This window comes from Erpetoichthys calabaricus, chromosome 2 (assembly GCF_900747795.2).
Source record: "Erpetoichthys calabaricus chromosome 2, fErpCal1.3, whole genome shotgun sequence".
In the NCBI taxonomy this organism is placed as follows: Eukaryota; Metazoa; Chordata; class Cladistia; order Polypteriformes; family Polypteridae; genus Erpetoichthys; species Erpetoichthys calabaricus.
The window spans coordinates 285,203,211-285,737,521 of record NC_041395.2 but is presented as its reverse complement, the minus strand read 5'-3'; the positions used below and the strand labels follow the sequence as shown (position 1 = coordinate 285,737,521).

General features: G+C 37.1%; 3 protein-coding genes across 4 annotated transcripts; 1 reads left to right on the top strand and 2 right to left on the bottom strand.

Annotated features, from left to right (window-relative positions):
• Positions 1-47,351: 47,351 nt before the first annotated feature.
• On the bottom strand, positions 47,352-353,907 carry hpse2 (heparanase 2). Its single transcript, XM_028795686.2, has 12 exons — positions 353,526-353,907; positions 344,188-344,345; positions 332,387-332,548; positions 217,851-218,024; positions 217,358-217,529; positions 190,704-190,751; positions 173,013-173,106; positions 131,456-131,562; positions 109,179-109,293; positions 66,692-66,837; positions 62,247-62,393; positions 47,352-48,628 (listed from the first exon to the last, which is right to left on the bottom strand). The coding sequence occupies exons 1-12, from the start codon at positions 353,783-353,785 to the stop codon at positions 48,463-48,465; spliced, it is 1,749 nt and encodes a 582-aa protein (XP_028651519.1). The 5' UTR covers positions 353,786-353,907; the 3' UTR covers positions 47,352-48,462.
• Positions 353,908-382,485: 28,578 nt separating this feature from the next.
• Positions 382,486-453,254, top strand: LOC114644886 (metal transporter CNNM1). 2 transcript variants are annotated; one of them, XM_051924000.1, is made up of 10 exons: positions 382,486-383,941; positions 414,559-414,702; positions 418,232-418,372; positions 424,327-424,496; positions 428,008-428,107; positions 431,281-431,426; positions 444,582-444,837; positions 447,847-447,960; positions 448,042-448,158; positions 451,751-453,254. In XM_051924000.1, the coding sequence occupies exons 1-10, from the start codon at positions 382,486-382,488 to the stop codon at positions 451,828-451,830; spliced, it is 2,724 nt and encodes a 907-aa protein (XP_051779960.1). In that variant the 3' UTR covers positions 451,831-453,254. The 2 variants fall into 2 exon arrangements, with proteins under 2 accessions (XP_051779960.1, XP_051779959.1); XM_051923999.1 differs by having other exon boundaries at positions 447,847-448,158.
• A 19,090-nt stretch (positions 453,255-472,344) lies between these two features.
• On the bottom strand, positions 472,345-497,187 carry got1 (glutamic-oxaloacetic transaminase 1, soluble). The gene is made up of 9 exons (XM_028795685.2): positions 496,970-497,187; positions 486,164-486,345; positions 485,937-486,060; positions 478,417-478,529; positions 476,895-476,999; positions 476,460-476,610; positions 475,023-475,188; positions 473,865-474,007; positions 472,345-473,058 (listed from the first exon to the last, which is right to left on the bottom strand). Exons 1-9 carry the CDS (start codon positions 497,076-497,078, stop codon positions 472,919-472,921), a joined length of 1,233 nt encoding a protein of 410 aa, XP_028651518.1. The 5' UTR covers positions 497,079-497,187; the 3' UTR covers positions 472,345-472,918.
• Positions 497,188-534,311: the final 37,124 nt, after the last annotated feature.

Below are 534,311 nucleotides of genomic sequence, written 5' to 3'. Positions count from 1 at the left end.
TGTTCTCATTAAACTTTTATCTCGCGAATATGTTATTGCAATCCGCAGTGGGAGCGTTTCTATAAACTTAATTTAAACTTACGTTTTACACCGTGCTTTCTTTCCCTTATGAACATGCTTGTATGCTTAACTCGCTCCGTTCTCAATTGTTTAATTAATTTTTTGCTCTTAGCTGTTCGCGGCTCTTCCTCCATTTCCCCCTACTTCGTTCTTTTATCTCGCGAATATGTTATTGCAATCCTTAATGGGAGCGTTTCAATAAACTGATTGAAAATAGTTTTGCATTTACCTTTTTAGTAAAAGGCGAGCTTTTAAGCCTGAGAAATCACCCCGTAAATGCACACGTTTAATTGCACATGTGTTAATATGTATGGTTACACAGTATTAAAAGACAGTGAACAACGTCAGTTACCTTTGTTCCCGCGTTTGATAAAAGGTGAGCTTTTAAGCCTGAGAAATCACCCCGTAAATGCACACGTTTAATTGCACATGTGTTAATATGTATGCTTACACAGTATTAAAAGACAGTCAAAAATTAACGTCATTTACCTTCGTTCCCACGTGTGACTCATGCTGTAAATCTCTTCCTTGTTTTTAGTTCACGTGATTAGGTAGGAGGCGTGATGACGCGATACGTGACTCCGCCTCCTCCATTACAGTGTATGGACAAAAAATATGTTCCAGTTATGACCATTACGCTTTGAATTTCGAAATGAAACCTGCCTAACTTTTGTAAGTAAGCTGTAAGGAATGAGCCTGCCAAATTTCAGCCTTCCACCTACACGGGAAGTTGGAGAATTAGTGATGAGTGAGTGAGTCAGTCAGTGAGTCAGTCAGTCAGTCAGTGAGGGCTTTGCCTTTTATTATTATAGATATATATATATATATATATACACACATATATACATATATATATCAAAATACCCGCGCTTCGCAGCGGCGAAGTACTGCTTTAAAATTTTTATTAAGAAGAAAAGTAAACCTTTTTAAATTGAGGTAAAATATACCACTAACAATTTGTTAAGGATCTGTTTTTTTGTGTAGCTGACTTCACACAGCCTGTCCGCTGTTTTATAAACGTCATATAAGGTCTTCCTTTTTCGTTGCTTCGCCAACGGAAGCAGCCTTTTTATTTAATCCTGTTTTTACGATTATTCTGTTTGTATACCAGTTTGTCAGTTCAGCACTCCAGTTGTAATATGACCAAGCCGTGCAAGCACACTGTTGAGAATGCAACATATAGTTGTACAGAAGAAAAGCAATCTTGCCTCAAATGAATGGCAACCTTTTGTAGGTCTATGAACTTAATTTAAACTTTAGGTTTACACGGTGCTTTCTTTCCGAAGTACCTGCACTCATGAATATGTCTGTATGTGTCAGTCGCTCAAATCCCCGTGGTTCGCACCGGCGAAGTTCTGCTTTTAAATTTTTATTAAGAAGAAAAGAAAATCTTTTAAAATTGAGGTAAAATATACAAATAACAGTTTGTTAAGGATCTGTTTTTTGTGAAGCTGCCTTCACTCGAGTGATCACTTCGAGCTTTAAGCCTGAGAAATCACCCCATAAATGCACACGTTTAATTGCACATCTGTTAATATGTATGCTTACACAGTATTAAAAGACACTCAACAATTGCACTCATGAATATATCTGTATGTGTCAGTCGCTGAAATCCCCGCGCTTAGCACCGGCGAAGTACTGCTTTTAAACTTTTATTAAGAAGAAAAGGTGTCATTTTGCTTGGCTTTTCTCTACATTAAGAAGAAAAGAAAACCTTTTTAAATTGAGGTAAAATATACCACTAACAATTTGTTAAGGATCTGTTTTTTTGTGTAGCTGACTTCACACAGCCTGTCCGCTGTTTTATAAACGAACGTCATATAAGGTCTTCCTTTTTCGTTGCTTTGCCAACGGAAGCGGCCTTTTTATTTAATCCTGTTTTTACGATTGTTGTTTGTATACCAGTTTGTCAGTTCAGCACTCCGGTTGTAATATGACGAATCCGTGCAAGCACACTCTTGAGAATGCAACGTATAGTTGTACAGGAGAAAAGCAATCTTGCCTGAAATCAATGGCAACCTTTTGTAGGTCTATGAACTTAATTTAAACTTTAGGTTTACACGGTGCTTTGTTTCCAAAGTACCTGCACTCATGAATGTCTGTATGCGTCAGTCGCTCAAATCCCCGCGGTTCACACCGGCGAAGTTCTGCTTTTAAATTTTTATTAAGAAGAAAAGAAAAACTTTTAAAATTGAGGTAAAATATACCAATAACAGTTTGTTAAGGATCTGTTTTTTTGTGAAGCTGCCTTCACTCGAGTGATCACTTCGAGCTTTAAGCCTGAGAAATCACCCCGTAAATGCACACGTTTAATTGCACATCTGTTAATATGTATGCTTACACAGTATTAAAAGACACTCAACAATTACAAAGTATTACAAGACAGTCAACAATTAACGTCATTTACCTTTGTTCCCGCGTTTGACTCGTGCTGTAAATCTCTTCCTTGTTTTCACTTCACGTGATTACGTAGGAGGCGTAATACGTGATGACGCGATACGTGACTCCGCCTCCTCCATTAGAGTATATGGACAAAAAACAGGTTCCAGTTATGACCATTACGCGTAGAATTTCGAAATGAAACCTGCCTAACTTTTGTAAGTAAGCTGTAAGGAATGAGCCTGCCAAATTTCAGCCTTCCACCTACACGGGAAGTTGGAGAATTAGTGGTGAGTGAGTGAGTCAGTCAGTCAGTCAGTCAGTGAGTCAGTGAGGGCTTTGCCTTTTATTAATTAGTATAGATACACACACACACACACACATAAACATATATATACATATACATATATATACATATCTACATATACACATATCTACATATATATATATACATATACACATCCACATATATATACATATATATATAGACATATCAACATATATATACACACATACATAAACACACACATATACATATACACATACATACATACACACATACATACACACACACATATATATATATATATATATATATATATATATATATATATATACATATATATATATATATATACATATATATATATATATATATATATATACATATATATATATACATATATATATATATATATATATATATATATATATATATATACACAGACACATATATATACACAGACACATATATATACATAAATATTTACATATCTACATATATACACATCTACATATATATACATATCTACATATATATATATATATATATATATAGACATACATACATAGATAGATTGACACATATATATATACATATCTACATATATATATATGTAATTGTGTTGTCATTGTTATGAGTGTTGCTGTCATATATATATATATATATATATATATATATATATATATATATATATATATATAGCAAAATACCCGCGCTTCGCAGCGGAGAAGTAGTGTGTTAAAGAGGTTATGTAACCATATATATACATAAACATATATACATATATATACATATCTACATATACATATATATACATATACACATCTACATATACATATATATATACATATACAAATTTACATATCTACATATATATATATATATATATATATATATATATATATATAGATATAAATATAGACATACATATATACATACACACATTCACATATATATATACATACAGTACATACATTCACATATATATATATATATATATACTGTATATATACATATCTACTTATTGGCTCCTGTATTTAGGATATAGTGGGTTGGATAATGGATGGATGGACATCTGTATGCATAGCCCTATTTGCCCGTTTTCGTTTTTTTTCTTTCTTCAGTAATATTTCAGTAAACCCGGAGCTTGTCAGTTCAAATCCTGGTACTGACACCAGTGTGTGACCCTGAGGAAGTCACTTCACCTGCCTGTGCTGCAAAAAACAAAAGTAATGTAACAAATTGTACCTCAGATGTTGCAAGTTGCTGGAATAAAGGCATAATTAAAATAGATAAATATGTATTATACACATAGGAACTATTCATTTATTTTCAGTTAAGTCATCTGCAGCAAACTTTTATAAATGAGGGTTTCTCATTTTTAGATAGTGCAAACTGTTTCTTCTTCATTGACGTTTTCTCTTGGAGAGGTTTTTTCATTTCATTGAAAATTATAGCAGCAGCTGCCAAAATATGTAGCTTCCTTATTAATTTTTCAACATTGTGTAAAATAAATGTATAAAGTAACATAAAAGGTTTAAATACTGGTTATCCTTTTACACTAAAATATTACTAAAGAGATACAAAAAAAGTAAAATGGATATGTTCTTTTTCTTTAAGGAGATTAAATATTACTGAAGAAAGAAAAAAAAAATAAAACAGCCAAATGGGGCTATGCATACGAACTTAAAAGGTTTAAATAAAACAGAAATATATATTTTATTTTTACTTGCTTAACTTGTGGAGGGTGTATCCTGTAGCAAAGCCCTAACTTTTTTCGTGAAAGCCCGTTTCAGTCAATAAGTCTTAAAAAAATGTGTAAAGATATTGACAATAAGCTAAGCAAACCCAGGAAGACATGGAATCGTTTAAATCAAGTATCATTACATCTTCCTTTCTTAAAGAGAAGTAAGGCAGTACTTATAAGCTTACATATTTATATATAGACATACATACATATATATATATATCTATATCCGAAGCCGTGCAAGCACACTCTTGAGAATGCAACATATAGTTGTACAGAAGAAAAGCAATCTTGCCTCAAATGAATGGCAACCTTTTGTAGGTCTATGAACTTAATTTAGACTTTAGGTTTACACGGTGCTTTCTTTCCGAAGTACCTGCACTCATGAATATGTCTGTATGTGTCAGTCGGTCAAATCCACGCGCTTCGCACCGGCGAAGTACCGCTTTTAAATTTTTATTAAGAAGAAAAGAAAACCTTTTTAAATTGAGGGAAAATATACTAATAACAGTTTGTTAAAGATCTGTTTTTTTGTGAAGCTGCCTTCACTCGAGTGATCACTTCGACCTGACTTGCTGGCCAACTATAAGCATTACCTGGTAGGTAACCACCCATACAATCAGATTGTGAATCAGACTACGAATGCCGTGAATGTAATTACCCCGATCTACATGTTGTCAAATAAACGAACCACACGCCGTGGCGCGGAATGTAATTACCCCGATCTACATGTTGTCAAATTAACGAACCACACGCCGTGGCGCAATTTTAGGGGCTTTGCCTGTAGCGCTGACGTCCGAGGTTCGATTCCCGTAAGGGAGTGAAGTGAGTGGCTGGTTACCTGCCAGGTAACGCTTATGGTTGGCCAGCAAGTGAGGTAACATCAGCCACGGTGCCTTCAGTTGTGAGAAGCAGATCATAGAATGATTGAAAATAGTTTACTGTCAAATAATGCAAAGAGTACGCGACACGTCTTTCCCCCTTATTCTTGGCTCATCAGGCGTACACACTCACTGCACTCGCTTACGGTAATCGAACCTCGGACGTCAGCGCTAGAGGGGCTTCGCAGCGGTGAAGTATTGCTTTTAAATTAAATTAATAAGAAAAGAAAACCTTTTTAAATTAAGTCTTAAAAAGAGGTGTAAAGATATTGACAATAAGCTACGCAAACCCACCAAGAAATGCAATCGTTTAAATCAAGGCGCGAGTCGAAAAACACCATCCCATAATATTAGTTAACGATTAACACATTTCTATATGTATTGTAAGCATACAATACAACTGATAATATGTTGCGCTTATTTATCTGGTGTACCGACATTTTTGCGCGTTTAACGTCTGAAATCTAACGTGGTTTGTGCCCTTCAGAATGAAAACAGTTTGCATTTACCTTTTTTAGTAAAAGGCGAGCTTTTAAGCCTGAGAAATCACCCCGTAAATGCACACGTTTAATTGCACATGTGTTAATATGTATGCTTACACAGTATTAAAATACAGTGAACAACGTTATTTACCTTTGTTCCCGCGTTTGATAAAAGGCGAGCTTTTAAGCCTGAGAAATCACCCCGTAAATGCACACGTTTAATTGTACATGTGTTAATATGTATGCTTACACAGTATTAAAAGACACTCAAAAATTAACATCATTTACCTTCGTTCCCGCGTTTGACTCGTGCTGTAAATCTCTTCCTTGTTTTTAGTTCACGTGATTACGTAGAAGGCGTGATGACGCGATACGTGACTCCGCCTCCTCCATTAGAGTATATGGACAAAAAACAGGTTCCAGTTATGACCATTATGCGTAGAATTTCGAAATGAAACCTGCCTAACTTTTGTAAGTAAGCTGTAAGGAATGAGCCTGCCAAATTTCAGCCTTCCACCTACACGGGAAGTTGGAGAATTAGTGATGAGTGAGTCAGTCAGTCAGTCAGTCAGTGAGTCAGTGAGGGCTTTGCCTTTTATTAATATGTATAGATACAGCCGTGGCTTGATTTTTTAGACGTCTCAAACGGACTATAAAAGGTCCCTGTTGCCTATTATGTATTTGTGTATGTTTTTAAAATCCTTTAACTGTGTACAACCTTTACATATCAGGGGCTTATATCGATCTATATTTAAAAGGGTATGAAAAAAGGTTTTAGATCGATTTTTATACAAATTAGAAAGCCGAGGATATATTTTTATACGTCTCAAACGGATATAAAAGATCCCTGATGTCTATTATTTAATTGCGTATGATTTTTAAAATCCTTTAACTGTGTACATATCATGGGGAACGAGGTGTGAGATTGCAAGCGAACTCGCAAGGGAATCCCCCAGCAGGACGCCCGATATCACAGCTGTAGGACATTTTGCGCCTGCGCAGAACTCAGCCCCTAAACATTACGTACTCAAGTGCGCGCGCACAACACAGCAGGGAGGGGTTAGGGGTTGTCAGTTTCCCAGCCTGTGACTGTATCTAGTGGTGCTCCGGGTTCATAGTGTTTGCAGCTATGCCCAGCTGCTGATAAGGATGCTTGCTCAGAACACAGCAGGAGGGGATTCCAGCTGTTACACGTGCCTGCTAGCAGGGACGCAGAGACTGTCAGCTTTTTAGAGACCCAGGTACTCTGCTGTGTAGACAGAGAGCAACCAGCTCGTATTTCGAACTACACGCTTGGAGCTTCGACCCCCTGGGGCATCACACAGAGGCTGCCTGCCTGCTGACAGCAGGGACAGCGCAAAGACTGTCTGGGATCTTTCTCTGCTTGACTTAGATAAAACAAAAAATGGTTTACAAGTGCTAAACCAAAGTTTAGATATTTAAAGTAATAGATATTTTAAATAATAGAGTTCTTATCAAAACAGTAGAGGCAGGAAAGGCTATAAGGTAGATGGCTCTGGCTGGAACCTGCTCTGAGCCTGTCATCGAGAGAAGTGAGCAAGAAAGTGGAAGGGGCCAGTCATCAGGGCCTGCCTGACCGGGAGGCAAGGCAGAGGCAGTTCCTTCATACCTGGGCCCATGTCGACTGCCCTGACATGCCTAGACTTGTCCTCGGGCGAGGGGTATGGGGTGGGGTGAAGGAAGGGGCAGACATCCGTCAAGTCTGCTCTTGACAGAAAGGAGAACCAAGCAGGTGGGTGGGGCCGGGTTCAAGGAAGGGGTGCACATCCATCAAAAGGCCCCTGACAGATCCCTGGGTAAACAGGGGTGAGGGCAGGTTCAAGGAAGGGGCACCCATCCATCAAAACCCCCCTTGACAGGTCCCTGGGTAAACAAGGGTGGGGGCGGGTTCAAGGAAGGGTCACACATCCATCAAAACCCCCAACCCACACCTTGACAGGTCCCTAGGGAGGGTTAGGGTCACACATCCATCAAAAAGGTACGGGGCTTAATGACAGCCCAAAGGGGGCGTGGCTCAAAGGTCATAAATCATTTTGACAGAAAGTCCATGGCTTATACTACTTATGTGTGTGCTTGTCTTCACCTTGCGATAAGCTTCCTGTCCAGGGATTTTGTTTCTGTCTTGCGCCAATGCTTGCTGGAATGGACACATCCCCGAATTGATGGATGTAATCATTAAACATCTTTTTCAGAGATATTGTGGCAAGGTGTCCTTGGAATTTAATGGATGTTTCAAGCACACGTGTCGCATCATGTGAAGTATAAACCTGGCCTTAGGTGCCTTACTTTTCAGCTGATGATCTTGACTAGGGCTTATTTTTGGGGTAGGGCTTATATTACAGGGGTGGCATGGTGGTGCAGTGGGTAGCGCTGCTGCCTCGCAGTTGGGAGACCTGGGGACCTGGGTTCACTTCCCGGGTCCTCCCTGCGTGGAGTTTGTATGTTCTCCCCGTGTCTGCGTGGGTTTCCTCCGGGCACTCCGGTTTCCTCCCACAGTCCAAAGACATGCAGGTTAGGTGGATTGGTGATTCTAAATTGGCCCTAGTGTGTGCTTGGTGTGTGGGTGTGTTTGTGTGTGTGTGTCCTGCGGTGGGTTGGCACCCTGCCCGGGATTGGTTCCTGCCTTTTGCCCTGTGTTGGCTGGGATTGGCTCCAGCAGACCCCCGTGACCCTGTGTTCGGATTCAGCGGGTTGGATAATGGATGGCTGGATGGATGGCTTATATTACAGAGCAGCTTGAAAATCATCCTAGGGCTTATTTTTGGAGTACGTCTTATTTTCGGGGAAACACAGTATTTTTGTGAAATTGGGTTTTCTTTTGCTCACTGAACTTCTGTCGTTTCTTAACTTCGATATTGGCTGATTTTTTAAAATTTTTGACAATTGCATTTCTGACTTGTACAGTACCTACTTTACGTTGTCCCCTATGTTTTTTTTCTTATTCAATTCAACTTCTGGGGCCTCATGTATAACGCAGTGCTTAGAATTCACACTAAAACATGGTGTGCGGACAAAAGCGGAAATGGGCTTACGCACAAAAAAATCCAGATGCATAAATCTGCGTGAACGCCAACTTCCACGTTCTTCCGCTACATAAATCCCGGTCAGCGTGAAAAGTAACGCACGTGCATGCACCTGCTATCCCGCCCCAACTCCTCCCAGAATTACGCCTCTTTGAATATGCAAATCAATATAAATAGCCCTTAAGCTCAGCCTTCTGTGAAAAGAAAATGGCAAAAGCACGGGGGAAAATAGAAGAATTTCAGTGAATACCAAGTGGAGTCAAGGAAAAACTTATTTTTTGTTGGTTTAAACAGTGATATAATCAACAAAAGGAATTTGGTCTAGTGACATAGAGAGTCGAACAGTGCCCGAAATAAAAAAGAAGCGGTCAGATATCAAAGTCGCTGTGAAAAGGTGAGTCATAGCCCACCGTCTGAGTGTCATATGAAAGCTTATTAGGGTACAGAGAAAAAAAAATAGGCACACAGTGGGAAAAAAGCACGAAATGTCAACTTTAATCTCGAAATTTCCACTTTAATCACGTAGTTTATTTTGTAATTAAAGTAGAACATCATAAACTTCATCTTAAAATCGTTTAATTTAGTAGTTTCTCAAATCCCATCATAACTAAAGTAGCACGTTAAATGCTTTGTTTTGTATTTGATCTTCTATGTTCTCTATGTGTGTGAATCACTATGTGCTTCTTAAACGGGCTTTCTCTTCCTCAGACAGGACACAGAATCCATTACATTTGTAATATTACAGCTCTCTGAATAATTTAAATACTGAGATGTATACTTGGTATCATTTTCATGATGATAGGAGTTAAAGCATGTATTAAACATGGGAACACGGTGGCACAGTGATAGTGACGAGCTGGCATCACGTCCAGAGATTGTTCCTGCCTCCTGCAAGATGCTTGCTGCGCCGTGCGCGACCTTCGATGAAATAATTTTTTGCATCAGTACTGTCTCTTTCAAACGTATTAACCCCCAATTCCTGTCCTTCCTTTTCTTTCTACAAGTAACCAATCAACACACAATCAGCTCTGTAATAGATGTTAAGCCATCTGTAAGCTTAGAACACCAATTCTTCAAAACTTTTAAGGAACATTGAAATATCTTCATAGTACATGTTTAATTATTCTATCCATCTGTTTTTCTGCAGTGACGCACCAGCCCCAGCAAGAATACAGCGCGAGGCAGGAATAATTGGGGCGCCAGCTTGTCCCTAGCACTGCGACACTGTGTCCTCACATGTTTAATTATTCACAATATAGATTATTTAAATGACATTACCATTTTATCTGTATAATGTAATAAACATATTTTGCTGCATTTCGTTTTAAAAATGATATCGTCATCATATGTAAATACGCACTTTATAAAGTGGCTCAGGTTGTGCAATATTATAACTGTATCGCAAGTTTACAGTGAGGTAATTGTACTAATAGGTACAAACAGTTCTACAAGGAGCACTTGATGGACTGATTGAATGCGTTTAGAGTTCTTGGGATGAAACTGTTTCTGAACCGCGAGGTCCATACAGGAAAGGCTCTGAAGCGTTTGTCATATGAGAGCAGTTCAAATAGTTGGCTGAGGCAGTGTGTGCTTGATTCTGTGTACCGGTATTTCTCCTTCCAATCAGATGCTCCGAGTGGTGCAATGAGAGTAACAACGCTAAAGCAGCTATAGTATTTGGAATAGTTTGGCCATTCCGTGGGCCATTATATTGTTACAAGTTAATTACAATCAGATGCCTTAAACTAATAAACAATATGCGGTTAATTTCAGAGTATTTATAAAGCCACGTCAGGGATGTGGATCTAAAAAACAAAGGGAAACCACACTGGAACAGTAGCACTTCTTTGACGCTGGGTGCTGCCAGTTTTCAAAACCGAGCGGAGAACTTGCGTATGCCAGAGTTGGAGCTACTGTGAAAGTGTGCATGGCTTTACGCCAAGTTTAGATTTTATACAGTATATCGCAGTTTGAGCATGGAAATGGTCTTATGCAACATTTTTGTGCGTATGAACCGTTATGAATGAATTATTAATATTATTATTATACATGAGGCCCCTGGTCTGTGGAGTTCAACTTTTCCCCTCAGTAGTTGCTGTGCTTATGTAAAGTTCTTACAGAGACAATGAGAATACCGTTGTGAATTAGTGTGTGATGTCACGCACAAAGAAAGTTTAAAAAATATAATGTTAACTGTTGTAATTGTCTTTTATTTTTTGTTTTGGTTGTTAAAGCTGAAAATTGTGTTTTTGCACATTGGGTTTTGGTTATTTTTTCAGTCTAATGTGTAGTGTTTGGTCCTAATTAGAAACTAGTAGCAGGTATTCACCCCAACTCAATAAAGTTAGTTTGATGATGTATGCTCTTTGCTTGACTGAAACACAGTTGACTTTAGCTTTTTGTCATCAGGATAATGTTAGTGCCTGCTAATAATTTTTTTCTGTTTCTGTCGACTGTCTGTAACTGCTGAAACCCAGGCAGCTCAGTGACACATCCAGTTTGTCTTGGGTATATACAGTCGAGCTCACACAAATGTCCCGGGACACCTACAACAGTAATACAACTGATCATTTCAGGCAAGCCTCCTATCAGTTTATTCAGTTGTTACTTAGGCATTTTGCTAGAAAAGTGAGATTACTTTTGATTAGCATTATTTCATTTCTTTATTTGTCTGAAAATGAAAAGAAACGCTAACAAGCTTTATCCTGGAGCTCAAACAAAAAACAACAATTGCGGCAATGGACTTCTCTGCTGATACAAAAAATGTACTTCTTTAGCCACAATATTCAGTTTTGTTACAATTTTTTTTAACACAGTGTTTCAATAAAAAGCTCCACTGTTAGACAATAAATAAGCAGGGCACATTTAATTCTGTCTGTCAGGGAAATGTACTATCATAAATAAGCAATGGTCAAGATCACTATTACAAATACCTCCTGTCCTTGTCTGCTACACTATCACAAAATGGAATAGCAGTCTCCTGGAGTTTCAACTTTGTGATGTGGGAGAAGAATTTGTACCTGAAGTATAATCCAGACAGAGAGAAAAAGAAAGAACAAACTCCACAAATGGCAGTGACCAGGTTTATTCATTGATATAAGACTGTAGCCAAGTCAACAGCAAACATTACAAAATGCACCCAAAATGGAATATTTTTTAAAACCTTAAAATTAGTTTCCTTCTTCATTTAAGATATCTTATAATCTATTTCAATTTGAATCTGAAATGTATGGTAAGGTATCAGTAGATTGTGTGGAAATATGTGAATATCTATTTCAGATGTCTAAAATGCATTCAAAATATCTTAAAACAATTAAAATAATTGAATTTAGCCAAGAAGTCCTATTAAAAATTGAATTTTTAAAGGAAATGATTTTGAGACAGCTTGAAATGCAATTGTTGATATCTTAAAATGCACAGGACATCAGTGTAAGAAACTGCAAAAAGAATTTGAGAGATCTTCAAATGTATAGAGTGACGTGCTGGTAAATTGGTTAGTGCCACAGCCATGTAGGCAAACAATCATCAGTGTTATGTGTTCACTGAATTTCCGCTCATTTTTTTAAATTCTTATTTTTTGTGAAAGCCAGATATTATATTTTCATCTCATTTTTTCCTCTTCGTCATCTGTAGTTTGCCAAACATTTCACAGATGCCAATGAAGACAATGGCCATGAGTGATGGTGTTGCTTTTCTTATGAAAGTTGCAGGTGATCTTCAGCAGCAGTCGAGTAGTGAGAGCACCACAGGAGCAACTGAAGTCAGCAGAGTCTCCACGACAGCCATCACTACTGATGGAGCAAGCCGGCCGGTTTCCTCTTATCAAGAGCCAGTCTCTTTGATAGGTAATGGGTAATATTTACTTGTCTTAGATAATACAAAATATTTTACATCATGTAAAATAAGTAAATACTTTAAGATTTACTTCTTTTGTTTTAATGATTACAAGGAGTTAAATATCAAAGAAAACAAATAAGATACTAAGTTAGATTTATAAGGTACCTCTAAACGAATACGCAAAATTAAGAAGGGTGAATGGAAGACAGCTTTAACATCTCAGATGAACATTTTGAATATATCACATCATGCATTGTAGATTGGGTAACACTGCAGCAGTTTTTCAATTTTTTGTGAACAATATTTTTTGTGATATTCGGTGTGTTTTTGTATTGATGTATATTGATGATATTCTTACTTTTTTAAGGACATTCAAACTCACATGTGACGTGTATGAGGAGTATTACAAAGGTTGAGAGTTAATCTTCTTTCTGTTAAATTGGAGAGATTTACAGTTCATACAGATTAAGTAATGTTAGCTATAAAATTTCTCACTCAGGGTTATCAATGGAGTGGTGGCTCTGAGGCTAAGGATCTGCGCTGGTATCTGGAAGTTTGCCGGTTCGAATTCTGCTACTGCCAAAAGGGATCCTACTCTGCTGAGCCCTTGAGCAAGGCCCTTAACCTGCTCTACAATGGCTGTCTCTGTGCTCTGACCCCAAGACGTATGTGAACAATAACAAATTCCTAATACAAGATATTGTATAAGGTGAATAAATAATAACAAAAAAATAAACAATCATACTTAATTTGGAAAAAAGGTAAATATTTGTCATATTTTAAAATTCTCATAGATGACTAGTAACGAGCAGCATGCTTAAACATAGCAAAAATACTAAATACAAGACAAGCAACATTGTCTCTCTTTTATAGCAAATTCAATTGTATATTGTATATAGAGCAAGGAATAAAACCAGCAAAGTTGCTACCCTTTCTAGATTGTATGATTCTGATGAAACTTCTGTGGAACCCAAGTATTATGAGCACACTAAATACTCAGGTACTATTGTGAAAAAGAATCAGTGGGAAATACCAATTATGTAAATACAGTGATCCCCCGCTCTATCATGGTTCAGCTATTGTGCGGAAAAATTCAATAAGTACATCCTACCTGTAGTGTACTTTGCAGCCAATTCATAACAAAGCATATGGTTTTCAGCAGTCACTACGGTAGACAAAGAGTTTTGCGCTATAGTACCCAGATGATTTCTTACAAGGCCCATTATTGGCTGAAAGAAGAGACTAATCAGAGAGGGATTTTCATTCTCTTGGGCTCTGATTGGCTGCTGCTAACGTGGTGTAGTCTCGCAAGAACAGTGAGCGTGGGTCCCTGACGCATCTCAGTTCTCTGCGTATTGCATACCTTGCTTGTGATCCGATTGTTGTGAGCAAACTTTTTGTGAACTTTTTGTTTTGTTTTAAGCCCTACGATGGCTCCCAAGCATCCTGCATCTTCTAAGAAGGGAAGGAAAGCGTTACACGGACGTCGCTCGCCATTACGGCTTGAATGAATCGACGGTATGCTACATTATGATTCTTACTACTGTACATTATTATTATTATGTTACTCATATCCTTAGCCCACCATCCACATATCATATGTGTTTACAAAGTGTGTTTTAATAAGTTTACATGTGTTTAAAGTGTGTGGGATGGGTATTTTAAGGCTTAAACTATAATAAAATGTATTTACTGTATATGGTCTTTCTATATCGCGGATTTTCACCTATCGCTGATGGGTCTGGAACTTAACTTCCGCAACAGGCGGGGGATCACTGTATAATGAAACGCAGAGCCTCACTCAAAGGTAAATGAATTGAAAAAGGAACCAAAGTCATAAAGCAAACACAAGCCTTATTGCTTGAAAATTGTAGTCAAAAGTACCATTAGACCACAAGAAAGCCTTTCTTATCCACTGATCGGTAGTACTATGTGTCAGCAGTGCCATATTTAAACACAACCAAACATTATGCTATTGTCATGATAATCGTGCTCAGCAGATGTCTAGAGACCACTTCATAAACAAAATGCAAAAATTAATGAATAATACCTTATAATAAAGACTACTAAAAGAAAAACAATAATAAAGACAGGCAAAAAATAAAATAAAGTAACACATAAATTCTGCTTGAACAAATGATTGAAGAAAAATAACACAAGGCAACAAAAAAAAATTTTGTTTTGCTCCTGGCAAGACAATGTTATTTTCGTGTTGCTTGGGTCAAAAGCAACTAGTAACAATCATCCATTGAGTCAAAACATTGGTTTTGTCACTTCTGTCCAACATTTTGTATACAGTCATGGCCATAAGTTTAGCATCACTGCAGCAAAACCTTGTTTGAGTCACTGCTAATAATTCTGTCGTTCAATGGCATTAAGTTATGGTGCCAAGCTGTTGTATATATAAAGTCTAAACATACACCAATGTAATTGCTGTAACATCAGTTGGATATATCACTAGATGTCGTTGACATGGCTGCCAGATGGCAGCACCTGTATAGCAGCAGCAATTTGCTGTTTACCAAACCCGAAGTACGTAACACCTTATGGGGACTGCTGCTGCGGCACGTTGATTCCTGACATGGTATTTACTTAACGGATTACTGTGCAGAAAGTTTAGAGTATTTGGATGACTTTTCCCACTGATGCTGCTGCTGTTTAAGGGTATACAGCAGCTCACCCTCTAGTTGCAGGACAGGTACAAGGCATATCACTACTGAGAATCGAGCTACCATTGTCAAGATTGGCCAGAGATGAGCAACTTCACCGTCGGAATTAACAACGTCAAATGGGAGCCTCTGGTGGATCCTAAGAAGGTTCTTATGCCGCCCTTGCACATCAAGTTGGGGCTAATGAAACAATTTGTCACAGCTCTCGGTAAAGAGTCTGCAGCCATGAAATACCTAGAAGAATTCTTTCCCAAGCTGTCTGAGGCTAAAGTAAAAGCTGGTATCTTTGTTGGACCACAGATAAAGAAATTCACGGAGTGTCAACAATTTCCCAGCACTCTCACAGAGGTCCAAAAGGCAGCTTGGAGCAGCTTCATCGCAGTAGTATGGGAATTCCTTGGAAATCATAAGGCCGAGAATTATGTGGATCTGGTAGAGACACTAGTAAGGAACTATCAGGCTATGGGGTGTAGGATGTCGCTAAAGGTGCGCATCCTGGATGCTCATCTACAAACTTTTAAGGAGAACATGGGAGCGTACTCAGAGGAACAAGGAGAAAGATTCCACCAAGATCTCAAGGAATTCGAGCGTTGATACCAAGGACAATACAATGAGAATATGATGGGGGACTACATCTGGGGTCTTGTTCGTGACAGTAACTTAGTTTACAATCGTCAGTCTAAAAGGACATGTAATTTTTAAGTTTAATTGGACTATATGGACACAAGTCAGAAGATTTTGTAAAAAATTTGAAATCTCTTGCCAAGGCTGTTAATGTTATCTAATGCGTGTTCTGAACTATTGATGTCCTGACCACAAAATCAAAGTTATTTTGAAATGAAAGTTATTTTCTATCATTTGGATATATAAGCTAACAGGAACTAATAATTATTTCACAGACACAAAAACTGTGTTACATGGTGTAATAAAAAACATATACAGTAAATGATCAGGAAAAATATTTTAAAAAGTATAGAATCATAACACCAAGAATATTATATTTTACCTCCAGAAAAATGTCATAATCTTGTAATTGTTGATAGCCTGGACTGTTTAATAAATAATATTCAAATCACACAGTCCTGAACCTGAAAAAACACCAACTGGGAAATATGCTACACCTGAATTAAGCCCCAGAGTACTGGAATTAGCAGACCTGTCTAACATGTTTGGACATTCTAGTATCAACCAATCATTAGAGTTAACACCTCCTGGGTTATTAGAGCCAGTCGCTTCTAGGAGGCAATTTCTATAGATTTTGTTACAGACTTGCCTATTTTCTAATGTAATACAACAATTTTGGAGACAGCTAATCATTTTTCAGAATATGTTTATTTTGTTAAAATTAAAAAAATGACCTTCAGTCAGACAGACAGCTGATATACTCATTACAGAAGTAGGTCACCTAACTGGTTACCCATCATTGGTACTCTAAGTTCAAGGTGGCCAGTTTATGTCTCGCTTTTGTAAATTATTTTGGGCTAAAATGTAATCATTAATGAAAATGCCTCTGTTTGAATGTCTTACTGTTGCTTCATTCATGTTGGGGTACTAGCCGAGGTACCCCATTTAATTGGCAGAATGAAAAATAACAAAAAAGAATATGCCCACAACACAAAATAAAGTTGGCTTTGCACAGCTTGTCATTGAGTTAAACAAAATCAATAATGGCAGGTCAGTCCTTGCTGATTGTCTGGACAAAATGTGATGCCACCTTCTAAGGACTGTAGTTTTTATGGTGTCTGGGCTGGAAGAGGCAGAGCTAGACATCCGCCTTGGGTGTCTTCTCAAAGTTATGGAGGAAAGAGAAGATACAATTAGTGACAGCGCCTTCTCTCGACCCAGAGTGGTATTGCTTACCTTATCAGAGCCTGAAAGCAGGTCCCCAAGCTAACATGTGTGACGTAATATATATGTGTTTTATATAAAAGCTTACATACAGTGCATCCAGAAAGTATTCACAACGCATCACTTTTTCCACATTTTGTTATGTTACAGCCTTATTCCAAAATGGATTAAATTAATTTTTTTCCTCAGAATTCTGCACACAACACCCCATAATGACAACGTGAAAAAAGTTTACTTGAGGTTTTTGCAAATTTATTAAAAATAAAAAAACTGAGAAATCACATGTACATAAGTATTCACAGCCTTTGCTCAATACTTTGTCGATGCACCTTTGACAGCAATTGCAGCCTCAAGTCTTTTTGAATATGATGCCACAAGCTTGGCACACCTATCCTTGGCCAGTTTCGCCCATTCCTCTTTGCAGCACCTCTCAAGCTCCATCAGGTTGGATGGGAAGCGTCGGTGCACAGCCATTTTAAGATCTCTCCAGAGATGTTCAATTGGATTCAAGTCTGGGCTCTGGCTGAGCCACTCAAGGACATTCACAGAGTTGTCCTGAAGCCACTCCTTTGATATCTTGGCTGTGTGCTTAGGGTCGTTGTCCTGCTGAAAGATGAACCATCGCCCCAGTCTGAGGTCAAGAGCGCTCTGGAGCAGGTTTTCATCCAGGATGTCTCTGTACATTGCTGCAGTCATCTTTCCCTTTATCTTGACTAGTCTCCCAGTTCCTGCTGCTGAAAAACATCCCCACAGCATGATGCTGCCACCACCATGCTTCACTGTAGGGATGGTATTGGCCTGGTGATGAGCGGTGCCTGGTTTCCTCCAAACGTGACGCCTGGCATTCACACCAAAGAGTTCAATCTTTGTCTCATCAGACCAGCGAATTTTCTTTCTCATGGTCTGAGAGTCCTTCAGGTGCCTTTTGGCAAACTCCAGGAGGGCTGCCATGTGCCTTTTACTAAGGAGTGGCTTCCGTCTGGCCACTCTACCATACAGGCCTGATTGGTGGATTGCTGCAGAGATGGTTGTCCTTCTGGATGGTTCTTCTCTTTCCACAGAGGACCTCTGGAGCTCTGACAGAGTGACCATCGGGTTCTTGGTCACCTCCCTGACTAAGGCCCTTCTCCCCTGATTGCTCAGTTTAGATGGCCGGCCAGCTCTAGGAAGAATCCTGGTGGTTTCGAACTTCTTCCACTTACGAATGATGGAGGCCACTGTGCTCATTGGGACCTTCAAAGCAGCAGAAATTTTTCTGTAATCTTCCCCAGATTTGTGCCTCGAGACAATCCTGTCTCGGAGGTCAACAGACAATTCCTTTGACTTCATGCTTGGTTTGTGCTCTGACATGAACTGTCAACTGTGGGACCTTATATAGACAGGTGTGTGCCTTTCCAAATCATGTCCAATCAACTGAATTTACCACAGGTGGACTCCAATTAAGCAGCAGAAACATCTCAAGGAGGATCAGGGGAAACAGGATGCACCTGAGTTCAATTTCGAGCTTCACGGCAAAGGCTGTGAATACTTATGTACATGTGCTTTCTCAATTTTTTTATTTTTAATAAATTTGCAAAAACCTCAAGTAAACTTTTTTCACGTTGTCATTATGGGGTGTTGTGTGTAGAATTGTGAGGAAAAAAATGAATTTAATCCATTTTGGAATAAGGCTGTAACATAACAAAATGTGGAAAAAGTGATGTGCTATGAATACTTTCCGGATGCACTGTATACTGTAAATATACATTAAAAAACATATACGTATTGTAAGATGCTAGGGATCGCTGTTGCCCCTTTCAACCCAACTGACAGACACACTGAACACAGGGTAAAATCACCAAGAAGGTTTTTACTTGTTTTTGTTCTTCTTGTAGTGCCCTGAAGCACCTCCACCACCATACACAGGCAATACAATAACAATAAGAATCACAATAAAGCACAAATCTCTCCTCAACACCTCCCAGCAAGCTCTGTCCTCTACCTCCCAACTCTGGTTCGCTTGCTGGGTCTTCAGTAGTCCTTTATAATGTCTTTGACCCGGAAGTGCTTCTATTCTTCTTCTGACTTGCCAGCACTTCTGAGTCAAATGAAGGACTTGAGGTTTTCTTCAGCCTGAAAGTACTTTTGGGCTTCTGACCCCGTGACTTGGGAGAACTTCTGGGATACAGTAATCCCTCCTCGATCGCGGGGGTTGCGTTCCAGAACCCCCCGCAAAAGGTGAAAATCCGCAAAGTACAGTTTACAATACAATACAGTTTATTTTTGTATAGCCCAAAATCACACAGGAAGTGCCGCAATGGGCTTTAACAGACCCTGCCTCTTGAAAGCCCCCCAGCCTTGACTCTCTAAGAAGACAAGGAAAAACTCCCAAAAAAAACCTTGTAGGGAAAAAATGGAAGAAACCTTGGGAAAGGCAGTTCAAAGAGAGACCCCTTTCCAGGTAGGTTGGGCGTGCAGTGGGTGTCAAAAGAAGGGGGTCAATACAATACAATGCAGTACACAGAACAGAACAATTTCTCAATATAGTAAGAAATAAAAAATATAAATTTTAGAAGTACAGAGCAGAATTTAACAGTAGATGATATATCCCATAATAAGATTTGGATTTGTGTAGAGTCCTGGAGACCTCATCCTTCAAGCTGCCTCCCCCATTTGGCTATTCCACAGCTGAAACAGTGCTGGGCCAGCCAATCCGATGAAAGGACCCCTCTTTCCCAAGATTCCTGCGATCCTCCATCTGGGATGACTTTCCCTTAGGCAGGCAAAACAATTTGGCAGGTGGGCCATGGCACCAAGTGCCACATTTGAGTACCGAGAAGAAAAACAGAATAAGTGAGGGTTAGTATACAATTCTAACTGTCATGTTACTTATGTTTTAGTGCTAATGACTAACAACAGAGATGCAGTCTGTACAGTTAATCAGCAGCTCTAGTCAGGATATGCTAAACTGAAGTAGTGAGTCTTCAGCCGGGATTTAAAAGCTGAGACTGAAGGGGCATCTCTTATAGTAGCAGGCAGACCATTCCACAGTTTAGGGGCCCTGTAACTAAAAGCTCGACCTCCCACTGTTATTTTATTAATCCTTGGAATCAGAAGTAGAAACCATATGTTTATATGGTTATTTTTATATTGTCATGCTTGGGTCACTGATTTGCACAGAAACACAGGAGGTTGTAGAGAGACAGGAACTTTTTTCAAACACTGCAAACAAACATTTGTCTCTTTTTGAAAAGTTTAAACGTGCTCTATGACAAGACAGAGATGACAGTTCCGTCTCACAATTAAAAGAATGCAAACATATCTTCCTCTTCAAAGGAGTGTACATCAGGAGCAGAGAATGTCAGAGAGAGAGAGAGAAAAGCAATCAATCAAAAACCAATAGGTGCCGTTTGAGCTTTTAAGTATGCGAAGCACCGTGTGGGAAGCATGTCACTTGACCAAGCAGCTGCAAGGAAGCCCAGCAAGGAAGGGAGCAATGAGAAGGTAATCTTTCAGCATTTTTAGACGAGCGTCCGTATCGTCTAGGGGTGTGAACAGCCCCCCTGCTCACACCCCCTCCGTCAGGAGCAGAGAATGTCAGAGCAAGAGAGAGAGAGAGAGAGAGAGAGAGAGAGAGAGAGAGAGAGAGAGAGAGTAGAAAACAATCAAAAATCAATACGTGCTGTTTGATCTTTTAAGTATGCAAAGCACCGTGCGGGAAGCATGTCGCTTGACAAAGCAGCCACAAGTAAGCCCAGCAAGGAAGGGAGCAATGTGAAAGTAATCTTTCAGCGTTTTTTGAGGAGCGGTCGTATTCTCTAGGGGTGCGAACAGCCCCCCTGTTCACAATATATTTGAGGAGTTTTATTTAATACATAATACGCGCTCTGGTTGGGTAGCTTCTCAGCCATCTGCCAATAGCATCCCTTGTATGAAATCAACTGAGCAAACCAACTGAGGAAGCATGTTCCAGAAATTAAAAGACCCATTGTCCACTGAAACCCACAAACCAGTGAAAAATCCGCAATAAATATTTAAATATGCTTACATATAAAATCCGCGATAGAGTGAAGCCACGAAAGGCGAAGCGCGATATAGCGAAGGATTACTGTATATGGAAAATAAAAATCCCCAGATCTTCCTGCAGCGTCTGTTGGCAACACCCACAGTACCCAGCAGGGCTGTGATGCTGAACTACAAATTCCGTGATGCCCTGTGGGAATCTGGGGCACCGTTATGCTGTAGGGAACTCGCCATCTGGCATCTTGGGGGAGACAGTGTCCAACAGTAGCTGCCTTCCCCCATCCTTCTCTTCTTTGGTCGTCTTGGTCGGGTTGAGCAGCTGGCAGACCACCACAATATATATATATATTTACTGTAACAAGATGACACTTCAGACATGAGATAGGTTTGGGTAAGCCACCCGTATGATATGTTCCTGGCTGCAAAAGTAAAGAATTGTAAGACCAGAGTAATTTACAAGACTGAGTCCAAAACAGAACTGAATTCCAGAGGAAGGGTGTGAGGATTTATAGGAGGTCTGTGGGAAGTGATGTCATCATTGGGCCTGGGACCGGAAGTGACGTGTCCTGAGTTGAGGCAGTGGTTTCTGGTGGGATTTCCCGGGAAAGGTCTGCAGGGGACTTTGAAAGAGAGTTAATGTACCCCACCACCCCCTGGGCAGATGTGTTACCATTATTCTTTAAGCCCTTCAGCTGCCTCCTATTCGCACGGTGTGACAATACATAAATAATAGATTAATAAAATGATTTTGCTAGATTGTCATTTGCTTTTGTTCTTTAAAGTTACTCTTCCCAAACATATTTCTTATGTGTTACTTACCTCATGTGGTTTGTGGTAATGGAAGAAAAATCTTGTGTTACTTGTGCCACATAATCTAAACTGCTATGTCAGTCAGCCATATGCTTACAACATCCCAAACACGTGTATTTTTACCAAAATATTCTTAAATAAACTACTTGCAGAAAACACTCTTATGAACTAAAAAAGAAAGTTTTGCTCTTGGATCCAGCCCAGCTTATTCATTGGCCAGCATTGTGCTTCACATTGTTGTGTGGTAGAGTCACGGATATAAGCAGCAGAACTGAGTTCCTTCACAGGGATATAAACGAAACATGTCACTTATTGTTGAAATGAACACAGTGACATTTACTGCCTATGCTGAAATTAGATATGACCTCATCTGCCAAGAATTCACATCAGCACAATTAAAAAATGAATAAATCACTAATACAATAGATTGCCATACTTGTGTTTTAATTTTCGGACATAAATTGTGTCCTATTTTGAGAGATTTATAGTTTGCCGCATGGCAGAAGAATGAAACAAACAATACAATCTCTACACAAGCATTAGCTCTTGAAACTTCGACAGAATGGCTCACATGGCATTATGTCTTTAAATCTCTGCAAGGCTGTATATATTTAATTACATGATTAAGTATTAACAACATCCCAAAATATTTTAATAAAGAATCAGATGCATTTTTAATAAGTGACTACAAAAATATTACAAAGGATAAAATTGTTAAAGTCTTGTGAGCAAAAAAGAATTCTATCATATGCGCAGTTCTTTTAAAAATACTACTGCAATGTCAGAAAAATTGTGAACTTAGTATTAGCACATTGGTTACTGACAAACCGCCTTATGTAATACAGGAAAAGAGCAGATGACTCACGCCAAAAGAACGCAACATACCCTAAAGGTGTCTAAATCAAAGCGGTTTTTCTTTGTACATTACATGTTCTGAAGTGCGGCAATTACAGGAGTTTAAAGGAAAATGTACCTTGAAGTAGTAGCTAAAAGCACAGCAATAGAGGAGCATTTTGTTATCTTTAATGTTACGATGATATAATGCCGTCAGAATATTTTGGAACTAGATTATCCTGTGGTCCCTGATTATTAACGTCTGTGTGACTGAACTCCAATTACCAGCCCACCATATACTGTAAGAACAAGCGAGAGGCCATTCAGCCTGCCTGACTCTTTGGTTTGCTAATAACTGAGTTGTCACCAGCTCACAGCCAAACCTTTACAAAAGCACTCAGGGTTGATTTGCTTTTCCCTGGAAGAATTTATTGATGCTTTTTCAAATTCCGAAGACACAAATGAGGGGCACATGTAGTCTCCTTTGTTCAAGTCTGTAAGCCCAGGGGATGCACTTTGTTCTTTTCTAACCTTTTCACTGAGATTTTCTAAAGCAATGTAATAACTCTTTATACCATTTATATAACACACTGTGTGAAACACATTTGCATCAGAGTGTGTCACGGTGACTGATTTAGAGGATCACAAGGGGACCTTCCACCTTCCATATTAGCAGTTTTTGTTTTTTCCAATAGAGTCCAGCTACAGACTTCCACAGCTGTGCTCCGTTGATAAGCCAGTCAAATCGCACACATCCCATAATGTTTAGCACCACCCAGTCATTTGAGTCTTTGTTTACCTCCTGGGTCCTTCTCATAAAATATCCTTACACTATGGTTAGGATTAGGGTTGTACGAGGGTTATCTGACTAAGGAGTAGGCTGGTGAGGTCTCATCTGGAGTACTGCGTGCAGTTTTGGTCTCCAGGTTGCAAAAAGGAAAAAGCAGCACTAGAAAAAGTCCAGAGAAGAGCAACTAGGCTGATTCCAGGACTGCAGGGGATGAGCTATGAGGAAAGATTTAAAGAGCTGAGCCTATACAGTTTAAGGAAAATAAGACTAAGAGGTGACATGGTTGAAGTGTTTAAAATTATGAAGGGAATTAGTACAGTGGATCGAGATTGTTATTTTAAAATGAGTTCAGCAAGAGCACAGGTGACGTTGGAAACTTGCTAAGGGTAAATTTCGCACAAACATTAGGAGGTTTTTCTTTACACAGAGAACCACAAACACTTGGAAGAAGCAACCAAATAGTAGATGTTATTTTACAATGATTAAGTGGAATGGCGAGCTTTGTTGGGTTGAATGGCTTATTCTCGTCTAGATTGTTCTAATGAAGACCAAGTAGGTGGGCTGTGTAGTAGGAGTATCGTATAGTGCTGCACTTTTCGGAGTTTTCAATGTGTAAATCATGTGATAAAAACATGCAATCCTATTGGTCTGCAGCTGGATCCCTCTGTTTGTTTCTCCTTGCTGCACCCCTTCCTCTGTGCTGAAGATAAAACTGGACAACTAGAGGAAGTCAGCAACATCTGGCCAGCAGTCACCTAAAGGAGCATTATTTTGTTAAACCTTGCACTGCTACTACATGAGAAAAACCACCCTAACTATTCTCCAAGTTCTTTTTCCAGTCAGGACTGTTGATTTGTTTTGCATCAACTCAAGTTTCCCTGACTGTGTCCCCAACAATTTAAATGCCTCTTTTGTCTATTTTTACAATTGTTTGATAAAATATTTATTTGATATTCAGAACACTTCCTTTTTTCTCATCACCAAGTAATATAAACAAATTTAAATCGAAAGTAATAATATAATATAAACTAGAAAAGTAATGATCCTAGCACAGTTCCCTGTTGGACTCCATTAGTGACCTGATCCCAAGAAGCGCATTCACCTCTGTCTGCACTTTGTCTCCTGTCCAATAATCAGATCACAGCCCAATATGAGAGTTATGAGTTATCTGTAAGGCTGCCATCACATGGTCATACCCCGGACATGCAGACAAGGTCACCCTCCTGTTTCTGGGACATCAATAGTCATGACCGTGATCAACTGGGGTGAGTGAGGAAGACAAACAAGAGTTCAATAAAATCATGAGATTTTAAGTAAATAAATAAATTTCCACACACATGCACTTAAGAGACAGTTTATGGGCTCACAAATGAACGTTTCTCAGCCAAGCCAAGGGGTGGCGCTGTACTGTAATACTCTCTCCTTCTTTACCTCTTTGGACCCTTAATAGAATTTGTGTCCCTCCTAAAGATGTAATTTCCACCAACTAAAATCCCTTCTTCTGATGACATTACTTCTCATTCCAGTTTCACAAGCTCCCTCCTCTTCCTGTCTCCAGCATATATATCCACCATCTTTATAACATGTATCAGCTCCGTTTTTAACTCTGTCTGTAAAGACGTTTTCTGTTTATTTTTCATCTTTTTTCAAGTACACGGGGTACAAATGCCCAAACCTTTAAGCTTGTGCCTGAGTCTTATTACAAAACATACTTCAATAAATTGTTGTATCCACAAATCATCTTTAAAACTGTGCCATAAAAACCATACTGTGTCTTAAAGTGTGATCAAGATTTTAAAATTCAACAGAAGGTACTCCTGAGACTTTCCCCTCACCTGGACATCACTCTGCAGTCACACCTGGCACAGTTCCCGAGATGCCACCTCCCTCAGTGTCCAGAGATACTCCAGGGCTTTGCCCTCACACTAGATGTTGCCATGCTTCAACAACAATAGCAACAACATTGTTTATTTCTATAGCACATTTTCATACAACTGATGAAGCTCAAAGTGTTTTACAAGATGTCAAAGAAGTACAGTACTTACAGTATATGCAAAGAAAAACAAATAAAAATGAGATAAGAATAATAATGCATAAATAGTATATAAAGAATTGGCTCCAGCAGACCCCCGTGACCCTGTAGTTAGGATTTAGCGGGCTGGATAATGGATGGATAGTATATAAAAAATAAAAAATGCACACTCAGTAAGATAGATACATAATTATTTGCATCTACCTGTCTCCATGAAAAGTCCCAGTAGCCTTTCTCTGTTCTTGTCTGCTCTCCTGTATTTGCTTAACAGACTTAAACCTGACGCTTCCTGGAACTTCTGGACCAGCCATTGGCACTGCTCCTTTTCAACTGCTCTCCAGAGCAGACGCCACACATCCTCTCCTCTCATCTCTACCCAAAGTCTCCTTACAAGCAATCGTCCACTCCTGTTGTCTCACTTGTCCTTGCTTGATCTTCCTTCTGCACTAATCATCCCCCTTTTTATCCACATTGTCTTGCAGCTCCTTATTTCCGCACCCCTGTGTACACTTGCATGTGTGCATGACTTACAAGTGCAGGCCTCACAGACAGGTTTTTTTAAACTCTATTAAAACCATTCAACAAACTGTAAACACCCTCAACCTTCAGCGCACAGTACACAGTATACAATTTTTCTTATGATTTTCAGTTGTAGCTTTCATTTACATCATTTTAAGAAAATCACAACAAGATGTAGACAGGTGCTGGGTGCAGCCGTTACCGCCAGTGGTGTAGTGGTGTAGTTTGACACCCCCGAGACTCGAAAGAGGTTAGGCTGACTGATGGCTTTAAATTAATCCCTTAAGAAGATGGATTTGTACCCTGTTTTGTGTCTGATGCTTCCAGAACCATCTCTCACACTGACAACACTGCCTTGGACTAGATGTGTTTAATAAATGATTAATTGAATGACTGTGTCTTATGATAAAGTCCAAAGCTATATTGTAATGCCTGCCTGTTAGTGATGTGCATGATTATTTCATTAGAAGTTTACATATTCACAGTACAGTATGTCCTACTTTGTGATATAAAATAAATGTCCTTTAAAGCTAATTTGCTTTTGCTCCAGAACATTTTTGATGACACTCTGTACTGTTAAGATTGCTAGTTATTTTGAGCTGCTTTTGGCAATTTCTTCTTCTTCTTCTAAAGCTTTTCTCTCCATTCTCATCTCTTGCACACTTCCTCATCTGATATCCCTTTCTGCCTTATATCCCGTTCACACAGTCCATCCACTTTCTCTTTGACCGACCTCTTCTCCTCCATCCCAACACCTTCATATCCACGATTCTTCTCCCCACATTGTTTTATCTCTTCTCATTACATGCCTCAGAACATTTTATTTAACCTACCTTCCTGTGTTTTCATAGAGAGAGATTTCCTCAACTTTCTCTATACCTCTGATTCTCTCATTCCTGATCTTATTAAGCTTTGTTACTCCACACATCTAGTTCAACATCATCATTTCTGTAGCATCCAGTTTCCTTCATACACCTTTTTAACTGCCCAGGTTTGTGATCCATACAACAATGGCCATTGTCTTAGATATTTTACTTATTCACTTCTGCACTGACTGCGGTGGGTTGGCACCCTGCCTGGGATTGGTTCCTGCCTTGTGCCCTGTGTTGGCTGGGATTGGCTCCAGCAGACCCCCGTGACCCTGTGTTTGGATTCAGCAGGTTGGAAAATGGATGGATGGATGGACTTCTGCACTGATTTGTCAGTCACATAGCAGTCCTGCCTGTTTCCAGTTTTTCCAACATGATTGCTTTCTGCAGTTTAGTTCCGAATCTAGCTCCTCATCTGTGTATTCTGTGTTTTCCTACTAATTATAAGGCTTCCACACTCCATAGCTCTTCTCGACTCCTCCAGTTTTCTTTCCACAATGTTCTTAGAGGTATTACATTCCACTCTGCCATCCACAAATAGCATGCACCATGGGGCCTGATCTATTATTTCACTAGCCATAAATCTATACCTAGAGTAACAAGATATGGGCTCCATGGTGATCCCTAATGTAACCCAACAGTAAGTTCAAACCTATCTGATATTCTTTCACTACTTCTCACTTGTGTGTAGGCACCCTCATACATAGCCGTAATAATACATACTCCTCAGGTACTCCCATCTCTCTGATAGATCGCCACATTTTTGGCTGGGTGACTATCATATGCCTTCTCTAAATGTTTAAATACAATGTGCAATGCTTTCTGTTTCTTTCTCAATTTTTCCATAATCTGTCTTAAGGTGAAAATCACAGTTGCACCATTTTCTGACACAAGTCCAAATTGTTCTTTCCCTGTCATCATCTCTCATCTCAGCTTTTTGTCCAGTGTCCTTTCCCAGATCTTGCTTGTATGTGGCATCAGCTTTATACTCTTATAATTTTCCTATTCCTGGATGTCTCTCTTCTCCTTTTATATTGGTACAATCACACTATTTCTCCACTGACCTGGCATTTGTTGCTGTAAGTTATCCATTCTTTCCTCCCCAAGACTTTCCATGCTTCAGCCGTTTGGTCTGGTTACCTTTTCATTCTTCATTCTTTCCAATGTCTGTTTGACTTCTTCCTTACTTATTCCTACTGTTACACCCTCATGTGATATTTTGGACAACTTTTAGGAACTGATTTTTATTTACTGTGTACATTTTTTTTGTTATTGTGTTGGTTACATTTTTCAGTGTTCCTTAAGCTTTGCGTCTCTGGATGGTTTCCTGGTACTGAGACATTGTTACTCATTTGTCAAAAAATGATGTGTTAGACGGTGTTATTCAAGACTGTGGACTTTATTTCTCCAAACCTAAATGGTAAAAGAAAGACCCACTTATAAAGATGAATAAAAACAGTTTTTGCTTTGCGCCCTACCCCACCATAACCTATTGTCTATGAAGGAGGAGTGAAAGCTTTAGATTGGTCAAAAATATCGATCGCCGGTTTTTGATGGATTTCATTGTTTTAGGGTCCCCTGATACAGAAAACATTGATATCTCAATGATGGATGTGTGTCTGTGTCTGTCTGTGTGTGTCTGTGTGTCACAGTTTCTTGAGGATGGTCTAGAGCTAAAACGGCTGGATGGGAAAAAAAATATATATAAAAAATATGTAAAAAAAACTTGAAACTTAAGCCTGTTATGAGATGACAATGTGCTGATTAGTTTTTGAGTCAAAATATTGCAAGAGAAAGAGGCACTCAAAAAACCCTCAAATACCATAATTCTTCTCCTCAATTGCTATCATAATGACCTATTTTATGATAACAATTTCAGCATCAAAACGGTAAATAATTACTGAATAGTAACTTAGTTTCAAGGACAAAATTTTTTTTTTTTTTTTGAATTACTGGTTCACTACCCAGATCTCTAAACTCTGATTTTTGTTTTTGCCAGATTCTACAAATCCACCCAATTGATCAACTCTGGCTTGTGTTATAGTTATTTTTTCAATAATTTGAGCTTAAAAGGTGAGTAAAAAGTAAAACACGAATAGCTCTTGTTGTTTTTGTGTACATTCTAGCACCAATGGTTCCTATTCAACTGATTGTCTTTACTGTTCTGATTCTGCCTGCTTACAAAACCTATGTTGAGGCTAGTCTCCAAAATTTAGGCTTAGGCTTAAAAATGGGCCTAGAAATCAAAATGAACCTCACTCTCAAACTCTAGAAGCAGGCTTCTGTCTTGCACAGGCCAAACATGGGGTCGTTTTCTTAGAGCTACAAAAGTCATAAAAGCACCAAGAGGGAGAGAAGAACCCATTAAAAAAACTCTGGCCCACAAAACCAAAAGCAATATTTCTTAATAAGTAAAGATTTCATTTGTGAAAAAGGAAGATTTCAGAGCAACAGTGAAAGAAGCAAAAATGCATATCTAAAACAGAAAAAAACAACCAATGCCAGCCCAGTATTCAGCAATCAAAGTCAAAACAAAATCAAAAAGGAGTCCTTGAGAGATGAGCCTCTTGCTGAGCACTAACACTTATCCGGACTGATGCCAACCTATCAAGTGTTGTGTTTTCATTACCAACTAGAAAGCAGAAAGTAGCAAAGTAAACAAAACACGACAACACCTGCTGTCCTCCTGGACCTGCCTGCCCATTTCTCACCAGCTTGTCTCTGTGGTGTGGCGTCTCTCCCACACTTGTCACACACAAACGCCAACCTGCTATCAGCGCATGCTCCCAACCTCCTCCTCCTCCTCTTCCTCCTGCCAGTTGGTGTTAGTTGGATGACATTTTGTAGTGTATCTTTTTCTTTGGGCAGACTCCATGCTATATATGGTAATGGTAGCTGTGATTCAGATGTGATGCTGCTATACAAGGTGGTGGTGCTTTTAACTCACCAGTCAAACTTTATTTATCAAACCTTTAATCACAGCTTCATTTCATTTTCTGCTATTCTGATTAAAACTTAATCATTCGTCACTCAATATTCACACACTTCCCCTAATAATAAAAGACAGACATTTATCTTTCAGAATTAGTTATGTTGTACACATATGTTTCAGCAGAATAAGCTGCAAAATGTTGTAGCATTTATGCCAAAAAAAAACAGCTTTGAATGTTATTCTTATTTCCGGTAGGGTTGGAATAAGTTTCAAAACACTATAAAAGTGTCAGTGAATGTTCACACCCAGAACAAGTTGTTATTAAATATTACAAGTAATATGTCTAGTTTTACTGTTTTGAAGCAGCACAAAAAAAGCAGGATACTTTTTCTTTGCTTTTACTTTTTCTTAGAAGTATCCATGTGTAATGGGCTAGAATTCAGTATTCTAAAGAAAATTACATTTCTGTGTGTTACTTATTGTAATGGGCTATAAACCTGTGTTTTAAAGAAAAGGCAGAATTTCTGGAAAATTCTGCTACAGGTTATTGCTGATGGCTATCTACAGGACATAAATATTTACCTGTCTTGCTAAAGAGTCACCTGCTTTGAACAGTCAGACTGCTTTGATTTAGTATTCTGGAGACATTGGTTTCTAATCAAGTACTCAAAGTAAATGTGTTTACAATGTTTGTTATGCAGAGGAAATTGGCTTGCACCATTGTGTTCACTGATTGCCATGTTGATCTATGCAGAAATTGAAGCATATATATATTTCTGGGAAAAGGAGAATAAAGAAAACAGAGAAGTATGGTCTGAGACTCGGGACTGCTGCCTGTTTCTTTTATGCTTTTCACCATATCACTGTGGCTACACCCTGTAGTAACAGTGGCTTGTACCTGGCCCAGGTTCCCCTAGACCGTGAGGCCGGTAACACGTGGCACAGATTTCAATTATTGAAAACTGATGGCCTACGTATCGTTTTGAAGGGCAGGTCTTACTATATTAGTACATAAAGTATATACAGTAGTTGGTAAAGAAATTATACTGAGTATCCAAATGACAACAGCAATAGTTGTAAGATTTAAAAACATCTTTCCAAAAAAAAAAAAAAAAAAATTCTGAAATATAGAAAGTGGAAAATGTCGAGAGTGGAAGGTGGTGTCACTGACCAGCTAATAGTCTGTCTGTCAAATTGTACACATCTGAATCAGGACATTGAAGGAAGCTACAGGTGTTGCAGGAGTTGCTCTGATACAGAAATCTTTGAGGGAAGAAAGAAAAACATCACTATTGGGGTATTCAAAACGGCATTTTAATGGCAAAATACGGCAATTTAATTGTAGTAAAGAGAAAATAAATAGTTTTATGTACTTTTTAAAATATTGGCACTATTGTTTGCTCCCGTTGGCATGTCCAAAACAATGGGTCTGAGTTTAAAGGGTTAAAGGAAAGAACTTTGAACTTAACTTCTGCAGAATCTGACTTCTGGTTTTTGTTCTGGTGACACATATTACTAACCTTTGTTTCACTGACAGTTCTAAAGCTAGTTGGCATCTCTTCCACTCTGTAAAGATTCTAATGATCAGGGCCACCAAACCACCATGCTCTCTGGCTTCCCAAACACCACCACACCCCTGTGCCTTCCATATGTTTTAAAAGTCTCTCAAGAACTTTCTATGTTGCCTCACTTTAAAGCCCGCACTATCCCACTCATGGACTGTGCTGCCACCTGATGGGCTGGATGCAAACAGTGGGATTCTAGACAGTCTTCCCAGGCCTTATCTGTCAAAGGTCAACATGATCCCAAATAGTAGTCTCTAATCTCTATCAGTCAGGTGGTACTCTGCTCTCCAGCCCATCTCTGGTGGACTTCCATTTTTTCTCTGATGAGGGTCAGACATACCTTTTATCTGGGTGGGCTTCTACCATCCAGCCTCTGGTGGAGGATTACTAAACTCCTCTCAAATCAAAATTCTCCCTCTCTTCCGTAACTGAGCTCATGACATGTGTCACTTCTCTTGGGGGTATGCTGTCCTCTGTTTCTGTTCTGGGACAGCCGTTTTTCCTGGCAATCCCTTGCCCACTGGGGAAAACCTTCACAACATATAATGTATGTGTATAATTATATACCATACACTAATGGCATGATGGGGCAACAGTTGCAAAAATATTGCTATCTCAGAGCTTGAACCTCAATTCCATTCCTTGCCCTGATGTGGACTGGCACCTTGACCACTGCTACTTGCTGCCTTGCTTGAGTTGTTTGCTTTTGGGCCTCCATGATCCTGATCGGACACTGAACATGGATACATGGGTGGTTATGCAGAGAGATGATATGCTAATGCTCATCGGACCTTTGGGAGTTATGATGGCCAGTCCCGCCATTTAAAGTCTTCAGATCCAGTCTGCCAGCCCACAGTCTGTTTTATAGTTAGACTTGGTGATCCACCTTGACAAGCAGCTCACTGCTGATGAAAGAGCCCAGCATGCGTTTACACTAACATTTGGACTTCATGTTTCTCCATCAGCCACTTGGTTATCGGACTTGTTATGAAGAGCACCGCAAGCAGCACATTCAAGTGTTTTGTTCCACAGAAACATAAAAAAATGTACTTGGAAGAGGCTTGGACCAAAATCCTGACAGAGCCATTAAAAGGCATTAGAATAACAAGAATAATGGAAACCTTTAATATGTGCAGCTGTCTTTTTACAGCACATTGTGGAAATTAGGGAAGAACAATAAAGAATGTATTGTCAAAGCAAATGAGGACAACCACAAAGTGAATGTTGCAATTTCAAGCAGATTTAATCCTCTGCATTTGGTTTCTGTTATGCCTCAACACAAAGCAAACTGTTACCTTGTTATGAACTAAATAACGATTGCTACACAGCAGCCAGGCAGATCAGATGCCGCAACCAAGAGTTTTCAAAATTGGCTGTCTAGCAGACATCTGCTGGGCTCACTCCTGCTCTGACATTTCCCAAATGTTTTCCAATTAGAGTTCTCATTTCTGCAAATCGAGTGATCTGGATGGACCGCACAAATCATAAAGTGAAACATTCTCCAAGTGACTTTAGGACAGGTGCCATCCTGGTGACGTCATGTTGTTAATTGGTCCAAGTCCCCTTGTCATTAGATATTTAAACAGGCTGTTATTTACTGTCAGTGTGTCCATCTTGTTTTTCTTCTCTTACAGATTCAGATTTTCTTCTTGTTTTTTTATCCATGGGAACAGATTTATTTTCCTGCAACCTGCTTCTTAATATATTTGCTCTTACTTCCCTAAAGTTACCCCATGTTTAAGACTTAAATTCAAATGCCAGCCACTGTGCAAGGTGCCAGTCCTAACCAGGTCTTGCATGGATTTTGGTGGCCATTCAAGTTTTCCTCTGAAAAGATCAAGTAAAATGAATGTCAACTGAGATGAACTGTCAAGAGAATTTTCAACCCTGGCAGTCAACTTGCACGCAGTGCTGGCTTTATAGCCGCTGTCTTCCTAAGGCCATAAAAAATAGGCTAAACTGTAAAAATGGATGGATAGATGGGAGTCTTTTGTTATTGATGGAGAACAGAATAGCTCTGAGAAACGTCTTGTAATTTTCACTGCTGCTGACTGTTTTTTTTATTGGAATTATAAAAGGACACTGCAAAAAATTTTGAGAGAACAAACTGCTTTTAAATTTGAAAATTAAAAAATAAGTTCTTTGTGCTGAACCCTAAGACAATTATTGTTATTGTTACTTTTCATTGTTATTCTTTCTTAGGTCTTCCATCATAAATTTTGCCTGGATTTTTGATAATTGCTTTTTTGTAAAGAAAATCAGTTTCTGTTTTCATTTCTAACTCTTCTTTTTATTTTGATCCAATTACTATTTTCTCACATCTTCTTATGCTTATTGTCATTTTGTCTTTTGTGCTGCCTTTTTATGGAGTTTTGTTTATGGTTTCCATTCTGGTTGCTATGCAACGTGTGATGTCACTACCTCAACAGTATAAAAGGTAGTGTCGGTTTCCAAAATTGTGCATAGTTTCAAAACCTTCTTGCTGCACTCTATTTAGATTTCTCAGTTAAAAAAATTCCTTTTGGTCACACATTTTTTTACTTCGGTCTTTCTTTTGTGATTTTTGGTTTTGTTTTTTTAGATTTATTTACTAAAGACTACTTGGTAACACCCATGATGTTGATTTTTGTTCGCTATTTTGTTTTGACATGATATTCAGTCTCTCCGGTTTTGACACCAGTCTGGTCTTTTGGCCATGTCGTGTTGGCTACTTCTTTTACCTCCTTAATTTATTCATGTTGCTTTGCATCAGTATAATATTTTGGTATTCTGTTAATTTATATTTCTTTCGTTTGAATCAGAGTGGGGAGACAAGAACACAAACAATTTTGAATAAGTTATTTTTTTTTTCTTAGAGGTTATTCTTTGCTCAGACATTTGACTTTGGGTGGTGAGGACTTGGGTAGTGGTACGGTGGTGGTACTGATTTTCAGTTGTGTTCTTTGGCTCCCTTTTGTGCTGTTCTTCGTCTTTACAGTTTGTGGCCTTTTGACCATTTAAGATTGAGGATTTTCTGTTTCTGATTATAGCTTCAGAATTTTAGATTTTGAAATATTGGATTAATAGTTAATTTTATTAACTATTATATATGTTAACTGATCGTCATTTCTTTTTTTCTCATTTTCTTTTGTTTTGACAATCTTCCTATTTCTTCCTTTTCAGTTTTTCTGCTATTTTCTCTTGTTTAACGCTTCTTAAGTATGTACTGTATTTTCTAGTTTTCCTTTTATTTTCACAGTATATTTAATTTTTATTCAAACCTTTGATATTTTGATTTATTATTATATATTTTCTTTAAAAAAATTGACCCAGGTTTACCATGTGCTCCCTAAAATTATTCATCAGAAGAATAGCATCTTGGACAACAAAATAAAGAGCCAAATAATCAAATGTACCAAAAAGCATAAAAAAACTGGTGATTGAAAAGCATGCAATGTCCTGACTTCCTAAACAGATTTTTGCTCCCGTTGACATCGTGGAAAGATTTGTTTAGAGAATCCGTAATCTTGGACACCACAGATCTGTACCTTTATTACAGTACGTTTTTATGGGATTACCTGGATGGATTTACATAATCTATACATTGATCTAGGACTTTAGGATCCAAGGTTTACTATTTTCTCATTAGTTTTTGTGTTTAGTAAAAAACTGAGAAATGTTTAGATTTTTCCCATTATGCCACAAAGCCATCTTTGTTTCCATTGCACAGCTTTTTCAGTGTTTTTGGAATTTCCTGTTGTCATAACATTTCTCCCACAATTCCACAGTATGTGATCTGCTTGAGGTACCATTAGAATGTCACTCCAGTCATCTCCATAGTATCCAAGATTTACAGATAGATCATGCGCTTAAATCTTTCAAAACTCTTTGTTCCATAAGATAAGTCAAACAAATTCAAAAGCAAATTTTTTCACCACTCCAGTAATGTCTCAATCAGGGTCTAAACTTCCAACAGAAGAGGACGGAATGTCCTTTTCAGTTTGAGATGCCAGTCCACATATGCACAGATGGACATACAACGATAACTCACTGCAGGTCTGTTTATATTTGGATTTGCTTTTGGTTTTGGACTGTGGTTGGAAACTGGGATTTTAGGAGGAAATCTACACAGACGCAGGGAATATAGTTTAAGAAAATATGTTTAATTATGATTATTTATTATTACAGTAAACCTCACCAGATTATGAGAGGCACAGTCAACACTAATATGATCATAGCACTATGCATTTGTGTCACTGGTACTACATTGGCACCTGCTGTTGCTGTGAGACAAGGGTGGCCAGGACTTGAGACAAGAGGCTGAAATTTTAGTCAGGAGCATGCCAAGGTCAAAACCAGTAAAGTCAAAAATTGATTGAGGTGACAAAAGCAGAGGGCAAAGATGAATTCATAAGATAGAAATCAGGACCTGGGAAAGAATAAAGAAAAAATCCTCACGCTAGACCTACTTGAATTCAAAGCTAACTACTGCTGATGAAAAGTATATCCAGATAGGGAGAGTGAACCGTCCATATGCTGCCATATTTTTATTGGAACCACCGGTGACAACGTGTGGCCAACATGGTGTAGTGCAAAATGGTAACTAAAAACAACACCCTTAAAATTAAAACAAAAGTAAAAGTCAGAAATGAAATACCCAGATATAAAACCCCAAAATAAGACATAAAATAAGTATAACAGCGGTTGAGTGCTACAATTAGGACTTTAAAGAACTGCATTTGTTTTGTAACAGTAGCAAGAGGCATATCCCAAAGTGACAAAGATGATTGAGTGAGCTAGAGGCATTAAAACACAACCTGCATAGGTCACTTTGATCAGGTTTCCTTTTCAGAGTGAATTACTATGCATTGGAATTATTCCAAATTTTTGCTTAGGAACAGCTGCTCGAGCTAATCAAGTCCTTCTTGCTGGGTCACTTGAGCATCTGCTCTGTAGAGGAGCTGAGAACACAAGAGACACTGCACTGAGCAAACCTGACTTCATTTAAAATATTTTGTACTGTCATTGAACGGAGACAGAGAGTGATAGGCCCCTGGATCAGCAATGGCGGGCAGATTCATTGCTGTACTGAGAAGACAACAAGTCACTTTGTTCCATAAGCACATTCATTTAATGGTCTTTTAAAATCCTGTCAGCCTCAATGCTTGTTCATAGCAGGCAATTACATTTATCAATGTGACAAAACAGACATTTTTGCATTGCAGAAACATCTTCTAAATGTGTATACCTCATGAAAATTGACTGTTCTGAGTGATGCTGGTCAGAAGTACAAGGTGGCGTGGCTTTTGTTTGCAGATTGTGTTTTTATGTCTAATTAAGATTTTTTTTACAATTATTCATGCTATTAATTAATAATTTATAATTTGGCCTCTCACTAGTTACTATAAGTTACTATAATTTATTTTTAAGTGGATTTTTAAATTAAAAATGTGCTGCTGTCTTCACAGACCCAGACTTCGGCCTATCTCAACTGCCTTTTGGACAAGCTGTGAATCTGAGTGATGTCATACGGTGAACATGGAGAATCTAAAGAGTGTCTTACATCCACAACATCTGAGAATGTAAGAGACACTGTAGTGGAAAATCTTTGTGTAAGAATTTTTATCCATTAAGCTTTTCATTCACATTGCCTTTTGACTAACTGTTCTCAGTATGATGAGCTAATCTTTAGTATGCAGCCCATAGCTAGTCCTTGACCTTCAGCATGAAGGAGCAGGTATCTTTCTTTGCAACCTAATATAGGATTATCTCATGTCCCATATAGGGACCTATTTGTAACATGCTATATGCTAAACATTCTCTTGTATATTCATACTCTATAAGCTCTTTGCCTAACAAAGGACTGTCAGCATAACCAGATTTGTATTACAAGAGTAACCTTGTGTTGGTGTGCTCCAAAGTTATCCTTGTTGAATTAAATTTCTTATATATCTCTAGAGTCTGAAGAACCTTTTTATGTAAATTGAACCTGGGTCAAGAAACTTTCCCTATCAACACAGAGGAACGTAAAGTAGGATATATTAAATATTCCCATACTCAGTTGGTAGCACTGTGATCACTACTGCCAAGCCAGTTAGGCTTCCGATTTGCAGAGGGAGGAAGGGAGAATGCATTAAAACAGAACAGCAACTCCAAGTTCAGTAGATTATATGGAATTTTTAATTAAATTAAAATGTATGTATACAGTAATTTACAAATTATTACAGTATATACTTAGATGATGCCCTTGCCTTTTCGATTATTTATTCAATTAAAAATATCAATAGATGTATTCGTCTACTGGGGAAAAAGTAAATACACCCTTGACCTCAGAAGCTGGTATTTCCCCCTTTTGCAGAAATGTCTTCTTGTAGCCATTTTGCATAACTGCCCACCAGTCTCAGAGCACTCCTACATGCAAAATTGCATGTTTTCTTGCATGCCCAGCCTGTTTCAAATTCCCCTGTAACATTGCAATGGGATTCAATCAGGGCTTTGACTGGGCCAGTCCACAGCCTTCCATTTCTCGTTTTTTCCTTGGTGGATTTGCTAGTGTACTTTGAATCACTATCATGTTGAAAGGTCCATTTCCAGTCCAATTTCAACTTTAGGACAGGTGGCTTTACATTCTCCTCAAGCACACTTTGATATGATACAAAATTCATAATTGCACTGATGACTGCAAACTGCCTAGAACTTAAGGCAGCAAAGCAAACCCAGACAATAACAATTCGACCACCAGTCTTCACAGTCAGTGTGAGGTTCTTCTCCTGAAATGCTCCCTTCAGTTTGCGACAAACATGTCTACTGTTACTGTGGCCAAATAACTCTATCTTCGATTCAACAGTCCAGTGCACATTGTTCCAGAAGGCATGCCTGGTCTTTGCCTAGATGTTCAATGGCAAACTGTAGCCTTGCTCTAATGTTATTTTTCAAGTCAAGTAGATTTTATTGACATTTGAACCATATACAGTAAGCAGAGTACATTGTGAAATGAAACAATGTTCTTCCAGCACCATGGTGCTACATAGAACATAGGACTACAGAAAAAGCTACACATTACAATGCAAGCATGTGTGAACATTACAGGACATTGCAAAGACAGACAGTGGTGCAAACGAAGACAGTGCAGTGTCAACCATTACACGTTTATGATGTCTAAAGGTACAAAAAAAAATAGCAGGTTGTGCCAAAATGTGACAATATCTTAATAGAAGGAACAGATGTAAACATGATACTGGAAGTAGGAAGACGTTAACAGTATAATAATAAATATAAAGAGATCTATTTGAGTGGGAAGGTGTGTATGTGTGTTATCAGTCTAGTCCCTGAGTGTTTAGGAGTCTTATGGCTTGGGGGAAGAAAATATTACACATTCTGGTGGTAAAGGGCCAAATGCTTCGGTGCCTTTTTCCAAATGGCAGGAGGGTGAACAGTTTATGTCAGGGGTGCGTTGGGTCCTCCATGATGCTGGTGGCTTTGCGGATGCAGCATGTGGTGTATATGTCCATGATGGAGAGGAGAGAGATTCCGATGATCTTCTGAACTGTCCTCACTATCCTCTGCAGGGTCTTCTGATCAATGACAGTGCAATTCCCAAACCAGACAGTGATGTAGCTGCTCAGGTGGTTCTTAATAGTCTCTCAGTAGAAGGTGGTGGGCATGGGTGGTGAAAGATGGGCTTTCATAGGCCTTTGCAAGAGGCGACAATGCTACTGGGCTTTCTTGGCTATGGTGCTGATGTTGAGGGACCAGGAGAGGTTCTCTGCCTGGTGAACACCAAGGAATTTGATGCTCTTGATGATCTTCACACTTGAGCTATTGATGTACAGCAGAGAGTGGTCGCTTCTACTTCTTCTGAAATCAGCAATCATCTCCTTTATTTTGTCTACATTCAGACAGGTTGTTGACTTTGCACCAGTCCGCTAACCGTTGCACTTCCTTTTGGTATGCTGACTTGTCGTTCTTGCTGATGAGACCCACCATAGTTGTGTCGTCAGTGAGCTTGATGATGTAGTTCAAGATGTGCATTGCTGGACAGTCGTGAATGAATAAAGTGAACAACAGAAGACTAAGCACTCAGCCCTGAGGAGCAGCAGTGCTCAGTGTGGTGGTGCAATTGCCTGACTGTCTGAGGTCTCTCAGTCAAGAAGTCTAACATCCAGTTACAGGTGGAGGTGTTCAAGCCCAGCAGTCTTAGCTTTCTAGTCATGTGCAGAGTAATAATTGTGTTGAATGCTGAACTAAAGTGTATTAACAGCATTCATATGTACGTGTTCTTGTCCAGTTGAGAGAGGGCCAGATGGAGGGTGGTGGCTATGGCATCATCCATTGAATGGTTTTGTTGGTTTTTTAACTGCAGGGTGTCCAGTGAAGGGGGCAGAAGGGTCTTGATGTGCCTCATGATGAGCCTCTTGAAACACTTAATGAGTATGGGTGCATTAGAACAATGCCGTTGCTCAGGAGATGTTAAAGATGTCTGTGAGAACATCTGCCAGGTGGTGTTAGACACAGTACTTGGTTGTTGGGAGGAGGAGTGGTCTTCCTCATCACCATGTCATTGTACGTCTCAAACCATACACAGAAGTTGTTCAGCGCATCTGGGAGGGAGGCATTACCATCACAGGCCAGTGGTGTTATCCTGTAACTAGTGTTAACCTGCATGGCGTGTTACATGCATTGTGCGTCACCACTGCCTTGGAAGTGGTTGTGAATTCTCTCGGTGTGTGTGCGCTTTGCTACTCTGATGGCCTGGAATAGTTTTTCCCTTGCTTTTCTCAAGGCCGCCTTGTCACCTGCTCTAAAAGCAGAGTCCCAGGCCCTCAGCAGAGCACACACCACCGCAGTAATCCACGGCTTCTGGATAGGGCATGCGGTGACGAACTTAGAGACAGTAACATCATCAATGCACTTGCTGATGTAGCTGGTCACTGATGCTATGTACACCTTCAAGATGGTGCAGTCACCATTGGTAACAGCATCCCTGAACATGTCCCTGTCAGTGAGCTCAGAATAGTCTTGAAGAGCTAAGATTGGTCCTGCTAGCCAGATTTTCACCTGCCTCAGAACTGGTCTGAATCGCATGACATGTGGTCTGTATGCTGGAATTAGCATAACAGAGAGGTGGTCTGAATAGCCCAGGTGGGGGCGGGGCTCTACCCAATATGTTTCATGAATGTTTGTGTAAACAAGATCCAACATGTTCTCCCCTCTCATTTGCAAAGTCCACATATTGATGGAAGTTAGGGAGTACTGACTTGAGATTTGCATGGTTGAAATCTCCAGCGACAATAAACAGTCCATCTGGGTGAGCATTTTGCAGTTTGCTGATAGCGCTGTATAGCTCACAGAGAGCTTCATTAGTATTACGCTAGGGGAATGTAAACTTTGACTATAATGACAGGGGGGTATTTTCCGTACGTCACTTAAATCATCCGAGATCAAATGCCTCATCTTGGATAAGTTAATGCCAGTGAAACTCATCCGGGATAAGTTGGTTTTTCAAACGCAGCCATGTAGTAGATTAGTCTAGCCGGATCTAATCATCCGAGATGAATGCGCGCGCCCGCGCTGATTGAAAAGCTCATACATATTGAGTCTAGAAAACATGATCGGCAAGTCTTTGATAGGCTGTAACAAAATGACGAAAGAACGGGTGCATTATTTTCCACACAAGCGGAGTAGGACCTTTTATTCGAAGGACATGAAGAATTCCAAGATTTAATATGCACAAGGGGTAACACTGCAAAAGCAGCCGAAACCAGAAAAGACGGCTGGCAAAAAGTGGTCAACAAATTAAACGCTAAGTAGTGTGCATTGTACTTACTGAATGCAGTGTTTCATTTCCTATATGTCAGATTAATTATTATTTAATATGTCATAATTCCAGATCAAACGTGAGCACAAGGAGAACATAGGAACAGGTTAAAGTGAAGTACAAGAATATACTTCAAACTGGTAAATATTGGTATACAGTAATCCCTCGCTATATCGCGCTTCGCCTTTCGCGGCTTCACTCCATCGCGGATTTTATATGTAAGCATATTTAAATATATATCGCGGATTTTTCGCTGCTTCGCGGGTTTCTGCGGACAATGGGTCTTTTAATTTCTGGTACATGCTTCCTCAGTTGGTTTGCCCAGTTGATTTCATACAAGGGACGCTATTGGCAGATGGCTGAGAAGCTACCCAGCTTACTTTTCTTTCTTTTGCGCTGACTTTCTCTGATCCTGACGTAGGGGGATTGAGCAGGGGGGCTGTTCGCACACCTAGACGATACGGACGCTCGTCTAAAAATGCTGAAAGATTATTTTCACGTTGTGATCTGTTGTGCAGCTGCTTCCTGAAACGACATGCTGCACGGAGCTTCGCATACTTAAAAGCTCGAAGGGCACGTATTGATTTTTGATTGAAAAACAAACTCTGTCTCACTTTGTCTGCTCCTGACGGAGGGGGTGTGAACTGCCACCTTTAACAGCTTTGTGCCGCGGTGCTTCACATACTTAAAAAAAAAAACAGCCCTATTGATCTGTTTGCTTTTCTCTCTATCTCTGTGACAGTCACTGCTCCTGACAAGCACTCCTTTGAAGAGGAAGATATGTTTGCATTCTTTTAATTGTGAGACGGAACTGTCATCTCTGTCTTGTCATGGAGCACAGTTTAAACTTTTGAAAAAGAGACAAATGTTTGTTTGCAGTGTTTGAATAAAGTTCATGTCTCTCTACAACCTCCTTTGTTTCTGCGCAAATCTGTGACCCAAGCATGACAATATAAAAATAACCATATAAACATATGGTTTCTACTTCGCGGATTTTCTTATTTCGCGGGTGGCTCTGGAACGCAACCCCCGCGATGGAGGAGGGATTACTGTATACAGTAACTATTTAAAGAATTGTTGACATAAATAATCATATATAATATAAAAAAACATTAATTTTAAAGCTAATAAGAAGGCAGACAAACAAAAAACAGGTGGAGGTCCACACTGTCCAGACCTAACCCCTGCAGAAGAGTTGGCTATCCAGCAAAATGCCCATCGCCCTGTTTCTGAGGGCATTCCAGGGGGAAGCTCCTCCCCAGAACCAGTGGCAGGATGCAGTGGTCACTTCATTTCAGGTAAAGGATGGTCATTGCATATACTGTATTTGTCCTCAATGTGTGCCATAGGTATGTTCCATATAGCCCTCTTTTTTTGTTGGGTCAGTTGCAGGGAATGTCATATCCCTAGAACTTGTGTCTGACCAACGAGATATTGACGAAGGTCAAATATTTGATGAAGACACTGTGTCTGATTATTCATCATGAGAGGTACATTTTCCAAATAATGTTTAATTGAACTCCACTCTGATCAGTCCCATGTGCCCCAATCACATTTGGAAATCCTGGGTAATGAGAATATTAGGCTGATTGTGAGATTCTTTATGGAACTGTGGGTGTTTTAGCCTGTGTATTACCTACCTGCAATGGCATGAAACGCCTCTTTTATTGTCTGCACACACAGGTGTCCAGGAAACACTATGAAAACCTGAAGGAAATATTTCAGAGCCAAACAGACTTTACGAATCGCCTGGCAAACTGCACTTTTAGATAGATTTTCTGCATCGCCTACAGTATATAAAAAAAGTGCCGCTTGCAAAAATCCTCAAAGCAATGCATACTGTCTGTGTGGTTGTGAGAGCCCAACTTCGCCGAGTTTGACTTTGAATGTAAGGTGCTAATAAATCTTTGAGGTACAATATTCCCCCCTGGCTAAAGCGGTATCTTTCGAAAAGAATTTCCTCCGGGAGTAATAAAGGATCTTGCCGATCACACAAAACTCTCTCTATATGAAATTCTCTTCTTATAATTTGCGCACCGATATCAATTGGTCACTCATTCATGAATGGTGAAGCCATGACTAAATGAATTACATGCACAGACACTGATTGAGTGTGTGAGCTAATCCTTGCTTACATAGATTTTGAGGATTTGGATGTGCTGCTATGACAACACATCCAGCAAGAGTTTCGAAAAACCGACAGATCCAGGATCATGCCAAATCGTCAACAATTACATCTGGCTAAACAAGTAATCCACGTACGAAAAGTACACCTCAGTAGTGAATTCCCAAGGTAAATAAAGTCTGCATCTAATAGTCACAAACTCCCCCAGCGGTGAGCAGTAACTAGACAATAGCACCAAGTTCTTGCACCATTCCTTGTTGATGCAAACACAAGCCGCAAAAGACTCTAAACTCACACTGGGTAGTCTGCCAAAGTCAGATATAGTTAATTTTATTATACAGGGAGCAGACATTTGAGAGTAGAATGGACAGGAGAGCCTGCCTGCTATGGCTTGCTGTTAGCCTCACATGGACTCCCGCCCACTTTCTGCACTTCCACATCCTTGCACACTACTTTCATGTGCACCTCCTACAGCCATTGTATCAGGTGACGCTGAGAACTGAAGGCCTGGTCCTCACAGCAGTCCAAGGTTGCATAGATTCTCCAGCAGATCGTCCTTTGGGCTGAATTTTGGACTATTTCTGCACAGCAAAAATGGCTGGTGATGGTAGACATGAACACTGGTTGTTCTGATGTCCATTTACCATAGAAGGTTAGGCTAAGAGACGAAATAGGATGAAATAGCACCATTTTGGGTCCAGAGAGGCCTCTGCGAGCTTCTGCTGAACCACCATCAATAACTGCTGCGCCATCATCAGTAAACTGCAAAGCTGCAATCAGCTAAGGTTTTTTCCTGGCACACCTCACATGTAGGTCAATCTGTGCAGTATCTTTCTGATTGTAGATACTGTACATTGACTTTAAAACCAGATTTTGCAAATTACCTGCAGAGCCTGTAATGGAATTTTATAGTTCTTGGATACATCTTTAAATATCAAATGTTCAGCTCTGGGCAGGACCCTGATCAAGAAACTCCAATTTTCATTATAAATACATGAGTGGTAGGTTAATTAGAGCAATTAGTGAATAAGACTTTGCCCTGTGAGAGTCTGGTACCCTACCTTATGGTGACTGAACCTGAAAATGTCAAGATAAATTCTGGGTCCTTGTAATTCTAAAATTGTTTTAATCATATTCAGTAAATGGAATGATTATATATATATATATATATATATATACAGTATATATATATACACATCCATTTTCCAACCCGCTGAATCCGAACACAGGGTCATGGGGGTCTGCTAAAGCCAATCCCAGCCAACACAAGGCACAAGGCAGGAACCAATCCTGGGCAGGGTGCCAACCCACCGCAGGACACACACACACCAAGCACACACTAGGGCCAATTTAGAATCGCCAATCCACCTAGCCTGCATGTCTTTGGACTGTGGGAGGAAACCGGAGTGCCCGGAGGAAACCCACGCAGACACGGGGAGAACATGCAAACTCCATGCAGGGAGGACCCGGGAAGCAAACCCGGGTCTCCTAACTGCGAGGCAGCAGCGCCACCGTGCCGCCCTATATATATATATATATATAGTTATTTAAATAAAACTTTAATCAAGCAACAGTAGAAGTTGTTTTGTTAAGTGTTTTAGTAACAACCTTTGTCATCAGAAAAAAAAAATATCGATGAATAGCTTGTGCTCTACGACTAGAAGCCCCTAGCTAACAGGCTCAATAAGCAGCAGCCACCAGGAAGTCTACTCTCCAGGCAAATGCTGCTATGCAGCCTGTCTCCTAATCACCCGCTGCAGCTCTTTCCGGGAAATCTGGTTGCCAGGTTCTAAAAACCGGTCATTTTATGGAGTTCTCACCGTTAAATGAGCACATGATGAACAGCATGCAGACATTTTCCTCGGCACTTCATATAAATCAAAAAACAGTTGTGGTTATGTTGCCAAAGAGGCACAGCGTCTTTTTGCTGTTTGGCTGCATTTTATCACTTCCCCTGCAGGCTGTGTACTGCTTCAAAAATACACACAACCCTTTTGTCTGTCTGAGGACTACAATAAATGCGACCAAAAGTCATGTAATCTGTGCCAGATCACTCCTAGTATCTTAGCTAAGCTGTTTGAGGCCTTCCGCTTCAGCCTATGAGCTATTTATTTGTTATTGCTCATCAGGTGTTCCTTGTGTAAAACAACTTCATTTTAAAACCAAAGCACCATCTTCCTCAATACTTTCTCTCCTTCATAGAACTAAAAAAACAGGCATGTAGACTATTACTTGCAAATCCTTAATAACAGCAAAAAAAAGAAAAGTCTTATTGCAAGTCAAAACAGTTTTGAACGTTCAATATTGAAATTCCTTAAGTTTCCATCAGTAAAGGTATTAAAAGATTTATCATTTGAGAGATGGCCCAGCTGAGTGAGCCAGCAGAGGCTCAGAACTTTAAACTGCAATGTTGCTGGTTCAGTTCCCACCTCAGGCTCACAGGCAGAGTCTTGTAAAAATTAATTATGTAATACTGTAATAGTATTATGTTCCCACATATAAAGGCATCAGCCAAATATAAATTATAATTATTATTACAGACAATGGAGTATGAAGGCACAAGCTGAGCTGGTGTCAGTCCTAGCTGCTCCTTATTTCCAATGCATATCAAGCCTCTGTATTTAAAATGTGAAGTCTTCATAAACAAAGTTTTAGAAAAAATTAAAATTTTGAATATGGGATGCCATTTTAACTATTGTGTGAAAATATAAACCTTAAATGTGCAACAAGGTCTGCTGGGGGTGAAAGATGGTGCCTTCAGACAAATCAGATGGCAATAGATGGGATGAACAAAACTAAGTGGCTCACTGTGATGTTCACCTGCTGGTGGCAGGGTGACATTTGGATTTTCATTAGCCTTTTGCTGTCAACAGGTTTTTACTTTTCTTTAATTTTCCATTCACTACCCTTATCATTTAAAGAAAAAAAAAACTATTTCATGATCAAGAACAAAAAAAACATGTTGGAAATGCAGTGTTTGCTATATTTTTTAAAAATAATCTGCAAAGATAGAAATGTACATACATTTTAAAATGAAGGACTTATTATTATTTCAGGTCTAATAAAGTGCTTATTATTTAAATTAAAATGATTTCTAAATTGTTTTTCAACAGGGCGGCACGGTGGGTAGCGCTGTTGCCTCGCAGTTAGGAGGCCCGGGTGCGCTTCTCGGGTCTTCCCTGCGTGGAGTTTGCATGTTCTCCCCGCATCTGTAGGGGTTTCCTCCTACAGTCCAAAGACATGCAGGTTAGTTGCATTGGCGATTCTAAATTGTCCCGAGTGTGTGCTTGGTGTGTATGTGTGTGTGCACACCCTGCAGTGGGCTGGCGCCCTGCCTGGGGTTTGTTTCCTGCATTATGCCCTGTGTTGGCTGGGATTGGCTCCTGTGACCCTGTAGTTAGGATATAGCGGGTTGGATAATGGATGGATGGATAGTTTTTCAACATTCATATGGATAATTTCTCCATCCCTTGATTGTTCAGACGGCAATAAAATGATAGGAACTACAGGCATTCCACCTATAGTAGTTACTCGGAAAAGAAGCATGTTAAACATGGCAACAATTTGTGATTTAATGAGCACAATATGTTAATCTTTTATTAAAGTCTTTATTATAAAAACTGTTTTTGGATGCTTTAAAAATAATACCTGATACACAAATAAAGAATACAATCTTGCTAAAGACATAGAAATATGTACACATACTATTGATAAAAGAAAGCAGCCAGGTTTGTCTGTCAGGAACAATAAAAAAAACCCTCTGCATTGAAAAAAGTGAATTGAGAAACCATTAAATGATATTGAATATTATGTAATGGCTCTTTTATATCTGTAATCTCTTTATTAAATATATTCAACTTTTCTGTTTTGTGTTTTCAAAAAATATTTCTTTCAGTGCATTCGACAGTAGCAGTGATGTTTAGCCGAAGAGCCACAAGTCTTCAGACAGCTGTTTGGCTTGAGTAGCACAGCAGTGGAGTAGCTTATGTCCTAAGAGAATGAATCTTCAGACTATCAAAGACCAGATTTTGCACATGCTACAGTTGTACTGTCTGCAAAATATATAGCTTTCGTTTACATTTCATTTTAAATATATGGTTGAACTTTGAGTTTTTTATGGGACATCTGGCAAACGTACATATTAAGTACATAAAGCACAAGACAAGAATGTGTAGCACATTAGCTTTATAACCTGAGTGATGAATTACATATAAATTATACAGAAGAAATATTTTCTTTCTATGTAGGGAGTCTAAGAAAGCAAGTGTGGATTTAAATAGACGTGTTTATGATTAATGGGCAGAAAAGCAAATCACAAAGCAGCCCCACATCTTTAATCGGAATGCTGGACAGAAAAAAATTTCAGTCACACAATAAAATTTACAGCATGGCTCCCTTAGGTGAAAAGAATTTTTTAAGAAAGACATTACTGAGCAACAAGCTGATTTGATAGACAGTCTGTTACATGTACCACAATGAGAACAACATAATACTGAATCACTGCCACTATGAGACCTCTGCATTCTCCTAACTTTGAAATCTGCATATTTCACACCTTGTAAAATGTCACTTTTAAACTTGCTTCTAGAGTGAACATATTTAAAACTGAGAGTTGTATGAGGGGTAGTTTCAGCTACGCACAATTTGCTGTACAAATTAGAGTTCATGGCATTATCCTGCCAAATGTTTTAGTAATCTGTTTATAGACAATTCAACCACTTTCTTGAAAGATAATACACATAATAAATTAAAATGGGAAAAATAAGAAGTTTTTACATCATTTGTTGTATACTTTAAAGAGGCAAAAACAACAGATTATGTTCCTTCCTCCACTCTTTTTTTAACCAGATCCAGAAAAGAAACCTTGCCCAACAAACAAAGACATATCTCTCTTGTAAAGTTGGCTCCTTTGGCTTGTTAGAGCAACTGACTCTGTGGCAAGATATGAAGAGGCACAGCTATCTGTACCGGCAGGCATATGCATTGACATTTTTAACCACATAGAAACCAATAGCCATTGGTGGCATAACTATTGTTCTTCCAGCTCGAAGTGTCTTGGGCTTCAGGTCTGGAAAGGTTTCATCATCCACCATGACTAATGGCTCTCCATTAAGCTGCACAGACCTAGGAGAGATATAAAAGAGTCAGGCTTATGTGAGAAAATGCTGAACAAGTTATAGTAGAATTGGGCTATAAAACTTGATTTATCTGAATTTCAGCTTGTCTGTAGAGCATGAATGAGCTCAATGAAGCAAATTGAGTCTCAAAATTAGGCATTCTAATCTAGTTTAATCACTCACATTACTTGTATTACAGTTTGCTTTTGTGAGTCACCATGAAAAATGAGCTTGTTAAACAAAGTAAAATAATCAAATAAAACAGTAAACCAGATTTCATGATAACTTCAAAGGATTACACATACTGTAGTGCCTTCACAATTACAGAACTGATGTAATTCATACATGTTTCACTAGAGGGCACCAATGACTAATATAATGAGGCCACACGCTGCTGAGCTGTAAGGCACATTGCCTACTGTATGATCAGTTTTAACACTTCTGGACAGTGTTAATATATGGCTTCTGTATGTCCTGTCACAACAGCTTTTCACCACTTGCATCACAAAGATACAGAAACTGATGAACAGCACAGCCCAACGATCCAAAGACATATATTACAGCATACTTTACTGTTCCCACAATAATGCTCAGTTTCCAATGGTGAAGTGCCATGTGGCCTGTTTCACTGTTGTTTCAATTGCTGAAGTGTCTGCTTGCACCGACCTGAAAGCTTGTGAAAATGGCTTCTACTTACTAAAATGAAACATAAATGAGAAGTACATAGCACATGGTCACACAAAACATTACAAATGTTTTATTAAACTGGTAGGAAAGATGCTTCCTTATTTCAGGGTGTATCTAATTTCCTATCATTTTTCAAATGGGTAATCTTGGAAAACTGTGCTTGTATAACAGAGCTCTCAAAGAGCTCACACAGCTATATATGTTATCACCTGAGTTTCTTATGATTGACTGTAAAGCTGTCAGGATATTTTGTCTTCTAGAATGGGACATTTTAATGTGTGATAAGAATGGCAGGAATGGCCTTTTTGGAAGGCCTCTCCATGAAGAAAAATACAAATCAAACAAAAGGTTAACTAATATGGCACCTTTATTACACAAAATAAACATAAGGAAATGAATACAAAAAGGGAGTCATCTAATCTGCAAACAAACAGAGGAAAACAACAACGCCTGCTGCGGTTGAGGGTTGGACTGCTCACTTAACCAACAAAATACCACCAGAAAGCACTTTTTTGCCTTCTGTTCTTCTCTTTGACCCTGGCTTCTTTTCCTGTGACCAGCTGAGTTTTTACCTACTGTCCTCCAAACTCTGCACTTAAATTGTCTCTGGGGTATGGATCAGTTCTGAGCAAGCCCTAGTCAGTCAGCCATCCATTACCTTCATGGACACCACACTAAGTCTTCTGTTGACTTTAAAGCACCAGATCTCTGAGGCAGCACCCCTACTGCCTGCACTATTTGAGGAACAGCATGGTCCCATACGTTCCTTTCTAGGACTATGTGCCCTCTAATGGCTAGAAGGTGCTGCCATTTGTGGCATTTTCTCCTTGGCCTCACTCTGTCTAAGATCAGGCATTTCTGCCAGTAACTTCCCAGAATTTCCCTAAGTCCCTCCAGGCTGCTTATCTCTCTGTCTGTCATGCTGATAGCCTTGCCTACTGTCATTCTAGAACACACAGTACACAAAGGACATCCCATCCCCTTCCATTCCATTCTATGTTTAAACACACTCATTTGCAAGAATTCTTCTGCCATGACTCTCTCATTTGCTTTCTTTTGCCTCAAACCTTTTGTTGGACTTGGCTCTGCCCTGTGTTTTTCTAGTTATGCACTTACCTATTGCATCTTTTTGACCGCTGGGCATCCCCTCACAATAGCTTCCTTCACCTGCTATATAAATAAAGGTAGTACATTTTTCCCCCAAGAACAATGGTGCAGTTCCCCATTTACACAAGAGAACTAGAAAAGGATAACCTCTGCCACAATGACATCGATTTCCTGTTGATTAATTCATTCACGGCTCAGTATAATTCAGTTTATTTTTGTATGGCTCTCTTTACAGCTTGTTGGCTCAGAATTCTGCATACATATTCAGGCTACAGAGCATCATTTAACTCAGAAGCTGTTACAAAACAAAAATTTAAAGTATGTTAAATGCTATGAGACAATGATGGAGGGGCAAGGAAAGGGGGCACATAGACACCTGCCAAACTCAAAATTAAAGGAAATAAATCTCTGGAATATGAGACTCCCCGAGAAAATAAATCTACAACTTTACTTTATTTTGTATTGTTTGGAAAAATAATGGTGCAATATTAAACAAAACTGGTCACTAGTACCAATAAATTACTACAACAATGTGACACAGGTTAACGTGACACAGGTTTTCCTCAGTAGTCACTGCTTATGCACATATGTCATAGCAGCTTATTAGCCTGCTAAGATATGAAACACTCCTAGAGGGAACCTGGGGTGTCTTCTACACCAGTTGTTTTTAATCTATGATATGCATACCACCGGTGGTATATGAGGGGTTACAGGGTAGTGAGACAGGGGGCACACAAAAAAAAAAAACCACGAGCTGCAAACACTACTGAAGGTACAGGGAGAAGGAGAGAACTTCACTGTGCAAGAGACGTTTTACTGGAACGCAACCAACTCGAGTGTGACATTACTCCCAGCATTAGCCTCTGTTGGGGAATATTTTGATGTCTTAAGCAGACAATGAGAATTGATGTTGCATTCCATTTGAAGCGGGAAGTTGCAAAGTTTCTAGTTGGAATTTTCAATTTGGATTTCCAACTCAGATACTTGGGGCTGGTCTGTCAACACCAAGTTTATCCGACATCAGATTATGACATCAACCCAACATGGTGACATACACCACAAACTTTAGTGACAGCTGTATTATTATACTGGATATTAGCACTTCTGTCTATTTGTGTCTTATTAAATCAGTCATACACACTGTACTGTCCAACTTCTATCCATGGACATGTTGCTGCCGTGTTTGGATGTACAAAATATTGCATAATGCATCATTATCAACTGTTATTTATTCAGCTGGAGCAATCACAACAAAGGCTTTCCAGGACACGTCCATATTGCTTTTCTGAATGTTTTACTAGAACTTGATCAACTCGGGTGTGACATCATTCCCGGCTTTGATATCAGAGGTAAATGGAGCACAGCATAAGACTTGAGATTTACGTGTACTGACACAATGAGGACTGTATAGATTTAACCATGTGAAGTTGTCACTACCCACTTGGACAGCGAGAGCACACACCGAAGTTCATGCACATTCAAGAATGATGCCCATTTCAAGAAAGCTAGTTAGTGTCTCACATGCTCTTCAAACTTGTGAACAGCGTTCGAAAAAGAGCTCTCAGTGTTGTCTGCATGGCCATAGACAAATTTATTACATTCAGTATGCCAGTTGCTGGATGGCCCGTGGATTCAGTTTGCATTTTTTTGATTAGTGTTTTAGGTGTTGGTACTTCTGGTTTTCTGAACTTTTAGCTTTGAAAGTTGATAACTCTAAACAATCTACACATTTTCTTTCTCATTTGAAAGTCCTGCCAAATGTATCTAACTGACTTTCCCTGTCACAGTACATCATGAAACTGCATATAGGAGTTAATTACAGTCTACTTTAATCTTTATACCATATTTTCCCTTATAGAAATGGAAAGAATGTAAGAATATTTTTTATTTTTTATGCTGGTGACATGTGTGCACAAAAATACTGTTATAGGAGACTAAAATAATATTATTTAAATTGTTTGCCAAAAACAACTCCCTTTTCTCTCTAACTAAAGACAAATCAGCTGTGTATTCTTTATATAGAAAAGAGGTGCACATGTGTATTCCTAAATGGTTCAATTTAAAAAGTTTTAGATGGCACATATACATTCTAATGAGTTCAATAAAAGACCAAAATATTATGTTGTGAGTCAAGATCTTTTCCATGACAGAAACATTGAGAGAGAAAGAAACTTTTATACAGGAATTTTATACTAATTTACACACACAGTGCTGGATCACATAGAATAGTAGAATATTAGTAAAATATGGTTTTATTAATTTTTAGTCAGTTTAATGTAGTTTCAATAGTAACTATAATATGATAAAGCAATGCCTACACAGTGCTTTGAAAGTCATTTGGAGAGGATAAGATCCAAACAGAATGAATTAAGTTGTAATTATTATTTCGTTGCCAGGAAAATCAAAGTCTTTCTGTTGACCTTCGGAAGAAGGCTTAGTCAAGGCCAAATAACAATCACAAAAAAATGTGAATTTTTAAACAAAAATAGAATTCTAAGTGGGGCGGCACGGTGTCGCAGTGGGTAGCGCTGCTGCCTCACAGTTGGGAGACCAGGGGACCTGGGTTCGCTTCCCGGGTCCTCCCTGCGTGGAGTTTGCATGTTCTCCCCGTGTCTGCGTGGGTTTCCTCCGGGCGCTCCGGTTTCCTCCCACAGTCCAAAGACATGCAGGTTAGGTGGATTGGCGATTCTAAATTGGCCCTAATGTGTGCTTGGTGTGTGGGTGTGTTTGTGTGTGTCCTGCGGTGGGTTGGCACCCTGCCTGGGATTGGTTCCTGCCTTGTGCCCTGTGTTGGCTGGGATTGGCTCCACCAGACCCCCGTGACCCTGCGTTCGGATTCAGCAGGTTGGAAAATGGATGGATGGATAGAATTCTAAGTCAAAGTCTTGTTTTCTCATTTTTTTGGATTGAATCACTGTTTATATGTCAGTCAACATTTAATTGTGTGATTGCAATGGATATTATTATTATCAACAATATAGTGAAAATAATGTTGAAAGAGAAAACAAACCACAAAGTGGTGATGGGATGACATCACAAAATAACTATAAAAATAAATAAAAAGTGGAAAAACAAACCAGCCTCTTTTTTAAAATTGTATGTAGCAGTACTGTAACTTTGTTGCTTGATGTTACAGGCCTTTTCATTTTTTAGGAGGATTGGTTATTTCTGACAGATCGTACAGCCAAAAGATTACAAAGTAAGACACATTCAATTTGTGACTCCATGTGCTTAAAAGCATTGTACAGAATTGAGTCCATCATTATGAGAGGATTCAGTGTTTTTAAAAAGTTATTCAAAATGCAGACTAAGAAAGCAATGTGAGAATAGAGAGTGGACAAGGACAGTAAAACAGATAGGAGAGAAAAAAAAGTAAAGCCAATATGATAGAAAGAAAGTGAGGACTCCAAAATTACCACTACTGGCTTTGGAGGGCTGGTTCTCTCTGAAACAGTGAATAACAAAACAGTAAGAAACCTACAGTAAGAAAAGATGTCGACCTGCCACACAGGTGGCATAAACAGGTAGTTAGCTGAATTCACCAGTTAATGGCAGAAATGTACCAGTAGCAAAATATGATTAGTTCCAATGAGGGACCTCAGCAGGTTTGCTGCAGTTGAGACTTCTTTCCACATATTTACCTAAAATAAGTCAAAGGCTGCATTGAAAAAAAATTGGGTGCAAACATAGCAGTTAAGACATTACCTCTCTTAATGAGTAAACTGCTATAAAAGAAAGGCTACAGGTACCAGAAAGAAAAACATTTTCAAGGTAATCCCCTTGATGTGCTTATTTAGTTGTATTTATGGTTACATTCATACAGTAAAGTCAGTCCCACAAAGCATCATTGATTATATTCATATGATGTTCTTTCAAGGTGCACTATATTTTTAATAACAACATATTTTTGTTTCACTTTGTGTATTATACTTGTACACCTACAGCACTAAACACTCTCTTGCCATAAGTTAGATCACACCATCAAATCCCTAAATTATAGATAAACACATAGTGGACATTAAAAATTATTGAAGTAGCTTTATTTATTTGTTATCTGTCATGCATATTTTCAACACACAAATACTGTACACAAAATACAGTAAATGTTTAAAGAAATAACCTGAAAAATAATATTAATAAAGATACGTTGGATTACACATGGTGGAATAAGTAGCATTTGTTATTAGTGGATCCATTGTTGTTGGATTTCTGTTGGATTGGAGGCTATGCATGTTAGGGTAACTGGTAATTCTGAATTGGGTGTAATTGTTGCCTTGGGTTCAGTTGTGGAGGGACAGATTTCAGCCCCAGCCTGAATTTGGATTAAATGGGTTTTGAATGTGTTATATTATGAAGAATATAATGTATAATTATAGTGCATTCCTCCCTTAAATAGATGCATAAAAAGAAATACACCCTTTAAAGGTACATTACCTCCATTATTCAAAATGCAATAAAGATAAAAGCATCAGTCAAATTTTATTATTATTCATTTTGGCAGAAGTGTGTGTGTTTAGTTCATACTGTACATGGTTATGTACTTTCATTGTTGTTTAATTATAAAGCTGTGTATGTGCTCTGGCTGTCTTGAATGTAAAGGTTAAGTGAATTTAACTGGAAGTACTGTAATTTGCACACTTATTTTTAGGCTTTCTACATATTTCTTAATAACTAAAAAGGAACAATGAACAATTTATGCTTTATAAACAATGTTTTATTTCCGATAGTTGTTTGTTATATATTTGCTAATGTAATAAACATGATCTTGGCACAAGTGGTCCATATTTACATAAAAAATGGGTAGCTGAAATTACGTAGTATCAGGATTCTGGTGTTCACCATTTTCCAAATTATGGTTAAATTTCAAGATTTTGTGGTAGTTTTATGTAGTATCATTGTTTTCCTACAAAGTGATTTAAAACTTCTTATGGTTTATTTTTGTGCTTGTCATTTTACCTTATTATATTTTAGAGCAGCAAAATAATACACAGTGCTCTGAATGACCCTGCATAGTTTTCTAATTGTACATAAGCTTTTTTGTGAATTAAAGGAAATTATCTCCCAAACAGACTGCTATATCCTATGCACATGGTGCAATTGTTTCCGTATTACTACAGTGCAAGCATTAGCAAGTTAAAGGATTTGTAGCTGGAGGCTTCAGCCACTTAGCAATGCTGTCTACATTATTATTTTAACTACAACTATCCTTACGTATTTTACTTGAAAAAACTTTATGTAAAACACCTTGAAAAATGCACACTATATAAAGCAGAATCTATACTGTATTTGAAACTTCATTCTTCATCCTTAAGACTAGTGCCTTTGTGTCTGTCATAGAGTCAACACAAGTGAATGTTCTGACTTACATTTTCCTATGTAGTCATGTGCTGATTTTACTTCCAAATAAATACTGTGACGTTATACATAAAAACTGAATAGCAACGTATTTGCAATTACAACCTTTGTAGTTTTAGCCAGTACTAAATTCACTACATGTGCATAGCATCAGACTTGAATTTGCCCTGCAGGCTTTGTTGACAACCACCCATTGACGACCTTTAATACAGGATTTACTTTTGTTGTAATTTAATTTTAGTTTTTCTCTCTCTCTTTTATAAGCACCAGCCCATGGCATGTTCCACAACTACTACATGGGTGTTCCAGTTCACAGTGTCTTCACAGCAGCTTGATAAATGCAGGATTTTTAATAAAACATGAAAAATCAGGAATTTATTTATTTTTATTAAATGTGCAGTCATTTTTTTCTCTATGACAATATTAATGCTTCATGACTTAATTCATCTTGAGCAACAATGATAGTTGTTACTCTAAAATGGAATTCTGAGGGGACATCACTTTATCAGAAATAAAAAGAAACACCTCTGCCCCATGCTTTAAGATGATAAAAAGGAAGTCTTGTTAGAGAGTTCCTGGTACTCTGCTTCATTTGGAGGATGTCAATGGGTGCTTAGCCAATTATATATGAACCAGGGAATACACATTTTTGGTTTTGACTTTGCCTTTTTCTCTGAGGTACCATTATGCTAGGTGAACTAACATGAATAATGATGGAATAACTGAAAGAAAAGAGTAAAGTCTAAACCAAAATATTAGTGGAAGACTGAGAAGTCAACTACACTATTATTATGGCCAAATCATGACACAAAATTAAAGTAAAAAACCTGAGCGAGGTCATAATCCAGAGAATAGCAAAAGAAGAATAGAATTTAAAATCACAAAATGGGTTGTTTTTGATCCACAAAGTCAGGTAATGAAGTGCTTCCAAGTATGAACTTTAATGAAATACGACCATTACACTGTAAATTGGAGGCCACAACCTCTTAGGACATGCCGCTAATAACACAAACAACTCCTCTAATGACAGGAAGTCAAAATGGTGATTGTGATTGTGAATAAACAATGACAGAAAATACATAAAAATACAAAAGTAAGCATTAATTAAAAATAATGCCAAATTCAGATTTTAGAACTCAAGAAACCCCTAATATAAGTGCTAGATCTTGTAAAAAGATGGAGAATAACTTGCAAAAATTGAAATAATAAACCCACTCAGAAGAGTCATTTTCCTCTGACTGGCACACAGTGGTGTTTCCAAGAGGACATGTTAGTGTGTGTCTACTACAGTGGAATGGGTTCCATCTTAAGTCTCCTTCCTCCTTTGATACCTACTGCTGTCTAGATGTATTCAGCACCCTTATGATCAGTAAAGTGCAGCTTTTAAACTAATAGCTAAACATATTAACAAAATAATATATACAACAGAAAAACAACCCTGAACATCCATAATATGAATTAAAAGGCCATAAATTTAAAAAATGCTATGACCTCTACCTGTCCTGACTGTTCTCCTGACAGTTCAGCTGTTCAGACTGCTGGTGACAGATATTGCAACCTGAACACTTCAGCCTGTTATCACTGTACTTCATTATGCATTTTGTATTGTATTCTAAATGTTCCTGGCATGTACTGTTAAAAAGTATTTGGTCAGTTCCCTATCACAATATGAAAGTTCCAGATATTTCTACCATATGCACATTGGCCACCACTGGAAGATCATTTGTGTATGTGGGATTGTGTCAGACACAACAAGCCTGCCGGTAGTTTCAAGGCCATGTCCATAGGAAAGAGACACAAAAGCACAATGCAGTAGTTAAACACATATGGATGTTCTGAGTTAGTTTTACAAATGTAGTTTGGTACACAAGAAGTGCGTCGATTGCTGTAGACTTCTTATAATCAATCCCTTTGCAAGAAAACATAAAGCTAGACAATTTTTTAAAGTGTCGCTTTAACATTTGTGGTGTTTTTATATAATGACAAGATGACTGATGGCAATTTTAATGTCAAAATAGCTGATGGCATTTTTTTCTGTCCTCCTGGCCACTGGAACTTTCTTTATTCTTTGTTAGTTAATATTGCCTAATCTTAGTTTTATATATTTTTCTTTTTTACTTTCTCGTATATGAAGTACTAGCTGTGTCCCGCGGCTCTGCCCGCGTATTAGTGAAAAAGGACAGTGAGGAGGGCCCTGCCCGGCTCCCCACTCCTGACGTCACGCTTCCCCCTCCACTCAGCCTGCAGCCTCTGTCTCAGATTAGCGCAAATATATCCTGCGAGTGAACTATGATTCTTACCGCAATAAGTGAAGTCGCAAAATTAACCGGAATGTTCAAGCAAATTATAGAAAAAAACCCAATTTAAATCCATTAAGTAGTTCTCTTGTGAAATGCGGGCAGACATACAGACAGACAGACGTTGGATTTTATATAGAGAGAGATATGGAAAGATTTGGTATGGAGATTTTGATGAATTTCGACGTTTTAGACCTCCCTGACTTTATCATATATGAAGTATAGAAAAAGTATGGGAATCCTCCAAAAATTCCATTTTGAGATTTTGATGAATCTCAACGCTTTAGAACTCCCTGAGTCTGAAAATACCATTTTTGGAATTATGTCTGTTTGTTGATGTGTGTGTATGTAAACACAATAACTTTAGTATGCTTTCACCAAGGTCAACCAAGTTTTGCATACAAGTATTAGGTACAAAACGTAGATTTCTACCAACTTTCGGGCTATTTCCGTTAACCGGAAGTGGAACTTTACCTTTTATGCATGCAGCTGCAGAGCGCGATTTATTCAACTTTACTTTTATAATAATTGTTCAATATATTATTAATTTGATTTGATTTGTTGTTGATAGTTCTTTAATGTACATAATATAAAAATATAATCATTGTCTTGCGGTTTACTTCTCAAATATTCATCCCCATATCTGAATATACGAGAAAGTCTAGGGGAGACCACTTTGGATTTTTCTTTCTTCATCTTGTAAAGCACTTTGAGCTACATCATTTGTATGAAAATATGATATATAAATAAATGGTGTTATTGCTGTTGACTGTTGCCAGTCCTGTAGACTGTTACTTTCAACCCAGGGGAGATCAACCATCAGGACATTCTTGGTGCTTGTCTAGGGGCCTTTGACAAGGGTCCTTTTTACCAATACACTCAACTTATGAAATGGGTATCTGCGAGTTGAAATGTCCAAGATTTCCTCCCCCTCTCAATGGAATGATCGAGTATGTGCATGCCAAAATAATTAGGAGGACCCACACTGGATGAAGCAATCGAGTCTCATGCCATAATCAAGTGTGAAAAATACCACTCTAGACCTGTTGTATGTGCGATACATTATTAAAAGTATGATTAAATCTGTTAAGGAGTTAAGTCACCCAGGGACCTGTGTGGGTGGGGTGGTGGGTGGTCTTAATCCGGCCTTCCTTTCAATTGTAATCAGTGCATTAATGTGAAATTGGTGCAACTTGCTGTGGCTCCTTAAAGAATTTCTTTCATTGTCTATGCTGTGAATGTGATATCAGGGTCAATGATACTTCTGAATTTTTCCCTACACAGTCTCTTCACAAAGCTACCACCGATGCGCACATGCCCAGTGTAGACAAAGGTCTATGTTATACGCATTTTTGTGTGTTTCAGTATGGACAGGAATAGATTTAAAAATGGTGCTGAAACTTTAGTGTCAATGGAAACTCAGTTTTTTAAAGGAAAACATGGTAGCTTGGGTGTATCCTTTGACAGAATATAGGAATTTCCTTTACTGATAAGACATTTTCTGTATAAGGTAAACAATATTTGGGTGCTCTCATTGTGCACTTGAATCCAGAATAATGGATAGAGGTTCAAAAGCAAATTCTAGAAGTCTGTCCATCCATCCATCCATCCATCCATCCTCTTCCGCTTATCTGAGGTCGGGTCGCAGGAGCAGCAGCTTGAGCAGAGATACCCAGACGTCCCTCTCCCCGGCCACTTCTTCTAGCTCTTCCAGGAGAATCCTGAGGCGTTCCCAGGCTAGCCGGGAGACATAGTCCCTCCAGCGTGTCCTGGGTCTTCCCTGGGGCCTCCTCCCGGTTGGAAGTGCCCAGAACACCTCACCAGGGAGGCGTCCAGGAGGCATCCTGATCAGATGCCCGAGCCACCTCATCTGACTCCTCTGGATGTGGTGGGGGACATTGAGTCTAGAAGTCTGTATTAATATAAATAAAATTAAAATTAACAATAAGCAAAGTGGGTCAAAAACATAGTAGGAATTGGATTCTGTCCAGCCATGACTTTACCTCTCCCATTTATTTCTTCTTTCTGTCATTTTCTCAAGGTGACCATATTTCCTGGGATACGAAAATTCATAAAACAAAAGCTTTGCTCATATTCAGATTCATGGTACTCTGGAGAAAACTACAAAATCATGTAACTGAAGTGGGGACTCTGCTTACTTTTAAAAAATCACTTGAAGGAGGATATTGAGATAACTTGACTAAAAGGTATTGTAAGCAAAGATGTATTTGTTATTAGATAAGTAAAATATGTTATTCATATCCTTTTATCAAGTACTATACAATAATGGATGTATGTTAAGAAATGTATTGTACACAGTTAAACTTCTTTCTGCTCATTGAAGTATTAATTAGCTTATTAATTAGTACAATGTGCATTTTCAGAAGCACAAAAATCAGAATGATGTAGTAAACATTAAACCAATTAGTAATTGAGTATTTTATCTATTTTTACTTGAATGAACTTATGGAATACTATTAAAATTTGTTTTTTTCCACAACGCATTCATTCATTCGTTCATTTTCCACTCTCCTGCCCATTCTGCAAAGAAAGCTCATTTTGGTGGCTTGTACCTGCAATCTCTTTCTTTTAGTTATTACCCAAAGCTCATGAATATAGGTGAGGGTAGAGACACTGATTGACTGGTAAATCGAGAGCTTCACCTTCTGACTCAGCTCCTTCTTCCACACTTCAGTTTGGTATAGTGACTGCAATACTGTGCTTGCTGCCCCAATCCATCTGTGAATCTCATCATCCCCTTTTCCCTCCACTTTTGAACAAGACCCTGAGGTATTTAAACTCCTCCATTTGAGGCAGTAACTCGCCTACTACTTGGAGAGGACAACCCACATTTTTCATACTGAGACCTTGCTCTCAGATTTGGAGGTGCTGATCCTCATACCTGCCACTTCACACTCGGTCACAAACCTTCCCAATATGTGCTGGGGTTTGCAGACTGATGATGCCAATAAGACGACATCTTCTGCCAATATCAGCGATACGATTATAAATTCACCAAACTGGACCCCCTCCCCTGCCTGATTGTGCCTTGATTGTGCCTGTCCATGAAAACCACAAACATGATAGGATCCCTATTGGTCTTGATAGCTTTCCTAATTGTACATTGCACACGCTCATGATTTAGTTCACAACAGATGTACATACGGCTAGCTGACTAAATGGCTGATAATATAATTATTGTCGACAAAAACAGTCTGTGCCTTTTTTTCTCATTGTTGGTAGCAATTGGTGTTACTTTTGAAATATTTTTCAGATGGTGTTGCCCTCTACCTAGGTTTACAGACTCATGTTGGCAGCTCAAGTGATGTAGCAGAAACATGAACATGCTTCTGACTTTATAATGTAATGTTCTGTCTAGTTCAAAGTTAGTTATTTTTGTTCAGAAGAAGGAAACGAATAATCATGGAAGTGAACATATTTTGATATTGTGTAAGTTCTTTCTGGGTGAGGAATCGATCTGGAGTAGCTGGAAAATCTTTGTTTCTTTTGTGTTTTATCCACATCATTTTTAATAGTCTAGAGCATTATTATAATTCTTCTATTTTAAATTGCATGTTATCATTCTGAGGATGAAGCTCTTTGTGCACTATGCCCTTCAGTTTTTATAGATTTGTTTCTGTTGTTTTTGTTAATGTTTACTGTACTTATAACAGTAGTTTGCCACTGCAATCGAACATCTTTTTTGACCAATTCAGCAAGTCATGTATTTATGTAAGTGGTTACTAAGAGAACTTTTTGAAGCTTAACACTAAAGGGGAACATTTTTTATTACATGGAAATAATCACCTTATAAGTAATTCCATGAACCTGATCAGATAGCACACTCAAGTAACACCCTATTTACTTCTAAGACAGTAGAGAGTTTAGTATGCCTTCCATAATAATGATTTAAAATCATTAAAAATCACAATAGCCAGTTATATATTTTGAACATACCTTTGTGACTTTTAAAATATGCCTGAGTGGATAAAGAGATTGACTGGGATTTTCATCCTTTTCTTGAGAGGATTTTGTTTCAGATAAATTAGGCTTTAACAGCAAGTATCCTAAGTTGATTTGAATAATCACAGGTTGAAGTATTTGGGAAGGTCAGAACTGTTGTCTTTGACATAGAAAAACACATCTAGTACCAATTTTCATTTCAAAGTCCGCACTTACTTTGCCTGAAGACCTTCAATTCCATGTGGCTGTAACAAATACTGATGCACTGTTTTGTTCCGGAGAGTCCCTGCAAGTTTGATTTTCTTCCGTGACCGGTGTAGATTAATGATGTAGAGAGTTATTGATCCTCGCACATAGTTGTGACTGGAATGGCAAAGAATAATGAGAATATGTGGGATCTGTAATCTTTGAAATTCTTCACAATTTTTTTAAAGAAAATAAAATGCCAGTAAATGTTATGGAGCATTAAAACATGACGGGCATAGCTAATTTTGAACATAACTCTAAAAAAGCTAAACTTTATTTTTTTTTACATCCCAGATTATAACTTTTCTGTTTTCCAAAACGTTCCCCTACAATTTGAATAAGATCTAAGGATTGTAAAGGGATCATAGACTATAAAGATCCTATGTGAGTTCAGCTCAGGAGATACAAATAAAATATACTGTAGATTTTTAAGATGTAAATGTCAGGGTATATTACTTATAAAACAACTTTCTTATAATAATAAGCACAAAATATAACGCAGATTTGTGCAGATATTTGCAAATAAGCAAGTAATGTGATTATGATTTATGATAGCAATGACATTTATATTTAATTAACTAAAAAGACGGCATATTAGTATGAAGGCACCTATAAATTGTACTCAAAATTGTTTCCAGTTTTTGAAGGCATCCATTAAAAGCTGCTATGTATTATGAATTAGCACAGGTGCAGCCTGTTAATATGAATTGCCTCATTGCAATAAAAGTCATACTGCACTCACAGAAAGATTAAGCATGCATAACGTATACATGATTATTTCCATCAGTAATTGGTAGTTTTCATAAATAAAATTATTTGCATCAGAAAAATATATAAACTATTGTGCTATTCATAATAAAGTATTTTATATGTTCTGTATGATTTTTGAAGTGTGGCACATTTCAAAGCATACAGAATTACTTTCTTTATGTTATCAGCTTTGCTTTTTACAGCTCTTAATAGTCTAGCTGCCAGGGAAGAGTGCAGCTGTAAAACAGTAGCATTGCTATCCGGCAAACAAACTGGCCTGCTTTTCAAAGTTATTTAATAAAGTATGCTGGGTTTCTGATTGCTGTTTTTAACATTTAAGATACTATGGTTATTTTTCATTGGTGATGATAATTCAGTAATTTATTGAAGAAGCTAAAGAGATAAAATAAAAATTAATAAGAAACATTATTTCATGTCCCTTTCTGTATCTCAGCATACCACTACTTGGAAATGAGAACTGAAATATAAGTTGTGTTTTTAATTGTACAACAGTGCAACATTTTATGGTGGGCTGAGGTTGATGCAGTTTTTCATTAATGTAAAACATCTATTTAGGTTAGGTTCAATGAGCATATACATATTAATTATTTTATTTATTTAAAGGAATACTCCAAAATTATATTTTTTATGTTACTTACCTCATGCACTTTGTAATGTTGCCCTACCCCCCACAAAAATAATCTTATGTTTTCATGCAAAATGGAGAGAAAGAAGTTCAAAAGAGAACTCAATGGTGGACAGTGCTGTATAACAGTAAACAATGTGAAAAATTACCATAGAAAAAAGAAAAATATATCTCATGTTACTCGTGTTACATAATCCACGTCTGCTATCCACTCAAAACATGCAAAACAATTTTTTTTGGTAAAATATTGTTAAAATTATTTCCAGTATTACTGGCGCATACATAATCACTAAACCTAAAGCCTCATGGGATTGACTTTTTGAACTGAAGACCCACCTCTCCTTATCATTCACTATTCAAGAGTCCTGTCTTCAATTCAAAAACTTCTTTCCATGTGTTTGAGTTTTCTGTGTATATGTGCCAAAAATTCCAGAAGTAACTGTTTAGCAATAATAATAAAAAAAAAATTCGTTTTACATGTTTTGAGCAAACAATGAGATAACAAGTATTTGGATTATACAACATGATTAATGTGAAATTATTTTCTTTTTCTTTTTTATACAGATACTCTTTCCACCTTTGATTTCTGCGATGTCTTAAACTTGAAAATATCAAATTAAAAAAACTTTGTTTGCCACTATAAAGTACAAGGGGTAAGAAATATATTAAAAAATATAATTTTTGGGTGGAGTATTTCTTTAAGTAACAGAACATACCAACAAAACATAACTTAATGAAATAAAAGAATGTGGAAAATACAAAAATAGCTTCCAAATACATTCCAAAAAACTCAGTACTCTGTTTTATTAATTTTATTTCTATAAAGTAACATAGTATACAATCAAACAGATATGAAGAAGGGGCCTGAGTTGCCTCGAAAGCTTGCATATTGTAATCTTTCTAGTTAGCCAATAAAAGGTGTCATTTTGCTTGGCTTTTCTCTACATTCATAATGGCTAACACGGTACAACACCCTAGTACTACAGAACTTATACAACAAATTACTTCAAACTCGATCTAAAAACAATAACAGAGAAATAAAAAAAAACCCATAAAAGATAAAACCTAACAACACAAGAATTTGATCCGCAGCTAAGAAAACTCAGAACTAAACAAGTGGCTACAAACCCCCAGTGACTGCAGGTTTTTGTTCCAGCCAATTTACCAATCAGTGTGTTACTTTCTATCCTATTGATCTTAAGCGACCTTGGGTTTGTGAAAGGCGCTCAATAAATGTAAATTATTATTATTATTATCTCATTCTTTAATGAACTGGTCTTTTTTCTCTTTTCTTAGGCGGAGTGATGGCTCTGTGGCTAGGGTTCGAATCCTGTAAAATGCCAGAAGTGACTCTACTCCATTGGACCCTTGAGCAAGGCCCTTAACCTGCAACCTTAACCTGCATTCCTGGGTATGACATGAATCTGCATCCAGCCCTGCAAGCAGGTCCTCCAACTTCTAGGGAAAACCTGGGAGGTTGGTGGCAGGATTGGCACTCCAGCCATTGTAAAAAACCTCACATTCTTCAGTGTGGTACTGAAGTGTCACCCATTGCACAGCTGCTCATGTAGTGTCACTTTCTCCCTGTCTACTTCAGTCATTGTTAAATGCCATTATTACAATACAGTTAAGTGAGTAAATGCCACAGAAAAAATGTGAACTAAAATAATGATGGAAGAGAATTAACAACTTAAAATTATGTCAAAAATATGAATATTTCTATAGTTTTTTATGAATGTAATTTTTTTTTTCTAAATGCAGAATAAGAGAAGAAAAAGGGAGAATCTAATTAAATAATGAAATCAATTAAAGGAAAAATTGGAAAAGTGGATGGAACAAAACCTGCAGCCACAGGGGTCCCAAAGACTCACGTCGTGTTGTCCATGACATGATCTTGTGTTTTTTTTTTTCTTTTTCAGCTAGCAGAATTTACTTTTTCCAGACTGATCCTGGGGAACACTATGTTTACTTGTCTAGTATGCTTTCTTTTCAGATCAAAGAACTGTTGTTATTGGCTTTATTGTGTTTCTGGTACTTTATTGTAACAGTGTGAAATAATTTTGGAAGAAATATGAAGAAGAACTAAAAAAGAAGGCTCTTTTCTAGACAATTACTTGATTAATAGATGCTGAAGAGTGTAACAGGAACACAGCAGAAATGTCAGGATTTTCAGTCCATTTAAAATTCCATACCATTTGTTTACATTATAAAATACCAATTCTATATTACATATTATATATATATATATATATATATATATATATATATATATATATATATATATATATTACTTATGTAGCAGCGAAAAAATTGAAAACAGGCACAGATATAAAATATTAAAAATAATTGCTAGTGAAAATGAACTCAGTGAAAAACAGCAACTGAAGAATTTTATCAGGGCAGCATGCATGGAGTAAATCTATTCTGGTGCTGACAACCCTGAGATCTGGTAAACATAATTGTAGTTATATAATAGCCTTCTTCAAAGGAGATGATGGCACTTTTAATCTTGTCACAAGACAGACCAATCTATTGTTCATCCAGCCGCCCAGAGGTATCAGAGAGGAGATGAAGATCCTGGGCACCTTTCAACAACTCTCTGACATAAAAAAGGACCCCCTCATGTTTGATAATTGATACTAGTTAACTTTTATAACTCTATTCTGTTAAAGACTGAGTGTCTGAAGTCTATTATTTATGTATCTTCATGATCAACAGATAAGGCCTTCTATATTTACCATTTGCTTGTGCGATTTTCATTCCACATACCCTTAAACCAGATGTCAAAAGCAATTTATTCTATGTGACCAAGACAATGGACAGTAGCTCTTCCTCTCTTAAATATCCTCAGCAAAAATGAACTAATTAACACAAAATCTGCAAATAGCTGCTTAATCAAACAGTTATTCATTATTTACATAGTGTCTTTCATGGTCAGCACAGCATTATTAAAGAAACTGTTTTTCTGGTTGTACAGTATTTGCTTTACAGACAGGGAACTATTAAGATATTCACTTACTTTTGGAAATTGGTACAGTGTGCATAGATTCTCAGTTTGTCTCGGATCACTCTGCCTGGATGTGGTTTTCTTTGTAAACCAGCCACATGTACTGCCAGCACTCGGGGACCCACAAGCTTTTTGAAAAGCAATGATAGCCAATAATCCTGCAAAAAAGAGCCCAGAGAAAGTTTTGCACAAAAATGTGTAAGTCCTTTACTTTCTTAGGGTCTGCTTAATACTATATTTTGTATTATGTCTCTGACTTTAAGCTATAGTTTCTTATGCATATTGAAAAACTGGTGTTATGTCTTTTGTCTGAGGTTCTACTTACTGTATTTTCTTCAACTACCTAATTAACAGTAATGCTTTATTTAACACTTCAGTTAGTCCAGTGGATTTATAAGCTATACAAAGTAAAGTCCACACTACTCATATGGTTCTCTGACAATATCTTCAAGAATTTCTAAATATTTCATTAGATAAATCTAAAATAAATGTCTCACTCTGTTTGTTACAACCTCAACAGATAAACACAGTTATAGATTTGTTTTGATTTTTTGCCTATTGTTAAATCTCAGAACTCTATTACAATGAGGTTACAATATGTACATAATGTATCAGCTTATCCAAAAATAAAATTTAAATATTCATTTGTTAGTAATTTACAAAACATTGTAGTAATGCATCTGGAAAAAGGGTGCAATAGCCCCCTTTTAAGTATGCAATATTAAAAATAGCCCAGCATGTCATACTGTAATTATGCAAAAATATTAACTTTAAACACTGAAACAGAAAGCACAATAATTTGTTTAGCACAGTAACTTGTCTAAATATTATTAGACATATTGAAAATTATTCAGTTAATGATTAACTATAGAAAGAATGTAATTCGTGTGCATTTAATTAAACTAGATTGCTGTGAAAATGAAGATCCTGAAAATTGTAAGGAATGTGCGCTGTTCATTTGCAATTTTATTTTGAAACAGTGGGGTCTTCAATGAAAAAACAGAAATCAGCTACTATGTTGTTTTAAACTGTGCATTCACTGCAAGCATTCTATACTTGTTAATCCAATTATCATCAGATATACTAAACAACTTGATCCTGTGTAAATCATCTGAAGTGCACACTTTGACACCCATAGACATTGGAATTTGTATGAAAGCTACTAGTCAAGTCAAGTCAAGTCAACTTTATTTATAAAGCACTTTACATACAACAGCCGCTGACCAAAGTGCTGTATTCAGAAAACAAAATGTATGTGAAATAAGTTAACATTGTGAGCAACAGAATATTTTCCTTAATTATTATGATTGAAAAAAAAAAAGTTTGTTGATAAAGGTGGCTATGTGTTGAAGTATGGAGTCATGCTGGTATCATATTTTATTGTGTGACCATAACCCACCACAGAATCAATACTGTGTGGAGGATCATGGGTGCACTGCACCTGCCAAATCCCAAATGTAATCTGTGTTAAAAATTCAATGGTGTAAATACCACACAGGCATTTCTTGAGGATGGCACCAGTATATGTCTGTTTTATGTCTAGTTTTGGTAAGAAGAAGGCCTGTTTTGAAAGCTCTTGCTGTATGAAATGTAACAGAAACTACAGGATTTAATGTTGCATGGTCAATGTATACCTCTAACAAGCAGCAGAGGCAACTGGCTACCGTAAGTATTACACACTAAGACACTTGCTGTTTTGGTGGTAGTTCATTTGAGACTAATGTTCAAACTGCATATTTGTCTGCATCATCTTCATGTGTAAATCCAGTGGTCGTCAACCTTTGTGCTGTCATTGAAATCCTACTCCCCTAACTCTTCTGTACACAGACTGGGACATTACCCAGAAATCTACTGAGGGCTTTACATCTTTGTGGATCATAGCAATTGCTGCATGCTGGTGTTGCACACACTGTTCCAATGCTGTTGTTTTTCAGAGCCAGCCAGGTCTCTCCTAGTGGGTATGAGATGTTTCCTGCAACCTTTATTTCCAATAACACCTCACTATCACAATCATATGTGCAGAATATTTTGGCTTGACCATTCAGCCTCAAAAAGAAAACAATTTGTCCCCTATCAAAATTATTCAGTTGTACGTATAACTCATTGCCATATCAAGGAGAGATTCTTTGTGTGCTGTACTGACTGTGCAACATCAGCATCATTAGCTCCTGTTTGGTTCATGTCTTTAAATGTCAAGTTCATTACACAAATATGTTATTAAATCCCTTTGCTGTTAATTTCTATTGGAGAAATACATAAGAAATGCTTAGCCTACCTACTAACATTGATTTTACATGCCTGTTTTTATACAAATTGTCTATTGGTATAACTATTACTGTAAATGAAAAAACTTTGGAAAGTACTTTTATTTCCTTACACATCCCATTTTTAGAGGGTTTAGAAGCTGTAAATGAGTATGGGGTGTTTTGTGTGTGGTTACGTTACCCCTTAGATGGACTGGGATCATATCCAGGGCTGTTTCCAACCAAACACATACAGTATCTGGGAGTTTTACCCCTATTATGAAATTTATTTTTAAAGTGATGCCTTCAAGACCTAGTCATATTACCTTCTAAACAATTTAGTCTTAAAGGATAACATATCCGGTTACATATAATTTATAATGAACCATGCTTAATACAAAATTGAATCTGATGTGACATAACATTCATAAAATGTCACTATTCAGAGATTTTTCATTAAAATAAAACTTGAAAATTATAAACTGACTTTGATCATTAACAAATATATTTATGTTACAGTCCAGGTTCCTTCTAAATACCTTCTAGTTGAACCTAATCATAGACAAAAATGTAACAAGAACTCACAGGTATTTATATTTAATTTATTATAAGCTTTAATTTTTCTAAAATCTATTTTCTAATACAGGGGAGTCAGAAACTCTTATGAAGGCATCAGGTGTAAGTCAGGTATACCAACAATTAACGTACAAAATTTAACACAAGGCATACTCACACACAGACCCACAGATCTATCACTTATTTATTTTTTTAATGCCATAAGTTTTACTATAGACAATGGCAGTGACAGAGTAATTTAATGTGTAAGCACCACCACAGGCTACCTCTTTAATGGAATGGATGTATTTGCCCTGTGACAGACTGGCACCCTGCCCAGATGTTGTTCCTGTCTTGCCGCTGATGATCACTAGGATAGGCTCCAGCTGCCCCTCCCCTGGATAAGAAGGTTAAGAAAATGGATGGATGTTTCTTTACTTTAGAAAAGTAATGTGCTGGTCAATAAGGCCCAAAAACTGAGTCATCATTGGGGCTTCACTGACAGTGGGATTTTTGTTTTGTAACAGTTTAAAGGTCTAAAACAAATTTATTTTTTGTTAAAGGCTTATGAAAATCAACATTCCATGTTTTTCTGTTTTTTATAATTATATTAAACTTTTGAAATACATAATATTAGAATAACCATACAGAATATTTCATTATTTATGAACCATAAAGTAATAAACACTTTATATATTTTTTCCTACAGAAAAAATAGAAAGTACATTAACCAGATATTCTTTTCTCCATAACTGGACCAGCACTACATACAAAGGGGGTTAAATAATGTATAAAAATACATCTGTTAAACTAGGGGATAAATATCATAATCAAATATAGCTTTGGAACTAGTAAGACTAAATTCTATTTACTTATTTATTTTTATTTAAGTGCCACTGGTTCATTTTAGCTCAAGTAATTAGATTACCTGTATGACAGCAACAGATGGCTTAGAAGACTATTCCATATTAAAAATTATAAAAAAACTAGGGGGCTTTGCCCCATTCTCATTTTGCTCGCTCACCCCCGGGTTTGGTTTCCCGGATATACAATTTAAAGAGATTGTTATTTTCATGGGAATTGATACATGTGCATTATTTTCACTTTTACTTTAAAACTTTTGTAAAAACAATATTTGGAATTAACTTTTCTTCAAGATCACATTGAATTTTGATTCCGTGTTTAGACTTACAGTACATCGTGACAACGCAACTTATAACTGCCTTTAAGTGAATATCGTTTCTTTCTCTCTAATAAATAGAACGACTTTCTCGAATGTTTGTCCATGGTCTTTCTTCCTCGCTTTGTCGTTGACGTATCATCTTAAACATATAAAATTATTGTCCTGATAAAATTTATAAGAGTTGAGAGTGCAAGAAGCGTGTCTGACAAAAGCATTCACACGACTGAGGTTAGATGATCATGGTCTTGTTTGTAAATAGTTGAAAAAAGGGCGTGACTTGAAAGAATCTCATTTTAAAAGTCTTCGTCTGACAGGGACTTCTTACTGTAACAACGTTTTTGGAATCTTTTAATTCTCGCTGGCAACACGAATTTGACGATCTACAAGTCTCTGACTTAAAGTTTAAATCCAAACAATATATTCAATCTCTTTTTTCTGTTCCGTTATTTCACCAAGTAATTATTTCTGTTTGTTTGCACTAATGCGATCTTTCCTATCATTTTTTTGAGACTTTTGAATTTTCGTACTTCCATTATCTCTAACCTGCTGTGTATGTGTACCGTGCCAATATTTTTAAATTCTTTACGATGTTCTAGTTTGTCCTCTACTCTTTGTCCTTTATTTCCGGCCCCGGGCATGGTTAAATCTCTTTCTCGCAGGTCGCATTACGCTGCTCGTGTTGTGATTGAACGCACGCTAAGGAGATACGGTCAGATCATCTGCTGTCTTTCTACTGCTGCCTGCGAGCTGCATTTTCTTTTTTTGGCACTGCGCGTCGATCATTTAAAAGTCTGCACAGCAGCTGTCCTTTTGTCTCGCGGGATGTCAAAGTGTCTTCCGAGAAGATCACGTCTCGTCTCCCTCCCAAGATTATTTTTTATAATAGAGAGACAGAATCCCTACATCTAAATATTTTAAAACTTACATTTTTCTTGATTCTCTATATGGCAGCCACTCTTGTTTTGTCTATTTTGGACAGTAACTGAGAAACACTTCTTTTTCTTCCATTAATGTAATATTTGTGATATTTTCATTTTACTTTGTGTAATTTATTAAATTAAATTTATAGGGAAATGACCAAACCATTAACACATTCCTTATTTGTGAGGAACTTTACTGAAGGGTGCACATGAAAATGTTTTTAAAAAAATAATTATCTTGGCACAGATGGCCTGTTAAAAAAATAAAACAAATGTTGCCAAGGTGTTACATGGAGCAGCATAGTTAGCTCTGAACAGGGTTGCGGTGGGTACCAGAGTCTATCCCAGGTAGTATTGGGTGCAAGGTGGGAAGAAACCCTGGACAGCATTTCTCTACTTTAATAAGAATGAATGGATAATTTGGACAACTTATTCTGAAATTGAATTAAAATGTTCATCTTACTATATTGCTTAATACTGGAACAATTAATTTCCTAGTGCATGTTTAGTTGGCTGCGGTGGGTTGGCACCCTGCCCGGGATTGTTTCCTGCCTTGTGCCCTGTGTTGGCTGGGATTGGCTCCAGCAGACCCCCGTGACCCTGTGTTCGGATTCAGCGGGTTGGAAAATGGATGGATGGATGTTTAGTTGGCGATCAAAGTGTTGTGGAACTGCTATTTTAAAATCTTAGTCATAAACCTATCCAGAAGTCAAGAAATACAGAGTGATTCACTAGAAATGCACACACATGTTTTAATTATGTTTATGCACGATCCTGGATGTCTGGGAATTGTGGCCATAGTAATGGAGCATTGCATTGTGGTAGTACAGCCTGAAAAGGGTGGCATCCATGATAAACAAAATGGTGACGTGGAAACAACAAAAATAAATTTAATAAAAATCAACCTTGTTTTAGAAGAAAGATACAATGAAAATGAGCAGAAAATCAGATTTGTTTGTATTTAACACTACAAAATATTTCTTGAGGTACTGCACAAATTTGCAAGTTAGAATAAATGAATAAAGTCACCTAAATAGTAACAGCATAAGCTCAACTGCATCTAGTATGAACTTTTTAATTCATTTTTGTCAGTGCAACTTTCTGTAGCATTGCTATAGGATTGGGAAGAAAATGACTTAGTGCCCCTGTAGTAGGTGCCTGTGTATACTGATGAACATATGTAAGAGGATTGATGGATTATGACCAGAAAGCTTGCAACTGAGCTCTCGGTATCAAAGGGTAGTTACAATACAACAATAATGTTGATGCCTTAGGATATTAGAAAGTGTGAGCACATTGGGTTCTACAAAGCCTAGCCTTCAATCATACAGCTGTATGAAAGCAGATGTGTTCAGATTTGCTCTCCAGATATGGTGAGTTCAAGAGGATTTTGACACAGATCATCACTGGGTATTAAATACAGATCCATCACTTTGAATTTGGAGACAAAAGGCAGTTAATGAAATGGAAAGTTACCCTTGTAAGTAGGACTAGGGTGTTGTACCGTGTTAGCCATTATGAATGTAGAGAAAAGCCAAGCAAAATGACACCTTTTATTGGCTAACTAAAAAGATTACAATATGCAAGCTTTTGAGGCAACTCAGGCCCCTTCTTCAGGCAAGATGTAAGTAGGGAAAGTTACAACCACTGTTTTTTTGAATTACAGAAGAAGTAATTTTGGTACACATTCATGTCAATACAGTTAACTCAGATCTGTATATAAGTTGTGTTGGAAGAAGCACTCACAAAAATCGGGTGTTCTGTTCTTCCTCATCCAACCTACAGCCTAGATCTGACTCCCTTACATTTTCACGTATTTGTATCCCGCAAAGTTGCCATGATGATGCATTAATTGAAGATGTGAAAATGTGGCTGTGACTGGAGGGTTCAGACTTTTGCAAGAGGAGGATATGGTGTCATAATTTCTTGCTGGCTCAAGGCTGAAGAAGTTGATGGAGATTATGTGAAAAAATGTGGAGCATGATAAACACATATATTGATCCTGTAAGCATGTTCAAGTAATTCTAAAAGAAAATACTACTAATAAAAAATATGTTGCAAATGTTTCTGTGAAAATAATCTCTTATTGTCCTTATGTTAATCTAGGAAAGCTACTCCTTAACCACTACTTTTAATTTTCTGTTTGATCTTTTGAAATGTAGTATTACACCTCCATACATTAGACTATTACAATATTATAGAGTTTTTAAAATAGCTTGTTTTACATGGTTATAAAACAGGTGTTTGTGCATTTCTGAAAACAGACTAAATTCTACATTATGGCTAATTATACTCTTTTACTCTTACAAGGCATGAATGGTAAAGCCCTCCTTGTACATTGTATTATGATCTCTGGGCTGAATGAAAAAAAAATTCTCTGTAAGGTGAAATCATATGCTAAAACTTGTATAACAGAATGCTTCTAGACAGTGACATACCTCAGCTATGATAGGTAACAACTGTCATATTAAGATACCTACTCTGTTAGATATTGTACCTGGTTAGGCCTGGGTTGGCAGAAGATTAACCTGGAAGCAATCTGAACAGCTCACCTTAATCAAAATTTTTCATATATAGGCACACTTTTATGTTTTTGTATCTTTGGAAAAAATTACTTTTTTTCTTTAATTCCAAAACAATATGAAAAAAAACATAAAAATTTTAGGAAAATCACTTTTCAACTAAGATTCTCAAAAGTTCTATACAGGTGATTTAGCCAGGAGGCAGAGGGGTCTACTTATAAAAATGATAGTTGATAATTTGCTACTGTGGGAATTCTGAACAAGATGTAAAACAACAAAGCTGTTTATGTCTATTTTTAGCAACATTACAGGACTGGATGGAAAACACTGTCACTCTTTTGGGGTAAAGGAGTGTGTATTTGGCTTCAATCAATATGTGAAGGTATACATTTTGAACGGTGATTAAATTGTAGTGGTACACCACTGGATAAAAAATTCCTAGTGCACATGCTTGACTCCTCTGCTTAAAGGATCTCTCAGCTTTTAACTGAGCAGGAAAACAAGCTATTTTGATGCAATAATACAAATTGTGCCACATTTCTTTCTAGGAACAGTGGATAAAACATCTTGATTATAGGTTAAATCGCATGCAGCTGGTGTAGACCTCATGTGTCTAGTGCCTGGGGTCTAAATCCTGTTACCTTGTTTGTGTGAAGTTTACATGTTCTCCATGCCCGTGTGGGTTTTCCTCCAGGTACTCTGGTTTTGCTACTTCAGTATTATGCCTTTTATGAGTGTGGATATGAGTGATCGTTGAATTGCAACGGACTGACTCTCTGTCTTGGGAAGTTTTCTGCTTTGCACTCCTGTTGCCAGGATAGGCTCGGGCCTCCCTTGACCATAAACTGGATTAAGCAAGTTTGAGAATGTTATGTTATAAAACAGACACTTCACTAAAATGGAAACCACCTTTATGACTGATGTCAATTTTCTTATAATACAGAACTGAGATAAATGTAAATGGTAGCTCACAGTTCTTTTGCTTTCTTTAGGTTTTCCTGGGCTGATTTTGCTTGCTTGACATTTCACGCTCAACTGTCTTCACTGTTCTCAGCTTCAACACTTAATTTAGTTGTTCAGATAAACACATTTCCATCAGGAAGTTCCCATGCAATCCTCCATATGGCAGCATTTATGAGCCTTTTTTAATAGACTTTTTTTTAAGTAAATTTACAGCCTAATAGTGTTTATGGATTGTGGAATAAAACAGACATAGTGGCTTGGCATAACAGAGACCTAGCAACCCAGAGTTAGTAGTTGCACATCATAACTAGCAAGATTTAGTTAGAAAACTTACTGAGCAATCCAAAACTTTGCAGTTCTACAGCTGGAGTGCTTGAAAGGTGCCCAGACAAAGAGGCCAGCCTGTAATACTATCTCAGTATACACTGTGCATCTCTCTCTCTCCTTGTCTCACTTTTCATATCATTCCCTTTGTACAGCAAACAGCTCAGGGTCTGCTTTTAATTGTCTCTCTCTTTTTTCTGTTTCTCACTTCCCCCATTCAGCAGACCCATAAAAATGGCAAAAAAGAAATACCACTAACAGCAAAACACAAAGCACTATCAAAACCAACAAAGGAAAAACAGCGCAACAGGTCCCAAACAAAACTTACTGGTGAAAAGGGATTGGTAACCCTGAGACAGCTGATGGATTTCTTCCTGAAGTACTATCTATTTTGCTTTTACTTTACATGAATGAGAAGAGCATTAAATAGCTATTACAAATTTCTGCCAGTGATGATGATTACCAGCCTCACATATGGGCTTAATGGCATCTGGAAGGTATAAGGCTCCAGATGTCTAATGGTTATTGGCAAAGTACACCAATTTCAGTTGTAACCACGTTTGGAAGCCAGAAAAGCAGGTATGAAGAAGTAGGGGGTTAATTCTGAACAGTCAAGAATTTCCTAATTTTAATCTTCCATCACTACATAACAACAGAACATCTAATTGCAGCATTTGAATAACACTGCTCTCTAGAAAAGAAAAGACAGTTTCAATAATATTTATCCATTATTATAACTGATTTTTGCTATAGGGGATCAAACAAGCATGTCAGAAGAATCTGCAGCATAGATGTGACAGTTTAAGCCAAATTCTGAATGGAATGCCATTATTACATCAAGAGGTCTATGTACACCAGCTGACATAAAATCTTAAGCCTCCTCAATCCAATTCAGGCTCATGGTTGTTCAGAGTCTATTTTTATTACTGCCACTCCTACTATTACTACTATGGTAGTATCTGGCAAAAGAAATCAATTGGCTACAAATAAGACATCACTCCATTGTCTGACGAAATAAGAATTACCTATTTCCATGACAGGCATGTCTTTGGGATATGAAGGGAAAATGAAAAAGCAAACAAACAAACAAAAAAATTCCTGAGAGGAAGACAATGTGGAACTCCTAGTCAGTGACCAGGCTTGGAATTTAAGTCCATGGCATTGGAATCATTCATAAACTGTAGGAGGTTTTGTGAATTGAGATATACAGTATTAAACAGTAACTTTATGCAGGTACCATTTATTCCCATTCTACTTCAGCTTTATTTTTTATGTTAAAGTGATGGAAAATTATAAACCTTTCATTCTAGTAAAAGGTTGGAAGTTGTAAACTATACCCAGAAGCTAAATTTCTTCAGTGCAAGAGATACTTGCAAATATGTACTGACATTTATTCTAAGCAGGTCAATCAAGAGGTGCCACTAATAAACCATGCTGACTCCATATAAAGGAGACTACTGCTTGGGAATTCAACTAGGCCTTAAGTTCTGCAGTATGGCAATACTACTCATGTACTGTAGCTCTTTGTTTTTTGCTTAAATAATAAATGCATCCGTGACAGTTTTAAAACAAAGACAATATAACCAAAGCACCTCTCCAGTAATTCAGTATTTTACTATTACAAACTTTTCTGAGAAGGCATACTGCACAAGTAAGAATTTCAGTGTACTAGAGAAATAGGCTAGATCAATTTTTCAACACTGTAAAATAATTTCCAGACAATTTACATACTGGTATGGTGAATAAATCACATTTATACTAGATTAAACTCAATTAAAGGACACAAACAGTTCTATATGTGGCCCCTAGGCATTATACAGTGAACACCCACAAAGGTAAAGTAAGACCATGAAACCTAAAGGTATAAAGCTTTCCAGATCATAGACCATGGAAACCATCTGTAGTATGGAGACTGCAGTGAGCAAGGTCTAAAGATTCCATATTATTAGACAGCAGCAGTATTCCATAATGTTATAAAGATGATTCAAAGTTGATTTAAAATTGCTACAAATCATGTTGTAGATCAATGCCTAAAATTATACCTACCTTAGCATAAAATTAACTTGAATAAATGTCTACCAACAAGAAAGGTAAAAGTTAGTAATGTCATCGTCTGTCTTTCTCTTTGTCATATTCTGAACATTATGTGCAAAAAAATTGTACTTCATTCTGTTTCATCGTGGCTTTGCTCTACTGCAGTTAATAATGATATATAGATTTACAACTGTGTTGGCTTTTTCTTAAATGTAGGGCTTTGCTTTGATAAAAAATGTGGTGTCATCAGTTCATTTCAGTTATTGTCATGTTCACCCAGTGCAATAAAATTCTTACCTGTGCCTTTACCAAAATGTATCATGCTGCCACCATCCTTGTTTTGAATCTTACAATTCAGGTTATATAAAATACAGCTGAAGTCAGAAATTTACAGTGGTTATCAGAAGCTAATTATCTAATTGCCTTAAGACTTGACATTATTTTCTGGAATTTTCTAGGATCCCAGCACACTCCTGGAATTGCAGTCTTTGCTTGGTCACTGCCATAAGGTTTCTGATGACAGATATGAAAATATGGGGGGAAAAGGGTTTTTATATATGCCATACTAAACAAACTGTTTTTCCTCAGCCAATGGCAGAAATTTTACTGGTTATTAAACAGAACAATTTCACTTTTTTTTTGTTTACAAAACAAACCTCAGAAATTTTGCTTCAAATTGAATTTTGCTCAAATTGCAGGATAGTTATCAACATTAGGCTAAAAGTAGCCTGGTTCCATGCTCTACACTCCAGATTAGAATCAATCAAGAGTCAAAGTGCTTTAAGGCAGAAATTATATCCAATGCAGCACTGTGCCTCTAAAAATGTAGTTGAATTTAATTATTTTATAAAATTCTCAGTGCAATATCTTCTATATTAAAATACAAGAACTGGAAATTGGCTTGGATCTCTGCCATTACCATGAAAACCATTTTAAGAGTTTAATTTTGTGTATCCAGAAATCCTTCAATATATTTATTTCAGTTGAGTCAGGCTACATTTCTCCATGTCTTTAACCAGTAGGTGCAGAAATAACCCTGGGCCTATGTACATCTCACAATAACAATATTACATGAATCAGTGAGGCATTTTTTATTAGCTGAAACCATTCAACAGATCTATTAACAAATCGTTTATATTCAGATACAAAAATTAAAGGTAAAGACATTTTGAATATCAGCTCATTTTAATAATTTTCTGTGAAGGGATGGTGTCTTCTATAGGATGTTTTCTATATTTAGTATGGGACTCTTGGAGTTAGGAGGCCATAATGTAAGTTTTGTCAAGCTTAACTGCTTCTGATTAAACTTGTGTCTTTCTATTTACAGTATGGGATGCCCCTGAATTTTTCCATGCAAGATATTGAATATCTACTTTTTCCACTGTAGATACACACGTTTCTTATGTAACTTTGACCCAATGAATTATCTTGTCCTCACTGTAATGAGAAGCTGTTGCTTCTGGGGCCTGTGACTCATCTTAGTACAAGAATAAGAAATGCATTGATTTTAGCATGTGCTGCTACAGCATCAGCCAGATTTGCACATGTTTCAACAGGACATGTAGAGAAATTGAAATGCCATTAAAAATATATTATGCAAGAAATCCTTTTTTTATAAGTTCTCAGTTTATATTTTTGTGCCATTATTGCATTGCAATTACATGTCTACAAATTAATTTATTTTCAGTATTGCCATTTAATGTGATGCTATTTTGTTTTGTTTATGGGCATCAGCATTTTGGGACTCCCATTGTCAAGATGGAAGTCCCAGCTGCTTTGTAGGGGAAGTTGTGCTTTGTTAAATCACATCCACGGCACTTTATAAACTGAGGACACAGATGTAGAATCATCCAAAGCTGTAGATAAAACTAAAGATTACTGTGCATGCTATTATATTGAATTATGTTCTTTAAAACATATAGCAATGTCTTTAAAGCAATAGTTTCTTTGACTCTCTGGTTTTTGACACATTTCTGGCTAAAGGGGATTCAAGTCCCAGTTTATTTATAATATTCAATCCCACTCAGTTTGCACTGACAGAACAGAAATGTAGTGAAATTTGCCCCTAACCTCACTCAATTATGCATCTATGACATGGATGATTTTTGTGTCACTTCTGAGCCTTAGTGTACTTGAACCAAGTTGAGAACACTTTGACCTTCCTTATTCTGAAAGAATGTGCAAGTTCTATTTCTCTATGAATGTTTTTAATTGATGCTTTTATTTACTTTACCTCATTGCATTACTGCATTTACTTGTATATGTGCAAATGTTTCATGGGTTTTGCTCTGGTCCATTCATTTTTATATGTGTAAATCTGTATAACCACTTGGAGCCTGTCTTCAGAGAACAAATCTCTATAAAAATATATTAAATCAAATATGGTCTGAAATACCAGTGTCTTATGAAATAGTCTTTATTTCCTCTGAATGGATTACCTAGTAAATGTAAATTCCTTAGTGGGCTGTTGTCAAGTGACTGCAAAATTTATATACTGAAAAGCTAATAAAATGTCAATTTGATTATATATCCATTTCTTAAAATGATGACTTGTCAAGGAGAGCTACAGTCTTACTGACTCTAAAAACAACAAATTTCATTTTATTTCAAGAAAATATATTTTTTTACCATCAGATACCTAGAAGTGATTAACATTTGTGACTTATAAGACGTTAGCCTGCTGACAGTTCCACTATATATATCATATTTTATTGGTTTAGTATCATTCTGAGTTAATGCTCACATGTATTTTTTTATTTTGAGCTTCATTTTATTGTCTTAACATACACCTTAAGATCAGGAACATTTGGCATAATTATCAGCAAAGCATTAAAACTATTGGTGACAGCCAGCAAAAGAAGTGTTCTTATTAAATGGAACCAGCAGGATGGTACACATTAACACTGAGCCACCTTTATGTAGAAGGAAATACCAGGAAGTAGGATCATGCTCTCTCAGTTGAGAATTCAGAATACTGTATTGTAAAGTTCATCTTAAACCAGAAGCAATTGTTTTCAATTACAAACCTTAGTATTTATTCAAGAACCTGTTCAGTTTTAATGCTACATATCCATCCATTTTCCAACCCGCTGAATCCGAACACAGGGTCACGGGGGTCTGCTGGAGCCAATCCCAGCCAACACAGGGCACAAGGCAGGAAACAATCCTGGGCAGGGTGCCAACCCACCGCAGATGCTACATATTTATTTGCTTAATTCTTTTAACATGAATATGAATACCTTTTGCTAGGACTCTTGGTTTTATGTTAGTGTATTAATCACATTTGAAATATGAAGTGACAAATCGTACCTTTTTCACCTTGAAATTTGAAGTGAAGTCATTTACATTTTTAGGATATTGTGTTAGTATTACAGTATGAATATTTAATACTGAAAACATTTGCAGATAATTATTTACCAACTATGAAATACATTTATAATAGAAATGAAATACATTTCCACTTTTTAGGCACGAGTTCTCTAATGAAGATACACAAAACTGAGATGGCATAGAATGATGACTGTTATCTTTAGGAATTTAACTTCTCTCAGTTAAATACCATATATCACTTCCAAAATCATAAAACCCTTTACAACTTAATTAGGTTCAATAAAACATTGTAATGGGATAATTAAAAACCACACAAGCCTCCTACATGTTTTGGACTATCAAATATATTATGAATGGTCTAATTAATTTCTTACGTGAATGTATCCAAAGAATCCGAACACACTCACAACATGCCTAAAAACAAAGGAAAAACAAAATTGCATATAAGAAGCTTATGCTTAGTCCTTTATTCCCCAGTAATGGAATTTCCACATATTTTCACTGAGGGCAAAGACATAAAGCTGTATAATATGATTAAGCTGCAACACACTATCAGGCTTTTTTAGTCTTTCTAGGTGTTAGCAAAACCACCTAACTAAAAATGGCAGAGAGTGGACGTCTCAGTCCCAGTGTCAGAGAATATGTTTTAAGGCTTCTTTGCTGCATAGATTGCATCGGTTAAGTGGTTTTGTTTTGCAAGATGTGCTGTACTTTGCAAAACTATAACATATATGCATTAATGTTTCATATATAACATTTATGAAAACATAACTCAAATACATAACATCTTCTTGATAATCTTTTCACATTATATTATTTGAAAAAAGATTTTTAGTAAAAAGAATATTTTTGTTTGACTGCAGGAGCTGCAAGAATTAGTTACCATAATGTGGGCTCAGAACTGTTCTGTGAAACCGAGCCCTCGTGCAGACACCAGCTTCGCCTGACTGGTACAGATTACAAGCAGGAGTTGGGTTACAGGCCAAGGCAGGGCAGTGAGGCGGTGATGCTTTGTTCCATTTTCTGTGGTTTACAGTGCTCGCTAATTTCCCAACTAGAGCAAGGAGAGCTCTTGTTATTCCCAGATCAAAGTGAATTACAAAAAAAAAATTAGCCTTTCTTAAATAAAGGTTTATGTTTAACAGGCTTCCGCAACTGGAGGCATACATTAAAGAGATGTAAAAATACAAAGTGAATACTTTATTGGATGAACCAACTTCTGTAACTTGAAATTTTTATGGCTGAGAATTTTTTTACACTTGTGAAAAAGAAGGAAGATATTTTCTGATATAGTAAAGAAAATTTTCTCCAAGGAACCTTTTCTGAAAGAAATATTACACAATAGGGATATTTCAAGGGATGATGTTATTGCATAACACGTTTAGAATAAACATCTGTACTATTAAGGGGTGATATTACCTCCCTAATAGAACAAGACAAAATAAACCTTAAGAGCTGCAGGTCTCAGCCTCTGTTACAGCAGTATGAGTTTCATCATGATATGAATCTGATCTATCACACAATTTTACGGTTGCCGTAAAAATATGAAATATGATATTTACTCAACATACTTATTTACTTAATGTGAACAAATTAAATAGACAAATCCTGCAAGTAGAATTGAGTGGCCCATCTTTAAGTCTAATGGGCTACACACTTTTTGAAGAAAAACATTAATAGGGTCAGACTAACAGCCCAGGTGATACAGAAGTGGCATTATATCCCCTACAAATAAAATGTCATGGCTGGGTCTACCATTTAGGCGAAACAGGTGGTTGCCTAGGGTGGCAAAAAATGTAAGGGCAAATCGGCACATTTTTTAAAACGTTACAGAACCTGTCTCATAAACACATGGACTCAATAATGTATAAGGTTTGGAAGTGCTGTTAAGAGCTTTGCCTAGGGTAGCAAAAATGCCCTGTGTACAGTATATACACTTTCACATAGAAATTCAAGATGATCTTTAAGACTTCACAAGTCTGATGCCACTTGGATGAAGAAGTAATACTTGATAATATAAGCAATGAAACCAGCAAAAACATACTTAAATAATAATTAGTAGTACCACCTGGTCACATGCAGCTGAGTATATAAACAGGAAAAATGCTGCAGATGTATCTTTCAGCTGTTGTGATTGTTCTGATCTAGAGTGGCGGAAGGACCAAGGCTGTAGTCTACTGTCCACAGGGTAAGGTGATGTGTAAACTAAAACTTCAACAAACAACAAGATGATTCAGTAGTCTCAACCCCGCCAATTATATACTTAGTGAGCAAGTGCTTTGCGTGTATTACCATAGTAAAAAGTGAATTAACCATACATATATACTGTAAATATGGGGTTGATAATAGAACAAAACATAATTAAACATTTTAATGGAACTTTTTTTTTTCAAATGCAGAATAAATATCACAGCCCCAAAGTCCAGACATGAAGTCTGGCATCCAAACTTAGAAATAAATGGTAGAGATCTTATTTCTTTGAAAGCCTGAGGTACTTCACAGATCAGTTCTGGTTTTCTTTCTGTTTACATTCCCAGACAAGGGGTTTAATATGTTTTGAAAGATCTGCAGTCGAGCACAAGATAATCACTATGGTTTACGCTTGGTTAAAATATACAATATTTATAACACAGAAAGAAGATAAACTCACTTCTTGAGAATTATAGTGACTGCAGTTTATATTTCCATTCCTGCATTTAAAAGTACCAGAAAAACATTAGGCATTAAGTGAAAACTTCAAGTATTCTAGTGTGCATAAGCTTGCTCCATTACATTTAAAATACAGAAAGATTATATAGAAAAAATGCAAAGTTGCAAATAGTACAAGGTTTGCAACAGGATGGTCAATCATTATACCTGTATCCTTATGATTGTGTATGACTAATAAGTTTATAAAATGACATGTCCACCTGTTATTTAATTGCTAAGGATCTAGAAGCAATGCACATTCACTACTAAAGTATACCTTTTCCCCATTATAGCTAAATACTATACAGTTTCCTCATAAATGTACATATTAAACTTGGTAAATCAATAATCAAATGCATTTGTTATTTGTAAATTTTAAAAAATACTCAGATTTTCATACTTGAATGTGATGTTTTAGATTAATGCCCCACAAAATAATTCATATGCCACAGAAATTAACCATTAAAAACATTAATATTCTACAGTACAGTGCATACAGGGGTGCATCAACTGCTTATTTGCCATATCATACTAATTTTTTATGTACAGTACTAGATTGTGAATCATGTAAGTACTATATTTAATAATCAAATTATTGTCAGCATTACCTTCACTCCTTCATACATTAAAAGTATTAGTTTACTTGATCAGTTGATTACTCTCAATGTCCTTTTTTTAAACATTGAGTTAAATACACCAAATATTATATTTATACTAGGGGGTTCAGCTCCTGCTCGCTTCACTCACCAACCCATCACGGCCTGTGCTACACGCCGGCCACTTCGCGTCTCTGCCACTCGCATTGTGAAGAGGGGTGCTAAATGCACCCCAAGGAGACGAGGTCGCTCCACAGAAACCCCCTTTTAAACGGTGATACAATGGGAAACAAATAGTTTTTTTAACCCCTTTTGGATTGACCAGCTGCTGGCTTGCTGCTGCTGCCATGCTGCATGATCTACATCTCATGTGGCGCTTTGAACATTTAAAAGTCTGTACAGCAGCTGCCCTACTCTTTGTCTTTTATTTCCGGCCACAGGCATGATTAAATCTCTTGGCACAAAATCTCGTCTCGCGGTATATGAGTTCTTGATATTTTTTAGTTTAGAATTTAAAAACGGAATAAGAATCTGAAAATCTAACAACATCACATTAAACTTCTGAAAAGAATGATACCAAACATATGTATGTAGGTTTTAAAATAAGCCCAATTTAAAGCGTGGCAAAAAACGTGACATAAAATTGTGCACTTTTAGTTTTAGGATTTTATATACAGTATATAGCTGTAGATAGCTGTGGATTGGATTTACTGTAATTTTCAATTTTTCATCAAATTTTTGGAGAGTTATAAAAATAATTTTAAAATGTGATACAGTATATTTACTGTGCTATTAATAGTGCATTGAGTGTCACTATTATATTTCCAAAAATAAAGTTTAAACTGATTATAAAAATATTTTACATTCACAAAAGGATGAAGAAGAAATCAACTTTTACTTCCATTGTTCGAGACTGGAAAAATGATTCAGAGTGCTAGAGTGCATTTTTACAAGTTTGCCAATTTCTGATAGAATATTGATATTAGAAGTCGCATATTGCTGTTCTGCTGCTTCCTACATTTCAAAATATGAACATTAAAATAAAATGTAAACAATTTTGAATGGTTAAAATGATGAAAAAATAATGCCTACACTCAATTTATGACAATTGTTGGAGCCACTTAAATGGAGCCTTTTGTTTGTATGTTTGATGGGTTTCTGATGAGAGTGGGATTGTACGTCTGAAGGTTAGTAAAGTGCAAAAGAATTTAATTGTGCTCTGTATGTGTGAGAATACTATTACTACTACTACTGTACTTTATCATGAGTAGCAGATACCTCAAAAAGAATTAACATCTCTTTAAAAGTTGTGTGAAATTTGTTTAAGTGCATTTTACAATTTTACAGTACCCTCAAAATTTCACTTCAATTTCTCATCTGAAGTACCATTTATAAATCTTCACTGTATGCCACATTAACACTTGGTGTGCATTTCTCCTCTTTTCCATTACATGCATCACCTACCATACCCTTAAGTGTTAAAACTGAATTAATCTGTGTGTTTTAATATTTGCTTAATATTACTGAACTGATACTGAACAAAATCCCTTGTTTCTAAGTTTATGAGATAAATTGTTTGCTACTGTGAGAATAGGGTTGGGGGTGGTTAGCCATACAAATATGACACTGAAAACAGTACACATACTGTTATGATGATGGAGGGAAAGCTGTTATTCATGTTAGGAATGATCTGACTGGCTCTGGAAAATATCAATACAGAAAGACCGGCAACATTTTTCAACAAACTTGAAAACCATCCATGAATTGCCTTGTGTCAAAATCATGCTCTCAAAAACATGATGAGGTTGAACTCCATTCTCAGCATTAAGCTCTTGCTACTGGTATGTATAGATTTTGTTTGGCTCAAACAGCTGTGATTTCCATGAACTGGCACTGTGTCAACTTCAACAATAAGCAGAGTCCATTAGGTCTAAAGATGGTTGAATTTTTCCATGGAAATAACACAGACAACATTAACTGGTCGACTCCGCTACTTGTTAGGGATATTTTAATGGAATCACAAAAAACAGAGGCATTATTATTTTACCGATTTTTCCTGGTGCCATTTCACAAAAGAGCAATGTTCAAAAACACATGACTGCCATGACCTGCAAATACCCACTTGTTGTCACCTCACCACCCTGCTCTAGCAGTGTAGGCTCATTCTGGACTAATAAATCTTTTCTTTGGTCTTCTTATGAAATAACTCCATTGTAATATAAATTTAACCACTGCTTCTGCTTGAAGATAATTTTTTTCCCCAAGACAGTTTATTTATGCAAGGCTGAAGAAATAAATCATTTTAACCCTTACTTTTTCTCTTTCATCATTGATTTAACTCCTTCTGTTTCTTCTTATATGCACTATATATTCATGTGTATTCATATACACATGTTCAAGTGAGTTTTTTTTAAGTGTTTTTAAATTTTTTCATTTTTAGAACTCTCACACTGTAGAGAAAGAAATTAAAGTTTTGGAGTTAAAATTCCTTTTTCACCTAAAAAAACCCCAGCTGTTTTAAACCATTACTTATTAGGAGAAGAGAGAGACACCATGTGAGTGTCTATGCTTGTTCACTTAGACCGTGGAGATGTAATAAGTACAACCAGCCTCATCTCTCTCTCCTTCTTCACCGGGATTAAAGGGATGTATCTGGGTTATAAATTGCTCAGCAAGTTGACAGATAGAGGCTGTTGCGAATTCACACAGTGGGTTGCTTGGCTTTTCACACAGGCATCCAACCATGTTAAAAGCATTGCAATCTCAGTCGGGGGTGATTGTTTAGCAAAAAATATCAGGCTTGCCAACCACTGAACTATAGGATGTCAGACCAAAGAATATATATATTATATTTCACTGCATTTTCAGTTATATCGGTTTACATATTTTGATTACATACTGTATCTCTTTAACACAAACAAAATTAGAAACACACAGTTCTATTTCACACTATAATATTTTGTATTAACATCTACAAATGCATCTGTGCTTTTAAGTTGAAACTCATCTTTCGTACACTTTGCATACAATTGAATCTACATAACATTTAACTGTTAATATTTAATTTATATTTTAGGCTAACATATGTAATCTATTGTAAATATTGGGATAGATCAGCTTCCTTCTCATCTCATCCATCCATCCATCCATTTCCCAACCCGCTGAATCCGAACACAGGGTCACGGGGGTCTGCTGGAGCCAATCCCAGCCAACACAGGGCACAAGGCAGGAAACAATCCTGGGCAGGGTGCCAACCCACCGCAGGACACACACAAACACACCCACACACCAAGCACACACTAGGGCCAATTTAGAATCACCAATCCACCTAACCTGCATGTCTTTGGAATGTGGGAGGAAACCGGAGCGCCCGGAGGAAACCCACGCAGACACGGGGAGAACATGCAAACTCCACGCAGGGAGGACCCGGGAATCGAACCCAGGTCCCCAGATCTCCCAACTGCGAGGCAGCAGCGCTACCCACTGCGCCACCGTGCCGCCCCCTTCTCATCTCATTCTCAGCATATTTAAAATGTTTGTATTCTATAGTAGTCAGCATATTTGTCCATGACAGCCAAATAAAGTGTATAAAGGAAAATCTAGTACATTAATAGTTTAAATTCATGAGTTAGCACAGTACTTGTTCTTATGAGAAATAGTGCTGAAAATTTAAGTTCAGGTTCAGTTGCAATAATATTACTTAAAAATATTATTTATCCACAATCCACAAGAGATGTGCTGCATAAGTGTGAAAGAGTATTTCCATTATCACGGGTGGCTGGGTGCCTTACCCAACCAGGGACACCTGGAAGGACCGGGAGAGGGATTATACCTCGTCTGGGCCACGAGAGGACAGCCACCCTGGGTGCTATGGGGGTCACAGGAACTGAGCTGGGAAGCTCAACCCTATAGGGGCCACCGCCAGGGGATGTTTACTGGATCCTAGAGCCCTGGAAGCTAGCACTTCCGAAACACCAAGAGGTGCCGGCAGAAGGAATTCCAGGGTCACCCGGAGTGCATCTGGGTGCTCATGTGGCACTTCCGCCACACCAGGAAGTGCTGGCGGAAGTTCATAAAGGGGCACCTACAGCATATCCAGGGAAGTATAAAAGGGGCCACCTTCCAACAGTCGGGGAGCTGGTGTCGGGAGGAAGCAGACAAGGCTTCGGAGAGTGGAGAGAAGGCAGCCCGAGAGAGTGGTGTTTGGTGCTGGAGCACAGTGTACTATGGTGAACATTGTAAATATTGTAAATAAATCGTGTGTGGTGGACTTAAGAATGGTGTCTGTCTGTCTGTCTGTGGTCGGGCTGGTTTTCACACCGTTCATCTGTGGAATTCTACTCCACTTTCGATTAAGCTCATTTATGTTACATGGTTTAAATTACATGGAAACATACAATACATCCATCCATTTTCTAAACTGTTCACAGTCAGGGCAGCCAACGTGTACACAGGGAGAATATACAGGCTACCACAGGGAGAACCCTGGGGCGTGAACTCTGGTTACCTTGCTGTGAGAAAAGCAATGCTACCACTGTGCCACTGTGCCATCCCAGCACCCGTCTTATCAAAAAGAAAATTTGTGTTCTAGTTTTTTTTTTTTTTTTTACTAATCACACTAGATGAATAATGTAAAAAATACTTTTCAAAAACAAAATAATGATGAAATTCCAATAATCTACTGAATATACCCAGATATTCTTATCAGTGATGGACTTTGCTTGTAAGACTTTGATTAATAAAACATAAACTTGTACTATCATATACCACATAAAGGAGTTCAGATTTACTAAAAGTCTATAGAGCATGGGTTCTTATAATTATGCAGTACAAAACGTGAATTTTTCATTTTTACTGCCCATAAATGTATGCAAACCAGACAGATTAAAATGTTTAGATGACTATCTAAAAAAACTATTAAGGGTAACATGTTAATTAAAACTGTACATGAAAAACACACACTCCCTCTCAGCTAGCCACATCCAAGTCTGGATATTTTTTATATATTACTAGCCGACCTGCGGCGTAGCATACGCCGCTTACTTATGTATTGATGGGTGAACACTTCCTGAACAACACAGTTGTCCAAATGGGGTGGGTTTGTAGATACCACTGTGAGTGAATGAAAAAATAGACCTCTGGAGAGAGCAACATATAATTGTCTGTGACTGAAACCGGGATCGTCTGTGACGAAGAAGGCCATGCTGGTGAAAGTTACTTCGTCGGTAGGGATAAGTGTCAGTACTTGTAGATTAAGGTGTAGCGAATCTTCGTTGTTGACGCTTAATATAGCTTGCGTACTGAGATGTTCCGGAGTCACAGTTGAGAAACACTTTGTTAATGTCTTTTAACCACAGGGGAAAAAATGAACATGTGAAACATCCGTATAATGTAATAAGCCACCAAGAAAAGTAACATTGCAACAATGCTATCTACGACCCGATCTCTGTAAACAGAAGTGATAAGAAAATCGAGCCTGGTGTATTCTTTAACTGCCTTGTGGCGCTATAGTAGTTCTGCTGCTTTGCAGTAAAGAGACTGTGGAAGATTGTGGTTTTGCTTCCCCGTTCCTCCCTGTGTGGATAGTGCTTTGAATACTGAGAACACCGCTATATCAATGTGACGAAGTATTAACAGGAAATTGTCTTTGTGTAATAGTAAAAGGCAAATTATCCGCAACAAACAAACTGTTTTACACGCTGCATACCAACCCGCGGCGTAGTATACGGCGCATAATCACGCCGCTTTTTAAATGTTTTTTAAGCAGAGGGAAAAAAATGAACATTTGCAAAATCCGTAACGCTGCTTTCAGTAAGTACAATGCACATGCGTTTAATTTGTCGGCCACTTTTTGCCAGCCATCTTTTCTGGTTTGGGCTGCTTTTGCAGTGTTACCGCTTGTGCATAATAAATCTTGAAATCCTTCGAGTAACTAATTAACTAACTAACACCCACGCACCCACCCACACAGCTTGTGTGAAAAAATGCACCTGTACTTTCATAATTTTGTTGCAGCCTATAGTGGAGTCAGGCACAGAGAAGGTCAGCTGCTGAGAGAGCATCTCGACTGTTGCAGGGCCTGCATCGGTGAAGCAGGTGAGATGCTAATGAAACAGAGGCACAGCGCTTATTGATTTTTAAAGACTGCTTCCTTCATTGTGTTTTAACCTCAGTTTTAAAGGATTGTTTTAAGGATCCCATGGGATACCCCTCGCAAACTGTTTTAGATGCTGCATTCAGCAATTCACATCCGCAACAAACATGCCTCTTCTTACATGGTTCTGCCGCATCCACCCTCGTTCTCAAAGCATACACACCACCTGGTCATGTGCCCGCTCGCAAGAGCAACTCACGGAGACCCGCCCACCAACTCTAAGACCATGGCGTGTAAAACAGTTTGTGATGGTGGTGCGTGCGTCATAACCGAAAAGAATAATGAAAAGTCAACGTGGCTCAGAGGTGCATGTGGACTCCTAGCACAGATGAAAGCGACTTACGGGGTGGTCGGCGAGTTGTTATTAATGCAACAGTATACAGGCTCTTCTGTAGTTACCATGTAGACAGAATGCTAACAAACATCTACACATCCACTCCTTTTCAGAGCCTGTTTAATTAATTTCCAGTTTTGTTATTAGATCAGATGCAGGGATCTCGCTTATTTCATAATTCATTCAATGTTTTTTGCCTAGATAAACTCACAAAGCAAGAAAAATCCCATGTTTATCATTGTGAAAACTTTTGAACTATTTATTAATTACTACATGCTGTATGTTATCTTCTGATTCTCTTAAGACTGGGTCACTTGTATTCATTCAAGAGCATTTTATACATTGTTACTATAAGGATTTATTTTCTTGACAAGACAGTTTTTCTGCCTCTTTATCAAAATACTACATAGGGAAAAGTGTGAAAGGACTAATGTAAAAGATCACACACTATTACAAAAAGAATAGTACTGGATGTAGCTGATGAATGATGATCAGTGCCATAGTTCGTGCTTTAGCTTCTCGGATTATAGACGTTATGAAAGCAAACTTCCTGCGTTTGTACTTCTTTGGGAAAACTAATAGGCAGTGCAAATGGATCTTGTCTAGATCTCAATTAAAGCCATGCACAAAGCAGCATTGCAACCTAGTGTATTTTTTTTTGTTTTCATTACAAACACTCTTTACACTGTCATTACAGTTATAGTTTTTCAAATAATTAAAGGAACATTTTGAGGAGTCATCAGATCTCAATGGGAAAAAATCATGCTGGATATCTATACTGATATGGACTGGGTAATGTGTTAAGAATGAAAGGATGCCACATTGTTTGAATGAAATGAAAATTATCAAACTACAGAGGGCTGAATTCAACGACACCTCGAAAATCAAAGTGAAAAAAAGATGCGGCAGGCTAGCCCATTTTACTGAAACTTCATTGTAGCAACTCAAAATAGTACTCAGTGGTTTGTTAGGCCCCCACGTGCTTGCATGCATGCCTGACAACGTCAGGGCATGCTCTAATGAGACGATGGATGGTGTGCTGGGGGATCTCCTCCCAGATCTGGACCAAGGCATCACTGAGCTCCTGGACAGTCTGAGTTGCAATCTGGTGGCGTCGGATGGACCAAAACATAACGTCCCAGAGGTGTTCTATTGGATTTAGGTCAGGCGAGCGTGGGGGCCAGTCAATGGTATATCAATTCCTTCATTCTCCAGGAACTACCTGCATACTCTCGCCACATGAGGTCGGGCATTGTTGTGCACCGGGAGGAACCCAGGACCCACTGCACCAGCATAGGGTCTGACAATGGGTCCAAAGATGTCATCCCGATAACTAATGGCACTCAAAGTGCCGTTGTCTAGACTGTAGAGTTCTATGCACCCCTCCATGGATATGCCTTTCCAGACCATCACTGACCCACCACCAAACCGGTCATGCTGAACGATGTTACAGGCAGCATAACTTTCTCCACGACTTCTCCAGACTCTTTCATGTCTGTCACATGTGCTTAGGGTGAACCTGCTCTCATCTATGAAAAGCATAGGGCACCAGTGGTGGACCTGCCAATTCTGGTATTCTATGGGAAATGCCAATCGAGCTCCACGGTACCGGGCAGTAAGCACAGAGCCCACTAGAGGACGTCGGGCCCTCAGGCCACCTTCATGAAATCTGTTTCTGATTGTCTGGTCAGAGACATTCACACCAGTGGCCTCCTGGATTTCATTTTGTAGGGCTCTGGCAGTGCTCATCCTGTTCCTCCTTGCCCAAAGGAGCAGATACCGGTCCTGCTGATGGGTTAAGGACCTTCTACGGCCCTGTCCACCTCTCCTAGAGTAACTGCCTGTCTCCTGAAATCTCCTCCATGCCCTTGAGACTGTGCTGGGAGACACAGCAAACCTTCTGGCAATGGCGCATATTGATGTGTCATCCTGGAGAAGATGGACTACCTGTGTAACCTCTGTAGGGTCCAGGTATTGCTTCATGCTACTAGTAGTGACACTGACCATAGCCAAATTCAAAACTAGTGAAAAAACAGTCAGAAAAGATGAGGAGGGAAAATGTCAGTGGCCTCAACCTGTCAAACCACTCCTGCTTTGGGAGTTGTCTCATTGTTGCCCCTCTAGTGCACCTGTTGGTAATTTCGTTAACACCAAAGCAGCGGAAACTGATTAACAACCCCCTCTGCTATTTAACTGAACAGATCAATATCCCAGAAGTTTCATTGACTTGATGCTATACTCTGGTTAAAAAGTGTTCCATTAATTTTTTGAGCAGTATATAAACAAATGTTGAACTTTCACAAATAATGCAAGTTTTGAGTATTGCAACATGTACAGAGTAAGGTAGAATTGTAGGCTTATCTGACATACATACAACATGTTATCTAACAACACTGATAAAAAGGAATATATTAAAATATAGTAATTAAGGACAAAATTAATAAAATTTTCTAATGGTTTGGTACTTTTAAAATAAAAGTTATTTTTTTCACAATCATGGTATATTTTAATTTGCCACAGGAAATTATTTTATATATTAAAATACTTATGTGTTCTTGCAGTTCTTAGAGGTGCAAACATGGAAAAAAGCATTAAAATTTATCAAATACAGTAAGTTCATTTTAAGGGAAAAATGTTGTTTGTTATTGATCAGTATCTTGAGATTTTAAAACAGCATATCATTTTTATTTTAGAAAAAATAACACATTTATATTTTTGTGAGATTCTGAATTTTTAAATGATGTCTGGCTGTGTTCTTCGCCTCATTGTAAGCAATCTTTTACCAAGCCCCAGGTTGTTGTTTATTTTCTTAGAACTATAATATTTCTACTGAAAGTGATTTGAACATGTATATACAATTTGAATGTCTGTTTAAGTGCATAACAAAAAACTGATTAAAAATCAAATAATTAAAAATGACTATATAGAGAAAAATATAAAATCTGACAGTTTTTCTGAACAGCAGTGGATTACAATTTTCATAAAGACTTCTACTGTTAAGTTCAGTGGTTTAACATCTGCGTTTGTATATGTGTGGTTCTTGCCCTGCAGTATGATGCAACAGTCTTAGAGTAGATTTTCTTTAATCCACTGTGAAGTGTTTTGCTAGATAAATATTAAGTCAACAGTTCATCAACAGCATTTTTATAATGATCGGTTATGTATGGAGCTTCTTTTTATTTTTCTTTGGATTTCCCTGAAGCTGGTATGTTAATCTTGGCATTGTTTTGTGGGTTTTGGCAGCACAGGAATCAAATTTTGATGTCAGAATTTAGTTTAGAGCTTCAGTTTAGAAGTTATATATTTTTACAGTCCTTTCTGTTGTGGAGATCACTCTGCTATTTAGTGGGTTGTGGTGTTCATTTACATGAAGATTTCCCATGAAGCACAGAGGATGCACCACTTGTGACATCATCAACATGCTGGTATAAAAATCACCCTAAAATATCAATTAGTATCAGAGATTTGACCACATTTAGTGTACTACTTACTTTGAACTTTGATTACTGGTATTCTGAAGCAAACCTCTGCACTTTGACTATGATTTTTGGTTTATGATTTGCTTTGATGCTTTTCTGTTTTTGGTTTTGACCCTTGCTTAGCCCTTTGACTAGTTTTTTCCCCTGTTTCTCACTCTTTTATTATTCAGACTAACTGTCCTTTTTAAATGTTTAACTATTTTAGTAGTTAAGCTATTGAAGTTACATTCTTGAATTTGCATGCATTTGTTTAGTTTTTATTTTATGTTTAGGAGCTTGTGAAAGGTTACTTCACCTGCAGACTGTGGTACACCTGAGCACTCTCCTACTCATCTCCCTCCTAAATGATTGTTTGAATACGGAAATGCTGAAAAATAAACTAGAAAAGGCAACAGGCTAAAACAAAGAAAAAGCAGGTGCACCAAACAGCAAAATGGACTCAGAAATACCAGGAAAAACAATGTGCACAGCACAGGCACAGAAAGCAAAAGTGCTGAGAGAAATCTCAGAATATTTTAACTGATGACTGAAATGTTTTTGAAAAATAACCAAAATGTTTCCATTTAAATGAAAGCTTTCGTATTTTTCAAATCTGAAACCTTTTTGCAATCAATCAGTTAAAATCAATCAATCCTTATGTAAAACAGATTGTCTTAGCAACACCGGAAAGTAAATTAAACTTAACTAAACTGAATAACTGAGTAAGAAAATTATCAATGTATAAGTGGGCTTGATATTACAAGTTTTATTCTGCAGAATTTACAGCTATTATGTTCATAAAAAGTTGCTTCCAAAAGTTTAAAGTTGTGGTAACTTCCTAGTATGGAATAAAAAGAATTCTAAATATACAGTATAATACCTTGAAAGCATACAAAATTATATAACATGAAATCAAATGAAAAGCACATTCTAAGTAAAGAAAGGAAATTTATTATCACATACAATACATAGCTATTAAATGCTATTTGAAAACTTGATAAGCCAAATTATAAATAAACCTGGTAACATTAATAATTTCTGTACAGTACACACTGTATAAACATTTTGTTTGCTTTATCTGAGTGGTTACTTTTTCCACTATATATATACAGTATAGTCATGTTTGACAATAATTTCAAGTTATTTTTTTTTGCTAACTGCAATAAATTTTCTAATATCTTGCCTGAAGAAGGGGCCTGAGTTGCCTCGAAATCTTGCATATTGTAATCTTTTTAGTTAGCCAATAAAAGGTGTCATTTTGCTTGGCTTTTCTCTAATAATCCCAAAGGTGTTTATTTTATGAATTAGAAAAAATTAAATACTACAAAAGATAACAATGTCTGTCTTTGGTTATTTCTGAAAAAAAATCACTGATTCATTGACAAAGTTAAAAAATAATTAAAATATAATGTTGTAGCTGTTACAGTAGAAAATCAAGCAAGAAATATGGTGCAGGGCTAGATTATGGCCAGCAGAGTGCAGACCAGGTTAAATTTCACACAGTTCTTAAGGGGGAATTGGTAATTTCCATACCATAGTGTGATTAGATTAAATTACATGAAGCTAATTGTACAGTACATTAAATTCAGACTAATCCAGGTCTTCAGCAACTGTAATTGTAACATTTTACAGTATATAAAACTGAAAAGAAAATTACAATTTATTACAGATCACAATCTTGCTGACACATAGAGAGCTTTGTATCTAAATTTCAGAGTATATTTCTTCTTCTTTATGTACATCATAGTTACTCAAAAATGTATTATTTTTATTGACAATAATTTAATACTCTCTATTAAATTCTGCATATACAATGCTATTGTCATCTCTGGAGCATCATTATACCCTACAAGCACAACTTACAACTGTTATGTTAACCCTTGAGCAGATGAGCACTTTATAAATTAATTTCCAAACCGGTATTTCTGTAGAGACAAATGATCTACAAGAGCTTTCTGCAGGAACACTGTGAAATAATAAATAAAGTTTAATTTGTCAGGCCATGTTGTATGTTTTGCATAAAAATAATTTGAAGAGTGGAAGAGCATTGTTCCAGAACAAAAATAGCATTAAAGATTGCAGGCCACAAATGTAACAAAAACCAGACCAGTGCTCAAATAGGCCCAGCCCTCACCCCAACTCAAAAGACAGACCTTCTGGCCTCAACAGGAGCAAAATGTGGCTCAGGCTTTTAGAGTTCAAAATACTCAAAAAAAATACCCTTTAGAGGAGAAAGCAACCATAAATCACTTATCTTTAGGAAAACAAACAAAATTATTTAATATTTGCAGAATTTATTATATGATGAATATGGGCAAGACAGACAAAAAATGGAGCAAAAGAACAGGGTTTACCTAAAAGGCAACCCAAGACTAACAAATCCATTCTGTAATCCAAAAACAGAATGCAATTAAACAGAGCAAAGAAAATCTCTAGGATATGTCAGGTGTAGCCACCCAAGGTGAATCCTTATGATATGTCCAAACCACCTCAGCTTACTCCTCTCAGTCTGAAGGAGAAGAAACTCTGCTTTAAGGCTATCCTGAATTGTCGAACTTCCCACCCTATGTGTAACCCAGAGTGTAATCCCTTGCAGCCCTGCAAAGAAAACATATTTCTGCTAATTGTACTCACAATCTCATTCTTTCTTCATTACCCATAGCCCATGACCATAGTTGAGGACAGAAATGTAGATTAGCTGGTAAACTGAGAGTTTTATCATTATACTCATATCCCACTTCACCACCATGGTCCAGTACTGTGCCTGCAGAATAGCTACCGCCACTCCAATCTGCTGCTTATTTCTTGTTCCCTTCCTTTATTACTCATAAACAAGATAATGAGATACTTAGACTCCTCCACTAAGGGCAGTTGGCACCACCTGACCTGGAGAAAGCAAACCACAGTATACCAAGAGAAAATATTACCTCAGACTTAGAGGTGCTCGTCCTCATACTTTCTACTTCACACCCAGTAGAAAATCGCTTGAATACATGCCCGAAGTCACAGTCAGGTGAGGCAAAGAGGACAATATCATCTGCATAAAGCAACAATACTTACTACCCTTAGCCTCCCTAAGTAGACACACTCACATCTTTGGCTACATTTTGATATTATGTCTATGTACACCACAAAAAGGAGTGCTGAGAAGAAACAGCTTTGACGGTGTCCTATACTCACAGTAAAAGAATCTGACGTAACACCAAGTTTTCAGACACAGCTCTCACTGCATTCATACAGGGAACAAATACTACGCAAGAACGGTCCTATTTCCCCATATTTCTGAAGCCACCTTTAACAACATATGCCGATGAGCATGGTCATATGCTTTTTCCAGATCTACAGAACACATGTAGGCTGGGCAATCATACTCCTATGCACCCCCTAGCAGCCATCAGATGACGCTTCCCCACCAGTACCCTTGTATATGCTTTACCTGGAAGGCTGAGGAGTGTGATCCCTGTGTAGTTGGAAAACACCCTCCAGACCCCTTTCTTAAAAATGCGGACCACCACACACCATCCTGCCAATTCAAGAGTACATAACCTGTCTTCCTTGCAACACTGAATTGATGCATTAAGCATGCTATCCCAGCAATATCCAGTTATAAGTATATACAGTATATTCCATTGTTCATTGTCTGAAAGTCCTTTCAAAGAAACTTATTCCAAATGTCAAAAGTAACTTTATCAGTTGCTGTAGTTTTGGTCCTGAAGTTCTTTTCTTGATTGGTTCCCTACTTTGTCTCTCTTTGTCTTCTTTCTTTGTTCTGCTACCTGCATGTCAGTTCAAAGAGGATTCAATGAATGTGACAGTTTCATTTGATATCTATCAACAAAGAAAGGTAACTTTGTGACTCCTTAGGACTCTTTTTTAATGTTTGGTGGACTGCACAAACCAATGTTGTTTAATATAGACATAATACATACTGTACAATATATGCCTAAACTTTATATACACTATATTTATATCTATGATTAGTCAGTTGGAACTGCCCTAATATATTTCGGGTTGGAGTTCAAACCCAAACAAACCTCCATCAACAGCTATGCCTGAGCTACTATTAGTTTGCAACCTGAAAAGAAAATTAGATGGTCAACCCTCCATCTTACACTAGCTGGGAGAATTAGTATAGTCAAATGAACATCTTCCCAAAGCTCCTATATCTTTTACAGAGCATCCTTATCAACAAATCCTTCTTTAAGACATTGGACTCAATTGTAACATCATTTATATGGAACTCAAAATGACCATGTATCAAAAAGCAATATTACAGAGATCTAAACCACAAAGCAGCATGGCACTACCTTTCCATTTTACTACTGGGTGGTAAATAGTCACCCAATAAAATATTGGAAATTGGCAGAAATAAACAAATATGCACCAGTTTGGCCTGCAATGGAAAACAAATCCCATTTTAAATCTTCTCTGTATTCTCTTTTCTGTGTTTCCGTCAACACTAATTATAGTTAATTTACTAGTAACCCAGACTTGCTAAGAATACTGAACCAATGCAGGACACATTTTAAGGCAAAGAAGTTGTTACTATATCATAATTACCTTTCTAAACCTTCGTTAAGCTATGCAATATTAACCCTATGGAAAAATGTTGGGATTGCTACATTTAGAGGTTTCTGTATTGATAATGTATTCAGACTGTTTGAACAATTCTGATCTAAATTTGATCTTCCAGCTACATACTTTTTTCTCTATTTAAGTTATAAACTTTGTTAAAAGCAACTTACCCAATATCCTATACTGTATGTCTTAACCATATCTATCACTGGGGTGAAATTGGCTAGTTTAGGTGAAGATTCAGACAGTATCTCTACAGCATATATAATATTTCAGGGGATTTACTCTTTAATGATTCTAGACAACAATGTCAATGTCGATTTATTTATAGAACACATTTAAAACAACATCAGTAATGCTGTAGCCAAAGTGCTTTGCAATAAAATACAATAAAAACACAATACAAACCAACAATAAATTGAAACAATCAAATGACTAAATTTTAAAATCAGTTCTGAAACTAACAGATAGCCAGTGTAAAGAGGCTAAAATTGGAGAAACGGAGTCAACCTGCGTATCAGGGATTTGCTGATCCCAGAATACAATGAGTTGCTGTAATCAAGGTGAGAAAAGATGAAAGCATGAGTAACATTTTCAAGATCCCTAGGAGATAAAAAAAAAGGCTTAACCTTGGCTAAACGACAATCCTGGAAAAAGCAACTATTGACCACAGAATGTATCTGTTTTTCAAAAGAGAGTACTATCAAAAATAACCCCAAGATTCTGAAAATGGGGTTTACAAAAGTCTGCGAAAGAGCCAAGGAGTTCAAAACCAGTTTGAGCTTTAGCAGGAGGACCAGCTTTAAGCAATTTCATTTTATTTTGATTAAGATTGAGAAAATTGTCAGTCATCCAGGATCTTAGTTCTACAAGAAACTTGTGCAGCTGAATCATTGCAGAGTTATACACAGGAATATAGACTTTGGTGTCATCAGCATAACAATGAAAAGAAACATTAAACATTGGAAAAAATAGCTCCTATAGGATGAACATGAATAGAAAATAAAATAGGACCCAGAATGAACCCCTGAGGAATACCACATTTAACAGAAAAAGTAGATGAAAAAGAGAAATTTAAAGTCACTAAAAAGTGTCTAACACTAAATATGACCTGGACCAATTGAGAGCAGCCCTTTTAAGACCCACCCAGATGCTCAAGCCGCATTAGCAAGATCTCATGGTCAATAGTGTCAAAAGCTGCAGAAATATCAAGGAGGAAAAGGACTGCTACCCCACCTGAGTTGGTAATAAGAAAGATGTCATTAAACACTTTCTAGGAGGGCAGACTCAACACCATTAAAATGCCTAATGCCAGATTGGTTGATAAATACATTATTGGAGTTAACATGATCAATCAATTGATTATAAATAATTCTTTCCAATATTTTAGCCAAAAATGGCAATTAGGAAATTGGGCAAAAATTAGCTAACACACCAGGATCTACTTTTACGTTTTAAGACAGGGTCGCACCACTGCATGTTTAAAAAATGAGGGCACAACCACTTCACTAATAGATCCATTTATAACAGAAACAATGCTGGACCCAAGATATCAAAAGCTTCCAGTAAGAAGCATGGTGGAACAACATCAAGAGGACAAAAAGTATGTCCATGTGTATCAATAGTACAGTACTTTTTAAGTGAAACCACATCAAAGGGTTCCAAAACAATGCTGTGATTAACAACAGGAAGTATGTAACCTGTTGAAACAATGCCAGAGCGGATAGTATCGGTTTTGCTGACAAAGAATGAAAGAATGACAACAATGGCAAAGGGATCTCTCAAATAAAATTTCTAAAAAGTAATGGACTATGCCATTAATGGAATACATTCTAGTTTAATATCTATCAAGCATGCCACATTTTTCATCAATCACTTGAATCTCATTTTAATCTGTCTAAAATGTAACCAGGCAAGATCCAACTTGTGAATGTTGTGATTATGTGCCTGTCTTGCTTGGCCATATCTTTGAGGACATTTTTTTTATCTTTTAGACAGCCTTGGATATAGAGTTACAATTAAAACATTATTGGCAGAATTTAGAGTGCTACCAGATGAAATTAAAGTGTGTTATGAGAAATCGGTTGTAATATCCTACACAACAAGAACATAGACTTTATTTGGTTCATCGAAGAAATCCAAGCCATCTTCTACAAATTTGTGGGAAAATGATATACAGTAATCCCTCGCTATATCGCGCTTCACCTTTCGCGGCTTCACTCCATCGCGGATTTTATATGTAAGCATATTTAAATATATATCGCGGATTTTTCGCTGCTTCGCGGGTTTCTGCGGACAATGGGTCTTTTAATTTCTGGTACATGCTTCCTCAGTTGGTTTGCCTAGTTGATTTCATACAAGGGACGCTATTGGCAGATGGCTGAGAAGCTACCCAGCTTACTTTTCTCTGTCTCTCTTGCACTGACTTTCTCTGATCCTGACGTAGGGGGTGTGAGCAGGGGGGCTGTTCGCACACCTAGACGATACGGACGCTCGTCTAAAAATGCTGAAAGATTATCTTCACGTTGCTATCTTTTGTGCAGCTGCTTCCTGAAACACATGCTGCATGGTGCTTCGCATACTTATAAGCTCGAAGGGCACGTATTGATTCTTGATTGAAAAACAAACTCTGTCTCTCTCTCTCTTTGTCTGCTCCTGACGGAGGGGGTGTGAGCTGCCGCCTTCAACAGCTTTGTGAGACGGAACTGTCATCTCTGTCTTGTCATGGAGCACAGTTTAAACTTTTGAAAAAGAGACAAATGTTTGTTTGCAGTGTTTGAATAACGTTCCTGTCTCTCTACAACCTCCTGTGTTTCTGTGCAAATCTGTGACCCAAGCATGACAATATAAAAATAACTATATAAACATATGGTTTCTACTTCGCGGATTTTCTTATTTCGCGGGTGGCTCTGGAACGCAACCCCCGCGATGGAGGAGGGATTACTGTACTGTATTATTTCAAACTGGAAAATATCAAATTCTTAAAACTATTCCAAATGTGGCAAAAACTTTATATCATTCTACAATAAGCACATTTATCATGTGCTAAACTTCACTACCATACTTGCTGTTTTATTATATATGAAGAATAATTTTAGATAGGGAACTATATTATAATTTATTTTTGCAGTTTTTTTTTTGATTGGTTATGAACCATGTTTTGTATTTACTATGTTAATTGTATTTGTTTGATTGAGCTGTATTCTGCTGTAATGTTTTGTTTTCAAATAAAGGGGAATAATTGTGATATAAACAATAAATAGTAAATTTTCATGGTGCTCTTATAGTTAAGGAAAGGATTATTGAGTGTTCAAGACATTTAGCTTGGTTTTGTTTTGTTAGAGACAGATATATGCTTTATTCAGTGCTTTCCTTTATGTTTCCCTGACTGCTACCAAAGATGAACAGCTATCGTTCAATAACAATTGCAAGCATTGCTGATAGTTTTACATTTTAACATAAAACAGAGGCTTCTGGACTAAAGCTTAGTAAGTACGAGGGATGTTCAAAAAGTTTCCACACTTTTTTTTTTTTGTTGGAAACTGCGAAGGTGGAAGGAGTAGTAATTGGTCCTTAAAATGTTGGTATGACGCTGGCTAAACTGCATCGCAACCGAAGGTGACTACGTAGAAAAGTGATGTGATTTGTTTTTGAAATTATCAATAGAGTTAAAAAAATGTTTTGACTGTCCCTTGTAAATTGGTCCAAACACATATGTTGGGTCCCAACTAAAATTTGCTTAGTACAGTAAACAAATATCCTCATTCCACTCTATTACAAGATTTTTCTGCGCACACAGTAGAGCCTCTTGAAGTTAATATACAAAAGTGAAAGAACACTTTGATTCAACTTTGTGGTGCCCACTTTTAATATCATGCTCTAAATTATCTCCAGCTAAAAGTACTATACCCAAGTATTAACCAGTCACAATTTCTGTACTATTTGCATTTGCTAGTTTTTTCTATTCATTTGTATCTCATAATTGATTTCTACGAATCTCAAAATTGTTCCTAATACGTTTTATGACAGAAGTGAATTTCTTTGTGATGCTATTAAAGTGCTTTTTTGTGACCAGGTACTACTTAAAGAAATCTATATATATAAAATTCTTTTTGCGTTTGAAACGGAAATTACGTATGAGCGTTTGAAACGGAAATTACGTATGACCACAGAGGAACAGGAAAAACATTCTTAATAAACCTGATTTTTGCCGAGAGAGCAAATGGTGACATAGCTCTGGCTGTACCGTCATCAGGAATCACTTCTACATTATTAGATGGAGGCTGTACAGCACATTCGGCATTGCAATTACCATTAAACTTCGCTCACGACGAAAATCCAATTTGCAACATACGCAAGGGCTCTGGAAAGGCAAAAGTCTTGCAACATTCAAAGATAATAGTTTGGGATGAGTGCACCATGGCACATAAAAGAGCTTATGAAGCCTTGAACCGAACAATGCAAGATCTCAGCGATCCTACCAAAATAATGGGAGGTACTGTCATTTTACTCGCAGGAGATTTTCGTCAAACATCACCAGTTATTCCACGAGGGACACCAGTGGATGAACTCAAGGCGTGTTTAAAATCCATGCTTCTCCCATGGTCAGTTATATGTTGTGTGTTCTCGGGTAGGTACACCAAAAAATGTGTACATTTATGCATGTAATGGGCAAACAAAAAATGTAGTATAACCGAAAGCACTGCAGTAGTACTCAATGTATCTTTACTTCTTAAATGCTAATGTTTTACTGTTTAATAATTTATATGCTTCTTATATGTTGTTCAAATTCTTTTATCAAAATATTTTACTGTTTAATAATTTATGTTTATATGCAATGTGCTTCTTATATATTACTTCATATTCTCATATGATAATGATGTTAATAATGTTGTTTATATTGATTTCTACTGTATGTTATTGTAAATGCTCTTTATTTGTTGAAGAATAATATTGGCAATTAACAAACTTATTTTATAAATACTACATTTTATTTTTTCCTTTGCACTCAGTGAGCGAAGCCACTGGGCAATCAGCTAGTATGTACATAAAATAAGCATAATACATAATACAAACAAAAAAGGGAGTGTCAGTATGCTTTGCGCCCTAGGAACCAAGTTACCCAAACTATTCTATAACATTTCAGCAATTATTTACTGCTCTGATGCTGATCTCTCTGATCATAAAATAGGTCATCACGATAGCAATTGATGAGAAGAATTCATAATTAATTGCAGAATAGCGGTATTTGAGGGTTCCTCTTGAGTGACTCTCTTGCATGATTTGGCTCAAAAACTAATCAACACATCGTCATCTCATAACAGTTTGCTATTTTTCCGTCAAGCCATTTTAGCTCTAGATCTTCCTCAAGAAACTGTGACATACAGACACATACACACAGACAGATACACACCTATCAGTAAGACATCAATGTTTTCGGTATCAGGGACCCCTAAAACATCAAGATCCGTCAAAAACTGGAGATCGAAATTTTTGATGAATCTGAAGCATTCGCTCCTCCCCCATAGATGGTAGGTTATGGTGGGGGAGGGCGCAAGGCAAAAAAAATCAGGAAGGAAACCAAATCTCACCATGTAAAACAGAGTGAGTAAATTGGATGAACAAAAGGAAGTTCCCTGCAAAACTGAGCTTTAAGAACCAGAGTGTGAAATAAACAAATGACTTTCAGACTTGATGCACAACCCAAGACAGTGGTCAAACAAAAGCAAAGTAGCAAAAGCCCAACATAAGTAAGAGCTCATAAATTAAATATACAATAATTTCTTCACCTTTCACCAATAAGTTTACAGAGATGCTTTTTGATTTACTTATGTATGCATCATATAATAAAAAGGCATAAGTCAGAACTGAGAAAGATCTACATACTTTCATCTGGAGTCAGTTTAACTGTCATTGCACCAAAAAAAACTGTAGTGATAGAGTAAAGAAGACATTTAGAAACATGCAATTAAATAAACAATTCAGTATCATTTTAATTTTTTGCAGGCTAAAACAAAACACATCAGACAACTAAAATACAGAACAGAAGGTGGTTTTTTTGTAAATAACTTATGCTAGTTGCTTTTCCGGAAGCTTATAGAAATATACAAGGAAGACTGATCACAATAGAATTTGAAGGCACTATAATATGTAGTGAAGGACAGAAAGGGCACTGACATACAGAAGAAGAATGGCTACGATTAAAATTGGTCATTTGTGAAAATTGAGTAATCTAAAGTTTTACAAAATTCTCTGGAGCAAGTGGATAGCAAAGTATGCAACACATCAGAGGAGGAAAAACACCAACAGTCACATTAGCATGAGAGGGAGGTAAATCAGAATAGTCAGCTGCAGGTGAAATAGAAATGAATGTGAATTAATTTCTGTTGCCAACTGAGGACTACTGACTAAGTCGCATGTCGTAATGAAGTCAATAACACAAGGCGCTTATTGTATCAATACAAAAAAGGGCATTTATTTGGGTATGTCTAACACTTGAAAGGATCATTTATTCACCTGTCAAAAGATAAAATGGTGTAGAGGTTGGTAACTGATTGTATAGTTCATGTGAAGATTGTACTGAAAATCTGACTTTTGCAGTCTTAATGTGACACTTAGTTTATGTATCTTTACAACCCATTTCTCCATCTATACCTCCCTTGTATTATTCATGTACTTACACTTAATTATTTCGATGAATTTTGTCTGGGCCATTTGCTTACATTTCATTCCATCCATCTAATTATCCAACCATCCACCCACTGAACCAGCTTAATTAATTCAATTTTACAGTAGCAGGGAATTGGAGCCAAACCCACCACCATCAGGCATAAAATAGGAAGCAGTCCTTGACAGTTTACCAGTCTATCTCAAAGGACCATTTGAATTCTTTGGGAAGGCTAATTGTTAAACTCTCAGTTCTTGAAAAATGTTTCAGATTCGAGAGTCTTTTATTAAGTTTGCATGTTCTCTGTCTGACAGACTGTCTGTCTGTTTGTTTGCATTTTCTTCTGAATTATTCATTCCTCCTGTACTCCAAAAATTGTAATGAAGTGGTTTGTAAATGAGCATGCTCAACAATGGACTGGGGTTCTTATTTTGTTTGTACTCTTTGCTGCTGAAATGGACTCTGACATCCCATGATCATATGTGAACTTGAAAACAAATTCCAACAAATTGATGTACAATTTCTAACATGCTGTCATACTGTGCATGTTAAAACAGTATAGAAATGACTGAAATAAGACACCATTAACATTCTCCAGGGTTCACCTCAGAGCACTAAATAATAAACATTTCATGCCAAATGGCTAGCATCCCAGTTTAACAGTTTTTTTTTTGCACTTCTTACTATATGGTCAATTATATTTTTAAAATGTATACATATAACACATTGCATTCTTGTCAGAGTACACAAACAAATATTTTTTTACTGTATATATAGTGAAAATAGTGTTACTACCAAGAATACCCCAGGAAAAGTCTCATTATTTCAAAATATCACTTTCCAGCAGTTTCAAGAGGTGCCTTCAACTCTTTAGTACTGGAATGGATGCCACCTGAGCGTGCTAGTGGCTTGTGTTGCATATCTCTCAACAACTGGCTACTGCACACAAGGGTGCATGGTAAGTTACTGGGGGAGGAAACTGTTCAGGGCCACAGAAATAGAGATAATGTTTCATTCCATAGTTCTCCAGTGTGCCCGTTCAACTCAACACTATTCAATGCTTTCATCTTTTCTAATATCTCCCACGGGAAAAATCTCATTGTGCCAGAGTTACACACTAGTACAGGCCATACCTTGCATTCATGTACATCTGTCAGGTTTTTAATTTTACCTATTTTTTCTTTTCACATTGAGTATCTGTAAATCCATCCAAAGAAGCAGCCAATTATTCTTCCTACAAAATTTACATCTTTTAATGGAGAAAACAGTGTATGCAACAACAGGAGGGGTAACTTTTTTCTTATATGTATTTTCAGTCTGTCAGCACAAACAGTCAATGATAGCATTATTTTAAATTTACAACTAATAATAAGTTTACCAATTGCTATAGCAATAAGAGAAAATTGATGGTGATATTTATATTTATTGACAGTAATGAAATGTTAAACTCAGTTGTGTTACTTAATGCATTCACCCTTGTATAACTGTACCTCAAGGTGCCTGACAAGTAGATATACTCTGGAATTTCATTTGAATCAGATAAATTCCCATAAACTATATTCTTCTCTCATTTCCTAACCATCTTGCAAACTTTGTTCAAGCTCTACGTCATATTAATTTCAATGTTAGTCTCCAGATATGTGGGTGTCTGTCAACATATTATGGCTAACCAATTGTTACCATGTGAAACTCATTATAGAAGATAGAAGTGTCTAGGTCTGCTACTTGGATGAGCCTCTGTCTTTCCCAGCTAACTATAAGCAAGATAACTATTTTCTGGAAAAAAAAAACACCATCGTGTATGCAGTGATATGATACAAATAGTTATTCATATACTATTTTAACCTAGAAAATGTCAGATGGCATCATATAATATTTGTAGTTAATAGACTAAAAGCTGTAATGTCCCTAGGCTATCATATCACCTATAGTTTGGAAACTTTAGGATTTGCAATTTGATTTTCTGCTTTGGTTGTCATACTATCACCTATGCTGCTGTATCTAAAGACTTAACATTTCAATAGTTTTCTACATGAATGTTTTTTTAGTTTTCTTCATGAATGTTACAGGAATCAAGGTATGCACCCACCAAATTCTTCTAACTTTTTAATTGCTAACCTATCATCCATGTGTTTTATAGTTATTGTATTAGAATAACAATGTAAACATGAAAGGGAAGAGTTATTGTGATTCTTTTACATTCCTGGTTATTCTTCCCTTCTTAGTCATGAGCAGAATTTGAGAATACAAGAGCTGTGTTAGAATATGTTCTGTGAAACAGCTAGCTGACTGACACTTTATTGACAAGGCACATAATGTTTTCCATTTAAAATGTGATGTGAAACATTGAACTCTCCTACAGTACATATGGAACTGGTTACAAATTATATTACTATTATGGAGAAAAAGACAACATAGTTATACCCACTGGGCTCAGTAAAGCCAACATTTCTTTCTCTTATTTATAGAAGCTGTCTGTAGTGACTCTTCTTCAAAACGAAGCTTCAACATCAGCTGTTTACGATAAAGACTTAAAAGTATATAATGGAAATTTCTCTCCCTGGATACTGGAAATAAGACTTTGTAATTTGATAGCATTTATCTATATTTGTAATGCTGAGAATGGTATATATATTAATAGTGAATAATCTGTGTGTTCATTTAATCTAAAGTAATACTTTCTAGAATTTAATTGTGGGAAGCAAAATAGATCATTATTTTATACTGTGCATCCTCTAAATGACACTTATTAGAGCATTGTTTTACAAGAAGTGCTCCAGATTAACAGAAGAATTTTCCTCACTTTACAGCTTCAATTATGAAAAAAAATTATTACCGGTACATCTGTTCTCCATGAAAACATGGCAATAAAAATATTTCTTGACTATCTCTACAAACAATACTGGCTGAATAAAATACAAGAAAGTGTCATTTTTTGGAGGAGTATACCTTTAGCTTCATTGTTTAGTAGTAAAAATTCTATGTAAGATGATCATTGCTGTACAAGTATATTAAAACTAAAACTATATCTGATAAAAACATACTAATCTTTATTAGTATGTGTACAATATAGGATACAGTAATTCAAAATTATACAATAATGAACACAATAAGTGAATAAAAGTGTATATAGTATTAAATTCAATAGTAGGTAAACATTTCTAAAATTATTATGTTCTTTTCCTAGTAAAAATATATTTAATCTGAACAATAATGTGCCCTAGTTATTAGACTAGCTCAAAACCCTATACAAATGTTCATACTTAATCACCCCAGCTGATAATGTAAAAACATTACAATTTCAAAATTGTTTATTAGACATATACTGTATGTATATCAAGACACAATAATAATAAAACAGTTATAACTGTTAAATAATACCATAAGAGTGCAAGAACTGTCCAGCTTAGGAGTATGATGCAAGCCTTTGAGGTTTTAAGGATCAGAATAAAGCACTTAATGCACTAATGAAAAACGTATTGGTAGGCTGAAGAGATCCTAAATTCCAGCAAAAGTAGAGGCACATTGTGACCTTCAAGATTGAAGGACAATCTAGAAGTAGTTTATAGGAGCCTTGGCAAATTAAACTGCAATGAAATGTAGTGTTTAAAGAACTATAGCCTTTACTGGAAAGTAAAATATAAAATAAGAAGACAGAAAAAGTCAAATTAGAAGGATGAAAGAAATAGTGTTGGACAGAGGTGTGGCACAGATTCTAAAGTGCAAAACCTTTTCATGTACACCCACTTTTGTTTCACACAATTTTCCATTTTTTAGGTTTTATTTGGGTTACCCACATTTGTGTTTGTTCTAGTCAGCCATAAAAAAATAGTTTTGTCATTATTTTGAATGTTATGAGTTTGATGTCTAGTTTAAAATTTATAGAATGTACAGAAATAATGAAAATTATGCAATGATAATGAATATTTGCTATTTAAAATGGTATAACTTACAGGCAAAGGATTAAAGTTCTGATCCACCAAATGGTTATATCCATAGTCAAAAAATGAATGACGAATGACAACATCAATTCCCTGCATGGCTGACATACCAAGGGTATTCAGCCACCTGTAAAAACATATAAAGAGAGCAGTAACAGTGTTATTCTATTTCATGTGCAACACACAGAAAAATTACTAGTACTTACATAAGGTTCACAGTCAGAAAGCTAAAGGATTTTATATCTTCTTGATACACAGATACACAACTGTCCAATTGTAGCACAGACTAGTGACTCACATAAAATCAGAACATCTAAGCGTGTTATTTTGCAAGCAAATGTGTGAAACTTCAGTGAGAAGCAAATAAGTCTGTAAATGCTCAATATTTTTACATGAATGTTCAATCTGAGTATGTTGATTTTTGTGTGAAATGAAAGTTCTATTAATTAGCAAGAAAAGAAAAAAGAATGCCCAAGTCCAGATATTTAATCTCCATGGACTGCAGAAAATCAGATGCAAACCATTTAAACTTAGATCTTATTATCTATGAACAAGAACTCAGAGGGTAAAATAAAGTGACTAACTATGAGCTTGGAAAGGAAGATTGTAAAAACTATGGAAAACGTATTTTGGTGGATAAACAGCCAAATAGTGAGGTTATAACAATACCAAATTTCTTTCAAGAAATGGTCTTTTAATTATAATTATAATAATTTCAAGCAGGGTCAGCATTTTAGATAAATCTGTAAATGACACCTCACCAAACAATGGCCAATCATATGACCCTTTCTATGATATAAAGTTTCATAAATTTAGCATTATATGTATTTTACTTTTTTATATAGTATATCATTTTACCTCTAATCTTGCATTATGAAATGATGTATATATTTAGATTAATGCATGCATTTTAAGTGGACTATATGTAGAGGTTTGTTTTAATTAATTTCAGAACTCTTGGTAAATAATGTGAAAGAAAACATTCAGTTTCCTACAGATATTAGGTAAATAAATGTAAATTTGAATCTGCATTTTAAAATGGAGTATATTTTATTTACAAACTAAATAAAAAAAGATAACAATATAAAAAAACAATATAACAATAATAAATAGGTTATTGCTTGATGGCAGTTTCATTAACTGAATATAATACCTGTTTGAAAAAGCAAATAATAATATGTTTAACTAATTACAAATCACTGGAATTAAAAACTATTTTTTTCTTGACTTCATCTTTGCAAACTAATCGTTTGAGGTAGTTCACCGAACATCTGTAAAGAACAACAGTTAACACTGAAATCATTCAGTGTGAATTTCCCCCTGGGATTAATAAAGTATCTATCTATCTATCTATCTATCTATCTATCTATCTATCTATCTATCTATCTATCTATCTATCTATCTATCTATCTATCTATCTATCTATCTATCTATCTATCTATCTATTCACATAAAACAACATTAGTAAAAAAAATTCTCAACAATGCTGAAGGCACATTTACAAAATTCCAATTGATCATCACCCTGAATTCCTAAGGATGTAAAGTCAGTGAGTCACTCAAGAATCTCTCCATGTGTCTGAGTAAGTTGGTCCACTGTCATTTTCTTCCTGAAGGCTATGACCATTTCAGTTTACTTCAACAAACTTTAACTATATTTATTACAATTTATTTATTTAGTGTATTATTTTTTATAGTTTTTGTATTTTTGTGGATTATTAAAAATGTAAACATTTAAGATATCATTAATTCACTTCCCAATGGTTTGTGCTTATTTGTATAAGCTTAAGCCTACTTCACTTCTTTCCATTCCATTTAAAGAATGTTTACACTTGCAGCAAGTTTGTCATGAAGGGTGCTAGTGCGCTGTCCCCCAAATATTTTAAAAACTCTACTTAATTAGGTAATGTGAAATGATAATGAAATAAATCTGTTTATTTGCACAAAGTACCTAATGTCAGTACATGTCAACATCCATTAAAAATTGTTTCCGACTTGTATTTCTTAAATTTATATGTGAATAAATAAAAAAAAAAAATCAGTGTGAATACTTAGATTTAGTTCACATCCACCTTTAATGTTACATAACTACAGATGAGCGAGCGTGACTTTGATGGCAACTTCAAGAACTTCAGAAATGAAAGAAAATTTGGTTATTTCATTAACGAAACATCCCTTCATAAATTGTTCACTTGATGAAAAAAAAAAGATAAATGAGTTTGGAAAGGACCAACCTGACTTAAGAATTCGAGGATGACCTTACACACTGACTTTTTCCAGGTCTTGTTATGACAAATGGAGTTGGCTAACTGGCCATGGTGTAGCTAATGTTTTTTTTTTCTTTCCTATTTGCTATTTCAAAGTGTTGGTACCAAAGTGTTCTAGACAACGAGATCTAAAACATCTTTCTAAAAAATGCAAGCAGCATGAAAGTTGCCACAGTCATCTAGACCATAACATGAGACTAAAAATTTTTGTCAGGCTTAGTATTGCTGAACAGCTAGATGGAGGCTACAGGACTGGCATTAAAAGGCACAATGAAGAGGTGATCAAAATCAACACATCCTATACAGAATAATAGATGAGATATATATGTGTTTGTGCTTAGTAGGATAAAGGTGTGCCTTGGGATAATTTTGATTAGAAAAAATTTGCCACTATAGAAAAAAAAAAGGCTGGGAAACACTGCTCTAGACAATAGTATTCAGCTAATTTTCTGGCAGGCTTAATGAAATGACTCAATTTAATTGGAAAGTAATTGAGAAATTTTCAGGCCTGAAGGAAAGAAGGCCAAAATTTATGTTCAAGGACATACAGGTATCCTGATCATAAAGGCAGAATAATATTTAGGTCGGACTTGTGATGTACAGTAGGTGTAGTACAAGACAGGTTGGGTGTGAAATATGTTTAAAGACAGGGTCTATGGATCTTACAGTGTGAATTTGTGCCCAGGTGAGGTAAGCCTCACATATTTACACAGAAATGGGCAGACTGGCAGCAAGCGCAGTATAAAATTAGGGAAGGAATGACTCTGAGATACACTGGGATGCAAAACTTGAGAAAAATCAAAGGACTAGTGATTGTATGATATGGATTTATGGAATACAGTGGAAATGGCTAAGGACTGGGCACTCTATTAGCAAATGCAGAATAAAATTTGGATTGGACTTATGCTATGGATGTGGACAATCAGAAGTCCATGTTATTGGAAGATTGCAGAGGCGGGGTTGTGGACATTATGGTGTGGGTTTTCACAGAGTGAGGAACTAGACAAGTTAGCGGAGGACTGGGCAATTTAGAGACAGGTGTAGTATAAAATTTGGGTTGCAGGTGCACCTGTTCCTTTCCATGTCTATAGGGAAAGTTATGAGAAGAAATAGGGACTGTGGATGTCACGGATTGAAGTTTTGGAGCACAGCGGGAATAGGAAAGCTGACATCAAGTTGGGCAGCATAGTGGAAAGGGTATAATTCATGTTAGCCTGGATTTGTCCTATGGGTCTGGCACTGGACAGGCCAAGATGTGCATTGACACTATGACGAGGACCATGAGAGCCTGTGGAATGACCAGGCTGGCACATAGATATGAAAGGTACTATATAATACATAGATGTGAAAGGCTCTATATAATACATAAGTGCTGCTTCAGTTTGCCACTGGTCCTCAACATAACACAAAGTTTTTCCTGGACACAGTAAGAATTTCTGAAAAATCTGTATGTTTTTAAGGTGTGGCGGATGGCTGGGACGCCCCTTTGTCACTGGATCCGGGGGAGCAGCCATGGGAGCCACGCTACGTCCCTCGGAACCTTTGTTGGCAGCCCCCCTTGGTTGCGTCTCACGTGTTAGCATATTAGGCTCACTGCTTACTTACACAAGCTTCTCTAAACAAAGGCCCAGCACAAATGATTGTTTAGGATTTGTGCACTTTCTTTTGCTAATAACATGACACATAGCAAAAGGTTAAATGGTGAAAATGCTGAAAGGACAAACAACAACACTCACCCAAATATGAAAAAATCTAGGCTGTCAAGTGAACAACCACTCCTAAAATGTCTCCTAAAATACTCCTGGAGAAGCCTGATATGGTAAAAAGTGTTCTAGTTTTTTACAAAAATTGAAATCAATTGTAATACACCGAGAAGCATTCTTGTACTACAGAAAAAAATGGCTGGTTAAAAAAATGGGCAAGAAAATGAAAATAACGTACAAATTTTCTTTTTGATGGCCATTAACATTAAACATATTAATTGATTGTTTTAACTCTTGGTCTAATCTGTTTAGATTTAATGCTGAAATATTTGTCTTACAGGAAAGCAACATACAGACAGGCTGAACTTACAAAGCCCCAAGGCAGAGCAATTAGTTAAAGTAAAATGACTTGGATGACTTCCAGACCACTTTTAAAAATTCTAATAGTCAAACAAGCAAGTAAAATATTTTTTCGTTTACATTTCAGATTTCAAGAGAATTCCGGAGCAGTAAGACTAGAAGAGATATTGTCTCTACATTGCTCATCTCTGAAATTATGCCAAGATTCCCAAGAAACTTGACAAGCTGATCTGTTTTTTTTTAAATTACTGTTGACCACTCTGTTGTGATGAATGTTTAAATGAAAATACAACTGAGTAATGTATCAGACAATAACATATTTTGCATTTTAATTACTTCTGTTTTTTTGGGAAAACTGTGGTCATATAGTACTGTATATAATTAACATGCACAATTTGAGGAAACACTTTCGATAAAATAATACAGTATGCAATGACAACTTGTAAAAAAATCAAAATTATATTGCTTTGTCCAAATCATCAAACTTTGAATCTATGACTTCTCTTTTCAGAGAAATCTCTAATTCTAATGCAAACATCCACAAAGAGAGAAAAATGTCCTTAATGTAAATATATGTAGAATTCCACAGGGTAACTCACTGAGGCAGCTTAACCCAATACAAAGCTCCCAGGCCTCAAATATAAATCAAAGTCAAATAATAAAGATCACACAGTGAGTGCCTACCTGGATTCTGCACTTGCGAAAACACTAAGCAAGATCAATTAAGTGAACTAAATAATTTTGTTCTTAAGTTAATGCTTTTACTTAATGATTTAAAGCTTTAATGTAGTACATCAGTGAATCATGCTGTCAATCTTATCTGTTGTGGGTTGCTATGGCTTTCTTATTGAGTAGTTGACTGCTTCTGAATTGTAACTGACATACAACGATGTACATTATTTCCTTGTCCTTAGATGATTAATAATTACTGCAATAACAGTAATGGATTTTCTCATTTTTGAAAGTAGCAGGCAAATTTTGACTTAATAGAAAGCATAACATTACATGGATTTTTCAACTTCAGACAAGGAAATAAAAGAGTCAATTATTATACATTTTGGGGGGTAAATAATGTTTATTTGACATATTTTGAAAATCCTTTGAAATGTCAATAGTTCATACAGATCACGAAAGATATAATAATTAATAAACCTAATAGGATGGCATGGTGGTGCTGTGGTGCCACAGAATTCTGGAACTATGTGATGGTCTGTAAATCATTTACAGATATTTCTAAACGTCACATTTTTTATTTAAATAAAATATTCTAGGTTGTTACTGAAAAATGTATGACTTTTTATGCAATTTATAGATACTTTTAAATGAGTGCTTATGTATTTAAAGATATCATTAAAAGATTTATAGATACCAATTTATTTAAATATATCTTTATTTATTATTTTTTTAATTTTATTGATTTTATTAAAATCAAGTAACATTCCATACACATAACTCATGTTTCAAAAAAAAAAAAAAAGGTTACAAACAAATCAACCCCCACCCCTGAGAAAGAGAGCTAGGCCAACAGTGTAAAACTTTATGCTAGTAAAAATAAGTAAATAGATAAATTAATAAATGAATAAAGATAAATGGAATATAAGAGGGGAGAGAACCTGCTTCCTCAATTTAAATGCTTATTCTAAAATGTTATTGATTAGATCCTGGGAGGTTTTGAAAAAGTTTTGTACAGATCCTCTAAGTGAGAATTAGATTTTTTCCAGTTTCAAATAGTATATAACATCTGTTACCCACTGACTTAGAATAGGTGAGTTAGGATTCTTCCAATACTGCAAGTTAAGTCTACGTGCCAGTAGTGTAGTAAAGGCAATTAAAGTTTGTTTGTCCTTCACCACTTTAAGCCCATCTGGAAGTACACCAAACATAGCTGTTGGTGGATTACGAAGGATTGTGACACCTAGGCTGTCTGAAAGGCATTTAAAGATTTTGGTCCAAAATGATGTTAATTTGGTGCAGGCCCAAAACATGTGGCTCAGTGAGGCCGGAACTTGATTCACAGGTTGGATCTTACCCTGGAAACATTCTGGACAATTTTAAATGAGAGAGATGCGCTCGATATATAATTTTGAGTTGAATAATTCTACGCTTTGCGCATATGGAGCTCAAGTGAATTTTGTGCACTGCTACTTTCCACTCCTTTTCTGAAATGTTGAGAGAGAGATCCTTTTTCCACTGTTCTTTTGGATCTTTGAAACGGAGGGACTGTAAAATGCTGTCTAAGTCCTTGAGACTGAGCAATATTTTTTCCGGCATAGAGGTAGGTGGGAGTTGAGGAAAATTGGGCAGGTTCTGTTTAATAGTTTCAAATTTGAAGGTAGTGAGAGAAATGTGTTGCTGGAAAATTAAATTTGGAGTGTAACTATTTGTATGATGTAAAGACGTTGTCTATGTACAGATCTCTATGTGATTTAATATTGAATGTTTTCTAGGCATTTTCTAGATTTGAGAGGGTGGAAAAAGGTGGTTCTCGTGCAGAGGTGCCACACATAAAAACTTATCTATCTTAAAATACTTCCTACATTGGTTCCATATTCTGACTGAGTGAAGCACAATTGGATTGTTAGTATATTGGCGATAACTCGTATTTTGTGGGGTGCAAAGCAAGGAATATAAAGAAGTACCGCAGGATTTTATTTCTATTGCGGACCAAGCCTGTGTATGTTCGTCTATTTCTGTCCATGTCCATGTTTTTATAGTTTGTATGTTTGCTGCCCAGTAATAAAATTGAAATTTAGGTAGAGCTATGCCACCTTCTGCCTTAGGTCTTTGTAGGGTCACCCTTTGGATACGTGGATGATTTGAATTCCAAATAAATGAGGTTATGGTTGAATCCATCCATCCATCCATTTTCCAACCCGCTGAATCCGAACACAGGGTCACGGGGGTCTGCTGGAGCCAATCCCAGCTAACACAGGGCACAAGGCAGGAACCAATCCCGGGCAGGTTGCCAACCTACCGCAGATGGTTGAATCTAATTTCTTAAAAAATGATCTACTGATGTATACTGGAATGATTTTTAATAAAAAGAGAAGCTTAGGAAGGATATTCATCTTAACAATCTTAATTCTTCCAGCTAAAGTGAGATGAAGGGTTGACCATCTATGCAAGTCTTGCTTAATTTTTCCATACAGATGGCAAAACTTTGTTGATACAGAACTTTATGTTTACTTGTGATGTTTACCCCTAGGTATTTAAACTGATCTGTGATGATAAAAGTGAAAGTGTCCAATTTAATATTGTATTCTTGAGAATTCACTGGGAAGAGCACACTTTTATTCAAATTGATTCTGAGACTAGAAATCTTTTGAAATTCTGTTAGTGCTGTTAGGACTGCAGGCACGGTATTTTGTGGATCTGATATATACAGTACCATATCATCTGCATATAGAGAAACTTTCTGTTCCAGTCCTTCTCTGATAATTCCCTTTTTCTCAAAAGCATTTCGACAATGAATTGCCAGTGGCTCAATGGCGATTGCAAAAAGCAGTGGTGACAAGGGGCATCTTTGTCTGGTACCACGCTTAGTTTAAAGTAGTCTGAATTAATGTTGTTAACACAAACTGAAGCTTCGGGATTGGTATACAGTAGTTTGATCCATGCACAAATGTTTGGGCCAAAACCAAATTTCTCCAATGTGGTGAAAAGCTAGTTCCATTCAACCATGTCAAATGCTTTTCTGTATCCAACGATAATATCATCTCCGGGGTGTTTGACTTTGTAGGAATATATTACATTAAACAGGCGTCGAAGGTTGGAAGCTAAGTCTCTGCCTTGAATAAATCCAGTTTGGTCTTATGATATTACCGAAGGCAGCACCATCCTTCTAGCTAGGACTTTGGAGAGTATCTTAATATCATTATTCAGAAGTGAAATCGGTCTGTACGATGCACATTTTAATAAGTCCTTATTTTGTTTAGGAAAGACAGTAATTAATGCTTGGTGAAAAGTTGGAGGTAGAATTTTATTTTCTATAGCTTCTGTAAATGTTGCTAACAGAAGGGGAGCTAGCTGAGTTGAGAATTTCTTATACAATTTGGCAGGGTAGCCATCAGGGCCTGCTGCTTTCCCACTCTGAAGTGACTTTATAGCATCTAGTAATTCTGATAGTGCCAGAGGTTTATCCAATTCCTCTGCACTAAGAGTATCTATTTGTGGTATCTGTAATGCATCCAGAAATGCAGATTAGATTTTGCCTTGTCTTCTTTAATCTCAGTAGAATATAAGGATTTATAGTAGTCTCTAAATGTGTGCATTATAATTTTATGGTCAATTTCTGGGATTGCATTGTGAAGTTCTTGCTTGTGGATTTGTTGAGCTAAGATCTTATTAGCTTTCTGTCCATGTTCATAATAATGATGTCTTGATTTAAGTATGACTTGTTCAGTTTCTTTAGTTGTTATTGTTAAGAGGTTGAGCTCTGAATGCAGAGCCTGCCCTTTCCTATGAAGCTCCTCACTTGGACACATGGCATATTCTTGACCTATTCTAGTAATTTCGTTGATTATCTCTGATACCTTCTTGGTTTCCAATTTATTTCTGTGGGAAAGATATGAGATAATCTGACCTCTTCAGAGTTTCCCAGGGTGTTCCTGCAGAAACCTCTGAGGATGTATTTGTCTCTAAGAAAATTGATTTCCTTGGATATAAATTCTGTACAGTTCTCGTCTGCTAATAAAAGTGGATTATGATGCCATCTTTGAGATGAGTATGTGGGGCATAGTGATTTTACCTCCAAAATCAAGGGGCATGGTCAGAAATAACAATAGTGTCGTACTTACAAGATTTAATCGTAGGCAAGAAGTTGTTATCTACAAAGAAATAATCAATTCTTGAGTAACAATGATGCACTGGTGAGTAGACGGAATATGCTCTTGAGTTTGGGTTTAGAAATCTCCAGGGGTCTGATAAGTTGGGGTCAGTTACAAACAGTGTAATTGTCTTTGCAGTGTTAGATGTCATCACCCCTGAGGCAGGAGACCTATCTAGGTCTGGATTTAAAACAATTAAAGTCCCCAGCCATTACAATTTTATGAGTATTCACATTGGGAATGGATGCAAATACATTTTGCATGAATTCCCTTTCATCAACATTGGATGCATAAATATTTATCAAAATCACTTTACAGTTAAACAAATTACCTATGAGAATCACATATCTCCCTTTGGGATCAGATACTACATCTGATACTACAAATGAGACTGTTCTATGTATAAGAATTCCCACACCTCTAGTTTTCTTTGTATAGCTGGATTGGAACATTTGGCCAGTCCAGTCTTTGTGCAGCTGGAACTGACCCTTGCTTTATAAGTGGGTCTCCTGTAAAAAATACTATTTTAGCATTTAGACCTGTTCTCTTTAATTCGTGATTCAGGCCTTTAACATTCCAGCTCACAAAGTTAACTTCTGAACATTTGTTGTCATTTTTTAGTGTTAAATGAAAATAAGACAGCTTTGACCTTAATTTCCAATTTTTCCAGGAGTTATTGCCATGAAGGCTATTGTTACGTTGGCACTTATAATTATAAGGATTAAAAGGATAGATTAGAGATAGCTTGCTTTCTTTCTTCTCCCCCTAGTCCCCCCACCCCCCAATTTTGCCTCCCCGTGTGAGGCTGTACCCCATTTCCCAAAGTCCCAGTCCTATGACATACATAGAGACAGAGCATGTCCAAAACAAAACAAGCCCCAAACCCCCAGCAATGGCTTTTTGAGGAATAAAATTGAGATATCTATCGCCAATACAGTCCAATTACTATAAGCATAAAATATCTTCAACAATCTCGAGATAGTAAAAAAGTAAACCCTATGGAATGGTGTTAAAAAGTGGCCCTGGATAAGCATAGTAAACCCTAATACAATAATAGCAATAACAATACACCAAGGGTATGATGTTGAACAATCTCCTTTAGAAGAGAAAAAACAATATTAATTTCTTACACACATTCATACATATATGCATATAATTGTAATTAATGCATAAACAAAAAGTGGCCAAGAAGGGAAAAGGATGTATCATTACAGTACCAGTATCATAGCAAGTGGATCAAACAGCCGGCAAGATCTTCTTTGCCATGCCATGACAGGATGCGACTCACAATTTTATTTCAAAAAAGTGTCAGGATCATAGTATATTTATAGTATTTATATATAGTATATAAAATGACAATTTCTGTAGATTCTGGTACAAATGTATTTGTATATACTTTTCAAAAGGAAATGTTTTCCTGTTTGCTTGAATTGACAGTAGTGCATTTTCTTTCTCACTCACACCAATAATGAGTAATCACAGGGTGCTTTCTTATCCTCTTTCTTTGTTTCAAATTGTAAGAATTGAAAAAGACATTCATTGTCAAAGCTGTATAATTTTGTGTAGAGTATCAGGACACTAGACCCAGCAATGACTCACAAATCAGGCTGAACAAGACATCACTCTAAGAGATACTCTTATAAGTGTAGGTCTAGTGTGTGCTTGGTGTGTGGGTGTGTTTGTATGTGTTCCGCGGTGGGTTGGCACCCTGCCCGGGATTGGTTCCTGCCTTGTGCCCTGTGTTGGCTGGGATTGGCTCCAGCAGACCCCCATGACCCTGTGTTCGGAATCAGCGGGTTGGAAAATGGATGGATGGATGGATGGATTTATTGTACAGAATTCACATACAAGTCTGTTGTTCTGCCAGTGAGATGTTACGAGTGAAGGTGAGATAAACGGACCAGAAGGGGTACCCAAATCAATCAAAGCAAATCTCATAACTGGGAAGTCTAAATTATCTGTTGTCCAGCCCAAAGCAAAAACCCTAACTCAGTGACATTGTGTACTTCCTGTCCATTTCCCTAGTAAAATTCAAAATTCATAGCATATAAACATAAAGACATTAATTTTAATTCAATAATGCATATACATAAAACTACATTTCCTGGTTCTTATGTCATGCACAAATTTGCATATTTTGTAATTGGATTTATTTAATGTTTAAGTGGGTTCACATAGCAGTAAAATGTCTTTTCTAAATCCATACAGCAAGAAATAATTCAGTTCATTGCATCTTATTAAATATCAATTTCAGTTTTCCTCAAGAAAACACCAAAAAAAAAAAATACAATGGTCATCTTACCTAGAATTTTTACTACTAAACAATGAAGCTAAAGGGATACTCCTCCAAAAAAATGACACTTTCTTGTATTTTATTCAGCCAGTGTTGTTTGTAGTGATATCCAAGAAATATTTTTATTGCCATGTTTTCATGGAGAACAGAGATAATAAACTTTCTGATACAATAGGTTTGAAAGGTGAGCTAACTTTGACCACAGTAAAGAATATCAACATTTTCATGAAAAAATCTCAATTTACTCATGATGCACAAATCAAATGTGATGTATACAATTTTGTACTCTTAATTTCCCAAATGTGTATTTTTGCTGAAATACTGTTAATAAATTGCTCTTGACACAGGGCCATATGGTAACTAGTTTCATCATGTCCCACCTATAAAAGATGGCAACAAACAGGTCCCAGTGTTCAGTGTATTGGAAGGAAGAAACAAACCTTTTTTCTCACGAGTATTTTTTGCTATAGAAGTGAAGTAAAGCAGTCACCAACTGAATATTATTTTTTTTTTTCAGACCTACTTTGGTAATTTGATTTCTATTCATTATGGCCTAGCTTTATCCAAATCTTATCCTTTTCTCTTGTTTCAAACTTCAGAATTCTCTGACAGTTTAAATACCTTATAAGATTCGTATCTATCCATTAATGAAGAACCTCTCATAACAGCTGACTAAAGAGGTCCAATAGCTCCTGGTTTAGATAAACCAGCAGTAGACTTCCATTCCAACGACTGCTATCGATAATTTAAGTAGGGAACCTGCTGTACTACTTGCTGCTCATGTTTAATGTCTTTAGCCTCATTACATCTGGCTTGAATGGAACACTGCGAACATTGTAAAACTCTAAGAATATATACAACATTTTTAATAACAGAATGTGCCACCTGATGTCCAAAAGTTACTCTGCTCTGCTTAGCAACTTCCAAAACCGTGGCAAGAAAAGGTTTGTTTCTTATCCCCTACTGCATCATAGTCATTTCAATAAAAATCCTTCCCTTTGAGAAAAGAACATGTGGGTGTTGCTTAATGATACAATCATGTACAGATTGCAGCTGGAAGATAGTGTGTTAAGCTTTTGGTCCCTAGCTTATTATGAAAGGCTCAAGCACACTGTGTGGCAGTTTGAAAGATTTGCAGCTGCATATGACATTACCACTTGCAAGGTCAGGAGCTCTCTTGGCAGCTGGGTGAGAGATTTGTTAAAAGAGGTTATGTCTAATCCAGCTGTACTGACTCTGCTGGGTTGCCAGCAGTATGCAAATATGAAAGGAGTCAGGAGATACGTCATGGTTTTATTAACAGGGAAAGGCTGATAATGGGAAGACAATAACCTATGAGATACTAAACAAGTCCAAGACATGAAACCAAACACATAATTCAAACAGGAGAGGAGAAGTCAAGATGAAAAATAATTTCACATAACCAAAGCCAAAATGTAAGATGAAAGTCATAGTTAATTAAAAAAAAAATCTGTTGCCAAAAATCAGATTGAAACATTATTGAAAACAGTAAGTCTTTTCTTTTATGTATCCACAAACATGTACAACCAGAAAGTTTATGATGTTGTTGATGTTTAAAATATTTTAGAGGCCAAAGATTAGTAGCAAAAAATTCACAAACAAAAGCCAGATCATGACATGAACAATCATCTGAGAGAGTGACTCTTTAGATTTGAGATTTATGCTTTGTGTAATATTTTAGCAGAAGCTTTCTGTCTCTGATTTCTGTGAACATATTCAGATTTAAAGTAACCAATTTAACTGAGAGTTTTATAAGTTTTGTAGAAGCATTCTGATTTTCTGCTTTGTAGAGGTTTAACAGAATCCACAGTTTTGAAGAGTTTTCTGTTTAATCAAAGAAATATTTTTTAGTGCATCATTTTCATTATTGTCAATAATAGGCTGGATTCTGCAACTCTTCCTTCAGTTCACCTGCCTTTTGCACCAAGGCCTCTACTAGTTCTGTTGCTTGCTAATATTTATTGTGCAGAATTCTCATGGATATCTCTGTATATATGTTAGGTTCAACAAAGACAAAGAAAAAAAAAAAAAAAAAAAAGAAAAGATTTTTGTGAACATACATTTAATAAAATCTTCATCTACTTCTTCATCTATAAACAATCTATTAATTCACTAATTACTATTTGAAGTTGTGGTGCTTAATATATTACATTTTATTGTTATAGGTAGAATGAAATACATTTCCAACCAATTTGTTTTTTTAACCTAGGTTAATATTTATTATTTAAATGGGTCTCCTGTTATAGGAAAAAATCTGACTTGTTGACCTAAAATATGGTAACACTTTTTTTTCCTTTTCAGTTCATAGATAAGACCTTTGACATTCCAACTAATTGATCTTATTAAATACTCACACTTATTTCATCCTTGATTTTTACACTTGAAGAATCTTAATTACTTTCTTGTTCTACAAGTTTTGTGTTTCCCTTAAAAGGCTGTATTTTGTCCGGTTTACTTATACATATTGAGGAAAAAAATTAATTGACTAAGCTAGCAAGAAAGAAAGAAAGAAAGAAATTTTGGATAGCTATTCTATTTTAAGTCTTGCCTCTCAAAATATTCCTGAAAACCTACATTTCAATCTCAATTCTCTGTCATGCCATACAACAAGGTACACAAGAAACAAACAGAGCTGCACTTTACGAAAACAACAATCTTAGCGATTAATGAGCAACTTTAAAATGCATGTACATAAAATACAACCTACTTTTTGTGCATTTCTCACATTCCTTCTTAAGTAGCCAATTTACAAACAAGCATAAAATACTATTTAGTTTACCACTCTGCCAAAGTCACCTATAAAAGCGCATCATATATCAATTGAAAAGCAGTCAATCGATAATAATATCATTATTTATTTTTGTCATTGGTCCTTCAATGGAATTAAATAAGTCTGTGGAATATAATATAAAGATGACATTATAATTTCATAACAAAATATAATACAGCGTATGAATAAGCATTACATTGGTGACGTATTGTTTCTAAGATGAATGCAAAAGAAATGACAGGAATGCCATTAAAGAAAAGCACACTTTCCTAAGAATGAACATGTTCTTCCTTTAGATGACAATGCAGCATCATTGTTTTCTTAGGCACACAGCAGCCTTTCCAACGGCTAGAAAAACAAATGTTGGACGACACAATGAAGTGAATAAGTCTGCACATCATAACCTATTTTACTCTCTTTTAGAAATACAGACGCCACCTAGACAGCATGGTATATATTTCATTTATATAATCTGTTATTTTTCCATACTCATTGAATGAAGTAAAATTCCATTATGCATTAAAAATTAATATACAGTAGATCCCTCCTCTATCGCCGGGGTCGCGTTCCAGGGCCACCCGCGAAATAAGAAAATCCGCGAAGTAGAAACCATATGTTTATATGGTTATTTTTATATTGTCATGCTTGGGTCACAGATTTGCGCAGAAACACAGGAGGTTGTGGAGAGACAGGAACGTTATTCAAACACTGCAAACAAACATTTGTCTCTTTTTCAAAAGTTTAAACTGTGCTCCATGACAAGAGAGAGATGACAGTTCTGTCTCACAATTAAAAGAATGCAAACATATCTTCCTCTTCAAAGGAGTGCGCGTCAGGAGCACAGACTGTCAGAAAGAGAGAGGATCTTGCCTGAAGAAGGGGCTTGAGTTGCCTCGAAAGCTTGCATATTGTAATCTTTTTAGTTAGCCAATAAAAGGTGTCATTTTGCATGGCTTTTCTCTACAGAGGAAAGCAAACAAATCAATAGGGCTGTTTGGCTTTTAAGAATGCGAAGCACCGCCGGTACAAAGCTGTTGAAGGCGGCAGCTCACACCCCCTCCGTCAGGAGCAGGGAGAGAGGGAGAGACAAAGAAAAACAAACAGTGAAAAATCAATACGTGCCCTTTGAGCTTTTAAGTATGCAAAGCACCGTGCAGCATGTCGCTTCACGAAGCAGCTGCACACCGAAGGTAGCAACGTGAAGATAATCTTTCAGCATTTTTAGACGAGCGTCCCTATCGTCTATGTGTGTGAACAGCCCCCCTGCTCACACCCCCTATGTCAGGATCAGAGAAAGTCAGCGCAAGAGAGAGAGAGAAAAGTAAGTTGGGTAGCTTCTCAGCCATTTGCCAATAGCGTCCCTTGTATGAAATCAACTGGGCAAACCAAATGAGGAAGCATGTACCAGAAATTAAAAGACCCATTGTCCTCAGAAATCCGCGAACCAGCAAAAAATCTGCGATATATATTTAAATATGCTTACATATAAAATCCGCGATAGAGTGAAGCCGCGAAAGGCGAAGCGCGATATAGCGAGGGATCACTGTACTCTTTGAGATGGTGGATGGTGTGTTTACCTCTCAAATACATTTTATATTGAAATCATTTGAAGACAGCGTAAGCACATTTTCCAAATTACTATGACTATAACCTGCTTTCCAGGTTGTATTGTGCTGGGTTGTATTGTTCGTTGGCTGTTGTTTGTTAGTTAGTTAGTCAACAGGTTTTCACAAAAGAGGTACCCACTACCACCCAGTAGCTTCCACCACTAAATTAATCATTTCTTCCCTTATGACACACTCCGGAATTGGCTCTGTTAAAACACGGTGGCTGCTCCCAGAGCACCATGCCACAGTATCCGAAAAAATCCTTAGTGATTGCAAGATCACCTGTATGTTAAATGCAGAGAAACTTTAACAAGGCTCCAAGAGGATGGATGTATGAACAGGTATTAGTTATATATCACTTGTTTAATTTAAATAACATGTAAATGTTGGGTTCAGAGACACAGTGCAATGGATATTGATTTAGGGTGGCTTTGTTCATTTCAGTCGAAATGAATAAACTCCCAGGTCCTATTTTTTAATTTTCTTTCTTTCTGCTTCTTCACATAAACAAATGCAATACAGAAAACGACTCTGTAAAAGTAAAGTGAGCTGCAACCTTGCAATGCTGATTCTTCAAAACCTTTAAAGAAACTAAAAATGTTAATTTATAAATATGTAATTATTAACAGTCTAAATTATTCAAATGAATTTAACATTATAATTTCAATATAAATTTTATTATTCTTAATGTTCATAGAGCTGTCATAATGTGAATTTAACTAATTTTGTGTACAGACCGCTGCCTGTGGCTACAATCTCACAAGAGAAAGCCCATTTATGAAACACTAAGTGATTGAGGACTGGGTCCAATAACTTCCATTTGCAGACCCACAGCACCACACTTCACCACAGGTCTAGGCCAGCAGTTTGGCCAGCAGTTGAAAAGCTTTACTATTCTTGAAAACACGATAGAGTTTGGTTTCAATATTTGCTTTTTACATTTTAGGTTAGGTTATTCTCATAAAACTAAAGTTCTAAAACATAGTGATTAAAAATAAACTACACTGTTTTTACACTACTGCGTTTCTGAAGGTTAGATGTGGAATGGTATAAAAATGTCTTTATGTGTATCTGAGTAATATGTTTACTGACATGTAAAACACAGTTTTCTTCACAGTTTCCAACTCAATCTCATATTTCTGAGTATGTAGCAAAATAAATCATCTGCCCTCTAACAAAAACATCAAAAATGCTGAATTGTTTTCAAAATAAGTTATTTCTGTTAGTTTACCTATGTTTACTCATTACATAGCATTTTAAAAATACTTTTAAAAAAGCTTTATGATAGCAGTTAGTTTTCAAAATATTAACTAGGTCAGGAAGCACGTATATTATAAAGGCTTTAACATTCTACTTTTATTATGATAGGGCTTACAAAACACTTGTGTATAAATGAATGATCAATGTTAAGATGAATTTTACAATTATAGTTCTGATGCTTTTGGGAAATGCTTAGATTTCACAATAAAAAATGTGTTTACACTTGAAAGGTAAAAATAGCATAAAAAAATAAGATTTATAAAAATGTACATATGCCATACCAAGTTTCTTTATTAATTTAAAAACAATTTAAAACTATGTGAGTGGAAAAACTTTTAGCTTCTCCTCATTACCTCCAATTGGTAACCATGTATAGCTTAAAAAAAAGTATTTTTTGAAAATTTATGATCTAATCACCACATAAATTTGGCCAAGTGTCTGAGTCACATCTTTACTTAAAACCATGGGAGAATAAAGAAAATGAAACCAGTGAATGTGAACTTTGAGGTATTACTGACTGAAGTAGAGAACCACAAAAATATTCTTTTTATTGATCTCTCTGCGGGAGTCATATATAAAACATAAAAAACAACAGTGGGAGAAAGTGACAGCAGCTGAGCAGAGAGAGTAATAGCAATGTGCCATCATGCAGCAGACACAAAAGCAAACATAATGTGAATCGATTCAATTGACAGTATGCATTAGAATGTGATACAATAAGAACACTATTATTGTACTTGTAAAAAAATAAAAACATTTTGGCAAGTAAATATCAATGTTTGAAAACATTTAAGTACACTTGACATACAACATCCAAACATCTTTGACTTGCCATTGTGTTGATGTCCTGAGTGGCAGGGTGTGGGTCATTGATGGGCTCATTTTGTCCCATCTCAGGTGGTAGAAGGAGTCCATGTTTTTGTGCTATGTTGAGCACCACTTCACATGTCATCACATTGCGGCAAAACTTTGTGGGGCTGTACATCTACCTTTTAATGAACCAATGGTGCATTCCACCACTGATTATGTTTGGGAGTACCATGTTTTTATATCTCTCTTTATATCTTAGTGTTTGGGGGTTGGTGGGTGGTGTAAGTAGAGAGGCTCTAAAGGGAATATTCAATTGTCAACTGAAGGAAAGGTCATGTAAGTTGTGCTATGTGTTGTATGACATAATTGGCAATGGCAGCATTACCTCTTCTTGAAGGATATCACCAATGGCAGGATATGCAAGGATAAAGTTTTCATGGATTAGGATTGTTTGGCTCATGGTGATGACTGGTCTACAAGCCGATTTAGACTTCCTTCCCGAGTTGTGTTGTCAATTGGATCCTACATAACTGAGACCCTCGCAAAGAAATCATGCAATCTCTGTTCTATAACAGGTTTTCACAACAGGCACTTTTCAAAGTGAAGAGGCTGACTGGTTCCATCTGTATGGGCTAGTTAAGATGCTAATCAGATACATTCAGTTTCATTCCATTCAGGGTGAGCAAACCGAGATCAAAAGGCAATTTGCAGTGATTGGCAATTTTTCCAAATGTATTCGGTGCAAATAACTGCACAAATGTTGCTATAAAAGCACCAACAAAGAATGAATTTGCATGAAAGCACTTTTACTCAATTAATATGCAACTAATATGTGATGTGCAAATACGTGTAGCTAAAGCTGTTGCAAAGTGATCTTGCTGAACCTATGATTTCGTCATTTTATCAAAAAGCAGTGTGGAAAGCAGACTTCAGGGTCATGCTGTGTGTAATGGTTGGCTTCTAAGTAATGGTGCGATTGCCACTTATATCAAACAAACACACAGCACACCCTTTTTATAGACAAAATAGAGAGGCTAGACACTAAGGCAATTAACATTGTATGAATTATGCATTATTACCAATGTTGAAGACAGTTGTAATCGAGAGGACATGTCAGTTAACTGCGATATAATTCATTCAAGAACATTGGAATTTGACTTATGTATCACTGAAATGTACAATGAAATGTGATTTTCTGCTCACTTCATTGTCCTGTGGTCTAGATTTGCTAAAATGCTAACACCAAAAAAGTCTACTTAGGATTCAAAGGCAGATGAAAAAACAGACACGAGCATTCATATAGGAAATATGGCGACAATTTTATTAACAAAGATAAGCAGAAAGAGCGGGGTATAACAGAAGGAGTGAACACAATACAAAAAAAGAAAGAAGAAATTAAATAATGAAGGCCTGTCTATGTCACAAATGTCACTAACCAAATATGATTATTTCTCTTCATCTTCCTATCCTTCAGTCTTTTTCTTTCACAATAAACTGCCACTCTTTTCCTACCTGCTAGATATGTCTTCTATTCCTAATCCAGGGTTTATTACTGAGGATTTGGAAGCCCTTATAAGGCCAGTACAGTTAGTACAGTATCCCAGTCGTACTACTCTACTCTTCTCCCCAACTACCTGTTTACATTCATAAAGTTAATCATTTCTACTAGTGACGCTAAATGCTAACAGATATTCTAGCAACTCAATAATACTAATTTGTTATATTTTTTTATCACCTTACATATATAATGACACTCAAACACAGATACAGAATAAGGTTGATAGTGTAATATAGGAGCCATATTGTAACACTTTTGACTAAAGGTGCATTTTCAAGAAATAAAATGAAAATTCATTAAACAACTCATCGCAAATATTACTCTCAGTTGCTTGTTTTCTTCAAAATAACTTGGTGGTAAAAATCATTTACGGAATAACGTTATTTCCTTAAAAAAAAAAGGTATTGTACAAGGTTTACCTTATCTAAGAAACAAATATTTGATTGGAGTGTTTCCATCCTGATTTGTATGTATATCACAAATTATGTACCTTTTGCTTCCCTGACATTTCCATACCCTACTGATATTGGTGACAAAAACAAAATTGACAGGATATACAGGAAACTAATAAATACTGCCCAGTTTCTAATAATTATTATGTCTCATCTACAGTAATAGGCCACAGTTGATAATATTCATAGACAATGGTGGTAAAGCAGCTGCTCAAATGATATGCCTGCAAAAAACTATCTTTTATTTTGCACTATAAACCAGATGTTGGGGAAAGACCGTGCATCAGAAAATTCTGGGAGGTTGTAGATGAGAACTGTTTAAAGAAAGCCACTGGTTATATTTTAGAATATCAAAATTAACATTTGAAATGTTGTCTAGTTGCATAAGACCATTTGTTGGACGACTAGGTAGCCATTGACCACTAGTTCCTACCCAAAAGGATGCTGCCATAATTCTGTACAAATGGCCCACTTACACTTAAAGTAGAGCTGTGAAAGAGACACTAGAGGGTCAGTAAGAACATTGTTCATTAAAGCTAATGCTTCAGTGGAAAAACCACTCCAGGTTGATGGGCATTAGTTTTTTAGGATTACTTTTTTTACTGCAAGTTTCCAGAACATTTTTCTACTATAATTTTGCAGCTTTTTACGTAACATACAGTATATCTATTTCAATTGAATGACAAACAGCCCAGTTGCACCTATCTATCAATTTTAGGCAGACAGATGCAGTTTTGTGTTGCATAATCAGTCTAAAACATTACAAAAGTACTATTAAAGCAATTTTACAACGATTTACATTAATTGATAGATGGCTAAAATTATATAATACATATTTTTATTTTCTATATTTACACATACAGTGGAACCTCGGTTTCTCGACCATAATTCGTTCCAAAACTCTGGTCGCAAACCGAGTTGGTCGTGAACCGAAGCAATTTGCCCCACAGGATTGTATGTAAATACAATTAATCTGTTCCAGACCGTACGAACTGTATGTATATATATTTTTTTTTTTAGTTTTTAAGCACAAATATAGTTAATTATACCATAGAATGCACAGCGTAATAGTAAACTAAATGTAAAAACATTGAATAACACTGAGAAAACCTTGAACAACAGAGAAAACTAACACTGCAATAGTTTGCGTTATAGTGCTAGGAACCACTCGCTAAAAACACTTTTTTTTAATGAGTTTTAAGCACAGGGGAAAAAATGAACATTTGAAAAATCCGTAATTTAATAAACCACCAAGAAAAGTAACATTGTAACAATGCAGGCTACGAACCGATCACTGTAAACAGAACTGAAAACAAAAACAAGCCTTCTCTACCTTATGCGTCCCTCTCTCTCTCACGCCTGTGTGTGTGCGTGCGTGTCTCTCTTTTGTGAGCCTGGAGCGCCTGTGTGTGTGTCTCTCTAGCGCGCTGCTGTGTGTGTGCGCGCCTCTCTCGACCGCTCCTGTGTGTGTGCACGTCTGTCTCTCTCGCGCTCCTGTGTGTGTGTGCAGCTCTCTCTGTCTTGCGCTGCCTGTGTGTGTGCCTCTGTCTCCCGCGCTGCCTGTGTGTGTGTGTGTGTCGCGCTCTCTCGCTCTCTCTCTTGCTCGCTGCACAGGAAATGCACAGGGAGAGACTGAACATGTACAAACCGAAAGGGAAACTGGCTTGTTCGTATACCAAATGTGTGGTCGTGAACCGAGCCAAAAGTTTGGCGAACTTTTTGGTCGTAAACCAATTTGTACATGTACCGAGACGTTCGTGAACCGAGGTTCCACTGTATCTGCATTTGTATAGCTGTTTTATACTTTAATTATTAGTATATAAATAGTATTTCAGTTAAAAAAGTGAATATTTATATATGTACTGCACTATACCGCCTTGGAGCAGCCACCATATTATAACTGAATGTTATCATGTTTTATGTTCTATACTTGCACCTAAATGTTACTACTGCCAAAAGCAGGTGTTTGAAAATGATTTTTCTAACTTTTCTTTAAGCAGCCCATAGTGGTAACAAATATTACAATTAACTAAACATTGCACTGCCTACATCAATTATTCTTAAGTATGACCTCTGATTCTTGAATTAATCTTTTACTATGCAAAGGGTGGATGCAGTGGACAAGGAAAACTGGGCAGCTTTACATTTGGTGAATTTAAGAAGTCATGTGGCTTCATACAAGAACAGAAAGCATGAAAAATATTTCTAAATGTTGACCCATTTGAGTGCATCTAAAATAAGCAAAGAAATTCAATAGGTGTAACTGAAAAACAATTACTGATCTCTATAGGGAATGAAAATGAATGCAATATAAATTAGTCTTTACATAAGTACAATGCCGAAAACAAGGAAAATATACTCACAAGAAGCCAGCTGCATAGGTGTCTGATAGGTTGTTTGTTCCCCCAGCCCAAGCAGGCCCTACTCCTCCAAGCCACACTTTTTTACCTGGAGCATAGGTCTTCACAACCTAAGCATATGAGTGGCAGTACCACACATAAAAATAAAAATGAACAGAACATAGTTAAAACCAGAAGCTGTCCAGCCTTCACTGAAAATCTGGACAGGTATATGGTAAATTTAATATAAATAAATGTAAATTATTACAGATAGGAAATGCAAATATTGTTTATAATTAAAAAGTGTGACTGCAGTTGGAAAATACCATTCATACATCTCTTTTTTTTAAGACACTTATTTACTCCAGTATGGACCCAGTGACTATTTTAGCAGCAATGACCACAAAGTACAAAACAATCCTGAATAGGATGCCAGTTTAACACAGGCCTTTCTGACACAACCCTCCACAATCTCATCAAGTCAATTAATCTCCAAATTCCAGGTCTTCAGTTAATAAAGTATGCTAATCTTTTGGATGCGACAGGACATCTGTGTACATATAGAAAACTTACAGAGATACAGAAAAAATGTGCAGACTCAAAAGAGACAGTAGACAGGCCACTATAATTCATCTGAGGTCTCTTGAATAGTGAGGGGGTGCTAGAAAGTACTTCTTAAGACAAACCCTTCGTAAAACTAATGGACTAATCATTTTCCATAATCAGACAGTGTATAGAAGCAATCTGACTGAGCACTTAAAAGGTAACAGGTCAAACTGTAAAATGATCTGTTAAGTCAATACTTCAAGTTTTTTGTTTAGTATTGGTCTCTGTATTACAAGGAAAGAATCTGCAAATGAAAATACAAAGAACAGCTAAAAGTCTTACTTAAGAACTGCAGTGCATGAAGCAATAATTAAAAATTTGAAAGTGGTAGAAGAGAAGAAAGGAAAAGATAAAAAAAAAGAAGAGACATCAGTCCAGATACAGAAGAATAGCCCTTTCTTAGAACATATAAGATAGAGAGCCAAATATCAGAACAAAAACATACAAACAATAATTTTAATAAAATAAAAAACAACTGCTATCCTTCAAAAAAAGCCAAGACAAGATAAAACATTTCCCAAAGTAGGGGAGCTAGGGTCTAATATATTTACATGAAAAAGCGGAAGCTTGTTTAAGTATTTAAAGAAAAGATTGAACTTGGAAAAGGGAAACCAGGTACAAGTAAATTAGGGAAAATGGATATTGGGAACATTTGAAATGACAGGTAAGAAATTAAGGAGGAATGGTTAGATGGGCAGAAATACCACCTTTTATTTCTGTTATACTAAAACATTAGTACAGGAATTATTAGCAGACAATTCTGATTTGGATCAAGTACCTACAGAAAAGGGTAAAACAAATCAAATAGAAGGACCTGAAACTGTATGTGAAAATCAGTGTGTAAGAATTTAAAACACAAGAGTATATGAAGATTTATTTCCCTATTCTGAGTATGAAGATGAAAACGGGAAAAACCTAAGGAGATGTGCGTCAGTAAAACAAAATGTATCCCTGGTATAAGCAGAGTCAAAAGGTGGGTTAAATATTTATTTTTTACTTAATAATAAGTACTGGCAATAATAGACTTAAATTGATATTGTGATTATTTATTTTGATCCCAATACAATATTCAATATTTCTCAATATATTTGCAAAACACCTTAAAGACTAACATGCTCCTCAAATATATATATATATACAAATATTTATACAAAGTCCAAAACTTGCTATTTTTTCACAATAATATAGTAGAACCCTGATTATCCACAACCCTGATTAACTGAGGTTCCATATTAATCGAGGCAAACTTGTAAGTTTAATACACTTATTTTCTTATAATTCATAAAAGCTTTGCTAAGAATGGTGTAGCAAGCATGTAAACACTATACTTTAAAACCTTGACTGTACTGAGCAAGCAGTTGAGGAACTTGTGACTGGAAATATGGACATGATTCACTCAAAATTCAGCTGCTGTCAGTGTATCACCAGCATTGACTGTGTACACATACTCTACTGTTTCGTTCAATTAGTATTTTTGTGTTCATACATTTCTGTAGTACATTGTCTTCATCTTGACTATCACAATAAACAGGAAAAGTAAGCGTGTTGCGGTATTCTCAGAAGTGAAACTGGAAGTTATGAAATGGTTGGATTGTACTGGAGATTTTGCCAATTTAATATTGAGAAGAAGTTGGAGAAAATCAAACAGAACTGCTGAATGTGATTATACTGCTGTGATATTGGCTTTTGCATACTGAGTTTTCTTAAATATTGAATAGAATCAAAAATTCAATATATTGCTCAGCACTAATGTGAATCACTAGAACATATTTAAAAACAGAAACAGAAAAAATGAGAAACCTAAAAATTATGAAGAGTACCACAGTAATTATGAGGTAAATATTCTTTTACTTCTAGCAAACATCATTAACGAACATAATTTGTTTAGAATAAGTCAGCATCTCCTGTGGGGAATATGAGATACTTATGTGAAAAGAACAAGAAGCATTTTTGGACACTGATTAAAAAAGAAATGCAGGGAAAGTGATACAAATAATAAATATAAAAATTAAGATTACACAGACAGAAAAGTTCACACTGGCATTAACCGATTAAGCTAAATACAGGTAATTAATTTAGTGAAAGTGAATTTACTTGCCCACATTCAAAACTGTTGGTTTTAAACAGAAAAAAGTAACAGCTGCAGAGTACAAATGATCACAGAAAATAAAAGATAGGAATGAAATAAAAATATCACAAAGTCTTCAAAGTTAACATAAAACACTTCATGGCTAATTAGATTAAGACTGATAAAAAAACCAAAATATTTACATAATTGGGAGCAGGTGAAAAAACCTGCCTCAGAGCATATTTTATATTTGCACATGAAAAGTGAAGGACACTTAAAACTGTGATGAATATTATAAAAAGTTTTGAAGTGTTCTTCATAAAGTCATTGTAACTTTTTCTAATTTTGAATAAAATAGGACATTTTTTCTTTAATTATAAATGGGTGAAAATTCCACCAGAGTAAGAATAATACAATATGCTAGTATAAGTTATCATATTAGAATGTCCATTAACTAGAATACTAATTAAAATATTGTCTCTGAATATTATGAATCTTAGAAATTAACAAGCAAATTTAGAATGTATGTATGCAACGTACAAACTACTTTTTTGTACATTTCCCAAAATCACTCTAATTGGCCATTGTATAAGCGAGTTTAAAGGGCTATTTTGTTAATCCTGTGCATGAAGTCGGCTTTAACTAGACATCATATGTTAATTATTTAATAACCAGCTAAGAAAAAACATATAAATAGTCCAATCGGGTGCCTATTAGTTCTAAGCAAAATGCAAATGAAACAATGGGCATGCTGCTTAAAACAAACCAGACTTTCTAAGCAAGGATTTGTTTATCTTTTAGAATACTAGCTAGTGTTGTTAGTCACTAGCAGCCTTTCCAACACCAACAAAAAAGCAAAAGTGGGATAAGATAGTGAACAGATTAAGTACATACTCATCACAACCTGACATCACTGTGTTTCAGACACACAGACACCCACCCGGACAGCAACTGTTTATATGTAATTTATGTTATGTTTTTTACAATCCTTAGGGGGAACAGTCACATTTTTCTATATTTTAATAGCAGCAAAGTACTCTTTCATGTGTGTTGAAAAAACCCCTTAATGAAAACATGTAGCCAGCCATTTTCCTATAAATTGGCATCACTGGTCTATTAATGAGCTAGGGAAGAATGCAAATCCCAAGAATCAATGTGAACTAAGCCGTAGTGGGACATGGGATGGGGACAGAAGAGGGTGGGGGTTGGATGTCCAAGTTTTACTAAATATGGAAGCCATGATGTAAGATGTGTACTGACCCACTGGCCGTATTGAATGTCATCACGGGCTGTATGCAGCAGCCACTGTAAGTTGTTCATCTGTGATTTAGGGTGTTCCTTACATCGATGGTCCACTAAATTGGTATGTGCAAACATTTTTATGCTTCTTTCATCCATCCATCCATTTTCCAATCCGCTATATCCTAACACAGGGTCACGGGGGTCTGCTGGAGCCAATCCCAGCCAACACAGGGTGCAAGGCAGGAACCAATCCCAGGCAGGGCACCAACCCACCGCAGGACACACACACCCACACACCAAGCACATACTAGGGCCAATTTAGAATCGCCAATCCACCTAAACTGCATGTCTTGGGACTGTGGGAGGAAACCGGAGCACCCGGAGGAAACCCACGTAAACACGGGAAGTGAACCCGGGTCGGGTCTCCTTACTGCGAGGCAGCAGCGCTACCAGTTCGCCACCGTGCTGCCTGCTTCTTTCATAATTATTTTAAAATAATAATTATATTTTTTAGATTACATACAAGTCTGAAGATGCTAAATTCAGCAACAGGTTTCAAAGATACTGAAAGGATTGGTAGTTTCACCAATATCAAAAAACACATTCAAAAGGCAAATACTGAATATTTGTGGATCTTTGTGCATTCCTATAACTCTCAGCCAATCAAAGAATCTCACTTCAGTTGGACTGAAAGCCAAATACAGTTTGTTACACCTCATGTACTTTTCCAATTCCTGGTTCACCATTTAGGTCTAATTAGAGGCCTAAGAATGATATGCAACAGTCTATTTTAATTAGACATCTAAAGTGTCAGAATTACACAAACAAAATAATATTTATGATTATGTTGTTTGATTATTTATTTTACTATTATTTTGGTGATGTCACTTCATTATGATTTTGTGTGTTTGTTTTTTCTTGGGTACTGCCATTTGTTTATTTGCTTTGGATGCATCTATTTCGTGCGTCTGGTCGCTATAATGTGGTTACAAGGCACTGTTATATTTTAGCTAGTGTTCTGACTAGTCTTCAAAATAATTTTTTTATAACTATGTTTGAGTCATTTGAGTTAATATTGTTATTCAAGTTAATTTATTGCATTATTCCGTGTTCTTATTAGTTTATGTATTATTTAATTTCTATGTGTCATTGTTTGATCCATTATTTTCCTTTTATTTTGTGGGTAGTTCCCCAAGGGGCGGTATTGCTTGTCCATCTCCATCAAGGGATTACCCTCAACTTTTTAAAGGCTAAAGAAACAACAAGTCCTTTTTAGTTCATTGAATGCACTTTGTGGTGTTGGTTAGTTCTGCGTTACTGTGCAATTAAGTCTTTGTGTGACCTTTTTGTTCTGTTTCTGACCATTCTTTTGGATTTATTTTTTGGACTTTTTTGCTACTGGATTACAGGGAACTCCTTCTGTGCCTTTTGTACTCCTCATCGCTTCCTTGGTTTAGAAATTTTATTTATAAAGGTTCTTTTTCTGCCCCTTTAGCTTTTTAGCTTTAGGCCAAAAGCTGATGGATTCTTCCAGTTGTAGGGCTTCTGCTGTAGGTTTTGGGACTTGGTGCTTAGGAACTCTCTAGTTCATCACAGGCATGTGATGCACATACATTAAGATGAAATAAAGGACAGACTTAGTGAAAAAGCTTTGATGTTGAACAATCTTCTGGTGAGTTTTCAGGTTTAGCACATAGTTTTGTTAATGATTTAAAATGTATTCTTTTACTATGACCTGCAATTTCTTAACTGTAAATTTTATTGATTTTCGTGTGTTGTACTTCCACTCTTTAATGTCCCTAACAATCTCTGCCACTCAATAAATAAATTCAGTCCATGTGGACTTTTATTTTAGCTCCTGACTTTCACAACATAAGTTCAGACCAGGAATAGTGAGTGTCTTAGAACCTCAGAGGATAAACACTAAAACAGCAGTCATGAGAAAAAAAGTAGGCAAACTACAAGCACAGGTCCAACAGCTTCATCCACTGACCAACACTTAGTGACTGAATTGTGCACTTCGCACAAACTGCAGCAGCTTCAGCTACTACCACTATACAATAATGGTAGCACCAAACACTAAAATAGCAGTTTTGGAAAACAATGAAGGCAATCTGCAGACTCAGGTCTCAAAATTGATAACCAATGTCTAACAACTAGAGGCTGAATTGGGTGCTTTGCAGCAGACTTTATGAGGTGCTGCTCCTTCCACTACACAATCACCAGTACCAGTTTTTAATACATTTCAGGTACTATTCCAAGATTGTTAATTGAAGAGTTTCTTAATCAATGCCAAATAATATTCATTAGGCCATTCTGTACAGAGGAGTCCAAAATAACATGTATAATTCACTACAGTAAAATCTTTTGTATGGGCAATTGTTGTATATGGAGCTCATTCACTTCATCATCTATTACTGCTCAAAAAGCACAGAGGAGATTTCAAAATTGTTGACTGAGTACCAGTGATTGAAGTTTGAAGCCAATTGAATGCATGGTGTATTATTGGATAGCTTGAAAACATTTGGAGTTTTAATTAATTGTTGTGTAAAAGCAGGGCCAATTCAGCTTCTAATGAGACTGGTGAAGCTGTTATTTGCAAATGAGTGCCTGTGACAAGCATGTGCGCAATGGTCAGATTTTGGATGCAGTGAGTTAACTTCACAATATATGGCTTCAACTAATTGCATATACAGTTGTTTTTTGAAAATTTGTTGTTCTCAAGAAATGCCAAGGGGTTTGTGTTTTATAACAATATTTTTTACGAATAATGTGAATCTCTCATTCATCGGGTTTTCAAGGAATGGGCACTCCATGGGTAACCCTACAGGGTGGCTGAAAGCAAGCTGACTTTTTGTGTGTGGTGTAATCACAAACATCCATCCATCCAATCTTCCAAACCCGCCAATCCACAGCAGGTTCACAGGGAAGCTTCAACCTGCTTCAGCAAGCATTGGGCACAAGGTAGGAACAATTCCTGGAACCTACACAGATACTGGGAAAAAATGTAAACTCCATGCAGGAAGCGCATGAATGCTGGTCACCTTGTTGCAGCAGCACTACTATTGCACCACTATGCTGCCAAACCATAAATATCTGTATGAAAATTTTAAGTACAAAGATCATAGTTGGCTCCAAAAGTTCTTGCCATTTTTTCTTGTACATTACATTGCTATAAAAATCTCTCTGCTTCTTAGTGTTACAGGTTTACTGACTTAGAAATAGATACTTTTCTATAATTAACAAATTTTAACTTTATGGAGCACACCTTTATAACTGTGCCTTTTCCTTTTGCATCTCAGTCCCAGTGCAATGGGGGCAAATGGTCCATCCATCCATCCTCTTCCGCTTATCCGAGGTCGGGTCGCGGGGGCAGCAGCTTGAGCTGAGATGCCCAGACTTCTTCTATCTCTTCCGGGAGAATCCCGAGGCGTTCCCAGGCCAGCCAGGAGACATAGACCCTCCAGCGTGTCCTGGGTCTTCCCCGGGGCCTCCTCCCGGTTGGACGTGCCCAGAACACCTCACCAGGGTGGCGTCCAGGAGGCATCCTGATCAGATGCCCGAGCCACCTCATCTGACTCCTCTCGATGCGGAGGAGCAGCGGCTCAACTCTGAGCCCCTCCCGGATGACTGAGCTTCTCACCCTATCTTTAAGGGAGATCCCAGACACCCTGCGGAGGAAACTCATTTCAGCTGCTTGTATTCGCGATCTCGTTCTTTCGGTCACTACCCATAGCTCATGACCATAGGTGAGGGTAGGAACATAGATTGACTGGTAAATTGAGAGCTTTGCCTTACAGCTCAGCTCCTTTTTCACCACGACAGACCGATGCAGAGCCCGCATCACTGTGGACGCCGCACCGATCCACCTGTTGATCTCACGCTCCATTCTTCCCTCACTCGTGAACAAGACCCAGAGATACTTGAACTCCTCCACTTGAGGCAGGATCAAATGGTATAGTAATTAAACGTGATATATTATTCATTGTTGTCATTTTTAATGGAGAGTATATCTTATAATGTACAATCATTTTGTTACTAAATTATCAGATTAATATAATTGATAGTGTAATGCAGGAAATAAAATGATGGTGACAACTGACATAATTTAAATGTCATATATTAATAATTCTTGGCATTTTCAATTGGTGGTTTACCTTATACTTTTTAACAATTTTGTTATTAACATATAAGATTAATTTAAACAACAATACAGCAACATTAGATATGCTAAAAATAACTCAGAAGTTTTTTTTTCTCATTATAAATGAGGTTAATCAACTTTTAATCCACAACACTCCACTAAATTTCATCTTTAGCCAGGTATAGAGCAGCTTTGTTGCCATAGTTACCAAGTGTGACTTACCCTAAGCCTTTTTGGTAGAATCCAAACCAGCTGAAATAAGCCTGGCTTGTTGAATTATGTGATTCTTAGTCTCTAAACATGCTTCATGGAATACCCCTCTGGGATGAAAAAATGTTCTGTTTAAAATGGACAGTAAGTTGCAAGGACTTAGATATGAAAATAAAGAGCTAACCAAAACATTTGTTGTTAGGTCAAAACCAGTAAGTGAACATAACTAGAAAACAAAACCAAAACCGTGAGAAAAACACATTCAGAAATAGGATTTCAATGCATTTTGGGAAAAACTCCACAAAAGAAAGAATATCTCCTTAATTGGTTACATTAAAAGCTGACATATCCTCCAAATCTTGATTTATTTACTTGGATTATCCAATAATTCCTGGGAGAGATAAACAAGTTAGGATACACCTTTATTCCAACTCTGTAACAATGATTTCACTAGAGATGACAACAAAAAGGTACCCTTCATCAATTTATGCATACAAATTAAATATATCCTGTCATAGATGGCCGGCAGCTCAATCCGGTCGGAACGTCCCAGGAAGGGAGGAATGGAGAAGGGCAACCTTTTCAGGATACTGCCTCTCCCAGGACGCTAGGTGGCAGCTCCCCTGGACAGTAAATGTACCCTGGATTCCCGCAGGGCATCATGGGACGTGGAGTCCATTTTTGTAGCCCTGTTGGGTGCCGTGGGTGCCGCCAGGGGGAGCTCCTAAAGGAACTGGGGACTCTTATGTTTCCTACAACCTGGAAGTACTTTGGAGTCACAAGGACGGAAGCCCACAGTACTTCCGGGATATTTGAGGACTGATGATGTGGTGTTTGACCTGGAAAAAGAGAAGGAGCACTTCCGGGTCAAGGAATATAAAAAGGACTGTTGAAGACCCAGCAAAACAGAGCCGGAGTTGGGAGGTTGGGTGACGAAGCTGCTGGGAGTGAAGGATTGTTGAATAGCAATTATTGATTTATTGTTAATTGTGGCGTGTGTGGTGCTTTGTGCACTGTATTTAAGAAAAATATTAAATATTATACTTGGTGCTTTTTACAAGTGTGTCTTGGACGTCTGTCTGTTGGGTTTCACGGGGCAACAGCGACTCCTAGCATCCACAATCCATAATACAAATGTTTTCTAATTCATTTGAAGTGTATAGTTTCTTCAATGGAATGAAATATATCCCACTTTAAAAATCCAACCCCAATTACTAAAATTACTGTATTACCTGAATGAGGTGAAAAGGCCAGTCATAAAATTAATTGAATTATGCCTAAAGGTTTAGCAAAGGTCTATTAGCTATTGCTAATTGTTGAGATTAAATGGATAATTATTAATGATTTGGCTCAGGTTGATCAACTTTAACAGACCAATATGACTACAAATATATGTTGATCAAATCCTTGGTGTCAAATGTGCCAGCATAGTTCACAATATAGGTATCATCACTCTACTTTAATTTAATTTCACATAATGTAACATTACAAAAAAAACAAAACATATTTTTGATGACTAGTTGTGCAGATGGTGTTAATTAATTACATATGAGCTAATAACATTTTCTACAGCTCAAGAATTAACTAGAATATTATGAAATTTTTTTTCTCGTTCATTGCCTATACAGCAAGGCTATTATTTCTTTGTTGTTGTGAACAACAAATGCTTGTTGCTCTGTAGCTTTGTGCAATGAATACACAAGTGGTAAGAACCTACAATACCTCTTAAAGAAATCTCTTGTGTTCTTAATAAGTAAGAATTGTTGCATGCTGTCTTTTTCAACATTGGAAGTTTTACTTATTCTAACTTTGGTACATGGGCGGCACGGTGGCGCAGTGGTTAGAGCTGCTGCCTTGCAGTTAGGGGACCCGGGTTCACTTCCCGGGTCCTCCCTGCGTGGAGTTTCCATGTTCTCCCTGTGTCTGTGGTTTCCTCCGGGTGCTCCGGTTTTCTAATACAGTCCAAAGACATGCAGCTTAGGTGCATTGGTGATCATAAATTGTCCCTAGTGTGTGCTTGGTGTGTATGTGTGTGTGCCCTGAGGTGGGCTGGCGCCCTGCCCGGGGTTTGTTTCCTGCCTTGCACCCTGTGTTGGCTGGGATTGGCTCCCCATGACCCTGTGGTTAGGATATAGCGGGTTGGATAATGGATGGATGGATAACTTTGGTACGTTGTTTGTTATATTTCATTTCTTTAATATTTGTTACAGGTTTAAAAGATATGTATTACTCTGAATTCATGCAAAAAAAAAATCAAAATTATTAAAGAAGAAGTTTGGTATTTTTCAGATCAAACCTAATTTTTTAAAATCAAGCCATGGGACATTGTGTTCTAAAGTGAAACATTACTTATGGATTAAAACAAATTCAGTGTCTGTGTTTGCAGTTTAAAATGGGGTCCATAGGGTCTAAAAGTAGAACAAAGCCTTAAAATGTACTGAATATGTACATTTTACAAAAGTCTTAAAACTTTCTACATACATGCATTTTGAAGTAGTAAAAGTTTTGATTTCAGAAAACACGTTTTCTGCATTTCTGAGTATGTTTAGAACAATGAAAGAATATTAGATATAACATACTACCATAGATTCCTGGCATTATTTTTCTTGAGGTAAGTATACCGTCTTTTCACTTGTCTGTTCAAAAATGACTGTCATCATAGGATTTTCAGGAATTTAAAGGAAGTAAATGGTACAAAACCAGGCACTTGTATCAAGCTATTTATTGCAACATTGCCTTTCTGCCATACTTAGAAAATGTGTTCAAGATGTGAAAATGAAATTTAAAAATATTTTTTGAAGTTTCCATCGACCCTCTTATAGTAATCATGATTATTTGAAGTTACCTCACAAGATATCTGAAGCTTCAAGTTGCATATTTTTCCTTTTGTCGCTCAAATTCTGACTCTTATCTTCAATCTGTTAGAGCTTCTTATTGCTTTATTCTTGTTTATAGAGATGCATGCTTTGATCTCAGGAAAATTGAAGGAGATAGTGTGATCAGGAGACCGCACCAAATGTGACTTAAACAGGCAGGGGTCTTCTACCAGAACACACAGGAAAAAACAAACAGATTATCCAGAAACAAATACTAAAATCACAGTAAATGAAGCATTTAAACATCCTAGCACTAAAGTCTTATTGAATAAGTTAGCTTCTTCTAACACTAAAGACTAAGCAGAAGCGAGCTCAAGGATAGGCAAAAATATCAAAATACCAGAGAGAATACTAAGGTTTTGATCATCAGAAGCCAAATGAACAGAAGTTAAAAGTGAATAAGCAAGAATAGTCCTTGTATTATCTAACTAAACCTCAAAAGATGCTCTTTTTGTTTTTCTAATCCCTGGATAAAGTACTTGCCGCACCACAATTTCATAATAAGCAGTACATGATGAAGCATGTATAATTTTGACTGGCAATGAAAATAGTTTGAACAAACATAATGGCATTAGCCACTCAAAAACAGAAGAAAATATCAGTGCCCACAAAAAACATACACATTTCGTAAATCTGCAAGTGCAAAAACAGTCAACTGGGATCCCAAAACATGGCAAAAAACAATACACTTCAGTGAGTATGCTAAATGTATCCTTGTCTTAATACTTAAACATATTACTGGTATAAAATGACAGATATTAAGATGGCTAACCATATTAGGTTCACTAACACCCATACTTCCTGAGATGTTTGATCTTTCTGTCTGTTCTCGCTAACTTTTACAAGTACACAGCAGAGTTCATGCTTACTGGATGAATAACATTCTGGTATACTGTAAAGCACCTATTCAGCTCAAAATCATATAGTACTGCAGGAGCCACAGATCAAATACAGGACAAAGGGGCCTTCTGTTCTGAACAGCTATATTGTACACTGTGTTAGAAATGCCAATTTGATTATTAAAGACATCAGCCATTCCACACAATGGCCTTTCTCACTTTCACCTTTTGACATATAGTATAGGACAATTCAAACCTACACTGGTAATTTCAAAGACACCTGCTCTTTTATTTCTATACTGTGTAGAATTTTGTCTGTATATACAGTATATATATATATATATATATATATATATATATATATATATATATATATATATATATATATATAATATACATCTTTTCTTGGAGTTGCATTACTGACAGTATTCTAAACAGACCTGCAAGTAAAAAAAAATATTGTACATATGACAATAAACTTGGACTTAAAGAAAAATGTTGCTGTAACTCAAAATATCAATTCAGTTGTAGGAAACAATGCCCCAAGGGATAAAAGGTTGCTAAGGAAGGAGACAGGCAATAATGTGAAGAGTTCTGCTGGACTTCATTTAAAATGGCACAAAATGGCATCCTGTTTTACTAAATTTGTGCAATGTGAAGACAAGGATCAACACTTCAGAGAATTCTTGGCTTGAAAAAAATTGACACTGTCAAGTTTTAAGGCTTTTGTTTTACGTTTGGGCCCATGCCCTTTGAATTCCATTTTGAAGTGCAAGTACAGGTGCTTTTTTTTTTTTAATTTGTCAAATATGCTTCACTGAAGAACAAGTTTGCTGGCTTGAAAAATACCAAACTTATTCTTTACAAAATTATTATTTACTTTCTGATAATGCAGTGGCCCATTTAGTAGGATTCCTACTCAATGAGACAATTATAAAAGTAATTCTACATTTCTGTTCTAAACAAGCTAGGGTATCAAATATCATTTTGCCATGATTAAAAAATCCCTATGAACACTCTTCTACATTGCTCAGGATGTGTTATGTGTAGCTCTTTTAACAGAAGACCTTGTGCAAACCATGAATCTCCTTTATGAGTTGCTGTACCATAGATGCAGATATTTAGGGATTCTAGATTGCTCACTTTTGCTTGAAACATAAACGACTTAGAAGCAAACCCTAGTGCCTCCAGATAACTCTTTTTCATATGCTGCACTTTTGGCATGCTTATTCAAATAACTAGACTAAAATTTTAGTTATTTTTTTAAGTCATCAGAGGCTTTCAGTAGTAAAAGGATAGTCAGACAAAGTCAGCTAACGCTAAAGTCAGTAAAACAACAAAAATCAAAAGGGGTAAGCAGAAAAAATATACCTTTAAGCAAGTGTAACAGTATTCGCTTTCCATGGGTACTGGCTATGTTGTAAGCTGTTCCCACTGGTTTCCTGGAACATGAACTTAGGTCTTCACTACATATGGAAATTAACCATCTTAGCTTTTTGAGGCTTAAATGCCTAATTTGACTTCTGATTTCAAGGATTTCACTTGAGCTCTGTTGACTCAACTTTCAAAAAACTTCTTGTTTCAAGGCAAGTCAAGGTACATCTCTTTGGCTAATTCAGGCAATTCCATGTCACGATGCCAGTGCAACCAGGTTCTCCTCCCACTGACTGTACTCCCATTGTGGGCTATCATCACTAGACATTTAGCACACAAATTCAAGTTCTTACCCTCACCTGGGTGCGTAGAATTCACACTAAAACATGGAACATTAGAAATGTGCATACACACAAAAAATTCAGATGCATAAAACTGTGTATACACCAAGCTCCACGAACCTCCCATTTATATATCCCAATGAACATAAAATGTAACACACGTGCAAGCACCTACAGCCCCACTAAGACTCCTCCCAGAATTTGACATATTTTAAAATGCAAATCGATATAAATAGCCCATTCCATTCAGTGTTTGTGCAAAAGACAATGGGAAAAGCATGTGGGGGAAAAAGAAGAATTTCAACAAATGTGAAGTGAAAGCATGGAAAAATGTACTATTTGTTAGAGTAAGCAGTGGTATAAACAATAAAAGGAAGTTATGGACTGATACAGTGTGGCAGAGACACTCAAATGTTCAAGTTCAGAAAGTTGCACAGTGCAAATGAAAAAGAAGTGGTCAGATATCAAAATCAACGTGAAAAGAAGAATCTCAACCTTTGGTCTGTTATTACAATATTACAAAAGATGACCCCCGTGCCGAAGATGCTTACACACCTCTACGAACACAACTTGCAAAGGAGCAGGGTACAGCACAATTCCTCAAAGTCTCCCTCTGTAAAGCTGGCGCCAGTTCAGCACACATCTCTAACAGGATAGCTGTTAGAAACAGAAATCGACTTAGCCTAAAGCCTAAACAGGCCTCAAATTCAAGTTCAAGGTATGGCCTACCAGAGACTGACCTGGAACAGACAGACAAAAGAACAGATCTCCTGGATCAGCATCGACTTCAGTGGAGAACCAAAGTGGAAACAAAACTGCAAGTGAGTAGGTCTAGGACAATTTTTCGATTCCAGGAGGTTCATTGGAACTTTATGTCAACTGTCAACTATACCCCGGAAGTCAGTGGCACCAACTCCAACTGGGCTTGCTACTCTGCCCGCGAACCGCGGAGAAGACCGAAATGAACAGTCCGAGCTGAAGGTAACGATCACTGCAATGATTACTGTAATAACTACTGCACACTGTGGGGGACATAATTGAGATAAAGTGTAATATAAAAAATGTTAGAAAGGCTATAAGGAAAGACATAACAAACAAGAAGCTGCTTTGGAATATTAAAAACCAGGAGAAACGTTTAAATAATTGCTTTGAGGCAACCTTTAAAGTCATGACAGAAAAAATTGAGGAAAAAATACAAGAAAATGTGAGTAAGGCTGAGAATAAAATTAGACCACTTGATGCTCAGCGTGAAGACTTTAAACAAATGTTCACAACTTGTATTGAAATAGCTGAACAATTGGCATCCGCCGCTGAAGAAAAGCAATAGCTACAAATTCCAAATGCAAAGTGCTTGGAGACAAGAGATTATTTTTGAAAATAACCACATTTGTATTTTCCTTGATTTCTCACCTTTAACAGCTGCTAAATGTGCCACATTTTACAACATTAAACACATGCAAAGCTGAAATCACATACATCACATGTATCCTGCTAAATTGACATGGATAAGGCAAGTTCTACTTTTTTAATACTCTAGATTATCTAAACAGAAAATGAGCTAATAAAACTGATCTTGACACTCTTTGAAATATGATCGTGAGTCACATCATGTCCTGGCAAGGCAAAGAAGATTCTACCTGCAATTTGGTCCTTGAGACTTTTGCTATAATTATACATTCAGTTTCGTTCTTGGCTACTTTGAGGTTATAATTACAATTATAATTATAATCATAATATTGCACTCTCTTCCACTGAATATATGCTCATTTTCGTTATCATAAAGTAACAAGTCTTTTTTTTTTTCTTTTTTTCCAATAGGGTACTGTTTCACATCATACCATTGGTTTACTGCATTAGGATTGTATTATCATATGTTATCTGCTTCTCCAATAAATACGGTTTAACATCATTTCCTGGTTTTAGTTTTTAAGGACCATTTTAAGACTATATTCTATGTTTATAGTATATATCACTGTATTACCAATAGATATCTCTACTTTAATCTTTTCTACACCATTACTCTGTGGCTTTTTTGTTTTGGAAGGTGCTCTATCTATAGACAAGTTAGAGGACTGGGGCTTTGTGAAGTGTGGTCTAGCCTCACTTGGGGAGGCAAAATGGGGGGTGGGGGACTTGTGGGAGAAAGACAGAGAGCAAGCAAGCTATTTCTTATCTATCCTTTTTACCCCCACATTTGTAAGTGCCAACACAGCAATAGGCTTCGTAGCCTTAACTCCTGGCAAAACTGGAAATTAAGGTTGAAGCTATCTTAGGTAATAATGTACTACCTTAATTTAAGACTATAAAATTTCAACACAAATTCAAAAGCAGTGTCTCTATGACCAAACAGTCAACTTTGTGAGCTGGAATGTCAATGTCTCAATCACGAATTACAGAGAAAAAAAGTATTCTCTCACCTAATAGGTCTAAACGCCAGGATAGCATTTTTACAGGAAACTCACTTAATAACCAAGGACCAGTTTCGGTTGCAAAGAGATTGAACTGGCCAAATATTCTACTCCAGCTAAACAAAGAAAACTATTAAGTGTGGGAATCTTAATACATAGAACAATTTCATTTGTAGTATCAGATGTAATATCTCATCCTGAATAGTGATATGTTACTATTTAATAGTAAAATGATTGTGATAAACATCTACGCACCCAATGTGGATGATAGAGACTTCATCCAAAACATATTTCCATCCATTCCTAATGTGAACACTCATAAAATTACAATGGCCAGAGACTTAAATTGTGTTTTAAATCCAGACCTGGGGCCTCGTGCATAACACAGTGCGTAGAATTCACACTAAAACATGGTTTATGGACAAAAGTGGAAATATGTGGTGACTAGCAAAATACCCGCGCTTCGCAGTGGAGAAGTAGTGTGTTAAAGAGGTTATGAAAAAGTAAAGGAAACATTTTAAAAATAACGTAACATGATTGTCAATGTAATTGTGTTGTCATTGTTATGAGTGTTGCTGTCATATGTATATATATATACACATATTATATATATATATATATATATATATATATATATATATATATATATATATATATATATATATATATATATACACATACATATACACATATATTTTATATATATATATACATACATACATATACACACATACATGCACTTACAATAACATGGAAATGAATTTAAACAACATTAACATCATTATCATATGAGAATATGAAGTAATATATAAGAAGCACATTTCATATAAATATAAATATAAATTATTAAACAGTAAAATCTTCTTCTATAATTTGCTACCATGGCTATTCGTTTGTCTGTCCAGGATTTTAAATCACCTGTAGCTCGCAAACCGTTTCACCTATTGAGTTGAAATCTGGTACACATATAGTACGTCACGTCTGCTATCCACTTTATGGGTGATGATTGTATTACTCTTTTTATGTTTATTTTATTTTATTGTAGAATCAACTCCTATCTGCGCACACCAGGGCGGCCGTGGGCGGATACTTATGGTGTATTCACTCCATGTTATCATGCATTGCGCTGTCACTGGTATTTTGATAAAAGAATTTGAACAACATATAAGAGCGTATAAATTATTAAACAGTAAAACATTAACATTTAAGAAGTAAAATTACATTGAGTACTACTGCAGTGCCTTCGGGTATACCTCATTTTTTCTTTGCCCATTACATGCTTAAATGTATACATTTTTTGGTGTACCTACCCGAGAACACGCGACATATAACCGACCGTGGGAGAAGCATGGATTTTAAACACGCGTTGAGTTCATCTGCTGGTCTCCCTCGTGGAATAACTGGTAATGTTTGACTAAAATCTACAGCGAGTAAAACGACATTACCTCCTTTTTTTTTTTACGATCTCTGAGATCTTGCTTTTTTCGGTTCAAGGCTTCATAAGCTCTTTTATGTTCCATGGTGTACTTATCCCAAACCATGATCTTTGAATGTTGCAAGACTTTCGCCTTGTATGTAGATTGGGGTAATTACATTCATTGCATTCCTAGTCTGAATCACAATCTGATTGTATGGGTGGTTACCTGGTAGGTAACGCTTATGCTTGGTCATCAAGTCGTCTAACATCCGCTACGTGCCCTCTTTTAATTGCGAGAAGCAGATATATATAGCTAAATTCTCGCGCTTCGTTGCGGCAAAGTACTGCTTTTAATTTTTTATTAAGAAGAAAAGAAAACCTTTTTAAACAGATCGAAAATATACCAATAACAATTTGTTAAGGATCTGTTTCTTTGTGAAGCTCCCTTTTCACAGCTGTCGCGCTACGGCGTGTGTTTCGTTTATTTGACAGTATGTAGATCGTGGTAATTACATTCATGGCATTCGTTTTCTGAATCACAATCTGATTGTATGGGTGGTTACCTGCCAGGTCACGCTTGTGGTTTGTCAGCAAGTCGCCTTACGTCTGCCACATGCCCTCTTTCTGTTCCCAGAAGCAGATCATAGAATGGTTTTAATAGTTTACTTTCAAATAATGCAAAGAGTATGCGACACGTGTTTCTCCCTAATTCTGGGCTCATCAGGCGTACACACTCACTGTATCCCCTCTCGGGAATTGAATCTCTATCGTCAGCGCCAGAGGTGAAGCCCCTAACGTTGCGCTACGGCGTGTGGTTCGTTTATACCTTGTGTCTTCTCATTAAACTTTTATCTCGCGAATATGTTTTTGCAATCCGCAGCGGGAGCGTTTCTATAAACTTAATTTAAACTTACGTTTTACACCGTGCTTTTTTCCCTTATGAAGATGCTTGTATGCTTCACTCGCTCGCTTCTTATTGTTTCGCTCCCTTCTCAATTGTTTAATGAATTTTTTGTTCTTCGCGGTTTGCGGCTCTTCCTTCATTTCTCCCTACTGCGTTCTTTTATCTCGCGAATATGTTATTGCAATCCGCAGCGGGAGCGTTTCTATAAACTTAATTTAAACTTACGTTTTACACCGTGCTTTGTTTCCCTTATGAAGATGCTTGTATGCTTCACTCGCTCGCTTCTTATTGTTTCGCTCCCTTCTCAATTGTTTAATGAATTTTTTGTTCTTTGCTGTTTGCGGTGTCAGAGTTGAAGCCCCTAACGTTGCGGTCAGCAAGTCGGCTAACATCCGCCGAATCTCGAACGTCAGCGCCAGAGGTGAAGCCCCTAACGTTGCGCTACGGCGTGTGGTTCGTTTATACCTCGTGTCTTCTCATTAAACTTTTATCTCGCGAATATGTTATTGCAATCCGCAGCGGGAGCATTTCTATAAACTTAATTTAAACTTACGTTTTACACCGTGCTTTTTTCCCTTATGAAGATGCTTGTATGCTTCACTCGCTCGCTTCTTATTGTTTCGCTCCTTTCTCAATTGTTTAATGAATTTTTTGTTCTTCGCTGTTTGCGGCTCATCCTTCATTTCTCCCTACTGCGTTCTTTTATCTCGCGAATATGTTATTGCAATCCGCAGCGGGAGCGTTTCTATAAACTTAATTTAAACTTACGTTTTACACTGTGCTTTGTTTCCCTTATGAAGATGCTTGTATGCTTTACTCGCTCGCTTCTTATTGTTTCGCTCCCTTCTCAATTGTTTAATGAATTTTTTGTTCTTCGCGGTTTGCGGCTCTTCCTTCATTTCTCCCTACTGCGTTCTTTTATCTCGCAAATATGTTATTGCAATCCGCAGCGGGAGCGTTTCTATAAACTTAATTTAAACTTACGTTTTACACCGTGCTTTGTTTCCCTTATGAAGATGCTTGTATGCTTCACTCGCTCGCTTCTTATTGTTTCGCTCCCTTCTCAATTGTTTAATGAATTTTTTGTTCTTCGCTGTTTGCGGTGTCAGAGTTGAAGCCCCTAACGTTGCGGTCAGCAAGTCGGCTAACATCTGCCGAATCTCGAACGTCAGCGCCAGAGGTGAAGCCCCTAACGTTGCGCTACGGCGTGTGGTTCGTTTATACCTCGTGTCTTCTCATTAAACTTTTATCTCGCGAATATGTTATTGCAATCCGCAGCGGGAGCATTTCTATAAACTTAATTTAAACTTACGTTTTACACCGTGCTTTTTTCCCTTATGAAGATGCTTGTATGCTTCACTCGCTCGCTTCTTATTGTTTCGCTCCTTTCTCAATTGTTTAATGAATTTTTTGTTCTTCGCTGTTTGCGGCTCATCCTTCATTTCTCCCTACTGCGTTCTTTTATGTCGCGAATATGTTATTGCAATCCGCAGCGGGAGCGTTTCTATAAACTTAATTTAAACTTACATTTTACACTGTGCTTTGTTTCCCTTATGAAGATGCTTGTATGCTTTACTCGCTCGCTTCTTATTGTTTCGCTCCCTTCTCAATTGTTTAATGAATTTTTTGTTCTTCGCTGTTTGCGGCTCCTCCTTCATTTCTCCCTACTGCGTTCACAGTCTTTTCACGTGATTACGTGGGAGGCGTGATGACGTGACACTCAACTCCTCCTCCCACGGCCATCAAGCTGCCGTCCATTACAGTATATTGTGAAAAAAGAGGTTCCAGTTATGACCATTACGCGTTGAATTTCGAAATGAAACCTGCCTAACTTTTGTAAGTAAGCTGTAAGGAATCAGCCTGCCAAATTTCAGCCTTCCACCTACACGGGAAGTTGCAGAATTAGTGATGAGTCAGTCAGTCAGTCAGTGAGTCAGTGAGGGCTTTGCCTTTTATTAATTAGTATAGAAAATAATTAGACAAAGACCTCATAAAGATTTGGGGCAGCCACCCGTATATTGTTGTCCTGGCTGCAAAAGTTGAATTTTAGTAGCACGATGTGCATAGAACACAGTCCAAAACAGAACTGATTATCATATACAAAGATTGAGGCTTTAAAGGCCCATAAAGGAAGTGACATCAGCAAAAGAGCTGGAATCGGAAGTGATGTCTTCTGGATCAGATGTGACGTCAGCAAAGGGGCCGTCACCAGAAGTGATGTCTTCTGGATTGGAAGTGATGTCAGCAAAGGGGTTGGCACCAGAAGTGATGTCTTCTGAGGTGCTGGAACATTGCAGGATTTCCCGAGAAAGGTCTGTAGGGAACTGAGAAAGACAGTCAGCGTACTCCACTGCCCCCTGGTCAGATGTTTTATTACAATTACTCAGGCCCTTTAGCTGCTTCCTACTCACACGTGTGTGACAAGCTCCCACACCCCCCCCCCAGCCCAGAACCATCAGGTTGGGCATCCTGCACTGAGAGGTCGTGGGCACGAGAAAAGGCATCAGTGTTGGCATGGAGAGAGCCCTTACAATTAGTGAAAACTTATAAGTCTGAAGGTCAAGAAACCACCTAGTGACCCGTGGATTCGACTCTTTGTGAAGGGCCATCCACTGTAATGGAGCATGATCCGTCACCAGAGTGAACTCCCGGCCCAAGAGATAGAACCTCAGCTGCGTAATCGCCCATTAATCGCGTGCGCCTGGAGAATAAAAGGGAGAGAAAAATTAGGAGCTTTTAATATTGGTGCTGAAGTAAGAGCCTGTTTTTAGTCACAGAATGCAGCTTCCGTCTTATCAGTCCATACCACATGATTAGGAGCCCTCTTCTTTGCTAGATCAATCAAGGGAGCCGCTCTCTCCGAAAACTGAGGTACGAACTGGTGGTAGTACCCGGCCAATCCAAGAAATGCTTGGACTTGCCGCTTGGTTCGCGGACTGGACCATTTTAATATGGCATCTATTTTAGAACACTGTGGTTTCACAGTACCCCAACCCACCAGGTACCCCAAATATTTAGCCTCTTTCAGTCCAAAGAAACATTTCTTTGGACTGATACGAAGCCCCGCTTCTCCTAGTGTCCACAATACCGTTGTGACCTGCTGTATGTGTTCCTTCCATGTGCTGGAATAGATGACGACGTCATCCACATAGGCAGCACTATACGCATTATGGGGGTGGAGCACTTTGTCCACCAGACGCTGGAAGGTCGTAGGAGCCCCGTGTAACCCAAATGGAAGGACACGATACTCTCAGTGTCTGCTAGGGATGCTAAACGCAGTCTTGACCTTCGCAGAGTCCGTTAAAGGAATCTGCCAGTACCCCTTTGTCATGTCAAAGTGTGGTCAAAAATTTTGCTTGGCCAAGCGTTTCGAGGAGGTGGTCCACGTGAGGCATGGGATAAGCATCAAATAGTGAGACCTGGTTAACACTAGAATTACCAGAGCATACAAGAAAACTCGTAAATCTGGCCCACCTTAAATCCGTTCGCACCTCTCCGTCAGCGTCTTTTGTCCTGTAAATGTGCCGATTAAGACAAGCAGCCTGTTATTCCATCCCCCCACTGTCGCAGAACGTGCACAATGTTCTCCCAGCTCATGCCTTGATTGATTATCTGGGAGTGAAGGGCTGGAGTTTTAGAGTGGAAATAATAGATCGTTATTTGGAATACATGCATTTCATTTGTGTTTCTTTTTTACAATAATCTGTGTAAACATATTGTTAAAACAGAATCTTTTTCATATTTTAGTAATAAATGTTACAAAATGTAGGCATAAACTATAGAATGTGTGAAGCCTGAAGTCCAATGATCAAATAAACACTTTCACAAAAGGTTCAAGCACGATACAACAGCTTCCGTGGTGTAGCAGTAAGATTTGCTGACTTGTAATCAAGAGTCCTCAGTTCGATCCTGACTGCCTCCTATATTTGCCATTTTCAGTAGTGAGCTGCTCTTATTGTTAATATTATACAGTAAACACATACATTTGGTTTGTGTTTGTAACAGCCGCTGTACATTTATAGGGCTTGTAAAAGTTACCGTTTTTTTTTCACTTATTCTCTCAGTCATACTACCTGTATACTACCGCCCCCCAGTATCACCCCCCCCACACCACTCAGAGATCTGACGCTGTTACATTTTATCTGAAACTGGGAATGGTGTTTTGAGGCAATGGAACTGGACATTCTCTGATCTGGATGGATAAAAGACATAGGTATATATGATATTTGGAATAACTCATTTTATGACCTGTATAGTACATCTTGGAAAACATCGTGCAACGGATACAACATTATTCATATTCATTTGCATAACATCTTGTGGTAGTAATCACTGACCGCTTGTTTCGCATGTTTTTATTTTTTCCCCCAATCTTACCAGTCTCCACGTTGTTGTATGGTGTTGTTTCTTTTGTACTCCAGGACATGCAGAGGAAAGAATAGTACAGAGGTCAGTTCAGCGCTATATGCAATCATCAGATTCAAATGTTAACAGTTTACACACACGCAAGAACCATCCTTCCTACATTTACGACATGTGTACCTGTTGCAATGTGCATACTTCTCTCAGTGCTGTGGTTTCTATTACACACCTGAAAGAAAGAGACAATATATGTGACATTTTGAAGAAATCATTTTATGACCTGAATAGTACCAATCAGAAAACATCATCGCACTAATGCAATATTATTTGAAAATGAACAGTGTCAGATCGGGTGTGAATTTATGCTGGCGCTGTTACTTACAGTCAGATCAGGATAGGTGGGGGTGGGGGCTGGTGTTAGAGTGTGATCGTGATTGAGAGAATAAAACTGAAAAAAGCTAACTTTTACAAGTACCATAAATTTATACCCAAAGTCCCATATATTTGTCTCTTTCTTTTTTTTCTCCGTGCTGCAAGAACCGACCTTCCTACATTTACGACATGTGTACCTGTTGCAATGTGCACACTTCTCTCTATGCTGTGGTTTCTATTACATTGAAAGGGCACTTGATACTGAGTCAGTTTACTTTCCTGGGGAAGCAGCTGTTTTGGAACAGAAGCTTGTCGATGTTGCATCCTCCTTTTCTTTTTCCATCGCCTTTTCTAGTAAGATGCTACAACGAAGTTCCTCTGCAAGATGAGCCATGAACACTCTTCTTTTCTCAGTGGCCCCCGTGTATGCCTTGCATGGTCCCTCCTAGGAATTTGCCGTAATTGACATTCCAGACAAGAAATACAAAAATGGCGAACCTCCTCATTAATTCCCAGCCAATAAAATCAAAGCTTGATCCGCTCTAAAGTTTTTTCATAGCCTAAATGGCTTCCAAGGAGGTGGGCGTGTGCTAACTCACAAACCTGCCACTGGTAGGTTTGTGGGATTAACAACAGTTTCCGGACCTCCCCCCTATGTTCCACAACCCGCTATAATATAGATCATTTTCGATCACAAAGTGAGGTCCTTGTGGCATGGGCTGATGTGTGCATTGGCCATTGACGAGAGCTAATGCATTTTTTGCAAATTTTAGGGAGTCATCATTCCACTGCTCCCTTTTAAAATAAGCCGGCGTTTTTCTAAATTGAAAGTGTATGCTGGAGAGAGGGTCTGGTCTGACCTTAAAGGGCAGAGATTCCTCCAGACTTGTTGAGGCATGGATGGATGACGTATGCGCCTGCGACGGTCCAGGAATCTCCCCGTCCTCCTCGTGGGAGTCAGTATCTCTCTCCGTCAGCTGTGTACACACTGTGGAGACAGCTTGAGACAAGTTTTCCCCATCTATAACGAGGCCTAAGTTTTTATCGGGAGTAGTCAATAGTTTACCGCATTTATATTATCAGACCAGACCCGCCGCAGAATCATTGGGAAAGGTGGATTATGGTGGACTGTCATGGGAAATTTTTTTAGCGATCCACCCTGACTAACGAAACATAGGGTGTCTCCGTGTATACATTTAATACTGGTCTTTTCTTTAATCCTTTGTCGCGGTAAGACATATCGGCAATCAACAATGGAAAAGTTGCTGCCGGAATCAAACAAGGCTTTGATTTTGTAATCATTAAAGACTGCGGGTCCTGTATTTGATAATGTCAGGGGGTTGGCAAGAGCGCAGAAACCATCTCCCCGCCTCCAACTACACCCCGCCTTGTCTCAGAAACTCAGAAACAGGCTCCAATTTATGTGGAAGACACTTAATTTGTAGGACATAATCTGTAGGAAATCCACTAGAGGACTGTTCTGCTCTCCCAGATTTCGAGCTGGGCAAAGTTTTTGGGAAGGCCCTGAAGAAAAATAAAGCAGGCTACCTGCTGCACTGTTTGGCAGGTGGTCAGTTCAAATGGCCTTAGCCATAAGGCCACCTGCTCCCAGAGGGTCACAGCCTGCCCCTGGATCGATCTCTCTGGATCGAACTCCCATTTTTTTTTTTATTATTCTTGCCTGCTGGACTGGGGATAGCCCATATTTAACTGGGACCTCAGTCCCAATGGGAGGCTCAGCTCTCTCCTCCAAGAGAGCATAATAAGACCTTTCCATTTCATCCCCAGAAACCAGCCTACGTCTGTGAGTCCCTTTCACACTCTCCACTTGGTAGGTTACAAGCCCGGTATTGTATTTTGGGAGCGGAGCCTGTACTGAGTCCTTCCTGACCCCCAAATGCACTCCCATCCCAGAAACTCGGCCCCTGTACTTTCCTACCTGGGTTGTTATAAGTTTGTGTCCCGGTTTCTTCTTCTGCCGGCTACGCCACTGTGATAATAATTCGACAAAGACATCATAAAAATTTGGAGCAGCCACCCGTATATTGTTTTCCCAGCTGCAAAAGTTGAATTTTACTAGCACAATGTGCATAGAACAGAGTCCAAAACAGAATTGATTATCAGAGACAACGATGGAGTCTTTAAAGGCCCAGAAAGGAAGTGACGTCAGCAAAAGGGCCAGAATCAGAAGTGATGTCTTCTGGACTGGATGTGACGTAAGCAAAAGGGCCAGAATCAGAAGTGATTTCTTCTGGACCGGAAGTGACATCAGTAAAGGGGTCCGCACCGGAAGTGATGTCTTCTGAGGTGTCAGAACCTTGCAGGATTTCCCGGGAAAGGTCTGTAGGGAACTAAGAAAGGCAGTCAGCGCACTCCACCGCCCCCTGGTAGTATGTTTTATTACAATTACTCAGGCCCTTTAGCTGCCTCTTACTCGCACGTGTGTGACAATGTGTATGCACAAAAAATTCAGATGTACAAAACTGTGCGTAAGCCAACTTCCACACACTTACACCGCTGCATAAATCCTGGTCAGCGTGAAATCCTCCCCGACTCCTCCCAGAATTACTCCCCTATGAATATGTAATTTAATATAAATAGCTCCTTACATTCAGCGTTTTGTGAAAAGACAAAAGGACAGAAAAAAGAAAACTAGAGCGAATGCGAAGTGAGGGTCCTATTTAGTGAAGTGGAGGCAAGAAAAAACACAGGTAAAACTTACAAAAAACATACTTTTTGGTGGCTTAGGCAGTGGTATTAGCAAGAAAAGGGAACTGATCGAATAACACTCAAAAATTCAAATATAGAAAGTTGCACAGTGCCCAAAATAAAAAAGAAGTGGTCAGATGTCAAAGTTGAGGTGAAAAGGTGAGTCGTAGCCCATCGTCAGAGTATCATACAGAAGCATATTAGGGCACAGAGAGAACAAAAAAAAAATTAGGGACACAGTGAAGGAAAAAAAAGGTTGAAATGTCGAGTTTAATCTTGAAATTTCCATTTCAATCTTGTAGTTTATTTTGTCATTAAAGCAGAATGTTGTAAACATTGTCTTAAAATTGATATTTAATTTAGTAGAGTTTCTAAAATCCCATCATAACTAAAATAGCATGTTATTAAATGCTTCATATTCTATGTGTTCTATGTGTATGAATCATTATGTGCTTCTTAAACAGGCTTTTACTTTTGTACCCAGGAGGGCGTTGGCACTGATCTCCACACAGAATATATTACATTCATGATATTACAGCTCTCTGAACATTTTAGAATACTAAGAGGTATCCTTGATATTATTTTCATGATGAAATGCATTAAAGCATGTATTAAACATGTGGGGGCATGGTGGTGCAAAAGTAGCAATGAGCTGGCACCCCTTCCAGGGATTGTTCATGCCTCCCTTGTCCAGGGCTTGTTCCTGCTTCCCATAAGATGCTTGCTAGGACACACGTGATCTAAATGGAATAATTTAATGCAGCAGTACTGTCTCTGTCAAACATACCAACCCGTAATTCACCACACAATGAGATCTGTAATAAATGTAAAACCAGTGGTAAGCTTAGAATGCCGATTCTTAAAAACTTTTATGGAATGGAACATTGAAAAATCTTCATCATACATGTTTAATTATTCCATCCATAAAGGGTTACACCAGTCCCAGCAAGCATCAAGCACAAGCCAAGAACAATCCCTGGACGGGGCATTAATTATGAACAGTATATATTGTTTAAATGAAGTTAATGATTTATCTGTAAAATGTAATATGCATACTTTATCGATTTCATCATTAAAATGATACTATGTATACATACTAATATTCTAACAGCACACAGTGTAAATCGACTTAGAAGCCAGTCATCATCATCTGTAAATGCGCTCTCTCTTTAATTGAATTGAATCAAATTCCTTTATTGTCATTGTATGGAACAATGAGATTTAATATATAAATCCTCCATAAACTTATTTTCCTATAAAATACTATAAAAAAATAATGAAAAATATACAGTATGAAAGTATAAGTACAATAAAGATGTACATACAGTGCAGATCGTGCAAATGGTTCATAAAGTGACTCAGGTTTGTGCAGTGTTACAGTTGTTGTGCAAGTTTACAGTGAGGTAATTGTAATTATAAGTATAAGCAGTTCTACCGGGAGCAACTGAGTGGTGCATGGATAGTAACAACGCTAAAGCAGCTATGGTATTTGGAACAGTTTGTTCATTCCGTGCACTATTATATTGTTAGAGAATTATTACAATCAAGTGAATTAAATTTGTAAACAATATGCAGTTAATTTCAGTGTATTTGATAAATCCAACATCACTGATGCAAATCTGAAAAAAGGGAGGCCACACAGAAACAGCAGCACTGCTTTGACACTGGGTGCTGCCAGTGTGCAAAACCAAGTAAAAAAGTGCATATGTCCATGAGAATGTGCATGGCTTAATGCCAAGTTTAGTTTCTATACATTGCGATGTGAGCATGAAAAACAGGCATATACAACATTTTTGTTTGTATGCATCGTTTATACATGAGGCCCCTGGATAGGACTTCAGCTACAGTGGAAATCACATCTAACGCTGCAAAAAACTATTACTCAGTTGGTAATCATTCATAACTTATTTTTATTTATTATAATTATAATTTCTAACAGCATATTCTTTCTTCTCACCAGTACATCAATGTTACTCAAGAATTGATTATTTCTTTATAGATAACTAGGGGGCTTTACCCCCTGCTCACCACGCTCCGTGTTTGGAATTACATCGTGACAACACAACGTATCACTGCCCATGAGTGAATATCGTTTCTTTCTCTCTACAAGAAATGTGTCTGACAATAGCATTCATACGAATGAGAAATTATTTCTCTCATGGGATTTCACTTTCACCAAACAACAAATCTTTTAATTCTCGCGGATACACCTCTTCATTGGGAAGAAACACTACTTTTTTTTTCCCGATGGCAACATGAATTAGATGATCTGCAAGTCTAAATCCAAACAATATATTCAATCTCTTTTCGCTGTTCCGTTATTTCACCGAGTAATAATTTCTGTTTGTTTGCGCTAATGTGATCTTTACTATCCTTTTTTTGAGACTTTCGAATTTTTGTACTTCCATTATCTCTAACCTGCTCTGAATGTGTACCGCACCAACGTTTTTGGAATCTTTTAATTTTCGCGGATACGCCTCTTCATTGGGAAGAAACACTAGTTTTTTTCCCCTGATGGCAACAAAAATTAGATGATCTACAAGTCTAAATCCGAACAATATATTCAATCTCATTTCGCTGTTCCGTTATTTCACAGAGTAATAATTTACGTTTGTTTGCGCTAATGCGATCTTTACTATTCTTTTTTTGAGACTTTCGAATTTTCGTACTTCCATTATCTCTAACCTGCTCTGCATGTGTGCCATGCCAACATTTTTGAATTCTTTACAACATTCTACTTTGCCATCTACTCTTTGTTTTATTTCCAGCCAAGGGCGTGGTTACATCTCTTGGCACAAAGACTCGTCTTATGGGACGTGAAAGTGTCTCTCTGAGAAAATCATGTCTCGTCTCCTTCCAACCTTCCAAGAATTTTTTTTATAATAGAAACACATAATTTTTTGCCCATTATCAAACCTTGCAAGTATGATGCTATTGTTATCTCTGACCTCACCCCTCTGATCATAGAGCTCAAATCACTATGCCCCACAAACTCATCTTTCAGCTGGTGTCTTAATCCACTATTATTGGCTGACAAGAACTGTACAAAATTATATCCAGGCAAATGGATTATTTTTTAGAGGCAAATGCATCCTCAGAAGTATCCACAGGCAATGAAGGCATTGTTAAGTGGACAGATTATTTCATATCTCTCCCACAAAAATAAATTAGAAACCAAGAAGGCATCTGAGTTAATCAATGAAATTATCAGAAAAGATCAAGAACACGCCAGGTGTCCAAATGAGGCACTTCATAGGAAAAGAGAGTCTTTGCAATGAGGATTCAACCTTTTGACATAAAAAAAAACATAAGAACTTAGTTTTTAATTGTCATATCATTACTATGAACATGGAAAGAAGGCTAATGAGATCTTAGCTCAACAAATTCACAAGCAGGAAGTTCTAAATGCAATATCAGTAATTACCAACACAGATGGAAATAAAATCATTGAGCATAAAAATTTAATGCACACATTTAGAGGATACTATACATCCTAATATTCTACTCAGTTTAAAGAACACAAGACACAATCTAATGGGTTTTGTGATGTATAACAGATACAGTAGCCAGGGACAATACAATTCTACCTCAAACTTTTAGCAAAGCATTAATTACCGTCTTTAATAAGAAAAATAAGGACATATTACAAAGGGTCTGAATACTTAGGACCATGTGATATTTCAGTTTTTCTTTTTTAAGAAATCTGCAACAATTTCAAAAATTCTTTTTTTTGTCTGTCAATATGGGGTGCTGTGTGTACATTAATGAGGAAAAAAATTAATTTAAATGATTTTAGCAAATGGCTGCAATATAACAAAGAGTGAAAGATTGAAGGGGGTCTGAATACTTTCCGTACCCTGTATAAGTAATTATGCATGAGAAATAAATTACAAATGAAAAAGGATATTTGCTTGAATACACTTATAAGGATGTATAACATCCTGTAGGCTGAAGTTGATTGTAATTATACAGTAATGATCACATAGACCACTTTGGTTTTGATTCTGACATTTAAGGCAGTACTATTCATAATTTACAGATGGACTACTTAAAACATAAAGATTTCATATCAATAAAAATTCTACTGTATGTAATTAGTACCAAAAGAACACTGGTGCATTCATTGACTTTGACTCATTTTACATTCAACAACTAGCGTAACTGTATATCTTTAGATCAGTGGTTCCCTACCTTTTTTATATCGAGACCCATAGCTTTAATTATCAAAAACCATAAGAAATCAACATGTTTCCTTGAAAACGTCACTACATATTAGTCTTACACACTAAACAGAATGTACATATTTACATGATAATAAAAGAAATACTTAATAGTTTTTTTTTAAAAAACACTAAAGAAGAACAGTACCAAACACAGAGGTATTACAACATCTATTTTACAAATAGTGAGAACAAAACCAACCCCCAAACTCTTTTTCCTTTATTAACAATTAAAAATACCCTCTATCAACTGCCTATAATTGTGAGCTTTCTGATGTTGTCTAGAGGAGATTAATTCTTTAGGAAACAGGTGAGAGAAAACACAGTGAAATTGTCTTTGCAGATCAATGTTCATGAGATATGCCAAAAAGCACATTGGAGTATAAGTGTATTCACATGTAAAGAGATCTACCTGAAACAGTGTCGTAAAATATGAGGAATGGCAGCAAACTAAATTGTTATCTCCATACCATTAACACTTATTATGTGCAGCTTCCGTCACCACTTATTTTACTGACTCTCGTATTTGGAATGAATTTTGTTTTTGGTTGCCACCTGCTGTTTTGCATGTTCCATTTATTAATTGTGTGATATTTGCATTTTCTGGTCATGGTTTGTAAGGCTTTACAAATTCACAATTAGAAACAATCAGGAAGCTTCATAAATGTTCTAATTCATCAATTTGACAGACATACAAATTACAAGAGGATTATAAACCTTTACATATTTTAGCAATATGTGGTGCTTGCTAATGCTGACCTAATGTTTTTTGCAGATTGTATTGCTGTTTTAGGTAGCTCACTATCCTTAGAAGGACCACTTGTTTCAGCTACACTAATTAGTGATTGCATTACTATAGCAGGCTAACCCTTTTTATGGGCTCACCTGTAGCTGGTGCTGAAGCTGTTCATTTGAATAATAGAATGACTGCTCATAGTGCTGATGACTTAGCCCTGAAGTCATCCCAAACTGGCACAAGAGTCAGTCCCATAACAGTATAATATGCCTTTAAAACAATCCTAATCATAAACGTGCAGAGTGGTGTGAATTAGGTAATATGTTATACTTTAACTATAGAAAGCAATGGCATTATTCAAATTGATACACATAACAGACAAACTTGACAGATAATAAATCAGACTTTACAGTGTAATCAACCACTGCCAAATTTTCACATTTTGCTCATCTAAAGCCAATTTGATAAGTTAAGTTACTCTTGCAGTTAGTTAGTGTATATGTAACACAAGGAGATGCAACTATTGATAACATAACAATATTTTGTCCTTATAGGTAAAGTATATTTTTAGTCATACACAATCTCATCATATTTTAGCTACAACCAATGTGAATCTGGCTATTGTGTGAGAGGAAAATCTCAAAATCTCTCACATGATTTTGACTACAAGATTTGCAGGAACAAAATGGATATGTGAGGGCTGGATGGACGCTCATTTCTTCACTGCATTTAAACTGGCAGAGAATCGACAAAGCTCATTAAAAGACCTATTTTAGAGATTTGTAAAAGCTGATTAAGACAGGGATAAAGTTCATAAATAGCAACCAGAGAGAGAGAAAATGAATGGTTATGGTATTCACACTCTAGCTGTGCTTTTTAATTGAACAAGAAAACCAGTCTGTAATATAAGAATTACATTTGATTAGGAAATGAATGACAAAATAAGTTAATAAATTGTGTTACTATAATTAAATACAAAAAATATCTAAGAAACAAACAACAGAAAATAGATCTGTATGAAATTATTCTGTCTCCCATCCATGATACTACCCATGGTGTGTGAAGCCTATTCTTTTCTTATGCTTCTCATTTACAGCTTGTACTGTACAGTATGTTCAACTATCATCCTAGGAAATAATGTTGCAGAGATTCTTTTAGCGATGTAGTTTGTTGTTAGGAGCTTTATCTTCCTCATAAGGCTATGCTTAACACACCGCTGTTAAGAAGGAATAAGCAAAGAAAACAACATAAGTAAAATACAAACAGTGGGGTTAGAGAACCTCAATTTGAAAAGTGAACTAAGGGCCCAAACTTCCAAGTACGTGGTGACCAAGTGACCCACGTAGCCCAGTTTGGGTCACCTGAAACCTGCTTTGTGAAGCTGTTGCAATAGTTCATTATATTCAATGTGAAAAATGGTGGTTCAGGTGGAGTAACTCATAGGTATGGGCAGATCCGGATGGACTAGAGTCTAGTGGTGCGGTGCTTGCTAATGCTGACCTAATGTTTTTTGCAGATTGTATTGCTGTTTTAGGTAGCTCACTATCCTTAGAAGGACCACTTGTTTCAGCTACACTAATTAGTGATTGCATTACTATAGCAGGCTAACCCTTTTTATGGGCTCACCAGTCTAGTCACTAGACTTTGTCAATAGAAATTAGAAATGACATGCTACTGCAGTTCACTGTCAAAGGAGAAGGAGCTTGTGCAGCAAGCTGAAAAGTACTTTTTATTTATAGTATTCCTCATCACTACATACAAATTTTGCTCCAGAACCTGGTTTCTTGATAAGGCTGTCAGTCTCCATCACATGAGAGAGGGCTGAGTCAGATGGACGGTGACAATTACAAGCCTCTGCCTGGGTCCTTTACTTTTCAGTTTTGTACAGTGGAAAGCAGGGTTATCTCAACGTGACTTTGGGTTATGGACACAAAAATGAGGACAATTGTTGGCATTGACAACTGGAACAGTTTAGAGCAGGAATGACCACACTTCTTCGGCTTGTGAACTACTTTTAAAATGACCAGGTCAAATGATCTACCTACATTACAAATGCTATATATATATATATATATATGGAGTTAATAATCTTCATGTGTGAAAAGGCTGACTTGCATAAATAAGTAGAGCTGAATAATGCAGCTAAGGAGGTAGCACATTTCCTCATGTTTGGGTACTTTTCCACTGTGAGTAAATTCCAAAACTGTCCAAGAACCCCAGACTTCAGCTGAATGTCATCCTGTAGTGTCAAAATCTCATCCTCCACTGTAGAGGAGTTTTAGGTGAAACAGTGTTGCAATTTTTGATGCGAGTGAATCACCCTCAACATCTTCCCTAAATGGATAGCACATAAATGTAGCTATTGGCTCAAGTAAAGCAAAGTCTTGAAACCGTCTGACAGACAATTTTCAATCTGCTCGGTGTAGCGTATGCTGTCAAGTTGCGCACGCACCTTCCATTATGTCTCCACCTCTAACGCGAGGTTTTGGATGTTCCCCAAATCATGGCGCTGCAGCTTTGAGGAAAGATGTTGCATTTTTCGTTTGAAAGCATTAACATAGCTAATCATATTGATCATAGTTTTGTCTTTTCCTTGCAGCTATAAATTAAGCTCATTCAACATGTTGGTCAGATCGGTAAAAGAATGCCAAGTCTAGCAGCCATTGATGGTCATTAAGTTGCTTGTATTTTGCATGTTTACTGACAAGGAGAAACTCCTTTATCTCCAGCCAGGGGTCTCGAAATATCAGTAAGAATTTTCCCCTAGCCATCTGCCTCAACGAAAGCCACTTTTATCATCTCTTCATCTTGGAAGGACTTCTTATGCTTAATGATTGAGTGACTCACCCGGAATGATGCTTCAGTGTCTGCCTTTGCTTTTGAATTCAGTCGAGTGAAAAATGACGGCTGTCCGATAAACTGCGATTTTAGTTCTCTCATCTTTATCTTTCTCAGATTGCTTTTCGGAAGGAAGTCAGTTTCGTAATTTTTATGAACAGTTCGAAAGTGCCTTTCCACATTTTCCTTCTTTGGAATAGCAATGATAGATTGACAGATCAGACAAACACACTTCGATTGTGACATTGTGAGAAAAAAATTCCTCTTCCAATTCCACAAGTCCAGCACCCCCCACCAATTTTTTTTTCGTATTCCTTCTTTAGTCCATATAAATTGGAAGGCTAACTAGATAGCCAGAGTTTTGCAGTAGCTTGTGCGTTTGATCATGCGTGCGGGATGACCCGTGTGTTAGAAGAAAAGAGATCTCAGACTGGCCTGCCCTGTATGTCAATCAAGTGGCAAATGCCATAGGGAGGATATATGATAAACTAACATTTAAAAAAATTTTTTTTGAATACAACGTGATCTATTTGCACTACCTTTATGATCTACCGGTCGATCGCAATCTACATATTGGGCACCCCTGGTTTATAGTTTTTGACCATCTTATAAATGATTGATGCAGTACTGTAATGGTCACCTATTAATAACTCCATTGTTTTATTGATAGATTGTGTATGCTGACAATGAGAATGATAGTAACAAGCTGGTACTAAGATAAACAGTTCATATTATCCAAATTATTATTGGTTTTCTGTGCAGTTTGGTGACTGTCCATAACAAAAATGACTGTTGATCACACCTGATGTGATGCAAAATATTCTGCAAAACCATGCTGGTAGATGGAAACACACGGAAATGGGTAGTATTCTGCAGTCAGCATCTCCTATGGATCAGGAAGGTGGCGTATGAAAGAAGCCTGTTGAGGATAGTAATGTGAAGGCCACATCCAGCTATGCCTGAAACATGTTTGATGCCTGCCATGGCAGCACCTAGATGATACACAGTAAAATTCAATGCTGAGGATAGCTGTCAAATTATAGAAGGGGGCTTCAAAGCAATTTTAGCAGCAAGTTCTTCAGATTTGAGCTGAAGACAGGAAGGCAGCATCTTCATCAATGGCCAAAGACAAATGAAGGAAGAGTTTGGTGAAGCTATAGAGAAGAACCTTTCAGTTGTCTGAAGAAGATCACTGGATGCAATTTTGCAACTTAACAGGAGGTAGGGGGAATTTCCTTTGACTCTTTTTAGCACTTTAGGTAAAGTGTCCCTGAATGAGGATGTTATTTCAAAGCAAAACGTATTTGAGGATAAAATTAAATCATAAGTCATACCCTCTGTAGAAGAGACAGTTTAAGATGCAATTTGTTGAGTTGGGTCCATTTCTGTGACTAATGCATGCGGTTTGTTGCTTTTTATACTCAATATCTGCTGACATTTTGGATTTATTTGTTGTGTCCCAAAATAAATATTGAAACATTTTTGTGGAGAAAAGGCCATCCAGCTCAACTGGATTGTTTTCATAAGCTTTACTTGAGCTAAAAGGCAACCTTATCTGAAATTACAATGAAATACAGTATAATGCATTGTTTTAAAATAAGTAGGATTAATTTTTTATTTTCTTATGGTTCTAGCTACAGGGCTGAGGACTCCGGTTTCATTTTATTTTCCTTCTATGTGCAGTAGGGCTGTAAACATTTACCTGTAGTATGACTAACTTGCATTAACAGCTTAACCCAGGGGTAGGCAACGTCGGTCCTGGTGAGCCGCAGTATGTGCAGGTTTTTGTTCCAACCCAGTTCCTTAACGAGAACTCAATTATTGCTGATGAAGCACATATTGCTTAAGTGACATTTTGATGCTTCATTTTAGTGGTCTCGCTTGTTAAGGTTCTCCAACCTTAATTGCTTATTTCAATCTTAAACTGCTGCATTCAGTGTTTTAATTGCTCCTTATTAGCAATAAGATGTCAAAGACAAAGCAGCCAGCAGTTCTCCAGCTAGCTTTTTTCCAATTACATCTGTGTGTGTTCATCATGCACGGTTTGATTTAATAAAACACTTAATAGAAAAATGTGACAGACTGAAAATGATCTGTTTTAGGCTTCATATCATGTGGATGATATCCTTGGAAAGGAAAAAAATCTACTATATAAGAGCCTTACATTGCACAGACTAACAAGCCATAAAATTAAATAAGGTCTGAGATTGGCAATGATTGGTTTCTAATTAAGCAATTGGGTTGGAATGAAAACCTGTAGCCACTGCGGCTCACCAGGACCGACGTTGCCTACCCCTGGCTTAACCTAAACTAAACAATTGTATTGATTATACAATTAATTTAAACTTGCATTGGAAAATTTATACCTTGATACACTGCAGCACTTGATATAATCTTACTCTGAAACACATTGTTCATTTAAATAGATACAAGAACATTATTTAAGTTGCACATCAGTCTTCACTAAAAAGGAATCATGCTCAACATCTGGGTCATTCCACATCAAATCAACCATTTTTCCAGAAATCCCACACACTTTAGTCTCAAAATATTCTCAAAAAATATCAGGGGTACCCATGTTATCCAGGAGACACCCTGTAAAATTACTTTGATGTAAGATCAATACTTTCCAAGATAAAGTCAGTTTTGTGAGGGGAGAGGGGTGTAAAATTTGACACGGCTTTATTTTTTCATCAACTTCATAAGACCATATCTCAAGAGCTAAACTACTTAGCAGGCTCAAATTTTGCATACTGATACCTTTGTAGGTATAGTATGTAATGAAATCAAAATGTTTGATCCAGATAACACCACTTGATAAGAGCAAACATTCAAAAATTTTCAAAAATGAAAACAAAAATATTTTGCGTCTTTGGCTTTGCCATGTTTTGGCTTTCAGAAGGCAAACTTCTAACTGATACAGCCTGCTGAAAATTTTTCCATGTTACACGGGGCTTTTCAAAAGGTTAGAAACAAACAAGAAACTGCACCAGGGTTTAACCAGTAAACCTCTCAAATCTGAAAAAAAAAATTTTGGGCCTAATTTTCAGACCAGCTTAATGCACTGTGGGAATGTTCAGACATTTTAAAAATAATTTTTCCTGTATCCTTCATGGCTAGCGCATGCTCCCAGCCTCCTCCTCCTCCTCCTACATGGTCCATCCCTTCTCAAAAAACAAGTCAAATTTTCTTATGTGAATCTTTCATTTTATTTTCCATTCAAAATATGGGTTAAATTCTCCATTTGTCAGTAATGATAATCATGAAGTTCTTCATCACTAACTTGGATATAGGATTAATGGAAAAAAGTAACTCACTAAAGGAACATTAAGCACAACAGATGAACAGCAGCTGCTTGTTTTATCATTAAATATAATACTAGTTATAATGAAATGGGTTCGCTTCCCGGGTCCTCCCTGCGTGGAGTTTGCATGTTCTCCCCATGTCTGCGTGGGTTTCCTCCGGGCGCTCCGGTTTCCTCCCACAGTCCAAAGACATGCAGGTTAGGTGGATTGGCGATTCTAAATTGGCCCTAGTGTGTGCTTGGTGTGTTTGTGTGTGTCCTGCAGTGGGTTGGCACCCTGCCTGGGATTGGTTCCTGCCTTGTGCCCTGTGTTGGCTGGGATTGGCTCCAGCAGACCCCCGTGACCCTGTGTTTGGATTCAGCGGGTTGGAAAATGGATGGATGGATGGATAATGAAATGTTAACATCTTGGTATTGCAGCAGCTGGAATGTGACTGCCTCCCACTGACCGTTGTATAAAGCAGTGTAATGACACTCCACAAATATTGTCTCTAAGTGGCCAACGGAAAGACTGTGCAGGATAGTTTGTATGCATGAAACATATCAGGATGTTCTGATTCCACTTCACTCTTGTCATGAATCACACCAACATTTTTCATTATACATGCAACCAGCATAGCCTCCAATAGGACACTAGTCTAATTGTAACGGATGCATCTGATCCATTAGGAGTGTGATTGTGAGAGGGCAGGATCTCAGCTGTTGCTTCAGTAGTGAATATTTGGACACCTGGCTGACTCTGAGTTTACCATCTTCTGTAGGAATGTAACAGTGGTGTTCTTGAGTACCAGGTACTCTTTTGGCCATGGTGAATTGCATTCTCTGTTCAGCAACATGAGATAAGACTGTCATTTGATATGAAAAAAGTTTGACATTTTTGATAACTTACTGATTGAAAACTCAATGATTATCATTATTGACACATGGCACATTCAATATATGTTTAGGATGGAAATTAAACACGAAAGATTTGAAAAACAAAAGTAAGGTTTGTGTTTGTGTTAGAATAAATTGAAAAAAAATTAAAAATTATCTGCACATTCACAAATGCCATTAGAGTGCTCTGAAAGTTGGAGTTGAGAGGTCTGCTGTTCAAACCCTGAAACAGTTACCTTTCTGTTTATTGCTTTTTCAGAAAGCCTATATAGCTATCTGAATAAGGAAAAAAATCAAAAGTCTGTGTTGGTTACAAGTATGTGTTTCTTAGGCCTAAATGTAACTAAGCAAAAAGCACAAATTAAATTTGGTCAATTTCAAGGGGCTGCTTTGACCATGCAGAGTCATCTATGGAATTTAATGAAAAAATGAGGCTGGATAAAATCGACACCCTCCTCCCCTCGGTAAACTGGAAAGTACTGATCTTACATCATAAAAATTTTAAGATGCTCTTTTTAAAACCTTTTTATCTGAAACTGTGTATGAAAGTGTCAGAATTGTATTATTATTAATATTATTATTATATTAATTATAATTGTAATCAGAACTTAATGACACATAATGACACTTCAACAAGTCAAGGACAGGTTGTATTGCTAAAACACATTTAAGATAGCACCAGTAATAACTCAAGCTCATGGACACATAAAACTAACATACCCACAAAATTTCAGTTCACAACAGCTATACCTTAGAGTGCATATACAATAGATTACAGAAAACAGAACTTCATTTTGTACATTGCAAAGTGGCTCTGGTAGATATTGTACTTCATTTGTTTTCCAGTATTTCTTGATTTATGGAATGAATTCCTAACTGGCATAACCAATAGTAAATACTTTAATGAGTTTCATTTTGAGTTGCATTGTCTGGTCATATTTTTGATGATGTTTTGTGAAACTTGACCACAGGTACTGTTGTACTGAAGAGATTGTTGCAGTGAGAAACTTTCACTGGGTTAACATTTGTAGCTCACTATTGGAACATTCTGAAGGAAAGGGCAACAAAGTCCATTGCAAAATACAATGCTCAAATATTTAAGCAGCACATCTGTAATGCAATCTGATGAAATCACACAGAAGGTGTGTACAATGATAGAACAAGACCTGCTGCCAATCAGTGAGGTCAATATCAAATACTTCCAGCAGCTAATCAGTTATCTGTCATCTCCTTACACTCACATCTGACGTTTGGACTGCACTAACAAATGAAACTTACAGAAAATCACAATAATGTGCTACTACATGGATGAAGACTGACAGATAAAATCGGTGTTACTATATACTGAACATTTTCCAGACAGACTTACAGTTGACAGCCTTGCTATTTAGATATGGGGATACTTTCTTAACCGCTGCCGTGGGATTTTCCAGTCTGCAGATTCAGCTGACCCCTGTGCATGTCAGTATAGAATGCTTAAATATATTTGTAGTAATATAAAGAGGCAGACTGAGACAAGTATTCACTTTAATTTTGATTATTAAACACATGATGCATAAATATAACCTTGTCTGGGAAATGCATCCTTGCATTTTTTTGTTTTATTAAGTTGGTGCATCTATTTAATGAGGAAAGGTAATTAATCAATTAATCAAAGGGGTTCAACTGTCATTTATGAAATGTAAAAGAAATTTTCATTCCTAGAAATGCTCATGTTCTCCTTATATTTGTGTTGCTCTTAACCCAGAACTTTCTGTTTAGCTCTCATAGTCCAAAACAAGTCAAAAATAATTGTAAGTTAATAAACAAGTAAAATATATAATCTGTTTGGGTTAGATGTGATATTGTGACCTCTAATTACCTACAATCTTGTCTGGAATGGACAGATTAAAATGGATTTTTGAACAGCAATGTGAATACAGACAATAATAAAACTGCTAAATTTTCTTCTGGATAATTTACGTACTCTAATAATCAAACAGAAATCGAATTGTTAGTTCTTTACAGCTTGATTTCTAGAATACTGGAGCTGAATTACAACTTACAATTTTACACTAGAGCAGTGGGTCACATTGGTTAGTGCTGTTTACTCAGACTCTTAAAGTTCTGGGTTCACACACTGTCTTAGACACTTCTCATACAGAGTTTACACATTCTTCCTGTGTCCACATAGCTTTATGTCCCTTATATGCTTAAAAATGAGGCTCTGATATACTGTGCAGTTTCCAGTTGCAGTTTGCTTTACCTGTGGAAAGCTGTATATTAAATAAAGAACAATTCTAGTGGGATTAAGTTGTATAATATTTAGGAAAGAAATACTAAATTGAGGAGAAATACCTGCCTCGGAATATATAGACATCTTGAAAAAAAGCTGAAGAATTAGTGTGAAGGGAATTTCATATGGTTTAAGAAATGATTTAACAACTTAAGGGAACAAGAGGAAATGAGTAATTAACAGGTAATGGTAGCATCCAGCATTTCTCTAAGGAGTCAGCACTCTCCTTAAATGGCCAATTCTGAAAAAAAAACTATTATATTCTTGCCAAACATGTGTATCATATTTCATTCAACTACTGAATGTAACATTTGCACCAAGCCTAGACTATGCTGTTCCTAGCTCTTTTATATGTTACTAAATTTATTTCTGTAATTGGCAACTGTCTATGAAAAACATATTTATCCTATTACTTAGTTCTTAAACATGTTAAGTAAACCATTTTCCCGATGTCTAACACATGACTATACAGGTCTTAAAACTATAAAATCATTTTCTGCTGAATATTTTTAGAATAGGTAGAGTAGTCACTAAATACTACCTTTAATTGCAAGTGTTTTACAACTTACTTATTAGGTAATATTAGGCAAATTTCATACGTTATGACACTCTGTATCTATGATTTCTCAATCAGTTAAGTGGTAAACATACCACTGAATGGTTCATGAAGAGATAGGAAATGCAGAAGTAAATAAACATATCCCAGCAGTCAGGAGGTAGTATCATGTGGGAAAATTATTTTTTTTCCAGATTCACTGAAGTTTGGTAAAATAATGTTTTTTAATGGGCAGCACGGTGGCGCAGTGGTAGCGCTGCTGCCTCGCAGTTAGGAGACCCAGGTTCGCTTCCTGGGTCCTCCCTGCGTGGAGTTTGCATGTTCTCCCCGTGTCTGCGTGGGTTTCCCCCAGGCGCTCCGGTTTCCTCCCACAGTCCGAAGACATGCAGGTTAGGTGGATTGGCGATTCTAAATTGGCCCTAGTGTGTGCTTGGTGTGTTTGTGTGTGTCCTGCGGTGGGTTGGCACCCTGCCCAGGATTGTTTCCTGCCTTGTGCCCTGTGTTGGCTGGGATTGGCTCCAGCAGACCCCCATGACCCTGTGTTCAGATTCAGCGGGTTGGGAAATGGATGGATGGATGGATGTTTTTTAATTAGTTGCAGCATTTTTGCTGAAAGCTAATGTATCATTACTTGCATTTTAAGTTACTCGACAAACACATCTGAAAAAATTCACAAGCATAATTAATATTTAATTCAATTTTCACATTGAACAAGCAGTGAAGCCATAAGTATAATATATAAGTATATTTTAGATGAAACAGTACTGAAATGAGTACTCACAATGCTATAATGATTGCATGAAATATTATAGTAAATAAATTAACTAGATATAATCTGATATGTTTCAACTCAATATGCTCAAAACAAAATGCAGATTGATATATTAATGTATACCACTCTCACCTTGAGAACTTTAGAGATCTGTTCAGTCAATGTATCTAATAAACGAGTCTTCATGAAGTCTGCAACCTTGGCAACACGGCCATCGATGTAGTAGCTGCAGAGAAGAGGAACAGCTTTCATGAAAACTTCTGAAAAATATTAAAAAAAGGAAGAAAAGGAACACCTTGCAGGAAAGAAAAATTAAGTGTATTTGGTAAATCAGTAAACAAAGAAAGCATCCAAGCATGCAGATGTTTATTTCCATCAACATGGAAAAGAAAAAATAATACAAAAACATTGCACAAAATAAAACGACAGAATCTAGAAACAGCCTGAAACTATAAAACAATGTTTTAAGAGTCCCCATGGATTGGTAAAGGGGTGTGCTCTCTTCTGGTATTGAGAAAAAAAAGTAATTTTGTAACCCTCCTTTCTAATGGAAGAAACAGTAGCTCACCCTTGGTAGTTGCAATTGATTACAAACACCATACAACTTTTCCTGGTCATCATCAATATGATTAATCTGTGCAGCCTATATATACTCTAAAATGGTGTTGGGTTTTGCACAATTATAAAGGAAAGAGCACTTGTTGGCTTGTCTGGCAGGTCTTGACCCTATAATTAGCTAGCAATATGGGAATTAGTGGACCAAAGAATCTTGAGGATGTGCTGTTTATTGAGGGTATCCCTAATAATGGCAACATGTACTACACTTTGGATTTATAAGATTGACATTTTCCAATAATCCCAAGAATTTAGTTTTCATAAGTAAAAAAAGAATGCTTTTTCAAAAAGTATGAGTAGTGGTAAGGTTTTGATTTACATTTGTGACATGGTTTTGAGCCTTTGTACTAGTTTTGTTCTGCATTCCTCAATTGCCAATACCTGACTGTTTACATGGGTTGCATTACTTGTTGGGCCTCCTATTCTAATAAAAATTCAAGCATTGATTTTTTGACAATCCTGCACCATACATCCATAACATTAAAAAATGTAGGTTTGGCAAACCTTATTTTTGTAGCATAATTTATTTTACTGCAGTTAACAAATCAGCAGTAAGGTTAAAAATATAACTACCTTTAAAATTATCCATTTTAACCTACTTATCACAACGCAAAAACAGATTAAGACCTTCCTAAACCAGATGCTTTGGATGAATAGAGAGGTACGCGCAAAAACTTCATGACGCCACTTTCAGATCCACTGAGCAGTGCTGATCAGTGAATTTCACTAAAACATTACTCAGAGTGAATTTCCTACATTCTTGTTCGACTTTGTTTGTCGAATTATGTACTGATAATTCGGCCAGTTTAGGAGGACTTTTTTTATTTTTAATACCAGCGCTCCATAATGCTTTGCGAGGCCAGTGATATTATTGGTGGCTGTAACAGCAAACATTGATGGGACCGTCCCAACGGGTATAACATCATAAGCATATGCATTTGGTTCATTTGCATCACAGACTCCGTGGGACGAGTATTCTGTGCTTTGTAGCCAAAAGTACTGGATGATCTTCGAGTTCCATGTTAACTTAAGAGAAGAAAGCACATGCTCTATGCATGCATAATAATTAAATACGTGGCGCAGCAAGAGTGAAATCAAACCTTGAAGGAGCCTGATTCCCCACACCAACAGAGGAGCCTATATGAAATAATAATAATAATTAAAGATTTATTACTATTTACAAGATGTTTCTATCTTTTTGATAGAATAATAAATGCAAAGCATTAGCACAGTTTAGAAAGTCTTCAGCGTGACTTCAAAAAAAGAGAATGAGCCAGTGGTTTCAATCATGACACGTCACTTTGAACATTCTGCCTTTAAAAGACATACATATTTTTTCTGACTTTTGACTTTTTCATTTACGCTTTGTTTTTATGAAATAAATGATTGCGCGTCTCTGGCTGAGCTCTTACTTCTTTGGTCTTATGAAGGCACGGTGGTGAAGTGGTTAGCACTGCTGCAGCACAGCTCATGTCACCTTTTTGAGCGCAATAATGAAACATATACAGCATAAATAACGAGTTATCTCTGCTTGTGAAGTTGTAATGTATTATAATAAACATGATTTTAAAGTGTTCATTTTGTCAAATGCAAGTATCCAAAGTGCTTGGCTGGACCACTGCATAGTGTAGGTCCACCTACTCTTTTAGCAACTATGAAGATGTTTTTTTTCCAACATTTCGACATTTTCAAATACTAGACAGTAAAACTGTCTGACTGATAAATGTTAAAAGCCATTAAGCAAATACAGGTTGTTACTAGAACCAAGATGCTAAAAACACAACTTAAGTTGATAAATAGAATGCTAGGAGTCATTAACCAGAAAGTTTGTTCCAGGTTTTACACTAATGTGCAAATCGATTTTTGAGTGCCACGGCAGTATAAGAGAAGGAGGTATGTGCCCTATGTATGCATAATAATTAGTCACATACAGATAAAGAAAAAACAAACTTTGAAGGAACTTGACACAAAATACAGGAGACTCTCTGAAACAATAATAACAAAAGGTTTATTAGTATTTATAACATGTTTCTATCTTTTTGATAGAAGAAAAAATGCAAATCATCAGCACAGAGAGTTTAGAGAGTCTTCAGCATGACACTTTGAATTTTCTGCCTTCAGAGGACCTACACATTTTTTCTTACTTTTGACTACGATTTCGGAATTCCCGCTTTGTTTTGAGGAAATCTATTATTGCATATCACTAACTGCGTACTTTCTTCTTCGATATCACAGAGGCACGATGGTGCAGTGGTTGGCACTGCTGGCCCACAGCTCAGGTCACCTTTTTGGCCACAATAATTGATCCAGTGTAGTTAGCAGACGTTTCCCTAGCCCTCAGGGACAATTTAAAGATGACTGAACCTTTATAATCCAGACAAATCTAGTTCAGTTAGTCCTTCCCCATTTACCTTGATGCAGTTCGCCAAGTTCTGTGAATTTCACGAACACTTCCATGATTTCGGGGAGCTCAGAACTCGTCAATGTTTGCTCATCACTACTGGTGATGCTGAGAACTACAGCATATCCACCAGCCAACCTGAAAAAGGGCATCAGGAGAGCCAAACAGAAATACAAGCAACAAATTGATGATCATTTGAAAAACTATGACCCCAGGAGTATGTGGCAAGGCATAAAGACCATTACAGAACACAAGAAGGTAAATACAACTTCATCATCAAGTAATGTCTACCTTCCTCACTAGCTAAACAGCTTTTATGCTAATTTGATTGGGACAATAAAACACTTGTAACCAAAACTGCCCCTCCCCGAGGTGACCAGCCCCTCAGACTTACTACCTCCGCTGTACAATTTGCACTAAGCAAAGTGAATGCATGCAAGGCTGCTGGTCATGATGGTATACATGGGCATGTTCTTAAGGCCTGCACTGGGCACCTGTAATGAGATCTTCAGAAACATCTTCAATCAGGCTGTTGTCCCTAGTGCTGGGCGGTATGACCAAAATTTTATATCACAGTATTTTTCAAAATTATACCCGTTTCATGGTATTCGATGGTATTTCTTTCCCTATGCATGAATGGATGTTAACCACATTTTCCACTGCAATTACTGCAGTAGACTGGCTAAAAGTAACCTATTCCACTGTCATGAGAATTGTACATTGTACAAAAAAAAAACATTTAAATGTGCGCACAAGTACTAATACAGGTTTGCATGGCCCCATAAAGTGATAGTTTTCAAGCGGGTGGCACTAATGAAGAGAAGAAATCACATTGCATGACAGATGCAGTCAAAATATAGAGCCTTTTTATTGAACAAATTTTGCAAACAACTTCAACTAAAATTTGACAACATATTTTCAAGCATCCAAAGAGGCATTTAGACTTAGTAAAATATCCAGAGGTGATTGTCAAAAGTTTTATTGCACTGAACATGTCTGAGAAATGGAATAAATGGTAAATATTTTTTGTAAACTAACTACACTTTCTGTTAATGTTAACAATCTCTGTCCACTGACAAGCTACAGTGACTTTTTAAACAACTTTACCATCATTAAACTGCATAATATTTAAACTAATAAATAATAACAATTAAATAAATAATAGTGCAACTTCCAGTAATAATACTATTACTTCAAGACTTCAAGCCCAGGTGCATTACACAGTATTCACCAAATAAAAATAAAATAAAATAAAACAAGTGCAACTTGGTGATGACATCTTTACCAACTGAACCATCATTAAGGCAAACTGCATTAATATGGACCTTGCTTCAAGCTAAGCTATATACATAAATAATAAAACTGCAACTTTCATTTATAATGCTATTTGTGGTATAGCCCTACGGAAGCGTATTAGGGCCACGGTAAAGAAAAAAAAATACGGACACAGTGGAAAAAAAAACAAACTATACGTCAAGAATAAAGTCGACATGTTGACTTTATTCACGACATTTCCACTTTAATCTCGACATAAGTGTCGAGATTAAAGTTGACATTTCCACTTTATTTTGTCATTAAAGTAGAATGTCGTAAACTAAACTTCATCCTAAAATCAGTGTTTAATTTACTACATTTTCTCAAACCCCATCATAAGTTAATGTAGCACATTAAATGATTTGTGTTAAGTGTTCCCCGACCCAATTGTTAATCGCTACGCACTTCTTAAATTGACTTCCTCTTGCACTAAGAGGAGGTGCAGGCAGAGTTTGCCGCACAGAATACATTCACTTCATGATATTCCTGCTCTCTGAAAATTTAGAATGCTAAGATAAATACTTGATATCATTTTCATGATGAAATGCATTAAAGCAGATATCAAACATGCATAGTAGTGTGGTGGTAGAGATGCTCCATCGCAGTAAGGGGTCCCCAGGTGTACGTTCAGTGTAGAGAACTTTATGGCAGGTGTGACGAGGCTCCAAAAAACTGGATGTATGAATTTGTATTGCACAGGTTTAACTTAAATATTATGTAAATGATGGGTTTGTGATCTGGTGATCGGAGACACGAACACAGAATTCAATGGATATTCTTCTGAGCAGGCTTTCTTTATTGTATACGTGCTGTCTCTGTCTGACGTACCAAACCCAGAGCTCCTATCCTTCCTTTTTCTTTCTCCACATAACCAATCACCACACAATAAACGTCTTTGTGAAATTAAAACTAGTTGTAAACTTAGACCACGGAGTGTTCAGACCTTTAAAAAAATCTTCGTTATACATATTTAATTATGCCATCCATTCATGTTTGCACCCAACCCAGCAAGCATTGTGTGCGAGGCAGGAGGAAATCCTGAACGGGGTGCCAGCACATCGCAGGGTGAATATGAGCAATACATACACTAGCAGGGTCAAAATACTGTAGCAGAACAAAACCCCACATCCTACATGATGTTGAAAGGAAACTGAAGCACGCCAAGTAAGCCCACCAGAAAAACATGCAAATTCAAGGCAGGGAACACCCAGGACCCCCTTGCTGCGAGGCAGCAGTGCAACCTCCACGCCACCGTGCCCCCACATGATTAATACATGCTTTAATGCATTTCATCATGAAAATGATATCAAGTATTTATCTTGGAATTCTAAATGTTCAAGGAGCAAGAATATCATGAAATTAATGTATTCTATGTGGTGATCGCTGCCTGCGCCTCCTCTTTGTGCAAGAGGAAGTCAGTTTAAGTAGCACGTAGCGAGTAACATGGCTCGGGGAACAGTTAACACAAAGCATTTAATGTGCTACATAACTTATGACGGGGTTTGAGAAAATCTAGTAAATTAAATATTTATTTTAAGATGAAGTTTAGTTTACGATGTTCTACTTTAATGACAAATTATGAGAATAAAGTCAACATGTCGACTTTATTCTCGTCATAAGCGTCGAGATTAAAATGGAAATGTCGTGAATAAATTCAACATGTTGTTACACTATTACACAGTACTGAAAAAAAATAAAACAAGTACAACTTGGCTTGCAGTATTATCCAGTAGTATAGAAACAGTATTCACACATTTGAATATAATGGTACACATCCGACCTTTTAAAACCAAAGTATCTCCAGACAACAGATACGGCTCCTTTTTTCGGCAAAAGTTCTTTTGTGTCATCGTGTTCAACTTTATCATCCGCTACAGCTCCAGTTTCGGAATGTCTGTCCATTTTCACTGTTCAATACCTCCACTAATGCATGTACTCTGTTGCATGTGTGTTTAGCGGTGCAGTAGTGAAAAAGGTCCCCCCTTAAACAGTTTCCCACTGCGCCACGTTCCGAACGTTGTTTATTGGTATGAACCGGTTTACCGCCCAGCATTAGTTGTCCCTGCCTATCTTAAGTTCATGATTGCCCCATTACCTAAACTACCCTATCCAGGGAGCCTGAAATACTATTGTCCTGTTCCATTTACCTTCATCATCACAGGGTGCTTTGAGAGACTGGTTCTGGCCCACCTCAGTCTACCACCCATACTAGAACCCTTACCAATTTGCCTATCTTCCTAATAGGTGAACGGAGGATACCATATCCTCGGCTCTTCACTCTACCCTGACACACCTGGATAGCAATAACCCCTAATTCAGGATGTTATTTGTTGATTTTAGATCTGCATTTAACACCATCATTCCCTCCAATCTGGTAACTAAAATCAGCAAGCTCAGCATCAGCAGCTCTCTTTTTAAATGTACACTGGTCTTTCTAACCAACAGACCCCTGTCTGTCAGGCTAAACAACCAGATATCCTCTACCTTGATCCACAATACTTGTGTTCCACAGAGCTTTGTACTCAGCTCACTCCTTTACTCCCTCATCACCCATGATTACGTCCCTTTATGTGGCCCTAACTCCATCATAAAGTTTGCAGACAACACCACGGTATTAGGACTGATCAGTGACAATGACGAATCAGCCTACAGAGAGAAGGTTCAGCACCTGGCAACATGGTGTGCTGACAATAACCTCGCCATCAACACCAATAAAACTAAGGAGCTCATTGTGGATTACCAGAAAACTAAAGCAGCAGACACACTCCGCTCCATATAAACGGGACTCTAGTGGAGTCTGTTTCCAGCTTCAAATTCCAGGGTATCCACATCTCTGTGGATCTTTCTTGGACAATAAACACTTCCAGTCTAGTTAAAAAAAGTGCAACAATGACTTTGCTTTCTGAGGTGGCTAAAGAAAGCCTGATGTCTCCTCAGATTCTGTTGAGCTTTTACCGCTGCACTGTCAAGAGTATATTGACAAACTGCATTACAGTGTGGTATAGCATCTGCTCCATAGCTGACAGGAAGGCCCTGCAATGGGTGGTGAAAACTGCCCAGCACATCATTGGCAAACCACTGCCAAATAAAATACTTTTTTATCTATTATTTGTCAATATCCCAAAAAAGGTTATCCTAATGCAGTATGTGAAAAAAAGTAAAAAAAACATTTTGAGAAAAGCAGTGAGCAGTGCACTAGATTCAAAGATTGCAACAACATTTCTTCTATATCATAAAATTAACATATTATGTTGATAAAGATAAAGGCTTTAGCAGAGTTTGATTTAACTGGGTGAGAGGGGTCAATTATGTATAGTGTGATAAATCTGCTGATTCAATAATCTACATTAATAAGGGTATTATTTTTCACTCAGATGCTCTTTATCTAAAATTACAGTAAATTTAGGTAAAAATCATTCAGTGTTAAAAACGTGCAGTAACAGAAGAAATGAGGAAGGGGAAATACATTTTCATGATACAGTATAGTAGAAAAAGATGCTCTATAATATAATTGTAAAGCATGCTGAAATGATGCAGAAAACTTCTGAAGTAAATCAGCATGTTTTTATTTTGCATGTTTTTTATCTTTATACCAAAGTGTAACCTTCCATGTTAAAATGTTTAAATACAGTACATTTTTGTATCTGTTTAATATAGTGATATAAATAGCGCTTTCATATTCACCCACATAATCTGCTGTTTGTTTAGTGTATATGTGTGTGAATTAGCACACGTAGCACAATAAACTTCATTATGTTATTCTTAGGATTAAATTAGTTAACAGCATCAAATGGAAGTATTTTCAAAGAGAAAACTTTAAATGTAATGACTCCTGACTGTCTCCAAAAACTGGTTGGTGCAGGTTTCCCGATGAGGGTAAATTACGCTTTACCTTTAATTACTGACCTATTCCCAACCACCACTTTATTGTGATTCAAAACCTGGGGGCTTTGATGCATTTTTAAAGATTTTTAGCAGCTACATGAAAATCAATTTTTGAGCATTTGGTATGATATGCTTACAAGTATTGTCAAAGCTAGTATGATTAAAGAAAAACAGAAGCATATTGCACAAGTAAGGGGATAATAAATGTAATAGTTTGCATTTACATAAAATAACCTATACCATTAAAATAAATAAAAAAATGTCAAAAAGTGCCATCTTTAGTAAGAGGAAAAAAGAAACTTTTATTATTTATATATTTTACCGACTTGAGCTGTAGTTGCCCAGCTTTAATGAAATCAGTGGAAAGAAAATACTGTAACATGGGTGGGGTACGAGGGATGCTAATCTATTACAAAAATCATTATAGTGAATGTAGCTCTTTACTTGTAAGCTCCTTGTTAGTTTTATAATACTGGTATCATACAGTATGTTTACCTATTGAAGAATACCTGAGCAAACCAGGCTGTCACTAGACACTCATAATGATACACTCAATACAATATGTTTCTACAATTAGACAAATAATTCAAAATGAAATGTATTGTGATTTCAGTAACACTTAATAAACACACTCTAATAAAATATATGCATATAGGTTTGTGGGCAGCACGGTGGCGCAGTGGGTAGCGCTGCTGCCTCGCAGTTGGGAGATTTGGGTATCCTGGGTTCGCTTCCCGGGTCCTCCCTGCGTGGAGTTTGCATGTTCTCCCCGTGTCTGCGTGGGTTTCCTCCGGGCGCTCCGGTTTCCTCCCACAGTCCAAAGACATGCAGGTTAGGTGGATTGGCGATTCTAAATTGGCCCTAGTGTGTGCTTGGTGTGTTTGTGTGTGTCCTGCAGTGGGTTGGCACCCTGCCCGGGATTGGTTCCTGCCTTGTGCACTGTGTTGGCTGGGATTGGCTCCAGCGGACCCCCGTGACCCTGTGTTCGGATTCAGCAGGTTGGAAAATGGATGGATGGATATAGGTTTGTGTATGTATACTGTATATATATATATATATATATATATATATATATATACAGTATATATATATATATATATATAAATATATATATATATATATATACACAGTATGTATGTATATATACTAGGGGGCTCTGCTCGCTTTGGTTGCCACAATGCTAGCCATTTTGGGTGCTACATGCTAGCCACTTCCAGCTCTGCCGCTCGCGTATGGGGAAGCGGATGTACAATTTAAACAGATTGTCATTTTCATGGGAATTGTTATATGCATAATAGACCTATTTTACATTACAGCGAGTAATTAACCATAGTAAAAAATAGTAAAACGTAATAAATTGAAAGAAAATTATGTTTCATGTTGCGTTAGAGGGTATTCGTTGCGTTATACGTTTTTGTTCTGTTTGGCTTTGAAATTAACACGCAAATACTTTTTAAACTTACACTTTACTGTAAAACTTCAGTAAAAACAATATTTGGAATTAACTTTTCGTCAATATCATTTTGAATTTTGATTCAGTGTTTGGAGTTACAATGTGACAACTCAATGTATAACTGCCCATGAGTGAATATTGTTTCTTTCTCTCTAATAAATAAACCGACTTTTTCAAATGTTTGTTCCTATGATTTGTTGTCATAGCAAAAGCTATCCTAATGGGAAACTGTAAACGTTTTAATACAAATGGCATATCAAGATCTCCTTTGGTGTCTAATCTTATCCGTGGATGATGTACTACATTACCTTTCTTGTCTCCTGTTAAAATTTTACATGTCAGAATTGTTCAACCAATTTTGAATACAACTAATCTTGTCCTATTGCATAGTCCATCACTCATACATAAATTACGCAATAACATTACGCTACATCCTTCTTTCAACAGTAATTCGGTCGGTGGAAGACCGGACGGTGTTAACGGTTGTCGATATTCTATAGGATATTGTAAGCTGATGTTTTAATCTTCCGCAAAGTCACCACCAACTGTTTCAGCATAGTCAATTGATATGTATTTAACCAATTTGCCATGTAACTGATCGACAATTTTCACATTAATTCGTTTGACTTCATAGTTTCTTGGTGCTAGGGTTGCCTGTTTACTCATTTCTTCTATTGACAACCCTTTAGGATGAAATTCTTCAATAAGATTTGGACATAATAAATCTTTAATTGGGAACTAAAAGTGAGGAAGATGTAAAAATCCATAAGGGCTGACAGCGCAGGAACTGTGTCTGACAAAAGCATTCACACGAACGAGAGGTGAAAGGACCATGGGCCGTTAGCCGTAAATGGTTCAGAGGAGGGCGGGACTTGAGAAAATCTCTTGGCAATAGTCCCATTACAAGATCTTCTTTTATTTTTATATATATATATATATATATATATATATATATATATATATATATATATATATATATATATATATATATAAGTGGAATAGAATATAGTAGAACAGAATGCAATAAAATAAAATATATGTAGAATGTATGTGTATGTGACAGATAAAACTTGTGAATGTTAAGTACATGCCACTGTTGCTCAAGGCGGAGCCACAGTGATATGGTGTCAAAAGCCTAAAAGAAGCAGGCAGCAGTCAGAAATCTCTATATTTTATTCTCATTTACCTAAAAATATATAACTGGTTCAATATCAACATGATCGTTTAAACAATGGAACATACCAATTTCCTATGGTTAAACAATGGTATTATTGCTTACTATCTAGATGACCATATGCTAATTAGAGACCAATGTCCCCAGAACTTGTTAATTTTCAAAGTAGGTAAATGCAAACATTTTATAAGGATGCAGGCAGTTCATATTATCAGAACACTGTACAGTATGATGATGAGATACTAATCAAAGTAGCCTGATCTTCAAACCTGTCCTTTGTGAGACTGGTAAATATCTATGTTCTGTAGATAGCTACTAACAATAACCTGTAACAGGATTACTCAGGAAACTTGCCTTTTCACTTATACCAGTCTCAAACAAAGGGAGCCTATTGTCCCTTCGTCTATTGGCTTTTCTATTTATTATTGACATGTAATATCCTTTTCTTTAAAACAGCAATTTCTAGTCCATTACAAATGTCCTTTTCTTTAAAAAAACATTTTCTGGCCCATTACATCAGCATAGGGAAAAACATACTGAAACAAAGAGGAAACTCAAAGTATGTTCTCTTGTTTTTTAGGAGAAAGCCAGATGTGTGTACTAGAGATTGCATCCCAAAAAAAACCCAGATGTCTTTCAGCAAAGACCCAGTCCAGTAGGGAACTATAAGAAAGGTACACCTCTTCCTGTTATGTGACAGAAGGTGACTAAAAGGTAGAACTTCAACTATGTGTTTTGCTAATTGTGTTACCACAGAACTGATGAGAGGGTTCCTATACTGCAAACTGGGAAACAGACAACCGCAAAGCCTGGCAAGCAACTTTAAGCCTCAGAGGCCAAAAACTATATTTAAAATGAGTCCTGCTCTGGTAAATAGGATAAAGCTGGAGAATGCCTTGATTTAAACTTTTTTTTTTTTGCATTTTATTTTGAATAAATGCAACTTCTTATCCACGGATGAAAAATTTACCATCAACCAATCCATGCGCTGATTAGTTGAGTACCCGAGTGTTCACAATTAAACCCTTAAATGCTCAAAATGGGTATACTGTAAATGGGGAGAGCACTTAATAAGGTTTTTTGCAAGCTTTAATAAATTCATACATTTTGTGCTTAATGAAACAATTCTTTCTTAGAAACAATCTTTTCAAAAATATATTCAGGACTTCCACAAAACTGAATTTCACCTTAACATATGCTGTTGATAAAATAAAAAAGTAAAATTATTGAATAAAAACTTTGAAAAATAAATTCATTATTGTTACTTTTTCTGGAATCCTCATTTTCAATCCCGGACAAAAAGTAGACAGATTAGGATTATCACTAAATTTTATCTTCACAAGATTTGCTGGGCATAATCCAATTAGTATAAACTAGCTTCTGAAAAACAAGGGGAAAAAATACTTCACTTTGGGAATGGGCCAGTAAGATGGTCCCTTAATTCACACATGGAAGAATGAAGAAGTGGGATGGGTACCCAAAATAACCATACTGCCAAGGGCCATAAAAATTCTAGAAATGCTCCTGTTTAAATCTAACTGGATGTGTCCTATGCATAGTTTGCATATTCTCCCTATACTCAATTTAGTTTCCTCAAGAATTGTCAGTTTTTTGCCACATCCCCAAACCTGGAGTTATGTGAACAGTAACAGTAAACATGCCTAAAGTGAATGATCCTGAAATGATTGATGCCTTATACTGTTTACATAAAGTCTCCTTCCATGCAAACCGTGTATAGGATAAGAAAATTCAGGAAATGAATAGATGGATGGATAGACTTTAACTAATGACGATGATGATAATGATGATGATTTTGCTGTCTCTCAGAAGGAAACTTGACACCATTAGGTAAAATAAAGAAAATCTTGATTCAGTCCTTAATGGTGACCAGTGTCTTCATTATAAATACTACAACCAAGGCTGCTGACAAGCAAATAAAGGTAAATTTTAACCATGATTTCTTCCAGTGTGCTATATGATACAGTACAGAATACAGCTCAAAACACTTAGCCGTTCATCTTTATGTCTCTGTTTTTCAAACAAAATCTAAAGGTAGCAATGAATGAATAATTTTATTAGTCACAAAGTCATGAGTAACAAATCTCTCTTTTACTGTAAACTGACATATTCTCTAAGCACAATTTAAGGATACCTTATATTATAAAGTCTTTAGGAATCAGTGTTGGGGTGCTGCTCCCTCCAAATATTTAAAAAACATACTTAGATTAATTAGGTAACGGGAAATAATAAATTAAATTAAAATAAAGTTGTTTATTTGCAGAATGTGCCTGGTATTAATGCATGTCAACATCCACTAAAAATTGGTTGTGACTTGTACTTGTTTAATTTCTGAGTGAATAAAAAACAAATCTGTGTGAATACCTATATTTCCGGAGTGAAGGACACCAGCCAATAAGTCCTTGATCTTTTGGCAATCAGGTGACCTGAGGCTGCTCTTTAATTGGTTGCTTTCAGATTTTTCCCGGAACACAGCTCTGTATATTGTTTATTATTTTTTACACTAATATGGCTGGACAATAGAAACGCAATATTTCAATTTCATGTTAGTGGTTCACAGTTCACACCCACCATTAACGTAACTGCAGATGAGCGAGTGTGATTTTAAGGAGATGGCAACTTCAAATGGAACTTTAAAAAGTTAAAGAAAATTTGTTTTTTTCTTTAATGAAATACCCATTCGCAAATCACTCATTTGACGAAAATAAGAAGATAAAGGAGCTTGGACCAGACCGACTTGACTTAAGAATTCAGCAGAAGGCAAGTGATTGACGACGATCTTACACATGGACTTTTTTCCATCCTTGTCATGACAAATGGAGTTGTCTACATGGATGTAGTGTAAGTGATGCTTTCATTTGCTTTCCCTGTTTGCTGTTTCAAAGTGTTGAAGCATTGTGGACAATGACAGGGGTATAAGACCTAAAACATCTTTCTTAAAAACTCAAGTGGCATGAAAGTAGCCCAAGTCATCTACAGCAGTGTTTTTCAACCAGTGTGCCACTGCACAGTGGTGTGCCGTGACAGCTATCCAGATGTGCCACGGAAATAATAGTGTAGAGTCCCTGGGTCTGATCCTGAGAGGGATAAACTCCTTGGGTGGTCGAGAATTATTTAAATAACTTTAAAATAAACAATTGTACTCTAACTTCATATTTTGCGGCAGCGCATTAAGTTAGTTTGAGTGTCTTGCTCTAGGTGAAGCACAAAACCCACGATATTATTGTTTACATTCTCATTTTCCTCTAAAATACAGTAGTTGTGCTTTTGGCTGTATCTCTGTTCCTATTTACATTGAGTTAGCACGCTTTATTTCAAGCCCAAGATGTCTGGAATCAAGTGTGTTCAACAAGAACATGGGACATGGGGAAACTCGTTAGGGGTAAGTTAAGGGTAAATTCTTCTTCACTCAGAGAACCACATTAACATGCAATACAAAACCAAGTAGTGTGGTGGAGAGCAGACGCAACAGCTTGTTCTCTTCAATTTGTCCTAATCAACTCTAATGTATGATCTTCAGATATGAGCATCCCATCAGGAGTATCGCAGGTTTAATAAGGGCTTTTATTTTGAGACACCCAAACTGGAGTTTGTGCCGGAATAACTTTTCTGTGATGTTTTTTTTTTGTCCTTGCTTCAAAACCTTTCATGAATCTTCAACGCAAACACTTACCAGGCATCAATATTAAGTGATGGGCAATAGGTGTCGAGTGATGATGCCATCCGATTGCTCACTTTGTGTGTGGTGGCTGGAATTGGATTTGAAGAAAATCACGTGGGCTCGTTTGCTAGCGGTAAGCAAGTCTACTGTACCGAGATCAGCTGATGGAAAACAATGGGAATAAAAAATAACTTTCAGTTGTTTGTTGTAAAAAATGCACTACAAATCTGTAACAAAAAATACAAATATTAATTTTTAAAAGCACTTTCTTGTGTACTGTACAGTACAAAAATGTTTTTGATAGGAGCTGATGAGAGGTAGATTAGGTCTGCATATGTAGACAAACAGTGATTTCAGCTGACAGAAAAAAACGGAAACAAAAATTAACTTTCTGTTATTTATTGTTAAAATACACAAGAGATCTGTAACAAAATACAAATTTTAAAAGCATTTCTTATGTGCAAATAGCTATACATGTACATGTTTACTATAGGAGTTGTGGGTTGGGGGTTGCATTGTGTTCGCTGGGTGCCTAGCAGGGCTATCTTAACAGCATTATAGGCCCCCGGGCAAAGCAGTGCACTCCTACCTACACAACCACTCAGCAAGTCACTGTATACATAGATTAGCATTGGGCCCCTATGCTCGTGGGACCCCTGGGCAACTGCCCAGCGTGCCCATATGTTATGACGACCCTGGTGCCTAAGCTGACTTTGGTGGACTTACACACAGAGTGGACTTGCGATCGTGCTCTTGGAACTTAACTGTAGTGGACTTACTGTAATTGAAAAATTTTCTGGCCTGAAACAAAGGAGGAGAAAATTTATGTTCAAGGAACACTTGGTATGCTGATCATAAAGGAAGACTAATATTTAGGTTGGACTTGTCTTGTGGGTGTAGTACAAGACAAGTTGGTTGGTAAGTTATGTTTTAAGATGTGGTGGCCTGTGAAACTTACAATGTGAATTTGCGCCTAGGTGAGGTAAGCTTGGCAAACTTGAATAAAATTAGGGTAGGAATGACTCTATGGGTGTGGTAAATGATAAACTGGGATGCAAGATTGAGAAAAATCAGAGGACTAGTGATTAATGATGTGGATTAATGGAATACAGTGGACATGGCCAAGGACCGGGCACTATGTTAGCAGAGGCAGAATAAGATTTGTATTGGACTTATGCTATGGAAGTGTTATAGGACAGACAGAAGTGCATGTTATTGGAAGATTACAGACATTATGGTGTGCGTCTTGGCTAGGGTTGCCAGACGTCCCTTATATACGGGACATGTTCCATATTTGATCATTTTGTTCCCTGTCCCATACTGACCTTTCAGGTATACCCAAATGTTCCGTATTTAGTTCATTTTCAAATTTTGTAATAAAAATATATTTTTACTATCTACTTACGGTACTTAGTTGTAATTTTATAAGAAATTTAATTTTCTTTTCTCAGATTCTCTTGATGAAAATAACCCAAATGAAACGAGGAAACTAGTGTTTGTTGCCTATTTGCAACTTGTTCGTTTGCTATGGTTGGCTGAGTACAGCAACACTGCTACCGTTTTGCTTTCCAGCCACGCTGCTGAGCAGTTCTGTATAAGCATTGCAACATACAGTGTCAACAAAGTGTGTTGTTACTACTTGCCACGGACCTACTGCATGTATTAAATAATAATAATATTTCTCTGTTGTCTGTATTAAATAAATATTTTCAAATGATTTCACTTTTACAGAATTTTTTTGGCTTGTATTAAATAATTTTCAAATGACTTTACTTTTGTTTTCCTCATAACCCATTAAAATCCTTGCTTTATGTTATTAACTTATGTCTCTACTTTTATATAATATATTGGTCTGTGTGTGTAGGAGGCATGTATAAATTTATATATATAGTAATATTGAAAGAGATTTTAAGAGTGTCCCGTATTTCTAATTTTCTAATCTGGCAACCCTAGTCTTGGCAGAATGGGGAACTGGGTAAGTTGGCAAAGTTCTGGGCAATTGAGACAGGTGTAGTATAAATTTTGGGTGGCAGGTGCACCTGTTCCTTTCCACATTTATACGGCAAGTTTTGGGAAGAATAAGGGGACTGTAGATGTCACTGACTTAAGTTTTGGAGTGCAGTAGAAACGCGAAAGCTGGCATCAGATTGTGCAACATGGTGGAAAGTCACTAGTTGCCACTCTTAGGAAGTGAGTATAAGTTCAAATTTGGAGGCATGGTGGGCACAGCTGTTAACTAATCAGGGCACAAGATATAGGCCAAATTTGGTCAACTAGCTGTGACTTTGGGTGCTTCAGGTTGCATTTATTGTGAAGTTCAGGAAACCAGTTTGTATTATTTACAAGCTATGTGATGTTAGTGTAGGATACCTGCAGGTGATTGGGTACTTGGAAATAGCTTTTGAGGAATTAACTGTTGCCATAAATTCAGACTATGTATTTTTTATGCTGAAGGCTTCTACATTATAACCTAATTTATATTTCTTGTGCTAAGTAGCACATGCATTAGGGTGCATCTCTAAATTTTGGAAACTCCACAGATGTATTTGTAAAGAAAGTTTCTAATGTCATACTAATGTACTTTGTTTTGCTTGCAGCTTATGTCTCAACTCTCAAATACTGCATATATCTATCATATATGTCTGATGTAGAGAACTCTTTATAATATTTTTAACTGACTTTTTTTAACTGTCAGTAGAAGATCAAAATTTCCAGTACGTTATGATAAAATTATATGTTTTGGAATACAATATATTAATTATTTTGATGTCATATATACACATATTTACTTCTCAATCATATATGATAAGCTTCTCTTTGATCATGTCACATGAAAATGTATGTATACTATGTACATGCTAGATCTCATGAGCACTGTGGGAGCATTAAATAAATGGCAAGGGATTTTCAGTAATTTATTTGTAATAACTTTTTTGCAAAGGCAGCTAGTCCTTTCAATCCCTGGAAGAATGCAGATTTAGATGTGAGCAGGCTCTGCTTTTACCACTCACCCTTAGCTCTTTAGTATTTAAGAACTGGGAGATGGGGGTGATTTCAGATATTGCAAACAAAAACACTGCTCTGCAAAGCTGGCTTTAACTGCATCTGGAAAACATGTGACTTAGCTAAGTCGACACAGCATGCACTCTAAGATTATGTGAGGCCTGAAAAATGTTATTTAACTCTTTAACAGAAACTCTATTTTGTTGTTCTTTGAATTAAATTCTGTTTATAGTAACATCCTCTGACAGCCTAGTCAAAGCAAAATAAATATAAAAAAATGCTGAAATGAAGGCACCTACTGTTGCCACGTCACTGCATCAACAGCAGATCCTGCAGTCTTCATGAACCTACAAATGGAAAGAACAGTGGGATGTGTAGATTAAACAGCAGTACAAATCTCTTACTATAAGCAATTACTGTGGCAGGTTGTGGTTTCAAATAAGGAGAACTTACTGTGGTACTCAGTACACAAAGCCCCACCATACAATTTAACTTTCTTCTAAGTTTCTTTTAACTAGTTAGACTAAGTTATTTAAATGGAAAACTGTCTACCAATGTCTACCCTTTTCTGAATTTAACTCCAAACAATCACACTCTAAATCTTTTCTTTTGTCTGAGGGTTTAGTCTTTCTTCTTCATAGATTTATATCTCTCTCCCATGTTGTATAAACCTTAGTATGTGTGTGAGAGTGTTTGATGGCAGAGATATTATTTTCTGAAGCACTTGGATCATAATGGATTCCTTCAACTAGGAAAACTTCCTTATTTGGAAAAGTATTCCCTGAAAAACAGAGGAGATACAATCTGTCATCCCATTCTCCAGGGTAAAGCAAGCAGTGTCGTTTGCCTGTATTTAAACACTTTTTGACATCTCCCCTCATCACTGCTTGGTTGTATCAACAATATACTACTTTCCATCTATACCCATGCTCCCCCTCTCATTAGAGGAGGCATCACACTTCCCTGATGCTGTTAATCACAGACATCTGCATTAAAGCTGGCAAGTAGCTGCAAAGGGGTTATGCTTGCCCCTGATGATGATCAATAGTGCATAATATTCAGGGTTGTCTAGGTGAGATAGAATATCCACCTCTATTGCAAAAATGTCACTTTCTAGGGAGGATTAGAAGGGCAGGATGAATTGCCACATAACTACAAGGATTTCCATGTATACCAGACAAGTACTTTTAGAGGAAAAGGGGCTGGGTTATATTTAGGAGAACAAGCATCCAACTAGCATATAATAAGTTAATTACAGAATTCGCATCTACATACTTCTTCAATCAGTGTGGGGGATAACATGAACTGACAGGGTTAATCCATAGTAATAGTATTGTGTAATATATGCATAAATACATAAACACTCTTTCTTATTCCTAACAAATATAATACATTGAGATAAAAATAGAATTAAACAAAATCACTTGAAAGCAACATTTTCCTTAATAACTGAACTCTGCTGAATCAAATTCCTCGACTGGTTTATAACAAATTAAAGATATTGGTCATTCCACTGTCATACATCACAAAATATTAATACAGTAACTATCTAATAATTCTAATAGCTGTCTTATTGAAAAATTAAAAACAAAATAGGGTTATATAGTATTTAACTTAATAATATCAACAGACTAGGGAGGGATGTGCAACATGATTAAGTGACTAAGAGTTGCATGCCAATCAACAAAATTGCAGATTTAGAGCCAACATATGATTTACTCTTGCTTGGCCAGCAAGTTATTACTTCATATTTAATGTGGTATACACTAGAGGTATAAAATACCAATACAGCAGTGATTATATAGTCTATAAAAATAGTATTTTGTAGAGGGAAGGGGGTGTTTTTTTGGTTAAATGTAATTCCTCAAATTATTCCTGAGTATGCAAATCATTCCCCTGGTCGGCATCTGAAATGGTTTTCCATGCTAGAAGCCGAACACCAAAATATATTTCACTAGTGCTTTTAGCCATACCTCCCCAAGTTGTTCAGTTAGTTTAAATGTTTCATCCTGGTGTTCACCAACCATGAAATCAACCTTTATTATTGTTACAAAGTAAAAATGGCACATTATATAAAAAATAGCCATTCAAATTCATAATTTTGTTCTTTTTTATGATCTATTTACAGCTACAGCAGAATGAAGCTAATCAAAACATGCTCTGAAGAAAGTTATCACCTTGCCTAATTTTACATTATCCATTCAACAGAAATTTAGAATTTCCGGGCACAGAGCCTATTTTGAGAGCATCAGAAGGAGGACAGAAATCAGCCCATTAGAGGGCATACTTAGGCACTACCCACATTGACTTACATCAGCCTAATTTAAAGTCATCAGTTAATTTAACCAGTGCATCTACTGAATATAGAAGGTTATCTTATTTTACCATTTATGAAAACATACAAAAAACATATTATATTGTGTGAATAGTATCAAATACAGTCAAATACAAAGGACCCTTTATATATAGAGGATAGGCAAGATTTGACACATGAAGCTGTTATAACCGGCAAAGCAATGGTTAAAGTAAGGAAGAAAAACACAAATTGTTTAAAAAAGCAGGCGAAGGGTGAAACCCTAGAAAACAGAATGCAAATTTAAAACATGGAATTTGAAGAATATCAAAGAATAAGTGAACCACTTTCCCTAATGCTCAAATTATTCATATCTGCCATGATCATGGGAAAGGTGCTATATAAATAAAATTGAAAAGACTAGAGGGTCATTTACACTTCTGTATTTTCCTGTGTTACTTCCATAGCTGCAAAATGCATGTAATATGTAAAACATCAGTAAAATATTCAAATAAAAATCCTTTCCCACCATCCACATTACTGTGGAGTGTTTTTTTAATGTGACATGCTGCATATTACTTGCACGTTGATGCACAAAAATGTACCATAAAATGCATAGTACAGGAAGCCAACGCTTTGCCATTCCCTAGTAACTGTACTTCAGTATTTTCTGTGTTTCTTTTTTAGTTGAGGCTGAGCACATGCACAATCCATGTGCCATAGAGGATATACACAATATCATCTGTCTCTGATACAGCTTTAGGATTGCCCTAACAATAATTGAAAAAGCAGGCATTGCACTATAAGAACATCCCAGTACATATCACATAGTTCAACAAGATGTTTGTAACTGTAAGACATAAATATTGCATTAGAAAGGCACACATTATTTTTAAAGACCTCAGCCATTGTAAATAGCAATTTTTCTCTCTCCTCCATTCTGGAAAATGGTGCAGACTCAATAGCACTTCCATCAGTAGATGATCATAAGGATACTCTGCAGCAACAATGGTGTATATATATGTATATGTGCAGTATATTAGGGCTGGGAATCGATTAAAAAATAATTAATTGCATAGATGCTTGGAATTAATTGTGATTAATCACATCTAACATTAAAACATGCAATCATAAAATGTATACATAAATCATGTAGTAAATATAAACTGAATCACAAAATTAATGTAGAATCAGCACAAACTTTTAAAAATTTAATGGCATAGTTTAAACTTAAACAATGACTTGAAACCTGACCTTTTAAAAAATATTACTTGAGCAAGTACAACCTGAATTGGAATGCTTTCCTAAAAGGAAAGTTGAAAATAAGGCAATAAGAAAACAAGCCCAATGTATTAATTCTGAAATTGCTATGACATTACAGACACAGTCACGTCACAGTAAAATTAAACGATTGAAACAACTGTAGACTTTGAATACACAGCTAAAGACTGACTTAATTGAAATAAGCATCTCTGAAAAAGGGAGTAATTTAAAATTTGTGTTAAAATGCCATCCTCAACGACTTGATAATTATGCTCTAAACAAATGTTTTTCAACTGGTGCGCAATGAGAGATACCCAGGTGTGCCAAATAGGACCGCCCTTATCAGCGGTCAAAGGGATGAAGCAGCTGGGAAAATGCATCCTAAGTGTTGTGGCTGAGAATGCCTACCTAAAAGCTACTTTTTTTCCAGAAGTCTCTGATTGTCCCACCCCTTCGGACAGTTTAGAAAGTGTATAGATTGATTTAGTGATTATGTAGCTATTGGAAATGTGGTGTGCTTTGGGATTTTTGGGTTACAAAAAACGTACAACCACATTAAAATGGCTGGAAAACACTGCTCTACCAACACCATTGCTCCTGGCACATTGAAAAAAATATCTCCGTAGCTGTTGTCTCGCTTAATAACAGACACCATGCATTACTTGAGTGGTTCCATGTTGCATTATTTGCATACATTTGCCAAGATACTGCAAACTGAAATAATGGGTAGGGATAATTGCACTTCTGTTTCATAGAATTGTGTCATTATATTAGGGCAGTAAGCACTGTAAGCTGGCTGTCAGGCTGGAGAGTTAAATACTAAGTTACTTATTTTGGTTTTAGTGCCATTCAAAGAAAACGTATTGTACATGTATGTGATATGACATTGATTTGATCTTCTTACAGAAACATGACATGAAAAAAGAGCGTAATTTTTACCTTTGCTACTTTTCTTTAGTATTGCTCCAGGACTACCATAAAGCCCCCTTCCTCCCACCACTCCCCTGCACCTCACTTATGTTGGAATATATAAATCAAGAAAATGAATACCAGTACCACGTACTGACATGTGGCAAGCCGTTGTGAATCATGTGATTTGAATATTTTAAATACAATTTTATTTCTCAAAACTCTTTAAAGGTAGTATATACTGTAAATACAGTACTGGATTTGTATGTAATTCTTTAGGTTCACACTTAACTTCTTTGTGTTATTACTCTGTAATGTAAAAAAAAAAAAAAGAAAAGAAAAAAAAATACATGAAAATGCTGCTCTGACCAATGCACTGCCTGAAGAAATCCCCTAGTGAACAATCGCCTACCGGCCCTGGATGTGACAGTATTTTTTAACGCGTTAAAATGGCCACATCAATTGCAAGCTGATAGCACCAACCCTTCACCTTGTCCAAATTTCTAAATAAAGTAATATTAGTCTATACAATATAATAAAACACATTTTTTTACCTAAACGCATCACAGAACAGAATAATGGCATTTAGAGTAATAAATTACCTGCATTTTTTATTTAATTTCTAATGACAGCTAAGCAAAGTGAAAATTTTTCTTTCAATAAACTGATTGTGAACTAAAGAAAAGACAAGCTGCTATATGTTTACGGAAAGGTAAGTGATACTCTTTGCAAGTATGTGATTTTCTCTTCTCAGTCTGACGCCCACCCTTGTTTTCAGTTTAATCAGGTCTCTTTTGCAATGTCAGAAATTAACAATTGAGAATTTTGACTCTTTAAACGTTAGAAAGACGCTTAGTACTGCCATGTTCTGTAGTGTACAGGAATCTTCTCAGTAACTAGGTTTTTTGCTTCCTTTTAAATTTGCTTACTATAATTTTTTAAATACGTTACAACAATTTCTTTTTAACGCTCAGGCAACTGACAGTGAAACACAAAAAGTAAAATCATTAATAACTAACCATGCAGCCTACAGCCAAATTTGTGTTATTAATATGTTCATTTTTCAGTAACTTTTAAAAATAAAACATTTTATTGTAAAATATATTAAATAAAATTCATTTTGATTTATTTTTGATTTTCCTGATGTTATTAGAAACGTAAAAAATGTAATTTTTAAAGATTTCAGATTCAACTGAGTAATATTTTCAACTTGAGTCAGCATTTTTCATCATTTCAGTGCTTTCTATAGCATTGTCTTATGTTTCTTTTCTATCCCATTAACCAATTTTACCCGCCACTTAAGGCCAGGAAACAACATGTCTCGATATTTGACCATGCAGTTCTTTGTGGTTTTCACCCCACATTCCTAAATATGTGCAAGTTAAATGAATTTGAGACTGTAAATTGGTCCCTATCTAAATGTGAGTGAGTCCTGTGATTGACTGTTGCCCTCATTAGGGCTGTTTCTTGGCTTGCACCCAGTGCTGCCGGGATAAGTGCTGGCACTCTGCAACACTAAAATGAGACAGCTCCAGACAGAGCATCAGACAAAGTGTAGCAGGACTCGGTCAGGCAAACAACCATAGTAAATCATGACAAATTTAGAATTGTGAATTAACCTAACCTGCCTGGTGTTATATAAATTTAAAGGCCGATTGAATCAACATTATTTACTAGTGGTCATTCCAAGTGGATATTATTAAACCAGTATGGCCGGGGTGAATATCCTTTACATCATCTAGTGGGGATTTCTGTACTGCACATTTTGCTGACAGGAAAGTCTCCACTTACCTGTATTCCTGACAGTTTAATTTTTTTTTATAAACAGCTTATCCTTCCCTTGACATCTAATTCCTTTAGATTGCTTTATCACACTTAATTTTAGGTATTTTAGCAATCTATAAATATTTTGTTAAATATGTGATTAACAATAAATAATTATTAAAATAATAAGACCCTTGATTTAGATTGCTGTAATATTTGAAAATTTTATATCATGGTTAAAAGTCTTATAACATGTTTAATAATATGCGGACTGTTAACTAAACTTACCGTACTAAACATTATTATTATTTTTTTTTAAACAAAATCTGTATTTGACCTCATTTAAACATTTTGGTGTCTCTGTTTACAGCACTCTATGACAATCAATTTTTTGACTGGTTTCGCCTCTTCACAACAGTTGTGCTAAACTAAAGACCAATAAAGGAAATTAGGTCACAGTGCCCTTGTCTCACTCAGTTTATAACAAAGCAGAAACATATTCGGTTTGGAACTAAAATACCAAGAAATACCAAGTTTGATTTCCTCATACAATAATGAAAACACATTTCCCAAATCCATTGCATTTCTCTCAGTTCTGTATTATAGTATTGATTTAGAATTTACCCAGATGTTCATTTTATTCAGTTATCAATCTGTCAACACATCTGTTTACATTTACTAAACTTGTTAAATTGTCCTCTTTCAGCTTGCCTGGACAAGCCTCAAAAAGTCTATAGGATACAGTTCAGGAAATACCAAATTTATATGACATTGTTAATTTGTAAATATCACATTTACTGCTCTAGTAATAAATTTATATCTCCAGTTACTTTACTGACAGAAACACCAATTCCTACAAATCTAAACATGTCAAGTTATTTATTTAACTACAGTAGGATAAATGGCTAAGGATTTTAACTAAAAAATCATAAAACTTAGGCTACTTCTATTGCAAACAGAATATTTACTGAAATATCATTGTTTTGTCACTATATAAGTATGTGACATAATATTTGCGGTTGCTTCAGCTTGGGTAAAACAAGGACAAAAGTGCATAAATAAAGGTTTGTTCAATAAAAAACAAAAGGTGAGGAGGATGAAATAAAGGACAACAAAAAGTACATGTAAATCAAGCTGCTAACCCTCTACTGTCCCAACAGAGCTGAGTGTATAAACAGTTCAACTTACTTTTTTAGTGAACTAGCAGTACCAATTTCTGACCTCAGAAAATCACAAGAAAGTTCTCCCTTATACCTGCCATTCTTTGTATTTTTCTCTCTATACCCATTTTTAATTTTATTTCACAGTTTCTGTGTCTCAACCACATTACATGTTTGACTACCTTAATCCCTACCCATACTAAGGCTCTAATGCACCATTATACAGTGGAAGGGAGTAGACTTTAAACTACACCATCTGGATTATTTGTTGGGTCAGTTTTAGAATCGCATATGGGACTCAGGGGTAGCCTACAAAATACCGGGACCCCTTGTTCACAATGGCCTTTAGTAACACTTAAATGAAGTAAACTACTGTGCCCTTCTGTATATAAAGAAAGAGTAACTCATAGCTGAGTTGCAGCTGAGATCCTGTTGTTATTAGCTGCTCCCACCTAATGACAGCAGGGACTTGTTACTCCTGTTTACTGTGATACAGTGCTGGCTTATTCCAAGCTCAATACAGCCTTTCTGTCATTGTGAAGCTCCTAGACCTCCTGGCAGCTCCTTTCTAATCCTAGTGACATGGTGTAGTAATCCCAAAACTTCTAATTTGGTCACATGATCCCCATCTTGTCCCTCCCTTGCTCAATGCTGTCCTTGTGTCCTCTTCATGCCACTGACCACCCTTGTTACATATTGACTACAATTACTAAATAACAATTATACTTTATATTTTAACATTGCTGTGGCTTTATTTGCAATGTATGATTACCTTTATAAGATCTTTGTTGTAAAATAGAAAACAAATTTAATCTCTTTCATCCTACTTTCAAAGAACTAAACTTTCACTGTTAGTTTTTCTACCTTCACTCATATTGGAGGCAACTTTTATTATGTCTGAAGAGTCATGTGATTGATGTTCATAGACATCACCAAGAACGGTCCTGCCACCTAGTGGCCTTCAAATGCTACTTGAAGGAATAAACAAAAAATATTAATTGTTGGAATTAAATGTTTTACAGGGCTAAATTAGGAACATTTGTCTAACATATGAAGTCACAAGCAATCAGTAGCAATTAGAGAGAGTAATTACAATTGATTGGTAAAAATAGTGATTTGTCATTGGAACAATGTGTGATAATCCGTTCAATAATAAACAGCATGTGAGAGTTTTAAAATATAGCAAATAGAGGCCATTGCATTAAAGACATAAGGAACAGAAGCAGAAGTACACAAAATAATAAATAATATGAACATCAAATTAATTTTTATAATGCCTTAAGAAAGAGTATACTTTCCATTTCAGAGAGTATGACTTTTTTGACAAAATATATATATCACATATATATATATATACAGTATATATATATTCTAAGGTTTAACTTATAATTATTAGGACAAAATAAAGAGGCCGAATTTCTTCAGTATTACCAAAGGAACACTCAGGTGGCTTGATATTAAAATGCAATATTTGTGTGAAAAGAAAAAAGAACAAAATTAAACAGAAGCTTATTTGGATAATAATTCTTATCACAAAGCACAATATTTTAAGAAGTATATATTGGAAACGCTTCAACACATTAAAAGTGTGCTCCAAATAGCAAAGCAGAAAATTTTCAGACACAATTGACTATGAGCTGGAGCTACGATTGGTTATTATTGTTTTGATGGGCAAGTGCATGGCATCCAGAAAAGGCTGACTTGAGAAAGAATCCAATGTTGACATGCTTGTGTCATGAAAAAAGGCAACATTAAGTGGTAGTTAACCGTGAAAATGCACTGGTTGCCCTAAAAAGGAAATAGGTAGGTGCACCAATGAAAGATAAAGAGAACATCAACCTCTGTCAATGTGACAGTTTCATCCCTGAAGCTAGTGTTGCCTTTAAAAACCCTTTAAAGTCTATTAATGACTCAAATCTTTAACAAGACCCTGCTCTAAGTATATTGCTACTTTCTTCTGTCACACAGACCAGTCAAATATGGTTGATTTTTTATGCGCTACTCACTGGCTTCATTCAGGTGTGCTTTGCTAATTTCAATACTGTGCTCACTGGAAAAACAAATGTCCTGTTTGAGTAAATTATTTTTTCATTGGCTGCTGCATATCAAGCAGGAGTTATTTTACTCATATGCCAACTCTCAATGGCTATAAATTGGGTCACTCAGCTGAGGACATCAGAGGGGATTTATATGCAACAGAGGACGAACTGAATCTTGAGTTGTGAGATGGTTTATGGTAAGGGCTCCCAAACAGAGCACTCACTGAATAACCCCAGCTTTTGCAAATGGAAAAACCAATGACATTTCACTATAATACATGTATATTATACTACAGTATATTCTTCTCTCCGTGTGTTGGGGAAAAGGATTTGAATATAAATGACAGATGGAGTTACTGACATAACTGTAGTTGGTTTACTGAATTGTAAGATTAAGATTTATTAAGATTTGTTTTGTAGACCAGTCAGCTTGATGTGTATTGCAGAGAAATTAATGGAAGCATCAAAACAATTTTGAACTACTCATATTAATTATAGATGTACTAGCAGACATCCAAGTATTTAGTTGGGCAAGACTTTAGTATAATTTGTAAATTTTGTGAGAAAGGACTTTCATCATAGTTGTCATACAACATAATTTATCATGACTTTCAAAAAGCTTTTCATATGGTGCAGCTCAAAGCAATAGGTCATGGTGTGAAGAACTTTTTCTAAATTAGGTGATATTGAAAGTAGGGTCTCTCAAAGATAAGCTCCGTGGCCACTAGTGATTTTAATTTAAGCAAATTATTTACATAAAATGCAAATAACAAGCTACTGAGTCTTTAGAAGTCATTTAATAGAATTGATGGATACTCTTGCTTGGAATGATCATTATTCAAAAAGAATTCTGATGTGGACAGATATGTGAAAAATGAATGTAAACAAATATATGGTTTACAAGCTTACAATACATTATAACTTTTACACAAGAGTGTCTGAAACATGAAAGTGCTTCTTACAACAAACATTTATAAGTACTTTGTGGTCTTATCACTGGTCACAGCCAGACAGTGTGCAAAAGCAATTAAGAAGGCTAGCTGGACATTCAATTACTTAGTACACTTTATAGAATAAAAGTCAAGGGAGGTTATTCTAAAGCAGTACAATGTGATTCTGTCTTTGCCCAAAATAAGAATTACAAAATCCCTGTGCTTGAGAATGTCAGGAAAAGTGCAGCTTGACTTATTCAAGTACTGTAGGAAATGAGCTATGACAAAAGATTGAAGTAAAATCTTTCCAGTTTATGCAAATGGAAAATAAGAGGTGACATGATAGAAGCTTTTACAATTATGGAAATGGTGGATGCCAGGTGTTACTTTCAATAACAACATGGGGGCACAGCTGGCTGTTGAAAGAGAGAGAGGGAGAGGTTAGGAGAGGTGCACCCACCACATGACAAACCAACTCAGGGTCCCAGATTAGGGCCAGAGTGCAGCCATGCCTTAGGTGACACCTCAGCACCACACCAGTTCAGATGGAGTGGAACAGTGTGAAGTTTTTGTGGTGGCTGGAGTGCCAATCCTGCCACCAACCCCAGGTTTTTCACTGCAGGTTGGAGGGCCGACTTGCAGAGATGGATGCAGATTAACGTCATACCCAGGACGGAGCAATTGCAGGTTAAGGGCCTTGCTCAAGGGCCCAACGAAGTAGAGTCAATTTTGGCATTTATTGGATTCAAACAGGCAACCTTCCGATTGCCAGTGCAGATCCCTACACTCAGAGCCATCACTCTGGCTGTTGGTTGATGGTAAATTTTGCACAAATAATAGAAAGTGTTTCTTCACACAAAGAAGAAACATTGATGGTACATCAAAAAGTCAACAAGCAGTAAACTTCATATCTTGACTTGATAATAGTTTGATAATGGTCAGGTGACTAGAAATTGACGAGTTACAATATGAACATCTCAATGGCTTGTTTTGCACTTCTTCTTACATTCTTTGTGTACACTCTACCCTCAACATTAAGTGTAAACCTGGACTATGCCATAACAAAACTAAGGCAGAATTATCAAATGAAGATCATCACGAACAAAAAAAATGCTGAGCATCGCAGGATGTACTCCAGGAGGTAAACAAATACAAAAGATTTATTAGATATTAAAAATGGTAATGATTTCTTTGTGCTTATGTAAATTGCAGGCTATGGCTATACAAAGTTTTTATTAACTTGCTAAATAATTTACTGATTAATTGGGCTACATGTGGAACATACTTGTAGCACACACAAACAAATTAGCTCACGCTTCAATACATTAGGACAAATGCACATTTGTAACAGGAAGCACTTGAATCTCAGTTTCAGCCTCACATGACAGCCCTACCACTATAGGTGCTCTTCTTGGCCATCAAGGTCCTTATGAATGCCTTTAATGAGAACCTAGCTGAATCATTACAACCATGGTGAAGCAGGCCAAGGAGATGACTCAGAGAAAGCATTTACAGTAGATGTTTTTAAAAACCAGACTAGGTATGACGTGTGAGAGGCACAGTACTGAGAACACTTTTAAGAGGACTTTGTTCTAGCAAATATTTTGAACAGATAAAGCAGAATGCACCATATTTCAATACAGAAAAGAGTATGAGCTTTTTTAATAAGTCCAAAAGAATAAAATCTATTTTCTCAACCCGTTTTATCCAAGGTAGAGATCTAGAGGAGTTGAAAGCCATTATAGTAGAAATAAGTACATAACAGAATTCATTCCGGACAACATTCCAGGGAAAAAAATCACAATAATGGAAACTGTTTCTTTTAAGTTCCTGTGAAATCTGCAGCTTTTATGACATAAGGAAAATAAATCGTTCATCTCTACCTGCTAAAAAATCTGCACATTGGCTCAGCTTCTGGGCTTTCATTTTGGTGGTGCAGGTGGAACATACTTATTTCACATAATTATTCACGTAACACTTTATGGAGTTGACAGAATGTTTAATGGTTGTAGACCTTTGTAGATTAACAGAGATAAACATCTCATGTCTGGCAGTCTAAAGCAGGAAGTAGTAAGTGTAAGGAACCACATAGCACAAGAAAGATATTTTAAAAATATGGGGTTCAGAAAGACAGAGCAACAAGGACACTTGTTCTTCCAGTGAACAGAATAATGAATCCAGCAGTGTGCAACTGCATTAAGCTAGTAACATGCATGATATGAGAACAATAGATGAATCAAACATAACTGACTACTCTGTGTGACAAAGAAAACAATAGCAAGAGTATAGGTTTGCTTTTAATTTCTACATTGAATATTAGTCCACCCAAACAAGAGATGCTACATAGAATCTGGGAGAACAATCAGAACTGGCATTATCCTATGCACATGGAAAGAAAAATTAGTTTGGTATGTACATAGTAGTGTCATGTTGTAACTAATAGATTCCACTTAACACATAGTTTTGTAAGTACAATTGTACCAGGTAACTAGATTATGAAATGGTTGATGCTGCTCTGTCTGACCAACACAACTGCATGCACTTCTGGTTGTTATATGAACTTCTGGTATTCGGGGACCAGTTACAGAACTTACTTGGAAATCTCCTAGTTATAAATCTTATGGGTCTTGTTCTTTCTCTATGATTATTTAGCATCTGAGCCACACAAGTAGTAAAAAGAATCAGAAGATGCTGACAGCAGTAAACCATAAAGTTATCTTACAATAATCCTTTTTTCCTTAAGCCACAGCTTTGTTACCTTAAGTCTTGTAAATCACTTCATCATTGTAGTAATAAATCAACCATTTATTTCTTAAAACCACTTTATGCTAAGCTGTGGTAAACTGGACCTTATACAGCCAACAAAAGTAGACAACAAAAACTAGAGTTGTACAGATTGCTCGAGCACTTCCAGAGTCCAAACAACCTCACTTCAGGGTGTTGGATTGAAACACAAAACCAATGATCCTAGGTAGAATAAAGTTTTACTCAAATAAAAGTACACTTTAATAATGTGAACACCTGCTTCCAAAGAAAATCAATCCATTACTTAAGCATTATCTGATATAGTTAGTACCTTTCATAGAACACCCCCATCTTAAAGCATTTTACAAAGAACAGAAAATATAATTCATGGCATCAAAAATTATAAGTGAAGTAACAACATGTTAAACAACAAGTTAAATATTACAGTGAACACACTAAAACCAAGTCTCAAATGAGACAATAAAAGTGAAAAACATCAGATTTTATTAAGATACCAGTAATGGAGTACTGCACAATAACGTGTAGTGAATACACTTGACTTGAGCATTCATAGTTTTCATACTCATTCTCTGTACGTTTAGCATTCATTTGCTCAGAGGCTGATGCTATCAAGTAAAGCAAAACAATAATGAAAAGAGTATTGCTTATTGTACAAAGACAAAACTAGAGGTTTTTGGCAAATCTCATCAGCTCCATGAACACAAATGAAAAAATGAAGCTTTTTAAAAAAAGAACTCCATACCTGCTGTGAAACGTTGAGGAGGTTCCGCTATGTTTTGGGGCTGCTTTGCTGCATCTAACATGGGGTGCCTTGAATCTAGACTATCAAGACATTCTGGAGCAAAAAGTACTACCCAGTTTCAGAATGCTCTGTCTCAGTTGTAGGTCATGGATTCTCGATAGCATAATGACCCAAAACACACAGCTTAGAGCACCCATGATTAGCTAAAAACAAAAGACTGGACTACTCTGAAGTGGACCTCGACGAGCCCTGATTTGAATCCCATCAAAAGTCTATGGAAAGAACAGAAGCATGCAGTCTGGAGTAAGCATCCTTCAAACCTGACACAGTTGGAGCAGTTACTCAGGAAGAGTGGGCCAAACTACCTGTTGACAGGTGCAGAAGTCTCACCGCGAGCTTCAGGAATCACTTGTTTGCAGTGATTGCCTCTAAAGGTTGTGCAACAAAATATTAAGGTTAAAGGTCCAATCATTTTTGTCCGTGGCATTTTCATTTGTTTCATTATTTGTTGAATCAAAAATCTTGAAGCAAAGTCTCATTTCTTTTTGAATACAGAATAAACAGTGACAGATGCTAGTGACTTTTGTCAGTATCAGGTTATTTCAGTGACAGTTGTGGGTTCTTTATTGTCATGAAGGGTTACCAAAAATGTGTCTGCATCTGTGTTATCTTCAACTAGAGAACTGCAGAAGCCTCACTGACGGCACAAGTTGCTTCTTCTGTAATTTTAAAGTTATGCAGTATTGTATGGATTGTGGATCTCTTAAGCTACAAATGGCTTGTCTTGAATTACAGATCCTTTGCCCCACTGTCTCACTCTGTCTTATTCTTCAGGTCCTTGAATACAGTGATGGCCTTTGGTTGAAAGCACTGTACATAAAGGAACACCTCGATCTGTATGACTTCTTCATACACTGAACCAAATGCTTTATCCAATTTTTCCAAACACTTCATGACAATTTTTTGTGACAAAAAAAAGCATTCTGCCACCCGCTTCAGTTGACTCATAGTTTTGTCTTATTTTCCATTGCACAGCTGATTTAGCAAGATTCAAAGAGATACCTTTCTCTCTCCTGTCTCAGTGGTTCTAATTACTACCATTTCTCTCTTGATTGCAAAAGCTTTTCTTCTTCTCTTAGATGCTCTTTCAACTATTTTTTTCACTGTCATTTGAACTTGCTTCTGGCACATGGTATTATTTTAGCTCAAAATGCACTTTAAAAAAATTGAATACAGTTATTCAGCAAATCACATCTACACAGCACAAGTGCAGAGCAATGAATTACTACAAGGCATGGGTCATATCACCCATAAGAAGTTCACCACACACTCTACAATGCATCTTGCATCATTTTCGCTATTATATAGAGGAAACTAATTTGGTAATCAAAAACTCTATATAAAAATCATAAAGCATTTTAATAAAACTTCATGAATTGGGAGGAAACCTGTTTCATTATCACCAATGGAAATAAATAAATAAAGTACTTTTGGTTTTGGAAGTGGGGAGAAAACTAGTTGGCACTGCTACATTAGAGTTTAAGTGTCCTGGTTTGGAATTTGTTCCTTGGCACCATCTCCATATATTTTCCCCAAAATCCAGCCATTTCAGTGTGATAATGTTAAAGTACTGTTACTGCACAAGTATAAATGAAGCTGGAGTTTAATCTACCGAAATAAATGATAATATCTGCTGTTTACACTTTAACTTCAACTTTGGTTACATTGTTATGAAAAGTTAAAAAACACAATTCATAAGCTGTGTGAAAATTTAAGTTAAACTGGCAGATTTGCTTTGGTAATTTTTGGATTACCTTTTGTTTTGCTGATTTTGTATTAAGCATTGTTTGTTTTTATGTTTGGTCTTAATTGAGTATTTAATTATTTTTGTTTTGGGATTTGTTATTATTTTAAAGTTATTGTACTTATTGGATTTTTTCATTCTTATGCTGCATTTTGTATTTGTAATAAATTAAATTATTGTTTATTTGGCCAAGGGGTTTTGGCAGTACCCTTCTCCCCTGTTTTTGAGCGCCTGGTCTCTGTCATACTGTCAATGTTTAGTAATACAGCATGTGCTCTAACTGTTTTACTTAGGTTTCTTTGAGTGGTTAGTCCTTTTGCACTTTTGAGCATTTTAGACCTGAATCACAACATATATTTCATACTGACACGAAAAATAGTCATGGGAAGTATGTTTCTAAACTAAAATATATATTTTACACACTGTCAAATTAAAAAAAAATGTTAAGAGAGTCCAGACTATTGGGCAACCAGGCATACTGACCTTTATACCATTGGAGCAGTGATAGCACATGTTATGATTTTTGTTTGCAATGGGGACGACATCCATAAAATGCAAAATAGTAGCATGCCATTTTATATAATATTTTGAAGTTCTTAAAAACAGCATTATATTAAAAAACTAATTAAAGAATTGGATTCTACATATTCTTTAACCATCTGGCTTATAAGGATAATGAGAGTGAAATGATGGTAATGGCCTTGGGGCAGGAATAATGATTGCTACCCACCCAGGTGCTATCCTCTGGTCCCTAACCCTTATCGTCAACAAAATGATAAACCTAAGAACCATAACGGCAAGAGACCAAAATGTTCTGCAGTTCAAATTCCTCACCTAAATTTTAGACAACAATCCCCTTTTAAATAAGGAAAGTAATGAATTTTCTTCCCATACTACATCAGCAGCTACTGTTTGAAATGTGACCATATAATCATTTATACTCAGCAGTTTAAATTACAGTAAACAATCTGCTGCCACATACAAATGTATATTGATATCAAAACATTTTTTAAACTCCTTCATAAAATATACAAAGGAAAAATAACAGAGATGGTTTGAATTGTGTCAAGTGGATATCAGTTCAAAGGTCCTATCATTTATGGAGAAATAATAAAAGCTATCTTTGCCCTATAATTAGATAAGTTGGCACTGATGCAGAAACACTAGCCATGGACACAAAAAAATGAACATACACAGGCTTGGCTCGCAATAGAAGTAAAATCCTGTAGTACTTCTTTATACTCCCTGCTCTGCGCTCCACTAAATGCAAGTTATCTCAAATATACTAATAACCCAATTGTGCTTTACTCAACCAACCAACTTAGAAAGCATTTTAAGATGGAAAATCTTTTATCCGCGGCACCTCTGCAAGAGAACCACCTCTTCCAACCCTCGCAAACATATCCAGTTTTTAATACCTGGAAAAGTTTTGGGATTAAAATGCTCAGAGATCTATATACAGTATAGACAACATATTTGCATCTTTTGAACAATTACGTTACAAATTCAACCTCCCAGCTACACATTTCTTTCACTATCTTCAGATTACAAATTTAGAAATTAGAAATTTTGTTAAACAGAAAACTGCCCGATTTTCCTCACCTCGTACCCTCCACCATGCTGGAAAAAATACTGCTCAATTTCGAGGAATTTCCGCATTATATAAAATCTTATTAGAGTCCCTACCTTTCAAAGACCCAAGAGTACATTGGGAAGAAGATCTCTTAATCAATATATCAGAAAAGGAGTGGAAGGTAGCAAAGCAGAGAATTCACTCGAGCTCCATATGCGCAAAGCATAGAATTATTCAACTAAAAATTATATATCGAGCACATCTGTCTCGCTTAAAACTGTCCAAAATGTTTCCAGGGCAAGATCCAACGCTGCAACCAAGCTCCTGCCTCACTGGGTCACATGTTTTGGGCCTGCACCAAACTAACATCATTTTGGACCAAAATTTTTAAGTGCCTTTCAGACAGCCTTGGGGTCACAATCCCTCCTAACCCACTAACAGCTGTGTTCGGTGTTCTTCCAGACGGACTTGAAGTTGAGAAGGACAAGCAAACGGTGATTGCATTCACTACACTTTTGGCACGCAGACTTATTTTGTTAAATTGGAAGAATCCTAACTCTCCTCTGATAAGTCAGTGGGAAACCTATGTTTTATATTTATATTATATAATTGGAAAAAATCAAATTCTCAGTTAGAGGATCTGTACAGAATTTTTTCAAAACCTGGCAGGATCTAATCAATATTATTTTAGAATAAGAGAAATAACTATTACCGCATTTATTTTCCTTCTCCATTTTTTATTTACCTATAAATACTGTATTTCTTCCTTTCTTTTGTTTATTGTTGCCTTATTAAAAAGCCCTAAGCAATTCTCCTTTGGCTAAGCTCTCCTTCTCAGGGGTGGGGTTTGATTTGTCTTCAATTTTTTTTTTTGTTATAAATTGATCTATTTGTATGGAATGATTACAATAAAATTAATAAATAAAATTAAAAAAAAAAAAAAAGAAACACTGGCCATTTTTTCAAATCCTCAGAGATGTGTGAGGCATGAAGATTACCTGGCTGCTTATAACAGTTATTGCTTTCCTGAGGAGGTGTTTCTTTTAGTCTATCTATTTGCTGTTGTTGGTTATTAAAATTATTAGCTAGCTTTTGAAAATGCTAACCAAAATAAATACAGAGGAGACATGCCAAAGTTTCTAAATTAATAGATGTTTGGCAGTTTAACTATCACCACCACTGAATCTTGGACAAACAGAAATCTGTATTCAGTTATAACAGTGACACACATGCCACCACTTCTGGTTGTCACATGGTAGCAGTGGGATGGCAGTCATGCACAAAGGCTACCCAAAACGGCCATCTATAAGAAAAACAAAATGGGAACATGTAGTACTTAAAAACTGTTGTTATATTTCAGCCTTTCCTTACTGGCGTTCAAATTTGTTTTTTTTATGTCTTTTTTGTGCATTACAAGAAATTAAAGGAATCTATTTGACGTATTCTAAAATTTCTAAACAGGCAAAAAGGAAAAAAATATGTCAAATACATGTACTGTATTTAGTATTTTAGTTTTTCAAAATAAAAACTTCAAGCTGTAATACTTTCTAAACACCATTAACATTGAACTAGATTAGGCTGGTTTGTGAATGTTATTTAATTGCTTTCACAATGCACCTAAATAAAACTATAATATGAATTGAGAAAACTGAATATACTGTATACTAACCAGTTAATTTAAGATTTAGATCTGTAGAGCTACTTTTCAGACCATTGTTTTATTTCTGAGGGAAATTAGAGCTTTTTTTTTAAAGCTGACTTATTCTCATGATGTGCAGGTAAGTCATTTTTAAGTGATGGCTGTTCACTAATCATCACTCATTCCATTTCAGTTTTTACTTGAAGGCATCTTCTATTTTTTACTGATTAGGCAATTCAATGGGATATTTCTGTCTTTCAGTCTGACCTTCTTTCTACATCTTCTTTCTACACCATCAGGCTGTATTCTTTCATCTCATTTGTCTACTTCACATTACAAGCTTTGACACAAAACAACAATATACACGTATAAAAACTGGCATCTATGTCGGGCTCTTCACAGTCCGATTGTTCTCCTAAGATTAAAGTTAGTCAGTCAGTCAGTCATCGTCCAACCCGCTATATCCGAACACAGGGTCACGGGGGTCTGCTGGAGCCAATCCCCAGGCAGGGCGCAAGCCCACCACAGGGCACATGCACACACACACCCACACACTAAGCACACACTAGGGACAATTTAGGATCGCCAATGCACCTAACCTGCATGTCTTTGGACTGTGGGAGGAAACCGGAGCACCCGGAGGAAACCCACGCAGACACAGGGAGAACATGCAAACTCCACGCAGGGAGGACACAGGAAGCAAACCCAGGACTCCTTACTGCGAGGCAGCAATGCTACCACTGCGCCACCAAGATTAAAGTGGCAGATCAAAAGACAAAAATGGGAATGACTAGGAGATGAAAGGAGAAAACTCATAAATCAGGAAAGGAACACAGGTCTAAAGCCACAAGGTCAATAAGATTTGTTCATAAAAAATAATAAAACTCAACAAAAATCCTAACTTCCTAGAGAGAGATTATTCCACCTACTGGGCACAAAGATTTTCAGTTTTATCCACAAACTTGGCCAGCCTGAGTAGCATGCTGCAAACTTGAAAAGGATTGGTCTGTGACATCACTCATGATCACTGCTCTAAAAACACCAAATTGCAATGATCTCAGTTAAAAAATAATACACAGATTAGTGGAATGGATAAATCAAAAACATAACCTTAAAATATTTTGTACAACAAATTCAAAAACATATAATATGCATAAAATGCATTCTATAGTATGCAAAACCCCAAAACCATGACAGTTGTATTTTAGGATGACTTTGGTTGTGAGTTTCATGCATATGCAGAAAAAATGGAAAATTCAAATCAGTTGTTGTGACGCACTGAGTGCAGTGGATTATTGTGAGCACAAAATAACCAGGAAATGACTGATTAATGATAAATCATAATCAAAATAATAAGCCAGGGTCAGAATACCAGAGAAGACAAAACTAAAATGAGAAACTGGAATCATAGGAATAAACAAAAATTGAAAGTCAGATTCAGAAGAGGGTTGTAACCAAAACACAAAATCCTAACACTACGGCATACTTGGAAATAAGCTAACTATTGCTATCAAGATCATTTTGTTTATCCACCTAGGGATCACATAAAGTACAAATGCTACCATATTTATATTAGACCTACGATTATGTTCTCACTGTAACAATTACGGTCATTTGACCTTCAAAATAGTGTAGCATAAAAAAAGAAACCTAAGATGTTATTGAAAACTAACATTTAAATTACAAAGCAATGCATGAGAATAATAACAGAAATGGAATTCTCATGATTAAAAAACCCAAAATTGACAAAAGTATAAACAAATGTTAATAGTACACCAGTGCACAAGGTGAAGCCAAGAATTGGCTAAGATGGGTTTTTACCAGTTTAGAATCCTAAACGTAATTTAATTTGATTAACAGGAAAGTTTGAAAGTGATAGTAAGCATCTACCAAATGCCAAAAATAAGTAAAATCAAGCGATGACTGATATACAGTACAAACACCTGAATGATTCTCAAACCTTGTCCATATGATGTACTATAAGCTGCAGCAGTTTTGGCAACAGCTGCTTGAATGAAGGATGATCATGAATAATATAAGGAAAAGATAAGAATATACAAGGGTCCAAAGAAAAGATGAACAAACATAAAGCAACATCCCCTTGTTGTACTTATTTTATCAATTTAAATGCATAAATGGTGCAAAATAAAATACATTTTGAGACTGTCTATATAGGGTAGCCAAGACATCAGTGGTTGAATATTTAGTACAAAGATGTAAACTTGAATTCTCTTTCTGACATGTAAGTGATCAAATTCACCATCCTCAAAGATATCAGTGTTGTTCTATTAATGTCTAAAACGTCTTAAATAATAAGCCCATCAAATATGGAATTCATAAATAAAAAAATTAAATTTAATAAAAAAATTGTCTAAAATAAAATTGAAACAGCGGCACCGGTTAGTTTTTTGTTCTACACTGCAAAATAGAATTGATCTAATTTATATATTGATTTAATTTCATTCAACATGTTTTAAATCATAAAAGGCAGCAGACAATTCATTTTATTTTTCGGACCCAAAACACATCAGACATACACAGCTGTAATCTAGCTTGTCAGGATTGTGCAGTTTAAGAAACGATTACTGGGAGGCTGAGGACTGAGAGGGGGTCATGGTCAAAAGGAATAAGGTAAAGGGTGCACACTTTCCGGGGGCATCAATCCTAGAACTGAGAGTGTCAGACTGCTTTTAGGTCTTTGAGGAGCTGGACGGCATTTCTGAAGATTCTGAGGTGGTAGGTAGACATAAGGATTCAGAAAAGAGAGGTCATATTTTACCAACATGATGGAATTCTATTAAGAAGCAACAAAAGGATATGATCAAAGTGGAGTATGTAATACTATTTATCTTGACTTTCAGAAAGCATTTAATAAAGTGCTACATAAAAGGTTGATCATCAGACTAAAAGAATTGGGAGTCCAGGGTGTTTGTAATTGGATGCTATTTTTCATTATATATATATATATATATATATATATATATATATATATATATATATATATATATATATATATATACAGTATATATATATATATACAATTTGCATAGGAATATAAGTAACAAGCTGGTTAAATTTGCAGATAATATCAAGACAGGTGGATTGGCAGATAATCTGGAATCAGCTGAATCATTACAGAGGGACATGAACAGCATATATAGGCTTGGGCAGATTTGTGGCAGATGAAATTTAATGTCAGTATTGTAGATAGATAGATAGATAGATAGATAGATAGATAGATAGATAGATAGATAGATAGATAGATAGATAGATAGATAGAAAAACGTAAAGTATTACATTTAGGTTTGAATACACAATGGGAGGTCTGAAAATTGAAAGTACACATTATTAGAAGGATTTAGGAGTTGTAGTGGATTCTACACTCTCATCTGCAAGACAGTGCTCAGAAGCCATTAAGAAAGTTGACAGAATGTTAGGTTACAGTATACAGCATGATGTGTAGAGTAGAATTCCAAGAAGGATATGGTCATGCTTTATAATGCCCCGATGATGGGCCTGATCTAGACTACCGAGTACAGTTTTGGTCTCCAGGCTACAAAAAGGACATAGCAGCACCAGAAAAAAATCCATAGAAAAGTGACTAGGCTCATTCCAGAGCTACAGGGGATGAATCTGAAGAAAGACTGAAAGAGCCGAGCCTTTTCACTTTAAGCAAAAGAAGATTGCGAGGAGACATGCTTAAAGTGTTTAAACTTATGAAGGAAATAAGTACAGTGGATCAAGACTGTTATTTTAAAATTAGTTCATCAAGATCACGGAGACATAGTTGGAAACTTGTTAAGGGTAAATTTTGTACAAACATTAGGAAGTTTTTCTTTACACAGAGAACCACAGACACTTAGAATAAGCTACCAAGTAGAGTGGTGGACAGTACGACTTTTAAAACTAGACTTGATATTTTTTTAGAAGAATTAAGTGGATAAAACTGGCAAGCTTTGTTGGGCTGTATGACCTGTTCTCTTCTAGATTGTCCTAAAGTTCCAATGTTTACTTAGCTAAATTTGGTAATTTACAGTTAGGTCCATAAATATTAGGACAGAGACAACTTTTTTCTAATTTTGGTTCTGTACATTACCACAATGAATTTTAAATGAAACAACTCAGACACAGTTGAAGAGCAGACTTTCAGCTTTAATTCAGTGGGCTGAACAAAAATGTGAGGCCACTAAAGCATTTTTTTAACACAATCCCTTCTTTTCAGGGGCTCAAAAGTAATTGGACAAATTAAATAACTGGAAATAAAATGTTCATTTGTAATACTTGGTTGAAAACCCTTTGCTGGCAATGACAGCCTGAAGTCTTGAACTCATGGACATCACCAGATGCTAGGTTTTCTCCTTTTTAATGCTCTGCCAGGCCTTTACTGCAGCGGCTTTCAGTTGCTGTTTGTTTGTGGGCCTTTCTGTCTGAAGTTTAGTCTTCAACAAGTGAAACGCATGCTCAGTTGGGTTAAGATCAGGTGACTGACTTGGCCATTCAAGAATTTTCCACTTCTTTGCTTTGATAAACTCCTGGGTTGCTTTGGCTGTATGTTTTGGGTCATTGTCCATCTGTATCATGAAACGCTGCCCAATCAATTTGACTGCATTTAGCTGGATTTGAGCAGACAGTATATCTCTGAACACCTCAGAATTCATTCGGCTGGTTCTGTCCTGTGTCACATCATCAATAAACACTTGTGTCCCAGTGCCACTGGCAGCCATGCACGCCCAAGTCATCACACTGCCTCCACCGTGTTTTACAGATGATGTGGTATGTTTTGGATAATGAGCTGTTCCATGCCTTCTCCATACTTTTTTCTTTCCATCATTCTGGTAGAGGTTGATCTTGGTTTCATCTGTCCAAAGAATGTTTTTCCAGAACTGTGCTGGCTTTTTTAGATGTTCTTTAGCAAAGTCCAATCTAGCCTTTCTATTCTTGAGGCTTTTGAGTGGCTTGCACCTTGCAGTGCACCCTCTGTATTTACTTTCATGCAGTCTTCTCTTTATGGTAGACTTGGATATCGATACACCTACCCCCTGGAGAGTGTTGTTCACTTGGTTGGCTGTTGTGAAGGGGTTTCTCTTCACCATGGAAATGATTCTGCGATCATCCACCACTGTTGTCTTCTGTGGACGTCCAGGTCTTTTTGCGTTGCTGAGTTCACCAGTGCTTGCTTTCTTTCTCAGGATGTACCAAATTGTAGATTTTGCCACTCGTAATATTGTAGCAATTTCTCGGATGGGTTTTTTCTGTTTTCGCAGCTTAAGGAAGGCTTCTTTCACCTGCATGGAGAGCTCCTTTGACCGCATGTTGTCTGTTCACAGCAAAATCTTCCACATGCAAGCACCACACCTCAAATCAACTCCAGGCCTTTTATCTGCTTAATTGATAATGACATAACGACGGACTTGCCCACACCTGCCCATGAAATAGCCTTTGAGTCAATTGTCCAATTACTTTTGAGCCCCTGAAATGAAGGGATTGTGTTAAAAAATGCTTTAGTTGCCTCACATTTTTATGCAATCGTTTTGTTCACCCCACTGAATTAAAGCTGAAAGGCTGCACTTCAACTGCATCTGAGTTGTTTAATTTAAAATTCATTATGGTAATGTACAGAACCAAAATTAGAAAAAAAGTTGTCTCTGTCCAAATATTTATGGACCTAACTGTAAATAGACATATCATAGAGCCATTTCAAAAATTTAAAAAGAAAGCTGAACTCTTTAAGATGTCCCTTAGACACCTGTGTTAGTAGTGTAATGTGCAGGAAATTAACCCAAGATAACAAATGACAAAAAGACCAAGTGAGTTTTGTGATTATTTTCCAAAGCTCTTTGTTATCTGAAATTTAACAAAACAAATTTAAATTGCTTCCTTGTTGGCCCCACCCTAGCGTCCACATCCAAAAAACACAATGTTGACAACAGGAACATCGTTCCCATGTACTGTATTTCAGTGTTTAAATATATCTAATATTGTCACATCAGACATCTGCAAATATAAAAAATAAATCCATGTAATAATAAAATCAATAAAAATACACAAAAAAGCACAAAATAAATAAATTAAACTTTCAACTAAAAGGAAAAATTAATTTACCCTACTAGTTGAAAATCTATAAATGGGCTCAAAATGTGATGTGACTTTCTTGGAAAAAAGAACAACAGCAAACCGCAGTAGGCAAAAGAAGTTCACAAAAAAGGAGTTGAAACAACTAGAAGAGGAGGAAGCAAAAATTAACAAGTGGTTTGGTTAACTTGTTAATTTCCAAATGAGATTAAGCACTACTTTAGGTATGACGGGTTTCGGGAAACACTCACTTATTAATGAAATGAAGTAACGAAGTGCTTAGAATTATGAAACTTTCGGAAAAAGTAGATAAAGTTCTGCAGTAGAGCTAACCATTTCCTTCTTTTCATAACCATACTATTTATGGTATAAAATGAGAGCTTATTTGTCTAGCTCCTTAGAAAATTCAAATTTCATCTGAAAAATGTGTAGCCTTAATATCCAAATCTTTATCTAAGTATGAATGTAACTTTACTATTTATGAAACAATCTACAAGAAACTATCCCTAATAGCGATGAAAGGTTGCTGTTTTAACAGAAAGAGAATGAAGTGCAGAGGACAGTGTGGTTTCTTTAAAAATATTGTAATGTCACAAAAATTTTGTGACATCAACATATATATGTACTTTTTTTGATATGTGTGCAACCTTGAGACATGAATACTCAGGAATGTTCTTAGTTGCAAAACGGATGTACTGTATTCAGTAAGTTTTAAGGCTTTTGTTTCATTTTTACTGTGGTGTCCCATAGATTGTTATTGTATGCCACTGGAGGAAACACACTTTTTCAATTTATAAATAATACTTCACAAGTATGGGGCAAATGAATGTACACCATGATTATGAAAAAAATAATTCCAACTTTCAATTACAAGAATGCCAAGCTAATCATTTTTAAGCACAGCATCTGCACAATTGAACAAAGAAACATTGGAACTCAGAAGTGCAGATGGATCAGTTCTGAGAACACCACACAGTAATATGGCCAAAAGTGTTGGTGGCTAGATGGCAGAACAGCAATTTGAACTGCATGGGGATGGACAGGAATGAGATGAATGAATTTTGGAATTGGCTTATCAAGGCCATTGGTGGAATGGTCTTGCTGAATGTAACTGAAACTTAGGAGTTGCTTCAGCAAAAAAAGACTGTAAAGTCTATGCTTGTACATAAAGTAGAAGACAGCTCGCTGGTTACCAGCGTCTGGGTAAATGAAGACTGCCTCTTTCCCTTTAACTACTTTCTATTTCTGTTACCAATGCTTGTTTTTCTTTTTTGGAAGTACCAAACAAGGACAGAGGGACAAGTGAACACTAACAAGAAAGAAGAGCTAAAAATGAGCTGTCACCCATTACCTAGATGTTTTGCTTTCCATTAACAGAAGGAAACATATAATTTAGTTCTTTTTATTCCTGTGACTTTAGTTAAGTAAAATGGAATTAAACAGAAATTGATTGTAGCAATAAGTGGAAAAACACTGCAGAGAGCAGCACATATATATACCTGTTCTTTTTTTTTGTACTGTACATGCCACAATTATGTCATATTGTTTAATCTTCTCTATCTAAACATATGACATTTTTGAAGTGGTTCACTATAAATTCTTCATCTCTGTATATCTGACACATTAAACAGCGGATGTTCTTCTACCACAAGAAACACAGAATTTTCAGTTTGGCAAGAATTACATATTACAGTAAATTATGAAGAATAACTGGCAGAAATGTAGTGAGATAAGATTTTTTACTTCAGCAAAAAGATGTAAATAATTCACTATGAACACAAATGAGCAGTCATTTTTGAATCAGTGAAGTACCTTAAAAATTGGGGGGTTGACTTTATATAGTGGGGAGTACATGTTCCCAACCTCCATAGCTCTAATTCACAAATTCATATCGCATTTACTTTAAGTGTGAGGTTCTCTGCTGCAAAAACGTTCACTAAATTCAATCTTTCTATTGCAGCATTGCCCACATACTACTCTCCAAACAAGCTTCTCACCCGTCTAAGAGCAGGACAGCATTCTTGCGCGGCCGACCGATGTTGGGGCCGTAGAGATTGGCGCGGTTGTAATAGCGTACCGACTGTAGCTGTGTTCGCAGCTTCAGGTAGTCTTGAGCCAGCTGACTGCCATTCAGTGTGCGGCCTACCATTGCACGATAGCTGTTTGGCTCTGTAAGTAGATGAACATTAATACATTTACTATGATAAAAGCAGCAAAAGGCATTTAACAAAAAAACTTGAAGTAATAACTCACAAGGAGTTTGGAAGGAGACTATGTTAGCATTTACATCAGACAACACCAAGAAGACAATTTAGGACTTATAGACACCAGTTATTCTGTTAATATTTTACATAAATAGAATCACATTTGCTAACAGCAAAAATTACTTTCTTTTATGTCTCTTAAAATGTTCATTATGGTGTAGTCCTTTGAATCTCAAATCTTCACACCGATAAATATTACCTTATTCACTCTGCAACTGACACTCACCATTGCCCAGTTCCCAGGAGATGTTATACTTCTTGCCAGCACTGTATTTGAGAAGACTGAGAGCACTGGAGCCATTCCATGAGTTATCTGGGTTCCGATGGAGGGCATTGAGACCAAAAACCAAGTGTAGGCCAGCACAGTCTGCAAAGTTGTACAGTTTATCTAGAGACCTGGCTGGGAGAAAGCGAACTGCAGTTGTAAATTTGCACTTGCTCACAAATAATCCATTTAATTTACAAATATTGTTAAAATAGGAGTATTCTACTTTGTGTACATGTAAATGATAAATGGGAAGGTGAGATTTAACTTCGGCATTCAAAAAGTACCTGAAGGAGAAGAATATGCTTTTTTAGCTTAAAATGAAAAAGTCTGGGAGGCATGGTCACACAACATATAACATTCTGTGTGACAGCTCATGAGCCTCTGTTTTGATTCCAGTCTGGTTGTTTTTCATATAGAGCTTGAATGTGCATTTTGTGTTCTCATTGGTTGTAACTGATGCTCTTGAAAAGATCCTAAAAAAGCAATATAGCTTATTCTTCAATGAAAGATAAAACTAGCGAAATTGAATTAGCACACTGTATGAAGTAAAAGGTGAAAGAAGGCCAAATAAGGGATTTAATTCCATGCATAGCATATAGAAGTTAAATTAGAACAATTTTGAGGAGAACAAGCCATTCAGCTAAAGAAGTCTGCAAATCCTAATCATATAGATTCTATAAAAATAACATTGAGCCAAGATTTGAAGGTCCTAAAGTCCTATTTTCTTCCACAATCTTTTGTAAATTGTTCTGTCTCTGTGATCTGTCTGGGAAGAAGCACTTTCTAATATTTGTTGTTAACTGTGTTGCTGTTGAAAAATTTGGTTTTAAATAACACCAATAATACACTGTATTAACTCCCTTCATAATTTAAAACACTTCAATTGTGTCACCTGTTAACCTTTATTGCTTAAACTAAAATGGTTCATCTCCTCCAATCTTTCCTCATAGCTCATACCTCTACATCCCAAAATCAGCCTAGTCAATATTCTCTGAACTTTCTCTAGTACCTCTCTATCTTTCTTGTAATATAGAAACCAAAACTTTACATACTGTAGCACTGCAGCTGAAGCTTCACTAGTACGTTATGTAGCTCAGGCATATCCTGCGTTGACTTGTACTGTAAATGTTATGTTATATACTGTAACTTAACATCCTGTTAGCCATTTTGATGCTTGTTTACACTGTCATGATACAGCTAGTGTCAACTTCACTTGGGTTCTTAGGTCCTACCTATGAGGTGCAACGTCAAGTTTCATACCTCTCATTGTGCGCTGTGATATAACATTTTTACTTCCTGCATGTAACAATATTAGTGAAGCATAATCTTCTCCATCTGAACACATGACTATTTGTTAATACACATTTTCTTGATGCGATGCTTGAGTTTGTCCTTAATAATTGCTTAGTTTAAACATGATACATATTAAACTTACTAGCTTATAGTTACAGTATGTGGAACAGCCCAATCACATTTTTTATATAATGGGATAATATTTGCTACTCTCCACTGCTTAGAAATTTAGATTTCTGAAAAAAAAAGCAAATTATAATGTACCTCCTTTAGTAGTTCCTGTAGGTGTTGGAAGGCTATTGGCTTACATGTAAGCATCAGAAAAATGTAAATTAAAAGTATTCACTAATTCATTGTTTGTGTATTTTACTGCTCCTAATATAACTCTTCCACCATGACCCTTTTCTTTATTACTAAGAATCTCTTTGGGTTTTCTTTCACTTTATCTGCAATATTTATCTCTAACTGCATTTTAGTTAGTTCATATTATCTTTCATAAGCATTGCTCTCATGCTGCAATAAGCCCTATGGTTAACACAGGAGTTATTTGTTTTACACTATATGCCTTATTTAGCATTTTTCCCTTTGCAAATCACTTTTAAGCTCTTAATTTGTCCACTGTGGAGTTTTCCTAATTCCCCGCTCTTTCTAAATTTTGATATAAACTTGTCCTGAGTTTTATGTAAAACACTTTTAAGCCTGGAGCAGATCTCCTCAACTATCTCCTTGCTTTAAACCTTATCCCACTTTATCTTATTTAAGCTTTGCCACATCTGCTCAAAATTTTCTCTGCTAAAATTAAACTCAATAGTTTTAGTATCTGCATAAGCACTATGCCAAAACACAGTAAAATGTATTATATCACTAGATGTTAATGGTTTAATCACATCTATCCTGTGTGCTGTCCTGATTATTACAATATATTAAGTCTAGAAATTGGTGCTTTAACATACAGTATTAAAAAACGTTAATTGATTATATCAAAAGATACCTGTTCTTATGCTCCAGTTTTTGTAAGGCTAGCCTAGTTAATGTGTTGATAATTAAAGTCCCCATGACTACAATATTGCCCACTGGACTTTTTTCTTTTAACATCATTAAAAGATGCATATTGAAACTATTGTCTTAATATTTATAGCACACTCCTCATATAAGATCTTTATCCCCCATGCTTTCTGCTTGAATCAACACTAAGATATGCCTCATTATCTAAATATAAAAACATTCAAATTGTATAAACAATGCATAAATGGCAACTCCCTCACTTTTTTGGGTTTGCCAATCTTTCCTGAATAATGTGTACCTGTTTATATTATATTCATCCTCATCTCTATTACCTAGCCAGATTTTTGCTATCAAGTCTAGTCAAGTCAGGTTTATTGTCATATGTACATAAAAAGATGAGATTCTTACTTGAATAATACATTACCAACAAAAGACACACACAAAAACATATATAGCATACAACAAGCACAGTACATATTTGTAAGAATTTGTTTATACATACATAAGTACATATATACACTATTTGTTATGTTACAGTATTAGTGTTATTATAACATAATTATGTAATGCTATATTTAAGCAACAACCAGCATATTTTATTCTTAATACTCCTAGCAGTCAAGCAACCATTTCTTAATGTAATACTAACTTTAGTTTTTTACCGTCTAACAGTGGACTGGACCTTTCAAAGTTACCTTGTAAATTTGAATTTATTCTACTGCCTGTCCTGATCTTTGAAGTTCAAAGCCCAGCCTGTCCTAAAGTTTCTGCTCTCCCCAATCCTAAGATTTAACATTCCTAAACCAACCCATTCATATGTCTCCCCAGTACATTGCTGCCCCTCTGGATCATAGCAGGACAAGTCAAATCTCTTCCATATGGAGTCCCAATGTCCCATAAATCTTTGGCCCTCTATCTCCAGCAGTCAAGCCACATGCTAAAATTTCTAATGTCCTCAATCCTACCTGGACTCTCTCATAGCAAAGGCAACATTTCAGATATGACAATCTTGTCAGTTTGGCTATTCAGCTTTGTACTTTACTCCTTAAATTTGGATTGCAGAACTGACAGCCTGTCCTTATATATGTTATTTGTAATTTCACTCACATTGACAAAACTGCTGTTATGTGTCTCATTTGTTTTAAATTATTCATAGTTCTTTCAGAAACAGAAACAAAGAGTTGCTTATTAATATCTTGTGTAAATTTCTATCACGTTGTAAAGACCGACATTAAACTTTTATGAGTCATGGATTAAAGGTTTTATTTCTATTATTATTTACTCTTTTGTTGGTGACATCAAAATTTTCTTTTGGTTTCCATTGATGCTGCATGTTAGGGTCCATTCATGCATGCATGTGGTTGCTTCATGTACGCACATCTCAATTAAGCCAGCTGACATCTCATTTATGTTAGTTATAAAAGGCCAAGACATGTTTACATTACCATCTCCACTTTGTTTACAAAGAAAAGGCTTGTCAGCCAAATAATACTATTTTTTAAAGCAATTTTATTGATTAGGTTTTTTCTGTGTTTTCATTAGTGCCTGTTAAAGATTACGATATCTAGTCAATCCCTTTCATTGCTTAGAGATTTAGCATGCACTTATGTTTATGCGCTGACTTCTGCCTTGCAAATTCCCTTAGAAATGCTACTCACCACTCTCTCTGGTTTATTCAGGTTTGCACTACAAAATTACTCCATTCAGGCAATCATACAAGTATGAAATTAAGGATAAAATGAACAACACAGAGGACAGGTACATAGGTATAGTGTAAATGCTGACAGAATTGTACTATAAACACTGATAGTAAACAGATTAAGTTAATTCATTCTTGCGATAACTGTGGAACCCTATGCACCTTTAGACATAAGTGCAGTAATCCTTGAAAGTGAGTACAGTCTGACAGGTTACTTTCTCATTTGTAGTTTAGTCCTCCTCATGTCTATTTGCAATCATCAAACCATTTAATTATAAAATAACACAGTTTAATTTCTTAAACAAAATAAGATATAATGATGACAGTTTAAATAAGGTTATCCTTCTTTGCTCAAAAGTAACATAAGTTACTGTACATTTATAATAAAATGCTGCTAGAATGGTCATAAAATAACAACTCTAGGATTTGAGTGGAAAACCAGAGTACCAAAAATAAAAACCCTAAAGAGAAATATCCAAACTCTGTACAGACAATGTCTGGAATGAAATTCAAACCCAGAACAGTGTTGCTGTGAGCCAGCACCACTTAGAACTGTACCACTGTACCTACCGCAAAGTAACAAGTGGAAAAATACAAATATGTTTTGCTGTTAAATCTTTAAGTTAATTATAAACAACAGAAGGTCACTTGTCTCATATTGACAAGTTAGGGTTGACAATAACTAAATGTTTTGTATGTGGTTCATAGAAATACTATACAGTCCTAACAATGTAAAAAAGAACAATGTAATTAATGCAAACAGTACATTAGTCTTTACTGAAATAAATAATTCCACAACAAATCACAAATTAAATTGGCTATTGAGTGGTTGATAGATCAAAAGATGGATAGATAGTACAACTGAAGGGAGAAACTGACATGAAAATGTAATTGCATTAATCCATGATACATGCTGTACTTTTTAATTTAAATCTTTTTAAAATGAAACATTGCTTTTTAATATAAGAAAATGTAATCCATATGTTTAGGATATTGAAGTCTTATCAAGGAGTAATTTAAAATAAAATTTTAGCAAAGTGGTTATACAAAAATTTGAATTTATAATAATACATAATTATTTTATAGATTTTTTCATATGTACTTTTTAATCTTTCTATTGCAAGCTTTTTCTGTTTTATAACTGTAATAGACTGGATTATCACATTTTTAACTATAGCTAATGTTTTTCTTCTTTAGATTGTCTATTATTGACTCTTTTAATATTGTAAGATTGTAGCATTGCAGCACACACACTCAATTATTCAATGACTTGTCACTTTCCACTAGTTGTGTAGGTGATGATTTTTAAATATTTTCATTAAAGATTTCAAAAATGATTTTCCATGTCATATTTGGTAATTTGTTGTATGTTGAGATCCAAATACTTCCTTTTGAGTGTATTAGTCTATCTTTGTATACTTAACTTTCTACCATGCTCCGAAGGCTAGGTTACTTTAAGGAAAGCTAAAGGGGACTGTAGCATCCCTAAATAGGAAACTAATTTATCATGAGTATTACAGCTGAAGAAAGTTTACTACTATAAGCTAAAAAAGAAAAAGTAGAGTTAAAAAATGTGTTACACTTTATTCTCACCTCCTGTCAATAAATACTCAAAGTACTGTATTATGTTGTTTTTTTCTGCATTATGTTGCTTGTCAAAAGGCTAAAACAGAATTTAATTTTGAAGAGAACTGATAGGATCATAAAAGATTTGACTGAGAATGTAAGGTCTGGATACAGACAATTCACAAATGTTTAATCACTGATTTTCTTTTCTAGGTTTCAAAAGTTAAACAGCACATTTCCAAAATTGTTAAAATAAGATAAAGGGACTTAAATTGTAAATTCTAAAAATAAACTGAACTTTAAGATGACCTATGTGGGCATTTATGTTCTATAATATACTTGGACCCCATCCAGGGTCACTTCCTGCCATGTATTTGATGTTATCAAGATATGGTCTGCCTTCTACCAACTCATAAAATTGTATTAAGTGGGTTCTGAAAATGGATGGATGGGTGAAGTGATATTGTATATCTTTGGACTATGAGCATGACAAATATTTAAAGAAATTAATCATTATTTCCTAAGAATAAATAGTCATGTATCAAAGAAAATGATCCAACATAGAAAAATAAGTAAAAAATAAAGAAGGTAATTCTCACAAAAAATAAAGAAATACACATTGTATTAAAAAAATATTGAGAAGTCTGTGTAGACATTCAAACATACTGCAATAGCAAATAAAAAAGGAAAAATACATCATTTACAGAAGAGATTCCATCATTATATAAGGGGAAACATATGCCTCATTGCTCAGCCAGATACAGCTATTATCTATTAGCTAAAGACGATAATTTCTTGGAAATTTACCACAGATGATTCAAGTTGAACCCATTTTCTGTAATTCCTAGCCCACATTCTTTTAATGTTTGAATTCAGAAATACATGTGGGACTGCCTACTTGTAATCATTTATGCTGACTTTATTGCAAGTGATAAATATAACATATGCTAATATTAAAGTAGATTAATATAATTTAGATAACAATTTACATAATAATGTGAGTAAAGTCAGTTTCACTATATATAATGTATCATTAAATTCACTTACAGTAATGATGGCAGGTAAAAAAATGTAAAGAATTTGTAAAAAAAAAACCAAATAAAGTTAGCAATAATCCAGTACAATGTTACCTGTCTTATCTATAACTTAAATGATAGTTTTAACAATGTGCTTGCAAATTAAATCATATTCTTTTAAGATCTTTATCATAATTACCATATGGTTAATTTACAGTTATGAGATGTAAAACACCACATTTATAAAATGTGCATCTATTTATATTAACACTCTGCTCTCTATTAATCCCCCTGAAGTAGCAGACATCTTATCTTTCCTATCACACATGCATCTGACTTTACAAAGGGTATAGTGATACAACCTATTTTTTTTGTAAAGAAATATTTTTAAACAGAAAATTGTTTTTTAAAGAGTGATACTCTAAGCTTTATTTGTCAATTAATGTAATGATTTGTTTTTAATGATTTAATTTATTAAGTACCTTAGTGAGGTAAAACTCTTCCCTTAGCAGCTAGTCATTTTGCAAATTTCAAAGCAATACAGAAAACTCTTAATATAAAACATAGGAACTTTAGTTTAGCTTATTACTCATTAAATGTAGGCATTACTTTTGATACACTATATGGCCAAATACTTGAAGACACATGATCATCACAACTATATGAGCTTGTTGGAATATCATTAATATGGGGTTGTCCCCACTTTGCAGCTATAACAGCCTCCACTCTTCTGGGCTGACTTTCCACAAGACCTTGGAATGTGTCTGTGGGAATATGTGCCCAGTCGACCAATAGAGCATTTGTGAGGTCAGGTACTGATATTGGATGAAAAGACCAGGCTTGCAATCAGTGTATCAATTCATCCCAAAGGTGTTCAGTATGGTTGAGGTTAGAGTTCTGTGCAGATCACTCGAGTCCCTCTTACCAAACTCAAACTACGAGATGTGATTAAAAAGTACGGTGAATGTTGATGCAAAGCACCATCCAAGAGCAACACAAAACATTTCAATGCAGGTTCTGACATGTCCATCCTAGAGCCTAGTTTGTGACACGTTTCAACTTGCTTGATACTGTCAGTCATTTGTGACTCACTGTTGAGTTCAAGTGTGTTTTTCAGGTTTGTAGTTAATAATGGATATCGAGGAACGCATTAATGTGAAATTTTGTTTCAAATTGCAAAAAGCTCAGGAAACCCATCAGATGTTAAAAATGGTTTATGGTGACATTGCACCGACAATTAAGACTGTTTACAAATGGTTTGATTGATTTCGTAAAGGATCTGACTCAGTTGAAGACAAGAAAAGATCAGGACGTCATTCAACATCAATAACCGAGGAACATGTTGAAATGGTTTCATTCTTCATCATGACAATGCTCCTTGTCACTCATCCCTTCTAGTACGACAATTTCTGTCGAATAAAAACATTACACTGTGTCTGTATCCACCTTATGCACCGGATCTGGCACAGTGTGACTTCTGGCTGTTCCGTAAATTGAAAATGACCACGAAAGGCAAACAATTTCAATCCATTGATGACATCCTGGCAGCCACGACAGCCCAACTGAAGACACGCTCGAAAGAAAACTTCCAGAACTGCTTCGCAAAGTGGCAGGAGTGTTGTGCTAAGTGCATTCAAATCCTCACGGGTGGCACAGTGGTAGTGCTGCTGCTTTGCAGTAAGGAGATTGTGGGTTTGCTTCCCGGGTCCTCCCTGTGTGGAGAGCGCTTTGAGTAGTGAGAAAAGCGCTATATAAATGTAAAGAATTATTATTATTACTCAAAGTAGATGACAGTATTTTGTGGGTGACTAGTAGTAAATCTTTTACTGCAATAAACATTTCTTTTTTAAAACATTCACCGTATTTTTTGATTATACCTCGTATGTCTTTATAGATCTGGTCATGCTGAAACAGAATGAAACAATGAGAATTCGATCCAGAGGGGTCGATCCAGGGGCAAGCTATGGACCTCTGGGAACAGGTGACATTATGGCTACGGCCGTCAGAGCTAACCACCTATCAGATAGTGCAGCAGGTAGCCTGCTACTTATTTTTTTACAGTGCCTCCCCAAGATCTTTGCCAGGCTGGTCTGGGGAACTTTCCATTCTATCAATGAGCTGATAAGACACATAACAAAGCCTAAGCCAGCCATGAAATCTGGGAGAGCAGAACGGACCTCTAGTGGATTCTCTAGAGATTATGTCCTACAACATAAACTGAAGCCTGTTCCGATGTCCCCGGGCCACTTGCCATGCAACCTGCCCTGGAGCGAGGTGGAATGGGAGAGGCAGTTTATGCACACTTACCAACCCCCTGACGGTGTCGAATACGGGACTTGTAGTCATTAATGGTTATAAACTTGAAGCACTGTTTGACTCCGGCAGCAACATTTCCATTGCCGATATTTTACCGCGACAATGGATTAAAATAAAGACCAGTATTACATGTATACCCAGAGACATCCGTAAATACAAAACTGCCCTATGTTTCGTAAGTCAGGGAGGACTGCTTAAAAAATTTCCTATGGCGGTCCTCCCCAATCCACCTTTTCTAGTAATTCTGGGGTGGGCCTGGTCTGATAATAAATGTGGTAGACTATTGACTACTCCCGTTCAAAGCTTAGGCCTAGTTAAAGATGGGGATGACCCGTCTCAAGCTGTTTCCACGCCGTGTAATCAGCCGGCGGAGAAAGGTATGGAAGCCCTCGAGGAGGACGGGGAGACTCCTGGACCATTGCAGGCGGACACGTTGTAGCGGCCGACCCCTTACCCAGCCGGCAGCTACACCTCCAAGACCTGTGGCCTGGATAATTTACTGAGAATGAATCTAACTATCAAGCCGTACCTCTAACAAAGTACACTTTTCCCCACAATCGACAGTGTAAATATAAACTCACAAAAGCAGGTACGTAAAATTAAACTGATTAAATGAAACAAGACAAATGCAAAAATAGAAAGATAAACATATATAAATATAAATCTCCCTCCACCACATCAACAACGAGACACCACTATATATAAATACAACAAAACCCTCCCTTGCCCCTGTAACATATAACAAACAACACGAATAACAAAAAATGAGCGATATATGGAATGATTGTGAACTTGAGTCCGGTTATAAAAACTGTCCTGAATACGGATGACTGAACTAGAGAAAAATGTGTTGTTTGATTTTCCCGGCAAATGGAGCAACCTCACCGTGATTCCTCGGCGTATGGTGGATGACGAATCGACCCCGGGGTCTCAGCAGATGAAGGATGAAAGGCAGTCCGACAAAATGAAAAACAAACTGGTGCAAAGGCGCAATGAGAAAAAACAGCAAGTAAGTTGATTCGTGGTTGAAAACAAATGGTCTCCCTTCTCCTCTCTTCCCTCCTTCCTCTCTCCTCTCTGATTACTTAAATAGTCCTGTGATGGCTGTAATTGATTAATAAAGAACAGGTGTTTTCCAGGTTAGAGGCTGTGGTCTTCTTCCATCATCATTTACTGATACACACACATAAACAGCAAACGGGACAATGGAAACGAGACGCACACAGTACTGACATTTGACAACACTAACTATGTAGCCCCGCTACAACGTCATCCACCCGCGGCTCGACGAGTCGGGAGGAATTCCCACCTCTTGAGGTCAGACCGGACCCTCTCTCCAAAATACACTTTCAATTTAGAGAAACACCAGCTTCTTTCAAAAGGGAGCAATGGAATGATGACTCCCCAAAATTTGCAGGTTTGTGAGTTAGCACATGCTCACCTCCTTGGAGGCCATTTAGGCTCAGACAAAACTTAAGAGCAGATCAAGCTCCGATCTTATTGGCCGGGAATTAACGAAGAGGTTCGCTGTTTATGTATTTCTTGTTTGGAATGTCAATTATTGAAAATTCCTAGGAGGGAACATGCTCCTCTCATTCCCCTTCCCTTAATTGATGTTCTCTTCGAAAGAAACGGGATCGATATAGTAGGAGCCTTAGAGCCCTCAGCCCGAGGATACACATATATATCAGTCCTCGTGGATTCTGCGACCCGATACCCGGAAGCTGTTCCTTTACGCCCAGCTACATCTAAGGCAATCGCACGGGAATTGGTAGGGGTCTTTGCATGAGTTAGCATCCCAAAAGAAGTCCTAACAGACCAAGGGATGCCTTTTACCTTGGAGATGTTCAGGGAAACGGCCAAGTTATTGAAGCACCTAAAGACCGTGGTGTATCATCCTCAAACTGATGGTCAAGTGAAGAGGTTTAATCAGACTCTCAAGCAGATGCTTCGCAAGGTGGTCAGCGGGAATGGGAGGAATTGGGACCAACTCCTCCCCCTCATTCTCTTTGCATATAAGTCCCACAAGCCTCTACGGGGTTCTCACCTTTTGAATTATTATATGGACGACAGCCGTGGGGTATGTTAGATATTTTGAAAGAAGGCTGGGAAAGAGAGGCTCTTCCCTCTACAAATATATTGGAATAAATTGTGCAGTTATGCGATAGATTTGGAAAAATCTGACCTACTCTATCCTAAGTCATATGGAAGAAGCACAAACAGCACAGGCCTGTGACTGTGGTATGACGCTCCGTGAATTCCATCAGGGGATCGCGTCATGGTATTGGTTTCCACCTCCCATTTCAAATTACTTGCCCATTGGCAAGGCCCTTATGAAATTAAGGAGAGGAAAGGGCTTGTCGACTATTTGGTGAAACAGCCCAATTGCCGACCAAGCAAGCAGATTTATCTTGTGAACTTGCTGAAGCCGTGGAAGGAAAGGGATCCAGATCCCTCCTCCGATCAGCCCCGCTCATTCTTTACTCACACAGACACTCTTAATTTTGGCGAGGAATTAACTTCCAGACAAAGGCAGGAGCTGGAATCAGCTATCCTGTTCTGTTTCAGAGGTGGTGAGTGAAAAACCTGGAAGGACCTTTCTGATTGCAGACGACAGTGACTGAGCCAGGGGTTATAGTCCTACAGCGCCCCTATAGACTTCCTGAGGCAAAGAAAATAGAAGTGGAGCTGGAAATCAAGCAACTGCTGGAACTAGGAGTGATAGAGGAAAGTTATTGTCCCTGGTCCAGTCCGATTGTCTTGGTTAGTAAGCCTGATAGAAGTTGTAGGTTTTGCAATGACTTCTGTTGGCTTAACCAGGTCTCCCAATTTGACACTTATCCCATGCCTCGCATGGACGACCTCCTCGAAAGGCTTGGCCAAGCGAAAGCATCGATGGTGTTGAACACCCCGTCATGTACCAGAGCCGGAAACTGTTGGATCGGAAGACCAGGTATGCGGTGGTGGAAAGGGAAGCCCTCACGATTAAATGGCCGATAACGCAGTTGAGATACTACCTCTTGGGACAGGAGTTCACTCGGGTGACGGATCATGCTCCTTTACAGTGGATGGCCTCACAAGGAGTTAAATTCATGGGTCACTAGGTGGTTTCTTGACCTCCAACCTTACAAGCTGATGCCCTCTATTGTGCTCACGACCTCTCGGTGCAGAACGCCTGACCCAATGGGTTTGGGCCGGGGGGGATTAGTAATTGTAATACCACCCACGACCAGGGGGTAGCAGAGTGTGCTGACTGTCTTTCTCAGTTACTTGCAGACCGTTCCCGGGAAATCCCGCCAGGTTCCGGCACCCTCGATGACATCACTTTCAGGTCTGGCCCCAGACATGACGTCACTTCTGGTCCCGAAAACACCACTTCCCGTTCTAGCCCTAAAGATGATGTCACTTCCTGAACGGACCTTTAAAGCCGCCATCTTTCTTGTCTCTGATCAGTTCTGTTTTGGTCTCAGTCTTGTGAACATCTCTGTTCAATCATTTCAATTTTAGCAGCTAGGATACATTATATGGGAGGCTGCCCCAAACCTTTATCATGTCTTTTGGCATTATTTATCACAATAGTAAACTCATCTTTAGATACAGGAGTCTTCCCAGACTGTCTTAAGACTGCTGTTGTTAAACCCCTGCTCAAGAAATGTAATCTTGACTCTTCTGTTCAATTTTAGACTTATTTCTAACCTACCTTTCTTAAGTAAAATTCTAGAAAAGACAGAAATTACGGAACTAAATGATCACTTGAATAAACATGCAATTCTTGACAAGTGTCAATCAGGTTTTAGGACAAATCACAGTACAGAAACTGCACTACAAAGTTAAATTAGTAATTGACTTGCAGGTTAATGTGAATAAAGGCCGTTTATCTGTTCTCATCCTCTTAGATCTGAGTGCAGCATTTAATACCATTGATCACAATATTCTTATAAATCACCTTATTCAGTGGGTGGGCCTCTCTGGCAATGTCTTAAATTGGTTTGAGTCTTACTTAACAGGTAGAAAATTCTTTGTTAGTTGCGGTAATTATACTTCGAAGATGTATGTTGTTGTGCTGAAGACACACAACCATATTTATCAATAGCGCCTGATGACCCAGACTCTCTTGATTCACTGACCCAATCTATTACTTGTGTTTCTGAATGGATGAGTAATAATTTTCTCAAACTAAATAAGGAGAAAACAGAAATCTTAGTTATTGGCAAAAACAGATATAGTGAGAGTATTAGAAATATAAACTTGATCCAGTAGACTTAAACGTCATCAAGGAAGTAAAGAATTTAGTGGTAATTATTGACTCTGACCAAAATTTTAAAACACATATTAAACAGGTTACAAAGACAGCCTTTTTTCACTTAAGGAATACAGCAAAAGTTAGATCTCTTATAACTTTGCAAGATGCTAAAAAATGAGTTCACGCCAAGGTTATTATAGCTTTGCCTTTTTATATTAGTTTTTATTTCTATATTTTTTCTGACCTTACTTGGAAATTCAGTTTAGTTTTAGTTTTCCTTCATCGTGTATTTTTAGTTTTAGTTTAGTTTTTATTTTACAAAGACATTTCTATTTTATTTTTATATATATTAGTTTCAGTTTTAGTTTTAGTAATTATAGTATGGTTAAAGTGCTACTATGGAATTAACTATACACTTAACAGGTTTGAATATAATATGAATTTAATGTTAGTGGAAGCTTGCTACAATACACAACACACTTTACTGTTTGGCTTTGTTTTTGTCTGAGAAAAACAAGCATAATCAAAACCAGATATTGAAAATGAACAATTCTACACAATTTTATAATTTTTAAATATTTTCTACGTCATTTGTGCTGAACAAATCTGCGGTGACTGCTGGCACTTTATTTCTTTTCCTTTTATTGCCCAGAATGGGCCAGTTTGTAATGAACTTTAGGTGAATTTTAAGGTGTGAGGGTTTTTTACTCTAAATGTCTACAACACACAACATATCCTGCTTCAACAACAATGTGCTTATAATGAATGCCTTCAATATTTCATTCAAAAATCTCAAACACTGGTCTTTGTTATTTTCTACCAGCCATATTGATCTCTGATTCCATCTCAGGCACAAACAATTTGCATCTGCAGGCCCGGAAAGATATAAAAAAATAAGAAAAGAGATTCTACTGTGTCCTGACAGGTGTGATCATGAAAATCACGGGGGTTAAGGAAGAACTGGGGTCTTAGGCTTGAATGAGTGTGCAGACCCCACCTAGCTGTATTGAGGGAAACAAAGAAAAACAAGCATGTAGTGTGAAGGTTAGGGACAGTGAGACTTGAATAGCCCACCATAAGAACAGTAAACCCATAATGAGCAGAGCAAGAGCAGGTAATAAGAGTGTGGACAGGCACAAAATGACAGAGACAGCATCTGAGATTAAGAACAATATATATATTATCTAAACCGGTTTATCCAGAACAGGACCACAGGAAACCTGGAGCCTATCCCAGCAGGTATGGATGCAAGGCAGGAAAAATACCTGGTATGCAATATGTATGATATGGCTGATATTGAGAACAAAAAGAATATTACATTTCAACTATCTGATTTGAGACAGAGAGAAACATTGAAAAAACAGATATTTTAAAGCATAATTCTGCTACTGGATTATTTTCACAGTATCAGGTATTTTGAGCTGTGAATATGAACTAAAAAAGATAAATTAATAAATACAGCATACATACAAAAACAAATTAGTATGCTTAGCTTTTCACCACTTGGCAGACTCTCTTCTCCCACCTACCTGTAGTTCAGTAGAGACATTGCCAACTCAGGAATTTTAAAAGGTTTGTATCGCTTTGTTGTTAAATGACGTTTTAAAAGGAAAAGTGATTGGTCAGCCGATCTTGTATGATGACCTAGTCAGTCTCTTGATCACTGCCGTTTTATTTTCAAAAATTGGGAGTGGTGTCCCCTAGACTTTCTCATGTACTCAGATATGGGGATGGATATTTGAGGAGTAAACTGCAAGACAATGATTATATTACCCTAAGTTCTTGTCAATAAGCCGCGGCTTATCTAAGGAAAAAAGTTGTGAAAATGAAAAAATAGAATATCGGCTTATACATAAGTCCGGCTTATACATCCATCGCGGGGGTTGCGTTCCAGAGCCACCCGCGAAATAAGAATATCCGCGAAGTAGAAACCATATGTTTATATGGTTATTTTTATATTGTCATGCTTGGGTCACAGATTTGCGCAGAAACACAGGAGGTTGTAGAGAGACAGGAACGTTATTCAAACACTGCAAACAAACATTTGTCTCTTTTTCAAAAGTTTAAACTGTGCTCCATGACAAGACAGAGATGACAGTTCCGTCTCACAATTAAAAGAATGCAAACATATCTTCCTCTTCAAAGGAGTGAAGCAAACAAATCAATATGTCTGTTTGGCTTTTAAGTATGCGAAGCACCGCGGCACAAAGCTGTTGAAGGCGGCAGCTCACACCATCCCCCCCCCCCCCCCCCCCGTCAGGAGCAGACAAAGAGAGAGAGAGGGAGAGTTTGTTTTTCAGTCAAAAATCAATACGTGCCCTTCGAGCTTTTAAGTATGCGAAGCACTGAGCAGCATGTCTTTTCAGGAATCAGCTTTACAAAAGATAGCAACGTGAAGATAATCTTTCAGCATTTTTAGACGAGCGTCCGTATCGTCTAGGTGTGCAAACAGCCCCCCTGCTCAATCCCCATACGTCAGGATCACAGATAGTCAGCGCAAGAGGGAGAGAACAGTAAGCCGGGTAGCTTCTCAGCCATCTGCCAATAGCGTCCCTTGTATGAAATCAACTGGGCAAACCAACTGAGGAAGCATGTACCAGAAATTAAAAGACCCATTGTCCGCAGAAATCCGCGATATATATTTAAATATGCTTACATATAAAATCACAATTTAAATGACCGCTACGCGCTCGTGTTGACTCGGCGACGCCCAGAGCAGAAAGAACGCGCTCCGGCCGCTCCAACCGCGCCATGCGGGGAGTGAGAGAGACGGCAATATCTCACACTCTCTCCCCCCTTAAAGAAATTAAATGGGCGCGAGTGAGACCACTGACCTCCCTCCCTTCTATTAGTTATAGGTTATAGTACGTTCGGCTTATCCATGAGTCCGGCTTATCTATGATACGATTTTATTTTAAAAATTCGTATGATTTTTGGTCTCCGGCTAATACATGAGTCCGGCTTATAGACAAGAACTTAGGGTATGTACATTAAAGAACCATCAACAACAAATCAAATCAAATTAATAATATATTGAACAATTATTATAAAAGTAAAGTTGAATAAATCGGACTCTGCATCTGCATGAATAAAAAAAAAATCGAGTATGTGTTCGGATAAAGTATCACTTCCGGTTAATGGATTTCGCCCAAAAGTTAATACAGATCTACAGTTTTGGTGTAACAACCACATGCCAAATTTCATCCATCTATCTAGTTGCGTTTTTGAGATATCCTGTTTATACACACACACACAGACATCATTCCAAAAAACGGTATTTTCGGACTCAGGGTGTTTTAAAATATCAGGATTCATCAAAATGTTGAGGTCAACTTTTTTTTAATGATTACTATACTTTCTCTATACTTTGTATACTTCGAGTGTGAAGTGGCAGGTGAATTAATGCCAACAAAAAACAGGCACCTGAGAAATAAACTGAAACGTTAGTCACTCGTGATTTTTCTGTCCATACGGTAAGGTTTTTGTTGAGCAACACATTCTGATTTCAGGCGTCTGAATTATATCTTGATATACAATAAGTGCAAAGAAAGGCGGCACTTTCTATTTCACACGCTTTCCGCGCCCGTATTCAGCTTGCTCAGTCACTGCAAATGCTGTGTGAACAGCCGCCCTCCATCACCAGCTGCTGATCACTGGATGAATACGTGCGGGCGGCTCGTGGTGGATGGCTTTCAGTTATAGAGTTAAATGTTATAAGGGTTAAAAACTAACAGCAAGAAAATTAATTCAAAAACGAAAACTAAAATTATGTTTAGTAAATTATTATTTTATTTCAGTTAGTCTTTCCAGCTACTTTAATAGTTTTGTTTAGTTTTAGTTTTTCATTTCAGTTTTGTTAAATATTTAATTTCAGTTTACGAAAATGTTTTTTTAATAATAGTTTCAGTTCGGATTTTAGTTTTCGTTAACTATAATAACCTTGGTTCACGCTTTTGTTTTTATTTGAGAAGATTGCTTTAATGCATTCCTTTCAGGACTACCCAAGAAAGATATCACTTGGTTGCAACTAGTGCAAAATGCAGCTGCCAGAATCTTAACTAGGAAAAGAAAATCTGGGCACATCTCTCCAGTTTTGATGTCATTAAGAATTGACTTTAAAACACTGCTAATGGTTTACAAAGCCTTAAATAATCTCGCTCTGTCCTATATTTTGGAGTGCCTGTCACCTTACACTCCAACTCGTAACCTTAGATTTCTCTGTGGTAATGACCTGTGCCACCACCATCTGATCAAGGCACATTGATGGATTGAAGGCAGTACCTCAGATCTCCACATGTCCATCATCATCAAATTCTTTTATATGAAGCCTGAAAACCATGAGGACTGATTTGGATCATTTATGTTAGGTAGGATGCCCAATGGGGCTGGGTAGTCTCTTGGCCTTGGAACCCCTGCAGATTTTGTTTTTTTTTCTGTAGCCCATCTGGAGTTTTTTTTGTGTTTTGTTTTTTCTCTCCTCTTGGCCATCTGACCTTACTTTATTCTTTGTTACTTAGTATTGCCTAATCTTATTTTAGTTTTATATAAACTTTTGTTTCTTCATCTTGTAAAGCACTTTGAGCTACATCATTTGTATGAAAATGTGCTATATAAATAAACATTGTTGTTGTTTAACTAATGACTTTAACTTTTCTGTAAAACTTAGCTAAAGAAAGTAGGATTTGCAAGTACAGCAACATATATACTAAAAGATAAATATGTGCCAAGGGTAATGCCTAAACTCAGTGCTGTTTCGATAAAGGTAATATTCTTGTTACTGTCTCTGCATTTCCACAATGACATTATATCCTCTGTCCCTAATGTGTTACTGATTGCCTAGTTAAGAAAAACATCCTGATCTAGCAAATTTCTACATAATAAAAGTTAAGTTTAGCTTCTTGAGAATTTTAAGTGCTCCTTACTATTCATGATTGGACTTTTCATAGATGAAGCATATACAGAGAGAATAATTTATTCTCAAATTATCTTTCACCTTTGAACCCACCGGACATTCCTTCAGCCACTACTACCTTGCCTATAAACTGCAAATAACCTATCAGAGAGGAGATCAGGGAAGCAGTAAAGCTGCGTCACACACATGCAATTAGGAGGCAGTTAATGGGCTTGAGTAATTGTAATACTACATCAGACCAGGGAGTGGTGGAGTGTGCTGACTGTCTTTCTCAGTTTCTTGCAGACCATTCACGGGAAATCCTGCCAGGTTCCGGTGCCTCTGATGACGTCACTTCCAGTCCCGGTGCATCTGATGACGTCACTTCCGATTCCGAAGATGTCACTTCCAGTTCTGGCATAGATGACATCCTTTCCTCCACCAGCCCTTAAAACCGCCATCACACCTCCACGTATTCAATTCTGTTTAGGACTCAGTCGTGTAAACTACTTAATCATTTTCAACCTTTTGCCAGCCAGGATCATAATATACGGGTGGTTGCCCCAAACCTTTTTGACTGTCTGGAGTCTTTTTGTGACAACTGCTAAAAAAATAATAGTAAAGCAGCTGGACCAGATAACATTTCTGGAGTAGCTCTCAAAAGAGACCCGTATACCACAGTGGAAATGCTGTACCCTCTCTTTTAGAAGATAAAAACAGCAAGTACCAACAGACTGGAGAGAAGGTTATCTTACGAAGGTGCAAAAGAAATGAGATCTCAGTGACTGTTCCAGCTATGGAAGTATCACACTCTTATTTGTCACAGACTAATCAAGAACTCATAGAAACAAATATTCTATAGAATAGAAGTTAGCAGTTTATAGGTGAAATGAAGAGTCAGACAAGGAGGGTGTGTGATATCCCCTTTTCTTTTTCTTCAGGTCATAGACTGGACCATGAATATATTTACAACACTGTAAAGGAATGGGATCAAGTGGATTCCATAGAAATAATCCATACCCACAAACAAATACTTGAAAAAAGCAGAGCTGATAAACACATTACTGTAAACTGGTCTCAATGTCCACAAAGAGGAAACTAAAAGCCTCAGGTTCAACACAAATTGTCAATCCAAGTGCTAAAGAGATATACCAGGGAAGGTAGGAGATAGGCTGGCAAAAGAACACTTAGAGACCTTGATGCTGGCCCCAAGAGAATGAGCTTCGCCTGGGTATACTTTGAAAAACTGTCCTAGGACTTTGGCGTGTTGCTGTTGGTTGCCTATGCCACAGGAGGAGTGATGGGCCAAAGTAAGAAATTCTCAATCTAATTTATTTAATTAGTGACTGCAGGAATATTGACAGCACTGGATGAGGTACCATTCCCTCACATGGCACACTCACTCACACACAGACATTTTTACTCACACCAGGCCAATTTTGATTTACATTTAACTTAAACTGCATGTCTATGACATGTGGGAAGAAAACCAGAGGACCTGGAGAAAAATGCATGCAAGCACATGGAGAATGTGTAAATGCCCCAAAGGCAGAGTCAATTGTGAAATAAGGTTATTTTTATTATATCAAAAAGCTAGAAGCCACTTGGTCAATTGTGTGGTAGTATTTTGTTTTCATTACAATCTACTGTCTTTCTAAAAGAATTCTATATTTACTCGAGCCAATCCAAATAATGTACAAAGTTTATAGCTTGTTTATTTACTTTTGTAGTTTTTGACAACATCTGTGCTTGTCATTCTAATATACATTTTTAAATGTGTTTTTGTATGTCAATATTTCATCAAAAATGTTTATGTATAAATTATGATTAAGAAACATTATTTTTTTTAAAAAGATTTCTGACCGAGACTGATTCACATATGCAGCACATATAACCTAGTGTAAGTGTACCAAATTTTTTTCATAGAGCTTTGCAAACATCATTTTTTGCTGCATATCTAACAGAAATGTTACATTATTCTATTTAATTTTATAGATCTTCCTTTGAAAATCCCATTGTGTCAAAAATAAATGGTATGCAGATTTTCTATTGTATGTTATTTTTTATAAGTCCTGAATGTTTCACTCCAAAGATTATGAATTTGTCAAACACCTTGTAAAATAGTCTGCAACACTTAGTAAAATGGCACTTGCTATTCTCAAACACTTTATAAAATGGTAAAATGCTTGTACAGACTGGAATGTCTCTGGGAAAGACTGCCAACTGGTAAAACCTGTATACAGTTAGGTCCATAAATATTTGGACAGAGACAACTTTTTTCTAATTTTGGTTCTGTACATTACCACAATGAATTTTAAATGAAACAACTCAGATGCTGTTGAAGTGCAGACTTTCAGCTTTAATTCAGTGGGGTGAACAAAACGATTGCATAAAAATGTGAGGCAACTAAAGCATTTTTTAACATAATCCCTTCATTTCAGGGGCTCAAAAGTAATTGGACAAATTAAATAACTGGAAATAAAATGTTCATTTGTAATACTTGGTTGAAAACCCTTTGCTGGGAATGACAGCCTAAAGTCTTGAACTCATGGACATCACCAGATGCTGGGTTTCCTCCTTTTTAATGCTCTGCCAGGCCTTTACTGCAGCGGCTTTCAGTTGCTGTTTGTTTGTGGGCCTTTCTGTCTGAAGTTTAGTCTTCAACAAGTGAAATGCATGCTCAATTGGGTTAAGATCAGATGACTGACTTGGCCATTCAAGAATTGTCCACTTCTTTGTTTTAATAAACTCCTGGGTTGCTTTGGCTGTATGTTTTGGGTCATTGTCCATCTGTATCATGAAACGCCGCCCAATCAATTTGACTGCATTTAGCTGGATTTGAGCAGACAGTATGTCTCTGAACACCTCACAATTTATTCGGCTGCTTCTGTCCTGTGTCACATCATCAATAAACACTAGTGTCCCAGTGCCACTGGCAGCCATGCACGCCCAAGCCATCACACTGCCTCCACTGTGTTTTACAGACGATGTGGTATGCATTGGATAATAAGCTGTTCCACGCCTTCTCCATGCTTTTTTCTTTCCATCATTCTGGTAGAGGTTAATCTTGGTTTCATCTTTCCAAAGAATGTTTTTCCAGAACTGTGCTGACGTTTTTAGATATTCTTATGCAAAGTCCAATCTAGCCTTTCTATTCTTGAGGCTTTTGAGTGGCTTGCACCTTGCAGTACACCCTCTGTATTTACTTTCATGCAGTCTTCTCTTTATGGTAGACTTGGATATCGATACGCCGACTCCCTGGAGAGTGTTGTTCACTTGGTTGGCTGTTGTGAAGGGGTTTCTCTTCACCATGGAAATGATACTGCAATCATCCACCACTGTTGTCTTTTGTGGACGTCCAGGTCTTTTTGCGTTGCTGAGTTCACCAGTGCTTGCTTTCTTTCTCAGGATGTACCAAACTGTAGATTTTGCCACTCGTAATATTGTAGCAATTTCTCGGATGGGTTTTTTCTGTTTTTGCAGCTTAAGGATGGCTTCTGTCACCTGCATGGAGAGCTCCTTTGACCGCATGCTGTCTGTTCACAGCAAAATCTTCCACATGCAAGCACCACACCTCAAATCAACTCCAGGCCTTTTATCTGCTTAATTGATAATGACATAACGACGGACTTGCCCACACTTGCCCATAAAATAGCCTTTGAGTCAATTGTCCAATTACTTTTGAACCCCTGAAATGAAGGGATTGTGTTAAAAAAATGCTTTAGTTGCCTCACATTTTTATGCAATCGTTTTATTCACCCCACTGAATTAAAGCTGAAAGTCTGCACTTCAACTGCATCTGAGTTGTTTCATTTAAAATTCATTGTGGTAATGTACAGAACCAAAATTAGAAAAAAGTTGTCTCTGTCCAAATATTTATGGACCTAACTGTATATAACTTATTATGCAAAAACAAAAGTTTTCCTGTTACTGGAAAATATTGTATGTCCAAGTATTTTACAAAAGCTGTTGGTCTGTCCAATACTTAGAAATGAATGCATATTTTGTTATTCCGCAATTCCTTAACTCCTCACTTGGCATAAAAACTGCATAGTTGACACTGATGCAATTATAAAAATGAATATTAATTTAAATAGTCTTAAGGATCATGAGTGAGAAATGTTTCAAAGTATAAACAGATTGGATAGAAACTGTTGTACACAGTGTACAAAAATTAATTAAAAATGAAGTTTTTCCAGTCTATCAGCCGTACACAATGGCATCAAATCTATATACATTAGTCTGATGTTTTTCAGCCATAGAATTAAACTGAGGGTTTCAGAGATTATCAAAAGTTAATGATTTTGGACTAATGATATTTACTGCATACCAGATATAATCCATGATATCACTTGAAAAGACTAATACCCTACAATGGAACAAAGAACAAAAATAAGCAATGCACTTTGACCCATTTCTTCCTGCTGTTTCTTCCTGCCTCGAGAATGTTTGGCATCCTTCTAAACAAAACTCTGAGAAATTATGCAAGTCAAAAAACTGAAGAAAATACTGAACACACATCCTCATTCTTTTTAAATTTAATGCTGTTTGTAAGTTCACAGAATCACTCAATGTTTGATTAATTAAGAACAGATTTGTTTTTGGTTTGGTGCAGACATAAATGTATGTGTTTTCTAGGAGTTGGCTGCTTCTTAGCACAGGTCTTTTTCAAAACAGCAAGAAATCTATTTATACATTCTACCAGTCAAACACTCCTGATAGTAACCTTGAAAAAAATCATGAGCCAGGGTCATGTCAAGTATAACGCTGATTACTCAGTAGTTGTTCCGTATTTTGATGACATATCTTTTGGAGTCTTAAAGAAGATTGCATTATATGTGGTTATTTTTAATGTCTCTTGAAAAAATTAGCCATACTGTAGGTTATATTTCTTGTCTGACAAATTTATCTGTTTATATGGATTCATGTTAATGGTAAGTATAGTGTATTTTATTTTGGAATGACATGGTAAACTTAAATGGATTCTTGATACCTCCTACCTCTTTCATACAGTCAAATCAGTTTGCACTGAATAGTGTCAAGCATCTTGAAAAAACAGATCTATTATATAATGGTACAGTTGCACCTGAGTTATAAGATCTTACATTCACTCTGGGCTGAGTGCTTAATAGAAGATTGCTCATACAAAAAATGGCAAAAAAGATGCAACATTATGACATTCAATGCTACTTTAGCTGTGATACTTGTCCTTTCACCATTTGTGTTTAAGCTTCAAAGAATAGAAAAAATCTTTGAACACTAGCCAACCCGCAGCGTAGCATACCCCGCATAATTATGTATTGATGGGTGAACACTTCCTGAAAGACACAGTTGTCCGAATGGGGTGGGTTTGAGGATACGACTGTGAGTGAATGAAAAGAGTGAATGGAGAGAGCAACATACAATTGTCTGTGACTGAAAACTGGGTTTGGCAGATACAGGCATATCGTTTTGAAGGTTTGTCCCTGTGCCTTATTAATTGTCATTGCAAAGGCCAATCTAACAGGAGATTGTCTGCGTATAAACGTAAAAGGCAAATTTTAATCTGATGGGGTCAGGGATTCTCTCTCTCGCGCGCCTGTGTGTGTCTCTCTCTCTCGCGCGCTTGTGTGTGTGTGTGTCTCTTTGACTTTATGTGGAGGCATGCCAGTGGGAGTAATGGCTGCCCGACGGGTCATGGGAATAACGCTGCCGGATTGCCAGTCGGCATCGTTTATGGTCGGAACTACGACGGTATGTGATCTTCTTCGAACCTCCGACTTTCGTTCTTGTTTAATGAAAACATTCTTGGCAAATGCTTTCACTCTCGCGTGAATTGTTGGCTCTGTAGTGCATGTACCATGGTCGGCCGCTTAGTGAATTGTTGGTGGGCGGGGCTCGGTCTTGCGTGCGTCTTGCTTGCCATGGACTTAATGATTTATATATATAGATTATTCAAACATTCTATTTCATTCATAACAGCAAAAATGAAAGTATGAGTTGGAGAAATCAATCTACCTTAATCATAATCAGAGAGAGTGAGGTTGGGAACATGCACTTGATAGGATGTTGCCGCACCTACCACATGCCGAACCACCTGGATTGGGACCCAAGTGTATCTGGTGACACCAGAATCACTGGAACAGTGTGACTTTTTTATAGTAGCTGGAGTGCCAATCATACCACCAACCCCCAAGTTTTTCCTGCAAATTCGAAATCCTGCTTGTAGGGCTGGATGCAGATTAATGTCATACCCAGGACAAAGCAATTGCTGGTTAAGGGCCTTGCTTCAAGTGCCCAACAGAGTAAAGTCTCATCTTGCGTTTACAGGATTCGAACTGGCAACCTTCTGATTGGTGGCACAGATCCCTAGCCTCAGAGCCACCACTCCACCTATCATAATCAACACTAGTTTAAAATTTCATTGAAACAATGTCAAGAGCAAGTTGTAAACCTAGGTATAGTCATGAGAACTGGCAATGGGTCAAAAACAGATTTCTTTCTGACAGTAAAATATACTGGATTTATGCTGCAAAACTGTATTTATCTGACCTCAAGTGGCCACTTGACTGATCATACTCAGCACAGTATGTCTAGATGTCCTATCCTATCTGATGAATGCAAAGTATCCTTCCAGCTACTTCTGCTTAAGTGTTCAATGTACCATAAACTCAGTAGCATGTGGGAGAATTTTCTGACTTTAGTTCCCTTCTGTTCTCGTTAACTAATGGAAGGATTTTGTCAGCATTATCAAACTTGATTAAGCAATTTGTCACAAAAAAATAAAGTTTTATAATTAATCCTGTAACAGTGTAGACTCTAGCATTGGTTGGAGAGGAGCAAGAAATAAGAACAGCAGAAATGTGAAACCAGAAGACCATTATTCAAATGAGCAACTTCAGTGCTAGCTGCAGAGGTACCACAAGCAAGCCCACGACAGCCACACTGTCACCATCCTAGTTTGGTAAAGTGAGAAGTCTTCCTAAGAACAGCACGCAAATTAAAACAGAGACAAAGTTGCACATTAGTTCAACTGGGTCAGCACTGGCTAGCACTATGCAACACTACATTCATTTATGAATTACCTAAAATAGGGTAAATCTTAGGCATCCAGTTTTCCATCTTTGCTTAGATTAGACTCTGTTAATGTGTGTCAACATCAGAATGTGCAGTATAAAAAATAGCCTAGTGAACTCAGCAAAATGTGAATAAAGTCAAAAGGTATTAAACTTTAGTATTTAATTTTAAGAAAACACAAGGGAGCAGTTATTCTAGAGAGAAATAAGTAGCAAAGGAATATAGAAAACTGGGAAAAGAACCCTAAATGAGCATGTTATGTTATGTCTCTTCCACTTTTCCTTTGTTGCTGTGTCAACAAAGCACTCCTTCATACCTCCTCTCTCTTGTTCTCTCTTAGTATCGCATTGTTTAGCTCTTTACACATCTTGCTGTCCAGCTTCAAACTTAGTGTTCCACTCTCAAGGCTGGCCTTTAAAAGTTTATCTCTGAGTTTCTTCCAGGGCACACCCTGAAATTATTGCTAAAGTCGGGTGTGCCCTGTATGACTACAGTTCCACAAGCAGACAATGGCATGTATGTAGTAGACTGTGGTGGAACTCTGGTGGAGTTTTAAGTGACTTTTATGAAGATCAAGTGTACAAGTCAGGTTCTTGAATGCTTACTCTTTGTTTTGGGCAACAAAAGTAGGATCTCTCCTCTACCACCTGTGGTCCAAAAGAGTTTTGCTGGTCTCCTACCATCCCTTTATAATGTTACTATGTCAGTCAGAGTTTCAGGTATCTGAGAGTACTAGGGGGCTCCGCCCCCTGCTCGCTTCACTCGCCAACCCCTGGTGTTGTGAATTTACAAAGAGCGTAATGTATGAATGAGATATAGCATAGTGTGAAGGTGTAGATGACGCATATAGGAAGCAAATAAAGTTGTCTATGTCCAAAAACGGGCTCAGAGAGGTAGATGCCAACTTTGTCTATGGTTTGCCCTTGTGATTTGTTGATGGTCATGGTCAAGGCAGGTCTAATGGGGAACTGTCGCCGTTTAAGTGTAAAAGGTAATTCCAGGTCAGAAGTTGTAAGGTAATTGTAGGAATTAGAACAGTATTGTTAGCATGTGATCCTGTAAGAAGTTTTGCTTCAATAACATTGTGTGGCATGGTGTTGACGACTAAACGTGTACCATTGCATAAACCCTGTTTAGTGTTAAGGTTTCTTAATAGCATGATTATTGTTCCATTTTTAAGGCTAAGATTGTGTTGTGGTAATCCGGCTGGGTTAATAGTGTTCAAATATTCTAAGGGGAAATTAAGATGGTCATTGTCGTCATCAGAGTCAACTTTGTCAGAGCTTAGAAAGAGCTGTGCCACTCCAGGAAGTAATGAAATGACCTGGTTACTAATGTGATCAACAATAATATTTTTTGGACATAATATAGTTTGTTGTGTTAAAAGGGGTATTTGGTGTAATGAGATTGTTGTTCCAAATATCTCCGTAACTCTTTTGAAAGCAATGCCAATTGTCAGCGTATTTTAAGGTGGATTGAAGAATAGCCGAGTCCATGGCATGTGGAACAATAGCTAAGCACTGTGTAAAATCTCCTCCTAATAAAAGTACCTTTCTTCCAAAGGGAATATCATTATTCATGAACGTTTGTAGAAGTTTATGAATGGTGTTGAGTAAGTGACTGGATGCCATTAGATGCAAAAGCAAATGAACTATTGTAGGATCTAATGCAGTTTATAAAGTTTTTACTTTCAGGTACTGCGTTAGTTAGAAGCTTCTGTAGATATGCAGGAAATGAATGTAAAGGAGGCAGTCAAATTTGACCCTTTTGATAATAACGTGTAAATTCATTACTTGTATTGCCAGTTGTTTCTTTAGGGAAGTTAAGTGAATGACAATGATTGCAAATGACATTCATTAATTCCAATGAATTTTAATGAATAGTGGACTCATTATTGAACGCGTTGTGAGCTAACTGGCGCAATCGTTTAGCAGGTGTCTGTCGTTTATGTCCTTGACGTGTATGTTTTGTGTGTGCCGTTTGAGAGGTGCGTCGTTGTATGTGCAGGATTTGGGACGTGCTATTCTGGACCTGTAATCGATTTGCCTGTGCTGTGTGAGAAGCCCGTTGCAGTTTACGGCGTTAATTGTTTGTATTGAGCCTTGCCCGTTTTTGTATGTCGTTTAGTCGTCCGACATGTATTTTTTTTTTCCATGCGGGTTCGTGTGTTTGGTACCGTCACTCGAGCCGTATCGTTTTGTACCCATGAGCGTGAATTCATGACTTGTTTGTTCTTCAGCGTTAGAAATATGGATAAGTAATAAGGAGGATCGTACTCACTGTTAATATGGAGCCTTTTCTGTGGTTGAACGGTTAATAGTGCATCAGTGTAATGAGATCGACCTATGCTGCATAATTTGAATGTGTTCAGATGATGTATATTTAATACAGACGGTTCGTTCAGTAATGGGGCTTTGTGTCTCATTTCTTATGGATGTTAGTGTGGTCGTGGGTCCGAGCTGTGCCACTCCAGGAAGTAATGAAATGACCTGGTTATTAATGTGCTCAACATTAATATTTTTTGGACAGAATATAGTTCGTTGTGTTAAAAGGGGTATTTGGTGTAATGAGATTGTTGTTCCAAATATCTCCGTAACTCTTTTGAAAGCAATGCCAATTGTCTGCGTATTTTAAGGTGGACTGAAGAATAGCCGAGCGAATGACATGTGAAACAATAGCTAAGCACTGTGTCAAATCTCCTCCTAATAAAAGTACCTTTCCTCCAAAGGGAATATTATTAATCATCAACGTTTGTAGAAGTTTATCAATGGTGTTGAGTAAGTGAGTGGATGCCATTAGATGCAAAAGTAAAAGAAGTATTGGATGTAATGCAGTTCATAAAGTTTTTACTTTCAGGTACTTCGTCAGTTAGAGGTTAATAGTGCATCAGTGTAATGAGAGCGACCTATGCTGCATAATTTGAATGTGTTCAGATGACGTATATTTAATACGGACGGTTCGTTTAGTAATGGTGCTTTGTGTCTCATTTGTTATTTATGTTAGCGTGGTTGTGGGTCCGAATCCTGCTTTTTGTATATGTTTCGTGTGCTATGTCCGTAGTCTGTCCTGTTTTGTGTCCAATGGGTTTGTGTGGCGCTCGCGTCTGACTTCTTTTTTTTTTTTTTTGTGCTAGGGGGCGTTGCCTCATTTGTGTGTCGTGGGTCTCAATTCTCTTCTTTGTGTGTGTTCCGTTTCGCGTCTGACTCCTTTTTTCTGTGTGCCATGGGCGCCTCATTTCTTTTTTTACGTTGCTTTGCATCCGGTTTCCGTTGCTTGGAAGGGGGGTTTTGTGGGGGCGCTTGCGCAGTACGTCTTTTGCGGCTACGGCCCATGGCCGGATGTCCCTGCGTCCATCCGGTTTACCATTCTCGGTTAGTAATATGGATGTGGAGTTGCATGCATTCTAGAGTCCTCACAATATGTCGTAACATTTTTTTTTTGTCTTTTTGTGGGGTGCTCCCAGAGCGTTATCTGACATAACACATCCTAAAATAAAAGAGCCACCTGCTTCCTACTGGTTTTCTTATGCCTCTGCGGCTTTTGATCTCTGGCCATTTTCCATATAAAGTGGCAATCTTATACCACCTCTGCCCCTCTGAGACATTTCTGATTTTACGTTTATTTTTTTTTTCTGAACTTTTCTCATGACTACTAAGGTTTGGCTCTGCCAATAACTAAGGTGTTGCTGCCACATAAATCCACAGCATGCAATCCAAAAAATGTGAACAAAAAAAAAAAAAGAATAACTCTTTACAGGAAAGTATAAGCTGTCTGTTTATCATCCCCAGTGGGACCTATTTATATCAATTCCTCCACTTCTATATTCTAGTCTGCAATGTTACAAAGTAAAAGCTTTCAATACATTGCCACTTATTTCCTCCAGATGTCATCAGGCCTTGATGCATACTTACAAAGGAGAGAAGGCCAACTGTGTTTTTGATTACCACAAATCTTCCCAAATTCTGTGCTCCCACTTCTCAGTGCTAATATGTTAGTCTTTCATTTCAGCAGAGTGTTCTCCTAGCTGTGCTAAATAACCACATAATGCTTTCACAAGATATCTTGATGGGAAGCAGTGCCTACAATTCCAGAGACGTTGACAAAAGACGGAGCATATACAGCTTAGACATAAGTGTTTCCATATTTTATATATGCACACACACCTGATTTCTCTGTCTCAGGAGTCTTTCCACACTTGACCTCCCAGCAGCTACTGTCAGAGTGCACACCTGTGTAGCAGACTACTAGAGCTTGGCTTAAAGAGACACAACTGTCTTTACTTTTTTTGTATAATTATTCTGTGTATAAAAAATAGAAAGGCCTGAATGTTAAATTTTAATCCAATAAGAATACTGATTATGTTATACTCTGAAATTCTAGCACAAATATAATGCCAGTCTTAACATGAAATATAAGAAACTGGTTGCTTTTGTATGTGCAACTATACTAGACATGAAATGTACCTTTGATCATGCTGTCTGGATTTTAAAGATCAAGTATAAAAGCATGCTACTTTTGGTTTGCCAGTGTCACCCTGGAAAGTACTTTCAGCTTACTACTGTCTGTTGCCATATATTAGCACTGTCAGGTGTGGGCCAGGTGTGGTCATTACAAAAGCTGCAGGAAGTCTTTCACAAAGGATCAGTTCCACTAGAAACATTAATACACTAAGCTATGAAGTGCTGTAATACTTCCCTTATTAATCTCTCTACAACTTAGAATACAACTAGAGATAATAATTTTCCAGTCAAAATGAACTATGCTGTGCTCTACTATAAAACTTTCTTGATTAATCCCCCTAGAACTTAATATATCATGTGGTGAAAAGATTTACATATATAGACTTCCTTTTGATTCAGGCAAGAGAAGTGGTTGGGTCCAAAGTGATCAACTCCTGTTCTACAGTATCTCTGCTATTTAACCTGCTTATGTTTCCATGGAATGGTGATGAAAATTCTCATTAGATTATTCAGGCAAAATGTTCCATCATTCACCATTAGCACACTTTCTAAAACAGACTGTTTGTTACATGGAAAGAATAAGAATTGTTAGCTTTGTAGTGCCTTTGATGTGGAACATACAAAACTTTTAACAATATTGTTTGCTATGGAGGGTGGAATCATTATTTCAACTAAGATGAGATAACTAGAGAGCAGTTTACTGTAAGGTATCACAACAGATCTTTCCTGACAGGATTTAGTCCACCTGGTGTTAAGAAAACATTGTTATCAGAGCATCAGAAGTAATTGTAAATATGAAACGTCTGGACAAATAGGTGATGATTCTAGCCAATATAATTTTAGTGTAGAGCATTTTATAATCATATGCCTCCAGTTGAGGCAGGCATTTGATGACACAATTCACAATCTGTGCGAGATATAATTTAGATAAACTTAGCTGAGATATGTGTTTATGTGTGTCCTGCGGTGGGTTGGCATTCTGCCCGGGATTGGTTCCTGCCTTGTGCCCTGTGTTGGCTGGGATTGGCTCCAGCAGACCCCCGTTACCCTGTGTTCGGATTCAGCGGGTTGGAAAATGGATGGATGGATAGTTGAGATATGTGCATGCAGTTCAAAAGTTTTATCTGAATTGCACCATGTTTTGCAAAAATTGATGATTGGTGTATCCTGTAAAAGGCAAGATTCCATTCATTATCATAGAAACAAATTCAAGGTATTGTTCACAGCATTGCTTTAGATCTTCTAGAATTAATGGGTTTTTAATGTCTTCATGATTTTAGTGAAGTACTCAGATATTAATTTAGTAAGATTACTAGATTATACCACTTCCATAATTACAAGAATTCTAACATTTTTTTATCTTTTGAGTCTACTTATTTCAAAGAACTTAAAAAATTTAAGATGGCCACCTTGTCATTTGTTTCCAACTGTTCATTTGTTTCATGTTATTGAATTGAGGTCTAACTGTATTTATTTTACTTTACCTTTTTCATTTCATCTTTTACTCATAATGTTTACCTAAGCAGTTTGCTTCTTCCTTCATGTTATTTATGCAACTTTTCTCTACTTTTATATTCACACCCAGCTTATAAAATTCCACACATCATTCAGTTTGGAAGCACTGTCTTTATAATATTTCCTGGTGGTGCCTTGAAATTGGTTTGTTGTTGATAATCGACTTGGTGATGAAGATGGCTAATTAATCTTTTGTTTTTGTAGTGTGAGGTGAATTCAAGGACTCTGCTCTATCTTGCTAATGGCTGAGCTATTAGCTTGGAAATTGCTGGATGCACAGTACACTGGCGGGGTCACTTTCACAGCTATGCTATGCTATGTCTCTTTCATGCCTATATCCCCTTATAACAAGTCATATTGTGTCACACTTCTTGGCTTTAGGGTGTCTTCAGGAGGACATATTTTATTCAGTGCTGTAGGAAACCTTACTAAGTATATCACAATATTGAATATCATAAATACTTAAAACAAATAGCAAAATGAAAATACTTTTTCAGAGGAGAGTTGTCTCAAGTGTCCATGACCGACAAATGGATGAGACCAATCACAGACTGCTTAAGAGTGCAGTTTTAAATTTTTTTATTTTAGAATTACAGCTTCAGTCTTATAGATCCTTTGAAACAAAAGGTATTTTAATTAAAAATAAACCTTCATAAAATGATAATGATATCTGTAAAAGGTAATGCTTTACAAAAACCAAATCCATCTGTTTAAATCTATGATTAACATAATACCTTTTATATTTTAAATAACTTATTTTCTCTTGCTGCAATAAAACATTGGGAGAAAGGGAAACTATACAGTTACAAACAGGAGGTTGCTTTCAATTAATTTGGACATTCTCCAAACTGTCCCCATACTTTCTGTGAAAGTAATAAAATGGTGAGATCAGAAAAATGTTGTAATTATCAGATAGCTAATACTGATTTGATGAAACCAAAAGGACTGGTCCATAACATTACTTCTCATTTATTCTGCAGTATTTCTGGTTTCTAACTAAAATAAAGTCATACAATATCTTGTAAAACAAAAAGCCTAACCATTTTCTAGTTGTTTCCTAAAAATCTTTTACAATTAAGTAATGTTTAAGTATAACTAAAAAAGAGTAATCTTAAACTTAGGTTGAGATTTTTGATATAATTATCCCTTTGACTTATTTATATCATGTTTCTGGAAAAAATACTGTAGATTGAAATATAAAAATGATGTTGAGGCAAGTCAAAGTTACAACAGCAATAAGCACAGTCAAATTGTTTTATAATAATAAAGACTAACAATATTGAAATGGCACAAACTGAGTAAACAAAGCAAGGCTCAGTCTGATACAATAACCTCTACTATTGCACTGCCTGTTTTTCTGTAATGTTTAGAACAGCAGGTGACTTAAGAAATGGAAATTTTGAACTGCCATGCAAAATCCCTACAAACATTAGTGGTGCAGATATTATGACCATCTTTAATTCTAAAACGTTTATTATCCCAGATTTCAAAGTTGTTTTGCAAACTCAGCTTTGCATCGTTAAGCCCCATCTTCCCTTTTCCACACCATCTTAGTAATTTTACTGTTATAACAGAAGAGGAAATCAGAACTTTAATTTACCTGTGCCTGAGACCAGACCCCAAAAACTACTAAAAAACTCAACCATTGTTGTGGCAGCACCCATTCCTTATTAGCTAGTACAATGTCTAATGCAGTAAAAAGGTCAGTTGTTAGACCATTTTTAAAAAAAATCACAACTAGAACCAAATATACTTAATACTTAAGGATATATTTAAAATTTACCTTTCCTCTCTAAAGTACTTGAAACAGTAGTTTGTATGTAGTCTAAGTCTCAAATTTTCCTTCAGAAGTTTCATTCTAGCTTTTGCACCAGTCATATTGCAGAAATGTTACTGACTCATGAGTTTTATATTCCTTTGATGAAGGTAATGCTACAGTTGATATGTTGGTATCTTTTGACACCAATTTGACCAGTCTTTTCTGTCACATAAGGTTGAAAATTATTTTGGGCTCTCAAATTCAGAATGTATAGAAATGATACTCAGCTATATACTATATTTCCTTTAGTCCAAATAACATTTCTGCTACTGTACTTATAGTAATTATGTCAGTCACAGTTACCAAAACAGTCCAGTTGCTTTTTTATTGTACATGCTTAAAAATTACTTTTATTGAATTTGCAAATAATTCTAAGAGTTATTGTTGACACCAGTCTGTCCCTTAAAACACATTACATTATACATATAAAAAACTGTTTTTTGAGGATAAAAATGGATTATTTAGGGAATTCTGACAGTCCCCAAATGTGGAGGATGCAAAGATGATAATTCATTTGTTTATTTCTCGTAAAAATTGAGTAGTACAATGCATTTTTCACAGGCTCTTCAAATCATTCCGTTTGAAGCTTTCAGCATATATTCAAATAGAGCTGCAAGAAAGTAGGAGGTATTACTATATAACTTCTCTTCTTAAGTTTTTACACTGGATTTCCAGTTAAATTTTAGGATGATTTCAAAATCCTTCTTCTTATACTGTATATAAATCTTTAAATAGCCTAGGCCTTACATGCTCATTTGAACTTATCAATACTGTACACACATAGCAATGTGTATATTATGATCTCAAGATACCAGTCTTTTTTTTCATTATGAGGATCAATAAGTGAGGGCAAGCCTACCTGCCCGTTTCTACATCTCAGGTATTAAATTTAGGCTCAAGACCCTTTACTTTATTCTAGTATTCCCTGATTATAGCTTTTGATTACTGCTTATATTGCATCTCTGATTGTTAAGATATTTGCACAAAAATATTAAGCACGATAAATATCATGAGCTGTTAATTATCCTTCTATAATCTGTTTCTCTTCTTGATATCCACTTGGTGCCACTACTGTATTGGCAAACTGCTACTCTTACCCATGGGAAAGAACATCTGAGATATTGGGAACTTTAAAATCCAAGGATCAAAGGGTCTTAACTTCTTACTAGACAGCCTACAGTGTTCTCCCCAGAAATTTTTTCCAGCCAGGTGGCATGAAAAAGTAGACAGGTGGGGCAGGACTGGGAAATTTGGTGGTGGAGAAAATTAAATGTGCACTATTTTTATTAGTTAATTATTATTACTTATTTTCCAATGCTCAATATGTCTTCCTTTTTTAAGGTTTGACACAATATTTTACTAAATTTAAGAAGTATCCAATTCAGGATCCTGCAACCCTAACAAAAATTTTAAATAACAATTGTTATAACATAAACCAAGAGTTTAAAAAAAAGTGAAAACAATGAAAAAAGTATGGGAAACCTAATGAAGAAAAATTTAAAAATATTCTTCAAAGCCAGCTTGCATATGCAGGTGTCTTCAGTTAAATACTTATTCTTCTTTTATTCCTAGAGGCCCAGTTGTCTGCAGCTTTCCCATAATCAAAGTCCCCAGGATCTGGGCCTTCCAAGGAGATCAGCATGGGATTATTAGGCGTGCTTTGATTCATGCGATTTCTCAAACATGTCTTGATCCTTTTAAGAGCAGAAAACCCCCTTTCACATTCAGCTGTGCTCACTGGGATCACTAGCCCAATATGAGCTAGTCTGGATAAATTTGGAAACGACTTTTTGAACTCTGATGTCGTTGCCATTTTTAGTAAAATCTGTTTTGGACTGAAGTCTTTGTATGATTAACTTCTGATCATTTTTGACACAACTGTCCATTCTTGCCTGCTACTTTCAAATTTTAAAATTGGAGGGCTACCATTTTTGGAGTAACGATCGAAAGAAGAATTTCAGCAGACTTGCTTGAATCGTGAGTTTCTGCATTGAAAACTTTTGAAAAGCTGGAAATAATTGGCATGTCAGGGAATCTTGCATCTAGGTGCTTGATAACTGTCTCTATGTATTTATCATATAGGCTATTGCAGTTTTGAATGACATTACATCACTCTGTGTATAAACAATGTGGAGATCTGACCAGACAATAATGAAGGCTTTGAAAATATCTCCCAGGAGTGTCTTTCAACTCCATGATGGGCAATTTTGTGGCGAGCAAAATTGGCTCAATTTCGGTAAGATTGACATCTTGCCTTTGCCAAGTCTTAGATAAGTTGGACAACAAAGGTAATATGTCTGAATGCATCATCAGAGAGGAAACAAAATTGTACGTTTTAATACATCTGTTTAATCCTTCAGCTGTGATGTCATTTCGTTCAGTGGCCTCTCTTTCCAGCGCAGCTATGACACTCCTCATACACTGTCGTAGTGACTGTACTACAAAGTCATGAGACAGCCATCTAGTGTCACTGGCCATTTTCAGCTTAATCTGGGGAATGTTCAGAATATTTTGAATTTCCGTTAAACCAGCCATCCTAACTGAAGAATTTTAGAAGAAATAGAACAGCTGCCTTAAGATGTCATTCAGTTTTGTTAAATAAGGTACAGCAGCTGCTGCTTGGGCTCTTGTAAGGGCCAATCGGTGGTTTACACAGTGGCAGCTGACTAAGAGTTCAGATGTTTTATCTTTAAGCAGTTTTGCCACACCTTTCTGTTTTCCAATCATAACAGCCACTCCATCTGACCCATGTCCAATCAGATTAGCAGTTTTCAAGCCTAAAGTGTCCATAGTCTCACTCAGTGTGTTGGTTATAGTCTCCGCTTTGCCATCAATCATATTGCGGGTTTATACTAAACTAATTCTGACCTCTTTACTGACCTGGCAAACATATTTAATGTGAATAATTAATTGTTTTACAACTGAGATGTCTGTGGTTTCATCACACAGAATACTGAAAAAATTTTCAGCATGTATATTTTTCAGTATTTTAGACTTTATTTCTGATGCTAAGACATCCAGCAGCTCTTGCATTATTATTTTGGAGGTGTAATGTGCATTTTTACCAACATTGAGATGTTGTAAAAAGGAACAACCCATTTCTTCACAGTGTTCCAACAGCTTTTCAAACAACGTTGTATGTGGCAACTCATTTTTTGCCAACCAATACATGGATCTTAAAGCTCCCACAAAGGCATCTCTCTGTAAGTAAGTTATTTAACACAGATAGAGATCTTTCAATTTGACCGATTCCAGTTTGCTCAAGTACACGCTTTCCTAAAAGGTCAGCAGAAGACTCAATGTGCGTTTTACTTTTTTCATGGTCCAGCAAGCTTTCTTTTTGAATTTTTGTGCATGGCACGTTTACCCAAGGTAACTCCCTTCTTGGGAGATGTTTGTTTGAATATTTGATGCACAATGAGCACCACATACCATTTTCTTTGACCATTAGCCAATCAAAATCTTTAAACCATTGTTTGTTTATGCCGGATAAGCGGTGCTTAGATTTATCAATTGGCAGAGTGTATGCTGAAGAGATTTCCCCTGATGGACCAGCTTCTGCAATGTCTTTCTCTGAAATTGCCACATGAGGAGTTGACGCTGCACCTTCATTAGTTTGTGGCGTCTCTTTTCTGAAATAACTGAGCAGTGTTGTTTTCTGAACACTTTTTTTGCTCATGTTGGTAACATGTTTGGAAAAAATTAAAAGTACCTTTGACTAAGACTTTTGAGTGGGAAAGTGAGAGCCTGTTGGATATTCAATGCACACTTGCACTACGGCAGGGTAAGATATGAACAAAAAAGGAATGGCAGATGGGTCACTTTAACAAAACTACGGAAGTGTATTAGGGCCACAGTGAAGAAAAAAAAACACGGGCGCAGTGAAGAAAAAAAAAACTATATGTCTAGAATAAAGTCGACATGTTGACTTTATTCTCAACATTTCCACTTTATTGTCGCCGTTTATGTCGAGATTAAAGTCGACATGTTGACTTTATTCTCGACATTTCCACTTTAATCTCGATGTTTATGACGACAATAAAGTCGACATGTTGACTTTATTCTCGCCGTTTATGTTGAGATTAAAGTCGACATTTCCACTTTATTCTCATAGTTTATTTTGTCATTAAAGTAGAATGTCGTAAACTAAACTTCATCTTAAAATCAATGTTTAATTTACTAGATTTTCTCAAACCCCGTCATAAGGTAGTGTAGTACATTAAATGCTTTGTGTTAAGTGTTCCCTGACTGAGTTGTTAATCACTACGCGCTTCTTAAACGGACTTCCTCTTTCGCTGAGGAGGCACCAGGAGGGATCGCCGCACAGAATGCATTCACTTCATGATATTCTTGCTCTCTGAACATTTACAATGCTAAGATAAATACTCAATATCATTTTCATGATGAAATGCATTAAAGCATGTATTAAACATGTACGGTAGTGTGGCGGTAGTGATGCTCCCTCGCAGTAAGGGGTCCCCAGGTGTACGTTCAGTGTAGAGAACTTTATGGCATGTGTGACAAGGCTCCAAAAAAAATGGATATATGAATGGGTATCGCACAGGTTTAACTTAAATATTGTGTAAATGTTGGGTTTGTGATCTGGTGGTCAGAGACACGAACACAGAATTCAATGGATGATCTTCTGAGCAGGCTTTCTTTATTGCATGCGTGCTGTCTCTATCTGACGTACCAAAACCCCAATTCCTATCCTTCCTTTTTCTTTCTCCATATAACCAATCACCACTCGATAACACAAAGCATTTCATGCGCTACATAATTTATGACAGGGTTTGAGAAAATCTAGTAAATTAAATATTCATTTTAAGATGAAGTTTAGTTTACAATGCTCTACTTTAATGACAAACTACGAGGATAAAGTTAACATGTCGACTTTAATCTCGAGATAAACGGCGAGAATAAAGTAGAAATGTCGAGAATAAAGTGGAAATGTCAACTTTATTCTCGACATAAGCTTAGCAGCACTACACAGACTGCACTGACATTAAGAACAGAGACGTCACTTCCTGACGTCCTTTTTCTGATATCTGACAGGCTGGTTCACTAGACTTTTTTTATTTTATCAGTACTCCTCTCACCTGCCCCACCTCCACATCCTCTTTGCTTGTGAAGTGCCGCTCCACTCCCGCTATTAGCATGTACAGCCTCCTCTCGCCCGCCCACCTCTCCATACTCCTTGCTACTGTAATTAAGCTGCTCCGCCCCCGCTATTACCATGTACACCCCCTTCTCGAAAGCCCACCTCCCCATACTCTTTGCTTGTGAACTCCACTCTGCCTCGTCCCCACTATTAGCTTTAGCACAGAGTGATTGGCAACATCTTGTCCCATGCCTCTCCCCTCGCAACTTGCGATCTTGCTTCTAAAATATTTGCCCACCCACCCGCTCTTCCCTTGCCATCTCTGCAGATCATTAGATCTACGGCTGTCATCTCACAATGTCATGCGATATGACAGCCGGGCCCTCAACTAAATTAGCCAGGCCCGGCTAGAAGACGCTAGGGAGAACACTGGCCTAGCACAAACTTACTGTATACAGCATTGTGGAATGCCCAAGCCCAAGAGGGGTCATGCAGGCAGTTGGTCTAGGTTACTAGAACTGTGACTGTGTCTAAGATTGTTATTACCAACCATGGACTCCCCAGAGATTTATTTTCTCCAGGAGTGCTGTTGACTAGAGTTTTTGTTTTCCTCTCCTCTATTGCCATCTGGCCATTTCAGAGTTAAATTTTCAATGGGCCTATATTATCATGAAATTACATTATTAAATTGAAATTCGTTTGTTTAACTTTGTGTTTAACCTAACTTTGACTTTTAAGTATTTAGGTTTGGTAATTTGCTTTATATAGAAGCTGTAAAAGTGGTGTAGTGCTCTGGGGCTCAGTGAAGCGAGAAATACAAAAATAGGTTGAATATTGAAAATTGGAAGTAATATCATCCAGCCAGGTATTAGGCTGAACCACAGTACTATGCAGCAACCAAAGTATTTGAATGAAACAAAACAACAACAATAAAAAAACTCTAAATACCCAGTCTGCACTAGTCTTTTATAATGTTCCACTACTACACTATTGATTAAGTCTGCAATCTCTGAAACTAAAGAAAAAACTACCTTCCAATCAGTTAAGAGTCCTGAACACTCTAGTAACCTGATTAGTAATCTATCAATTATTTTGCAATTTCTAAATTCAATTAGTGAGTGAAAAAAATCAGTACTGTAGGTATAGGTAATAATAATAATAATAAATTTTATTTATATTGCACCTTTTCTATGCTCAACATGCTATAAATAAACAAAAATCTATATATATAATTCACAAAGTCGACGCCAGAAGGGGAAGACACCCATGAAAGCACACACACCAAAACAAGACACCCATGAAAGCACGCAGGAAGAGGCGTGGATTCACTAAGCCGCCGACAAGTAGGAAAGAGCCTCGCCCACCAACTCTATGACCATTGGATACGACGACAACTCGCAGAGCCACGCCCACTAACTGGGACGTGATGCCTCGAAAAAAACGCCGTCATTTATGTTCATCTGTTGTACGCTGCACATCGACCTCTGAGCCACCTTGAGTTGGGGGCAGCAAGTCTTTGATAGGCTGCAACAAAATGATGAAAGTACGGGCGCATTTTTTTTACACAAGCTGTGTGTGTGTGGGTGGGTGTTAATTTGTTACTCGAAGGATTTCAAGATTTAATATGCACAGGCGGTAACACTGCAAATGCAGCCCAAACGAACCAAAAATCTTCCACAGTCTCCTTACTGTAAAGCAGCAACACTACCACTGCGCTACAAGACAGAGAATGCAGTTAAAGAATGCACCAAGTTCGATTTTACTTTCACTTCTGTTTGGACAACTGTGTCGTTCAGAAAGTGTTCACCCATCAATACATAATTATGCGACATATGATACGCCGTGAGTTGGCAAGAGCCACGAGTGTTCAGCGGTGTTTCCCAAACTCGGTCCTGCTGAACCCCTGCGGCTGCAGTGTTTTGTTCCAACCAGATCCCTAATCATTAATGCCGGTGAAACTCATCTTAGCTGGATGTAATAATCCGAGATGAATGCGCACCTCCGCGCTGAGTGAAAACACAATGTATATTGCTGCAACAAAATGATGAAAGAACGGGTGCATTTTTTTCACACAAGCTGAGTGGGTGGGTGTTAGTTAGTTAATTAGTTACTCAAAGGAATTCAAGATTTAATATGCACAAGCGGTAACACTGCAAAAACAGCCCAAACCAGGAAAGACAGCTGGCAAAAAGTCACCAACAAACTAAACGCGTGTGCATTGTACTTACTGAAAGCAGCGTTACGGATTTTGCAAATGTTCATTTTTTTCCCTCTGCTTAAAAAACATTGAAAAAGCGGCGTATACTACGCCGCGGGTTGGTTTGCAGCGTGTAAAACAGTTTGTTTGTCGCGGATAATTTGCTATCCACACAGGGACGAACCAGGAAGCGAACCCACAATCTTCCACTGTCTCCTTACTGCAAACCAGCCGTACTACTACACCGCCACAAGGCAGTTAAACAAGTTATATTTATATTTTTTACACATCACACACTAGAAGCTGCTGATGAACCCTCCTCTTCGTTGTCAGTCAGTAGCTGCGAAAAAATAAAAGCAATACGAGTTTTAACAGATGTCATTGAAGTGTATCATAAGTTTCTGTAACGTTAATGAAAATGGCCAGGAGGTGTCACTAGAAAAGTGAGTGTTAAATGCTTCGAAGCTTCGATACGATTTCCAACACAATTGCTTCAAACGTGTTATAATCAGCAGACTAGCATGACGGATGGGACGTAATGGTCGTCCTTCCCCTCTCCTCCGGATTTTTCAAATGTTAATTTTTTCCCTGTGCTTAAAAATCATTAAAAACCCAGCCTGATTATGCGGCGTATGGTACGCCGCGGGTTGGCTAGTTATAAATAAATAACAAGTAAATAAATAAATAACAAGAGATAAGTATCTTAAAAATTCTTAGGATACAAATATCTTAAATAGACTAATTGCATCACACACAGACACAATCTGCAAAAGAAAGCCATGTAGTCTTTTATTTCAGAACAGCATCACACAGACCAGTCACTGTTTGTGACACATGTTCTCTTCTGTGCATGACAGCATATGCAGCCAAACTCACTCACTTTAGCAGTACTCATGCTTACTTCAGAAGTAGCCAAACTCAAATCCAAAATTTACAAATGGAAAACAATTTTCTTTTGTTCCATTTGGAGCAGAGTTGGCCTAACTGAAATGTTGTCAGTGCCACCAGCACTACAGCTCTAGTTAGTTAAGAGCATAGAAGGCATTTAAATGTGAAGCAGGTTAAAATAAAAGGAAACACCCTTACAATGATCTGAATTCATAACTGAGCCCCTTTTCTTGCAAACCCAGTAAAGGACACTGAGGGATATACAGTATAATACCATACAATTTTTTTAACTGTTTATTCAGGGACCAACAACAGTTTTGATTTTGAGGCTTTCCAGTGGTACAAAGTGTTAAATAGGGGGTCCATGGAATAAATTAGAAATGTGAAGGCCTTTAGTGATTAAAAAAATCCAATAATTACTTTAATTATTTTAGACAGACTACTTGCCAATAATGCTGTGGTTCTCAAATGATGAGCTCTGGCACACTAATGTGGCGAAAGAGATGGCTAGGTGTGTCATAAACATTATGGAGGGGTTCTCAAATGGAGTGCCACGGTACAAGCATATGCAGCTGTTCGCAGCTTGGTGCATGAATATTACAGAGAGAAACTACAAGGAGGACACAACCCTCCAGTTTTACATAGAGTAACTCTAATGGGACCCTGCCTCTTCTTTGAGTCTTGGCATGCCAAGAACATTACTGAGAGAAATGACAAAGAAGTCCCCACAGATTAGCTCCTTGAATGTTCTTGAGTGTTTGAATGAACCATCTATCTCTACCCCTCTGTGCAGGTAACTGTGCCATGTGAGCACAGAATTGCCCAACCAATGCCAAAAGGTAGGAGGACTTCTACATTATAATCATACCCTTGCTAAAAACTGACTTGACACACCACAACGGGCATCTCGCTGTACCTTCTGGTGACTGGAATAGAGTTAAAGCACTGATAGCTTAAAATTTGTATAACTTTCTGGACAGAAAATGAACAAGTAAATAGTCAAAGGTTTTTCAACAATAATTAAAAAAACATTATCATCATCATTATGTTTTCATATGTATGGGAATTTTCAAATCCTATATGGTAGGTCTAATATCCACTGATTGAAAAAAAAAATCAAACCAGATTAGCTTCTTGATTGTTTACCAAACTGTAATTTGAACTGAAAAAACATGTAACTCCAAGTTAAAACAAGACTGCTCAATCAAATAGTACCTGCAAAAACTGAAGAGTCAAGTTAGTTGATTGACTTGATTAAAAAAAATCCTTGATTAATATTTATCTCCTTAAGATACATAGAAATGGCAGAAAGCCAACAGCACATGGATGAAAATCCCTGCAGAATGTGTAATTTCACTTTAATGCAGTTATCTGTTTACAATGTAGCATTGAATTAGTATATAATTGCAGCACAATGGCTAGGCAGAAGTACTTTCTCAAAGAAAGACTCATCAGACACCACAAGATGAGAAATGCCTAACTGCAGGCTATGTAAATTGTGTCCAACTTAACTTCAGCATTGCTAACTTATTATGCTGGCTTTGGGTATCTGCTGGGTACAGATTTTCCTGCTATCAGCATTTCATTCTAATACTTAAACAGACAAATTCATAACTGTTTACATGTACCTGCTTTATGAGTGCATTCCAGTGATGAGAAAAAAAATCCAGCCTCTTGGTACCTCTCAAACTTTTACTTTTCACAAAAAATGCCTAATCTACTGTATTCATGATCTGACCAGGTTTCTTAAAGTGCAACACTAGGATGAGGGGACACTTGCAAGGCAAAGAAGGTGTTTAGATATTTATTTGCAACTATAAAACTATGAAGTATTTTTTATTTTTCCTTTCCATTACTGCTGTATGTTAAACTGCAACATCTCTCGTTAATCAAAGAAACATGCCTATTTACCATACTGAAAGCTTGGATTATTACAGAAAAGAATTCTTATGTTCAAGCACCTTTGTTTGAGCTGTTTCAAAAGCAGATTTGAGATATTTAAGTGGAGAATGACATTCTTCACTTTGATACAAAAACAGTTGGGTAGATCAGGGAAAAGCTAAAGTTGACCTAGCCTAATCAGAATAAGCCACAAACAAAATTTTTCCCAGATCCAAAAGTTAAACTTCACTTTTTTTTAATTTAATAACAGCAGAAACCTTATCTCACTTTAAAATTAATTAATTAATTAATTTTACTTAATTACTACCTACATATATGGCTCGCATTTTGAAAGCAATTAAATTTTTCTTGTGAAATGGGAAACACAGTTGTCTTGATAGCACATGTAGAAACAGAGGCATTAATAAAATACTTATGTACTTATGAACTGGAATGATAAGTTTAAACTCCCAACTAAATTGTTGTGCATGTGAAATTCAGACATGTGAACTATTGAAGAACAAGCATGATAGAGAGAGATAGAAATATTTCTGCTTTCATAAAGAACATCCATCCATCCATTTTCCAACCCGCTGAATCCGAACACAGGGCCACGGGGGCCTGCTGGAGCCAATCCCAGCCAACACAGGGCACAAGGCAGGGAACCAATCCTGGGCAGGGTGCCAACCCACCACAGGACACACACAAACACACCCACACACCAAGCACACACTAGGGCCAATTTAGAATCGCCAATCCACCTAACCTGCATGTCTTTGGACTGTGGGAGGAAACCGGAGCGCCCGGAGGAAACCCACGCAGACACGGGGAGAACATGCAAACTCCACGCAGGGAGGACCCGGGAAGCGAACCCAGGTCCCCAGATCTCCCAACTGCGAGGCAGCAGCGCTACCCACTGCGCCACCGTGCCGCCTCATAAAGAACATAGATAATGTAATTGTTATAATAAGTTTGTTATAATATTAAGTTTAATGTCACTGTCTTTGTGCAGACATTTTAAATCTGTTTTTCTTTTCTTTGTACATGCATAGCTGAGCCAGATTTAGCACAAAGGGGCTCAGCATTTAGAATTGCTGGACCAAGCATAGGACAAGATATACAGCTGGAGAAATGTACAGTCACCCTAAAGACAGATGTATACTATTTTGTCCTCTGTTAAAAGTCAGCACAAAATCTTCTTCCCTAGTTTGGAACCTAAGTAAGGGCCTGCATGTGGAGAAACCAATATAAAAGACTTGGACAGCAGCCAAACACTTTGGAGCCGACGGATGGATGAGTGATATCGTCATCCGTCCTGAAAAGCCTTCCAGCGCAGTGATGGAAAATGGCAGATTGTATACATTGAGATCCCAACTTGATAAAAGTATTGTCTTCCTATGGCTTCCTCCGTCTGTAATGCCGCGTAAATTAAGTTATTTTCTCTTATGTAATTTCTACCTCCATATCACTATGGGAGGGATATCACCTTTTAATATCATATCTATATATTTTTCAGTTACTTAAAACACTGCAATTACAAAGGAACTTATTCCAACTAGGGAGGTATCGTCCCCTTAAAGGAACAGTAATCAATTTACATTACAGAATAAAGAAGACTACAAAGGAAAAATGAGTGAAAATCAGGCATAATTATGCTTCTAGACAATAAAATAATGTAAAAATACACATAAGAAATGGATTAATAGACGAAAAGACTGAACAATGTGAATTTATTTTTTTATTAATGTAGGACACTTTTTTCTATGATAAAATATAATTTTATGCTAATAAACAAAAACATAGTGCTACCAAATATCTTTCTACTGTACATATATTTTTGAAAACAAAACTTAAATAAGACCAAAATAAATAAAGAACACAGGTGAGAGTTGAACCACAATGCTTTTGACTTGTAGTCAGATATGCTACCATTTGTGATATTTTGCAACCTCCATAGATACTAGCATTGCCCATTCCCACTATTAAAATGAAACACCATTGTGGTTTTCACAGCTTGTTTTATGGGTTTCATGACTAAGTCAAGTTTTGGTGAGGTTGGATTTTTTTGGATCTCAAAGCCATGAGACTGATACATTGGTGAAAAACATGTATTCTTAGGCTATCTTTAAATAGGCAGGAATTTTTTGTCAGTCATTCAAGCACAAACATGTACCTTTATATTCAAAGTGACTGGCCAACAGATAGATAGATAAGACAGACAGACAATACTTTGTTTGTTCCCAAGGGAAAACTAAGAATTTATAGAAGCTCAACAAAAATTATAGCATGCAACAACTCCTCCAAATATCACAACAACCTCTAGTTTGATGATAAGACATCTGTTGAAGTCTGTAACAGGCTTGTAGCTGGGAGTATGATGGATCAGACTGTGATCTCATCTGCCTAGTTGTAAGTAAGTTTACATTTAAGGCATTTAAGTTTTAAATAATGTACGTACACTTTTGTTGTGTCTATGAAAAGAATAGTGTATATGACACATACTGAAGTTATACGCACTATACACACAGTATATTATGGGCTGCCATTTAGGGAAAAAAAGATTAATTGATTGAGAGCGTATTATGTTGAGTGGATTATACCAATGCTTCTGTTTGTGTTGGGAAAGCTTGAGCTGCTTGGCTGCTTCTGCATGCTGATCAGTGATCAAGGGTATGGGATGATTATGGCATTTCTATATTTTGTTTTTTCACAAATAACTGATGTATCTGTATATCTCTATATTGTATAACTATGTCAATCCCCCTCCCACCAACAGGTACAGAGACACACACGCACAATTACATGCATACACTATTGATTAAGCCTGCAATCTGTTCTGTTAAAGTGAAAGAGGATAAATGTTTTTACTCTCCTTCATGATTGCAATGCAAGAAATTAAGACAAAATTTCAGTTGCACAGAAAGTCAACTTCATTTTATATTTGAAACACACAAAATAATGCCTTGCTTAACTCAAGCACTTGCTTTATATACTGCATATATTTTTAAGCCAATATGTGTGTGTGTGTGTGTATATATGTATATATATATATATATATATATATATATATATATATATATATATATGTATGTATATATATATATATATATATATGTATATATATATATATATATGTATATATATATATATATATATATATATATATATATATATATATATATATATATATATATATACAACAGCCCATGGTAAGTTCTGTTACAGTTGTAGCAATGTGGTTGATTTCATGTTCATGTGCTTGATTTCATGTTCATATTCAATGTGAAGATCTTGGAGCTGTGTCACAGAGGGAAGCAAGCAAATCGCAGCCACCAAATATAAATTTGTTCATGTGTTACAGCTTTAGTACTAACAAAGAGCTGAAATGCATGAACATTACAAATATAACAAAGAAAATTGCTTACTTTTAGAAAAGATTTATGTGATGCAACTTTTTTAATTAAAATCACTAGTTTTCATCATCTTAATACCACATCTTAAAACAGTGACCCAATTTGAAATGATTTATCAAGAATTGTAGTAAGCTGTGAAATAAGTCTTATCTGCTGCTGTATCAGCCTGAAACTAATTTTCACAAGAAGACTACAGTGAAGATTATACACAAATCATGTAATTAAAGAAGTGAAAGAGTTAAAAGAATCTGGAGAGCTTATGAGAACAAGGAGATGTTAAACATTAAGAAATCATTCCTTGGTAAGAACTATGTACTTCCTGGTTCCTCTCTTAGCAACAATTACAAGAGCAAAAGTGGGTTCTGGTAATTCTCAAAAAGATGACGGGAGCAAAAAAAAAATGACTGGCCTGCTTTTGAACTCCACAAAGGGAAGCGGTTCACCTCCAAATCCTCACACCATTATGCTTTAGTTGTGGGAACAAAAAACGATCCTGCAGACACAACAGTAAACAGTGACTAGCATTCTTGCTACTAGCGACCACCTGTACACTCACTGAATTGGGTTTAGTTTATAACTTTATTTGTACATCAAGAATTTCATTATTGTGGGAAGATACTAGAAGGTAGTTAAAACTCTACTGAACAACAGCAAATGCAGAACACAAACAATTCGTGTTAAAGTTGTAAATACACAGATATGGACCTTAGATATAAAATGAACATGAACCTTTGTGGCAACCAGGGGTATCCCTGATACATCCTAACCATATTTACATTTTCCTTGGACCATCCCCATAAAAATTTACTGATGTGTGTATTTAGGAAAGCATGAAAGGAAAGCAGCAATCCATTAGACTAAGGCAATCTTTACACAGAAAAATATCTCAATTTTAATTTTAAATATGATGTCTAAACCTCTGTGGTGTGGATTTTATTGCTCCTTTAAACAATCATAATTTACATTTATAGAATGAATCATAACAGATTTTCAGGAAAAATCTATTATTAGTCTAAAGTAACCCTAAATGCACAAATAAAATATTTTTATAGTTGAAGAATTTATTTATTAAGTTATGAAAAACTTATGTAGAAAAGTAATTTCCCCTTTGGCCTCATAACTTGTTATACTACTTTTTCCAGGAATACTTCCATCCAGCATTTTCTAGATATTAATAAATGTTTGGCAGTACATAGAAGAATGTTGCCTCTAAACCTTGCAAAATGGAGTTACTTAGCAATGTTTGTGGATTTTCCAGTATTAGCTTATTGTATCAGATTCTGTTACAATATACCAATGGTGTTTAGTTCTTGTGTTTGATTAGGCCATTTTAAATGTTAGCTTTTTCACTAACTGTGTACATGTGATAATTAGTGATTAGCAAACTCTGCAGAGTTTGCTTTGCTGTGAAATCACAAAATATTTGCAAACTTTGCAAAATGTGCCGATGTCAATGGGGAAAGAGGAACGGAACTAATCTTGAGTGAATTATAATGGTTCAATGATGCTGGAAGTGTCCCTGATGGCAAGGGAATCATCTGCCAACTATGGCTCATTCTTTTGTTTGAATTCATGGCTCTGGGTGCAGCTGGGAATGTCTTTTTGTTTCTGATCTCTGTGCAGATGCTTTGCACTTTGTTCTTCCATGAAGAAGATAGAAACACCTTATAAATAGTAATAAACATTTTATTATTATTATTTCACAGGGTCACAAGTATTTTCTTTCATTCACGTCTGCAAGCGAGAACCAAGATTTAAACGGTATTGGTAAGAATTGGAGAAATAATTGATTAAATAAAAGTGTAACAACTCAAATCAGTTTAGATGCAAAACAAAGTTTGCAGAGAAACAATAGCAATGCTGGAATTTAAGTATATAAATTTAAAAATTCAAGCTCAGCTTTTATTCATTAAAGTACATTATTCAGAAAATCTAAAGCTAACATTGAATAATTTTCAGTAACTGTGTTCACATCTTCCAGTACACAGGAATGGAGAAAGACAGGAACTAAACATGGTCACACTAGAATTATCAATAAACTTATCAGTATATTTTATGGTCTGCAGAGAAAAACTTGTTTACAGAAACAATCTTTGTGAAAAGGAAAACTCCACATTGAAGACGCCACTGTGGAAAACAGAACTGGTGTCCAAGCATGGTGAGGAAGTAATGCAAACCAAATGTACTACTGTGCTGTCCTGTTTATTAACATACCTGATTTAGCACACTGAACGCCTTTCTGTATCTCTCGTTAACTAAATTAAATTTGTTTTAGTTCTGTTATTAAATAAACTAATATTAAACTGGAACTGCCAAAATTACTTACAAATATGACAGATAAGATGATTTTGTTGGGGGTTAGAAGAAGCAACTATAGTAGTTTTGTCATTGTACTGGTCTCACAAAATACTCTAATGATGACCTCCCCTCCTCACTCCATGTATAACCAAGCAGAAGGCGGTGTAAAGATAATTAGAAGGACAGAGAATAAAATGGTGGGGCAGAATCATGACGTATTTCATGAAAACCTAAAATTAGTTGACCACTGAAATATTCCACTATTAACAAACTTTTAAAAAATGTGTTTCACAATTTTTTTCTCTATTATAGGGAATATTTTTGTGATCTTTGTGGTCAATTATCCAATCTTCTAAGCTTAGCTTCTATTTCACATATTATCTCCCCATTGTTCACTTGGGTTTTCATCAGCTTCTCTAATCTGCTCAGAAATCCCAAAGATGTTTGGTTAAAGTTGACGTCTGTCTCTACGTTGTTTCTGTAAGTGTGGATTTGTAAATCATTGTGTTCATACAGGGTTGGTTCCTACCTTAGAGTCTATTCTAATGGTATAGGTTCTAGGTCAGCATAACCAAGTGTTAGACTAAGCAATAAATGGATAATTTGATGAAGTTTTCAAAAAATTGATTGATGTCACAATTCAGAAGATAATACAGAGACATTTTTTAAATAATTTTTAAGTATGGAGAACAAAAGTTTGCACACTGAATTTTTGACTTAGCTCTGGTCTATCAATGTGTCTGTATCATTTTATAAAGTAAATGTAACTAAATAATACATATTTGTATTTTGTTATTTTTTTTTAAATAAACAGTGAGTATTTCCAAGCAAGAATGCAACATTTAGGCAAATTTCAATTTACAAGATAGGAGATATATATATATATATATATATATATATATATATATATATATATATATATATATATATATATATATATGTGTGTTCTTAATAACCTTCACTTTTGAATATGCTGGTAAATTTGAACAAGGCATGCAAAATAAAATTCCACTATTTAATTGTATATCTCTTCCAAAAGCCGTACAACTTTCTACCCTATAATTCACTGATGTAATATTTCATAAATACAGTCTCATGCCAAGCCACTCTTTAGAACAAATCCCAGAGAGCTTTTAAATTGTGCTTTAATTACAGACTTGCCTATCTAAACCAGAGCCCCAGGCCTCCACCAGGTGTTAGAGAGACCATCCTGTACAGTAGCTACCTCTCCACAAACCTGTATTATTACCCCCTACTAGGATATGCCAGAATGCCCCTACTCAGGAACGCCTCCCCTTCCTTGGAAGAAAATCAATCTTTTTATTATGAGTATTAATTAAAGGACGTGGAATTCGCAAAGCACACAGCGGCACTGCATTAAACTGGAATTATTTTCAGCATATCCAGCCCCCTTCTAAATTCATGGTGGTAACCTGATCGTGTTACTGCATTTTCTTTTTAACGATCTGACTTGAAATTGAACATCTAATAAACCTGTCATTTTTATTTTCCGGAAAACTCGTAAACTAGGCCTCTTATTCTCAGCTAGGTGAAATGCAAGGTAGGTCACAAAGAAAGTTCCACTGTGTGTATCAGTACAAAGCAGACATGTTCAAACACTTAGGTAACTAAGGTTCATTAAAACAGTCTAATTTAATTTAAAGAGAAATTTTTACTTAATGGTGAACACAAAAGCCAATTTTCAGTGCCTTTATTGACTAATCATTGCCCATGTCTTGGAGGAAACAATCAGTACAGACCTATATAGTAACCTCAACCGATCTGTCAAAAAGCGTTCTACAAGCTATAACATTAATGTCAATAACTCTGCTAACTAAAGTAATATTAACCAATTATCAGGATTTTTTTTTGCTAGTTATTTTCACCATGTATTCACTTTAATAATATTGTTATGTTTATTAATACAATAGCCAGGTGCTTAGGGTTTTATTCAGATATTCAGTCAATATCTTTGTAAAGCCTTATAACCTAAAAAACAAACGTTCAATAATAATTCAGATTAAAAAAATAACAATAATAATAGTTAATGTTCATCAAATATTACAGGTTATTACAAGTCCAAAAAACATTTTTTTATTTCATTTTGAGCCTATAAGCTAAATTTGGAGAACTACTTAACAGTGTATTTTTTGTGTATCAAAGTGGATAACATATTATGGAATATGATTTACGTTATGAAACTCATGTTGTACAATAGAAATTTATAAAGTATGGAAATTACTTTCTTAAATCATTTAAGATTCACTCCAGTGCAAGCCTTATTTATCACCTGATTATTCTGGTTAGTGAGCTTAATGGCTCCTCGCTTAATCCTACAACACCCACAATTGACAACTTCTGCTTAAAAACCTTACATCCTCCTATGTGTATTGCTCCACTCACTGTTAATCCTTAATCTCAAATACTTTGTTCCTGCTTAGCTCCCACTCAGTTTTGTAAACCTTACATTTCAGCTCCAGAGAAATTTAACTGAGGTGTTACATTAATGACAATTTCCTCACTTAACATTATATTTTTGAGCTATAAAGCTTGCTAATTTTTTCTGGGAAACTGAATACAGATTTTATTACTTCTTTCTTGTCTATTCATGCTATGGACAGGGCAACTGATCTTTATTTTATATTACACTATTAACAGAATGCATCATCCTAAGCTGCTTTTAAGAAAAATTTAGATTACGACATGGTATGAAATATACAAAGCAATCAGTATAATAAACATCAAAATTAACAAATAGAGAAAGTTTGCAAGTAATTTGAGATTAAGACATTTGGGATAAATTCATACATTTTTGGCACATATTTTCAAGCTCTCATGCACTATGATACTATTGCAGTGAACTGGAAAGACTGTTATAACTTCTACGCAAATGGACAGCATTCCAAAAGACAAAGAGAATAGACAAATCAAAACTCTGGATTTGGACATTAAGACAACTCATGAACCAAAATAAGAGGAGAATTCAGGCTGTTGACCAAAAGTAGTAAATTCAAATGAAAAGACTCTTAACTTGATAAGTACTTTTGAAACCTGAAAATGTGCATTTTATTCAGCATTTCATTATTTTTAGGTAACTATAATAATGAAAACATAAAAGGTGATGGAATCTGGTTCATTTAATACTTTAAGAAAAAAAAGAACACTTTAATTTTTACAAAATTTAGCAGTTATTTATTTCATTTCATTTAAGAAATAAGACATAAAAAAGCACCCAATCAAGAGAAAAGAGCACAATAAGTATAACAGTATGTTTCAAAGACACTCCAGGAATATCAGCAAATTTTCATCTAAAACTCTTCTTTACATAGAATACAACAGAAAATAAGATTAAAAGGTAGAGCATACACCCATCATGTTTACTTAAGAATTACATTAACAAAAAGTTAATACTAAACCACAGGAATTCTTGTAAACCTAGTGCTGCATAGAAATTAAATGTGAATTAATATTAAGTAGAAAGGGGTGTATTTGAACATCTTTTAAAAATCATGGAGTATATTTCTATATTGCATTTTCTTAATTTTCTGCAGGGCCTTTCCTTTCAATATGTGCTATTTATTTACATAATTTTCAAAAAGACATACAGGAAGATGAAGTAAACGGAAAAACCTAAATACTTTTTGATACTTTGTTTTTTACCTTTTTGTAGAAATTACACTTTTTGTGATTTTTCTTAAAACTACTGTATATTTAATATATTTTGCTCATATATTGGTTTTCATCTTCCTCTTTTTCCCTTGTTAAAATATGATTATCTAAATTGATTAATATTAACCTATTAAAGATAAATAACAATGAAAAGCTTGTTAGGATTTGAAATGTTTGTTTATCCTTCCAACCTGGCCCTGTTAGAGTGTGGGGGTATAAGTGTGAGTGGGTCCTGGGATGAACTGGTGTTCTGCCCATGGCTGGTTCCTACCTTTTGCACTACTGACCTGTTCTCATATTTATGGAGAGGAGAAGTCCTGTTATGCATCATAGTAACTCCAGCACATTATTGGATTCCTGCATACTGAAAAGGCAACATTTGTTGTTTTTTGATCATAGCACTAATCATATATGCAGCAGAGATAATGGTTTTAAAAAGTGTCTGTTATCTTATAGGAATGATTTTAATGCAGGGGTCCACAGTTTTGCCAACTGCGATATAATATTAATTAACTTGGTACACAGTGAAGGTTGAATTAATTATACACCATGCTTTACAATAAAGGAACACATGCATTCAGACCAGACAAGTGCATGTCTATCTGGATTTGGGTAACCAACACACTGCTGCTTCTGAGTGGGGAATTGGAAATGGAAGGGATGAGGATGAGATGAAGTTGAACTGTTTTGATTTACCCAGAAACATCCTATTAAAACTAAGTTTAAATAAGCTTCCCAGTTTCTTACAAAATGATAAACTTGGTAATTAAATCTTAACATATAGAACAAGAAACCACACACAGCCATTTTCATGAAGCTGATACATCCATATTGACATTTTGAAATAATGATTTCCTGGCATTTTTTTAATGTTAATTTGCATATGGTATGCAAGTGTCCATTTTCCAATGATGTTTTTAGAAACAGTAAACAGCTGTATCAGAACAGCAAAAACAGTAGGTCATTGTGGGGCTGTGACTGCTAAGTAGTTTTATTATTTAATGTAATTTAATATATTTAACCAGCTTAAATATGATCTCTCTGTCTTCTGCACTGATCATACACTTTTTTTATTCCACATGCTGTGTGTGTGTGTGTGCCCTATTTATCCAGTTCTCTTATTTGCCAGTATGGGATATTGCCAAAAACAAGTGTAAACCCATCCATAGATCTTTGCCATCAATGACTTTTGAAACTTTAATCAGCTACTATTTAAACAGAGAAGCACTGAATTCAACACTTAACTGAATACTTAATTCATTGAGGCACTGTAAAGTTGCTACCCTTTTTTGTTTCTAATTCCATTTTTCAGAGTGGGAACCTACATTCCTGGATGGAACATTAATCTATCACTGGGACTCATACAGACAGCCACTCTCACTCACATAGTGCTAATTCAGAGCTGCCAATCAACCAATTATGTGTATATTCAGGATGTCAGAGGAAACAGAAGTACCTAGAGAAAATCCCTGTGAAAACAAAGAAACAGGACTGGGTTGGACATTCCACATCTTTGGAGCTGTGAGGTGTATATGAGAAAGAATTCATAATAAAAATTCCAAAGTGTATTAAAGAGTATAAGATTTCTGTGTGTTTATTGTGTGTATTGCCAGACAGAATAAAAGGTTAGAAGGAAGTTAGTTTATTCCCCAAATTAACAAGCATTGTGAGAATGTTATGCTGTGTTACCTGGCTTTGCCTGGGAAATTTTCTGTCAGCGGGCCTCACTTATAGTGACATTGGGTAAACAGATGTATCAGAAGTACTGTACATTGTATTTAAGTACTTTTCTGTATATAAAATTTGTACTTTTTTATTACCTGGAACTAATATTATTAATTCAATTGATCTGTTTATGTTTGAACATACCACATACAGTATAGTCCTTGGTTGTGTTGGTGTGCAAGAGATAGCAGAAGAACTCTGTATTAAAATTATTTTTAATAATGTTATAAAGGTGATTTAAAGTTGATTCATTCAAAGCTAGAAACTGCTACAAATCTCAACTCTACATCACCATCAAAGCATAAAAACAGTACCACTTCAGTATGCCGTGGGTTGAATAAATGTCTACCACCAGAAAAACAAGTTATGAATTACTTCTACTTATTCAGCTATAGAAAAACTTCATTCTGTTTAATTGTGCCTTGGCTCCATCAGGTAATTTGTGGTGTTAATAATAATAATAATAATACATTTTATTCATATGACACCTTTCCCATGTTGTTTTCTTTTATTTCCCCTTTGCATTTTATTAACTTCAAAAACCACTTAATGCTATTTATTGATTAGTATTGCAAACTTACTGATGATAGACAGGTAGACAACAGTGTTGGCTTTTTCAAAAACGCAAGGCTATGCACTGATAACAAAATGTAGTGTAATCAATTTATGTCAGATTTATTTTCACATGTGACACCCCCACCATCCCGTCATCTGATGCAATCTACAATTTCTATGCACACTCACATCACCAAGGGGACCCCTTTGCCCCATTCTTCTAATGCTGTTAGTGAGTCGTCCATAAACTTAAAAAGATTAAACTGGGTCTTGAGGCCATACATGTTGAGAAACACTGCTCTAAGATAAACTCTCTAATCTAGCAAGACAATGACATTGTTATCCAAAAGTGGTTGCAGAAAAAAAAATCTGCTGTTGCTTTGGCTCCCTTGATGACATGGCACTTTTATTTAAACTTTTGAGCATTGATGAAATCATCAGAAGCAGCACATTGTATGATGGAAATTGTAGCCCCCATTTTGACATTTGCAGAAGGTTGTAGATAAGATGAAAGAGTTGGGGGGGGGTATACTTAAAATACCTTTCTTACCGGATCATTTCCTCAAAATTGACTATGCTCACATCCACTGCACATGGCAAAACCTTGCTAAACGTGTCTTCCTTGTGCTTTGGCAAAACAGTACTCCTTTCACGTTGCTTCTGCAGAAGGCCTTCATTTGCACAAACTTGCATATCCCATTTGTCTATAAGATCACTGACAACACTGTGGCGAAACGGGATGCAGTGCATTAGAATGTTCCACTCAATACAGCATTATTAAGCATTGATGCTTCCTTAAGGGAAGGACAGGGGGAGATGGTGTTTGAAGGGCACTATATCCCCCAAACTGCTATTTGGCAGGGCCCTGGGGTGTAATGGCCCCTCTGAGACCCACAGGGCTATATGGGACTCAGTATTGGTCTGCTCAGCCCTGTTGGGTTCTGATGATGCTGCGAGGGGGAGCTGCAGGAGCTGCAGAGCCCAATATTGGGCTTCCACCGCTATTGGAAGTGATTTCAGACCTCCCTAACAAGCCACCTGAAGTTCTCCCAGGTGTGGCTTAAAAAGAAGAGAGAGAGAGAGAAAAAAGGACTGTGATTCTGCATGTGTACTGTGCTCTGTAGTGGGGAGCGAAGGGAAAGCACTGCCTCACTTAAAATAAAACGTGTATGCTGGACAATATTTGTGTTTGCCTGTTTGTGTCGGGGTTAAGGGGGCTATACGTGACCTGGGACTCACAATACAGTGGAACCTCGGTTCACGACCATAATTCGTTCCAAAACTCTGGTCGCAAACCGATTTGGTCGTGAACCAAATCAATTTCCCCCATAGGATTGTATGTAAATACAATTAATCCATTCCAGACCATACGAACTGTATGTAAATATATATATTTTTTAAGTTTTTAAGCACAAATATAGTTAATTAAACCATAGAATGCACAGCATAATAGTAAACTAAATGTAAAAACATTGAATAACACTGAGAAAACCTTGAACAACAACAACAACAACATTTATTTATATAGCACATTTTCATACAAAAAGTAGCTCAAAGTGCTTTACATAATGAAGAAAAGAAGAATAAAAGACAAATAATAAATTAAAATAAGACAACCTTAGTTAACATAAAAAGGAGTAAGGTCTTGAACAACAGAGAAAACTAACACTGCAATAGTTTGCGCTATAGCGCTACCAACCGCTGGCTAAAAACACTTTTTTTTTTAATGAGTTTTAAGCACAGGGAAAAAAATGAACATTTGAAAAAATCCGTAATTTAATAAACCACCAAGAAAAGTAACAATGCACACTACGAACCGATCGCTGTAAACAGAAGTGAAAACAAAATCCAGCCCAGTGCATTCTTTAACTGCCTTCCTACCTTATGCGTCCAGCCCCCTCTCTCTCGCGCTGCCTGTGTGTGTGCGCATCTCTCTCTCTGGCACGCTGCCTTTGTGTGTGCACGTCTCTTTCGTGCTGCCTGTGTGTGCATCTGTCTCTCTCTTGCACTGCCTGTGTGTGTGTGTGTGTGTGTCGCGCTCTCTCTCTCTCTGGCTCGCTGCACAGGAAATGCACAGGGAGAGACTGAACATGTACAAACCGAAAGGGAAACTGGCTTGTTCGTATACCGAGTGTGAACCGGTCGTGAACCGAGGCAAAAGTTTGGCGAACTTTTTGGTCGTAAACTGATTCGTACGTGTGCCGAGACGTTCGTGAACCGAGGTTCCACTGTGTGTATATTATATATATATATATATATATACAGTAATCCCTCCTCCATCGCGGGGGTTGCGTTCCAGAGCCACCCGCGAAATAAGAAAATCCGCGAAGTAGAAACCATATGTTTATATGGTTATTTTTATATTGTCATGCTTGGGTCACAGATTGCACAGAAACACAAGAGGTTGTAGAGAGACAGGAACGTTATTCAAACACTGCAAACAAACATTTGTCTCTTTTTCAAAAGTTTAAACTGTGCTCCATGACAAGACAGAGATGACAGTTCCGTCTCACAATTAAAAGAATGCAAACATATCTTCCTCTTCAAAGGAGTGCGCGTCAGGAGCAGATAATGTCAGAGAGATAGAGAAAAGCAAACAAATCAATAGGGCTGTTTGGCTTTTAAGTATGCGAAGCACCGTGGCACAAAGCTGTTGAAGGCGGCAGCTCACACCCCCTCCGTCAGGAGCAGAGAAAGAGAGAGAGACAGAGATAGAGAGAGAAAAACAAACAATTAAAAATCAATACGTGGCCTTCGAGCTTTTAAGTATGCGAAGCACCGTGCAGCATGTCGCTTCACGAAGCACCTGCACAGAAAGTAGCAACGTGAAGATAATCTTTCAGCATTTTTAGACTAGCGTCCCTATCGTCTAGATGTGCGAACAGCCCCCCTGCTCAATCCCCCTACGTCAGGATCAGAGAAAGTCAGCGCAAGAGAGAGAGAGAGAAAAGTAAGTTGGGTAGCTTCTCAGCCATCTGCCAATAGGCGTCCCTTGTATGAAATCAACTGGGCAAACCAACTGAGGAAGCATGTACCAGAAATTAAAAGACCCATTGTCCGCAGAAATCAGCGAACCAGCAGAAAATCCGCGATATATATTTAAATATGCTTACATATAAAATCCACGATAGAGTGAAGCTGCGAAAGGCGAAGCGCGATATAGCGAGGGATTACTGTATATATATATATATATATATATATATATATATAAATAGACATATCCATCCATCCATCCATCCATTTTCCAACCCGCTGAATCCGAACACAGGGTCAAGGGGGTCTGCTGGAGCCAATCCCAGCCATCACAGGGCAGGAACCAATCCCGGGCAGGGTGCCAACCCACCGCAGAAATAGACATATCTTTGAATATCAAAATGATCAATAGCTGAATCTCCACACATTGCAATAAAGAATGTGAAGACTGTAAGGTCAGAAATTTTCAAAAAATTAAATTTGGTCTATTTTGATTCTATTTTTCTAAGTGAGAAAATAAACTGAATTAAGAATGTGCAATGTAAAACATGTACGTGCTTCTGCCTCACAACTTTGGAGTCCTGGGTTCAATTTCTAGCCTGTCCTTTGCTTGTGTGCACATTTCCCATGAGTCTGCATCAGTCATCCTCCCACATTCCAATGATACCCAGGATATATTAACTAGCAACTCTAAATTGTCCCTTTATGTGTGGAATGTAGTGGAATGCCCTGTGACAAATTGGCCTCTTTCAACCCAGGATAGAACCTGTCTTTCTCTGGCCTTGAATTAGACAGGCTAAGAGAGTTAAAGAATATACATGGAAATATGTTACATGAAAAACATGTGAGGTGTTCCTTTAAACTGACATTTTTATAAAACTACTATCCACAGTGTGTTTAATGTTTCAACCTTGAGGACAAAGATGAATGACAAGAACATGTAAGTATGTATGCACAGAAGATTTTCTGTAAACCTTAAGATTTTGTGGTGTGTTTTACAGTCTATAGCTTTATTATGTACAGAAGAAAACCCAGCTTGGTCATTATTCAGGGCAGTAGAGTGATATCTACACAAATTAGGGAATGAGATCAGTCTCCATATATGCTATGATCATCTCTTTCTTTCTTTCATCAAATTTATACAATTCATGACACACCTAAGCATAGTTCATTGACAGAGTCTGAATTTACTTCTCTCTCTCCAAAGCAGAAATAAAGGGGCGGTTAAGCCTCTATTGTCTCTTGCTTGGTTTGTTGTGATTCTCTTCTCAGTGGTCTTAAGAGAATGGCGTGAATAAGCAAGTTTCTTAAATTATCCTCTTTTGACATTGTAAATGTTCTGCTTTTAACATTTATGATTATCAATTCAAACCAACCTGTTACTATGCTTTCCTCACAATTAACCTCCAAGACGCCAGATATCTTTACTCAGTTTCAAAGCCTTGTAATGTAACACTGTGTTAACCCTTCATTATTTGGATTTCTCTCTTCCCATGCCTGTGTATTATGATCTGTTGATATCAATGTTTATAGCAAAACCAGATGTTCACCTATTCTATCTTGGATAATAGACTAGATATCATCATGTTTATATTACACCTTTTATTCTTCCAGTTGAGCAATATAAAACAGTATGCTAGAGGTGTAGTGTAAGTTATCAGAAAAAGATGTTCATTAAGTACTGATGTACTTTCAGGTGTTAACACACACACAGCTCTTAGAGAGTTAGAAATCACTGTTATAACCAAGCACAGATTTTATTTTAATAATTTCTGAGCGAGGAAATATATCAAAAGCTGTGAATATGAAGTAGACACATGGTGATATTACTCATAAGTATGGTCTTGTCTCAAATACATTTTGGACAGTCTGAATTTAGATAAATTTTATATACAGATTAAGGAAATGTCTATTTTACCCAGGGCTAGGTTTTACTTATTATCTGACAATCAAATTAAAGGTCCTCTTCCCAGTGCTTTCTCAGATTACCAAGAAGTGCAAACTTTTGAAAGGACTGGTATAGGTTGGAGAGACTATGTATATCTTTACTGCAGCTAGAAGGTATAATTTCTACAGTGGATAATAAGGGAAGTTTAGGAAAGTCAGCCAAGTGTTTATTTACCAGTCTTTAACTTGCATTTAGGAAAACAAACATTTTCTTGAAAGGTTATATGGGGTATGGCTGTTGCAGGTATGCAAGTATATTGTCAATATACAAATTTCTACATTTCCTAATACCAAGCATATTCCATATACAGTATTACATAAAGTGTACTTTAGGCAGAAATAAATCACTGTCTTGAATTTTTTTGTAATACCTTAGCTTTCAAGTGTCTCCTGCACTGATATATTTATAAAAGTGAGTTTTGAACCATTGGATCTTCCTGTTTGGGGATAATTAATTGTAAATAGTGTACAAAACAAAGCACAAAAGGACCAGTAAGGGAAATAAGTTATTCTCCCACATTCCCCAAAGATGAGTAGGTGAGGCTAATTGGCAACTGTAAAATGGGGGCTGTGTGTATGAGTATGTTTAGGAATATACATACTGTATATGTCCCCTGTGTCAAATTGTTTCCCTGTGGATAGTTGTTTTCCCACCTTATGTTTTGTTTCCTGCCAACCCCCAATTGAACATATGTATGTGCAGACAGATAGGGCTATGACTGCCCAAACAGTAATGAACCTTTTTTTGTTGGTGCAGCATACCCCATTTTCTTAATGCTTAAATTTCAGGAATCTGAGTGGTAACAACTTTTGGGATATTTTCCTTATGTAAGTGATGTTCTTGTGTTTTGTCACTCTCTAATGACTCATCTCTAGCTGCAATATCTACTCATATTTTCTATAAAAAAATACATCATAGTAGTTACACTCACAACTACATATCTGCTTTTTGAGTTTGCTATAAAAATGTAGTCAAGTAGACTCAGATTATGGCTGATCTTGAAATTCTTGTACTACCACATCAACTTGCCAAAGATACCTCAACAATATTTCTGTCAGTCATATGAACAATTCTGTGACCCATAGGAGAATTTGCAAAGATGGACTAACAGATGATGCAGAAAGATTACAGTATGTTGACACTTTCAGCTTCTACTGAGATGTGCTTCCCATGTATGAATCAGGTATCAGGACCAGGCATTTTTAAGACAAAAGAGTCTGGACTCCAATCAAGTTGTTAACTATAATATTTGGTCAAGGACTATTTGTCAGCATTGAGACTACTGCAGTTTTGGGCTCCTGGTGCACAGACTCTCACACACTGGTATTGGGTAATCTAAGGCTGTTTGTAGCAAATTAATTCACACTTGGAGACAATGTGTACAAAGGTGTCATTGTGTGAGGCACCATTGATTATCAGAGACAGTCGATTAAAACCTCTTGGAAGAAGCAGTTCTGACTACATAAAATGCCCATCACCATTCACATAGCCATTTGTGGTTGCCTGGTGTTGTTTGCCAAAAGGACTATGGCTTATCATACATATATGGCTGGTATATGTGCCTATGCCACATTAAGACCTTAATATGAATAGCAATGTCTACAGACCAGAGTATTTAGTCTGTGAAATACTTATCACAGGTTTTACAATAATGATGAAACAATTGCAAACTGAAGAAAGTGCCATGATGAACTGTTTAACATCTGTATGATGTCAAACTAAATTGAATTAAATTATCATGTACTAAGCTTTTTATCTTCTTGTTTTGAATTCATGTGTACTCTGTAAAACACCTGTTGTTAATGTGCTCTGTGAAAGGCTCTATATTCAATTAAATCTGATACGTTTATTACACATAAGCACAGGCTTAAAACAATACCAAAAACATAGCAAAAAGACTACCAAAACATATGGAATATTTAAATTTTAAACATTTAAATATACTCGATATATACAGTACTATAATTAGTCATTCTTAAGAGAATAAATGCAAATGTTGGTAACAGTTATTATGCATACTTGGAAAATGAACTGTCACAATTTCAGGAAGGAAAACAATTTCTAACAATGATTTAGATGTGAGTGCTAAGGTGTATGCAGCCTGCGGAAAAATATATATATATATATATATTCAAGCTACATGAAAACTAAAAGCTGTTGCAGACAAAGATATTTTTAAAGCAATTTTATTATATCAAGCTTTCCTGTATTGTTGAATGACACAAAACAAATTCTAGCTTCAGCTTTTTGTTTAGGAGCAAAATGAGTGAGATGTGACCCTATTCCTAGAAATGTCTGGAAATGCTACATTCACTCCTCATTACTTTTTTTACAGAAGGTGATATTTGAGCCTCATTTTGAAGTGATTAGTTGAAGGAAGTTTCTAACATACATGGTAATTGGAAAAATTACAGGTTTTCCTTGGTTTTTAGCTTAACCTGTTACAAAAAGCAGTCTGTTTGCCAATAGCCCAAAGCACTGAAATCCAGCTGAGAGAAACATAGGGGTCGAGACCCAACTCTGTTAGTGTTCTCTGACATTTTAATTACTAGCAATTAGAACAGGTATGATGGTAGATATTCCCGAGCTTTTGATGACTGCTTTCACACTTTAACATTTACATACTTGCATTTCTATCCAAGCTAATATGTAAGTTTATTGTTAATGGAAGGCAAGAGGACTGTAAATGTTTATCTAATGGCTGCAAGCAATAAAAGTTAATGCTTTCTCACTTGTTATACAATATTATCAGCTTCACCAGCAATCAATAATCAGAGTGGTAATATGAATTAGTAATAATATTTGAGTATTGATCTTTTATTGCAACAAATTTCCTTATACACTGTTTATATAATAAAATCCATAGAACAATATTTATGCAACAAATTTGTTTATACAACTTAATATCTGTACCAAATTCAGAGTAACTGATTAGATAAGTTTATTGGTAAAGACTAAACCGGTAAACTTGTGCTTTCAAATAAAACTCTTCAACTGTTTTGCTGCACAGAGTTTTAGCACCTATGGCACAGCATGATGCCTTTTTGGCTTGATCTTAAATTAATTAATGTCCATTGCTACAGTCATGATATAAATTAAATCTCAACTTCATCAGGTCATTTGGTAAGCTGAAACCAAGCAGTATGAATTAAAACATACTGCATGTTAAATGATTTTGAAATAGACAAGTCAGAGTTTATTCAAACACTGAGGCATTGAAGAAAACTTGTTGGGCTGATGGTATTAAGCATATAACAATAATAAAACTGAAAAGGAAATTTTTTAAAACCTTAGCATGCATATTCCACTTTACAAAACAATATTTCACATTAAATATATAAAAATAAGCTTTAACTCTTTCTTCTATAAAAGGATCACAACCAGCAAAAATTAGAAGAGTACATGCTTGAGAACAGGATTCTAAAAATAGGTTAAGAAAGGACAATCTTTAAAAACCAGGAGTTTTTGGGCAAGCAACTCCAATATTAGATGAATCTAAATCATATAAAACAATTTACTAAAACTTTTAATAAATCTTTGTTACAGTTATATTCTGAACTGTAACTCTGAAGGCAGAGTCTATTGGAATTACAAAACTGTATTCCAAGATGGTTATTACACAGGAGACAATAATGCAGATACAGGTATGTAATGAATGTTCCACATGGGAAGAAAATGACAGCATGCTGGACCTGAGCTCAGAGGATCATTATTTTTAAGACACTAAAACTGAAGCAGTAACAAATGTTGATGGGGCAGCAAAAAAAAAAAAAGAAAAACTGGAAAATTATTTTCAGCCTAGACAAGTGTAAAGTGATCTGTGTATGTGAAAGGAAACATATATATAAATAAAACATGGATGAAGCTGATCAGTGAGTTTTTCTAATTGATCTCATTATTTATTTAGTTGTTCTTGTTTAGTGCCATGTAAATGGATATTTGGTGACACGGTCAAAAAATTACCTATTAAGTTAACCTGAAATTTGGATTCTATGATTTTTTAAAAACATCAAGAAAAATTGATTTTGGCTTGGTGTATATGCGTGTCTGTTCAAAATTAAAATTAATTTCACTTCTTAAAATTCCAATTTTCATCAGAAAATTTCATAATATGACTACATCCTAGCAAAGATACAAATATTTGTAGTAAGTGGATTCTGAGATATCTGCCCTGAACATAGAGATCTATGTACAATGATAACTTTACAATTGATCTATTGAAACAATTGATCTATCTTCTTCAAACATGAACATCTTCTTCTTGTATCATGTCTGTCTTGTCACAGGCTCCAGACCTATTGTTTTTGATCCAGTTTGGTTCAGTATTTATCCCTATATTCCTCAATAACCCTTTGACCTATGTCCAATAATAACTGCTATAGAAATTGTTTAATGTATCTGGGATTTTTGTAGTCTGCTCTGTTTACTGATAAGACCAGGCCTTCTGATTTGAAAAATCTTTGCATAAGAGGTTTTTGAGATACATTATTTATTTAAATTGTGGCCACTAGGTGGCATCACAGACCCCCCCCCAACACCCAAGGTATGTTTACTTACACTAAAGTTAGAATTCAAACAGATGTTTTTAATTAAAGAAAACCCTCCCACAGGATTGCTTTCCTCAAAATATATAAAATCATAAAATATTAATGTACTCAAGCACAAAGACACATGCAAGCACACGCATCCAATGAAATGTATAAGTGAGGATAACTGGCAGCTCTTTTCAGTCTTATCTCCTAGCACCTGAAGCACATCCAATCCTTTTGAATGTGTTTACTTCCTTTCCTTTAAAATCACAGAGCAAACTTAAGTCATGTCTCTTCAGGTTATAAGTTTCCTTTTCATTCCTTTGGTATCCTATCCCTCTTTTGGTTTCTCTTGATTAATGAGGCTAAGGGTGATGGAGACCTCTGGATGCATGGCCCTATTTACTTGTTGTAATTGGTTACTCCCATCTTAGTGCAGGGCAAGCTTTCTGTTTTTTTTCCTATGGCACCTTGACAGCCTGGAATCCTTTATTATTAAAGAAGCACCCTTTGCCATCTGTGTTGCTGTTACAACACAGTGAGGCTGAGGCAAGCAGAGCTTAAAGACCTATGTATGTCACTGTTTCATTTGTGGGAGTCAGTGCGTCTTATGTTTCCACTTCAGTGCAAAGGCCCTTTGCACTCTACACACCAAATTCTATCCCCATTCTGACCTCTATGGTCTGGGTTATCCTCTCCCCAGCTGTGTTGTCTGTTCCTTTGATGTTTTTTTCCCTGCCTCATGGGTATAACAGTCATGCACCAGGAAATCAGGCTGATTATCTGAATTTGTGGCCACTAGGGGGCATCATCGACTCTACCCAAATCTCAGGAACAATTACTTAGTCTTCAGTCAGGGTTCAAACAGATGACTTTTGTTAAAGTAAACACTCCCTAAAGGTATGTTTCCTCAAAATCCATACAATCACAAAATATAAATGTACACATGCATGACAGCACATGCAAGTGTGCACACTCACATGCACACACACACACTTACATATTCAAAGATATTTGCAAGTGAAGATTACTGAGAGCTAGCTTGCTCTACCAGAGCACATGCTGGATGATGTATAGAAACAAATGAACACACAAATACATGCACATTAGATATGTAAAGATTGATGTGCACCGAAATAGTAAGCCACCCCTGTACAAATCTGTCTATTTATGAAGCTTGTTTACTGAATTTGACCCAATGTGTTTAGTTTCAAATTAAATGTTACTGAAGATATTCACTTTATTCAATGTACTGTTCATTTTACTATACATTTATTTATACACATAATAAATATTATATAAATTCATTAACTTGATTCTACATTATTGTACAGCACAATATACTGTATAGTACTATATTGTAAAATCTTCTGTTGAGTGATTTCCTGAGGTACCCCTATAGTGTAATTTACATGGAAGTGCTGTACTGTATAGACCATTCCAAACTGATTTTCATCTTTCAATGCTTAATTCTGTTTTCTCATTTTCTTTTTAATTCATTTTTTCCTAGGAATTTGCCCTCCTAATTGTATTTGGCTATTGACAACTAATGTTGAGTTGAGTAGACACTGGTGCAAACAAAATGAAAGGCTGAAGGGAAGTCAGTCAGTCAGTCATTATCCAACCCGCTACATCCTAACACAGGGTCACAGGGGTCTGCTGGAGCCAGTCCCAGCCAACACAGGGCATAAGGCAGGAACAAAACCCCGGGCAGGGCACCAGCCCACCGCAGGGCACATGCACACACACACCAAGCACACACTAGGGACAAATTCGGATCGCCAATGCACCTAACCTGCATGTCTTTGGATTGTGGGAGGAAACCTATGCAGACACGGGGAGAACATGCAAACTCCACGCAGGGAGGACCCGGGAAGCAAACCCAGGTCTCCTTACTGCAAGGCAGCAGCGCTACCACTGAGCCATCGTACTGCCCCTAAAGGGAAGTGATTTCACTATTAGTCACTTGTGTGCTTATTAGTAAATAATAGTTTAAAGAACCAGAACATTGAAAATGAACAAATTATTAAAAAGCAAAAAATACAACTGTTTTTAATCTAATGCACGTAAAGTCTTGCATTATACTGTAAGTAGTTAGCATATACAGTTTATAATTATGGGACTGATACCAAAAATAAACAAACTAAACTAAAAACTACCACCTTGCTTAATTAAGGTTGGAGTCTACTTACAAGCAAAAACTGGTTGGGATGAAAACCTATAGCGACAGGAGACTCCCAGGTCTGAACTTGAGAACCACTAAGTTAAAGGATGGTATCTGGAGACTCCAGAATTTTCAAGTAAAACTCCATCTTAGTATTATGTGAAGAAAATACAAAAATATAGACTGCACTGGATTCTGTACAAAGAGAGGCATCTTTGGGTTTCAACAGATGGACAAATTAAATAATATGATTGGAATATAAACCTCGCCAGAGGGAATAATCAAGAGAATTGTTGAGGTACATGTGGGAAAAACTACGAAATCAAAGGAAAAAAAAGATCATCAAAAAAAAAATGCTACGACCAACTTCAGAAATAGTGGATTCGAAGCAAATGCTCTGACAACCAAAGTAACCTTTCCTTAAATCACTAGTGTACACAAGTCGTTTGTTTTGAAAATATGCAACGACATGGATGCAAATGGCTCTGCATTGTCATCTTTAAATACTTTGCTGTTGGAACACATGACCCATCACAATTGCATTTACCACAAACAGCATTGCTGCTATCATGAAACGATTCCCAGAATGGCACAAAAATGATGTCATCAAGGAAACTATAAAAATGACGATATAAAATCAGGTATATATAATAAATAATAAATAAAAACTATTCTTAAGAAACAAAACTCACGACATTCATGACATCTAACTAAAGTATATGTTCTGGTCCGACAGGACCTCTTGATTATGAAATGAAAAGAGCTAAGCATGGACCTTTTCCAAGTATACAGAATTATCTAAGATAAAGCTGATCCAACAGAATTCTTCCAGTTACACAGTCAATCTCCTGTGGAGACTGAGTTGAAGTGCATCCAAGACAGACATGAAGTGATGTAGTTAAAGATTAAATGACAACTTTTGAAAAAACATCTTGATGATATAGCATGACAAGGTGCCTGTCATGAATTTTGTACAATTTCTTACATTCTTAGTGTTACAGTACGCTTAGTTGTAGGTTCAGTGACTGTTTTATCTTTGATTAGTTTATTTTGTATTTTTATTATCCTTTTAAAATTTTTTTAACCTTTTTTTTACGTTTTACCAATTAAAAAAAAATATTCCTAACCCTAGCAACCAGATGGACACATAGATACACAAAGATACACAGAGAGGCAATTGTCCTTTTATTAAGGTAGATAATTTTCATGCATTTCTTTAAACACAATTTATACCCTTTTATTACTTGTGACTTTCCATCCGGCATAAATTTAATAGCACCTGTGATTTTAGATAATTATAGTGCTCGACAAAATATCATTTTGGATTGTTTTCAAGTGTTGGAGTGTCTTATTGCACAGAGATGCAATTTATTTAAGCTTCATAATTCAAGTATTTTGATGAATTTTATATCACATAATAATTGCTAATTACAACTCTTTATTTCTTTTTTGCTTATTATTAATTAATCTATTAGCTGTATTAATTTTAGTAGTAAGGTTAGAAACTTTGCTCTTAATTTATATGATAAGACACAAATGTATGTACTTTTTAATTATGAATAGTATGACTTAGTTCATCTTAAGATAAAATATTTGGAAAAGCAGGCATTGAACCAACGGGTTATTTTTTGTCTTACTTATTCCAGTTATGGGAATATAGCTGTCAGACAGGAGCCAAGCCTTGATCTAAGATAATGAATTTGAATAAATAAATAGTAAATAGGAAGCAAGTGGCTACACATCCAAACAGCAAATTTAATTTTAATGATAATCTAGCTGAGTTATGGGGTTGCCTAAATGAGAAAGTGGAAAGGTGAACATGTAGTAAGTAACTGCAAATAATATACGTATTATCAGACTTTATTACTTTTAAGCATGTTGCAATTAGCACATAACTGTTGTTAATATTGGAAAACTTCTATGTGTACAACAATCTTGTTTTTTAAATTCCTGTTCAATAACCCCAAATTGCAATACATAACTTTAGTGACAATATTTCCCTATTTTGGATGGCCGGCGGCCATGGCAAATTTAGTAAGAGAAATACATAAGTACAGTATAGGAAAAAGTTCAACATATTTGTTGAGAACCCAGATTTCTATGTTTGAAAGGAAAACATCCTAGCTGTCACACACTCAGATACTATGTTCACTGTCATACCGCATGTACTGAACCCAACCCACCTCTTGCCTCTCCATGGTGGGTAAAGGCCAAAAGTTACATGTCAAAAAACGGACTTATGGTGGGAAGTACAGTACCTGCGTGCCAAATTTCAAGTCAGAAACTGCCGAGCAGACCCATGTTTTACACATGTACCTAATCAGAAAAGCAGCAAAATTATACTTTCTTAAAGCTCATATTGAATGAAACTCTGCTGCATATTGTTTTTAAACATCTCCTGTTAATATTTATGTTGTGTTTTTTTTAAATAAAGATATTTTACTTGCAAAGATTATACTATAGTCTTTATATTACCATTTTTCACTACCAAGTTCAATCAGTATAAACTGCATTCTTCTGTTACACTAAATGATATTATAGCCTACATTCAAGACAGCTGTTAAGAAACCTAATGTGACAGCCTAACAACATGTGGTTAGGCCATACAAAATCCAGCTATTTTGTAAAAGCATTCTTACAAATAAAAATTGTCCTAAAGGGACTTAAAGTCAGTATGTGTACATTTTTAAATAATAAAATGCAAAACTGCCTGAAGTTTGAGAGCATAGTGTTAAATAGACAAAACTGTTCAGACTTTCAAAATTTAGTTAAACAAATCTGCAAAAGATCAATTTAAAACTGTAATTCTAACCAACTGTAATGTTGAACATTGGAGGTTTGTTTTTTATTTTCTTCATATTTTAAGATGAAAATCAAAACACATCTTAATTCCCACTACACACAGATGGCCAAAGTAAACATAATGAAAAACAGCGCAAACAAAAAATTTGATGCTGCACTACAACTCCAGTTTCATTCCAGTCATTCGGCATACTAACCACACTATTGTTTGCCTTATTTCATTTCATTTTGCAACTCACAGATGTTATTTTGAAAAATTCTTTTCCAGCAACCTGTTAAAAAACAATATGATTTACTGTTGAAAGCAACTATTTTGTTGAATCTTAGAAAAATTAAATAAACATAATAAAGGAATTCAGGATAAATTACATAATCATCTACAGCTAATGTGGAAAATATTTAAAAATGTGTACTAAAATTGCCAATATATTCATATTAATGAATGGTCTCTGCTTTGTGAAAAGCTTGGTAAATATCTGGTGCTTCATAACATCACACCAGTTTTTTTTAGATATTCTTGATTATGACTTAAATAAACAAGTATGCACTAATTGCTACTAAATGATTCAGTAGAATGTAGCATTCAGACCTGTGGACAAATGTTAGATTCACTTATGCTGCTTGTATCCCTTTTGACTTCACTTTTTGTTGGTATTTAAGGAATGTAAGCACCTGCATCTAATTTGATCTGTTGTATTTTTCTGCATTTTCCACAATATGAAGTATGTCATTTTGTTAATGTTTGCTGGCAGCCAGGAGGAAGTACTCCAGTTTGGGATGTTAACATGTCACTGCACAATCCCATGTACAGACATTTAAATAAGCAAGTCAATCTTACCCTCCACACAAAACCAAAATAAAAAGGAAATCTGGATTTCTGTCACTGTGAGTATGATCTAGTAATCACTGGTTCAAGGAGTTACAGGGACAGGCTGACTTGGAGGGTATTACAGTACAAGGCAGATCACATTATAGTGATTCTCCTATATTACCTAGTCCTGCTTATTACTATTATTGTTATTATTACTATTTTTGCCCTAAGGCTTTATTGACCTGCTCATCAGTGCCTCGTCATGCTGTCATGTTCAAACAGCAGAGTTCAAAATCCCGGAATACCAGAAAGTATTAAAATCTGTTCTTCATTCTCTGGCTCTAATGCTATAATTACCCTGGGATTGATCTGTAATTTTAAAAAACATTGTAATTAAGCGGAACGGCAGCCGAAACAGCGACTCAAAGATCACCCTGGGCTCTTAGCATTTGGCATTGAGACCTTCTTAGCAAAACAGATCTGTCATCTAATAATGGAGACTTTCTATTTCTTACAGATGTGTATGGAAGGGGGAGGTAGGATTGTGCCTGTCACTCTGTATGCCATTCTTTTCATTTCTAAACTAAGCGTTTCCAGTAACAGCAACAGGTGAGGTTTTTGGTGACCATTGCCTGAGGTCGATCACCTGCCTTAAATTTAAATTGCATTTCAAATTGTATAAAGAACTCCTATGCATCTTATAACTTAGAATACTGATGTAGATAAAACAGATTAACAAAGGGAGATGTCTATTATTCTATTAGAATAATGATTAATCTCATAACCAGTCAAAATGAGGTTTGTATTATTGTTTGTAGACAATCTCATTAAATTGTTACAAAGTCATAAAAAAGAACAATGCAGAAATGGAAATATTCATAAAGATGCTTGATCAAAGTAAAACTACTTGTTTTCACCTTTTTCTTTACATAAAGCATTGGTAGCTAAAATAATATGTATGTGTTTGTGATACCCTATAGATTTTTTTTAGAATTATTTACACATTGGTTTTGAAGATACCTGAAATTTGTAGTCTTTTGAATTGCAACATGAAAAGTCATTCCAAAGAAAACTCTTTAGCATCAGCAAAACAAATGTAACGTTAGAAAAACATCATAATATTGTATTTAAGTTCAGTTATGATAATTATGAAACATCCATCCATCCATTTTCCAACCCGCTGAATCCGAACACAGGGTCATGGGGGTCTGCTGGAGCCAATTCCAGACAACACGGGGCACAAGGCAGGAATCAATCCCAGGCAGGGTGCCAACCCACCGCAGGACACACACACAAACACACCAAGCACACACTAAGGCCAATTTAGAATCGCCAATTCACCTAACCTGCATGTCTTTGGAAGGAAACCAGAGCGCCCGGAGGAAACCCACGCAGACATGGGGAGAACATGCAAGCTCCACGAAGGGAGGACCCGGGAAGGGAACCCAGGTCTCCTAACTGCGAGGCAGCAGCACTACCAATGCACCACTGTGCCGCCTTAATTATGAAACAAACACCATTAAATTTTATTTCCTGACAAACACCATTAATTTTAAATCAAAACTTAGATCAGATAAGATATTGGTTGAAAGGCCCCATCTGCATCTATCAAGATAAGAATTTACTCATCTCATCTTCCCATCCACTTTTCCTGGTGAAGGTTACAGCACTCTTCATGCCACAGGGTCTCCACCTTGTTTTGACATACCCAAACTACCTCAACTGCCTCTTTTAAATCTGGAGGAGCAGCAACTCTACTCTGAGGCTCTCCCAAATCATTGAACTTCTCATACTTAGGGAAGATTTACTTTATATAATTATATTTTTTATTTTATTTAAATCTGAAACTGCATGTATGTTTAGTAGCCTGCCCTACAAATGTGTGAATCTATGCAGGTTAGGAATGTAAAAAGTTTGACAAATGAAAAATTCAATCCACTAAGTCTGTTTCATTAATTTATAGGTAAATTGTCCCCATATCTCATCCAGATGCTTTTTAAAGTATCAGTGATTTGTCATAAATTCTCACAACTATTTGTGTAATGAAATGATTCCTACGTTCAGTCTTAGAAGCACTCCCCCTTAATTTTCACCAATGTTCTTGACATTGTGATTTGGTATTTAGTCAAAAGAATTTTTCTGTGACAATTTTAGTGATGCCTTTGAATATTTAAAACAAACATTTCTCCTCAAGATTAAAGAGGTTTAATTCATCTAGCCTAGCAGTAAAAAATGTCCTGCTACTCCAGAATTCATTTGGTTGCTCTTTTTGGCTCTGCTTCTAGAGTTATTTTGTCTTCTTTGTTGCTTGGTGATGAGAACTGAATATTACTCCAGATACAGTCTTACAAGACCTTCCAAACATACCGTTCCTTAATTTATATTTAAATGTTTTTGCAAAATTGTCTTTTCAATTGCTACTGCACAGTATTTAGACAATGAGAATGATGTTTCAACATAAACCCTTCAATCATTTTCTAAGGTTGCTTTACATAAGACAGTGTTACTCACCTATTTTGCAGTTATACTTAATATTTCTTTTGTCTGCATGTAGCACTTTACACGTTCCTACAATAAATTGTATTTTCATAGCGTTTGCCCAGTCTTGAAGATTGCCCAAGTCTATTTAAATTGTTTGTTGCCTATACTGGAATTAATGTCATTACCATAAGTTAGAATAATTAGCAGTAAGAAACCTCTAGGACTCTGCTGGTAAAGTCAATCCATACAGAGCATTTCCCTCTTATCTCATATTAGTAATAAACAATTTTGAATTCCAGTTTTCTCCGGTTCCCCGTTCAAAAAAGTCTAACAGATTGGTTTGGCAAGATCCTCCATAATAAGCCTATGTTGGCTGTTATTTAGTTTGATACTTTGATATAAATAGTCTTCAATTTTTTTTTGGATAATTGTTTCTAAAATAGTGCATGGTATAAAGATAAGGCTTATGAATCTGTAATTACTTTGTCTCCCTTCTTGTGGATTAGTGTTACATCTACAACTTTCTAGCCATCACCTCAGGGAGGGTACGGGGAACAGCCTATTGTGGGAACACCAAAGGACACCCAAGATATTCTAGTGGTTTAATATCTCATCAGCATCTCTGGAGGCAACTGAAAATTCCCAATTAGGGGCTGGAGGAAATTCCTGGGAATAGTGATGTCTAGACAGCTCAGTGTGTTGCTACATTTTCCTCACCAGGAAAAGTGGAACAATAATAATGATGAAGGCATTCAGCCTAAGTCCAACTACATCCATTTTCTACTCCTTCTAATCCTGTTTTCAATGAACCAGTCAGTATTCTGGCCATTTTGCATTTCTAACCATACCTCGCTTTCTCAGGTATTTGGATTTACATTCTGGAACCCTCTGCCATCAGTATTCTTTGTTTCTCCATGAAAAATACCAAATAAACCTTAAACATGGATGCCCAAACGACATGATAACATGAGTGTGACAGAGACAGTCAAAATTCAAAACAAATTAGTGATGTTAGCTCAATGTGATACAACATACAGTATATGCTAAAGTCCAACTGGGATAAGGAAAGTCAATCATATCGCAAAGGGTTCTAGCTCTGAGTAACTAGGATTTATCTATCAGTTTCTAAATAAAAAAGTTACATTTTTTTACACAGACTGCTTTCAGTTTTTAATAATTATTAAGATGGGAGGAAATTAGAGTGTGACATTAGTAAAAATTTCCTAAAATCGTAATTAAAAGGAGAAAGATGGATGGATAAAATTGAAGCAAAATGGAATTCTCCAAAGATCAGTAACATTTGTTTTATCTGATGAAAACATAAGCCATAAAAATTTAGAAATAAACTGTTAAAAGTGCTAATTTGAATAAGAAAACAATGCTTCAGATGCCCAAAAGTGTGGTACCTTTAGTAGAATCTGCAAAGAATATTAAAGAGTTGAGTTGTGTAATGGAACCAAGGTATTTAGTGTTATAGTCATGGTCTTGGAACAAAACTGGCAGGGAAATACTGTTTCCAAAGTATCAATCCACCATCTAGATATATAGATACAAATATTAAAATAGTTTAAAAACCTGCAAATTATTAATTATGGCTTTTATTGCTGAATTTTACTAATCTGGCATGCCTTATTTAGCTTGCAACTATGTACTACTCAGGCCTTGTGCATCTCTTGCAACACTTATTTGTCTTTATTGTTACCTAAAACCTTTTTTTTTCCACTGCATCTCATATCTGCAATACAGCTAGATAAATATACATTTTAAAAGCATTCATTTAAAAACGTCAAAAGTTCATATAGGCAGTTTTAATATGACATATTTACAGGGACATTCAGCGATAATGAACGATAAAGTCCTGCCAAATTCAGATTTCTCTTAAACACATTACTTGTAGCTTGGCAGTGTTCAAAAAGCATTTAGACAAATGAATCTAAATATTCAGCACATTGCCTGTCTACTTGGAAGGGAGCTATATACCAATAAATTTCATCAGATTTCACAAGAGTTTTCATTAAGCGTGTATCTGCACTGAATTTAATAAAAACAGATTCTCTTCCATTTGACCAATGAAGAGTCAAGTTAATACAATTTATAGCAACAAGGTAAAGTACTTTATGAATTGCAAAGTAGTAGCGTGAACACTAGTTCATTGAGATCAGACACATATAATAAAAAACCCAAATTCACACAATATGTGTCTTATAAAAACAAACATTTAGTACTAAAATGAGAACTTACACCAACAGACACTTTCCTTACATTCAGCTAGAATATCTGCTGGAAATAAATCTGTCCCTCTTTTGAACATTTCAGATATTAATGGCATACTGTATCATAGGCTTTTGTAATTTAAGTAAATTTTAGGGAATATTATTAGGGATTATTCAATAGGACAAATTTTCTAAGAATACCCCTCAAAAATCTGTCTCTTCATCTGTTTCCATTTCCTTCAGTCCATTTAGCTCTGCACCTCTATCACTGTAGAAGCAGCCCCTGAGTAATTTGTGCCAAAGAAACTACATGAATGAACATTTTCTGAAGTCAGACCAGCTTTAACTTTTACCTTTATTGCGATTACTAAAATGAATGAAAGTGAATTATAGTTACTTACATTTGTAACTAGTGAGGTTATTAATAAACTGACATAAGCACAACATTACACATCATTTGCTATGCTGTAATAGTATGAGTTTATATTTTTATACATGAAATGTGATTATAGCTTCTTTATATTGTTAAAGCTCATTATGTTTTAAATTCAGTTCTGATTTTTTTTAATTAGAATTTTCTGTGAGACTGTTATAACTGGATTCTGTTCACTCAGGCGGCATGAAAAGTTCAATTTGAAATACTAAGCACACATAAATCTTTGAACAAAATAACACTGGTCATCTTATATGGTTTCCACAATCACCTAATCTAATTTTATTCAGAACTATTTATATATAGTCTTACTCGCTCACTTCTGCCAAAGCGTATCTTAGGGCATTTATTGCCAAAATGAATAAGCACAGTATCAGCATGTACGGTTTATATCAGGGCTGTCCAAGTCTGGTCCCAGTGTGCCGCAGTGGCTGCAATTTTTCATTCTAACCATCTTCTTAATTAGTGAGACTTTTTGCTGTTGAATAACTTGTTTTGCGTTCGTTTTAATTAACGTGAATCTGATCCCTTAGTTGTTTCTTTTTCCTTAATGAAAACAACAACAAACAATAATGAGACACAAAACAAGTTAATCAGCTAACCTGAAAATAAAGAAAAGCAAAGGTCTTGGTTGGTCTACTCAGGTCACCAAAACGTCTTGACTGAGGTCTTAGAAAAAACAGAAAAACAACAGCCTGCTGTGGCAGAATGAGAGCAGCAACAAGTCATGATATTCAATAATGGCTTTAATTAACAGCAAGAATTGGCTTTTCATTAAGAAACTGGTTGGAGTGAAATTGGCTGGAGTTTGACATTACAATTTAGCCGGTCGTCTGTTGGCTCGTTTCACATCTCATTCCTGTTTGGCTGCCATTTAATGGAGAAACAAATCTGAATCCTTAAAAACAAGGCTATTAAAATGAAAGGAAAAGGGGTTAATTAGCAGTGAAAACTGCTTGCTGATTAGGAAAAAGGTTAGAATGAAAACCTACAGCCACAGCGGCCCACCAGGACCAGAGTTGGACATCCCTGGGTTATTATCATTCATTTTGTACACACTGTTCCAAAAGACTTTAAATCAGCTTATCCTAAAAAGCTTTTGTGGAAAAAAGTTGTAATTTCCATGCATTCTAAAGGTGGTAATTATCTTAATTTATGAATTAATGGATAGGAGCTAATGGGTAAACATGAAAGTTGATATTACAAATGCTGTAATCAGGTGCCACTTTTTTAAGCACAAATTTAAATTATACATAAATATTATGAACTTCTTCAATGCAGGGCCACCTTAATCAGCAGTGTAGATCATTCCCACAAAGGCATACAGTAATGGAGAAAACAGATCACACAAACCAAAAGCCCTACTGAAGCATAAATTTACCAGCAGGGTGCACCAAGCTCATGAAGCCAGGAAAGTATGAATGTAAAATCAATTATTCTGTGTCTGATAATCAAAGAACAAGTAAATCCCCAAGTCCAACTAACTCTGCAAGGCTTTCTTTACTTCCAGCCTGCACTGATCTCAGTGGGAGGCTTCCTGGAAAGTGAATTATGCTGCCAGGTTTCTCACATTTTTGTAAATGTTCTTACACAATTCTTGCTGTTATTTAAATAAATATTTTTGAGCAGTGTTGGAAGTTGTAAACATCAGCCCGCAAAACTGCCTTAAGGGATTCTCATTTTTCCACTTCTTGATTTCTGAAATTGCCCCAACAATAAGTTCCAGGATACCTGAGGTCTTATTTGATTGGTAACTTCTCTGCATAAAGTAAAAGTATTATTTAGGATTATTCTTTTCGTCACACCTAAACGTATATTCATGAATAATGTGATTACTATTTCCTGTCAACTAAGAGATGAAAACAAATTTTTATTCAGGGCAGAAATTCTTAATTTTTTTCACTATATATGAGATTATTACAACATTTGTCTTTTATATAATAATAAATTGCTTTTTTGGTTCCTTGTAGGATAATCCAAAAATTACTCATGTTTTATTATGAACAGTCGTCTGCTTTGATTTTCAGCTTCAGTTAAACATTTACTTCATCATCTTCAGAGTCTGACTATACATTTAAATTTGAGGAGAAATTCTGTTCTTTCATGATCTACTATTAGATTATTGTAGTTTTTGCTTTGCAGAGAAAGTCTTGGTCAACAGTATATCAGACATCTGACAATATAATTCCTTGGCTGGGCAAACTTGGCTTGCTGTATTTGTTGTTGTATTGTGAAGATAAAATACTGATCGCACTGGGATGCCTCAGAACACAATCAAAATCTTCCACGTATTTAAAAACCTCACTGCCAGGCATTCATCCTGCTTCTGTTGCTGTCATATAAAATCCTTTCCTTATTGTTCTTAGTACTGTATTTATACCTGTGTTGGCAAGTCAAACTCACCTAATGCTGTATTCTAAATTTAATTTTAATTTAATTTTATTTTCTGTTAGTAATGACTCAGTATATTGTTACTTTATTTTCCTGAGTTAATAGGCATATTGCTGTACTGAAGAAATTTCTGTATAAAACATGTTAGTGTCAATTTAATTTGCGATTAATTACAGCAAAATGTAAATGTTTCCTTCAAGTAGTACCTTTTATAGCAAGTCTGCAAGTACAGTTTTACACAAACCAAAATTATTTGATTACAATATATTAATCATTAAGATCTTTATTTTATATAATGTCTTTCACAAAAAATGCCACCGCCAGATACATAAGTGATGGCTTATTAATTAATTGAAAGTACTCAGTAAGTAGATTTATACAGTTACTGTTTATGTACTAAAAAAATTTCTATTGTTTTCAATATCAAAATCCAAATTGAAGACCTACATTATGCAAGGTACTCAAAAAATGAAAAGGACAGATACACTATTTTATTTGTGCACAAAGTTCCACTTCTTAAACTAGATCATTGTAAGTTAATTTACCAGATGTATGGAGCTTTAGGTGTACTGCACCTATTTGCTGTTTCCATATTTTATATTTGATTTTTATGAGTTCTGTACAAGCAACAAAATTACTAATTATATTTAAACATAAGTACTCAGTTTATTCAAATAAGATTTGATCTCTTACCTACCTATGTAGAGAGAAGATAATGAATAATCACTCAAAAATGCTAAAATACTCAAAAAGGTTAGAAATGGTTGCATATGCTCAGTTAATTGAGGACAACATTGAAAATTGCCTCTCAGATTGTAAACAATTTTTGGTGTAAAGTAAAACAGGTGTATCATAATTATTCCAGTTCAGCAAGAAAAGACAATGTGCTAGTAGAGATGTGTTTATTATCACAATATATTGTTCAATGAAGGAGAAATATCCCATCAGGTGTTATTATTGTAAAACAGAAGACTTTAATCAAATAAATTCTGAGCAGAAACATTCCCAAAAACGTGACCCAGTGAGGCAGGTGCCTAACAAAATCACACACAATAAGGGTTTTGATCCGTAAACATTTTGGGCAGTCTAAGTGAAAAAAGATGTGTGTGACATACAGTTATGAGTTGAACTCGATCATGTTTACCACAATAAGAAAAAAAATACAGTTTGCCAAGGAATGACTCCATTAATTATATAAAAATCTAATTGAAAAGTCCTATTCCCAACCATGTCTTATATTATCTAAAGCACAGGTAAAGGATGGAGAAACTACTTATATCTTTATCACAACTAGATAGTATAACATGTGTGATGATAGTGGGGGATTTTCAAGAAATGTGGAAAGGATTATAAAGTCTCAAATTTGCATATATTTAAAGAAATGTGTTGCTGAAAGGTTTGAGAGACACTAGTTCATATGATACAACTATATTGTTAATATACAACACTCACAAAACCAAGCATATTCCATATATGTTAAAAATACGTTACTTTAAGGATGGTGGATATGTACATTTTTATCTACAAGTGCATAGATCAAAGCATACAGGTTGGAATTACTGCAAAATGCAGGATTTCCTTTCTCTGGAAAAATCACACAAGGCACAAATTGATTTCTTTCTGAACTTTTTTTTAAACTTATCTATGTAAACCAAATTTATTGTCTTATTCCTTAGTCTGTTCGGTATTCTTACTATTCCTGGCCTGTTGTACTTCCCTTATACAGGCTGATGTGTTGGACATTTTAGTGAGTATCACCTGTGCTTACTCTATTTTTTCTGTTGATGCTATTCTTGAATTGTTTATTAAGTGTCAATTATTGTGTAAAGTTCTTTTAAATATTACTCACTGTACAAATGACTATATGAAATGTATATTGATTGATTAAAACTATTTTTTTTCTTGGTGGATTCCCACATTGCTTTGTAACCCAGTTCAAGAAAAATCCAAAGAATCACAATGTGTTTATGTTATTTATATTACCTCATTAAATTTTAAGGCAGCACTCAATGTCAAGGATAACACTCTAATCTTACGATTTAAACCAGTGAGGCCTCTATGACTTTGTCTGTATGTTTTGACATCACATCAGTCCCTCGGTCTCCTCAAAATGATCCAATCCTCTGACTCAGTCATTGACTCTGGAGCAACATCAACAGCTCACAAAACAGCATCTAATAATCTTGATATTTGCCATAACTATTCCTATTTCATCAAGAGGTCATCTAATAAATTACTACATACAGTATATATATACTCAGAGAGTGAGAAAGAGAGAGAGTACCTACACATACTGTAAATATATGCATGTGCTTATAATATATATACTGCGCATATATATATATATATATATATATACTGCACACATATATAGAAAAGATTATAACTATTGAATCTGTGGTGAACTGTCAGGCGCCCATAGTTTCTACAGTTTTTTGACATTTGTGTATTACTAAATTTCATTTTAGATTTAGATATAGATATCTTTAAACTATTACAACTTTTAACACATTCTGTATAGTGTAAGCTAGTATACTATTCTAGTGTGAAATGTGTGAGAAGGGCAATTTTTTGCATACATGTATTAATTTCAGTTTTTTGATGCACCTAATCTTAGAGTGTAACAGCTCACAAGGAAAATAAATACCCTAATCTGGCAATTCAAAACTCTCACAAAAGAAAATGAACACTAACTAGCATAAGAAGTGAAAGGGATACAAAAGCTAACATGAGGTTCATCAGACAACTTTGTGACAAAGAAAGTTCTCTAGCTTTAAAAAACTGTACGAAGTTATGTATTATTTATACAATATAAACATTTGTTTTTCTATTGGAAACAACATGAATATTTTAATACTAAAAAGTATTTTTAATGATGTAACAATTGCATGAAAGCTGAATGATCAGAAAAGTCTGGCAGGTCTGCCACTAGTATCTTATAGCTACATCTATTCTTCAGTGCAGTGAGAGCACCTCAGCACTGCCATTGCTGACCTGTGTTATAAATTGGTGTGTGCATGTGTGTTAACTGATTCTGACAGATTTGGGTTATGGTTTGCCTGCAGGATGGAAGGCACGTTTTTCACAGATGTTTTTTACTACAAAAAAACATACATACCAAATGTTACATATATATATATATATATATATATATATATATATATATAGCATACTGTATATATTCTATATATATTATATATATATATATATATATATATATATATATATATTATATATATATATATATATATATATATATATATATATATATATATATATATATACTGAATGTATATGCAGCATATATAAGCACACAAATACATTTACAGAATTTGTAGGTGCTACATATTTCCAAAAATACCTGTCAAAAACTGTGGAGGTGGAGATGGTGATGAATCACACATTTTTGTTAAACATCTGGAAAAAACCCCATTAAGCAACAAAACAGACAACACAGCTACTGTGTATAGTACTATATGACTAAAGTAATTTAAACTGTTCTGTTTATTTCACAAAACAAAAAGATAAATCAATCGTTATATCCATTCATCGATTTTGTGTACCCACTCTGTCCAATTTACGGTATATGTAGCCAGAGCCTATCTCACTACTCCTGGATATGGCAACAATCTATCACTGAATGAGTAATGACTAGTTTTCATAATACCCTTCTTAATGAAAGTTTTATACAAAGCTATATAAGGCTTACATAAGTACAAGAAAACTGCTTTACTATAGACATTTGTAAATAATAATTTCTTTCAAGTGTTATTTATAATCAGTATATCATTGCATCTCAGGAGACACTTTGCATTTTGCATCCAATCTCTGACTGATATAGAATCTCCATTTTTTTGGTTTCTGTCAACAAGCTGTGTCCTAAAAGTCAATAATAAAAATTTCAAGTAACTCCTTCCCCAATATTGCATATATTACTTCACAAACTCACAGTCACTGAATTAAAATAATACAAGAAAGCATCCTTGAAAAATGCTTGCATTTAATCCACATATTTTTTTTGTTGAAAACACTATAAGATAGATACATATTTTCTTACCAGGTTTGCCATGTGGCACCCTTCTGTTTCTTTATACAGTATGTAGCTCTATTTATTAGATTTGTAAACGGCCACATGCATGAGGCATGCACGCAGTTAGGATGCAATTAGCCTGATTTTGCAGGCTCAGGCGTGCGCAGCTTCCCTTTGAATAGACTGCTAAACAGATTCAACAGAAGGTATGAGAGACATGAATGTCTATGAGAAACTTTCATTAGATGCCCAGTAGTGTAAGAAAAGAGGATCATTATAGGTAGACTAGGATGTCAGATGAAACATTCCAGAAACACTGAAGTGAAAATGGTTTGAGGGATAATTTTAGGCACTTCTTTTGTTTTCTTTCTTTGCGCAATAAATATAAAATATGTATGTCTGTGTACCCTCTTGTGACATGTCTATATTGCTACTTAATGGAAACTTACAGAGAAGAGTTTGGCTCAAAACAGGTAACTGCAAAAACTAAAGTAGATGTACTGTAAGAAAATCAATTAAAAAAAACACAAACACACAGTAAACATTTTAATTTCTTTCTATTTAAAACTTCATGTGATTTACATGTTATTCAGATCTGAATAACAGAAGTGACCAAAAACATATCTTCAAATACCTTGCAGCTACTGTAAATCAAAAAGGCTGTAGTGAAGGATAGTACATGCAAAAGTACAGAATTTGTTTAGTAGACTAGAAATGAGCACTGATAATAAGGCTTCAGTACATTTGATCTAATCCAAAATCTCTGACTTTTTGATGCATAGAATTAGAGCCTGAAACAGGGAAAACATGTGGTGTTACTTAGAGGTGTCAGCCCCTGTCAGTCAAGTTCAAGTTTAAAAAGAGCCAGGAAGAGAGTTTAACCCTCCCCTTGTTTCTCTGTGAAACATAGCTACTTTTTTTACCCTTTTTCTTTTCTGTAAAATTGGCCTTTACAACATACCAGAGAAAATTCAATTTTACTTTTCTTTCCATGCTCTCTAGACCAGAACAAATTTAATTTTACCAATACAGCCTTTATAAAAAATACAGGGAAAGTAGAGTATAAACATTTTTATAAACCTAAGGGGGAATTCAAGAATGTTGTAGACTTATAGTAACTTTAAAGTGAATTTAAAAGCTTTCATCATAATAACTATGTATAAAATATTAAACTTTACTCAATCAGAAACAGCATGAAAAAATCATTGCAGAATTAGGTTACTATAGTTATCAAATTATCGAAATTTAAATGTATAAAAGTACAAAAGCATATTTGTTTCAGTGATTGAATGATCATAACAAAAAACACTGCATAAAACACTTTGCACAACCATCAATTATCAAAGAGCAATTTTCTATTCTGGTAGTCCTGTACACTCTATTTCACAATTGAATATAATGAAGCCAATGTGATTACAATACAAGATGAATCTAAGAATGCAACTAATGTAAGAGAATTGAACCATTTAAAACTAATCACATAGTATCTTGTGATTGAATTCAAAATTTGAGTACATTTCTGCAGGAAATGCCATACTACTAACATAACTATGCGATTATTGTTTACAAATATCTAAAGGTGGAAAACTGAGGCATAGATTTTAACTGTGACCTGGAGGCGAGAACTCTGCCAGCAGCTTTGTGGTTTAATGCCCAATGCCTTAGCCATTAGACCACACAAAGCAAAAACATCTGTTGGGACAATCACATAAAAAGAATACTATGCACACAAATTTTCCCAGTCAAAGTACTATATTATACTTGCTGTTATCAAAAAGAATTTAACATTGAAAAGAAGACTTCTGGAATATATGGAAAAGTAGGATAAAACTTATGCATCAATAAACTGCAATTTCTTGAAGAATCTTATGGAATCAAAGCGTTGTGGCATACATTCACTGATTCCTGCTTTGTAATATGTGCTAACGGATGTACTTTTCATGAAAGATGCAACAAGAGTATATGGAAAACTTCTGTTTTTAATAAGTAAATTCTACAGAAAGAAATAAAAGACCCTTAATTTAATCTGGAGCTGCTTTATTAAGTCCAGCCTCTTCAGGAATTTTATCTTTGTTTTAAGTTCAATGGTTGAGCTTAAATGGAAAATACATTCTTTTGATACAATATTATCTTTATACTGGTAACAGTGCATAAACATTTAATGTTATGTGAGACTTCACTGTTAGCTCTCTGGGCTACTCCCTCAAAATATGTCTGTTCTAACACTTAAAACACCTTTTTTTAGTTTTAGAGTGGTTAAGCTGAAGAAAAAAAATCGTAGTCCAACACAAATACAAGGAGGATAATCTTTAATTTTTTTTAAAATTTATACTGACATCCTTGTTTCTTAAGTAAAACAAAAATGTGAACAGCTTTAGATTGGCAATAAATTTAAAGTGTAGTCTACTGTATTACAAATTTTAACAAGTTACCAAGTATTCCCATCCAGACAATATATTTACTAATAATAGTCATGCCAGACATTTTACTTGACTAGGTAACAAGTTTACTAAATCAGTATTTCAGAGAAACATTGGCCCAGGACTGTGCAATTAGGACAGAAAGGTTGGACAGTAATCTGATAGTGATTAATGGTTAATCAGCCATGTTCACTGGTTAACTGTCATCTGTAAAATTTTCCACTACTCTTGACTACATTGTCTGCTGTAATACTGCAAGGCTATCTGCCTTGGATATTTTTCTTGTGGCGGGTTGTTTTCTAGGATATTAAAATTCTTTCACTATGTATTGCATTGAATCACACAACTTTACATCCATAGCGAACCTTTTAAATTCATTGTTTTTCTGCATTTGTTTCAGACAGCAGATGTCAGAAGCATCCTAAAGTAAACCGTTTTACTAATTTATTTCATTTTGTTTGTTTTTAGTAAGAAAGTGTTAGTTTTAATAACATTATGTTATCGAATAATGGCTGTCTAGCTATTTAACGTTGGCTCCTGTTCCTGTTGTCTTAGTGAGGTGGGCAGCCAATGAAGAAAATTTTAATTAAGGTATTGATTTCAGGAATAGCAAAGAATTTACTGTGGATACCTGGATAATAATGCAATAGCTTTGAATGTAGTGTTGTCACGATAAGAGTATCCTTTTGGTTTGCTAAATCAATACATATTACATTATTTTTAATGGAAGAATGTGAGGAGAGAAAGGAATCAAACTGCAAATATCCTTGATTCTATCCAAATATAACAAAATTGATTTAAAATAGCACACTATTTAGTGTGATGCTGCTCATTGCATTATAATTTGATTTCTGTCAGGACTCTATAAAACAAATGCATTTTAAAGATCTGAAGAAAATATAAATTGTATGCAATTAAGTGAATGAGTAAAGATGTATATGTTTGACTTGGCACAAATCATGAACTGTCTGTAAAAGTAACAGCTGTTTGGCTGCCTATTTTGAACCTTGTAGTGGTGGCCACTGTTCTGGTATACCTTTTAGTGATGATGTTCTCATAAGGTGAATGTTCAAAATGGGTAAAATGATTTAGGTAATTTTACTTGTCTACACAGCAACAAGAAAACAATTAAAGTCAAATGCTTATTTTTGTGCTAGATTATTTTACTACAGGTTGTTTGAGAATGCTACTGTCCATCCCATCACCATCAGGCTCAACACAGTAACCAAATCCTAGACAGGATACCAGGACATTGAAAAGCATGCACATGCACACATTCATACTTGCATATTTCTGCCCATTTTGATGTCACCAAATAATACAGTACATATTTCTTTGGTATGTAGGGTGAAACTGGAGTATCAGGAGGAGATTAATATGGATGTCATATGTCATACAAATCGCCTTAGACAATGTGTTGGTCACTCTAATAGTGTCTTAAGCTGGTTTCAGTCTTATTTAACTGGTAGGAAATTCCTCGTTAGATGTGGTGATTGTAGTACGGAGCTCCATGATATTATATACAGTGTATGACAATGATCTGTTTTGAGCCTGCTGCTTTTTTAATGTTCATGCTTACATTAGGCCAGATTATATTGAAACACAAGGTGAATGACCACAGCTATGCAGCTGACACGCAGCTTTACTTCTCTATAGCATCTGATGACCCTGATGCTCTGGCTCCTGTGATTCAATGTCTTATTTGTATTTCTGAATTGATGAGTAGTATTGTTTTCAAGCTAAATAAGGGAAAACAAAAATTTTAGTTGCCAGCAAAAATTTAAATAATGAGGGTATTAGAAATAATCTTGATCCCTTAGCATTAAAAATCAAGGCAGAGGTAAAGAATTCAGATGTAACCATGAACTCTGGCTTAAACTTTAAATCACACATTAACATCTTACTAGGGCTGCATTTTTTCACATAAGGGACATTGCAAATGTTAGACTCTTATAACACTGCAAGGTGCTGAGAAATTAATTCAAGCTTTTGTATTTAGTCAACTGGATTACTGTAATACACTCCTAACAGGACTACCTAAGTAAGGCATTGATTGGTTGCAATTAGTTAATTCTTAAGAATAAGAAACTCTGAGCACATCTCGCCAGTTTTAATATTGTTACATTGGCTACCTGTGTACTTTATAGATTCTATATAGATAATTCACTAAGCCGCCAGTGAGCACCCATGGAGCATGCAGGACGGAGCCACGCCCACCAACTCTAAGACCATTGGATACGACGACAACTCGCAGAGCCACGCCCACCAACTCGGACGCAGCAACTCACAAAACATGGTGTCATTCATGTTTATCTCTGCTACAGTCCACATGCACCTCTGAGCCACATTGACTTTTCATTATTCTTTTCGGTTACGATGCACGACCGCATCCACCATCGCAAACTGTTTTACACGCCATGGTCTTAGAGTTGGTGGGCGGGTCTCTGTGAGTTGCTCTTGCGAGTGGGCACATGACCAGGCGGTGTGTATACTTCGAGAACGAGGGTGGACGCGGCAGGACCATCTAAGAAGAGGCATGTTTGTCGCGGATGTGAATCGCTGTATGCAGCGTGTAAAACAGTTTGTTTGTTGCGGATAATTTGCCTTTTACTTTTACACGAAGACAATTTCCTGTTAGATTGGCCTTTGCGATGACAATTAATAAAGCACAGGGCCAAACTTTCAAAAAGATATGCATGTATCTGCCAAAACCAGTTTTCAGTCATGGACAATTGTATGTTGCTCTCTCTATAGTTCCATCTTTTCATTCACTTACTGTTGTATTCTCAAACCCACCCCTTTTAGACAACTGTGTCTTTCCAGAAGTGTTCAGCCATCAATAAATAATTATGCGGCGTATGCCTTCAGGAACAAGCGCAGCGAGCGAGCGAGCCAGAGAAAGAGAGAGAGCGACACACAGGCGCGCGAGAGAGATACACACACACATACAGGAGCGCGAGAGAGAGAGACACACACGCGCGAGAGAGGGGGCTGGACACATAAGAATAATAATAATAATAATACTTCATTACATTGATATAGCGGCGTTCTCAGTATTCAAAGCGCTATCCACACAGGGAGGAACTGGGAAACGAACCCACAATCTTCCACAGTCTCCTTACTGCAAAGCAGCAGCACTACCACTGCGCCACAAGGCAGTTAAAAATGCACCGGACTCGATTTTGTTTTCACTTCTGTTTACAGTGATTGGGTCGTAGTGTGCATTGTTGCAATGTTACTTTTCTTGGTGGCATATTACATTACGGATGTTTCACATGTTCATTTTTTTCCCTGTGCTTAAAAGACATTAAAAAAGTGTTTCTCAACTGTGACTCCGGAACAACTCAGTACGCAAGCTATATTAAGCGTCAACAACGAAGACTCGCTACACCTTAATGAACAAGTACTGACTCTTATCCCTACTGACGAAGTAACTTTCACCAGCGTGGCCTCCATCGTCACAGACGATCCCGCTTTCAGTCACGGACAATTGTATGTTGCTCTCTCCAGAGGTCCATCTTTTCATTCACTCACAGTCGTATCCTCAAACCCACCCCATTTGGACAACTGTGTCGTTCAGGAAGTGTTCACCCATCAATACATAATTATGCGGCGTATGCTACGCCGCGGGTTGGCTGGTTGACTATAAAATACTAGTAATGGTATATAAAACTTTAAATAATCTTACTCATTCTTATAAATTGGAGTGCCTGTCCCCCTACATTCCACGCTGTAACATTAGATCATCTAACAGTGGTCTGCTTATTATTCCAAGAGCTAAGCATAAAAGTAATAAAAAGTGGTGAGGTGGCCTTTTGCTGTTATGCACCAAAAATCTGGAACACTTTACCAACAGATACATCAGGCTAATGTGGAACATTTAAAAAAAACTCCTAAAACCCAACTTTTCAATTTATCTTTTGCATAGCTACATTTTTGTTGTACTCCAAACAGACTATACATGCATAGAATTATCACATTCTTCAGGGATTTGCAAGCATTACTAATCTCTGCTTTTCTTTGCTTTCTTTCCCAGATTCTCTATTGTGATCGAGGCACTATGCAGACATCTGTGATACTCAAATGAAGGTGGGTGCCCAAGCTGTCTATGAGACCTACTGCATTGAATCTTCTGGGACAAAGCCTGGAAATAATAAAGAACTATTTATGAACATTTACAGTATGTTAGGCAGAATGCCCATTAGGGACTAGGAGATCTTTTGGCCTTGGAACCCCTGCAGATTTCTTTTTCTTCTCTAGCCTAACTGGAGTTTTTATTTATTTAATTATTTTGTTCTCCTGGCCATCTAACCTTATCATCGTACTCATCTTTAGAGACCTAGAATATATTATATACAAAGACTCTACTTTTGAACTAATTATATATCTGTGTTATGTAAACTTGTATTGGTTTATTTTGTATTACTTTTTTCTTTCCTAATTTATCTTATTTTTCTTTTGTTGTAACTATTTCTTTGACATATTGTAAAGCACTTTGAGCTACATTATGTGTATGAAAATGTGCTATAGAAATAAATGTTGCTGTTGTTGTTGTGGGAAGAACTTGCAAATGTCACTTAGACCATGAAAAAATATGGTTAGGCAGTAATGAAACTACTATAAGTACAATTAAAAACTTAAAAATTTTATCATTATAATCTAACTGATGGAACACCTGAAAATACCCAGAATATTATTTTGACCATATAATTCATCCTTACTCTACAGATCTCTGTATTAATGCAGCTACCTGTGCTCTCTTGTAATTCATCAATTTGCATCTTAAGCTGGACCTTTGCCAGATGCATGAAGGGCAATTAGCAGTGCAGAGTAGTTTTTTTACAAACCTAAAAATATTTAATTGATTACCTGAGTAATAATTTATTTGAACAATTGACTTGTAAATGATCTTGACCAAAATTATGGAAGTAATATAATGTGTTGTAGTTTAATCATACAAATATGACCTCTAGTAATTGTTAATTGTAATGTATAGAATAAGATGTCATTGCATACACGAATAGTATTTTGTTATTGCAGTAACATTAATAAATATGTTGCACCGAAATGAGCCTCTTTAAGTAAACGAAGACTTTGGAAGCATAAGATCATGTCATGTTAGTTTTAAATATAGGTGGGGGTTGTTTTAAGACGGGTATGCAAAATTTGTTGTTTTTACCTTGGAGATGTACTATGTCAGTTTTCTCCCTTGAAGACAGATTGATGTGCTCACAAAATAATAACCAAGACCATTTATGGGCCCTCATGTAATACATCCTCTGAATCTTCCCATTCATGCCCCTGAATAAAGGATATGTGGGACATATATATATATTACTTGTATGTTTAACATCTTGAAATAGAATTAGATTACGGTACACAGTAAATTACTGTGCGAAACATATTACAGAAAACCTAATATCCAAAATTTAGTGTAACTGAATCTGCAAATAAAAGTAATGAGTTAAAAATGCTAAATGTACATTTCATTTAAAAAACAATCTATTTGACTTTGTACACACAAAGAAAGTGAGCAAAAAAACACAATAAAAGCTATTATTCTACGGACTACTTATGCTAGGCAGGAAAATCACCCAGAGAGCTTCCTCAGCATCACATGGCAAGACAAAGTTACCAACACCGCTGTACTGGAGCAAGCTGACTCACTGAGCATGCATCTTCTCCTTAGCCAGAGATGACTGTGCTGGCTGGGATATGTACATCGAATGCCAGATGGTTGGATTCCCAAGGATGTTATATGTATGGCGAACTGGCCACAGGTCATCACCTAGTGGGCAACCACGCACTGCAGTATAAAGACTGACAGGCATCGACACAGAGAATTGGGAGCAGTTAGCAGTCAACCATTGTGGCTGGTGATGGGTTGTTCAAGAAGGCACCAAGAGAGGCAAAGAAAGACGAAATCAGCAGCTAGAGGACAGAAGGCAAACCAGTAGGCAGAGATAACAAACTCAGGCACCAGTTTCAAAATCCAACCTCGTATACAGTACCTGCAGAAGGGACATCCGTGCAAGGATTGGATTGCTGAGCGATTCAAGATGTTGTACTCAACAGCACTAAGATAGACTGAACACAGCGCAACCATCATCTTCTGAGATGGATGAATTCCTGCTACTATTTACAAACACACAATCACAAATCATATGCACTGGTCATTCCTCCATATCTACATTCAGCATAAACTCTGCATTATATGCAAAGGCTTATTTCAAAAGTGTAGTGCATTGGACAAAAAATGTAAATGTCATGGGTATATACCACTTAAAATCACACTTGACTGCAAGTCTTTTTGTTGAGTGCCAGCAATTGCTTGACTGTTTGCAAGTTGTCATCCTGTTTTCCTATAATTATTACCTTGTTTTGCTTGTAGTTGCCTTCTAACAACATCTCTTTGCTTGTCAGCTTGTGTGCTTTTTTCCTTTTTTAAATTTTGTGAACATGCTTCCAAAGAAACTGGAAGCAAAAATAACTTTCTATTTCATTCTTGTTCATCTATCTCTATCCAAGTCTATACTTCACAATCTTACACTTCTGCAATATCGAGTAGAAAACAACTAAAGTCATCTTAGGAGCAGTCCACCACGTATAGAAACCATTTGTTTACTAATTTGTAGCATTACTTAAATAGGAAATAGTTATGTCCCAAATTAAGTCATGTTTTCAATCATGTCTCATGGGCAGTAATCTGTAATCATGTCTTTGTTGTTCCATCATTCTCCTGACTATAACAATTAATCTCCTCTAGACAGCATCAGATAGCTCACTAATATAAGCATGTGTTACTTATAAAAAGTTAAGATTTTTATTAAGAAAGCTGAGGGGAACATTTTTAGTCTTTCTATTTGTAAAAAGGCATTCTACTTCCTCTTTTTTCTGTATTCTTTTTCACTGTTGCCTTTTATAAAAATCTTAAAAAGTTTTTAAATAAATGTTGATATCATTACCAGTTAAACATACAACAATCTGTTTTATGTCTAAGCTTAAAATTTATCATCCTTTTCAAGAAAACATGCATATTTCTTATTGTGTGGGCCCCTTAATTTATTGACAACTTGAGCTGTGGCCCTCAGAAAAAAATGGTTATATCTCTCATCATTTAATCAAACACTTCCCTCACTTTTTTGTCATAGTACAAAGCCAACCCCAATAGGGCCATTGTACAACCACAATACAGTAGCAGTCAGCATTAATAAGCACTAAAATGAGGTGATAAGGGAAAAAAGCATCATCTTAAAACTCGCAAAGGTCAGAAGCCAAAAGATTGTTTGTGTGCCAAAACACCAAAGCTCAAAGCACTATATTATATTATAATGCCCTACCAGAGAGCCTGAGAACACAGCAGATTGTGGGCTGTTTTAAAAAACAGCTAAAGACTTTTCTATTTAGGAAAGCATATTAACAAGAATGCTATAATTACTGTTTTTTTATCTGTGTTTTTATCTTGCCTTGCCTTTGTTTAATCTTTTTATGTTGCACTTTGAGATTTATTGCTAATGTAAAGTGCCCCTATAAATAAAATGCATTATTATTATTATTATTATTATTATTATTATTATTATTATTATTATTATTATATTAAACTTGCAGAGATCTATTTCCCTGAAAATAGTCAACTAGCTAAATTTACACAAAATTTTCAACACAATATTCCAAAAATAAGACTGTGAATGTAGTGGGCCAGGGTTCAATGACACAATATGTTATGTAAACATAATTGTAAACAATATGGTCACTGCCATGAGAAAAGCATAACATGGCAACAACCTCATTTCTAAACTTAATACAATGTGGTGGCAACAGTAATCTAAAAACAAAATGGAACAGTAAAAACATAATATTAATAATGATAAAACAGTCAAAAAGCAGAAAGAATTAATAAAATAAGTGGAAGATTAAATTCCAAGTTTGCCAAACATTTGAAATCAATTGCATGGAATGTTATATGCATTTGATAAATAAATAAATAAATCATGACAGCAATATTGTCTCGAAAGTAATTAGTTGTAGCTATGTTTTACAAGCATAATCTCTCGCCAATACACCACCATTACAACTAGTCTGGTACATTTTCTTTGTTATATTTAAAACTTTTGGCTTCTGTGGTTTTGTCAGGGGTTCAACTCGCTTGTTCTTTTCATATTTTTTTGATATTGTTTTTATATGTTTATTAATGAATATAGGTTTGTTAAATTATTTCCCACTACATTTGATTGTTTTTGTTAATTACTATGTTGTTCAATTATTTTTGATTTACCTATTCAGGTTGTAATAATGGGCATTTTAGTTGCTACCTGTTTATCTGTATGTAGAATGTAACTAGACTGGGCTCTCTGATGCTACAGTTATGGGGCCACCGTCTGCATTATTTAAGGGCCAGAAAACTTCAACATGATCACTGAGACATTAGTTTTCTGTCTTGTGTCATTTGGCTCATTTTTGGGTTTACCTTCTGAATCTTGTAACTGTATTATTTAATTTTCTAGTTATTAAACTTTCTGATAATTTCTAGGTTTATGATTTAATCATTGGATTTTGAATTTGTTTTATTGGTGTTTCATCCTTGGGACAACATATTTGTGATTAATTTTCTATAGTTTTAAATACTTTTAAAAATTATTTCTTTCATAAACAATGTTATTAATAAGAAAGATAGTTTGATTTCTAGGAGTCAGGGTTTATGAGGTTTCCCACTCCCTTTTGAGATTTATGGATTTTGTCTCCCAGTGGAGTGTGTAGATCAAAAAGCCTGCATCTTTAGTTAGAGTGCAAATTTTACTTTGCACTTCTGTGACCATCAGGTACTTTTCAGTCCTGCCTAGGATTTCTGGCTTGATTTATTTAAAATGTGAAGCTAAAAAGTCTTGTGAAGCTGCGTTACAACGTTGGCATTGCACCTTGCAAGGGGACTAGAAATAGATACAACATAATGGGCTCTGCTAATATTATTATTTGATGTTATGAACTGTTGTTTGTATATTTGTAGCATCTGATACTTGTGGTAATTATCTGAGCACAATGTCTTTGAAGAATGACTTAAGCTGAAGGCTAAGGGGAGGGAAACAGCCTGCTGACAATCAATGCCTGTGCTGTATTTGCACAAGTACACTTTGCTGCTTCTGACATCAGAAGAAATAATTAGTTTTGTGAGCTCTGTGGGACAAAGCCAAACAGAGATTGGAAACTTAGTTTTATAAGCTCCAAAAGATAAAAGCCACTTTGGAGACAGGAAACTAAGTTTTTAAGAGTCCTGGATAACGGCTAAGTGCACCGCCTCAGGGAACAGAGAGTCAGCTGTATGAGCCCCTAAAAAAAGGCAAAAAATGCCTTTAGGGACAGGCAAGACATAGATTTATGATTTCTTCACAAAAGGTAAAATTGCTTTTGGGGAGGGGATCATGCTTAAGTATAACTACATAAGGTCAACAAAAGAGCTGATCAGAGTCTTCCACCACCAACATCATGACTGAGGAACACATGCAGCATAAAAGGGCACAGAACACTGAACAGCAATGAAAGAACAGATCTTCCTACAAAAATGAACATCTAGCAATACCAGGTTGTATGGTGTGGATTGCCACATTTTGATTTACTTTTGATTTACAGGATTTATTATTTATTTGAACATTATAATATTAAACTGAGTCAACTTCCTGCTAGTCATTCTACTGTGGGTCCACATTAAGAAGAATCCAAACAGGTATGAAACTATACATGTTTTGAAAAGTGGTGTCCCCAAAGCCTTTCCACGATAAAACATTTCCCTTGGTGTTAGTGGGTGCAAATTAATGTAAAAGTTGGTGGTTATAACCCTATAACTGAATCAAATCATAAAATGAATTGGGGTCACAGACTGTATTAGTTCAAACACAATATTTTTGTCACTTTAAATATACAGCAAAATTTGAAAATAATACCCAGGTAAAATAGTAAAAGAAAGCTACATTTTTAAAGTAGTAGTAGTAGTAGTAGTATGAAATACTACAGTAGGATCTACTGATGGAGAAACAGCACCACAGATGTAATGGTGAGGAACTGCATGCTTGCCTTTCAATAAAAAAATGTAAGTTTGATTCTCATCAATTACATTTTAGTTTATCATCTATCAAGCACCCTCCCCCAACACCCCGATTTCTGTTATAGTCCCAAGCAGCCAGGGGACATATTATCTCTAGAGTTTTATAAGGTAAATTGTGGTTGTTTGCAAGAAAGAAACAAAAATGCTGCATACAAAGTAGCTTTTCATTATTTACAATGATTATGTAATAAATGTAACAAGTTTATCTATAATATTATGTTTTCTACTATAGAATCTGTAATTACTTTTTACCTATCTACTTCCTTGCCTGGGCAATGCCAGGTACTTATCTATGAATTCACCCAATAATCATATAAAATTAAGAAAAAATATTATGTTCTTTAAATATCATGTTGATCATGTGAAACAGTTATGGAGAAGGAAAAAAAAACATAAAACAACAGCTAGCGGAACAGTTTTATATGTTGTATCTCTGAAGTGCAGAGTCTCTGTTTTTTTTTACCTGAAAAACAAATATTTAATATAAGGACACTATTCAATCAACTGACAGATCTAATACACCAGAATGGCTCAGAAAGGTTTAATTTATACTTCCTCAATAACTGAAAACACATATTTGTAACTGTAATATTAAATTACAGTAAATTACTAAAAATAAACTACTAAAAGTAAATTACTAAACCGTACTACTTTTGCATACATAGGTCACTGTTCTGATAACCTAGGCCAACTTTATATCATGACAAAATCCAAAATAAATTATAAGAATATGTAGGCTGCATACTAGTGAATCCTACATGACTTGAAGCATATATATTCCTTCCTTTTCAATTGAAGGAATAGTTGTAAATTTAAAATATAACAGGAGTGAAAAAATGAAAATGGTGTATATAGCCATAGAAACTTTCCAATTAATGTAATTAATTTATAAGTTCAAAAGCCCAACAGCGTTGATGAACATAATATAAGAAAGAGACGATAAGAAAAGTACAGAGGCAGTAGTTTACCTGTACCTGCCCAGAACTGCACAGAAATCTGCAACAATGTTAAAAAGAGAAATGGAATCTGCACATACCCCAGCCCACTGAAAAAATACATAATCCAACTAGTGTTCATGGCACCCTTAAAAAGTAGAATAACACTGATTTATATTTTAATGTCATATAAATGACATGTTATAAATATATAATTGATTTGGGCCCTTCAGATAAATAAATAAAATACAAAGTGAAGAAATGCCTGGCTTGTATTATGTTGTTAATGGCAGAGAAATGTCCTTCAGTAAACCTTCAAGGGTGGCAGAGCACACAGTTCCAGAAAATAATTATTCTGCATTCCAGTGTGTTCAGACATGAACAACTAGAGGGCAGCTTACTTTGCTAGGTGTTTAACCTTAAAAGGAAAACCCTCAGGAGAACAAGTGTATGAAAGAGAAAGAAAGAGGGTGAATGAGAAAGGCAAAAAGGAATCCAAGAAGGATGCAGACAACATGCCAAGTACTGGATGTGCCTAACCCTCAACTTGCAGAGAGAGATGGTAACCATGAAGGTGTGTACTGATGACACAAAATCTCATAGTAAACATGTGTAGGGAGGGACTGACAGGAAGCCACCGATCTTTAGCTTGTCCATGAAATGGGGGAATCAAGCTGGACCTGATTGGGAAAAGTGGACAAATTCTCTTACTTTAATGAAATGTTGGGGCTTACACTGAATAAATGACAGCTAGCACAAACCTCAGAAACTTGCGCATTTGGGTTGTGCTGATTGAAGAATTATTAAACAAATATATTAGTTAAATTGACACTTTTGGAAAAGAATTAAACAGGCCAATTTCCATCTAACAGTCAGGTACTTAGTTTTAAATTACAAAGTACTACCAGCTCTGTCAAGTTCAAAGGGCAGAGAAGCTCTGCTTATAATAGGTTAAGCCAGCAAGGTACTAGGAGGTGGAGTGGGTTTTATCAAAACGAAAGCTGGGAACACTCAACATGCCAGGTAAAATAACCACATCAATAAATCTCATTGAGATATTTGCCATAGAACCATTCAGGACAACAGCTTAGGGGCCTATTGGGTTATTATTATTAATAAGCATAATTGTTACAATTCCTACAAAAGAGCAAGAAAAAAATCAAACCAGAGCATACTCATAAATAACGTATGACAGCCTAAGAGGGAAATTAAGGAAATAAAAATTGTCTGTTTGCAATAGGGTAGGCATGTTTTGCCTTGGGACTTGGAAACTGTATGAGTAGAAGAAAAAGCCTAATTTAAATTAATTTTTTTTAGAAGTTTATTTTAAGGTCTTTCTTTGTTGTTGTCTAGATTAAGTCTCTTAAGCAAATTTGTAGATTTTTCACTCTAATGTGCATGCTATTTAGTTTATAATGGCAAAGAGGATAAGTAATGTCACTGCTGATAACTCTGTTTCAGGCTATGCATCAAAGTCTAAAGAACAAAAAGACAAAGAACTTTTGATTAGGTTCATTTAATTGAATTTTCTTTTACATTTTTTTTCACAATACCCAGACTCAATTGAATTTCTCTCTGCTATATAAGAAGCCTTAGAAAAATAAGCTTTTGTGGTGGTATGCAAATTAATACTGTTTTAGTCAATGTGATTTTCTGCAATCTCACTGCCATGAGCCTCTTGCATGGAATATTTGGAGAGGGAACCTACGACGGATTAAACAGATTTTCCCAATTTTCTGACAAAACCAAAAATAAAAGAATATTTGCAGTATTACTTTGATTGGGAATGAAATCCATTTATAGCTTAGCATTTCAAGTTTCAGTTGTAATAAAATAAAACAGGCATCCCGTTACTTTTGCAGTGTTTATAAAAAAGGAGTTGTCTTTGGTCAATAGGGAAAACAAATACAAGTATATTATAATCATTACAGCTGGAATGTGCAAGAATGCCCACAAACTATGGTTTTGGAACAAAAACTTCACTTAATTTCAACTATGACACACCGCACTTCTTTACATATTTGTCCGACAGCTATTCTAACCTCTTCTTTAGTACCATAGCCCAGACGCCACCATTGAGTATATGATCAATTGAATGTTCAGTGCAATTCAAGCAAAATTTTTAAAAGATTCACTCTATATCAGATTTTAACCTCTGTTGCACAGGGACCTATAGAATGAGGCTCACAGACAACGAAGTTTCACAAGACAGAGTTGTACAGAAATTAAATGCATCCTACAAGTCAAAGCATGGCTCTTTAAATTCTATATTTTAGTTGATGGAAATGTACGGCAAAAAAGAAAGAACATGAACATAGGAAATATATGAAATAGCAAAATGTTCATTAAGATTTCAACAAAATTATCTGTATGAACTGTCATTGAGTTTACTGCTATGAACTAAACAAAATTTGTATTAAACTATACGTCTAAATCAAATATGACAGCAAAGATGAAATGCCTTGTATATTATCTTTTCTGGAAGTGTCACAAACTTTTCTGGTATTGACACAAAATAAAAATGCTTTGGCCTAGGCAATGTTCTGTTATGTCACCTTGGTTAATTTTGACATTGAAAATTTGTGATAGGAAAACCCATTTTCTGAGTCTTACTGCTAAATTGAATAAACACGACATCAAGTATGTTAACACAACTCTCATTCTTTAAAGACAGGTTATGAATGTCAGCCAGCATTCTATAATAGAATACTTGGTACATACTGTACAATAGAGTACATACTGTAATCATAAGCCATTTTCTTCAGATCCAAAATGCATGATCCCTCATATCTGGGTAAGGACAAAATATTCAGGTAATCCATAGTTCCATGGCCAGAACATAATTTCAGTTTCAGATTTTGTTTCCATTCCATTGCAATATTCACGATTTTTAAAAAATTTCAGCCATATTTCATCTACTGTAGAAGGCATGGCAATACAGAGTGCCTGCAGACATTTTACCTTTCATTATTGATTGCTTTGTCACTAACATTTATAAACCAATACAGAAGTACAGGAAAATCTAGGCAGGTAGAAACAGACAAGACAAGTTTCATCGATCAATAAGGAAAATGTCCACCTACAGGGCAACTAAATACTTAGTTAAACCATAGAAATTTAAAGTCAGTAGGTAACCATTATCATTTTATTTCTTCTTTGGATCTTTATTACAATGCAAGCATACCAACACAAGGCACTTTACAAAGTACATAAGAATACCATTCAAAGTAGTAAATAACAATTGCAGTGATTTTATCAGTCTTGTTTATTTAGTGGGCGGCACGGTGGTGCAGTGGTAGTGCTGCTGCCTCGCAGTTAGGAGACCCAGGTTCGCTTCCCGGGTCCTCCCTGCGTGGAGCTTGCATGTTCTCCCCGTGGCTGCGTGGGTTTCCTCCGGGCGCTCTGGTTTCCTCCCACAGTCCAAAGACATGCAGGTTAGGTGGACAGGCGATTCTAAATTGGCCCTAGTGTGTACTTGGTGTGTTTGTGTGTGTCCTGTGGTGGGTTGGCACCCTGCCTGGGATTGGTTCCTGCCTTGTGCCCTGTGTTGGCTGGGATTGGCTCCAGCAGACCCCCGTGACCCTGTGTTTGGATTCAGCGGGTTGGAAAATGGATGGATAGATGTTTATTTAGTGAAAAAATTCACGTCCAATTGGAGATCGAGCTATAGTAGAAATAACAAAAGACAAAAAATAGTCATGTGATACTAACAACAAAAGTAGTGTGTTTCTGCTGCTCAAGGTTTACTCTTAGCAAATGCTGCCAAATACACTACAAGCCACATAGGGCACCATCATTTTCAAGACACAGCGATGCATACATTCTCTCCTGCTTATACCATAGCTGTTTAGCATCAAAAATCAACTTGACTTTTTGTATACTATGGGGAAGCTTTTCCTACATTTTCTTCTGTGAGAAATTCATTATTGAATGTACCTGATCTGCAGGTAGCTAGTGAAGGGCTATCTCGGCATGTATCAGTAAACGTAAAAAAAATTGCTGAAAAAATAGAGAAAACGTATGTGATGAGATAAATATAAATTCTATATGACTGACATGTATTGAAACAACCTTATTTCTAATGGGCAGGTATGATATCATATACCAGCTTGTTTTGACCATCATCTGGTAAACAATCAAATTAAAAAGTGTGGATTAAATAAAAATATATTTCTAAGCAAGCAATAAGAAATGTATTAATTTTCAGAACAGATGCCATCAGGCAAATTGAAGTTATAAAATAAAAATGGCCGGGGTTGACCCCCAAAACAACCCAAAAACCTTGGGGCAAATATCAACAGCTGCATAATGCTTTATAAAAATATTATTGCTAAGTATGTTGCCTTTTCATATTGTTTAAAGGTAGAGTTGAACAGAGTGACTTGAAGAAGTTTTAATCACTGGTAAAACTTCTATCCATCGATGAAATTGACTTCTTTTTGATTTACCAAAATTACCTACTTGATCTGCATGGAAAAAACTTAAGCAAGACTTGCATAGATGGTCTACCCTTCATCCCACTTTAGCTGGAACAATCAACACTGTCAAGATGAATATCCTTCCTAAGCTTCTTTTTTATTTCAAAGCATTCCAATATACATTAACAAATCATTTTTAAGAAGTTAGATTCAATCATAACCTCCTTTTCATGGAATTCAAAACATCCATTCATCCAAAGGACGACCCTATAAAGACCTAAGGCAGAAGGTGGCATGGTTCTACCTAACCTTCAATTTTATTACTGGGCGGCAAATACTGTATACAGGCTATAAAAAACTGGACATTGACACAAACAGAAGAACACACACAAGCTTATCTGTAATTGAAATAAAATCCTGCAGAATTTCTTTATACTCCAGTAATTATGAGCTATCACCAATATACTAAAAATCTAATTGTGCTTCATTCACCAAGAATATGGAACCAATGTAGAAAGTACTTCAAGACAGAGAAGCTTTTATCTGTGGCACCTCTGCACAATAACCACCTTTTTCCACCCTCTCAAACATACGCAGTTTTTAATGTTTGGAAAACACACAGGATTAAATCACTTAGACATCTGTACATAGATAATGTTTTTGCATCCTAAGAACAATTACACTTCAAATTAAACTTTCTAATAACACAATTGTTTCACATCCTCCATATCAGAAACTTTGTTAAACAAAATCTGCCCAGTTTTCCTCACCTCCCAGCTACTTCTATTCTGGAAAAAATATTGAGGACTCAAAAAGCATTTTTGTAATATATAAAAACATTGTAAAGTCCCTCCCTTTCAAGTATCCCAGAGTACAGTGGGAAATGGATCTCTCTTACTCAACATTTCAGAAAAGGAGTGGAATGGAACCAATCAGAATTCACTATAGCTCCATATAATAATAATAATAATAATAATAATAATAATTCATTACATTTATATAGCACTTTTCTCAGTACTCAGATATGAGCAAAGCATACAATTATTCAACTTACAGTATTTTATCGAGCACATCTGTCTCATTTAAAATTGTCCAAAATGTTTCCAGGGCAAGATCCAACCTGCAAACATTGCAATCGAGCTCCAGACTCATTGGGCCATATGGTTTGGGCCAAAATCTTTAAATGCCTTTCAGACAACCTTGGTGTCACAATCCCTCCTAAACCATTAACACCTGTGTTTGGTGTACTCCCAGATGGGCTTAAAGCGGAGAAGGACTGTAATTGCCTTTACTTCAGCACTGGCACATAGACTTACCTTGCTCAACTGAAAGAATCCTAACCCACCTCTTTTAAGTCAGTGGGCAACTGATGTTATATATTATTTGTCAGTCAGTCAGTCATTATTCAACCCGCTATATCCTAACACAGGGTCACGGGGGTCTGCTGGAGCCAATCCCAGCCATCATAGGGCGTAAGGCAGGAACAAATCCCTGGGCAGGGTACCAGTCCACCACAGGGCACACGTCCACACACACCCACACACCAAGCACACACTAGGGACAATTTAGGATCACCAATGCACCTAACTTGCATATCTTTGGACTGTGGAAGGAAACCGGAGCACCCGGAAGAAACCCACACAGACATGGGGAGAACATGCAAACTCCAAGCGGGGGGGACCCAGGAAGCGAACCCAGGTCTCCTTATTGCGAGGCAGCAGCGCTACCACTACGCCACCGTGCCGCCCTATATACTATTTGAAATTAGAAAAAATCAAGTTCCCACTTAGAAGATTGGTGCACATTTTTTTAAAACCTGGCAGGATCTAATCAGTAACATTTTAGAAAAAGCATTTAGATTGGGGAAAAGGATTTTCTCCCCTTTTTTTTCTTATTTCCTACTTTGTCTGTTGGCCTAGCTCTTTTTCTCATGGATGGGGGGAGGGGTGATTTGAACTTAGTTTTGTAAAGTTTGACTTGCTTGTATGGAATATTACTTGCTTTTAATAAATTCAATAAAATGGTAAAAAAAAAAAAGATAGTTGCCTTTTCTTAATTAAACATAGCCTAAATCAAATGGTAATCGATGAAACTCAGTAAAATGTATTTTTTTAAAATACAGAGAAACACAAATCACTTTTTGCAGCTTTATTGTATCAGCTATGGTATTATAAGAACATGTTACAATAACTCAAATCTGCAATAAAATTAAACTTTTTAACCATATCTTTTAAAAATATACCTTTTATATACTGTAGCATGACTCTGCAGCCACAGCTTTGTATGATGACTTGTGTGAACTGACTGCAGAGTGATTATTTTCAAAATAAAATGAATATTATTATTTTCAGAATAAAATGACCTAATTGAATCTAAGTAACAACACTCAGAAAGTTGTAAAATAGGAAAATGAAGCCTGGGTGTATGGAATTTGCATGGTTTCCTAAACACTCTGTAAATTTCTCTTCCAAACCCCCAATACCCACTGCACAAGTTGGATTAATTAATAAATACAAAAAAACACCTCATGGGAGAATGTCCTGCAATAGAAATATACCTTGTTTGGGGCTGGTTCCTGCTAAAATAATATGTGGGGAACTGGCAAAGGTGTAAGGAGAACAAAAGTAACATGTGCAAACATTTGTGGAGAAAATGCCTGTGAGGTCCATTGTGTTTTAAAAACAGTCCAGGCATAGTGAAAGTCTAAGAAAACTGCTTTACTAAAACCCACTAGGCATCTAAAAAGGTATGGCAGATGATAGTAACGATAACTGTAGCGTAATCTTGCAATGATTAGATGCCACGTCTCTAGATGTTGATGCACAAATATCTCAACCATATCCAAAAGAGTCAAGGTAGTTTTGGCAAGAGAATACCAGGAAGAAACAGAATGAGAAGTAGTTAGCAAAGGGTGCTCATGATGATTGCCACAACTGCAGACAACTTACTAATAAACTGTACATTTTTGTAGTATGAACAGCTTAAACAGTAGGTCTAGAAAGGGTATATTGTGCTTAAGTAATGGGTCTTCAACTTGGATCCAAGCACAATTTCTGATGAGGTACTCCTTGTAGGCAGATTAGTCAACACTATGGAGACCCAGTAACTAAAGAACCTGCCATCATCAAGATAATTATTTATACTTTGAACTATCTGGTGACTATTAATGTATGTAAACATTAACCTTTCGTGACTTTATATATTAGAAATAAGACTTTTCAATTGGTATTAAGCTGAACTGGAAATCAATACACAGAAAAAAGCAAGTTTTATGGTAATACTAAGTATTGTATTAGTTATTTCTGCTTGAAAGGAAAGCACAAATTAACTTTTTGTATCATACAAAAGAAGAATATTTTTTTAATAAATAACTAAATAATGCAGAAATTTGAAAACTAAAATATGAATGAGTGTCAACATTAATGCCTAATGTACTTCTGGATTTTGTGAGTTCAAAAAATTAGAATTCAGAACACCTAAGAATAATATTGAAATTACCTTGTTTTCAGAGTTTCCACACTTTAAGAATGTTTCGTCTAAATGTATGAATCTTTATTTTGGACAGCAAAGCATTTTTGTATATTTTATAGAAAACAGTCAGTATGAATAACGTCTATGATATTTTTCATGCTATGATAAATTATAGAACTCTCTCAAGTTTTCCCCTGAAAGTAGATTAACTACAAATATATACACCTTTGTAGTTGTTTCAAGTCAATATTACACACAATTTCCTGTTAATATATACTCACATAAACAATTGACCACTGACAAGCTCCACTAATTGTCACATTAGAGTCTTCAGTATTTTTTGTCTTCTTTATTTTAGGGAAAGTTAAAATTAACAACAGATATTCTTTTAAAAAAATGGAAATTGTAGTTGTAAACCAATTCTCTTAAAAATACACAAACAGCACACGTAAAATGCTGGACAAAGTACAAAAGAAGAGTTAAACCAATTTATTAACTTAGTCACAGGTGTAAATAATTATAATCTGAAATCAGTGCAGTTGGTCAAATGAACAAAAAATTAACAAGGCGCAGCAAAGATCTATTAACCAGATGGGGAAGAGGTGAAGGTGTTAAAAAAGCATTAAAAAGAGCATGCTAACCATTACTTTGGTCACCCTGCTGAGAAAGTTGTCTATGAATGTACACACAGGCACACACATTTATATTCACATGCAGAGGCAATCTAGGCAAAGAAATCCACAACTGCTGTAGGTATTTTAGATATCTTAAAAGAAGGGGTTTTGAAGTGGCGATTTATTCTTATAGCAGGCAGAAAGACATCTATTTAAAAATGTTATTCTTCAAAGTATGTGAGCAGGTTGTTACAGACTACTGATGTATAGTTTTTTTAAACACATATGTTCTAAAAAAAAAAAAGACAATATAATTCTACAAATTAATAATACCAACTAATAGTAAGACATCAATATTATATTTGTGCCAGCAAATGTTAGGATAGCACCCTCATACCTATAAATTTCATCAAAATTTCTCTTTATTCTGATTTCCAGCAATATTGAGGTCCATTCGATTACAAGACATGTACGATATGCTTTGAATCATTACCAGGTGTGATGATCACTGCTCTAAGTTTGCCTTAAGCAAGCAACAGAGTTAGAATTAAGGAGCATATGCGGAACATTGAAAAGAAATAACCCTCATGGACAGATTTACACAGACATACAGTAAACTAGGAAACCAAAAGAGATGAGTTGGGCTTTGCCCTTCAATTATACTTTTCCTTTTAAAAATGGCCTGTGATTTTTCATGTTTTTCTGTTGGACTGTAATAGATACGATATTCATTTGGGTAAGTTGCCTGTAGAGTGGATAATATAATGAATGTATGCCATACATATAGAGTGCATGAAAGCTCCTCACAGGACAGACCAAGGTCCTTTTCAGAGGAGAACTACTTTTAGATAATTAGTATCTAACTAAACTTTAGTGCTGCAAGAGTTCAATTTGAAAATAAACTTAAAAGAAAAACACCTGGGGCCTCATGTATAAACGGTGCATACGCCCAGAAATGTTGCGTACTCCTGTTTCCACGCTCAAATCGCGATGTATAAAACCTAAACTTGGATTAAAGCCACGCACATTTCCACGGTAACTCATACCTTGGCGTATGCAATTTCTCCGATCGGTTTTGCAGACTGGCGGCACCCAGCATCAAAGCAGTGCTACTGTTCCTGTGTGATCACCTTTCTTTCTTAGATCCACATTCCTGACGCTGCTTTATAAATACACTGAAACTAACTGCATATTGTTTATTAGTGTAATGCATCTGATTGTAATTAACATGTAGCAATATAATGGTCCAGGGAATAGCCATAGTATTCCAAATACCATAACTACTTTAGCGTTGTAACTCTCACTGCATCTTCTTCTTCTTTCAGCTGCTCCCGTTAAGGGTTGCCACAGCAGATCATCTTTTTCCATATTACTCTCACTGCACCACTCAGAGTATTTATATCACTGTATCTGAGTGGGGAATCACAGCTGCAGCTGATCGGAAAGAGAAATATCGGTATACAGCATGAAGCAGACGCTGCCTGAGCCACGGCAAAACACTTTATAGAGACTTCCCAGTACGGACTTCGCGGTTTAGAAAAGGTTTCATCCCAAGAACTCTAAACGCACTCAATCAGTCCATCAAGTGCTCCTTGTAGAACTGTTTACTTATAAGTACAATTACCTCACTGTAAACTTGCACTACAGTTATAATATTGCACAACCTGCGCCACTTTATAAAGCCCGTATTTACATATGATGACGGTATTCATTTTTAAGATGAAATGCAGCAAAATATGTTGATTATATTATACAGATAAAACTTTAACTTCATTTAAATAATCTGTATTGTTAATAATTAAACATGTGAGGACACGGTGCCGCAGCGCTAGCTAGTTCAGGGATTGTTCCTGCATTGCATTGTATTCTTGCGCTGACGCGACACTGGAACGATAGACGGATAGAATAATTAAACATGTACTACGAAGATATTTCAATGTTCCTTAAAAGTTTTGAAGAATCGGCATTCTAAGCTTACAGATGGCTTAACGTCTATTACAGAGCTGATTGTGTGGCGATTGGGCATTTGGAGAAAGAAAAGTAAGGACAGGAATTGGAGGTTAGTACGTTTGAAAGAGACAGTACTTTTGTAATAAATTATTTCATCGAAGGTCGCACATGGCGCAGCAAGACTCTTGCGTGAGATATGAACAATCACTGCGCCACCGTGTTCCCATGTTTAATAACATGCTTTCATTCCTATCATCATGAAAATGATATCACATATACATCTCAGTATTTTAATTATTCAGAGAGCTGTAATATCACGAATGTAATGGATTCTGTGTCCTGTCGGAGAAAAAGAAAGAACGGAAGCACGTAGTGATTCACACACATAGAGCACATAGAAGATCAAATACAGAACAAAGCATTTAACGTGCTACTTGAGAAACTAGTAAAATAAACGATTTTAAGATGAAGTTTATGATGTTCTACTTTAATAGCAAAATAAACTATGTGATTAAAGTGGAAATTTCTTTTTAATTTCGGGCACTGTGCGACTTTGTGAACTTGGATCTTTCGAGTTTCTCCGACACTCTGTCACTCGATCAACTTTCTTTTGTTGATTATACCACTGTTTAAACCAACAAATAGTACGTTTTTCCTTTAACTCCACTTGGTACTCGCTGAAATTCTTATATTTTCCCCTGTGCTTTTCCCATTGTCTTTTCACAGAAGGCTATTTATATTGATTTGCATATTCAAAGAGGCGTAATTCTGGTAGGAGTTGGGGCGGGACAGAAGGCGCATGCACGTGCGTTACTTTTCACGCTGATCGAGATTTATGTAGTGGAAGAACGTGAAAGTTTGCGTGCGCACAGATTCCTGCATCTGGATTTTTCTGTGCGTACGCACAATCCCGCTTTTGTGCTTACGCCATGTTATAGTGTGAGTTCTATGCACGGCGTTATACATGAGGCCCCTGGACTATTATGTGGACATTCTAGGACAAAATGAAAAGATAGGCCTTGTTTATTTTTGGCAAAAGTACTGGTTAAGGCAATAACTACATGTATGTAGGAGAAGCATTAATAAACAAATGGACAACATCAAAATTTAGTCACACCTTTTTACCTGCTCCGATTTGACTTAAACCTTCTAGAATTTAAATATTTTACAGTAGAGTTCAGCATGTCTTTTATTTTATTTTACTTTCATATTTTCCTCATGCACCTTATGTCACAGAAGTCACTGTCGAAATACTTATCAGATAAAGGGGATTATCAATTCAATTCAATTCAATTCAATTCAATTTTATTTGTCATTCAGCAGAACATCCAAGATGTGCTGCAGAACGAAAATACGATGCACAAGACATTAATAAAAACACAGTTAAAATCAGCATACAATGAAATACTAAAATGCTTCATTTAAAAGACGAACGGCAGTAGGAAAAAAACTGTTTTTAAAACTGGTAGTTCTACATTTCAGGCTGCGGTACCTTCTGCTTGAGGGCATGAGGGAAAAGAGTTCAGAGGCAGGATAAGTAGGGTCTCTAGAAATCCGCACAGCTCTGGCCAGACAGCGTTGTTTTGCCAAATCTTGTACATTTGGCAACGGGGCTCCAATGATCCTCTCCGCAGCCCTCACCACTTTCCTCAGTGCTTTCCAGTCCGAAGCGCTGCAGCTCTCCTGCCACAGAGAGCTGCTGCTGGTTAGCACGCTCTCTATGGTCCCTCTGTAAAAAGTGGTGAGGACTGACTTACTGAGATGGGCCCTCTTTAGCCTCCGCAGAAAGATCAAGCGCTGGTGAGCTTTCCTGATGACGGAGGAGGTGTGCTGGGACCAGGTGAGGTTGTTCGTCACATTAACTCCCAGGAACTTAGTAAACTGCACAATTTCCACAGCAGTGTTCTTAATGTAGACCGGGATGTGTATCAGCTGTTTCTTCCTGAAGTCGATCACCAGTTCTTTTGTTTTTTCGACATTCAGTATCAGATTGTTTTTATCACACCATTCCACAAATGACTTCACCTCCTCTCTGTAATCCCCCTCCCCGTCACCTCGAATGAGACCCACCACTGTTGTGTTGTCCGCATACTTAATAATTTGGTTTGTGCTGAACTTGGCACAACAATCGTGGGTCATGAGCGTGAAGAGGAGGGGACTTAGAACACACCCCTGTGGAGAACCTGTGCTCAAGGAGATGGTATCTGATTTATTCTTTCCTACCCGTACGTACTGTGGCCTATCCATTAGAAAGTCCAATATCCAGTTTTGCAGAGGTATGCCCAGTCCCAATGGGCCCAGTTTGCTGATCAAATTCTGAGGGATGATGGTATTAAAAGCCGAACTAAAATCAACAAACAGCATGCGGACCATAGCGTCTCTATTCTCCAGATGTTCCAATGAAAAATGGAGTGCAATAGATATGGCATCCTCTGTGGCACGGTTGGAGCGGTAGGCAAATTGGAGTGGGTCAAAAGAGGAGGGTAGGACAGAAGTAATGTGGTCCTTGATCAGCCTCTCGAAACATTTCATCACTATTGATGTTAAGGCTACAGGGCGATAGTCATTCATGGTTGTGACTATGGGTTTTTTCGGAACTGGGATGATTTCTGAGGTTTTAAAGCAAGATGGCACAACAGCTTGACACAGAGAGATGTTAAATATATCCGTAAGGACATGTGTCAGCTGCTCCGCACATCCTTTGAGTACACAACCTGGTATCTGGTCTGGTCCCGCAGCTTTCCTTGGATTAATTCTCCTCAAAGTCCGTAGAACATCATCCGGTTCCAGACACAGTGCCTTCTCATCAGGATGAGGGGTGGCCTTCACTGGTGATGTATCATTCAATGCTTCAAACCGTCCAAAGTACTTATTTAGGTCATTCAGGAAGTTGAAGCTATCATCACAGGGGTAAGAAACTGTTTTGTAATCTGTCACAGATTTAATCCCCTGCCACAATCTTCTGCTGTTCCTGTGATCTTGAAAATAACTCTCTATTTTCTTTCCATGAGCCCTTTCAGCTCTTCTAATAGCTTTATTTAGGCTGGCTCTTGCTGTTCTAAGGGCAGCTATATCTCCAGATTTAAAAGCATAGTTTCTCACTTTCAGCAAAACTCGCACCTCAGCAGTCACCCACGGTTTATCGTTTGCCCTGACAATAATGTTTTTGGTGACGCAGACATCCTCCATGCACTTATTTATGTAGCCAAACACAGCCTCTGCATATTCATTTATGTCTATCCTTTGATCTGTGGTAGCTGCCTCACTGAACACAGACCAGTCAGTGCACTCAAAACAATCCTGTAGTGCATTCATGGCTTCTCCTGGCCAAACTCTCACCTGTTTGAGTGATGGTTTTGATCTGATGAGCACAGGTCTATATCAGAGAAGGACTTGAACAGAAAATTTCTCTATATGCAGATGATATGATATTGTATATATCAGACCCACAAAATACTGTGACTGCAGTCCTAACAGCACTTACAGAATTTTCAAAGATTTCTGGTCTCAGAATTAATTTGAAAAAAAGTGTGCTCTTCCCAGTGAATTTTCAAGCATATAATATTAAATTGGACACCTTCCCTTTTATCATTGTAGATCAGTTTAAATACCTAGGGGTAAATATCACAAGTAAACATAAAGCTCTTTATCATCAAAATTTTGCCATCTGTATGGAAAAAATTAAGCAAGATTTGCATAGATGGTCAACCCTTCATCTCATTCTAGCTGGAAGAATTAACGTTGTTAAGATGAATATCCTTTCTAAGTTTCTCTTTTTATTTCAAAACACTCCAATATACATCAAAAAATAATTTTTTAAGCAATTATATTCAACCATAACCTCATTTATTTGGAACTTAAAATATCCACATATCCAAAGAGCGACCCTGCAAAGACCTAAGGTAGAAGGTGGCATGGCTCTACCTAACTTTCAATTTTATTACTGGGCAGCAAACATACAAGCTATAAAAACCTGGACATGGACACAAATAGATAAACACACACAGGCTTGGTCCACAATAGAAATACAATCCTACAGTACATCTTTATATTCCCTGCTTTGTGTCCCTATAAATGCAAGTTATCGCCAATATACTAACAACCCAATTGTGCTTCACTCACTCAGAATATGGAACCAATGCAGGAAGCATTTTAATACAGAGAATCTTTTATCTGTGGCACCTCTGCATGAGAACCACCTTTTTCAACCCTCACAAACATATGCAGTTCTTAATATCTGGAAAACATTTGGGATTAAATTACTTAGAGATCTTTATATAGATAACGTCTTTACATCCTATGAACAATTACATTTCAAATTTAACTTTCCAGCAACACATTTCTTTCACTATGTTCAAATTAGAAATTTTGTTAAACAGAACCTGGCTGATTTTCCTCATCTCCCACCAGCCTCTATGCTGGAAAAAATATTGCTCAGTTTCGAGGACTCAGACAACATTTCTACAATATATAAAATCATTTTATAGTCCCTCCCTTTCAAAGATCCAAGAGGACAGTGGGAAAACGATCTCTCACTCAACATATCAGAAAAGGAGTGGAAGGTAGCAATGCAGAGAATTCACTCGAGTTCCATATGCGCAAAGCATACAATTATCCAATTAACTCAAAATTATATATCAAGCACATCTGTCTTGTTTAAAATTGTCCAAAATGTTTCCAGGGCAAGATCCAACCTGCGAACGCTGCAATAAAGTTCCTGCCTCACTGGGTCACATGTTTTGGGCCTGCACCAAATTAACATCATTCTGGACAAAACTTTTTAAGTGCCTTTCAGACAGCCTTGGGGTCACAATCCCTCCTAATCCACTAACAGCTGTGTTTGGTGTACTCCCAGATGGGCTTAAAGTTGATAAGGACAAACAAACTGTGATCGCCTTTACTACACTATTGGCACGTAGACTTATCTTGCTAAACTCGAAGAATCCTAACTCTCCTCTTTTAAAGTCAGTTGGTAACTGATATTGTATACTATTTGAAATTGGAAAAAATCAAATTCTCACTTAGAGGATCTGTGCAGAACTTTTTCAGAACCTGGCAGGATCTAATCAATAACAACATTTGAGATTAAGCTCTTAAAGCACTGAGGAAGCAGATTCTCTTCCCATTTCTTTTTCTTCTCCATTTATCTTTATCCGCTTATTAAACTCATCAATTTACTTATTTTTACTAGCTTTAAGTTTTACTCTGTTGGCCATGCTCTCTTTCTCAGGGATAGGGGTTGACTTGTTTTTCAATCCTATTTTTTATAAAAATTGATCTATTTATATGGAATGATTACAATAAAATCAATAAAATTTGTAAACAAAAAAAACCAAAAAAAAAACAAAATGGAGTGAATAATCGTCTAGTATTGAAATGGTATGGAAATAATGAAAGCCATATAATCATGAAGCTGTGAATATTTAGAGGTTGACGCCATTTATCTTTCATTTTTGTTTCACAAAACATACTGTACACTCACATCATGTGTGTGTGGGAGGGTGTGTTTAAATAGATTATAATATATTGATCATCATCTTCCATATCATTAACCTGTTTATCCAATGCAATGTCACTGGATAACCTTGCAACAGTAAAATTACTTTTAATTTCAGAGACAATAGTGCTTGTGATAATGTCTGTGTGTACTGTTTGCAAGCTGAATAAAATGCACTAAAGTGGCAAGATAAAATGGTCAGAAATCCAGAAAGCATTTAATATTGGTTTGGTATCTTGATTAACACATCAACATGGAAGATACGCACAGTGCTTCAAGACTTTCAGAATGCTGAAGGTTGCCTCGCTTTTAAAAAGGAGGATAAGACAACGTGCTCAAATTGCCAAAGGAAAACGCTTAATCTGCTTCCCTGGAAAAGTCTATGCTGAGGTACAATACTTTAAAGAAGACTAAAACTAACAGAGTAAAGCCCAGATACAAAAGAAACAAAGCAGCACCCACCTTAGAGGCATTTGAGTGCCTTGAGGTTTTTTTCAAGAGTGACGACACTAGCAGTCAAAAGGCTTGCCAGTGGATTGGTGCAATAATGCTGGCCTACAGGACTTACACTGGAAACTGCTGATATAAACAGGAGCTAGATTCTTATATGAAGTTCTACATTTACTGACCAATCTAAATCCATAACCTCATAAGGCTCTAGGTATTGATTGAAAAATGTAATTATCAGCCCGGAACAAGTGGAATTGAAAAAAAAGCACGTCCAATCCGGCTCAGAATTAAAAGACAATGAGTAAAAGACAAAGTAGAACTTCATAAAGACGTTTACAAACGGTGCTAAACACATGCAGAGCAGGTTAGAGACTATGAAACCAGTGAAATTAGAAAGGCTCAAAAAAAAAAAAAAAAACGTTGGCACTATACACATGTGGAGAAAGTTAAAGGATATGAAAGTAGGAAAATTAGAAAATATAAAGAAAGGAAGTAAAGATCGCAGTAGCGCAAACAAACAAACTGCCTCATTTAACTTTGCACCAGTCTAACTTTGGTTTTGCACAATAATTACTACACTATTGCACCTTAACACTTAATTCTACTTTACTCACATAATTTTACTTATTTATTATGTTCTACTATACTGTTATCTTTCAATCTATGACTTTTTGTTAATCTAACTGATATTCTTCTAACTTTGAACAGTTTTTGATAAGCGGATCAGGATGCATTTCACTGCGTGTTGTCCTGTATAACTACTGTATGTATGTGACAAATAAAGTATCTTGAGAATTTCAAAAACGGAGTTTACCACACATGCATTTATTGGTTACTTTGTTAATGTACAGTATATATATTTATCTGTCTGCTTATTTAAAAAGATAAATTTACCCCAGGAGTCAAAAACGTTCTGTCTAGCCCTTGTACAAAAACCTAGACAAAAGCTGGGGTATCACCTTGGTAACCCCATGTACTTTTGGAACTGTGAAAGGAAAATAGCACAACTTTACAGACAGGAGTCCAATGCAGAACTCTACTTACTTTTTTACTTGTAAAAAAAAATTATTAACTGCTGATGATGTAGATCGTTTTGTCTGTGCTGAAATTCCAAACAGAGAAACCTATCCTGACCTCATTAAAAAGATTCAGCATATTGGGACTCGCAAGATTACAAATATTGTTTTTACAGAAGTTCTGAAATAAAAGTGAAACTAATGAAATAGCAACAATTCAAAGAAAAAAAAAATCTTAAAAGTGTGTATCCGGAAAACCAAACATGGGGGTTGGCGAGTGAAGCCCCCTAGTTATTAATAAAACAAAAAAAAAAATCTAATTAAATTCAGAAATTTACCTCTAATTTATGCAAACACCACAGTAATAAATCTCAGAATGTCTATATATATGCAATGTGGAGGAAGGAACTGAACAAATTAGATGAGATTTTGTACTATAATTATTAAAGGAATACTCAAGCAGTGTGCAGTCCTTATTTAGCCATTTAATTATTTATTAACATTTCAAACAATTAAGAGCAGCTATTTAAAGTAAAACCATTTTTCACTCATCTAGTATGTGTCTCTGAAAATCCTCTTCCTCTGTTTCCTTAAGTGTCTCTGCAGCAACACTCACATTGTATAGGGGGTTCAGAACAACCTGATCATCATTAACTTGTTTCTTTCCTTCTTTTTGTTAAACAACAGGGGACTTTCATACTATTCATCAGACCCAAAAAGTAAATAAGAAAAACAAACTTCTATTTAGGCCCTTATTGTCCAGAAAAGGCAAAGGAATATCCTAAAGTGTTTTAAATGGAATTGCTTAATGTTTTATTCATACCACAGCTAAATATATAACTTTTTCCATGTGTTTTACCTCAATACACGTACCCCTTGGATGTCCTTTTGCAGTGGATTCAAGAACTAGAAGCTGATTATATGTAAAAAGTGTTTTGAGTGACAATAATACATTGGATTATTCTAACCTGTCATGCATTAATAATCTGTTTTATCGATATGTTCATTTTTTTCAAAAATACAAAAATGCAGAATTAAAAAAGACATACTGTACAAAATGCTTTTACTGTGACATCCCAACTTTATACATCCTAAAAAACCTTTATAACTGTGACTGATGTGCAAAATACAGTAAGCACTAATTTAATTTAACATACTGTATTATTAATTATACTATGATCATCTATAATAGTTCTATCAATGGTCTACACGCAGTACATTCTTGAAGGATTATTTAAAACATACAAGTAACATCCGGTTCACCTTTTGTACAATTGTCCCCATTTTGTAACATTTTGTGACATTTTTCTCAGTCTAACTACTTGGCAAGATGAAAAATACCATTGCAGCTTGATCTTAAAGATTTAAATTGAACCCTCATAAAATTCTCAATTGATGTTGACAGATAACATCTTCATCTTATGATGGAGTGAAAAATACATCCAGTGCTCAATATTAGGTAATCAGAACATGGATTAAAAGAGTTGCTGTGTGCATGTGCTTATTTTCATACACAATTTCCTCCCACATCATAAAGATAGGCAAGTTAAACTCATCATATTTTAGTCATTATATCAATTAACATTACTCTGGCTTCTAAAATCCAACAAACAACACAAATACTGTATATGACAGAGATGACCTGCTTACTATTAGTGTTGAAGTATATTCTTGAGCCTTGAAGTATTTCTTACTATTACTTACATAAATATGCATTCTCAAATCCATTTAACCCAATTCAGGTTAGTGGGGAACATATCTTGTGCAGAGCACTGCAGGGCATGCACATGCATAACTGCACTCACTCACAGGGTGCACAATTTAGAGTTGGCAATCCACTTAACATACACATACTTATACTTTTAAAAAAATGAGATACCCCAAGTTGCCCAGGGTGGAATAAAGTGCAAGTGCAGCCACTAAATAAATTCCCCGAGGGGAAAAGGTATGCCCCATATCAAAATTTTTGTGACTAAATCCACCATGGGGAGCAACTTTAAAAACCTGTTTCAAGTCCCAAAAATGCCTCCTAGAAACATGTCACTAATAAAGAGCAGGTGTATTCACTAAATAAAATTCTCCAATGGGAAAAATTTGGAATGGCATCTTGCCTATGATCTACCCTTGTACAAAAGGGGAATCTGTTCAAAATTTGTCTGAATTTTTATACCAGACAGACACATAAATACACATTCCAGCTATAATGTATAGGCATGAACTTTATCAGTGGCATTTATAACCCTTACCTGTTATTGTTATATTGCTGTAAATATTGGATATTTGTTCCTTAAGAAGCACAAGTTGCATTTGCGCTGCCTTCTCTCTTTGAAGCTCCAACATGATATCTGGATGGTTGGCCAACTTGCATCCTTTTTGTTTGTCCAATGCAATGTCACTCCTCACAATATCTGGGGATACACAGCTTCCAGAGTTAGTTAGGCTAGTTAAAGCCTTTTCAAAACTTAAAACTCCTATAAAATAATTCAATATTCCTATAAAAAATTCAATAAATGTTATCTACTTGACAAAGGGCAGACGTGATACCTTGGTAACACTGGATAAAGACAAGACTCATCGGGAGCCTAGACAAAAACAGTTAAATCTACAATGACAGAGAATACAGATTTAAATTTCAATGAGGACAGACAATAGCAACTTTTGTACCTTACATGCACTTCACTTCCTTGCGAAGTCCCTAAATTAATTCCATGGTTAGGACTACGCTATACAACTTTAAGGTCAAAATGTCCAATAGAAGTCGTCGGTGTCCCTACTCCTCTGACTGGAACTTAAATGGCTAGGCATGTAAAAACTTTAGAGAATCGATCACTATGGAATTCTATGAGGTGACTAAAAAGTTTTCAGATGGCAATATGTTCTGATGAATGAATTCACCTCAGAACCAAAGAATCTAATTGCTCGGAAAGGCCATCTATCTGACTTGATAAGAGGTTGCAAAATTGAAAATTCTGAAAAATATGTCTCATCTAGCCAGTCAAAAATTTAGCCATTTATCAGATTTTATAAACAAACTCTCATGATTTATGTAGATTATGAATTATAGCTAGTTCCATCCAGCCAATGCTTCAACTCCCCAATGCTAGTTTTATAGCCCAAGTAATAATTTTTTTTCTGACATATTTTGTATTTTGACCATGGTTCTGCTTGTTCCTATTCCTTACGTTAATCTCTTGGTGTTATGTATCCATTTCAGTCTATAAATTGTACAGTAATCCCTCCTCCATCGCGGGGGTTGCGTTCCAGAGCCACCCGCGAAATAAGAAAATCCGCGAAGTAGAAACCATATGTTTATATGGTTATTTTTATATTGTCATGCTTGGGTCACAGATTTGCGCAGAAACACAGGAGGTTGTAGAGAGACAGGAACGTTATTCAAACACTGCAAACAAACATTTGTCTCTTTTTCAAAAGTTTAAACTGTGCTCCATGACAAGACAAAGATGACAGTTCCGTCTCACAATTAAAAGAATGCAAACATATCTTCCTCTTCAAAGGAGTGCTGTTTGGCTTTTAAGTATGCGAAGCACCGCCGGTACAAAGCTGTTGAAGGCGGCAGCTCACACCCCCTCCGTCAGGAGCAGGGAGAGAGAGAGAGACAGAGAAAAACAAAGTCAAAAATCAATACGTGCCCTTTGAGCTTTTAAGTATGCGAAGCACTGTGCAGCATGTCGCTTCAGGAAGCAGCTGCACACAGAAGGTAGCAACGTGAAGATAATCTTTCAGCATTTTTAGACGAGCGTCCCTATCGTCTAGGTGTGCAAACAGCCCCCCTGCTCACACCCCCCTACGTCAGCGCAAGAGAGAGAGAGAGAAAGTAAGTTGGGTAGCTTCTCAGCCATCTGCCAATAACGTCCCTTGTATGAAATCAACTGGGCAAACCAACTGAGGAAGCATGTACCAGAAATTAAAAGACCCATTGTCCTCAGAAATCAGCGAACCAGCAAAAAATCCGCGATATATATTTAAATATGCTTACATATAAAATCCGCGATGGAGTGAAGCCACGAAAGGTGAAGCGCGATATAGCGAGGGATCACTGTATTGTTATTTTTGATTGTTTTTTTATTCTTATGTATTTTCTTCTATTTTTGTAATTATGTACTGTCTTTTTGTGAGCATTGTATTTCTTGTTATTTTTCTTCTGGTTTTTGGATTTTTTGGATGTTTTGGGATTGCTGTTACTGGATGATGTATTGGTACTTGTTTGCTGTGGATTGACTTTTTAGGTGTCTCACAGTGCTTTTTTTGGTTAATAAATCTTTATTTAAAAATATTCTTTGTTGCCGTAATTTCTTCTCTTGTAGAACATTTTGATATATTTTGAGACATTTCTTTACTTTTTAAACTGTTAAACCAGTTTTCCTCACTTTGGATATAGTCAGACTAATGCTTGCAGGTAGTTGTTTTGGTCAAGCTGGTCTGGGTGAGTCTCTTATGGGCTGGCAAGTGAACATCTTGACCTGCTTTATGGTTATTTTTGGAAGCTTCAGTCTACTTTTGCCATGTTTCTGGCTCCAGCTCACAACACCTGATTTTTCTCCCTTCCTATTTTATGCTGAACACCTGCTCCCTGCCAGGTTATTAATAACCTCCTGAGCCTCCCACAATAGAAACTGTACCCCTGTAAATCTTTCCCTTTTAATTTATCAGGATTATGGCTTGCTCAATTTAACTGTACCTTTGTCCCTAGTATTAGCTGGACTGCATTTTTCTCATTATTCTTCTCATAGATACCTGTGCCTATTTTCAGTTTTAAAAGACAATATAGTCACTGATTTATTAGAATTTGTTTAACCTTTACTAATTTTCCTGCCTTGTTATGCTTTGATTTAAAGATATCTCCTTTTATTTAATGTTAGTTTTGAATTTCTCAGTTGGGCCATTTTGTTTCCCATGACAGTTGCCATTTTGTGGCTTCATTACCATGGTATGACAACCTGTTGCTTGAGGCATAGTCCTGAAGTCATGTGTTATGACTTTCTATGAAGTCATTAGATGGATTGGGAGAGCATGGGGGGGTCATGAGGTCGCTGGAGTGGGGTGTGTGTCTCTCCTGATATCTATGTAAAAGGATGAAGGTCCAAGTCTTTAGAGTCCTGGTGCTTCCTGTCTTGCTATATGGTTGCGAGACATGGACGCTATCTAGGGACCTGAGACGAAGACTGGACTCCTTTGGTACTGTATCTCTTCAGAGAATCCTTGGGTACTGCTAGTTTCACTTTTTATCGACTGAGCCATTACTCATGGAGTCTCGAATGAGGCACTTTGCCTGTATTCTGAGGGACCGTCAGTTATGGCACTATGGCCATATGCTGCGATTCCCCAAGGGTGATCCAGTTTGCAGGATCCTCATTGTTGAGGACCCGAACAGCTGGACCAGGTCAAGGGGATGCCCACGTAACAGCTGGCTGTGGCAGATAGATGGTCATTTCCAAAGGGTGCAACTGGACCTCGTGTATGCCTCTGGTGTAAACAACCAGGATCCAGAGCTGTTTCGTCATTTGGTGGGTATAGCAACGCACTGTACCAATGCGTGCTCCCCAACCTGACCCCTAAGGTTTGGTGGATAGACTAAACCTTCAAAGAAATCAGCAAGTAATTTATATGTAGTTCCTGTAGTAACATCAATGTTTAACAGCATAAACATTCAAGCAAAAACATAAATATAATTTTAGTAAATTTTTGAAGCTTTCAATAATTGGAGCTTATCAAATAATTCTTGATATAAGACAATTTTTGATTTTAAATATTTTGGTAAGACAAAAAAATGTAATAATATCTTCAGCAGTTGAATTAAATGATTTCTAATGGCACACAGTAGTAAAAACATTAAATGTTCAGTCACCTGGGTGGTGTGCCTGTATGTGGAGGTTACTATCCTCCATTTTTCCACATGGGTTTCCTCATGTGACACTAGTTTTCTCCCACACAACAAAAATATACTTTTAAATCAACTGGAATGTCTAAACTATACGTATTTCAAGGTATCTGTTTTGCATTGAACTCTCACCAGGTCTAAGGTCAACAACCTCCTAAACAAGGTTACCAAAACAGGCTGAGGGAAAGCAGGAAAAAGTGGAAGCAAAATGGAAGAAACTTTAGATTTAAAACACCATGGAAGTTGCTGATTATTATGATATCTGACTTACAAATGTTTAAATCATAACTTTCTGCAAATGAAATAAAAACTTTCAGTTATCAACTTTATTAGAGGAGAGATATTTTAGCAGCATTTATTAATTAATTTTTTACCCTTTTATTGTAAAGCAAAGACTTGGATTGGGTCACCAGTCCATCAAACAGTACACTGTTATACTCCGAAATTTTAAAATAACTAATTAAATGACAGTGTACATCTTTGTGATTTGGGAGGAGGCCAGAGTATCACAAATCAAATATTGTCACATGAAAAATAAGCAAACTTCAAAAATGCATTACATGGCATGATTTGTGAACTCATAACTCAGGAGCTGTAAGACACTGGTACTAACTACTGTGCCACTCAAGTCTGAATTAGCAGCGCAAAAATAATAGCAAAGACAATGTGGTAGAGGACAGTAAACTAGTAACTTTATAGATGATTTACATGGATATTGGGAAATATTTTGAAAAGAGGGCTTTGTTGTAAAGAAAGAAACACAATCATAACTTTTAGCATAACCTTTAACATAACTGTATATATTTAAAATAATAAATAAATATTTAAAGCAAATTGAAAGCCATTAGCGTAGAGGAACATGTATCACACCTGTCACACAACACTAGGCTTGCAGATTCAAAAAGCATCGGTTTAGAGAATTCTCATGTTGCCCTGTATTCTCACAATTGTTCTTCATTAAACAATATTGTTATTGTGACTGGCCACTCAGCCATTCTGGAGTAAGTGCATCTTTGACTGTTAACATGTGTTCTATAGTGGGCTGATGTGTTGCCAGGTGAGGGTTCCTACTTTAGGCCTGTTATTGGTAGGATACACAGTTACAGAAAATGTGTATACTAGTTCAGTATATATATTATTACCCACTTGGTTATATTGTACATAATTAATATACTTGTCTCATTTGCACATAACCCTGAACTGATTTAAATTAATTTGATAATGGATGGATGAATAAGCTGAAGGATGGAGTAAACACATTTACCTGCTAAAACTAACAGGTAACTATAATCTCTAAATAAAAAAATGTACTTATTTGACGATATTTGTGCACAATGGCTTGATGACATTTTCTCCATTCCAGTAACAATAGCATGTGTTACATTTGGTCTTCTAAGTTTCCCATGAGAATAAGTGAATTTTACAATGCCTAATAAACATTCCCAAAAGTAGAGAAACAATGAAACAACAGCAAAAAGGGAACGGATGAGGATCAACCGAGCAGACAGTCGTCTAAGTTTTATATAAGTTTTTATGGGTTGTGAGCAGGGGGTAGACTAGTAAAAAGAACAAAAAGGTGAGCCGCCATCATGAACTAACCCAAAAAAAGGATACCACAACAGTCAAGATGTACTTTTACTCAGGATTTGCAGACCAATTTGTCTAAGACAATAAAACTTAGATTTATAGTAACAATAAATGCATATTTAGAGAGATTACTCAAACATTTTTTTATTAAGCATGTTCCATTACTAACTAGAAATAGTCAAGAGATATACAGTAAATTGCTTGTGGTTTGTATGTGCAAATTTTGAAGCAGTAAGTACAAGTAAGGGTTTTCATATATTTAAAAGGTTTCAAATCACATTTGCTGGTAAGGTATGACTAGAACAGGCATGCAAGTGGTAATGCTGCAACTAGAAAACAGGAAATTATGAGTTCTGTTATACTTGCAGAACCACAATATTCTGTTGTTCTAAATATATGCAATTTCATGAGTGCCCACCAGAAAGAGCTATGGAATACAAGGGTTTTATAACATATACTTTACATGGGACCAAGCTCCACTTTTTCTGGAAAACTCACTTATCATGTATATTTTTAAATTAATAGAGAAGCTGTTTCAGCATGTCATCTATTTTTTTTTAAAAAGATGCTGTTGTGCATGCTTTAAGGTAAACTAGATTTCACATATCATTAATGTTTTTGAAAGTTAATTTTACTTTTTAGACCAGAGGTTCTCAGACTCAGCCCTGGACCCACGGTGGCAGCAGGTTTTTATTCCAGCCACTTTTTGTTTTGAATTGGACTCCTGGGCTAATTAAGTGAACTGTCATTTCCCAGATTCTGTGTTTTGAGAATAATATAGAAATTAGAAAGCTAAGTTTGGAGAAAAAAAAGTATTAAAATGTACTAAGCAGTTATATGGGAATAATGTTTTTTAAACAACATTTTCATCTTGATTTTCAGTCTACTTTTCCAAGTGTTCTAATTGCTTAATTAATCCATTATTTACTAATTAGTAGTTCTGATACTAAAGTAGCCTTTCATGATTCAGCGTTGTTTGCCTGGGTGTCTGATCTGCTCGTTTTTAATTGTCATTATTAAGATACAATGAAGGGGAAAAAAGTACAGAGAAAGGGCAAAATACAATGAAATCAACAAAAAAACAGTTAAGCATTTAAATCTATAGCAATAAAATAATATTTCTAATGTCTTATAAATGTAAAAATTCATACTGTGGTGCTTTTCTGAATGTAGAATAACAGAAAAGAAAAAAAATACCAGCAAAATGAGAAAACAGTGTTACCAGTTGTTGTCACTGATTATGAATCTGGTTCGAACAAAACCTGAAGCCACAGGAACGACTTTGAGAGCCACTGTTTTAGACAACATAAAAATAATTTCAATAGACTATCACTGAAAAATTTAAACACCTATGATTTTTTTAAATGAAAGTACACTTTGTTTAAAGACTGAATAGTGTAGGGCGGCACAATGGCACAGTGGTAGCGCTGCTGCCTCGCAGTAAGGAGACCTGGGTTAGTTTCCCGGGTCCACCCTGCGTGGAGTTTGCATGTTCTCCCCGTGTCTCCATGGGTTTCTTCTGGGTGCTCCGGGTTTCCTCCCACAGTCCAAAGACATGCAGGTTGGGTGCATTGACGATCCTAAATTGTGCTTGGTGTGTGTGGGTGTGTGTGCCCTGTGGTGGGCTGGCGCCCTGCCCGGGGTTTGTTCCTGCCTTGCGCCCTGTGTTGGCTGGGATTGACTCCAGCAGACCCCTGTGACCCTGAGTTAGGATATAGCGGGTTGGACAATGACTGACTGAATAGTGTAACTTGTTTTTCAAATAAGATACAAAGACATAAAATTTAATCTGAATACAGTATGTACATGGCTGCTCTTGCTCTTGGTAGCTTCTAGCTCATCTATATTTTTATGCCATAGTTGCTTTACTCAAGATCTCACAAGCACACTCTACAATATGACCACAATATTAATTAGTTTTAACATGACATTCTATATTTCTTAGCTTTTAAAATATTCATTGCATTTGTTTAAAAGAAGAGAATGTTGTGTCATCAAAAACTTGCAAATGTTCTTTTTTAGGTTGTCACCTAACATCTTGTATTAATGACAAAGTTGACGTTTAACTGCAAATAGTTTTGAACTAAGATTGCATTTGATAGGTATTTTGAGAGTATTTTCCCTCTACCCTATTTTAATATTGTTAATATAATTAAATAACAGTAACTTTCCTACTTTTCTCCAGGAATTGCAGATTTCCATAAAATGTCCCCACGCCCAAAAAGTGCTGTTTTGTGTTGCTGATTCCCTCACCTAATAGCTTCATGATTAGACTTTTGAGTTGGATGGAATTGATTATTTTGTGGGTTTAAATAAACGACAAGTAGCAGGCAGTGTGACCAACTGAAAGAAGTAAGATTATGATCTACAAAATTACCCACTCAGTCCCTGCCATTGATATTATTTATGACCCTGAGTAAGTCAGTAAACCTGCAAAATAAAGTGAATAAATAAACAAAAAATTGTACATTTTCATATTTATAAAACACATCACAATTGTACTTATTATTTGAAAATGTTATATAAAGTGATGTTTGTGCATTTTAATTTTGTCCATGCCCCTTATACTTATTGAACAGGGTCCATCAGCCTTCAACAAATGAATCCGTCTCTTATTCTTGTAGTCTGTAATTAGATTTGCAAAAATCTGTCATCGAACAGTTTGTTATAAATGAATGCTGAAAAGATGCATTGATGGATGTTTCATAACAATATTTATTTCTCTCAGGATTATAAATTCTTTACAATTTGATGAGACTAAATAGGTTTACTTTTTTACGATAATTATTCCAATATGGTTTTTTCTAATTGCTTATGTTTCTGTACAAAGGAAAGCTGAAAATGTAATCATATTCATGTACAAAATCACAATATGAAGATCTCCTTGTTTTTGTGTTGCATTTGTTAAAATTTATCAAATGCACTTTGGTTCAGTGTGTTTATGTAGATGACCTCATGGTCACAACAACCTACAGCAAAATCTATATTTTCCTTACACTTTCTACACTTTATTTTTTGAATGACGAAGTATTTTTTTTCCTTATGTTGTCTATCACACCTTTTGTTGCTGAACTCTTGCCTGTTACTTGACTTTCTTAGCATTGCTTCTGTTAGCTGCTCCTTTACTTATGTCAGACCTGCTCACACTATTGCATCACTTTATTCAGCCTAAAATCTGGAATTCGAAATACCTTTTCCAATCGTTCCTGTTTAGTTCTCCTTTTTTAGCATTCACCAGATTATCACATCTGTTCTGATTCTTTTCATTCTTAAAGGCACACATATCTGCTAGGTCATGCAGATTCCTAATGTATTCTTCAGCAGACTTGTCATGTTTTTGAATCAATAACTGTTGATGAAATAATTTATGCTCATTACAATGGATATACTTTACCAAAAATGTATCATAGTTGTTTTCATCTTTTTTTACCTGAACTCAAATATCTTAAAGACATGTTTATTTATTTATTTATTGTAAAGAATGAACCCCTAGATAATATTGGTAATTTATACATAATGCCTTTAATGACTATTAAGCTGAAGTACCAATGTGATCAATGGGGGACAAATACCAAACTTGCGTGTTCATCGTTAACTCCTTTCTAGTAAGACTCTAATTGCCCCTTACACAGCTTTCAGATTCCACATCGTTACGTGCAAATCTGATAAACAGATGTTTAAAGACAACTGAATAGTTTTCTCGTGAAATTGTAGTTCAAAATTGTGAGCTTACTACTTTGTTGAGAAAAATTTAAATAGAATTAAGAATATTTAAATCTGAGAGACACATACACACATTGCCGAGTTTCTTCCCCATAATCCGTAATATTTGATTGAATGACAACATTCTCAATCCATTCAAACTCTGCGTTTCTTCGGCGTGCCGTTTTACCGTGTTAGTACAGTATTTTGCATTTTCCAGCCTCACTCTCATTGAAATTCTGTCTTACTGCAAGGCAGGGGCAGGATTGTAAATTTACATTCTGCATTATATTAACTTAAGTGCTGTCTTTTGTTTTACAATATTTCATTTACTTCTGAAGCTATTTCTGAATAAGAAAACTTTAATTGTTTTGGAATAAGAAAGCGTGACCAGCCACGTTACACGCCTTATTGCTTTAAGAACTCTACGTTGTGGACGTAAACGTAGCCTAAAATTGTTTCTCACATATATCGCTAGCTTTGTGTCAAAGTTCATATGCTTACCTTTTTACAGTTTTCAGAACGTGTTTTCAGTATTATAAAATTAAAGAGCACAGTGGTTCCCGTCTTACAGTCGAAGGTCTGGGAAAGCGGGAAATGACGATTGGCGGCTGGCAATGTGCAGGGCGTCGAAGCAACGCAGTGAATCCCACACTGGATAGCTTTGGTGTTAGGTCTGCACTTTCTCTTCCTGTAAGTGCATTTTTAGATTTTCACTGGCTGCGATTATCTAACTGTACAGTTTTTTTCTGTTTAAACGTGAAACGATTAAACTTTACTATAGTATGTCAACTGTTATTTGGTTCGTCTAACCATAATAATAATAATAATTCATAGTATACGAAATCAGGAAAGCCTTATCCATCACAAGGCAGACCCATTGGAAGCTGTTGTGGAAAAGAGGATGGTTGCAAAATCGGATGCAGTCATGAAAAATCGCCTTCAGGTGGCGCTCTCTTGGAGCACTGTTAGCCACAGTCTTATTCCACCTCTGTATTAAGAAACGCTTCTGGGGACCTTTTTCTGCCCACTACTACCAGGCAATTCAGTGCTCCCTCCTAATATACTCGTAAAGTTCTTTTTTGAAATATCTGCCCATTATTTAATTAATTAATGTATGTATGTATGTATGTATGTATGTATGTATGTATGTATGTATGTATGTATGTATGTAGAGATAGATAGATAGATAGATAGATAGATAGATAGATAGATAGATAGATAGATAGATAGATAGATAGATAGATAGATAGATACTTTATTAATCCCAAGGGGAAATTCACAATGTATGTATGTATGTATGTATGTATGTATGTATGTATTTATCGTTTGATTGACTGGCAGTATAATCTGTCCTGTGAGTCTGTATCTTTATTTTTTTACGTTTCTGCTGCATCTGAATTTCTAATTGGAATAAATAAAGTTTATCTAATCTATTCAAATAGTGTTGATTGCCTGCATAGACCTGTTTGAAATGTACTTTCAGTCAAATACAATTGAACTATTGTACTTTTCACAATATGAAGCTTCAGTTCTGTGTGCAATTGCATTTTGACTAATTTTTGAACTAGAAATAATCTCTCCACATAATTAGCAGAAATAATTTTAAAATATTTTGCATTTCCACTATTTTAGATTGTCATGTAAATTTAGGTTTGTGACAGTGAATTTTAGGTGTTCATAATTACATTTTAGATATTTTCATTTTAAGCACATTAAACATATCTGTAATTCCAATTTTGACTTGTCAGAATAAAATTTGAAATTTGTATTTTGACAAGCCTCCCATTCAAAATGTAATTACAGATATCTCTTAGTCAAAATGTAATTACTTATATATAAAAACTAGAAATCGGCCTTTACATTAATTTGTAAAATGACATGCCATAGACAAGGTGCTTGTGAACTTGGCCATGTAGTCTTTTGTCTTCATACCTAATTAACTTTATTAGGTTCTTTCTTTTGCCCCCTTCTGTCATGCCATCATAATACTGCGGGGAAAAGCTGGTATTGTTTTTCAATGTACCCAATGAAAAATGAAGCTGCTCACAGCGTAAATGTCAAAAAGTGTGTGTTTCATCACATAAAAGGTGTTGATTTCATACAGCTGTCTCTGGCTCCCTGATTTACCTTTGGGTTACAAAATTTTATATTTTAAAGTCTCCTGCAAATTAAATGTATTGTCAGTAAATTGTTTTGAAATATAAATGTGAGTGTTAAATACTGAAATATGAAACTCCAAATATAAAGTTTGAGGGTGTACCAGACATTTTTTGTATGAGAGATGACTGAGTTCTGTAATTTTGTGGGGTAAACACCTATAAGAGGGTGGGTTTAAAGAGGGTAAGTTTAAAGTAATACACAAATATGTGGGTATACATACAAAATATAAGGGTTAATAAAAGAAAGATCCTTATGAGAAAGACCTATGTGAATCAGCAAAGCATTTTCTTTCTTTATCTCAAATTCCATAAATAATGCTTAGCCTGGATATTCTGATAGAGAAACTGTACAGAATGTAGCATTAGTTAGAAAAATCAAGTAAACCTAAAATCAATAACATTTTCCCTGCCTATTTATTTACTTATCTACCAGTAAGAACCAACCCTAAGTTGGACATCACTACATTGCAGATTGCTTACAAATACATGGACATACCGTCAGTATGAGCAAACCAAATATATAAATTGGTCTCAAAAAGCAAACTATAGTTCACAGCTGAAAATTTTACAAATACAGAAAGAATGCTGCAGATCTACACTACATAGAATGACCATAGCTCAATGGGTATATACAGTATCACACAAATGAAAATTAATAAATATAAATATCTTTAAAATATAATTTATACAGACTTACCATCTTCATAATTTTTCAGATAATAGTCTGGGCCAGGACCTCCTCTGTGTTTTGCAAGATTCTTCAGATTGTGAAACTGAAGAAAATCAGTTCTCTTACCACCAAACCTAAGATATGCTGGGGCAAGACCCCTTGCCAGCGTTACTAAGCGCTTTGAGCTGCAAAAGGAGAGATGATACGGAATATTAATGCTCTGAACTGAATTTGTTTGTAAATACATCAAGACAAATCTTAAAAGCAGTGACACAGCTAATTAACTAATATTGGTTGAGCATGTTGGTAGCAATAAGCTTGAAAACTTAGTATATTTAGGTGCTAAAAAACAAAATATAAAAGCAGAAAATAGAGGCTTTATTACTGACAGTAACAGACAGAAATTAGCACCTATGCTGATCAAGGAACACTGTGTTAAACTGAAATAAGATGAAAGAACTAATCCTCTGGATTTAGAATCACAAAAATTAAATGAGATAGAATAGGGTCACTTTACGCTCTCTTGCCTCTTTAGAAAATAACAGCTTCTGATAATCTGGTAGTACATCAAAATGATTTAAAAGGAGTAAAATAAATAAATTAAATAAAAGCTGACAACAACATAAATTAGGATTGTTTGTAGCATATTGCTAAAGCTACGACATATTACAATATGGAACCAAAAAATGAGATTATGAAAACCTGAAATACTGGCTTGACATTAGTACTGTGGTAAGTTTTCATTAATGTTTTAGTCATTATTTGTACTACCATAACCCATTCATAAATGAAAACATTTTGTCACAAATTGTCTCAAGCTTATATGTGTGTATATATTTATTGTCTCCCTGATCAATGAGTGCTTCAGGAGTTCTGTTCAGATAAGTGGGATGAGGAAGGATTGGGGCATGACACAGTTGTTGATTACTTTTCCCTTTTTAAACCCTAAAATGAAGGATAATTCTTCTGAGGACCTCTGGCTCACTTCCAGTCCTGCAAAGGAAGCTCCGCTTCTTCTGGCACAACCACTATTTAAGCAAGCACTGAACAGGTAGTCTGCATTCAGAACAGGAACTTTGACAAGGACAGAGCTGCCTCCTCAAGAGCCTTTGTTGACCTTACACTCAATAAGTGGAATTCTTTATAGTCTATATGGAATTTACATTTTTGTTACTGTTTTTCCTTTGGTACCATGTCATTATATGGGGCTTCCACAATGGACCCCAGTGCTTCATCACAAACCTTTGCAATTATTTATTTTATGTAGACACTGACATGGAAAAATATATCACTATATATGTGACTACAGCCTAACAAAAGGAGATGAGTAAATGTTACAAAGCTGCAACAGAAAATTAGTTATACTCCATGATCATTCGGAAAAATCTGTTAATCAGTTTTCAACATCTGGAATGCCATGATTGAGATACAAGAACAATATAGTTAGACTAAAAACCGTGAAAGAAAAATGACTACAAGAGGCACCGAAAGAAATATATTTGTGCTTAATCCTGCCTGAGGAAATTCATTAATGGTGTGCAAATAATGATGGTGTGACTGTGCAGATCTAATCCCTTTATTATAATTGGAACAATTGTAATAATCTCTTTAAATATTTAAAGCAAGCCTGGAAAGTATTAGGAAAGCATTTATTAACTATCATCTAAAGAACAAAGAATTTACTTTTAAAAATAGTCACAAAACTTAGGGAAGAATCACCAGTCTCCAACTGAACCACAAAGAACAGCAGAACTACAATGCTCAAATTGCAAGCCAGAATAAAAGCCAGTCTTAAAAGGATAGGAAGGGAAAACATAAATAGCAATGGCTGAATTTTTATCACCAAAAGAAATACAATTTGGTATGGATAATCCTGTGTTCTAAATTGCTAGGGCTGATGTCCAGAGGACAGAGGAGGAACCTGTTTAGAAAGGAGAGCAACATCATTTGTCAGTTTAAGTTTTTGGTTTTCATGGACCTGGATAATCACTTGTAATAAAAAGAGGTTGTTAAATGTGGAGTATATTTAATGCAATATTTTTGGCACCTAAAACAAAAAAGAAAAGTCGTTTTACAGCAAAAAAGAAATAATGTATTTTTTACACTTTCTCCTCTATCTGTCCATTTTCCGTGTCACATATTTCATTATTTTGGAACTAGAAAATGCCACAGAAGCCCTGGACCCCAGACATAAACAGCACTGGATGTGTGCCAGCTCATCATATGGCAAACTCTTTCACATAGCTATTGAGGGTCCATTTAGAGATACCAGTTAGACTAAAATGTATATCTTTTTAATGTGAGAAATCTCATGTAGAAATCCATGGAACAGGCACATTCAACACAACGTGCCATTCTGGGTTTCATGCTCAGGTCTCTGGAGTTATGAAGAAGCAGCATCAAACGCACAATAAACGGTATAGTTGACATCTCAGATTTTAAAAGCCAGAGAGCTAAACATTACAAATTAAGGATATGAAGCAAGAAGGAGAAATTATTAATGTAATCCGTACATCCATTCATTTTACTGAACCAATTATGACTGGATTTGTGCAAAGTAGGAGCCTATTTCAGAAACATCAGGGGCACAAAAACAACACGTTTTTTTCTTGTATAGCCAAAAATCACAGAAAGAATAACTCAATGGGCTTTATCAGGTCCTGCGTTTTAAAAACCCACCAGCCTTGACTCTCTAAGAAGACAAGAAAAAACTCCCAAAAAAGCTTTGTAGGGAAAAAAATGGAAGAAATCTTGGGAAAGGCAGTTCAAGGAGAGACCCCATTCCAGGTATGTTGGGCATGCAATGAGTGTCAAAAATGGGGTAAATACAATACCCAAAACAGAACACAAATAATTCAGCAATTGCTGCAACATTAGCAAACCCTGATTATGATGCCAGTTCATGGCAGGGCATATTCTTGGACACTTTAACATGCACATCTTTGGAAATTAACACAAGACTGGAGTATCCAATAAAAACTATACATATACACACAGGCCACAGCTGAAACCAGGGTACTGCAAATAACTGAACCACCTTGCCACCTCATGGTGACCATACTGGCTTACCAATGTTTGAAATCCAGTCAGTGAGTCACTAAGACACACACCCTATATTGAGCATGGGGCATAGCTTCTGTCCCTGACAAATTCTTTCACTTGATATTTTCCCTGGCCCCTACCAATTTAATATTTTGCATGGCAACATTAAGTATGCAACAAGCACGTAAAAGGAGGGCTAGGTAAATAAAAACATAAGTCTGAGAAGCATCATTTTCTTTAATATTGTGCTCTTTGTTAAAATCTTTAGTCTTGTTGTTTGTTACCTGGTGTTTTGGTCTTTTGCTCTCTTTTTTGGATTCTGATTTTTGTCTAGTGTTTTTTCTGATATTTTGACTATTTCAGTACGTACTTTGATTGTTGATTCCTCTTATGGAATACTGATAAAAATAAATATTAAAAATCATTCTTACTTTCTTGCCATAGTTCTTTTCTTACATCCATGTTTTGGTCTCAGTTTTAATCAGACATGCAGTGTTTGCCAAATGTGGTGGAGCACTACTCCACCTCCCACCCTTTAAATAGTGTTCTTGTTATTTTGACTAAATTTGTTGGCAATGTGTGACACCTGGTCTGACTCTCAAATGTTGGTTTTTGAAGCCTGAATGTTCAATTCACCTTTATACTTTTTTGAAAACCTTAATTGCATAAATATATCGTAATGCTGTTTCAATGCCTCAAGTGTGCCACAGTGCTGATATACTGTATAATTGGGTCAATGCACAGTTCACCATTGGGGAAACTCCTGATTTCCTCTGTATCATTATAACTGGCAAATATTGTCTAAAAAGAGGTCCAACCAATGAGACTCAGATAAAATGGTTAACTATGAAAGATTTTAAAAAGGCAAATGTTGAAAGATTAATATATAACAGAAATTGTTTTTATTTATTTTGCTGTTCTTTATTTTTCTCTTACTATTCCTTCCTTATGGTTGACTACATTCCATGTATGAACTGAATGACCATCTTTTTTGAGAATGTTGCATGTAATGTCTTTAATTGCAAAGAAGAGACAAAGCTGTCAATGCAAATCCAGACAGGAATGATGAAAACAACATGCAAGAAACAAAAACACAAAAAGTCTGACAGAAAACATGCTAAGGTATCTGGTTCACTAAGTAAAAAAAGAAAGAAAAAATCCAAAAAGACACTAGACATTAGATCATTACTCAACTGTACATGAACACGGTGTAAGAGCACTGAAAATGTGTCAGTACTCTGTGGCGGGATTTTTATTTCTTCTTCGTCTCTCAGAATTTCTCCTTAGTGTATCATTGTTGACTACAGTGAAAGATGGGCAAGGCCAGAGGCAAGCGGGACATGAAAGGAGAGGCTAGGGAGGAGCATTGGCCTCATTCTAACAACTACAAAGGAGAAATCTACTGTGTATATATTCTCTGTACTGTAGCAACATTTTTTTTTGCTTGTTGCACTGCTTTTCCTTTTCTTACCATAAAGTTTTAGTGATAATTTCAGAGTTTAGCTGAATTACTAACCGATTGGCAGCAGTGTTGTCTAACAGACAGAAAAGAAGCATTAGCAAGAAAAATATGAAAAGGGCAATAAAAAAGAAAGGAAGGTTGTAAAAAGCTGAACAAAAACATTTAAAAATCTCTAATGTATATATTTCAAGGTTCTTTTGTGAATGCAGTGGAGAAGTTTAATTTTTACATATAGTATACTGTGGTGGACTAGCTTCATAAACGGTTGTCTCTCTCATTTAACCCATCACACTCCCATACTCACACTCACACAGATCCAGTTTGGAAGAGCCAGTTACACTAACCTGCATCCACATGGACACAAGGAGAAACATAGAGGACTCAACCCCAGGATTCTGGATCTGAAAGGCTATATAGCACTACCTACTGCATCAGTGCACAAGGCAAATTAAAAAGTTAATTAAAAAAAGCTTTTCTTAGCTAGACCACTACTTTTATTATAGATTTACATAAAGCCAGAGTGTTTGCTGGGAGTAGCAAGTGCAAGACTGATAGCAGTGTCATATGGAACACGCACCACCTCATCTCAAAGCATATTTATACACAGCGATGTGCACTCTCATTCATATTAGGCCAATTTAGAAATATCAGTTAAACTATTACATATTTCTTTGTGGTGTAAGAGGAAACTGAGGAATCCACAGACACAGAGGATGTGCACACTCTGCACAGACAGTAAGTGTGTGTTGAGATTTTATCTCAGATCCTTTGAGGTATAAAACACCAATTGTAGAAATGAACCAAAGCACCACTCAAAAACAAAGATGAATGCGTTGTTTGTCATTAATTGTAAGACATTAAACTGCATTCATCCTTATCAGCATCCTTACAAAAAGGCTAAAACTTTTTTTTTTTAATATTGTGTGTCACAAGCCACTTTTAAGATAAACATGTATTGTGTTCTCTGTGTTCAAATGGAACTCATTCCATTACTGGAGCACACTATTTCCTGTATGCGTTTTCAAAAATCAGACTTATATTTTGAGTATTTATTATTTCTGAGGCCTTATTTAGAGTTCATTCCTGCCTCTCATCTGGTGCTGCTGGAAAGCCCCCTGAATTAGATCAAGTATGTCCGGAATGAATTAAGGGATCTTAATGTTTAATAGCAATGTTGTTTTCAAACATAAATTATAGTAAAAATCAAGAAGAACAATAAATTAAGAGTACTCAAATCAATAATTTCCTGCACCTGTACATAGAGACTTAAACTGCTGAAACAACGAGTTTGATGTGATTGCATACATAACGCAATCTTACAAAAAGAATCAGATTTTTATTAGAAGAATTCTGTATAAAAATTTGTTTATATATTGTATCCTTTCTTACTGCACTAATATTAATTAAAACAGCACAGAAAATAGGAAAAGTAAAAATCCTTCAATTGCTTTCTTTTAAATCTTTTTTTATTTATGGATTTTTTACATTTTGACAGTAATCAGAGTAGACAGAGGTATTAGTTGAGTGTTGTAAAACTTTGACTAATAAAGTACTTCACAGTTAAATATATTGACCCATACTGAAGTCGTTTTATAGATTTTCAGAAAGAATCTCATAAAGATTCACACAGAGTGTAATTCGTGTACAGGGCAGAACAAGTCATGCACCACCCATGGTGAGCAGAGACTCGAAATCCCAGAGCCGGCACTTCTGCTATCCAACGTAAGTTTTCTTCTTACTATAACCTCCGGTGTAATAAGTGAAACGCCCTGAGCAATTCATTGTCTATTGTTTAGGGTATTTAATAAGAGGTTTCATTCGAAAATGCCGCATAGTGGAGCGGTGGAAATACCTCTTACCCTTCCTAAGTAGCCTAATCTCAGACTAGTCGAAGAGATGCACGTTCTCTACGCTTTTTCGACCCTTTTTTTCATTTGAACTTAATTCTGCATTCACAAAACATGTAAGTTAGCAGGAGGCAGTGTGACTGACTGTGTACTGCTACTGGCCAAGTTGATGGACTTGCGCCTTTTGGGTTACTTCCTGCCTTGCGCCTGTGTATTAAGTTGGTTCAATAACACATGGAAAAAGACATTTTCGTTGAAATGTCACGCACGACCAAAAAGGGCTACGTTGATGAAGGTTTTACATAAAATAATGGCTTTTTTAAAATGATTATGTTTAATTATCATTACATTATTTTAAATGAAACAGTAAAACAATTAAAGAAGACTGGTTAATTATCATAATGTTTTTTGTTATTACTATTAATGCATATTTGGCAGACGTCGTTAACAAAAACGTTAATGTTTTGAGCCTTATGCTCAAGTTTGCTGTCAGAGGCCTTATTTAGAATAAAGATTGATTGGCTGATTGATTGATTGAATGGTTAGTTGATTGACGTTTGCCAAATGGCAAAGATAGTGGCATCTCTTGTAAGAATAATTTTAACGATTATTTAAAGTGAATTTGTGTTGCAGCAAATTATTCTGCTTTAGGTTAATCTTTAGTGCAAACATTTTTAGGGCTATCTCAGATATTAAAATGTCGACATCTTTCTCTTCCATTGTGTTATAAACTGGCAGATAGATATTCTCAATAAGCAGCCCTTGTGTCACTTTGATTATTACCATTAGGTGATGTGGAAGCCAAACCAAAAAGTACAAGATGAAAATACTAACCGATCTAACCCTAATTTTTCGCAACATTTCAATGATACGAAATTCTAGCTTAAAACACATGATTTACATGCAGGATCCACAATGATTCTTATGCATATTTGTATATTAAATTATATTAATTAAGTGAGTTAAATTGCAGGACGGAAAAGAAAACTTTTTACATGTGCTTGTAAGTCACTGGACTACGCTTTGTATATCTGGTTGATATGTATATTCAGTCTGATTCTGTAAATGTCTTTGCAGCATATACTGTATATATTCACATAAAACATTCCAGCGTTTTTGCTATTTTATGAAAAGAAGGGTAAAAACGAACCCCCAACCATAAGAATGGCTATAGTCAAGCACATTTCATTAGAAAATTTATGAAATACTTCTTATATTTTACCCTCATTTTATGGTCTTTGTAGCTCATAACCAGTGCAAAGAAGCATTTTAACGTTACTGTAAAATACTTACGTATTTTAAATTCTGTAGTTTACTTCTCTCTTTCTTAAGTGTATTTAATGGTTTTCAAAAATACACAGTTTAAGAATTTGAAGTTAGCATGGAGCGATTTGTGCATTTCAGTATTCACCTTACTAATATATTATGTCATAGTTTTCTAAGCTTTGTAGCTCAAGGTGCAATGCCATATTTAAGTGTTACTGTCGAAATGCTGTATCTGAAGTTTGTAAATGCTATAGTTTATATCTGCTTCAGTTAAATAATTACCTACATAAACTCATTAAAGGCCAGAGCCGATTTGGCTTTAGAAAGAATGCTTATCACACTTTGCAGGTGTTTTTAGAACAGGAACGTTATTCGTTTGAAATAACATAAATGATCTTGAGTCTATTAACTTTTTTTAATATTTCAAGGCAGTGAATTTGCTTGATTGGTTTTTACAGTACACATTTCCTTCACGTTCTGAAATACATTTAAAACAGATTTATTTCATATACCGTTTGTGAATTTGTTTACTTGTTCTTTGATAAATTATTGCAGACTCAAGGGAGATAACATTTTAAAATGTTTTATTAGGGTAATGTAAATTGAAGTAAAAATGAAGGGACTTAAAAGAGTAAATTAATTACCTGCTGCCGATGACCTTCATCAGACCTTGATCGGTCACACACTTTACATAAAGAAGGGATAAATAAACTCGAAGTTTATTAATAATGCCAAATTAACTACAGAACAAGTCTTTTTTTTTTCTTTTTTAGGAATATCTTTATCACTGGCTTACTTTTTTTAGAAATACTTTTAATCCGTTTTCCAGTTAAGATATAGTCACTTTTTAATCCTAATTTTCTTCATAAATCGTTGATGTGCTTTGCTTGCCTTGGTCTCATAACTTAAATTGGCCTTCATTGCACATATGAGGTCAAATCAAAATGGCACTTAGGCAAGACTGCTTAATTTTACCGGACACGAACTGTCCAGTATGACTACTGAAGTCCACCAACTTCTGAATTAAACACTTTATTGATTTGTTCGTAAAACTGAACGCTGGCTGTTTTGTCTTCCTGTAAGATGTATTAATTACCAGACTGAGAACCTGATAATAGAGCGTAAAACGTTACACTGTCAACGTTTTGTAAGTCGTTTTCTTCATGCAGAAAGAGCAAATTGATAACAGGTTTTGGGGCACAGCATCGGTCCCTTAAGTCTAATTGGATAAATTACTGAAGAGCTGTTGGAGCACTTGGGCTATGATTGATGTTTTAAAACCCCGTTGTCAAGAGATCTGAAACAATACCGAAACATATGTCATGATTAAAACTGTAGGCACTTCGCAAATACTAGGCAATATTATTTTCCGATAATCCCGAGGCTAATTTTAAATTCTTTTCTGTGTTGTGCAATACGTGTATACTGCCACGTATTTATAAGACTTAAAGATAATACAAGCACAAGTATAAGCACAGCTGTCCACAGTATGTGTGTTTATAGTTTATTTACATGTACTTCTCACTAAATATTAGGTTGGAACTCGGGGAGCAAGCTACAGACGAAGGTTACGTGTTGCGATGTACTTTACTTAACAAGGAACACATTGCAATGCTATAACGAGAAGCGTGTACTTTCTGCGACTTTTCCCCCATGTTAAAGTCAAGTAAAATCTTTGAATTTTCATGAGAGTGTGAAGAAGAGCCAGGGAGGTATAGTGGGTTTTTATTCTTGTTGTATATGCTTACCTTAAAAAGTCGAGCCACCCGTCGTGAATGACAGAAGGGTCCAGCTGCAGAGAAAGGAAGTTCTCATTTAGAGTCTTTTTCGGACTTCTGGTGTTCACGTCAAGAAGAATAAGTGTCCTCTCTGTAAATCCTTGCACTTTTCCTTCTCTCAGAGGTCTTCTAGAATTTGCTGCTGAAAATCCCCGAAGCTGCACCATCAAAGCAATGGATGCCAGCCATAGTGCAGACCCAATTATGGGGTAGATACGGTGATAGAGCATAGTTTTCTTACAACTATTTGAAGTCTTAATGAAACATACACGGAGAAGCAAATATACAAATTGTTTCTTCTTTGGATCAATTTCTGTCTATGTGTCTGTAGAGATCTCTTATTCAATCTCTCTCTCTCCCTCTTTTCCCCTAATGTTTTGGAGCTGGTGGATACAATTCACGCCCCTAGCCAGCCTTCTCAGGAATTGGTGCCAAAAGCAGATATTTCCCAGCGCCGCCCCTTTAAGAAAAATTGAGCTCTAAGAACTGCTTACTTGTACAAGGTAAAGTGTCTGTGGATTAACCTATGTACACTTATATCACAACTACTTCTCCACTTTCCCATAGAAAAAGAGCGGAGCGGATGCAACTCAGCAGTGATTCGGATCGGGTCACGTTAAATCCGGGCAAGATAATTATTAGATTGGGATAAAGACAGTGCTTGCCATAAATAACAAACAGAAAATAAATAATAAAACAAAATATAGAAAAGTTATGCTTTGAAAAGTTTAAAGATTACCAAGACTTTAACGTGCTGCTGCTAATACACATACTTCATGTTGCCTGCCTGCTTGTTCCAAAATAGGGTCCAGAACCTATGTGATGCATCATCGGAAGAAAGGTATAGGTCAATCGCAGGGAACATTCATGCATACACAAGCACGAAGGTGCTATAGAGAAAAGATGAAAACTCCTTTGTATACCGTATGTGCTCAGGCCACAGCACCACCCCTGTTGCCCACGGTATCGGTAATTATAATGCTAACATTTAGAAAATTGAGGATGTGAATGTGAATAGACTGGCGAGTTTTTTTCTTTCTGTACAAGGACCAAATATTCAAGTGAATTTGCCTATATTAACTAAATGTATGTACCACCTTGGAAGATGTTTTAAATTTTTTTTTTTAACTACGGTAAAGGTATTGTATCACTAGTTCATTTTCCTGCGACGTCTTATTAATAATAACAACAACAACAACAACAACAATAATAATAATAATAATAATAATAATAATAAAAATAATAATAATAATAATAAATGTTATTTATTTAGCGCTTTTTTGTACGCAAAGCAGAAACCATAAGCCACTTTCTCATTAAAGTGATACTTAACCTCTTATTATCTGAGAACATGGACAAGGTTTTTCAACTACAACGCAGTTGTACTTTCTTTTCATCATAATTCATTTTATATTATTTTATATATATTTATATGCATATTTGTTATTCATTGATAGGTTGGTGTTTTGTCGAAAACTATAGGAAGTAACTTTAAAAACAACTTAAAGTGCAGTTTTGCATCCATCGGTCTTTTTCTTTTCATGAGGTTATTTTGCTGTATTGATTTTTCAATCGCTAAATTATTACTTTAAAAAAGAAAATCATTTGATTTTTATCTATTAAATATTTATTTTTTGCTTATCTTTTGCATATACCTTTTCAGTTAAGTGTGTGTATGTGTGTGTGTTCATCCTGCCATGGAGTGACGTCCAGCATGTCCAGGGACTCCACGCAACCCTGTTCAGGACAAGCGGGTTTGGAAAATGGATGGATAGATGGATTCTGTTATTTAAATGCTTTTCTACCCGTTGAACTGGTGTTCCATTTATAAATTCGCTTGCTCTGCATCCATCCTTCCCGGAGCAAGTAGGTTTACCGAATCGTAAATACAAAAAAAAAAAAAAAAAAAAAGAACACCTTTAGTCAACTGACAGACGCAATCAAGAGTACAGTGGAACAGCATTGCGCAGCAGGTGTTTTTTGTCTTTACAGCGATTATGCACTCAGTTTTACAACCTGGACGCCTTATATGTGAATTCTGGATGTTATCTGTTCACATAACATTGACCCGTGAAATCTAGTTTGTTGTATTAGTCTGACAACACACATTTAGCTGTTAATCTGGCAGGGGAATATTAGTTGTTTGCGTTTTTTGTAGAGAATTGATATCTGACTCATGACTGGTTTTATTGCCTTTACTCACCAAGATAGAATGTCGTTGCCCTCGACCCTTAAATTGCATTTGCAAATAAAGGTATGGATGGTTGTATACAGTAAGCAGAAGAAAGACTAAAAAATAGATTGATTAAACGTATAACGGAAAACACAATGTTTTAAAGGAGCATTTCTTTCTTTCTTTCTTTCTTTCTTTCTTTCTTTCTTTCTTTCTTTCTTTCTTTCTTTCTTTCTTTCTTTCTTAGTAGTATTGTCCTATTTGAAACCTCTATAAGCACACGTTATTTAAGATTGGTACTTTGGTATAGAAAGGTAGTATTTGCCGATGTTCATAGCCTTTTCTAAGTCGAAGATATACTTGCAAGCAAGGCTGCGACTTTAAACAAGTGTCAGTAAGCGCAGGTGCACGCCTCTGAGTGTGCGGTGTGATGGATTGTCCAGACTTACTTGTTTCTCCATGAGTTTCGCCCATTGTATGGGGAAAACCTCTTTAGAGACACCAAATCGTCGAGCACCACAATCCAATCGTTGACATTAAAAAGGGTCAAATCTAAAAATTAAAAGTAGTTGATCATTGATAATGTTTCTTTTTTACGACCGATTTCAGCGTGTCACCAAAAGGATGTATATCTAAAAGAGCAAAAAAAAAAAAAAATCTGCTTTAAATTTGACCATACTGTTTTGTTTACAACAGAATTCCCCAGTTTTACGTATTGTGAAACAGTCTGTTTATACAGAAAAGTAGCATTTATTACTCATTCAACAAAACCTTCAAGAAAATCTTGTTGAATTTCCTTGTTATTTCTAAGACAGGATGAGGATATAGGGAAGGAGTAATAATGGTATACTATATTTAATGTCACTGCTTTTATAGCATGTTTCGAGCATAGTATTTGTCTGTCTTTATCGAATTGTTCAAATACCCTAATTTAATTATTTTAAATACAATTCAAGTCTCAATGAACGTCAAGCCAAGTCAATGAACGAATGAAATCAAGACAGAGTCCCTTGTAAAAACTTTTTCATTAAAAAAAAATCAACGTACTAGGTTAATCACTTAATGGTTCTTAATCATCAATGACACTTTTTGTAAAGGTCTAGACTGATAACTTGTAGATAGTAAGTTCATAACATCTGGCATATCTCAAAGAGCACAGATCCCGTCCACTGAAGACAGCCAGTAGTAAAGGGTTTATAATGCGTGGTGTTATGAATTTTGCATGAAATAGTTGCTGAGCACACGAACTTACACTTTGTATACATTAATTTCTGTAGCGTTTGTGTACTATCTATCTATCTATCTATCTATCTATCTATCTATCTATCTATCTATCTATCTATCTATCTGTCTGTCTGTCTGTCTGTCTGTCTGTCTGTCTGTCTGTCTGTCTGTCTGTCTGTGCATACACCTTCTCTCGTAATATACAAATGGTTAATAGAAGCCATTCCAACTAAATTTTAGTCGAATCTCTGCGATAATTCAGTGGCTTAAGTTATGCAACATCAAAAGTCAGCAGGTAACACTATTTTTATTGACACTTTTAAGAAATAAACTAATTAAAAGATAATTCAAACTAAGTATATTAGAAGGTAAAGAAATACATCTGACATAGTTTCACCTGGGTTAATATAATTCTGAAGGAGTGAAATATTGTTTGCATACAATATAAAGTAGGATCATTTTTTTGTAATTTTGTAATTTTGTAATTACTAATATAAAAATTGATTTGATATAATTAAAAACAAATTTACATAAGCTTGTTGCCAGAAGACAGGTTAAAAGCGTGTATATTGATTTGCAAATGACAAACACAATACAAATAAAAATCAAAAGCATTTAACATTCACCTGCATCTTGCATACAAAGATATGTAAATTTATGGTAAATGACAATAAAACATACGTTTAAAAACTGTTTGTAGAAATAAAATGTAGTAATTTTGTGTCCTCAAGTGGTATCACTTAATCATTAGATTGCAAATCCACTTGACTTACATTTTTATTTAAAATACGAATTAAATTATAATAAAACATTATTCGTAATAGAAGTAGATAATCGAATTGGAAAAAAACAGCACAATACAATTGATTTGGAAAACGACAATTTTATTTAAAAAGAATAAAGTGCTGAAAATAAACTTTGTATGAATGGATAGACAAAATTAAACAATTGCAGGGAATGAAACTGAATCATTTGGTCTATCACGAAAGACAATTTATAAGTGTATATATTATTGTTTTTATTTCATAATATTGCATTTATAAAGGAAACTCGCATGTAGCATCTAAATGCTTATTAAAATAGAGATAAACATTTTCACTAAGCGAGTTATGAAATGCGATGTTAAACGAAGTACACAACATTTAATTTACAAGTACTTACTGTCTAGCAAATAAAAAATATGCTTGTGGAAACGTATTTATTTATTTTCTTAAGGTTTTCCTTTACGATACAAAACCTCTATAGCAGATGCAAATATTCTTAACACTTAACGGTATAGCATAGTATCAGTGATAATATGCCTATCGCGTGACACGACCACTGACTTCACATTTAAGTGAAAGAAGTAATAATGTTTCCGCCTTAACTAAGCTCAATTAATATTGAAACCTTGTTAATGTTAATCTTTATAAATGATTGGGTTTAAAATGTTCAGAGAGAAGTTGGGTATAAGCATATAAAGGGGATTGGAAAAGGAGTGCTTCACAATACATCTGAAAAATAAATAAATAAAAATCAACAGAACACAATATGAAAAATTTTGAAATGAATTAATATATAAACGCGACTGTAGAGAGAAAACATTAAGCCGACTTTTATACGAACCTGTTTTAATCCAGTGCATCAGTTTAACAGTTTAACTGAGACGACAGTTTTCATGTTATATGACGTAGAAACAGAAATGTCAACTAATTCAATAATACATATCTTTCTGTAATTACATCTGTTCTTCACATAGTCTTTAAAATCTTATCACAGTGTTCATCCAACTCGTGTCCAATTACTGTTATACTCATGTACAGTACGTCCTATTTATTAACTGTTTAGAAATACGTGCGTATCAGAAGAAACCGGGAGTAACAAAGAAGTCGAAGAAATGCCAATGTAAAACGCAGACAATTTGCGTAGTTAAGTCTTTTGATAACCATTGTTCTTAACAGCCCTCACATCTACAAACCAAAGAAGACCTCATAAAAAAGACCGTGCTCGAAACTACACTTTCTGCTTAACTTTCCGCGTATTCAATCTGCAAGCAAATGAGGCACTAAAGATCATGGCTTTCATGTAACACAGTTTATTGAAAGGTCAAGCGTTTTTACAATTACTTAAACATACATATAATCATTAATTTTAGTAACTAATTGATATCTAGTTCCCTTTTCTTTTACTTTTTGCATGTTTTTCTAATTAAAGTGCCTTTCTTTCTTTCTTTCTTTCTTTCTTTCTTTCTTTCTTTCTTTCTTTCTTTCTTTCAAGATACAACTGTTGACATTATTAGAACCTTGTGTGTGTTAGCATGTGTGTGTAACAATGTGTTCTACAAGCAACGGTATCATTAACACTGCGACCTATTAAAACGACATGTATATGCCAAGGGCATTCTGTTTCATTTAAGTTCAGTTACTTAAATGAAAAATGCTCTGGATCATGTTATTATTTCAGTACCGAACACTCTAAGCCTCTCTGAAGACTGCTATATCTCAAAGTAAATATTTAGTGGTTTACTTTGAGCAACAGTAATAATCGGTGACAACATGAGGCAATCAACCTCTTTAAATCGATTTCATAAAAAATCAAAAAGCATCCAAATGATAAAAATATATGGTAATGAAAAACGGTCCTCTACCTTTTACAGTATAGTTTTCTTCTGATTTTGTTATACAATACGGGGAACAGGGTTTATAGGCTACATTAGTCATTTATTTCTGAAAAACAAACTCCATTAAGCTTAAATGTCAAAATAATTATACCTCTTAAGTTTTACTTTATAGATATAACAATATGTTCAAATACACCTCTCTTCTTTTTTGGAGACTGTAAACTAGAAACTGTATACCAGCATAATTCTGTCAAGCTATTTCGGCAATAAGATCCACTGAATTTAAGTGCGAACTTGTGAATAAACTCGACAAAGAATGGAATGATTTCACCTACTTTTTACTTCCACACCATGTCTATGCTACTGGTACTTAAACTAACCGCAAAAATTCCGACCTCTAACTTTGAGGACTAATTTACAACGCATCTTCTCAGCAGGCAGCCCGCTGTTTCGGATATATCTCTGCTAACTATTCTATTTCAGCAAGTATACGTAGCTTGTAAAACGAATTAAAAGGAAGCAGCTGAACGAGGAAAGGAAAATAATGGTGTTTTGATAAAAAACGAACAAGGCAGAATTTGCCGAAGGGTATTGTTATATTTTTTAAACGTGGTTTAGAATGCTTTTGATTTTGGAATAAAATGTAGAACATCTTGCACTCAACGAATAAATAAATAATAAATAAATAAACACATTCGGATCTTGTTGTCTTCATATCTGTGCAGTATACATACGTTAGATACTATACTGCGCCGAGAACAGGTTTTCAAGGCAGAGTTGAAAGCGGCACATATAGTCGAAGCGCGTTGTTAAAACTTGCAATAGATTAACTGCATTTTAAGCACACACACACACAGACAAACACACACCTACATTCACACACACACAGAGTACATTTGTACCCATGTGTGTGTCACAATGTCAAGTAAAAAGTTGCAATTGAATAATTAATATTACCGATCTGAGATGCTTTCATCCTTTCAGTTTATGCACAACAGTCCTCTTCAGCTGCAAGTTTGCTGCCTCCTTATGCGCCGGACTACTGGTTGCTGAAGCAGACGGGCCTAAGGCCTCGCATATGAAAACGTTTAAAAGAGAACTACTGTCATCAATGGTTAAAGGCGACACACCTCCTTTTCCCACTTTGCTCTTGATATTTATTTATATATTTTTCTTGCAGGTAAACACGTGAGAACATTGTAACTATATATTGAGTGGCAATTAAAATCCTTGTGTGTTTTATATAAACAAGGAAATATATTACAAAATGCATCATTTAGGACGTAATTCAGTGGAATAATGGAATTAATTATGTTAAATCCAGAAGCTTCCGTTAAAAATCTGTAATAAAATAAAAACGTATTTTTAATATCAACTGAGCTTCCATTGTGGGGTTATCTTTTAGTTCATAAACTACAAAAATACTGTGAGGTAATCGTGCAACACATTTGCCATTTATATTATTAAAATGAAATCATCTCGACAGTAAAATTGCTGATTCTGGAGAACTACAGCTTTTTAAATAAGTTTTAGGACAATCCGACAAACTGAACAGGCGACGTACAATTCCCATATTAGCCAACTGTGAATGATGCGCGCAGTGTAATGGAAGTGATGCTGTATTTGTATACTGGAGGAAAGTCAGATGATCCACGAAGAAATAATCGCACTGTGTTAGGAAGGCTGATACGTAAATATTATGCTAGACGTGCATTACTTGATTTTAAAATGATAGACTGTCATTCTAGAATTTAATTCCAGGTTCCTGATCGTCAAGAAGACTCCCTTGAACAAATCCGAAATAGCAACCTCTAAAATGGACCACAAGAGTCTGTCGGTTTTTACACACGATGAAATGTGCGGTAAAATTTTCAATATATAGGTCAGAACAATGCACAAATATTTACATGCAAATATTGTACTGCACAAATAAAAACCAGCAAGAACACTTTACACGAACGATTAACTCCATATACAATTAGAAAAAAACAAACATCCAATATATTTTCAAAGATAGTCTGGAGTTAATATCTGCGTCTATTTTTAAATATGGTCTGCTTAATGTTTAATGATTAATGCTTAATGATGGAAGTAATATCGAATATGTAGTATACGTATGTGCACCTTGAAATCTGAAAGAGTTCACCTTATAAACATGTTTTTAATCTTTAATGTTTGCCGTTATATTTAGTTGTGGGCTTCAGAATTCTGGTAGTCATACGCTATTAAAAACAAAGATGCCAGAGCGTTTCTTCAAATAACGGCAAACCAAAAGACCCATTTATATGAAGGTTCCAGGAAGAACATTTATTTATTTAGATCTGTAACAGGCTTCAAACGGTAAATAACTATGAACAGATGATAACAGGTTCTCGAAATACCAATGGATCATGATTTTCACCATTTTCTACGATCAAAGTTCAATATGTAAATATAAAAAGTATCGTTGATACAAATGTCTGTTAACATGTATTTCACACTATAGTAACGTCATTCAGCGCTGCGATTGGTTTGTGAACTCAAATAACTTGAGTTCAACACGATTCGATTTTTGAGCACTTGCTGTAGTATACAAGTTGATAAAACAGTCTTGTGAACTTGTCTCCGTGGCTTTAGTATTAAAGAAAAGTGTATATACCGCCACCATGTGGACTTCTGCTGATTATCATCTTGCTGAAACGGATCTCAACAAGTGCAGGTTGTTTCATGTACACTAGATTATCATATGAAATAATAAGAAATAGAAACGTCATACATAAAACTAACACCTAAGGGAAGAAGTTTATTGTGCTATATATAAGTAGCACTAATAAAACATATAGATTAAATACTGTATAAGGAACATAAAACTATATACATTATATGTACCTTTATTTCACTGCATGATACAAATATTTCCCAGAGGAGAAACTGTCTTTTCACATGATGCCTCATAATATGTTGAATATAGAAAAAAGCACTTAAACCTGAGATAAAATGTGTGGACTATTAAAAGATGCTGATGATGAGGATGAATATTTTTCAGCAAATGTATTTAAGAACTATATAGACAGTAAAAACTTTGTTTCTTAAATTCATCTGAAAACACTGAAAGGAAATTTCTAAATCAAGGTTTTTGCATAGGCAGACAAATCTTAACTTCAGCATTCTATGCTCTTTTTTTATACATTCTTAAAAATGCTAGCTCTTCAATGGTACTTTACTGGGCTTTGTGGTTCCTGGTTGAACAATTAATAAACAAGGAATCATTTCATTTTGAGAAACATTCTTTGCATATGAAGTGTTCTCTTTGGGGTTTGAAAGGGTTCCTAATATGTGGACAAATCAGAACTCTTCAATATCAACACACTTAAAAATCTTCTTCTTTTGGTTGCTCCTGTAAGGGATCATCACAATGGATCATCTTTTTCCATATCTTATTGTCCTCTGCATCTTGATAATGGTTCATTAGTGGAATTTTATGGTCCTTTACTGGGTGGTGTGGTTCTCGTAAAAACTATTGCTTAACAAAGCACCATTTGGTTCTGGGAAGGGTTATTTGCACATGAAATTGGTTCTTCCTGCTTTGATAAATGTCCTAATATGTTGGAAAAAAACCTGAAATATTTTATGTATGGTACATTACCTAGCAGGAGACTAATAAATTAAGAAAACCTGGATTCCTTTGAAAATTTTGACCCATTGGTGTTTCGAGAATCTGTTAAAATCTATTAATGTTTTTTTTACTGTGTGGAGCCTGTCACTGTTCTAAATAAATAAAGGTTCTTTCCTAGATGGGTCTTTTGGGAACCAAAAATGGTTCCCCTATGGCATTGCTCTGAAGAACCTCTATGGTACCTCGGTTTTTAAGTGTGTAGTGGGGCTTCATAACAGGATTACAAACAGATCAACAAAAACTGAACTAAGCCCCTGTTATTGTATACACCAAGAGTCTTTTAAAATTAGGAACCTGTTTTTTTTTCTTTTTTTAAATCTGTTGTAATGTATTTATGGAGCCTGTTACATTTTTTGTTCTGTAACCTTTATATTGATAGTTCTTTTAGGAACCAAAAATGTCTCCCCTGGGCATCGCTCTGAAAAACCACTCTGGCACCTTTATTTTTAAGATTGCAGTTAAGGCCAAATTAGAGAGAGAGTTGTTTTGGGGGAATGGGGATCGAAAAGACCTAAATTCAAAAACACGGTGACCAGAAGTCTGATGTTCCTTTTGTAGAATTTCTTTGTTGTACACCATGAAAACCAAGTGCATACTAAGGAGAAGTAAGCATGAAATATTTAAACAACAACAGCTCCATTTAGACTAATTGTCCAGCACCATGGGCACAGATTTCACAATAGGTTAGACTACATTTCATGCACATTTCTCGATTGTCTTTAAGAAGGTAGGAGTCACTAATAAATGTTTATGATGCTTAACTGTCAAAGATGCATTTTAGGGCTATGCCACCTTCCCCTATTTTGGTATCTTTACAGCCCAGTCAATATCTTCATTGATGTCAATGTTTATAGTATATTGCTGTTCATCAATGAGCTCTGCATGTACTACAGGTAATCTGCAATGTTATTTCAAAATGTGAGGTAACATGATCTTGTATACTTTTATATTTATTTAAAAGTTTATATACTTATAAATAGGACAAATACTTAGTCAATTACTTCTTTTCCATGAAATCCTGAAACTTGGCACCCACCTCTAAACCCTTTTAAAAGCAGCCATCCATGAAGAATATAGGGCTATTAAAAATGTGAATTAATTTAGCGTATAGGATACATTACAGAAAAGCAATGAAATTTGATTTTGGACCTGGCATGCCTTATGACCAATTTGTAGTAAAGACTGTCTGCCTAACTTTTCTAATAAGGTTTAAAGTGTTATTTTTTCCCTCTGTACAGTTTATGTTTTCATAAAAATTAAGCTATGATGACCAACACCCATAACACATCAGAACTGCATATTAAACAGTAAAAATCTGTTTGCCTTTTGGATGTTTCTTTTTACTGTTACATATTGCTGAAATGCCTCCCTCTTTGCAGTTGTATTTTATTTTTCTAAAAAGGCCAGCCAGGAATAATCACAGCAGTAGCAATATCTGTCATCCTGGAAGGGGGTAAGTGTTCTGGCTTTTGAAATGAGTTGAGTTCAGTGTGACATTCACAATTAAGGTATGTAACTTTTCATTGGCGTCTCTTGCTTCTGTGAGCACTGAAAAAATATATTCTGTTTATTCTTCTCAGGCACCTATCCATCCATCTGCCCATTTGCTAACCCCACTTATCCAGTTTAGGGTTTGGAGCTGGAGAGCCAGTGATTATTCTGGGGAACAGTGGACATTAATCTCATCGGTCAGGAGTCCATTACAGGGTACACTTCCACACAGACCTTCACTCCATCACAAAAAAGTAAGTTTGAGGTGGTTTTTAATATAACCTGTACATCTTTGGAGTATAAGCTGAAAACCAAAATTTCACGCAGGCACCGAGACAATGTGAATACAGTAAACACATAGTACATTGGTTTAGTTTTGAATAAAAAGCCATGCTTATGGCTGTAGAATAGATTCTGTAACGGTGAGGCAACTGTGCTAAACAGTCTACAACACTGGTGTAAACAATGCTAGGGTGGAGGGGTGGGATTTCAGGTTTGAATCTCTCTAAATGTATTTTACCATAGTTGAAACTGATTGATCATAGATGGATTAATGATTCATGGACTTTCTCATGTCCTCTGAAATTGATTCCTTGCTTCACCCCTTTACAATCTTATTCAACTTTGCCTTACTGTATTCACTTTTGCTTCTGTTTGTCATTTTACCTGTCAGACACCACAAAGAGATAGATGGTGATGGCTCAGTCTTCATTTTACACAACAAAAAAAATTAAGTTAATGAAATGATTCGTTGGGGAGGGCTTTGTCACAGCTTGCTTTGCTTAATCCAGATAGAATGTCCAGGGTATATCACTTGAGATGGTTTAAGAATTCTGAACACAAAAGAAGAAAATGGCCATAGAAATGTTACCTTTTCTGGTTATAACTCTTAAACTTGGCTAAGTTGCCGGAAAGTACTTCGTCACATGGACAGCAGCACCAGCACAGCAATAATACCAGTGATAAAATTGATCATTATCTTATTAAAACAAAGCATATATATTGTTAATGTATTCAGAAAATATCATTATTCAACAGGCTGTCTAATTACATGGTAACTATGACTGACAGTTCATACTAATTAAAACAATTCATATTTTAAGCATGTCCCTTTGTTCTAGGGAAAAAAAAAAACTATTTAAACAGTCTCAACAAGGAGTATCATCTTTATGTTCTTTGCACCCAACACAATGCTCAGAAATATCATAATAGTTTTTGTTTTTCAACACATTGCTCAGCAGGATTTCTTCTTAGTAATTGTGGAATTGATATAGTGTCTTGCACAATGGTGATTACTGGTAGACAATACCATACAATACTCTTTCACATTCACCCTTTTTCCTTGATCATCTATAGAAAAATAAACAATACCGTTGAAAAAAAAAACCTCAGTGCATAATTAGTATGGTATCCTTTTGAGAGCAGTGCTAATCAGCATGTCAGAGTTTAGACTATCTAAATATATGAGGTATTAGTTTGAGCTAATTTAGCAAATGTGACATCATGAATTCTACTATAGACATGATCATTCTTTGTGGTTGCATAACTGTGATCTGCAGGTGTCCTAGAAACATATTTGTCTGAGTTTCGGGGTTCTGAAGAAGTGTGGGAACATCACTGTGGAACAGAGACAAGACAGGGAACAAAATGGATCCTGGTAATTAAAGACCAATTAACCTTACTTTTGTGTCATGCAAAAGTATGCAATTTATAGTAAGAACTTAGAAAACTGCCTAAATGTAAATAGTATACTAAATAACAGTCGGCACACATTTATGAGAGTAAGATCCTGCCAATTTAGATTTTTTTTTGAATAGGCAACTGGAATAGTTGACAAATCAAAGTTATGACATAATTTACTTAGACTTTCAAAAAGCCTTTGATATAGTGCCACATCAAATATTAATTCTAAAACTAGATGCTGTAGGCATCACAGGTAAACCTACAAAACTGGATCTAAACATGTTTATTGACAAGGTGACAAAGAGTACAGATAAGATGCTCCATGTGGAGTGAGGTCACCATTGGAGTCTCCTCAAGGGCATGTCCTGGTTCTGTTACTTTTTCTGATTTATATTAATGACAATGATTCCTGTATAGTTAGTAACCCTGTAAAAAAAAACCAAGGTTGGCAGACAATAAGAAGATAGAAAAAAAATTCTTGATTTAGAAGAGTTTGAAGAGGTATGTGTGAGCCAAAGAAATTCCAGATTGAATACAAGATTGGAGACATTGGATCCAGGAAGCAACCTCTGAAAAGGATTTAGGGCTTTGTGTTGACACAACAATGTAAAGAAGCAATTAAAAAGGGCAAGTAAAACATTAGGTTAAAATGAGACCACTAGAGTATTGTATGCAGTTCTACTCACCACACTGCAAAAAAAGCACCTCTTGAAGTTGTGCAAAAGAGAACAAGAAGGTGCATCCTAAGACATAAGGACTTGTTGTACACTTACAGACTCAGACAATTAAACCTGTTTAGTCTCAAGCAGAGTTGACTGCTTACCCAATCGAGGTCTCCAAAATCATCAAAGGTATTGACAATGTACATTCAACAGAATTCTTTTAGCTTAAGGGTGAATCATGTACTCGAGAGCACCAGATGAAATTACGGGGAAGTGCATTTTGGACTGAAATAAAGAAGCACTTGTCTAAACAAAATTTTGTGAATATCTGCACCAAAATACTGAGACATGAAATTGAAACAGAAACCCTGACAACCTTTAAGAAGTATTTGGATGATATAAAGGGATAGTTTAGCTATTAGCAAGGACAGATTAAGACCCCCTCAGCCCATTGTGACTTAGCTCCTTTACAGAGAGTTTATCATACTTTTATTAATGCAGTGTGTATACAGCAGATCGTTTAATTCAGCATTGTATTTATCGCTTTTGATTCAGCACAAGACATGATTACCCCTGTGGTCCCCCTTGATCATTCCGACTCACCAACATTTGACCACTTTGTCAAACCTTGGATCCCCCTTGATTATTTCATTTGGCGGATACTCAAAGGCTTGGGTGTTGGTGAAAAGACCCAATGCCATCAAAGGGCCCAGAATACCCTGATGGTAGATTCAGCCCCAAAGCATATACAAACAAGCTCTATGGACTGAATAGTCTCCTCTTCTTTGTCAAATTTCTTATGTTCTTATATAAAAGCAAACAGAGTGAACCATATCAAGTAGTAACACCTACTGCAAGAGGAGAACTACTTACCTTAAGTACACTTACCTTCAAAGAGACAAGTTAGATACTGTAAATAAAAGTTAGTATTGCGGGTCACTTTTACCCTGGTACTCTCTCTTTTTGAATACCTGTTAGCGACATCAAAAATCAAAAGCATTAAACGTATATGGAGTAGTTCAAGAAAGCATAGTTAGTTTGTTTTTTAAACAAACCGTGACCCGTGACCCGTGACCCTGTGTTCGGATTCAGCGGGTTGGAAAATGAATGGATGGATGAACTTCACTATTTTCTACTGCCAGCCACAATTTTGTTACTATTTTGCAGAATAAATTTCTTTCACAATCAAAAATGGAGAAATCCAGGGTAAAAAGTAAATAAAGATTTCATATGCCTTGTATATGCATTTTAGAAGTATCTGAGCAAAACAAACCATCCAAAAGCAGATGATGAAGAATAAATTTGTTACTGGCTTTCAAATGTACAATTGTTAACTAAAATTATAGTGCTACGTTAATGTGCATCTGCAAAAAGAACTAGATAATTGTCTATGATAAATATATTTCTGTTGACAGGTAAATTATTTCAATGCATCACTTTTTTGTAAATTGTAATTGACTTTGATCTCCATGGATGGACTCCTGTTAAACAGCCTGCATCTTGCTATTGGGTTTTGACATTTTATAGGATGCTATGCTGTGTTCAGTACTGCATCACTGAACCATATTTGCCATTCATTTGAATGTTGTCTGCTTTTGTGTTTTCGGATTTTTCTGTTTCCTGGTAGTCAAATGTGCATTGAAAATGTGTATCTGTTCTGAGCTTGTCTTTACTGTTTCTAGGTAAACAGAAATCAATTCAGTTTCTAATCTTCTGAAATTTTCTTCTTTCTGTTTCCTGAAGAAGCAGATGAAAGATGGAATTAACTTTATGCAGCAGGGGAAAAAAATCATGGTAAAATACTTTAGCAGGGACAAGGCTACCCAATTTCACTGAGTGATGAAACAATTACAGAGATTGAGGAGGAGTGGCAAACATGCAGATAATTGTAGGGAATGTTTTACTAGGCTTAAGTAATTCAGAGATTTAACTAATTTGAGCTGTTCCTACCTTTCAAACATTACTTGTACAAGAACCATACTTCCTTTTCTGAAGTATAATGCTTCATTCCCTGGAACTCTTCTTGAATTGTTTTGATAATAAAGCTACTTCAGATTTACTTAATAGAATGCCTAACTTTCTCCTATTACCCTCTGATATTAACAATATTATAATAATTTGGTGACTTTTGGAAAGTCATCCAAATTGGTAACATTTAAGTCATGATAAGCATCTCAAATCAAATAATTCATTATGCAAGAAATAATAATAAATTGTTTTTGAATTAATAAAACATTTGAAATATGTTACTAGTCTTCAGGCAAGATGTAATTACTTCTTGCCTGAAGAAGGGGCCTGAGTTGCCTCGAAAGATTGCATATTGTAATCTTTTTAGCTAGCCAATAAAAGGTGTCATTTTACTTGACTTCTCACTAAATTCATAATGGCTAACACTGTACAACACTTTAGTACTACAGAAATATGTTACTATAATTTTGCATTGTTTTAAATAATATAAAAAAATACCCTTATGCCTTGTGATGTAAATTATATCTGAAGCTATTTAACAAAAGATTCTCTAAACTAGTTGATTCAAATCAAGTGCAAAAGAGACCAATTTCAAAGCTGACAGCATTTGCCACATGGTAGAATTAATTCTGGAATGGGTACCACTTACTTACTCACATGTCACAATACCCATTTAGCCTCTCTAGTTAAGCTAGAGTATCACAGCGAAAAACCTGTTTATACAGGGAGAGAATCTGCAAACGCCACGCAAGCCGTGCATGATGAGAACATTTTGCTCTGAACTGAATCTATACAAACTAAAAGAGATATAATAAATAATGTAATAATACATTCATGGTGGTTTTGAAAAATGGACCATTGATTACATTTTGTGTCAAAATTTAATCTAGTGGTCATAAAAGTTCTGAAATGATATTCAAAAAGTGACATATTGTCTTTTCTGCCTAACTGGGGTTCAAACCTAGTCTCTTGCAGTGCTGTGAAGCAGTAGCCCTAGCCACTATGTAATCCCAAAGTATTATAGACAACAAATTCTGTAAACATGTAGTAAATAAATTCATTAACTACATGGTAAACATACCTTGAAAATGGCTATTTGCAAAGCATTCAAGTAATAAGTGCTATTAAATTGTAATTCTTTCTATATTGGTAGACATTTTGTTTTTTTCAAAGAAGTAGATGTAAATGAATGAATAAACCTGAAGAGTGTATAAAACTTTCACTACCATTCTTCTGGCCTGAACATGATCTAAACACCTAGTTTCGTGCATATCTTCCTTCATATCTTTATCTGAGGCAAATTTGTCTTCCAAAATCTAACAACCTATGAGTGAAAGTATTCTGATGTCTTTCTAACCTGCATATGCCTTTCCTGATTTTCATTATTTGCTTCATTGTATAATTCTCAATTATATGAAATAACAGATGGCGGGAGAGGCTGACGGACAGACCAGGCAGACCCAAACGAATAATGAGGGTCTGCTGGGAACATCTGGCTGAGGAACCAGTCAGAAAGGTCTTTAACTGCCACCTCTGGCAGAATTTGAACCTCATTCCGAGGAAGGCGAAGGACATTGAGTCTGAGTGGGCCATGTTCCGAGCTTCCATTGTCGAAGCAGCAGAATGGAGCTGTGGCCACAAGGTTGTCGGTGCCTCTCGTGGCGGCAATCCACAAACCTGGTGGTGGACACAAAAGGTTCGAGAGGCCGTCAAGCTGAAGAAAGAGTCCTATCGGGTCTGGTTGACCAGTGGGACTCCAGAGGCAGCTGAGGGGTACCGGCGGGCCAAGCGTGTGGTGGCATTGGCTGTTGCAGAGGCAAAAACTCGGGCATGGGAGGAGTTTGGGGAAGCCATGGAAAATGACTTTCGGTCGGCACCGAGAAGGTTCTGGCAAACCGTCAGGCACCTCAGGAGGGGAAAGCAGTGCTCCAATTACACTGTGTACAGTGGAGATGGGGCACTGCTGACTTCAACTGCAGACATTATTGACTGGTGGAAGGAATACTTCGAGGATCTTCTCAATCCCACCAACATGAAGAGGAAGCAGAGCTGGAGGACTCCCTTGGGGGCCCATCCATAACAGGGGCTGAGGTTGCCGAGCTAGTTAAAAATTTTCGAGGTGGCAGGGCCCCTGGGGTGGACAAGGCTCACCCTGGGTTCCTCAAGGCTCTGGATGCAGTAGGGCTGTCCTGGTTGACACGTCTCTGCAACATCACATGGACATCGGGGGCAGTCCCCCTGGATTGGCAAACCGGGGTGGTGGTTCCCCTTTTTAAGAAGGGTGACCGGAGAATGTGCTCCAACTATAGGGGGATCACACTCCTCAGCCTCCCTGGTAAGATCTATTCAGGGGTGCTGGAGAAGAGAGTCCTTCGATGGTTGAATCTTGGATTCAAGAGGAACAATGCGGATTCTGTCCTGGCCGTGGAACACTGGACCAGCTCTACACCTTGGCCAGGATCCTGCAGGGGGCATGGGAGTTTGCTCAATCAGTCCACATGTGTTTTGTGGATTTGGAGAAGGCATTCGACTGTGTCCCTCAAAGTATCCTGTGGGGTGTGCTCCAAGAGTACGGGGTACAAGGCTCGTTGCTACGAGCCATTCAGTCCCTGTACAGGAGGAGCAGGAGCTTGGTTCGCATTGCCGGTAATAAGTCAGACTCGTTTCCTGTTGAGGCTGGACTCCGCCAGGGCTGCCCTTTGTCACCGATTCTGTTCATAAGTTTTATGGACAGACTTTCTAGGCGCAGCCAAGGAGTGGAGGGGATCTTGTTCGGTGACCTGAGAATCTCGTCTCTGCTATTTGCAGATGACGTGGTTCTGTTGGCTTCATCGGACAGTGACCTCCAGCTCTCACTGGAGTGGTTCGCAGCCGAGTGCGAAGCAGCGGGGATGAGAGTCGGCACCTCTAAATCCGAGGCCATGGTTCTCAGCCGGAAAAGGGTGGAATGCTCTCTCCGGGTTGGGAGCACAGTGCTGCCTCAAGTGGAAGGTTCCAAGTATCTCAGGGTCTTGTTCACGAGTGAGGGAAGAATGGAGCGGGAGGTTGACAGATGGATCTGTGCGGCATCCGCAGTAATGCGGGCTCTGCAATGGTCCGTTGTGTTGAAGAGAGAGCTGAGCCAAAAGGCGAGGTTGTCAATTTACCAGTTGATCTACGTTCCTACCCTTACCTATGGCCACGAGCTTTGGGTAGTGACTGAAAGAGCAAGATCACGGATACAAGCGGCCGAAATGAGTTTTCTCCGCAGGGTGATTGGACTTTCCCTTAGAGATAGGGTGAGGAGTTCAGTTATCCGGGAGAGACTCGGAGTAGAGTCGCTGCTCCTCCGCATTGAGAGGAGTAAGTTGAGGTGGTTCGGGCATCTGGTTAGGATTCCCCCTGGACACCTCCCTTGGGGATGGTATTCCGGGCATGCCCCACTGGGAGAAGGCCACGGGGCAGACTCAGGACACACTGGAGGGATTATTTCTCCCAGCTGGCCTTGGAACGCCTCGGGGTCCTTCCAGAGGAGCTGGAGGAGGTGGCTGGGGAGAAGGAGGTCTGGGCTTCCCTGCTTAGGCTGCTGCCCCCGCAACCCGACCTCGGATAAGCGGTGGATAATGGATGGATGAAATAACAATTTTAAACAGTTTATCTTTTTTGAATTTATCCACTTTTATCATTTCTCCTCTTGCACTCATTTTTTTATGTTTTCCTTTGAATTTAGTCCCTCAACCCAAGGATTAGCTGTTGTTGTTCTTTTTGGTTCTGTTTCTTTTTATCTTCACATATCTGTTCTTCCGTGCCTTTGATTCATCTCCGATTTATACTGGGCCTCATCCTCTGAAACATGCAAAGGCTTGGGGAATTTCCTAATGGGCCACAGGAGGCAAGAAATTAAACCCAAAGTTTATTATTAAACACATTAAAGTTAGTGAACACAATTTAACAATTAGTGATGAAAGCTAAATTTAACAAATGTAAAATCAATTCAAAATGCGACAGATACTTCAACCTACAGATCTCAGATTTTTCAAATATGATCTATACAGTATGAATGTAAAATAAATGCATTGCTTTGAATTTTTATACTACAAAAATGGCAAGCAAGGTACTTAGAAATGTGTTTACATGATTTAAACCATACACAAAGGATAAACCTTACATTTCTCATATTGCAGAGATCTCCCTTACTTCAAAAAAGAAATGACTCTCCTTTCACAAACATGACATTATGTATACTCATCTGTCTTTGTTTGATCCACTTAATCCACTTAAGGGGATAATTGGGGACAGAGCATACAGCATTGGATGCAAGGCAGGAACCAATACTGAAATGGACACCACCAGTTCACTGCAAGGCCACGCCCACTCTCACAGGGTCATTTAGAGTGACTGCTCATCTTTATATTCATGTTTTAGGAATGTGGAAGGAAGATCATAGTATTTGAAGAACAATACAGATATAGGGAGAATTTGAGAACCCCATCCAGATAATTTCCATGTCAGGATTCAAATCCAGGATCTTGTAGTTAGCAACACTGTTTTATTTCTTTATTTCTACATTCCATATTTCACTTTACTGATTCTCCTTTTCCAACATTCTCCCATTTAATCAAACAAGAAAAAAAACAAAACTATAGCCATCCCTCAAACATAGACAAGTTTCCCTCCAAACTCGTAGTATCTGTATTCTTTTGATATTCTTGGTGGCACTTTACATCCAGGGAATACATCCCAATTTAGACAGACATGACAATATGAAGCTGCAAATTTAAATTTAGAGAATGAAAGCGTACTAAAATTCAAAGCACAAGATTTATATAATGCAGGGGTGGGCAAAGTCATTCCTGGAGGGCCGCAGTGGCTGCAGGTTTTTGTTCTAACCCAATTGCTTAATAAGAAGCACATATTGCTCTAGAAACACTTCTGCTTCATTTTAGTTATCTCCCTCGTTAAGATTTTGAACCCTTATTGCTTATTTAAGTCTTAAACAGCTGCATTCTCGGTTTTTAATTGCTCCTTATTAGCAATAAGATGCAAATGACAAAAAAACCCAGCAGTTATCCATTTTGCTTGTTACCCTTTACACCTGTGTGTATTTATCATGCACTATTTGGTTTAATTAAATACTTGGAAGGAAAGAGAAGAGAAAAAAGTGAAGGATTGAGAATTACCCATCCGTTTTACACTTCAAAGCATTTGGATGATATCCTTAGAATGGAAAAAAAAATCTAGGATATGAGAATGACTTGACATAGCAGAGTTAAAGCGCTAACAAGCCATGAAATGTAATTATTGGCAAGGATTGTTTTCTAATTAAGCAACTGGGTTGGAACAAAAACTCGCGGCCACTGCGGCCCTCCAGGAATGACTTTGCCCACCCCTGATATAATGGAATATACATGGTGTGGCCACTCCTCTACATCTGTCTTATCCAGGTAGTTGACTGCTTACTTAATGACTAGATTACATAATATGTGCATCAAGTGAAATTTAAATCATGCAGGTAGGCTCCAATTAAGAAAGAATGAGCAACACTACAGATTTAAATTGTTTTGAATGTGTCAATTTTGGTGATGATAAACACACTGGAATGAAAGTATCAGAAACAGCAACCAGATGAGGTTTTCATGTATAACAGTGTCTCACTTGCCTTGAGCATGGATCAATACCCAGAAGCCATAAAGTAATGGTAGTTATATTGTGAAGAAGCAGACTGTTTATGAAAGGGGTCCGCAGACTCTGACCCATCTTGTACAGTGTAACACTGAGACTCCATTCAGTCACCAGCAAACGTGAGTACAGTACTACTGCAAAAAGAAGATAAGTAAGAACTTATCATACTCCTCATATCTTCTTATGGATGAGGCATAGCAGCTGACATCATAACCAAGCCCCAGTGATATCAATGAAAAACTTCAAGATGAGCTGAGCTAAACAACACATTTTCAAGAATCAACCATTTATTCATAATGCAGGGTGATTAGATTGGTGTGCTTAGCAAAAAACATGTGGAAACACTAAAAGTATGGGCTAACTGCATACTGCTAGGGCCTAAACAAGGATCTGAACTGAGTCTTTTGAAACTGTGAAATTAATACATCTAATACATAATTTACTGCATAATTCAAACAAAAAATTAACATAAATTAATATTTATACTTTGTGCAGTAGTTTGGGGCCAAATATTGTAGACAATTTTGACCTACCCAGACAATTTAACAGATATCAAATAACTAAGCATGTATCTTTGGGATATGGGATAAAAATGGCATAGCAAGACAAAATGGAAAGTTACAAGAAGTATGTCAAGTGCTTAAATGAAATGCTATCACTTACAGGAGGATTAAAGAAAATATTAGATATCTCTACTCACTACTGTAGAGATCATTCTACAATCCAATTAAATGCCTTACTTATCAACAAATCATTCTATAAACAACTCTATCAGTAAATTGGTCAAACACTACATGAGTTATAGAAATTTAAATGTAATCAAACATGCAAGCAGAAAACCAATCTCATAAAATAAACTACAAACTCAACCTATTCCAAGGGCAAAGAAACCCCAAACATTTACTGTAGTGAGGAAAATGGAGGTACAGTTTTAGCATATAAAGCTCCAATACTTTTCAGGCAAATAAAAGATCTGATTTTGAAAAACTGGCTTGTATGGGTATAACTAAGAGGCAGCAGATCAATTATGGTGAGACGGGGCCCTGTAAGTGAGCATGTGATTGCCCCATACCTTGTAAATGAGAGGATTTGGGATCTGGAGCGCAATGTAATAAAAGATCATCAGTTAGTAGAAACGTCTTATGGTTACAGAACTTTTAGATTAACATTTGACCCCAGAAATAATCACAAGATGAAGTGTAAATGGACACTCACAAGAAAACAAATGCAATATTACCCTGAAAGGAAGAAAAGTGACTGGCTTAAGAACAAGAGATTGGTGAACAAAATAAAGTTTGTGCTCTAGTGCTAGATAAAGTTATTTAAAAAATATATATAAGAGCAGGAAAGTCTTTATTTTGTACTTATTAACTTTTGGTTGGTAAATGTCCTTGCTACTGTGTTTCATTGATCTTCCATGTTTTTGTTTGTTATCTTTAAGAGCTGCAATTTAAGATCAATCATACAACTAAATGAAAATTAATTGGAAATGAATTGCTCATTCAAGATCTAATAAGTATGCAATTCAATCTAATTAAAACATACATCCTATTTTTTGCTGCAGATATTGGCTCAAGCTTCCTGCAAAATTGTACCGAAAAATGTGAGTTCAGAAGTATATGAGTATATGAGATTTCCCAATGCATGAAAGGCATCATGATACACCTTCTGCACACTTATATGTGATACAGTGTTATTTCAGCATAGTTTTGTTTTCAGTTAAACCCAAATGGACATGAGATGACTACACCAACCATAGACCTAAATCCTCTAAACTTTTAAAAGTCTGCCTCCCTTGAATTTTAGTATATAGTGGAATTCATTGTTTGATTATTGGTAGCATGTATATCACAAATATACTGCACTTTGTAACAGAAAATAATTAATACTAGTCTAAGGCACAGTTATGCTAATTTTATTACATTACATTATAACATTACACGTTTACATACTGTATTATATATTACATGTACTGCTTCTTACAAAGTCACAATACAGACCTCCCAGAGTGATCAATAGCTCATGTAAACACTTGTGCATGCTTTGGCTAACCATCCAAAATCTCACTTTATTAAAACAAGCCTTGGTTCATAATAAAATAATTTCATTATATAAACACTGAAATACCAAATGTTTATAATATCATCATATTATTTTAAAAGAGTGAAAGGTAGTTTTAGAAATAATTCTATTTGCCTCAGCTTAATATACTGATAAAAAGAATAACACGTGTGCAGTAGAGACAATGTTCTTAAATGTGCTTAAAAAGAGATTGTATAGAAAATTATTAGTTTTGTTCTAAGTGTAAATCAAACAATTCAATGAACTTTCTTAGAATTTTGCTACAAGATTAAAAAAAATCAAAAGATATACATTTATATAGAACTTAAATATATACTGTATATCCTACCAGCATAAATTACGGTTCTGTAGAGAGCTCCTCATGCTGGGCTAATATGAGGTCAACAAAGTAACCTAATGTCCTTATATAAACATTTTTGAGAGATAGGAGAAATCTTCAACATATTTAAAAAAAGTCAATGGTGCAACATTTCAACATAGAAACAATTTTTCAAAATTGAGAAGCTCAAAACAAGGACAGCATAATGTTACAATGCTATTAGGATACCCATTTGCCATACAATAAATGGGAGGATGTATTATAATGGGACTGAAACTTTAAGACATGTGTAAATGTCACTTGACCACTTTCAGCAGGATGTCTAAGTGTCTGTGAGTCTACACTGTATCTGTGCATGTGTATATGATACGTATTAACTTGTGAACTGATCAACCATGTGATAACTGGCACTCTTAATGCAGTCCTGAAATACTGATAAAAATGATTTCAGGTATTTTCTATTTTACTAATCACAATTTTCATTGTTAGATTGATTTTACATAATACCATTAAGAGTTACTTTATACAAAAAAGTTAAAAACTTTTACAAGATTGAAAGGTCCACACTTTTTATTCAAAGCACTACAACTCTGTTTATTGAAAAAAAAGAAGTGTATGGGAAAAAAAGCATCTACAGTGTTTGTTTCGAATATTTTCTCAAATTCTCAACCAGTTTTGAACAATGCAGAAATCATTAAATTACTGCTGAGAGCATAAGACATGTTTCTGTTATGAACACTGAATACAGTACCAAAAGTTATAATAAAATCTTCATAAACATGTTAAATTTCAAACAGAAATAATTCAAACCACTTTTAAAATGCATTTTATTTTATCATACAATATCCACCATAAAAATAAATACATTTATCTAGATAGTTACATTGATGCAGTTGTAATTGGAGCTCTTTCATTGCAGAAAACAATTCAAATCTTGGCCCCAAACTTGTTTATGTGGAGATATTATATTTTCTATGGGTTTCTCCCACATCCTAAAAGTGTTCCTTGGCAGGCTGACCAGGAACTATAACATGGAGCAGCTAGAGTCTCCAGATGTGTTTAAAATCTTGAACACAATAACTCCGCCATGGACGGTCCCAAACCTGGCTGCGAAAGGAGGAGATTGGACGCAGGGCCAGCATTCACTCAAATTGGAATGTTGAATGCACATACTTTATATCATTGTGGAAAACTAGTGCAGCTATTACCTGTTATGGATACCTACTCAGCGAACATCCTGGGCAATAATGAATTACGGAAGTGGGAATCTGATTAGTGAAGGGAAAACAATCTTATATGTTGGCAATGATCAGTAATACTTTTGTGGCATCAGCATGAATCTGAGCAAAGAGGCGGCAGATGCGTTTATTGGATGGAAACCTGTCAATAAGCACATTATTACAGCACAGTTCAAATCAAGGAATTTGAAGACGACCATCATTCAAGTTTATTCACCAACCAAAGATGCAGATGATGTGGAAGAGGATTCATTCTATGATCAACTTCAGGACTTCCTGACAGATATGTCAAGTCACAATCTAGTCCTACTCATCGGTGACATGAACATGCAAATCTATGGACAGGAACACATAATGGGACTGCATGACTTGGCGACAAAGGCAACTGACAATAACAAAAGACTACTGCTGCTCTGTGGCACAAACAGCTCATTTATTGACAATACCTATGGCATAAAACCATCCACAACAAAACATGGTGATCACATGAAGGGATCATGCAAAATGAGATTGATTACATTTGCTTCAGTAAACAAGGGCAATCAACGTTGCAGTATGTGCGAGTGCAAAGAGGTGCAGACATTGGGTCTGATCACGAATTTGTGAGAGCCAGTCTAAAACTCTGTTTTAAGAAGTGCCAGTGTTGAAACAAAAGTTTGCACCCCCTCAATATGGAGAAATTAAAGGAAAAAACTTCCATCAAAGCCGGTCGTGCAGTGAGCAGATGTTCATGCTGCAGAACATTATCAAACAGAGTGTCAGGTATCAAAAGGCATTGCTGCTCTACTTTGTCAACTTTATCAAGCCTTTCAACAGTGTACACCACGAATCACTATGGTGAATCCTATGGCACTATGGAATTCCATCATTATGTATCATTAAAGATCTATGCCATAATTCTACATGCTGTGTCAAGATCGAGGAGGGCTTCACAGACAACTTTGCCATCAAGACTAGTATATGGCAAGGGTGCATCTTTTCACCACTTCTGTCCATCCTCACCTTGGAGTTCACCAACCGGAGGGCAATGGGTGCCAAGCGAACAGGCATCCAGTGCACAAAAGACAACTAACTCTATTATCTGGACTTCACAGACAATGTGGTACTGCAACCTGAAACACAGTTGGCTCTCCAGAATATAACAATGCAGCTCGAAGGAGAGGCAGGAAAAATTGGCCTCCAGATCAACAGCAAAAAAACAAAAGCAATGAGCATAAACAGAGCCATAAAGCTACTTGTCACTGTGGGAGGACAGACTGTGAAAGAATTCACCAATTTCACCCACTTGGGGAGCACCATCAATAGGAGGACAGGCAACAGCTGATTGGCAAGGCGGTGGCAGTATTCCAATGCACGCACTGAATCTGGTCGACATCATCCATCGACCATCGACCAAAGATTAGACTCTACAACAGCATCATGACAACAGCCACCACATACAATAACAAGACATGGAGAGCAATGAAAAGCATCACCTGATGCCTTAACATATTTCACCAAAGATGACTACAAACGATACTCTGTATTACATACTACAATCACATTACCAACCTGGAAGTACTGCAGTGGAGCGGCCCACCAACATTAGAAAACAATGTCAATGGCTGATGAATGCACGTTATGGGCAATGTGTTCCGGCTACCATACCACTGAATCCCCAAGGCTGTGATGAACTGGACGCACAGAAGCGGGAAGAGAAAGCAGGGATGCCAGTTTTAGACTTGGTGAGCAACCTGCCAAGAAGATCTCAAAGTCATTGGTATCGAATGGGAAGATGCTCCAAATATTGCAATTGATCAAAGACGTTGGAGAGAACTTCCTGCCCAATGCTCCACATGGTGCAGGAGGACCTAAACACAACTAAACTAAACTTAAACCTAATGGTATTGGGATAGACTTAAGCTTCTCATGACCATGTACTAGCAAAAGCAGAGTCCAAAAAATAAATACAATTTATCTACTTCTGTAAATGCTCATAATTGTACACAGATTTATGATCTATATTTAGCCTTTGTTTACTAAGAATACCTTCTTGTGTATTGGTAAGTATATAATATCAATACAAAACTGTATTAGCCACAAACCGCCTGTTATACTGTTATTATTCATTTTTTGCCTAAAACCTTTAAAAGAATCCTTAAACTCCTTGCTGACAAAAAATAATTACTTAACTAAGTCCTCTGGTCATGATGATCATTTTTAAAATCTCATTCTACATGTTTTCCAGGCTTTTAAAAATGTTAATATTATAAAATGGTTTATAAATGTATGCATTGCACCAACTGATCCTTTAAATTAAAAAAAAAATCCTCACCGTTATATTATAAAATAATGGTTGTTTAATAGCATTTTATTTTTAATTTTTTACCAGATTCCTTGTAGAACCATCACTTGACAAAGCACAACTTCATTCTGGGAAGGGTTCTTTGCATATAAAGTGGGTACTCTGATCTTTGAAAAAACTTCCCAATATTTGGAATGAAAAAGAAATTCTTGAATGTATGGTAGGCTACATAGCAGGACACTAATCAATTAAGAAAACCAGGACTTACCCTGTGTCTTGGTGTGCAGCGGGAGTACTTTTTAAAATCATGACTTTTTGGTACTTCATAAATCCATTACCATTTATTCATGGTTATTTACCGTGGGGACTTTGTTATGGATCTAAATAAATAAATAAACTTTCTTTCTGGAGCCTTTATATAGATGGGACTTTTGGGAACTAAAAATGATTCCCTGATGGCATCGCTCTGAAGAGCCACTCTGGCCACTTTATTTTTAAGAGTGTACATGAAGCTTTGGCCTCAAATATTAATTGAAACATGTCCTGTGACCCTGATAACTTGTAACACCAAAGAAAGAGCATCCTGAGTTACACAAAAAACATCAAAAATATGTGAAAATCACAAAAATAATCATAAAAAACTTGAAAAATGAAATTATATTGGACAGATTGCTAACTAAATCTCATTCTCAGTAGTGGACGTGTATTGATATTGTTTATTATTTATCAAGATTAATGCAAGGAAAATAAGCACACATTGCAAATATTCAATGTAAAATAATGTAAAGGTTAAATAATAGTCTATTTTAGCATTTCAGCAACAAATATTAATTTATATGTATATACTATATATATTTATACAATTTATATGCAGTACATATACAATTTGTACACTAATTTCATCCATCCATCCATCTATTATCCAACCCGCATTATCCACCGGGGGTCTGCTGGAGCCAATCCCAGCCAACACAGGGCGCAATGCAGGAAACAGACCCCGGGTAGGACGCCAGCCCACCGCAGGGCACACACACACGGGACAATTTAGGATCGCCAATGCACCTAACCTGCATGTCTTTGGACTGTGGGAGGAAACCCAGGTACACACAGGGAGAACATGCAAACTCCACGCAGGACCTCATAACTGCGAGACAGCAGCGCTACCGCTGCGCCACCGTGCCGCCCCACTAATTTCATCCATCCATCCATCCATCCATTTTCCAACCCGCTGAATCCGAACACAGGGTCACGGGGTTCTGCTGGAGCCAATCCCAGCCAACACAGGGCACAAGGCAGGAACCAATCCCGGGCAGGGTGCCAACCCACCGCAGGACACACACAAACACACCCACACACCAAGCACACACTAGGGCCAATTTAGAATCGCCAATCCACCTAACCTGCATGTCTTTGGAATGTGGGAGGAAACCGGAGTGCCCAGAGGAAACCCACGCAGACACGGGGAGAACATGCAAACTCCACGCAGGGAGGACCCGGGAATTGAACCCAGGTCCCCAGGTCTCCCAACTGCGAGGCAGCAGCGCTACCCACTGCGCCACCGTGCCGCCCACTAATTTCATTGTAAGCTAAATTAGTAGGTGCTGTTAAGACAGCGGCGCTACTAACTACTGCGCCACACACACACAGCCCACCCACACAAACCAATGCCCATTTATAAAAACATACATACGTAAATAGATGCACACATTTATGCGGTGTACCCGCTGTTCCGTAATACATTCAGGCATTTTGTGTGCTTAGATGCTTAGATATAAGAATATTTTGATTTTGATCTGCATTTGCTTAAGTGTTCGCAGCCAAGGTAAGAAGCGGCCGAATGAATGGGGGAATTGAAGGAAAGAGCTGTTACCACGTGACTAGACTCTCTCCAATGTCTCCTAACAACCACATTCTCAGCATCATGGCTGCGGATGCTGCGGATGCAAGTGCTCCACTCTATGTCTGTCGAACCGGCGTCTTATCAGTTCTTTTTATTTTCGCCGTTTTCTTACCAACATCGGTTCTGGGTCTGCTGGGTTTTCGTCCGGAAGATACGGGAGGAGAGCTGTCCGTGGAAGACGGGGTGCTGAAAGCTACAGAAGGGACGCGATTTAGGCTTCGTGTTTACTATGCAGCATCCCAGCGACTCAACAGAACTCTCGGTATCAGACAGGGAACTGGAGATGGGGTTACTGCACCGTGGATTGCTTTTATTGAAGAACCGACGCCGATTATTTCAGGAAAGGTCCACGGGAAAAAAAATCTCTGCATGGATAAAAACTCTAGGACTTCTGATATCGAACAGCTGGGTACATTTAAACCGCCATACAGCCAGAACTCTATATTGGTTGACCTGTTGGCCAAAGACCTTCGTAGAGGTGAGAAAATCAAATATTATTCCATGTGTGCCTTCGATGGGGCTAAATGGGAACACTTTGGAACTAGAGACTTCTGGCTGGCAGTAGTAGAGAGACCCCCCGAAGCTGACCTCTGGCTTCAGGTTGCGGTCTCTTTTGTATTCCTTGGGTTTTCTTCTCTTTTCAGTGGTTTAAATCTGAGTTTGATGGCGTTGGATCCGGTAGAACTCAGGGTAATACAGAACAGCGGCACGGAAAAGGAGCAAAAATACGCCTGGCGCATTGAGTCAGTCCGAAAACACGGGAACTACCTACTATGCACCTTGCTTCTGTGGAACACGCTTGTGAACGTATCTCTGGCAGTCTGGCTGTGTCAGGCATTTGGTGTAACATGGCTCTCGATCCTCGTCTGCACTTTCAGTATTTTCTTTGTTGGTGAAATCCTCCCGCACTCAGTAGCTTCAAGACACGGGCTCGCAATCGCATCTAAAACAATCTGGGTAACGAAGCTATTAATGCTCATCTCTTTTCCCATTTCATATCCCATTAGCAAGATTCTAGACGTGATCCTCAACCAGGAAATCAGCAACTTTTACACTCGAGAAAAGCTTTTGGAAATGCTACGGGTCACGGATCCTTACCACGATCTTGTTAAAGAAGAGCTTAATATCATCCAAGGCGCCCTGGAGTTACGGACTAAGACAGTGGAAGATGTTTTAACCCCTCTAAATGACTGCTTCATGCTTCGCTCGGACGTCTTGTTAGATTTCAATACAATGTCCGAGATCATGCAGAGTGGCTACACTAGGATCCCGGTGTATGAGAACGAGCGATCTAATATCGTTGACATTTTATTCGTCAAAGACCTTGCTTTTGTGGACCCCGATGACTGTACCCCATTAAAAACCATAACACAGTTTTACAACCACCCGCTGCATTGCGTGTTCAACGACACCAAACTGGACGCGATGCTGGAGGAGTTTAAAAAAGGTACACGTTCTTTATCAGATTATATACAGATGCTGTCTTCTCAGCACTTGCTGTTCATAGGTTTTTCATATGCCACTGCGAAAGCTTTAAACTGGGACGACGCAACTGACACAAAAGAGTCTTATAAAAAACACGGTGCTTCTCACATATTTGTTTTCAATCGAGATTAAGAGAAATACCCAAGTGAGTAATAAATGATAATTCCTAGACCACAGAGAAACAGATTCCGAATTGAACGAGAAAGGGTGTAGATACCACAGCGATACATCAGGCAGACAGTTAATAAAACAGTTTAACACTTTCACCAATTTTTAACGCAGTTGCTGCAGACGAAGAATACAGAATATTGTTTTTGGAATCTTATTGAATATTAAGCGATACTGTCTCTTGTTAAGGAGCACTTGATGTTACTTGACTAATGCTGTCGTTTGGATTCTCCACGTGAGAAAGAAAGGCAAGCAAAACTGATAACAATGTAGCACCAATGGATGTTGCACCTTCTTTTTTTGACTATGCATTACTCTTTCCGTTAATTCACATAGTTGTATTGAACACAGTGACAAATTACATTTCAAACTTTAGAATCAATAGTGGTGGCGTGTAACTTATCTAAAAGTTACATATAGAACCAAAGATGGCTTTAGTTATTAGTTTAAGTTAGTATGTATTTATATATTTATGATCTCATAATAAAGGGGATTGGGGAAACCTGTAGAGTTTGGCAATGGTCGGAGATTTTCATTGCAGCAGCCTACTTACTTGGAAGCCAATTCATGCACTTAATGGAACCCGACGACTTTAAAAATTCCTAACAGTGTGTATTTTAATTTTCCGAGAAAGTTAAACCTTAGTCTTTTTTTTCTTTCACGTGTAATTTACAACAAAAAGAAAAAATGTTCACAAGGAAAGTGTTATAGCAACATTTTGCAAAAAGTTAACTGGTTAGCTATAGACCATCTTTTTAATTTCTATCTCATTGTTATTATATAGGGAATAACTAAAATTTAGGAAAACAGAATTGTAATCAGAGAATTAACTGCAATCAAGCAAAAATGTAGAGAAAGAATCAACTTTATGTAGTAAAATAGTGGTGTCAGACTAAGATCATTGGAGGTCCACCGTGGTGGAAGGTATTCATTTCATCCACTTTCTAAAGCAACTCCTTGCTTCTACAAATTAAAAATACTTCTGTTGCCTTAAGTTTAATTCATTTGTTTATTAAGGTGCATACATTTTAATTCTTTTCTCCTTAACTTAAAGCCATACAAAAATGAGTTGCTAATTGGGCCAACAGATTACTTAGGGTCATGTACACATTTCTGGGGTTCGGATGACCATTTGTATTCCAAAAAATTTCTTAGTTAGAAGCCCAATTCTTACAGTTAAGAAAAAATATTATTTAATTCTGTTTCATGGTGCTGTTGTTCTGCTTTTTCGCAGGCCTTTCCAAAACTGTTAATTTTATTTTTCTGAGAGCAACATCCAAATGTTTTGTGGACCAGACCTCATCAATATTTCCCAGACCTTCACTTTGTTCTTTTGAAAGATTTTTTTAAACAAATGTTGTATGATAGACACATGGGTGCAAATGGGCTCACATTAGCTAGTTATCTGATGGCTCAATTTATATTTTGTTAGTGTTTGGCTGCTGGTTGAAAAACCAGAAACAGGAGCTCTGAATCTTAAAAAGCAAGTTAATTAAAATGAATAGAAAAGAAGTATCTTTCATTAGCAAAAGTAATTTGTTACTAATCAAGAAAGTGGCTGCAATGAAAGCCTATAGCCACTGCAGTCCTCCAGGATCTGATTTTGACACCTCTGCACTGAAATATGTGAATACAATCCACCTTTTTCTGACTTTCATAGGGAAATAAATGTCACACTATTTGTGATTTCTTAGAATGTAAAATGACAGTTGAGACAAGCCATATAATTAACTGAGAAGTTCAGTTAGCAGCAGGGATTGACCTCAAATGAGAAAATGGCTTGTATGTAAGACTGCAGCTGCTGAGGCACTCTGAGGGCAGCAGTTTTTCGAGGAGGAGTGGGCCATAACTTCCTCAGATCTCTGCAAGAGACAGGTCAATCACCACAGGAAATGTCTGGATGCAGTTATTGCTGCTAAGGGTGGCATAGCATATTACAGAGTCCAATAGGCAATTAATTTTTCACACTGACTGAAATTTTCTTTAATAAATAAGTAATTAATCAAGTAGGTAATCAAGAGACTCAAGTGTTAATTATTCACTTTGAGTTCTTATTGGCATTATATCAGGTTTTTGTGGCATATTTGATAACATCAACTGTGAAAAATATATAGAACACTGCAAATTAAAACCAATGGAAATCAAGAGGAACACTAGACAATTCTTTTTATGTTTTTATATAGAGATGGGACAAATACATTTTCACTGCATGATACAAAAATATTTATTTTTTGATTTAGCATATTAATCAATTATGTATATATTACATATTGTGATGGAGAGTAAAAAGCAGGCATTCACAGAATGGTTATAGTGCTTTCAATGGATTTATTTAAGGAGCTCCAAATAATAAGAGCAAACAAAATAAACAAATATATGTACTGTACATGTTTCCTTCTTTATTCTCTCCCATTACAACAGGTTCACTTTCACAGGTATATCCAATTCCGTTTTCAGATGCAGTCAGTCTTTCACTCCAACCAGTTTCTTTATTTGTTATTAACGTCATCTCTCATTTAATTAGTTTGCCAGCCTTAACTCTAACATATATATAAACTGTCAAAAATAATAACAACTATGCTTTTGTTTCTTTGTAATTTAATTTAGAACATGCTTATTGGTGCACTAGCATTTAGGAAAAAGGGGTCTATTCAAGTACTAAATTTGACTTCATTTTTCCTTAACTTTATTTCACTTGCTTGGTACAGTAAACAGTTTTAAGTTCTCAATCATTTCTTATTCTCAGCCAAAAGTCCGTTAACAGAAAGGCAGACAAAATATAGCGGCCAGCAGCTAAACACATAACCTGCTTCTATTTTCCTGAGTGTGTTTTTTTTCTTCAAAATTAAGCAGTGGCTGTTAAAAAATGCACAATTTTATTATACTGTTTCCATGAAAATGTGATTGAAGTACACTGGGGGTTAAGACTTTATATATCACTATCTTGAAAACTTGAGTGTACAGTATATCAATCATCAGACCATAAAATGTTCTATGTACAGTATATATACCATCTATAAATAGCTGTGTTTATAGCACTCTGGTATTATGTAAGTCATTATTTAAAGAAGGGTGCAAAATAAGACATATGTATATATGGAGGCATTCCTCAAGAAAGTTTTCATTCATTTCTAGAGCTAGCTTCCTCCATTGCAAAGCTGCAAGGAGTCAGGGCTCAATGGAGTTATCTCACCACACTGGACTCGTTTAGTGTGGCCATGAAACATACAGTACTCGTTTTTGTGATGTGGGTAGAAAGTGGGATGACTAGAGAAAACCATTGTGGGTATATTGAGAAACATCATGTACATCATCCAGAAAGTGAGTAAAGATTTAAATCGAGGTCCTTGGATCTCTTAGAATGCACTGCTAACCTCTGTGCCATTGTGTCACCTAACAATGCACAACTTGGAAAAAGACAGCCTTACTCAAAACATCCATCCATTATCCAACCCGCTGAATCCGAACACAGGGGTCTGCTGGAGCCAATCCCAGCCAACACAGGGCACAAGGCAGGAACCAATCCTGGGCAGGGTGCCAACCCACCGCAGGACACACACAAACACACCCACACACCAAGCACACACTAGGGCCAATTTAGAATCGCCAATCCACCTAACCTGCATGTCTTTGGACTGTGGGAGGAAACCGGAGCGCCCGGAGGAAACCCACGCTGACACGGGGAGAACATGCAAACTCCACGCAGGGAGGACCTGGGAAGCAAACCCAGGTCCCCAGGTCTCCCAACTGCGAGGCAGCAGCGCTACCCACTGCGCCACCGTGCCACCCTACTCAAAACACTATTATATTTTTTACTTTTGTAAGCAGTGCAATACATGTTTTTTTATGGCTCATGCTAACATGCTACGGCTTAATAAACAAAGTCTGACTCTCATAGCTGAGAATGAAACTGACATTTCACTTCATAGGCTATTGATTACTGTCTCACGCATGGTTTTGCAGGCTCCCCTTTCTTGTGCATCAGTTAAAATGGATGTAGAAAGTAGACAGATTCTTATGCTGTAGTACTAAAGATAGATAGATAGATAGATAGATAGATAGATAGATAGATAGATAGATAGATAGATAGATAGATAGATAGATAGATAAAGTCAACAACATTAGTTTTTAAAAGTGAGTGTTTTTCAATATCTCTTAAAAATTGCGGTTGGTTTTTATGACTGCATTTAAAGATTAATCACACTCATTGTTCCCATGTAGTTCTATAACTAAATATTTCAACGAGTGAAGTACATTTTAAATAATTTCTTACTTGAATTTTATCAACAAACCAGTCTTCAGGGATCTCTCTCTTGTGACAAGTACATTTTGCTACAAAACAAAATTGAACCATTAGGGCAAGTAAGTCATGAGCTTTTATGGCTAATATGATTTAAATTTAGTGTACCCTAGAACATTGGAAATTGAAGCCAATGGAGATCAAGAGGAACATTAGACAATTCTTTTTATCAAGAACTATTAACAGCTTGTGTCGCTACACGGATCTTTACAAATAAGATTATATGCCATCTATTCCCTTACAAGCTCAACATAATAGGTCCAGTTATGAATGAAAGAACCAAATGACTCATTGATCCTCACCACCAAGAGTTCAAGAAGGAGGATGTGTAAGAAAGCAGATTTCCAGACAGGAAAGGAATTAGAATCAACAGACCTTTCTTAGCAGCAATTGGTCCCAGCCTGAGAAGCCCCTGTTGGGGAGAAAAAAAGAGATAGAGAAGGGAGGTCCAGGGGAATTTCAGGGAATAAAAGAATTTTAAGAGATAAAATGGTGGAAATACATAGCATTAGAGAGCCAGAAGGTAGCTACTAATGAGCATTACCAGAATATATGTAGAAAGGTGCCTGGGGTCTTCAATGAACAGAGATAACAATTAGGATCATCAGTCAAGCCCATAGAAAAGTGCTTTTGGGTAATATACAAAGTTGAATTGTATAATTTGCAAGTCTGGATTTTGGAAGAAGCAGAAATGAACACAGGATGAGGGAGGCCAGGTTGTCGCAATGAAATGGATTGCATGGGACAACAGGAAGCTTGACATAGGATAGAGTATAATGCAACAACTGGTTTCAAAATTGGTGAAATTAAGCAGTAAAATTTATAAAGGGTGCTGAGGAATTAGAGGGGAGGACAAATAGCTGAGTTTCTCAGTCCCCATTTTGAAGTTTTACTTAGGGCCCCTGATATTTGTATTATTCTAATTAACTCCTTCCTTAATTGAACATATAGTGGATTCAGAAAGTACTGAGACCCCTTCATTGTGTGCACACTTTATTGTGTTGTTTGTTTTATTTTAAATGAATAAATCTCATTTATTTAAGTATTCAGACCCTTAACTCAGTACTGAAGCCCCTTTTGCAGCAGTTACAGCTTTGAGTCATCATGGGTAAGTCTCTATGAGCTTTGCTCACCTGGATTTGGGAATCCTGTTCTTTCTGGCAGATCTTCTCAAGCTCTATTAGATTTAAAGGGAAGCATCTGTAAACTCAAAGCTTTAGAAATGGTTTGATACCCTTGCCATTATCTATGCTTCACTATAATTTGATCACATAGGTGTACAGTGGATGTCATGGCTTAGTTTTTTGTTGTAACATGCAGTGTGATTTGTGGGACCTTATACTGTACATACAGGTGTGTTTCTTTCTAAATAATGTACAACCAGTTCAGTGTGCAACAGCTGGACTCCAATCAGGTTGGACACATCTCAGGAATAATTAAAACAAACAGGATGCACCTTGGGTGGCACGGTGGCGCAGTGGTAGCGCTGCTGCCTCACAGTAAGGAGACCTGGGTTTGCTTCCCGGGTCCTCCCTGAGTGGAGTTTGCATGTTCTCCCTGTGTCTGCATGGGTTTCCTCCGGGTGGTCCAGTTTCCTCCCATAGTCCAAAGACATGCAGGTTAGGTGCACTGGCGATCCTAAATTGTCCCTAGTGTGTGCTTGGTGTGTGGGTTGCCTTGTGCCCGGTGCTGGCTGGGATTGGCTCCAGTAGATCTCCATGACCTTGTGTTAGGATATAGTGGGTTGGATAATGGATGGATGGATTGATGGAGGTTGTACCTCAGCACAATTTGGAGTGGCACATCAAAGGGTGTGAATGCTTAAATAAATGAGAGATTTTAGCTTTTGATTTTTAATAAATTTGAAATCCTGTCTGAAAACATGTGTTCACTTTGTCAGTATGGGTTACTGAGTGTAGATTGAGAAGCAAACATTGTAAATCTATTTAAGATCAATTCAATAACACAATAAAGTGTGCAGAAAGTGAAGGGGTCTCTATTAACTATGCTAACCCAGAAATACCCATTATATTAATTTCTTCTTTCAATTATATTTGTAACATTTTACAACACAAATTAAAGTGAAGAAGATTACTCTTTCTGGCCTTATTTTCAATATGTTAATTTTGTATTTATTTTAAAACTAGCTGTGATACTTGGCTTTGCCTGGATAATTTTGTAGAACAATGGGCTTTAATTATAGTGCCTTTAGTTAATTGGGTATATCAGAAGTTCTATGCAACTAAGTACTTCTATATACATCCATCCATCCATTTTCCAACCCGCTGAATCCGAACACAGGGTCACGGGGGTCTGCTGGAGCCAATCCCAGCCAACACAGGGCACAAGGCAGGGAACCAATCCTGGGCAGGGTGCCAACCCACCGCAGGACACACACAAACACACCCACACACCAAGCACACACTAGGGCCAATTTAGAATCGCCAATCCACCTAACCTGCATGTCTTTGGACTGTGGGAGGAAACCGGAGCGCCCGGAGGAAACCCACGCAGACACGGGGAGAACATGCAAACTCCACGCAGGGAGGACCCGGGAAGCGAACCCAGGTCCCCAGATCTCCCAACTGCGAGGCAGCAGCGCTACCCACTGCGCCACCGTGCCGCCCTCTTCTATATACAATATTTCTATTTTTTTTTTCTTTACAAAGGGCTAATATTATTAGCCAGCAGTGTGTGGTAGTGACTAAGGCTTTGGACCTAGGACCTCAAACTCTGAGAGTGTCAGCTCAAATCCTACTACTGACACTGTGAAATTTTAGTATATATTATTATCATTATTAGATGTGGGCGGCATGGTGGCTCAGTGGTAGCGCTGCTGCCTCGCAGTTAGGAGACCCGGGTTCGCTTGCTGGGTCCTCATTGCGTGGAGTTTGCATGTTCTCCTTGTGTCTGCGTGGGTTTCCTTCGGGTACTCCGGTTTCCTCTCACAGTCCAAAGACATGCAGGTTAGGTGCATTGGCGATTCTAAATTGTCCTTAGTGTGTGTGTGTGTGTGCGCCCTGCGGTGGGCTGGCGCCCTGCCCGGGGTTTGTCTCCTGCCTTACGCCTTGTGTTAGCTGGGATTGTCTCCAGCAGACCCCCATGACCCTGTAGTTAGGATATAGCGGGTTGGATAATGGATGGATGGATTATTAGATGTTAATTATTTTCATTTGTTTACTTTTTTCATTCAAGTATTTCATATTGGCTAAGACCCATTAAGTTTAAACTGACACTGTCAGCCCAGGGACATTTTTAGTATTTGGAGGTATCAGGGTCTGATTCTCCTTTAGGTTTATCGTGTATAAAATCAAAGACTGGAGTGAGGTGTGTCTTTTTGGACTTTCGTCCATTTTCATATAATGCTGTAACACTAATTGGGGGCTATATTGTATATGAAGGACAAAAAGATCAGGGGCTTACTGCTATTGATCATTGAATATAATCGAGAAAAATATTAGGGACAGAGTGCAATAGATTGGGGCTTAAGCATCTGAAGCCTCCCGGTGTCACTGCCTCAGTCCAGGCTTGTCTTGGACCCAAGGATACCACTTCTGCCTCTACTTCTCTCTCTCGCTGCCTTTTTTACATAAGAATATAAGAAATACGACAAACAAAAGGAAACCATTCAGTCCACCAAGCCCATTTGTTTAGCTAATAGCTAAGCTGTTCTAATAGCTCATCCATATTATTTTTAAAGATTGTTAAGGTTCTGATTTGTAACAAAGCAGCACCTATGCTCACAGCCACAGCACCTGGCACCAGCATTCAAAGTTGATAGTGTGTTTGCTAACCATTGAGCTTCTCATCTTCCTTGAACTTCACCAAACTTTCTCTTTCCATTTCACGCCTCACCAAACATGACAATTTCTCTTGTTTCCTGTCCAGAACAACGCTATATTTTATATTGAAATTTATAAGCTATTTTGACCCTGTGAAGCTATAATTCAGCTTTACATCCATTTGCTAGTGTCCCTTTGTCTCATTTGTGGTAACAGGTAATCTGATGCTATTTTACAAGGAATGGCGAGAAGACAGTTTAGTAAAACATTTCAGCCAAAATTTGAGAAACAGAGCTATTTCTTTTGGGTTATTCATATCTATCACCCATTTTGTGTGCACATGCTTATCACCATTAAGTATAGTGCTCGTGGGTTCATTATTGTCATGTGTACAGATTACATTGAAATTCTTCCTTGCATAAGGTAATCATTATGCAACATATATTAATTCTCTGGTGCCATGATTAGTTTCTATAATATCTTTATATTTGTGTATCCATGCTTCTTCGTTAGCAGTGATAGTTAATCTATTAAGGCACCCTGTTTCTCAATGTGATGCTGTAATTAGAAACATCTCTGCTAGGGTTCTCAGAGCTTTAAAGCTGTTTTTTCCTGTCATGCTGGGAAATTCCTCCTAATTTCACTCCACAGGTATTCTGAATATTATTCACCACCAGCAGCTTTAAAATGGAAATGTTAAAATATTTATTATGTTCGTTATCTTTTATTCATATGGCATTTACCTCTGTAAATATCAGGAGAGGCACATGCATTTGGAAATGGGTTGTGAGTTATATTTGAATTAAACTCCCCATTGTGATAATATTTACTGAAGTGTAGCAGGTTAATACACAGTATAGACAGAAAAAAATGTATTGATCAGAATATGTGTAATAATGTTTTTTTTAAAGTAGGGGTTGCATGGAAGCAAATTGGATAATGTTGCTGCCTCACAGCTCCCGGGCCCTGGGTTCAAATATCATTCTGTTTGGAGATTGCACTTACATTCAGTGCCTATATATTGTTTAAGGGTAATCCAGTTTCTTCCTAATCCCAAAAACATGCAGGTGCAGTTGATTAGTGACTCTTAATTGACCCAATGTGTGAGTGGGTGAGGTCTGCACTGGCCTGATGTCATTTCTATGGCTGGCATCTACATTATGCTTGATGGTGCAGAGCTAGGGCCTTCTGTGACTCTGTATTGGAATCAGCATGTTCTAAATTTAAATGAAACATCTCTAAAATGTTATGATATGTTTGGAAGAAGTTTCAGTCCCCAAAGAATGTTATTTTTTTAGTTAATAGTTATTTTAATGTCACACCAAAGGTACTTTACATAGGCACATAATCATATGATTATATAAACACAAGGTAACTGACTTTCCAAAGTCACTCTTTGAGGTAGTGGTTGGATTTAAACCGAGGACCCTGTGGCTTTAAGTAGAATGTATGCCATGCAGTATCTTCGTCCCATTCAGTTATTTCTTAATTAGTATTAGTATTAGTAATGTAAACCAGTTTTGAGAAATGCATTTAACTTTCTTTATACTCCTGTGGGAATCCACAAAATAATTAAAAATATATATTTTTTATTTCTAAAACACTTGGCACAATCTGGAATCTCTGACAGCTGAAGCAGCACAGAGAAATAATATGTTACGTAAGATTTCTGCTTTCATGCTATATACCATCTGTTTATTTTGGTACTCCTTTGGGTTCTCAGCATCATGATCCAAGAACACAGAATATCAGCAGATGTCTCCTTACAATCTAGCAGACAGGAATTGGTATGAACGCTAGGCAGATTTTAAGAGCAATTAAAGTTAGAATGCAATGACTTATGCTGAAGCAGTTGCTGACCAGAAAATCCAGATCCTAACAGTAACATTGGGGCAATTTTACAATAGAGTAATTTGCTCCTAATCAGCTGCACATATATTATGATGAGCACACTCAATTACTGTCAAACAGTGTTGTATAAAGTACTCAACAGCCATTCTTGAGTAAAAGCAGAGATATCTTTCTGAAAGTTCCACAAGTAAAAGTAAAATATGCACATGAACAAACTACTGTACTCTAGCAGACGTTTCACAGTATCTCATATTAAGTGTACTTAGGCACAAGTAAATAAATATTTTATATCTATCCCCTGAGTTTTGAAACTTGCTGATCCAGGACAGGGTCATGGGTGTAGGTTGAGCCTATCTCAGCAAGTATTGGGCACCAGGCAGGGACAAGCTCTGAACACCAGCACATCACAAGGGGAACACACACATATCAGGGGCCAATTTATCATTACCAATGCACCAAATCTGCATGTCTTTGTCTGTGGAAAAAAAACGATATTAGAATATCTCAACAATTTAGACAAGTATAGACAATTCAGCCCACCAAAGCTTGCCAATCCAATCCACTTAATTCTTCCAAAATAACACCAAGTTGAGTTTTGAAAGTCCTACCACACCTATTGGTAATTTATTGGGTCTACGGTTCTCTGTATGAAGAAAACCTTCCTAATGTTTTTGCAAAATTTGCCCTAAACAAGTTTCCAACTGTGTGCCATTGTACTTGTTGAACTCATTTAAAAGTAAGTCTTGGTCCACTGTACTAATATCCTTCATAATTTTAAACACTTCAATCATGTCGCCTCTTAATCTCCTTTTGCTTAAACTGAAAAGGCTCAGCTGTTTTACTGTTTCTTCATAACCCATAACTGTAGCAATGGAATCAGTTTGGTCAGACTTCTCTGGACTTTTTCTAGCACTGTTATGTCTTTTTTTGTAGCCTGGAGACCAAACCTAGTACTCCAAATGATGCCTCACCAGTACATCATAAAGTCTGAACATTACCTCCTTTGACTTGTATTCTACACTTTGTGCTGTATAACCTAAAGTTCTGCTAGCCTTCTTAACACTGCCTTAAAGTTAATAGTGACACATCCACTACAACTTGTAAATCCTTCCATAACAGTTTTACTTCTTACGTTTAATACTTTACATTTGCTTACATTACATTAGATTTCATCTGTAAGACCCTCTGTAATAATTCAACAGATTTTAGATTATCTGCCAACCTACCCAGCTTGGCATCATCTGCAAACTTAACCAGCTTGTTATTTATTTTCCTTTTCAAGTTATTTATATATAGTAAAATTAGCAGCGGCCCTAGCACTGACCCCTGTTGGACACGACTGTTAACATCGGCCAATTGTAATAAGTTACTCTGCGCCATAACACTGGGTTTCTTGTGTTTGAGCAAATTTTGCACCCATCTACACACTACACCTTGATTTCCCACTTCTGTTAGTTTGATGCCCAACCTCTCAAATGCTTTCTGAAAGTCAAGAAAAATAATATTGTATGCATCACTTTGATAGTATCCTTTTGTTGCTTTCTCATAGAATTCCAGCATGTTAGCAAAATATAAACTCATCTTAACCCATGCTGACTGTTCAATAAACCTTGTGTTCTTGCCAAGTGCAACTCAATCTTTTCCTTAATAATTCCTTCCATTAATTATCTGTGATGCCCATTAAGCTTACTTGCCTAAAGATGATTGGATTTGCCTAACCACCCCTTTTATATAAGAGGATAATATTTGCCATTTTCCAGTCCTTCAGAATTTCTCAGTGACTTCATAAAAGTATGCGTCATGGATTTATGTATCCACTCATTAACCTCCTTAAGAACCCGAGGATAAATATTACCTGGTCCTGGTGATTTGTTTGATTTTAGCCTATTTGATCTGAGCAGCATTTCTTCCTCTACAATTTCCAAATCACTCAGTACCTCCTTTAGCAACCAGACAAATCCAAATTCAGATATGCAGGACGCACCCTGGACTTGAACTGTAATCTCTGTGTTGTGAGGCAACTGTAATATCATTGTGCCACCGTACCACACCAATTTCATATACAATATAGACAAAACAAGTTCTTATAACTTAAAGTAATTCAAAGTACCTTCTTTTTTCTTGTGATTTGTGTTACAGTCACTAAAGTATGAGCATCTAACTGCAACTTAAAGGAGTGACATTGAGTGTGAGTGGACATCTTAATGATTGTTTCTTAGTTCAGTGGGGAAGCACCACTTGGAGAGGGGTACAGCTGTGGAAATAACTGAGACTCGGATTGTACATCTCTAACATGCAGCCCTGCCCCAGACATCTGGCTCCATTTTGTTTGACAGGCTACTGTGAGGACAGCATCTGAACGTGTCAGTATTATCTGTGGAAAATATTGCGACTGGGGTTGGATGTCACTGACATCCAGAGCCGCCCAGGTCTGCAGGATCTGTTTTGGAGTACTTGTAAATTACTGAGTGTTAGCATCAGCGGCACACACTTGAAAATCATCCCAGATTCTTTGCATACACAAATTATTCTAAAGCAGGGGAAGCCCACATGCTAAATAATTTACCGAGTAAAGTAGTGTGCATATTTGGCAGCCCTTATGTTTTCTGAATTAATATTGCATAAACAAATATGTCCAGCAAAATATATCAGAGTAAAACTGACCATTTGTGTTTGAAAATGTAGTGAAGTAAAAGTAGACAGAACAGTTTTTACTCAAATAAAGTAGAAGTATTCTCAAATGATACTTAAGAACAGTGGCAGAGTATTTCTGATTTGTTACTATTTTTGACCAAAATGCTGTTGTTTACTTCATATTGTCTGGGTCCTCACATGAATTTTACTGGTCATCTAAAAATGATACAAGAACACAAAGAAAGTTTTGGCAAATATGATCCATACCACTCCAGAGAGCTTGACAATTCCTTTTCATCCAATATGCCCAAATAAATGATGAAATATCAACTTCACTTTCAGTTTAATTTCTGCAGCATGCTAGGCTTATTTTCCTATTGCACAGCCTGAGTTACACAGCATTAGGTATAGATTAGGTATACATTAAAATGTTGAATTAAATAAGTCATATTTTCAGCTACATCACTAACAGTGGTTTGCTTAGAAATTCTATAAAAAAAATTCATTGGTTTGTGAGTGATTCCTGCACAAAATTAATGTCCAAACCCAATAAGTAAAATATTCTTGCTATTTTTATAAAGTGGAGCAGTAGGTAATGTGGTGTCATTTCACCAGTGGAACCTGGTTTACTTCTTGAATGGGACACCTATTGAGTGGCATTAAAATGCTCTCTTCTCCAGTGTGTGTAAGCATGATGTAGGAATTCTGGTGTCCTAAAACATACAAACTGACATATTTTGATTTGATTTAAATAAACGTTTTGGTTTGGTTAATGATTTTGTCCTTTTCTGACTGTTTGCTTCTACTAGAAAAAACATTAATTGAAATGTTATTCTCAAACCTGCTGAATCCAATATAGGGTTACAGTGGGCTGGAGCCTATCCCAGCAGTATCAAGGAAAAAAAAACTAAAAAAAAAATACAGCATTGGGTGGGACATCTGTTAATTGTAGAGCCCACTCATGAACTTACTCGCACTCACATTGGGCCAATTTAGATACACAAATCAATTTAACATGCAAATATCTAGGAATGTGAGAAGATGAGTGGTGTTAATAAGGCAAATGGCCATGGGATTCACCTAGGATGCTGGATGTGTAAGGCAGAAACGTATCCATTGCATGAAAAAAGAAAAAAGCAACAGATTAATGAGTAGATGTCATTGGAATTCCACTGTTGTATCTTATTTTCTAATAGTAATAGGAATGAAGAGCGACACTTGCGGTTGACCACCAGGAACCCCTGGCCTTTTATATTAACCAGGGGTGCAGCTATACACTTTGAATATATAGGGGTGGGCAAAAGTAGGTTTACAGTTGTGAGTACTCAAGGTAAGTTGAGCACTTATAAGATTGTACCTAAGTGCACTATGCAATTATGACATGTTTTGAGTTGATAAAGCTATTGTAATAAACATAATCTGCATGTCTTTTTCCATATAAACTGTAAATATAGTTTTGCCCACCTCTGTAAATGCAAAAAACTTTGTTAGACATTTGTAATGCATTTTCTTTTAAGTATGTTTTGAAAATTAGCTGTTGATAAAGATGTAAGATATTAAATTAAAGTTTATTCTTTGTGTTATTCTTTATGTCTTTGATTTTAAGAGGTTGTTAGAAGCAAATATGACATGGTGGTTTTAGAAAGAGAAGAGGGCTATCATTCACCTTGGACTAATCAGCTTTTACGTTAGCCTTTGATATTTTAACATGTTAAGCAGACTAGTTTTCTTAGGAGTTTTTTAATTGATAGCAGATGTCATTCATCCAAGTTAAGAAAATTTTAGACATGTTTTTGTAAATGAGAAAGGTGTCATTTTGCTTAACTTCTCATTAAATGAGAAAGGTAAAGTCTTTTTGTAATGAACATAGGAGTTTGATTTTTTTTCAATGTTGATTTTTAAAATTGTATTGCTGTTTAATGTGTAGCCATCTTTTATAACAAGGCTGCCATAATGTCACAAGTCACATGGCATGTACATCACATGCCTAGCAACCATATAGTATCATAACACCATAACAGACAAAATGATGATGCCTATGAAAATGTCAGACACAAAAAAAAAATATAGGCAATCATGAAAAAACAATATTACAAAATGGCACCAAAGTGGCATAACTAAAAATAATCTCTCTCTCTGTGTGTGTATATATATATATATATATATATATATATATATATATATATATCCATCCATCCATCCATTGTCTCCCGCTTATCCGAGGTCGGGTCGCGGGGGCAGCAGCTTGAGCAGAGATGCCCAGACTTCCCTCTCCCCGGCCACTTCTTCTAGCTCTTCCGGGAGAATCCCAAGGCGTTCCCAGGCCAGTCGAGAGACATAGTCCCTCCAGCGTGTCCTGGGTCTTCCCCGGGGCCTCCTCCCGGTTGGACGTGCCTGGAACACCTCACCAGGGAGGCGTCCAGGAGGCATCCTGATCAGATGCCCGAGCCACCTCATCTGACTCCTCTCGATGCGGAGGAGCAGCGGCTCTACTCTGAGCCCCTCCCGGATGACTGAGCTTCTCACCCTATCTTTAAGGGAAAGCCCAGACACCCTGCGGAGGAAACTCATTTCAGCCGCTTGTATTCGCGATCTCGTTCTTTTGGTCACTACCCATAGCTCATGACCATAGGTGAGGGTAGGAACATAGATCGACTGGTAAATTGAGAGCTTTGCCTTGCGGCTCAGCTCCTTTTTCACCACGACAGACCGATGCAACGCCCGCATTACTGCGGATGCCGCACCGATCCGCCTGTCGATCTCACGCTCCATTCTTCCCTCACTCGTGAACAAGACCCCGAGATACTTGAACTCCTCCACTTGGGGCAGGATCTCGCTACCAACCCTGAGAGGGCACTCCACCCTTTTCCGGCTGAGGACCATGGTCTCGGATTTGGAGGTGCTGATTCTCATCCCAGCCGCTTCGCACTCGGCTGCGAACCGATCCAGAGAGAGCTGAAGATCACGGCCTGATGAAGCAAACAGGACAACATCATCTGCAAAAAGCAGTGACCCAATCCTGAGCCCACCAAACCGGACCCCCTCAACACCCTGGCTGCGCCTAGAAATTCTGTCCATAAAAGTTATGAACAGAATCGGTGACAAAGGGCAGCCCTGGCGGAGTCCAACTCTCACTGGAAACGGGTTCGACTTACTGCCGGCAATGCGGACCAAGCTCTGGCACCGATCGTACAGGGACTGAACAGCCCTTATCAGGGGGGCCGGTACCCCATACTCTCGGAGTACCCCCCACAGGATTCCCCGAGGGACACGGTCGAATGCCTTTTCTAAGTCCACAAAACACATGTAGACTGGTTGGGCAAACTCCCATGCACCCTCCAGGATCCTGCTAAGGGTATAGAGCTGGTCCACTGTTCCGCGACCAGGACGAAAACCACACTGTTCCTCCTGAATCCGAGGCTCGACTATCTGACGGACCCTCCTCTCCAGGACCCCTGAATAGACTTTTCCAGGGAGGCTGAGGAGTGTGATCCCTCTGTAGTTGGAACACACCCTCCGATCCCCCTTCTTAAAGAGGGGGACCACCACCCCGGTCTGCCAATCCAGAGGCACTGTCCCTGATGTCCATGCGATGTTGCAGAGGCGTGTCAGCTAAGACAGTCCTACAACATCCAGAGCCTTGAGGAACTCCGGGCGTATCTCATCCACCCCCGGGGCCCTGCCACCAAGGAGTTTTTTGACCACCTCGGTGACCTCAGTCCCAGAGATGGGGGAGCCCACCTCTGAGTCCCCAGGCTCTGCTTCCTCATTGGAAGGCATGTTAATGGGATTGAGGAGGTCTTCGAAGTATTCCCCCCACCGACCCACAACGTCCCGAGTCGAGGTCAGCAGTGCACCATCCCCACCATATACAGTGTTGACACTGCACTGCTTCCCCTTCCTGAGACGCCGGATGGTGGACCAGAATCTCCTCGAAGCCATCCGAAAGTCATTCTCCATGGCCTCCCCAAACTCCTCCCACGCCCGAGTTTTTGCCTCAGCAACCACCAAAGCCGCATTCCGCTTGGCCTGCCGGTACCTATCAGCTGCCTCAGGGGTCCCACAGGACAAAAGGGTCCTGTAGGACTCCTTCTTCAGCTTGACGGCATCCTTCACCGCCGGTGTCCACCAGCGGGTTCGGGGATTGCCACCACGACAGGCACCGACCACCTTACGGCCACAGCTCCGGTCAGCTGCCTCAACAATAGAGGCACGGAACATGGCCCATTCGGACTCAATGTCCCCCACCTCCCTCGGGATGTGGTCGAAGTTCTGCCGGAGGTGGGAGTTGAAGCTACTTCTGACAGGGGGCTCTGCCAGACGTTCCCAGCAGACCCTCACAACACTTTTGGGCCTACCACGCCTGACCGGCATCCTCCCCCACCATCGAAGCCAACTCACCACCAGGTGGTGATCAGTTGACAGCTCCGCCCCTCTCTTCACCCGAGTGTCCAAGACATGTGGCCGCAAGTCCGACGACACGACCACAAAGTCGATCATCGAACTGAGGCCTAGGGTGTCCTGGTGCCAAGTGCACATATGAACACCCCTATGCTTGAACATGGTGTTCGTTATGGACAATCCGTGACGAGCACAGAAGTCCAATAACAAAACACCGCTCGGGTTCAGATCAGGGGGGCCATTCCTCCCAATCACGCCCTTCCAGGTCTCACTGTCATTGCCCACGTGAGCATTGAAGTCTCCCAGCAGAACGAGGGAGTCCCCAGAAGGTATGCCCTCTAGCACCCCCTCCAGGGACTCCAAAAAGGGTGGGTACTCCGAACTGCTGTTCGGTGCATACGCACAAACAACAGTTAGGACCCGTCCCCCCACCCGAAGGCGAAGGGAGGCTACCCTCTCGTCCACCGGGGTAAACCCCAATGTACAGGCTCCAAGTTGGGGGGCAATAAGTATACCCACACCTGCTCGGCGCCTCTCACCGGGGGCAACTCCAGAGTGGCAGAGAGTCCAGCCCCTCTCAAGGAGATTGGTTCCAGAGTCCAAGCTGTGCGTCGAGGTGAGTCCGACTATATCTAGCCGGAACCTCTCAACTTCGCGCACTAGCTCAGGCTCCTTCCCCTTCAGAGAGGTGACATTCCACGTCCCAAGAGCCAGTTTCTGTAGCCGAGGATCGGACCGCCAAGGTCCCCGCCTTCGGCCACCACCCAACTCACACTGCACCCGACCTCCTTGGCCCCTCCCATAGGTGGTGAGCCCATGGGAAGGGGGACCCACGTTGCCTCTTTGGGCTGTGCCCGGCCGAGCCCCATGGGTGCAGGCCCGGCCACCAGGCGCTCGCCATCGAGCCCCACCTCCAGGCCTGGCTCCAGAGTGGGGCCCCGGTGACCCGCGTCCGGGCAAGGGAAAACGCCGTCCAAAATTGTTTTTCTTCATAGGAGGTTTGTTTAACCGCTCTTTGTCTCATCCCTCACCTAGGACCAGTTTGCCTTGGGTGGCCCTACCAGGGGCATAAAGCCCCGGACAACAGAGCTCCTAGGATCATTGGGACACGCAAACCCCTCCACCACGATAAGGTGACGGTTAAAGGAGAGGAATATATATGGAACAGATGATCTGTGATACGGTTTGCATATTTGCAGCTGGAGATCCACAAAGAGAGAAAAATGAATCACGTATCATAAAGGAGTTTTTATTCCTGAGCTTTCAACCCCTGCCAGGGGTCTTCATGCCATCAACAGACACTTGGACATAAATCCAGCATATGCAAACTTAAGAAGAACATATTCATAATAAACAAGACTTTACACCCAATACCCCCCACCTCCTGATCACACTGACTTAGCCACCTCCCCCACCCCACCCCCCCCTTAATGTGTTGCCATATATTGCCTTTGATTCTTGTAAGTCTAAGCATTATCCTCTGATGAAGACCCCTGGCAGGGGTTGAAAGCTCAGGAATAAAAACTACTTTATGATATGTGATTCATTTTTCTCCCTTTGTGGATCTCCAGCTGCCTATATATATATATATAGTGGTACCCGGCGGGGGTTCATGCCTGGCCGGGATGCCCAGGAGGACCGGAGGAGGGCTTGTGCCTCCTCCAGAACACGAGGGGGCGTCCTTCCTGGTTGCTGTGGGGGCCACGGGTACAGAGCTTGGAAGCTCAACCCTGTAGGGGCCCGTGGTCACCGCCAGGGGGCGCCCTGATGCCTTGGGAGCCCTGGACCTCAGTACTTCCGTCACACCCGGAAGTGCTGGGGGGAAGAGTATTGGAGACACCCGGAGGACTTCCGGATACACCGACAGAGCTTCCGCCACAGGGGTGTGGCTACAGAAGCCCTTAGGATGCACTTGGAGTCCATCCGGGGTGTATAAAAGGGGCCGCCTCCCTCCAGTTAGGGGCAAGAGTCGGGTGGAAGAGGACGAAGCTTGGTGAAGAGGAGTGGAGGCGAACCAGAGACTTGGAGAAGGCATTGTGTTGTGGCCAGGACTTAAGGGGTGATTGGTGCTGCGGCACTGGGTATTGTGCACTATGATGTATGTAAATAATGTAAATAAACGTGTGTTGGGTGATAACATCTTGTCTACCTGTCTGTGTCCAGGCTGTTCCCCACAATATATATATATATATATATATATATATATATATATATATATATATATATATATATATATATATAGTATACCTTTTAATAAGAAGAGAAGCTCAGTCATCCGGGAGGGGCTCAGAGTAGAGCCGCTGCTCCTCCGCATCGAGAGGAGTCAGATGAGGTGGCTCGGGCATCTGATCAGGATGCCTCCTGGACGCCTCCCTGGTGAGGTGTTCCGGGCACGTCCAACCGGGAGGAGGCCCCGGGGAAGACCCAGGACACGCTGGAGGGGACTATGTCTCTCGACTGGCCTGGGAACGCCTTGGGATTCTCCCGGAAGAGCTAGAAGAAGTGGCCGGGGAGAGGGAAGTCTGGGCATCTCTGCTCAAGCTGCTGCCCCCGCGACCCGACCTCGGATAAGCGGGAGACAATGGATGGATGGATGGACAAAAAGGGAGTGTTACATGATGGAATTAATTTTTGTAGGTGTATGGTAATGGCAAAGTTGAAAATCTTAAAATTGTGGGTACATTATTAGCGATGCTTGTTAGACCTTTTTCAGGTTTATTTCCAGTTGTGTGATGTTTGTAGGTGTCATTCAAGACTCCATTACAAAATGTTTAATTTAACTTTCTTCCCTAATTAAGACTTCTTTTTCCCAGTGTTGTTATTGTTTCTGGTAATTTATTAAATTTGCTTTTGTATACTGCTTTGTACTGAGTATACATTCAGAGCATATATTTAAAGCTATGAAGGATGATAGAAAATTGCTAAACCATGAAACACTTATAGACTTGAACACACAAAATATATTAAAATAGAGCAATTTTGATGATTAACATAAGGAAATCATAACAATATAAAGCCCATAACCATAATAAGTGACAGTTGACAATGGAGAAGGGGAAAACAAAAACTCCAGGTAACAATATTATTTTAGAAAAGAAACCAGTGGTGTTGTTTATAACTGACAAAGTCACAGTTCTGAAGACCAAGTCCAATTGGCTAAGTTTGATCTTCACAAACTTGATGTCTTCTTCTTATATTCACATAAAGGACTGTGTTTTTCTTAGGAACATATTTCTACTACAACTACTCAGAAAAAATCAGCAAATGCATAAGACATCAGTGATATATAAACCCTTATTAATATGGTGCATTGTGATGACAGTATTTACGGGAAGCAGTCGACCTTGTAAAAGTATACAATAATATCTGAAAATGCCATCTTTTTGAGAAATCCATTCAATTCAGTTCAGCTAAATTTACTCCTGTATTGCAATCATCACCGAGTGTAGGCTAATGTGCTTACACATACTGTATTTACAACTATAATACAATAAATATGAATTACTAATGTACAGAAACACAGATATTAAGCTAAACAAACAGTAAAACAAAGTGCACATTGTTCAGTGGAGGATGCATTTAATTTATACCTTCGCTATACTTTTCAGCACCTTGACTTGCCGAACACCTATGTGAGGATTTATTTGTGGATGTCTGCCCTGCCTTCAAAACTGTTATTCCAGAGTTGCTTCAGAGTAAACTAATCCAATTAGATGCACCCTATGGTGTCTCCCAGTGGATTATGAGTTTCTTGTCAAATAGGAAGCAGTATGTAAGACTGGGCCCTTATATGTCAGATTCAATGTCAATTAGCATAGGCTCCCCACAAGGCTGTGTTCTTTCTCCCCTCCTGTTTTCACTTTATACAAATGACTGTAGAGCTATAGACAAGTCTTTAAAAATCCTAAAGTGTGCAGATGGCACAACCGTAGCGGGAGGTCATTTTCAATAATGATGTGTCTTCCTGTCAAAGAGAGGTGGGCCGTCTTATAGAATGGTGTTGTTGTAACAACGTGGAGCTCAATGCCATTAAGACAGTGGAAGTGAGGATCAATTTCCACCGACAAGTCACACTAACTGTCTACCTTTACAAATTAATGGCCAGACTATGTCTATGGTTCAGTCATTTAAATTTCTGGGGACTACTTTTATTAATATATTAAATTGGGACAAGCACATCACCTCCATCATCAAGAAAGCCAGGTAGAGACTGTTCTTCCTTCACCAGCTTAAGAAGCTAGGCATATCAAGGGGTATATTGTTAAATTATTACTCAGCCATCATTGAGAATATTGTGACCTCCTCCATCACCGTTTGATTTCCTTCTGCCTCCTCTTTTTCTAAGACTCATTTGCAACAGGTGATTTGTTAAGCTAAGAAAATCATTGGCTGTTGTCTGCCAACATTAAAAGATCTGTTCATCGCCAGAGCGAGAAAGAGAGCAGGAACGATTGCAGCTGACTCCACCCATCCCAGCAGCCATCTGTTTATTAAGTTACCATCACAGTGGATGTACTGGTCTATTGTGACCCGAACTACGTGCCATCTTTGTAGCTTCTTTCCACAAATTATTCAGATCCCAAATAAACTTACATAGGGTTACTCCTAAATGTTTTTGCAACATATAGTTGGTAACTGTGCTGTTTGTCAGTTTGTAACTACTTCATACTTGATCAATATGTACTATCTGATATCTGTATTATTTTGTATAGTATTTCGATTTCTTTGAGTTAACTATTGAAGTTTGTAAATGTTTTGTTCAAGAAATTGTTTTATTTGTGTAGTGGTATGCAGTGTCAGGTTAATGGTGAGTTGAAATTATATTGTCTGGAGTTGGTAATGTCTAGTTTTCCATGTTTTGCACCTAACTAAACTCAATTCTGGTATATTCCCCATGCTGGCAATAGTGTGATTCAGATCTCAAGGATTACTATAATCAAAGCATGACAATTCTGAAAAGGCTACATGTGCAAAAATGATATAAGATAGCTTATGTTGACAAGATGCTATAATTCAAAGGCTTGAGTGTGGAGTTAAGAAAATGACAAGCATAATTTCTCTATGTATGGCTTATTCATATAGACAAATCTATTCATTTAATAAAGAGAAATCATTTCATGAAATGTAATAGCCCCTGTGGCTCTCCCGAGAGCTGAGTTATATTGCATAGTTTAATTTCAATATTTTGGAGAAATAGGAAGCCTTTACACTATTTAAACATAGCATTCTAATTTTCTTCTTTTGCCATGCTGTATTGCAAATAGATTTGTGGGATTTGTTTCCTAGTTACTATTTAACTATCTTTTAAATACCTGATTCATTCTTTTTCCTAAGACAATGTCCAGCTTTCACATTACGACTAGTGTTGTGCTTTCCATGGGACCAAAGTGGCTTAGTGTTTTGAGTGGATTTCCTAGAATCAGTGAGTCTTAAACATATTTATTGCCTTATTGCAAACTGCTTTACAGTAGTGAGTAGGTGATTTTCTACTATCCAGCATGTATTAAGCTCTGCATTGTGGATAGTGCTGATGAAGCAGTAATCAATAGCTCATGACTAAAGTGAATATTATAATGAATACTATATCTTATATTAAGGTAGACATGCTGAATAATAAGAGGGGGCTACCATGTGATTACAGTCTCCTCTAGGGATGAGAAGGAGGGGGACTTATATAACAATATGGTGATGTAATTCTGTATGTAACAGCAGCAGCAGCAGCAGCAGCAGCGGCATATCAGCTCTTTACACAGTTCACAGTTCCCTAAGCAACTGCAGGTAATAAATCCTTGACCATTCACAGAAGCCGAGCTGGAAAGGATTGACTATGCATAAAGGAAAAAGAATTGTCCTATAAGATTAGACCAGTAATCTGGTGTAGTAGCAAAAATACAGTCCAACTGTCATACTCAATTTCCACATCAAGCCAGTCTGATCATAAAAAGCTCTCTCTGCTGGGGCCATACTGAACAATAAGTACAGGGCAACAGCTGGATTTGTTTTAAATCTGCCACAATTCTTAACTTAATTACAAAGATAATATCCTTTAACACAATGTTTGCTTAAAATGTACCTTTCATCTTGGAAAATGTTCACTCTGGAAGCTATAAAAGCTCCAAATATACAAAATGTGTCTATTATGTAGGACTGCAATATTTGTTTTTGTTTGTTTTCACAGTTCACGTAACTCTAAAGCAATAACAGCAAAGCTAATATTTCAAATGCAAACATACATGTGGAACATTACTAAATATATTGGAGTTAAGTGACTTGATAAGCTAATTTTTACTACAAGCTCCTTTTAATACTCAAGATAAGTGTAAAGATATATACTTTAACACATAATACAATTACTAATGTCTAATGTACCACATTCAAGATGTTAGTACATTTTAAACAGAAAGAAAATTATAAAGGAATATGAATGTGTGATCCATTGACTTCCGTTTTTCTGGAAGAACTACAAAATTTAGCAGAATGCAGTGCTTTATTAACACTTTCCGTGGTCTATCCAAATTTCAGTCCCTAAATTCTTTGTGCTTTTTCCAACATAGAGTCACCAAGGATAAAAAGCATATCCTAGCAGCACTGGGAGAAAAGCTACAACCAACACTGGATTGAATGTCAGTCCTTTGCAGGACCCAATGACACATACACTCTTACATACTCAGATTAAAGCCACCAGCTAACCCAAAATGCACATCATTTGAGATGTGGGAGAAGAGTGAACAGATTAAACCATCACCAAGCTAGGAATCAAACCAAAGTCTCTGGAGGGTTTATGCAGCAAAGCTAACCTCTGTAGTACTATGCTACCTCTGCCTCTCTTTTTCATGTATTCAAAAATACTTATTTAGCTTATGTAATAGACTTAAATATTTTATCAGCTTCATAGGAATGAAGGCATTCTCACTGAAAAAATTGGATTTGATGCTGCTGACCTAAGGTCATGGTGTTTGGAGGCATAGCAACTGTAGTCACATCAAAGCTCATTATATCATTAGTAGGACAATCTGAGCTTATGTAATGACTCATTTTTACAGTTTTATTATATCCATAAAGGGCACATCAAACAGTAATGACTGTGGAAGATAAAGTGGAATTTTACAAAATATTTGACTTTCAACCTGAAATTCACATGGGCTACAAACAGGTGATATGAATTGTGTTGGCATGAGTACTGGGGGGACAGATGTCTTCGAGTAGCATTGCACGTTGGTGTCCGTGTGTCATGCCACTGTTGTGTGCAGCCAGGCCGATGTAAGATGCCCTTACAGTGCTGTCTAAACTCATTTGCATTTCTTCTGGCTTTTATTCTGCAGAACCCTAGAGCTCCTTCAGTGCTTACGCCAGCATTCTCAAATCCGTAACAAAATTCCCCTGTCTAGCTCTGTCCTCTAAATTAGTGTACTCCCAATACTTTTTGAGCTACCATTTCAAACTAAAGAGAGTTTTATAGTCCAATTCTTTTAATTGACACGTAACACATATGAAGAACTGCAACTGTAAAAGGGAAAAATACAGAACTTGCTTATGAGAGCATCATTTCCCGCTGCATAGTATACCAAAATATACCATAGTGACTAACAAGAGTGAAATGCAAAATTTGCATTTGGCATTTGGTGGTACGCAGGCACGGTTTTTATTGAAATAATGTAAAGCCGGAGCAGTAAATAACTCATCCGTAGCCTGCTGTTTGGGCCACAATACATAACTCTAAAATAAAACAATATCGTTACCCTACTCTTTACTCCTTTGACTTCTTGTATCCTTCATGCTTGTCTTGAGCCTTGCTCTTGCACCCACACTTTCCTTTCACTCTCTTCTTCATGACTCCTCTTCTCCATCCCTCTCTTTTTTACTTCATTTCCCACTCTCCTTTCCTTCTATACCAGAGTGTCAAACTCAGCTCAGTGGCTGCAGGTTTTCATTCCTGTCACTTTTTAATTGCTTGCCAATTACTGTTGCCAATGAAACTCACTTGTTTTAAATTCATTTTAATTGACTTACTTTTTAAGATTCAGAACCTTTTTTCCTTAATCAACAATCAGACAATAATGATATGCAAAATGGGCCAACATAACAAGCTAACCTGATCTAATTCATACCTGTGTGGCCATCAGTTGAATGTCTGAGAAATATTACTTTGTCCTGATCCATAAAACATTTTGATGGTGCCCTGGTGGCCGCATATGAACACTAACAAACCATGGGATTTAACTGATTTCACTAACAACAAGAATTAGTTTGTAATTAAGAAATTTGTTGGATTTTGAGGTCTCCTGTCTTACCTGGTCATATTTTCACTCACTATGCATCTCATTTCTGTTTAACTGCTAAGTAAAAAAAAACTAATGGTGAAATAGGCTGAAACAAAAACCTGCAGCCACTGAGGACCTCCATGATCAGAGTTTTAACATGAGCACTCTGTAGAGTAATTTAGTAACCCAGAATTTTCTCTAAGAGATGTGTTCTAGCCATAACATTCATCAGACAGCTAAACAACCATTCGTTTGATCCCTAATCCATTATCTCCAATTTGTTAAAAATTGGTAATGAAATGAACTGCAAAGTCCCAAGGAGAATTCTGTTTATTGAATTACTATTTAAACATGCAAGGGAGAAACTGTTCAAAGAAATTCTGCAAATGTTCTGAGAGTCACCCTTTGCACAGAATAGCACAGAATAAAACAAAATTCATAAACACCAGTGTAATAATTCACTGGTGAAGCTGGCAACCCCAGATTTTCTGAAGCTCTATTAGCCTTTGAAAAAGAAAAGAAGACAGAATTTCAAAATGTAATTGCAGCCCTGGTTCCAGGCTAAATAGTACAGTAGTTTGGTTGACTGAAACACTAGGTGGCACATACAGTTAGGTCCATAAATATTTGGACAGAGGCAACTTTTTTCTAAGTTTGGTTCTGTACATTACCACAATGAATTTTAAATGAAACAACTCAGATGCAGTTGAAGTGCAGACTTTCAGCTTTAATTCAGTGGGCGGAACAAAACGATTGCATAAAAATGTGAGGCAACTAAAGCATTTTTTGAACACGATCCCTTCATTTCAGGGGCTCAAAAGTAATTGGACAAATTAAATAACTGGAAATAAAATGTTCATTTCTAATACTTGGTTGAAAACCCTTTGCTGGCAATGACAGCCTTAAGTCTTGAACTCATGGACATCACCAGATGCTGGGTTTCCTCCTTTTTAATGCTCTGCCAGGCCTTTACTGCAGCGGCTTTCAGTTGCTGTTTATTTGTGGGCCTTTCTGTCTGAAGTTTAGTCTTCAACAAGTGAAATGCATGCTCAATTGGGTTAAGATCAGGTGACTGACTTGGCCATTCAAGAATTTTCCACTTCTTTGTTTTAATAAACTCCTGGGTTGCTTTGGCTGTATGTTTTGAGTCATTGTCCATCTGTATCATGAAATGCCGCCCAATCAATTTGACTGCATTTAGCTGGATTTGAGCAGACAGTATGTCTCTGAACACCTCAGAATTCATTCGGCTGCTTCTGTCCTGTGTTACATCATCAATAAACACTAGTGTCCCAGTGCCACTGGCAGCCATGCACGCCCAAGCCATCACACTGCCTCCACTGTGTTTTACAGATGATGTGGTATGCTTTGGATAATGAGCTGTTCCACGCCTTTTCCATACTTTTTTCTTGCCATCATTCTGGTAGAGGTTGATCTTGGTTTCATTTGTCCAAAGAATGCTTTTCCAGAACTGTGCTGGCTTTTTTAGATGTTCTTTAGCAAAGTCCAATCTAGCCTTTCTATTCTTGAGGCTTATGAGTGGCTTGCACCTTGCAGTGCACCCTCTGCATTTACTTTCATGCAGTCTTCTCTTTATGGTAGACTTGGATATCGATACGCCTACCCCCTGGAGAGTGTTGTTCACTTGGTTGGCTGTTGTGAAGGGGTTTCTCTTCACCATGGAAATGATTCTGCGATCATCCACTACTGTTGTCTTCCGTGGACGTCCAGGTCTTTTTCCGTTGCTGAGTTTGCCAGTGCTTGCTTTCTTTCTCAGGATGTACCAAACTGTAGATTTTGCCACTCGTAATATTGTAGCAATTTCTTGGATGGGTTTTTTCTGTTTTCGCAGCTTAAGGATGGCTTCTTCCACCTGCATGGAGAGCTCCTTTGACCACATGTTGTCTTCCACACCTCAAATCAACTCCAGGCCTTTTATCTGCTTAATTGATAATGACATAACGACGGACTTGCCCACACCTGCCCATGAAATAGCCTTTGACTCAATTGTCCAATTACTTTTGAGCCCCTGAAATGAAAGGATTGTGTTAAAAAAATGCTTTAGTTGCCTCACATTTTTAAGCAATCGTTTTGTTCACCCCACTGAATTAAAGCTGAAAGTCTGCACTTCAACTGCATCTGAGTTGTTTCATTTAAAATTCATTGTGGTAATGTACAGAACCAAAATTAGAAAAAAGTTGTCTCTGTCCAAATATTTATGGACCTAACTGTATATAAAGTGGGGAATTGGATAAAGTCCCAAAAATCCAACAGGTAACAGTATACCTGACAGCATCGGAGGGGGGTTTAAAATGCTGTTTTGGGATCTAATCCTGGCTAAATGACCCCTGGAGCCTGTGTATTTGGCACATGTGACACTGAGATATGTAAGATGTTATGATGTAAAAGAATCAGAATAAGAAATGTAAAAAAGTTTGAGGTTCCAAGTGGGAAAACTCCAGGTATTGCCTTCGGTGCAAGAGGTTGTACAATATAATAAAGAGATGCTGGGTTGACAAAGCTACTGCCTTCGGCAAGTTGTAATCCTTGGTCTTTCAAAATGAAAACAGCATGTTAGTATGCAATGAGGTTTGTATGACCTGGGAATTGTAAGAGGTGAGAGGTTCAGAGTAGGTGCGAGTGAGTGTTCTCCCCTTGGGTAGTTGAATTATTGACTACAGAGGACAAAAACAGGCAAGTGAGTTGCAGTGCACCCTGTAAATTATTTCCTCATTTCCTCATCAAATCAGTTCCCATAAAGCATACAATATGACCATGTACATGACAAACGTATTATTCACAAATTCCTGGTCTGAGGTTTCTCTAGTAACATACCATGGTGGAGTGTTATGTGTCCCTGTAGCAACACTTTTGGGGTAAATCTTGGAAAGTATACATATACATCAATACCAATCCTGGGAGCTCAATGTGGTTCACCGTATATAAATTTCCTAAGCCATCACTACCACTAGATATGGCTGTCCTAGTGCAGAATGCTTTGTTTCAGACAACATTATCCAGACCATTTGAGGCTCCAAATGAAACCAGTATCTGTTATTAAGTATGATGTTCAGGTTTCCCCTATTTTGAAATATTTTAACAGCCTTATATTTTATTCCTCAGTCTCCCACTCCCAGTCACTTGGATGAGTGATGTAACGTATCTCCCTGGAAAAGAACTATGTCCAGATGAACTGAATCAGCTTTCTAGAATTTCCTTACCTGGATTATTGAGCATGCATCGAGATACTACTCCATCATAGCACCTACTCATTCACACTAACGCACACAGTTATTTAAATAAACACACCTATTCTTTCACCATGATTTACATGGAGTCAATTAAAATAACATGTATATTTTTGAATCGTCAATGGTTATTTGCAAATGCATTGTTAAGATTTTAATTTGTTTTTTTTTTTCCCACATGCATGTGTATATCTCAAAAACATGAAGGTTAGATTGTTTAGTGAGTCTGTAAGTCCCTGTTACAATGCCTTTGCACATTTTCCGCTATGAACTGGAGTCCCATTCAGGTCGGACTCTTGTCTTGCTAGAGGGTAACTCCACCATCTTTTGTCCCTATAAGTGGATTAAATGCGCTTGAAAACAGATGTATAAAAGATTTCTGGGCAACTTAGTGATGCAGTGGTTAGTGCTGCTGCTTCACAGCTCGAATGTCGTTAGTCTAAATCCTGGCCCAGGCACCATCTGTCTGTTTTCACTATATCTGCATGTTTTTATTTCCAGGTACTTTACTCCCAAATCCCAAAGTTAGATTAGTCCCCATGCTGTGAGAAAGTCTGCTGTGTGGGTGAGTGACTAAATCCCTGCTCAGGTTTGGCTATGACTTGTGCCTTATGCTGCTGGAATGGAGTTTGTAATTTTGTTAAACAAACTTTATGATTGGTGAATGAAGAAATTGTTTTTAACAGCTGAATTTTATCACTTAAAAGGTTCTGAAAATATATTTTTCAATTGTAGCCTTTATGTTTAAAATAGCTGAGTAGATGAACAAAATCCTGCTATAAGTTTCATCATCAAGGTGTGAATTACGTTCTAATTTATTTGATAAGTAAACGTTAAGCTGAATTACTTATCATTAAATATTATCATTAAATTATTGATTTATTCTTTCATATAACACCCACCAACTGTTACTATGACAGAATGTCAAAATCCACAATTTCTTGTGTGTGGCCCAATGTTTTTCAATGAGCTTTGGAGTTTTACAGTGCAGCTATTTTGCTGCTGTGCCTCTTCACGATTTACCTCAATAATATTCAATAAAATCTGATTGAAAGGGCACTGTAGTAATTATTACATTTTTTCACTTTATACCAAGTTTCCTTTTTTTCACCTGTCAGCTTTCCAGAATTTACATTTTACTGTTTGCCAATCAAAAGCTTTTTTTTCCCTTAATACGTATTTTGTGAACACTCATTGTGTTTCTGCCAACTGGATAATTTGGATGTATTTCTTAAATGTATATTTGTGTTGAAAGGGGGGTAATGTGTTTTGGCTCTGTTTTTCTTTATGAAAGCATCTTTCACTAAACTTCCAATGTTTTTCGTGTCAGTGCCAATTTGGGTATTTTAAAAAGGAAATATGAAAATATCTAGTTCATCTATCCATGTTTTAAAACTACATTGTCAGCCCTAGAGCCAGTGCCTATAATATGACATATAATACTCCATTTCTTCTATACAGATTCAACTTTAAGTAAACTATTTTAGAATATTTATCTCTTGGCACAAAGAGCAGCCTATTGACTGAAAATTTGAAACTGAAAGCACAAGGTTACAGGCATGCAGGTGATCCATGAGTAGGTCAAACGGCTTGCACTTACTTCAGAAAAATGCAATACGATCCCATAAACAGTTAGAAATTTCTAATAATTTGAATAATTTCCTGTTGTGTCCAGCCTGAAATGTGTTTCACAAACCAGTCACAGCATATTATGCTAAGCAGTTTTGATTCTTGTCTATCATAAAACTTTTAGGTAATCCAGAGTGAATCCTACTTTTCTTTGGGGAGTTGTTAATACCATGTAAAGTAAATTGGAAATGACAAGGCCTGAATAGCACAAATGAACTCAAACAGCCTGCTAGTACCGAGAATAATAAGATTTAAACATGTCTGGTTTCTGTTTTTGTTTTTTTTTTTGTTTTCTTTTCTTGCAGGCAAATCCCATCTTGCAATTGTACAGCGAGTTAATAATGAAGGTGAAGGGGACCCATTCTATGAGGTGATGGGTATAGTCACACTGGAAGATGTCATTGAGGAGATCATCAAATCTGAGATTCTGGATGAAACTGACCTTTACAGTATGTCCCTAAACTGATAATGTTTCTGTGATTCTGGTACAAAACAGCATTGAATTTCAAGTATGGATGCATATTTTTCAAGATGGCAGTTTGGCATAGTGACTAAAAAACAGGAATGGCAGCTCCAAGACTGCAGGTGTAGATTCTGCATGTTACTTAACTATACGACTTTACTAAGCTGCCAGAGCTACCACTCCAGTTGAACAAAAGTTAAAACAAATTTCTATAAAGTAAAAGTATAATTTACTAATGATGTTTTTTAAATCAAAGATTTGTTTTTCAAGAACAGATTTTGCTTGAACTTTTTTTTCTCAATTAAAACAGTCATTTTCCCTGACATCAGCAGCAGAACATAAGCTTCTGGTAATTACAAACCTTCTTTATTTTTAATGAAAATATGCAGTCTCTGTAAGCAATGTGATGGCTTCAGAGTTAGGTGTGGGCTTTGAGAACGCAGGGAGATAAACATATGCCTTCAGGTTAAGGCCATTTAATACACTGCATTAAAATAATACATAAAATCCTTAATATGCTACTAAGGCTTGCCTCTTAGAAGGCATGCAACTGTTGTCAAGAAGATCTTGAAACTATTTGCATTATCCAGGGAAAATGGAGAATGCCATATTGCTACATATTTGACTTGATATTTTTTATAGGGCACAGAAGACCAATGCAGGTAATAGCTAATTATGTTTTTTTACCTAAGGAGAGGGTGAGCTCCCTATAGATGGTTCAATAAGAGGGTAGCTGGAGGGCAAGCAGGTGATCACAAAGAAAGAAGTCCTGAGTTGACTGTAGGCACACTAATTGATGTCAGACGGGGCAGAAGGCCAATTTAGAGGTCTCATAATGTTTGAAATTTGTTAACCAGGGCAAATAATTAGAGACCAAAATGTGCTGAATTAGTAGAAGCCCTCAGGGAGGAGGCTAGGCACTTTTTTTCTTTTTTCTTACTTAGATGTCTGTAACAGGTTTACAATCTACTCCAATAATAACTGGAATACCACTACCTAGCAGCATAGTGGACAGGGGCCTCCAGGAGGCTAGAGGGCACCAAAGTAATTAGAGACTATGGAGTAGTGGCAGGAGGTCGGCTAAAGTCCTGTAGGCTGGCAGACGGCAGCCAAAGGGACTCAACTGCAGCTTACAGTGAATAGCCCAAAAACTGCCATTTCAACCTGGCACTTTATGAAATGTTAGCGCCAAGGGGAACATAAATATTACACACTCACCTCTGATGCCAAAGTTATGTCAGGACTGAAGAGCTAGTAGAATTATTGGAGTTTGGAACTGGAATGTGATGTGAAGTGATCATTGAGAGGGAGGAAGATGGGGTAAGAGGGAAAGTGCTGCCTGTGATGGAATAAGAAATTAAACAATAAACAAACCTAGCAATTCAATTATTTAACCATTAATTTATATAGCATGCTTCATAGAGCACCCTACCACAACTGGATTTGCAAAGCAAACAAGTACAATTTGAAATAATTCAAAATAACATGGTCAAATGTAAGGATGTAAGGAAACTTTAAATATTTTATCAAAAAGGTACAATCCACAATATAGCAAAAAAAAAGTAGCTCTAAAAATAAATACGTAAAAAAATATTGTATTAGGTTGTATTTTTGCATATGAACCATTCCTCAGAGGCACAAGCAGAAATTAAAGTATTAGTATGCATATTTCAGAAAAGGCGTTTTTCATATTTGAAAAGAAGTTCAAAACTTAGGAAAACGTGAAAATAGTCATTTGATACCGTAAGTACAACAATAGGTACTGCAGGGTCCCTGATGAGTTCAATGTCAAGTATTATGATTTGATTTTTGTGATATTTTTCGTGCCTTATTTCTTTCAAAATTAATTAATTTGTTGTTTATATTCCACTGCTACTGCTGTTTTGATGATGTCAGGCTGTGTTTCTTGTTGTATTTCACATAACAGGATGCGTTTGCATTGCTTTCTGTAATTTAAGAATAAATTAAAGACTCTATTCAGAATTGATTAAAAAAGTGAGAGTTTTTGTTTAAGAATTATAAGTTTCTTGTAAAGTGTGTTGCTTTTGTTGAAAATTTGCTCAATCACTTGTTATAAGACTCTATATTCCATTTAGCATTTTCAAATCTCTGCTGCCTTGGGAAACAAATAACTAGCAATTCATTGTTTTTTTTAAACTGATGGACTTTCTCACTGACTTTTGCACAGGTTAACCTGGGCTGCAATCCATGGTCCCACAGGGGCACTGAAACTTAACAAAATGAATGAAAAAAAAATTTGCTCTTTGTTTTTAAAGAAATATTTCTCCTGCTAGCTGATCCAATCCTGTTTAACCCCTTTACTGTTATCCCTGAGATAACATGTCCACTGCTAGTTGCACACACACCCTCATCTGTGAGTTAATGAATTTCCAGTGAACTGCAAGTAGCAACTGAGGGCAGCCGTTGGACACCATTTGCCGTAGCAGGACAGCTGAGTAAAAGGCAGTCAGAAAGAAAATTGTGTGCATTTGTTGTGTTATAAAAGTAAGAAATCTCCAGAAATGACCAGTGACAGCATTTTAGATTCTAGTTCTAATAGTAGTGATGCATACAAAGATGATGATTTTACTTAAACAGTAAAATCTTAATGCCACTACTGAATGCATGTGTTTTAATGACAGCTTTGGGCTGCTTTCAAAGCTATTCTTCAGTGATCTCCAAGGTGCAAGGCATTTTAATACATTTTTGTTTTGTAAATTAAACCATTCCATGCACATTTTATACCCGAGAGGATGGTCTGGAAAGTTCATTTAACAATGAAGTGATACAAACTGCACCTTGTACAATTAGTTGATAGTATCTCTACTAAACAACCAATAAAGTTTATTGCTAGGTGAACAAAACTACCCAGTGTCTGCAGACTAGTAAAAAATGAAACTACTGATGTGTTTCTATTTTTATTTATCTTGCATTTATTTTTATCAATTTTTATTTTTATTTTCTTTTTTTCCTAGTGTTAAATTTAAGAGCTGAAAATAACTGATGTAGTTGCCAGAATAATATTTTTAAATATTTTCTCCCTCCCTCTCTCCTTCTCTTTCTGACTCTTTCAAAATGGATAGTTGAAGCATCAATTTTTAATATTTGACCTAGCATACTGTGCTCTGATGGCTATCAAGTATAATTCTTTAGCATCGCTTACTCTCTCCCTCTCTCTATATATCACTCATAATCCCACATACCGTTTCTCTGGTTTTTGCTGCTATCCATTCAATCATTACATACTCCTGCACTACTTGCTGTTCTTATGTAGCGGCTACCATGTTTAGGTGACTTCTAAGTTTTGGCATCACATACTCAAAAGTTTCAAACTTTGTTTCCTACAGCTCTATTAATTGATATAGCAGAATCATATAACAAAATTTTATAGATTATGTTAATATAGATTTACAGTTACTCATCTTCATGTTTTGATCCAGTGTAAAAGTCTAGTTAATAATAAATGGCAGAAGAGTATACATTACAATAACTCAGTATGATTTTTCCTTTCACAGCTGATAATCGTACAAAGCGGAAGGTTTCTCATCATGGAAGAAAGCAACAGGATTTTTCACTGTTTAAAGTAACCGAGAATGAAATGAAGATCAACATCTCCCCACAACTTCTCCTTGCAACACATCGCTTTCTTGCTACAGGTAAATGGTTCATGTCAATGCTATACAAATCTGGACTGATGCTAAAACTACAGGCTGGTCTCAAGCACATAAAACCCACAAATATTTATTTTCTATTGAATTGCAGTTCACTTCTATTATAGTGTCAACCGTTTTGTTTTTTTTTTTACTTACAATTGCGGATTAGTTTTGATGTGGATTAGCACACAGCAGCCATCACTAAAGGTGAGGAACAGCATTGCACACTTCGAAGTTTGTCACCATTTTCAGTATTTTTGTGCTTTTGCCTGCATTTGTGACTGATCATTAATGACAGCACACACAATTGCTCAATAATGTGTTTAACATTTAAGCAGCTTGATCAGCAGCTAGCTGTTTAACCGCTGCTAGTAATTCCCAGCATTCTATGCATATGTCCCAGGATTACCCTTTCAGGGAGTACAGCTGCTCTCAGTGGTCCCTCAGCAAGGGCAGCACATGTCACTGAAGGTAACCACCAGAACACACAGCCATGCATTAAGTTAAGGTAAGCAAGCTGGCTGTTTACTTAAGCAGTAAATGAGTGTCCCAGCCATTCTTCTTCAAGTAGTACAGCAGCTTGAATGGATAAGAAACTCTCTTAGAGATCCTTCAGGAAAGACATCACACCTCTGTTGAGGGATCAGCAACCATTATAGTGCAACCATTATGCTTTTTCCAATACTATGAGGTATTGTAACATTATCAAAAACCATGAGATGTTTAAACATAAGGAAACCTACTGTATAGTACATACCACAGTTCATTACAGTTGTAATTATTTGCAATTGTGATTTAAAGTACAATAATATTGCTGTTCTGTCTTTTTATTGCTGTAGTACTAGAGTGTTGTACCATGTTAGCCATTATGGATGCAATGAGAAGTCAAGCAAAATGACACCTTCTATTGGCTAACTGAACAGATTACAATATGCAAGCTTTCGTGGCAACTCAGGCCCCTTCTTCAGGCAAGTTATAGTGAAGAAGAGGCCTTAACTGCCTTAAAACTTGCATATTGTAATCTGTTCAGATAGCCAATGAAAGATGTCATTTTGCTTGACTTCTCATTGTCTTGTTATTAATAAGTTTGACATTTTTTTCTATTACGTATGTAATTAATAAAGCCTTATGCACTTTTCATCAATATTTCCTTTAATGGACATTTTGAGTGCAAGTTCTGTCATACATGCAAAATCGGTTTGTGTTTGTACTGCATAACCTGCTTGTTCTGTTGATGTAGTTAAAATTAATAATAATATGAAAACAGAACTGAGGGCTAGTCCACGTGCTTGTGCCACCATAAACAACTCTGAGTCATTTTATCCTGGTGAATAATGTGTCAGAACTACTCAATTACAGCTGAGCTTCCAGAGAGGAGCTGCACATTATTACTGTGTCACAACAAATTGCCAAGATTTCACTGGGCAGCATTTAGTTCAACTGTATTCTTGGATTATCTTCTAAATGTTAATATAGAAAACACCAGTATGTGTTCCTTAATAAATAATTACGTACGTACTGAACAGATGCACTCTGTGTTGTTAATGGGCAAAAATTTGTTTAATTTATTTAACTTTACCAAGCTTGGTATGCTTATTATAAAGAACTGTAGATACATGAAAGGCAAGTTGTGCATGTGATAACAGTGCTATTGGGGATCTTCAAATCTCAACATGATATTCTGCAAATATTAGGTGAATACAGATTGACGAGAAGTCGGATTGAAAGAGTTGTTATCATCCATGCTTTTCTTAAGCCCTGCATACAATTTAAATGTATTTAGTGATAGTACTAATTACTATTACTATATATAGTGACAGTAAATTGAAGATTGTGGTGCATGTCAGCCTGTGATGTGCTGATGGAAAGCAGCCACAGTATGCATTCTTCTCAACAGCATGAACATTTTCAATAAGTGGTGGTGCTTTAGCCTAAGTAATCAAACAAAAGCAATTTATTATTATTATTATTATTATTAATGATAATAATAATCATCATTCATTTTATTTATATAGTGCTTTTCCCATGCACAAGGCACTTTCAGAAACAACAGCAGGTTATATGTAACATTGAATACAAATATAAATACAGGATATACAAGCATTAAATAAAATACAAGACAATAAACCAGAGTAAAATACTAAATACAATACTAGAGGAAAACCCTAAACAAATAACATCATTTGTGATATAACACACACACAAATTATCCTGAACATCTGGACAGAGAGGTGAGCTGATAGAAGGGTCAGAATGTTAGGGCAAGATAAATGCCCTCCTGAACAAATGAGTTTTATGTTGTTTTTTTAAAGATTGTAATGAGTTGGCTGATCTAATGAATTTAGGGACGTAATTTCAAAGCCTGGGCACTATAGAGCTGAAGGCCCTGTCACCCACAGAATGCAGATTAGCGGGGGGCACCACAAGATTGCCAGAATCAGTGGACCTCTGAGGGATTGTGTGACTCTTGACCGCTGGTTGAATTTTGATGTGTTTTGTTTTCTGCTTGGTCTGTATACCTGTCTGGCAATGAGTAGGCAAAAATAAAAAAAACAAAAAAATAGCAATTATTAGTATAGAAATGAAAAATGTAACTAAGTGAGACAACAGTCCATAATGGATATTTTTGATTATCTGTTCAATGTTCAATAATAAATGTGAAGTCTGATTCCCAGCGAAAAACATTTTATCCTGTAAATACAAAAATGTTAACACAAAAGCAGATTAAGTTGGTTGAAAAGCTGGTACACAAATATAAAAAATTATTCAGTTTTTTAATTCAGATTATTCTTATTAAGTACACAAACTCTTTCATCAGAATAAAACAAAAAATAAACAAATGAATAAATTTTTGACTAAAAAAAGGATAGGGCAGGATTTTCATTTTAGTTAACACCTGGGCCATTTTTAATTCTACCTCCGGTATAAGTGGAGATGCCTAGAATTCTAGAATCACTTCAGCTTGTGCTTCGCTAATTAGGAGCATGCAAAAGGTACTATATAAATAAAATATATTATTATTATTATTATTATTGTTATTATTATTAATGGGCTGTATTTTTGTATTCCTAATTGTTTCATTGTTTTGATTTTGCTTTCCTGTTCATGTTGACATTTGCTGTTCCTGAATGATGTAAACTGAAGTTGTAAAAGAAGCACTTAAACAGAGAAAAGGGTTTAGGTTCCAATTTGGGCACACCACATTTAATAATGAAGAACTGTTGCTGTGTTAAGGCAAAAATGGCATCAATCCAAAGCACTGCTTTTTTACTGAGCTTTCCAATGCTCGTGGTCATCACAAATATGGACTTTTAAAGCTGGCAGAGTCCTTTTTTTGGTCAGGGTGTAGAATTGTCAGAGGGTGGAAAGGTAGATAGATTAAGTTGGGGACTGCAGATTTTCTGCATCAATGACTTTGCTGCTGTGAATAAAGCAGATGGATGAGTGAATTTATACAAACTTCTCCTGTGATTCTCTTTGTTCAGTCCTGTTGAACACATATAAACAATTAATCCCCTGACACAGTCAGAAATGGCTGAATATTGCAATTCTAATATCATTTTGTACTAGGTGAATACATCCAAACAGATTATTGCAAGTAAGGACTCAATCTGAAGTGAGAATTATTTCCTCTTGGTGAAAATCATAAGCATTTAGATTTATTGTTCTTCATTGGCTCAGCAATGAAAGAGTACTCGTAATAATTGCATATATTTTTAATAGTACATTTTATCTTAAACCATCACAGAAAACAGATCGAATATATATTCATTCACTTAAAGCTCATGGACTTAAAGCTGTTGGCTGCATGTCCAATTCATTGGTCGTGCTGTGCATATCCTGGTACAAGCTGTCAATTGAGACCAAGATTAAGCTTCACAGGCCAGGGGTGCACAAGTTTTTGTGTTACAGACAGCCCTTAATATTTTATATATAGACTGTAATGCATTATGTATATGAGCCTCAAGGCTACATTCACTATGTTTTGAGGGTGGAACTCTCAAGAGGCAGAACTACAATGACGTCACTTCTGAGGGACTACTCTCCAACTTTATGTTTAGGTGGAGGAGATGGATCCCTCAGAACCTCTTAATACATTCCATATTAGTTCACAAGAGCATTTTCCGGAAGTGACTTGTTTAATAATATTGCACTTAAAATACTTGTGTTTGGGACTTTGTGAGCACATTGCTGCATGACTTCAAATATCGATTATGCAACACAAGAAGTGTAAGGTTTTTTTACGTATATTTCGATATTGTCAGCAGTTGTCCAACGTTGGTCACCATTAGCTAATATTGTATCAGAAACTTTTTTTTAATCTCCATTCTACATGGAAATATGAGATTAAGAATTTTCTGGGGGAGGCACGGTGGCGCTGTGGGTAGCGCTGCTGCTTCACAGTTTGGAGACCCGGGTTCGCTTCCCGGGTCCACCCTGCGTGGAGTTTGCATGTTCTCCCTGTGTCTGTGTGGGTTTGCTCCAGTTTCCTCCCACAGTCCAAAGACATGCAGGTTAGGTGCATCAGTGATCCTAAATTGTCCCTAGTGTGTGCTTGGTGTGTGTGTGTGGCGCCCTGCCCGGGGTTTGTTTCCTACCTTGCCCCCTATGTCGGCTGGGATTGGCTCCAGCAGACCCCCGTGACCCTGTAGTTAGGATATAGCGGGTTGGATAATGGATAGATGGATTTTTCTTGGCCATCACTACAAACTACATGGGGTATGTAACATATTACAAAGATATTTTTGGGTGTAGTAATTTTTTCAAACCAACCCGAGAGCTATCCAAAATTACAAACAGAATCATTAAATGGTGGATTAGAATTTTGATTTGTGTGCAGATATTTAATCACATTTGCAGTTAAGTGCAGAAAAATGCAAAGGGACCCCAGTCTGTTATTATTATAGAGCCAACAATAACTACTGTCAACAGTAATCACTTGATGTGCCCCAGCTCTCCACAAGAGTTTACAAAGTGCAACTATAGGACAAGAATTCAGACAGACTGTGAATTATAAACCTGATCTCTTTAGGGATTTTCACCTTAGTTCAGAAAGTGGATCAAGGCAGAAAGTACACAGCCTACAGTTGTCTATTTGGTGCTGTACTCACATGACATAACCTAAACCACTTCTTTATCTGGCACACAGAACCTGTTTTATTTAAAGTATCTTTTTTTGTAAAAGTTGTTGGAAACACCTGTGAAACTTCATTGCTAGCTTTTTTTTCTGCCTGGTAGGTGGAATCTGTGATGGTGGGAATGCCACTGTGACACTGATTGGTTTCAGCTTGTGCCCTCATGCAGATGCCAACACTGTAATCAAAGACCATTGCTTTGATTGCTGTGTTTTTAACATTTTGCATTAGTTGCTTTGATTTGTTTGTTTGTACAATACTGACTTCTTCTGCAGTATAAGAAGATAATTACACTGGAGCGCCAACAAAATATAAGCACTTGGTCTGCTTGCTGCTTGGGCTGATGGCAGTATTCAAAAAAACACGAAAACCTAAATATGTAACAAGAAAGCATAGAGTCAAATATCAAAGTATTTGTAATAAATGAGAGCCATGTGAAGCACAAAAGAAAAAAAAAGATTAATTGGAATGAAAATAATTTACTTCCAATTTTCAATACGGGCAAGTGTGAAAATATCTTGTTAGTTATTTTGGTGTAATTAATGTGCAAGTAATGACTCCTTTAGCCTTGACGGAAAAAAATCTGGAATGAGATGCTCAACTTGCTTCAAGTTCTTTGCGTTAGTGGAAAAGATTTATCATGTGCAACAAGTGTGATATATTTCTGTTTAGATAAATGTAATTTTAGATGAAAAACATACTGTAGATCTGATCTTTTTTGAAATAATTTCTGACTGAGCACATTAATATTTCTTTCAGTCTAAAATAGTTGTACTTCTTTCATTCCTTGTTTTTCCCTGTCATCTATCCTGTGTCTTTTAGAAGTGGAGCCATTCAAGCCATGCCACATTTCTGAAAAAATCCTTCTGAGGCTTCTTAAACATCCCAGTGTAGTGCAGGATCTCAAGTTTGATGAGAGGAATAAAAGATCTACTGAACATTTCTTGTTCCAGCGTGGGAAACCAGTAGACTACTTTGTTCTAGTGCTACAGGTACAAGTTCAAGTACACATGTATTGTGATTTGCACAGTGAAATTCCTGACCAACATGAGTTGTTTGAAATCTGATAAGAACACACAGTTTGTGCAAATGAAGTGTAGGGCTTAATTTAATGGCATCATTCACCATTCCATTTTTAGAACCATCTATCCATTTTCTAAACCTGCTTCACCCTGAGCAGGGTCACAGGGATGTTGGAGCAAGCAGAAGGTGCAAAACAGGTACAATCCCAGGAAAGGGCTCCAGCCCATCTTAGCAGGCCCGGTCTTAGGTTTTATGGGGCCCTAGGTGAAAGGGGGGTCAAGGGGCCCCCTGGAAGCTCTGCGAAATGCGTGAAAATTAGACCAAGGAGATGTTTTCTTGTAACGTTACGAGGTCATCACCCTGCGAACCCTGTGAACGTTCGACCCATAGAGATCTTGACTCAAACCGCTCCGCTTTTATAGACAGCCGCCCACGTGGACACGCCCCCGCTGGCCCATGTGATTTAAACATGCGAGGGGAGGGGCGGGCCGAGGACCTGGCCGCCGTCGATCCGGGGCCCCCCCGGACGCCGGGGCCCTAGGCGGTCGCCTACTTCGCCTATGCCTAAGGCCGGGCCTGATCTTAGGATGAACATGCAGACACATGCACACTAAAATTTTAGCATTACTGGTCCAAATAACTTGCATGCCTTTGGACTGTGGAAGGAAACCAGAGTTTCCTGAATGGAGGACTCAGGTAGTGAACTTCAGCCTCCTTGTTGTGAAGAGCCACACTGCCTCCCCATTTTTAGAACCTACTTTGTCCAGTGTTGGATTTTTCGAAGTCATTGTAGAGGCAGCACACACACCTTACGTGCTTTGTTCCTACAAAGCTTTATATCTAAGACAATCACCTTTTACAATTATATTTTAGCCAAATATACATCTTCAAAACACTCAGTAACAACAATTTGATCAAATGAGTTAAATATCCATTTCTAATAGATAAGATAATTTTTTCTTCTTGCCAATTTATGGTCATGAGGAGCCAGGAGCATTGAATACCAAAGCACACACACATACACCCACACATACATAGACAATGCTAACACCTCATAGTATATTTTGGAATAACTTAACCATATCTGCAAAATAAAAGTATTAAAAACATATTTAATGGTGTCAGTAAGCTTCCATGAAATAGAAGAAAACAATCTATGTCTTGAACAAAACAATGGTAAGATGTCAACATAGTGAGTCTTGTAAGTTACTGTACTTGATTTTCAAAAGAAGCAATTCACTGTCAGGTGGTTGCTTGTTGAACTGCAAACACCATAAATAAGGAACATGTACTATAAAAATATGATATGGCACCTTACAGAAAGGAGCAGTTGAAATGCCATGATTTCAGGTGACATTCACATGAGCCTAATTTAAGATAAAGTAGTCATCAACCCTGGATAACCCAGTCCATCTCAATTTCATATACATAACACATACATATTCCCAGCAGGACAATTATGTGTCACCAATTCACTTAGCACATGCCTTTAGAATGTGAATAGAAAACAGCTTCATGGAAAAATCCCATGCACATACTGTATAGGAAATTGTGTGAACTTCACACTGAATGGTTTCAGTGATTATATTTAGAGTTATACATAAAAGATACAAACCAAATTTGATATTTAATACACATTACTAATGAAACACATTAATGAGTCACATGCTGGCTTTATACAAACGTCAACTACAACATCGTAGAATAAGTTTTGTTTTTTTTTTTGTCTGCAGCTAGCCTCTGTGGAAAAGCACAATCATCCAGTACAAAGACATACTGTAGTGGTTTATTACACAATATATGGAAGGAGACTCCCCTTGTCAAATGCTGGAAGTCAGTAGAAAGTTGCTATCATAATAAGACACCCACTTTCTTGGCCAAAAGTTAAATGGAGAGAACACATAAAGACAATGAACAAAGAATGGATAGTCTTACCACACTGCTTTGCACTAAGCACTTTGTTTTTTTGCCCATGCAGTACCTACTTAATCTCGATTCTTTCTTAACCACTTAAACTACTTCAAACTCTTTTTCTGAGTGAACATTAGGAAAGTTAACACTGTGGCTAAAGCTCCTCTTAGAATTTACTGGCATTCCTCTTGTCTTACCAACAAACCCCTTAACCTTGTAATACATTTTGTTTTGGACTATCCAGGGCTGCTATGTCCCAACCTAGCTCCCTACTTGAATGTCGAGATGTAGGATGAGCTCTTTGAATTGTTGCTCATGCAGCTTTACTTACAAAGTGTTTTTTTATTAAACTAAAAGCTAATGAGAAATATTAATCTAACGTTACCTTTCACAGTTATTCAAGTAAATTAATAACTACAGGAGAGAGTCTACATGAACATTAGATTAATAAATAGATCAATTAAATTTAAATGGATAAATATTCTACTGCAAGCGAAGCAGAGACACAAAGGCAAACATAATTATTTCACAGTGCTTGGGCCCTGATTCTGACACGATCACAAAAATAAATTCATAATGAAATAAACACAAAGATGGTAATTGAAAGTCTGGACAAGCTTTAATTTTTTTTTTATAAATTAAACAAGTTAAAATAAATGGAATGCCTGTTGATAATGAATACTGAAATAATAATAATAACAAGAATGAACTTATTATCTAGATAATGCTTTACTTGCATTAGGCCGCTACTCAGCAAGGACTTGTGTTACTTTAAATTTAAATTTTAGCTACACATCTACATGGAATAAACATTCCCTACAGGCATTTGAATGCTAAAGTGACTGAGAAAAAATGAAATGTATTCAGATGATTCCCACATGTTCTGAATTACTTGCTTGTAGCACAAGACTATTGTGTCAGCATGAGTCACACAATACATGGCAAGTACATGAATATATCAGAGCCCCCAAACTAATGAGGATGGCAAAAGACAAATGTATTTTTAGGCCAGGATTTTTAGGGTTTGCATTCTTGATCCTGAGCAAAAATGTGTTGTAAGATAGATTCCTAAAAACACATTAGAACCCTCTTTGTCTTCAATATTTAACTATAAATGACTCTCTCTCTCTCTATATATATTTTCAGCTGCAAAACCAGACAATATTCCAGTGAGCTGCTATAAGTAAAGCTAGACCAGAAAACACAAAATTAAAGACACATTAGTAGGTTAGTTGGGAGGACAACTACACCTGATGTTTAGTACTATACTATAGGTTTGGTAATCAGACAGATGATTTGCATTTGCACAAGCTCTGTTTCTTCCAGCATTATGCAGTTGTTTGCATTTTTCATCTCTCCAAATTCATCTGTGATAACATGCTGCCTAAATGATTTGATAAGGTGTCATGACGCTGGAAAGTACACTCTACTTCTTTGTTATTTATTTTCTGACTGTCTGAACAAATCGTTTTCATATTAATGATACTAAGATACTATGTACAAGTATCCACAATCTAAATGGATTAAAGGGCTTGAACTGTTTATTATGTCATTGAATTTGCTTTCAAGGGACGTGTGGAAGTTGAAATTGGAAAAGAAGCTCTGAGATTTGAAAATGGTGCATTTACATATTATGGAGTGCCTGCTATTATGACCAGCTTATCTTCAGGTATTTTTTGCAGAATTTTTATATATTTTAAATGTAAGGTGCGATGAAATGTACAAAATGAGTAGTATGAGGTTGACACAAAGCATTGTACCTTTAAAAAAACACAACAGAAAGAGTCTATTCCAGTTGGCCTTAATTTATAAAGTCTTTATACTGCATCAGGTTAGACAGCTTGTTCTTCCATCACCCACAATTTATTTTCTATTTTCTTTTGCACTTTTGAAAGGCCAAAGTCACAATTGTAGCACATAGTAAATAAAGAGTTCAAGATATAAACATTTAGTCCAATCATGACTCCCTTGAATGGCTTTGAGACAAGTACCGAAAATCAAGTTTTGTTTGTTTTAGGTACAAATAGTTCCTACCCTGAAGATTCACAGCATCTCCTAATATACCTGAGTATGAGTCTAAACATAGATTTTAAGACACTAAAATACACTCCAGCTGATTATTGAGAGGCTATTACTGAGCATTTAACCTTGGGGTCGTAACCAGCTTTTACCTCTAGGATTCCATTATTACCAAAAACACTCTTCAGCTGTTAAAGAATGTCATGACAAAATGCAGGAGTTACTTTCGTATACCCTTGAACAAAAAGAACACAAAAGGTCATCAGGAAATAATTGTAGAGTTGCCTGTATTTGTTAAAGTATAATTTTTTGATTATCATATATTCTAGAGTATCAAAATTGAGATCAAAGTTTAGACTCTCTGTGTGATGTATTATAAGTAAAGAGAAAACTCTTATGAACGATCCAACATTTCAAAAGTCTGATTAAAAATTTAGAACTTTTGGAAGTACAAATCAGATGTATTCTGCTCCCTATCAGAATGATCTCTGCCAGAACTGACAAGCTTTTAACTTATGAAAAACACATTGAACATAAAAGCTTTCATGAGTCGTCTGTACTTTGTCAACATGTGCTCTGATTTAAGCCTTTTTTTCTCTTGATCAGATGTTAAATAAGGGGAGTACATCAGTGAGCCAATGGCTGCCTTTCTTGCTGACTGCTGTAAAATAAAGCACAGATTAAAAAAAAGGAAACAACAGTATTAAAGCTGCAGGTACAATGTGCCATTGTAGGCTATCATTCGATTATGTCAGGCTTATTTATTATACTCTAATTAGTCGCTTAAAGACTCTTATAAAAGACACATTTCAGCTATATCTTCTTCCCAAATGCTTCTTTAGCAAACTCAACTGAGAAAGTACTCCCCCAACCTGTGCTGAGACATGCATAATATATATTTAAACATTTCCAACCTTTGATTGTTATTGCATAAAACCAGGGAGAGATCAATGCCTATTGATTATAAGTCACAGCTCTTGTATCTGTAGTTCACATTACCCATACATCCATCAGAACCATAGATAAGAAATTAGTTTTACAGGTGCAGCAATGTGCAATGAACCTACCATTAAACAGAAAATTGTTTTGGAGAAGTCAATAGTAATACAATCTGTTTTGGTTATGGAACAGGAAGCTCACTCAAATTTTTATTGTTTGGAGCCCAAAACTTTCTGCATATTTGTTTGTTTATATTTTGTAAATTTTGTATATACTTTACTAATCCTAAGGGAGAATTGCAGTTTTACAGGAACCCTCACATATTAACAGTTGTCAGATATAAGCAAAACCTCAAGTCAAAAGAGTATATAAACATCCATATATTTATATTAACAGAAAAAAATGGCACAAAAGTATTGTCTACCCAGGGGATACATTTTAAGTCTCATGGCAGCTAGCAAAACAAGAAGACCTCTGATGGTGTTTCCTGGGACACTATCGTAGAACTGGCCTTGTTCTAATGATGTGCTACAGGTTCACCAGATATAGTTGATGATAACAGTTTCTTTAGCTAACATCCTTTTCCCTCGTATGACCTTCAGACAGCTCAGTCAAGACTTCCGAACAGACCTGATTAACTTTTAAATAGGTTGTGATCTCAAGTTCTCATGTTGCTACCTCAACATACCACTACATGAAAGAGAAGATATAGTATGTAACTATAAGCTGATAGAATATATGCAGAATGCCCAACCCAAGCAAAAATATCACATTTTTCTGAAGAAATATGAAAAGATTGGGGATACACCTTATTGTGTTTCTTTGTTTTATGCCGTATCACAACCCCAACCCCATTACTGTCCCAATCCTCCTTTATTGGAACATGTGCTTCCTTGGTTCCAGAAGTCAATAAATTACATTCAGCATGTCTGCCATGGTCGAAAATATACTGTCCCGGAAGCATGGAATCTTTTTCCCTGTGTGGATTCTTATCCTCTTTGAGATGGAAGCACAATATCACATAAGCTTAACAGGGAGATCCTTATGTGAATCACAGACAACACAGGTTAGTTCCTGTTTTGGATGGGATACCATTATAACAGAGGGATATGAAAGGATGGTCATCCTGGCCAATTTGTTTGCAGTTTCCTTTCCCTGCAACCTGCTCCCCCTAGTGGTACCCAAGTACCCCAGCAGGGCTGTCCATCAGGACTACAGATCCCATGTTGCACTGAGTATCAGGGGAATACATGGCATGGGGAGGTAGTCTTCTGTCTGAGTCCCTCTGTCTTTCTATTATCATGGCCTTCTGGCTGGTAAAGGCAACCAAAATTGGCCAGGATGCCTGTCCACTCATGTCTCTTCACTATAAAGACATCCCAGCTAGGTAAGAAACCATTGATCCCGTGTTGTCTGTGACATGTGGTATTCTCTGTTTACAATCCTTGTCAGATCAAGAAAATAGTTACTGGATATGCTTGGTTGTTCTGTGCACAGCATCTAGTGCTGTTATGTCATTTTTGAATTAAAGTGAAAAGAATTACATGTAGTTTGTCACATGTGCTCTTCCTATTGCATGATAAGGTTGGAGCATAAAAGTCCTTGATTTATATTCAAACTTTTAAATTGTATAGCCTAACATACAATTAATATTTTAAATTGTTATCTAAAGGACTAGAATACTATGCTAACATATCCCCCTAAATTCAATTCAGGATTGTTTTAATGCAGTTAATTTTTTGTGTAATCTCTGAGTTTTTTGGATTTTTTTGATAAGAAGACTTAATTTTTTTTGAATTAGCACAAGTTATAAGCTACACATTAATCTGTGAGTAATGAATATTCAAAGTGCATTTATATCTTTTTTTGGGCTACTGGGTCCAGTCCACAGGTCACCTTCCCGAAGTAGTGGTCTTAACCGTTCTGACTCATTAACCTATGGTGGCAGTATGAGCCAGCTGAATACCACCAATAACGCATATGTGCCAGATTACTCTGTTCGGCAACTTACAGACCTACAGATTATAAAGGTAAGGATATTTTCAGTGTTTATCTTCTCACCCCAACCTCACTAACTTATGATCTCGTCTTTTCTCCTAACCCTTCAACTCCACAGTCACTCCTAGTGGAATCAAGTGGGACAGTACTAAACCATACTTCCTTTGTTTAAAATTGTATGTACTTAAATACAATATGCTACATACCAGACACCACAAAGCAAAGTGAATAAAATATAATAAATAACTAATAAGACATACTGTATATATTTACCTGTTATTGAGAAAACAACCTCCAAATGCCAATTCCTAGCAGTCCTTTTGTACTTGAAATCTTTCATGCGTCAATTTTATTAAATTCTGTTTTATATTTGCCAAATTTCACAATGGGGACAAACAGAGATTTATGAAACCTAAGTAGTGAGTCTCTAGCTTGCATTTAAAGGTTGAGACTGAAGGGGTGTCTCTTATACAAGCAGATTATTCAACAGATTGCAGACCCCATAGCTTAAAGCTTGAATCCCACTGTTGTTTTATTTATCTCTGGAATCTTAGTAGAGTGCCATATTGAGATCTAATTGCATGTTTTGGTTTGTATGACAAATAGAGATAAGCCAGTTGGGCCTATGCTATTTAAAGTTTTCTTTGTAAGAAGAATGTTTTTTTTAAATCAGTCTGTGTTTAACTGGAAACCAGAGTAAGCACTTAAGGCTAGAGCTGATTCTTGGTCTAATTATATTCATTATCTTTTGGTTATCAATTGTTTTTCATTTTGTTACATGGCTTAGTTTTTTTACGTGGCCCACAAAATAGCATTTGGGTAGCAGCTAAAGAGGTAAAACAGGTGACATGAAAGACAGTCTGTGATTTACAAGGCAGCAACCTAAATGGGGTTCTGATTATTCATCCAGGTAGTTTTGCTTCTATATTTTAGAATAATCAGCCCAATTATTACCAGTGGTTATGCTTTTATTTGTACACCAGGGGTCTAATCAGCAGTAAAGATAGCCCAATGTGTTCAGATGATTCCCCTTGGGACCAGGGGCCTCATGTATAAATGGCACGTATGAACAAAAATGTTGCATACGCCTGTTTCCACACTTACTTCAAGATGTATAAAAACTATGAACTTATGAGAACTTATGAAGCGGAAGTGCGTGGAAGTTGACTTACGCGTGGTTTTATGCATCTGAATTTTTTGTGCGTACGCACATTTCCACTTTTGCATGTATGCCATGTTTTAGTGTGAATTCTACACACGGTGTTATATAAAAGGTCCCAAATATTTGAAAAAATACTGTTAAGTTTGTTCCTTTTAAATACCCCAGATTGTTACAAAATGATATTGTTAGCTCTGACGTGTACAAATTACATGAACACTTTATCATTGGCCAAAAAGTTCAATTTAGCCAATTTATCAGAAACCGTGGCACCTGGGTGGTATTTTACTTTAACTGCTAGATTTACATAGTTTGGAATTTCTGCATTATGCACAATGAAATTTTCAATTATTAGCATGTTCTTAGTGTCAGCCTCAACTGCTGTGCTGCTGAGTGCAGATAATCAGGCTAAGTTTGAGTTAGTGACCTGAAACTAAATTTTGATGTGTGAGACACCTAATCTTGGTTACCCACTTACCCTGTGGCTAAATTGGTGTGCTGGTTTTGGCCAATTGGAATAATCCAATTTTTATTTTGCCTAATTGCTATTAGGTTCCTAATGTGGTCCTTTAAGTTTCATATACTTTATTTTCCACCATTGCACTCACACAGGTTGAATTTGGAATCACCAATCAAATAACCAAACACATCTTAGGGGATGTGGTATGAATGAATAAAAAACACGTCTTGGAAAATCAGACTACATAACTGGTTAATTACAGTGGATATAATATAAAAAAATCAAATAAACAACTGTCAAGTATCAGATGTTATTAAATTATATTGTGTTGTCTATATGGGATTGTCACTGTGTTCTCTGGTTTTTCCACCAATATCCCAAAGATGTGCATGCTATGTTAACTAGATGTTCTGATTTGGCTCTGAGATCCTCTGACTTGAATTGGATTGAGTGGGGCATATGTATATTAGATCCTGCAAGTATCTCATTCTGAGTTGTTCACTTTCCAATAAATATACGGTAACAAATAAAACTTAGAAAATGTAATGAAGTCTAAATGTATTATTATCATTATTATAATTATTATAGGAGTTTCCTTTTAAATATTTCACAGAAAATGTAAAGGAGAATAAATATTATTTTCCAAAGTTCTTCGGCTTCTTCGATAGACTATTTCTTGTAAAAAGAAATACATTGAGAGATCTTAGACAGAAGGAGATTTGGCATTAGTGGATTCTCAGTTGTATTAGTTGGTGGCTTGAGGATTCTGGAGTGAATCACACACTGTATAGTATTACTCATTCTCTGTGAATATGGGAAACTATGAAAAGAGAGACTGATATGCATAGAGAGACTATATATATATATATATATATATATAGTAAAAATTGACTGTTTCAGAACTGATTTAAAAAATTTACTATAGACCTCCTGTCAATTGTGACGTAGAAGTAATTCATGCATTTCTTTTCTTTTTGAATTCTAACTAGCAAAATATGCAAGTTAACATCAGTCAAACAACAGTATGCTAATGCATGGTCTGTCTCGAATGGTATCAGAGTATTGCAATACCCTCTGACATGGTAATAATCTGAGAAAATACAACCATGTAGACTTAAAAGTTAACCAAGTCAACAGCCTCGCAACCACTCACTGCTCAGGAAAATATTTTGGCTATGAACTGTGTGAACTGAGAAGGCAACATCTTAAGTTTAGAATCAAACAGCTTTGAGGTTAAGAAGGACAAGAAACAATAAAATGGAAAGAATCTACAAACTTCGCACACTGCATGGCTCAGATTACAAACATTGTGAGAGATGTTTTCTAATCACTGTGAACCTAATAAACACCTGGAAAATTAATAGTTTTCTACATGTATACCTGTTCTTTCTGCACCAGAATTCTACACTTCTTTGAAACAGGAAGAACATACTATTGGCTTCTTTTGTACAAAGTGGAAGGATCAAACGTAAACTTCCTCTGTGGCTTTTTCAAATTTAGCTCAGTTCTCCTCAAAGGTGGGAAAAAATGTAAAAATCAAAGTACATCATAATGTCTTGTGAGCAATGTGTTCCTGATATTGATCTCCTTTTTTAAAATTAACTTGGATAGCATTAAGGGAACAAATGGTGCTAGACTTCCAGTACCTCATCACTGGTGAGTGCTGCATGACCTCAAAAAGCAGTTTTAATTTTAATATGGGTGATGACTTTTTAAGCCTCATCCCTAAACTAGAAACTTTAAATGACACATGCAGGCACACACTCGAGGGTGTAGCAAAACAGTGCAGGGTCAACTGTTCAGCCCCTCAGCCACAAACAGGCTTGTAACACCCGGCACAAAGACAATTTCACACACTACAAGAAGCAATGTTTTCTAGGTAATTAATTATATTGGGCATATGGAGGGAAGGCTATTACGTGCCCCATTGTCCCTTAATGCAGAAACACCACTGATAAAGGTGAAGACGTATTGTTAAAAGCACTGAATATCAAAGTTTTAGGTTTCCAAACACTGGAAAAAATGGCATTATCTCTATAGTGAGTGGAAAGCTAATCTTCAAAGTAGACATGGCTACTTCCGGACTTCTCTACCTGGATGAGAGGAGGAGAGTGGTGGTTGTTGGATGCGAGAAATAAGGGAAGTTATTAAATAAGCATTGTAAGTGAAGAGTATTAAATTGAATTTCACTATTGTTCATAAACCCAGTAAAGATATTTAAGAAAAAAATATAAACATATATAATCTGCATGCTTACAGCAAACTGAATATATTTTGTTTTAGTTTACATTCAATGCCATTTTTCTTTATATTGAATACAGCTTGTGTTACTCTTAAAGACTTTGTTTTATGAAGAAAACACCATTGTCAATTAAATTAAAACGACTAGCTAATATAAAATTAAGCATAACATCTTTATTAAATATCAGAAGATAAGTTTAGTTTTTTAAAACATTTAGACCCAGTACACCAGTCCCTGTTGGGTTTGCTATCCCCACTAAAAAGAAAGTAAAAAAAAAGGAAAATACTATAGTAAGAGGCAATTTAAAGATTAATAAAATGGAAAGAAAGTTAGGGTTAGGGGTAGGGTTAAGTTAATCCATAATTAGTATAAAAACTGCTGTTTAAGCACAGTGTTGGTAAAAGGGGGCATTACACTGAAAAATTTCTGAGCAATTTCACATTGATTTTATTTTGGCAATTTTTTTTCTTTCTAATATGATGTGTATGATGATCTAGGATTCTTTCAATTCAGCAAAATGAAATGATGAGCTAGTAGAGTAGTAAAAATGATGACACACTACCTGATAAAAGAGAGACAACAGTTACAGGATGAAGGTCAAAAGTATCTCCAATGATACTTGATAAGCATAAAAATATTCCAGTACGGTGTAATCCTAGGTCATATCTCTCACAATTAGGGTATGTATGACCAGGGAAAATTTTTGACAGTATAAGTCAACAAATATCCCTTTGTGGTTTGAACTCTGAGTTAGCCCACAAAATGAGAAGAGTGCATTCCATCTGAAGTTTATTTCAATTTTTTGTTTAAAAATCTGATTGTAAGGTCTCATTCCTAATGTTGTTTCACATTATCTAAGAGTATGTTGCTGCTAAAGCACTAGGATGGTTTGACATAATTCCTTAAACAGTAGTGTGGCTTTATAATAAATTCTCTGAAGTAGATAATGGAGGAAGAGTAGGAAATTGAATTATGATACTTCTAGTAAAATGTTTGACACACGTATAATGAAAAAAATACCTTTGTGAAAGATCATATAATGAACAGTTTTTCAAATAATGCAAAGACGCTGTCAATATTCAAGTGTCTGAATGTCTTGATACCACCGTGTGTGCCATGTATTAAACAGTTTCTATTTATGTGGGGAAGAAAGTTTGATGAAAAAAAAAACATTTTCCAATGTTAATCATAGAAACTAGCCATATAAAATGTGAAGAGCCACATTGCACATGAACTTCAAAGGATATCAGAAAAAAAAACTATACAAATATAAACAGGGAGTTTCAGTTTAGAAAAGAAGTGCTTAGGTGTTTATATCATAATCTGACACAGAAAAAAAGTGTTAAGTAGAGGGACACATTTCCAGGACCCATAGACCAAAGTGGCGGCCATAAAAACAAGTGTAGGGAAAACAGAAACCAGAGTCCTTTTAGTGCAAACATTTTACTCTGTCTAAATCTTAGAACCCATGGTCTACAGGGTGTCTCTTCACAATGCTATCCTTTTATTTTTAGAACACATCACAGCTTTATACAGTTTCTAAATGTATTGGAGAAACTTTAAAAAGAAGTATTTCTTTACTAATTTCTAAAATCTAGTGAAGCACATGCCTACTGTATTTTATATTTTATGGACTTTTGAACACACAGAACTGATGAATAATGTTGTTTTGACTCTATTATTATTTTTTCAGTATTTTATACATATGTTATCATGCCACCATTTTGTTTATTGTTTTGTATCACGAGTAATGCTGTTTTGTGTATTTTTCAAGGGGCATATTGTTGTTGATGAAGTCTCCCAGTTACCACCCAATGACTATCAGAAGTGTGGTATCTGATGTCAGTATCTGTGACGGCAGAATGCTACTACCAATGTCCAAGTTTCTAGATTTTGTGCAGTCTTTTGCAGTGTGTTTAGTTATTCAAAATCAATCTAGGGAATGCTTTTCTAGACTTAAATTTTTTGCTTGTGTACTGAGCATTGGTGTTTTGATTTTCTGCTCCTTTTTGGTTTTCCTGTCCTGTGTGTCCCTGACCTTGATACTTTCTCATCACCTGGACTAGTTACTATTTTTGTTCAGCATTTCCGTGGTTCAGTGCTTACATGCATGTGACAAAAAAGTATCCAGGCCAGTTTAAACAAACACTATCAATGTGAAAGCTATATTATTTTATTATTATTTGCCCTCTTTTATTTTTCAGCAACTGTTGCCCTTCAATCTTAACAGAGTGAGCATTTAAAGATGACAAAACTACAAAACAACAGCCTAAACATTACCAAAGCAATAGGCATAAGCACCTTTAATGCATAACTCTTAAAATTGGGTGAACAAATGTTGCTTACAGCATGGCTGGGGATTTTACTGCATTTTACTTTCTCAAAATATTTTTGAGTGTCAATCTGTGCACTTTTACCAATATGTTTGAAGTTTGGAATTAAAAGATCTTGAGACTTGCTATAAGTAAGACTTTTGAAAACAGAGCTACTTTTGAAACTGAAGTATTCCTAGCTTGCAGGTTCTCCCAGGGAATTCCAAAGTTATATAATAAAATATAATCAATTAAACTTGTCAAGTTAAAGCAACTCTCCTCAAATGTCCTTCTGGATTGCTCCTCAGAGAATATGCCCTGCAAACTGGCATAAGAACCTCATTTCAACCTTTTGCTTGTGACAATAGATGAGGGAAAAGAATGTAGGTTGGCCATTAATTTTACAAGAATATTTGAAAATGTGTTTCTTTCTTCAGCACAACAACAACTAATAATAATAATAATAATAATAATTCATTTTATTTAAACGTTCCTTTCACTGCACTCAAGGACACTTTACAATAAGTAAAAGAAAAAAAGTATAATAAAAACAAAAACAATAAAATAACTTGAAAGAATGATCGTAAAGTGCAAAAAAACATACAATCAAAAAACAAAATTAGAGGAATAGACAAGTTTGATGTCTAGATTTGAAGTTAGCAATGAATCAATGCTGTGGATATGTTCAGGAAGGGAGTTCCAAAGTTGAAGAGCAACAAAGCTAAAGGATCTATGGCAGATAAATGAGCAGAAGGCATAACAAGGAGATTGGAATACAGAAGATTTAAGAGTATGACCGGTCATATGAATGTGTAACAGATCTGAGAGATATAGTGATGCCAGATTATGAGGAGTTCTGAATGTTAATAGACAAATCTTGAATTCAATATGATATTTCACAGGAAGCCAGTGGAGTTTACAAAGAACCGGAGTAATGTGATCTATGGAGGTGGATCTGGTAATAACACAAGCAGCATAATTTTGAACCAGCTGAAGTCTATACAAAAGCTTATGAGGAAGGCCAACAAATAAAGAATTAAAATACAGTACACTTGTCTACAAAAAAATATTTTTGTTTGCTACTGGGAACTTCAGAGCAGCTCTTTATTAATTTTTTTAAACTGATTTCATATATGAAATCGGAATTAAGCTAGCACGTCAGGTTTTTGAATAAAACATCATTGACGTTTTGACACTTTTGAATATCAATATAATATATCAACACGATATCTGGAGTTTGAACTATGTCCAACCAAAATTGTTTTGATGTGTTTATTCTGAAAACAAACCAGAAGACGATGCCAGAGACACGTTAAAGCATATTTATGTCAATTTACCTCAATATAAAAGTGAGGTCAGCGTGCCCAAAAATGTTGGAGGCACTCACTTTTGCACTTGTACTGCCCATCCGCCTCTCTTAGCAAGAAACAACAGTAGTCACCCATCATGCTCGGAGTGAATTTTCCCCGATACCAGTTTTCCATCACCTTTATATCTTGATGAAATCTTTCCCCATGCTCATCTCTGACATCGCTTAGATTTGGTGGAAAAAAGTCGAAATGAGAATGTAAAAAATGCATCTTCAGTGGCATTCTGGCTCCTGTAAGCTAATATACTTTCAGCATATTCTCCACAAGCTCAGCATAATTCTCTGCTCTGTGACTGTCAAAACAATTCCGGACAACCTGCACGAATGAGGGTGCTGATTCAGTGGGCTTCAGTTTTCTTTTGAACTCATCGTCAAGCATCAGTTCACGGATTTCAGGGCCAACAAAAACACCTTCCTTAATTTTGGCTTCACTTTTCTTGAGACCAAACGTATTTCTTACATGCTGAAATGCCTTGCCTTTACTGTCCAGTCACCATAGTTGTCCAAGACCTGGAACATCATAACTAAAAAATGGGACGTGCTGGATGAAAATGGTTTTCAGATTTGGAGTCAGCAAGTGAAATTTGTTAAAGTACAGGTAAAAGAATCCCAGTAGCAAAATGCTTGTTGACCAGTGAATGTGAGATGTTACCAAAGCATGTAAGAGGATAGCAATAATATTAGGTATAAGACATGGATCAAAACAGTTTATATTGCTAAGGTGAAAATATGCAGACTGGGTAATATTATTAATGTGTGCTTTGAAAGTTAGAGTGCTATCAATGATGGCGCCCACTCTCTTAACCTGAGAAGAATGAGAAACCACAGAACCATCAATTGTCAAGGAAAAACTGTCAAGTTTGACAAGAGTAGATTATACTACCAACAAGGAGAGAAAATTAGAGAAGAACCAGTCATAGAGGATGAATGGAGAAAGGGCAGAATTAGGCTTGGTAGGCAAACACAGTTGAGTGTCATCAGCATAGCAGTGAAACTGAATACCAAATCTCTTAAAAATATTGCCAAGTGATAGAAGGTAAATAATAAGTAGAAGATGGCCCGAAATAGAGCCCTGGGAATGCCACTGGTGACAGGGGTGGGCTGCGATCTAAAATTCCCAAGCTGAATAAACTGTATAAGACCACAGAGATATGAAGCAAACTAAGTTTAAGAAATACCACTGATTCCAACAGAGGTTAATCTTTCTAACAAAATGTTATGAGAGACTGTATCAAAGGCCGCACTCAGGTCTAGTGACACCAGAATGGTCAACAGTCCAACATCAGCAGCCTTTCTCTGTACGATGGAAAAGATGGAAACCAGACTGAAAATTTACCTGTGCAGCTATTGTCTTCTCAAGTATTTCTGAGAGAAATGGCAGGTTTGAAATTGGTCTAAAATTATTCAAATTATTGAGATCATCACCAGGTTTCCTTAAAATTGGAATTATAGAAGCCATCTGAAGAGCTGGGGGAACAGAAGAAAGTGATAAATGTACGAAGGACGTACAAAAAGTTTACGCGCTTTTATATTTTCATTGGAACGATGGAGGCGGGAGGAGTTGTAATTGGGAATTAAAAAGTTGGTATCACACAGGGAAAATTGCATGGCAAATGAAGGTGACTATGTAGAAAAGTGATGTCATTTGTTTTTGAAATTGTTAATAGAGTTAAAAAAAAGTGCGGAAACTTTTTGAACGTCCCTCATATAATGTCAGTTATTAATGTGACAATAGAATTAAAGAAGTTCATGAAAATATCACATTGTTCACTGGAGTAGAGGTGAGGTGCAAGGGCATTAGGGGGCTGCAGAACCTTATTAATCATCGAAAATAAAGCTGAAGAATTCCCTTCACCTAACCCTGAACTCTTCCACATAATAAGCAGATTTGGCAGTGGAAAAAGCACTCTTATAAAGAAGTATGGTAAACTTTTTTATGTTCAGCAGGTCCTGCTTTAACAAATGGAGGTTCCAATCCAGGGCCTTTAGCTGTAAGCTGACACAGATCGGGGGTGTACCAAGGGGAAAAACAAATAAAGGAAATAGACCAAGATTTTAAAGGAGCAAGGTTATCAAGTAGACTATGTAATCCATCATTATAATGGGAAACCAGTTCATCAGTTGTGAGTAAATTATCTTTACACTAGACAAAGAGCCCGTTTCGACAACGTAAGATGAAACGGTCACGAGTGGAATAGTATAATATATAATAAGTATAAGCACCACAAACCTGATATAGGTGTATTGAATGAATGCGTAATTAGGCCTCGAGCTGTAGTCGAAATCGCCTTTCAGGCCTCTAGAGCTTTAATCGAAGTCGCCTTTCTCTTTGAATTTTCGCGGCCGTAAATCCGCCGCCTGCCGCGATGTCCATCTCATAAGGTTTTTCGAGCAGCTGCGCAGAAGGCGACTGCGCATTCGGCTTCAGACATACACAGAAGGCGACGTGCACAAAAGGTAACTGCGCATTCGGCTTCGGACGGATGTGAGTGAGTGAGTGAGTGAGGAGACTGGCGAATTATGTATTAAGATAGGAGATTATCAGTTCCACTGCACAGAGAAGACAAGTGAATATTTTTAATGTTCTGAAATAAGATGGTAATTATCGTCAGATATGGGCAGATCAGATGCAGTACAATCAAGAGGAATTACAGCAGTGCAACAAATGAGATCAAGAATATGACTTTACAATGTGTAGAAAAATCAATATATTGTTGTAAACCAAAACTGTCAAGGCAAGATAAAAAAATCCATCACAATATTTAAAAACATTATCCATATTCAAATTAAAGTTACTCACCAACATAACATTAGATGACATAGCACACAGAGAAGTTAGAAAGTTCATCTAAAGAAACCCAATTAGGTTTAGGTGGTCGGTAAACAGTGGCTAGTAAAGTAGAAGTGCGCCCACTGACTTGTAGAACAATGGACTCAAACAAGGTGTATACAGGTAAAGCCACTGAAGATACTTTCCACCTATAATTATAAATTATCACAAGCCCACCCCCCTCTACTGGAAGCATAAAGCTGACTGACACAAACAAACCCTTGGGGGAGAGCTGTTTCAGGCGGAAAAAGTCATCAGGCTGCTGCCAGGTTTCAACAAGACACATGAAATCGTACTCTTGTCCAAAGATCACAAACTAATAGACCCTTGTTCAAAAGTGAACGGATGTTAAAAAGTCCGATAGCGATACTGTTACAACAAGCCTACTGTTAACCGATCTATCCAGCTTAACTAGCACGCTGTAGTCAGCAGCCTGGACAGATTTCCTTGAGTGTCGCTGGTTGGAAGACCCAAAGGACCATACTGGGTTGGTGTAATTAAAGCTGAAGTTCTGACAGGACCCATGATCTCCAACAGACATGGAGAATAATATCCAAGTGACAGTGCAATTCCAGGGGTGGCTCAACGGAATTAAAGTGTAGCCAAAAATTTCAGCTGCCATGTACTGGATTAAGAGTGTAATAGAATGGAGGAGAAAAGAAATAATAAGTCAAGCAATAATAATCCAAGGACATACGATATTGAAGAGAATTGTTGCCATGAATAAATCCATCAGCCAGGTATGTCCACAGGTAGTCTACAAGTAGTCCAGGTAATCCACACTGCGTTTATTAGTAGTAGTATATTAATTAAAAAACTAATTAATTAATTATTAATGCTTACTGTTTCAGTTGTTAAGTGCAATAAAAGGTTTGAGAAACAATAGGAAACCATCCAGATCATCAAGTTTTTTTTTTCGGCTAAAAGCTATGTTATTCAAAAATATTGTCGAGATAATTTTCAAAGCTTGTCAAGGTTTCTTCTTCAACACCATAACTCTGTAAATGCTTTCAGATTTCCACAACTCTTTGCATGAAGAAGTTCCTAGCTTCAGGCTTAAAAACACTGTCCCCTTAAGTTCCACTTATGTTGTCAAATACATGATTTTAATTTAATTGAAAGAGTTATAGCGGATCAAGTTTATCAGTGTTCTTGAGTATTTTGAAGACCTGGATTAGGCCACCACTCAGCCTTCTCTGTTCAATTTTTAATTGGTTTACTTCTCTGATAGCATCAGAGTAAGACATGTTCTTTAATACATAACAAATCTCTGGATTTCTTCCTTACTAGCTTAGCCCACACTGGTTCAGGTGAATTCCCTTCTTCTGTCTTGTTTTTACGAACTTGTATATCATTTTTATCATACCTCCTTTACTTTCTTATCTGTCTTTTCTGAAGGATTTATAGCCACTGATATTATTTCTATCAATCTCATTTAGCCATAACTCTACAATTACAATAGTATCATAGTCCCATGCCAATACTGTAGTCTCTGATTCATGAATTTTGTTTTTAATACTCCAAATACTAAGAAGTAAAAATTTGAAAGTGCAATGTTTGGCTCAATTTTCTTTTCAGTTGGAGTGGTCATTCCTGTATATCTGCATCACGTTTTCTGCAGACACCATTTACTTTAAATGTCTGTACACTTCTCTGAAGATCTTAGCTCCTAGAATATTTGTCCCTTTCACTTGTAGAAGCTGTCAAGTCGTTTTTGCACCATGCCTTCATCCATGCATTATAACTAAATACTAATTTCCAGTTGTGTAGGTTATTTCCTGCTGCTGGAAGAATTTATGAAAAAAAAATCATTTTGGCTTTCCAGGTTCTGTGATTTTTCTCTGCAATGTATATGGAGGGTCTTCACTTGCTGACTTGTAATTTTTGTAGCATGTCAAGCGGACTGTATTCCAACAACTAGCACATCCTTTTATTGCTCCACTTTCATTTTAACTTTGTTCGGCTCAGGAGGATGCTCGGTTTTTCCAGACTTTTTGTATCAGAAACAGTCTGTTTGATATTTCAGTCTTTTTTGATGATGGAATGCTGTATTTCCATACTCCTTCTTTGAATACTTGTGTTTAAGTTTGATCTGTTGTAGTCTATATCTTGTTGCTGTTGCTTTTGGTCTTGGTTAACTTTTGGTCTTGTGAAGATCTAAAAGTGTCTGGAGCTGCTTCTCAAGCAGGCAAACTTTAGTAGTGTGACATGCTATTTTCAGATAGGTTTCTCATATGAAATTCTGCTCAGTGACATCTTGAATCACTTTCCATGTTACACCTGAGGCAGGTGATGAGTTTGAGAACTTAATCTTATATATAAAGATCTATGCGTGGAAGTGTGTGTGTCTGTCTGTCCGGCCCGGAAGTACAAGGCTACAGTGTGAAGCTCAAAGAAACTCTGTCCTCAAAGTGAAACCGCCGAGAAAAGAAACTTGCTTAGCCATTAATACATAAGCAAGACAAGCACATCGGCAAAACGAGACCCCTGAGGAGAGAGAGAAACTCGCTTGGCCACTGATAGACAATGGAAGTGAGCAGATCAGCAAAACGAAACTGCGGAAAATAGAGAACCTTGCTTAGCCACTAATGCACAAACGATGCGATTGATTGATTGAATGAAGTGACAGAATCCATATTTTCTAATAGCCCAGGGTTTTTTCAGCACTGGCTTACAGCTAGTATTTTATAAGTTTCCTTTGACAGAATGTTTTTTAACCTTTTATTTCAGCACTACCTTTTTGTTAGAGAAATGTATTTACTGGGGCATCAAAATACAAACCATCTTATTCTGAATTTGTGTTCTTTTTGTCCAGATAACAAGGCAGCACTACCAAAATGCTCTCACTGCAACACGCATGGACAGCTCTCCCCAGACTCCAGATGCGGATACCCAGGTAAATGAGAGTGGCAATGAGACTCCTGAAATCCCTGATGTGGAGCCCTTGGTGAATAAAAGCCCCTTGATGTTGCCTGATATTCAGAGAGCGCCACACTCCACACAGGATAAGATGCAAGAGCAGAGTGTCCAACAGATAACCACTGCACTCAATGAGAAGAACCGCATAGTTCGTGAGTCCAGTTTTATTTATTTTTTTTTATTGTTCCTGTTTATCCATATGTTACATATGAATATCATTTAATAGAAGTTTATTTTATTAATAGCAGCAAGTGAACAGAAGTGTATAAAGGCAGAGAGGTGACAGAAAAATAAATAAAGACAAAAAAGTGTCTGCCAGGTGTGGAGATGCACATTAGAACATTTATAACATTTTTAGTAATAATTATTTCTCCTTTTATAACTGTGTAATAGAGATACTAGTAATTTATAATAAGTACATTAATTGTTCCAAGTACCTTGGGTGATAGGTTGCCTGGTTGGGTAAAGGATTGTCAGACAAGAAAGCTTAGCCAAGGACAATGCAAGGGTACAGCAAAACCCTATAAGACAAGGATGCCCATCAGTCCAAAGTAACAAAATACACTGTCATACCGCTAACAAAGAAAGGACAATGTAATGGATGGTATGTCCTATAAGTGGGCTGGACTATCCAGAAGGGAAGTAGATAAGGAGACCAAAAGATCATGGAGGTTCAGAAGTAGGTCAAAACACTCTCTGGCAAATGCTTCCACTTCAGAAGCCTTTTTAAAAGTAAGATCCAGAAGAAGTACCCAGAGGTTAGTTGTTTCACGTCAATGTTAGATTATAGCATATGGTGCTAGAGCGTTAAAGAGTAGGACCATGTAGCCCTTTGAAGAAAGGCAGCCCAGAGTTCACCTAAGCAGCCTTTCCCTTTAGGGTTACAGAAGAGCACAGTGGTTGCAGGAGCCACTAGGAGCACTGTGGTTTGGTGGCCAAAAGATTTTATGTACCTCCCCCTGACCCCAGTTGTAATTCTGGCCTTTGTCTGAAGAAAAAATAGGAATGGATTCAAAGCTGGGTTTATCTCAAAATAATGACACAGTGAGTGGAAGAGAGGCCAGTATTGAAAGACGCACAGAGAGAGAGAAAGAGACAGGAAGAGGGGAGGTTCTGGGTCCTATCCAAGAGACAATAGTACAGCCACTGAGAGACCATGACATGAATAATTTTTATTTTCATGAGTAATTTCTGCTATAAAAAGTACTATCTAAAACCACCAACATATTTTCTACATTAAGTATTGTAGTTTGTAGAATAATTATCAATATTTCATAATGAGACTGGCACTGTGGAACAGTGGTTAGCACTGCCTCCTCAAATCTATGGAATCCTACATTCAAATTATGGTCCAGGTATTGTCTTCATGAACCATGTTCTCCTTGTGGTGGTTTTCTGCTTTTGCTTCAGTTTTCTCTCACACAAAGATGGATGTTCCCTAGTGAGTCGAAAATGACCTTGTGTGATCAATTGAATGTGTCCTGCAAAGGACTTGATGTTCTGTTATCGCCTAACAGTTATTTCCCCCATGACAGGCTCAATCAGGATTGGGATTAGAAAATGAATGCATAATTGAAAGTAATCAATGTCTTGACACATTCTGTACAGAACAGAATGGCAATGTGAAACCACAGCCACCCTGACTAATTGACCTCCTGTCTCCTCCACACTAACCTTGAAACCCTCTAACCCCTGAACAAAGTCTTGATTCTAACCATACCCCACACTTTGCTGTTTAACCTCAGTATCTGTGCTGGCTTCTCAGTGTTCCTAGGCGTCAGTGCACGTTTCTCAGTAAAATGCTTATCAGACTTAATGGTCCCTCTGTCATCTGTTCTAACTCTGATGTCTGTGAAGCTCTTCCCACTGAATCGTTTAATTTAAATAGTGAATCGGATACATGAGGGCATGGGTGGAAATTATTGTCAAGACAAAAGCCAGGGAGGACTTCTTCATCTAGGGGTCATGGGAATCTAGAATAAATTCTCAAGTCACATAACTGAAACTAATATCTTGATGGATTTTTAAATATATAAATGTCTGAATGAAATATTAGGACAGCTTAGCTTTTAGCTAACTGAATAAGCTTAATGGACTGGACATTCTCTTCTCATTTGTTACATGCCTTATGGTTATTTCACTCATTCATACACAAGCTTAAGTTAAAGTCTTGCATTCTTAAAATGACATTCTATTACTTCTCTTTCTCACTTATGTTTTCCTTTGATTTTCTGATGAGTATATTTACTGTATGCATTTGTAACATACAGTATACACACTTCTTTCATTTTACCCTTTTTAAGGAAATATTAATTGCTCCAGAAAGCAGTGTTGGTCACTCTGTCTATGCTTGAACATTCATTCATTCTCAAACCCTCTTAACCCAAGCAGGGTCATGGCGGAACTCGAGTCTATCCTAACGATACTAGGCACACACCCAAGACAGGAAACAGGCTTGGACAATGCTCCAGGCCATCATTATTTGTATTTATTTTTGTCTGATCCTGACTTACAACATTTGAGATACAATTTCTTACATTTATTTTGTTTTTTCCATTTGGATCACAGGCTCACTGTCACACAACAACAACAATATATTTTTTTATAGCCCAAAATCACACAAAGAATACCTCAATGGCCTTTAACGGGCCCTGTTTAGTTGTCATACAGTGTCAGTAATAGAATAAGAACCCACCACCTCAAGGTTTGAAGTCCCAAGCCCTAACCACTGTGCCACACTGTCTAGCATTAGGCTGTCTTCTGATAATCTTTGGATATGTTAGATGAAAACCAAAGTATCTGGAAGAAACCACAAATAGACATAGGAAAGAATATGCAGACTCCACGTGGACAACAAACATGTGCTTACAGTGCAGGATCTGTAAAGCATCAGCACTAAACGCTGTGCTACCATGCCACCCTATTTACTGAACATCTTTAATCCAATTCAGGCTGGCAGGAGCTGAACCTACAGTAGATGTGGCAAAGTCTATTCCAGCAACATGAAGGTATACAGAATAACTGACTAATTCACTTGCACAAAAATGTCTCTTCTATTTTGACTAACATATAATAATTTTGTAAGGTATTTCTATGAAGAAGGTAAAATCAAAAAGTATCTGTCTGTAAAAATGGTGACTGCATTTTTTTCATTACTTCAGGGAGCAAGTCAGATGGCCAGAAAAGCCCCAGCGATTCTGTATTTCTTTGGATGGACGAAATTCCTTACATCCGTGAAGACCTAACTGAAAGTTCTAAAAGAGATGGAAAGCAAAGTGAGTGTCTGCCTTGGGGTTTAGCTCTACAGTTGGTCATTTTGACATCCTTTACATATATTCTTTTGAATAAATTCACAGATGAGGACACCTTAGGAGTTCCAGTTGAGGAAAATGTGTCCAGTTCTCCATTCATCAGCAGTCTATCTCTCAGTGGGTCAGAGGAGACATTAGGGAAAAAGCTGCTTCGTAAACTGAGTAAGGAATCTGCTTTACTTATGTTTGCTACAGTACATGTGTTCTCTCATGAACATGAGCATGAAATTTATGCCTTAAGGCATTAAATCAAAGTCAGGCTGGGTATACTGTATGGTCAGTTGCCATTTTTCAGTCCAAGACCTTAAAATCTTCCTTCATAGGTAAAACTATAGTTGACTCTCAAAAAGCAGAAACATTACAAATATTTTACATGGTATGCTCTTATTAGAGGGATGGTAATGTAGTGGTAAGCACTGCTGCCTCATACATAAAGGGACCTGGTTTCAATTAATGACCTTCTCACTCCCTGTATGAAGTGAATGTGTTTTTTGGAGGCTCCAACGTGTCATCACATAAATAAGACTTCTGTGTTAGGCTATCCAACAACTCTAAACTGGTATGGTGTGTTGGAAACTTTGTCCTGCAATTGACTAGCAAGTCTTGGGTTGATTCCTGCTTTGCACAAAATGTTAGTAGGATGGGCTTTGGAACCTGACAAAAATACAAAGGGAAGAGCAAGTCCAAAAATGAATGGATAAAGAGATATAGTGGGTGGAACAAATAATGTCTATTTAAGATGGATTGTTTATTTTTCCTAAACCCATCGGCTTCTTTTCCTTTTTATTCCTATTACTATTATGAATTGAGAGTTGCTTCTTCACAGCTCCAGAGTCATGGATTTCAATCATGGCATGGTCACAGCCTACAGTAGGTGGAGGTGAAATTCTCCCTGTACCCATGTGGTTTATCCTCCTACATGTCAAACGTGTATATTTTAGTTTAACCGGTGACTCCAAACTCTTCCTCAACAGTGGGTGTATCCTGTAATGGAATGCAGTACCACCTCTCCAAGCCTGAATTCCCCTTCTGGCCAACGCTGCTGGTAGAAGCTTTAGCTATTTTATCTTTGCCTAAATTAAATAGGTTTGATCATCAATAAATATGACAATGATTATTATTATACTTTTTATAAATGCCCATAAAACATACATGTTAGATTAATCTCAGACTCTGTATTATTCTAAAACAGGGATCTACAAAGTCAGTCCTGACGAGCAGAAGGGGCCACAGACTTTTGTTCTAACACGATTTCTTAATAAGAAGTCAATTATTGCTGTTAAAGCACTTATTGCTCAAGCAATATTTTTAGTTGCCTCAGTTGTTACGATTCCCCACCCTTAATTGCATATTTAAGTCTTAAACAGCAGCTGACTGTTTTAATTGTTCCTTATTAGCAACAAGATGCAAATGACAGAGGAACCAGCAGTTCTCCATCTAATCTGCCTCCATTTATACCTGTGTGTATTCATTGTGACCTGTCTGGCATAATAAAATACCTGAAGAGAAAAAAGTGAAGGACTGAGAATTGCTCCTCCGCTTCAGGCTACAAATCATTTGAATGATATCCTTGGAAAGAAATGTCCTGACATTGCAGAATTAACACACTAACAAACCACGAAATTAAATATAAGATCTATTACTGGCAAGGATTAGTTTCTAATTAAGCAATCGTGTTGGAAAAAAAATGTGTAGCCATTATGGCCCTCCAGAACTGACCCTGTAGTCCCCTGTTCTAGAATATGTGTGTAGGGATGTGTATTTCACATTAGATTGGTGTTTAAAATTATTTGTTCCTTTCTCATGCCAGATCCTTCTGAAATAGATTCTAGCGTCCCATTACCCAGGAATGGAAAAGGAAGTTCAGAAATCGATGGATTGATGATAACTGATAATTCATTCATTCATCACTTCAGCTATTTGATTCAGTTGGAGCCTGTGGAGACTGGAGCCTATCATATAGCATTCTGTCAGACACACAAACACTCAGAATCACCAGTTAACCTAACACACAGCTCATTTTATTGTGTATATGGGGAGAACTTACAAATGGCACACTTAGAGTGACTAGGCTAGGACTTGAATTTAAGATGTTGGAGCCATGAGGTAGCAGTGTTAACCTCTAATCCATCATGGTGTACTTTTAAAAAATTACACATAAATCTAAATAACGATATAATTAAAAGTTTAATGCAACAATTGATTTTTCTATGCACATTTTAAAACTGAAAAAAACAATTTAAAAACTGAAAATTGGCCAACTACTAATATTAAAGTTACACAACATTTTTAAACCCACTTAATCTAAATCAGGATCATGAAAGACTAAACTGACAACATCGGGTGCTAAATATGAGAAGCCAATTCATGCAGGGCCCATTCATGCACATATGTGTTTTGGTATTGCTACTCAATCTATCCCATGTTTTTTGGGGTGAAGGCGAAAAATCAGATTACCACACGTATAAGGCGGGAATCTGTAAACTCTACTCCAACACCATCCTGCAATAAAATAGAATGTTTAAAATGTTCAGAATGTTCTAGTAATATTTTGGACTTCTAATACCAATGTGTAATTATATTTTATGGGGGAACTCAGGTAGCTGTCAATCTTCTGGGGGTAATAACTTAGTTTGGTTTATTTTTGTATGGCATTTTTCACTGCGTGCTGGATCAAAGCGCAAATAACAAATTCACAGTTAAAATGCAATTACAATGTCCCACATTACTAATAACATAATGCATACACATAAAGACACAGAGTTGTATATACACAATATACAGTAGATTTGGATAATATAGATTCTACATGTAAGGATGGGTATATAGACAGATACTGTAGATATTTGTTGCAGCAGTAGTAATTGTATTTTCACATTTGCAGTGAATTTGTTATGTGCATGTCTGACCGATATGCAACATGCCAACACTCTCTGGCACCATGATAAATTAGAATTTATTGAAATACATTAATTGTTTCATTTACAGGATAAATTTAGTATTTTTTATGTCAATGTTATTTCTTTACTATTATGGTATATATTAATTTGCCTCAAAAAAATTGTGTTCTAAAGTGAATCTTTTTTAAATTTTAAAAATACCTTGTCGGGTCTTGCAGTTTTTACAAAGGAGCTGAAGGGTATAAGGCCCGATGGGTAAATGAAAAAGCCTTAAAACATACCAAATACGCCCACAGTGAAGCAGCAAAAGTTTCAATTTAAGAAAACATGCCTTCCACATTTATGAGGCACCCTTAAAATAATGAAAGGAAGCTAGAAATAATTATTTTGTGCAGACACCCATTTGCCACCTTGCTTTTCTTGCCGTGAAGGGAGAGACAATTGGCAAGATGAAGTGCAGAGCTGATTTTCTTTTAAAATCGTAGAATCTCAAATAGTTTGTTTGCTTTTTTTATTCCTTTCTAAAGGGACATGGATATGCTGTTTTACAATATTTGTGCAGATGTGGATTAATATCCGATAACATTCTTGATTTACAATAGGCATATTTGGTAAGTTCAAACTTTTAATGTTTGGACCCTGGTAACCTGCAGCCCCATTGCAAACTGCAAGAACAGATTATTTTTAAAATTTATGAAAAAAAACCTTCACTTTACAATACAATTTTATGTGGCAAATTAATATATACCATGATTGAAAAGAAATAACTTGAAAAATACCAAACTCATCCTTTAATAGAAGACACATTATGCTGCTATTGTATAATGATATATATATATATGCATTTTTTTCAGGCAATAAAAAAAGGAAAAAGTCTCGTGATGGAGAAAGAACACCAGAAGACAATCCTGCAGTTTCCCAAGTAAAAACCTAAGTTTGCTAAAACAGATGGAATTATGAAACAGGAAAGGTGGGCTGGGTACTTCAGCAAAAGAATGAAACTTACCTATCCCAAAATTCCAAACCTGCCCCAGACCAATCAAGTAAATGAATTAAGATGGGTGAGATTTTTGTTGTGGTTGAAAGCTTGTCAGTAGACTCTCCTCATAATCATATTAAACAGAATTGTACTAGGTTCATAGTTAAAATCAGCATGTGCTAGTCTGCTTAGCTGTACACACAGGGAGCAGCCCTGTGAGAGTCTACTGATTACCACATACTCTCATCACATGTTCTTCCTGTATACCTTTATGAACAACAGTGCATCTAATTTGATATGTGGTTAGCAGAATCAACAGTAGGAACAGTCAACAGTTTAGACACATGTTATAATTTTTATATATAATTAAGATTTACAATGGGGTAATATCAAAAAGAACAGGTTCTTCCAGGTTCAAACATATTAGAGGCTATTATAATATTTTGGATCTCCTCTACAATAGAGTGATGATAAATTTACTTTTGTTGCTTGAATCACTTTGGTGGAACACTTGGTTGAAAACATATAGTTTTAATGAAACTGCATAACTTTCAACATCACCTTGTTATCAGAGAGGAGAAGGAAATTGCAAAAATAGTACAACATGGAAAAAGAGTGCAATGAGACCATGTACTTTATGGAAATTCTACAGCTTCCATTGCCAGTTATGACTTCACTCATACCAACAGTATTCTAAATGGGACAGAATGCCTCATAAGTATGACAAAATACTAATTCAATGTGAATTTAACAGCACTTTAATGAAGTCTAAATGTATTTTCTTGTAAAGCCTCACCAGTAAATTTTTTTTTTGTTTAAGTTAGGTACAGGGATATACTGGAATCCATTTTAGGCAACGCACAAATTTTATGTTATGTGTTATTATTTAACGTACACTGTTTCGAACATGATCTTCTTTTTGGATTTACCAGTTTTAACCTGAGCAGTATTAATTTATCTTAATCATAATGAGTACCTTATGCTCTATTTTTCAGCACTTTACACTAAGGAGACAAATGCTATTAATGTTAAAAATGTGTGCCATGTTTTTCTCTTAAGGCACATTGTACCTGTACTGGCTGAGTTTTGCTTTGACATCTACAGCACATACAGGGCACAAGTTGTGCATTTTATTTTCATTATTTTGGAGGTAGGGCAGCACAGTGGCATAGTGGACAGTGCTGTCACCTCCCAGATCAAACATCCTGGGTTCAAATCCCACACCTGGATGTTCTCTCTGTGTCTGTGTGTGTTTTTCTCCCAACTGCCCTAAGACATGTACGTTAGGTAAACTGGTCACTCTAAACTGGCCAAAATCTGGTGCCCTATCCAGGGCCATTTCCTGCCTTGCACCCACTTCTGCCAAGATAGTCTGTAACCCTCTGCCTAGATTAAGCTTGTATGAGAAAGCTGATGTTTAGTGGGTAAACTAAAATGAAATCTGCTTTTAAGGAAATAACATAAGTACTACAGTTATTAATGATTTACTTTCCAAAATTTTTGTAATGGAAATGTTAATAGAAATAACAGGCTCATTTTGATTCCAGATTGGATAACGTTGCAGATTTCCTTTAGTGTTTAGTAAGATGTTAATGTATGAGTCACTGACAGTATTTTGTAAATGCATTCAAAAAATGTGAAATACTTTTTTAGCAGGATTGGTTTGATTTGAACCAGAGTTTATCTGTTGGAAAAACCACCTCAACTCTGGAAAGAACTTCACTTTGGAAGTGAGCTGTCTATTTCCTCTAGATATTACAATTAACACTTAAGATGTTTCACTGGAAGGATATAGCTATAGCCTGCATGATTATCTTTATGGTCAGGGTCTCCATCTCCTTTCTTTCTGGGTTGCACTGGCTACTATTTTCTGTTCCAATTAAAATAATAACCCATGTGGTTAGCAGCTCTGGTCCTGCTGGGCCATGCCAATCAAATATTCATTTTCTAAACACATGTATTGCAACACAGATTCACTGGGACTAGAGCTTCTCATAGGAGGCAAGGCAGAAACCAACTTCAAAGTGAGCACTTCTCCATCACAGGGTACGCTCAAATACACTCACATCTACCCTCATGCAAAGCTGGCCAATCTGTATCACTAATCAACCTTCCCTACATGTCGTGGGATATGGCAGGAAACCAGAGTACCTGGAGAAACCCAAATGAACATTAAAGGACATGAGAACTCTACAGAGGAATGTCTCTGTCCTCCAGTTTAATTTGGATTGGTTATTAAGAATTTAGAATTGTCAGTAATGTGCTTTGTTCAGTCAGTCAGTCAATTAATAGAGTCTAATTTAACAGGGTAGGAAACAGCTAACTAGCTACTATTTGAACCTGTGTGTCTTCTGCATGTGTTATTACGATATTAAGAAAGGTGACATTTTTTTCAGTTACACATAGTATCCCATAAACATCTTACATACATTACCTTGTTTGACAGTTTAACTTTTTTTGTAGAATGCAGAGTTTGATTTTCACTTGGCATCCACTTTTCCATTTTTGGGTAATACTTGATAGATAGATAGATAGATAGATAGATAGATAGATAGATAGATAGATAGATAGATAGATAGATACTTCATTAATCCCCAAGGGGAAATTCACATACTCCAGCAGCAGCATACTGATAAAAACAATATTAAATTAAAGAGCAATAAAAACGCAGTGCAAGTTAAAAAAAAATGCAAGGTGGAGAGTATTAGGCAGGTATAGTAGACAATAATCTTGTATAGTGTTAACATTTACCCCCCCGGGTGGAATTGAAGAGTCGCATAGTGTGGGTCGATCTCCTCAGTCTGTCACTGAAGCTGCTCCTCTGTCTGGAGATGACACTGTTTAGTGGATGCAGTGGATTCTCCATGATTGACAGGAGCCTGCTTAGCGCCCGTCGCTCTGCCACAGATGTCAAACTGTCCAGCTCCATGCCAACAATAGAGCCTGCCTTCCTCACCAGTTTGTCCAGGCGTGAGGCGTCCCTCTTCTTTATGCTGCCTCCCCAGCACACCACCGCGTAGAAGAGGGCGCTCGCCACAACCGTCTGATAGAACATCTGCAGCATCTTATTGCAGATGTTGAAGGATGCCAGCCTTCTAAGGAATTATAGTCAGCTCTGTCCTTTCTTACACAGAGCATCAGTATTGGCAGTCCAGTCCAATTTATCATCCAGCTGCACTCCCAGGTATTTATAGGTCTGCACCCTCTGCACACAGTCACCTCTGATGATCACGGGGTCCATGAGGGGCCTGGTCCTCCTAAAATCCATCACAAGCTCCTTGGTTTTGCTGGTGTTCAGTTGTAGGTGGTTTGAGTCGCACCAGTTAACAAAGTCCTTGATTAGATTTCTATACTCCTCCTCCTGCCCACTCCTGATGCAGCCCACAATTTAATATAAATGTGTATGATTTTCTATCTTAAAGCACCCACCGTGACCAGCTTCAAAAATGCAGCTGCACACTTTGAAGTGATCAGGGTAGGAAAAAGCATAGGATAAGATGAATACTTTGGAGCAGTGTGACAGTAGACTGTCCATTCAGTAACAAGCCCTCTTAATTCACTTGGGAATTGCTACTGCTATGTGTCAGCAGTATCTGCTGCAAGTCAGACTCTGACCCTACCTGGGCTGGCAGTTCAGTGCATTGAATTCTCACACAGAAATTCACACTCATAATCATAGATAGATGAGATGCAAAAGGCCCTAAGAATAAAGCTTATAAAATTGGAACATACTGTATGGTACAACTTTGCTGAACTTTAATGTGTAGGTGAAATTAAAACATTACTGAAGTTCAAGAGAATATATATATATATATATATATATATATATATATATATATATATATATATATATATATATATATATATATATATATACATATATATATATATATACATATATATATATATATATATATATATATATATATATATATATATATATATATATATATATATATATAGTAGGGGGCTTCACTCGCCAAATCCACAGCCTGTGCTACGCGATAGCCTCTTTGCGGTTCTGCTGCTCGCATATGGGGATGCGGATGTACAATTTAAACAGATTTTTATTTTCATGGGAATTGTTACATATGCATCAACGCAACGTATAACTACCCTTGGTTGAATTTCGTTTCTTTCTCTCTATTAATAAAACGATTTTTCGAATATTTGGCTCTGAGATTTGTTAATTGTCTTTGCAAAAGCTATTCTAACGGGAAACTGTTAACGTTTTAATACCGAATGGCATATCAAGATCTCCTTTGTTGTCTAAAATGTTATCTGCGGAAGATGTACTACATTACCTTTCTTGGATACATCTTTCTTTCTACAGCAATTCGTGCATTGTAAGACCAGACGTTTTTAACAGTTTTAGATATTCTTTGGGATATTGTAAGTTGTTGTTTTCATCTTCCACACGATCACCACCAACTGTTTCAGCATAGTCTATTGATATGCATTGAACCAATTTGCTGTGTAACCATTCGACATTTTTGGCGTTAATTTGTTTGACTTCCTCGTTTCTTGGTGCAGGGATTGTCCGTGTACTCATTTTTTATGTTGATAACCCTTCGTGGTGAAATTCTTCAATAAGATTTGGACATAATATGTCTTCCTTAATTGGGAACTTAAGTGAGGAAAATTGTATAAGAGCTGAGAGTGCAGAAAGTGTGTCTGACAAAAGCATTCACACGAATGAGAGTGACTTGAAAAAATCTCTCTTCCAAAATGTCTTGTCACTTCGAAGGATGTTTTTATATAATAGATATAAATATATATATATAAATATATATATACAGTATGTACTCTATACATATTTTATATTCTGCGGTGGGCTGGTGCCCTGCCCGGGGTTTGTTTCCTGCCTTGCACCCTGTGTAAGCTGGGATTGGCTCCAGCAGACCCCCGTGACCCTGTAGTTAGGATATAGCGGGTTGGATAATGGATGGACGGATATTTTATATTATAGCAAACAAGCAACAACCAGAAAAAACACATAAGAACTTGAATTGGCTTAAATAAGTGGGCTTCTGCTACCAATCATGGGCTTATAGGTGGGAGTAAAATGTGGTCATATCTGCTCAGTTGTACTGCAGTATTTCATTTAAAGGCACTGGCATTTGAACAAAGCAAGTCCAGCTTGTTGTGCCCACAACTCCAACACGAACGGAAGTTTTTTCATATAGCAGGCCAGATTAGAGTGTCTAGTTAAAGTTACCTGTCTATCTTTGGAATGAATACCTCATGCACACGCTGGAAGAGCATATACAGACTCTGCCCAACCCCGGCATCTGAAGCAATGAGGCAGCTTCTCTAACAGCTGTACCACAGTACCACCCATTTCTATATCATGTAAAGTATAAATAAATACAATTTTAATAACCATATCAAACCAAAGAATTGAAAGCATATATACTGTGTAAACTACCCAAAACGTCATCTGCTGCTGGTTCCAAAAATGGCCAGAAGCAGTTATAGGGAAATTTGTTCTGCTTGTTCTTTTAGGGATAAATAGTTCACAAAAGTTAGACAATTACATGAACCATCTGTTTTGGACATATTTATTATGACATAAATTTAGTCTGGAAAAGGAATATAAAAACCTGTTGACAGGGCTTGCTCTTTTTTATTATTACAAAAATAATAATTTAAAATAGTGTACAAAATAAGAGCACACTTCAAAGTACTTGCCTGTTTTATTTCCAGAGGCAGACACTCTCCTGCAACTCACATGTAAACAGTAATGTTTAGCCAGGCATAGAACTGTAAAAATCACTGGTGCTTTTATGACTGATTGGTACTAGAGACCAGGGAATTAGGGAAGCCAGCAGCTCTTGAGCGGCCCTGTTTAATGGTTAATACACAGATGATCCTGAAGAAGACCTAAACGTATGTGAGAGGCATTTCTCCTGCGCTCAGGATACAAGCTTTGTGCCAGCACTGCAGAAGAATGCATCAAGCTTTGTCTTCAGATTATAAATTGCAGTGTATTGGCCAGCTGCCCATTTATATCACACATTGCATAACTAGTACAAATGAGAACAATAGGCAATATTAAATACAGGCTGCATTTCTTTTGAAAAAAGCATTTTAAATTAATGTCTTCATTTTTTAATTTGAAAATCTTAAATAAAACTTTAAATCACTGCACAACACTTTTATACATAGGCCATTGTTCACATATACAACACCAATAGTGTTAAACTAACATTCTCATCAGTGGAATGTTAAAAGGTGGAGTCTACTTCTATGTAATGTGGCTGACTGGTGAGTCCAGACTGGTGCTGTACGTACAAGGAGGTGCGTGCGCAGTTTTCTCTATAAATGGGTATCCTGTCTAGATAGATAGATAGATAGATAGATAGATAGATAGACAGATAGATAGATAGATAGATAGATAGATAGATAGACAATAAATAATATTAAATTAAAGAATGATAATGATAATAATGCAGGTGAAAAAAAGACAATAACTTTGTATAATGTTAAATGTTAACGTTTGTCCCCCCCCCCCCCCCCCCCCCCGGGTGGAATTGAAGAGTTGCATAGTTTGGGGGAGGAACGATCTCCTCAATCTGTCAGTGGACCAGGACGGTGACAGCAGTCTGTCGCTGAAGCTGCTCCTCTGTCTGGAGATGATACTGTTTAGTGGATGCAGTGGATTCTCCATAATTGATAGGAGCCTGCTGAGCGCCCTTCGCTCTGCCACAGATGTTAAACTGTCCAGCTCCATGCCAACAATAGAGCCTGCCTTCCTCACCAGTTTGTCCAGGCGTGAGGCGTCTTTCCTCTTAATGCTGCCTCCCCAGCACACCACCGCGTAGAAGAGGGCGCTCGCCACAACTGTCTGATAGAACATCTGCAGCATCTTATTGCAGATGTTGAAGGATGCCAGCCTTCTAAGGAAGTATAACCGGCTTTGTCCTTTCTTGCACAGCGCATCAGTATTGGCAGTCCAGTCTAATTTATCATCCAGCTGCACTCCCAGATATTTATAGGTCTGCACCATCTGCACGCAGTCACCTCTGATGATCACGGGGTCCATGAGGGGTGTTGGTTCCTGCCTTACAACAAATGCCACCTGGAGAGGCTTTGACTCCTTGTAACCCTTTGTTGCATTAAGTGGATTCAGAAAATAGAAAGAACGTTAATTTAATCCAGGGGTCCTCTGCCTTAGTCCTGGAGGGCTGCAATAGCTGCAGGATTTTGTTTCAACTCAATTTCCTAATCAGAAACCAAGTTGGCTGATATCAACTCACTCATCAAGATTCCCAACTCATAATTGCTTATTTTGGTCTTAAACGGCTGCATTTACTGTTTTTATCATCTGGCTATGAATAATGAGATACAAATGACAGAAGAACCAGCAGCTCACCATGTACACCTTCAAGAGTATGAGAGTGTTTATTGTTGTGTGAAATTCCCCTAATATAGTTGTGTGTGCGTTCTTAATGAATTCTGTGTTTCAGTAAAATATCTGGAGAGAAATAAAAGAGGAACAAGTGAAGGACAGAGAATTACTAATAATTTGGATATGGAAATATCAACAATATAAGAATAATCTGACATGAAATTAAATAAGATCTGCTATTGGTATAGATTGGCTTCTAAATAAAGCAGTTGGGTTGAACAATAACCTGAAGCCACAGCAGCCCTCCAAGACAGAACTTGAGGATCTCCAGTGTATAGAATCCCCACCAGGAGTGGAGCATACGTACATATTCTCCTTATATTTTCATGGACATTCCTCTTGGGATATGAAATCGAAAGAATGGAAATTAGGTCAACTGGCAAGTCACCACTGACCAAATGTAAGGGAGCGTTTATTTGTGTGGCTGCAGCTTTCATCAGTGACTCTGAGTCAGCCGTGAATGGGAAAAAAGGTAAAGGAAACTGGTAGACAGCCCAGCAGTTTTGTATTGCACGTAATTCTGATATATTCCCCTGTTATATTGGCAAGGTAAATATGACACTGAAATGCAGCACAAGGAAATATCAAAGAATTCCTTTTCATTGGAATGGTTTAACTGCACACAATATAGTAATGACTGAAAATGTGATTATGTAAGGATTGTGAAGTGAGACGGCACTTTTCTTGATGGTAGCATGGACAACTCAACACGCCAAGCACCAAAGACACCAGGCAAGTTCAGTTTTGCAGTTTTTTTCACCATACAGAACAATGATTAAAACACAGTGTATACTGTAGATGTCTGTTGTTAAAAAAGGCACATCATAATAATACTAGTAATAATTATGATACATTTGCCAAGAAGCCATAATAATTAAATTTTTTTTTGTGTAGTCCTCAAAATTCTCTCTCTCAGATGTAAATTGAGAATGCCAAGCTGATGATTAGTGCATCGACTGTACATCTGCATGCCTGAAATACAAATAAGCATGAGCTTCATTTTTCTCTCTGCCTCCAAGTGAGCAGAGGCCTCCTGTTTGTCGATGGGTTTATGCTGCGGATGTATTTCTATTAGTAGGCAAGAGCATGTCAAACGGGGTCTGACTATAAAGTTACCTGATGCCGCTTTTCTAATATGGCCAGGGGTCTATCAGGAAACAAAACAAGGAGTATAGGATTTTTTTTTTCCATTGCAAGCAAAAACTGTAAAGAAGAGAAGTTGCATCAAAAGTATATTTTTGTTATTTGTATATGTCATTTTTCTTGCACACCAGCATAGCAGGTGTTCTTTTTGCTTCATTTTACTTTAGTTTCACTTTTTATTGTGTTTACGATTGCATTAAAGTAATTCCATTTTTTTCCAACACCTCTTGACTCACCGGTACAAGAAAACCCCCCACATACGTCATACCACTTAACTCATTTTGATGTCTAGTTATGGACGGCGTCATGCTTTTTAGGATTCTGCTCCTATTTTATTGCCCTGTAGACCTGAAACCCCCTCATTTTTAGGCTGTTTTTCAGTCCACATTTTGTGCAGGAAATTACATCCTTATGATAAAGAGTAAACCGATAGGTGTCGTCAAGCAAGAAATGATTAGAAGGACTTAAGGTTGTGCATGCCACGTCAACCAACCCCAGGGATTCACCCCCAATAGGATACGAGGGGCCAAAGTTAGTCCTTTTTGCAAAACTTCAGAAAAAATGGAGATTGGTATTACATTGGTATCATCCAGCAGCCATATCACATGCACTTCAGAAAAGAGGTAGTCCAGCTGAAGCAAAGCATGTTGGGGCCCAGCCAGTGCTTGGATGGAAGACCATCCAGAAAAAGCTTGGGTCGCTGCTGGAAGAGGTGTTGGTGAGGCCAGATTGGGTGGGAGACATTTACCCTGTGGTCTGAATGTGGATCCCAAAGCCCCAGTGCAGCGATGGGGACATTGTACTGTAAAAATTGGCTCAGTTCTTCGGCTGAGATGTAAAACAGAAGTCTTGACTTGCTGTGATCATAAAAGATCCCTGAGCATTTTTTTGTAAAGACAGGGTGTTTCCCTGGTCTTTCCCATTATGGCCTGGTCGTTCTGCTGCCCTAATCATCCTCCATTCCTTATTGGGTAACTGATTCTCTCACCCTTTCACCAGCATGTGTTGTGGGCATACTGGTGCAAAATGGCTGCCAGGTGGATGCTGCACATTGGTAGTGCTTGAAATGGCTCTGCCCTCTCTAAGTAAAGAGCTAAGTGTCTTTACAAGTGCTATATAAATGCAATGTCTTCTTCTTCATTGACAAAATAAGGACATGGAGTGTCGTTTTATGTTATATTGAGATTTAGATAATATCTTCAATATATGATTCTTTACTGGTGGTCCTAACCCTAACAGCCACTGCCAGAGGGCTAACTAAAATGATTTTCAAACATAAGCTTGTGGGGTTATGTTTTAGATTATTTTAAGGTCCCTGAATACGAGTATGACATTATTTTTTTTTATTTTTGGTCCTTTAAAGGGGATGTAGCCCCCTATGGACCTCAATCAGAGGGTGAAAATTGACAAATTTCTATTACAATCGAGAATATTTACACTTGGGCGGCACGGTGGTGCAGTGGTAGTGCTGCTGCCTCGCAGTTAGGAGACCTGGGTTTGCTTCCCGGGTCCTCCCTGCGTGGAGTTTGCATGTTGTCCCCGTGTCTGCGTGGGTTTCCTCCCACAGTCCAAAGACATGCAGGTTAGGTGGATTGGCGATTCTAAATTGGCCCTAGTGTGCGGTGGGTTGGCACCCTGCCCGGGATTGGTTCCTGCCTTGTGCCCTGTGTTAGCTGGGATTGGCTCCAGCAGACCCCCATGACCCTGTGTTCGGATTCAAAGGGTTGGAAAATGGATGGAATATTTACACTTTAAACATTGAAACTGAAGCATACATTTTAAGATTATAAATATTTGATGCAACTGTTCTTGTTTTTTATGTACTTCATGGGTGTCGAACTCCAGTCCTGGAGGGCCGCAGTGGCTGCAGGTTTTCATTTTAACCATCTTCTTCATTAGTGACCATTTTTTGCTGCTGATTAACTTGTTTCGCCTTAATTTTAATTAACTTGACTCAGGCCCCTTCGTTGTTTCTTTCTCCTTAATTAGCACCCAAACAGTAATGAGACACAAAACAAGTGACCACATGACCAGCTCATCTGTGCCCATCACACAATGGTGATGGTCTCGGGAAGGTTGATCTCTCAGGTCACCAAAACATTTTGACAGTCAACAGTTTTGGAATTGTCTGCTGTGTGAGAATGAGAGCAGCAACAAGCCATGGAATTAAATAACGGCTTTAATTAACAGCAAGAATTGGCTTCTCATTAAGAGACTGGTTGGAGTTTGAAATCCCAATTTAGCAGGTCATCTGTTGGCTCGCTTCACATTTCATTTCTGTTTGGCGGTCATTTAATGAAGAAAAGAATTAATTCAGAGGACTGAACCCTTACAAACAAGGCTATTAAAATGAAGGAAAAGGAAGTTCATTAGCAGTGAAAACTGGTCACTGGTTAGAATGAAAACCTGCAGCCAGTGCGGCCCTCCAGGCCTGGAGTTCGACAGCCCTGATTGTACTTCAACCTCATGAAATCGTTACATTCCCTATGAACACCCTGCATTAGGGTGGCTTACGCTATTTCAGACTTGTTTTTTCTTGGCACTGTACAGTATTATTCTGCACAGAATGTCCACTTCTGCCAGCTTCTTTGAAATGCACTGATCTGGACTGACATTTTAGGGCTGCACTAAATACTGCTTGTGGATGCTTACACTTTGCCTGCTGTCAAGGGCTCTCACTATGCCATTTTGCATAAAAAGTGAGTATCACACAAATCCAAATAGCAGAAGCAAACATTTAAAAATAGTGCACAGAAAAAAAACCAAGATGACGCATACTCATGCTGCCACGTTACTGCGATTCCATCTACAGAGCAGGAGCCAACAGAACTGTGAAATCCGAAAAATTGTGCCCAGGAATGAATAAAGCAAATAGTGGAAACAAAACAAGAACCAAGTTTACTTTTAGTCTCTATAGTTCATGGGTCCTACTGGAAAAGCGGCATTACATGGCGTACCAGCTACTCAAATTCTCACTCTTATTATGCGGTTATGAAGAAAAATAACAATGCACCACACTTATTACCATTATTAGCCCATCTCCAGTATTTTGAACAGTAGCAATAAGGGTTTGATGCATTGCAGCATATAATTTACATTAGGCAAAATATTATTGCAGTAAAACATGTTGAATTGGGGTAAATTTCTTATTTTTGGTAGAATGCAAACGAATGCATTATGTGCTTTTTCTAAAAATGTAATTATGTGTTAATACCACCTTCTAGACTTTTTAAAGGGCTAATAACCCCAGTTGTTAGGCATGTCACACACTGCCGTTTCTAATTACATTTTGATTATTAAAAGAAGACATCTAAAACTTAGTATTGTGGTTGTGGAGGTTTGCTGGGATCACAATGTTTTGCTTTGTTTTATCATTTGCCCATACGGATAATTCACAGAACAAGCCCAGCACATATTTATACCCAACGACATTTGCACTTTTATTCACAGATCCACCTTCCTATGAGAAACAGATGACTATTATGTTCAGACCCCGTTAAGAATTATTTTATATTGTGCAATAAATAGCTAAACCCTGTTCATGAGAGCTTGGGCCAGCTTCACCCTCTTCACTTCATTTTGATAAAATAAAATAAAATACAAATCCTTGAGGGCACAGGGAAAAGGAATAGAAAATCCAGATTAAAGGGATGCGGTTTCACTGAAGGCTGTAGGCTCATTTAATTTAGGCAGATACATGGCAATTTTATGAGACTTAAACAAAGAAAGAAAAATTAAAAACACTGTCACTGTTAAAAGCTTTACTAATCTACCAGGCCCCCCAGCACTTTTGTGAAGCCGATTCTCCTTTATTTAACAAATAATGGAAGGGAGTTCCCTACGAGTTAAGATGTAGTGACTCATTTCTACCCAGTAAAGGCACATCCAAACCCTTTGCTGCACACTTCGATCATTCAGGCACAGATTAAAAATATTTACTGTATCTGTTGCATAACTCCAGTGCCCCAGCAGCAGTAAAGCGAGTGTTATTTGATAAATCAGTTGCAATAAAGATACAACTTTTGACCCACTAACACCACGCCATTCTTTGTGCATGATTAAGAAGGAAATGGACAACTGCAAGTTCTTGTTAAACAGGGTTTGGCTTTAGGTGTAAACTATAGAGATTTTATATACAGGATGTATATATAAAATAAATGTTTAAATTATAGTATATATCCTTTTTTATGGAGACCGGGATATAAAGAAGTATATGTTTTATCAGATCTTTACTGGATTTTCAGATTATTTGATTACTGAAGCAAAATCTTGCAAGTCACTGTTTTACAAGATGTGTAACTGATTCCTCAGTAAAAAGTTTAAAAATGGTGGCATCTGATGTGTTCATTTCAGTTGATCCTTTCTCTTTTCATTGCTCATTAAAGGCAAACAGGTTCCAAACAGGTCACTGATTCTGGTGCATCTCAACAGAATACAGTATTTGAATATTTTCCTTCAAAAAATATTATTGGTAAAGTGCATATTTTCTGTATTAATATCTGCATCTCTTCTGTTAAACTTTAATGCTTTAAGTTCAGCCTCACTTTGGTCATCGTTGAGGGAAGAAAGAATAACATTGCTATGTGCTATCGGGGTATGCAATATGGCATTTTAATGACGTAACACTCTAATTATAATTCGGAGCAAATCAATGATTTTATGCAGTTTCTTTTAAATTTTCCATTATTTTTCCATCCCGCTGCCAATGGGGCCGAGTTGAAAGGGTTAATGTCACTGTGAATCTCGGGCTCCTGTGTCCCACTCACACACACTGCCACATTCGCTCATAGTTTGCCAATTTAGGGCCACCAGTTATCATGTCATGCACATCACTGGGATGTGAGAAGATTACCAACGGAAAAATGAGAGCAAATCTGCAAACTCCATCCAAAACATTCAATAGAACAGTTTGGACAAACTTGGCCATTCAACCCAACAAGCTCACCAAATTAGCTTTCTCCTAATTTTTTTTCCAATCTGAAGGTCCCTAAAGTCCTGCTCTTTACCACTCAACTTGGTAATGTATTCTTGTGCCTCTGGTTCTCTGGGTGAAGAAAAACTTTCTAAAATTTGTGCGAAATTTACCCTTAACAAGTTTCCACCTGTGTCTCAATGTTCTTGTTGAGGAATTTGTTTTAAAGTAACAGCCAGGATTTACTGTATTAATTCCATTTATAATTTCAAGCATTTTTGATCATGTTACCTCTAAACCTTTGTTTAAGCTGACAGTGTTCTGGAACAAAAGTAGAAAAGAAAGAGCTCTTTCTCAAAATGTGCTTATTTATTATACAAAGTAACGGTAAGGGAGTGCTCTAAGAGTGGCTGAAGAGAACATATTACATAAATGAACAATACCTATCACTCTAGGCCTAACTATATGGCCTTCAGACCCTGTCTGGCAGGGGGCCTGGCTGCTCCACTGTCCACTGATCAACAATATAAGGCATGAATGTCAACAGTGTTCATCTCCCGCTCACCTCCGACCTCTCCAGTCTATGAAGTAGACAGACAGATAGATAGATAGATAGATAGATAGATAGATAGATAGATAGATAGATAGATACTTTATTAATCTCAAGGGGAAATTCACATACTCCAGCAGCATACTAATTAAAAACAATATTAAAGAGTGATAACAATGCAGGTATACAGACAGACAATAACTTTGTAAAATTTTAACGTTTACCCCCCGGGTGGAATTGAAGAGTCGCATAGTGTGGGGGAGGAACGATCTCCTCAGTCTGTCAGTGTAGCAGGACAGTGACAGCAGAAGCTGCTCCTCTGTCTGGAAATGACACTGTTCAGTGGATGCAGTGGATTCTCCATGATTGACAGGAGCCTGCTCAGTGCCCGTTGCTCTGCCACAGATGTCAAACTGTCCAGCTATGTGCCTACAATAGAGCCTATCTTCTTCACCAGTTTGTCCAGGCGTGAGGCGTCCTTCTTCTTTATGCTGCTTCCCTAGCACACCACCGCATAGAAGAGGGCGCTCACCACAACCGTCTGATAGAACATCTGCAGCATCTTATTGCAGATGTTGAAGGACGCCAGCCTTCTAAGGAAGTATAGTCAGCTCTGTCCTCTCTTGCACAGAGAATCAGTATTGACAGTCCAGTCCAATTTATCATCCAGCTACACTCCCAGGTATTTATAGGTCTGTACCATCTGCACACAGTCACCTCTGATGATCACAGGGTCCACGAGGGGCCTGGGCCTCCTAAAATCCACCACCAGTTCCTTGGTTTTGCTGGTGTTCAGGTATAGGTAGTTTGAGTTGCACCATTTAACAAAGTCCTTGATTAGGTTCCTATACTCCTCCTCCAGCCCATTCTTGATGCAGCCCACGATAGCAGTGTCGTCAGCGAACTTTTGCACGTGGCAGGACTCCGAGTTGTATTGGAAGTCTGATGTATATAGGCTGAACAGGACCGGAGAAAGTACAGTCCCCTGTAGCGCTCCTGTGTTGCTGACCACAATGTCAGACCTGCAGTTCCCGAGACGCACATACTGAGGTCTGTTTGTAAGATAGTCCACGATCCATGCCACCAGGTATGAGTCTACTCCCATCTCTTGTCAGCTTGTCAGAGATGGGAGTAGATGCATACGTGGTGGCATGGTACTCATTGCACTCATTGGCTGCACCTCTTCACTGCCACAGTTTTTTGTTCCGACTCGAAGCTCAGCTGCCACTAATGCCATGAAGGACTTTACGCCACTTTAGGGATGCTCCTCTATGGTAATCATTAGTGGCAACCCCAGAAAAGACTTGTGGCCTGCCACCCAAAAATGCCCAATTTGCACACAGGCATTACAGAAACCCCTGGTGTGCCCAACCCTCTCTGTCCTGCATTATAGGGCACAGCGCTGCCGTTGTGCATACTTTGTTCTGCCACATGGTGGTTATAGGAGTGGCTCACTCTGCTGGGATGTATGCCCTCCATTATTCTCTCTCTTTATATCTCCTTTCTCCCTGCATCACCTCACCAGCCTGGTAGCTCATAACATTGTTAAATATATACGGGCGGTCAACATGAAAAGCTGCACAGACTGTACTGATGACTTGTGCATTTAGTGCTCTCCATCAATACTGAGAGCTCTGGACATTTTCACGCCAAACAATGACTGACTTTCTTCTCTGTTTATTTTCTCTGCATAGCGGAAACAACTGGGAGTATGACAATTTAGAAAGATGACCATGTTTCAGGCACATGGCCGAATACACTATGTTCATTTAGACTGCTTTAGTAAAGTCACATATGGTGGAATGTAACATTATTTACTATACTTTTTTTCTAGATGAACACAATAGTAGAAACAGCAGACGACGGGGCAGCAAAGTAAATTGAAAAATGACTAACAAGAAAACAAGCTAATTTTGGAAAAAGCATAGATGAACATGAGATGTACTTCCTTAAAAAAAAAATGAAAAAAAAAAAAAAAACAAAGGATTTTTTTCTAGGCAAGATGGATGAACATCCACAAGCACACAAGGCCATGGCTCCATTTCCACCCAGTGAGAATCTATCCACCACAGCATGAACAAAAACAATGACTCCCGACATTCTCCTACAGTATAAGCCTTTGAATACAAAGCCACCATTATCAGCTTGCATGAAGACAACTAAGGAGTCATCCTCAACATTCTGCCATTGAATGGATCCTTACAAACAGTCTGTGAGGTACCATATGAATACATAAAAAATATTATTACCTACTAGCTGTGTAAGGCTGAGCTGTAAAAAGCCCAGGGCTCCTAGAAACTATCGAAATCATCAGAGAAAAAACTGAAATGCGTAGTCTGCGGTTTTGTTTTGCGGAGGTACTCGCCCCCCTTGTCTATTAGCGGCTAAGTGGGTTTCTCTCTCCACGGAGGTTTCGTTTTGCCGATGTGCTCGCCTTGCTTGTGTATTAGCGGCTAAGCGAGTTTCCCTTTTGTTGGCAGTCACACTTTGCCGACAGATTTGCTTTCTTTCCATTCAAATGCTGTAGCCTCGTACTTCTTTCTTCTTCCGACTTGTTAAATTGGGGCCGGCGTCATGCTGGAGCCTCACACTTCCATGCGTAGATGTTTAAATATAAGACAATATGAGATTCTATGACTGGTTGATCTGTGCTCTCTTCCATATGGTCAACAGTTCTAAGATTAGGACATTGAGAGAAGTCATGCAGCTCTTCCAGACACTTTCAGGGTTATTGAATGGTTTGGCGGGGTTTCTTTAAGGCTGCTCTTAACTCCTCAGTCTTTTTCCATTAGGCTTTAGGAGATGGGGGTGAAACTAAACAAGAGTTAGAAGTACATAAAGCCTAAAAATTAAATGCATTTTAATGATTTATTGTTTATCATAGCACCAGGGAGTGGTTAACATGTTATGCGTTGGTTAGACATACAAGTATGCATTTCACCTCACTACGCTGTTCAAATAAAGACTGTGAATCATATGCTGCTCTCCTATTAATGAATCCTTAACACCCAAGAAGTGATTGCTGAAGTGGTGGTGGCAGTTGATACACTGCTCAATACCAAATGATCATGAAGAGCTGCTTAACCTTGAGGAAGCTATCATGAGAAAAAAGGTGTGTTGATATTGGCTAGGAGCCTCCAGTCTATGAAGCCATTTGCAAACTCTACCACCTGCTGAAAAGACACAAGCCTCTCTTCAGCTCATATTATGTGCCAGCCATGTCCCCATGAAGGCCAGAGAGAGGTTGGGAGCACACACTGACACCGTGCATTGCCGCGCCCACCACGACAAACCAACTCAGGATTCCAGATTAGGACCAGAGTGCAGCCATGTGATGGGCGACACCTCAGCACCACACCAGTTCAAATGGAATGGAACCAGTCTGAGGTTTTTTATGGTGGCTGGAGTGTCACTTCTGCCTCTAACGCCCAGGTTTTCCCTGCAGATTGGAGGGCCTACATGCAGGGCTGGATGCAGATTAATGTCATCCCCAGGACAGTATGAAGGCCATGAATGCGGACAATTCCTACAGCAATCTTGAATAATCAAGAAAGAAACCGATTTTTCCAATTGAAACAGTTTTTCTGCTGCGGACAACCCTGGTATATTGGCTGTTTGTAACAGAGTGGAGTTGCCACCTATGCAAGACAATGCTTCCATTTCTATTTGGCCTTCAGCTTGGTGGGCATGAAATAAAAAGTTGCAACAAACAACTGCACATTGTACTTGAACTCTGAAACTGGACACATCCATCTGGACATGAAACAATGTGAAATTGCATTTCTGAGTGATATCTTTCTGGGGAGAAAATGCTTTGAGAAGGCAATGTGCTAATACACTCCAATCAAACCAAAATGTAAAAAACTTTTAGTCAAGAAAGGCGAGATCTTTTTTAAAGAATACATAAAAACAAAAATATGCATGTATAGTCCAAATAGTAGTACAGAAGATTATCTAGCGGACACTGAAGTATAAGTTAAACAAAATTAGAAGTGATTTGGGCATGAAATTGCGACGGATTTTTTAATGTTACAAAAAGCTGACAGCAGTATCAGGCTCTGTATACAGAATTTAATGCCACATTTTGACAAGATTCTGGTTAAGCTTAGGTAAGCAAGCAATTTCACGAACTTTGATCTTACAAAGGGATATTGGCAGCTACCAGTTTTTTAACATGAGATGGATTATTTGCCAGGCTCTAATTTGGACTTCTCTGCCATTTTAGAATATGATGGAACACCCGTTAAGACCGCATTCTGAATATTCAAGAACAATCATGTTATCATATTCAACAAGAATTGGAAAACTGTATCTCATCTAAATACAGATTGTCCCTGGCAGTCAGAAAAGCCACATTAATTGCAAACTCAAAACTAAAAACATGTGGAATACGAGCAGTCCACTATTTAACTACTCCATGGCCAGGGGGCTAATAAAACCACAATAGCAAAATGCATGACGATTTCACAGCTCTGTGACACAAGAACAGGTCTCCATCTTCTTTAGATTAGCTGGTTGTTATGAACAAATTCTTCCTGAGTTTGCTGCCTGTGTCACACCTCTCTCGTAACATGCCAAAGGAAACAGAAAGGTACACAATCCACTCGGGCAGAAGAGTTCAAAGAATTATTCAAAGACATAAAAAAAATCCAGGATGACAGTCTATGAGTCCATATTACCCCTTTGTCAGTTTCTTTTAAGGGTATCTAAAGACTCAAGAATGCAGGGACATCAGAACAAGCTGGAGGAGTTATAATACCCTCGTGCCCAGGAAACAAAGTAGAGGCAACGCTAACATGAGAAGAGACCACGGAACAATGTTTAAAGCCTTAGCACCGCAGAGTATGGAGGCAAGTCGGTGGAGAAGTCCCAACTAGCAGAAAAAGGACACACCAATGCTGAGAGAGAGGGAGATAGAGAGGAGGTGAAAACAGCAGGGCACACCAATTATTTAGGCGAGCAACTAGAGAATAGAAGCTTTTTGGTTTCTTTCTTTCTTTAAGCCGTATTCATCCATGCAAGTATTCAACCCTGCAAGTTATTCTGATTTAAGTAAGGAGCCATTCTTACTAGGTTTTTGCTTCCATGGTGTTATTCTGTTGGAACACTGAAAGTTGCCTCCAGTTACACAATGAATAAGGATAATGCTTACTTTGATAGGAGGATGACCATCACTTTATTAAAAGAATCTTCTAAGAAACAGGTTTTGGAGAAGATTCACATTGAACAGGACAGTATATATATCTCTAGAGATAGAGACAGAGAGATAGATACAGTGCATACTTCGGTACATGTGATTTCTCAGTTTTTTTATTTTTAATAAATTTGCAAAAACCTCAAGTAAACTTTTGTCACGTTGTCATTATGGGGTGCTGTGTGTAGAATTCAGAGGAGAAAAATGAATTTAATCCATTTTGGAATAAGGCTGTAACATAACAAAATGTGGAAAAAGTGATGTGCTGTGAATACTTTCCGGATGCACTGTAGGTGTCATAGAAATATGGAGCTGATGGTTACACGAGGCAAGATCCAAGGAAACACCCCTGAAAATGTGGCACATTCACTCACCAACTTGGCACACCCGCAACTGGCGTAACATACACCTGTGTTCTTAATGTTTGGCAGGAATCCAGAAGAGCGAAGGAAAAATTCATGTCTACCCATTGTTTCTACTTTCTGTCTTTATCTACAAGACCTGGGCCAGAATTAAACCTGCAGGCCCTGAAGCTGTGAATCTGCAACTCCAACCACTGCACCGCCATGTTGCTACTGTACATAGCTGAAGCTCAGATTTAATATACCAACAAAGTTCTTCTCTCCAGATTATTGGGCCTTTTCAATTTCTTGTCATTTCGGTTACAGTTAGTATTGGCATTAACTGTGACATGTCAACAGGTTAGTATTTTTGCTATGATCAACCAATTAATAATCCAGTAAGGCAACATGCTTAGATACACATGGTATTTACATCATCTTAATTAATGGTATTTAATTGAGTTTAAGCAGCATTGTGAAGACAATGAAAACTCTTAAGACAATACTTTGCTAATATTTATTATATCTTACATGGTGTAATGTATACACATATTCAGTTTACGACCCAGGAAGCATGAAAAGGTGTCAGTGTAACAATGTGCATTCTTACCTTAAAGCATATCCCCTACATAAATCCTTACTACTTGAAAAAGGTGGACCATCACAATTTAATTTAATTTCATATATTCAATAAGATCACATTTCCCTTGAAATGTAAAGAGTGCATGGTGGCTATTATCAGACTCTTAAATGATTACATTCCTGTTTTATTTGCACTTAGACAGATGGAACAGCCTCTGGCAAAGGGACGATTAAAAGAACATTATCAATAGCCAAGTGCATTTCTGAAAGAGCTGAGCGAGAAGTCAAAGTCACCAACCGTCAGAGCTTTGAGCTTTGCTTTTGTTTGGAATACAAGTCATAACCTGGATGTACAATTCAAACTGCGCGGGTGTGCAGCACCTGAAGCTATAGTAAATGGAGCATTTGTTCTTGAGCGAGATGTGTACAAATCTGGGCAGTTTGTTTAGAGCTCATTTGAAATGATCAACTTAAGATACATTTCATTAATTAAACCAGTTATTGTCAAGTTTCTGCAAATGGATGAAAACAAACAAACAAACAAAAAACATATACCTTTGGCTATTGATAAAAATGACCAGAATTAATAAGTAATTTTTGTTTTCTGTCTGTCTAAACACCAACATTTTTTATTTTGTGGTATGGATTCAGAAGTAGAAGAAGAGGATGCTAAAAGTCTTATATATTTGTTTCTGTACTAATTTCTTTGATATTTTGCAGAATACAGTACTTTTTGAAATCTCTTAAGACTGAATGCAACAACACACACAGACAAAGCTTACTAGTGATGCAGTCATGCTCCCTGCATATTAAAATTTTCTGTTTAATTAGTTATATAACCACAGAATTGAATAATGTATGCGAATTCAGGCATTCTAAAAACGAGGTGAGATCTTGCAGATATAAAATTCTATTGTATTTTTGTAACTACCTCGTGGATTGACTCAGCCACATAATCAATGTTCTTTGTGGTAAGACCACACATATTTATGCGCCCGCTGGCCATCAAGTAGATGTGCTTTTCCTTGATAAGGTAGTCCACTTGTTTAGCTGAAACAAAGAATAAAAATGAAGAATGAAATAAGCCATCTATGATTTCAAATGACAAAAAAGCCAAAACCTAAACAGAAATGGTGTTAATCTTGTTTTACTTCCTACAATAAGGTGAAATGTTATTACTCAGGCAGAGCCAAGAAAAAGACCTTGAAGCCCATCTATACAACTAGCAAGTGGGGCAAACGATTAAACTGAAAACAGCATCTAGTTGTAATTGTAGTAGCAGCAGTGAAATTCTACACACACAAAAAATTGTTCCTGAACTTCACTTTGTGACAGTCGCTGCAATGTTTGATGTGTTGCTATGGCGTGTGCACTTAGTCATCTCGAGTTTTCTTAAGGACTTCCAATTACAACCAAGCCTTCCTCCCACCTCCAAAAAGGTGCTGTCAAGCTATAATAAATAAACTAAGTGACCGTACTGTCTTGTGTTACTGTAAATCCAGAATTTTTGACCTTATTCAAGACATGATCTGGCAGCATGTTCATTGTTAACAGGTTTGAAATGGAGTAGAAAACAAAACAAATCAATAAATCTCAACTTGAACGTCCGTCAGTACAGATATACTGTATGCAAGAAACCTCTTGTTGGGGTTATATGTGGTGTGGCATCCTTTTCATTTCCAAAAGTATATTTAAGAAACAATCACTGAAAGCTCATTACTAAATCTGAATTAAAAAACAGTACTTGTTTAATGTTTAAGAAAATCCAAACATCACTGTAATCACTATATATTTAGAACCTTTCCTAAAAGAGGGTAAAAACTACTAAAAAGTAAATACATTTTAAAAATACATACGGTTGAGGCCAGTAAAACTGAACATGCCAATCTGCTGCGTAATGTGTTCCCAGGTCCCTGGAGTTCCCAACGCAAGTAGCTTTGCCTTCAACTGTGACCTCATTAACAAAACACGGTTTGCCATAGTTTTCACATTGTCTTTCCTGAAAAAAAAAGAAAGAAAAATAAAATAATTACTTTATCTATCTACAGTATATCTGCATCTACACCTATTTATATCTATCTACAGAGACAGAGTGCTCTCTCAAGTGTCACACACAACCAAAGTCTGCCTCTAGTGGGGATTATGGGGAGAAGATTAAGGTTGTGCAGCGGCTCACTTATCCTTTTGTTTCTGCTGTAAGGATGGAAGATCTCAAATGAACAGAAGACGTGTAATGTCACCACAGCTCCAATTCCATGCCCACTTGTTTTGGTTCTTCCAATTTAAAACAACGCAGAACCAGGAAGAGTTTGCCATTTGGGATCAGCACAGGCACACAACACAATAATGTCCGTAAATTCCCAAGCTCTTTTTTGAAACAAACAGAGAAAAACACACCTCTATTAAACAGAGTAGCCTGTGGTGCCCCAAAAATTCTTACATCTTTCTTGTCATCTGTCCACAGGCCAAATCTATGTCTTTAAATCTACATGCCCCCGATTGACTCACTGAGAAGGATTATTTGGCAATTTGTATGCAACATAAGGAATGTTAATTCAATTGTGAAAGGAGGGGGTTAGAAAAAAATTGGAGAAAATCAAATTAAATATTTCACTTTCAAGTCAGAAAGGGTAATTTTGAGAGTTCCAGTATAGTGCACAGAGTATCTTATCCTTATCTTTTTTATCCATATCTAAGTAAAATCAAAAAATTATTTATAAGACTATTCAGAAAACTTGAAGATTAACAAAGCAAGCCTGAAAAACCAAATATGTGACTGGAAGGAAAGTGCTGGTGAGATAGAGACTGTCACTGGAAAAGACTGGATAGCGCGGGCAAACATATTAAAGTATGGGAGGTGCCAGACACCAGTTTTGAGGTATAAAATGCACCAAGGGCAAGCATCAGCAAGTCATTCGCATCTGCTTCTAGAACAACACAACACTACATAATATGTCAAATCAGACAAAAATCTGGGAACACACTTACATCTCAGAGCACCCACTGGATCTTACCATTCTGCAAAGAGTGCTGGGGTGTTCAGTGTAGTGGCTACAATCCGAGCTCCCTGAGAAGGAGGGTTCGACCAAGTTGTTCGCACAATTTTCTCCATTTGAGAAAGAACCCTCAAGACGTTGTCTGTGTCCTTGGCTACTACCGTAAGATTTCCCACTCTCTCATCTAAGAGGAGATAAAATATTGATTAAAAATAAATCAGAATATTCTAGAAGCCTAGAATATTTAAAATAAACCCACATTCACTTTAACTTATTAGTACTCCAGCAATTTAAAGTACACCACAAAAATCTGCACTTGTTCAGCAGTTTAATTTAAATTAAATGTTATAATTACTAGACAACTGGATTACAATATCATACTGAATATCCATCCATCCATTTTCCAACCCACTGAATCCGAACACAGGGTCACGGGGGTCTGCTGGAGCCAATCCCAGCCAACACAGGGCACAAGGCAGGAACCAATCCCGGGCAGGGTGCCAACCCACCGCAGTCATACTGAATATTTCATGCATTATTAAGTGAAAGATATTTTTATTTAAATTAAGGATAGAAGTGGCAGTGTACATCATTAGTACCAACCAATCTTCATGCTGAACAGAAAGCAAGACTATTTTTTCCTTCACAATGCATTCTAATTCTAACAAGAATACCTGAGATTCTAGTATATAATGAAAAAAGTTGCATTCTCATCCTCCTAATTTAATATCTTTTGAAAAGATAATCTTCCACACTCAGAGTGATTAGTCCATATTCCATATGTAACCTGTTATATGTAATATTGGGCATTTCTGCTTTATTTAGTGCCCCAATTTCTGTAACATATACACTTACACTGTTCAAAAAACAAGTGCACTGAAACATGCGACTGAGTGTGGTTTGAGTAAACCAGACAGAAGTAAAAAACACGGTGGACATTTGTTGGGGCTCCACTGTGTGTGCATTCCACAGTAGTATGCAGGTGAAATAACAAACCCCTCAATAATGATCAAAACACACAAACTTACTTTCTGTACCAATAACCCTTAATAAAAACCTCATTAAAGAAATACAGGGCAGCAGAGAATCTGAATCTGTACGAGGTGGAAATCCCATTCAACTCTATAATTTATGCTCTTAGACGGCCAAAGAACAATTTAGCATTTATCGGCATGGCAGATGGAAAACAAGTTCATATATGATAATGTCCTTATTGGACATCCATAAGAGAGGTCTTCACATATTTCATCCCCACAGTGAAATCTGTCCAAAAACATAAATAGGGATAAGCTAGAAAGGTGGTGCAATCTGGAATGCTGGGCCACAATACAAACTTAAGTTTCAGGGCTAATAGAAAGGAAGCCTTTCGATACATAGCAAATCACATTATTTCAGTGTTGTTCATATTTCCTTAGTAATATTATATATGTATATGTACTACACAAAGCTACTTACTGTATAACCCAAAATTTTTGGAAAATGACTGAGCACAAAAAATCTCAAAGCCTTGGGAAACAAAGTAGCGCACTGCCCAGGCGTCCTTGTCCAGGTCCCCTGAGGCAAAGCCTTGATAAGCAGAATCAAAAAAGGCAAAAAGCTTCTTTCTCTGAAGTAATGGAAAATTAGAAACAATTAGGGAATATAACAGAATATGACTTGCAGCTCTGTCGTTACAACCAAACTGTTCACAGGTGACAAGGACTTCAACAAGCCTATCTGTGGTTTATTGTAGACAGCCAGACTATTAATCCTAAAATCTCATGTATAGAGCTGTCCAGGGCAACATTAGCCAAATATGATCAAATATACTGCTTCAAATACGTTACCGTTTAGGTGGCAGTGCTTAGTGCAAATATTCTGAATGTAACTCAAGTACGTTTTATGTCGCACCTTCATCCTTTCAGCTATCTGTTTCCACTCTTCTGCAGTTGGGTCTGTACCAGTGGGGTTGTGTGCACAGGCATGTAACACAAAAATAGAATACTCTGGTGCATTCTGTAAAATAAAACACAATAAAACATATATGTGCACTTGCAAACACAATAAAAAAGAATTACTCTTCTTTCATGCCCACAAACATATTACAGCATGCATTACTCAGGACATATTTTAGCAAAGCTAACTAAATGGACCCCTCATGGACCCTGTGATCATCAGAGATGACTGTGTGCAGAGGGTGCAGACCTATAAATACCTGGGAGTGCAGCTGGATGATAAATTGGACTGGACTGCCAATACTGATTCTCTGTGCAAGAAAGGACAGAGCCGACTATACTTCCTTAGAAGGCTGGCATCCTTCAACATCTGCAATAAGATGCTGCAGATGTTCTATCAGACGGTTGTGGCGAGTGCCCTCTTCTACGCGGTGGTGTGCTGGGGAAGCAGCATAAAGAAGAAGGACGCCTCACGACTGGACAAACTGGTGAGGAAGGCAGGCTCTACTGTAGGCATGGAGCTGGACAGTTTGACATCCGAGGCAGAGCGACGGGCGCTGAGCAGGCTCCTATCAATAATGGAGAATCCACTGCATCCACTGAACAGTATCATCTCCAGACAGAGGAACAGCTTCAAGAGACAGACTGCTGCCACTGTTCTGCTCCACTGACAGACTGAGAAGATCGTTCCTCCCCCACACTATGCGACTCTTTAATTCCACCCGGTGGGGTAAACGTTAACATTATTCAAAGTTATTGTCTGTCTGTATACCTGCATTGTTATCACTCTTTAATTTAATATTGTTTTTTATTAGTATGCTGCTGCTGGAGTATGTGAATTTCCCCTTGGGATAAATAAGTTAGCAAAGCAGAGAATTCACTCGAGCTCCATATGCGCAAAGCATAGAATTATTCAACTAAAAATTATATATTGAGCACATCTGTCTCGCTTAAAACTGTCCAAAATGTTTCCAGGGCAAGATCCAACCTGCGAACGCTGCAACCAAGCCCCTGCCTCACTGGGTCACGTGTTCTGGGCCTGCACCAAACTAACATCATTTTGGACAAAAATTTTTAAGTGCCTTTCAGACAGCCTTGGGGTCACAATCCCTCCTAACCCATTAACAGCTGTGTTCGGTGTTCTTCCAGATGGACTTGAATTGGAGAAGGACAATCAAACGGTGATTGCGTTCACAACACTTTTGGCACGCAGACTTATTTTGTTAAATTGGAAGAATCCTAACTCTCCTCTGATAAGTCAGTGGGAAACCGATGGAATGATTACAATAAAATTAATAAATAAAATTAAAAAAAAAAAAGTATCTATCTATCTAAATGGTTAACTAGACAAATTTACAATTTTTGCTAACTTTACTTAATTTTAAACATACAGAGACAGAGGCAAAATCATTATTACTGACATAATGAATTTATCATTTCAGACATCACTTTTTATGAAAATAAATTCTACAATTAACCTCCAAGTCTTCCAGGAATCCTTTCAAAGCCAGCCCACGTTTCTCTGCATCCCAGTATCGGTACGCACGGATATCCTTAAACCCAGCATCAGCAAACACTGCATTGTGGTTCTCTAAAAAATGATGGCAGGGGAAAAACAATAATTAATAATAATGTAATTGACATAAATATGGCACACATTAAAATGACATGAGGTGCACAAAACAGCCACAGGCAATAGTTTTGATTGACATACAGTAAATGGCATGAGAAAAGTAAAACAGTTACACTCTCAGACCTTCAAAGGTTAACAATAGAAGAGGTCAGGTTGGGGAGCATGCACTGGTATGGTGTGTTGCTGTACCCACCACACGATGAAACAGCTCAGGATTCTGGTTGGCAACCCCCCAGGCAGACACGCGGTAGGCCAATCCACAGGACACATTTACAAGCACAACTACTCACACCAGACCAGTTTAAAGTCATCCAGTAACCTAGCAGGCGCGTCTTTGGAATGAAAGAGAAAAAACTGACATCTGGAGGAAAAGCCGTTTAATAAAAATGGAGAACAAGCTCAGCTTAAATGAATCTTGTGAGGCAGCAGCAGTGATTTGATACATTTTAAATAGATTTTACTCAGATATATAGTAACATTTCCTTGCATATTTTGTGTTGTTTGATTGATTGGCTGCATTATCAGTACTGTGGGTCTGTATTATTGTGTTTTATGTTTCTACTGCTGTATGCATTTGAATTTCCCCATAAATAAGTGTATCTAATCTATTTACATACACACACTCCAAAAATAAATAAAAATAAAATCAGTAATGATTAGCTACATACCAAATACAATATATTTTCATCTTTATTGTACTTATCACTGCCTATTACATTGTGGCTGTGAAAAATAAAAAAACAACACTGTACAAGTAAAAAATAAAATAAGAGGAACTTGTATCTACTGCACAAAACAAACTGCAAACATAGTGTTTGCAAATTAAATGTAAATTACATAAATTGAATTAAGATGATTAAATCCCTAAAACAGCAAAAGTCAGACACAGGACACCTCTGTGCTTCTGTTTGGCAATTCAGATTTCAAACTAAAATCCTACAGATGAATGTAGCATTTTTACTAATGGTCTGAGGTACAACTGTTCATTTAACAGTTCTCTAACTTCTAAATTCACTTCTACAGAATATTCATATTCATCACCCTACAACACCTACCACCTTGCCAAGTATTAAGGCAACTGAATTAAAAAGTTGGCTTCATGGCATGACAATCAGTGTGTCTGTTTTTTCCCCACAAGAAACAGCAAACAAAATTTTATTGCAAAATTTAATGCAACATAATCAGTTTGGCATTAAATTCATAACACAACATGAAATAGCATTCTCAGTTCTGCTTAATACAGTTCAGTGTAACATATTAATCATTTTATATATAGCAGGGGTCACCAAGTCCAGTCCTGGAGGACCACCGTGGCTGCAGGTTTTCATTCTAACCCTTTGTAATTGAATGCCCTGTTTGTGCTGTTAATTAACTTCTTGTAAATTCATTTAACTTGAATTTTTTTTTTTAAGATGTTCCCCTGAATTTCTTTATCATTCCTCTGAATTGCTTCATTTCTTTCCTTAAATGTCACCCAAACAGAAATGAAATCTGAAGTTAGTGAGCCAACAGAAGACCAACTAAGTCAGAGCCTCAAATTCCAACCAATTGCTTAATGGGGCGCAGATTCTTGTTGTCAATTAAACTTGTTCTTTAATTCCACGGCTTGTTGCTGATTTCATGTTGCAATAGCATACATTTCTGAAATTGTTTATTTTCTCTTTTCTAAGAGCACTATTACTATCAGCATTCCTGAGGCCTTCACCTTTCTTTATTTTGAGATATTGTATGATGGTCACCAGTTGTTTTGGCTGATTTTGTATCTCATTATTGTTTGGCTGCTAATTAAGAAATAAGATACAATTAAGGGGTCTGAGTCTTCAAGAGCAAATCAATTAAAATGAATTCAAAAGAAGTAGCAAAAACAAGTCACTCATTCAGAAAAGGGTTAGAATGAAAACCTGCAGCCACTGTGGTCCTCCAGGACTGGAGTTGGTGATCCCTGATATACAGTATATTAAAATCTAAAGTATGCTCAATTCTCCGAAATACTAAATGCGCAACTTGCAGATCACAGAATCACTCAAATAAATAAATAGTTAACTGTAAATCCTCAAAATCTCACACTAGCAGAAAGAATCGTTTTTCAGGCATTGAATATGAAAATTGCAAAATAAGAGCTAAACTTAGAATGAGGGAGAAGTAAAAAGGCAACAGCATCAATTCAAATTAAAAATTTTAAAATATACTGAAGTTCCCAGTCACACATGCATAAAGAATGACTTACCTAAACAAGCAACATTTCTTTTTTTATTTTTAGTGTGTCAAGTTCTGCCATATAAAATTTGAAACTACAGAATAAAAAATAAATGTGGATATATCCCCCTCTTGTGGCCAAACAGAAAATTATCACTGAAGGATAGGAATCACCTTTTTCAACAATAAATGCAAAACTTTCCAGTTAACTTTGCATTTTAATTTATAAGGACAAATCTTTGTGTTTGGAAATACAGTTAAGTGATTATTGTTTTTTAAAACAAAAACTTCCTGTGAACTGAATTTTAATAAAAACATTAGACAGTTGGTAAACCTATTAACCCACATAAGCATCTGATGTAAACCTCACAGTAGATCTGCTGCACCTCTAAATCAGGAGGATTCGCTTTAGGAGGACTGGGTATGTAGGGAGGATACACTTTATGGTCAGATTCCACAACAGCACTGCCACTAAGGACCAACGAACAAATCTTGGACACACATTGGATTACATCTTTTGACTGGGTAGGGAGTACCTAGGAATTCCCCAAAGGCAGCTGAAGACAGTTTAGTTCTGTCTAGCTACCTTTACCATCACCAGGATTAGAAGATGCAAAAATGAAGAAATTATTATTGGTCGTATTATTTTGTTTAACTCGGGAGTAATGACTACTCTGTGTTGAGTAAAGTGGTTTAACTGGACTAAATATATTTGAATGAATAAACCATTAAAGTAAAATGATACACAATAATGCATGCCTTAATTAAAATAGTTGCATGTATATGTGTTTCAATATAGCTTTATATAAAGATACATCATTTTCAGAACTACAGACACTGAGCACACAACAAACCATTCAGGCTTAAGTTCAAGCCCTTGCCTTTATAAACACTGAATATCAGCTAGGGCCTCCTTATCTGTGCTGCTATATAATATGAGCCAAATGATCTGCATATCTTGTTTATGATAACAACCTATATACATAGACCAGTGGGATGGCAAATCTATAAAAAGAACCTTGAACTTTGGTAATGGGTATTTGGTCAGCATTTTTATAAGGCAGTATTCTTCAATGCCCTGCAACGTTGAGCCAGCAGCCTTAACCTATGTGCCATTAAACACAAGGATGAAAGAAAATAAAGTTCATACAGCACCCCCTGACAGGAGGAGAAAACTGAGAGTTTCATTATATTAAGCCTTAAACAGTGTGGTAGTCTTCAGGTCAAGTCTCAGATTTAGGGTTTGAATTCAGGTTTCAATAATGAAAGTGTTCGTTTAGCAGGATTCTTTGCTACCACATGTTTTTTTGTCCATTTATTTCTTATTTTCAAATTTTCCCCTTTGAAGTATAGAACACACACAAAAATAAAAAGCAAAACAGCAAGAGCACTAATAAACTAATGACAAAAATCTAATTTAAAGCTTAAAATTTATCAAAAAATATTTGCGGGTCATTCTTTAGGAATTCAAAAAACTTTATCTACTGCACAAATAAGTGAAAGCACGACCTTAACATAAAAAATAGAAAAATAATCATTTTTTGTGAAAAGAGAAAAAACAAAAAAGAAGGGCAGTGTATTAAGAAAACGGGCCAAATAGTGAAATATCTCAGTCTGAGGTAAGGTGTGCCCCGCACTATATACTGTAATACTGACCAGGTTTCTTTCGGATATTCTGGTTTCCTTCCACATCTCAAAAATATGAGAGTTAGTTTAACTTTCATGTCTAGCTTGAATCATTGTGAGTGTATGTGAAGTTCCATCAAGCTTTGGTTTCCGATTTGCACCAAATACTGCTGAAATTGATTTTGATCCCCCAAGTCTTTTTAAATGGAAAAGATTTCAGAAAATGTGCCAAACCTCTGGTGTCATCACACAATATGTGTAAAAGTCCAGTTTCTGGAGTTAGCAGATGGCATCTGCTGCCAGGGGATAATTCATACAATAAAAAAAAATGACTGTGGGGGTTAAAAAAAAACAAAAAAAAAACAATACATAGTAAATAATACTTTATTGTATTTTCAATTAAAACAACAAGCAATGAATCTGAATGCTCCACCAAGGCTAGAATTTTATTTTAACAAAGTACAAGAAAATACTTGGTTAATTTTCATTCTACTTTTTCTGATTAGGTTCCGAAGAATGAGACTATAAAGCAAATGCATCCAAAAGGTGGTTCCTGTATAGGGTTGCTGTGTTCATTTTACGTGACATGGCAAAAATACTTACATTTTTCACAAGAAACATTAGCTTACTGATCAGACACAGTACCTTTTTTGCCAATAATTTAATCATCTAATAAGGCTTTTTTTAACCAGTCTCATTTTCTGGCTGGCTTATATGTAAGTGAATCACCTTGCCTGATATTTAACCAACAAAAAACACTACCTTGTTTGTGCCCTGTTGCTAGCTAGTCAGCTAACAAAATCCCTTCACTTGTTTGGCTTGAGTTGACAGTTACAGTGTTTGCACAATAATGTAATGATGAGTAATTATGTTCGTATTACCATTTGTAGGCTCATGTGCAATGAAGTAGAGACCTGCATACCTTTAAAAAGCAACTTAATTCTTTCGAGGGTGGGGTGTAATTTTAGTTTTGCAGGTAGGAGTGGGTGGGTGAAGGACTAAGATGCCAAATTAAAATAATTTGAGCCTTCAAAATTTTTTTAGCTGCTGATTTAAACTGAATCATTTTTTTTTATCTACAGCAGCAGATTCAGTGTTTATTGAATTTAAGTAGCTTTAAAGGTGTGTTTTTCCAGTGAATCAGCAACTTACTAACAGTTAACCTTCCACATAACGAGAGACACTCCAGAATCCAAAATAGAAAAAGGTGTACCTTGCTTCTTTTCTTTTTTAATTCATTTCTGTTTGTATTTTTTCTACAAATGTTATCTTAATTCCTCAACATAATTTCTTGATCTTGTTAACTCAATGCAAGGTTCTTGAGTCTAGAGCCTTGGAAGGAAAAAAACATGGTACAGTACCTGGAAAAAAACTATGGAGAAACCCTTAGAAGATTAAACAGGCATGGCCAGGATTCGAGTCTAGTGTTCTAGAACGGTGAAGCATCAGCACTAATCAGGTTGATTGTGCTGCCACAATCTGGATTTCTATAGAACCAATGCTTTGGAAACCCAAACATTATTGCAGTTGATTGTGCTTTCCTCTATAGAAATGTAAACTTACTTGGCATTAATATGAAGCTGGACCCAATGAAACAATTTTTACTGTAATATCCGCCCAGATTTCATATCTTGTCACCTTAAGCATTCCAAGCAAATTCTGAATATCAGAAGCTAAAGATCTATGCTTACTCCAAACTATGTGGCAGCACTATTACAATTCAAATGTTTTGGTAACTAACAATCAAAAGAGAAAGGCAGGGTGCAACACAAAAGAAAAATGGCAGGTTTCATACTTAGTTGTGATATGCTGTTCAGCTTCAGCTCAAATCTCCAAAAGCAAAGATCCATTCAAAACATTCTCTCCTTATTCTGATGCATCTTGAACACAAGCATAAAGACAAGTGCTGACCTGTCAAATGATAAACTATTAGTGGTGTGTTGACTCACACAACCAGCACAACAGCTGGGCAGACCAAATTAGTCAGTAATCTTGGAAATGCCTGGTGAATGCCTTTACTTGGACTAGGTTCAACATCTGATATGACATCAGAAGTTAAGACACAGTGATCTGTAGCCACAGGACATCTTTAGAATTCAATAATTCAATGGCAGACAACAGTGAAGGCAGCCTTTACGTTATAGATGCTAAAAGAAGGTCCTTTAGAACAAACACTGAGAAACTTTGTAGCCCAAAATAGCAGAAGCCACGGTAACAACTTAAAAGAGAAAGATCAGTTGGACACATATGACACTGTCCTTTAGACATTATCTTAAAAATTCCAAAATACACTGGGGAAAAAAACTGCATTACAATAAGAGGTAGCCAGGATGTTAATCGATTCCTCCAAATCGAAGGTTATGGTTCTCTCCCTGAAAATACTGGCTTGCCCTCTGCAGGTGAATAAAGACCAGCAGCTCCAAGCAGAAGTGTTAAAACTACTTTGGAGTCTTGTTTAAGTAGGAAAATGGAACTGGATTTATATTGTTGCAGCCTTGTAATAAACCAGGAGGTGAGTATTTTATTTACGGTTCAATGTGAATTTGCATCCTCACCGATAGCCAAGCATGTGACTGTACGTAAAAGAGCCCAAAATGAGCTTTCTCCTCAGGGTTATACTAGTAAAAGGAATTGGGAAGAGAGTAGAGCTCCTGCTAGTTCTGAATGAGAGTAGCCACGAGAGATGGTTTGGGCATCAAATAAGAAAGCCCTCTGTGAATGACCCATGGCATACGTGCAGCATACAATCAACTAGGCGTTTTTGCATGACAAGCTTGATGGATTATGGCATGCAGTTCACTAGAGAACATCAGGGTTATGCTCAGGAAATGCTGGAGGCGACTACTTTTGGACAAAGAGAAGTTTAGTCTGCTTAGTTTGCTATCAGCACAACCACCATAAGGATAAGAAGAAAACTTTAATGAGACATCAAGGGAAGTTAAGTTCAGGCTCCAAAATGCATTAGTTACACTGCACTTGTATTACTGTGTGCTATTCAATAAGAGAAAAAGAGATTCTCCAATGAAGAGTACCCAGGTGAAATTCAGAACAAATGTACATTTTCTTACTCTGAAACATTAATAGAAATTAGACTTTGAAAGTATCTAATGTAGTTAAAAATCAAAAGCACCACTGAACTGAAGTGCATCAATCTTATTTATTTTAGCCAAACAGTAAAAACATACTTAATGACATGGGAACCAGCTAAGCCTAACAGAATTCAAGACAGAAATATAAAAGGTTCTTCTGTTAGAGGTTGGTAAACAGACTGAACTGTTCTTCTCTATTCTATGGTTAAAAAAAGAAATGAGCGAGACTTTAAAAATTAGAGTTGCAAGTCTGATCGTGCGTTTTACTTGGCTTCATGTGCTGTACTGGCTTGCTAATAGCTAGCAAATGACTGTCAATTATGTCAGCTTCATGTTAACAAAATCACTGTATTAAATACTCCACCTATTGCCTCTAGTGTATAGTTGGAACTCTTTTCACTTCTTGCATTGCCGTTGAGAGTTGTGACTAAATCTCAGTGCAATCGGCACTCACCCCAGGAAGGTGCAGAGATGTAGACAGGTGTGGTAACATTGTTATTTCCATTATACCAGCGACGCAGGAATTCTGCTCCTATTCTCAGAGCACCTGTGCCTCCCAGCGACTGAACTCCTCCCACCTGAAAAAGAACAAAAATTGACCAGTCTTTTCGAAAAGAATAAAGCACCTCACATCAAATGTTTTTTCTAAATACTTGTGATTGATGTTATGAAAAACTTTACCCTGTTCTCAGCAATTGCAGGGCTGTCTTCCCCAAGGGCAATTTTAGAAGAACTGGCTCTGAACTCTGGCAATCCCAAAATGGGCAGGTACTCATGATTCAGGCTGTGATCTGCAGCAATTTGCTGCTCGACTTTACGGACTACTGGTAGGACCCACGGCTGGGAATCATCTGTGCGATAAGCTAAGGAATGACATAACAGAGATTAAGATTAGTAACTGTGGATAAACCAGAGTCTATATACCATTGACAGTGAATTTTTAAATTCTACACAAGATTATTGACAATTATTTTAACCTTTTTCATCTGTAATAAAATCTTATAACAGACAATATTTAACTGAAAAACAAATTGATCATTACAAAAAAATTCATTATTATTCTACAAACAAAAAAGAAAATAGTTCAATGATACATAGGTCTGTCCTATATCAAAATTCTGTCATATCCTCTACAAAAACGATATGCATGCCAGGGGTAATACAAAATCAGGAGTGAGCTATGCATATGTAGTACTGTATATATAAATAGAAGAACGCTAAAAAGATAATTTATTCATATGGCACATGTATGATCAAATACAGATCATTCTAAGTATTAATGGGCACCACACAGGAAAAAAGATGAAACATTACCTTCATTATGTATAAACACTGTGGACTATGGGGGAGGTATTTTTAGGAATATCTCTTAAAACAGACTTTCAAAAATCAAACCTCTATAGACTACTACCTGACCAGAAATAAGAACAATAGTTTCATTGCAAAACATCCCACTAGTATAGAAAGATTGTTGAACAAGATTCCTGTGCCGTACTGAAGTAATATTTTAGAAATCATAACACATCTTCCATTCTGGCATGTTACGCTCTACAAATTTTATTTCAGAATACATGCCACTTCCGTTTCAGTACAAACTGCTAAATATGCTTTCATCCAGTAAGCACCTTCCAAACACCTAAAATGACAGTGCAAGGTTTTAATGTAGGCAGTGTTTACCAACTCCTTCATTTACCCTTTCTAAGTTAATTATAGTACTAGGGTGTTGTACCGTGTTAGCCATTATGAATGTAGAGAAAAGCCAAGCAAAATGACACCTTTTAGTTAGCCAATAAAAGGTGTCATTTTGCTTGGCTTTTCTCTAAGTTAATTATATATAGTACTTTATTCATAGTTCCCCCCCCCCCCCCCCCAATTTATTTGTATCACCGCAATGTTTTAGGATTGTGGATGCTGCAAGCATTTTGTGTGCACCTTCTAAGATACAGTTAAAAACAAAAGGACAGTTATTGTTGTCATCTTTTATGACGTGCCATTTAGGATCTGATTCTACAAAGTACACACACGTCATACTGAAATGCTTATACTGTACTTTATACCCAAGATTTTGTTTCATAGACTGTACACACATTGTAAAGGGGAATGTGTACAGATGGGCATATTGGCTTGGGTTGGTTAGTGACAGCCTTTGGAAGGCCACTGGAGCAGAGGAACAGAAGAAGACTACTTCTCAGAGCCTAGTATGCTGAGTGCAGCATCCCTCTGGTATGACTCTCATTGGGACACCCACAGGTCTGCATGGGGAGTTGTAATTTGTGCCTTGAGCATGGGAAAGGCGCTATATAAATAAAATGTACTGTATTATTATTGTTATTATTACTTCTGGTGAACAGCCCTGTTGCAGTCGCTGGTTGCCACTAGAGGGAGCTTCTGGGTGCAAGCCCCCTTTGTCAGGGACAAGTTTCAGGCGACAGTGCTGTTGTGCTGGAAGTACTTTTGGGTCCAGGTTAAAAAAAGGAGTGCTTAACCTTCCCTGAGTAAATCAGAGTTGGGAAAAGCTCACCTGGGAGGAGCAGAGGTAAAAAGACAAAGAATTAATAAAGAAAGAGAAAGGAGAACTCTTTAAAGAGAAGTTATTCGATTAATAAAATACTTTATTTGAATGAAGGACTCAGTTTGGAGAAGCAGTATCAAAGGTTTGGAGTTGGGAGACCACCTAAAAAACATATTTAATAGTGATTTTTTATTGAATTGAATGCAACAGGCTTTAATGCGCTTAAAATTACTTTGCCAGGTCCTGACAAATATGTAACAAAAAAATAAATAAATACACCAGATTTTGAATTTACTTATTTTTTTGGTGCAAAATGTCAGTTTAGAGTGTATCTACCATTAAGAATGATTTAAGTCCTAAATGGTGACTAAGATTTTTCTCCAATAATTTTGTGTAACTGCTTGACACCATGCAATGTATTTTTGCTTGCGCCTCCCGTTTCTCTTTTATTATTCCACGATTTTCTTTAAAATATGACCTTCTTTATATTTTTATTATTAAATGTACTTTAAACTAAATTAAAATAATCTATTTTAAATTTATTATCTGGGTTCATTGCTTGTGTAGCTAAATGGCATTTTTCTATACAACCTAAATCTTTTGAAACAATTACTTCAAGATATGTATATGAAAATGAAATGTATTAATATGAATTTAACAAATCTGTAAAACTTGATATTGTCTGTATTGAATTTCATCACCAAAATAGGCAATTTTTCTTCACTTCACACCAAAAAAAAACATCTTTTGCAATGAAACATTTTTGTTTTTTTCAAAATTGAAGTATTAAGATCTATAAACAAATTTTAACACTTCTAAAATATTAATGCAAAGCTATGTCTGATTTCCCCAAAGGTTATGGAAACTTTTCTGTGTCATCCCGAATGAAGCATTACGCCTAAATAAATAATTGAATGATTTACATCTAAATGATGAACAACAAGAGCCATCAAGACGGTCTTGAATACAATTTGTCTTAAATTATATACGATGAAATAAAATATTCAAATGTTCTGGCAGAGCTGTAGTTTATATTTAGCCTTTATATTCCCAATTTGCAAGGATGGTTTATTTAATCCTATTTTGCATAGCTTGAAGTTTGGTGGCTCATAGGTACTGATCGAAAGTGGAGATGGCCTTGCTGCAGATTTTTTTTGGCTTTATTGCCTGCAGCCATGACAAAAGCTATTGTGACATTTGATCCAAATAAACATTAAAAAGTTCCTTTAGATTGCATATATTTTAACAGCTAATAGATAGATAGGGTCATCTAAAAGTTCATTATCTAAGTGGGCAGAGTACCCAGAATCTTACTTTCATTTAAATAGAGAGGTCCTGTATTGACTTACTAGAAATAACAATTTCTCTATCCTTAGCATCTATCAAGGCTTGTCACAAATGAGAATGGCATACAAGATTTCTTATACTATGTTAATAATTGAGCAGGTATAGTATCTAAAAAGCACAGGGCAACTATTACTGTACACTATTTTGTAAAATGGAAATTTGAAAGATATAAAAGATACCAGGCTCTAAAGTCCTTAATGGAAATCTATGGAACTACAGGATGTCATCTTTGAAAAAGTTGTGCGGCTTAGGCAGGGTTGGCACTCTGGACATAAATGGTGGACAGGGAGCCGCGAGCAACTGCCTAGTCAGAGCTGACATACAAATCGTACAGATGCAGAAATGGAAAAAAAAATGTATCACAGAATTAATGAAGAGATACAATTATCTACTTAAAAATGGCAGCAAACAGCAGTTGATACCGAGTATGTGGTATTCTGAATTATTCTATTATCCATACTGAACACATTTCAAAATTTTAGGTTCACAAAAGCAAACCAAACGCACATACAATTTGCATTTTGTTGTCTTCCTCCAGAAAAATAACAGCTCTATAAAGGAGGGTCTGTATACTGTACCTCATCATATAGTTTCACAGCAACATTTATAAAGACATAAATAATATTTAATGTATGAAACAATAAAAATAATATGTGCAGTATCATTTAGGCATTCTGAAATTATAAATATAATTTCAGAGTGCAAAATGACATGTTTGAGCCACAAAATTTGATGTATGGTTTCCTTTTTTGTGCATTAACTGTAGTTCTCACAATTTACTAGACTGTCTGCAGTATCACTAAAGTCTTAACAATACAGACAGCCTAAATGAAGTGAGTAATACTGCAAAAAGGTACAATTTATTTTGGAAAGCAAGAATGAAAGGTTTTGTCTCAGAAAGTGTGATCTAAAACACAAGGTTAAAGCATAAGAAAATGAATGACATTTTTTAACCTTAAACCCTCGATGCTCTAGTGAGAAACACATATGAACTGTCATTCTTCTAAAGTAGGAAAAGAGTCTAAACAACTCTGCAAAGAATATGAGCAAATATAGCAGCAATATGTTGTACAAAACCAAAAGAGATGTACCAAACAGAAACATTCATTAAACATCTGCCAAAGACGCTTGCACAAATTTCTATGAATATTTATGCAATCCATAAATTCAGTAGTAGTAGCAGCAACAGCATTTTCATATGCACAGAGGACAGAGAAATTCCTACTTGTATGTGTGACCAACAAGCAAAAATGTCACCACTTTCTGACATCCTAAATATAAAATTTATTAAAACGCTTAACTACTACCAAACACATGAAATATCAGTATTGTGTATAGGTTTCCCTATACCCACATATACTGTATTGTTTACTCAAAGAAGAAGAAATTCTTGAGCCACATTTCCTGGACACCACAGAGGATTTCATCATCTTACATGTAGTTGGCAAATAAGAGGTTCTTAAATTTTGGGTCAATACTAAAAATGAACACATAAATGCCCATTGTGCATAATCTCACATTAAGATAGCTATGTAAATGCTAATTGTACTGCAGTTTTTCTCAGGTATTTAGTGACCAGATTTAAGGTAATGGGACTCAAGAGATGAGTAAAGAGAATATCAGGTAAGTGGGTTTGTGTATAATTTTTCTTAAATGTTTCTGACATTTGCAGGAACTTGTGTTATCTGCACCTCTGCTACCATCACCACTTAGCTCCTGTGGTCAGCAACACTGTTATAGCTCTCTTGACCATCATCCACAGGGTTCCAGTTGTGACATGCACTGGGTTCAAACTCCAGCTCTGGTTTACTGGTGCATCAAAAAAGTGGTTAACCCTTGATTTAGGTAATCTATTTTGTTCACACTGTTCACAAAGACAATAAAATCAATACAAAAAAAAAATATCACTTTCTCCAATAAATTTTGTATATGGCTGACCCTGAGCCAAGATCCCTCATGAACAATTTACAGCAGTAAGGGTGTGCAGCCAGCACTTTTCAAAACAGACTAACTCCAGCAGAAACACCAAAGTGTTTCAGAGGGCACAGCTTACAAGAATTGATCGGAGGACTCAGCATTTTGGCATTAAAGGAATACTCCACTCAAAAGATTATTTATTTTATATGTTACTGACTCCATGTACTTCATAGTGGTGTCTGTATACATACATCTCTCTACTATAAACAAAAAAAATCTTGGGAGGGAGACTATGGAGACAATCTGACGTCCTGCGAGAGACACTTTCACGTCATGCGAGACAAGGCAGTGAGACAACATTTAAAACAAGTTCACGGACATCTAACCTAGCAGTTGTTGGAATGCATTTGGCAGACATACTTCATGTGCACCCAGCTCTTAATACAACGACAAGCAGAACACGCAGCTCGCCAGCAGCAGCAGCAAGCCAGCAGATGATCTGACCACGTCTCCTTAGAGTGTGTTCACCCCCTCCCCTTCACAACGCAAGTGGCAGAGATGCGAAGTGGCACAAGGACAGCTGCTGTACACAGGCTTTGAAATGATCGACATGCAGTGCGACAAAGAGAACACGCAGCTCGCAAGCAGCAGAAAGACAGCAGTTGAACGAACAGCATCTCCTTAGCATGCGTTCAGCCACAGCCCCCCCCCCCCCCCCCCCCCCCCCCCCCCCCCTTCACAACGTGAGCAGCGTTATACGTCCTGCGAGAAACAGATTTAACCATGTCAGGGGCCGGAAATAAAGGACAAGTATTGTTCTTACAAAATTTTTAAAGTAAAAGTGAAAATAAAGAATATGTAACAATTCCCATGAAAATAACAATCTCTTTAAATTGTATATCCAGTAAACCAAACCTGAGGGTGGATGAGCGAAGCAAGCACGGGGCAGCCCCCTAGTAGAGATTTATAAAGGGTGGTCCCGCTTCAATTTTTGCAATTTTCATTACGCTATAACTTAAGTTTATTACATACAGATTTCACAGCACCTGCCCTGCACATTGAGATTTCATTTAAAATTCTTTCTGTTGCCGATAGATGGCAGCACCTGCCCTACATTCCAAAATGGCGGGGAGACAGTTGTCAGTCAAACAGTTGCATAATTAGATCTGGACCACACTTATAATTTCATGTTTTCATACAGAATATAGAAAAAGAAGTTTATCACATACCAGAACTCAATGGTGGTCAGCTGTATATAATGGCAGACTACTACGGTAAATCAAAAAGTAAAAGGCAATTTAACAATTATGCAGTAACTGCAAAGGATAGAGGCTGATGCAATTCAACACAATTCAGATGGCTCATAGGTAGTTCAAACACACACACACACAGAGAAGAGTTCTGCTGTTAGTCTCATTGAAGTACAATGAACATGGATGCTATGCTGCAGGACTGCACAAGTGTTGATGAACACACCATAATGAGGTTTCTTTGGGCAGAGGGAGTTAAATCTATTGATGTTAGCTTAGTAAAGAAGTGAAAACAGCATGACTCAATGACAATTTTACAAATGGGTACAAAAGTTTAAAGCAGGAAGAACAAGTGCAACTGACACTGTTCGATCTGGTCAAACATCAACATCGCGCAAATGAACCCATATTGACATTGTGAATGCCTTCATCACAGAAGACTGACGGATTACGTTGTCTGCCTTTACTGCATATTTAGATATCAGCTATGGATCTGCACATGCCATGCCAAAGTGCATGATGACTTGAGGTACCATAAAAATCTGCGCAATATGGGAACCCAAACGGTTTACTGATCTGCACAAGCCAACATCCTTCTGTGAATTTCAATAGGTTTCACTCAGTCACTATGGCATGCTGTTCAACACTGAAGCAATCCTGCAGCGGAGTGTCCATGTTCATTTGACCTTGGCTTCAACTACATGAACAGCAGTGCACTGCTCTGTGTGTGTTTGAACTATCTATAAGTCAGGTGAAGGTATTGTATTGCATTCTCTCCTCTGCAGTTATTGAATAATAATAATGCATTTTATTTATATAGTGCCTTTCCCATGCTCAGGGTGCTTTATGAAATTGCCTTTATTTTTTGATGTATTCTCTTATAGTATGTGAAACTGCCCATAGAAAAAAAGAAACTCATGTTACTCATGTCACATAATTCACATGTAAGTTATCCAGTTGCTTGCTCAAAACGTGCAAAACAAATGCTTTTTTTACTAAAATATTGTTAAATACTTATTTACAGAATTATCAGTACATACATAAACAGTAAACCTAAAGCCTCACAGGAGTGACTTTTCGAGCAGAATAAGTCAAACTTTGGTCAAGTCATACATTGGTCAAGAATCCCATCTTCAATTCAAGCAGTCACTCTCATGCATCACTGTGTATCCTGTTTATATATACAGTGTTGTTTCATCTAGAACGTATTGTCCTTATACGCTTTAAATGTGCTGAGAGCACACGATCTGTGCGTGCTACGGATGTACAATTTAAAGAGATTGTTACATATGCATTATTTTCACTTTTACGTTAAAAACAATAATTGTCCTTTATTTCCGGCCTCGTGCATGGTTACATCTCTTTCTCACAAGACGTATAATGCTGTTCGCGTTGTGAGGGCGGGAGGGGTTGGCTGAACACACGCTAAGTATATGCCGTCGAATCATCAGCGGTCTTTCTTCTGCTGGCAAGCTGCCTGTTCTGCTTGTCGCATGTCGTTGTTTTAAGAGCTGGTAGCACATGATACATGTCTGCCAAAAGCAATTCAACAACTGCTAGGTTAGATGTCTGTGGACTTGTTTTAAATGATGGCTCACTGACTTATCTCGCGTGATGTTGTAAAAACAATAATTGTCCATTATTTCCGGCCCCAGGCGTGGTTAAATCTCTTTCTTGCAGGACGTATAACGCTGCTCCCATTGTGAAGGGGGCAGCTGTCGCGTCGTGTTTTGCAAGAGTCTCATGTTTTATATCCCCGCGAGACGCTCCGTGGCCATTCTCTTTCGTCTCGCGGGTCTTTTATTTGTCTTCTGTGATGATCACGTATCGTCTCCTAGTCATTCCATCCCACAGGATTTTCTTTTATAATAGAAAGATATACACTAACACATTAACCATCTTCAACAAGAGCTTTTGAGGACAGCAGACCTCAACATCAAAGGAGGATAACATCAATAAACTGCTCATCCTTCGATGTTCAAAGCCACATAATTCATCCCTGGTCAGGGGTCTGAGCCTATCCCAGCAGCATCAGTCGCAAGGCGGAGAGCCACTACATCACTGAATAACTGTAAACTTTGATTGAACATTTAGCTACATACAGTAGCCTCCGCCACAAGAATCAAACACAGCTTTGTTTGTTACAGCTAATTAGCCTGTGTTTCACAAAAATAAGATGCCATTTTAAAATACATACAGTATATGGACAAAAAGTTTACAAACTGAAGTTTGTACGCAGTTGCTTCATCAAGAAGGTGCAAAACAGGTCATGCCACTTTATGGTTGTAAGACACATCAGTAAAAAGAAAAATGAACAATTCTGACCATTCAGTATTAGTGTCAACAGGAAATTAAAAATGAATCAGGAGCTCTGAGTGTGCAGAGATTGCAACACAGGGGTGGGTCCTCAATCACGGTCCTGGAGGGCCGCAGTGGCTGCAGGTTTTTATTCCAAATAGTTTCCTAATTAGAAAGCAGTCCATGCTGATAATGAAACGTGGTATTGAACTCTTTGACTTGTTAATGCTTGCATTCAACCATGAGAAATTTTAATTGCACTGCAGAGTTTCCTTCTGTGAAAACAATATCCATGTGTTTTGTGGATGAGAATAAATTTAAACTTAACGGTCCTTCCAATTCCCCTCTCATTCATTTATAAACATTTTTTATCACAGATACTTCATGGTAAGAACGTGAGCTGGAGAGCTGCTGGTTCATTGGTTATCTGCATTTCATTATTAACTAATGTCTGGTTATGAAAACAGGCAACAATTAAAACTTAAATGCAGCTGCTAAAATTTAAAATAGGCAATTAAACGTTCCGAATGGTAATAGGCAAGAGAACTAAAATTAAGCACAAAAAATGTATTGCTTTAGTAGTAAATAAAAGGGTTCTAATTGGTTAAAGTGAAAGCCTGTAGCCACTGTGGACCTCCAGAACTGTAATTGATGACCTCTGATCTACAAAGTAACTAAAAATTGTCTTTGATGAATAAAGGCGCTAACAAGGCATAGAGTTAAACACCAACTTTCATTATCAGCAAGGACTGAGTTCTAATTAGGACATTGGCTGGAATGAAATCCTGTGGCCACTGCAGCCCTCCAGGACAGTGACTGAGGACCACTGCTGTAACAAAACACAACTTATTGTAATAAATACAGCCTACTGCTAACATCACTGAGGAATGACAACAAATAACGCAACCCTAGAAAAATAGCATACTGTCCCCTCACAGCACACTTCACTGCTGCCTTTATATGCCAGTCCACAGTATCTCCCACCCTATCCAAAGACTTGCCACTTGTCGTCTGGATCTCACAACTGTACTGGTCGGAGTGAATGGACGTGTCCCAGGATGCCTGTGTTGCACCAGTGTTCCTTACAGGACTGTACCTGCTCTTGCTGGAATAGGCTCAAGTTTCAAACAAGGTAGTACTATAAAATGCAGGAGCATAAAGTAGATGTATTGATAAAAGGTATGCCTAGGGTGTTATATTTAAATATTTAGTTCCTGCAAAGTGTAACCATGCGCAAAATTTAAAATCATCGCTGCCCAGCACTTTGACCCCCAAGTTGCTTTCCAGAAAAAAGATTGCCAAACTGAACACATCAAGGACGACAGTGTCATTCTCCTGTATCCTTTTCCTGTTTATCCATACAAGAGAGGACAGTGGGAAATGAGCACTGGGCACCCCTCCTTAAAAAAAAAGTGTTACGCTGTATTATCAGCACAGACGTGGAATGAGGGGCACAGCGTAATACAAGCGGACTAAAATTCAGTCGACCCCACGTTAATGACAGCACCCAAAAACACATCTCCACAATACTTTCAACAAACACAAAACACTGTAAATATTCTTATGGGTTTGAACCTCTGATGGTGATACATGTGCGACACCTTTATAGTCGAAATTTGCACGGAAGTGAAGCGCTGTGGACACTGAGGAGGCGCCCTTAACTAATTTCAGCATTATTTACGTTATTATTGTTACAGACAGCGCGTGACTGGAGTCAACCGGTAGTGATCAGATACTTTACACACACACAAACGCATATACATTATATATATATATGTAAGCTTCTTTAATTTCCTCTTTTTCTCATTCAAATGAGTTTGCGTGATAATTCACAGACTGTAACAAAAATGAACAGTTATATATATAAAAAGACCGGCTCTTTTAAAATCACATTGCAATTGACCTTTACAGTAATGAAACCAACAAACTAAGTTGTTAAAACATCCAGAAATTTTACTGGTAGAGATTTACTGTATTTATTTGCATGCTAATTGATGGCTGTCAACAGCAAGGTATTTGCATACCACAATTGCTGTTCTGTGTGAAGTAAACTGCAGTCGCAGTCACATTGACAGTGATTCGCGGATGCCGCACTGTGTCATATGAAAAGCAGTACGTACGCGCTTAGTAATGTGACACAAAATAAAAGGTCACCATCCATACCTCCCACTCCCAAGTTCACTTTGCTCGGGTGTTTATCTTCTCTAAAATCGGCGGTCAGCTTAAACACAGCCACGGGAGCAGCCTGCGGCACCTCAGCAAACAAAGACATATCGGCGAGATGTTGACGAGGAGACAGAAGCAAAAGAAAAATAGCCGGAGTTCAAGACAGTGCAGCTTTTCACCTTCACAAATTGGACGCAAAATAGGCGGGATGTTCTTGCCGGCAAAACCCAGTAAGAAAAACAGGAAGGCGTACTATTAAAGTAAGCGAACCAATCGCAGAAAGCTTTAGTTCACTGAACCAATAAGAAGATCGTACTTTTAACAGTATGCGCTTATAATAGCAACCCAGGCAACCAATAAAAATCCGGTATGTTGTAACTGACGACGAGGAAATCCAATTAAAGTGATCTTAGGCCCACACAACGTCCTGACAGGAAATCAATAATGTATTTTATAAAGTAAAGTCGTGACGAGCAGGAGTGTTGACCAATAGAAAGCCATCTAAGACACACACCTCCAGCTACACCCCCTTCTCCTCGCGCTAGCATTTAAATCGGGCTCCTGAGAGAAGAAAGATAAGTTATGGTCTGCTAGTAAATTAAACCCACTTAAAATGATAGAGCTCATTATTTGATTATATTTGGCGGTATGAGTTGTTAGTGTTTCTGCCACATGGCTCCGGTATCTCCGGTTCGAATTCAGTTCTCAGTGACTGTCTGTGGTGTTTCCTCTGATATTTTGGGTTTCTTACAGCATCCCCAGAGACGTGCAGATTAGGTTGATTGGTAACTCTAAATTAGGCGAGTATGTGTACATAACCTGTGGTGCCAGGACAGGCCTTGGCCTACTGTGACTCTGATCAATTAAGTTTGACAATCTAATAAAGTTCTATCTATCTATCTATCTATCTATCTATCTATCTATCTATCTATCTATCTATCTATCTATCTATCTATCTACATGTGTACGTATGTATACTGTACATTCTTTGGTTAACAGTAGTGCTGGATTTAGGCCAGCCCTGTTCAATGTAAATTTGAATAACTGGGCCGTACTGTCTTTGCATACAAGGTCCAGAAGCACTTGCTGTAATAAACACATTCCTTGAAACCTTAGGGAAAAAAAACTGTAGCCATTATAACAGTGTGCAAAGTTTAAGAAATCATGCATAAGACTCTGGGGCTGACAAAGTCAGCTTTTGGAAGTGTATAATGTTTATAGAGTGTTAGTCAGCCTTCCAAGGAATGGCCATTCTGATAAAAATCTAAATGTTCCATGAAAACACAATAAACTATAAAAAACAACATGGATCTGCCACACACTATCTTATCTAAGATCTGTGTTTATGATTTCACCGACATGAGGATGGTAGGTGATAATATGGTAAAGACCAAAATGGAAGCTGTATTTAAAATATTCTTAGGTTATGGTACCATAGCAAAGCTAACTTGTCCATTCTGATTAAGGTTAAACTTAATTAAGATTAACATGATTTTAAGCTTTATGTATACAGTGGATTCAGAAAGTGTTCAAACCCCTTCACTTTCAGCACACTTTATTGTTTTGTAGATTACATTTTAAATGGATAAATGTACCATTTTTGCCATTCAATCTGCACTCAACAGCTCATAATGGCAAAGTATAAACATGTTTTCAGAAAGATTTGCTAATACATGAAAATTTTAAAAAAAATGAAGTCTCTCATTTACAGTGGAGCAAAAAAGTATTTAGTCAGCCACCAATTGTGCATGTTCTCCCACTTAAAAAGATGACAGAGGCCTGTAATTTTCATCATAGGTATACCTCAACTATGAGAGACAAAATGAGAAAAAAAAATATCCAGAAAATCACATTATCTGAATTTTGAAGAATTTATTTGCAAATTATGGTGGAAAAAAAGTATTTGGTCAATAACAAAAGTTCATCTCAATACTTTGTTATATACCCTTTGTTGGCAATGACAGAGGTCAAACGTTTTCTGTAAGTCTTCACAAGGTTTTCACACACTGTTGCTGGTATTTTGGCCCATTCCTCCATGCAGATCTCCTTTAGAGCAGTGATGTTTTGGGGCTGTCGCTGGGCAACACGGACTTTCAACTCCCTCCAAAGATTTTCTATGGGTTTGAGATGTGGAGACTGGCTAGGCCACTCCAGGACCTTGAAATGCTTCTTACGAAGCCACTCCTTCGTTGCCCAGGCGGTGTGTTTGGGATCATTGTTATGCTGAAAGACCCAGACACGTTTCATCTTCAATGCCCTTGCTGATGGAAGGAGGTTTTCACTCAAAATCTGACAATACATGGCCCCATTCATTCTTTCCTTTACATGGATCAGTCGTCCTGGTCCCTTTGCAGAGAAACAGCCCCAAAGCATGATATTTCCACCCCCATGCTTTACAGTAGGTATGGTGTTCTTTGGATGCAACTCAGCATTCTTTCTCCTCCAAACACGATGAGTAGAGTTTTTACCAAAAAGTTCTATTTTGGTTTCATCTGACCATATGACATTCTCCCAGTCCTCTTCTGGATCATCCAAATACTCTCTAGCAAACTTCAGACGGGCCTGCACATGTGCTGGCTTAAGCAGGGGGACACGTCTGGCACTGCAGGATTTGAGTCCCTGGCGGCGTAGTGTGTTACTGATGGTAGCCTTTGTTACTTTGGTCCCAGCTCTCTGCAGGTCATTCACTAGGTCCCCCCGTGTGGTTCTGAGATTTTTGCTCACCGTTCTTGTGATAATTTTGACCCCATGGGGTGAGATCTTGCGTGGAGCCCCAGATCGAGGGAGATTATCACTGGTCTTGTATGTCTTCCATTTTCTAATAATTGCTCCCACAGTTGATTTCTTCACACCAAGCTGCTTACCTATTGCAGATTCAGTCTTCCCAGCCTGGTGCAGGTCTACAATTTTGTTTCTGGTGTCCTTTGACAGCTCTTTGGTCTTGGCCATAGTGGAGTTTGGAGTGTGACTGTTTGAGGTTGTGGACAGGTGTCTTTTATATTGATAACGAGTTCAAACAGGTGCCTTTAATACAGGTAACAAGTGGAGGACAGAGGAGCCTCTTCCAGAAGAAGTTACAGGTCTGTGAGAGCCAGAAATCTTGCTTGTTTGTAGGTGACCAAATACTTATTTTCCACCATAATTTGCAAATAAATTCTTTAAAATCAGACAATGTGATTTTCTGGATTTTTTTTTTCTCATTTTGTCTCTCATAGTTGAGGTAAACCTATGATGAAAATTACAGGCCTCTCTCATCTTTTTAAGTGGGAGAACTTGCACAATTGGTGGCTGACTAAATACTTTTTTGCCCCACTGTATATAAGTATTTAATTCAGTACTTTGCAGAAGCAACTTTTCCAGTAACTACTTCTCTGAGTGTTCTTAGTGAAGTCTCTACAAGCTTTGCATAGACTTGGGCAGTTTATCCCATTCTTCCAGGTGAATACTCCATTTGATCGGATGTGAAGCGTCTGTAAACTGACGTCTTTAAGTCTATCCAAAAATGTTCTATGGGGTTTAAGTCTGGCTTTGGGTGGATCTCTCAAGGTCTGTCAGAGATATGTCCCAAAACCACTCCAGTGTTGTCTTGGCTGTATGCTTTGGGTCTTTGTAGTTCTGACAGTTGAACCATCATCCCAGTTTGAGGTTGCATGCAGGACTTGTCAAGGACCTCTCTGTCTTTGGCTGCATTTATCCTTCCCTCAACTGTGACCAGTCAGTCTGTCCCTGATGCTGAAAAGCACCCCATAACATGATGTTGCCACCATGGTGATGTACCATAGGGATGGTATTAGGCAGGAGATGAGCAGTGCCTGGTCTTAGCCAGATACAGTATAAGGCTTGGAGTTCTATCCAGAAAGTTTTATTTTTGTCTTAATAGACCAGAGAGTCTTTTCTTTCATGATCTCAGAGTCCTTTAAATGCTATCATATGCCTTTCACTCAAGAGAGGCTTCTGTCTAACCACTCTACCATAAATGCCTTATTGATGAAGCTGAGATGGTTGTCTTTCCAACAGGTTTTCCTATCTCAATGATGGATTCTGAAGCTCTGTTTGAGTAACTATTGGGTTCTTAGTCACCTCCAAGGCCTTGCTTGCCTGGTTACTTAGTCTGACAAGATGGAAGAGTCCTTGTAGTAACAAATATTTTAAATTTCACAATTATTTTTGAGGCCGCTGTCCTCCTGGGGACACTCAAAGCATTAGAAATTGTTTTATACCATTGTCCTGATCTCTGCCCCACCGCAAGTTTATTATGGAGTTCTACAGAGAGTTCCTTGGACTTAATGGCTTGTTTTTTGTCATGACATGCAGTGTACATTGTGGGACTTCATATACACAGTTGTGTGTCTTTCTAAACAACGTCAAATCAATTCAGTTTGCTACTGGTGAACTTTAATCAAGTTTTAGACACATCTCAAGGATAAATAAAGCAAACAGGATGCACCTGACCACATTCTGGAGTGCTACAAAAAGGGTCTCAATACTTATATCAATTAGAGATTTCAGTTTTTGATTTTTGACTAATTTGCAAAACCTTTCTGAAAATATGTTTTCACTTTGTTAAAATGGGCTATTGAGTGTAGAATTAAGGGCAAAAAAAGCAAATGTATCCATTTAATATAAAAATACAACACAATAACATGCAGAAAGTTAAGGTGTCTGAATACTTTATGAATCCACTATATGTTTCTAAACTGACATACATTTCTTTAGAATCACAATAACCAGTTTAATTCATGTAGAAATAGCAAAAATCTATTTTATTGCAAAATTAACAAGATTTTTTAGCTTTAAGAATAATTCTTATATTTTGCCATTACTTTAAGCTCCTGATCAGCCACTACATTACAACTACTAACAGGTGAAGTGAATTACATTGGTTATCTCTTTATAATGGCACCTATCTAGAGGTGAAATATATTAGGCAGCAAGTGAACTTCAGTTATTAAAGATTATGTGTTGGAAGAAGGAAAAATGAGCAAGCTTAAGGATTTGAGCGACTTTGGCAAGGGTCAAATTATGATAGGTAGATGATTTGGTCAGAGCATCTCCAAAACAGCAGGGGCCTCATGTATAAGCAGTGTGTATGCACAAATATGTTGCATACACCCATTTCCACACACACTTCGAGAGGTATAAAACCTAAACTTTATGTGAAGCCATGCACATGTTCACAGCAGCCTCACACCATGCAAATGCATTTTTCCGCTCAGTTTTGCAAAATGACGGCACCCTGCATCAAAGCAGTGCTACTGTTTCTGTGTCGTTTCCCTTCTTTTTCATATTTCCATGCATGATGCGGGATTTATCAAATACACCAAAATTAATTGCATAATGTTTACAAATGTAATTCACTTGATTTTAATCATTCTGTACCAATATAATGGTGCACGGAATTGCTAAACTATTCTGAATACTATTGCTGCTTTAGATAGATAGATGTATAGATAGATAGATACTTTATTAATCCCAAGGGGAAATTCACATACTCCAGCAGCAGCATACTGATAAAAAACAATATTAAATTAAATTAAAGAGTCATAAAAATGCAGGTAAAACGAACAATAACTTTGTATAATGTTAGCGTTTACCCCCCGGGTGGAATTGAAGAGTCACATACTATGAGGGAGGAACGATCTCCTCAGTCTGTCAGTGGAGTAGGACAGTGACAGCAGTCTGTTGTTGAAGCTGCTCCTCTGTCTGGAGATGACACTGTTTAGTGGATGCAGTGGATTCTCCACGATTGACAGGAGTCTGCTCAATGCCCGTCGCTCTGCCACAGATGTCAAACTGTCCAGCTCCATGCCTACAATAGAGCCTGCCTTCCTCACCAGTCTGTCCAGATGTGAGGCGTCCTTCTTCTTTATGCTGCCTCCCCAGCACACCACTGCGTAGAAGAGGGCACTCGCCACAACCATCTGATAGAATATCTGCAGCATCTTATTGCAGATGTTGAAGGACGCCAGCCTTCTAAGGAAGTATAGTCGGCTCTGTCCTCTCTTGTACAGAGCATCAGTATTGGCAGTCCAGTCCAATTTATCATCCAGCTGTACTCCCAGGTATTTATAGGTCTTCACCCTCTGCACACAGTCACCTCTGATGATCACGGGGTCCAGGAGGGGCCTGGGTCTCCCATAATCCACAACCAACTCCTTGGTTTTGCTGGTGTTCAGGTGTAGGTGGTTTGAGTCGCACCATTTAACAAAGTCCTTGATTAGGTTCCTATACTCCTCCTCCTGCCCACTCCTGATGCAGCCCACAATTGCAGTGTCATCAGCGAACTTTTGCACGTGGCAGGACTCCGAGTTGTATCGGAAGTCCGATGTATATAGGCTGAACAGGACCAGAGAAAGTACAGTCCCCTGTGTTGCTGACCACAACGTCAGACCTGCAGTTCCCGAGATGCACATACTGAGGTTCGTCTGTAACATAGTCCACGATCCATGCCACCAGGTATGAATTTTCTCCCATCTCTGTCAGCTTGTCCCTAAGGAGCAGAGGTTGGATGGTGTTGAAGGCGCTAGAGAAGTCCAGAAACATAATTCTTACAGCACCACTGCCTCTGTCCAAGTGGGACAGGGATCGGTGTAGCATGTAGATGATGGCATCCTCCTCTCCCACCTTCTCCTGGTATGCGAACTGCATAGGGTCGAGGGCGTGGCAGACCTGTGGCCTCAGGTGGTGAAGCAGCAGCCACTCCATGGTCTTCATCACATGTGACATCAGAGCAACAGGCCAGAAGTCATTCAGCTCACTAGGACGGGATACCTTTGGGACTGGGGTGATGCAAGATGTTTTCCAAAGCCTCGGGACTCTCCCCTGTTCCAGGCTCAGATTGAAGATACAATGTAGAGGACTCCCCAGCTCCAGCGCACAGGCCTTCAGCAGTCGTGGCAATACTCCATCTGGACCCACTGCTTTGCTGGCACGAAGTCTCCTCAGCTCTCTGCTTATCTGGGCTGCTGTAATTGTAGGTGGGGGGGAAACTCTCTCCTATGCTGGTATCAGTAGAAGGATGGGTGGAGGGTGCAGTACTCCGAGGTGAGAGTGGGTTAGGCTGGTCTAACCTGTTAAAGAAGTTGTTCATCTGGTTTGCTCTCTCCACGTCTCTCTCGATGGTGGCACCCCGCTTGGAGCTGCAGCCAGTGATGATCTTCATCCCATCCCACACTTCCTTCATGCTGTTATTCTGCAACTTCTGCTCCAGCTTTCTCCTGTACTGCTCCTTCGCCGCCCTGAGCTGGACTCGGAGTTCCTTCTGCACGCGCTTGAGCTCATGCTGATCACCGCCTTTAAAAGCCCTTTTCTTCTGGTTCAAAAGGCCCTTGATGTCACTTGTAATCCATGGCTTGTTGTTAGCATAGCAGCGTACTGTTCTTACTGGAACTACAATGTCCATACAGAAGTTGATGTAGTCAACAATACTATAATAATAATAATAATAATAATAGTTCTCAATGTTCTCACTATATGATCCCTGCAGGATATCCCAGTCTGTTGTTCCAAAGCAGTCTCTCAGAGCCTGCTCTGCCTCACGGGACCACTTCCTGAATGAACGCGTAGTTGTAGGTAGCTCCCTCACTCTTGATTTGTAGTGAGGCTGAAGCAGAACCAGGTTATGATCTGCTTTCCCAAACGCAGACAGCGGGGTGGCGCTGTATGTGTCTTTAACGTTTGCATACAGTAGGTCAATAGTCCTACTTCCCCAGGTGTTACAATCCACATACTGGGAGAAGGCAGGTAATGTTTTGTCCAGCGTCACATGGTTAAAGTCTCCAGCGATTAGCACAAGTACCTCTGGGTTTTCTTTAGCATTGCTAGATGAGATTTCAAATGGAAGAATTAGAAGAGAGCACGTATAAATAGATGATGATGACTGTCTTCTAAGTCGATTTCGATTTCCAAGAGCTATCCCTCTCGGAGCTGTGTGGTGAACTGGTGCTCTACCTGCTCCTTTGTAAGTTCTGTCCACTCTCAGGTTTTTAGCCACAGGAGCTTTTCAACATGAATTTGCTGAATGATCAAGTATTTCACAAACAGCACGTCGCGCCATGCTAGCTGTATAGGATGGTATTATCCACTTGTCATCCAGATATTTAAGTTATCCTTACACTGTGGTTGAAATGGGAAACATCAAAGCGCAATTCACAGCAATGTCCAGTTTTCCAAATGTAATCAGAGCAGTCAAAACTGCACACACAATTCTATTGCAACAACACTGGACGAGTTACTTCAGCCAAAAGAATGAGCTGGCATTACATCATCTATAACAGGAGAGCCTATAACAACAGCAATTTCGCACAGTCGCAGGTTCTTTCTCCAACTAGTGCAGCAAAAGGCAAGCAGTCCTTTTAAGGATTGCCAGTCACCTCAAAGAGCCATGTAAAGAGCAGAGAATCGATCTGTTGTGGCGCTTGGTGACAACGCTACACTATAAAGGTACCGTCAGAGAATTAATTTGCTTATGTAAATAGAAAGCATTTCCACTCTATTAATGTGCTGCTCTATAGTGCACAGAAAGTGTGTCGCATTGTCCAAGCAAGTAGCATGCAGCATAATGTGGCACATAATCGTGGCTTGCCCATACCTGATGAGATGTGGTATGATGAACCTGACCCTGACCCACCAAATGATCAGCCAAATCGGACAGCATTGCAACATTATTTGAACATAATTACCAAAATGTAAAAACAAGTAATCAGATGCAGTACAGTGGAACCTTGGTTCACGAACGTCTCGGTACATGTACAACTCGGTTTACGACCAAAAAGTTCGCCAAACTTTGCCTCGGTTCACGACCACACACTCGGTATACGAACAAGCCAGTTTCCCTTTCGGTTTGTGCACGCCGATGATTTCCGCACATGTTGCATTGTTCTCCATGCGTCCGTGCTTTCGCTGAGAAGTGTTTGTGCTCTATTTCATTTCCCTTCCGGTTCGTACGCGCCGAATACTGTATTTAAGCACGTGTTCAGCCTCTCCCTGTTCATTGTTCTCAGTCAGATGTGCATGCTTTATCTGTGAACTCTTTGTGCGCTACAGTATTTCGTGTGCTTTTGCAGTTAACCATGGCTTCTAAGCAAGTGAAGAGTGGTGAGAATTACTGAGACTTAATTATGAGAAGTGTTGCAATGTTACTTTTCTCTTTTTTCAAATGTTCATTTTTTCCCTGTGCTTAAAACTCATTTAAAAAGAGTGTTTACAGCGATCGGGTTGTAATGCTATTAGCGTGAACTCCTGCAATGTCACTGTCTTGGTTGGCTTTTAAATAAAGTTCGGATTTGTTCAAATGTTCCTTTTTTTCCCCCCTGTGCTTAAAACTCATTTAAAAAGTGTTTATACAGCGATCGGATTGTAAGGCTATTAGCTTGAACTCCTGTAATGTTAGAGAGAGGGGGGGACTCACGTGCTGCAGAGAGAGAGAGAGAGAGCCTGCGCATGCAGCTGAGCAGGGAGCCTGGGTGTTTGTGTCAGTGTTATTCAATGTTTTTACATTAGTTTACTATTACACTGTGCATTCTATGGTGTAATTAACTATATTTGTGCTTAGAAATCTTTAAAAAAATATATTTACATACAGTTAGTATGGTCTGGAATGGATTAATTGTATTTACATACAATCCTATGGGTGAAATTACTTCGGTTCACGACCAAATCGGTTTACAACCAGAGGTTTGGAATGAATTATGGTCGTGAACCGAGGTTCCACTGTATTTATTTTTTAACCAGTTCAATTAATTTGTGGTCAATATCACATAGTCAGTCAGTCAGTCATTGCCCAACCCGCTATATCCTAACACAGGGTCACGGGGGTCTACTGGAGCCAATCCCAGCCAACATAGGGCGCAAGGCAGGAACAATTCCCCGAGCAGGGCGCCAGCCCACCGCAGGGCACACACACACACCAACCACACACTAGGGACAATTTAGGATTGTCAATTCACCTAACCTGCATGTTTTTGGACTGTGGGAGGAAACCAAAGCACCTGGAGGAAACCCACACAGACACAGGGAGAACATGCAAACTCCACGCAAGGAGGACCCAGGAAGTGAGGTCTCCTTTCTGCGAGGCAGCAGTGCTACCAATGTGCCACCATGCCACCCACATCATATAGTATAGCCCTTATATTCCTTAGTTCATTGGCCACATCTCTTACAGCATCCACTATTGCATTTTATGACTGCAGATCAACTCATAGCTAGATGGTTGCCCAGCGGTTTCCAAGGCAGAGGTGTGTGTACGGCCAGCATTTGAAGATGTACTGTACACAGCAGCACCTGGATTCGTGTTCTTGGCATGGGGGTCAGCTTTTGTAATATTGTCTGAAACAGAAAAAACAGATGATGGGCTGCGACTCACCTTTTCACATCAACTTTGACATCTGACCACTTTTTTATTTCAGGCACTGTGCGACTTTCTGAATTTGAACTTTTGAGGGTCTCCACTATTCTGTATCACTCGATTAAATTTATTTTGTTGCTTATACCACTGCTCAAGCCAACAAATTGTACGCTTTGCCTTGCCTCCACTTTGCATTCACTGAAATTCTTCTTTTTTATATGAGCTTTTACTATTGTCTTTTAATAAAATAGTGAATTAAGGGGTTATGTATATGGATTGCATATTCAAATATGCAAAATTCTGGGAGGAGTCAGGGTGGGGCTGCAGGTACGTTCACGTTCATTGGGATTTATAAACGGGAAGTGCGTGGAACTTGGCTTTTGCACAGTTTTATGCATCTGGATTTTTTTGTCCGTACGCACAATTTGAGTTTTGTCTGTATGCCATGTTTCACTGTGAATTCTATGCACAGCATTATACATGAGGCCCCAGGTCTTGTGTGGTATTCCCAGTATTTAGTAGTAGTACCTACCAAAAGTGGTCCAAATAAAGACAACAGGTGATCAGGTAATAGGGTTGTGAATGCCCAAGGCTCATTGAAGCACATGGGCAGCAAAGGCTCCTGTCTGGTCTGATCCCACAAAAGATCTACTGTAGCACAAATTGCTGAAAATCTTAATGCTGGCCATGAGCAAGTGGTGTCAGAACACACAGTGTATCGTAGGTTGCTGTGTATGGGGCTGTGTAGCCACAGACCAGTCAAAGTATCCATGCTGACTCCTGTCCATTGCTGAAAGTGGAGCATCAGAACTGGACCATGGAGCAATGGAAGAATGTGGCCTGATCTGATGAATCACATTTTATTTTAAGATTATGAGGATGGCTGGTTGCATGTGTCTCATTTCCCTGGGGAAGAGATGGGAGCAGGATGCACTATACGAAGAAGGCAAGCCGGAAGAGGCAGTGTGATGTTAAGAGCAATGTTCTACTGGAAAACCTTGGGTCCTGGTATTCATGTTGATGTTACTTTGTCACATATAACCTACCTGAAGATTGTTGCAGACGACATACACCTCTGCATGGCAACGGTGTTCCTTGATGGCACTGACCTCTTTCAGCAGGATAATCTACCCTGCCACACTTTAAAGATTGTTCAGGAATGGTCTGAAGAACATGACAAAGAGTTCAAAATGTTGACTTGGCGTCCAAATTAACCAGGTCTCAATCCAATTGAGCATCTGTGGGATGTATTACAAAAAACATCTGATCCATAGAGTCTTCATCACACAATTTACAAGACCTAAAAGATCTACTGCTAACTTCATTATGCCAGATACCACAATAGACCTTCAAAAGTCTTGTGGAGTCCATGCCTCAATGGGTTAGAACTGTTTTGGTGGCATGTGGGGGAACTACACAAATGTGGGCAGGTGGTTTTAATGTTGTGGCTGATCAAAGTATCTGTAATACAATTTAAAGAATTCTGTTATATGTCACATTAAATAAGTTATTTAAATAATTTGTGCTTAAGCAAAGAAAATTAATTAATTCATTCATTCATTCATTTATTTTTAAGAAATGGTGCAAGGTATTTTTAGGATCACACTCATTCTACAGTGCAAATAGGGTACACCAACTGGATTGAATCAAGGCAGTAATATGGAAACCAAAGAGCATCCACAAACATGGTAGAGTAAAGAACACTCTGGAACCTTTTGGGACTTTCTACAGTAGAGGGCAATTGTAAAAACATGACCATTTACAGCCGTACTAACAGACCCAATGAACTGACATGGATGATTAACCAGCAAGGCTTGTTGCTATAGTCTTTCATCTATGCAAGACCTAAATCAAAAGGAACATGTTAAAGCTTTTATGTATAGGCTTATAATTCAGCTGACATAAATTTGTTTACAATCAGAACAGACATGGATAATTAACCACTCTGGTCTTTCATGCTCTTTCTATGCCCGAAAACTGCAAATATGGTGCATCAAATAACACTCATCTTCCCATACACACCTTATAGGATGCACTGGAAAAAGAGATTGCATTCCTTGGTTAGCCTTCCATGATACTCATGTTATACAATATTTTCTGGCACTCCTTGGTGCCTCATTTTCTGCAAAAGATGCATTCTTTGTTGTACTGCAAACCACTTCATGGTCAGAAGGGACAGGCTACTGACCTGGGATTATCACAGGCTTATCAACAGCTTGCAAATATACTACTTTATCTTGAACAGCCCTGAAAAAAGAAAGTTTGTGATTCACTGCCCCTTTCCTACAATCCTGCATTGAGGTACTATAAAGCCTAATGCATACTCTTTTACACCCCATCCCGACTCCCTCCTCCATTACTTTCATGGGTGCAGGCATGTTTGATAGCCTAGAGTTTGACTAGCCTATGATGTACATGTTTAGTTTTCTAGTGGGTGCTTAGATACATGAAGAATTGTATATTTATAAATAAATTGTGGTTAAAAAAGTTAATTTAAAATCAGTATTTGGCTGTTGGAATTTAAAAGGTACATAATTTGCTGCCATAAATAAAATACAAAAATGAAACTTTTTCATCTTAAATTTATTTACAGTACCACAGTCTAAAGCCCAACATGCTTCATGACTTTGTTTTACTGCCACTGTAACTCATAGATTTTATTAAGATTAGTGATATATGTATTTATTTACATTACTGTTTAATTGTCAATATTTTCTGTGTACTGTACCTTTTTTGCATCAGATGGAGTAACGCCACTGAATACCTGCAAAGAGAAAAATTAGGCATCTTATAAAAAAATAAAATAAATAGTGCTCCTACCTGCGGGCTTCAAACTACATAGGCCCAAAATAGGGAGCTGAGTTGAAAATACATTACTAAAGTACCAAAATACACAAAAATGCTATACAAGGGAGAGGGAAACTGTGAACGGGCTTGTTTAAACAACACATAACAGGAAAGCCACTGATAACAAACCTACAGTAAGTCTGTAATCTTAAGGGCAGAAACCAATAATACAATGTAAAATCAATAAATCCAGAACAAACAAATGAAAAGCAATAATTGCCACGTTCCAACACAGCCACATTGATTCATTGCTCAGTTTCTCTCTTGTATTGCCCAGTTGGCCGCACTCCACTTGAACTTGGGATATCACTAGTGATGTACTGCAAATGAACTGTGCAAATGAGAACATATATCACAGCAGGGATAGGTGCAAAAAGGGCTCAGTGATTTGTACAGTGCAGTACTTCTTAAATAAATAATTAAATTATTTCAATAAAACAAGTGTTCCAGGGAGAAAGGTAAAAGTAAAACAAAATTAACAATAAGCATTCCAGAAAGTAAAGGATAAAAGAATTGCCCTTAAAATCCTCTGTCCAGTGCGTTCTCTCTCTCTCACTTGCATCTCACCCCACTCACCTATCTCCTGGGTATGTTCAGCAGAGCTGAAACCCTAACACAAACGGTTCTCCATCAGGACTCCTTAAGACTGACTCTGTCTTCCTTATCACTTTAGCATCCACTGGATCTCTGGGAGCCCCAATCACTCATGCTCTCCACTACACAGCAGCAGCGATCTGGTCTAACCCTGGAGCACCCATCATGCTAATCTACCATGGGGTTTCCTCAGACTGCTTTGCCGCCTTCTCTCCACTTGCCCCAACCAATTCTTCTCTCCATTCTTTTCTTCTTTCTTACTTCAATTTCTGGCCTCTCTGTCCTGCTTGGGCTTGTTTATACCTTAGTGGATGCAGATAATGAGGAAATCAGCTGAACCTTGTGTGTTTGCACATGAATGCAGGCTCTGCCAATTCCCTCATCAACATTCAAGGGCCGCTCGCCCTCAGTTACCACATGCACTTATGCCTGCCCGGATCCTGAGCTGCCATTTTAAAACTTAAAATTGATCCCAATTCAATTTACCACATCTCATTGACTCAAAATATAGGTAGGGAAAGACCTAGCAGCAGTAATGTCAGGGTGGTCCCACCTGTTGTGGTTCCAGCCATAGCCACAAAACACAAGGAGCAGCAAAACATTTAATGAAACAGTACATAATTATTACTATAATATATAAAAGTAGAAACATGAGGAATAGTTAACAGAAATTAACAAAAACAACAATAAAATATAAAAAGCATAAGCCTGGTTGACACATAACACAAACTTTATAAGATGACTATGTGATTTTAAAAATATCCAAGTTTCTGGATATTCTTGATTTAAAAACTGCTGTTCATTCCTCATGTGTTGTTTAGTTAGGGACTTTTTTTGCTAGTTTAGACTTCAGATCGCTTGTTTTTGTTTTGACTTCGAATTTTCCTTTGTGTTTGCATTTGGTTACTGATAATTCTGCCTACTGATTCTGACCTTTTGCTTGTTCTTTTGAACTCAATTTGTCTCTGCCTCAATGAGGTTAAGAAGAAACATCTTTCATCTCCTGATCCATCTTTTTTCAGTAAGCAAACCTTGCAGAATGTTTTCAACAACTTTGAACAACTAATAATTTAAGACTTGTCTAACAAAGGTTTAGTTGTTAGTACACTTCAATGAAAGGTAAGAGAAAAATATGGACAGATTGTAAACAAGGAACAAGAGTGATACATACTTTTTACCATTCACGGATTCAAGGATAGCCCAAATATGCAGGCTGGTGAAACTTTTATTACTACAGGTACTACAGTGATACTATGTCCACAGACAGACTTAAATGCTAGAAAGAAAACCTAGAAACATAAGAAATACTTTGATGAAAAACAGTAATTCAGGTTAATATTAGAGCATTAGAACAACCTAGATGAGAACAGGCCTTTCAGCCCAACAAAGCTCACCAGTCCTATCCACTTATTTCTTACAAAAAAACATCAAGTCGAGTTTTGAAAGTCCCTAAAGTCTTACTGTCTACCGCACTACTTGGTAGCTTATTCCAAGTGTCTATCATTCTTTGTGTAAAGAAAAACTTCCTAATTTTTGTGCGAAATTTACCCTTAACAAGTTTCAAACTGTGTCCCCGTGTTCTTGATGAACTCATTTTAAAATAACAGTCTCAATCCACTGTACTAATTCCCTTCATAATTTTAAACACTTCAATCATGTCACCTCTTAATCTTCTTTTGCTTTAACTATATAGGCTCAGCCCTTTTAACTTTTCCTCTCAGCTTATCCCCTGCAGTCCTGGAATCAGCCTAGTCGCTCTTCTCTGGACCTTTTCTAGCACTGCTGTGTCCTTTTTGTAGCCTGGGGACCAAAACTGCACACAGTACTCCAGATGAGGCCTCAACAGTGCATTATAAAGGCTGAGCATAACCTCCTTGGACTTGTACTCCACACACTGTGCTATTTAACCTGACATTCTGTTAGGCTTCTGAACACTGTCGGGAAGTTGATAGCTTAGAGTCCACTACGACTGCTTCATCCTTCTCATAAGGTGTACTCTCGATTTTCCGACCGCACATTGTGTATTCAGACCTAACATTTTTACTTCATATGTGTAATACTTTACATTACTGGCATTAAATTTCCTCAGCCACAAATCTGCCAAAGCCTTTATGCTATCCAAGCCCTTCTGTAATGATATAACAGATTCCAAATTATCTGCTAATCCACCTATCTTGGTATCATCTGCAAACTTAACCAGCCTGTTACTTAAATTCCTATCTAAATTATTTATATATATTAAAAATAGCAGCAGCCCTAGCACTGACCCCTGTGGACCACCACTCTTAACATCGGCCAATTCTGAGAGGTTCCTCGCACCATCACCCTCTGCTTCTTGTGTCTGAGCCAATTTTGCATCCATTTACAAACAGCACCCTGAACTCCCATTTCTTTCAGTTTGATGCCCAACCTCTCATGTGTTGCCATATGAAATGCTTTCTGAAAATGAAGATAAATAATACCATATGCTGCATTTTGATCATATCCTTTTGTTGCTTCCTCGTAGAAATCTAGTGTGTTAGTAAAACACGACCTCCCTCTTCTGAACCCATGCTGACTGTTCAGTAAAACTCCTGTCCTTGCCATGTGTTGCTCAATCTTATCCTTAATAATTCCTTCCATTAATTTTCCTATGATGCAAGTTAAGCTTACTGGCCTATAGTTGCTTGGATCTGCCCTGTCACCCTTTTTATATAATGGGATGAAATTTGCCAATATAGTTGATATTTAAAAAAAATACCAAATGAAGATTTGAATGTCCCCACTTTGATACTTAAACCTTGGATTGTATGTGAGTGTTAAAACACTAACTTTAGGTTTTTCTTATATTTTTCTCTTTGAACAGTCTAAAAATGATTGCAAGGATTACTAATGTGACAGAGCATAAGAAAAGTGTATAAGAATGCAACAAATATCCACATAAGCACACATGTCAAGTTAAATAATCAGTAACACAGACATTTGTTAAAATAGAATAGAAGTCATGCCAATAGAAAATCTAGACAGTTGATAACAGAGAAGAGGAACACAAAAACACCATATACAGTGCTAGTGTTCCTGGAGGAACTGAACCCTAGGTGAATTCCCTGGGACTTCTGCTGTCCTTTGCAACAAGAACAATCAAAATGCAGTTGACTAACTAATCACCTTTCATCCTACTTATCAATTAATAATATCATGCACTATGTGCAACTTTAGTAAAATATAAAAGTCTGCTTCTGGGTCTGAAGCTGCTTACACCCTAAAGTTCTGAGTCATTCTGGCATGCACAGCAGTTCCATAGCCAAGAGTTGTAGCTAGATGGCGATAGCAACAATAAGTGACATAGATGGATACTGTAAATAAATGAGAATTGTGCAGAATGATTTGACATAATTAAAGGAAGAATAAAAAATATCATTAGAATATGAACAGCATGATCAACTGTCCTCAAACTTTTATGAATGTAAATGCTAAGTTAGACATAAAAGGAATTGGAGACTATGTACAATGAATTTACAAATCATTCAGACCCCTTCACTTGCACCCCTTCACACTTTATTGTGTTGATTTAATTTTAGATGGACTAATTTAATGTGTTTGCTAATCTTCACTTAATAACATACAATAACAAAGTAAAAATATGTTATACGTAATATGTATAATAAAAATCAAACATGGAAATCTCTCATTCATTTAAGAAATATATTCAGTCCTTTACTTCAATACTTTGTAGAAGCCCCTTTGGCATTATTACAGCTATGCATCTTCTTGGGTAAGTCTCTGCAAGCTTTACTCACCTGGATTTGGGCAGTTTATCCTTTTCTTCCTGGCAGATGTTTCCAAGCTCCATTAAATTGGATGGGAAGTGTTTGTAAATTGCATCTTCAGGTCTCTCCACAGATATTCTACAGGGTCTAAATCTGGGCTTTGGCCTCTTCCAGAGTCACATGAACTGAGTCTGTCAATCGGAATTTGTAAATAATTTGAAGAATGGATACTGCAGGCACTGTAATAATGGTTGTCACCAATATTTGTGTCTAACTGATCAGTGGTTGGTTTCACCATATAAATCCTAAGTAAAGTTTATTCTTCTGTTACTAAGTTAAAATTTCTAAGACGGTGGAAACAATGAATGATGAGCAAGTCACAGTAACACTGGGTGCAATGGTGCAGAATGCCAGACCATTTCAGAGGCTAATTATGCACACACCCACACTTAATATACAGTATTAAGGGCTAGTTTAAAATTGCAGGTCACCCTAACATGCACATCTTTAAGTGTGAATGAAAAAAACTCACGAAGACATGACTAAATGTATAAATTCTATATATACAGCTACCAAGTGTGAGATTCAAATACAGGATGCTTTATCTATGACATAGCAGAGCTAAACACTGTGTCTCTATGCTACCTTAACTCATTTATTTAACCTAGCATTAATGTTGTGGGATCTAACGTTTGGCTTTATTCATAAAGAGTTCCTTGCCCTATAATCCATTGTTTTCTTTTCTTAAGCCTTATCTCCATCCATTTTCACATCATGTCTTGAATCCTTGTCACTTTTTTTGCGGTCTAATCTGTCATTTCATTCCTTCTATAATCCACAATCCATGTTGACCAGGGTGGCACGGTGGCACAGTGGGTAGCGCTGCTGCCTCGCAGTTGGGTGACCTGGAGACCCGGGTTCACTTCCCGGGTCCTCCCTGCGTGGAGTTTGCATGTTCTCCCCGTGTCTGCGTGGGTTTCCTCCGGGCGCTCCGGTTTCCTCCCACAATCCAAAGACATGCAGGTTAGGTGGATTGGCGATTCTAAATTGGCCCTAGTGTGTGCTTGGTGTGTGGGTGTGTTTGTGTGTGTCCTGCGGTGGGTTGGCACCCTGCCCGGGATTGATTCCTGCCTTGTGCCCTGTGTTGGCTGGGATTGGCTCCAGCAGACCCCCGTGACCCTGTGTTCGGATTCAGCGGGTTGGATAATGGATGGATGGATGTTGACCATGTGCTAAAAATACTTACGGTATACACGATATCTGTTTCTCTATCGCATCTTTCATAATTATTCTCATTTGTTTACATGTACTGCATATCAAACTGGCCTATACATGCCAAAAGTTACCCTAATTCTAATTTTGTAAAATGAACACAAGTTAGGCCTCATTCTTCATTCATTTTCGTGGTATGCAATGATTTTTGAAATGTACTGTACATGTTAAGGGTTTGCATATGAAAACGCTCACTTCTTTAAATACTTTTGAATAAACATTGGTCCTGGGAATGCATTTTCTTATAACAGTTTTAATTCTAACTGAACGTTTTCTCTACAATTTGCAAATTGTGTCATGATTTCCTACAATCACTGTTAAGTTACTGACCTCTTCATGGGTAAAACATTAGAAAAGTATAGTTTAAAGTATTTGTTGATGTCTATTACTTTAGATTTGCTGTTCTTTCAGTATTTCTTTAGTAAGAGAATAATCAAAATGGCGTTGAGATAACTCCTTTTGCTTATCTTTTCAATAATTAGTTGTATTGCTCTGTACCTTTCTAATTTACTTTTTAACTTAAACAACACCCGAGAGCCCTTAATCACGTAATTGTAAGGAAAAATAAAAACAAAAAAATCACAGAAAACTGAACACGGAGCCAAAAAGGGAACAAGAATACAATACAAAAAACCTTACAGTATTTATTGTGAATAACTCAAATGGTCAATATCTTATAGTTTAGGGAATGAGAGTTTGGCATTATGAACATAAAACAGGTTTTTTTAACTGGTTAGCACAAATCTGGTCACACAAATGGTCACACAAATCTGTATATGAGTGTTTTTTATTTTTTTTATTTTTCAGTTTTCTTGTGCCCACGTAAAAATTAAGAAAAAGCACTTAATGTGAGATGAAGTACACAAATAGATCAAACAAATCATAAGATGTTTTTTTCCCCTTGCCTGGACTCTGAGTGACAGATCATAACCAAATGCAAAATGTTCCAGTATGTGCTGAAGATCACAGCCTGATGGAAGCAAGAGGGCAACAACATGTTCAAAAAGTAGAGATACAACCAAGTCATTCCCAGCCTGGACACATTCTGAGCCTTGGTTGCATCTGAATATCCTGTAGATGAAAATCACAAGGCGGCACGGTGGTGCAGTGGTAGCGCTGCTGCCTCGCAGTTAGGAGATCCGGGTTCGCTTCCCGGGTCCACCCTGCGTGGAGTTTGCATGTTCTCCCCGTGTCTGCGTGGGTTTCCTCTGGGCGCTCCGGTTTCCTCCCACAGTCCAAAGACATGCAGGTTAGGTGGATTGGTGATTCTAAATTGGCCCTAGTGTGTGCTTGGTGTGTGGGTGTGTTTGTGTGTGTCCTGCGGTGGGTTGGCACCCTGCCCGGGATTGGTCCCTGCCTTGTGCTCTGTGTTGGCTGGGATTGGCTCCAGCAGACCCCCGTGACCCTGTGTTCGGATTCAGCGGGTTGGAAAATGGCTGGCTGGCTGGCTGAAAATCACAATGAGGGCGGTAGATAAAATACAATCCATTTAAAATGGATTGTAATGAACTCCAAATGCATAAAAGCCATTCTCACAATGCAAATGCAGGGATTGAATGACATACTGCAACAGTCTCAAAATGTCACTTGTTTGGGTGGTTTTACTTACCTAAAACAGGTAGTCTGAAGGAGTAGCACAGTATCTTCATTCAAAATGTTTTTTTGTTTTTTTTGCATGAAGATAGATAGATAGATAGATAGATAGATAGATAGATAGATAGATAGATAGATAGATAGATAGATAGATAGATCGATCCTGAGGGAAATTTAATTACCAGCAGCCAAGAATTATACCAAGTCAGATACAAACATTTAAGTACACACTGTACAAAAAACATTAAATAAGTACAGGCTACAATCTCAGAACACTGGGGTTGGAATCTTACGGTCCAATACAGGTAATGTAGATGCTGCATACAATGGGAAGAGTTAAAGAGTCTAATGGCTCTGGGGACAAAAGATCTTTTGTATTTGTCTGTAATTTTATTTTGTAGATGTATCTGGATACCATACAAAATAACAATATCTTTCTTTAAGAATTTAATGATGGCAAAATGTATTTTAGACTGCAAGATTTCAACTCATATGGATATTCATAGCACTATTCTTTTTTATCCAGTGAAAAATTGTTACATTTGGAAATTTAGGAAATAGTGTTCTCTAAATAATTATTATTGCTGTTTACATATCTATGGTGGGCTGGTGTCCTGCCCGGGGTTTGTTTCCTGCCTTGTGCCCTGTGTTGGCTGGGATTGGTTCCAGCAGACCCCCGTGACCCTGTAGTTAGGATATAGCAGGTTGGATAATGGATGGATGGATGGATGATTACATATACTGTGCCTAAGAAATAACAACAATATATTTTTTACATAGCCCAAAATCACAAAAGAAGTGCCACAATGTGCTTTAAGAAACCCTTTTCTTTGAGGGCCCCCCAGCCTTGACTCCCTAAGAAGACAAGAAAAAACTCCCCTCAAAAAAACGTTTGAGGAGAAAAAAATAGAAGAAATCTTGGGAAAGGCAATTCAGTGAAAGACCCCTCACCAGGTAGGTTGGGCATGCAATGGGTGTCAAACAATGCGTTAAATGCAATAAAATACACAGAACAGGACACAAGTAATCCTCTTCACAAATATAGATGAACAATCCATCATTTCCACCTCAGGAATAAAATAAAATACTACAATAGTAAAAACACAAATACAGAGCAAAATGCAAGAGTAGATTGTATCATATAAGAGGATTCAGATTTGTTCAGAATTCTGGAGACCTTGGCCAACAAACTGCCTCCCCGCTACTGGTCATTTGACAGCTGAGTCAGTGCTGTGCTGGCTAATCTGATGAAATGACCCTTTTACCCGATGATTCCAGTGCACCTTTATCAGAGATAACTTTTCCATAGGCAGAGATACAACTTGGCAGTAGAGCAGTGCGCACCAAGTGCCACATTTGAGTACTGAAAAGAGAAACAGAATAGGTGAGGGTTAGTAACAAATTCTAACTATCATATTACATATGTTTTAGTACTAATGACCAACAACAGAGATGCAGTCTGTAGAGTTAATCAGCAGCTCTAGTCAGGGTATGCTAAACTGAAGTAGTGAGTCTTCAGCTGGGATTTGAAGGCTAAGACTGAAGGGGCATCTCTTATAGTAGCAGGCAGACAATTACACAGTTTAGGGGCCCTGTAACTAAAAGCTCAACCTCCCACTATTATTTTATTAATCCTTGGAATCAGAAGCAGACCGGCATCTTGAGATCTTAATGTGCACTGTGGTTTGTAAGTCATGATAAGTTCAAATAAGTAAGCTGGTACCTTGGCTGTTTAAGGTGTTATATGTTAAATGGAGGATTTTGAAATCGGCCCTAAACGTAATGGGAGCCAGTGTAAGGATTTAAGAACTGGAGTTATGTGTTTGTATTTTTTTGTTCTTGTAATAATTCTTGCAGCACCATTTTGGATTAACTGAAGACTGTATAAAGAACAATTTGAACATCCAGTGAACATCTCATTGCAGTAGTCAATCCTACTAGAAGTAAATGCATGAATTAGTTTCTCAGTATCCCACCTATTTAGAAAACACTTTAATTTCCCATCATTTTTAAGATGGACGAAACATGTTTTGGACAATTTTGTAATATGCAATTTAGATGACAGGCAAGAGTCAAACATAATGCCTAGATTGTGGGCCGATTCAGTATAACTAATGGTGATTCCAACTGAGTTAAATAATGACAAAATATACTTAAGATCTGGATCGTTCCCTCCAATAATTAACATCTCTGTTTTATCGGTGTTTAAAGACAAGTAGTTCACATCCATCCACTCCTTTAATTCACCAACACATCTAATTAAGGACAACATCGGAGAAACTTCATTTGATCTAAATGAAAGGTATAACTGGGCATCATCTGCGAATGAGTGAAAATTAACATTATGTTTTCTAATGATAGATCCCAGTGGAAGCATGTAAAGTAAAAACAGTAAAGGTCCCAGTACTGAGCCTTGCGGGACACCACATCTCACTTCTGTGTATAATGAAGGAGTAGTGTCAGCACATTTCTGTACAAACTAGAAAAGATTTGAGAAATAAGAACTAAACCAGTCAAGGACAGTGCCTGTAAGCCCAATGTCAGTGTCCAGCCTGTGTAGTAAAATAGAATGGTAAGTGGTGTCAAATGCCACGCTTAAGTCTAACAACATAATTACAGTGGAGTTCTCTTCATCAGAGGATATCAGAATGTCGTTTACAACCCGCGTTAGTGCCGTTTCTGTACCATCACCAGTGCGAAAGCAAGACCAGAAATTTTCAAATAAATTGTAATGTGTAAGGTGTGACTGAAGCTGATTGTTGACTACTTTTTCAAGTATTTTAGAGAGAAAGGGAAAATTTGATATGTGTCTATAATTATAATGCATATGTGGGTCTAGGTCTGACTTTTTAAGTAATGGTTTAATGACTGACATTCAGGTACTGTGCCATGCAATAATGAACTATTAATAATGCTAAGAATAGGTGGTTACAAGAACATCCATTGCACTTTTTACTAGTTTTATTGGCGGTGGATCTAGGGAACAAGTGGTAGGTTTAATTTTAGAAATTAAGATTAAGAGTTCCCTGTTCTGTTACAGGATTAAAAATTTTAAAGTATTGAAAGCAAGGCGAGACAGGGTCTGCCAAGCTAGTATGCGGTTTGCACTGTGATGTGTAGATCAGGAATATTATATTTTTTTAATTTTCTCATTAAAGAAGTAAATAAAACGATTAAGGATTTTTCAAGATAATGGTGAACTCACATTAAAATATAGTATACATTTACAAAATCATTGTGTAGGTGGGTTTCTGAAAAAAGACTTGACCGTTTGGGGTCAAATTACCAAATTATTTTAGTTTAACACTGCCATTATATCACGGCCGTATAAAAACTGGCGTTGAATGTATTCCAGATCTGAGCCAATTCCGTTCTTTTCTCAAAGGATGGAGTGCATTTCCTTATTGCCACACGGTGTCGCTGCAGCCTTTGTTAGTAACACCATGGAACGACAAATCCCCAATTTAATGTTTCTGAAAAGGCCTTAGTAAATCTCATGTTTACAGCTGTATACTCCCCGTGAAAATTATATTTTAATGAGGAAAAAAAATTTCATTGTTACGAGTTAATTTAAAGCAAAACCGTAATAATTACAAGAAGGCTGCTCACCGTAAGTATTAAAAATGATGAAAAGTGTATAGATTTGTGATACTGATATCGTTGTCAGTCATATACAGTTGTACTTTGCAGATTAATGTTATTAACCTGATTGTGTTAGTTTAAATTATAAACTGTCAGCTGATCTTTGAAATTTCGAAGAACTGTCAGTCTGCAGAGACCCGTTTTCCAGCAGAAAGCGCAGGGTTTGAGAATATTGACGTGTCGGATCATAACCTCAATCAATCAAAGGTAAATAAAATATGTTTAATTTTCAAACAGCTAAAGCCAGTTTTTACTGATAGAACGCTTTATAAAATCGTCTCTGATGTACATCAACAACAGTCACACTGCTGGATAACGAGAAGAAATTTCTGTTTGTCCGGATTTTAACTTCTGTTTTCGGTTCGGCGCTTCATTAGTTAGTAAAGTTGTCTACAGATGGAGGTTCAGGGCCCCCAGTAAGCTCACTGGCCATGTATTCTCATGTTCCGCCGTGTGGCTTTTGTCTTACTTTTCAAAGGTTTGCTCAATATGATTTAATAAATTGGCCAGTTACAAATTGTTTTCGTGCATTGGGATGCTCTCCACTAGGAGTTAAAGTTCAGCCCATGTTGAAAAATCCCCAATGTAACAAAGTTCATCAAGTAGATGAATATCAAAAAAGGTGGAAGAAACAGTTGAAGTACTGTAGAGAAATCCTCAGTTTAAAAAAACAAAAAAACCCCAAAACAAATAAAATGTGTCACTGCTGCAATCTCTTCAGTATCTTTAATGTCATCAATGCACAACTACCACCTCCTTTATAAATTTTGTTAGCTATGCTCCCAAGTGCTTCCATTTGTATTTTTAACAGTTAAATAACAGTTGCAACCATTGTTAAATGGCTTTGTTTTAAATATAGCGTAATAGAAATTGTTAATATTCTTAAATCCAGGAGATCCCAATGGCCCGTAACGGGCCCTCCAATTGCCAATGCTAACTCTGTTTTGCTGTATTTGTCATACAAGCTTACAATAATGTTTAATGAGTAAAGAAAAAAGGTAATATAAAGTAGTAATAGAAACGCTTACGTTTTGCTATGTTTTAAAATGAGTCCGTGTTAATTTTGTACTTTGTATAAATATTTTATTACCATGCAGAAACCAAATTACATAGAAATTAAAATGCAAAAAACAAACTACACCATCCATACATCCATCCATCCATTGTCTCCCGCTTATCCGAGGTCGGGTCGCGGGGGCAGCAGCTTGAGCAGAGATGCCCAGACTTCCCTCTCCCCGGCCACTTCTTCTAGCTCTTCCGGGAGAATCCCAAGGCGTTCCCAGGCCAGTCGAGAGACATAGTCCCTCCAGCGTGTCCTGGGTCTTCCCCGGGGCCTCCTCCCGGTTGGACGTGCCCGGAACACCTCACCAGGGAGGCGTCCAGGAGGCATCCTGATCAGATGCCCGAGCCACCTCATCTGACTCCTCTCGATGCGGAGGAGCAGCGGCTCTACTCTGAGCCCCTCCCGGATGACTGAGCTTCTCACCCTATCTTTAAGGGAAAGCCCAGACACCCTGCGGAGGAAACTCATTTCAGCCGCTTGTTTTCGCGATCTCGTTCTTTCGGTCACTACCCATAGCTCATGACCATAGGGGTAGGAACATAGATCGACTGGTAAATTGAGAGCTTCGCCTTGCGGCTCAGCTCCTTTTTCACCACGACAGACCGATGCAACGCCCGCATTACTGCGGATGCCGCACCGATCCGCCTGTCGATCTCACGCTCCATTCTTCCCTCACTCGTGAACAAGACCCCGAGATACTTGAACTCCTCCACTTGAGGCAGGATCTCGCTACCAACCCTGAGAGGGCACTCCACCCTTTTCCGGCTGAGGACCATGGTCTCGGATTTGGAGGTGCTGATTCTCATCCCAGCCGCTTCACACTCGGCTGCGAACCGATCCAGAGAGAGCTGAAGATCACGGCCTGATGAAGCAAACAGGACAACATCATTTGCAAAAAGCAGTGACTCAATCCTGAGCCCACCAAACCGGACCCCCTCAACACCCTGGCTGCGCCTGGAAATTCTGTCCATAAAAGTTATGAACAGAATCGGTGACAAAGGGCAGCCCTGGCGGAGTCCAACTCTCACTGGAAACGGGTTCGACTTACTGCCGGCAATGCGGACCAAGCTCTGGCACCGATCGTACAGGGACTGAACAGCCCTTATCAGGGGGGCCGGTACCCCATACTCTCGGAGTACCCCCCACAGGATTCCCCGAGGGACACGGTCGAATGCCTTTTCTAAGTCCACAAAACACATGTAGACTGGTTGGGCAAACTCCCATGCACCCTCCAGGACCCTGCTAAGGGTATAGAGCTGGTCCACTGTTCCGCGACCAGGACGAAAACCACACTGTTCCTCCTGAATCCGAGGCTCGACTATCCGACGGACCCTCCTCTCCAGGACCCCTGAATAGACTTTTCCAGGGAGGCTGAGGAGTGTGATCCCTCTGTAGTTGGAACACACCCTCCGATCCCCCTTCTTAAAGAGGGGGACCACCACCCCGGTCTGCCAATCCAGAGGCACTGTCCCTGATGTCCATGCGATGTTGCAGAGGCGTGTCAGCCAAGACAGTCCTACAACATCCAGAGTCTTGAGGAACTCCGGGCGTATCTCATCCACCCCCGGGGCCCTGCCACCAAGGAGTTTTTTGACCACCTCGGTGACCTCAGTCCCAGAGATGGGGGAGCCCACCTCTGAGTCCCCAGGCTCTGCTTCCTCATTGGAAGGCATGTTAATGGGATTGAGGAGGTCTTCGAAGTATTCCCCCCACCGACCCACAACGTCCCGAGTCGAGGTCAGCAGCGCACCATCCCCACCATATACAGTGTTGACACTGCACTGCTTCCCCTTCCTGAGACGCCGGATGGTGGACCAGAATCTCCTCGAAGCCGTCCGAAAGTCATTCTCCATGGCCTCCCCAAACTCCTCCCACGCCCGAGTTTTTGCCTCAGCAACCACCAAAGCCGCATTCCGCTTGGCCTGCCGGTACCTATCAGCTGCCTCCGGGGTCCCACAGGACAAAAGGGTCCTGTAGGACTCCTTCTTCAGCTTGACGGCATCCTTCACCGCCGGTGTCCACCAGCGGGTTCGGGGATTGCCGCCACGACAGGCACCGACCACCTTACGGCCACAGCTCCGGTCAGCTGCCTCAACAATAGAGGCACGGAACATGGCCCATTCGGACTCAATGTCCCCCACCTCCCTCGGGATGTGGTCGAAGTTCTGCCGGAGGTGGGAGTTGAAGCTACTTCTGACAGGGGGCTCTGCCAGACGTTCCCAGCAGACCCTCACAACACGTTTGGGCCTACCACGCCTGACCGGCATCCTCCCCCACCATCGAAGCCAACTCACCACCAGGTGGTGATCAGTTGACAGCTCCGCCCCTCTCTTCACCCGAGTGTCCAAGACATGTGGCCGCAAGTCCGACGACACGACCACAAAGTCGATCATCGAACTGAGGTCTAGGGTGTCCTGGTGCCAAGTGCACATATGAACACCCCTATGCTTGAACATGGTGTTCGTTATGGACAATCCGTGACGAGCACAGAAGTCCAATAACAAAACACCGCTCGGGTTCAGATCGGGGGGGCCATTCCTCCCAATCACGCCCTTCCAGGTCTCACTGTCATTGCCCACGTGAGCATTGAAGTCTCCCAGCAGAACGAGGGAGTCCCCAGAAGGTATGCCCTCTAGCACCCCCTCCAGGGACTCCAAAAAGGGTGGGTACTCCGAACTGCTGTTCGGTGCATACGCACAAACAACAGTTAGGACCCGTCCCCCCACCCGAAGGCGAAGGGAGGCTACCCTCTCGTCCACCGGGGTAAACCCCAATGTACAGGCTCCAAGTTGGGGGGCAATAAGTATACCCACACCTGCTCGGCGCCTCTCACCGGGGGCAACTCCAGAGTGGTAGAGAGTCCAGCCCCTCTCAAGGAGATTGGTTCCAGAGTCCAAGCTGTGCGTCGAGGTGAGTCCGACTATATCTAGCCGGAACCTCTCAACTTCGCGCACTAGCTCAGGCTCCTTTCCCTTCAGAGAGGTGACATTCCACGTCCCAAGAGCCAGTTTCTGTAGCCGAGGATCGGACCGCCAAGGTCCCCGCCTTCGGCCACCACCCAACTCACACTGCACCCGACCTCCTTGGCCCCTCCCATAGGTGGTGAGCCCATGGGAAGGGGGACCCACGTTGCCTCTTCGGGCTGTGCCCGGCCAAGCCCCATGGGTGCAGGCCCGGCCACCAGGCGCTCGCCATCGAGCCCCACCTCCAGGCCTGGCTCCAGAGTGGGGCCCCGGTGACCCGCGTCCGGGCAAGGGAAAACGCCGTCCAAAATTGTTTTTCATCATAGGAGGTTTTGTTTAACCGCTCTTTGTCCCATCCCTCACCTAGGACCAGTTTGCCTTGGGTGGCCCTACCAGGGGCATAAAGCCCCGGACAACAGAGCTCCTAGGATCATTGGGACACGCAAACCCCTCCACCACGATAAGGTGACGGTTAAAGGAGGGGACAAACTACACCGTTTACGTAAACGCTCCTAGTGTGTAACTGACCTGAACGAATGTTTCTCTCTCAGACATGTCTTCAGTCCAATGTTTGTACGCAAGTCAATAAAAAATGTGAAACACATAAAGAATTTAGAAAAACGAATGCTGCATTAAGACAAATGAATACTACATAACAATTTATGCTCCCACAAACAAACTGCATACAGTACACATTAGGCCTACCAACATTACTGTATACACTAGAAAATGTGTAGTGAATATTGTAAATAAGCAAACCGATACATCCACGAAATTAAATTAAATTATGTATACATATAAACAGTCTTCAGTATATTAATACTAACACAGTGTGTTAATTAAACTAATATTTTTAACACAGTGCAATCAAAGTAACATTTAACAACAAACCAAAGCTTAATGAATATCGCATGCTACTTAAGAATAGATAGCATGCATTTTTGTTTTTATTTCCAGAAGAAAATACCCTCAAAAAAGTTGTTTAATATATTGTTGAAGTTGCCCGTTAGTCCTCTTCTCTTTTCGATAACGCTGAACGCACTTCTTAACCAGCCAGTACTGCGTTTCAGAAACATAGAAATCAGAGTTCAGAATATAGAGTATTTGAGGCCGGTTAAGTGTGTAAACATACACTAAAAATATTCAATGTATATGACCGCTACAAGTTTTTTCCTGAAGCAGAAAGATTTTAGACGAGTTATCGAGAGTGCTAACAATTACAGTAATTTGTCTAAAATCCATCCGCCCCACTGCTGATGGGTATATTGATGCTTATTCCTAAAAAGGGTAATAACATCGAGTAAATTTATTTGGTGATCGCTTAAATTCTAAATTTATGTACCTTTTCTGTCACCCTTCTGGTTTATTCATGCTTTAAAGTTAGTATAAATGTCTGCATTGATTTATCTGAAGAACTACAAAAAGACGCACTCGGTGCATTCGCTTTAACACAATGGTGAGGCAATAAATCACTTTAACGTTGATCTACAAAATACAAAAAATAGTTTACAGATAAATCCAAACTGAAAAACTACAAGGTCTCATATGGCAACATCTTATGTTTATACAGACCTAAAAGACCCACGAGATTCTTGCGTGAGTCTACATCGATCATTATGTGGTGCCGTTTTGGGTACAAAAACATTCTAAACTGCGTATACACGCTACGTGTAAATATCGAGTCTGGGTCCGGGACTAAGCTGTGAGGAAAGTTTAAAGGAGCTGAACATTTTCAGCTTAAGTAAACGGAGACTGAGAGGTGACGTAGTTTAAGTTTTGAAAATAAGAAATGAATTGGTATAGTGGATCCAAACTTTAAAAGTGCTCAATTTCACCGTTGCAAACTTCGCACAAATAAAAACTGATTTTTCTTCACAAAGAGAACAACAGACACATGGAATAAGTTACTACGTAGTGTGGTAGACAACAGGACCCTTCAAAAGTGGATTTGATCTTATTTTGGGGACAGGTTCTGCTATACAGAATTGCCTGGTCTCGTCAAAAATGTTCTAATGTTTTAACGTGTAACACTGAGGAGTGACACACATTCAGTACATCAAATGCATACATTACATTCACCAGCAGCTTTATTAGATACACCTGTTTGACTACTTCTAAACAAAAATATCTAATCAGCCAATCACATGGCAGCAACTCAATACATTTAGTCATGTAGACATTGTCAAGACAACCTGCTAATGTTCAAATATCATCAGAATAGGAAAGAAAGGTGATTTAAGTGACTTTGAACGGGCATGGTTGTTGGTGCCAGACGGGCTGGTATGAGTATTTCAGAGACAGCTGATCTACTGGGATTTTCAGACAACCATCGCTATAGGGTTTAACAGAGAATGCTCTGAAAAAGGGAAAATATCAAGTGAGGTCATAAAAGAATGGCCAGGCTAGATTGAAATAACCACTTGTTACAATCAAGGTATGCAGAAGAACATCTCTGAATGCACAACGTGTTGAACCTTGAAGCAGCTGGGCTATCGTAGCAGGAGACCACAACAGGTATCAGTCTGCAGCTAAGAACAGGCAATTAAGGCTACAATTCACATGGGTTCACCAAAACTGGAAAATAGAAAAATGTTGCTTGGTCTGATGAGTCTCGATTTCTGCTGTGACATTCGGATGGTAGGGTCAGAATTTGATGTCAACGACATGAAAGCATGCCTGCCTTGTATCAATGGTTCAGGCTACTGGTTTTGGTAATAGTGTGGTGGATATTTTCTTGTTACACTTTGGGCCCCTTAGTTTCAATTGAGCATTGTTTAAATGTCACAGCCTACCTGCATATTTTTTTCTGACCATGTCCATTCCTTTGTGTCCACAGTGTACCCATCTTCTGATAGCTACTTCCAGCAGGATAACATGCTATGTCACAAAGCTCAGATCATTTCAAACTGGCTTCTTGAACATGACAATTAGTTCACTGTACTCAAAAGACCTCCAACAGTCACCAGATCTCAATCCAATAGAGCACCTCTGTGATGTATTGGAACAGGAGATTTGCATCATGGATGTGCAGCTGACAAATTTGCAGGAAATGTGTGACGCCATCATGTCAATATGGACTAAAATCCCAGAGGAATGTGTCCAGCACTTTGTTGAATCTATGCCACAAAGAATTACGGCAGTTCTGAAGGCAAAAGGGGGTCCAACATGAAACTAGGAAGGTGTACCTAATAATGTGACCAGTGAGTGTATATAGGGAAACATCTACATCTGAATCTGTTTCTCAGAGAGTCGCAGTCAGGGCGGCTGATGGAATGGTCCTTACAGATGACACTGCAGTTGTGACCTGCTGGGCTGGCTACTTTGATCAGATTTTTAAAGCAGATCCTCCAGCTAGGACGTTGGGTATCTCTTGGTCCACGGTTCTTGAGGCTGATTCTCCAATTACTTGTAAACCACCTAGTCTAATTGAGATTGCACACGTGGTGAACCAGCTGAGGGTATGGAAGGCTCCAAGGATCTGTGGTATCTGGGGTGAACTTTTCCAGGCTGGTGGTAAGTCTGTCCTCCTGGCAATGCAAGTAATCTTTGCTTGCCTTTTGGGAGACTTGCATCATCCCAACTGATTGGAAAATGGGACTTGTCGTCCCTATCTGGAAAGAGAAGGGTGATCACCTGGATTGCGGCAGCTACAGGGGGATAACCCTGTTCTTGGTGCCAGGTAAGGTCCTTGCTAGGGTTGTCTTCAATAGGATTCGTGATCACTTGCTCACCTACCAGCGACGGGAACAGTCTGGTTTTACGCCTAAGAAGTCTACCATCGACCGCATCCTGGCACTGAGGGTTCTCATGGAGCACAAACGCAAATATCTGCAGACTTTCTTTGCAGCCTTTGTTGATTTTCATAAATCGTTTGACTCAGTTGAATGAGCTGCCCTGTGGGACATCCTGAGACTTCACAAGATTCCCTCAAGGTTGCTGGATATCATGGCCGGCCTGTACACTGGCACTGTTAGTGTAGTCCAGAGTGGAGGCAGAACCACTGCATTTTTCCTACTTGATTCTGGGTTTTGTCAAGGGTGTATTCCTGCTCCTACTCTGTTCAATGCTTGCATGGACTGCGTATTGGGCAGGGTCTTGGGGTCCAGCGGCTGTGGGGCATCTGTTGGTGAAAAAAGATTTGCTGATCTTGACTATGCTGGCAATGCTGTGATCTTCACAGAGTCAATGGAAGCTCTGATTGGGGAGCTTGAGAGACTGAGTGTCTGGGCTTGCGAGTGTCCTGGATAAAAACCAAGATCCAGGCGTTTAATGACCTCTTACACAAAGCCATCAGCAGTGTGTCTGTCAGCAGAAAGACTGTCAACGTTGTTAAGAAGTTTACTTACCTCGGCAGTGACATTCATGGCTCTGGTGACTCTTCCTATGAAGTCAGTAGACGGATTGGGAGAGCATGGGGGGTCATGAGAAGGAAAGGGGTGTGTAGCGCTCCCGATATCTATGCAAAAGGACGAAGGTCTAAGTCTTTAAAATCCTGGTGCTTCCTGTCTTGCTATATGGTTGCGAGACATGGATGCTATCCAGTGACCTGAGATAAAGACTGGACTCCTTTGGTACTGTGTCTGTTTGGAGAATCCTTGGGTACCATTGGTTTGACTTTGTCTCAAATGAGTGGTTGCTCATGGAGTCCCAAATGAGGCAAATTACCTGCATTGTGAGGGAGTGTCAGTTACAGCACTACAGCCATGTGGCGTGATTCCCCGAGGGTGATCCAGCTCATAAGATCCTCATTGTTGAAGACCCGAGTGAATGAACCAGGCCAAGGGGATGCCCACGTAACACCTGGCTGCAGCAGATAGAGGGTCATTTCTGGAGGGTGGAACTGGACTGCATGTCTGCCTGGGGGATTACCAACCAGGATCCAGAGCTGTTTCGTCGTGTGGTGGGTGAGGCAACATGCTGTACTGGTGTATGCTCCCCAACCTGACCTGACCTGACGTAAAATGTACATTGAAACCCTAATGCCATATACTGAAATGCATATAGTGAAACATCCATCCATCCATCCATCCATTATTCAACCTGCTATATCCTAATTACAGGGTCGCGGGGGTCTGCTGGAGCCAAACCCTGCCAACACAGGGCGCAAGGCAGGAAACAAACCCCGGGCAGGGTGCCAGCCCACCTCAGTATAGTGAAAGATATACACTTTATTCTGAAACCGCATAGACTATATATTGAAACTCATGCAGTCAAAAATAAAGAGATGTAATCTGCAATGAAAGGCAGTGAACACCTTTTGGAGTGTATTGATATTAAATGAAAACCAGGTGTAATTAAATTAAATAAATGAGTCAGTACATCTTTTCCATACTTGTGTGTGATATTGCCAGGCACCAACCCACACTACCCAAAGCCTAGGGAGCTGGGAGTTGAAGGTTAAACAGCTTTGAGAATGGAATCAAACACAAAAAACAAACAAAAAAAGAATATAAATATTTTAATGAAACCTACCTGTAAAATAACAACAAACAGATTCTTCTGTGTTATTAGGGGAGACAATATGTGTACTGAGCAAAAAAGTGGCCACAGAAGCCATGCCTGGACATGGCTCAGGAGGGAACTTACAGGACAATACAGAAAAATTTAAAGCCTCCTCCATTTTTTCATATTTTATTTAATTGCCAACAGTCAGAACATCAAGTGAGGGCCAGATCAGAGGTCCACCACCCCTAGGTCTGCCAAAACCTCAAGACCCCCATCCCTTGACCACCCAAAAACCATCCATCCTGCAAGCCAGCTAAAACCAACCTGACAAAGCATCAAGTAAAAGTGTGTTATTATTAGTTTTAATTATTTGGCTGACACAACTTACAACATTTAAGAAACATTAATTTTTTGTCTAAAGCTTATTTGTATGTATAGGACATCAGACTCAATCTAGTAACTTCATTATACCAACTGAATAGATAGCACATGCTACACTATTTCCACAACAATAATTTGTGTTGGGATTGGCGTGCCTTATTATGATTCATTTGTAACACTCTCCATAAATAATTAAGAGGAGATTTGTTAATTATATCAGTTCATAATTTTAAAGAGAGTCTTATTGCATGGAATAACACAGGCTTAGTTTTTTTTTTTTTTTGATCTAGTGTCCTGCCATGTAGTGTACTATATATTAAAGAATTCTGTTTTGTACACATATTATGAGTCTTTTTAAAGTTTAAAAAAACAATTTAATATTCAAGGAATCCTTCCCAGAATGAAATGGCTCTTTGCCAAACAGTTTTTCCAGAAGGAGCAACACAACACAGTAAAATGCCATTTTAGAAACATTATTTTTAACAGTGTGAGGCAAAATCTCAGTATATGTTGTGAATTTCTTTAGAAAATGTCTGTACAAGACAAAATGGGCGGCACGGTGGCGCAGTGGTAGCCTAAGGAGACCTGGGTTCGCTTCCTGGGTCCTCCCTGCGTGGAGTTTGCATGTTCTCCCCATGTCTGCTCTGGTTTCCTCCCACAGTCCAAAGACATGCAAAGTAGGTGGATTGGCGATCCTAAATTGTCCCTGGTGTGTGTGCGTGTGCCATGTGGTGGGCTGGTGTCCTGCCCGGGGTTTGTTTCCTGCCTTGTGCCCTGTGTTTAATGGGATTGGCTCCAGCAGACCCCCGTGACCCTGTAGTTAGGATATAGCGGGTTGGATGATGGATGGATGGACAAGACAAAATCTCAGCATACAGTATATCATTTCAGTGTAGAGTATAAGAATTTCATTATACTGTATTGTGTAAAAGGTAAAATCTCAGTATTTAATGGATGTGTTTCACTACCGGGCAGCACGGTGGTGCAGTGGGTAGCGCTGCTGCCTCGCAGTTAGGAGACCCGGGTTCGCTTCCTGGGTCCTCCCTGCCTGGAGTTTACATGTTCTCCCAGTGTCTGCGTGGGTTTCCTCCAGGTGCTCCGGTTTCCTTCCACAGTCCAGTGCAGGTTAAGTGCATTGGCGATCCTAAATTGTCCCTAGTGTGTGTGTGCGTGCGCGTGCCTTGCAGTGTTTCTTGCCTTGCGCCCTGTGTTGGCTGGGATTGGCTCTGGCAGACCCAGTGACCCTGTAGTTAGGATATAGCGGGTTGGATAATAGATGTATGGATGTTTCACTACAGAGTATAGGCGCTTCAGTATATGTACTGTATATTGCTTGTTTCAGTACAAAATAAGTATTTCCCTATATATGGTATGTGTTTTAAGTATAAAGTGTATGTACTATGATGAAAGTACTGAGTCCTAAATGAGACCTCGTAGTCTATTCAGTCGTATATTAAATACCACTTTGCTCATTAAATATTATAAATAGCAGTAATATTGTTGAAAAGCCATAGCTTACAATAAATGTTCACAGAATGCGATTCAATTAAATTAAATTAAGAGAAACCGAATTTCCCATTGTTGTCTTAAATACAGATAAATTCCATGCAACCAACTTAACAGGTTAAAAATGGTCTCTGCTGTATAAAATTACATTCTATCGTTAAGAATAGCTACGTTTGCTGGTTTGCCAAACATCTCTTACTGCTTGTTGTCATGCCGCGGCCCCGTCAGTTCCTTGCTCTTCAATCGATTTGTAATACTTGGCGGTAGGCGACTTCGGGGGCGGAGTTAACGGATTAAAACTTCATGTGCGCTCGTAGAGTGGCTGCTTAAAATGCGTTTGAGAACCGCACGAAAAACTAGCTTATTAATCGCTAAGATTCGTCGCTTTCGGTAAACGCACAGCATATGCTGATTTTTTACGAAGTTCAAGCTGTTGTGCGAGTCAAAAACACACAGAAACAACGTAACACGTTCTAGTCGGGTTTTTCAATTGAAGAAGGTGGAGGATTACCCCCGTTCTTCTCACTACAGTATTTTCTATCAAGTTTTTATTTTGGTTTTTAATTTTTGTTCCTTTCTCGAAGGTCTGCGAGAAGATCAGCGAGGAGGGCAAATCACACACACCAGTGAAACGAAACCATCCATCCCCGAAAAAAATCTCGCTTTACGAGGTGTGGTCGCCTAAAGCTTAGGTGAAAGTAGCAGGTGGAATCTTAATATATAGCAACATTTGAGAATATGCAATCGGACAGGAATATCTCATTAATGATGGTATCAAAGAGAGGGTGCGGGAGCAGAAAAACAGCCACGAAATGACTGCAGTTATTAGTGGCAGACCGCTTTACAAAAATGGAAAAAGAAATAGGCGGATTATTCAACACTGCTAAAAAAACAAACATTCATGCAGTGGAGAAAGGCGATGCACATTCTTACACCAAGAAGAAGGAGTGCTGCATACTGGGTAGACTGACAGTAGCACTGACACGCAGGATCTGCATGAAGAAAACAGAAAAAAACTAACCAATGGTTTATATAAAGTATAAGACAACAATTACACTATTAATCAACAATTTATGTCAGTCTACTACTTGATGTTGTTTCAATGGGCCGTCATACCAACTGATATCCGCTTAGAATCTGTTTTTCTTGAAATACAGTATATCCTTTAGCGCAACACCACCTTCGTTTTTGCACATCACAGTAGCACAGCTCCTCATTAACTTTGTGCTGAAGAAGGATGGATGGGTTAGACCAGGGGTAGGCAACGTCGGTCCTGGAGTGCCACAGTATGTGCAGGTTTTTGTTCCAACCCAGTTCCTTAATGAGAACTCAATTATTGCTGATGAAGCACATATTGCTTAAGTGACATTTTAATGCTTCATTTTAGTGGTCTCGCTTGTTAAGGTTCTCCAACCTTAATTGCTTATTTCAATCTTAAACTGCTGCATTCAGTGTTTTAATTGCTCCTTATTAGCAATAAGATGTAAAACAGGGGTAGGCAATGTCGGTCCTGGTGAGCCGCAGTGGCTACAGGTTTTCATTCAACCCAATTGCTTAATTACAAACCAATCATTGCCAATCTCAGACCTTATTTAATTTTATGGCTTGTTAGTCTGTGCAATGTAAGGCTTTTATATCGTAGATTTTTTTCCTTTCCAAGGATATCATCCAAATGATTTGAAGACTAAAAACGGATCATTTTCAGTCTGTCACATTTTTCTATTAAGTGTTTTATTAAATCAAACCGTGCATGATGAACACACACAGATGTAATTGGAAAAAAGCTAGCTGGAGAACTGCTGGCTGCTTTGTCTTTTACATCTTATTGCTAATAAGGAGCAATTAAAACACTGAATGCAGCAGTTTAAGATTGAAATAAGCAATTAAGGTTGGAGAACCTTAATAAGCGAGACCACTAAAATGAAGCATCAAAATGTCA

Coding starts and splice junctions, on each gene's coding strand:
- hpse2 (XM_028795686.2), bottom strand. CDS start 353,785: ATGCTCTATCACCGTATCTACCCCATAATTGGGTCTGCACTATGGCTG. Junction 190,752..217,357: donor GCTGTCCTGCTCTTAGACGG/GTGAGAAGCTTG, acceptor TTCCATTTGTAG/GTTCATGAAGACTGCAGGAT. Junction 48,629..62,246: donor ATTGAAGGTCTTCAGGCAAA/GTAAGTGCGGAC, acceptor TATCTCTCCTAG/GTCTGTGCAGCTTAATGGAG.
- LOC114644886 (XM_051923999.1), top strand. CDS start 382,486: ATGTCTCCTAACAACCACATTCTCAGCATCATGGCTGCGGATGCTGCG. Junction 414,703..418,231: donor GGATGAAACTGACCTTTACA/GTATGTCCCTAA, acceptor TTCCTTTCACAG/CTGATAATCGTACAAAGCGG. Junction 418,373..424,326: donor ACATCGCTTTCTTGCTACAG/GTAAATGGTTCA, acceptor TGTGTCTTTTAG/AAGTGGAGCCATTCAAGCCA.
- got1 (XM_028795685.2), bottom strand. CDS start 497,078: ATGTCTTTGTTTGCTGAGGTGCCGCAGGCTGCTCCCGTGGCTGTGTTT. Junction 477,000..478,416: donor GATTCCTGGAAGACTTGGAG/GTTAATTGTAGA, acceptor TTTATTTTACAG/AATGCACCAGAGTATTCTAT. Junction 473,059..473,864: donor CAGTTTTACTGGCCTCAACC/GTATGTATTTTT, acceptor TCTTTGTTTCAG/CTAAACAAGTGGACTACCTT.